This window comes from Podarcis muralis, chromosome 2, assembly GCF_964188315.1.
Source record: "Podarcis muralis chromosome 2, rPodMur119.hap1.1, whole genome shotgun sequence".
NCBI lineage: Eukaryota > Metazoa > Chordata > Lepidosauria > Squamata > Lacertidae > Podarcis > Podarcis muralis.
Window position 1 is genome coordinate 21,224,345 of NC_135656.1, and position 540,450 is coordinate 21,764,794.

General features: G+C 46.9%; 13 protein-coding genes, 1 long non-coding RNA gene and 1 pseudogene across 38 annotated transcripts in view; 9 read left to right on the plus strand and 6 right to left on the minus strand.

Moving 5' to 3' along the window:
* Nucleotides 1-17,331, minus strand: part of TROAP (trophinin associated protein) — a 24,583-nt gene extending 7,252 nt beyond the window's left edge. For 2 of the 8 annotated variants that reach the window (XM_028712063.2, XM_028712036.2), the window contains exons 1-14: nt 17,183-17,331; nt 15,257-15,504; nt 13,792-13,984; nt 12,177-12,334; nt 10,640-10,721; nt 10,348-10,424; nt 8,870-8,994; nt 8,551-8,601; nt 8,297-8,340; nt 6,196-6,296; nt 4,128-4,221; nt 3,241-3,365; nt 1,492-1,551; nt 1-48 (exon numbers count right to left, since the gene is read on the minus strand). The exon at nt 1-48 is cut by the window's left edge and continues 27 nt beyond it. In XM_028712063.2, the coding sequence (XP_028567896.2) occupies nt 1-48; nt 1,492-1,551; nt 3,241-3,365; nt 4,128-4,221; nt 6,196-6,296; nt 8,297-8,340; nt 8,551-8,601; nt 8,870-8,994; nt 10,348-10,424; nt 10,640-10,721; nt 12,177-12,334; nt 13,792-13,984; nt 15,257-15,451 (1,353 nt within the window). In that variant the 5' untranslated portion in view covers nt 15,452-15,504; nt 17,183-17,331. The other 6 variants (XM_028712045.2, XM_028712054.2, XM_028712072.2 and 3 more) reach the window with 6 other exon arrangements.
* A 1,449-nt stretch (nt 17,332-18,780) lies between these two features.
* Nucleotides 18,781-19,300, plus strand: LOC114587611 (large ribosomal subunit protein uL29 pseudogene; annotated as a pseudogene).
* A 3,690-nt stretch (nt 19,301-22,990) lies between these two features.
* Nucleotides 22,991-43,481, minus strand: PRPH (peripherin). The gene is made up of 9 exons (XM_028712116.2): nt 42,616-43,481; nt 38,224-38,284; nt 37,762-37,857; nt 34,783-34,947; nt 32,526-32,651; nt 31,030-31,250; nt 28,472-28,521; nt 27,495-27,574; nt 22,991-25,357 (listed from the first exon to the last, which is right to left on the minus strand). The coding sequence occupies exons 1-9, from the start codon at nt 43,392-43,394 to the stop codon at nt 25,310-25,312; spliced, it is 1,626 nt and encodes a 541-aa protein (XP_028567949.2). The 5' UTR covers nt 43,395-43,481; the 3' UTR covers nt 22,991-25,309.
* A 22,566-nt stretch (nt 43,482-66,047) lies between these two features.
* Nucleotides 66,048-76,439, plus strand: LOC114587625 (tubulin alpha-1C chain-like). Its single transcript, XM_028712163.2, has 4 exons — nt 66,048-66,179; nt 71,440-71,662; nt 71,761-71,909; nt 75,359-76,439. Exons 1-4 carry the CDS (start codon nt 66,177-66,179, stop codon nt 76,331-76,333), a joined length of 1,350 nt encoding a protein of 449 aa, XP_028567996.1. The 5' UTR covers nt 66,048-66,176; the 3' UTR covers nt 76,334-76,439.
* TUBA1A (tubulin alpha 1a) lies at nt 66,063-152,660 on the plus strand. 2 transcript variants are annotated; one of them, XM_077923988.1, is made up of 4 exons: nt 66,063-66,179; nt 150,457-150,679; nt 150,778-150,926; nt 151,460-152,660. In XM_077923988.1, the coding sequence occupies exons 1-4, from the start codon at nt 66,177-66,179 to the stop codon at nt 152,438-152,440; spliced, it is 1,356 nt and encodes a 451-aa protein (XP_077780114.1). In that variant the 5' UTR covers nt 66,063-66,176; the 3' UTR covers nt 152,441-152,660. The 2 variants fall into 2 exon arrangements, with proteins under 2 accessions (XP_077780114.1, XP_028567980.1); XM_028712147.2 differs by lacking the exon at nt 66,063-66,179 and adding an exon at nt 147,180-147,329.
* LOC114587623 (tubulin alpha-1B chain) lies at nt 66,110-171,881 on the plus strand. 2 transcript variants are annotated; one of them, XM_077923986.1, is made up of 4 exons: nt 66,110-66,179; nt 167,941-168,163; nt 168,262-168,410; nt 170,691-171,881. In XM_077923986.1, the coding sequence occupies exons 1-4, from the start codon at nt 66,177-66,179 to the stop codon at nt 171,669-171,671; spliced, it is 1,356 nt and encodes a 451-aa protein (XP_077780112.1). In that variant the 5' UTR covers nt 66,110-66,176; the 3' UTR covers nt 171,672-171,881. The 2 variants fall into 2 exon arrangements, with proteins under 2 accessions (XP_077780112.1, XP_028567964.1); XM_028712131.2 differs by lacking the exon at nt 66,110-66,179 and adding an exon at nt 162,519-162,674.
* On the minus strand, nt 86,818-100,316 carry LOC114587630 (tubulin alpha-1C chain). The gene is made up of 4 exons (XM_028712177.2): nt 100,162-100,316; nt 89,900-90,122; nt 88,497-88,645; nt 86,818-87,897 (listed from the first exon to the last, which is right to left on the minus strand). Exons 1-4 carry the CDS (start codon nt 100,162-100,164, stop codon nt 86,923-86,925), a joined length of 1,350 nt encoding a protein of 449 aa, XP_028568010.1. The 5' UTR covers nt 100,165-100,316; the 3' UTR covers nt 86,818-86,922.
* Nucleotides 171,882-179,501: 7,620 nt separating the features above from the next.
* LMBR1L (limb development membrane protein 1 like) lies at nt 179,502-233,632 on the plus strand. The gene is made up of 17 exons (XM_028712190.2): nt 179,502-179,904; nt 204,203-204,287; nt 210,508-210,538; nt 212,602-212,741; nt 213,799-213,902; nt 214,911-215,037; nt 217,583-217,651; nt 219,674-219,738; nt 220,987-221,062; nt 221,253-221,336; nt 222,089-222,165; nt 224,301-224,378; nt 226,546-226,619; nt 227,583-227,673; nt 229,089-229,155; nt 230,209-230,370; nt 232,139-233,632. The coding sequence occupies exons 1-17, from the start codon at nt 179,833-179,835 to the stop codon at nt 232,195-232,197; spliced, it is 1,461 nt and encodes a 486-aa protein (XP_028568023.1). The 5' UTR covers nt 179,502-179,832; the 3' UTR covers nt 232,198-233,632.
* A 4,638-nt stretch (nt 233,633-238,270) lies between these two features.
* Nucleotides 238,271-262,574, plus strand: DHH (desert hedgehog signaling molecule). Its single transcript, XM_028712213.2, has 3 exons — nt 238,271-239,223; nt 257,158-257,419; nt 260,324-262,574. Exons 1-3 carry the CDS (start codon nt 238,915-238,917, stop codon nt 260,989-260,991), a joined length of 1,239 nt encoding a protein of 412 aa, XP_028568046.2. The 5' UTR covers nt 238,271-238,914; the 3' UTR covers nt 260,992-262,574.
* A 12,119-nt stretch (nt 262,575-274,693) lies between these two features.
* On the plus strand, nt 274,694-291,390 carry RHEBL1 (RHEB like 1). Of its 3 annotated transcripts, none has more exons than XM_028712228.2 (8): nt 274,698-274,893; nt 279,410-279,481; nt 281,522-281,589; nt 281,926-282,008; nt 283,725-283,781; nt 285,575-285,622; nt 287,897-287,981; nt 289,945-291,390. In XM_028712228.2, exons 1-8 carry the CDS (start codon nt 274,842-274,844, stop codon nt 290,032-290,034), a joined length of 555 nt encoding a protein of 184 aa, XP_028568061.1. In that variant the 5' UTR covers nt 274,698-274,841; the 3' UTR covers nt 290,035-291,390. The 3 variants fall into 3 exon arrangements, with proteins under 3 accessions (XP_028568081.1, XP_028568061.1, XP_028568071.1); XM_028712238.2 differs by lacking the exon at nt 274,698-274,893 and adding an exon at nt 278,840-278,861; XM_028712248.2 differs by lacking the exon at nt 285,575-285,622 and having other exon boundaries at nt 274,694-274,893.
* Nucleotides 291,391-302,340: 10,950 nt separating this feature from the next.
* On the minus strand, nt 302,341-307,256 carry LOC144326898 (uncharacterized). The gene is made up of 2 exons (XR_013391783.1): nt 307,128-307,256; nt 302,341-303,978 (listed from the first exon to the last, which is right to left on the minus strand). It is a non-coding gene; the product is annotated as an uncharacterized LOC144326898 (long non-coding RNA).
* A 120-nt stretch (nt 307,257-307,376) lies between these two features.
* Nucleotides 307,377-419,127, plus strand: KMT2D (lysine methyltransferase 2D). 13 transcript variants are annotated; one of them, XM_077923992.1, is made up of 55 exons: nt 307,377-307,466; nt 326,215-326,279; nt 331,955-332,087; nt 332,934-333,151; nt 334,692-334,801; nt 338,619-338,781; nt 341,734-341,899; nt 342,024-342,138; nt 344,825-344,973; nt 345,661-345,848; nt 347,100-347,231; nt 348,002-348,888; nt 349,088-349,201; nt 350,451-350,561; nt 351,356-351,460; nt 352,863-353,044; nt 355,084-355,248; nt 355,490-355,599; nt 358,097-358,144; nt 358,418-358,657; nt 360,519-360,665; nt 360,754-360,870; nt 362,318-362,454; nt 364,558-364,741; nt 365,464-365,544; nt 367,728-367,844; nt 368,182-368,358; nt 370,238-370,328; nt 370,959-371,194; nt 372,696-372,769; nt 373,400-373,450; nt 374,010-375,770; nt 377,173-377,349; nt 377,490-377,638; nt 378,609-380,779; nt 381,779-381,902; nt 382,097-382,187; nt 382,343-382,406; nt 383,496-383,728; nt 385,346-388,330; nt 389,082-389,225; nt 392,087-392,251; nt 394,013-394,169; nt 395,630-395,711; nt 396,782-396,957; nt 398,461-398,588; nt 399,936-400,071; nt 400,177-400,301; nt 402,702-403,854; nt 405,676-405,812; nt 406,652-406,782; nt 407,998-408,283; nt 410,244-410,317; nt 413,203-413,311; nt 415,874-419,127. In XM_077923992.1, the coding sequence occupies exons 2-55, from the start codon at nt 326,231-326,233 to the stop codon at nt 415,964-415,966; spliced, it is 15,648 nt and encodes a 5,215-aa protein (XP_077780118.1). In that variant the 5' UTR covers nt 307,377-307,466; nt 326,215-326,230; the 3' UTR covers nt 415,967-419,127. The 13 variants fall into 13 exon arrangements, with proteins under 13 accessions (XP_077780118.1, XP_077780123.1, XP_077780117.1 ...); XM_077923997.1 differs by having other exon boundaries at nt 331,958-332,087; XM_077923991.1 differs by lacking the exon at nt 307,377-307,466 and adding an exon at nt 308,207-308,415.
* A 1,957-nt stretch (nt 419,128-421,084) lies between these two features.
* Nucleotides 421,085-425,158, minus strand: ORMDL2 (ORMDL sphingolipid biosynthesis regulator 2). The gene is made up of 4 exons (XM_028712296.2): nt 425,007-425,158; nt 423,194-423,368; nt 421,997-422,148; nt 421,085-421,890 (listed from the first exon to the last, which is right to left on the minus strand). The coding sequence occupies exons 2-4, from the start codon at nt 423,365-423,367 to the stop codon at nt 421,755-421,757; spliced, it is 462 nt and encodes a 153-aa protein (XP_028568129.1). The 5' UTR covers nt 423,368; nt 425,007-425,158; the 3' UTR covers nt 421,085-421,754.
* Nucleotides 425,159-425,294: 136 nt separating this feature from the next.
* SARNP (SAP domain containing ribonucleoprotein) lies at nt 425,295-481,945 on the plus strand. Of its 2 annotated transcripts, XM_028712274.2 has the most exons (11): nt 425,295-425,444; nt 429,132-429,231; nt 436,365-436,411; nt 438,356-438,423; nt 442,431-442,482; nt 446,490-446,563; nt 447,626-447,654; nt 448,981-449,006; nt 451,655-451,723; nt 478,659-478,748; nt 480,815-481,945. In XM_028712274.2, the coding sequence occupies exons 1-11, from the start codon at nt 425,409-425,411 to the stop codon at nt 480,854-480,856; spliced, it is 633 nt and encodes a 210-aa protein (XP_028568107.2). In that variant the 5' UTR covers nt 425,295-425,408; the 3' UTR covers nt 480,857-481,945. The 2 variants fall into 2 exon arrangements, with proteins under 2 accessions (XP_028568107.2, XP_028568115.2); XM_028712282.2 differs by lacking the exon at nt 451,655-451,723.
* A 14,048-nt stretch (nt 481,946-495,993) lies between these two features.
* On the minus strand, nt 495,994-531,354 carry GDF11 (growth differentiation factor 11). The gene is made up of 3 exons (XM_028712311.2): nt 530,025-531,354; nt 508,240-508,613; nt 495,994-506,449 (listed from the first exon to the last, which is right to left on the minus strand). Exons 1-3 carry the CDS (start codon nt 530,425-530,427, stop codon nt 506,069-506,071), a joined length of 1,158 nt encoding a protein of 385 aa, XP_028568144.2. The 5' UTR covers nt 530,428-531,354; the 3' UTR covers nt 495,994-506,068.
* Between the last annotated feature and the right edge of the window lie 9,096 nt (nt 531,355-540,450).

Here is a 540,450-nt window from a genome sequence, read left to right on the forward strand (position 1 = left end):
GGAGTCCACAGAGTCCTTCAATGAGGTGATCTTGCTTGCCAAATTAACCTGGAAAAAGCAAAATGGACAGGGGTTTTTTGGGGTACCAACGGGTTTCAAACCCTGCTATGTTTTTATGGCCAGCCTAGTCACACAGCCAGGAATTACTTTCTAGTTCTACGACCAAGGAACCTTTAGGGGAAAGTAAGAGAAATCAAAATCCCGGGAGCATTTTTGTAACAAACACACACCAAGTTACCACAATCCCAGCTGATGCTCAAAGAGGGAATTTTTTTTACACAATATAGCATACCTTTGGCGGCAGCTCATTGCCACGACTAATGCTAAAATACACGTGCACACACTTTTGCATTTAAAGAAAGAAGCAAAAATTCAAGGACGTGGCAGATGAGTTTGCTGGTGGGCAAAAACGAGGGCAAAAACACAGCCTCCCTCTAGGATCCCCACCCTCCAGAAAATATAGAATAAGGGCTATACACCCTCAAGTATCACGTGCTGCTGTGCTTGTGAGCCCACTGAGGAATCTGCCCACCATAGCAAGATGCTGAATGAGTAAGAATGGACAAGGACTTGCAACAACACTTTGCAGTGTTGAGTGACCCTATTCAGGATGCTGCATTTGATTTTCCCATTCCCCACCTGGTCTTCCGCTTCAATCCCCGGTCAATCACTCATCATTCCGCAGCTACCGAGCATGTTCAGTCTTCGTGGGGCTGTTCCACCAACTCTTTGTTTGTTTTTCCTTTTTGTATTTCTCCCAACGTTCCTTTAAACCTGCTAACATGTCTTTCTTGGGCACCTATGCTGCTGTTTCAGCCGTGTAACGACTGGCCCCCAGAAAACAGATTGTCTCAAGTATATCCAATCCCTATTCCACAACGGCAAGTCTTCTGACTTACCCAGGAATTGGTACGGGCAGTGGGAACCAGGGATCTTTTAAGAAGTAAAAAAAGCAAAGGACCCCTGGATGGTTAAGTCCAGTCAAAGGCGACTATGGGGTTGCAGCGCTCATCTCGCTTTCAGGCCGAGGGACCTGGCTTTTGTCCACAGACAGCTTTCCGAGTCATATGGCCAGCATGACTAAACCACTTCCGGTGCAAGGACAACTGTGACAAGTGCCAGCGCACATGGAAATGCTGTTTACTTTCCCGCTGCAGCGGTACCTATTTATCTACTTGCACTGGTGTGCTTTCAAACTGCTAAGTTGGCAGGAGCTGGGAAAGAGCAATGGGAGCTCACCCCGTTTCACAGATTCAAACTGCCAACCTTCTGATTGGCAAGCCCCAAAGGCTCAGTAGTTTAGACCACAGTGTTGCCCGCGTCTATATTTAAGAGCATCCGACTTACTAAAGATTCCAGTACCTGCTCACAGAAGTAGGAATGGGACATTTCAGAGGGTTTTTGGTAAAGGACTCTCAGATAGTTCATTATCTGAGCATTTTTAGAATATCTGCCCTCCTACCTGGTTTAGATTAAGCACTGGGCACCCACCTTCTTAGCTTTAATGCAGGAAGAAACAGGCACACGGTTCCGTATCCAGGGACTGCGATGCTGGTCCAACATAAGAGAAAGTATTCAGAAGATGGAGCAATGGGAGTCACAGTGAACAGCAAGGCACATAACTTGAAAAAGATGAAACTAACAACTCCATCGTTCTGCCCGGATACTGAGGTCCAGCGCCGAGGGCCTTCTGGCGGTTCCCTCGCTGTGAGAAGCCAAGTTACAGGAAACCAGACAGAGGGCCTTCTTGGTAGTGGTACCCGCCCTGTGGAACACCCTCCCACCAGATGTCAAAGAGAAAAATAACTACCAAACTTTTAGAAGACATCTGAAGGCAGCCCTGTTTAGGGGAGCTTTTAATGTTTAATAGGTTATTGTATTTAAGTGTTTTGTTGGAAGCTGCCCAGAGTGGCTGGGGAAACCCAGCCAGATGCGCAGGGTATAAATAATAAATTGTTGTTGTTGTTGTTGTTATGAAAGAAGATGCTCAACTGTCGAGCATACAGTGCCTCGCAAGACGAAATTAATTCGTTCCGCGAGTTTTGTCGTCTTGCGATTTTTTTCGTCTTGCGAAGCACGATGTCGGGAAAGTTTTGGAAAAGCTTCAAAAATCACCAAAGTCTTCAAAAAACTCAAAAAAGGCTACCACACCATGCTATGAGTTGCTCCTCGAAGTCAAGTCGCAACTGTATTAACGGTGTTAAGAAAAAGGAAACAAACTTGCAAGACGTTTCCGTCTTGCAAAGCAAGCCCATAGGGAAAATCGTCTTGTGAAGCAGCTCAAAAAACAAAAAACCCTTTCGTCTTGCGGGTTTTCCGTCTTGCGAGGCATTCGTCTTGCGAGGTACCACTGTACATTCTTCATGCAGAAAGTCAATACCTGCCATCTCTAGTTAAGAGGATCCCAAGGGGCAATGCCCCAGACCCCAGAGAGCCACTGTCAGTCACAGTAGATAACATGGGGCTAGGTGGCTCAGTGGGCTGACTCAGGAGAAGGCAGCTCCCAGGTTCTTGTACCACTTTAAAACATTTCTTTCCCACTCTGCCTTGCCATTCATTTCCAACAATAAGATAATCACAATGAAGTTCAGCTGATTAAAAGAAAAACAGAGAAACATGACAACTAGTCTTATTCACTACGAGCCTCTGCGAAAGGGGCCAGGCGGTCAAAACACATGAGAGTGGGTTGAGAGTCAAGCATTTCTGGGGAGCTTGCACCATAGCTAGTGGGCTACCACAGAAAAGGCCCTGTTTCCCCAGTTGCCACCTGCTTAACCTCTGAAAACGGGAGGCGCCTGGAAAAGGGCTTCTCAAAATGATGTTACTGGCCAGACAGGTTCAAAAGGGCACAGGTAGGGCACCCTAGGTACAAGGCATATAGGGCTTTATGTTTTCTGTGGGGTTTTTTAACCCAAACTGCCAGTTGTGTCTGAAATAACACAGGAAGCCAGCACAGATGTTTTTTGGCATGGGTAATATATGTTGCCAGCAGCAGGGATGATGCACAGTCTGCTGGTTTCAGACTATTAAGCCCAAGACAATAAAGGATAGGGCTGGTAACTAATCTCTGGTCCCAGCCCACCAGAGCTACATTTCCCTCCTGTTTCACCCCAGCAGCGTCAACACAAATGGTGGTTTTCCAGGACATGCCCATAGCTAGCTAGGAAGTGGATGCAGACTTCTGGGCAAGACTTTTAGCGACAAAGCGGCAGGCAACCTCGCCAACCCTCAAGCACAAACCGAGGATTGCGGGGAAGCAATGGGAACCCTCCGAGCTAATCCATAGGGGGTATGGTCAGCAGCTGAACATCTTCCGCCTGGTGTGTTGGCTAGCTGGGCTTCAGAAGCTTCCAATTTCTGCAGACCTGTGAAATGGGACAGAAAGGGGGGGGGACCAGTTGCATTATTATTTTATGATTTGCAGTTTTATACATTGCAATAATTTTACAATCATTTTAGCATTTCAAAACTCAACTTCCTTCCCCCTCTCTTTCTGTGCTTCCTTAAATTTGTTTTTTCTATTTTTTGCATATTCCAAATTAACTTAATTTACTCATTTATTCATCTGCTTTAATCGTATACTCTTATAAAACTGCAAGCTGTTACAATAATCCTGCCAATGTTTACAGTTTATTTGTAAATATTCAATAGGCCATTTCCATTCTTTTATAAAAAGTTTGTCGTCTTGATTTCTTATTCTTCTGGTAAGTTTCGCTATTTCTGCATATTCCATAAGTTTTTGCATCCATTCTTCTTTCACTGGGACTTCTTCTTCTTTCCATTTTGGGGCAAGTAACATTCTTGCCGCTGTAGTTGCATACATGAATAAATTTCTATATAGTTTGGGTAGTTCTATCCCAATAATTCCCAAAAGGAAGGCTTCTGGGCTTTTTTTTTTAAACATCTTTTTCGATTCATTATATATCATTTCCCAGTAAGCTTTAGCCTTACTACAGGACCACAACATATGATAAAAAGAAACTTCTTTCTCTTTACATTTCCAACACTTATTTGATTTTGATTTAGGAAAAATCAATGATAAGCCATGTGCTTTGATACCACAAACTTGCAACTCCAAGCAGCCGCGAGGAGGACAAACGCCCAAGCAACTCCTCTGTTAAGTATACCTTTAAGACGCTGTGTGGAGCGGCAGGACACACGCCCAAACTTTTCCGTTGAGCGCACACTCGTGCAGGGCAATGGCAAACAGGCACTTTCCCCCTAGAGGAAAAGAAACAATCAGTTTGCAACTCTCAACAGTGCAAGCCTTGCTCCCAGAAGGTCTCCCCCTACCCAGCTATCTCCCCAGGGTCACTCTGTACACAACCAAGAAAGTACTTTTGCAGGAAGACTGTGGGGAAACTGCGTTGAGCAGACAAAGAATCCAGTAGCCAGCCGGTGGTGGACCAGTGTGCCCAACTGTTTTCATATCCATTTAGACTGGGGAGGGATCCTTTTTTAGCCTAAAAGTCACTTCTTTTTTTTTTTCTTTTATTATTATTATTATTATTATTATTATTATTATTATTATTTTAACCTTTGCAATTAATTTGCCTAAGATTCAGGACAAAGCACCACGTTTCAGAAATCCCCCCCCCGACAATTCCACCTTTGAAATCCCGGTCATGTCCGGGAAAATCCAGACATATGGATTTGACTGGCCAGTTAAACCAGGTGAGGGCAGTCCAGGGGTCAGCAAATTTTTTCAGCAGGGGGCCGGTCCACCGTCCCTCAGACCTTGTGGGGGGCCGGACTATATTTTTTTGGGGGGGGGGGGGAGAATGAACGAATTCTTATGCCCCTCAAATAACCCAAAGATGCATTTTAAATAAAAGCCCACATTCTACTCATGTAAAAACACCAGGCAGGCCCCACAAATAACCCAGAGATGCATTTTAAATAAGTTAAGGGACCCCTGACCATTAGGTCCAGTCATGGCCAACTCTGGGGTTGCGGCGCTCATCTCGCTTTATTGGCCGTGGGAGCCGGCATACAGCTTCCGGGTCATGTGGCCAGCATGACTAAGCCGCTTCTGGCAAACCAGAGCAGCGCACAGAAACGCCGTTTACCTTCCCACCAAAGCGGTACCTATTTATCTACTTGCACTTTGACGTGCTTTCAAACTGCTAGGTGGGCAGGAGCTGGGACCAAGCAACGGGAGCTCACCCCGTCGCGTGGATTCGAACCGCCAACCTTCTGATTGGCAAGTCCTAGGCTCTGTGGTTTAACCCACAGCGCCACCTGCGTCCCCGTTTTTAAATAAGTAGACTCATGTAAAAACACGCTGATTCCCGGACCGTCCGTGGGACGGATTTAGAAGGCGATTAGGCCGGATCCAGCCCCCGGGCTTTCGTTTGCCTACCCATGGGGTAGCCGATGGGTCTCAAACCCCCAGTGAGTTAGGGACTTTCCCTCCATGCGAAGACAGGCTCTGGTGGATTGAGCAGATGAGACCAACAGCGGGCCCAACAGACAAGAAGGCAGTTTCTGCATGGGCTACAGAGGGAAATGAGGGGTAGATGGGACTCATTAGCCTGGGAAGGTAGCCCATCTAGGAGAAGGAAAACTCTGCTCCTAAAGCTCTACTGCCTTGCGGGATTTCCTGTGGAGAAGGCTAAGGAGTAAACCCTACACAGAAATCCAGAGTGGAGTCCCTAAGACAGTTGGATGGTGCCTTGTACACCTCCTTCTGGCAACCCCTGCAGCCCAGCTGGTGCCTGATGTATTGCTCTGCTTTCCTTTGGAGGTCTTGCCGTCTGGGTAGCCCAGGATCTCCATGCACACTGCTCAGGCTTGTGCCCCAGGGAGGTCGCTTCGGTTTTGCAAACACAGTGGCTTGACTTCACCCCCAGAGGCTCACTCTATTAACTCTTGAGACAGATGGATGCCAACAGCGGCAGCAAGGAGCAGAGCAAGGTCCCACTTGCTGTATTCCAGAATGCCAATGGGCATCCTCAGCTGTTTCACACCAGACACCTTCTGTGGGATTGTTCCACCAACCCTCTGGAGATTGCAACTGCCTCTTGCCACCTGAATGCCCACCTAGGAGCAAATCAGCACCCCAGGAAGTAGAGGAGTGTGAGAGGAAACCGCATGTTGCTGGGCATTGAACCCAGCAGTGGAAACTGGGACAGACACCTGGTGACAGGGAGGGCAGTACAGAAATCAAGGCCTCCAATACTGTGCTCTGCTCACCCTAGTGCTCAGATCGGTAGTCGCCCTTAGGGCCGAATGGCTCACGCCGATGTTCAGCAGGATGCTAGCTTTGGCAGCCGGGTCGGGCACGAACCCGTCATCTGCAAATACAAGGGACAAAGTTGGCAAGCAGGCAGGCAGCCTCACCATTAGCTCCTGCTGTTCACATTCCAAAGGAAACCAAGAACAGCTCTCTGCGAAGCAGGTCGCGCAGCCTTTATAACCAGTTTGGTTTTGCTCTGTGTTATTCCCCACTTGCATGCTTTGTTCTCAGCAAGACATGAGAATTTCATGAAGCGGCAATTCAGGCACTGTATATGGAATGCCAACTGAAGGTAAGGAATACGGCTGAGACCATTATTATCAAAATGCACACGCAAGCTCTATCTTTCAGTTTTTGACTTTTATGCTAATTAGGGCTGGGTGATATATCAATATACAGTGGTACCTCGGGTTAAGTACTTAATTCGTTCCGGAGGTCCATTCTTAACCTGAAACTGTTCTTAACCTGAAGCACCACTTTAGCTAATGGGGCCTCCTGCTGCCGCCGCACCGCCGGAGCACGATTTCTGTTCTCATCCTGAAGCAAAGTTCTTAACCCGAGGTAATATTTCTGGGTTAGCGGAGTCTGTAACCTGAAGCGTATGTAACCTGAAGCGTCTGTAACCCGAGGTACCACTGTATCATTGAAAAGCAGTTTGAAGTCTGTATTGTGATATCTATTTCATCGTCTTTAATCTTACAATGCGTGCGCGCCATGCAAAAATCACAATGTGGGAAAAACTGAAGCCAGACAATGCTTCTCTCAATTCCTGCAGCCTCTGTTAATTCTGATGGCTCAGCAGTCCCCTTTCTCATGCGGGGGGCAGCGAATCACAAGAATGGGGAAAATCACAATGCAGGAAAAACCGTGAAGCCAGCCAATGCCTCTACATAGCTCCATCCTTATTTCAGACATTGTAATATATCAGTATATCTCGCTGGTGATATATCGTGAAGTTGAAAACCACATATCACCCAGCCCTACTGTTTGCCTCCACATAGCTCCATTCTTATTTCATACGTCGTGATGTATCGGTATATCACAATGTTTAACTGGAGATATTTTGCAATGTTGGAAACCAGAATATCTCCCAGAACCTACTGCAAACGCTTGCCATCACATTTTTATCTACACCCATAGCGGGCAAGAATGCAAGCCTGTTGGTATGCTAAAAGGGGAGAGAGTGCTGGATTTTGGACATTGCTATGACATATTCTTATGCACGGCACAGGCACTTGAGGAGAAGTGGTTCTGGCTGATGGCACAGTGCATGAATCAGCTGGGAATGGCAGCGTGTATGTTTTTTTATGTTTTTTAACATACAATGTTAAGTTAGGAAGAAAGAAAAGGGGGAGGGGGGAATGGTGAGTGGGGTGGGGTCGGGTGGCAATGCTTCTATTCTTCTGCTTAGGTATACATGTGGGGTTTTGCATCAGCGTCACTTGTGTGCGTTCTCTTGTTGTATTTCTTTGGTGGTGAGAGAGGTTGGGGGTGTATGTTAACAGTTTAAACACTAAACTGTCAAATGAATTACATGTGCCAAGTTTGGAAAATAATCTATTACCCATATCATGTCTTGTGAAGCAAGGGTTCAAAGTACAGTGGTACCTCGGGTTACATACGCTTCAGGTTACAAACGCTTCAGGTTACAGACTCCGCTAACCCAGAAATAATACCTTGGCTTAAGAACTTTGCTTCAGGATGAGAACAGAAATCGTGCTCCAGCGGCACGGCGCAGCAGCAGTGGGAGGCCCCATTAGCTAAAGTGGTGCTTCAGATTAAGAACAGTTTCAGGTTAAGTACGGACCTCCGGAACGAATTAAGTACTTAACCCGAGGTACCACTGTATCTTTCTCCGATTCAGGTTGTACAATCGGAGAAGGCAGGCAAAGTTGCTACAGCTTCACTGAGAAATGGCCGACTTGTGTTACAAGACCAACCAAGCTGTGAGAATGAGTCTGGAGCATGTGTGAAAGCTGTCTAACAAAGCTTTGCATAATGTACGCAAACACCCGTCTATGTGTCTGGATAGAAAAGAATGATGGTGCGGCCACTCACCTTTCCATGGTGTCCCTGTGATTTCCTTCTTCCCAGCCGAGTCACTGTTTTAAGAGCAGACAGGAATGAAAGGTTACACAAGCCTCAAAACAGCCAACATATGTGGAACACCTGTCTGCTGGCACCCCCGCTTTACAAGGACACAACAACTATCACACACACTCCATGGATGTATGCTGGGGTGCACTATTGGCAGAGGGTAAAGGCACGATTCGGAGAGGAACAAGTCACAAACTTTTACATTCTTCCCATACCTACTGATCAAGGACGAAAGACACTCTGTAACCGTGGCTGTAGACATCAATCTGAAATGTGCAGGCAAGGTGAGTATCTTCCCGAAAGAAGGTGGAGTACAGAAAAGTTGGAATGTAGGACTTTGCTGTGGAAGCGAGAAGGGAGATGGGGACCCTACTTACCACCACCACCACCCCCCCCCCCAAGAAATATTGGGAAACTCCGGCAAGCAGAACAACGGATTTTTTTATTCGCCGTGCCTTGTGGCTTCACAATACCCTTGTGTTTCACAAATGACGCAAGCTGCCGCCCCAACTGAGCAGCCAGTTCTTTCCTCACCTTTGCGTTGCAATGCCCCCCTCCACCGTGCCGTTCAGACCTTCTGCCTCGGGCCTGGGGGCAGAATCTTGGGGCTTGCCCACTCCCGGGTTCTCCGTGGGTCGGCTTGGCTTCACCACCTCCACCTGAACCAGACGTCAAATAGAGTCAGAGATGCAAGGCAAGCAGCGCCCAGGCACTATTCCGGAGGAAAGAGGCACAGCGCCAGGCAAGACAGCAATCACGCAACGGGACTAGCCATACATACAGCGGCGTAGCTAGCTGCTTGGGCGCCCAGGGGGGCATGGGCACCATGCACGGGGAGGAGGGAAGCACTGTAGTGCAGCTGAGGGTGAGGCAGCAGGAGGACCGAAGCCCCCCACTGCTGTTTCGGGCCGTGCGGAGCCCGCGTCACACCCAGGAGAGATGCGTGGCTCGGGCGCAGTAACAGTCCCAGGAGAGACGCTTGGCTCGGGTGCACCCCGCAGTATGGAGTCCAGTTCACCTCTCCACCCCCTCCCGAGATACACCTCTGCATACAGAAACATGCTGCCAGGTTAAAAGGGAAGCCTATCAGCTTTGGGCAGGGGGTCACAGGTACAGATACAGCTGTCCACAGACCTCGCCGTCAATGCACACTAAAAGGTGGAGTTGAGAATGGTCCTCTACTAAAGTTTGTATGAAGGGCAGAACAATTATTTAAAAGTGTAAGAAGCACAAACAGCATTGGGGTAGTGTGTGTTCTTAGGTGTGCTAGCAACCAGAACTGGATGCAAAAACAACTAGAACTACCACCTTTCAAAACATGCTGAAGTTTTCTTCCCCTTAATACCCTGGAGAAGGAGTTAAGTATTCTAAGCCGTTTGTGTGCAACAGAGAGAGAGAGAGAGAGAGAGAGAGAGAGGGGGGGGGGGGGGAGCCCTCCCAGCAATATCCACTGAGAAAGTGCAATGATTCCTACAAAATGCTGCTGCATATGGTGCCATTTTGGAACAATAATTTTAGTGGAACTGCTCAGTACCCACTTTGGGCAGGACTTCTGGCGGGGAGGATTTAGGGGTTAAAAAAAAAAAGTCTGGACGGATGGTCAAGTTTGCATCCGTTACATTACACCCTGATCTCCCACCCTGCCTCATGCTTCGAGGACACAATCCCAATTCTTGCTTGCCAGGGGCTCTTCTAACCACAAGCCTACACAGTGGTACCTCGGAAGTGAAACGAAATCCATCCCGAAAGTCCGTTCGACTTCCAAAACGTTCGGAAACCAAGGTGCAACTTCCAATTGGCTGCAGGAAGCTCCTGCAGCCAATTGGAAGCGTCGCAAGGTGTTCGTTAACCAAGGTACGACTGTATGCATTTATTTGCTAGCTCAGCAGCCCCAAAGCAAACATCTTCAGAGGCAAGTTCAACCTTTTTTACGCCTTCCCAAATCCCAGCATTCCTTGCCAGGGTTGCCACCAGATTGTCAGAAAAAATGAAGAAAAGCATCAGTTACCTACCCGAGGCCCAGGGTTCTCAAATGTAGCCAACCGCATCTTAAGCTGCTGAGTGTTCGAGGACTGTGGCTGATTCACATCTGTTGCAGGACAAGAGAGTTGGAGAGTTTTTAAGGAAACCAGAAAAAAAATGTTTCATTTGTCATTTGAGAGCAATTTCTCTACACCCATAAGCGTTTGTTTTGAATATTTCAAAGTCCCACCAGATTGCAAACACAAGGAGCTGCATGAAGACTCTGCCTGACCGAACCCTGTTCTCCCAGGTGCCAAGAAAGAAACCCAATTTCAGTCGTACCTTTTGAAGTTGATCTGGAGATGTACGACGTGCGAGGAAGATTCGCTGCAGGAGCCCCTGTGTATAACGATCCTCGACCAGTCTACAAGGAGAGAGAAATGGAAGTCCAGCATTCCCAAGAAAATGAAGTACAGCATTTCCAAGTTACTGCAATGCTAGGCCTGTTTCCCCACATTACAGTCACCAGGACCCCATACAATAGCTTCCATAGCTTTGAGAAAATAGCTAACTAGAGCACACATCAAAAGCAAGGCATGCATCTAGGCTGGATGGGCAGGCTCAGACCCAAGACAGAGTAAAATCAGGACAGAGTTATGCTTAATGGTTGTGTGACTTTAGCACCAGCATGGAACACCTTTCCCAATATGCAGACGGACTATTTTGTTCAGAACCCTATGGGCAGCCTGTCAGTTCTTGCTATTTATATAACACTTCCGACAGAAAGTTGTTAAAGACGCCTTAAGAACAGGTTTCAACAAACATTTCGGCAAGCCTAAATGCCAGCACACAAAAATTAAACACAAGTGCACAACATTGAAGCCGAAATCACAAAACATAAATCTGAATTGAATCCATATACAGACACAGACAGACAGAAGCAGATGGTCAAGCAGAATTTCAGCTCTCCTTCATTGAAAGCTCCATCTCATGAGCTATAAGGGCAGGGCCAGCCTGAGACATTTTAGCACCTGAGGTGAACCACGAAATGGTGCCCCCCTCCATGCCAGGAAAGAAGGGGTGGGAGAATGTCTACATCAGGAACAAGGGGGAATATCGATCTACACTGGCATCCGCTGCCCCCTGTCAGTGGCAGACCGGGCAAGTCTCAAATTTCAGCTGTGTGATGAAATTTCAGCCCTGTGACATGCCAAAATTGGGTGCTCCCACCTCTTACCCCCCCATAGTTCAACATAGCGTGCTCCATCGTTCTAAATCATAATTGTGGCGCCCTCTGCAGCACCCTCAAGACTCAACACCCAATGTGACCAAACTGGTCGTGCTCTCCTAAATCTGCCTTTGCCCTTGTGGATTCTGCCTGCCGCCTGAAGCAGTTGCCTTGCCTTGGGTTATGAGTGGGCCGGCCCTGTGGAAGATAAACTAAAGACCTCCCTAAGCTCAGAGCTCTTGCCCAGAGCAGGGGAGAGACCCTGTGGCCCAACTCCAGATATTGTTGAACTCCCAACTTTCACCAGCTCCTGGCAACCTGCCCACTGGACAAGAATGAAGTTGAGGGGAGCCCAGCGGTATTTGGACGGCGACAGGTTCTCCACCCCAGGCCTAGAGGTATAAACTACATACATGCTGGATACAAGCTCCATTCCTGTACTCCCCAAACTTGGGTTTGCAGCTGTTTTGGGACTACAAATTCCATCATCTCTAACTAGCAGGACCCGTGGTCAGGGATGATGGGACTTGTAGTCCAAAAACAGATGGAGACCCAAGTTTGGGAAACCCTGATCTATTCCATTTCAACACAGCAGACAAGCACACGCCACATAAATGCACAACAGCACTGCTGTATATGGTAGAGACTTACCCCAACGATAGTTGAGCATGCTCTATTCCCTCTTAAAGGGACTCGTCCGGCCAGGCTGGGCTTGTGGGCTGCACTTACCATGTGGCTAGTCAGCCCTGTGTTGGACAGGATGCTAGCAAGAGCTGCTACATCTGGCACAAACTCAACTGTGCTCACTTCTGCAAGAAGAAAAAAATGTTTGGGGATCATATCAGCAGCACAGAGAAGTAGAGAAGTGTAGTCGGTGATGATGGGTAATCCAATGCAGTTGGTCAACCCACATACCTCAAAGCTGCTCTCTAAAGCTCTGAAATATTCTCCCAGCCCGGCATGGGACGTGTAGTCAAACTGGCAAGAGCCAACTCCCAGAATGATACCAGGATCTCCAATAGGGGATTTAAGTTTAAGATCATCCAGAGCATAGTCTGTCACAAGCAAACAGCATGGTACAGTGCAGAAGGAGAAACTAGGTGTTTTTGCTTCTTCTTTTTTACAGACTAAAAAATGGGTTAAAATAGGATAGAGATCGTTGCAGGTTGAGAAACTGGTTTAAATCTAAATAGCTGAAGCAAATTAACACAGGGAGCTATTAGAACCACCTTGCTGTTTATCCCCATTCATAGGTTGCCTGGTAAACGGCCCTGTTTGATTCCTCCATCAGATATCCCAACTTAAGAAACAAACCCTTTTTCCACTTGAGTAGTTTAATTAAAAAAAAGGTAAAGGACCCCGGATGGTTAAGTCCAGTTAAAGGTGACCATGGAGTTGCGGTGCTCGTCGCACTTTTCAGGCCAAGGAAGCCGGTGTTTGTCCACCGACAGGTTTTCCGGGTCATGTGGCCAGCATGACTAAATCACTTCTGGCGCAACGGAACACTGTGACGGAAACCAGAGCGAACGGAAACGCTGTTTACCTTCCCGCCACAGTGGTACCTATTTATCTACTTGTACTGGTGTGCTTTCGAACTGCTAGGTTGGCAGGAGCTGGGACAGAGCAACGGGAGCTCACACCGTCGCAAGGAAGTTGCATTAATCCACTAGTTAAAACCCAGACATGCAATTTTGTTTTCCCTTCAAAGACATCGGGTCTTTCAAAACCAATAATTAGTCTTCTCAGCTGTGATCAGCCGCAGTTTAAGCACACTGTTGCACCTTTACTTGTGTATGTTTCAAGGTTATCCTTGTAAGGAACTGAGCAAGGTGGCACATGATTTTTGCAGTAAAACAGTGAATATGCAGAAAAGGCTTACAGCCACGCAACCACCCTTTCTACCTCGAGATATTTATTTGGGCTACATTAGAATCAAGGGCTTTTCACAATGACTCTAAAGCAGCTTATCTTTACCAACAGTCATCAGAGGCAGGTTAGGCCAAGACCACCTAACAAGGATATAAAATAAGGTTTTCTGCATCAAACACTGTATTCCAGCTAGCCGTTGTCCCCAGGCGGAGGTCAATTCGCCTCCCTTACATTTTATGATTTAGCAAGCAGCAGAGCCCAAACAATCAGAGCTCAGCCAAAAACCCATCACCAATCGCAAAACATTGTTCACAATCATTCATCTCTGCCAAAAACAAAAATGAAACATCAGCAGCAGCAGCACACTAGGAAGATCCTTTGCTATCGTGATCAATACCTTTGCCATTGGGCACGCGACCTTCATTCCTGTGACCCGATGTGCTCAGATGCATCTCTCCCAGGGGTTCTCTAGAAAGGATCTTGGGCATTGACCCAGATGCAGGTTCCACCGCAGAAGCATCAGGTACTAAACCAGAGTGAGGCATCTTGCTCATCTCGATCCCTTTCCTCCTCGCGTTGGACGGACATGCCTAGAGGGAAAAGAAGAGAGACGAGGATTCTACTCGTGCCAGTGCTATGTTCCAATCAAAAGGCTTGTCGCCATTCAGGAAAGGGCAACCAAATTCTGGAAGAGGACAAGCCTGCAAGTGGGAAGAAGACAGGCTCCCTGCGAGTGAGGCCATTCTATTGTCAGAACAATAACTCCTGAGTCCCAGTGCTCAGCACTACCTTTGCTGGACAACCAGACCCCTAAGGTATACAGTGTTTCCCAAACTTGGGTCTCCAGCTGTTTTTGGACTACAGTTCCCATCATCCCTGAACGCTCATCCTTGCTAGCTAGGGATGATGGGAGTTGTAGTCCAAAAACAGCTGGAGACCCAAGTTTGGGGAACACTGATTTAGATAAAAGGCAAGGAAGGAGAGATGTGATAGATAGATAAGATAGATAGGGTATGATTATGCACGCATTGAAAAAGTGGGTGGATAAGAGGTACTTATTCACTTCCACAAGAAGCAACGATGGTCCCCAACTTGGAGGGTTTTAAAAGAGCACCAGGCAAAGTCAAGGAGGACAAAGCTATCGACGGCTACCTCCAATATCAAAGGCAGTACATCTCTGAATACTAGTGGCTGGGAATCGCAGGTGGAGAGAGCACTATTGTGCTCATGTCCTACTTTCAGACTTCCCATAGGCATCTGGTTTGTTGCTTTGAGAACAGAATACTGGACCAGATGGGCCATTGGGCCTGATCCTGCAGGGCCGTTCTTATGGGAAATGCTGACAGCCCTCTGCACTAAGGCTGTACATCAAAAGTGCTTGGCAAGGAAAGTGCTCTAAAACAGTGTTCCCCAACCTTGGGCCTCCAGCTGTTTTTGGACTACAATTCCCATCATCCTTGACCACTGGTCTTGCTAGCGAGGGATGATGGGAGTTGTAGTCCAAAAACAGCTGGAGGCCCAAGGTTGGGGAACACTGCTCTAAAACAGCAAATGAGGATGCAAGGACTGATTTGACAGACTAAGCGGGGATAGGATCTAGAAATGGGAGATCAGCACAGGGCATTTCCGACTGCTGAAAATTCTACCCAGGTTTCTATTTGCAGCCTTCGGCAGCTACCACCCAAGCAGATCTCAAGCTTGTTCTGAAAACCTCGAGGGCTAGAAACCATTTCATTAAAAAGTGAATACCAGCACTGAAAGAGTGAGAGGCTGCAACAAGCAGGATGCAACACAGGTAACAATTTTCTCAGATCAGAGAGGGAATACCTAGCCTAAGCCAAAGGCAGCTCCACCACACTCACCTGATGAAGGCTATTCTGTGGCTGCTGCCGAGACTGCTTCACCTCTCGTGGGATTCTGCTTTTGCGCAGCACTGGGATCTTGCTGCTGCTCAGGGCACCTGAAGCAAGCGACGCACTTTTCTCCCGTCCTTCTCCTGCAGAGGTCACAGGAAGGGGCAAGACTTCTTGCAAGTTTTCCTTCCCAACTCGAGCCATTTAGAATTCCTGTGCTGATGCTACGGTCGAATCCTTTGTGGCAGTATTTGCACCTATGGGTAGGGGAGAGAAAAGGCTTTTGAAGCAAGGAAAGAGAATGAGAGGCACAAGGAAGCCACCTATGGGACAAGACTAATGCAAATAATACTATTTGTTCCCCACAACAAATGCTTGGTTTGCTGTTTTTTAGCTGGCGAGCACAGCAGGCTAACTGTATGCCTTCAAAAGTGTACTGAAGAGCTTTAACACAACCAGGTACCCAAACTGGACCCAAACCGTTCCTTCCTTTCACCTGGCAAAATTCTTTTCAGCAGGCTGTTAATAAAGATGTGACGGGAAAGTTTGGTGAATGGTCACAGAAATCAGACAGTGAGAAATATTCAAACATACAATCAGCATCAGAAACCCACGAAATGCTCACAGTTCTGTACGGAGATGAAGCTGTAACTCAAAAGACAGTGTATGAGTGGTTTAAGCATTTCCATGAAGGGCAGCAAACCATTGAAGATGACCCACCTTCTGGCAGACTGTCGACGAGCAGAACTGTGGCTAATGCCAACAGAGTTTGTGAGTTATTGATGTGGGATTGGCGTTTGTCCATCCAAATGATGGCGGAAGAATTGCACATTCCACGTGAAATCTTTTGTATAATAATTTATTATTAGTTTCCAATTGCAATAACCCAATAAAAGCCTGATTGGTACAATACCAAATTATAATACAGTGGTACCTCTGGATATGAATAGGATCTGTTCCGGAGCCCTGTTTGCATCCAGAAGCAAACGTAACTAGCGATGGCCCATCTGTACACGCACGCGTCGCTTTTCGCTGCGTCTGCGCATGCGCGAACAGCAAGACCCAGAAGTAACACACTCCGTTACTTCTGGGTTGCCGCGGAGAGCAACTAGAAAGCACTCAACATGAAGCATATTCAACCCGAGGTATGACTGTACAATCAACGATGCCAATTGTTCAGATGCCAAATTGTGTTATTTTGTTCCGCCTCCCCCCCGCCCGCCTCATGCTAGAATTGACGGTTTGATCATTTACTTTAACTCTGCCTTCCAAAAACATATCAATTCCAATGAGACACCAGTCAGAATAACGAACCCTTAATACCGCAGCAGCAACAAAAAAAATTCCTTCCAGTAGCACCTTAAAGACCAACTAAGTTAGTTCTTGGTATGAGCTTTCGTGTGCATGCACACTTCTTCAGATACTTCAGATGGCATCTGAAGAAGTGTGCATGCACACGAAAGCTCATACCAAGAACTAACTTAGTTGGTCTTTAAGGTGCTACTGGAAGGAATTTTTTTTTGTTTTGACTATGGCAGACCAACACGGCTACCCATCTGTTACCGCAGCTGCAGTTTTTTTTTAACGACTTCCATTGGCGTTTAACGGTCCTGAAACAAATGATGAAGAAATTCAAACTCTCTCTTTCCTTCTTCTCGCGTGCGGCTATTAGTCTAGAATAATTCTGCCTTTGACGTGACGGCGGGCGTCCGGGAAAATCCGGGCGCGTGGCGGCAGCCCCACCCCGCCCGCTGTCCCCTTCAAACTCTTCGGTCTCCCTACGATACCCAAGAACCGAAGCTCGACTCGCTGGCCGCCTACCGAATCCCGGAGGCCAAACGTTTCGGAGCTCAGTAAAGGCTTCCATTCCTTCATTCCCTCAGTCCCCTTCCCTTGAACCCCGGACCCTCTTCTCTCGCGCAGCCCTCCGCCCACCTGCCTCCGGCCAACTCCTTTCCTTTCCTCCGCCGCCGCCGCCTCCTTCTCCTCAGGCGAGGCCGTTGACGCGCAGCCATCCGCCTCTCCCGAATCAAGTTCGTAAAGCAGCGGGACGAGCTGATTGGCCTCTCCGCTCCCTCACGTGGCCCGGCGGAAGGGGCGGGGCCGCAGGGAAAGAGCCGAGGATGGGGCCGGAAGCGCCGGGTCGCCGAGCTTCAGGAGAAGGAGGAAGCGGAAGTTGCGTCAGGACCGAGTTCCGGAAGGCCTCTCGCTCACGCTCGTGCACCACGCGCGCCTCAATTCTCGAGTCAGGTACCGCGGTTTTCACGGGCGGGAGTGTTTCTGAGCATGTATAAGTTCGCTAGTAGTGGCAGGAGAAAGAGAGGGAGGGAGGAGCTAGTTTGGGTTCTTCATGAAGGGTGCCGGCTGGGAGCGGCCGCCGAGACCACATAACACCGGTCTTGAAAGGCCTACAATGGCTCCCAGTACGTTTCCGAGCCCAATTCAAAGTGTTGGGGATGACCTTGAAAGCCCTAAATGGCCTCGGCCCAGTATACCTGAAGGAGCATCTCCACCCCCATTGTTCAGCCCGGACACTGAGGTCCAGCGCTGAGGGCTTTTTGGCGGTTCCCTCACTGCGAGAAGTGAGGTTACAGGGAACCAGGCAGAGGGCCTTCTCGGTAGTGGCACCCGCCCTATGGAATGCCCTCCCACCAGATGTTAAGGAAATAAACAACTATCAGACTTTTAGAAGACATCTGAAGGCAGCCCTGTTTAGGGAAGTTTTTAATGTTTGATGTTTTATCGTGTTTTTAATATGTTCAGAGCCGCCCAGAGTGACTGGGGAAACCCAACCAAATGGGGAGGGTACAAATAATAAATTATTATTGTTATTATATTATTATACTCCCTGGGTGACCTTGGTCATGTCCTGTCTCACATGCAGATGTGAGGATAACATGCGGTGGGTGGGTGGGGAATCCCATCTAAATGCCTCCTGAGCTTACTGGTGAAAGAGTGGGGTTGTTGTGGGGGGGGGTGGACAGAATTGCCAGCTTTTCACACCCTATTTCTGACAGGTTTCTCTGCCTTCCAAAATATATAAAAACATAATAAAACATTAATCATTAAAAAAATTCCCTATACAGGGTTGCCTTCGGTCGTATAGTTGTATAGTTACTTATCTCCTTGGCTTGGGGGTTGCATAACTCCATACATGGGTGTACCCAGGATTTTTTTTGGGGGGGCCAGAACCTCAGATTTGTATTACGGTTATTTTTATTGATTTTTACTGATGGGGGGGGCAGGGGGACAGCTACGTCCATGGTTCCATACCCTCCCAAGATTTCTCCAATAAGGACGTCCTACATTACTCTCCAACATTTCTCAGATGAAAGTAGGGAAATCCTCAGGAAAAGCTAGTTTGGAAAAAGCATGGCAACACTTTCTAGAAGATTCAGCTACATCGCTGCAAATAAAACATTTTAAATGTGTTGTAAAGTGAAATATACAAATGAGACACTAGATGGTGACAGTGAACCATGCCAAATTCAATGTCTTTTTCAAAACCTTTGTTTAAACTTTAAAAAGCATTTTGTCCTTTTTTTTCTTTTCACGTTGGTAGCCTAGGACCGTTGTGGACACCATGGCCAAAATCAAAGCCCGTGATTTACGAGGGAAGAAGAAGGAAGAGCTGTTGAAGCAGCTGGATGATCTCAAGGTGGAACTCTCTCAGCTGCGGGTCGCCAAGGTGACGGGTGGAGCAGCCTCCAAACTCTCAAAGATCTGGGTGGTTCGCAAATCCATTGCCAGAGTGCTGACCGTCATTAACCAGACCCAGAAGGAAAACCTCAGGAAGTTCTACAAAGGCAAGAAATACAAGCCTCTCGACTTGCGGCCTAAGAAGACACGTGCCATGCGGCGCAGGCTGAACAAGCATGAAGAGGGTATGAAGACCAAAAAGCAGCAGCGAAAAGAACGCCTGTACCCGCCTCGGAAATACGCTGTGAAGGCATGAGCCCAAACTGCAGCATTCTGATCCTCTGACCAGCATTTTCCTATTAAAGGTGTTTTGGCTGTTTAAAAATAATAATTAAAAAGCATTTTCACAGTGTTTTTTATGTGTGTTGATTCCGCCTTTGTTATGTTTTGAATCATTGCAAATTTCATAGTGATAACTTTGTTTTCTCTTTTTTGAAAACTGCTTTGACTTTCCAGGTAGCGTGGCAACAACAGGGAATGGAGGGTTACCGTATTTTTTAAGACGAGGTTTTTCCCCAAATTCTTAAAGCTTAAAATTGGGGGTAGTCTTATACTCTGAATGTTGCAATTAAATATATAAATAAATTATTATTAATATTTATTTATTTATTTATACCCCGCCCACCTGGCTGGGTTTCCCCAGCCACTCTGGTCGGCTTCCAACAGAACACTAAAATACAATAACCAAATAAACGTTAAAAGTGCTCCCCAGTGCTCCCCACCCCTCCCCTGCAAGGAGCTCAGTGATGGCACCCAGTGCGGGCTAAGAGGAGCAGCAGTCACACTGCTTGCCTCACTGATCTTTAAAATGTTTATTTCTTAATTTGGGGCTCAAAAAAAAGGGTGGTGTCTTATACACGGAAAAACACGGTAGTCACTTTTCAGTAGTGTTTACTAGTTTGCTGTGCATCCACATTGAACCACAGTTTTGATACGATGCATGAACTGTGTGCCACCTTTTTTTTATTATGCCCCTTTCCCTTACGCCTTTTAAAAGGTAAAGGGACCCCTGACCATTAAGTCCAGTCGTGACCGACTCTGAGGTTGCGGCGCTCATCTTGCTTTATTGGCCAAGGGAGCCTGTGTACAGCTTCCGGGTCATGTGGCCAGCATGACTAAGCCGCTTCTGGCGAACTAGAGCAGCGCACAAAAACGCAGTTTACCTTCCCGCTGGAGCGGTACCTATTTATATACTTGCACTCTGATGTACTTTCAAACTGCTAGGTTGGCAGGAGCAGGGACCGAGCAACAGGAGCTCACCCTGTTGCGGGGATTCGAACCGCTGACCTTCTGATTGGCAAGTCCTAGGCTCTGTGGTTTAACCCACAGTGTCACCTGTGTCCCTCTTATGCCTTTTACAGCAGCACAGAAATTAGGCAGGTGAAACTTTTTCCAACATGCAAATGGACAAATGGTGGGGGAAAGCCTCACAATCTCAGTTTCCTTGTCAAGGCTCAGATACAGAGCAATGCATGCCTTTTCTGCATGTCAAAACAAAAAAAATTCCTTCCAGTAGCACCTTAAAGACCAACTAAGTTAGTTCTTGGTATGAGCTTTCGTGTGCATGCACACTTCTTCAGATACCACCTTTTACAGCAGCACAGAAATTAGGCAGGTGAAACTTGGTATCTGAAGAAGTGTGCATGCACACGAAAGCTCATACCAAGAACTAACTTAGTTGGTCTTTAAGGTGCTACTGGAAGGAATTTTTTTTGTTTTGACTATGGCAGACCAACACGGCTACCTATCTGTAACTTTTCTGCGTGTGTTAAGAGTAGCTTGAGCAAACGAGTACATTTGAGTTCAGCAGGAGTCGCAGGAAGACCACCAAGCATGAGAGAGAGAGAGAGAGAGAAAGCACAGAACACAGAGGACTTCTCAGTATGTTGTTTATTGGCTGGTTGGAAGCAATACATGGCCCGTTTCACACAATGGCCACTTGTCATCAGATAACTGTCACTAGTCAGGGGAGATCGAGAAGCACCAGAAACAGAGGTCTACTGCAACCATTCATAGAGTCTCCATGTACCCTGTTTCTTCGTAGGAGTGTGGGAGACAAGGAATTGTCCCGTGGGGTTGATACTACATCATTATTTCTCAAGCTAGACATCAGTGAGGCAAGCCAAGTTGTAAGGGAAGGATGTTCTGGAAAGCCAGTTGTATGTGCGCATGCTGGGAAAGAGCACAAAATAGTGGGGTTACTGGGGAACCGGCATAAAATAGTGGGGGAGACAGAGAGAGGCAGAGAGGAGCAAGTTTGGGTTGTTCATGAAGAGTGCTATTAGCATGGTGGAATTAGCACCATGAATTCTTACCAGGTCTGAGTAGGAATATGGGAAGCAGGCAACATGGCTATCAAAAAGGGGAAAATCAGCACCAAAACCCAAAAAGGGGATCCCTGTTTTCAAAGCCTATTATCAAAAAGGGATGATAAGGAAGAGATGCAAGCAAGGCTGAAATGGTTATCAAGCTGCAGAACTCCGTAACGTGACAGCATCATATAAGCGAATAATCCCAAAGAAATTCTTATAATACAGCCCAGTCGTATACCAAATTGGATACATGCCAGACTCTGCGTAGGATTGCAGGCTTTTAGGTCCGAAAGTACTTTTGCTGTTTTCCCCAACAGAATTTTGCAGCCAGAGCCTGTTTGCAAATGTCCCTTGATTGTCATAACTATTATAAGACTGGATCTAAAACAAAAGGGGAAAAAATCCCTGATTGGTGTCCCAAAGGAAGGGGGTGTAGGGAGAAAATGGGTGTCATGGCTACTATAAATGAGTACTCTTCTTTATTTTGAATCTTCAGTGACAACTTCAGTCCTGAAATGTCAGATTTCTTGCAATCCAGAATAAATAATGAAACACTTTTTGTCAGCTAAATGCTTACAAAACACTAAATGCCTCTGCCATAATTATTTGTACTGAAAGGCAACAAATAGATTCAAGTGCTAGGACCCCTGTAGCAGGACGGACAGATACAATTGACAGGATCCAACCCAAAAAGTTGCTGTGGCCTTGCATTATACTGCCTTGGTGGTTGAGTCTGTCGCATTGCACCCCTCTAACAGCTAAACCAAAAGTGCCTCTTGAGAAGCCACATTTTCCTGTGTGTATTATTTTCAGAATAGCAGCCCAGAGAAATGGATCATAAAAGTATTACTTACAAGGTGGTAAGCATTTTATTCATGTGATAGGGTAACATTAAACTGAAGAGAGAGAAAAGCGGACAAGCATTTCTCTTATTATTTCTGGTCCTAGTGCTGTGGGACTACAGCACTAAGATCAGAGATGAGCCTCTGCCTGCTGATGCAGCATCAACTTTGAGTCATATGACATCAGGTGATTGACAGGTGGGCAGTCACACCCACCTGTCAAAATGGTCCACAGGGGGTGAGTCAGTTCTGGATTGGAGGGTATGAAATGTTAAGGGGAGAAGGAGAGAAAGAAGGGGGAAAAGATCAGGTGACAGCAAGAGAGCTGAAGTGGAAAGACAGGATGTCAAAGAAATCTGAACAAAAAAAATTCCTTCCAGTAGCACCTTAAAGACCAACTAAGTTAGTTCTTGGTATGAGCTTTCGTGTGCATGCACACTTCTTCAGATACACTGAAGAAGTGTGTATCTGAAGAAGTGTGCATGCACACGAAAGCTCATACCAAGAACTAACTTAGTTGGTCTTTAAGGTGCTACTGGAAGGAATTTTTTTTGTTTTGACTATGGCAGACCAACACGGCTACCCATCTGTAAAAGAAATCTGAGTATGTGTGCAGCTGGGAGAAAGGGAAGATAAGTTGAGAAGCCACTGTTCTCCAGTAGGAGAACCGTTTAGGTCATTATATATCATGTTTCGATGGGGTTAGTACAGGGACATCTGCAGAAAAAAATGTTTTTGGAGGGAGTAAAACATTCAAAGGTGGATCAGGCTACTTTGTCACCCAAAATAGGAGGGGAAAAGTGCACATTTTGCCTAATATCTCTTATGCTAAAATTTTGCTCTTTTTTAAAAGGAAGGAAGGAAGGAAGGAAGGAAGGAAGGAAGGAAGGAAGGAAGGAAGGAAGGAAGGAAAGCTGGGAATCAGAACTACTGTTCGGGGTGGCGGCAATTCCTCTTTGCTCCATTCCCACAGACACCCATGGATTAGCATTACCTAATCAAAACTTACTCACGTCAAGGAATCGTGATCGATGGATGGATGTGTGTGGTTTCCCCGTTTATTAGATATTACAGGCATACCTTGGTTGACAAATGCCTTGCAACTCGAACGTTTTGGCTCCCAAACGCCACAAACCCGGAAGTGAGTGTTCCGGCTTGTGAACGTTCTTTGGAACCCGAATGTCCGATGCGGCTTCCGATTGGCTGCAGGAGTTTCCTGCAGCCAATCGGAAGCCACGCCTTGGTTTCCAAACATCGAATGGACTTCTGGAACGGATTCCGTTTGACTTCCAAGGTGCGACTAGTTATTTTAACTGTGTTAGCTCAGATTGTACTAAAAAGCCATGCCTAGGTGTTTCCCTGTATTCCAGGGACTCTTTCTTCAGCTGCCTTCTTCATGCCTATAGGACTAACCTGTATGCGATACAGATGATGAGGAAGTCCAGCTGTGTTCTTGCCTGATAAGACCAGAACTATCCCTTGTGGAAGTTGCAGAAAGTGCAGGCAGGGGGTTGCACAAGAAGATAAGAAAGGAAGCAAAGGAGAGGAAGACTGTGTGGGAGGCCACCCTAGGGGATTGCTGTTGTAGCTATGGCCTGCCTAATGCTGTTGGACTACAATTCCCACAATTCTTTGCCCTGCTGGATGGGGCTGAAAAAGTCAAATGGCTGGGGGTGGCGGGAGGACGCAAATCAGCCCGTAAGAAGTTCAGCCTTTGAAAAGTTGTCTTTCTCAAGGACCACATTTTGTCTGATTGGAGAAAATTAATTTAATTTAACCCTATGGATTGCCTCTAAAGAAGAGGCAAGGAAATATCGCTTTAAGGCTGTGGGATTTACTTCTGAGTAAACAGTTAGAGGATTGCCTGTTAAGATTGACACTAGGACCCTTATGATAAACGAAACCCCATAAAAGCCAGGGTGGGGGGAAAGCTTTTTTAAAGAGCCTCCTGCAAAATCTGATTTCTTTAAAAAAATGTAATTCTGTTTTCTAGCTTGGGTACACTTCTGAAGATTTGGGGGACAAAATAATGAGAAATAGAGTTTGTATAGTGCTTTCAGATGCTCTAAGCATATCACGTGAATTAGCTCATTGTAATTCTTGACTTAGAGGGCTGCTGTAAGAATTCCAATGAGATAATTCACGTGATGTGCTTAGTCAGTAGTGTCATCTGCCCATACTGCAGATGGGGAGGGAAAACACTGAGGCTTAGAGAGAACAACTTTGCCTAAGGCTACCTAGCGAGTTCATGGCAGAGGTGGGGTTTGAACTGGGGACTGCTCCATTAACATAGCTCACTTTCTTAGCCAATATGCTACACCAGCTCACACTTACACTCTTGATTAAGGAGATTCTCGTTCGTGAGAATCCCTGAAAGCGGCGGTTTTGGTCTCAGTGGCCGGTACACAGAATCAGTATCAAGGCCAACAGGGGTAGGCAGTAAACAACGGACTGCGACCAAACTTTTGGTCCTCTTTGGTGTTTCTAGGCTGACTCGACTTGCCAGATGTGAAAAGCTTACCAGCTGCAAAGCCATGAATGCTTTATGGCAGGCACCCCCAAACTCGGCCCTCCAGCTGTTTTGGGACTACAACTCCCATCATCCCTAGCTAACAGGTCCAGTGGTCAGGGATGATGGGGATTGTAGTCCCAAAACATCTGGAGGGCCAGGTTTGGGGGTGCCTGCTCTACAGACTTGATCTCGCAATCGCCACCAAGGTTAGGCTCTACACACAACTGGCAGATCTGTGCCAGCCTAGCCTGGGCTTTCATGGATTAACGCCCGATGCCCTGTGGAAAGGCAACGCTCCTCTTCTTTCACAACAACACTGGCTGGAACGGGCAAGGCGAGAGACTGCGTGGTTAAGAGAGGTAGGAGGCAGCTGGAAGAGGAAAGCGGGGATGGAGAAACTCCCCACTCTCCAGCCCGTGTGTGGTTATTGCTGGGGTCGCAACCAGGCTACCCCCCAGGAAGGCTAGAAGTGCACATTGAAGGAGCAGGGCTGGCTGGGGAAGCCTGGTACAGTGGGGGAAGGCGGTCGGAGGTCAGAGGTATCATTCACCATCATCATAAATAAGGCCAGTGCGGCTTTGTGGGGTGAGGGGGGAGGTCTGCTGCTGGGACTTCTGCACATTGGATAGCTGAGTGCCCGTCTCCACGGCATTGGGGGTGGGGGGAGGGAGGGAGGAGATGCCTGGGGCTCCCCAAATCACTTCTCTATCTCAGCTCTCTGCTCTTTCCTCGATTCAGTCACCACCTGCAGGAGACAAAATGCAAAAAAACCGATAGAAAACAGGTCAGAGCCGAGAGGGAAAGGCAAGACCGTCCAGTAGGTATATTGCTGAGCGTGGAATAGGCAACGCTCACAGGATCATAGACAGGGCATTCCACAGTTCCTTGCAAGGAACACACCTGAGTGCTACATTTGGGATAGGGTTCATTTTGTTGTTGTTTAAACCAACAACAAAAAAGTTTCTAGTCCTTAAGATGGTCAGCCATGGTTTGAGCAGTTGTGAGTTAAAAGCTGGAGGGAGGGAGCTGGGTGGGTTTTCTTGGCGTTAGTGGGGAGACTTCAGTCTCTTGCATACCGCTCTGCCTCTCCCCTCCATGGCTGATGTAAACAGAAAAAAGGTTATGCTAATATATGTAAATTTGCACTACTTGCATGATTTATACAGCAGGAGGTGTCGACATGCCACTGTACCTCTATGGCTGCTCATGCTTTCCGTGTCGCCACCCCAAATCTATGTTTCTGTCTCCCACCCCAAATCCACAACACACAAGAGAAGGGGTGCCAACTTGAATAAAATATTTGGGGGGGGGGTCAGGTAAGCCCCGCCCTACACAATCAATCACATGATGTGACACGCACATGTCATTTGAATTAGAATGCCCATCAACTTTGTGGGATATCAGCCCCCTCAAATATTTTACTGTGGAGGTCAAGGCCCCTAGGAGTTGGCTCCTGTGCACGAGAAACTGTTTGCATTTCCTGCAGTTCATTTTTGCACTAGCTCATCCGCACCTACACTGAAGCTGTTGTGCCGGACCCTGCACAGTCATTTTGTGTCGTGTTGTGCCCCCACCACAGTCATTTCAGAACTGGCACCTGCAGCATTTCCTCAGAATTCCAGTTGCGTCCACTTCTCCCCACCCCACCCCCAAAAAGCTTGGAGATCCCTGTTACGCAGAGACCAGAACTTGGAGTACCTTGTTGAATTTCTTCCCCTCCAAACACACACACAACCCTGGCCAGAGGGCAATTCAGCCTCAGCTCCACACAGCTACAAATCGGGTGCTCATATAACACCTCCCACATGTGGAGCCACACAATCTTGACCAGCCAAACTGACTCCATAATAATTGTCTGGAGCAAATAGCATTGGGTCTCCTCCTGGAGAAAGGTCCAAACTGCAGGAGAAGATTGAGCCTCCTGAGCTGCAGTAAACCCGCAAAGAAGAAGAAGAAGAGATAAAACATCAAACATAAAAAACTTCCCTAAACAGGGCTGCCTTCAGATGTCTTCTAAAAGTCAGATAGTTGTTTATTTCCTTGAAATCTGATGGGAGGGCGTTCCACAGGGCAGGTGCCACTACCAAGAAGGCCCTCTCCCTGGTTCCTTGTAACCTCACTTCTCGCAGTGAGGGAACTACCAGAAGGCCCTCAGAGCTGGACCTCAGTGCCCAGGCTGAATGATGGTGGTGGAGACACTCCTTCAGGTATACAGGGCTGAGGCCATTTAGGGCTTTAAAGGTCAACACCAACACTTTGAATTGTGCTTGGAAATGCCAATGTAGGTCTTTCAGGACCTGTGTTATATGGTCTCGGCGGCTGCTCCCAGTCACCAGTATAGCTGCCACATTCTGGATTAGTTGTAGTTTCCAGGTCACCTTCAAAGGTAGCCCCATGTAGAGCACATTGCAGTAGTCCAAGAGGGAGATAACCAGAGCATGCAGCACTCTGGTGAGACAGTCTGCGGGCAGGTAGGGTCTCAGCCTGTGTACCAGATGGAACTGGTAGACATCTGCCCTGGGCACAGAATTGACCTGTGTCTCCATGGAAAGCTGCGAGTCCAAAATGACTCCCAGGCTGCACACCTGGTCCTTCAGGGGCACAGTTACCCCATTCAGGACCAGGGAATCCTCCACACCTGCCCGCCTCCTGTCCCCCCAAAACAGTACTTCTGTCTTGTCAGGATTCAACCTCAATCTGTTAGCCACCATCCATCCTCCAACAGCCTCCAGACACTCACATCAGGCAAACCTGCTTCCCCTTTGCTCTAGGCCTAGATGCAGTCCTTTCTATAGAGAATTTCTCCTGCTTAAGACTACACCGAGGTCTGGGCGCTTCTATCCTCCTCCTCAATTTGGGAGAAAGAAAGGTAAAGAACTCGCCTCTCCATCCCGGGTCTCAATGGTTTTGATCAGCACTGTCTTCCTAGAGTGGCTCTCCACCGTTGGCTCTGGCTCTGAAACTACAAGGGAGGGGGGCATTCAGAAGAGAGGGCATGGCAGTTTCAATACAATATGCATCTCCCCCTACACCACCAGCATCCCCCCCAAAAAAAATTACTCCAGGCCAAGCTGGGTGAAATCAGAAGGTGTTGGAAGGAGGAAGGAGGGAGGTGTGATTTCTTCCTGCCAGTTCCCAAGGAAAAACATCAATAAAAGCTAAGCTCAGGTGTCGACTGTGGTGGGTGAGGAAGATGATGTTAGAATTCCTGCTCCATGATTGCAGTCATGGGATTTTTGTCTATCACATGACAGTATATGTTTTGACTCCGCAGAGTGGGAAGTGACGGAGACAGGATGTTTGTGTTACTGTGTTCCATGAAGTGGGATTATTGTCCTTTGTTCTTTTCCTCTTTGCTGTCTGATGCTAGAGAGAGAGGGAGCCATGTTGCAGTGCTCCGTGTGTGTTTATATGTAAATAAAGTAGATTAGCCAAAATGCTGAGTTGCTGAGGTCTGTTACACATGATGCACAAACTCTGCAGATCCCTAAGTGTGCCAGTGTCAGTTGGGATCAGTTGCCGTGATGTTCAGGCTAAAGAAAGCTTTTGAAGCTCCTGAATGATTGACCAGGAGGGAAAGAACATGCCAGTCGGCCATGTGTCTCTACCAGGGTCCTACTCGAGTGTAGGCATAGCTCCTGACAGATTCAGGGTAGATTCTTGCAATTAGTTGGTGTGCTCCCAGAAATGTCAACCATAAATCCATCTTTGGGTGAGGTGGAGCTCAACAGCGGGAAAGGGGTGTAAGTCAGAGCAATGAACATGGTCTCTTCCAAAAGTCCATTTTCGTGTGCAACAGTGTGCATAAGCACACATGATGCATTTTTTATGCGTCCCAAATATGGAGCTATAAGCTTACCTGTCGTTTTGAAGCCGAAGGAGGCCATGGACTGAACCGGCACTGCAATCCTGCAGGGAACAAGCCACAGTGAGCTCTACAATGAAGTCCCCCAGGAAGGACTTGGCTGGTTCAGAGAGATGCTGAAAAAGCTTTTTGGAAATGTTAAGATAAATTCAACAGTGTAAACGAGTCTCATTGGATGTAATACAGTGGTACCTTGGTTCTTGAACGTAATCTGTTCTGGAAGCCTGTTCAACTCCCGAAACATTCAAAAGCAAAGGCGCGGCTTCCAATTGGCGCAGGCACCCCAGAAACAATAGCCGACAGCCACACCATACGTTCGGCTTCCAAAAAAATGTTCAAAAACTGGAACACTTACTTCCGGGTTGTTGGCATCTGGGAGCCAATTTGTTCATCAACTAAGCCATTCAAGAACCAAGGTTCCACCGTAATGGAATACTGAATGGTTTAGTTTATGTAAAATATGCAGGGATTTATGATATGCAAAATGAGCCATGGAAAGAGAAAAAGGGAAGTCACTGACATTTCAAGGTTGTTTAAATGAATATTCTAAAGCAGGCTTCCTCAACCTCAGCCCTCCAGATATTTTGAGACTACAATTCCCATCATCCCTGACCACTGGTCCTGCTAGCTAGGGATCATGGGAGTTGTAGGCCAAAAACATCTGGAGGGCCAAGGTTGAGGAAGCCTGCTCTAAAGTGTAAAACAGAAAATTCAATGAATAAATAAACGTCTCTCTGGGGCATAATGTGTGGTGCCTTCTTCCTGATCAGGAATTGATGTTTGTACCAGCTTTGTTTCTGAGAAATCCTTGGCATGTGTGGAAGTTTGTGCACTATTAAATGATATCCTGCGGTGTGGAAACTAACGGATGGACAACAAAAAGGGATTCTGCAAACACTTATGGCGGCAGAGAGGCTTATACTGCAAGGCTGGAAGGACAAATACCCACCCACTCCTGCAATCCACTACTACTCAGTGGCCTGAAGATCTCACTGCCCTTTCTACATTTAAAACGCATGGCTTAAAATACAGACGTCTCCCCACTTGTGGGAGCGGGGAATTCCCCTGTTCACCTCTGTCCTGCCCCATTCCGCCCCTGTTCTACCCCATTGGGGCATCGAAAATGGTGCACATCTCGAGATGGCAAAACTGACTGGAAAACTCAGAAATCAAGAGGACAATAACTTTATAAAAGAATGGGGAAAACATATAAGTTATTTAAGAGACCACTGTAAGCAGATGGAAACATTGGCAGGATTTTGATCGCACTTGTAGTGTCATGATTACCATGGACAAAGCCACTTCCGAACTAGAGGTGGGGTTGCGGGCTTCACGCCCCTCCCCACGCGCGCAGGGGCTGGCTACTAGGGGAATCCTCGGTCGCGTAATCTCCTTGGCCAGCCAATTGGCTGGTCTGGGAGGCGTGGCCCATCCTATTTAGGGCCGGAGCGGCCGAGGATTTCCCTCTTTCTGCGCTCCAGCTGCTCAGGTTTTCCCACCCCTCCCACCCGTTAGGTTTGGATCTCTGACATTGCTATGGACTTTGGTTGGTCGCCATCAAGGGGCCTGGTAGGATTTTTTTCCACTTGGCAAATTGGCACCAGCCATTTGGTTTTTCGCCTACCTCGTAGCAAATCGTCACAACTTCCTTGGCATTGGCGGTTAGGCATTGGTAGGGGTATTGTTATGCAGATGAAAGGAGGGGAAGGAAGCGCCATCACCTTCCCCCAAATCGAAGGGTAGTCTGATAAAGGATTCCGGGGGGCGTTGCCCTTTCCTAAGCCTATGGAGGTGTGGGCGTAAGGCACGCCCCTGAGCGGTGACCCCGGGGGAGCTCCTAGTTGATGTGCATCAGCAGGGCTCCCCCTACTAGTGGTTAACCCTTCAAGCTAGGAGGCGAAAGCTGGTTAGTCGATAGGACCAATGCCTAAGCCAATTCCTGTAATCAATAAAGTTGTGGCCTATTTTGCCCATTAACCTTAAACTCCGGTGTCTTGTGTCTTTATTTCTGAGGGGGGAGGTGGGAACTCGCCAAGCAATATATATGGTTTGATATTAAAAAAAAATTGAATATGGAAAAATATGAAGTAATAAATGTTTAAAATGGGACTCCATGGAGGGGGAGGGAGTCCTGAGATTCGGAGGAATCGCCACATATGGATATGTTTTTTTATTCTTGGCGTATAACTTTGTACTTGTAAAACCAAATAAAAATGGTATCAAAAAAGAAGAAGAAAGAAAACGGTGCGCATCTCAGTGGGAAGGAACATGTGAGATGATTGGTGAGTTGCTCTCATATGGTATGCTTATTTAAATCTTGGCATTTGAATTAGAAATCATGTGATGTTCCTGTTGTTAATGACAGCTGGCGGTGTTTTCTCTCTCATCTCTTTCCTTCTGTCATATTTACAAAAATAAAACATAAAGACCTTGAGAAACCAACACCAACGAGCTCCTTTAAAACCGCTCTCCTCCTCTGATCCTGCAATGGCAGAGATGGCCCCATCATGAGATGGGCTGAACCATCCAAAGAGCTATAGGGGAGTTCTCACCTGCTCTCCTCCCCCTCCAGCAGCTTGCGGTAGGTGGCAATCTCGATGTCGAGGGCCATCTTGACGTTCAGGAGGTCCTGGTACTCCCGCAAGTGCCGTGCCATCTCTTCCTTCATGTGCTGAATCTCCTGCTCTAGCCGGGCCACCGTGTCCTGGTACGAGCCCATCTCCACCCCGTATTGGTCCTCCAGGTCTCGCATCTGCCTCAGCAAAGCTTCGTTCTGGGGAGGAAAACACAAGCGGGGTTTACATGGGGGATGCAGGGAAGCAGGTCTCAGAGACACCTTACCCAGAAGCCACACCCACTCCCAAATCCTGCTCCTAACTCTCAACCGAGTGAGAACAGGCAAGGCTGTGGACTCGGAGCTTCCCAGGCCTTGGAAACAGGGCACAAGGCTGGCAAGGGCTGAAAATAGTTGTCCTCTTTTTTCCCAGCTGCAAAAATGGACACAGTCACAGAATCTGGAGCATAGGCATCCCATTATTATTATTATTATTATTATTATTATTATTATTATTATTTACAGTCGCACCTTGGTTTTCAAACAGCTTAGTTCACGAACAACTCAGAACTCGAATGTCACAACTCCGGAAGTAGGTGTTCCAGTTTGAGAACTTTGCCTCAGAAGCTGAATGTCCGACGCGGCTTCCAAAGCTTCTGATTGGCTGCAGGACGCTCCTGCAGCCAATTGGAAACCACGCCTTGGTTTCAGAACATTTCAGAAGTTGAACGGACTTCCGGACTGCATTCTGTTCAAAAACCAAGGTACAACTGTATTGTGTTTATTTACCGCCCTATACCCACAGGTCTCAGGGTAGTTCACAGAAAAGATCACAACATATATAATCAGAATACAGTGGTACCTCGGGTTAAGTACTTAATTCATTCCGGAGGTCCATTCTTAACCTGAAACTGTTCTTAACCTGAAGCACCACTTTAGCTCATGGGGCCTCCTGCTGCTGCTGTGCCACAGGAACACGATTTCTGTTCTCATCCTGAAGCAAAGTTCTTAACCCGAGGTACTATTTCTGGGTTAGCGGAGTCTGTAACCTGAAGCGTCTGTAACCTGAAGCGTATGTAACCCGAGGTACCACTGTAAAAACAACAACCCAATAACACATACACACAAACCCCAGAAAAGAACCACATTTTAAAAGGGTATAGGATGTATACAATCACACTGCAAAATGTGGCACTGGGCAGAAGTCAGAAGTTCCAATGACCTCTGTGCTCAATTACACAGCATATATCCTTTTTCAACCTTTATGGCTTTGAAGCTAAACTTTAAAATATATGATGCGAACGATATCCAGTGAAATCCCTTGTGAACTCGCAAAGGCCAGAAGAGGACACCAGTGGCATCATTCGCTCAGGTTGCAGCCTTGAACCCTCATCCAAGAATACAAAACATTTCGCAAAGATGGGAGGCTGCTCAGCTGCTGCCTCCCAAGGAACAGGTAAAGGGGGCTGAGGACAGGAAGGACGTCCTACTGACCGTTCCTTTGAGTCCATCCACTTCACAGGTGAGGCTCTGGATCTGGCGCCGGGATTCGTTCATCTCCTGCTTGGCCTGGCGAAGCGCTTCGTGGTTCCGGTTGGCTGCGTCCGACAGGTCAGCAAACTGCAAGCGGTTGGGGGAGTCAGTGGAGAGAAGGGAAAGACCTGCCCCCAAGACCATCTCCTAGTCTATCTCCTACTCTATCAGGGGGTCTGGAAACCAAGCCATATGAGGAGCGGTTGAAGGAGATGGATATCTTTAGTCTGGAAAAGAGGAGACTGAGAGGAGATAGGATAGGCATCTTCAAATATCTGAAGGGCTGTCACATGGGAGAGGAAACAGGTTTGTTGTCTCTTGCTCTGGAGGGCAGGATTCCAACCAATGACTTCAAGTTACAGTTAAACCTCAGTTTTCGAATGTCTCATCTGCCGAACATTTCAGAAGCCGAACACCGAAAACCCAGAAGTGACTGCTTCCATTTTCGAACGTGCTTCAGAAGACGAACTGCTTTTGAGGCGTGTTTCTCAATTTTCCTCACTGAACTTGCTGATAAACCCTTTGATCCTTGGTTTTTGAACGTTTCAGAAGTCAAACAGACTTCCGGAACGGATTGCATTCGAAAACCGAGGTTCCACTGTACAAGAAAGTAGATTCCAACTAAACTTAATGGAAAACTTTCTGACAGTAAGAGCAATTCGACAAAGGAACGGTCTCCCTCAGGAAGTTGTGGACTCTCCTTCCTTGGAGGTTTCTAAGCAGAGGTTGGGTGGCCACCTGTCATGGATGCTTTAGCTGATATTCCTGCATTGCAGAGGGTTGGCCATGCTGACCCTTGGGGTCCCTTCCAACCAGTTCTATAATTCCTAGCAACAACGAACTGTTTGTGTGTGTGTTTTGAAATGGCACTGTAGTCATAGCCGGCCGTCCCAGACTGTACTCCAAGGAAAGGGGAGCCTATGGAGTCTCCAGATGCCAATGGACTCAAGCTCCCATCCTTCCCAGTCAGGATAGGCTCTCCATCAATATGTAGCCCACCCTCCCGCCTGTCAAGGCTTCAGGGAATCCTATCCCTCCCACTGTGGGATGCCAAGAAGCAGAAAAACAATGAGTTCTTACCGAGTACTTTATTCAATATTCACAGAGAGAAACAAAGGAATGCAGGAATGTGTCCAGGGCAGCTGTTTACTAGCTCCACCTGGTATGCAGGCTGAGACCCCACCTGCCCACAGACTGTCTCGCCAGAGTGGTGCATGCTCTGGTTATCTCCCGCTTGGACTACTGCAATGTGCTCCACGAGGGGCTACCTTTGAAGGTGACCCGGAAACTACAACTAATCCAGAATGCGGCAGCTAGACTGGTGACTGGGAGCGGCCGCCGAGACCACATAGCACCGGTCTTGAAAGACCTACACTGGCTCCCAGTACGTTTCCGAGCATAATTCAAAGTGTTGGTGCTGACCACTAAAGCCCTAAATGGCCTCGGCCCCGCATACCCAAAGGAGTGTCTCCACCTCCATCATTCTGCCCGGACACTGAGGTCCAGTGCCGAGGGCCTTCTGGCGGTTCCCTCACTGCAAGAAGCCAAGTTACAGGGAACCAGGCAGAGGGCCTTCTCGGTAGTGGTGCCCTCCCTGTGGAATGCCCTACCACTAGATGTCAAAGAGAACAACTACTACCAGACTTTTAGAAGACATCTGAAGGCAGCCCTGTTTAGGGAAGCTTTTAATGTTTGATGTATTACGCTATTTTAATATTTTTTTGGAAGCCACCCAGAGTGGCTGGGGAAGCCCAGCCAGATGGGTGGGGTATATTATTATTATTATTATTATTATTATTATTATTATTATTATTATTATCTCTTAGATAATGGTACTGCTCCAAGTAAAGTCCCACCCCCTCAGTCCCTCCTATTCTACGTCACCCCTGCGCTGGCTGATCTGTGCTTTCTGCCTCTGAGCTTTCTGTTCTCCTACTCTCATGGCACGCCTGGTCCTGGGAGAGGGGAGTCAGGCATGCTTTCAAGAAATGCTGAGTCTGTTAACTGCCTCTCCCCCGGTGCTTCTCCTTCCTGCCGCTCCCCCAATATTTCCCAGCTTCTCCCCTCTGCAGCCTCTGAACTATGCCCTTCTGCAAACCGCAGTTCTAAATCTATACTGTCCTCCTCTTCCTGGGAAGGTAAAGGGGGGGGGGCTCCTAGCATTCCTCCCCAGTCCAGCCCCTACCACCACCCTTGTGGCTGCACCCAGTTTAGGTACCTTGGATTTGTACCACTCCTCGGCCTCCTGCAGGTTCTTGACCGCGATGCTCTCATACTGGGTGCGGATGTCCCGCAGGGCGGCTGTCAGGTCCGGCTTGGCCTGCTCCACCTCCACTTGCACCTGCTGCTGGCTGTGCATGCTCACCTGCATGTCGTTCAGCTCCTGCACGCGCCGAGACATCGATGGGGACAAAGATGCAAAGGAACACAGACACGACAAATCACACACAGAGAGTTTGTAAGAGGAGATACTACAAAAAGAGCACAAATGCAGAGGAGCACAGCCACAAGGAGATGAAGACCCATTATACGTAGCCTCCCTAATGTGAGACTACGTGGCAGAGAAAGTATGCTTCTCGGTTTTTGTCTCATTTATATACCACTTTTGGGCCCCCAAACCGGTGAACAGCATTAATACATGTCATGAAAGAAATATAAAGCGGAAATGCGATACGTACGCTAGATTGAGCAAAACAATTTTTTAAAAATAGCACGGAAATTTGGTCAAGAATAGCAGTTAGGCAACAGGATCTGGCTATTAATCTATAGGTGTGGCACATCAGAGGCGGGAGAAATCTGCCATTCGATTTTGCTTCTTTTCTTTTCTTTTTTGCATAAGGAAAGGACTAATCAGAACTACCTTGTTTTCTTCTTACACTGCCTGTAAGATTTTAGGCAGTCCTAAGCTTTCCCCCAAATCATTGGGGGAGTTCAGGGATAAGAGGGGATGCTGAGAATGGCTGGAGAAAAGCAACAATTTATTCTCTGTGTCTCTGTCTCTGTCTGTCTGTCTGTCTGTCTGTCTGTGTGTCTGTGTCTCTCTCTCTCTCTCTCTCTCTCTCTCTCTCTCTCTCTGTGTGTGTGTGTGTGTGTGTGTCTTTCTTTCTCTCTGTCTCACTGAGGATTACCAAACTTTGGCACTGTTTTATTCCATCTGCTGGAATAGCTTCATGTGCGTTTGCATGAAGATTTGGGGAGAAAGCGTGCTTGTATGTGGCATAATACTGGAGGAAAAAACAGATGAGGAGGTCACTTACTGGCATAAAGGAAATGTGTGGACTGACTTGATTCAAACAGGAATTTATTTGGGCAATGAGCCTATGGAAAACTGATTTGGGGTAATGTTCCTACTATAAGATATATGTAATGGTATTCTTAGGTGGCACAAAATCTGTGCGTGGAATAAAATACTTTGAGATTGGTGAATACGCTATGTGGGTGGGGCATCAGTCTTGTCTTTGTTTTTCTTCCACTTTTTATTTATTGGCTTGTTAACAAAAAAAAAGTGAAAACATAACAAAAAGAAAGAAAACAAAAGAATCCAAAATTTAAAGCATAAAGTATCATAGCCTTGAATGACAGGTGGACACATTAGTACAAAATTCCCATATATGGCACAGTTACACATTCAAGAGTGGGGCCTTGGGTGCAACTGTATCTCTCTTATTCACTGCTAGACAAAGAAGAAGAAGAAACAAGTGACTATCTGCTGCATGCAAGGGTTTCTCAGCTGCATCAGTCCTGCAAATCTACATTCATAACCCTGGATACAAGCTATCCTGCTCACGCACCCAAGGGTGGGGCTGGGGATGCAACTGCACTTCTGCTGTTTACCACCAGATGGAGCACAAGCAAAATGATTTCTGCAAGACCCTCAGGACATCAGAAATATTAAAAAGGTAAAGGGACCCCTGACCATTAAGTCCAGTCCTGGCCGACTCTGGGTTGTGGCGCTCATCTTGCTTTATTGGCCGAGGGAGCCAGCGTAGTTTCCGGGACATGTGGCCAGCATGACCAAGCCGCTTCTGGCGAACCAGAGCAGTGCACGGAAACACCGTTTACCTTCCCACCGGAGTGGTACCTATTTATCTACTTGCACTTTTGACGTGCTTTCGAACTGCTAGGTTGGCAGGAGCAGGGACCGAGCAACGGGAGCTCACCCCATCGCAGGGATTCGAACCACCGACCTTCTGATCGGCAAGTCCTAGGCTCTGTGGTTTAACTCACAGCACCACCCGTGTCCCTTTTTATCAGAAATGTTAAAGGACTCTAAATGGGATCCCCATGAAGCCTGTGCGCGAAATCTTCCCCTACCACACGCCCACTTCTGCTGCTTCTCCTGCCACCCCTTACCTGTCTCCCAAGGCTGCCACCATCCTCAGGAGCAAGCCATGAGTTTGGGATAAAACGTAATTCCTGTTGCGAGGCATGTATTGACAAGGTTTGAGCCCAGTCCTCTGCCCTCCGGGGAAGCAGCAGCTGCTGCCGTCAGTACAAATGGCACACCTGTCCAGTTGTATAGGGTTCAGCTGAACTCTCAAAAGCCTCTATGTAAGCCAGTCAAAGAACTAGTTGTAGTAAGGTTGAAGCTTACTGGGAAATGATATATAATGAATCGAAAAGGATGTTTAAATTAACATTTGTAAAAAAACAAACCCAAAAAACCCAGAAGCTTTTCTCTTAGGAATTATAGGGACAGAACTACCTAAATTGTATAGAAATTTATTTATGTATGGGACTACAGCGGCAAGAATGCTACTTGCCCAAAAGTGCAAAGAAGCAGAAGTCCCAGCAAAGGAAGAATGGATACAAAAACCTATGGAATATGCAGAAATGGCAAAACTCACCAGAAGAATAAGAAATCAAGATAACAAACTTTTCATAATAGAATCGAAATGGTTTATTGAATATTTACAGATAAATTGTAAACAGATAAAAATATTAGCGGGATTAATGTCATAACCTGCAGTTTTATAAGAGTATTTATTTATAGTAGATAAAGAAACGAGTAAGTTAAATGAATTTGGAGATGCAGAAGATAGGAAAAAAATGAATTCAAGGAATCTCAGAAAGAGGTGAAGTCAAATTTTGAAATGTCAAATTGATCGGAAAACTGTTGAAATGTATAAATTTGAAAATATAAATAAAAAACTAAAAAAGCCCTCCACTCAAAGGCCACTCCCGTTATTTCCCCTACCTCTTCATGTAGTTTCTTGAGGAATTCAATTTCATCCATGAGGGATTCAATCTTGCGCTCCAGCTCCAGGCGCGAGAGGGTGGCATCGTCCACATCCTACCATGTCAGGGAGGAGAAACGAGCCATGATCAGAACCGCAGCAAACCCCTTTCTATTTTAACATGAAATATATATGGGTCAGAGAAGGATAGGGAAAAGCAAACAAGGTAATCCCAGCCTCATCCGCCAGGCTGCGATGGTGGGCTGAGGGGGAGAGAACAGGGTGCCTCAGTTCAGCACCATGGACAGCAGCCACAGCTGCCCAGAGCTGCTTTCAAGAACTTGGCTTGAGCCTTTACTGTTCAGTAGGACCCTCCACCCATGTACGACTGCAGGAGCTAATATGTGCAGCAGAGTGTGCTGGAACCCTGCAGTTACTCAAGGGTAAGTGGGCCAGCCTGCCCCGCCTAGAGCCCCGCTTACCTTGCGGAACAAAACCAGGTTCCCTTCAGCATCTTCGCGCTTGTGCATCTCCTCATCCAGCCTGTAGAGGACAAAGAACAGCCAAGAGCTAATAATAGGGCTAACTCCATCGTTTGTCATCTTCCCCCGGATGACACACTCCCCACTTTGGTCACACTTCTGCTCTGCTGCATAAACTCCTTTTCCTTATTCCAGAAGCAGTCTATTTTTTATTCCTCCCTACACTCTGGACAGCATCTTAAAAAGCAGAGACATCACCTTGCCAACAAAGGTCCGGATAGTTAAAGCCATGGTTTTCCCAGTAGTGATGTATGGAAGTGAGAGCTGGACCATAAAGAAGGCTGATCGCTGAAGAATTGATGCTTTTGAATTATGGTGCTGGAGGAGACTCTTGAGAGTCCCATGGACTGCAAGAAGATCAAACCTCTCCATTCTTAAGGAAATCAGCTCTGAGTGCTCACTGGAAGGACAGATTGTGAAGCTGAGGCTCCAATACTTTGGCCACCTCACGAGAAGAGAAGACTCCCTGGAAAAGATCCTGATGCTGGGAAAGATGGAGGGCACAAGGAGAAGGGGACGACAGAGGACGAGATGGTTGGACAGTGTTCTTGAAGCTACCAGCATGAGTTGGACCAAACTGCGGGAGGCAGCGGAAGACAGAAGTGCCTGGCGTGCTCTGGTCCATGGGGTCACGAAGAGTCGGACACGACTAAACGACTAAACAACAACAACAACACGCTCTGGACTCTGCTTTTATGGGCCAAGCAGGATGCAAGAACCAGTCAAATGAGCTGCACCCAGGAGTTCCTGCTTCTATTCTCCCTTGCTGCCATCCACCACACCCCTACATTGCAAGAACACAATGTCAAACAGACTTCTCCAGCCCCCTGACATCGGTCAGCCCTGCGCCGGTAATACCCACAGGGCTTACCTAAAGCAGATAGCCAGTGCAGGGGAAGTAGGGAAAAGTCACTGAGAAGTATCAGGAATAGGGAACATTCGGTTCGAGGTGGATATGGAGATCAAGTGAAATTGAGACCGTTCCAGAAATGCTTTGCATTGGCATCTGAAGCTTCTGGCCATTCCACGTTTATTCAAGTTGCATTCTCCATTCTCCTCCTTGGGAAGGGATGGTTTTTCAAGACACAGACGGATGCTGTCATTTGGCCACACCCTTCCCCAGTGATGTATTCTCCACCAACGCCACCATCTCCCATAGTCCCTGAGCTGACGCAGAAGACAGATGGCACTGTTAGGGCAGGGAGACTGGAGAACATGGCAAAACCCACGTCACTCTGCATGGCTGAAGGGGACCACGCCCCACCTCTCTCCCAGGCTTCAGCTCCTTGTGCACGCCTTATCCACCCCCCTCTCTTCTTCCCAAATAGCCCAGCCCCACCCTGCCCCATCTGCCACAGCGTGAGCAATGCCAGGATGCAGAAATTCAAACCCCACCCCACGGCGCCATGGGGAATGCAGTCTCGAGGCTGTGGCTTTGCTTGCTTTTGCTTTTCAGCACAGCAATGATGTGCGCATGGAAGCTGCAATGCCCTGCGAGGAACCCCTCTCGTGTGTGCAGCGTGGGACTCCATGCGCGCCACATGCCCCCTTTAAGGAGGCTGCCGCTACCCCACCCAAACTGGCTACCCACCTCACGCAATTCCTTGACAGCTCACAGGGATTCCCCCTGTCCTCACGGTACTGCCCCCTGGAATAGAGAACTCTCTGGCTAAGGGCGTTATTGCTGTGGCGGAAGCTCCCTCGCCACACCCCACTGCTCCCCCTCTACCAAGTACCAGAAATAGCCATCTCCTTGCACCCTGCCCCATACAGACATTTCATGGATGACACAAAGTGGCAGAAGTTCATCTCCTCCCTGCCACTCTCCACCATCGCCTTCCTGTTTTCAGGTACCATATACCCACGGTCCCATACTACATGTAGCCAGCTCTTTTTCTCTCCTGCATCCCTTGCTTTATTATCTATAATTTATCTATACCCCATCCATCTGGCTGGGTTTCCCCAGCCACTCTGGGCAGCTCCCAACAGAATATTAAAAACACAATAAAACATCAAACTTTAAAAACTTCCTTAAACAGGCCTGCCTTCAGGTGTCTTCTAAAAGTCAGATAGTTGTTTATTTCCTTGATATCTGATGGGAGGGTGTTCCACAGGGCGGGTGCCACTACCGAGAAGGCCCTCTGCCTGGTTCCCTATAACCTCGATTCTCACAGGGAGGGAACCGCCAGAAGGCCCTCAGAGCTAGACCTCGGTGTCTGGGCTAAACGATGGGGGTGGAGACACTCCTTCAGGTATACTGGGACGAGATCAGCACCAATTGTGCTAGAAAACGTACTGGAAGCCAATGTAGGTCTTTCAGAACTGGTATTATATGGTCTCAATGGCCACTCCCAGTCACCAGTCTAGCTGCCGCATCCTCCTGCCACGTTGGACTCATCCCATTAGTGAAGAATTATCCCTCACCACACCCTTCCCACCTCGCTGACACATCTCAAGGACTAGTCTTACTTATTTGCCATCCTAGAATCCCTACATCTCCCAAGACATCTTTTTATTGTGGCTGTTTGTTTTTTTTTATAATCTATCCCTCCGCACAGTTCTGGATGGATGGAACAGTTTCGAATCAACCCTTCCTAACCATCTTTCCACAATCTCCATCGGGAGGCGGAACCAAAATGAAGAGATTCTAGCAAACCTTTCCAATGTGCAGAATTCCTGGCTTGCAACTCTCCCTTCTGCAAGTCATCAAAGTTCAAATTCAGTGCTTCTGAGTCCAAGACCTACACCGCCAGTGCAGCAAAATCCTAACACACTTACTCAAAAGCAAATCCCAGGATGTCCAGTTCCCAGTGTGCATAGGATTCCATGCACAAGCCTAACCATGTATTTTCAGAAGGAAGTCCTATTGAATTCAGCAGGGCTTACTTCCAGGCAAGTGGGGTTATGATTGCGTCCTTAATTGTTGTCTTCTCACAGACTCTTGTGCAGCACCGGGTATACAGCCCAGGAAAACTGGATCCCAGGTTTACCGGGGTGCAACTTTAATCCCTCTTTTAGGATTAAGAATAAACTCCCAGCACAATCCAGCACATACCCCCATCACTGCCTAAGGCTAATAAAATAACATAAGATAAGCTGCTCTGATTGCAGGGCAGTGATTCATCATTTGTAATGCATGCAGCTGGAATATAATGAGTGGATTAGAGAAAGAATTGTATAGATTTAGTTCGTTCCCATTTGTTTATCAATCATATCAGGAACCTAGGAAGCTGGCTATTGGTCCATCTAGTGCAGTATTGCCTGCAACAACAGGAAGAGACCCTCCAGGGTCTCAGACCAGGGTCTCCCTTGGTCCTACCTGGAGATGCAGGAGAATGAACCTGGGACCTTCTGCATTCAAAGCAACTGCTCTGCAGCTGATGCACAGACCTTCCCCACAAGGTGTTATATAATGCCGTTTCCCATTTTTGCTGCTTTGCTTTTGAGCTGGAAACTAAGGAAGAAATGACTGGATCCCAGAAAGGCCCACTGCTACACAGTCATGCCACCCCTCAGGACTTTGGGGTGCAGAAGGACACTTACAGAATGAGCAGGAGAGTCCCCCAAATGCAACAGGGCTGTCATGCCACATTTTGAAGCAAATTAATTGTAATACGTATTCCCACCCAAAGAGCCCCCTATGCCTGGGCAGTTAAGTGCACAGTCTAAAACCATCACTTTCGGAACCTTCCTTACTTAACCCATATATCCACCAGGCTGCATCGATGGACTCTGCTGCCTTGGAGGCAGGACAGGGGTGGCTATTATTTCAGGCCGAGTCCCTAACTCTGCCCTTTTTGCAAGAGGACCTGGAATTGTGCCTCTCTGGCGCTGCCACCAATTAAATGTCTTGCTATCTTCGGAGGGAGAAATGCCATCAGAGTGCGACCCTACCTCGGAAACCCTCTTCCCTATTCCCAAGCAGAGAGAGTTCGCAGAGATTTCTGAATATTCAGGGAGTGGGAAAAGGGACTCTGCACGAGCTCAGAGGCAACCATCTTCATCTGCTCCAAATGATGCGTTTGGGGGCGGGGCTGACTTCATCTTCATCTACCCAGAAGGATCCCCTGGGGGGGGGCTGACTCCAATTGAGCTCTGGCTTGTCTTTCGCTTCATCTTTCTCAGGACCCTCCCACCACCCTAAAGGAGAACCCAGGAATCCGGGGGGCGCCTGCCGCGATTAACCCCTCCCGCCCCGCCCCAGCCACTTAAATCAGCACACAAGGCTGAAGTTCCGTTTTCCGCACAGGATGTGGCCCGGCTTGCCCCCTCCATCTTCCGAGGAGGACCCAGGCGTCCTGGCACGCCCCCGCCCCCACCCCGGAGCCTCACCTCTGCTTGAGGGCGGCCAGATCCTCGGCCATGTTGTCCCTCTCGACCTGCAGGCGGTCGCGATCCTTGCCCAGCGCGTCCACCTGCCTGCGCAGCTCGCGGAGCTCGTCTTGGAAGAGGTCGGCGGCGCGCGTGGGCTCCTTGGAGCGCGCGTGGCCCAGCTCGGCCAGCAGCGCCGCGTTCTGCGTCTCCAGGTAGCGCACTTTCTCGATGAAGCTGGCGAAGCGGTCGTTGAGCTCCTGCAGCTCCTGCTTCTCGTTGCTCCGCGTGGCCAGGAACTCCTGGTTCAGCGCCTCGGCTACCGAGAAGTCCAGCTTCTCGGCCGCCCCGTAGGAGTAGCGCGGAGCCGGCGCGCTGGAGGATCGGAAGGTAACCGCGCCACCGCCGCCACTGGCCCGGTAGGAGCGCATGGATGCCGCCGTCGAGGGCGTGCTCAGCAGCCGCGTGGCCGAAGAGGACGAGGCCAGGCGGGACGAGGAGTACGACAGCGGGGACAGCATGGGCGGCGGCCCGAAAGTGCGGCGGTACGAGGTGGCGCGGATGGCGCCGGAGTGGTGATGGTGGCTCATGGCGCAGCGGCTGTGCCCGGAGAGAGGTGGAGAAGGAGAAGAGGCGGCGTCGAGGCTGGGACGGAGCCGCGAAGTTCTCGACGGGGGAAGAAGGCGCCGCCTTCGGAGATGCCGCTTTATAGGCCCCCAAGTCGCGAACTGGGGGGGGAGGGCAGCAGCAGCAGCAGGAGGAGGCTCCACCTCTCTTGGATGCAGCCCAGAGCCCCGCATTGCAGCCCCGTCGTCTGGGAAAGGGAACCACCCCGCCCAGGCTGCTCTGCAAAGATGCTCCGGCGGGCAGGAAGGGAGGGTGAGTGGGATCCCAGGCGCCCTGCTCGGTCCTGTCCGGTCCACCGCCCTCCATGTCATACGTGCCAACTCCCTGGGTGCACGAGCACCTACAAAATTCCCCGTGAATGGGCCGGGGCACCCACCAATTTCGGTGCCAGGGCCATGCGCGCTGCATGGCACCCACGGTCGCGGTGCCAAGCTGGCACACCTGCTCCAGGTTGTTGGAGAGACAGAGCATCGCACTGCAGCCCCCCTCCCCCCTCCTATGCAGGTTTCTGTAGAAGTAAATCCCCTCGATTATCCCCAGCGGACCTGACACCCAGGGCCTTGTAGAGCCAGGCAGAGGCCCGGACCGGGTAGATAATGTGCCCCCCCCCCTTTATAAATAAGTATATAAAAAAAATTCACAAAAGTTATGCTGACAAATAATTTTATTTCAAGGCTTGAACCGTATCTGCATACAAAGATAAAATGGAAAATACAGTGGTACCTCGGATTAAGTACTTAATTCATTCCGGAGGTCCGTTCTTAACCTGAAACTGTTCTTAACCTGAAGCACCACTTTAGCTAATGGGGCCTCCTGCTGCCGCCACGCCGCTAGAGCCCAATTTCTGTTCTCATCCTGAAGCAAAGTTCTTAACCTGAAGCACTATTTCTGGGTTAGCAGAGTATGTAACCTGAAGCGTATGTAACCCGAGGTACCACAGTATAGATATACAATAGTGAATATGCTGACCGAGGCCCCGTCTGGACCTGCTGACACCGGACTGGGGCATCCAGAAGTATGGAGAAGTATATCGTTCGCGGTTGGGGTCTCTCTCTACCCAGGGTGGGGGAAGTGCGTGCGTGGGGGGAGCTAGGGCACAGGGCGGTGGACCACCGATTCTCCCCCTAGATCTGTCGGCAAAAATGGAATGGGTTGGTTAAATATGCCAGGGCCGTGGTTCCCAATTAGTTAAATCCTGTTTTTCCAAAGCCAACCCGTGGACCCCGCTGCTTTTGAAATATTTTGATTCCTCTATGGTGGTTTTTGTTCAGTGAATGGTGCCACAGTCCCCCCCCCCCCGTGGGTGGGTCACGTGGACCCCTGGGGCCCATGGACCACCAATGGGAAACCATTCTGTGTTAGGGGGTTCTGGAGAGGAAGCATGGAGGCAGGCGAACTAAGTGAGATGGGGGAGCCACCATTGCGTGGCAGAAAAGAGGCATTAAAACTCAGCAGGATAGTTTATTATTATCAGCAGCAGCCGAGCAGGAAGAGTTTTCTGTGGCTCCCTGAAACATAGGCTCATAGAATTGTAGAGTTGGAAGGGACCCCAGGGGTCATCTAGTCCAACCCCCTGCAAAGCAGGAATCTCAGCTAAAGCATCCATGACAGAAGGCCGGAGCGGGGTGACATTTTGGCAATACAGTGGTACCTCGGGATGCGAACAGGATCCATTCCAGAGCCCCGTTTGCATCCTGAAGTGAACACAACCCACGTCTGTGCGTGCACAGGACGTGTTTCTCCGCACATGCGCATGATGTCATTTTGACCATCTGTGCATGCACACACGGCAAAACCTGGAAGTAACGCGCTCCGTTACTTCCAGGTCACCGTGGAGCGCAACCCGAAAATACTTAACTGGAAGCACATTTATCCTAAGGTATGACTGTATTCGGGATGCAGGTGGCGCTGTGGGTTAAACCACAGAGCCTAGGACTTGCCGATCAGAAGGTCGGAGCTTCGAATCCCCGCGATGGGGTGCACTCCCGTTGCTCAGTCCTAGCTCCTGCCAACCTAGCAGTTCCAAAGCACGTCAAAGTGCAAGTAGATAAATAGGTACCGCTCCAGCGGGAAGGTAAACGGCGTTTCCGTGCGCTGCTCTGGTTCGCCAGAAGCGGCTTAGTCATGCTGGCCACATGACTTGGAAGCTGTACGCCGGCTCCCTCGGCCAGTAAAGCAAGATGAGCGCCGCAACCCCAGAGTTGGCCATGACTGGACCTAATGGTCAGGGGTCCCTTTACCTTTACCTTTTATGACTGTATTCAGACCCAGTGAGCACTCAAGCCATTGCATCTTGCTCCATCTGCACTGCACTGGCTACCAATGAGTTTCCGGGCCCAATTCAAAGTGCTGGTTTTGACCTATGCAGCCTTAAATGGCTCAGGACCACAGTACCTCAAGGACCGCCTCTTTCCATATGAATCTACCCAGACCCTGAGATCATCCCTCTTTTGTGTGCCTCCCCCATCGCTTGCTTAATAAGTCACTCTGTGTTTGCCAGCTTCCATCTGAGAAGCGGGAGAGAGAGAGAAATTGATCACAACAGCAGCAGCACTGTCAAGTACTTCAACTTGCATATCCAGCAAGCATGAAACTATGGGGATGTACACACAAATGCAAGTCATGGGTGATGCAGCCAAGAGAGCTCACACCCACAAGCTGACTCACATAGGCCTGGTACCTCATCCAATTTACCAACCTTGCAGTCTGCATAGAAATCAGCTGTGGTTTCAGGGAGACGTCCATGCCGACAAACCATACGCCAAGAAACCTCTTTAAAATCTCATATGCATATCATATTGCAGTTGGTCTTATCATTCCTGACCTCCGCACATATATATATTGGGGGGGCTAGTTTTTTTGGAGCTGTAGAGCTGCATCAGAAAACTTTGACAGAAGCCCTTTCTTTTTCTCCCCCCCCCCCCATGTAATATTTTTTTATTATTTTACATAAAGTTATACACAATAACCATAACCATTCCAAAACATGAGAATAGAGAAGGTTCTTTCAAACCTTCGGACCTCCTTCCCTCCCTCCGTGGGTCCCATTTCAAAAAGTTTAATCTGTTTTCCTGAATCTTTTACCTTTCTCAATCTATTATTTAATCCGTGTTTATGGAAGACAATCTTACTCGACTGTGAGTGATCGCCAAAGGAGAAGACGACCTAATACTGTACCTCTCTGACTGGCACAAAAAGGGGGAAATAGAAATCTACTCCCTTATGGCAACACCACTCATACAATCCATCAGCCTGCCAGAGGGAGTACTCTCAGTGGGGGGGCGGAGGGTGGGGAGGGAGGAAAGAGGGGGGGAGAATAGCTGGAGGGGTTTGTCCAGTTCTTGACCACCTGCTGAGGTTGCCAATATCTAATTAATACCAGATACAGAATAGATGCCCATTTAATGGGGCCTTCCAGGCTCTCAGCCGAGTAACGTCAAGAGCTGGAATATTTTGAGATCTAACAAAACCTGTTTCATATGTGGCATGCCATGGGAGCACAGCCGTGTTTATATTGCAAGAAAAATCCAACTTCTCTGCCCAGGAGTGTTGAGCTGTACAGTCTCTGTCAGCTGAGATATCAAAAATGCACCGAAATGGCAAAAGTGACCAGAAAGCTCAGGAACCAAGAAGACAAAAACTTTAAGAAAGAATGGGGGGAAATTACAATTTATTTAGGAGACCACTGTAAGCAGATGTAAACATTGGAATGATTTTAATAACACTTGTAATGTAACAAACACTGTGGATAATATGGAGAGATACAATATATGGATTGTGAAATAATATGCAGTTGAAGATGTTGACAATTGGACCAACGGAGGGTAGGTGGGAAGTTGGGAGACTCAGAGAAATCTCAATATATGGTTATGTATTTGGTATTGTTATAACTTTTTGTTTGTAAAATCAAATACATATTTTTTTTACAAATAAAATAAAATAAAATGCATATGCATATGCATATTTACTTATCTTGGCTTAATTTAATCTAAGTGGGTTTTCCTGGGGGGAAGTGGTGTCAACATTGTAAAGCATTCTGAACATGGAAAGTATAGAAATCGTAGCAAAGATGTGCCCAAGATTTGATGGTGGGTGGGTGTCATATCATAGCAAGCATAGAATGAGCTGTGTAATCAGATTGCCAAGCATTTCCTGCAAACCCCTCTGGCTCTTAATGATTAATGGAGTTTAGCTTTAAAAAAACAACAACAGGAAAAAAGAACCTAAGAGATCTGATCCCTCATCAGCAGGAAGTGCTGAAGACAAAGAGGGAGCCAGACAGCCGCAGATTAAAAGACAAGCAAAAAATAAAACCCTGCCCTTGCTATTATTACAGTTCTTATTCCCTGGCTGCTTGAGACACACACTAAAATATATCCCTCCTCAAGAGCAGTTTATAAAATCGGCTGAGGTAGAATATAGTTCCACTGGTACTGCTGATCTCATCGCCTGGCAAGCGATGTGATGTTGGGGCAGCCTTCCTTAAGCTGGTGCTGATTTTGCCTTCCTGAACATTTACTGAATGGGACCACATAACACGGTCCTGAAAGACCTGCATTGGCTCCCAGTATGTTTCCGAGCACAATTCAAAGTGTTGGTGCTGACCTTTAAAGCCCTAAACGGCCTAAGCCCAGTATACCTGAAGGAGCATCTCCACCCCCATCGCTCAGCCCAGACACTGAGGTCCAGCTCTGAGGGCCTTCTGGCGGTTCCCTCCCTGCGAGAAGTGAGGTTACAGGGAACCAGGCAGAGTGGTGCACGCCCTGTGGAACACCCTCCCATCAGATGTCAAGGAAATGAACAACCATCTGACTTTTAGAAGACATCTGAAAGCAGCCTTGTTTAGGAAAGTTTTTAATGTTTGATCATGTTTTTAATATTCTGTTGGGAGCCACCCAGAGTGGCTGGGTAAACCCAGACAGATAGGCAGGGTATAAATTGTTGTTGTTGTTGTTGTTGTTGTTGTTGTTGTTGTTGTTGTTATATGAGGGGTGGAAAACTTGTGTTCCTCCTGATGCTCTAAAGCAGGGGTCAGCAACCTTTTTCAGCCATGGGCTGGTCCACTGGCCCTCAGACCATGTGGTGGGCTGGACTATTTTTTTTGGGGGGGGGATGAACGAATTCCTATGCCCCACAAATAACCCAGAGATGCATTTTAAATAAAAGGACACATTCTACTCATGTAAAAATATGCTGATTCCCGGACCGTCTGCGGGCCGGATTGAGAAAGCGATTAGGCCGCATCCGGCCCACGGGACTTAGGTTGTCTACCCCTGCTCTAAAGGCTCCAACTCTTCATTCGCAGCCAGCAGGGATGATGGTAGTTGGAGTCCCAACAACATTTGGAGGGCCACAAATTCCCCACTCCTGGTTTACTCCATCATGGAGCAGGGGAAATGGCTCAGTCGTTTGTGGTGATAATAAATGGCTCCATGCGAACAACTTGCCTCACAGTGATAATGGACCCCACCAGTTTTAGGTGGTCATTAAAATATTTCTGTATCGCTTTTCATTTACAAAAAGAATTAGCGAAGTGGTTCACGCTACGAATCTGACAGAGAAGGAGAATTAAATATCCAGTACCAATAATCACCGACAGGGTCAGTAAAAATAATCGCAATGGCCAAAGACATCAGGAACTGCTATCAATAATATTAAAGGTCAAGGAAAGACTAGGGAAAGAGGAAGGTCTTCGACCGGCAATGAAAACACCCTGCAGTTGGAGCAATTTTTCTTTTTACGTATTATCTAGTTCATATCCTGCCCTTCTTCCTGAAATGTCCTCAGAGTGGTATAAAGTATAAATTTGGCTCTAAAGTAATAATGCTTCATTTAAATCAAAATAGATTTCTTGCGTTAAACAAACTTTTAATTGTGGTTTTTGACCACTGAAACTATTATGTTTCATCAGAGGTTGTGGGAATTGGCCCTGGATGCCTTTTGTGGCTCTATGAACCCATGCATGGGGTATGTGGGTGTCTAGAGAGCAAGGATAAAAAGAAGCTGACCAATGGATCGTGAGCCTTGGAGCAAATGAGGTGGGTGAGAGAGGCTTGGGTGCAAATTCCTGCTCAGCAGCCACTGTCCTGCATGAGCTTTGGATAAATCTCCCCTTCTTTCTTTCCTACTTCTTCAGCTCTGAAACAGACAATATGAGCAACATACTAATGTGAAGACCAGAGAGGCAATTGGGGTGGCGCCTTTGAAAGTGTGAGGGAGGTAATAAATACAGTGGTACCTCGGGTTAAGAACTTAGTTCGTTCTGGAGGTCCGTTCTTAACCTGAAGCACCACTTTAGCTAATGGGACCTCCCGCTGCTGCTGCGCCACTGCCACACGATCTCTGTTCTCATCCTGAAGCAAAGTTCTTAACCCGAGGTACTATTTCTGGGTTAGCGGAGTCTGTAACCTGAAGCGTCTGTAACCCAAGGTACCACTGTAAAAGGAAATGACTATTTACAGGGACAGCTCAGAGAGGGCAGACTCAATTCTACTCACCTGCCTTGTGTTCCAGAAAATGCTTTTGAGCACAATACAGGGCCAGTCCTGCCATTGGGCAGAGAGAAGCATCCGCCTCATGCAGCAGTTGCTAGAGGTGGGGAGATATTGTAGGGCAGTCTATTCCAGTGGGGCCTCTAAGCTGCTGCTGCTGCTGCTCAGGAAGAAGCTGACCTCTCAACACTGCCAAAATGCTACTGTCAACCCAGTTGATTTCTCAACACGAAGTTGGGGTGCCATCTTGCCCTTTGCCTCAGGCAGCAAAAAGTTTTGGGTCGACCCTGCCTTAGGGAAAGAGTGGCCAGTTGTTATTCTTCATATAATACCATTGCCGTCTGTACCACTCTGCCGAATAACAGAAACAGATACCTCCCCTGGGGAGCTTATAATCTAAATGTTGATGGGGGGGGGGGATAGCAGAAGGAGGAGGAAGGGAGAGCAGAGAGGAAAAGGCGACAAAAATGCTTAAATCAAGAAAGAATATGCCTCAATGCCCTTGTACTTGGGGGTAGTTTCGGTAGAGCTTGAGGACTAAAGAGTTAAGCCAATATAACAAAATAGGTTTTAAAGGAGGATTTCATTTTTATTTTTATTCTGAAATCATTTTTATTTGATTTTACAAATATAAGTTTATAACAATACCAAATACATATCCATATAAAGAGATTTCTCTGAATCTTGAGACTTCCCTCCATCCCCTACATGGGTCCTATTGTCAACATTTTCAACTGCATATTATTTCATAATCTATATTTTGTTTCCATCCATATTTATCCAGTTTTTGTTACATTACAAATGAGATTAAAATCCTGCTAATGTTTTCATCTGCTTACAGTGGTCTCCTAAATAAATCGTAATTTCCCCCCATTATTTTTTAAAAATTTTGTCCTCTTGGTTCCTGAGCTTTCCAGTTTGCCATTTCAGTGCAGTCCATCAGCTTAGTTTGCCATTCCTTTCTGGTAGAGACTCTTCTTTCCATCTCTGGGCTAGTAGCATCTGTGCTGCTGTTGTCGCACACATTTAAAGGAAGATTTGAAAGAAGATGAATCATTTGCGAGAGGGGGAGATCTTAAAGCAGCTGAAGGTTGCAGAATTTGGGGTGGGTGGGGAGAAAAACAAATTAAATGAGCAAAAGTCATGGGTGGGGATGTGAGATAAATGGGATAAGCATAGAGACAATGTAGGCCCAACTCTAGGTTTGTGTCCTCTGCTGGTCTTTCCAGCAAGCTTATTGGGCAGTAACAGGGATGAGTGGCAGAGGATGGTGATGAAGGCTGGTGGCATTGCTGATGAGAACCACCCCATGTTTCTCTCGGTAGTATCCTACGCTGCACCTGAGCTCTGCGATTGCAGCTTTCTCCCATTTGAAGTGCAGAGTGTTTGAGGACCGGGACATTCGCAGGGAAACCAGAATGCTTGTTTACAAAGCTACTGTGCTACCAACCTTACTGTATGCTTGTAAAACATGGACCACTTATAAACGCCATCTCCAACTCCTTGAAAGATACCATCAATGGTGTCTCCAAATAATTTTACACATCACTTGGGAAGACAGGTGGACTAATGCCAGGGTACTGGAAGAAGCAAAGATCACCAACGTTGAAGAAATAATCCTTCAACATCAACTTCGTTGGACTGGTCATGTTGTTTGGATGCCGGATTATTGTCTTTCCAAAGCAACTACTCTATTCCAAACTTAAAAATGGTAAGTGTAATGCTGATGGTCAACAAAAGAGGTTCAAAGGCTCTCTCAAGGCAAATCTTTAAAAAATGTAGTATAAACACCGACAACTGGGAAACACTGGCCTGCGAGCGCTCCAGTTGGAGAACAGCCTTTTCCAAAGGTGTCCTGGGCTTTGAAGACACTCAAACTCAGGACGAAAGGGAGAAATGTGCTAAGAGGAAGGCATGCTTGGCAAACCCTCACCGTGATCAGCTCTCATCCGGAAACCTATGTCCCCACTGTGGAAGGACATGTGGATCCAGAATTGGCATCCGCAGTCACTTACAGACTCACTGCTAAATCCGTGTTTATGGAAGACAATCTTACTCGCCTCGAGTGATCGCCACAGAAGATGATGCTGAGACAGGGCATGGGAAGTTGAGTGGGCCTGCTGGCTATCTTACTGTATTTACTCGAATCTGATGCTCACCTTCTTACCTTCTTTTGGCCAAATTGTGTTGCAAAAATTAAGGTGCACAATAGATTTGATGGCCCATTTACATTTGCCAGCAATTACTTTTTGGGGTTTCAAGGTTCTGAAAACTGAGATCCGATGGCACGTTAGACTTGAGTAAATCCAGTAATTCCCACACAAGGCCTCTGGGGCCCCATTTTGGATTATTATAAAAGGTGCAGTAGAAAAGGCTTAACAATGGGACGTACAGAGGGGGAGGAGAAAGTCCAGAGATTCGTCGGAATATTATATTTTTGGATGTGTTGTGGTATGATTGCAAATTCGAATATGTAAAACCAAATAATATTTTTTTTGGGGGGGAAGGGAATAAAAAAAAGATTTTTTAAAAAAGCCAACGACAGCAACAGCAACACCCCCTCCCCCCAAAAAACCCTGAACACAACACCCCGGGCCCTTCGTGCACGCTAACAATAAAAGCTAATCCCACTTTCCTGATGCTGCTGATGGTTTTGATGTTAGTGGTACCACCACTCTAATTTGTCTTGGGACAGATTATGAGGTCGGCATGATGCGATGCGGGCACAGAAACCGATTAATCATTCCTGAAACAAAAGCTCTGAGGAGGAATGCAGACAATCAGTGGTGGACATTTCTGAGATCACTCATTCTCGGAGAGGTCTATCTGCCATTCCCTGCAGCTCTAGTCTGCCTGCCACTGCCGCCAGCCGCCAGCCAGGCCCCCTCCCAACTGCGAACTCTGCCAGCTACTTACGGGAAAGCCGAGCAAATGAATATATCTGCTGAGGGACTTGAAATGTGCCCAAAGGACAGCTAAAGGGGAGGGAGAGGGCAGCGAGCGAGCGAGCGAGCGAGCGAGCTAGAAGCAGAGCAACGGAAACATCCGTGAAATGGCAACTATATTGGATTTTCAGCCTTAATGGATCCGCCACAGCCACACCGGCCTGGGGGAAAGGGTTTTGCTAAAGGAAGGGTGCTGAATCAAGTGGAATCCTCCTTTTTATTTTTATTTTAAAATGTTGCTTGTTGGGGAAACAGGAAAGGACATGCTTGCATGTGCCAGCAATAATAATAAAATCATTTTTGGGGGGCAGTGTTAGAAACTGGGATAGAAAAGCTAGGAGCCAAATGGCTCCTGGGACCTGGGTTGTGGGTGCCAAAACAGAATGTCTAGTTGCCATTTGGGGGGGGGGGTGTCAGCAACACTTTCTATTTATTATTTTGATAAGCATGAACTACGTAATACACAATTCACGTAAGTGACACAATGCTAATATCACATTTTAAACGGAAATTGTTAATACGTGTTTAATTTGGTGTTAGCGATAAAAACATTGGTACCGTACTTCAGTTTTCGAAACACTGCACTCTTTATTGTTAAACTCCTTAACATATTGTCTGTCCTTAACATATACTTTGAGGCTTAAAAGCAAAGATATTTCAGTAATCCTTAAGTGTCAGAGCACAAAATGGCACCCAGACTTTTTGAGGTGCTTGCAAATGGAGAATCTTTAGGTGCAAAATGCGCCTAGCACCCTGCTAATTTCGAACCCTGTTGAAGGGGCAAGTTGTGCCTCACATATTAAGCTGGGGGGGGGGATAGCAGTATATAGAATCAGGGAAGTTCTGGGTTTGTGGGCTCAGCTGCCACATCTGAGCGGTGAGTTTTATTCTATTTTTTTTAAATAAATTTTTATTGATTTTCCAACACAAATTAAAAACAAAACAATACACAATACATAAACAAACAAACATATAAACATGTATAATTTCAAAACCTCTTTTTCATAAACCTTACTTCCCGGACTTCCCCATGCCTCCCCTTTTCTGCATCCTTGTTTTAATATTTCTTCAGCAACCCTTCAGTTAACTAATTACTCATTTCCTTTTTTACCTTCTTCTCTTACTTAATCGATTACAGCTGTAATTCTATATTTTCCATTCCCTTGACATTTTAGCACTCATTAATTTTGCAACAGTTCTTAAGATATATTTTAAATTTCTTCCAATCTTCCTCCACCGTCTCTTTTCCTTGGTCACGGATTCTGCCAGTCATCTCCGCCAGTCCCATATAGTCAATCACCTTCGTCTGCCATTCTTCCAGCGTGGGTAGTTCTTGTGTCTTCCAATACTTTGCTAAGAGAATCCTTGCTGCTGTGGTAGCATACATAAAAAACGTCCTATCCTTCCTTGACACCAATTGGCCGACCATGCCCAGGAGAAAAGCCTCTGGTTTCTTATGAAAGGTACATTTAAGGACCTTCTTAATTTCATTATAGATCATTTCCCAAAAGGCCTTAATCCTCGGGCACGTCCACCAAAGGTAATAGAAGGTGCCTTCAGTCTCATTACATTTCCAGCATTTATTATTGGGCAGATGATAAATTTTTGCAAGCTTGGCTGGGGTCATGTACCACCTATAAATCATTTTCATAATATTTTCTCTTAAGGCATTACATGCCGTAAACTTTATACCGGTGGTCCATAACTGTTCCCAGTCAGCAAACATAATTTCATGACCAATGTCTTGTGCACACTTAATCATGGCTGATTTGACTATTTCATCTTGTGTATTCCACATCAACAGCAGGTTATACATTCTTGACAAATTCTTAGTATTGGGTTCTAACAATTCTGTTTCTAATTTTGACCTCTCCATCTGGAAGCCAATTTTCCTGTCTTGTTTGAACACCTCCATTATTTGATGATAATGAAGCCAATCTCGTACTTTAAACTTCAATTTCTCATAACTCTGTAGTTTAACTTTTTCACCATCTTGCTCTAAAATTTCACAATATTTTGGCCATTTAGATTCCATATTAAGTTTTTTCACCTCCTTGGCTTCCATTGGTGACAACCACCTAGGGGTTTTGTTTTCCAACAAATCTTTATAACGAGTCCAAACATTATATAGTGCTTTCCTAACAATATGGTTTTTGAACCCTTTATGAGTTTTTACCTTGTCATACCATATATATGCATGCCAACCAAATCTATTGTCAAACCCTTCCAGATCCAAAATGTCTGTGTTCTCAAAAAGTAGCCAGTCTTTCAACCAGCAGAAAGCTGCCGATTCATAATACAGTCTTAAGTCCGGCAGGGCAAACCCCCCCTCTCTCTTTTGCATCAGTTAATATCTTAAATTTTATTCTGGGCTTTTTGCCCTGCCAGACAAATTTGGATATATCTTTCTGCCACTTCCTGAAACAGTCCATTTTGTCCACAATCTGTAATGTCTGAAACAAAAATAACATTCTAGGCAATACATTCATCTTGATAACAGCAATTCGGCCTAACAAGGAAAGTCTCAAACTTGACCATATTTCTAGATCTTTTTTTACCTCTGTCCAACATTTATCATAGTTATCTTTAAATAAGTTCACATTCTTAGATGTCAAGTTAATCCCCAAGTATTTCACTTTCTTTGCCACAGTTAATCCCGAGGTTTCACTCTGAAACCTCTCTTTTTCAACATTTGTTAGATTTTTCTCCAGTACTTTAGTTTTTTGCTTGTTCAACTTAAATCCTGCTACTTGACCAAATACTTGAATTAATTCTAAAACTCTTTTCGTTCTAGTGTCTGGCTGTTGCAATGTCAATACTAAGTCATCTGCAAAAGCCCTCAGTTTATATTGTTTGGCTCCAACCTGAACTCCTTTGACCAGCTGGTCCCCTCTAATCATATTTAACAAAACCTCCAAGACAGATATTCTAAGCACCCCGAAGACAATTACGAGCATCCTGCAATGCCAGACCCTCCAAGTGTCCCTGTTTTCAAGAGATGTCCCTAATTTAGAGAAGCCATCCTTGTTGTTGTTTAGTCGTTTAGTCGTGTCCGACTCTTCGTGACCCCATGGACCAGAGCACACCAGGCACTCCTGTCTTCCACTGCCTCCCGCAGCTTGGTCAAACTCATGCTGGTAGCTTCGAGAACACTGTCCAACCATCTCCTCCTCTGTCGTCCCCTTCTCCTTGTGCCCTCCATCTTTCCCAACATCAGGGTCTTTTCCAGGGAGTCTTCTCTTCTCATGAGGTGGCCAAAGGATTGGAGCCTCAGCTTCAGGATCTGTCCTTCCAGTGAGCACTCAGGGCTGATTTCCTTAAGAATGGATAGGTTTGATCTTCTTGCAGTCCATGGGACTCTCAAGAGTCTCCTCCAGCACCATAATTCAAAAGCATCAATTCTTCGGCTTTTCTTTGGATGTCCCTATTTTCATCAAGAAATGTCAGAGGGTATGGGGTTATCTGACCCCCAAGCCGTCTGAAGGCAATCCTGTATAGGGAAGTTTTCTTAATGTTTAGTGTTTTATTATGTTTCATATATAAAATACCTTGGAAGCCGCCCAGAGTGACTGGGGCAACCCAGTAAGATGTGTAGGGTATAAATAGTAAAATTATCATTATGGAATGGGACGTCGCTGTTTTCATTGGAGAAATGTTGGAGGGTATGGAGTTATCCAACCCGCCGGCTCCCCAGCCGTCTGAAGGCAATCCTGCGCAGTGACTTTTTTAAAAAAAAAGTTTAGTGTTTTATTATTTTTCTTATATATCTTGGAAGCCGCCCAAAGTGGCTGGGGCAACCCAGTCAGATGTGTGGCGCATAAATCGTAAAAATTATCATTAGGGTATGCAATTCTGTTGTGCCCTGCGTCCTGGCGCTGCGTCTGGCGCCACTCCCAGAGCCACTCATCTCGCCAGATCGATCCCTACTGGGGGCGGGGAGCCTCCCCACAGCCCCTCCTTAGTGTTAGCAGAGGGCACTTCGTGGGAGCCAAGCATTAGCTTTAGTAAGAGGCTGGCTGGGACGTGCTCCTTACGGCTCCCTAGTTAAAACCCCGCAGAAAGATTATAGTGTTTCGCGTAAGCTGCAATGCGGGGAGAGCGCCGCTTCCCACCCCGAACCCCTCTTCTGCGCCTAGGCGAGCCCTAGAGGGCGCTGTTGTCGAGCCAGCTGTGTCTATGGCGGGCGGCCAACGTGGCGGACCTCGTCGCGGATCTCTGAATTGGAAAAGAAACCGTGAGCTTCCTCCTGCTGCAAAGGGAGAATAATATCATGGGAACCTTGCAAAGAGGGTAGGCGACGCTTTCAGAAAAGCAGCCATCTGCCCCACACTCTGTGGCCAAAAGGGGCAGGCTCTCCAACATTTCTCCAATGAAAATAGGGACGTCCCATTTCATAATGATGATTTTGCTTTTATATATATATAGAGAGAGAGGGAGAGAGAGTATGAGATTTCTTAATTTACAAAAATACATGCATTGTCTCTTTTTTCAAGTTGCGTTTTTTTACAGATCAGTTTCATTTGTTGTGAGATACAATGTTAGGTTAGGAAGAAGAAAGGGGGAGGGGGTAATTTTACTATTTATACCCCAAACATCTTACTGGATTGCACCAACCACTCCGAGTGGCTTCCAACATATATAAAAAAAATAAGAAAATATCAAACATTTTTTAAAAAAACCTCCCCTATACAGGATTGCCTTCAGATGACTCCAGGGTTGGATAACTCCATACCCTCCAACATTTCTCCAATGAGACATCTTAAAGAAAAGTGGGACATTTTGGGATCAAATATCAGAAACCAGGATGGCTTCTGTAAATTTGGGACTGTCCCTGGAAAATAGGACATGTGGAGGGTCTGCTATTGTTGTGGTTTTCCAAACAGCTTATGGAGAAATCTAATGGTCTTGACTTTCCCATTCAGCTTACTTCCTGGGCAATTATCCCCTTATGTATGCATTGAGTTGAACAACACGTGCATCTAACACCAGGTCCTCAGCACCGCTTATGGTCCAAAATTGCCTCCCCTCTGGTTGGATCCTAGGGCAGAGTCATTTAGGGTAGAAATTTTACTTCTGTGCATGCCTGGAACACACATCTTCCCAGTCTCATTCCCTCCCAACATTTGTCCGACAAAAATAGGAATGTCCTATTCAATGATGATGATGGGCAGGCTGGGTCAATCTCTTATATACCTTGAGTCTGTACTCTGAATAGTGACACCAGGGACCCAGAAGGTGCAGGGCTTGTCAGTCCAGCCCTGCACAGTCTCATCAGGGCTGACCTTAAGGCAATTGGAGCAATTTGGCCAAATTGGGCCCTGTGTGCCGCTCCTAAGGGGGCCCCTGCACCAGGGCATTCTAGATGGATTTTATTTATAGTTATAAGATTTTGCAGACTTTGGCTGTGAACTGGAGCCCAACCAAAAAATAATTCAAGCAGTGCCCCACTGCTTCAAATTGGGCCCCACTGGCTAGCCCTGAGTCTAATACAGTGGTACCTCGGATTAAGTACTTAATTCGTTCCGGAGGTCCGTTCTTAACCTGAAACTGTTCTTAACCTGAAGCACCACTTTAGCTAATGGGGCTTCCTGCTGCCGCCGCGCCGCCGGAGCATGATTTCTGTTCTCATCCTGCAGCAAAGTTCTTAACCTGAAACTATTTCTGGGTTAGCAGAGTCTGTAACCTGAAGCGTATGTAACCTGAAGCGTATGTAACCTGAGGTACCACCGTAGTTGCTGGGCCTGAGTTGCCCTGCCCTTGCATGAAGTCTTGGGTTTACAATTTTGGGAGAGGGGAGACTGCAGCACTGGGGAGAGGGCAGGCTGGTGAGGCCCCCTAGACTTAGAGGCCCAAGTTCCCCTGCCCTCGCATGAAGTCTTGGGTTTGCAGTTTTGGGAGAGGGTGGTGACTGCCCGTTGGAGAGCGGGAGGGCTGGCGAGGCCCCCTAGATTTAGAGGCCCTAGGCTTTAGAGATGGTTGGATAGTGTTCTCGAAGCTACCAGCATGAGTTTGACCAAACTGCGGGAGGCAGTGGAAGACAGAAGTGCCTGGTGTGCTCTGGTCCATGGGGTCATGAAGAGTCGGACACGACTGAACGACTAAACAACAACAACAAGGCTTTAGCCTACTTAGCTATACATAAATCTGGCACTGGTCGTGGGGGCACTATGGAGAGTCCCTTGCCTGGAGCCAACACCGTGCTGTATAAATTGTGGGATGTAACATAAGCAGTCAAGTACAACACTTCCTGTTTGCCCTGTTAACGGAGAAATCTGAGGGCTCCCTTGGAGAAAAAAAACAAGGACACCAGCCAGGAATACCAGAACAAAACAGCAGCCAGTAGGCTTGGTCTTTATTGAAGACTGTCGTGACAGGACTCCCACCTGCCACCAGGTGAAACAAAATGGAAGCCCAGAACAAAAGAAGACCCCAACTTTTATTAGTTACTAATCCCCCAAGCTACACCCCTAGAACTACATCACAACTACATCATGACTACATCATTGACACATCACAAAAAGGAGGGGTTGAGGGAGGAGTTGTGGTGGTAACCTGAGTATCTTGGCACCTGGCTGGTTCCTCCTTTCCCCCTCCCCATGAGTACATTCCAGAGGACAAAGGGGAGTTGGCAGTTTCCTGCCCCCCCAGAGGGAAGATCTGATCATTGTCCTTTGTTCCAGTCTGTGTTGAATCCACTCCCATATGCAAGTCCTTTGTGACTATGATGGTCTTCTGTCTGGGACCATCAAGGTTGTCATCCCAACTGGGTAGGGCTCCTGAGTACGTGTTGGTACGCTTAAGGGATTATGGCCATCCTGTATCAAACCATCCCTCTTTGTTAGTCCTTCCTTCATGGAGCAAAATAAATGTGGACCGGTGTAAATCCGATGTACGGTTGATTTACTATGAATTTATAACAGAAACGTCACATATGTCATGTGTGAGTGTGTTTGTCGTGTTTGTACAAACTGAATGATTTGCGGGGGGGGGGGGGGTGTTTCCTGCAACAGCCCAGAGTGGACACGCGGGGGTGGGAGTGTTACTCTAGCCAGGATCTTCCTGCCTCTGCGTGTGACCAGGTAGGTGGGTGTGACACTGGGAGACCCCATAAGAGGGGCTGGTCATGCAGCAATCTCTCTCCTTTGACTCTTCTTTTCTTGATGCCATTCTCTCTTTATACTGATGTACCTATTTTGCTGTCTGCTGACTCTCAGCCACCAGGACATGGGCTCATTCCCATATGGGATGAATTCAAACCCTCTTCTGTAACTCTAAGCCAGGCCTGGCCAAACTTGGCCCTCCAGCTGTTTTGGGACTACAACTCCCATCATCCCTAGCTAACAGGACCAGTGGTCAGGGATGATGGGAATTGTAGTCCCAAAGCCGCTGGAGGGCCAGGTTTGGCCATGCCTGCTCTAAGCTAAAGCCTGCCTTCAGGGATCTGAATGTGAACTGAACGTGAATAAACTTCTAATTACTTTTAAAAGAAGCTTCTTGTGTCTTTATTCTTTCTTAAGTAGGGATAAAAGGGGACATACCAGGAACACAAAGCCAGATTCAATTATTAAGTAAAGAGATTCAAATGAATCTACCAACTAGCTTCCTGCTATTTATTGGGGAATGCACTCTGCTGCTGACTCACAAGCGCAAGTTAGGAAGGATATTATTAAATAAATATATCCTCTCCTAGTATCTACAATGTTCCCACATAAATAGAACTCTGCTTTTATGTAAGCTACTTTGTAAAGGATGACCGTTGGAAAAAGCATTGTGATGGATGAAATGGCCTTGACTGCCACCTCCTGGACATAGGTTTTTTAAAAAGGTAAAGGACCCCTGGACGGTTAAGTCCAGTCAAAGGCGACTATGGGGTGCAGCGCTCATTTCGCTTCTCAGGCCGAGGGAGCCAGCGTTTGTCCACAGACAGCTTTCTGGGTCATGTGGCCAGCATGATTAAACCGCTTCTGGCGCAACAGGACACCATGACGAAAACCAGAGCGTACGGAAACACTGTTTACCTTCCTGCTGCAGCGATACGTATTTCTCTACTCACGCTGGTGTGCTTTCAAACTGCTAGGTTGGCAGGAGCTAGGACAGAGCGACAGGAGCTCACCCCGTCACTGGGATTAGAACTGCTAAACTTCTGATCGGCAAGCCCGAGAGGATCAGTGGTTTTAGACCACAGCGCCACCCGCATCCTGGACCTAGTGCTGCATAACACTCTGTAAGTGGGGAATCAATATTCTAGGTGGGGCTTGGGCTCTCCATGTCATACCCCTATGGGGGGCAGCAGGTAAAAATGCCAGGGATGATTCAAACCTTTATAGAGTCATACCTCATGTTACGTTTGCTTCAGGTTAAGCGTTTTCAGGTTGTGTCCTGCGGCGACCCAGAAGTGCCAGAAAGGGTTACTTCTGGGTTTCGCCGCTCGCGCATGTGCAGGCACTCAAAATGACTTCATGCACATTCGCAGAAGCGGTGAATCGTGACCTGCGCACGCACAGGCGGGTTGCGTTCTTTTCATGTTGCGAACAGGCCTCCGGAACAGATCCCATTCGCAACCAGAGGTACCACTGTACCTGTAAGAATTCCTGAGCTAGTCTTTGTTCAAGCTACACCATTGATCAAGACAACTGTGTGGAGACCCGGTGTGTCACCTTGGAAGGCTTCTTTTCTGGAGCATGGGTTCAAGATCCACAATAGAGGCTGGTGCAATTCATCACAACCATGGGCTGCTATCCAGTCCTACAAATGCATGTGAGAGTGAGCGATGCAACCTGAAGCGGCCTTCAGTGGTTCTCAAAGGACTAGGAGGCACTAAGGTAGGAAATTGAAGGAATCTGGGGACACAGATCATGTTTTCCTTGCTCCTTCCCATGCTGTTTTGCTAAAGGCAAATGGATTCTTTGCTCTGATGCAAAGGTAGACCACCAGTGGAGGAGGAAGGCTGAATTTTATTGGGCAAAATGACTTCACACACAAGTGTACAGAACACTTCCAAGGATCAAACAACAATTCTTCCTTTGCACAAGGACACAATACAATACTACCCAGCCCTCCGTTGCAAGAGAATAGAGAGGCAAACAACAAACAAACCTTAACACAGAATACTAACCAACCAACCAACAAGCCCTCAGTGCCGGATTACCAAACGGGCAGAGTAAGAACCCATACTTTTTAGGGTTCCCGCGACAATGGGTCAAAATAAATATTGATTTGTTTTGTGTAATAACATTGGTTTATTAAAATTGTTGGCTGGTAAAATCCGAAACATATTAGGAGATAATTTGTGAGGGGTGTCCTGAGATTTTGATTACCTATGGGCCTCCACACGGTTTACAACTGGTGGCTGGGAGTGGCCGCCGGGACCATATAACACTGGTCCTGAAAGAACTACATTGGCTCCCAGTATGGGGACGCGGGTGGCGCTGTGGGTTAAAGCCTCAGCGCCTAGGACTTGCCGATCGAAAGGTCGGCGGTTCGAATCCCCACGGCGGGGTGCGCTCCTGTCGCTCGATCCCAGCGCCTGCCAACCTAGCAGTTCGAAAGCACCCCCGGGTGCAAGTAGATAAATAGGGACCACTTACTAGCGGGAAGGTAAACGGCGTTCCGTGTGCTGCGCTGGCTCGCCAGATGCAGCTTGTCACGCTGGCCCGTGACCCGGAAGTGTCTGCGGACAGCGCTGGCCCCCGGCCTATAGAGTGAGATGGGCGCACAACCCTAGAGTCTGTCAAGACTGGCCCGTATGGGCAGGGGTACCTTTACATTTACCTTTACCTTATGTTTCCAAGCAAAAGTCAAAGTGTTGGTGCTGAACTTTAACGCCCTTAACGGCCTCGGCCCAGTATACCTGAAGGAGTGTCTCCATCGTTCAGCCCAGACACTGAGATCCAGCTCCAAGGGCCTTCTGTTGGTTCCCTCCCTGCGAGAAGTGAAATTTAAGGGAACAAGGCAGAGGGCCTTCTCGGTAGCAGCACCCACCCTGTGGAACGCCCTGCCATCAGATGCCAAGGAGATAAATAACTACACAACTTTTAGAAGGCATCTGAAGGCAGCCCTGTATTGGGAGGTTTTTAACGCTTGATGTTTTTACAGTGGTACCTCGGGTTACAAACGCTTCAGGTTACAGACTCCGCTAACCCGGAAGTAGTACCTCGGGATAAGAACTTTACCTCAGGATGAGAACAGAAATTGCGCGGTGGCAGCAGCAGGAGGCCCCATTAGCTAAAGTGGTACCTCAGGTTAAGATCACTTTCAGGTTAAGAACGGACCTCCGGAACGAATTACGTAAGTTCTTAACCAGAGGTACCACTGTATTATGTTTTTAGATATGCTGCAAGCCACCCAGAGCGGCTGGGGAAACCAGGGTTGCGGCTAAATGACTCTGCTACTTCCAACCGGGCTTGATGGCTTGGGGGTCTCATGATCCAGGCCAGCAAAGCCGTCAACCCACAGCTGGGCCATCTCCAAGAATAGGAGTGGTCCTGCAAGCACTTAAATCAGTGTTAAATGAATGGTTAAATGTGCAAGGCCACCTGCACCTCCTTGAATGGTGCACGCTGGAGATCTCTGTGGGGGGCGCCTGGTTCCTGTGCCCCCCAGATTGTGCCCCCAGGCCACACACACCCCGCCACGCTACTTCACTGGTGCCAGGAGAGGATGGCAAGTGTGGCAGGAAGATGCAAGGGCAAAGAAACGCTTACCTTAAAACACTTATTTTGTGGTTTTATATTTTGATTTTGTTCTGTGAACCGCCCTGAGACCTCCAGGTATGGGGCAGTATATAAATTCAATTAATAATAACAATAACAATAAACAACATTTCAGCGTAGTATAGGATAGGGTAGTATTTTTTTTTAGTTGTGTTATAAATCAAACACGGCTAGTTTTTTCCTTCAAGGGAGCAGAAAATACATACTTTTTATGTATGCAACAACAACTGTGCAGATGCTTTACTCCCAGAGGTAGAACTGAAGGAAGATAAAAGTTCCAACCAGAGAAGAATGAATATACAAGATGATGGACTATGCTCAAATGGCAAAACTGACTGGGAGATTTAGAAACCAGGAAGACAAGGAATTTAATAAAGAATTGGGGGGGGGGATTCTAGATTACCTACAAGAACACTGTAAACATTTTAAAACGTTAGCAGGATCGATAGAACACTTGCAATGTAATAATTATAAGGTTGAAATAAGATAGAAACGAAATTTGGATGTCATAAGATGCAGTAGGAAAAGGTTTGCAATGGAAACCATGAGGGGATGGAGGGAGGTCCAAGGATTTGGGGAATCCTATATATCTATCTATGGATGTGGGTGGCGCTGTGGGTTAAACCACAGAGCCTAGCACTTGCCGATCAGAAGGTTGATGGTTCAATCCCTGTGACGGGGTGAACTCAAAGCATGTCAAAGTGCAAGTAGATAAATAGGTACTGCTCCGGCGGGAAGGTAAACGGCGTTTCCGTGCTCTGGTTTGCCAGAAGCGGCTTAGTCATGCTGGCCACATGACCCGGAAGCTGTACGCCAGCTCCCTTGGCCAATAAAGTGAGATGAGCGCTGCAACCCCAGAGTCGGCCATGACTGGACCTAATGGTCCCTTTACCTTTTATATATATGTATGTGTGTGTATACACATACATATATATGTATGTATGTGTGTGTATAAAATTGATTACATTTGAATGGAAATGGTATTTGTAAAAACGGGTGGGGGGGTTAAAAAAATGAGTTGTTTCCTTTTCCCCACCCCCATGTTATTTCTTTAGCAATTAAAGAAAAAAAATCTTTTTTTTTTTATTCTGAAAGTGCGGCGCACAGGGGGGGAAATGTTTGCGAAGCGCTGCTTTGATGCGTCATGAGCCTCTTCCCACCCATCTTTGTGTGTGTGGCTTTCGCTTCTATCGCACCAGCAGGGCTTTCCCGCTGGAATGTGCAGCGCCGGCATTTCCGAAGCAGGAATCGCGGAGAACTGTCGCTCGCCAGCAGTTCCCAACCCGGCTGATTCCTCCTTCGTTGTTCTTCTTGGGCTCCTCCCTCCATTACCTCATTCATCACCCCTTCCGGATCTCCATCCCCCCGTAGCTGCCCTATGGGCGTAGCCAGGATTTTTGTTGGGGGGGGGGAGGACAGGTCCTTTGTTGGGGGGGGGAGCCTTTTGCTAGGAGAAGGCAGAACCTCAGCTGGGTGGTTTTACTGATTTTTATTATGGGGGGGGGGCAGATGCACCTCCCGACCCCCCCTTGGCTACGCCCATGCGCTGCCCCCCACCCCACTTCCCGCAGCGCATCACCACCAATGGGGAGCAGCAGGAAATAGATACCGGCGGGAAGAGCAAGGGCGCTAAGCGCATTTTGCGCAGGGGCGGGTCGCTTTTTGTCCAACATATTTAATTGCCTGCCGGAAGAATAACGGTCTGTTAAGCCCCACGAATATCCCTCTGGTTAGGTTGGAACTGAGTTTCCAAATAAACAGGCTTCCGCTCTTTGAACAGCTATATGGGGGGGGGGACTTAAAGTAGGGCTGTCACACGTCCGGATCGCCCCGGACATTACGGAGGGGGGTAATTGACCCGGGGGTGGGGATCTCTAAAAAGCGGCTCTTTGTCCTGGATCTTCGGCAAATCGCGGGGTTTTTTTAGTGCTTTGGTAAGAAAAAGTTCGACGGTTTTGGGGGCGTCCTGGTTTTTACTTTTTGGAAATATGGCAAACCTACTTGAATGAAACATTTGGAGGTGGCGGTGGGGGGGACAGGCTAAGCCCCGCCCCACATCCTCCATCACGTGGCACGGTGCACGCACACCATTTGAATGGCAATGTCCATCAACCATAGGAGCCAACTCCTAGGGGTCTTCGGACGCCCTTCGATAAAATATTTTAAGGGGTTTAAGCCCCCCACCCCAGTTTATATGGCCCCCCACCAGTTTATAGACATTGCCATTCAAATAGTGTGCGTGCACCGTGCCACGTGATCGAGGATGCGGGGTGGGGCTTACCTGCCCCCCCCCAGTATTTTATTCAAGTTGGCACCCCTGCCATCAGTTTGGGGGGGCCCAGATATTTTCTTGGAGGGCCAATTTTGGGGGGGGCACAGAACCTTAGTTAAGTATTTTTATTGATCTGTGGTGGCAGCTGCTCTCCCCTTGGCTACGCCCTTGGCTCCTATGAATTCCTCTGTGAAAAACGGGGTCCTTGTCCTCCCCCCCCCCCCCTCCATTCATGGCGGTAGCCGCTTCTCCCCTCCTCATTCGCTGGCCCGCCCGCCTTCCCCTTTCGGGAAATTCGAACCCGCCAATCAGGGGCCGGTGAAGGGGCGGCTCTTTCTCCCTCCGCCAAGCCCCGCCCCTGCTGTGACGACACGCTCCCAGCCCTATAAAAGGCCCCGCCCCAACCCTTCCCGCAGTTCGGACGAAGTTTTGGCTCACCGGCGGCTCCCTCAACGGGTCGACTAGTGAGGAAGACTCGGTTCCTCCTTCTCCCGCTTCGTTGTTGTTTTTTTTGCTTCCTTGCCGTCGAGGAAACATGGTAAGTAGCGAAGAGGAGGAGGAGGAGGCTTGGAGACAAAGGCTTCGCGGGGGTTCGTGCCTGGGGACCAGGAAAGCGAGGTTGGGGGGGGGTGCAGCGGTGCCAATTTGGCCCCACAAGCGTGGGTGCCCATGCGACGTGCATGATCCTGGCACCCAGGTTAGTGGGTGCTCTCCACGGGGAACTTTGTGGGTGCTCGGGCATCCAGGGCCATGGGGCGTGAGGCCAGGAGTCGTGCGATGGAGCTGCGCCCTGTGGGTGTCGGTAGCCAGCTCGGGGCTCCCGGGACGCGGGTGTCGAGGAGCGGATGGGGGCCAAAAGGCGCTGGCTGCCTTCTCCTCCCTCGTTGTCCCAGGAGGAGCTCCATCCCGGGGTGGGGCGCCACCCCCCGGCTCCCGGGAAGAGCGTTTCCGCGTGTAGGAAATCGCGCCGCGCAGACACGTGTCCGCCTGTGCGCACATCCGGAGGAGCGTTGCCCGAGTCGTTTCCGCGCAATGGATTGGGGGAGCGAGTGGCCTGAAACTTGCGCGCACGCGGTGGGACGCCCAGCTTCCTTGGTGTAGGAAAAGCCCCTAAAGGGCCTTACTCGTCTCTTTAACCTTTAACGTGCCATTTAGAAGCATAAACGCGCCATTTAGAAGCATGTGCCTCATTTGCCCGGGTTCTGATATTTTTTTGGGGGGGGTGCGCTTGGGATTCAATTGCGTCTCTACGGGGCTTGTTAGGATCAGTGCCGGAAGCGGGTTCTGGGGTGCGTTGCTTAGTCCAGTCAGTACCAAACGAGACCATGAGAATATCTGAATAGTCTCTGTGCGCCTCGATTTATCCTTTCTGGGAAATGGGCCTATGGAACACAAGGTCATTTGCCAAAAATCCTCCGGAAGCGTGCTTCCGGAACCTTAAGCAGCAGGATGTGGCCGCTTAAGCCCGGCATGGCAGCCTCTTCCACACCCATGTGCGTAGCCAAGGGGGGTGGGGTAGGTGAGGTCAACTGCCCGCCCCCCAGATCAAGTAAAACAATAGAAATACTTAAGTGGCGAATCACGTAGGTTTTGTCCCCCTGACAAAAGGCCTGCCTCCCCCGCCCCACAAAATTCCTGGTTACTCCTATGTCCAGAACTTTTTTTTCTTGCTTCCGTAACTACGTGTTGAGTCACTTCTTCCAAGCAGAGTTGGAAAGCGAGAGGCCAAGGCGAGCGGCCCACCAGAGAGAACGCGCGGGAAGAGCCTTGTTGAATAACCAGCTTGTTGCGTCATTTCCCCGGGCGGTTGAATGCAGAACCTTGTGCGCTTCATTTGCCTGTTGGCAAAAGAAGGAAACGCTGCAAACCAATCCTGCCCCCCCCCCCCATGCAAGAAGAAATAAACACACACTCTTGTCCCCAAATGCCCATTGCAAATCGGCCAAGCTAAGCGGCTTAGGTTGCGCTTAAGAGGCATCCTTAGGCAAGGTATAATCCTTTTTGGGGTTGGGTCGCATCTTGAAAGCAAAAGTGGCCAAGTTTGAACTTGCCAGCTGCGAAGCTTGGCTCTGGCAAATAGATACTGCATAGAAGGGGCATTATGTGGCATTGCATAATGTCCAGCTACCAGCAGGCAGGGCAAAATGGCTTAAAAGTTGCTGGAAAGCAAGGCGTGTTCAGCCAAAGTGAGTTAGGAGGGACAGATCTTCAAAGGGCATAACAGCTCCATTTTGTGGCTCGGTTGAAATACAAAAGATGCAGTTCCAGCATCAGTTGTTGTTTTTAAATTAAGAGCTTACTCAAAACCGAGCTGTTGAGTAGACTTTTAATTTTATCTTTCAAATCTGAGTAACTGGAGCATGGAAACAAAACTGGATTTGTTTCAAATCTGAATAACTGGAGGAAATTAAGGGTGTATCCTTGCAATATAACTGGATTTGTTTCAAATCTGAATAACTGGAAGAAATTAAGGGTGTATCCTTGCACCAAATATCATGAAAAAGATACCTCCACTTGTTGGCAGTGGAGTCTGATCCCCAGGGCAAATGGGGCATTGCCCCCCCAGCCCTAAGTCTCCCACCTTGCAGTTGATCCAAGGAGTGGCACTGCCTCTCACCTGCCTAGTATCCGTGTTGCCTTTGTAGAACACTTATGGGGGAACAGTATGAGAAACAAAGCTAGAATCATCTTGCTCTGGTTTGCTTTTGTTTCCCTGTTGGTAAACCTGGAGCCCTGTGCAAAATCTTTCTCTGTGCCCCACAACTTGTCGGAGAGACACGTTAACCCCCTTTGGAACCCTGATCCTAGTGTTCTGGGTTCCAGAAACTGAGGCTACCTAATAATGCACAGGGCTTGAAACCAAATCTGCTCCTTGCTCTCCTCCCCCTTGTTTGCACTGTGGGAAGGATAATGGGGCTCAGTTGCCTAGCACTCAATTGCCTGCCTTGGTGGGGTGAGGCCTTGGGCCTCTTCTGCCTAGCTCTTGCTGCGTTTTCACTTCGCTGGCAGCAACTAGCTAAAACAAGCCAAATCCTGTTGGGAGTTCAAAAGAGCTGGCTCTGAAACATCGACTCATTAGCATCTGCATGAGCAGGCTAGGAACCGTGTCTCGCTTGAACTCCAGCACTCCTATAATCTCCAGGCCTTAGTCCTTTTGACCAATGGAACAACTTTGAGCACAGTGTCTGTAGTCATGGGTGTTTGCCGGGGGGTGTGTGCTCCCCCCCCCATTAAGACCCATAATCCCCTGATTCTCCTATCAAAAAGAAAATTATATTTGTCCTGGATAGTTCAAAAATTTCAGTGGTTTCAAAAAAAACACCACCACTCAAAAACTTTCAGGGTGTCCTGGTTTTTACGCTTCAAATATGGCAACTCTGTATTTGCTGCATTTGTGTAACCTAAAGCATGAGGCAAAATGTGATACTATACAGATTTTATAGTCCTGAGGGATACATTGTGCTGCTGCAACAGACACAATGACTCAACAGGCGCCGGGTTATTTGAGTCACACCCAAAGCCTGCAGTGCCGATTAGGAATGAGTAACAGTGTCTTGCATACAATTGGTGCTTCAGGGTTGAGTTACAGTGTTGTCGTGTAGGGAATCTGTTGGTCTATTGCACACCCTTGGCCAAGCTCATCTGGCTAGTCTGAGGTAGGACCTCTTTCCTACCCAGGGGACAAAGACTTCAGTGTAATCTTTGACCAGGACAGATCTATCTCTCTTGCTCATTTATCTCACTGACTGCATTTTCAGGTAGGTTTATGAACGTTAAGAAGGGACAAGATTGTTGCAGTTCTATATGGCACTTCAGGCTTGTGGAAAATACAAATAAACTGCAATGACTACTGTCCCTATTATTATTATTATTATTATTATTATTATTATTATTATTATTCCCCACCCTTCTGGCTAGGTTTTCCCAGCCACTGTGGTCCGCTTCCAGCATACAGTCATACCTCTGGTTGAATACGCTTCGAGTTGAACGCGTTTGAGTTGCGCTCCACGGCAACCTGGAAGTAACAGAGTGCGTTACTTCCGGGTTTTGCCACTTGTGCATGTGTAGACGCTCAAAATGACATCACACGCATGCGCAGAAGCGACAAAAAGCCACGCGTGCGTGCGCAGATGTGCTGTCGCTAGTTACGTTTACCTCTAGATGCAAACGGCTCCGGAACGGATCCCGTTCGTATCTAGAGGTACCACTGTATAGGAAAACATAATGAAATGTCAAACATTAAAAGCTTCCCTAAACAGGGCTGCCTTCAGATGTCTTCTAAAAGTCAGAAAATTGTTTCCTTGGCACTTGATGGGAGGGCGTTCCACAGGGTGGGCACCACCACCAAGAAGGCCCTCTGCCTGGTTCCCTGTAACCTCACTTCTCGCAGTAAGGGAACCGCCAGAAGGCCTTCCGTGCTGGACCTCGGTGTCCGGGCTGAACAATGGGGGTGGAGACGCTCCTTCAGGTATACTGGGCCGAGGCCATTTAGGGCTTTAAAGGTCAGCACCAACACTTTGAAATGGGAGCCAGTGAAGATCCTTCAGGGCCAAAGTTTTTAGGGGTGAGAGACTCAGGGCCCCCAAAAAGCTCAACAACTGTGGGCAATGACAATGGCAATCGCAATCTCTAGAGAGTTGGATATGCCTGTACTAGGTGCCATCTATATAACATTTTCATAGAATTTTCTCTTAATCCATAATATACTGTAAATTGTATATCCGTATTCCATAAGAGTTCCCTTCTCTTCAGATAGAATGATGAAGGAGAATTAGTTTTTGCCAACAGTTTCTGGGTAAAAGCTGTTGGCTTCCAAGGCTGTCACAAGCCACTTTCTCCTTATCAATCATCAAAAAATGGATTAAAGTCACAACAGACTGGCATGTGGACAACTTTAAATGACTCCCCAGTATTATCAGCTTAGCTTTAAGAAAGTGAGTGAATTTTCCACATGTCTTATTTCTTAGGCAATGGATTTTGTTTGCATTCTGGTTTCTGGGTCTTTGGCATATACAGTGTTCTAAAAATCTGAGGTTAAAGCACAATTTCTATAAACACACTTTGAATTCTGCAAGTTTGAGGCCACAGAAAAGGGGCAGGATGTGGGAGTGCTTATTCCGAGCTGTTCCACAGCAGCTCTGTCTTGGGGATGATGACATTGCATTGTGGGCAATTCATTAGCTGCTTACTTCCTAGTAAAGTTAAAGGATCCCTGGGCGGTTAAGTCCAGTCAAAACTGACTATAGGGTTGCGGAGCTCATCTTGCTTTCATGCCGAGGGAGCCGGCTTTTGTCCACAGACAGCTTTCTGGGTCATGTGGCAGCATGACCAAACCACTTCTGGAGCAACAGGACACCAGAGCGCATGGAAATGCTGTTTACCTTCCCACTGCAGCGGTGCCTATTTATCTACTTGCACTTTGATGTGCTTTTGAACTGCTAGGTTGGCAGGAGCCTGGACCGAACAACGGGAGCTCACCCCGTCACCAGTATTCGAACCCCTGACCTTCTGATTAGCAAGCCCAAGAAACTCAGTGGTTTAGACCTCAGCGCGACCGCTGACTAGCACGGCTTTGCTCAGTCAGTGTGTGAATGCACAAACTGCTCTAGATATATCACTTTATTTCTTTCTGTGCAATTGTGGAGGCAGGCCCTAAACTCACACTTAAGACGCAGGGGTAAGAATGGGGGATTTAAAATAACATAGAATTGGTTGGACAGGCGAGTTCCAGGTCTGTGGGGTGTGTGTCTGCATTGAGGAAGGATGTATGCATTCATTTTAACCGCTTCTCTTTGTAGCGTGAGTGCATCTCCATCCATGTTGGCCAAGCCGGAGTCCAGATTGGCAATGCCTGCTGGGAGCTCTACTGCCTGGAACATGGCATCCAGCCTGATGGGCAGATGCCCAGTGACAAGACCATTGGGGGAGGAGACGACTCCTTCAACACGTTCTTCAGTGAGACGGGAGCTGGCAAGCACGTGCCCAGGGCGGTCTTTGTGGACTTGGAGCCAACTGTGATTGGTGAGCAAACAAGGCACTTCTAATAGCTTTCTAGCTGTGTTTGTGTCTACAGGAGGGATGCCAGAGGTCTTGATGCTTCCACTTGCTTCTCTCCGCAGATGAGGTGCGCACTGGCACCTACCGCCAGCTCTTCCACCCTGAGCAGCTCATCACTGGCAAGGAGGATGCTGCCAACAATTATGCCAGGGGCCACTACACCATTGGCAAGGAGATCATTGACCTGGTCCTCGACAGGATACGGAAACTGGTGAGTTGATGTCTGCTGCCCGTGGGACTGGGGGAAGGAAGTATTCAGGGGCTGCTAAACACAACAGGAAAGACATTTCAAAAAAGCACCCATTATAAATGGAGAAAGGACATTTCTTTAATATGTTCCTCCTTGTTTCCTCTGCTCCGGCTGTGAGCATGGTTGTAGCAAGAAAAAGCACTGCCCCCATGTTAACAGGGAAAGGCCAGCTTTTCGGGAACAGACAAAACCCTTTAAAAAAAGAACAAAGAGGGACCCTCCAAAATTGATAAGTGAGGACTGAGTGTGCTTGGAGTCCATAGAATTCTATGTGCTAGGAGGAGAAAATGTAAAAGCAAAGGGGAGAGGGGAATGGAATGGCAAAGGGGGGGGATCCTGACACTCCTCCCACTGCAACATTTTGTTGCAGGTTTTGCTTTATGTCCAAGCTGTGTTAAACTTTTGAGCAGGTCCTCCCTGCCTGTACTGTTCGTGCAAGTCTGCCTCTTTCCTTCACCTCCTTAAAGGCAAGAATAAATTGTATACTCAGTTGTACACTGCTGCTAATTAATACTTCACATGCACTGTATCCTGCTTTTCCCCAAAGAGCTTAGGATAGCAGAGGTAGTGGTGTGATCAGGCAATAACTTGTGCAGTCATTTTGATCTGTCTTCCATAGCCAAATGCTGGGGCAGGAGTACCATAGGCATAAATTTAGCAGGACCAGTTGGTCTAAGAAGGGGCATTTAATGGTTGAGTTGTCCTCCATATAAGGTCTAGCCCTTGAATTAACAGGCCACAGTTGTCTGGAAGCTACAGGGACATAGTATTAAGCAAGGCTCAGTGTCTCTGTCCCCCTCTCCTTCATCCCATTCAGAAGTCTCTGCTGCACTGCCTATGAGCCTTCAGCAGAGACTTACTTCTGTTGTGTGGTCTTCTGAAAAGCTGACTGGGGGAAGGAGGTCTTCACAGGATCTTCTAAAGACAAAGGAAAGGATGCTTGAGATAGACTTAAAAAACCCCAACTCCAAATCTGAATGTGCAGTGGTTCTCCTCCCCTGCCTGCCCTCATACAGCCTCAGAAGGCAAATTCTTTGATCTTGGCAAGCGAGAGAGGAATGTCACTCTACAGCTGCCAAAATTGGGCTTGCAGGAAAAACCTGGAGTGGATTTTTGTGAGAGGAAGCCCGTGGTCTCTAGTCCTTGAATGCATTTGGGAATGCTTTTCCCCATCGCTACATGCACAATATTCCAAGCAAGGGTCTGCATCTTATTGGACTTAGGGGTGTGTGGCCGCACAAATTGGAGTCTTTTCTTTTTTGTTGCCTAATCTCAAGTTTTTGGTTATTTTTGCCTGTACTGTGTTTTCTCTGCTTCTCCTGGAGCTTGGGGGCAGCTTTTCAATGAGCCTTTGTTCCATTTCACTTGCAGGTGGGATCTCCCCCACACCGACTCCACAAATAGCAAAGGAATAATATCCATAAGTAGTACTAAGTAACCCCTAGCTCAAGCAGAACACTTTCACAATGAGACTTCCCTCCTCTTTTCACCCCAGAAACTGTTCCAGGGGTTCCTCAAGCCACCTGGATCATATTTTGGGGTGCACATGGGAGGGCGAGTTCCATTGCGCAAGCCAAAGTTTTTCCGCTCCCATAATTATTTATTTGGATGCCACCCAAAGAAACAATTGCTTGGTTAGAAAAGCAGAAATAGAGCTTTGTGTAAAGTGGAAGAGCTCTCTGTATAGCTCTAGTCATGGGAAAATAAAATTCCTAGGCTGTGAATGTGCTCACAGGAGCCTTGTTATTTAAATTCTAATCTTTCAGCCTATGGAAATGAAACAAGCACAGAGAGTTGTGGGGGGTGGGGAATTGTACAGTTTAAGGAAGCCAGGAGTGGCATTGTTGAGTTTCTGAAGATAAAAGCTCTTGGGCTTATCTGTATGGGAGACTGTTAGCTCTGCTCTTTATCTTTAGCAAGAGTTGAAGAGGTGGGATTGTACAGGCTGTAGTTTCTCATAAATATTTGGAGGGGAAACTGCTCTGCGTATGCCGATAGGCAGCCTGCTGCTTTAAGGCTAAAGAACAGTAACTGAGTAAAAATGCATGCAGCCAAGCTGTTAATCTGCTTGTTGCATTGAGGTGCTTTTTATAGGCAATCATAAGCATAGTTGCCTTTTCCCAGGAAGTTGGAGATTGCTGAGTCTCTGTGATCTCTAGCTCTAAAATGGGGCTTCGTGATTTAAGAAAGTTGGTGCCATTTGCTGCGTCTTATATAAACCACAGCTCGAAGAATTATTATCGGACGCATGCTTCATGGCTTACCTTGTGGCTTCAGTGGTCTTCTGTAAAATGAGCATTGTTCAAAGGGAGACTTTGATTAATACCATTCCTTACTTCATGGGTGAGGAAGCTTTGGACTTCTGGAAATGGTTAAGCAAAAATGTCCCTGTCATCCCAGACCATGAGCTATTTTAATTTGAGTCCAGCAGTGTATGGAAGCCACGGGTTCCCATCCATGCCTTATGCAGATTGTCCCAGTGGTGTGCAAAAGGTCATTTGTTTCAGCCCCTGTGTCCCAATTTTGGATGTTGCTCAGGTAGGTAACTCCCAAGTTGTACAAGAGAGGAAGGAGATAGATCATCAGTCTGTCCTTGATGTGTGGACAATGGTACATTGCTCAGTCAACAACTCATGGGCAGTTATGTTGAAGGGGGTAAGTGCTGTGGGTGGGAAGGAGATAATCATGAAGAATAGTCTTCTTGTGTTGTGATCTTAAATTAGTGTTAGGATCAAAATTCTTAAATAAGCAAAGGCCCAGGGATTATCTTCTGCTGCAACAGAGTTAGCTAGCATTGTGACCTCTGGACGTTGTTAGACTACAATCCCCATCATTGCTTACCACCTCATAAGATGGTGTGTGCCAAGACTGCTTGGGTTGATGGGAGATAGACCCCACAGCCTTTGGAGGACACTACGTTGGCTAATGGAGGAATATGCCATCTTCAAGGAAATTGGATTTTGCGCTTTCCAAACCCCCAGTAGCAGAGGAGGCGGTGTGATCATGCAATGATTTGTGCAGTCAGATTGATCTGTCCTCCAAAACTAAGAGCTGGGGCAGGAGTAGCATAGGCATTAATTTACCAGGATCAGCTGGTCTAAGAAGGGGAGCTTAATGGTTGAGATGTTCTCAATATAAGCCCTTGAATTACAGGTCATAGTTGTCTGGAAGCTACAGGGACATAGCTCAGTGTCTCTGTCCCCCTCTCCTTTATCCCATTCAGAAGTCTCTGATGCACTGCCTAGGAGCCTTCTGCAGAGACTTGTCTTCTGCTGTATGATCTTGTGAAAAGCTGACTCTTACTGTCTCCAAACCCCCAGTAGTCTCCATATTAAGTGACTAAGCAGGCTTTTCAGCAAGACCATGCCAGGACTTGTGAGAATCCTTTAAAACCTCTCTCTTTCCAACAGGCTGACCAATGCACAGGTCTCCAGGGCTTCCTGGTCTTCCACAGCTTTGGTGGGGGCACCGGCTCTGGGTTCACCTCCTTGCTGATGGAGCGCCTGTCCGTTGACTACGGCAAGAAGTCCAAGCTGGAGTTCTCCATCTACCCAGCTCCCCAAGTCTCCACAGCTGTCGTCGAGCCCTACAACTCCATCCTGACCACCCACACCACCCTGGAGCACTCCGACTGCGCCTTCATGGTAGACAACGAGGCCATCTATGACATTTGCCGCAGGAACCTGGACATTGAGCGCCCCACTTACACCAACCTCAACCGCCTTATCAGCCAGATTGTGTCCTCCATCACGGCCTCCCTGCGATTTGACGGTGCCCTGAATGTAGACCTCACAGAATTCCAGACCAATTTGGTGCCCTATCCCCGAATCCACTTCCCCCTGGCCACCTACGCCCCAGTCATTTCAGCTGAGAAAGCTTACCATGAACAGCTGACGGTAGCAGAGATCACCAATGCTTGCTTTGAGCCAGCCAACCAATTAGTGAAATGTGACCCTCGTCACGGTAAATACATGGCCTGCTGCCTGTTGTACCGTGGGGACGTCGTCCCCAAAGACGTCAACGCTGCTATTGCCACCATCAAGACCAAACGTAGCATCCAGTTTGTGGACTGGTGCCCCACCGGTTTCAAGGTTGGTATCAACTACCAGCCCCCCACGGTGGTCCCCGGGGGCGACCTGGCCAAAGTGCAGCGTGCCGTCTGCATGCTGAGCAACACCACAGCCATTGCTGAGGCCTGGGCTCGCCTGGACCACAAGTTTGACCTGATGTATGCCAAGCGTGCCTTTGTCCACTGGTACGTTGGGGAAGGGATGGAGGAAGGCGAGTTCTCGGAGGCCCGGGAGGACATGGCTGCCCTAGAGAAGGATTACGAGGAGGTTGGGGCAGACAGTGCCGATGGGGATGACGAGGGCGAAGAATACTGATTTCTGTGTGTATCCGTTTGTTTTCTACTTCTCGCTCCTGTCTCCTGCTGCATGCCTTCTGCTCCCCATTGTGTTAGACTCATTAAAAAGAAACATTTGGTTGAAAGCAGTCTTGTTTCTTTCTTTATAGAACAAACCGTGCCCTGTCCTTCTGGGTTGTAGGCCTGGGTCCAAGATTCAGCACTGGAAGCCATGTGTCTGCAACCCTGTTGCTGAGGAACACGAGCGAGAAAGGGCTATTATGCCCCTGTCCCTGTTTGTGGGCTTCCCATCAGTGTCTGGCTGGCTACAATGGGAACAGGCTGGCACATTTGGAACTCTAAAGTCCCATGGGTGTTGGTCAACAACTGGGTGTGCTGGCGGTGGAGAGGGCATAACACAAGATGGCTGCCTTGGCAGTGTGGCTTGACAATATAGCTGCCACATCTAAAAGAGCAGAAAAACGGGTGCATGCCTTTATATGCCTCTGTCACCCAGAGAACAAGGATGGCATCCTTTATCAGTCCCTGCTGGACTCCGTCCCAGAGACAAGTTACTTGCACTTCTGCTCTTGTTATTTGTTGATTTTATATACCGCCCTATACCTGGAGGTCTCAGGGCAGTTCACATAAAAAGTTCACAGTATATAAAATAAAAAAAGCAATAGCCCAGTAATAAAGGTAAAGGGACCCCTGACCGTTAGGTCCAGTTGCGGACGACTGGGGTTGCAGCGCTCCTCTCGCTTTACTGGCAGAGGGAGCCGACATACAGCTTCCGGGTCATGTGGCCAGCATGACTAAGCCGCTCCTGGCGAACCAGAGCAGCGCACGGAAACGCCGTTAACCTTCCCGCCGGAGCGGTACCTATTCATCTACTTGCACTTTGACGTGCTTTCGAACTGCTAGGTTGGCAGGAGCTGGGACCCGGCAATGGGCACTCACCCCGTCATGGGGATTTGAACCGCCAACCTTCTGATCGTCAAGTGCTAGGCTCTGTGGTTTAACCCACAGCACCAACCGCGTCCTTCAGCCCAATAATACCCGCCCCCCAAAGAGCCACATTTTAAAAGGGCATAGGATGTCACTAAGCTCAACCAAAGACTTGGTTAAAAATGAACGCTTTTGCCTAGCGCCTAAAAGTGTCTAATGAAGGTGCCAGGCGAACTTCCCTGGGGAGAGCATTCCAGACAGGGAGCCACTGCAGAGAAGGCCTGTTCTTGTGTTGCCACCCTCTGGACCTCTTGCAGAGACAGCACAGAACATGGATGTCCTATCTTCGGCATCCAATGAAATGTTGGCATGTAGAAGAGGCCAAGCCAGTTGAAGTAGGAAGAGCTGTCTCCTTGAACAGACTGGGTTTTTAGGTGATGTTTGCAGAGACCATTTGCATGTGTTAAAATACTGGTAGGCACATCTGCCCCCAAATATGCCACATTGGTGATCCCTAAAACATTCCCAGGTGTCAAAAAGGGTTATTTATGTATGCCACTACTGCGGCCCGTGTTTTGTTAGCCCAAAAATGGAAAATGAGCAAAGTTCCAACTAAAGAAGAATGGAGACTTAAGCTGATAGGTCTGCAAGCTGCACATATTCCAACATACAGAATAAGAGAACCAGAAGAACATATGTTTAAAGAAAATTGGAAAATGTTTATCGAATATATGGGGGGAAATTGTGTACATATGCTGGCAGCAATAAGATAAGATAAATACGCTGGCAGCAATAAGATAAATTCAACAGTGTAAATAAGTTTTGATGGATGCAGTAATGGAATACTGAATGGTTTAGTTTATATAAAATATGCAGGAATTTATGTTACGCAAAATGAACCACGGAAAGAGAAGAAGGGAAGTCACTGTTACTTTAAGGTTGTTTAAATGAATACATTCTGGTTACGAACTTAATTCATTCTGGAGGTCTGTTCTTAACCTGAAACTGTTCTTAACCTGAGGTACCACTTTAGCTAATGGGGCCTCCCACTGCCGCCGCAGCGCGATTTCTGTTCTCATCCTGAGGTAAAGTTCTTAACCCGAGGTACTACTTCTGGGTTAGCGGAGTTTGTAACCCAAAGTGTTTGTAACCCGAGGTGCCACTGTATTCTAAAATGTAAAACAGAAAATTTAATAACAATTATGGGGGTGGGGAAGGAAAAGGCCTTCCTCGCCACTGAGGTCATCTAGGAGCACCCTCAGCTTGTGAACCTGTTCCTTCAGAGGGAGTAGCATGTCGCTCAAAGCAGGCCGTGGACCAAATGATCCAAACTGGCTAACTGCCCACCCGCAGCGCTTCCACCTTGGCAGGATTCAGAGCCTGTTGCTGGCCATCACGCAGCCCACCTCTGAGTCTAGGCACTGGTCCAGACCTCGCATGACCTCTCTTGATTCGGATGTGGCAAAGAAATTTATTCCTACTCATTATTTACTTGCCCCTGTGATTGAGTCTGTTGGATCGTTAAACCTTCTATTTGGGGCCAAACGTTTTCAAATTGATTTACTAAAAAAAAATAAAAATCAGTCAATTAAGTTTACAGGAATTCATTCATTTCCTGCCCAACCCCTACACCCCCCCCCAAAAAAAAATATCTCCCACCCTTCCTTCCTTAACTTCCCCCCTTCTCCAGTTACACAATGCTTTTGCACTGGTGGTTATGCCCTCCCCTTGTTTCAGCGGCGTAGCGTGGGTTGTCAGCACCCGGGGCAAGGCAAGTAATTTGCGCCCCCTAACCCGGGGCAAGGCAAGTAATTTGCGCCCCCTAATCCCTAACCTGCCGCCGCTGCCAGCTTCTTCTTGCTGCTGCCTGGGCTGGGGTATTTACGGTAAGGTAGCCGCGGCGGCAGGTCCATGTCAGGTGATCTGAGGCGAGTTGCCACTGGCGCTGCCCCCCGAACGACGCTGCTTGCCCGGAGAAGGAGGAGGAGGGCAGAGAGGCGAGGAAAATGCAACATGGCCCAGCAGCTGCAGCGGCGGCGGTGGGGCTGTGAGGAGGGGCTGCCTGGCACACCCTCCGCGGCCCTGATGCGCGGGGACCACGGCGAGCGCTGAGAGCCGCTGCCAGCTCGTCGGTTCCACGAGACACGGGGCTCTGCTACAGCCTGCGTCCGAGGCTCTTCGGCGACTCTGGAGGCGGCGAGCGCGCCCCCCCAGATGTTGCGCCCGGTGCGGCCGGGCCCCCCTGCACCCCCCACGCTACGCCACTGCCTTGTTTTCCTCAAGTTTCTCCTGATCCAGCCTTGTGTCAGTGTTCTGCTCTCACCACTTATTGTCCAGTTTCTTCCAATAACTTCATCCTCGCCTTTTCCATCTAACTCAGGTTTCCTCAACCTCGGCCCTCCAGATGTTTTGAGACTACAATTCCCATCATCCCTGACCACTGGCCCTGCTAGCTAAGGATCATGGGAGTTGTAGGCCAAAAACATCTGGAGGGCCGAGGTTGAGGAAGCCTGCATTAGGCATTTGTAGTTTGCTTAGCGCTTCCACACTCAAACCCTGAAATAATTGGATCTGATCTCTGCCATAGTGTACACATCCCATCTGACACACATTGTTTAAAATGGTATCTTTTGTCCAGCTACAGATGAATAGTTCATTTGCATTTATTGGACAAACTTGGAATACTTTAGTTGAAAGCAGTGTCTCAGTGGAAATCGGCTAAATGTCAAGGAAAATCTGGACCTATGGCAACTGATGTCAGCAGTGTTATTTTTGCCAATTTTCCTTAAAAAATAGCTTTTAAATTTTTAAAACATTTTAAAAACAATATATTTTATTTTTGAATTTTCTATTTTACATTATCAAACAAATTAAATACATAGACATATAATCCCTTTTTGACTTCCTCCCCCCCAATGTGGACTTTAATATAATGATTTCCCCCTCTGCACCTCTTTTATAACTCCATTCTCATAAATCCTTTGTCAATCCATAGTTCAAATTTCTATCTACAAGTTTTATGTCAATCCTACCAATGTACGTAATTGTACAAATGTGATCAGTGGTTGGCCTCCACCTTTCGTCAATGCCTTCATTCCTCAAATTCCCTCCATGAGAAAGTTAGGCTAAGGATCTGCCCTACATCTCCCAGTGAAGACAGAGGCAAGGTATTCGTTCAGCCCAGGGCTGGTCCAAGACTTTTTGGCACCTGAGCCCCACCCCAGCCAGGGAAGAAAGAGCGTGTGAAGTGCTACATTAGGAACATGGGAGGAATAAATATATCCACCAGAAAAAGGAGGAGACTAGCAGCATCAATGTTTTAAGCATAATCTTCAAATTCTTCTTGAAAACCTGTTTTGTCAACTTGCATTTCTTTTACCAAAGTGTGGGTCTCTTCTCCCCATTTGGATAAAGGCCTCGACTTCCTAAACAAAGCCTCCTTTCCTCTTATACCTTCTTTGACTGATCATGAACTACATTAGCGTCCTCTGGGCCTTGGTGGTACCTTTCCTGATCAGTGGCACACGTTCTGCCTGAACTCCTATTGCATCCCTTCCAACATTTCTCTGATTAAAATAGGAATGTCCTACTCCATAATATGCCTGTTGTCTTTGCCCATGGAGTTTTCTTGGCAGGGATACTGGAGTGGCTTGCCGGTTCCTCCTCCAGGTGGATCACGTTTGGTCAAAACTCTCCACTATGACCTGTTCATCTTGGGTGCCCTGCTCGGCATAGTTCATAGCTTCTCTGAGTTATTCAAGCCCCTTCACCACGGCAAGGCAGTGATCCATGAAGGAGAGTCCCATGGACAGCAAGAAGATCAAACCTCTCAATTCTTAAGGAAATCAGCCCTGAGTGCTCACTGGAAGGACAGATCGTGAAGCTGAGGCTCCAGTATTTTGGCCACCTCATGAGAAGAGAAGACTCCCTGGAAAAGACCCTGATGTTGGGAAAGATGGAGGGCACAAGGAGAAGGGGACGACAGAGGACGAGATGGTTGGACAGTGTTCTCGAAGCTACCAGCATGAGTTTGACCAAACTGCGGGAGGCAGTGGAAGACAGGATTGCCTGGCGTGCTCTGGTCCATGGGGTCACAAAGAGTCGGACACAACTAAACGACTAAACAACAACAACATTCCATAATAATAATCATTTTATTACTTGCACCCCTCCCATATGTCTCTGTTGCCCCAGCCACTCTGGGCGGCTTCTAACATACATGAAGCATAATTAATTATTTTAAAACTTCCCTATACAGGGCTGCCTTCAGATGTTTTCTAAAGGTTGTGTAGTTATTTATCTCCTTGGATCAGGGGTCACATAATTCCATACCCTCTAATATTTATCCGATGCAAATAGGGATGTCCCAAGAGCACGGAGCCTTGGGCTTGCCAATCAGAAGGTAGGCGGTTCGAATCCCTGTGATGGGGTTAGCTCCCATTGTTTGGTCCCTGCTCCTGCCAACCTAGCAGTTCGAAAGCACATCAAAGTGCAAGTAGATAAATAGGTACCACTCTGGCGGCAAGGCAAATGGCATTTCCGTGTGCTGCTCTGGTTAGTCATGTTGGCCACATGACCCGGAAGCTGTCTGTGGACAAACGTTGGCTCCTCGGACAGTAAAGCAAGATGAGCGCCGCAACCCCCGAGTGGTCCGCGATTGGACCTAACGGTCAGGGGTCCCTTTACCTTTACGGAAAAATGAGACATTCCAGGATCAAATCAGAAACCACTATCCCTGGAAAATAAAGACACATGGAGGGTCTGCTATTGTTGTGGTTATGGAGAAATCTAATGCTCTTGATTTTCCCATTCAGCTTCCATTTTACTAAACCCCTCATTTTTGTCTAGTCAAATGTGACTTTTATACTTCCTGGGCAATTATCCCCTCATGTATACATTGAGTTGAACAACACTTGCATCCCACTGACTGCATCCTAGGCCAGAGTCATTTAGGGTAGAAATTTTACTTCTTTGTCATGCCTGGAACACACATCTACCCAATCTCATAGCCTCCAACATTTCTCTGATGAAAATCAGGACATCCTATTTAATAATAATATTAATAATAATATCTCACCCATTTGACCAGGTTGCCCCAGCCACTCTGGGTGGCTTCTAACATATATAAAAAAAACTTTAAACAATAAAAAAAACTTCGCTATACAGGGCTGCCTTCTCCTAAGGGTTGTATAGTTACTGATCTCCTTGGCTTGGGGGTAGCATAACTCCATACACTCCAACATTTCTCTAATGAAAATAAAGTAAAGTAAAGGTAAAGGGACCCCTGACCATTAGGTCCAGTCGTGACCGACACTGGGGTTGCGGCGCTCATCTCGCTCTATGGGCCGAGGGAGCCGGCGTTTGTCTGTAGACAGCTTCCGGGTCATGTGGCCAGCATGACTAAGCCGCTTCTGGTGAACCAGAGCAGCACACGGAAATGCCGTTTACCTTCCCGCCGGAGTGGTACCTATTTATCTACTTGCACTTTGTGTGCTTTCGAACTGCTAGGTTGGCAGGAGCAGGGACTGAGCAACGGGAGCTCACCCCGTTGCGGGAATTCGAACCGCCGACCTTCTGATCGGCAAGTCCTAGGCTCTGTGGTTTAACCCACAGCACCACCCGCGTCCCCTCTAATGAAAATAGGGACGTCTTAAGGAAAAGCCGGACATTACAGGATGAAATCAGAAACCAGGACGGCTTCTGTAAATCCAGGACTGTCCCTGGAAAATAGGTTCTGCAGTCTATGTGAAGGAAGGGAAGATGGATGTAAGAAGGAGCAAGCAAAGAGGCAGCTGTTAAAAATATCACCTAACCAGACATAGCCAACTCCACATAGGGCTAACTGGAGTCCGTCCAATGATGCTTTTGTATTTATGCAGATACAGCTGCAGCAGAAGCTGAAGGAGGCAGCAGTCATTAATGTAATCCATTCCGATTCGCCCTTGCTGGAGTATCCTGCTGTCTGGAAGAAACCACTTGGCAGGAGCTTGCTTTCTCATGCAGAGGCGGCTGAATTCCGAGCTGCAGACTTAGCAACCCGCACCCATCCCATTTATTCCACTGCTTGTTGGGGCTAGAACAAGCTCTGCAGATTGGAAGCTTACTGGCAAAGGACAAAAATGAAGCAGAACTGTTTTGACACTCAGAGGAGTCCTGCAGGCCTCATTCCTAACCTAGAAACTCATTGATGTCAGGGTACTTTTGTAGCAATACAGGAAAGACTGCTGACACAATCTACAGGGATACCTTGGTTCTCAAACGCCTTGGTACTCAAACAACTTGGAACCCAAACACTGCAAACCCAGAAGTAAGGTTCCGGTTTGCGAACTTTTTTCGGAAGTCGAACATGCTCCATTTTGAGAGTTACACTTCCAATTTGAGTGCCACACTTCTATTTTGAGTGTTACGCTGAGGTTTGTCTGTTTTTGCTATTTATTTTGCGGTTTTTGTTTTGTTTTTGTGACTGTGTGGAACCCAGTTCAGCTACTGATTGATTGATTGATTGATTGATTGATTGTGTGACTGCAGTACATTGTTTATTGCTTTCATTTTATGGAACAATGGTCTTGTTAGTAAAATTCCTGTTAAATGGCTGTTTTAGGGGTTGTTTTTAAAAGTCTGGAATGGATTAATCCGTTTTGCATTACTTTCTATGGGAAAGCGCGCCTTGGTTTTGGAATGCTTTGGTTTTGGAAAGGGCTTCTGGAACGGATTAGGGTAAGTTTGAGAACCAAGGTACCACTTTACTGAAAAGTACTCAAAAATGAAGGGGTTTCAAAGAGCAGCAATATACGGCTCCAAAAGCACATTTTGGAAATCCAGGTTTTAATTCCAGCACGATCACGGCATGTAATAAGGACTTGTACTTTCTCATTCTAATATGCAACTTCTGTATGTAGTTAGTCATCTGCTTCTAAGACAGCCTTCAGAACCGATCTCAGCACATCTTCTTTGTTCCATTTCCCCACTTTTTCTAGTCACCTTTTAGCCATTTTTATTAGATTCGCTTTTCTAGGGTGGCTGGTGTCTTTATAGCAACAGGGCATAGCCCGGGAGTTAAATACTAGCAACTGAGATTTATCCCCCACCTACTCACCAAGATCAAGTTCTGTATCTTGTAGCCCTGGCAGGGCTTACTTTGCCAACAGAAAGAGCTTGCGTATGGCTTTATTACCTCCACTGAACAAAACAGGCATGAAAAATAAAACCCATGTGCTACTCTAGTGGGAGAGGAGATGGCATGTTGCCCATGCACCTCCTTATGAAACAGCCAGGGCCGTCTTACCCATAGGCACTAGGGGTGCGGGGTGTTACGAAAAAGGAGCAATGCAGCAGCGAGCTGCAGCTGGCTGGAAAGCCAAACAGGATGTTGATGTTTGGGACTGTACCGTGGGAACAAAGGGACAGTCTATTCACTGTACTGAGCACCGGATGTTAGCTCAGAGTGTCATCTGGCCTGTACTGGAATTACAGGGGTGGAGTCTCTTTCTCTGCTGTTGGTGTTTGGAGAGTGCAGAGGTGTTTCTCTGTACTGCTGCAAAGACAGAAATAAAGGCATGTAAAAACATTTCTGTCTGTCTCTTTCCCCTCCCTGGGGGAGGCAGGGAGGAGGGAAGAGTGGTGTGTTCTTCTCACGTTTGAGGAGGATCGCCGATAGAGACCTCGCCTGTATCCTGCCGGGAGTCGCAGACGGGGAGGTCAACAAGGAGCTCAAGCCGGGAGCCTGGAGAGTGGCCAATTCCTCTGACAAGGCTTGAAGATTCCAACACGGGGCACCCAGGTGCCAGTCTCTCAGGGGAGTAACCAAACAAACCCCTGTGTTGCAAAGAGAACATCAGCAATGTCAAGGCAACACAATGACCATATACATATGTAATAGACAATCTTTACAGAATTCCTTCAAACCATAACAAGTACAAAATGAAATCTTTAGTCTCAAAGTCTCTGAAATCAATCTTTAAATGAAGCGAGGTGCCAAACTTTGTACGATGAAAGACAAGCTGTGAAGCTTTGTGTATTCAGCAATGATGATGTCCAACACTGAACAGTGATTCTGGATATTGACTCCTGTTTCGTAGAATTCTTTGTCAGCATGGTTGGAGGATATAGAATTGCTTCATAAACTGAAAATAAAATTTTACAGACGATCATATTTGCTCCAGTGTGCTCCAGTGGTGAAATGTTAGCACCATCAAAAAGGTGATCAAAATATCACAAACCTTACCACCACCCAAATGCTGCAAAACCGGTGTAACTAGATATAATGAGATTCAAATTTGCCCTTTCACAGAAAGTTGTAGCGCCTCCCTCCAATTTAAAAAAGATTGCAGTGAAGGCCAAGCAATCTGTTTGCAGACCTTCTGGTGCATTTCGTTGCAAAGGCAATGCTTACAAATCCATAAAGTCACATAATGTAAAGAACGGTCAAGAATATCTATGGGGCTTGTTGCATTGGGGGTGGTCAATCTTAGTAACCAGTCATAAGTTAAGGAGAACGTGGACTAAGGTCAAAGGTCCATCAGCAAACTCCTATTTCTCTTTGCTAGTCAACATACAGTGGGACGCGGGTGGCGCTGTGGGTTAAACCACAGAGCCTAGGACTTGCCAATCATAAGGTTGGCAGTTCGAATCCCCGCGACGGGGTGAGCTCCCATTGCTCGGGCCCTGCTTCTGCCAACCTAGCAGTTTGAAAGCACGTCAAAGTGCAAGTAGATGAATAGGTACCGCTCCAGCGGGAAGGTAAACGGTGTTTCCGTGCGCTGCTCTGGTTCGCCAGAAGCGGCTTAGTCATGCTGGCCACATGACCCGGAAGCTGTACGCTGGCTCCCTTGGCCAATAAAGCGAGATGAGCGCCGCAACCCCAGAGTCGGTCACGACTGGACCTAATGGTCAGGGGTCCCTTTACCTTTACCTTTATACGGTGGTACCTCGAGTTAAGTACGTAATTTGTTCCGGAGGCCCATTCTTAAGCTGAAACTGTTCTTAACCTGAAGCACCACTTTAGCTAATGGGGCCTCCCGCTGCCACTGTGCTGTCGCCGCCCAATTTCTGTCCTCATCCAGAAGCAAAGTTCTTAATCTGAGGTAATATTTCTGGGTTAGCAGAGTCTGTAACCTGAGGTACCACTGTAATTTCTTTGATACCATTTTAAAGATGTTACTTTGAAGCAGGCCAGAGGAATCTTGTTGATGCAATGGCCAAGTTTCTCAGTATCAAATCCGTAAGCAGGAAAGTGGAGTCATGCGCCCCAGCAGGAGAAAAGATTTTGCAACAGAATTGCTAAAGTGCTGCAAATATATAGGTCAGTGCCCTTGCACAGCAAATGCCTGTGTTGTCCTGGTGCAAAGACATTCAAGCTTTGCCAACCCTAAGAGCCCGGCCAGTCCAGCTCCACTCATTCAAAAAGCATGTTCTCAGCTGACATCATCTATAGCAGGACCGAGTCCTACAAACCCTTTATGCAACTCTAAAGCACAGGGCACAGACACATGGTCTCCAATGCTGAATCTTGGACCCAGGCCTACAACCCAGAAGGACAGGGCACGGTTTGTTCTATAAAGAAAGAAACAAGACTGCTTTCAGCTAAACATTTTGTTTAATGAGTCTAACACAATGGGCAGCAGAAGGCATCCAGAAGGAGACAGGAGCGAGAAGTAGAAAACAAACGGATACAAACAGAAATCAGTATTCTTCGCCCTCGTCATCCCCATCGGCACTGTCTGCCCCAACCTCCTCATAATCCTTCTCTAGGGCAGCCATGTCCTCCCGGGCCTCCGAGAACTCGCCTTCCTCCATCCCTTCCCCAACGTACCAGTGGACAAAGGCACGCTTGGCATACATCAGGTCAAACTTGTGGTCCAGGCGAGCCCAGGCCTCAGCAATGGCTGTGGTGTTGCTCAGCATGCAAACAGCACGCTGCACTTTGGCCAGGTCGCCCCCGGGGACCACCGTGGGGGGCTGGTAGTTGATACCAACCTTGAAACCGGTGGGGCACCAGTCCACAAACTGGATGCTACGTTTGGTCTTGATGGTGGCAATAGCAGCGTTGACGTCTTTGGGAACGACGTCCCCACGGTACAACAGGCAGCAGGCCATGTATTTACCGTGACGTGGGTCACATTTCACCATCTGGTTGGCCGGCTCAAAGCAAGCGTTGGTGATTTCTGCTACCGTCAGCTGTTCATGGTAAGCTTTCTCAGCTGAGATGACTGGGGCGTAGGTAGCCAGGGGGAAGTGGATTCGGGGATAGGGCACCAGATTGGTCTGGAATTCTGTGAGGTCTACATTCAGGGCACCGTCAAATCGCAGGGAGGCCGTGATGGAGGACACAATCTGGCTGATAAGGCGGTTGAGGTTGGTGTAAGTGGGGCGCTCAATGTCCAGGTTCCTGCGGCAAATGTCATAGATGGCCTCGTTGTCTACCATGAAGGCGCAGTCGGAGTGCTCCAGGGTGGTGTGGGTGGTCAGGATGGAGTTGTAGGGCTCGACGACAGCTGTGGAGACTTGGGGAGCTGGGTAGATGGAGAACTCCAGCTTGGACTTCTTGCCGTAGTCAACGGACAGGCGCTCCATCAGCAAGGAGGTGAACCCAGAACCGGTGCCCCCACCAAAGCTGTGGAAGACCAGGAAGCCCTGGAGACCTGTGCATTGGTCGGCCTGTTGGAAAGAGGGAGGTTTAAAAGACCCCAGCTCAAAAGTTTAATTCAGCTTGAACATAAAGTGAAACCTCCAACAAAACATTGCAGTGGGATGAGTGGGGGGGGGTGTTTCAGGACCCCCCCTTTGCTATTCCATTTCCCCTCTCCCCTTTGATTTTGCAATTTCTCCTCATTCTAGCATCTAGAATTCTATGGACTCTAAGTACACTCAGTCCTCACTTATTGTGTTGTTTTTATGACATTAACTGCTCTGAGCCCGGCCTCAGCTGGGGAGGGTGGGATACAAATGAAATTATTATTATTATTATTATTATTATTATTATTATTATTATTATTATTATTAGTTTTGGAGGGTCCCCATTTGTTCTTTTTTTAAAGGGTTTTTTCTATTCCCGAAAAGCTGGCCATTCCATCTTAACACGGCCAGTGCTTTTTCTTGCTACAACTATGCTCACATCCGGAACAGAGGAAACAAGAAGGAACGTATTAAAGAAATGTCCTTTCTCCATTTATAATGGGTGTTTTTGCGAAAACGTCTTTCCCGTTGTGTTTAGAAGCCCCTTCCCCCAGTCTCGCAGGCAGCAGACATCAACTCACCAGTTTCCGTATCCTGTCAAGGACCAGGTCAATGATCTCCTTGCCAATGGTGTAGTGGCCCCTGGCATAATTGTTGGCAGCATCCTCCTTGCCAGTGATGAGCTGCTCGGGGTGGAAGAGCTGGCGGTAGGTGCCAGTGCGCACCTCATCTGTGGAGAGACGTGATCCCGAGTGAAATGGTATTTAAGACCATCTGCCCTTGGGGAATCATATCCGTTGTACACCAGGACAAACACATGTCTAAGGCTTCTGAGGAGATTTGGGCGGCATGCCCACCATATAGCTAAAGCACATGACTTCTCCCAAGGAATCCTGGGAACTGTAGTTTGTCAAGGGTGCTGGGGATGTTGGCTCTGTGAGGGGGAAACCACAGTTGCTATGATTCTTGGGGGAGGGGAAGAGAATGGGCTTTAAATACAGTGGTACCTCGGGTTACATACGCTTCAGGTTACATACGCTTCAGGTTACAGACTCCGCTAACCCAGAAATAGTACCTTGGGTTAAGAACTCTGCTTCAGGATGAGAACAGAAATTGTGCTCCGGCGGCGCAGTGGCAGCAGGAGGCCCTGTTAGCTAAAGTGCTGCTTCAGGTTAAGCACAGTTTCAGGTTAAGAACAGACCTCCAGAACAAATTAAGTACTTAACCCGAGGTACCACTGTACATGGTAATTTAAATGTCTCCACCCCCATCGTTCAGCCCAGACACTGAGGTACAGCTCCGAGGGCCTTCTGGCAGTTCCCTGCCTGCGAGATGTGAGGTTACAGGGAACCAGGCAGAGGGCCTTCTCGGTAGTGGCGCCCGCCTCCCATCAGATGTCAAGGAAATAAATATCTGACTTTTAGAAGACATCTGAAGGCAGCCCTGTAGGGAAGCTTTTAATATTTGATCTTTCATTGTGTTTTTAATATCCTGTTGGAAGCTGCCCAGAGTGGCTGGGGAGGCCCAACCAGATGGGCGGGGTATAAGTAACAAATGTATTATTATTATTATTATTATTATTATTATTATTATTATTATTATTATTAGACATCCCTATTTTCAAATCCTTGCGACGGGGTGAGCTCCCGTTGCTCGGTCCCTGCTCCTGCCAACCTAGCAGTTCGAAGTGTCAAACTGCAAGTAGATAAATAGGTACCACTCCGGCGGGAAGGTAAACGGCGTTTCCGTGCACTGCTCTGGTTTGCCAGAAGCAGCTTAGTCATGCTGGCCACATGACCCGGAAGCTGTACGCCGGCTCCCTCGGCCAATAAAGCGAGATGAGCGCCGCAACCCCAGAGTCGGTCGCGACCGGACCTAATGGTCAGGGGTCCCTTTACCTTTTTAGCTTTATTTTCACTGGAGAAATGTTGGAGGGTATGTAAGCTACAGCCCCACCTGTAGCATGTCTTGTTTGTATGCTCACCAATCACAGTTGGCTCCAAGTCTATGAATACGGCCCTGGGCACGTGCTTGCCAGCTCCCGTCTCACTGAAGAAAGTGTTGAAGGAGTCGTCTCCTCCCCCAATGGTTTTGTCACTGGGCATCTGCCCATCAGGCTGGATGCCATGTTCCAGGCAGTAGAGCTCCCAGCATGCATTGCCAATCTGGACTCCGGCTTGGCCAACGTGGACAGAGATGCACTCGCGCTGTGAAAAGAAGCAGCTATAGTAGTAGCTCCAGCAGAAATACAGCTCTCAGGGAGGTTTCGGCTGAAGGGCCGGTCACCACTTGACAATTTCCCCACGTGTCAATCAATTACCACCCGTTCCCATGCAAATTCAAGTTAGCGAAATTAACCGTGACCTGTTCTTAGAAAACATTAACCATTCCCCCCTCCCCTCTGTGGGCAAGGTACGCTTCAGCAGCTTAAACTCATGTGCAAGTCAACCTGTAACTACTTATGCACCAATTCACAGGGTGACTTTGGGCTGCTAATTGCAGCAGCCTCGTTTATCTTCTACTTCAGAAGTGGAGGCATTTGACTTGCCTCCAGAATTGCTGAGATGAAAGAGCAGTTCTCACAAAGGCACTAGCCACTGTTTCTGAGCAAATCTTTGCTAGTTAGCTGCTTCGTTACCGGTAGGGCTGCCATCTTTCTAAAAGTAAAAACCAGGACATCCCAAAGGTTGTTGAGTTTTGGTTTTTTTTTACAAAAACACCAACAGTCTTGCCTAAAATCCAGGACAAAGCGCCGACCAACATCAATTCCATCTTTGAAATTCCAATAATGTTACAAGTGTAAAATACATTGCAAGTGTCATGTCTTTTGCTACTTGTAATGTGGCAGATATTACGGACAAAATGGAGAGATACTGTATAAAATATGGATTATGAAATAATATGCAGTTGAAAAGGTTCTCAATAGGACCCATGGAAGGGAAGGTGGAAAATTCTAAATATGGATATGTATTTTATATTGTTATAATTCTGTATTTGTAAAACCAAATAAACTTTATTTCAATAAAAGAAGTCCTTATAATGTCCTGGGAAAACCAGGCGTACGACAGCCCTGGTTACTAACAGGCTGTTGTGTAATTTTCATGCAACAGAACAGTCTATTCATAAACCCCCATCATTAAGGAAGTCTTCTTGCCCGTTTAGAATTGAAATGCATGTTATTAGAAATTATGTGCTTACTGATGACTTGTAGAATATTCTGAAGACTTGACAGTACAAAAGCAAAGGCAGCCACAATTCATTGACTTAGAAACAGGATATGTGAAAAATACACTCCTCTTTTAATAAGTGAGATGTTGATACAGTGGTGCCCCGCAAGACGAAAAACTCGCTAGACGAAAGAGTTTTCCGTTTTTTGAGGTGCTTCGCAAGACGAATTTCCCTATGGGCTTGCTTCGCAAGACGAAACGTCTTGCGAGTTCTTGCGAGTTTGTTTCCTTTTTCTTAAAGCCGCTAAGCCGTTAATAGCCGCTAAGCCGCTAATAGCCGTTAAGCCGCTAATAGCCATGCTTCGCAAGACGAAGAGACTCGCGGAATGGATTAATTTTGTCTTGCGAGGCACCACTGTATTTGGAGTTCTTTTCAGTAGGGTTGCCATATTTCAAAAAAGAGCTTTTTCTTTCTTTCTTTTTTGGAACCCCCCGAAGTTGTTGAGCTTTTCCCCCCAAGATCCAGGACAAAGCACCACATTTTGGAAATTCTCCCTGGAAATATGGCAGCCCTATTTTGAGAAGAGTTAAGTTCTCACTTTATGCTTCTGTTTGACCATTGGTAACAGATACATGTCTTATGACAGCTTTTTCAGCTAACAGCATCTGCCCATCTGAAGAGCACTCAAAATGGAATTCCTGCAGCTTCAACGGATATGCCTGGCCTTTCACCTTTGAAACAGGAAGACTTCCCCATCTCCACAAACATTCCAGATTAGAATGTTGTCCCTTTCTTGGTGCCTGAATAGCAGTCTACTGGATGAGCAATATTAGCAGTGCTCATTCCAAGTACAGTAGTACCTCGGGTTACATACGCTTCAGGTTACATACGCTTCAGGTTACAGACTCTGCTAACCCAGAAATAGTACCTCAGGTTAAGAACTTTGCTTCAGGATGAGAACAGAAATCGTGTTCCGGTGGTGTGGCGGCTGCAGGAGGCCCCATTAGCTAAAGTAGTGCTTCAGGTTAAGAACAGTTTCAGGTTAAGAACAGACCTCCAGAACGAATGAAGTACTTAACCCGAGGTACCACTGTATTCTTTAATCCTCAAATCTGGAGTTCTTCACCATACAGACTCATAGTATAACTACAGTGGTACCTCGCAAGACGAATGCCTCGCAAGACGGAAAACTTGCAAGATGAAAGGGTTTTTGGTTTTTTTAGTTGCTTCGCAAGACGATTTTCCCTATGGGCTTGCTTCGCAAGACGGAAACGCCTTGCAAGTTTGTTTCCTTTTTCTTAAAACCGTTAATACAGTTGCGACTTGGCTTCGAGGAGCAACTCATAGCAGGCGGTGTGGTAGTGAGGTTTTTGAAGACTTTGGTGATTTTTGAAGCTTTTCCAAAACTTTTCCGAAACCGTGCTTCACAAGACGAAAAAATCGCAAGACGAAAAAACTCGTGGAACGAATTAATTTCGTCTTGCGAGGCACCACTGTAGTCAGAGGAATTGGTTAGGGTGAATTTCATTTCTGAAGGCCATTTTGAAGTCATTAATCCTATTTAGAGGTTTAAATGGGCAGCACAACTTCAATGAGCTCAGCAGTTTCTAAAAAAATTTTTTAGCAAAATGTATCTTACCACTTGACTTTTAAAAGAAACGCATCAAATTGGTTCATAGAACCTCAAAGCAGTTTACACAGCTGGCCTTTGTGGTTAGGGGTAGGTATGCCCCAATTAATCCTATATTTGGTCTTTCAAGGGAAAGGTACAAACCTCAAGACGACCAGCAGTAAAGTTTTTGCAACAGATTGTTTAAAAGAAAAAGAACTTATCAGAGGCATTCCGTGCTTTTGCTGAAGACAAGAATTTCAAGGCTATACTAACCCTTATACTGGAATCCTTCTCGCTTAATAATCCCATGTAAATATGCACAAGATGGCAGTTTTAACTCCAGAGGAATGCAGTGGACGTCATTCAAGGAGACATTGAGTAGGATTGTGTAGCCAGTGTGAGAAACAAGACGGATAGGTCAGAGGAAATTCAACTATGGTAGCAATTTGTGAATTGTTCATGCAAAGCAGAACATGTTTTGCATTCTGTCCTTGTTTGAAGACAATGTGCCTTTATTTCCCGGCCTTAAAAGCTTAGAAGGTTCATAAGTAATGTTCTAGCCCATGGGTAGCCAAATTAAGGCCCAGGGGCCGGATCCGGCCCAATCACCTTCTAAATCCGGCCCGGGGATGGTCCGGGAATCAACGTGTTTTTACTTGAGTAGAATGTGTGCTTTTATTTAAAATGCATCTCTGGGTTATTTGTGGAGTATAGGAATTTGTTCTTTTCTCCCCCAAAATATAGTCCAGCCCCCCACAAGGTCTGAGGGACAGTGGACCGGCCCCCTGCTGAAAATGTTTGCTGGCCCCTGTTCTAGCCAGTACAGTGGTACCTCAGGTTAAGTACTTAATTCATTCCAGAGGTCCATTCTTAACCTGAAACTGTTCTTAACCTGAAGCACCGCTTTAGCTAATGGGGCCTCCTGCTGCTGCCGCGCCGCCGGAGCACGATTTCTGTTCTCATCCTGAAGCAAAGTGTCTGTAACCTGAGGTACCACTGTAAGAGTTCCAGTTAGCAAACTTTGCCATGGAAGCCGAACAGTGGAAGGGCACCGGTGGCAGGACGCCTCAGTAGGGAAAGCGCGCCTCAGTTTAAGAATGCTTTGGTTTAAGAATGGACTTCCGGAACGGGTTAGGTTCATCAACTGAGGTACCACTGTATTAGGCTTCATGCTTCCAAGTACTGCTTGTTCACTTTACTAGTCTTTTCCAGAAGGAAATGCCTACTAAATGGAAGCTTGATATATAAATGCAAACATCTTGTTCCTCCTTAAGCAGCACCAGCCTAGTTGAAGAATATCGGGCAGGGAGACAGATTATAATGGGCAGAGTACCTTCAATAAGTACAGACTCTCCATATGCATTACAGTGGTACCTCAGGTTACATACGCTTCAGCTTACAGACTCCGCTAACCCAGAAATAGTACCTTGGGTTAAGAACTTTGCTTCAGGATGAGAACAGAAATCGGGCGGCGGCAGCAGGAGGCTCCATTAGCTAAAGTGGTGTTTCAGGTTAAGAACAGTTTCAGGTTAAGAACAGACCTCCAGAATGAATTAAGTTTGTAACCAGAGGTACCACTGTACTTCCGGTTTTGCAGAGTTCGTTTACCCAATAGTTCGTGAACAGGGCTGTTCGTAGACCGTGGTACCACTGTATACAGTTGCAACTGTCTTGCCCCTTCTTAAACACTACTACTTGAAGAATATGCAGACACAGAGATGAATGAACAAGTGACTGTCCTGGTCAAAGAGTACACTGCAATGTCTCCAGGTAGAATTATGTTTACAAGACTCCTATGGTGGTTAAACTACAGAGCCTATGGCTTGCCGATCAGAAGGTTGGCGGTTCGAATCCCCACGACGGGGTGAGCTCCCATTGCTTGGTCCCTGCTCCTGCCAACCTAGCAGTTCGAAAGCACGTCAAAGTGCAAGTAGATAAATAGGTACTGCTCCGGCGGGAAGGTAAACGGCGTTTCTGTGTGCTGCTCTGGTTCGCCAGAAGCGGCTTAGTCATGTTGGCCACATGACCCGGAAGCTGTACGCCAGCTCCCTTGGCCAATAAAGCAAGATGAGCGCCGCAACCCCAGAGTCCGCGACTGGACCTAATGGTCAGGGGTCCCTTTACCTTTACCTTTATAAGATAAGAAGCCAAAGATAAAGGGGTATGGACAGCACAAAGTAACAGGGGCAAAAACAAACAAAAAAAACAACACTAACAAGGGGGTGTGGCTGCAGGTCATCAGTCAGCAATGGAGATTTGGAAGCTGGTGATTTTTGGAAACCAGCGTGGACCGCGGAGAGGAAGATGAGAAGCAAATTGTACACTGTTTTGGACTAGCTCACCACACCTTAAGGGCTCCGATTTCCAAGACTTATTTCCTCAAGTGCAGCACCAGGAAGTCTCTTTAGACATTTCTACAGTGCTTGAAGGGACACAGGTGGCGCTGTGGGTTAAACCACGGAGCCTAGGACTTGCCGATCAGAAGGTCAGCGGTTTGAATCCCCGCGACGGGGTGAGCTCCCATTGCTCCGTCCCTGCTCCTGCCAACCTAGCAGTTCGAAAGCACATCAAAGTGCAAATAGATAAATAGGTACCACTCTGGTGGGAAGTTAAACGGCGTTTCCATGTACTGCTCTGGTTCGCCAGAAGCAGCTTAGTCATGCTGGCCACATACCCGGAAGCTGTCTGCGGACAAACACCGGCTCAATCAGCCAGTAAAGCGAGATGAGCGCCGCAACCCCAGAGTCGAACGCGACTGGACTTAACGGTCAGGGGTCCCTTTACCTTTACAGTTCTTGAATAGTCTAGTCCTGTGGTAGCATATTACACCGATCCTGGTCCAACTGCACTGGCTACCAATGAGTAAATTCAAAGTGCTGGTTTTGACCTATAAAGCCTTAAATGGCTCAGGACCACAATACCTCAAGGACCGCCTCTTTCCATATGAACCCACCTGGACCCTGAGATCATCTTCTGGGGCCCTCCTTCGTGTGCCTCCTCAAGAGATCTAGAGCAGGGGTCAGCAAACTATTTCAGCAGGGGGCCGGTCCACTGTCCCTCAGACCTTGTGGGGGGCCGGACTATATTTTGAGGGGGGGGGAGAGAACGAATTCCTATTCCCCACAAATAACCCAGAGATGCATTTTAAATAAAAGGACACATTCTACTCATGTAAAAACACACTGATTTCCGGACCGTCCGCAGGCCGGATTGAGAAGGCGGTTGGGCCGGATCCAGCCCCCCGGCCTTAGTTTCCCTACCCATGATCTAGAGCAGCCTTTCTCAACCTGTGGATCCCCAGATGTTGAACTACAACTTCCATCACCCCTAGCTAGCAAGGCCAGAGCTCAGGGATGATGGGAGTTGTAGTCCAACAACATCTGGGGACTCACAGGTTGAGAACCGCTGATCTAGAGTGTGGCAACACAAGAACAAACCTTCTCTGCAGTGGCTCCCCATTTGTGGAATGCTCTCCCCAGGGAAGTTCACCTGGCACCTTCATAAAACGTTCCTTTTTAACCAGGCCTTTTGTTGATTTGATTGACATCTTTGCCCTTTTAAAATGTGGGGGTTTGGGTGGGAGGGGGTTATTGGGTTGTTATCTTTATTTTGATTATATATTCTGTTGTTTTACATTTTTTATTTTGCTCTGTGAACTGCCCTGAGACCTCCGTGTATACGGCGGTATATAAATTCAATAAATAAATACCTAACATATCCCAATATCACTGGAGTGCAGCTCCCATCCATGATGAATGGCCTTGCTGGCTGCAGCTGATGGAAACAGGTGAGTCACCCAGTAACCCATCTGGACTCCAAAATACACTTTATTGGATATTTGTATATTTCTATTTCTTTATTAAATTTATACACTGCCCTTCATCTGAAGATCACAGGGCAGTTTACAGCAGAAAGATACAAAAGGAAAACTCAAAATACATATAAATGACAAAAAAAATGCCTCCTATAACGACACTTGGTTGTGTTTAGTCTAATTTCACAGAAAGAGAAATTTTTCCATCATATCTGGACAAACAATTAATTACTGTACAGACTATTTAAATGTAATAGCCGAGCTGAAACCGCAAAGAGATAGTTGGAAGTCAATAAAACTAATAAGGGACTCAAACTAGTATGAAGGTAATTTCTTCTTATAATTTTGTGTATAGATTATTCAAGTTATGGTTTGTACTCCTTAAATAATGTTGTTGATAAATATTTTTCTGTCTTGTTTAGGGTTCCCCCCCTTTTTTTCTGTTCGTAAGCTGAGTTTATCTTTTTTCAATGTTTCACATTATAGCCTTTTGTGCTACTATCTTACGTATCTTTTATTTGCTTTTTTGTAAACTTTGGAAATGTATTGAAATAAAAAATAAACAAATGACCAAAAAAAAACCCAATAACACCCACTCACACACAAATGCTATAATTTATTACATTAATGGCTATCCCTGGCATCAACTATATTCTAAGATTAACTGTGTTACATTTATGGCATCTTCAATTTGAGCCTGTTCTGCTTCCATTCTTTTAATAATCTGCACAGAGAGATGCCTGACTGTAACAGCCACAATGCAGGCCCTGTGCTCAGAGCTCTTCCCTTGATAAAAAAAAATGGCAAGGCCTGGATATTATAGGGGAGCTGGAGTTCAAGGGAGTCGTGGTTCCTAGTCTGTAATGCTTGCTTCTAATAATAATAATAATAATAATAATAATAATAATAATAATAATTTATTATTTATACCCCGCCCATCTGGCTGAGTTTCCCCAGCCACTCTGGGCGGCTCCCAATCAGTGTTAAAAACAGTACAGCGTTACATATTAAAAACTTCCCTGAACAGGGCTGCCTTAAGATGTCTTCTGAATGTCAGGTAATTATTTATCTCTTTGACATCTGATGGGAGGGCGTTCCTCAGGGCAGGCGCCACTACCGAGAAGGCCCTCTGTCTGGTTCCCTGTAGCCTCACTTCTCGCAATGAGGGAACCGCCAGAAGGCCCTTGACGCTGGACCTCAGTGTCCGGGCTGAACAATGGGGGTGGAGACGCTCCTTCAGGTATACAGGACCGAGGCCGTTTAGGGCTTTAAAGGTCAGCACCAACACGCTGAATTGTGCTCGGAAACGTACTGGGAGCCAATGCAGATCTCTCAGAATTTATATCTTCTTCAGGAGTGCCCATCTTCTAATCTAGATGCTAATGGGTAGATGTTTCGAAACCAACTATTTTGAATTCCTGACTAGATTAGGCTTGCTGTAGCTGGTTGTTTGCCATGGAGGCAGTATTCAGCAACAGCTGAAAACAGAAGAGAAGGCTACCCACACGACAGATCCAAGGCGGGGTGGGGCTTACCTGCCCCCACCCCGAATATTTTATTGAAGTTGGCATCCCTGGTGCAGACGTATATAAACTTTATGAAGTAAATAAATCACTACTTACTGAGCAGCCTCATACATTTTTATTGATGCTGCAACTGCATCTTGAGTACTTTACTACATCCCTTTTCGATTATAAAAATTCTACCTTCCATTGTCCTTCCTTGACTCTGGCTGTACGTGCCACACCTTCCAGCACATGTTAAACGAACTTTCGTCCTTTTCACCAGCAGCTGGGCATTATGCAATGCCGCAGAAAGCCCCTTATAATAATAATTTATTATTTGTACCCCGCCCATCTGGCTGGGTTTCCACCGCCACTCTGGGCGGCTTCCAACAAAGATTAAAAATACATAAAAATGTCACACATTAAAAACTTCCCTGAACAGGGCTGCCTTCAGATGTTTTCTAAATGTCAGGTAGTTTGACATCTTTGACATCAGATGGGAGGGCCTTCCACAGGGTGGGCGCCACTACCAAGAAGACCCTCTGCCTGGTTACCTGTAGCTTTGCTTCTCACAGTGAGGGAACTGCCAGAAGGCCCTCGGCACTGGACCTCAGTGTCCGGGCTGTACGATGAGGGTGGAGATGCTCCTTCAGGGATACTGGGCCGAGGTCGTTTAGGGCATTTCTTTGCAAGAGCAGCTGGCAAGTCCAAACTTGGCCACTTTCGCTTTCAAGATGCTACGCAAGCCCAAAGGAGCTTGCCTTTTAAGTGTTACCCAAAACAGCTTAGGCCGGCACTTTTGCAATGGGCATTTGGAAACAGAGCGGTTTTTAGAGAGCTGTGATTTGGAGAAGCGCTCTGATTCACAGCACTTCCTTCTTTTAACCAATAGCCAAAATAAGCAAGCACAAGTTTGGTTCTCCGACAGGCCCCTTCCACCACATTCTCTGCACCCTGCTTGTGTAGATCTTTTGAACCCGGCTGCGTTAAGCGTCTTAGCATGCCGTGTCCAAAGTCAAGAAGGGAGATGGTGCCAGGAAACTGTCATTCTGAGCTTAAGAGGGTCACGTCCTGCCGCTGAGCATTGCAAAAGCAAGATAACCGCGCAGTCTGGAGGATTTTGGAAAGAGCTTATTTGCAGATCCACGGAGACCCATTTCTCAGAATGAGTAAAGGGAGGCTTCTAGCAACCCCTCCCTGTTTCTCGCACATACGATTATCCTCCTGGGCCTGAGTTGTTGCTCCTTGACTACCCATGAATCCTGCTTCAGGCTTATCTCCTACCAGGCTCTACAGAGCTGCAAGAGAGCAACAAATACACTCCAAACCCTCTCCCCCAGGATTATCAGTATCCAGCGCCTGACTCAGGCAGGGAAGGCACCTCATGTCAGCTAAATCGAGATTCAGAAAAGTTCCCCAGAGCTGGGTTCGCCCATTGGGTGGGAGTGGATGTCTATTACTATTATATTATTATTATAATTATACATGAGGAAGCTGGCAACAGAGCTGCGCATCCTGCCCACATACCTAAACCTCAGCGCGTTAGTTTGCTCACCCCACCCTTGGCGTGCAAAATCAAGACATCAGCCCAGCAGACACGTGTCTGCGCGTTACGATCCCCACGTCCTACACGCAAGTGCTCTTCCCCCGATGTTTTTTTTGTTTTCCTAAGCGCTGGGCCCCATCGCAGGAGTCAGAGAAAAGCTCCAGCGCAGCCGCGATGGGGCCAGGGGCCATCTCCCGAGGGGAAGGGAAGGGCGACTCGACGCCACACCTCCCCATTCACACGAGATCTCAACCTGGCGCCCTTCAGCCACACCCATGACCGGCTTTCCCGCTACACACGTGTTCCGGGAGACCCAGCTGGCTGCCAACACGCGAAGGACACGGTGCCAACGCCCTGGGGTGCCCGAGTATCCACAAAATTGCCCACGAAGGGGCCAGGCACCCACAAATTTCGGGGCCAGGGCTGTGCACGCTGCATGGCACCCACGGGCCCAGCTGACACAGTCCTGCGCGCCTTCCCAAGACCCACGAGGAAACACGCATTGCGCTTTAACCAGCCTTGTTTCCCCTTTCCCAAGGCACCAAAATCCCCAGAACCGAAGCCGAGGTGAGGCTACAGGAGCATCCGACCCAAGACTTACCATGTTTCCCGGCAGGCAGGATAGAGACCAAACAGATAAAGGAGAAAGAGAAGGCTGAGAAACGGGATGAGCTCCGCCTTCCTCACGAACCGACCCGTTCAGGGAGTCGCCAGTGAGCAAAAACTTCTTCCCAACTTCAGCACTTTGCCGCGGGTGGGGGGGGGGGTGGCTTTTACTTTTATAAGGCGTGAGTGACGTATGCAACGGGGGCGGGGCTTCGTGGCTGGAACAGAAGGGGGGGAGAGGGAGGCGCACCGCCCCCGCTCTGACCCCTGATTGGCACGTTCGAATTCCCCGAAAGGGGAAGGCGGGGACGAGCGAGCTCAGAATTCGAACCCAGACCCGAGCTAAAGGCGCTTTCTACCTCCACGAAACAGAGTTGGGGTGCCAACTTGAATAAAATATGCGGGGGGGGGGCAAGCAGGTAAGCCCCGCCCCGCGCAATCGATCACAAGACACAAACACACACCCAATGGCTATGCCCAGCAACTTTGGGGGGGGGGTGTCAGCCCCCTCAAATATTTTATATGGGGTGGGGGGGAAAGGACCACAGCCCCGCGCTTCCCATGCCTGCAAATGAAAGCATGTCTTACTTGCAAGTTAATTCCATCTTAAATAACAGAACTTATTCTTATCTGAGCCAGCTCTTCCTGCCTGTGGTTCTGGAGGGATGTGTTGGGCCATGACTGAAGTATTGGACTGAGCACAAAGACTTGATTGTCGTCCTGTACTTCCCACAGATCTTCCTACTATTATCATAAAGGTAAAGGGACCCCTGACCATTAGGTCCAGTCGTGGCCGACTCTGGGGTTGCGGCGCTCATCTCGCTTTATTGGCCGAGGGAGCCGGCGTTTGTCCACAGACAGCTTCCGGGTCATGTGGCCAGCATGACTAAGCCGCTTCTGGCAAACATGAGAGTCCTTCAGCTCTCTATATTGGACAAACAGGCCAAACCTTACGCCAAAGAATAAACGGACATAAATCTGACATCAAGAATCACAAGACAGAGAAACCAGTAGGAGAACACTTCAATCTCCCAGGACATTCTATACAAGATCTCAAAGTAGCTGTTTTACTACAAAGGAATTTCAGAAATAGACTGGAAAGAGAAGCTGCTGAATTGCAACTTATTACCAAACTTAAAACCATGGAGAGACCTGGTCTGAACAAAGACATTGGATTCTTATCTCATTATACATGACAAAGCCATTTTTCACCTTCTCACCCCTTGCTTTTTCCTGTAAGACCTATTGCAGTCGTTAAGAGTCGTCAACAGGCTCATCACAGCTATCTGCCAATCACCCATTCCCACCACCCTTCTGAGTAATACCCCTCCCCACCAGTGTATCTGAAGAAGTGTGCATGCACACGAAAGCTCATACCAAGAACTAACTTAGTTGGTCTTTAAGGTGCTACTGGAAGGAATTTTTTTTGTTTTGACTATGTCAGACCAACACGGCTACCTATCTGTAACGGAAACACCGTTTACCTTCCCGCCGGAGCGGTCCCTATTTATCTACTTGCACTTTTGACGTGCTTTCGAACTGCTAGGTTGGCAGGAGCTGGGACCGAGCAACGGGAGCTCACCCTGTCACAGGGATTCGAACTGCCGACCTTCTGATCGGCAAGTCCTAGGCTCTGCGGTTTAACCCACAGCGCCACCTGCGTCCCCTGTACAGTGGTACCTCTGGTTAAATACTTACGGTAATTCGTTCTGGAGGTCCGTTCTTAACCTGAAACTGTTCTTAACATGAAGCACCATTTTAGCTAATGGGACCTCCCCGCTGCCACACGATTTCTGTTCTCATCCTGAAGCAAAGTTCTTAACCCGAGGTACTATTTCTGGGTTAGTGGAGTCTGTAACCTGAAGCGTATGTAACGCGAGGTACCACTGTATTGGAGGGTCACAGTTTCCCATCCCTGGCTTAGAGCATAATTTGTAATTTCTAAAACCCAATGGAAATCCAACTCACTACTCCTGTATGGTATCATGGTATGGGCAGAAAAAAAACGCCCTTCCAGTCTCAGAGCAAAGCATTGCCCTCTGGCACTCAGAGTCTTGGGAGATGATTTTCAACATCCATAAATTCCTTCTGCGTCCCAGGGAAACTGAGAGAGAGAGTCAAGCTGGGAAGAATCATAGGCTTGCCACAGGAAAGCAAAGCAAGATAGCTTGCCTGTTGGCATTCTGGGCCCAAACATTCCTCATAAATCAACAGGACCTCGGAGGACACTATTGGATCGTTGCCCAAGCTCCACATCGTGGGCACAGACAGCATGAGGTTTCAGCCCCCTATCTCACTTCAGCTTGCCTTGGAATTTGGAAAAACAGAACTGGAAAATTCACACACATCTATTCAGAGTTATATTTTCTTTAGCTGGTTGGAAAAATGCTGTTAAATCAAGGGAATAAAATATGCAGACTCACATACCCATGCAGAGAATGTTAACAGACCTTGCCTATTTTTAGACGTTCCCAGCACGACGGACAACCCTAGTTAGAATGGAACATCAGATTCTCACTGTAGTCTTTTTGGGGAGAAATCCCTAGTAAATCATTGGCATTCACCTCCCTCACTGAGGGACTTTCTCATTTGCTCCCTGCCCATGTTTGCGAGGCTTAATTCCTGTTTTGCTTCAACATTTATTTTTATTCCGAAGTCCCTGCTGTGCAGGGTGGACTTCCTCATTTGCAAATCCACCACAGTGTGTGATTTATCCCTCTGCCAAAGAAAAGGGCAACACCAGTTGACGCTGATGAAAGCCATAGGACCTGAATCAAACCATGCATATTGTTGCATTTCAAGGCAGATTTCCTGTTTAATGTTATTATTGTTTAATTCAGGAAATGTGTTCTTGGGGTGTGTTAAAGGATTCACCCACCTTGAATGAATAACAGCCCCTTCCTTCAGTTATCTTCCCTTGGCACTTGTTCCGAGGGTGTGGTGTGCGTCCCGGGTGTGTGTGTGTGTGTGTGCGGTGAGCAGTGCGCACCCCGGGGGGTGCCGCCGATCAGGGGTCGGCATCTTGTCATCCCCCCTTTGGAATGGCACCTGGGGCGGACCGCCTCCTGCCCCTCCTCAGACCGCCCCTGCCTCAGTGTCCAGGCTGGAGGTGGAGACGCACCTTCAGGTATACTGGGCCGAGAGGCCATTTAGGGCTTTAAAGGTCAACACCAACACTTTGAATTGTGCTTGGAAACGTACTGGGAGCCAATGTAGGTCTTTCAGGATTTGGGTCATTAGCATGCACACCCTTATACAAAGGACCATCTAATTGTTTATAACTATGGTGAGTAGGAAGGGACGCAGGTGGCGCTGTGCGTTAACCACAGAGCCTAGGACTTGCCGATCAGAAGGTCGGCGGTTTGAATCCCCGCGACGCGGTGAGCTCCTGTTGCTCGCTCCCTGCTCCTGCCCACCTAGCAGTTCGAAAGCACGTCAAAGTGCAAGTAGATAAATAGGGACCGCTAGGGCGGTAAGGTAAACAGCGTTTCCGTGCGCTGCTCTGGTTCGCCAGAAGCGGCTTAGTCCTGCTGGCCACATGACCCGGAAGCTGTACGCCGGCTCCGTCGGCCAATAAAGTGAGATGAGCACTGCAACCCCAGAGTCGACTGGACCTAATGGTCAGGGGTCCCTTTACCTTTAACCCTGGTTTAAGCAGCCATTTGGAGCCAAGCTTATATATCTGAGTTTCTAACACTGATGGGAAATACGTTGGCTTGAAAGCCCATAGGTCCACTGCCAATTATTGTGCTAGATGGGCCATTAGTCTGATCAGGTATGAGGCGGTTGCCTCTGCCAATGAATTTTATCTCCCCCAACCAAAGGCATGGGGCCATGGTGAAGGAACAGAACATCTCTTTCCTGGTTGCTTGGCTTGTTTTGCTGCCAGCTCTGGGGCAAACCTTTGTCCTAGCTCTTCCCACGATAGAGCAAACCCCTGGGAGTGCAGAAAACCCTCAGTGGTTATGTGGCAGTCCTTTCTCACGGTTGGCTTGAAACACTGGCCAAAGATCATTAAGCCTAGTTGCTAGCAGTGCGTATACAAGGGGGAAATGGATAAGGGGGCTGGGAGGGAATAATAGGACCAGTAACAAAGCATATGGGACATGGAAAGATGTGGTTGGGCCCCTTCTGTTTAACGAGTCATTTAAAAAGGATGTTGGGTGGGTGGGGACGCGCTGCAATCCTTTGGTTTTTCCAAAGCTGCTCTGTGTGTGTTCTGTTATGAACTGCGGGGAAAATACATATTTGGCTTAGATGGATGGGAGAAAAGGCTTTTTCCCTGAATGGGTTTCTCAGCTGCCTCGTACAGTTCACCCAGGCCTCTCCTGCTGGGGAGAATAGAGCTGGCACAAGGAATCACCATCCCTGGCCCTATGCCTGAGCACGGTGTGGGTGGCTGAGGACAGGGAAGGAATGCAGTCAATGAAATGTGACTGGAGATAACTAGTTAGAGCAGTTGCATGCCCAGAGGAGAAGACTATGAAGGGAAAAGCTATGCTGAGATTCTAGCTCGGGGTCAGCAAACTTTTTCAGTAGGGGGCCGGTCCACTGTCCCTCAGACCTTGTGGGGGGCCGGACTATATATTTTTTGGGGGGGGGGGAAATGAACGAATTCTTATGCCCCACAAATAACCCAGAGATGCATTTTAAATACAGTGGTACCTCGGATTAAGTACTTAATTCGTTCCGGAGGTCCGTTCTTAACCTGAAACTGTTCTTAACCTGAAGCACCACTTTAGCTAATGGGGCCTCCCGCTGCTGCCGCGCCGCCAGACCATGATTTCTGTTCTCATCCTGAAGCAAAGTTCTTAACCTGAGGTAATATTTATGGATTAGCGGAGTCTGTAACCTGAAGCGTATGTAACCCGAGGTACCACTGTAAAAGGACACATTCTACTCATGTAAAAACACGCTGATTTCCAGACCATCCGCAGGCCGGATTTAGAAGGCGATTGGGCCGGATCCGGCCCCCGGGCCTTAGTTTGCCTACCCATGTTCTAGCTCTTTCCGAGGGTTGTATAAAACTAAGTTTTACTAGGGCAGAGACCCACTGAAATTAACTTTGTCATGTCTATTAATTTCAGTGTGTCTACTTCTGGGCATAATTCATCTTGAATATGAGTGCAATGTGAGAATTGGCTTCCTTCTTGTAAAGCAACCACTTTGGGTAATTGCTCCTTGATTTTTTACAGAAAGAAAGCCTTGATAGATCAGACCAGAAGTCCGCTTGCTGTATTATTGTCTTTCCAACAGTGCTCAGCCTGATGCTTGGGAGAAGTTGATGAACTGGGTATTATTATTATTTACTGAATTTATATACCGCCCTATACCCAGAGGTCTCAGGGCTATTCACAGAACAAGATCAACATAAAATCCACAATATATATAAATAATTTAATATAATATAATATAATATAATATAATATATGAATGTAACAGCACACCCCCCCCAGCCTGTTTCTTGCCCCCAGCATTTGGTATTCAAAAGTATCTGGCATTTATAAGTGAATTCATGATGTAGCTATAAGGCACCATTCATGCACAAGAGGAAGATCCCTGGTTGGGGGAATCCCAAGGTTTGGAGCAGGGGAACCTGTCAAAAACTAATTCTAACAGGGGTGGGGAATTCCAATACAGCTCAAAGACTATGTTGTGTAAACTGAGCCCTGGTTGACTTGGAAGGGATGAGAATGGAATGGAGTGTGTTGAAAGAGGCATGGCTGGCTGGAATACTGCAACATTTTGTTGCAGATGCCACAGCTAATATGTTTTGAAAGACATCTAACGCCTGCTCCAGAATCAAACGTATCAAATCCCTGTACATTTATTTTCTCTGCTCTTTCTGCTCCGGGTACTAAATAAACATCAGAGCAAGCAGCACCTTTCAGGCACACTACCTCCCCCTGCCCCAGGTTAGATTTTAATTGTTTCGTGAGAAGGTATATTAGATTTTTATAGCATAGCTGCATCTAGGCTACATTGTAGCACACTAGATTATGTTGTAAACTGCAACATAAGGCAACAGACTTATTAATGCAACAAACTTCAGTTAGCATCCAGTCCCAGGAATTCCCAAGGTCTTACAAAGAGGACAGACAGCCAATTGTTTTTAAAAACAAAAAGAAAGTTTCTTCCCAGAAACAGAGCTAGGCCCATGGGATGCAAATTTGTGGCTAGAGCATGGGTAGGCAAACTAAGGCCCGGGGGCCGGATCTGGCCCAATCACCTTCTAAATCCGGCCCATGGAGGGTCCGGGAATCAGCGTGTTTTTACATGAGTAGAATGTGTCCTTTTATTTAAAATGAATCTCTGGGTTATTTGTGGGACCGCCTGGTGTTTTACATGAGTAGAATGTGTCCTTTTATTTAAAATACATCTCTGGGTTATTTGTGGGACTGCCTGGTGTTTTACATAAGTAGAATGCGTGCTTTTATTTATAATGCATCTCCAGGTTATGTGTGGGGCATAGGAATTTGTTCATTTCCCCCTCCAAAATATAGTCCGGCCCCCCACAAGGTCTGAGGGACAGTGGACCGGCCCCCTGGTGAAAAGGTTTGCTGACCCCTGGGCTAGAGGAACAGAGACATTTAGGGAACCATTGACACATGTGGAGAGGCACCTTGTATTTAACAGTAGTGGGGAATACTGCATAGCGCATAGACTGATGGAGACTTACCCTTCCAAGAGTTGTGGTATGGACTCCATGTTCTAGGTAAAGGTAAACAATCCCTGGATGGTTAAGTCCAGTCAAAGGCGACTATGGAGTTGCGGCATTCATCTCGCTTTCAGGCCGAGGGAGCCGGCGTTTGTCCACAGACAGCTTTCCGAGTCATGTGGCCAGCATGACTAAACCGCTTCTGGTGCAATGGGACACCGTGATGGAAGCCAGAGTGCACGGAAATGCTGTTTACCTTCCTACCTATCTATCTACTTGCGCTGGCGTGCTTTCAAACTGCTAGGTTGGCAGAAGCTGGGATAGAGCAATGGGAGCTCACCCCGTTGTGGGGATTTGAACTGCCGACCTTCTGATTAGCAAGCCCAAGAGACTCAGTGGTTTGGACTGATTAGCAAGCCCAAGAGACTCAGTGGTTTGGATTAATGGTGGTGGCATTAATCGAGAGGTGCCAACAAATATTTTTGAGCTGCTGGTGTTTCCAGTGCTTTGAGGTCTGTGGGGACAGAAGTTATGGTTTCAAGTATCTATTTAGGATCAGGATGCAAGCCTGTATGAATTGCTTTACTTTATCCATAAGACCGTAAAAAGAGCCTGCTGGATAAGGCCGATGGCTAATCCAACAAACTTTCCCAGCTAATCTTTCCCAACGCCTTGCAAAGCTCTGGGAGTGGCTGTCTTGATCTGATCTTGCTAGTGTATGTTTCCTTCCTGAGAAGAGGGTCTTTTCTTATCAGGGGAGTAAATTCACCTCATTATTGCACCCATTCCTCTCTCAAGAACAACAGTCACATCCTGGGGAAAGAGCTACATCATGTGTGTCAACAATGTGTTAGCTAGTTAATAATAATAATAATAATAATAATAATAATAATAATAATAATATATTTATACCCCACCCATCTGACTGGGTTTTCTCAGCCACTCTGGGCGGCTTCCAACTGGATATTAAAAACAATACAGCGTCAGACATTAAAAACTTCCCTAAATAGGGCCGCCTTCAGTTGTCTTTTAAAAGTAAAATAGTTGTATATTGCCTTGACATCTGCTGGGAGGGCAGGCGCCACTACCAAGAAGGCCCTCTGCCTGGTTCCCTGTAACCTCACTTCTCGCAATGAGGGAACCGCCAGAAGGCCCTCAGCGCTGGACCTCAGTGTCTGGGCTGAATGATGGGGGTGGAGATGCTCTTTCAGGTATACAGGACCGAGGCCGATTAGGGCTTTTATGGTCAGCACCATCACTTTGAATTGTGCTCGGAAACGTACTGGGAGCCAATGAAGATCTTTCAGGACCGGTGTTATATGGAGATGCAGCAGAGAGTAAATGGGAGTGGCAGGGTTGCATACTCTCTGGTTGACGTCTCCTTCCAGCAGTGGAATATTTCCAATCTCTGAACTAGTTGAAAGGAAGGGAGGGGGCAACTGGGATAAATTGTAAGGGAGAGTGGGAGGGTGGCCGGGTAACCATCCACTCCATCTACAGATTCCCCTATGCCAATTCCCCATCACAACAATAGTGTCACAAGTCAACCATTAAGTCTTGCTAGATGTGGTAAAGTCTGATTCAAAGCCAGATCCATGTTCATAGGACACGCCAGGACATGGGTTTCCTCCACACTTCCCGCCTGCAGCATGTATACACATGTGAAACAGTCACATGTGACAATCTACATGCAGGGAACACTTTTTTCTTACACACGTTTCCAGTGATTTCAGTAGTCCTTACTTCCTGGTTACATGCACAGAGATTTATTACACTTATGTTTAGGAAGGTCAATGCATCATAAAAGGCGCTTCCAGGCAGCTTCTCATCCAGACACTGATCAAATCTGGACCTTTTTTTAGGAGCGATTCCTCCACCGCCGCCATCCTGCTCCTTTTGCACTCAGAGTTCAGTCTAACAACCTGCAATTTCAGAGAGTCCCTGAAATAGCTTCCAGATCTGCAGCAGAGATTGCTGCCTTGCTTTCAGCTATCAACTGGTTTGATTGTATGTGTGTGTCACTCAAGAAGACTTGCCCAGAGGCGCAAATGTTGATCTGGAAAAAGCCACAGGGGGAAAAAAATCCCTGTTGCCCAGGGAACAATGGCTATTTATTTATGAACATGAATGACAACTGGCACATATCCTCAGGGCACAACCATCCAGGAGTGCTGTGGGGGAATGAAGATGGCAGGTTGCTTTAATTGCAGCGAGACGCCTTAGGTCAGGTAACAGCTATCAACATTAAATCAGCCTAAAGCAGGGCTAGGAGCCCTTGCATGGCAGAGAATCAGCTTGCAAGATTTCTCATGAGACTGCAGAATTGGATATAACAGTAGGAAGATATGTGGGAAGTACAGAACAACAATCAAGTCTTTGTGCTCAGTCCAATACTTCAGTCATGGCCCAACGCATCCCTCCAGAACCACAGGCAGGAAGAGCTGGCTCAGATAAGAATAAGTCCTGTTATTTAAGATGGAATTAACTTTCAAGTAAGACATGCTGTGGGTTAAACCACAGAGCCTAGGGCTTGCCGATCAGAAGGTCGGCGGTTCGAATCCCCGCAACGGGGTGAGCTCCCATTGCTTGGTCCCTGCTGCTGCCAACCTAGCAGTTCGAAAGCACGTCAAAGTGCAAGTAGATAAATAGGTACCACTCCGGCGGGAAGGTAAACGGCGTTTCCATGTGCTGCTCTGGCTCGCCGGAAGTGGCTTAGTCATGCTGGCCACATGACCCGGAAGCTGTACTAATGGTCAGGGGTCCCTTTACCTTTACCTTACCACTGTACAGTGTTGGACTCCAACTCCCATCAGCCCCAGGCAGCAGGGTCAACAATGAGGAATGATGGGGATGACCAACCTTTTTTGGTGCACATTTTGAGACAATACGGTGGATGCCAAGTCCCAAATGGCTGCCATAGGGGCATGGCACAACACAAAATTAGAGAGGGTGCAGTCATTGTTCCCCACCTCCACCTGCCTGCCAATAGCCTCATACTTCTGGGGGGAAGTCATCAATACCCTGCTGGTCCTGATTGTGAAGACTGTACAATATTAATTTTGCCACTACCCCAGTCCACACACAACGATGCTGTCTAAGGACAACAGGGAACATTCTCTAGGACCAGCAAAAATCAAGGTCCAGCAAGGTCAACACACCCCTCTCTCTCTCTCTCTCTCTCTCTCTCTCTCTCACACACACACACACACACACACACACACACACACACACACACACTTCACATATAAGGTAAAGGTAAAGGACCCCTGGGCTGTTAAGTCCAGTCAAAGGCGACGATGGGGGTGCAGCACTCATCTTGCTTTCAGGCCGAGGGAGCAGGCGTTTGTCTACACACAGCTTTCTGGGTCATGTGGCCAGCATGACTAAACTGCTTCAGGAACAATGGAACACCATGACGGAAACCAGAGCTCATGGAAACACCACAGGGGGACCTATTTATCTACTCACAGTGGTGTGTTTTCAAACTGCTAGGTTGGCAGGAGCTGGGTCAGAGCATTGGGAGAACACTCCATCACAGGGATTTGAACCGTCAACCTTCTGATCAGCAAGCCCAAGAGGCTCAGTGATTTAGACCACAGCGCCACCTGCATCTCTCACATATAAGACACACAAATATCCCTGTCTATCTGCCCAGGTGCATTTCTCTCAGTCTCCCACAGAGAGAGAGCACCTACACATTCAGAAAGAACCTCCATTGATGAAGGAAGTGCATGCCATTTCCCCTCAACTTAAAAAACAAACAAATCCAATTTCCCTCCCCATTAAAAAACCAACAACAACCTGAGGGCCACGCATTGGGTGCCCCTGGGCGCCAAGTTGGTGAACCTTGCATCAGAAGAACACCCCCTATGTCCATCCTGGAATGTTTCCAAGGGCTATTCCCTCCGCAAATTATAATTTGGAGGGCAGAATCTGTTGTATGCTTTAAAAAGAGAGAGAGAGAGATGAAAAGCCTCATCGCTGCAACAAATTTATTATTGGCAAAGCAAAGGATGACACCCTAAGCTAACTTTTCAGAGGAATGAGTGGCACTTCCAAGTAAGCACAGTTAGAATCAGATTGTTTTGTGCCAAGGCCTCACACTGAACAGATAATTTGCTTTATCAGTGATAACAGTGACATCAGTTATCTTTGTGGCTGTTGCTTCCAGTTGCTTCCAGAAGGTGGTGCCCCAACAAAAAATTTATCCTACTCGCAGGCCTCCGGAAGCACTGTGGTGCACAAAACTGCAAAGACAAGGCTTTCTATTTTCATCCCTTTTTGCAACGTGGCAACGTTAAAAAACAAAAACACAACCCTCCGCTTTCCCCTAAGATGAAACAGGCTCGGAAAGGCAGAAGGCCAGATTAGTGGACAACTAGATTTTATGCTTATCTGCTGCTGTGCATGTCTCTTTCCTTTGAGTAGACACAAATTCCCTCCTGCTCATAGCTGTACCTGGGCAAGCTGCTGGGATTTTTTCATTCCTACGTTCCTCAGCACAAGGCACGGCAATTTATCCCCATCGTGCAATAAGCCGGCCACCAGTTTCAGGGACGGCAAGTGGCTCAGCCCCTCTACCAGCGCATGAAACATCCAGCAACCGCCGTGGTCCCTCAATTTCCCCTGCCGTCCATAATCCCAACCCCCGACACACAGCAGCCACTATGCAGCAGTACAGACCCCTGTGCCACCCTATAGACACACACCCCCCCGTGGCTCCCTACCCTACTGCTCACTGGGAATCTCACCAGAGTTGTCTAAGATTCTGGACTGCAGCATCACTGGCCTGAGGGCTAACCCGGGTCTACAGTTTTAATGTTTTAATGTTTTAATGTTGTATTTTAATCTTGTTTTTTAAGCTGTATTTCAATCAATTGTTTTTATATTTGGTGTTAGCTGCCCTGAGCCTGGTCTTAGCTGGGGAGGGTGGGGTATAAATAAAATTTATTATTATTATTATTATTATTATTAGGATGCAAGTGCCCTTGAAACAAAATCTAAGGAGGAGTTATTGTTATGTACTGAAGTTCTCACCCTGGGCCAGCAGGGGGATACTGTAGATAGTTATGCAAATGAAGGATCGAAAGTGACGTTCAGTGATTGGATAGTTTTAGAAAATGGCAACAGTTACATTGTTCTGGAGCTCTATATAAGCAGGCTGACTGAGCTCCTCAGTCAGTTCTGTTCCAGCTTACAAATAAAGAGCTGCTTTGGAAGAATCGCTGTGTCGTCTGATATGTTTGCCCACAACTTAACAGTTATTATTCCTGTGTGTATAATCTAGGGGTGTGTGCAAATCCTAACTGGTGGGTCAGAAAGCTCGCGACAGGGAGGCTTAGAGGCAAGATAAGATGATGGGCAGCAGATTGGGGGCTGGCTTCTGGCCCTGTTTAGGGTTGACATTTCAAAACCACTTGCATGACACAGGGAGCTCTTTTAGCATGGAGAAGCTGGACAGACAGGATTTTGATCCATTACCGCATTTCATTAGCGGCTTCTCCTATGATTATGTCAGGTTTTTTAAAAACCATGTGATGTGATTATGCCCATATATCCTAGGGTGTGTTAGCTTGAACTATTTTGCCACAGTGGAACATTTGTACACATCTCATAGCGATGGAGGGCTTGCATTTCCCCCTAAAGGGTTATTCTGATTCTGTTGGGTTTTCTTTTTTCAGTACAAGTGAAGGGAGTACAAATTCACTTCCACGGAATGGAGTGGGGCGGAGTCTGTAATTCAGTTTCCCAATAGTCTGGAGTGGAAAGTGGGTGGTTGTGATTCTACTACAGTGGTACCTCTGGTTATGAACTTAATTCGTTCCGGAGGTCCATTCTTAACTTGAAACTGTTCTTAATCTGAAGCAGCACTTTAGCTAATGGGGCCTCCTGCTGCCGCTGCACCGCCGGAGCACGATTTCTGTTCTCATCCTGAAGCAAAGTTCTTAACCCAAGGTACTATTTCTGGGTTAGTGGAGTCTGTAACCTGAAGTGTATGTAACCTGAAGCGTAGGTACCACTGTAGGTCTTAAGGCTTTTCTCCTAGCCTGGAATCCCTGGATTTCTGTAGCCCAACCACTGGCAGAGGAAGGGGGGGTGTCGTCCACCCTGGGTGTCATCCCTGAGGGGGGGTGACATTGGCCCCCGCCCCCCTGGGATGCCCGCCCTGCCCCCGCATACAGCTAGCCCGCCCCCCAGGTGCCAGAGCAGCTAGCTCCGCCTTTGAGCCCAAGGCAATTTGGAATTGCCTGGCCCTGGTTTGCTACAGTAGAAAAGTAACTGTGGACCTGTCCACATTTGAGCATTATTTAACTGTTAGTCCATTTTTCTCTCATTTGTAGCCCACACCTGCACTTACTTAAATTGGTGTATGACTGAAGAGCAATTTTGGTCTTCCTCATTCATACCAGTAAATATCCCCTTTTTTATTTGTTCCTGCCTTGTGATTTGTTGATTCTATTAAGAAAATTAAGTACTGTGCACTTTGGTTGTTGGGTGTGTATTTTTTTAATGCCCACGCAATGTGTGCAAAAGCACCTAGTTAGGCAATCGTAAATTTGCTTGTGTGCTTTTCTGATTTTGTAAAACCCAGTAAGTTTGCTCAGGATATGGACCGTAAACCTCCCCAGCCCTAAACACATCTATGTGTATAGATCTCCCCCTGGAGGTAATGGATCATAAGCATGTAATCGTTTTCATGATTCAGATTAATGCTATTTTTAAAAGAAGTGTCAACAGCAGCCTAAAAGCTTGGGGAAACAATGTTCTGAGGGCCAGACTACAACGGTATGTTGGAAATCCTGCGGTTGGAATGTCAATGCAATATTCTTCAAAAATAGCAGCCATGGAATGGGGTCTTGATTTGGATGGGGGCCCAACTTGCACTGTCCCCCACAATGCTGTAGTTGTGACCCAAACTGTACATTCATTCATTCATTCATTCATTCAGCCTTTATCGGCATAGTGCAAATTGTACCTGCCTCTGGGAGCTGCTATTAATTAAAAAAAAAGAAAACAGGAAAGCAATATGGGCAAAAAAATTTGTGCTGATATGTTTGCTCCTTCAGGGATAATGGCAACTAAAGGGGGGGGGTGAATTAAAGTGGAAAGCACAGGTTAAGCCTTCTGAAAACACACACAAAGAGAGAGCGTTTAAATTGTTCTGTTTAAATTGTCCCTCCAACAGATGCTTTTCTAAAAAGGAACTTCACACTGGGTGTTTTGATCCTGGAACTCCCAACCTAATGTTCATCTCTGCCCTGAAAAACCAAGCAAGACCTATTATCACACTACTACATTTTTAATATGTTATTTTATTTGCTTTTTTTCTGTCCCGTCCCCTCTGGCTGCCAACATCTCCCCCTCCTTACGCCACTGCAGCACGGCCTATCCATCGTCTTTATAAGGAAGAATTTGAGCTGCTGACACCGCCGCCAGAGATCTGTGAGGAATGGATACTGTAAGGGAGTGGACTCAGTTAGTGTATAAGGATGTGTGCAATGATGATGCGTTATCTGTGGAATGGAATTAGAACTATCTGGCTGCGGCGCTGGAGGACAGGAGGAAAGCCAGATCAGGCAAACAGCCCATGTCGGGGGCTCACGATATTCGGAGCCGGGTTTTCGACGGAAGATTTGGAGCAGGTGGTAACATTCTAAAGGCAGAGGGCGGTTCATGTTGCGAAGTTTGTGTCACGTTAACTCTGTGTAATTAAATGATTAGTCAGCAAAAGGGTTGTGGGGTTTGTTTGTTTGTTTGTTTGTTTGTTTGTTTGTTTGTTTGTTTTGCAATCTTTTGAAGCTTAAACATGGACATATGCCCTGTGCTGAGTGACCTGTCTGCCTACCTGGCTATTGGTTTAGTGAACTGGTTTCCAGTTAGCTAAGTACTGTGGCGCACCTGTTTCTCAAAAGCCAAACCACGAACCCCCTACATTTGAAAACGCAGATATCTCTAGGGTAGTTTTTGTTATGCGAATGGTGCCATGGACCCCCTGCGTGGGTTATACAGACTCCTGGGGGTCCACAGACCCCCAATTGTGAACCACTGGTTTAATAGATTTAAAGGGGGGCATGGGTGGAGCTGTGGGCTAAACCACAGAGCCTCTTGGGCTTGCCGATCGGAAGGTTGGCGTTTCGAATCCCTGCAATGGAGTGAGCTCCCATTGCTCTGTCCCAGCTCCTGCCAGCATAGCAGTTTAAAAGCATACCAGTGCAAGTAGATAAATAGGTACCACTGCGGCGGGAAGGTAAACGGCGTTTCCATGCGCTTTGGCTTCCGTCATGGTGTCCTGTTGTGCCAGAAGCAGTTTAGCCATGCTGGCCACATGACCCAGAAAGCTGTCTGCGGACAAACGCCGGCTCCCTCGGCCTGAAAGTGAAATGAGCGCTGCAACCCCATAGTCGCCTTTGACTGGACTTAACCGTTTTACCTTTACCTACCTAATAGATTTAAGGTCACAGAAGCATGTAGATCAGCTTTGGGGCAAGTATAAAGCAACTGCTCAGTTTGTCTAGAGCAGGGGTCTGCAACCCACGGCTCCGGAGCCGCATGTGGCTCTTTTACATCTTTGCCACGGCTCCAGGGTGGATACTAGCGAGGGGAGGAGGCGCATTGTGCGCCCCGACACTCCTCACTGTGGCGGGCGCTGTACTGGCTGTGATGTCGCATGGGGGCGGTGCGTGCATTAGTCACGCACCGTCCCGACGTTACCTTCCCACCCGCTGTCAGATCGCGGCTCCGGAGATATATTTGTTTTAAATGTCGCAGTGGTTTTGCGGCTCCCAGTTGTTGTTTTTTCTTCGGAAACGGGTCCAAGTGGCTCTTTTTGTCTTAAAGGTTGCAGGCCCCTGGTCTAGAGCAGTGCTTAAATGAATAGCTGTAGCCCAGCCCAAAACATTTTGCTGCCTGAGGTCAAGGATTGTAGCCTCCCTAAACACCCCAGTTCCATCTGGCAGGGACACTTGCATCTTACATCAACCCTGGGGATGGGACAACTGCATCCTTTGCAGTGCCTTGGGCCAAATTAGTCAAGGGGCAGAACCAGGACAGGCTGCATGGATACCCAGCTCAGGAAGGAATGGTTGGCATGGGGCTGCCCACCCAGAGACCTCAGCATAGGACTCTTTCAGCAGCTGTTGAATTTCGCATCATAGTAGGACCTGGCCAGAGAGGGGAGAGGAACTGGAGGGACCAAATGCAGAATAATAAATAATAATAATAAATGTTATTTATATCCTGCCCTCCCCAGCCGAAGCCGGGCTCAGAGCGGCTAACAACAGTAAAATGATAAAACATTCTAAAATCATTTCATTATAAAATTAATTCCAATCAGATTAATGGCAGCCATTGGGCTAGAGTTCTGTGAGGATTGCCAAAGGAGGGAGTCAGGCTGTGCCCTGGCCAGCTCCGTCTTGTTGGCGGTTGGAGGTTGGCGGTTCAAATCTCTGCAATGGAGTGAGCTCCCATTGCTCTGTCCCAGCGCCTGCCAACCTAGCAGTTTGAAAGCACACCAGTGCAAGTACATAAATAGGTACCATTGCAGCGGGAAGGTAAACGGCGTTTCCGTGAGCTTTGGCTTCCGCCACAGTGTCCCATTGTGCCAGAAGCAGTTTAGTCATGTTGGCCACAGGACCTGGAAAGCTGTCTGCAGACAGACACCAGCTCCCTCAGCCAGTAAAGAGAGATGAGCGCCGCAACCCCAGAGTCAGCCACGACTGGACCTAATGGTCAGGGGTCCCTTCACCTTTACCTTACAATATTGGTGGTGGTGTAGAGCAGTAGCAAAGTGGGAACCACATGTTGGAAAAGCCCTGCGTTCTAATCTCTCCTCAGATGTCAAACCTATAGGGGCAATCTTTAAACGAGCTGCTGAGGTTCTCAGCCTCAGCTCCTTCCCCATTTGCAATCTGATGGCAAATAATGCTAATCAAATTTCACAGGGCTGTTCTAAGAATTGCTGAGGTTCTGCTCTAAATGGGCATTATATAGAAAGGCTAAGCATCACCATCCTTAGCAGACGTGGTCTCTTCTATAGGGGTACAGTTATCAAAATCTGTGCGCTAGCTAAAGCGATCTCAGGAATGTAGGCCAGCGTTAGGGTGAAGCCTGTTTATATTAAATGCAGTATCTGGACATCTACTGAGCAGAGTGTCTCCTTAACACCATGTCATGTCAGTCAACAAATTCTGCTTGCCATTTTTAAGCTTTCTGTAAGAAAAGAAAATCCAAATTAGGAGCAGAGCACAAACACTTCCATCACATTTATTGATCACCAATTGCCAAAGATCATCCAGAAAACGAAGAGTCCACTATTAGGGACACACGCTGATCAGTAGGGATGAACGAATGGGAAATCCCACCGTGTTCCTAAAGTATCTTCCTGTCTCTCGGAACAAATGGTCACCTCCCACTCCCCCTCCCCTTTCCCTTCTAGCTGCTGTCTGCAGAGGAGCAAATGTTGCCTCTCCGCCAAAGCCACCGACCGGATGCGTCCCGTGGGCACGACAGCTGCAGCTTGCATGGGGAAACTAAAATGGAGGGAGGAACAGGGAAACTATAGCCGGGCTGTGAGCGGCTTTTGTTTAGGCGTTGGGGTGGGTTGTACGATGGAAGTGTCTCCCACAGTTGACATGGGAGTAGCTAGAATTTATGTTGGGGAGGGCAGGCTTTATGTTTGCGGGGGGGGGGGGACCATAACCTCTGTTAAAAAAATATTTATTTGCTTGATACATTTTTTTGAATTTACTTTATTGATTTGCTTGATACATTTTTACTTGATGTATTTTTTTATCGACTATCGATTTACTCGGTGCCTTTTTATTTGATATATTTTATTGATTCACTGCCACCACCACCCCTTGGCTACGCCCATCATGACGGCTGGGCACGTACTTTCATTTTTCGGCATTTATATGTCACCCGTCAGACTCAGTCACGAAGGAGCAAGCAAGCAATACATGCCGAGAATCCGGCTGCTCAAAGGTGCCATGTCCCTGGGGCCCTGGCATAGCTGTCAACTTTTCCCCCTTTTTAAAAGAGAAATTCCCTTATTCCGAATAGGATTCCTCGCAAGAAAAGGGAAAAGTTGACAGCTATGGGCCCTAAGTGCCCAAGCACCCACAAAATTCCCCAGGGGCCAGGCACCCACAAATTTCGGTGCCAGGGGCATGCACGCCGCGTGGCACCCACGGTCGCCATGCCCAGCCGGCACCCCTGCGGCTGCTATTTCTCCTTCCGATCGCAGATATTTAGGGGCGTGGAAAGGATGCGCGCTAGCCAGCCTCGGCTCCCAGCGAGCTTGCTGGGCTTTGCCGCATTGCAGTCCCCGCCTCCCCTCCCTCCCCCCGCGCCACGCGTGTCCGCGCAGCCACCGCGGCACAAAGAGCGCGCCTCGCCCGCGTTGGGCGGCAGGAGGAGGCGGGTGGTGGCGCGCCGCTCCTCCTCCGCAGCCAAGCAGGCGCAAAGCCTCCCAGCCAACGCCCTGCCTCTCGCAGTGCGGACGGAAGGGGGCGCTGGCGAGCAGCCGCCGGGGAGAGACAAAGAGCCGCCAGGGAGTGGGCGGGGTCAGAGGCGGGGAGGGGGGGAAGGCGCGTCCTCCCACGCGCCGTCGAGGTTACTGGACTTCCAAAGCGGGGGCGTCACCGCTTTCTGCAGCAGCATGGACATAGCCATTTTTATATATATTTTTGCAGGGCCACCACCAAAGGAGTTCGTTTCTTTGGGGGGCGGAGGAGAGTGTGGGCCAGCCCCCCTGTGCTAAAGTTGTGGTTTTAACTTGGGTGGGTGTTGTTTATTTGGGGTGGGTTTTTTTTATTGTTCTTAAAAGTTATATGTCAGTTTGCATTTTGCATTTGCGGGGTTGTTGTTTTTTTGTTTTATAAGGCTGATTAATACTCTACAGCCTTTTAAAAAAACAGTGGAACCTCGGGTTGCGAACGTGATCCGTGCGGGAGGCACGTTCGCACCTTGCAGTGTTCGCAACCTGCAGCGCCACGTCTGCGCATCCGCAGGTCGCGATTCGGTGCTTCTGCGCATGCGCAAAGCATGATTAGTGCTTCTGTGCATGCGGAAGCACCAAAACCGGGAAGTAACCTGTTCCAGTACTTTTAGGTTCAGCGTGGTGTGCAACCCGAAATCCCGTAACCTGAAGCGTCTGTAACCCGAGGTACCACTGTACATAGCAAATTGAGGTTCTGCCATAGGCGCCGACTCCATGGGGCTTGAGGGGGCCCGAGCCCCCTCAAAAATTCGTTTGGGGGGGCTCCGCCCCCCCAATAATCTCCAGCGCCCCTCCAGCAGAGCGCCATCGCCGCCCCTCCCCCAGCCCAAAATGCACAGGGAGGGGCGGGCTGCATGCCTCCTGCCCTCCCTCCCGAGCAAAAGCTCCACCCAATTTCCTTTGGAGCTGATTAATAGGCGCAGCACGCTCTCCCCTATTCGCTCACGAGGAGGCGGCGCCACTTTATTTGCATATTCATGAGCTTATTTATTATTCATGAGCTTTCCCGGGCCCCCCCAATATTTTTTATAAGTCCGCGTCCCTGGGTTCTGCCCCCCCCCCAAATCCTGACTATGCCCATGGCTTGCTTCTGAGTAAGCATGCTATGGATTGTGCTGTTACAGAACCCCATCTGTGCTCATCTATAGCTCTACTTTACTGCCAGTCTTCTGGGCTCTGATGTTTGGAGGGCATTTTATTTGTTTTTTATTGGCAGAGCGTCTGACGTCATCTGGGAAGTCACGTCTGAACTCAGCGTTGTGGGTGCTTAAGCACCCAGGAAAAATTCTGGGGATAATTCAGAGGGAAATTCCCAGGTGTCAAAAGACTATATATGCTACTGTTGCTGCACGTGTTTTGTTAGCCCAAAAATGGAAAACAAGTGAGGCCCCAACCAAAGAAGAATGGCAACTTAAACCGATGGAATACGCGCAGCTTGCAGATTTAACATACGGTGGTCCCTTGGTTCTCAAATGCCTTGGTACTCAAACAACTTGAAACCCAAACACTGCAAACCCAGAAGTAAGTGTTCCGGTTTGCAAACTTTTTTCAGAAGCCGAACATGCTCTGTTTTCAGTGTTATGCTTCCGATTTGAGTGCCACACTTCCGTTTTGAGTGTTACGCTGAGGTCTGTTTGTTTTTGCAATTTATTTTGCGTTTTTGTTTTTGCAGCTCTTTTGTTTTTGTGACTCTGTGGAATCCAGTTCAGCTACTGATTGATTGTGTGACTGCAATACATGGTTTATTGCTTTCATTTTAGGGATCACTTTTAGATAGTAAAATTCAGGTTAAATTGCTGTTTTAGGGGTTGAAAGTCTGGAACAGACTAATCCATTTTACATTACTTTCTGTGGGAAAGCGCACGTTGTTTTTGAACGCTTTGGTTTTGGAACAGACTTGCGGAACGGATTCAGTTTGAGAACCAAGGTGCCACTGTATAGAATAAGAGAGCAAGAAGAATATACATTTAAAGAAGATGGGGAAATGTTTGCTGAGATGGAGGTCATTTTCCAAGGCTGCATGAAGCCACCTTGCTTGCCTCTCTTGTGGCTAGCCATTGTGGTACCTTGCAAATGTTTGGTGGGCTCCAGTCTCCTCAGTGCTTAGGGATGGTGGGAGTTGTAGCACAGCAACATCTGGAGAACTTGAGGTTGCTCACCCCCTACCCCCAGATCTTCCAGGGTGTTGAATCCAAACGGAATGGGTGTGTCCATAAATCCACTGCAGGATGGGGTGTTTTTTCTTTTTTTCACATACCCAGTCTGATTTAGAGCCAAATCAAGGAACTTCCAGGAATTCCCAGGCCTGAGTGACTCCCAACAGGATTCTTCCCACGATCTTCCTCTTTATAATCAAGTAAGCCACCCTGGGCTCCTTGGGAATAAACATGTAATTAAGAAATAGAATGGGACACCACAGCACACCTCTTTATGCTGCTTAAACTCCAGTCATCAGAACCCCATGTACTTGGGAGTAAGCCCCACCAAATTCAGTCATAGTCATGCTTAAGACTGTGCTGTAAGGCTGCAGTCCATGATTTCTTGGGTGAAAGACAACGGAACCCAGTAGGGCTTACTACTGAGGGTACTTGCATGGACCACTTATGAACGCCATCTCCATCTCCTTGAAAGATTCCATCAACAGTGTCTCTGAATAGTTTTACACATCACTTGGGAAGACAGGAGAACTAATGCCAGGGTGCTGGAAGAAGCAAAGATCACCAGTGTCGAAGCAATGATTCTTCAACATCAACTTCGTTGGACTGGTCATGTGTGGATGCCTGATTATCATCTTCCAAAGCAACTGTTCTATCCCAAACTTAAAAATGGAAAGTGTAAAGTTTTCAACAAAAGAGGTTTAAAGGCTCTCTCAAGGCAGATCTTAAAAAATGTAGTATAAACACTGGCAATTGGGAAACCCTGGCCTGTGCATGCTCCAACTGGAGAACAGCCTTTACCAAAGGTGTCATGGGCTTTGAAGACACTCGAACTCAGGATGAAAGGGAGAAATGTGCTAAGAGGAAGGTATGCTTGGCAAGGATGTGTGGATCCAGAATTGGCCCCCACAGTCACTTACAGACTCACTGTTGAGACCATGTTTATGGAAGGCAATCTTATTTGGCTACGAGTGATTGCCAAAGACAGGCTGTAAGAACTTTTCTATGTATGGAATCCCAGTGAAACTATGGGACCCACATTCATAGGATCATAGAATCGGAGTTGAAAGGGATCCTGAGGATCATGTAGTCCAGCCCCCTACAATGCAGGAATATGCAGTTGTCCCTTACAAGGATCGAACCTGCAACCTTGGCCCCTGAGCACCCTTGATTCCAGCAGTCAGAGGCTTTGAAAGTGGCTTTTCCTGTGCTAACAGTGTTATTCTGCCTGTCAGTGAGAGAGATTCGTAAAGGACGCTGAGTCCATGATCAAAATACAATAGCTACTGGGGGGACACGAAGCACAGGAGTGCAGATGTGTACAAGTGGTGACAATTTTTCAGGTTTCGTTTCCATCCAGAGCCCTCTTAATTGTACTTCCCCACAAACCTTGAAGTGGCAACGGGGCCTTGGTGTGGTGTGGAAAGGAATACAGTGGTACCTCAGGTTACATACGCTTCAGGTTACATACACTTCAGGTTACAGACTCCGCTAACCCAGAAATAGTGCTTCAGGTTAAGAACTTTGCTTCAGGATGAGAACAGAAATTGGGATCCGGCGGCACGGCAGCAGCAGGAGGCCCCATTAGCTAAAGTGGTACTTCAGGTTAAGAACAGTTTCAGGTTAAGTATGGACCTCCGGAACGAATTAAGTACTTAACCTGAGGTACCACTGTACAGTCGTACCTCAGAAGTCAAACAGAATCCATTCCGGAATTCCTTTCGACTTTCAAAATGTTCTACTTCCAAAGTGCAGCTTCTGGTTGGCTGCAGGAATCTCCTGCAGCCAATCGGAAGCCACGGAAGCCCCGTTGGACATTCGGCTTCCAAAAGAATGTTTGAAAACCAGAACACTCACTTCCAGTTTTTGATCATCCAGGAGCCAGAGTGTTCGACTCCCAAGGCGTTCGGGAGCCGAGGTATGACTGTACTGACTTTCCATAGACAAGGTACTGACTATGCACATGCCTGCTCTTTTCAAATGAACTAAAATCTCTAGGAAAGGTGCTGAATTCAACAGCGCAGCAGGGGAAGGAAGTAACAGAGAGAGAGAGAGAGAGAGAGAGAGAGAGAGAGAGAGAGAGAGAATGGCAGGAAGGGCAGAGGGGTCTTTGTTTCTTTGTTCTACAGCTGCCTTGCCTGATGTGATTCCTGTGCAAAGCACATGTTGGATGATGCACTGCTTGCTATATAAAAAGCATTTTTTTTAAAAAAAAAAGAAGATCTAAAGTAAGAGAAAAAGCTGACCCTTTAAACCTGTGTTTGCACAGGCTCAAAAAATCATGGATTCCTATTCTACCTACTTGCAAAACACTGTTGAATAATCTACCTGATGGAGCTCACACAGGCCTCGGCTGTTTGTGCAAAACAAGAACCTATACAGTACAGTGGTGCCCCGCAAGACGAATGCCTCGAAAGACGAAAAACTCGCTAGACGAAAGGGTTTTCCATTTTTTGAGTCGTTCCGCAAGACGAATTTCCCTATGGGCTTGCTTCACAAGACGAAACGTCTTGCGAGTTATTGCGAGTTTGTTTCCTTTTTCTTAAAGCCGCTAAGCCGTTAATAACTGCTAAGCCGCTAATAGCCGTGCTTCGCAAGACGAAAAAACCGCAAGACGAAGAGACTCGCAGAATGGATTAATTTTGTCTTGCGAGGCACCACTGTAACTGGCATAGGTAAAAAGTTAAAGGACCCCTGGACACCCCTGGACGGTTAAGTCTAGTCAAAGGCGACTATGGGGTTGCGGCGATCATCTCACTTTTAGGGCGAGGGAGCCAGCGTTTGTCCACAGACAGTTTTCCAGGTCATGTGGCCAGCAGTGGCGTAGGAATGGGGATGCAGTGGGTGTGGGCCGCCCAGGGTGTCATCACTGAGGAGGGTGACCGCGGGGCCTGGCCTGCAGCGCACCCGAGCCACACGTCTCTCTTGGGGAGTGACGCAGTGGCTGGGGCACCTGCAGGCACTGTGCTGCCCGAAACAGCAACATGGGGTTGCAGACTCTGTGGAGGTTCTGTACAGCATGCGCTGTCCCGGTTTGCCCCGCCCTGTGGGCACCTTGCCCCGCCCCCAGGTGCAGGGCATTTGCGCTGCCCCGGGTACCTGAGCAGCTAGCTACGCCACTGGTGGCCAGCACGACTAAACTGCTTCTGGTGCAAAGGGACACCGTGACGGAAGCCAGAGCGCATGGAAACGCTATTTACCTTCCCGCCAGAACCCTACCTATTTATCTACTTGCACTGGTGTGCTTTCAAACTGCTAAGTTGGCAGAAACAGGGACAGAGCAACAGGAGCTCACCCCATCGCGGGGATTCGAACCACCGACCTTAGTAACTGGCATATATGCTACCTAGAGGTAGAGTGCATTTTCCACTTGGTTGATGCCTGCCTCAAGGCCATTGGTTAAGGTACAGTGTATCCCTGTTATAGGGTGGAGAGCATCTGCTTCTCAGGTTCCAACTGATTGCAATAACTGGAATCTAGAAAGAATTCCCTCTGGCCCTGATTAGATTGACTGGTGACCTGCCCCCCCCCCCCGCCCGCCCCCCAAACACCCAGTGCTTGGAATTGTCTTCCCTTGCAGTGTTTGACTTGTCTCAACTTGCATGGGTTGTCTGGAAGCAATTTGCTTTGCAAACACCTACTAATCAAGCCTTCGGACTGGTTGATTTCCATGTGCTTTGGTGCACAGTTACAGTGTGCTGAATGGATTGGGTTTATTGTATGTATATCTCAGCCTTTCTCCAAAGAACTGATGTATAAATGGGGGTTTGGCTTTTGCTGCCCTACCCCCATGGGACTCTGAGTCCCCTAAGTCCATGATTGGTCAGAGAAGAATGGATGGAGGCAGGAACCAGTGGAAAGCAAAACAGATATTTATTTTTCTGTTGCAACAGAGTTTCCTCCCCTCCTTCCAAGAAGGGAGAAACCCAGAACAAAAGTGTGCAAGAACCTTTAAAGACTTTTGACCCCCTTGCCCAAAGACTGCCCCAAAATCATCATACATACATCATAGGAGGCAGTCTACAGCAGAAATCCTGTCTGCCAGGATACCTGATAATGGTTTCTGATAGCATTACCTGGCTTCAGGATTGCTCTCCTTTACTATTTCAGACTGTAGGGACGCGGGTGGCGCTATGGTCTAAACCACAGAGCCTAGGACTTGCCAATCAGAAGGTCAGCGGTTCGAATCCTCATGACGGGGTGAGCTCCCGTTGCTAGGTCCCAGCTCCTGCCAACCTAGCAGTTCGAAAGCACATCAAAGTGCAAGTAGATAAATAGGTACCGCTCCGGCGGGAAGGTAAACGGCGTTTCTGTGTGCTGCTCTGGTTTCGCCAGAAGCCACATGACCTGGGAAAACTCTCGGCTCCCTTGCCAGCTCCCTCGGCCTATAGAGTGAGATGAGTGCCACAACCCCGGAGTCGTCCGCAACTGGACTTAACGGTCAGGGATCCCTTTACCTTTACCTTTACCTTTACAGTGCTTTACAGTATTACACCGATCCTGGTCTGACTGCACAGTCAAGGGTACCTTTAGCTTTACTATTTCTGACACGTGGTTTATATATTTAGATATGTGAGCATTTATGAATATTCTGTATTTGAGACCTTAAAATTCTTAAAACAGTTGTAAGCAGAAGGTGTGGGTTGGTTGGGGGCAGAGGTCTGGGAGTAGGTGGGGCAGGGCATCAAATGGACCAGCCGCCACAAACTAGGAGAGTGACCAGCTCAGGATTCATTGCTGTTAAAGCCGAGTACAAAGACACCTCCTGCTTTACCTCTCTGTCCATATGCTTGTGTCTCCTCCTCTGCTTTTAGGCTCCCGCCTCACATCCTCCTCACCGTCCGGTTGGGAGCATGCATAAGGCACAACTAGGCTTGGTCCGTCTCACCTTCCAAGCAGAGCAGCGGAGTGGGGCGGCCCATCTGCCGCGGCCGTCACTCAACTCGCATGCATATTTCATGGGATCTAAAAGGCTCGAGATCAATCAGTGCACATCGCAACCCCCCCAACCGCAGCAAAAGCAAGCAGCTGCAGCGGCACAAAGGCATCTCTCTCCCCGTCTCCGAAGGCTGTGCCGCTGAAGACGTGATGGCTCTCACGGCAGTGCATCCTCTTTGTTTTATCCTGCGGCCCTGCATAATTGACTGGGCTTGAAAGAGAGGCAGGCTTCATTAAAAAAACAAAAACAAAAGCACCAGCAGATTATCTAAACAGGGCAGGATGGAGCCCACCACTTTGAGACTTTGAATACTTTATTCGGCTATAAGCCCACAAGGTAAAACAAATCAATAGATAAAATAGGATTTTACAATCTAAAATATCAACTAAAATATTTCAACGCATAATCTCCTTCACATTACTTACAATCTCTAGATGTACCGTGTTATGGCCTTGAAGATAAGGATGGTGCATAGAGTTTACTGGATTTTTAATAATCATGCAGCATTCCATGAAGTCTTTTATATGAAAGAACTGAAATCAGGAATCTAGCAACCTGTAATGTTCTATAAGAGTCAGTGTCCTGGAGTAGATAAGCTAGATGTAATTCAGGTGGTTTAGCAGCAATTTCCAGAATGATTGAACTCAGGATCCTTGATCGGGGAACAATGTATAAGGGGCAATTAAACAAGATATGATAAAGGGATTCTATTGATTTGTTGTCACATGCGCATAAAACAGAGGTTTTACCGTCAGAGAATCTATTGCTCAGCACATTTGAGGGGAACACATTAAATCTGGCTCTAACAAATGCGAATCTATGCGACGCAGCCGATAAAGTAGACAGATATCGAGGTATCTGGGACATAGATGTAATGCCCAGATTTATCGGGGAACATGTACCTCCACCTTTCTTTTAAGGGACTCGTCACCCTGGGAATGAAATGCACTTTAAGAACTATTTTCTCCCATTTCTATCCCTATCTTGTGTTCCCCATTATTAAAATCATCCAAGGAGACCCTTCTTTGGGTTCCCCCGAATCAGGGTTTTCGTTAAGAGGTGGGCCAGAGCCTCAGAGAGCCAGTGTGGTGTAGTGGTTAAGAGCGGTAGTCTCGTAATCTGGGGAACTGGGTTCGCGTCTCCGCTCCTCCACATGCAGCTGCTGGGTGACCTTGGGCCAGTCACACTTCTCTGAAGTCTCTCAGCCCCACTCACCTCACAGAGTGTTTGTTGTGGGGGAGGAAGGGAAAGGAGAATGTTAGCCGCTTTGAGACTCCTTAAAGGGAGTGAAAGGCGGGATATCAAATCCAAACTCCTCTTCTTCTTCTTCTTCTTCTTCTTCTTCTTCTTCTTCTTCTTCTTCTTCTTCTTCTCTTTTGCATCAGACCCAGTGCTTCCCAAACTTGAGTCTCCATCTGTTTTGGGACTCATCTTCCCTGACCACTGGTCTTGCTAGCCAGGGATGATGGGAGTTGTAGTCCAAAAACGGTAGGATGTAAAATGCGTACAGTGCTACCTCTGGATACGAACGGGATCCATTCCGGAGCCCCGTTCGCATCCTGAAGCGAATGCAATCCGCGTCTGCGCATGTGCGATTCGCCGCTTTCACACATGCGCGTGACATCATTTTGATCGTCTGCGCATGTGCGAGTGGCAAAACCCAGAAGTAACGCATTCTGTTACTTCCGGGTCGCCATGGAGCGCAATCCGAAAGCGCTCAACCTGAAGCAACTTCAACCCGAGGTATGACTGTATTTTAAATTGTAAAACAGAAAATTTAATAAGAATTACACACACACACACACACACACACACACACAGCATATTTGGCAAGCCTTTACTTGCCAAATCAGTGTTTCCCAAATGTGGGTCTCCAGCTGTTTTTTGGGACTACAATTCCCATCATCCCCCACCACTGGTCCTGCTAGCTAGGGATGATGGGAGCTGTAGTCCAAAAACAGCTGGAGACCCAACACTGATCTAAATGCACTGGTAGGCTTTAATGCAGGAGTGGGGGCCCTGTGGCCCTGTAGGTGGACTTAGTGGACTACAACTCCCATCATCCCTGAGCCATTGGCCATGCTGCCTGAGGCTGATGGGAGCTGCAGTCCAGCAGCATCCGGAGGGCCATAGGTTCCTCACCTGTGTTTTCATTAAATACTTTCTGGCATAAGGATCGCCATGGCTTTTTGGGGCTGAGATTCGCGCATCGCCTTGCAGGTGTTTGGATTTTGTGCATGGGAGGGAGCCTGGGATTGCAGCATCCCAGAGCTAACAGCTGGGGAATCTGGTTGCTCGGGGTTCATCTGGTCCTGGGAATTCAAAGCCTGAGGAAATACTGCTGTAAAGGCAGCTGTTGCTGAAAGATGTATCACTGTTGAGGGAGATGGGCAGATGACACACACAGTCTCAAAAGAGGAAGGTACCGGTAGTTTTAGGGACGTGGGTGCCGCTGTGGGTAAAACCTCAGTGCCTAGGACTTGCTGATCGTAAGGTCGGCAGTTCGAATCCCCGCGGCGGGGTGAGCGCCCATCGTTCGGTCCCAGCTCCTGCCCACCTAGCAGTTCGAAAGCACCCCTAAGTGCAAGTAGATAAATAGGTACCGCTTTATAGCGGGAAGGTAAACGGCGTTTCCATGTGCTGCGCTGGTGCTGGCTCGCCAGATGCCGCTTAGTCACGCTGGCCACGTGACCCAGAAGTGTCTCCGGACAGCGCCGGCTCCTGGCCTCTTGAGCGAGATGAGCACGCAACCCTAGAGTCGGACATGACTGGCCCGTACGGGCAGGGGTACCTTTACCTTTACCGGTAGTTTTAATATACACTTTTCCTCTCCTCCTAAGTTCATTCACCCCAAAAACTGCTGCTGGCAAGGGGGCTTCAGGGATCCTTACCTTCAGAATACAGTGGTACCTTGGTTCTCAAACTTAGCACATAAAATGAAAGCAATAATCAATGTACTATACATAAATGGGACAGTATTGTAGATGATCAAAATTAATTTTTTTCTTTTCTTACCTGCACTGATGATAGTCATTGTTTGGATGGGGGGCTTTTATCCATTTCCGCAGTCACACAATCAATCAATCAGTAGCTGAACTGTGTTCCACACAGTCACAAAAACAAATGAACCAAAAAAGTCTCAAAAACAAAAGCACCAAACTTAATCCGTTCTGGAAGTCCATTTGACTTCCAAAATGTTCAAAAACCAAGGCGCAGCTTCTGATTAGTGCAGGCACCCCAGAAACAATAACCAACAGCCGCATCGGGTGTTTGGCTTCCAAAAAAGGTTCAAAAACCGGAACACTTCCAGGTTTTCAACGTTTGGGAACCAAGGCGTTTGAGTACCAAGGTACCACTGTACATGGCAGAATATATATTTTTTCATACTGCGGGAGTGCTCAGAGAGGAAAGGTAACCTATAGGGGTGTTAATGCATGGGCAGAGAAAGCTGGTCAAACTTAAAAAGCTGGTACTGCCCATCTCCTTATTTTTGCCTTCTATTTGCCGCTCCCTTCACTGCTAACCACTCCAACACCATTTACATCTTGTGGGCAAGTCCAGCAGCACAGCCCTATTCCTCGTTCCCTGTTTGGATGGCTGTCCACCCAAGGAGCACTTCAGGAGGGCTACTGAATCTCTCCACTAACTGATGTAGTGGCAGGTCATATTATCAGTTAATGCTCACGACCCCCATTGATAAGGTAAAGGTAAAAGGACCCCTGATCATTAGGTCCAGTCATGACCGACCCGGGGGTTGGGGCGCTCATCTCACTTTATTGGCCGAGGGAGCCAGCATACAGCTTCCGGGTCATGTGGCCAGCATGACTTAGCCACTTCTGGCGAACCAGAGCAGCACACGGAAACACCGTTTACCTTCCCACCGGAGTGGTACCTATTTATCTACTAGCACTTTGACGTGCTTTCAAACTGCTAGGTTGGCAGGAGCTGGGACTGAGCAACGGGAGCTCACCCCGTTGCGGGGATTCGAACTGCCGACCTTCTGATCAGCAAGCCCTAGGCTCTGTGGTTTAACCCACAGCGCCACCCGCGTCCCATTGATGAGTTGATGAGGACCGTTGATGAGGACCGCCACACAAAACTGGCGCCCTGCTCTGCAATTTAGTGTCCTTGCTGTTAACACTGAGCCATAGCTGCTAGGAGCCATACAGGCATTGATTTGTCTGGGGGGGGGGGGGAGAACAGTGGAGTCAAGTCAGGGGCAGCGCATCCCGTTTCGCTGCTTGAGGAGAAATGGGTCGTGCCGCCTTGCCCTGTCTCTGCCATCACCACTGCCATCGCACACCCTGCCATGTCTGCCACTGCCTTCAGTGCAAGATCATGCCAATTTGGGGCAAGATCTCACCCCTAATGGATGTGATCTTGCCCGAAACCAGCGCCAATGGCAGCAGTGCTTCTCTGCCGCTGGCAGAGATGGAGGAACAAGCTGGGAATCTGTAGGGAATGCCGCCTGGAGGGGCTTGTGCCGCTTGAGGCAGCAGCCTCACCTTGCCTAATGACTGGGCCGGCTCTGAGTCAAGTCTGACTGGAGACATCGCCTCCAGATCTCTTAATGGGTAGCTCATCTGCCCTTTCCATCATGGTCTATTGCCCTAACACAGATGGGGAGCTACAGGGATCTTATGCTAAGGTTACCAGATTTTTTCAATGAAACCAGGGACACTTTAAATGCATACAGACATACAGACATACATACATACATACTACACGTTTAGGACGTTGATGCTGCAGCGGTGGCAGTGGCAGAGGGGTGGCCGCTGCCTTGACCTCAACTGCCACTTTCCCCCTTCCTCCAAGACTTCATCTCCTTTCTCCATGAGCCTGGGCAGCCCCTGAGTTGCTGGTCCTTCAGTGGTTGTGGTAGTGGTGGGGAAGTGGTGCGTGGTGGGTCAATGATGATGATGATGATGATGATGATAATAATAATAATAATAATAATAATAATAATAATAATAATAATAATAATATATTATTTATACCACGCCCATCTGGCTGAGTTTCCCCAGCCACTCTGGGTGGCTCCCAATCAAGTGTTAAAAACAATACAGCAATAAATATTGAAAACTTCCCTAAACAGGGATGCCTTCAGATGTATTTTAAAGATAGGATAGCTGCTTATTTCTTTCACATCTGAAGGGAGGGCATTCCACAGGGTGGGTGCCATTACCGAGAAGGCCCTCTGTCTGGTGGAGGTGGAGAAGGAGAGCCGAGAGCCGAGAGCAGCGGTGGCAGCGGCGAGGCTCAGGCAGTGCGATGCCTCCCTTCCCATCGGAGCAGCCCTAATCCCATTCCTACTTGCGTGCAAGCAGGAGGGGGCGGGGATCCCTCAGCTGGGAAGGGGGGCTTCCCGTTGCCTAACAGAGATCCCTGCCCCCTCCTGCTTGCACGCAAGCTCTGGATAGGCAGCGTGAAGCCTCCCTTCACAGCTTAGTTGCTGAGGTCAGGGAAGGTCGAGGCAACCCGGAAGCCGCATCTTCGAGCCCCTGCACCACCATCATTTGGGGACTTCTGAGCAGCTCCTGAAGCCAGCCAGAGCCAACTGCTCCGGGCTGCTGAGACTGCCGCTGCTGCGTTTCCCGGGGACATTAGATGAAATCCGGGGATGGAATTTGCCCGGGGACTTATTCGCAAATCCGGCGACTCCAAAGGGAGCTTTGGCCAGAATGCCTTGTTTGTTTACTTAATGACTGTTGGGGGGATAAGTGGCTCCTAACAGTCCTGCATGCTTTCTTTTGAGTGATTCTTTATCTCTTTCTGGCTCTCGCCCTCTCCCTCTCTGATGCCTGAAGCAGCATCGAGGGACGGCCATGACAACAGTTGCTTGGGAGAGTTGCTATCAACAGTAAACAAAAAGGCAGAAAGGAAGCTGCTTATCCCAAGAGATTTGGGGGGGTCTGAGGTCAAGGGGCCATGCCCCCCCCCGCTTTAAGAAGACATGCTGCAGATACAATGTACATTTAAAGCGCATGGGTTCCCCCCCAAAATCCTGGGAGCTGCGGATTCCTCCTCATGGAGCTACAATTCACCCTTAGCAAACTACAGTTCCTAGGATTACAGTCGTACCTTGGAAGTCAAACGGAATCCGTTCCGGAAGTCCATTTGACTTTCAAAACATCCGGAAACCATAGCACGGCTTCTGATTGGCTGCAGGGAGGTCCTGCAGCCAATCAGAAGCCGCAAAAGCCCCATCGGACATCCGGCTTCCAAAAATAGTTCGCAAACCGGAACAGTCACTTCCAGGTTTGTGGCAATCGGGAGCAAAAATGTTTGAGAACTAAGCTGTTTGAAAACCAAGGTACGACTGTATTTGGGGGAAGCCATGAGCTTTAAATGTCTGCTGTGCTCACAGGCCCTACGTACCTTCGGTTTCCTATCTGGGTCACTTCGTAAGCTGTGTGTCTTCTTTTTAGGGATATCTTTGTTGTATATCGACTAAATGACCCTTGGGGTTCCTTTCAGCTCTGCAATTCTATGATTTTATGATTCTAATCGGCAGCCTATACATAACTTAGTCATTATCAGAAGTGTGTCATTCCCTTTCCCTTTCCTAGGTTATTCTATAGGCACCTGGTGATTATTCTATAGACTCAGTTGGTTAGAGTGTGGTGCTGATAACACCCAGGATGCAGGTTTAATCCCCATACAGGACAGCTGCATATTCCTGCATTGCAGGGGGTTGGACTAGATGATCCTGAGGGTCCCTTCCAACTCTGCAGTTCTACAATTCCATGATTCAAATGACCATGCGGGGCTCGCAAAGATCTCCATGCTGTTCCAGTGTAGTGTAGTGGTTAAGAGCGGTAGTCTCGTTATCTGGGGAACCGGGTTCGTGTCTCCGCTCCTCCACATGCAGCTGCTGGGTGACCTTGGGCTGGTCACACTTCTTTGAAGTCTCTCAGCCCCACTCACCTCACAGAGTGTTTGTTGTGGGGGAGGAAGGGAAAGGAGAATGTGAGCCGCTTTGAGACTCCTTAAAGGGAGTGAAAGGCGGGATATCAAATCCAAACTCCTCTTCTTCTTCTTCTCTGCTGATCAGCAGGTTTGAAGACACACCCCAACAGCCACAGTCACCTAGGACTTCGTAAATTGTCTTTTCTGTATGATGGGCAATAAACCTATCACAAGATTTCGCCCTCTACAGCTGGCGTTGTCTACTCAATTGTCTTCACAATGGCAAACAAGATCTGGATTATACTAGCGATAAGAGGCACCTGCCCAGGATTCAGTTTGTCCCTGGCTACGTTCACACATTCCATTGCACGAAAAATCATGGAGACAAGGACTTTATGATGGTAGAAGCCCAAGTTCAGTTAGAGGACAAATAACAGTCTGGTTCTGCACCGCATGAAAATGCCAACCATATCATTTGATTTCAAAGTGGAACGCAATGCATTTTCAACAATTTGCATGGGTTTTTGGCAATGGCATTCCATTTAAACAGGCCTTGAGCGTCGGCTCTCCCTGCCTCCCTTTTGCCATGTGCCTTCAGTGACTAATGGTAACCTGAGCCATGGGAATAGTATTATGGTCTGGTTTTTGAACATTCAAATTTTGCTGAGTTACTTGTTATTTTCATGCTGATGTTTTGGGTGGAATTGTGAAATAGATGTTTTAAATTTATTTTTAAATAATTTTTTTTATTATTATTGGCTGTATTTGGCGGTGTCTTTTGTGAACCACGTTGCAAAGACTCTTTTATGTCAAAGAGGTTTATAAATCTGTTAGACTTTTTTTTTAAGGGCTGCCACGTGGATATCGAGGATGGGTTCACAGACACTATACAATTTAATCAAGTGGTAAAAAGGTAAAGGTACCCCTGCCCGTACGGGCCAGTCTTGACAGACTCTAGGGTTGTGCGCTCATCTCACTCTAGAGGCCGGGAGCCAGCGCTGTCCGCAGACACTTCCGGGTCACGTGGCCAGCGTGACGAAGCTACTCTGGCGAGCCAGAGCTGCACACGGAAACGCCGTTTACCTTCCCGCTAGTAAGCGGTCCCTATTTATCTACTTGCACCCGGGGGTGCTTTCGAACTGCTAGGTTGGCAGGCACTGGGACCGAGCAACGGGAGCGCACCCCGCCGCGGGGATTCGAACTGCCGACCTTTCGATCGGCAAGCCCTAGGCACTGAGGTTTTACCCACAGCGCCACCCGTGTCCCTAATCAAGTGGTATGCTAACTTAATAAAAATCTATGCATCAACTGAATGACCATTTGAGAAAAAGGACGCCATTGTCAAACAAGGCCAGATGGTGAGGGTCTTCTGATAAGAACTAGATTCGACCCAAAATTCATGTTTCTGCTCCAAAGTGAGTATTTCCCCACTTATAACCATTTGGCTGTTCGTGCCAAGTAACTAGGTGAGCTTAAACTGCATTTAAAGGCTGGTGTCGTTGCTATTGAAACATGAGCCTTGGTGCCAGCATTGGTTTTGCAATCCATTGTTTGGATTCAAAAGCTGGGCAGAATTGAATGGCGTAAGATGCAACTGCTTTCTGTATTTACACTGCAATCATGCACAACACATATATTTGTATAGCACTCCACTTTAATACCCAATATAATTATTTTTGTGTGTGTTGGGCCACAAACTACACGTTAGCTAAATGTATATTCTTGTGACATGATGTTCCTCAGCGCAGAGAATCCAGCATCCACAAAAAGCCCTACAAGACTTGTTTCTGGTTCACAGAAGCTGCTGCTCATTCTTGCTGACTGCATTGATCATCCTGACAAATAGATTAATGCCAATGTCAAGATTAGTGCCACTGGTCTGATTGAAAATCAACATATCCTCCAGCACTGGCTGGCTTGGGGGTTTGAAATAGCAAATATTCTCTATGACTTTCAATATCTGGATACATCTAGCGCAGAGGACACAAAGCACAATGAGCACAGTGTGTTTCCACAACTGAATATCCGCTATAGCGTTTAGGTAGTGGGGGCTTCATCTGAAAAGCTGAAAAGCTATTTTCTATAATTGATCATTCTTGGAAAATGTAACTACTGTTGTCTATGCTCTGGTAACCTCAAGGTTAGATTACTACAATGCGTTATACGTAGAGCTGCCTCTGAAGCATATCTCACCGATCCTGGTTTGACTGCGCTGGCTACCAATGAGTTTCCAGGCCCAATTCAAAGTGCTGGTTTTGACCTATAAAGCCTTAAATGGCTCAGGACCGCAATACCTCAAGGACCGCTTCTTTCCATATGAACCTACCTAGACCCTGAGATCACCTTCTGAGGCCCTTCTTCATGGGCCTCCTTGAGAGGTCCGGAGGGTGGCAACATGAGAACGGGCCTTCTCTGTAGTGGCCCCCTGTCTGTGGAATGCTCTCCCCAGGGAAGTTTGCCTGGTGCCTTCATTATATACCTTAAGGCGCCAGGCAAAAACGTTACTTTTTAACCAGGCCTTTGGTTGTTCTGTTAAAATGTGGCTGTTTTTGGGGGGTATTATTGGGGTGTTATTGGGTTGTTGTTTTTATTCTGGCTATATATGTTGTGATCTTTTCTGTGAACTGCCCTGAGACCTCCAGGTATAGGCCAGTGTATTAATAATAATAATAATAATAATAATAATAATAATAATAATAATAATAATAATTTCATTTTATCGTCACAGCAACCCAGTGAGGTATGTTAGGCTGAGAGAAAGGACTGGCCCAAGGTCAGCCAATAAGCTTCATGACTGCTTGCGGACTTGAACCTTAGTTTCCTAGTCCAGCACTCAAACCATTACAGGAAACTCTGGTATTCTATTTATTTTTTTATTTTTTAAATAAATATTTTTTATTAGCAATTTCAAACATAACAAATTATCAAACCATATAATTGTATACATTATTTTTTCCCCTCAGAGAGAGGAGCTGAGGGAAGTCTCTGGTGGGGGAGGGAGGGAGGGATTGAAGGGGGGGGAAATAATGTGGTGTTCTATTTCTTACTACAAGTGTTAAGAGTATTACATTAGGATTACACACTTGATATCTCAAAAAATGATTAGAGCCTCCATTTTGCAAAACGCCAAATGAAGCCCGATTGCATTTGGCGCTGCTGAAAAATTAGAGCCACATTTCACGTTTCTGATTCTATGTCAGCAATCCTTGTCAAATCGTACGCTTACAGGCCAGTTATTGCATAATGTGGATCTTGCAAATTGCGGCCTAGAGTTTCCCTTTGACAGTAGGCTTCATCTCCTCCTTTTTTTATCCCAGCCCTCTTTTTTTCTTTGCAGTCAAAGTGCCAAACCAAACGATGAAGCGCAGCGTCGGCATCTTTGTGATTGCTCTTCGCCACTCAGAGAAAGGAGGGGGATGAAGAGGACCCTTCGCAGAGCCATTTAAAGCATGGCAACTATACAGTCATACCTCATGTTACATTTGCTTTAGGTTGAGCGTTTTCAGGTTGCGTCCCGCGGCGACCCGGAAGTACCGGAAAAGGTTACTTCCGGGTTTCGTCTCTCGCGCATGCGCAGACACGCAAAATGACGTCACGCACATGCGCAGAAGCGGCGAATCGCGATCCGTGCACGCGCAGACGTGGGTTGTGTTCTTTTCAGGTTGCAAACGGGCCTCCGGAACGGATCCCGTTCGCAACCAGAGGTACCACTGTAGTTTGTTAAGGGTGCTGGGATTTGTAGCTCTGTGGTGGGTGAACTAAATTTCCCAGGATTCTTGCGGGAGGGGTGATTTAAAATGTGCTTTAGGTATACAGTGGTACCTCGGGTTACAAAAACACTTCAGGTCACAGACTCTGCTAACCCGGAAGTAGTACCTCGGATTCAGGATGAGAACAGAAATCGTGCGGCGGCAGCCGGAGGCCCCATTAGCTAAAGTGGTATCTCAGGTTAAGAATGGTTTCAGGTTAAGAATGGACCTCCGGAACGAATTAAGTTCCTAACCAGAGGTACCACTGTACGGTGTCTGTACGCAATGTCTGGTGTCAGGGAGAGCGGGAGGCCAAGACACAGGAGATTCCTAGCAACCAAAAAGTAGACAAGGAAACTGTCCGTTGTGTTGTTCCTGCTCCATGTCTCCCGGCCACTGCTGTCACGCACATTCAAGGCACAGCACAGCGACTCCCAAAGGCACAGCTCTGATGACTCGCAAGGTGAAAAAGGGGATACCAAATGCCACCAGGGTTCCTGTTCCATCTCCTAGCAACCGAACAGCTCGTTGCCTAGCAGCGCAAGGGGCCATCTTACATACATTATTAGGCTGCAAGCATCTCCCAGCATCTTGCTTGCCCTGGGGATGCGAAGGCATTGATTTTTATTCTCAAGCAAGCGAGGCCTGCTCCTCCTGAGAGCAGCCTATTGATCATCCCTGCTGCATTTGGAAGAGACCTTTTTTAAGTTCTGCTGTTACCGGCAACCATACTCAGCATCCTGTGTAGTACGAATTGCTAGCTAAAAGCTTGCTAAGTTTGCTAGGGTTAAGGAAAAAAAGCTTCCAAACCTCCCCTCAGCTCTTTGTTGGCTCATCGCCCAGAAAGCTGTTATGGAGCAAGGGTTCAGAGCTAACCTATTATTATTATTATTATTATTATTATTATTATTATTATTAAAGGTAAAGGGATCCCTGACCATTAGGTCCAGTCGTGGGCGACTCTGGGGTTGCGGTGCTCATCTGGCTTTATTGGCCGAGGGAGCCGGCGTACAGCTTCCAGGTCATGTGGCCAGCATGACTAAGCCGCTTCTGGCGAACCAGAGCAGCGCATGGAAACGCCATTTACCTTCCCGCCGGAGCAGTACCTATTTATCTACTTGCACTTTGACTTGCTTTCGAACTGCTAGGTTGGCAGGAGCAGGGACCAAGCAACGGGAGCTCACCCCGTCGCGGGGATTCGAACTGCTGACCTTCTGATCGGCAAGTCCTAGGCTCTGTGGTTTAACCCACAGTGCCATCCGTGTCCCAGTTTGTTTGTTTGTTTGTTTGTTTGTTTGTTTATACATACCCCACCCACTATGGGCAGCTCCCAACACAATCGAAAGCACAATAAAAATCGAACATTAAAAACTTCCCTAAACAGGACTGCCTTCAGATGTCTTCCAAAAGCCAATGCTCCCCAGACCCCGAGGAAGAAGGAAAGCATTCAGGAGGCTATGTGGGGAACAGAGGGGTGGGGTGGGGGTGAAATGTTTTGCATGGCCTCCTTCTCTCCTTTTTTTTTTTTTTTTTTTTACAATTTTGTATACTGCCCTTCATCCATAGATCTCAGGATGGTTCACAACACAAAAAGACAACACCAAAACCCCTACAAAATTCATAATAAAAATAAGAACAAAAATAAAACAATACTCCTCCTCCCACAACACATTTAAAAGGGTATCGGATGTTAATCAGCTAAAGAAAAAGGTAAAGGAGGCCTGGACCGTTAAGTCCAGTCAAAGGCAACTATGGGGTTGCGGCGCTCATCTCGCTTTGAGGCTGAGGGAACTGGTGTTTGTCCACAGACAGCTTTCTGGGTCATGTGGACAGCATGACTAAACCGCTTCTGGTGCAACGGGACACCATGATGGAAACCAGAGTGCATGGAAACACTGTTTACCTTCCCGTCGCAGTGGTACCTATTTATCTACTTGCACTGGTGTGCTTTTGAACTGCTAGGTTGGCAGGCGCTGGGACCCAGCAACGGGAGCTCACCCCGTCACGGGTATTCGAACTGCTGACCTTCCGATGGGCAAGCCCTAGGCTCAGTGGTTTAGAGCACAGCGCCACCTGCGTCCCTAGGGTACTGCTTATTTTGTCTAAATACTTTAATAAGTCTGTTGTGACTTTCCTCAACATCACTACTCTTGTAAAATATGATGTGTTGATCATTTCACATCATAATATGCATTACTTTGCTATTATGTACACCGCATCTTTTTCTCACCTGATTTCCCCCTCCCCCCCTCGACCAAACTGCAGCCTTTTCAGTCAGTTCTGTAAGATTTTCAAATCCTTGCACTTTGTGCGTCTGTTTGTGGTAAAATCTGTGTGCTTCACAATTCAGAAGGGAAAATGAGCATGAAGTCACCGAATATCAGCACATAGAGTGGCACAACTATGCTAGCAAATTCACAGCACACATGGCAAATTATAAGCTACCAATTGGTCAATTGGATTTTAAGTGGAACTGAAGGCAGCCACAGACACCTGCACAGTTGGGGGGCAGCTGTAGTTTGGGAATTGGCACCAAAGCCTAGTAGGACCTGGGATTGACCTCCTTTTGGCTTCTATTTCCGGGAGGACCGCTGTGACCTATGTTGATCCTAAGTAGGGATGAGCTTCTCAAGCTCCTATTTGACCATATGGTTGAGAGATATTTGGAGCTCCGGGTGGGGGCAGCAACAAGAGAAGAACTGAGAGGGGCTGGGCGCACCTGGCTTGGGGTCCCAGCTGGAACGGAGTCCCGGAATCAATCCACAAATGAAACGGGCAGGATCCATTCCTGTGGAAGGGTATTTTTTTGCTTCCAAGCAGCAAAGGATGAAAAAGCGCAGTCCGAATGAACCAAGCAGGAAAACTGGAAACAAAGAGAGGTGAGTTCTTAGGAAGCAGCTGTCTGCTTTGTTCTGCCTCTCACTGGAGCCACTGGGATCTCAGCTACTCTAGAAAGATGGGCTGACATGGGTGACTGTCTCTCAAAAGAAAACAATGACACGAGGGCTTCCTCCACGGTTACCTGCTAATTTGATGTGAGTGTCCTCTGGCCGTCACCTCCTGGGAAATGCGATTGTCCACAAGGACACCCCATTAGCCTCCAAATCGGATGAACTAGATGGAGAGCTTTTTGTTGTTGTTTAGTCATTTAGTCGTGCCCGACTCTTTGTGACCCCATGGACCAGAGCACGCCAGGCACTCCTGTCTTCCACTGCCTCCCACAGTTTGGTCCAACTCATGTTTGTATCTTCGATAACACCGTCCAACCATCTCGTCCTCTGTCGTCCCCTTCTCCTTGTGCCCTCCATCTTTCCCAACACCAGGGTCTTTTCCAGGGAGTCTTCTCTTCTCATGAGGTGGCCAAAGTATTGGAGCCTCAGCTTCAGGATCTGTCCTTCCAGTGAGCACTCAGGGTTGATTACCTTCAGAATGGAGAGGTTTGATCTTCTTGCAGTCCATGGGACTCTCAAGAGTCTCCTCCAACACCATAATTCAAAAGCATCCATTCTTCGGCGATCAGCCTTCTTTATTGTCCAGCTCTCACTTCCATACATCACTACTGGAGAGCTTATGCTACAATAAATGTGGTAGGCTATCAAGTGCTATAAGACTCTCCTTTGCTGCCTCTCCTTGCTGATAAGCTTCATGCGCAGAGTTTGAGTGGCTGGCTGAAACAAACAGGCCAACAGAGGGTTGAGGCATGCAGGCTGCTCATGGGAGGAATAATATAAATAATAAATAATAATATTTTTATATTTATACCCCGCCCTTCCCAGTTCAGAAAACCAGGCTCAGGGCGGCTAACAACAAATTTAAAACACTTAATTGATGCAACAAAAAACAGCATAAAATACAGTATAAAATGGGAATAACAATAAATTCAGAATTCAAAAATCAATTTAGGGGGAAAATCCACCCAATAAACATTAGAGGATCACCAGGGCTAGCTGGCTAAATTAGTCCTATTTGGGCCAGCGGGGAGACCAGGGCAGAATTAGCTGTGGGATCTTCATAAAAAGGGAAGAGGGAGGGAAGGAAGGGGAATAAAAGATCAGGCTAAGTTCAAATTGAAAGCCAGGCGGAATAGCTCTGTCTTACAGGCCCTGCGGATGGAAGTTAAATCCTGCAGGGCCCTGGTTTCATGGGACAGAGCATTCCACCAGGTCGGAGCCATCACTGAGAAGGCCCTGGCCCTGGTGGAGGATAATCTGACTTCCTTAGGGCCCAGGACCTCTAAACTATGATTATTCATGGACCTTAAGGTCCTTTGCAGGGCATACCAGGAGTGGTGGTCCCGTAAAACAGCATTTGACATTGTCCTCTGACCAGGGTTTTCTGCTGCTCCATGGGGACTTGCTCCAATGATGTGAGGGAAAGGAAGGAATATGGCACATCAGGTATAGCTGGGCTGTCACTTCCTAAGCCCATTTACAGGCTTCCTTTGTTTATTAAAATCTTGAGAAGTGCCCATTGTGGAGAGATCGTACAGAGCATGCCAAAGCAGATCATGGGAGCATCTTGCTCAGTATTGTGTACACTGACTTGGAGCATATTTCTAGAGTTCATTGGTGGTGTTCAACACCAATCCTGCTCAGAGTAGACCCCTTGAAATTAATGGCAAAGGGAAAGGACCCCTGGACGGTTAAGTCCAGTCAAAGGCGACCATGGGGTTGCGGCACTCATCTCGCTTTTCAGGCCGAGGGAGATGGCATTTGTCCACAGACAGCTTTCTGGGTCATGTGGCCAGCATGACTAAACCACTTCCGGCGCAACGGGACACCGTGACGAAATCCAGAGTGCAAGGAAACACCGTTTACCTTCCCGCCGGAGCGGTACCTATTCATCTACTTGCACTGGCGTGCTTTTGAACTGCTAGGTTGGCAGAAGCTGGGACAGAGCAACGGGAGCTCACTCCGTTGCACGGATTCGAACCGCTGACCTTCCTGTCAGCAAGCCCAAGAAGCTCAGTGGTTTAGACCACAGCGCCACCTGCTTTACCTTTCCCTGAAATTAATGACCCTGACTTTGAGTTGTACTTATTTGAATACCACCATAAATTTTCCCCCATCCTACCTGGAGGGGCCAGGGATTGAACCTGGGTCATTCTGAAAGCAAAGCAGATTCTCTTCTCACTGATCTACAGCAGCACTTTGGTGCCCCATCTCTATTTTCTATTCCATTGACCTGCTCTTTATTTCCAAGGATGTGCCAGGACTTGGTTTTAGAGAGCTCTATTTTTCAGGCTCTGAAGCGCACTGCCAGGGGGAACTCGTCTGAGCTGTTGAGTAAGAAACTTGCCTCAGTCAGCTGAGTCAGAAAGCTGAGATCAAAAGAAGTGTTGTAAGAAGACGAGCATATAAAAGCTATGAAGTAATGGGAAATGTTTTCCTTGCTAAATTTTTGTCTCCCAGAAAGCTTTTTTTAGAGAAATCCAGGAGCCTTGTTTTCTTCAGTTGCAACTCTACTGGTGTCATGTAACCGCTAGGCCAGCCCATAATATTTAAGCGGGTTGGACTAGATCAGTGGTTCCCAACCTTTTTTTGGCCATGCTCCACCTAAGCATCTTTAAAATCCTGATGTAACCCACCCCCCCATGACATATAGTAATTTTTATTATTCAAAAAGTGAACTCCTATTCACGTGGTGGAAGCCTAAAAGGCCATTCAGGGTTAATAACTTATTCTCAAATCGCCCCCCTTAAAAATCAAATCACCCCCTTTAAAAATCAAATTGCCCCCCTGCGGGGGGTGTGCCCCACGTTGGGAACCACAAGCCTAGATAGTCGGCCAGTGTGGTGTAGTGGTTAAGAGCAGTGGACTCGTGATCTGGTGAACTGGGTTTGATTCCCCGCTCCTCCACATGCAGCTGCTGGGTGACCTTGGGCTAGTCACACTTCTCTGAAGTCTCTCAGTCTCACTCACCTCGCAGAGTGTTTGTTGTGGGGGAGGAAGGGAAAGGAGAATGTTAACCGCTTTGAGACTCCTTCGGGTAGTGATAAAGCGGGATATCAAATCCAAACTCTTCTTCTTGTTGTTCTTTGGGTCTCTTCCAGCTCTACAATTTTTGTTTTGTTTTTTAGTGTCCAAAGTGGAACAGCAAATGTGCTCCTCCCCTCCCCCTGTTGAGGTACATGAGACCCAAGTCTGGCCAAGTTATTTTGACACTTGAGGCAGACACCCAAAATCAGCTGCTGCCTCACTCTGTCTAATGGCTAGGCCGGGGCTTCTCCTCCAACATCTGTGGCCGCAGGATGGGACTCCTAAACTTGATTCATCTGCCACTGTGATTGGTGCAAGTACAGTGGTACCTTGGTTCTCAAACTTAATCCGTTCCAGGAGTCTGTTCGACTCCCAAAACCGTTCAAAATCCAAGGTGCGGCTTCTGATTGGCTGCAGGAACTTCCTGCACCCAAGCCGAAGCCACGTCAGATATTTGGCTTCCAAAAAACGTTCGCAAACCGGAACACTTACTTCTGGGTTTGCGGCATCTGGGAGCCAATTTGTTCAGGAGCCAAGCCATTCGAGAACGAAGATACCACTGTACGCTCATCATTTGCGAGCGTTTTGGATTGTCTCCTTAGCAAAGCCACAGCAGTTAGTGTCATCAGGCAAATGATGATAACAATTAAAGCCACTAATGAGATTTAAAAAAAAAATAAATCAGTTTGTAAGTAGACCAGGAAAAGAAAACCCCAATAGAACAAGAATCATTTCCTGTGTTGTAGCATTTTTGGCTAGCGTTCAACTGGATCTCATTTCAAGCCTGGTTCCTATTGTCACAAATGCACTGAAAAGCCATTGCACAAACCAGAGTAAAATGACCCTGAGAACTAGACCGTACAGAGAATTGAGTTTCCTGGCATCACCTTCCCCCCACGAGGCAAGGAATAGGCACAAAATAGCCCTGCTCAGAAAGCACTGATCACCATCCAGGAAGAGAGATACAGTATTGCAAGTGAGCAATATGTGTCTCAATGAACCGCAGGGGAAGGTGAACATAGCACTTTGCTGTGTCTGGCTAAAGCTGAGCTCAGAATCTTATTATATACTGCATGGAAAGCATTATCCTCTTCTTCATTCTACTTGTTCGCCAGTGAAGCTGAAATGTGCCTATCCCAATTATTCCCCAGATGCAAACCCCCTAGATTTACTAATGTAAAGAAATCATACAGAATCATGCCCTCCTCCCTCCTTTTCCATTTAGCCTGTTTCATTTATTAGTTAGTTGGAAGTTCTTAGCAGGGGGCAGCTTGGTTGGAGTAAAATATTGATGCTCACTTGGCACCAGCCAACAGCCCACTATTGCTAATAAAGTCTCTGTAGGTAGACTTGCTTTGTTACTAAACCTCATAGGTAAAGCTAAAGGGACCATTAGGTCCAGTCGTGGCCGACTCTGGGGTTGCGGCGCTCATCTCGCTTTATTGGCCGTGGGAGCCAGTGTACAGCTTCTGGGTCATGTGGCCAGCATGACTAAGCTGCTTCTGGCGAACCAGAGCAGTGTTTACCTTCCCGCCGGAGCTATACCTATTTATCTACTTGCACTTTGACGTGCTTTTGAACTGCTAGGTTGGCAGGAGCAGGGACAAAGCAACGGGAGCTCACCCTGTCGCAGGAATTCGAACCGCCAGCCTTCTGATTGGCAAGTCCTAGGCTCTGTGGTTTAACCCACTAAGCCTCAAGAACGTCTTTAAAAAATAAATAAATAAATTGTGTTGTTATTTGCTCATGAACTTCTTAAACATGTCAGGAAATAGTTGGGCTTTATTATTATTATTATTATTATTATTATTATGAAACCCCAGCAAATTGATAAGATTTCTTTTTCTTTTTTATGACCGCTATGTTTTAGCATCTCTGGAACACTTGTCTGTGCTGCAAGTTAGCTCACACCTTTTTCATTTGAGATAGGCTTCTTTCACTTATCATCATCATTTTTTATTTGTATACCGTCTTTCTATCTTACAATACCCAAGGCGGTTTACAAGCTGAAGAATCAAAGAATGTACACCTTATAACAATCTAATTCAATACAAAAATGTGACAATAAAACATAACTTTAAAATAAGCAACTTATAACAAATAAAATAATAGTCATAGAATATTAAATATCAACATCTAAAAATTAAACAGAAATCCACTCTTAACAACAATAATACAGTCATACCTCGGGTTAAAGTCGCTTCAGGTTGAGCGTTTTCAGGTTACACTCCGCGGTGACCCGGAAGTAACAGAACACGTTACTTCCGGGTTTCGCCACTCGCGCATGCGCAGACGCTCAAAATAACATCACGCGCATGCGCAGAAGTGGCAAATCGCGACCCGCGCACGTGCAGACGCAGGTTGCGTTCTGCTCAGGATGCGAACGGGGCTCCGGAACGGATCCCGTTCGCATCCAGAGGTACCACTGTAAATAAATTCTAAACTATAATCAATAAAACGGCAAGTCACAGTGCATAAAATAATAGAATATAAACTGAGAAGCAGAGGCTGGAGAGTGGGGCAAGGCAGGTGGAAGAAGGCCTTGCCTGATGAAATCTCTCCCCTCCCCTTTCACTTACTAAACATTAGCACAATCTCCATTTCTTTTTTAAAAAAGAGAGCTTTTCTAGCCCTCCAAAAGAAGGAATTGCAATAATGATGTTCCTGTGCTCTGTATTAGGGCTTTACCATATTCTCGTGACGAAGCTAAAACTACCCTTTCCTTGTTTGCTTGCTATAATATACTTTGCTATTTCAGTGTTCCATTAATCCCAGATTTATGCCTGCAGTCTAGATTTTTTAAATAAATTACTAAGTAAAAGGAGTCAGCTCCATCATTTGGAGCAATTACAGAAGGCGGTTATAGAACTATTTATGATGTCTGTGCCTTCCTTATAGTGACATTAGGTTACAGCTTTTGTTTGGGGCGGGGCTCCCCTGTGCCTTTAAAAACAACGCGGCAGCTAGAAATCCAGTCCGCTTCCCTATCACAGCATCTTCACGATTACAATAAATAAATGAATAATTCTCCCTAGGCGCACTCTTGCAGGCTGTGCCACTGCTAAAAGCACAGGACCACTCCCAGGAGAAACTAATGGAAATGAATTAGCGACCGGCTTTCAAGAACCGCTAAAAGAAAATGATCTGCTTATAGAACGCTCAGGAAACCCAGCCATTGATCTGAGGGCCAGCTAGCAAGTGTGCATTAAAATTTGTCTCAACAGGAGCTACTGCTTATTCCATCAAAACATTTATTGTCAGAAGGAAGCTATATCTGGGGAGGCGGGGTGGGAGCTGGTTGCTGGTCAGTGTCAGGGAATCAGGGCTGCCAGTCAAAGGTTTCAATCAAACGGGCATGGTTCTGAAATAAAGGAAGATCTGGGCATCCGCTGGAGAGGTCGAGGGGGGCGCAATCCAACCAGCTTTTTTTTGGTGGGGGAAGCACATTTATATAACATAGAAAATGCGTAAAAGATGCGGGATCTTGGCGTGAAGAGGGCGAGGGGATACAACGTGGGTTTTCATCTTTCTGGTTGCGGGGGGAGTAGCCGGGCTGCCTCCGACTCCACCTGCAAGCAGCTGTCTCTCTCTCTCATATCCGCGCGCCCTTCCCCGCCACCCGCCGTCTATCTTGCCAGACGAGCAAGGGAGGAGGGCGGGGATGGACGAGAAGCGGCTGAAGAGCCGGGAAAGATCGTTAACTGCGAGCCCTTGTCAGGCACGATCCGGATCGACGGAGAATGCGACGGTTACTCCTCCTTCCCCCGCGCCCCCTCCCCGTCGCTTCTTCCCCAGACAAAAAGCCACACCCAGCCTTGGGGCGTTGGGACAAATGCTCCGAGGGCCTTCCGTACGGGAGGGCGCGCACACCCACCAGCCTTCCTTCGCCCTTCTTGGCTGCAGAAAGGAAGCTGGGAGCGGTTTGCTGGGAGCAGGAGTTGGAGAGGAGGAAGGCGGCACTTTTATTGCGCTTAAGGCTTTGCCGCCTGACCTAGGCGCCCCTGCTTAAGCTCTGGGTTTCGCTCTCCTTCCTTTCCCATTTACAAAAAAAAATCCCAGTTTATCATTTTTTTTGTCCCCACCGGGCCCAACCTCAGCCCCTTTCTTTTCAAGCTCTGGGTTCAGATTTCCCCTCCACCGCATCCCCTGCTAAGAAAGAAACCTCCATCCCGGAAGCCGCCTGCGGCGCTTTCTCCTTGGCGAGGGCTCCCCCACCACCCACGCGCGTCTCGCTCTTGCGTAGACTGGGAGGAACAGGGACCCGATCCCAGACTTATTTCCACGTCAGCCGCAGATTCCCATTGGGCGCTGCGTCCCTCTCGCCAGCTCGCTGCGTAATTTGCCCAGGGCATCTGTGTGACAGGGCAGGTTTGCAACCAAATACGCTTTTACAGCAGGTCTGCAGAGTAAGGCAACAGCCGGATGCACAATTGGGCGTAGAGAGCCCTCTTCTGCAGCTTTTTCCTTGAATGCATAATTCTGCTGACCCCTAACATTTTTGCCTGCTCGTCAGCACCGCTGTGGCCCCACTAAGTCCCAAGTTTCCTCCATCTTAATTATATCTAATAAAAGATTTTTTAAAATATATTAAATCTTCTGTGCTCATCAAATGAAAGGAATCGCCAGTTGCCCAGACCTCTATTTCCCAAAAAATAAAATAAAAAATACAGTACTTTTTTTCTTTTCAAATTATGGAAATCTCAGCCCAGCGACCTGCTGCTGTTGCCCTTGATTTTGCAGAAATGCGCATCCCGTGGCAACATTATTTCTTTGCATGTTAATGCAGGATTGACATTTTGGGCTGCACCGTCCTGAGCGGGGAGAGGGCAGTACTTAAATGTTTAAAATCATGCAAAATTCAGATGCTCCTCTGGTACTGCCCCCCCCCCCCGCGCCCCGCCCCGCCTCGCGCGCTATGGCGCATGGAAGAGAGTAACTGTTCTTCTGTTTGGTCTCTTTGTCTGGAGGATGCGAGGCGACTTTGGATGCTGAGGAGAGGCGGGGTGTGGGGAGAGATTACCTCATCCTATGCGCCCTGAGCCAATGGCTTTTCTCCTCCCCTGGTTTCTCCAGGCAGATTGGGGGTGTCTCGACCAACCGCAAAAAGCCTTCGCCCGTCCCCATGGTGACGAGGTTGTATATAGGGAGCCGCCTTGCCCTGTGTGCTACAGGTTCTCTTACATCGACCTCCTAAGAGTCGCGCTGTAAGAAAGCAAAAACCCTCCTCGGCTCCCGTTTGATTTCTCGAAGCTCGGCAACCAAGAGGCAGATATGGTAAGCGCCAGCGCCTCTCGGCTGCGGGGGGGGGGGGGGTTCAGAGGAGGAGGGGGTGGGACAAAGCACAGGCAATCCTGGCAGCATTTCTCCTGGCCCGCCCCAAACCAATTCTGCTTTCTTCTCCATCTTTCTCTTGGCTCTTTCTGAGCATGCTTTGTCCCTGCGCCTCTGCGGGGGCTCTTTTTCTTCCATCGGCTGGCTGCTGCTGCTGCCGAGCTGTGGAAATGCAGAGAGGCTGCTGGTTCCTCCTTCTCCCTTCCTCTCTGCAAAAAAAGGGGAAAAAAGGACGAGCTGTTGTTCTCCAAGGCGGCAGCAGTACATCTGCGAAGCCTGATGCAATGGCTTCCCCTTGGCTGGGAAAGGCGAGGCAAGGGTGGCTTCCTGCCTGCGTAGCGCTGGCTGCGGGCTTGCGTCTCCATCTCCAGCCCTTCCCAGCTGCGGATGCGCATAGGAGGGAGGAGGAGGAGGAGGAAGTGTCAGCGGGGAAGCAGCGGTACCAGCCCCAAGCAAGCCTGAGCTTTAACCCGAATGCAGGGGCGCAAATGGAGCCATCTGCAATTCAAAGCTGCTCTCCTGACTCGGAAGGAAGTGGGGTGGAAGTCGGGGGGGGGTTATTTCACAGGATGTAAACCTGATTAGACGGGGGGTTATCAGTGATTATAAAATTAAAACCAATTTAAAAAAAAAGAATCCAAACAAACAAGGCGTACTAAATGCAGCGGCGTAGCACGGGTTGCAGGCGCTCGGGGCAGGGCAAGTGTTGCGCCCCCTGGTGGACTGGGCAGCTGGGGTGGGTGGGAGGGCGCGCCTGCCCACTAGACCAACCCGCCTGCCGCCATGCCTCAGCTGCGTTGCGGGGGCACCTGATTGCGCCCTTTAAAAAATGTGGGGCCACGGACCACCCCCCTCCTGCCCGCCCACGCTACGCCTCTGCAAATGTTATGGGGTTGAAGCTTCAGGATTCCACACACTCCCTTGGAAGTAAACGTGTTTCAGTAGCAAACAAAAGCAATAGGTTTCCGTCTGAAAAAAAATACTCAGTATGATTGATTTCTGCGCCACTAGCGATTCCGCAAGGGGGCAAAAGTTAGCACCAGTGCAGCAGTGTTGGGTCTTGGGGGGCGGCTTATACCGAAGCTTTCTTGTCTTCTGCTGCAATCCTGCGCTCTAGGAAGAAATGCTAGAGGCAGGGGAGCTTGCTTCTGAGCAGAGAAGCATGCATAGGCGGGGGGGGGGGGGGGATCGCCACCAGTTCAGGAGCTGTCAGCTCTGCCGATTTCTTGTGCGCAGAGGGGATCATCTTGGCAGAAGCCACGCCTTTGCATCGCTCCAAGAGATTCCGCATAAAGAGCAGCATTGTTAAGCGAGGAATCTGTGTTAAGGATGGGGAGCAGCCGGGAAGAGGGGGTGGGGGAGGGCAGGGCTGGGGACCCACCGAGAATCACGTCGGTTTAAGTGGCAGCTCCTTCCCTCTCCCCCTCCCCCTCCCAGCCCACAGATTGGTCTGAAGGCGATGGCTGAGACAGCAGACAAAGAGAGTGGCTCCTCTGGCAGATGTGACCAGAATAATTATGGAGAGACAATCATGCAGGGCGGCTTAACTGCGCTGGTTGCCGTTTTCGAAAAGCACCCTCGCCGTTGTGGTGTTGCAGATAGCTTCCTATACATTTCCTGCTCTGGAACGACTCTTTAGCTGCCCCTGAAACTTTCCCAATATAATAAAAAGATACTGGGGCTTTAAAAAACAACACACGCATCCTCAATTTTCATGGGAAGAACAGACAGCAACATGCCCTCCTTGGCAAGAGATAGGAGGTTTGTCTTCTGGTCCAGACACCCCCATTGATTGATTTCATTCCCAAGCATGTTCTCAGCCGGGGTCAGAGAAGGGAAAATTGGCAAAACGGTATAATGAGATCATGCTGGAAATAGACTCGGCTGTGTTAATCCATCACAGAGCGCAGGCTCCAGCAGTCAGCGTGGGCGTAGTCAGCAAAAATAATTGACTAGAATGGGTGCACCTAATGCAGAAGAATACCCAGTATTCCTGGACAGGGTGTGGCATTTCTTGGTGTTCCCTATGGGCTAAGGAATAGATCACCTCAAATGACTAAATGTCCCTGAAAGCAATGGAGACAATACCTGGGATTGGGCACATTGTGCTTGCAAATTGGAGGGAGGAAAAGACTGGCGATAAATCCAAGGGTTCAAAGGACTTGGGTCTTCTGAAAATTCAGGCATTTGCTATGTGCCATGTTAAGGCTGAGCATTCTTGGATAATAAGTCTCCGAATCTCCGTGAGCAACAAAGTTGGATAGTGAATTCACTGAGATTCATAGTATCCAAGGAACAATAGGCTGGGTGTGGCACCCTTGCCTCATTAACAGGTATGCTACTAGAGCTTTTAAATTTCACTGGATTCTCTTAAAGGGGATTAAGGTGGCTCTCTCCCACTGTTTTTTAGTTCCCATTTGAACAAGGGTTTTTGAACAATGGGCTAGCACCTGCTGCACAATTTTTGGCTTTTGTATATATAAATAACTTTTATTAAATTTTCTGTTTTACAATTTAAAATACTCATTTAAACATCCTTAAACTATCAGTGACTTCCCTTCTTCTCTTCCCATGGCTCATTTTGCATATCAAAAATCCCTGCATATTTTGCATAAAGTAAACCATTCAGTATTCCATTATTGCATCCATCAAAACTTATTTACACTGTTGAATTTGTTATTTATTACTTAATGCTTCCAACATTTTCAAGTGCACACAATTTCCCCCCATGTATTCAATAAACATTTTCCAATCTTCTCTAAACGTATGTTCTTCTTGTTCTCTTTATCTGTATGTTAAGACTGCAAGCTGCCCATACTCTTGTCAGCTGAAGTTGCCATTCTTCTTTATCACAATTATTGGCTTTGTCATTCGCTGACCTTTGCTTTTCACCTCGTACGCATCTGCCACAAAAGTGCCTGCATTTCTTCTATCGATGTCCAGTTGACAGGACTGAGGTAGCGAATACAGGTGTAGCTTACGAGCAGAATCCTAAATAACAGGATTATGAAAAGAGCACCCAAAAGCAAATCCCAATTAATACATATATGTGCTTCTTCTTCACCTTTAGCGTGAGTGCATCTCCATCCACGTTGGCCAAGCCGGAGTCCAGATTGGCAATGCCTGCTGGGAGCTCTACTGTCTTGAACACGGCATCCAGCCTGATGGGCAGATGCCCAGTGACAAGACCATTGGGGGAGGAGACGACTCCTTCAACACTTTCTTCAGTGAGACAGGAGCTGGCAAGCACGTGCCCAGGGCAGTCTTTGTGGACTTGGAGCCAACTGTGATTGGTGAGCAAACAAGGCACTTCTAATAGCTTTCTAGCTGTGTTTGTGTCTACAGGAGGGATGCCAGAGGTCTTGATGCTTCCACTTGCTTCTCTCCACAGATGAGGTGCGCACTGGTACCTACCGCCAGCTCTTCCACCCCGAGCAGCTCATCACTGGCAAGGAGGATGCTGCCAACAATTATGCCAGGGGCCACTACACCATTGGCAAGGAGATCATTGACTTGGTCCTCGACAGGATCCGGAAGCTGGTAAACATGCTTTGTCTAATGGAAGATTTGTGAAGGATAGAAAACGGTGCAACATGATCGCATGTTCCTGTTTTGTTATAACAAATATCAGTAGTTAAAACAACATCATTGTTGATATTAGCTACTAGGTTAGTATTGAAATTGCAGATATACATTAATTATAGACCTTATTCTAATGTTAGGGATTACAAAGTTAGCTTGACATTGGAGTTACATTGAAGATCAAGCTAACCTACTTGAAGAGAATATGTATAAATCATCCTAATAAGTTTATGGGGAAATGGATGTTTCCTGTAATGCTTTTGAACAGGAACTAAACATTCTAAACTGTTGTGTTTTTTTTAAATCCCATTTTGCAAAATTCTAAATATGCTCACTGGCCCAAAAAGCTTGGTGACACACAATGTCATGAACTAGATTGATACACGTTCACTTTAAGAAGCTACATAAGTAGACAGTCCTTTCTCACCTAAACAGAATGGAGAGAGAAAATATTTTTTTAAATTTACATTAGCATCAATTTATGCCAACAGGCCGACCAATGCACAGGTCTCCAGGGCTTCCTGGTCTTCCACAGCTTTGGTGGGGGCACCGGCTCTGGGTTCACCTCCTTGCTGATGGAGCGCCTGTCCGTTGACTACGGCAAGAAGTCGAAGCTGGAGTTCTCCATCTACCCGGCTCCCCAAGTCTCCACAGCTGTCGTTGAGCCCTACAACTCCATCCTGACCACCCACACCACCCTGGAGCACTCCGACTGCGCCTTCATGGTAGACAACGAGGCCATCTATGACATTTGCCGCAGGAATCTTGACATTGAGCGCCCCACTTACACCAACCTGAACAGGTTGATAGGTCAGATTGTGTCCTCCATTACAGCCTCCCTGCGATTTGATGGTGCCCTGAATGTAGACCTGACAGAATTCCAGACCAATCTGGTGCCCTATCCCCGAATCCACTTCCCCCTGGCCACCTACGCCCCGGTCATCTCAGCTGAGAAAGCTTACCATGAACAGCTTTCTGTAGCAGAGATCACCAATGCTTGCTTTGAGCCAGCCAACCAGATGGTGAAATGTGACCCTCGTCACGGTAAATACATGGCCTGCTGCCTGTTGTACCGTGGGGACGTCGTTCCCAAAGATGTCAACGCTGCTATTGCCACCATCAAGACCAAACGTACCATCCAGTTTGTGGACTGGTGCCCCACTGGTTTCAAAGTTGGCATCAACTACCAGCCCCCCACGGTGGTCCCCGGGGGCGACCTGGCCAAAGTGCAGCGTGCCGTCTGCATGCTGAGCAACACCACAGCCATTGCTGAGGCCTGGGCTCGCCTGGACCACAAGTTTGACCTGATGTATGCCAAGCGTGCCTTTGTCCACTGGTACGTTGGGGAAGGGATGGAGGAAGGCGAGTTCTCGGAGGCCCGGGAGGACATGGCTGCCCTAGAGAAGGATTACGAAGAAGTGGGTGTGGATTCTGTCGAAGGGGAGGGTGAAGAGGAAGGAGAGGAATACTAAAGCAAAATGTCACAATGGTGCTGCTCTTACAGGGAAATTAAAGCTATTTAACAACATTCAAGTTTTGGTCTGATCAGTTAATTTATGTAGCCGTGTTCAGAAACCTTTGTTTGCCCTACAATAACTGATCTGTGCTCTAAAACATGAAGGTTTTTATTACAAGCTCAAGCCATTTAATGTTTTGGGTTTGAGAATAAAAGGCATTCCCTGTCCTAGAAAATTTGTGTCTTTGTCTTTATTCTTAACACATGCAATATTTATTTTTTGAAAAATATGATATTGGGAATTGATTGGGGGCACATTCCTATCCTCTGTTGAAAACAGTGTTACCTCTGTTTTCAAATGTAATCCATTCTGGAATACCATTTGACTTCCAAAATGTTCAAAAACCAAAGCATTTACTTATGGAAAACTCAACACGGAAGCCGCGTGGCACGTTCGACTTCCAAAAAGTGTTCGAAAACCGAAGCAGTTACTTCTGGGTTTTCGGCGTTCTAAAACCAAAACATTCGACTTCCGAGACTTTTGAAAACCGAGGTGCCACTGTATTTGCAATATACTAGCCCTGGGTGTACTCTACAATTACGCTGGCCTAAAGGCTGCTTTGTCCAATGAATGATGAGCCCGGGAGCAGAGAGGGAGAGACCCGCAGTTTGAAACCACCAGAATTGCACACAGGAAAAGCAAACTTGCCTTAGTCCTTGTCACTTCAAACAACACAGCTTTCTAGCTTTGCTTCTTCACTGCCTCACCCCTGCCTGTTTCTGCCACACTTGTATCGAAGGTATCCAACATGGTGCTCACTGCATATATTACCGATTACAATTCCCATAAGCCAGGGTCTCCAGCTGTTTTTGGACTACACATCCCATCATCCCTGACCACGGGCCCTGCTAGCTAGAGATATAATGGGAGTTGCAGTCCAACAACAGCTGGAGACCCAAGTTTGCGAAGCCCTGCTGTAAGCCTTGATCATTGGTTATTCTGGCTGGGACTGATGGGAGTCAAACAATAGCTGGCAAGTACTATGTTTGCTGGGACACGGGTGGCGCTGTGGGTTAAACCATAGAGCCTAGGACTTGCCAATCAGAAGGTCAGCAGTTTGAATCCCTGCGATGGGGTGAGCTCCCGTTGTTTGGTCCCTGCTCCTGCCAACCTAGCAGTTCGAAAGTACGTCAAAGTGCAAGTAGATAAATAGGTACCGCTCCGGCGGGAAGGTAAATTGCGTTTCCGTGCGCTGCTCTGGTTCGCCAGAAGCGGCTTAGTCATGCTGGCCACATGACCCGGAAGCTGTACGCCGGCTCCCTCGGCCAATAAAGTGAGATGAGCGCCGCAACCCCAGAGTCAGTCACGACTGGACCTAATGGTCAGGGGTCCCTTTACCCTTTACCTTACTATGTTTGCTACCCCTGAATAGCAGCTTCTGCAACTTGGACATACTACAGCAGTATGTAAAGTCAGGGGATCAGAAGAACCCCCATATTCCACCAGCAGCCCATAATTTGAGCACTGCTAGTGAGGGAATGGTCCAAAGTTTTTTTTACAGCCAAAGCTTAGCTTAATTTATTTTATTAAAATGTGTTTAGGATGCCTTTCATCCTACTATCATTCAGGGTGCTCAACCTCAGAAGGCTACCGCAAAGCACTTGCAGTTTATCTCCCATGTAGTCACAGATGCAAACACAGACAATTCCTATCTGCTGGTGTTTTATTTGCCTAGCTACAATTCTGGAAAACGCTCACCCTGGTGCGTAATTCCCATTGAATTCAGTGGGCCTTCTTTCTGAATGGACATGTATGGGATTGTAATGTATTTTGCATTTTTAAACAACAACAAACAAACCCTACCATTTTTGCTCCTCTGACACAGAAGGGAACAAATGTTTTAAATAAATAATGAAAAGGAAGTAAGAAGCAGAGTGAAATTGGAGATGGGGAAAGCTGAGAAGAATGAGCATGCCATGAGAGAATAAACTCACATGTGCTGCGAAAATGTCCAGCCCAAAGATCTACACCAAGTCAACATGCCTCAAATAAAAAGAAGAGATGTCAAAGAGAGGAAAACTGTTTTCAGTATACTACTACTACTACTACTACTAATAATAATAATAATAATTTGTTATTGTTATTATTTATACCCCGCCCATTGCACTCTGGGCAGCTCCCAACAGAATATTTAAAACATGATAAAACATCAAACATTAAAAACTTCCCTAAACAGGGCTGCCTTTTATTTCGTTTTCAAAAACAATAATTACAAGAGTGTGTGTTTTTTTTAAGCATGCTATAAGTTAAAGTTAGGGATATTATATGATACTTCCAAATAGCAAACTTACCCCCATTAGCTTTGGTGATATGGTTTTATTTGTGGCAGATAAATACTTCATTATTTGCTCTCAGGCGTGTGTAGATTCCTAGCATGTTTTCCAAAAAGTATTGTAAAACGATGCTAGCGTAGACTGCTATTGCTACACATTTCAACACATTTATTCACGTAGAGATGGCTTTAAATGCAATGCAATGCCATGCTTAGGGACATACGAAGTCATATTACCCACACTGGCTGGCAGCAACTTCTCCAGGGTTTCAGACAGGAGGTTTTCCAGCCCTACCTGCAGATTGTGGGACGCGGGTGGTGCTGTGGGTTAAACCACAGAGCCTAGGACTTGCCGATCAGAAGGTCAGCGGTTCGAATCCCCACGACGGGGTGAGCTCCCGTTGCTCGGTCCCTGCTTCTGCCAACCTAGCAGTTCGAAAGCACATCAAAATGCAAGTAGATAAATAGGTACCGCTCCGGCGGGAAGGTAAACAGCGTTTCCATGCGCTGCTCTGGTTTGCCAGAAGCGGCTTAGTCATGCTGGCCACATGACCGAGAAGCTGTACGCCGGCTCCCACGGCCAATAAAGCGAGATGAGCGCCACAACCCCAGGGTCAGCCACGACTGGACCTAATGGTCAGGGGTCCCTTTACCTTTACCTGCAGGTGGTGGGATTTGAACCTGGGACCTTTAGCATGTAAGGCATGTATTCTGCTACTAAGCTATGGCCCTTCCCAACCCCACATGTCACAAGCAGACTGGGATAATGGGGCTGTGCTCAAAAACGTTGAGCTTATGTGGAACGTTTTTAAACAATGATGTGACCATGCTCATTATTGCTATTAACTTTCGTTGATGAAGTGACGTCACTCACTGGAGATGACCATATGACAGTTCTGCCTTTTGCGTGGGTAAATACTAATATTACCCCCAAACTAGTATCAAATCACACCATTTTTATTTATTTATTTTTTGAGAGGGAGGATTGCTGATTCTTTGTGAACAGATGGGCACAATGTAAATAAATATAATAATACTGGCCTGTCCTTACAGTGATGTTGCAATGATATACAGTGGTGCCTCACAAGACGAAATTAATTCGTTCCGCGAGTTTTTTCCTCTTGCGATTTTTTTCGTCTTGCGAAGCACGGTTTCGGAAAAGTTTTGGAAAAGCTTCAAAAATCACCAAAGTCTTCAAAAACCTCAAAAAAGGCTACCACACTGCATTCTATGAGTTGCTCCTCAAAGTCAAGTCGCAACTGTATTAACGGTGTTAAGAAAAAGGAAACAAACTTGCAAGACATTTCCGTCTTGCGAAGCAAGCCCATAGGGAAAATCGTCTTGCGAAGCAGCTCAAAAAACCAAAAACCCTTTCGTCTTGCGAGTTTTTTGTCTTGCGAGGCATTCGTCTTGCGAGGTACCACTGTATATGAAGTGCTTTGAGCATTCAAGAGAAAAGACAATATAAATGAGTATATTGGGAGATGCCGCCCAATTCTCAGAAGACTTGTGTTTAGCAATATATGGAAACACGGCTGCTAGGACTGCGGTGCTGAATCTGTGGAGACAGTGAACAGGGAAGAAGCTCAGCATGAAACATCTAACAAGCCATGCTGTAGCATCCATTCAGGAGCAGAGGACTACAAGTGTTTAACAAAGGGACTATTGTTACGTTACATATACAGTACATGCTCATTTTACAGGACCACATTCTTTCTTTGTTTATATGCATGTATATATCCAAAGCAGCATAGACTTGGCCTCTCAAATGCCCAAGTCTGTCCTCTTTGATGCATATCAGTTTACCATACACAATATTTTATTTGGACCCTGATTCAGTGATGTGGTTGGACGCGGGTGGCGCTGTGGGTAAAAGCCTTAGCGCCTAGGGCTTGCCGATCGAAAGGTCGGCGGTTCGAATCCCCGCGGCGGGGTGCGCTCCCATTGCTCGGTCCCAGCGCCTGCCAACCTAGCAGTTCGAAAGCACCCCCAGGTGCAAGTAGATAAATAGAATAGAATAGAATAGAATAGATTCTTTATTGTCATTACACAAGTGCAACATTGCACAAGTGCAACGAAATAAATAGGGACCGCTTACTAGCGGGAAGGTAAATGGCGTTTCCGTGTGCGGCTCTGGCTCGCCAGAGCAGCGATGTCACGCTGGCCACGTGACCCGGAAGTGTCTCCGGACAGCGCTGGGCCCCGGCCTCTTGAGTGAGATGGGCGCACAACCCCAGAGTCTGGCAAGACTGGCCCGTACGGGCAGGGGTACCTTTACCTTTATATATCCAAAGCAGCATAGACTTGGCCTCTCAAGTGCCCAAGTGTGTCCTCTTTGGTGCAAATCAGTTTACCATACACACTATTTTATTTGGACCCTGATTCAGTGATGTGGAAAGCAACCAAATTAGGCTTGGACCATTGTGGAGGCTGCTTGCTTCACCGCAGATCCAAATCAGAACCTCACTTTGGGTGGGAAGAACCTGAATTTTCTTGTCTTGCCCTTCACTGTTATGGGGAAATTTAAAACTGGCTGCAACTCCTTTACCTTTTGATAGGACTGGATGAAATTTGCAAACTCTTGTGCAGATAAAGCCCACTCAGTTTAAAACAAATAGGTTCGAGTGTTGCGGGTGTTTTGGGTGTCTTTAACATTCTTGTTTACCATATTGGCCTAAATATAAGCCGCACCCGAATATAAGCCTCACCTTTAAAATTGGAGGGGGGGAATACTTGAATACGGTATAAGCCGCTCCATTCCTCTTGCCACGGTCATGGTGCTGTTTGCCCCACGCTCCTGGCTGTTTACCATAAAGTCACAAATGTAAGTCACACTTTAACTTTACATGATCAGAATTTGGGGGGAAAGTGAGGCTTATATTCAGGCCAATACGGTATTTATTTTAAAGGGAATGTCTATAACAGAAGCCGATAATATCTGCAAGCATGAATGAATACTGGAGTGAGTAGTGATGTCAGCAAGTCTTGGTAAGCAAATATCGGTAAGGATCTAGATAATATTTTAGTCTGATCTGGAAGGGTTCTTCTTATGCCCTTGTATTTTCCAGTTACCAAGGAACTATCACAAAGGGCAAATAAACAAAGCAAAGGTACCATTTTCCTGCAGCATGTCTTGCTACTAGATTCTGAAATGGACACAAACTCCAGACTCTAACAGTGAGTCATACAGCCTGAACTGAATCTTCCTAGTCCCTCTCAAGAACCAGAGAAACTTACGTTTGAGGTGATAGTGTTACCAACAACATGTGATGATGCTAATATTTCTTGGACATTTCATTAGACTGGGAACATCTGGAGAGGAGAAAGGAACCGTCTTCAAATCCAAAGCACTCCAGTTCTTTGCCTTCATTACAGATTTGGCATCACATGTCAGGATGAGTAATCCTAGTTTCTTCCTTCTCTTTAGGAAGATTCCTTTCCTACCTAAAGGCAGTGCTAGCATGCACAGTAGGCACCCAAAACATGCAGAATTTGTGAGAAGTATTCAGGCTGCAGGCACGAAGTAGGGGGGAAAATGAGAACCATCTCCTGCCTTCTTTGTGCCTGTAGTTTGCACCAATTCCCACTACTGACATTTTCAGTGGAGGTTCAGCACAAAGGAATAGCTGAATGCAAAATCCAGTTGGGTTGGAGGATAGAATTCCTCTCCTACTGTAGATATTAATATTGCACAGCATGAAGCAATTGGATGCATAAAAACCATCTCCTTTGGAAATAAAAGTAGTCCAGACCCATAAATATTATTCAAAGCTTTTCTAACCAGAACAGGTACAAAACAATCAATGATACATCCATAAAGTTGTATAAAGCATATGCATATAGGTGGTTCATATAACATAATTACAATTAGAGTAAAAATTCAAAGGTCTGTCTCTTCCATAGCTTGCATTAGCCTGCGTTCAGCCTAAAGCTATGCAGCTCCTGGAGAGACTCGTTTATCAGATCTTTCTCTCACTGTGCCTGGGAACAAATGGCCCAGAGGCAACACCCTTCAAGATGGAGATTTGCAATCGAATACGTTTCACATGATTTAAGGTTAAACATCCATGTGAAAGCTAGCAGAGAACATCAACAGTTAACTATCAGCTCAATTAGCTTAGAGAGCTTCAGTACGCTGCAATGGAATTTTCCAATGTTAAACCCTGTCAGCAATACACATGCAGGCATTCTCCATTTCCGGTGCAATTAAACAATTATACATAACATGCCCTCCCCACTCCACCATAGGAGCCAACTTCTAGGGGCTGAGGTCCCTTCACCTCCCCCTATAAATTGAGGACCCCCCCCCCGTTAATGAGCACTGCCGTTCAAATGATGTGTGTGCGCCGCATCATGTGATCAATCATGTGGGGTGGGGCTTACCTGGGCCTCCTCAACATTTTATTCAAGTTGGCATCCCTGGGCCCCTGCAAAGGGAGACTAGGGGAAGCTATAAAATGTTTAGTATGTGAGAATTGTCCCAGGCGAGCAAGCAGAGGGCAGGGATAGAGAAAATGAGATTAAAAGGGACACCCTCGTTAAAGACCACAATTGTACTTAATAAGGTGAGGTTGCAGTAGTAGGTTGTACAGTGGTACCTCTGTTGCGAATGGGATCTGTTCCGGAGGCCCGTTCGCAACATGAAAAGAGCACAACCTGCAGTGTCACGTCTGCACATGTGTGGGTTGTGATTCGCCGCTTCTGCGCATGAGCGTGACGTCATTTTGCGCACATGCGCGAGAAGCAAAACCCGGAAGTAACCCTTTCTGGTACTTCCGGGTCGCCATGGGACGTAACCTGAAAGAACGTAACATGAAGCGGACGTAATATGAGGTATGACTGTATAGGTAATGCATCTGGAAGATAAATTGTATATCGAGGAGTTTATGATCTAACATGGTTGCCCTTCCTGCCTTTGTTCCTTCCTCTTCTTATCTCTTGTTAAGATCTTTGATGGCATGAGAACAGCCTTTAATGTCTTAAGAAATAGGGAGGAAGTGATAGTAGGTAGGCAGTAGTGGAGAAATGTGGGGGGTGGTCCGCCCCTTGCGTCATCCCTGAGGGGGGGTGACATCACCCTGGGACGCACGCCGCTGCTGGCACACCCCTCTAGGATGCTCCCTGCTGCTGGCACACACCCCGGGACATGTGTCCCCGCCGGCACACCCCTGAGGCAACTAGCCCTGCCCCCACAAGCTGCTCCAGGTGCTGGAGCAGTTAGCTCCGCCTCTGGTATCTTCTTTGATGTTGGACACTGTTTTGAGAAAGTGAAGCACTGGGAGGGGGTGGCTAATGAATAATCTGAACATAGCCAGTCGGGAAGCCACACAGGCTAGTTATCTATAAATCAGATGGTTTGGGGCAGAGTTTTTAGGACAGGCTCGTGCACGGACTGACGGCCACCAGTCCATGCACACTGAGGCTACCTGGGGGAGTCACTTCGCCGCTTCTTGAGGGTTTCCAAGTGGTAGATCGAAGTGCTTGCTTGGTGTGTATATAGTGCTTGCTGCTTAGAATAAAATATTTATTATTATAAATCTTGTGACGCAGATAGAGAGTAAATAAGAATCTGTAAGAGAGGATGTTAATTGTGAAAGCCGATGTAGGGAAGGAAGGAAGTCCGGGCGCGATAATGTGCACGGTAAATAAGTAGACACAAAAATGTTGAATGTAAGAGTATATTCTTTATTTATTTTTGTTTTGGAAAATCAATAAAAAGCATTTTTTAAAAAAAGAATAAAATCTTTAATCTTCTCACTCACTTGCGTTTTGTATGGCTTGCGAATCTCATTTCAAAAGAACCACCTTGCATTTGGCCAGACAGAGGTGGGGATGTTTCACAGAGCAGAAAGGCGTCGGATCTGCATTGCGCAGGGGAGTGCAGTGAACAGGGGCAGAGATGCCACGTGGTTGCTGGGTGAGAAGCCAGGTCTCTTCCATTCTGCCTGCACACACAGACCGTGGAGCCGGCAAAACGAGAGGCAAAACATGGCGTTGCAAGGAGGTTCGCCTTGTTTCCCGCCCATCCTTCCTTCCCCGCCCTCCCCAATTTTACAGAAATGTAAATCCAGCTTCATACAATTGACATCCAGTACCCACAGCCGGGAGACCCAATCTCTGAAACTTCCCTTCGTTCAGTCCCTTCTCCATCCTTATACAGGGCAGCAGAGGAGCCTTTGCTTGGCAGTCCTGCGTATTTGCATCTTCGCAGCCTCTGCTGCTTCTGCCCAAGGGCAGGAGAGCAAAGCCGGTCCCGGTGTCTCACGGTCTGCAGCAAACCCCAGAGATATTAATATCGTCGTGGCTGCCGCAGTTTTCCTCTGCAGGATGAAGCTGCAGCCACGCAGCGCACCGCTCAGCGTCAGCTCACCCCCGCTCTGCAGTTCTGTCTTATTATTTATGGCATCCGGGACATTCCTCACTCATGCTCTGCATTTGGCTCCCCGTCCTCTTGTTGTTCCAGCGCCCTTTTAATCCCCTTGCACATGGCCGTGTTGTTTTTGCTTTTCCGAACGATCATCTCTATCTAGGACAAAGACTGGGGCTGAGTCTTTCTGATTCTTTTTTCATTAAGGAAGGCTTATCGACCTGTGATGACGCTACGACAGGTTGGGCTAAGGTCAAAATAAAATCAAAAATGCAACTGCGCTGGCCTTCCTTGAATTCCAGGCCTGTCTTATAAATCACTCAGCAGATACAAGGGGGATGGGGGAAGATACGCATATTGTATCTCAGCCAGAAAGCATGCGAGTTATTTGACCACCAAATATGCTGAGAAGCCCCTGCAGCTGTCGGCCATTTGTCTTCCAGACCCACCCACCCAATTCCAGCAGGATAGAGATCATTCTGAAGTCGGTTTTTCGTTTTAACGCCACAAGCGATATTTTGCACCGTGCATTTCAATGCTATTTTAAACAATGCAACGATGGAATTGTCCTAAAGAATATAAGCCCTGGGTTAAAAACAGAGACCTACTGGGGAAACTGTGGTTTGGGGAAGGTTTGCTGAAGATATGGCAAAATGCAGCCCCATTTCTCTGTTTCGATTTCAAAAGGGGGGGGGGAGGGAGCTGTGTACAGCTTTTATGAACGCATGTGTCTGCACACACGATTCTACTGGAGGCCTGCAACTGTTGTGTCCCAGACAGACGGCTTAGATAGCACATTATAATCCAAAAGCGCCACTGTATCCCTATGGGGACAATAGGATGTGAATAAAAGGGACAGTGGCGCCATTCGAGTGGCCTCATGTCCCCCCCGCATTTCTTCCTACAGAATGACCCTTTGATCTTCTCCAAAAGCAAAGATAATTGCCCTGTTGAAGGATCAGGGCTCTCTTGTCTCCCTAGAGGAGGGGGGGGGAGGAGGAGGACTGTTTTGTTACATCACTCTATGAACAGTTGTCGTTTTTAAATAAATAAATAAAATACCCTGTGATCGGGAAGTCGCATCAAGAGTTTTTCGATGCAAGGAATTCAGCTGGGTGCTATCAAAGAATCTTCAAGCCTGTCCCCTAAAAAAAATGAAGGGTTCGCCCTCGCCGGAGAGCAGGAAGAGCGGATCCGGGGAGCCCACACACCTCGCCGCCTCCCTCTCTTCCCCCCAAAACCCATCTTCCCAGCGAAAAGGGGGGACATTGGTTTCAGCCAATCACGGATTGTGAGCTCACAGACGGACGTGCCCGGCTGCCCAATGGCAACCGCGCAAGCAGAAGGATGATCCTAAATGCATGGCCAGCCCAGCTTCCCCCGCCCAGCCCTGGGAGGGAGATGTGAGATAAAAGCAGCCGGGCGGCCCCTCCTCCTCCCATTCGGTTACTTACATCGACTCTTAGCTTGTCGGGAGAAGTAACATCCCTGCTTTCTGTCCCTTCTTTCCTTCTCCTGCTTCCTTGAAGCCCTTCCTCGTCGACATCATGGTGAGTGAGGCGAGGAGGAGGAGGAGAAGAAAGGAGGAGGAGTGGTTCTTTTTTGGGGGGGGGGAGAGGGAAGGGGATGCTTATTTTTTTTCAAAGGAGTAGATCCCAGGGTGGGGCGCCCCTCCGACGTCCAGGGAAGCGTGGGGCGAAGGGATCGGGGCGGGAGGGGGGAGGATCCGGAGGCCGGACTGGATTCCCCACTAGGAAAGCCACCGGCGATGATGGCTGGAGCGCGCGCGCGCAAGGATTACGGGATCCACCGCTTGGAGGGTCGGGTGGGGTGGGGGCTGGGGAGGAGGTTTTACCTTAAGGAACATCATCATCGAGAAGCTGGGGGAGCCCAAGGGACAGGCAGCTGGCCCATTGTGGCTCGGGAGAGGATGTGGTGTGTCTGCTGGCGGAGAAATCGATTTGGATCTTGGAAAGGGCACATCTGAAATAATAACACAAACGCGAGGTGTAAAGAGCGGGCTGGAAAAGGATCGTGGCAGGAGCCCGGCCAGTCCTTGATCTCGGGAGGGAAGGTGGTGAGGTTTTCTTGGGGGGGGGGGCGCTGGAGAGCCAGGGTGGGGCGGAGAGAAGGTTCTAGACTGGGTGGCCAGGAGCTGGTGGTGGGCCTGGAGGAGGGCGATGATGGAGAAGGGGGGGGTCTCAAAAGAAGGAGGTGCTGATGAAGGGGGGGGCTTTATTTCTTGCATTTTATGCCGTGCCCTACACGCCCCCCCCCCGTTTCACCCTCCAGCCAGGTGGGTTCAGCGGAGTTGAACGAGACACGCGATGCGAAGCCGGGTCAATCCTCGGCTCTGATCCGACCCGTCCACTACCGCCTCCGGATTAATGGCAGGATTGGAAGAGTGTGTGTGTGTGTGATCGTGATCGTAGCATTTAGGTCGGAGGCAGCCCTGCTGCTGATTTGCAATTGCGGGAGCGGAGCATGCATCAGGTCGGCACCGTCTAGATGGGCCATGGGGCGAATCCAGGAAGGGTTTTTTTCCCGTCTGGAGGTGGGAATGCAAGAAGGCCCCCCCATCCCCCCCGCCACTGCAAGATAGATGCCAACTTCTTAATAGGATCTGAAAGCTCTGCATGGATTACCTCCATATCCTAAAAGCCCTTAACATATAGTCCCCGTTATCCACTGGAATAGACATTCTTGCTGATGCCACTGGGGGAAAACTACTAGGGCCAAGGCTTGCCTCCCAATTATTATTATTATTAGGAATTGCAAGCCTTGTCGTCCGAGATGCGTGGGAGGGATTTTGCTAATTTCAGTGGGTTATTCGGATTATTATTATTTCTTATACGCTGGTGGTGATGGGGAGAGCTTGAAAAGGCGCATGGAGCCCCCCTTGGCTCCTCCCCCGCGCGCCTGGCGTTAACATTTTCCCGCGCTGCGAGGCTGGAGGAGGGGGCTGTTTGCCTTTGGCGCGCGGAAGGGGCGCTGGGCCCGCGCCACGAGGTCTGCTTCCGCTGCAGCAACAGCAAAGATGCAGCGGTTGCATATGCTCCCCCTTCCCCCATCCGCGAAGCAGCGCACACATCCCATATTCTGTTTCGGCAAAAGGGGAGGTTGCTCAATCGGGGAGGGGGGGAAGCTCGCCAGAATTTTGGGGTCTTATCTAGAAAAAAAAGTTCAAGAACTTTCGGGGTGTCCTGGTTTTTACTTTTTTGTGTGAAATGTGGCAACCCTATCCCCTGCTTGCTTCTGCAAATCTCCCTCTTCTCCACCCCAACCTTTTGGAAACGTTGCAGAACATTAGGATCCATAGCTCTACCAGAGCTCTATCTTTGCTATATTACACCCCCTTATTATTATTGCAAAATTTCAGGACTGGACATAACAAAACCCCTAGTAATAAGGTGCAGTGTGAATTTGAAAGGAGACCTATAGAAAGGTCAGTTAAATATTCCTCCTTACCAAACTTCTTGTAGTCCTACTAGCTAATTTGTTGGTTACAATTGCTTGTAGTTCATATACTTCTTCCAGTCTTCTGTAAATCTCTGGTCCCCCAGGTTTCGAAGTGCTACAAAGTAGATAAAGAATAGAGATACTGGTTATGTGTTTTAAATGTAGCAGGGAAAAGAAGAAACGTATACAAAGAGATTAGATTGGAAAATTTTCAGACATATATATATATAATCTATATGTGTCAATTAAATAGGTAACTGGGTGGCTGGAGTTCTGCTTTTCCTCAGTAACACATATCCAGGCTGGTAGGTCATAGAGTTGAAAGGGGACCACAAGGGTCATCTATCCCAACCCCCTGCGATGCAGAAATTTCAGCTAAAGCATCTGTGGCAGGTGGCCGTCCAACCTCTGCTTTAAGACTTCCAAGGAAAGGGAGTCTTACTGAGCCCTTGGACGCTTGAGGAAAGCCATGGCTGAGGCAGGCCGCCGAAACCAGGGGTTAGCACGACGCAAGGGGCTGTCCTGAATAATGGGGGTTAAATTTGGGGTTCCTGAGGCACACTCTGCTACTGCCTCATTTGCCCTGCTTAGAATGTAAAGGTAAAGGGACCCCCTGACCATTAGGTCCAGTCGTGGATGCCGCTGGGGTTGCGGCGCTCATCTCACTTTACTGGCCGAGGGAGCTGGCGTACAGCTTCCGGGTCATGTGGCCGGCATGACAAAGCCGCTTCTGGCGAACCATAGCAGCACACGGAAACACCGTTTACCTTCCCGCCGGAGTGGTACCTATTTATCTACTTGCACTGGTGTGCTTTTGAACTGCTAGGTTGGCAGGAGCAGGGACCGAGCAACGGGAGCTCACCCCGTCATCGCGGGGATTCGAACCGCCGACCTTCTGATCGGCAAGCCCTAGGCTCTGTGGTTTAACCCCCAGCGCCACCCGCATCCCTGCTTAGAATGACTAATGTCTGACATGCTCAAGAGCCCGATGGCCTCTCAAGTGCCATCTGTTGGGAGGAAGATTCGAAAGGCATGTTTCAAAGCAAGTGACACCCTGGGGTGTGTGGTCTGTGCCTGATGAGCACAAGTGGATTGCAGAAGGCATCTGACAGGAATCTACATCTAGGCTTGAGATAATCCTCGCAGCAGGCCGCCAGCAGGTGCTGCACAGAGTAAATTGATTCTCGAAGGGTGGGGCTAGCGGTCTCTGGTTTACACATGGGGGAAGGAGCCGATTCCATCGGCTTTTTGCCTTCCGAGTCAGCTGACGGCAAGTGGCGTGACCTGCTGGTTGCTGACTGCAGAGAGTACAGTCACAGCTTTGTGCTGAACAGCTTATTCATGCTGTTTTTTTATAGACGGCAGAATTCCCCTCTGTGATTAAGTCTGTCTCAGTGCGGGAACTTCATTAGGCCTGCAAATGAAAGCTAATGTTTTTTAAAAAATTCCTCTTTCAATATGGTGAGCTAGGCCTTGCCAGCTGAACTGTAAACGTACCTCGCTAGCAATCGTAACTGGAGCACGACGTTGCTCCCGTTACCAGTAAATTCGTGCAATTCTTTTCTTTTTGATCCATTATACAGTGGTACCTCTGGTTACATACGCTTCAGGTTACAGACTCCGTTAACCCAGAAATATTGCTTCAGGTTAAGAACTTTGCTTCAGGATTGGAACAGAAATCGTGCTCCGGCGGCGGCAGCAAGAGGCCCCATTAGCTAAAGTGGTGCTTCAGGTTAAGAACAGTTTCAGGTTAAGTACGGACCTCTGGAACGAATTAAGTACTTAACCCGAGGTACCACTGTATAAAGCACAAGGTTTCCTTCGCGAAAGTCTGAGGGAGGGGCCACACAGTGTTTGAAATTCCCATTGATTTGGGCGCGTTTTGCGACAGGGAATTTCAATAGCGCGAGCAGCTTCTGAGCTCTGGGCGCAGTTCTGCGCCTGAGATTTCAGATTAAAACTGCAGAGTGGAAGGAAAGGAGGACCTTTTTCTGCCTCCCTGCTTCCAGATGCTCTCTGAAGACTGGAGAAGATACCCTCTTAAGGATATTAAGGAGATGGGCAGGGGAAGGACTAGACCAGGCACATCCCAACAGGTAGATAGTGATCTACCGGTAGATCACTGTACATCTGTGGTAGATCACTGGCTCCCCCCAAAGAAGCTCAACAAGTTTGGCTGCCCCCCCAAAAAAGTTCAACGTTTAAATAGCCCTGCACCCCCCAAAAACGGGGCTTTGGTCCTCCCTCAAAAAGCTCAATGACCTTGACCTCAAACCCCCCAAAAGAGGGCTTTCCTTCTCAAAAAGGCTCAACAACTTTAATCTGCACCCCTAAAACGGGGGTAGATCACTGCCAGTCTTTGTGAGTAGATCACAGTCTCTCAGGAGTTGGCCGCCCCTGGACTAGAATGCGTGAAAAATAAACTTAAGATTTTAGCTGAATTTTCAGCTTTGTATTCTTTTTATAAAAACACGCCCAGACATTCCATTGTTGCACCAATAATAATAATAATAATAATAATAATAATAATAATAAGTAAGTAAATAAACAAACAAACAAACAAACAAACAAACAAACACTTTATTATTTATACCCTGCCCATCTGGCTGGGTTTCCCCAACCACTCTGGGCAGCTTCCAATCTAGGTTTAAGATGCCATTTAGCTCCTCGCTTTCCTGTCTCCGTTTCTAGCACTGGGACCACATAATCTTTAATGCAAAGAGCCGTAGAAAAATACCAAAGCAATAAGGACACCTGCTCAGCGCATAACAGTCCCCAGTGTGGTTCAATAAACTGTGAAGGGAAATGAAAAATGGGTCTTGATTCAGGACTGCTTGGAACATTTCTTCTAATACGAATCATCAAAACTTTATTACATTTCTCACATGTTACTCTCAAAACTAGTTGGGAACTGTATCTATCGTACAGCTCATCCTGATACATTGTGTTAATACAGTCAAAGAACTGCACCCAGCAAGGGCCTTTTCGATGGAAAAGGACATTTAGGGTGGGGCCTCCTTATATGGGGAACTCCCAACAGAGGTGTGTCTGGCCTCTACTTTGAGGTGGTTGGTTCAGACGCATCTCTTTTTGGCAGGTATTTGTGGGAAGGAAAGACCTGATCGCTGCTGCTATTAGCAACATTATTTTGAATGTGTTTCTATTTTATAATGTATCTTACCTAGTGAACCTCTCTGAGACCTTTGGATGAAGCGTGGTATGGAAACTCAGTCAGTGATCTGCTTAGCTTGTGCAAAAGGTTGTATATAAATCTGTGCAAAGGGTTGTATATAAATAACAAACAAAACAAACCTGCTAAATTTGTTCATCAACTATTCCTCTCTCTCCTTGTTGCAGCGTGAGTGCATCTCCATCCACGTTGGCCAAGCCGGAGTCCAGATTGGCAATGCCTGCTGGGAGCTCTACTGTCTTGAGCACGGCATCCAGCCTGATGGGCAGATGCCCAGTGACAAGACCATTGGGGGAGGAGACGACTCCTTCAACACGTTCTTCAGTGAGACGGGAGCTGGCAAGCACGTGCCCAGGGCAGTCTTTGTGGACCTGGAACCAACTGTGATTGGTGAGCAAACAAGGCACTTCTAATAGCTTTCTAGCTATGTTTGTGTCTCCAGGAGGGATGCCAGAGGTCTTAATGCTTCCAATTGCTTCTCTCCGCAGATGAGGTGCGCACTGGCACCTACCGCCAGCTCTTCCACCCCGAGCAGCTCATCACTGGCAAGGAGGATGCTGCCAACAATTATGCCAGGGGCCACTACACCATTGGCAAGGAGATCATTGACTTGGTCCTCGACAGGATCAGGAAGCTGGTAAATAACTTGCAGACAGGTTTTAATGAGGACCTGGGGGAGCTTAGTAGGATAAAGCATTTGAGGGCACCAGTGGAATGATCTCAGGCAGGCAAGCAAGCCCCGATAAGAATTAAGGAGTCTCTGGCAGTTTTGCGGTATGTTTATTTACAATTAACTTTCGCAGGAAGAAGGATGCCAAAGTCCAGCCCATCCTCTCTTTTACTTCCGTTGCTTTATAACCCTTTCAGCTCTTCTGGGTTGGGGAGAAGGTGGGTGAACTCCCCCCCCCCCTAAGCGCTGCCTACCTCCTGGTTGCATAGCAACCCTCTCAATGTCATCTATCTCCTCCCCTTCCTCTGCCTGCGAGCTCTCTGAGACTGCTGCTCTATCCGACTCTTGATGAAGGGGGCTGAATTAACCCACTCTTGCTCTGTCTGTGGCTGGCTGCAATCCCTCGTCTCCAGAGTCAGACTCTGGCTCCCTGTGTACTGACATTCCTCCATCAGACTCTTCCCAGGCGTTCGATTCAGCCACATCCCTGAGAACCAGTATGGTGAGAATAACCCTTTCTGGGTGTGGTTTTAGAAGCTGATTATCTCCAGATTTGAGGATATGCAAGGGGAAGGGAATTGTGTGGTCTGAAAGCAGTGATGAAAGGCCATGGATGAGTGGATGGTTCAGCACTAAAGGGTCGGGTTCCCCTAACAAACCCCATTGGTGGAAGTCCTCTGCAAGGTTTCCCACTTGTGGAAAGGTTCCCTGCTCTCCTCAATCCTTGCAACCACCGAAATCAACTCGTGTGAGGTTAGGAGAACTCCCAGAACAGTGCATGGTTAAAGGTAAAGGACCCCTGGATGGTTAGGTCCAGTCAAAGGTGACTATGGGGATGTGGTGCTCATCTCGCTTTACAGGCTGAAGGAGCTGGTGTTTGTCCACGGACGGCTTTCCAGGTCATGTGGCCAGTATATGGAAATGCCGTTTACCTTCCCATCACAGCAGTACCTATTTATCTACTTGCACTGGTGTGCTTTTGAACTACTAGGTAGCAAGAAGCTGGAACAGAGCAACAGGAGCTCGCCCCGTTGTGCAGATTCGAACCACTGACCTTTCTAATCGGCAAGCCCAAGAGGCTCAGTGGGTCCTTTACCTCCTTCCCTTGCTTACCTGGCTTTGCAAAGGTAGTGCAAGGGCTGGGGGGGGGGGGCAATGTTGCCAAGGGCTGCCAAAAAAGGCATTGAAGCAATGTGTTGGACCCCCCTTCAGAGAACAAGGAGTGAGCCTTTTCTCATACCCAAATTCAGCTACAGATTGGGATTTGTTTTGGATTTACATAACCACAGTGCTTTTTCCTGGGGGGATGCAGGGTACACATGCCCCTAAGCATTTTGTGAATCTCATTACTTTTGTTCATTTAATGTATTTGGTATGACTTGGATTTGTGAAGGCTTAGAAGTGTGGAGCCATAACAAGCTTCTGCCCATCTTAGCTACCCAAACGCCCAGATCCATCCTGGTTGTCCTGCCTATGTAAACACTAGCCTCTGCCCTTTGGTGAGGGCAAGCGTATTTAAACACAAATCACCATGTGAGCGATGAAAGGGATAAAACGGGGGGGGGGGGGGATCCTCAGATGAACTGCAATCAGCACGAGACATCTGGGGAAATCTGATCATGAAAAGCAGCCAAGACTTACCTGCAGATGCATGAGGGAGTTTTGAGCAGATAAATGCATGGTTTAGTCTGAGGTTTGCCAGTGAAATGGTATTGATGTGAAGAAGTCCTTGAGGGCTGTGCTAGTAACTTTTACAGTGGTAGCTCAGGTTACAGACGCTTCAGGTTACAGACTCCGCTAGCACAGAAATAGTACCTCGGGTTAAGAACTTTGCTTCAGGATGAGAACAGAAATCGCGCGGCAGCGAGAGGCCCCATTAGCTAAAGTGGTGCTTCAGGTTGAGAACAGTTTCAGGTTAAGAACGGACCTCCGGAACGAATTAAGTACGTCACCAGGGGTACCACTGTATTTAAAACCAGCATCCTTTCAAAACTGCTGCTTCTGCTGTGGTATAACATGCTTAGAGAAGCACAGCTGGAGTTTGGTGTTAGTATTGGGATCCAAAACAGTCTTGAAGAGTTCAGTGTATGAGGCTGTTAATTTGTTAAGTAGGGCCAGGAGTCAATTTAGTTGCTGAACGTTAATCCTGCCTGTTAAATTATGTGATAGGGCTTGCCTTGCAGTAGACAAGAGTGTTAGAATTTTTAAAAAAATCAGCACTAAATATTGTGTGGTTATTTCTAACAGGCTGACCAATGCACAGGTCTCCAGGGCTTCCTGGTCTTCCACAGCTTTGGTGGGGGCACCGGCTCTGGGTTCACCTCCTTGCTGATGGAGCGCCTGTCCGTTGACTACGGCAAGAAGTCCAAGCTGGAGTTCTCCATCTACCCAGCTCCCCAAGTCTCCACAGCTGTCGTCGAGCCCTACAACTCCATCCTGACCACCCACACCACCCTGGAGCACTCCGACTGCGCCTTCATGGTAGACAACGAGGCCATCTATGACATTTGCCGCAGGAACCTGGACATTGAGCGCCCCACTTACACCAACCTCAACCGCCTTATCAGCCAGATTGTGTCCTCCATCACAGCCTCCCTGCGATTTGACGGTGCCCTGAATGTAGACCTCACAGAATTCCAGACCAATCTGGTGCCCTATCCCCGAATCCACTTTCCCCTGGCCACCTACGCCCCAGTCATCTCAGCTGAGAAAGCTTACCATGAACAGCTTTCTGTAGCAGAGATCACCAACGCTTGCTTTGAGCCAGCCAACCAGATGGTGAAATGTGACCCACGTCACGGTAAATACATGGCCTGCTGCCTGTTGTACCGTGGGGACGTCGTTCCCAAAGATGTCAACGCTGCTATTGCCACCATCAAGACCAAACGTAGCATCCAGTTTGTGGACTGGTGCCCCACCGGTTTCAAGGTTGGTATCAACTACCAGCCCCCCACGGTGGTCCCCGGGGGCGACCTGGCCAAAGTGCAGCGTGCCGTCTGCATGCTGAGCAACACCACAGCCATTGCTGAGGCCTGGGCTCGCCTGGACCACAAGTTTGACCTGATGTATGCCAAGCGTGCCTTTGTCCACTGGTACGTTGGGGAAGGGATGGAGGAAGGCGAGTTCTCGGAGGCCCGGGAGGACATGGCTGCCCTAGAGAAGGATTACGAAGAAGTGGGTGTGGATTCCATTGAAGGAGAAGGGGAGGAGGAAGGAGAGGAATATTAAGCCTGTTCTCCATCACTTCTGCTGCATGGCTCATCTCCACGGTTTTTTCAGCTTAACACACTTACCATACCTGTTAACTGGGGGAGTGTTGTCTATGAAAAAGTGCAGCGGTCTTCACTAGGTTATCTCTCCATTCCACTATGTGATTATGTCAATTTTCCATGTCTTTTAAAGTATCATCATGTCTGTGAAATAAATGCTTTAAAAGGATCTGGGTATTCATCATTGAATTATTAGTATTCTCTTAACACCAAGGGTGTTAAGAGACCGAATGGACCGAAAGTGATGGAAATGCCAGTTCTTGCCTACTACACCATTCAGCACTTTCACTTTCTTTAGAAACTGGTAGGACAGAAAACAAATCTCTTTAACTGATGTCAATAGCCGTTAATATATAAGCTAAGATGCAAACTTGTACAGTATATAGCTTATTCACTGTTCCTTTGATGTCTGGACTTTTAAGTACAAGTACACAATTATCATCATCATTTATTAGACTTCTTAGTTTTTACAAACAGATCATTAAGTAACTTGCACCATATTTACAAACAAAAGAACATAGCGACACATTAACAGAAAAATACTGTACGTGCAATTCATGAAAAACGTTGGAAGCAAAAAGCAGCTGCACAAAGCTTTGGCAGCACACGAACTGCAAAACCATCATAGTCCATTAAAAGCCTGCAGATGTTTGCCTATAACTTTGCAGCTGTGTGGTTTAAAAAAAAAAACCATCTGTCCCAATTTGATTTACTAAAACTGGCTTGAGAAAAGGAGAGAAAGAAACACAGTGCTAATTGGCTGGTAAATGTCTGCTTAGAAATAAGTCCCATTAAGTTAAATGAGGGTAAGTCCCAAGTAAATGGGTATAAGGCAGGGGTCAGCAACCTTTTCCAGCCGTGGGCCGGTCCACCATCCCTCAGACCATGTGGTGGGCCGGACTATATTTTTTTTTGGGGGGGGAAGGAATAAATACCTATGTCCCACAAGTAACCCAGAGATGCATTTTAAATAAAAGTACACATTCTACTTATGTAAAAACACACTGATTCGCAGGCCGGATTTAGAAGGCAATTGGGCTGGATCTGGCCCCCGGGCCTTAGGTTGCCTGCCCCTGGGTATAAGGATTGCAGCCATAGGATGAGTAAGTGCAAATATGCCATCGCAACCTCCCACTGAGAGCAGGAGTGTGGCCCCCTTTTCTGTTGTAGCTAAGCGATAACTAGCAGCTTTGTACCTGGAAACACTTGGGAATTCTAAGCTTCCCAAAAAAATTGCAGTTTTTAAATCAGTGGTTAAAATTGGTGAAGGATGTAGTCTGCCATCTTGATTAAAATGGTGTCCAATTGTATCCAAACACAGACTCCTTGATCTCATCATGTGAAATTTGTTATGATATCCGAATGCATAGCAAATAGATAATTCCCTCACTGGCGGTTCCCTCACTGCGAGAAGCGAAGTTACAGGGAAACCAGGAAGAGGGCCTTCTCGGTAGTGGCCCCTGCCCTGTGGAGCGCCCTCCCATTACATGTCAAGGAAATAACCAACCATCTGACTTTTTGAAGGCAACCCTGTATCGGGAAGTTTTTAACATCTGATGTTTCATTGTATTTTTTTATATTTTCTTGGAAGCTGCCCAGAGTGGCTGGGGAAACCCAGCCAGATGGGTGGGATATAAATAATAATAATAATAGACCAATACAGTGGTACCTCTGGTTACAGACACTTCAGGTTACAGACTCCACTAACCCAGAAATAGTGCTTCAGGTTAAGAACTTTGCTTCAGGATAAGATCAGAAATCGGGCTCTGGCGGCGCGGCGGCAGCGGGAGGCCCCATTAGCTAAAGTGGTGCTTGAGTTTTAAGAACAGTTTCAGGTTAAGAACAGACCTCCGGAACGAATTAAGTATGTAACCAGAGGTACCACTGTAATGTGCTGGTGACAGATAATGCCACTTTAACAAATGATAATCTTGGTTGTATTGCTGAAGATTTATTAAAAGCATGTCGGCCCACAGCCTAATTCTTCTTTGTCCACTGATACTCTCCACCTGTGCTGCTTTACTGTCACATCAGTTAGAGGTGCAGTATAAATACTAGATGGGGATGGTTACGTTGGTGCATTGGGCAGATAGATGGGGGCTTGCATGCTGCTCTTTTGGAGCTGGCGCAAAGGGGCCCTGGCGATATAGCACAGTCAGCGCACATTACAGTTGATGCAACAAAGCTCCTTTGTGCATTCAGGGGATAAAAAATTAATCTGGCCACCTGACGGAGCAATCAGATTACTATTTTATTGAGTGCCCAGCTGTAATGTGCATGGAACTTGCCCCATGGCAAGGCTCAGTTTTCACTAGTGTACTCTTCCCTTGTGATAAATGACTGAGAACTATTGTGGAAGACTTTTTTGATCATTCGCTGTCTTAAACACAGCCTGTCTCTCATCTGATTGTACAGTGGTACCTCGGGTTAAGAACTCAATTCGTTCTGGAGGTCCGTTCTTAACCTGAAACTGTTCTTAACCTGAGGTACCACTTTAGCTAATGGGGCCTCCTGCTGCCGCCGCGCAATTTCTGTTCTCATCCTGAAGCAAAGTTCTTAACCCGAGGTACTATTTCTGGGTTAGCTGTAACCTGAAGCGTCTGTAACCTGAAGCGTCTTTAACCCAAGGTGCCACTGTACTGCCCTCCATTTCCAGTTAGTTGCATTAGGATGGGTTTTTGCAAGTTCGCCTACTACTCTGAGCTCCATGGTTTTGGCTACGCCTCTCAGGTCACCTTCCATTTTGTGCTGCGCATAGTGGTGCCTAGGCAGATGTACTAAAACCTACAGTAAAGGTAAAAGGGACCCCTGACCATTAGGTCCAGTCATGGCCGACTCTGGGGTTGCGGTGCTCATCTCACTTTACTGGCCGAGGGAGCCGGCGTACAGCTTCCAGGTCATGTGGCCAGCATGACTAAGCCGCTTCTGGCTAACCAGAGCTGCGCATAGAAACAGCACACACATAATATTTTACTACTAATACATTCTGCAACAGTGAGCACATAAACATTTTACTGCCGAACTGTATAATCTCGGTGAAGTGTTAATTGCATACATGCGATTGCACGTCTTCCTCTGTATTGTGGGAGCAGATATGGCTCAGACACACTGTCGGCACCTGGTGCCCTCCAACAGTGGGTGGCACTGTGGTCTAAACCACTGAGCCTCTTTGGCTTGCCGATCAGGTCGTGGTTCAAATCCCTGTGATGAGGTGATCGCCGGTTGCTCTGTCCCAGCTCCTGCCAACCTAGCAGTTCGAAAGCACACCAGCGCAAGTAGATAAATAGGTGCCGCTGTAGCGGGAAGGTAAACAGCATTTCCATGTGCTCTGGTTTCCATCACGGTGTTCCGTTGTGCCAGAAGTGGTTTAGTCCTGCTGGCCACATGACCCAGAAAGCTGTCTGTGGACAAACAGCGGCTCCCTTGGCCTGAAAGCGAGATGAGCGCTGGAACCCCATAGTCGCCTTTGACTGGACTTAACTGTCCAGGGGTCCTTTACCTTTTACCTTACACACCAAATGTTGCCAGGGCTCAGCAGTCCTGCTGGATCCCATTGGGCACTAACACCTATCCTCATCCCCAGCTGTGGACTTCATGTGCCCCAGAGTTATGCTGGTGTGGGGCACCTCAGGTCACTGTGGGAAATGGAAGTCCACCGGAGGGCACTTGGCTGAGGAGCTACTCAAACCTGAAGCTGGCCCAAATGCCTCTCTCATGTATAATGGGGAAAAGCCTTCCCCTGTACCTCTGCCACTGGCTCAAGTGGCAAAATGGGACTTGCTAGCCCAGGCATTGAGGGGAAAACTGGCAGCCTGCTGGACACACAAAGATGTTGAAAGAGATTGAGGAAGATGTGTGTTTGCCTAGGTATGAGAGCCAGCACTGGAAGGGATTAATAATAATAATATAATAATAATTTATTATATCTACCCCGCCCATCTGGCTGGGTTTCCCCAGCGACTCTGGGCGGCTCCCAACAGAATATTAAAAACACAATATAACATCAAACATTAAAACTTCCCTAAACAGGGCTGCCTTCAGACATCTTCTTAAAGTCAGATAGTTGTTTATTTCCTTGACATCTGACAGGAGGGCGTTCCACAGGGCGGGCACCACTACCAAGAAGGCCCTCTGTCTGGTTCCCTATAACCTCACTTCTCACAAGGAGGGAACCACCAGAAGGCCCTCAGAGCTGGACCTTAGTGTCCAGGCTGAACGATGAGGGTGGAGACGCTGCTTCAGGTATACTGGACCAAGGCCCTTTAGAGATTTAAAGGTCAGCACCAACACTTTGAATTGTGCTCGGAAACGTACTAGGAGCCAATATAGGTCTTTCAGGGCCGGTGTAATATGGTCTTGGCAGCCATTCCCAATCACCAGTCTAGCTGCCGCATTCTGGATTAATTGGCAGTAAAGGACCTACAAGCCAGCTCTGGGAGAGGTATGGAACTTACTGAACAGAAGAACAGAAGAAGAAGAAATTGCTGAAAGCAGGATATGAGCACACAAGCACTCGATTCCTATCTTTCCCCATGAAGAGGTATCGTTAAGCCGTTCTGAGAATTGTAGCTTTGTGAGGTCAATAGGGGCCTCCCTAACAGTGCTCAGCACTCTTAACAAACCACAGCTCTCATAATTATTGGGCATTTGTGTGCCATGACTGTTTAGAGTGGTACCGTTCTGCTTCAAATAGATGGTGCCAATGTTGGCTGGATGTCTTTTGAGAGGGATACCATGTCGTGCACCTTCTCAGAAGATAACCTCCCTGGTTGTTTTTCTAATTCTTGCAAGGCCTCTAGATGGCACTATATGCATATGGTTATTTCCGGGGTGAGCATGAGAGCAGGCCTGAACTTAATGCATAGTAAAATTGGGAAATTGGTCACAATGAGTACAGTAGCTGTCATGAGAACAATAAACTGGGATGCTGCATGTTTTTATAGGTCACGCTGGGCAGTGAACCCTGGAAAGGGTAATAAAGCACAGAATCTTAATTGTGATGCAAACCCTTATTTAGTGGTTTTGATTATATGGTGTGGCGTCTCAGACTAAGCGCCTGGCAGTGAGTCAGGTGCCTCAATTACTCTGTGCAGAGAGACATAAGGCTTGTCTCATCCACTGTTGGGTCCAGGTTTTGCGGGGGGGGGGGGCTGAGCAAGAACCCCTTAGTAGGCTCTTCTCTTTCTCACTGCCTATTGTGAACGGAGAAATCTGAGAGCTCCCTTGGACAAAAAACAAGGACACCCGCCAGGAATACCAGAGCAAAACAGCAGCCAGTAGGCTTGGTCTTTATTGAAGACTGTCGCGACAGGACTCCCACCTGCCACAAGGTGGAACAAGATGGAAGCCCAGAACTAAAGAGCCCCCAAACTTTTATTAGCTGCTAATCCCCATGTTACACCCCCCCCCCCAAACTACATCACTCATACATCACAATTACATCATGAAAGGGGAGGTCTGGTGGCAGTAATCTGAGCATCCTGGACCCTGCCCCATGGTTCTCCTTGCCCTCCACCAAACACCCATCAGGTGTAACAAAAGAGATATTTACATTTCCCTATTTCCCAGCCAAGCTAATCACACCCTTTTGTCTTCAGCTGGGTTTGTTATTTCTGGAATGGCTACCTGTCTGGCACTCAGGTATCAGGATGCCAGGGATTATCACTCAGGCAGAGGGGCTGCTCAGTAGCTGAGCTCACATGTCTATATGAATTTCTGAAGTTTTCCCTGTGAGCCAGTACATAGATACATTTATCAGTGAATTGTCACATTTGGTATTGTGCGGCAAAGGCCCTTTGAATAGATAGGAAGAAACTGTGATGAAGTGTTTTGTGGGGACAAATCACAAAAGCGATTGTGCTGATTTTGGTAGTGGGCTGCATGTGCATGATATCTGCTGGAGGGGCAACCCCCCTCCAACCTATACATAAATTCCTGCAACACTATCAACCCAATGTTTACAAGTGACGGGGGGGGGGGGGGGGGAGAGAATGCAAGGCAAGTGAAAGAGGTCCATGCAGCCCCATGGATCTACATGAGCCCAAAATGCCAGCCTTGGATGTTTGTCCTGACTCTGCCACATGGCAAGCCGCTACAACCAGCTGTCCCCACTGTGAAACACACCATAGGGAGGCATTGAGAGTTTAATGGCACTTCCAGCTGTCTTTTAATGCATAATCACAATTGTGCACGATCCCACTTCAAATATTTCAATCTTTATATGCAGTTTTGAGATTTTCAGATTTAAAAAAAAAAAGCTTGACATTTTCAGTGGGAGGGCTGTGCCCCAAGCAGGACATTGTCACACCATCTGCACCAACCAGCAAGAAAGCAAACATGTCTCTCTGGTATCAGTCTCTATAGCCACAACAGGCGCTGTAACTGTCCAATGGTTCCCTCCCAATGGCGCACTCTTCCATTGTCAACGAAGGGGTTGGACTAGGTGACTCTCAGGGTCCCTTCCAACTCTACAATTCTGTGAGTCTAAGTTATGTTGGACATTTTATGCCCTTTAAGAACAAACGTAGGGAGGGGTGTGCGTGTTAATGTTGTGTGTTTGTGCATGTGTATGTGTAAACATGTGTGGGGTGCGTGCATCTCCACCCCCATCGTTCATCCCAGACACTGAGATCCAGCGCCGAGGGCCTTCTGGTGGTTCCCTCCCTGCGAGAAGTGAGGTTACAGGGAACCAGGCAAAGGGCCTTCTCGGTAGTGGCACCCGCCCTGTGGAACGCCCTCCCATCAGATGTCAAGGAAATAAACAACTGTCTGACTTTTAGAAGATGTCTGAAGGCAGCCCTATTTAGGGAAGTGTTTAATGTTTGGTGTTTTATCGTGTTTTTAATACTGTATTCTGTTGGGAGCCACTCAGAGTGGCTGGGGAAACTCTGCCAGATGGGTGGCGCATAATAAATTGTTGTTGTTGTTATGTGTGTGCACCAAACTGCGTCTTGTTACTCTAGTTCTCGGACAGGGAGAGTCACACCGAGAACAGAACTGTGCAAGCTGCATGGCATAACATTTAGTGCTTTTCCAACCAGCAGTTCAACAGCTCCAGAGAGCACAAATAAACTTTATCGAGCGAACTGACCCAGATCTTTAGCAGATGGACTAAATGCTCCAGATTAAATCTAGCATGGGTACAGCATGGTGCTGATAATGCCAAAGGTTGCAGGTTCGATCCCCATATGGGACAGCTACATATTCCTGCATCTAGTTTGGACTAGATGATCCTTTATATATATATAATTTTTATTAATTTTTCTATTTTAAAATACTCATTTTACATCCTTAAGATATCAGTGACTTCCCTTCTTCTCCTTCCATGGTTCATTTCACGTATCATAAATCCCAGCACATTTTACAAAAACTATACCATGCCGTATTCCAGTATTGCATCCATCAAAACTTGTTTACACTGTTGAATTTATGCTGCCAGCGTTTTCAGCTGTATGCAATTATTTCCCACAGCTGATCCTCAGGGTCTATGACCTTCTAGAAACTTTCCCTCGAACTTCAAAAGAGCCCCCCTGTCTCAACGAGGGTGCCGCACCGGGGCAGAGAAAGGAAGAGATAAATGTAAAGGCAAAGGGACCCCTGACCTTTGGGTCGAGTCGCGGACGACTCTGGAGTTGCTGCGCTCACAGGCGCGGGTGGGCGTGGCTACCTGCGGAATAATGGACGCCCCGCTCGGCCTACCAGGTTGAGCCGCGGTCTGCGGAGGCAGCCAATGATAACGAGCCCTTCTCCAGCCAATCGGCGCGCTTCCGTCGAAGGGGAGCTGGCGTCGTCAGACTGCCTCTTTCCTTTGCTGCGAGAGTGGCGTCGTTGGCTGGCGGGTGGGAGGCCGTGTCTCTTTAAGAATGGAACGCGGAGCTCCGTGGGCTGCGGCCGAGGGTACATTGTGACGTCGCCGCGCCATTGTGACGTCGAAAGGGGACCCCCCCACCCTCCAAATAAGAGGCGCCTGCGAAGCCGGAGGAGGAGGAGGAGGAAAGCGGACGGAGCTCTCTCCCTTCTCCATTGTGGCTCCCGCCCTGGGGCGCCTCTGGGATTCCCGCGCGCTGCTTCCCCCGGCTCCCGAGCCAGCCCTTCTCGCTTTCAGCCATGCTGACCAGAGCATGGACTCCGCGGAAGGCGATGTGCTGTCGACGCGGGAGCAGCTCTTCCACGAGCGGGTCCGGGAGTGCCTCGTGAGTAGACGGCCGGCGGTGCGGGGGTGTTCCCGGGACAGCAAAGGCGCGCGGGGGGGGGGAGTTGGGTCACAGAAGAGTAAGCGACTTGCCCCCCCCCTCCAGCCTGCACCCCAGACCCCATGTTCTCGGGTGGTCGCGCGCCCGGAATTTCCCGGAGACACACTGCGTGTCCGGGGAAATCCGGACGCATGGCCACCGACGTCGGTGGTGCCGATTTCCGCTTAGCATAGCTAGAACTTTGGCGTAAATAAATAGCTCGACAACTTTTTCGTCCGCCGATTTTCAGCCTTTGAAATATGGGAAGCCTAGACCTGGGGGGGGGGGGGCGGTCAGCAGCGCTTACTTCCCGTGTAGACCCGGTTGGGATGGTACCGTAGGCTGCCTGACACACAGGCTGTGAAGGGGGCATTGGCTGGCGAGGCGGAAAAGCCCACGATTTTCAGGTAGGAGAGAGCAACAAGTCCCGTCAGGCCGCCTCTGCGGTGAAACGTCTCTCCAACACAGAGGATTGTGCTGTCATAACCTGGTAGTTGAGAAGGCGGGTTGAGAAATTGAGGTCGAGCATGTCACTTGCAGAGTTTTGCTCGCTTAGAGATAAGCAGTGAGTCAACTTATTTACGGCGGCTGAGACAACCGGAATCTTCTTTTCCCCCCGTTTGTTTTTATCTCTGTTTCTCGTGGAGTTCTTAAGTTCGCAACGACATAATCTGTAATTATGCAGTAATTAAAAGACTAAATTAATGTCGTTGCACAAAGTTGTTCTTTTTATTTGAGTGACTTATTTGTGTGTGCCCCCCCCCATTTGTTGTTGTTGTTGTTTAGTCGTTTAGTCCTGCCCGACTCTTCATGACCCCATGGACCAGAGCACGCCAGGCACTCCTGTCTTCCACTGCCTCCCGCAGTTTGGTCAAGCTGGTAGTTTCAAGAACACTGTCCAACGATCTCGTCCTCTGTCGTCCCCTTCTCCTTGTGCCCTCCATCTTTCCCAACATCAGGGTCTTTTCCAGGGAGTCCGCATGAGATGGCCAAAGTATTGGAGCCTCAGCTTCACGATCTGTCCTTCCAGTGAGCACTCAGGGCTGATTTCCTTCAGAATGGAGAGGTTTGGTCTTCTTGCAGTCCATGGGACTCTCAAGAGTCTCCTCCAGCACCATAATTCAAAAGCATCAATTCTTTGGCGATCAGCCTTCTTTATGGTCCAGCTCTCACTTCTGTACATCACTACTGGGGAAACCATAGCTTTAACTATACGGACCCATTTATAGAGCTGCCCTCATAACAGGAGTTCTTGGGACAACTTCTGTATCTAGAATAACAGAACTGTGGAGTTGAAAGGGACCACAAGGGTGATATAGGTCAACCCCCTGCAATGCAAAAATATTTTGCCCATGCTCTGCTGATTGAGTCTGCTGAAGCCCACTGGGTGACCTTGGCCCAGTCACTACCTCTCAGCCTAACCTACCTCACAGGGTTGTTGTGAGGATAAAAAGGAGAGAGGGAGATGCGTAGTATACCACCTTTCGCTGCTCGGAGGAAAGATGGGATATAAATATAACAATGGCTAATCATTAAATACTGACCTGACCTGACCAAGGCAACCCAGCGAGCGTCACAACCCAGTGGATATTGGAGCCCTAGTCTTCTTGCCCAGGTCCCATATAGTATTTCTCTAGAACCATTGGTGTACATTGTACTTTTCTGGTGAGCAAAAGCAGGCTGGTCTCCGCTTTGAGAAGCCTAGAGTCTAGCTCATGGGTAGGCAAACTAAGGCCTGGGGGCCAAATCCGGCCAAATCGCCTTCTAAATCCAGCCCGCGGACAGTCCAGGAATCAGCGTATTTTTAAATGAGTAGAATGTTATTTAAAATGCATCTCTGGGTTATTTGTGGGACCGCCTGGTGTTTTTACATGAGTAGAATATGTCCTTTTATTTAAAATGCATCTCTGGGTTATTTGTGGGGCATAGGAATTCGTTCATTATTTTTTTCAAAAAATAGTCCAGCCCCCCACAAGGTCTGAGGGCTGGTGGACCGGCCCCCTGCTGAAAAAGTTTGCTGACCCCTGGTCTAAGCTGCTGACTGCTTTTGTTTTGCATTCTCCAACAGCATGTTTGGCACGGATGAGTTGTGAGCTGTATGTGTGTGCCTAGATAGCTGAAATAAGAAGCATTCGTGGCTGTGGGTCTTCCTGACCAAAAGAAGTCTGGTGTCATGGGCTGGCTGAGTCAGGGCTGGGCAGGCCAGACCATCTGCAATGTTCAAATACTTATTCCAAGCTGGTTCATGAAAGCAGAAGGTTGCATGTTTGTGTTCATTTCTGGAGGATTTGTGTGTGCGTGCATTTGATTTGCCCTTGGTGATGATACAGCAGGTGGTCTAGTGCAGGAATAAGGGAACTATTCCTATTCCATTCAGCCCAACCAGCGACGATGGGAGCTGTAGTTCCATAAAATGAAAGGCTGTTGTTTCCCCATCTCTGGGCTTGAAGTTTCAAAATTTTATCAACTGCTTGTGCCTCCATTTTCAAACGGCATCTTCTCTGACTGGGTAACCTTGAGGCATCTTAGCCCCACCTTCAAGCTTTTCTGGCAATTGGAATAATCGTGGCTTGCTTCACAATAGAGTATGTGACAGCAAACATCTTGCCTGTGTTTTCCTTTGGTGAACTGGTCGCTTGGCCTTTGTGCAAATAAAGTTGGCATTTCCAGATCGCAGGCTGGGTACTTCTCACTGTACCTTTTGAAAACAGAATTGGGAGAGGTAACAGCCATGTTTTTGTGTCTTCCCGCTTCCCCTCCTGGTGCCTGTCTTCCTCTTCCACATACTGTGTGACCTCCTTAGAGTGTTTCCTAACAGGGGAGGAAGGAGGAAGAGAGAGGAGAAACTGTCCTTAACATAATTTCCCAATTCAGATGCCATTTTAAAGGTGTGTGGGAGAAACTCTAGGGTGTGACCTGGCCAGGATGCCAACCTCTAAGAAATGCATGCAGATAGATGGCTATCTGTGTCTGTGAAGGACTGGCATACGTGTCCCTGTTTTGCTGTTAAGTTGTATGTTTGGGAGGCAAAAGTTGCTTAGCCAAACAAGCCTCAAAGGTGTTCTCAGCCATACTGACACTTGCTTTCAGGAGCTTTCTCTTTTCTGTGAGCTGTACATTCGAATGAGCGTTTGTTGTCTTGGTGTATTTCTGAAGTTCAGAAGATCAGGATCTGAATGAAAGACCATTTGGGAACGCCATGCACACTACTTTCAGTGTCTAGAAGGAAGGGCAAGATACAGCTGTAAAAAAACCTGCCGAACGGATTAGTAATTAATTTGACAGTGTTCTTTTACATAAACTCTGTATATGTTCCATTCTCTGATAAATTTTTCATCTGCAACGTCTCTTAACCTGATAGTCTCACCAGTTCAGCGTATTCCCTTAACTGGTTTTGCCAATCTAGTTTAGATGGTATATCCTATCCTTCCCCGTCTTTTGCAATTAAAATTCTGGCTGCTACAGTGGCTTACATAAATATTCTCCTGAACTTTTTTGGAATTTCATGACCCATAATTCCTAGCAGGAAGGCTTCAGGGGTTTTTCAGGAAAGAGCATGTAAACATTTTCTTAAGCTCGTTGTAAATCATTTCCCAAAACTGTCTAATCTTTTTAGAGTGAATCCATGTGCTTTCAGCCTCCCTGCATTTCTAACATAGGCTTGTCCTGGATCTAAATATTTTAGCTAACTTAACCAGTGTCAAATGTCACCTGTAAAGCATTTTCATGCAATTCTCTTTTGAACTGTAAAGGTAAAGGGGGCCCTGACCATTAGGTCCAGTCGTGGCTGACTCTGGGGTTGCGGCACTCGTCTCGCTTTATTGGCTGAGGGAGCCGGCGTACAGCTTCCGGGTCATGTGGCCAGCATGACTAAGCGCTTCTGGCAAGCCAGAGCAGCACACGGAAACACTGTTTACCTTCCCGCCGGAGCGGTACCTGTTTATCTACTTGCACTTTGACGTGCTTTTGAACTGCTATGTTGGCAGGAGCAGGGACCGAGCAACGGGAGCTCACTCCGTTGCAGGGATTCGAACCGCCAACCTTCTGATTGGCTAGTCCTAGGCTCTGTGGTTTAATCCACAGCGCCACCCGGGTCCCTCTTTTAAATTGTAGCATGCTGTAAATTTGATGTCTTCCCGCCAGAGTCACGATACACACCTCTTATCATGCCTTCCCCCCTTTACTTGGAAGCTGCCAGTCTTGCAAGCCTTCTTCATAGGAGACTTGCACCAACCCCTTCAACTTGTGAATTCCCCTTTCCTGAATCTTTTCTAGCTCTACATTGAGCAGAACTTTCCCTAAAGCTGTGCTGCTTTCACCATGGGGGAGTAGCCTGTGTTAAACCTCCATTAGAAACTCTCCTGGACTTTCTCTCTCTCTCTCTCTCTCTCTCTCTCTCTCTCTCTCTTTAAATTATTTATTTGGTTTTCAAATTAAAATTTTTACAATCACAAACATACAACATAAAGACAAGATTCCGAAGAATCTCCCGGACTTCCCTTCTCCCCTTTGTGGGTCCTATTATTCATCCTTTCCTCTTGCATCTTTTATAATACAGTGGAACCTTGGTTCCCGAACGCCAAAAACCTGGAAGTGAGTGCTTCCTGTTTCAAACTTCTTTTGGAACCTGAATGTGCGGCGCGGCTTCTGCTGAGTGCAAGAAGCTCTTGCAACCAATGGGAAGCTGTGCCTCGGTTTTCGAATGTTTCAGAAGCCAAACGGGCTTCTGGATTGGATTTTGTTCGAGGAACGAGGTACCACTGTAATCCAAATCGTTTCCATCTCCATTATATCCAAAATTCACCGTTAAACGACAAGTGTTATTTGAATCCTACGGACGATTTTCACTGTTTACAATGGTTTTTAAGGTAATGGCCTTTCTCTCTCTTTGTCCCCCGCCCTTCCCCAGATTTAAGTCAAGTCTCTGCTGTGTCACACAGGGACCTGAGGTGAAGCTTCTGGAATGCTTGCTAAGAGTTCCATTTTGGCACCTGATGCACAAGCAGCTCAGTTTCCGAGTGCTGGGTGGGATGTTGATGTTTTTTCTGGTGGCAGCATTTGCAAGAGTTGCATCTCTATTTGTGGCCCTGTCTCTGCCCAGAGACAACTCCGCATGCAGCTTATGCATGATATGAGGAGGTTGGCAAGCCGTGAGATTCCTGGCATCCCTCCCTCTCTGGTGCAGCGAGTTCAGTCTTCCCAACGTGGCTTTGTGTGCTAAAGGTTAGTCCGAAGTCCCATCTGTGGACTCTGGAGCGTTAGCAGGGATTTGGAGTTCTGTAACGGCTTCAGTAATCTGCTTAGCCGGGATAAAACTGGGGAGTTGCGTAATACAAGTGTATAGCTCTAGAGCATGGGTAGGCAAACTAAGGTCCGGGGGCCGGATCCGGCCCAATCGCCTTCTCAATCCAGCCCACGGACGGTCTGGGAATCAGCATGTTTTGACATGAGTAGAATGTGTCCTTTTATTTAAAATGCATCTTTGGGTTATTTGTGGGACATAGGAATTTGTTCATTTTTATTTTTCCCCAAAATATAGTCTGGCCCCCCACAAGGTCTGAGGGACAGTGGACCGGCCCCCTGCCGAAAAAGTTTGCTGACCCCTGCTCTAGAGGGCCATGTTGGCAGAAGAAGCGACCTTTAAATGTGTGTGTTTTCACTTGGGAGGAGCCGGCGTTGAGCCACTGGGATGTGTTGACAAGCATTCCTAAGGAATTTAGTCTAGGGCAGTGTTTCCCAACCTTGTGCCTCCAGCTGTTTTTGAACTACAACTCCCATCATCCCTGACTAGCAAGACCAGTGGCAAGGGATGATGGGAATTGTAGGCCAAAAACAGCTGGAGGCACAAGGTTGGGAAACACTGGTCTAGGGTTAGGCAACATAATTCCCTTTCCTTTCTTGCTGGACTACAACTCCCATAATTCCTGACAACTGACTTATGCCAGCTGGGTCTGATGGGAATTGTAGTTGAGCAACATCAGTGTTTTTAAATTTGCCGGGTGACAGGCAAATTTTGTACCTGGCTATTGGCTGCTTGCGACCAAGTGAAGATGCCCGGGGGCCAGGATGGCGCCTGACTTCTCCACCAGTTGGAGGTGCATGCCTGGGAATCATTGGATCTGAACTGTTTTCACACACTAGCAACATATCCTGCAGAACTCTACCTGTTATATTGCATCTGCACAATCAGAATGAATTTCAGGAACGAAACAGTAGTATTGGGGGCAAAAGGACTTTTGAGTCATCTGGCTCCAAAATGGCAGCTAGGCATTCTGATTTGGGGACTGCAGCCCTGGTTTAAGGAGCCATTTGGTGCTTACCACATACAGTGGTACCTCTGGTTATGTACTTAATTCGTTCCGGAGGTCCGTTCTTTTTTTTTTTAAAAAATGTTTATTCAAGATTTTAAACATTATCACCGAACACATATAAACCCATCCCCCAAAAAACAATTGTCAGGGGTGCCTCAGGTCCCAGCTCACAAAGGACCAACGCCAGTGTCTCTTTATATACAAAGGTCTTTATTGAAGTTCATTGTTGGTTTTACATCCGTGGCGCGCATCCCTACGTCTGTAACTCTAGACCGTCGAAGCTCCGTCTGACTCTTCCCCTCCCCTACACCAGTTTAACACCCAAGCTTTGCTCCACCTCTTCCTCTGCTCTTTTCTCCTCTGGGTCCTCCTGCCCCCCGGGGTTCCACCCCTCCTGGACTCTTCGGAGGCGGATTCCTCTGACTCCTCCCCCTGTCTCCGGCGGGCTTTGGGACCTGGCTCCCAATCCGGATTTTTTGCTGACCTGCGCGCCTGCACATTTGAACTTGGCGCGCGCGCCCAGCCGGCCACTTTCCTCCTAACGGCTACACTGCTCCTGTCACTGCTTCCTCCTTCGGAGGGGCTGGCTGGAACTGACCTCCGCTCCGCCCCTCCACTCTCCGACGGAGGCGTGGCCAGTTCTGACTCTCTCTCTCTCCCTGCTGGAGTGGACGCCGGTTCTGATCTGTGGGCTTCTTCCCCCCCGCTACGCTCTGGCAGGGAAGCTGGCCCTGATCTCCAGCTGCCGCTTGGGGACTCACCGCTGGCCCCCCTTGCCCTGACCCTGGGCGCCTCTTTCTGGGAATCTTCTGATTCGCTGGAGAGACTCATGGAATCTCCCGGGTCACTGTCATACCCTCCTAAGCCCCCCTCAGATTCCTCCCCTTCGCTCTCCAACTCCTCTTTCCCCTTTGGCTCTGCCCCTGAGCCCCTGACAACAATAAACAAAGAAAAACACATAAAAAAGAAAAACATACAACATCAAAATCAAATCCTTAATATCCATACTTTCTTCACCTTTTTAGACTTCCTCACGTCTCTCGTTCCTGCATTCCAAGTTTATAAAGTTCTAAACAGCAAATTATCACCTTGTTTCAATTCTTATTTTGTATTTTTCCAATATTATGTCTCTAGTTTTAAATACATTAACCAAAAGCTTGGATATTTAACTTAGGCATAATGTTAACTCAAAATTTGACTTTTTCTCAAATTTCACCTATTCTCAAATTCCTTTCAACTAGCTTACTGATGCCACATTTATTTTTGTTCTTGCATCTTTCTTAACACTCATACAATTTACAATGTTTTTGTAGGTAGTCCTTGAATTTCTTCCAATCCTCTTCCACTGCTTCTTCTCCCAGGTCACGGATTCTGCCAGTCATTTCTGCTAATTCCATATAGTCTATCAGTTGCGTCTGCCATTCTTCCAGCGTGGGCAAATCTTGGGTTTTCCAATGTTTAGCTATCAGTATCCTTGCTGCTGTTGTTGCATACATAAAAAATGTTCGATCTTTCTTTAACACCCTCTGGCCAACAATGCCCAGGAGCAAGGCCTCTGGTTTCTTAGGAAAGGTATACTTAAATACCTTTTTCAACTCGTTGTATATCATTTCCCAGAACCGGAGGTCCGTTCTTAACCTGAAACTGTTCTTAACCTGAAGCACCACTTTAGCTAATGGGGCTGCCGTGCCGCCGCTGCGCGATTTCTGTTCTCATCCTGAAGCAAAGTTCTTAACCCGAGGTACTATTTCTGGGTTAGTGGAGTCTGTAACCTGAAGCGTATGTAACCTGAAGTGTATGTAACCTGAGGTACCACTGTAATGAGTTTTTAGCGCTGAGCATATGAGGGGCACCATGTTGAAAACATAAGAAGAGTTCTCCTTCATCAGGCCAAGCATATTGTCCTGCATCTCTACAGCGGTACCTCGGGTTAAGAACTTAATTTGTTCTGGAGGTCTGTTCTTAACCTGAAACTGTTCTTAACCTGAGGTACTACTTTAGCTAATGGGGTCTCCCGCTGCTGCCGCGCAATTTCTGTTCTCATCCTGAAGCAAAGTTCTTAACCCGAGGTACTATTTCTGGGTTTGTGGAGTCTGTAACCCGAAGCATCTGTAACTCGAGGTACCACTGTATAGTCTGTTCAAAGAAGTGACCACATGCATCTGAGAAGGTCAGAAGCAGGGCATCAGGGCTGTAGCTCACTGGTCCTTAAAGGTAACTGGCGTTCAGTGGCATACTTATTCTGATAGCTTCTAGCCAGCTAGCCATTCCTGTCTAATTGGAGGCGATAGACCAATCTCCCTTTAATTTATGTCATTTCTAAAACTGAGGAGTAAGAATAGGCTTCGGCAGGAGATCAGATATGGGGTGTGTGTTGAACTGTAGGTTGGTTGCATCCCCATGTTTGCTTGTGTGCCATAATGCTACTTTTTGCACTTCTAAAAATCCAGCAAACATTCAAACACGAGAGGCATGCATAATTCATCCCCTTGAGCCATCCAGATACTGTAGTAATCGTTGAGCCAGCTTAGGCTCAGTGGTTGTGTTCCATCGGCTGCTGCAGGCATGCTTTCAGAACTGTTGACCTGAAAACGTTATACGATGTGTCTTTGTCGTAAGGATTTATTCCTGCATTGCTGCCGTCTCATGTTCTCAGCAGTGTTCGAAATTAGCTAGGCGCTAGGCGCATTTTGCACCTGGCTTTTGACCACTTGTGACCAAGTGAAGATGCCTGGGTGCCAGGATGGCATTTGACATCTCTGCCATCTCTGCATGCTGGGGATTATTGGTTCTGGACTGTTTTCACACACTAATACCCCATGCTGTAGAATTCTGTCAGTTATATGTTATCTGCACAACTGGAATGAAGTTCTGGAACCAAATTGGCTTTTTGTGTGTGCATCCTGAGCAGGAGCAGTCCCCATTAAGAAAAAGAGGTTGGAATAGGCCACTATATATGTGGACTGTCCCTGGATCAAGTGACTTTTCTTCTTTAAGTTCTCGAAGCTCTTAAACTAGCTCAAGGTTGTCATCTGAACTAGCCAGATGTTTGAGAATTGATCACAGTCAGCCCATCATTTGAAAAATAAGTCTTTAGGGGCGTCTTGCCCCCAAATGGCAACTAGACAGTCTGTTTTGGCGACTGCAACCTTGTTTCAAGGAGCCATTTGGCACCTAGCTTATACAGTGGTACCTCGGGTTAAGAACTTAATTCGTTCATTCTTAACCTGAAACTGTACTTAACCTGAAGCACCACTTTACCTAATGGGGCCTCCCGGTGCCGTCGCGCGATTTCTGTTCTCATCCTGAAGCAAAGTTCTTAACCCGAGGTAATATTTCTGGGTTAGCAGAGTCTGTAACCTGAAGCATACGTAACCCGAGGTACCACTGTATACAATGAAAGAAATTTGCCGTGCAACATCGCTCCTCCATTCTCATATACATCAATGAGCCAGCCCATAGTCTCAACAGTGGGGTAGCCAACCTGGTGCTCTCTAGAAGTTTTGGATTTCAGTTCCTATCAGTTCCAGCCTAGCATGTTCCTACAGCCAGGGATGATGGGAGTTGTAGTCCAAGAAGATCTAGAGCAGGCATAAGCAAACTCCGGCCCTCCAGATATTTGGGACTACAATTCCCATCATCCCTGACCACTGGTCCTGTTAGCTAGGGATGATGGGAATTGTGGTCCCAAACATCGGGAGGGCCGGAGTTTGCCTATGCCTGATCTAGAGACTCCCAGGTTGGCTGCCCTTGCTTCAAGGACACTATCCTGCTGTCTGCTATCTGAAAGCGAAGAAAACTTTTTGGCCCCTTTCTGAGTGTCGCCCAAAGCCTGCACTGGTACCATGACCTCAATTCTGTGAAAACTGATGTGTAATAATAATAATAATAATAATAATAATAATAATTTATTATTTATACCCCACCCATCTGGCTGAGTTTCCCCAGCCCCTCTGGGCGGCTCCCAATCAAGTGTTAAAAGCAATACAGCATTAAATATTAAAAACCTCCCTGAACAGGGCTGTCTTCAGATGTCTAATAAGTTCAAGTAAAGTCTTTGAGGTGCCACAAGGCTCTTGGTGGTCTGTGTTGAAGCTAAAACGACCAATGCAGTTGCCCCCTCTGGAAATGGTTCCCAGGGATAAAAGCACCTTTTGTTTTATAGCGGTTGTTAAGCAAGAATAGGTAAAGGTAAAGGGAACCCCTGACCACTAGGTCCAGTCGTGACTGACTCTGGGGTTGCTGCGCTCATCTCGCTTTATTGGCCAAGGGAGCCGGCGTTTGTCCAAAGACAGTTTTTCCTGGTCATGTGGCCAGCATGACTAAGCCATTTCTGGCGAACCAGAGCAGCACACGGAAACGCTGTTAACCTTCCCACCGATGCGGTACCTATTTATCTACTTGCACTTTGACATGCTTTCGAACTGCTAGGTTGGCAGGAGCAGGGACTGAGCAACGGGAGCTCACCCCGTCGTGGGGATTTGAACCGCCGACCTTCTGATCAGCAAGCCCTAGGCTCTGTACATGCGCACAATTTCCTGAGGGCTGTCCGTCCAGAGATTAGTTAATGGTGGCTGGTCATGATATATAGATGGAGTTGCAGGCTCCAGCTGATGTAAAATGTAAAGTCAGTTCATAAAAGTATAGTCGTACCTCGGCTCCCAAACGCCTTGGGAGTCAAATGTTTTGGCTCCCGAACGATTGAAAACCGGAAGTGAGTGTTCTGGTTTTCAAATGTTCTTTTGGAAGCTGAACGTCCGACTGGGCTTCCGTGGCTTCCGATTGGTTGCAGGAGCTTCCTGCAGCCAATCAGAAGCCACGCTTTGGAAGTTGAACATTTTGGAAGTCAAACGGACTTCCCCAGTGGATTCTGTTTGACTTCTGAGATACAACTGTACTACTGAAAGAATACTTTATGTACTGTTGGTGGGAATTTCCTCTAAGTTCTACTCATAGAGTAGACCCGTTTAAATTGATGTACATCACAATGTTAGGCACATTAATTGTCATGGGTCTACTCTAAGCAGAAGTTAGTTGAATGCTATCTTTTCTCTGCTCCGCTCCCCCTGGGTTAACCCAAAAAATAGGGGAGACATAACATTGTGAAACCTTCCGCCCATCCTTTTGATGAGCACAAATTGTGCGCCTTTTCTCCTACAGCCCTGATTAATCCTTTCAGTAGCAGCTTCCAGACTTAGCAGCAGATGGAACCTTTTGTAAGAACAGCGAAGAGTAATTTTTTTAATGGACCGTGGAATTTGGTGTTTGTGCAAAGCAGCCTCCAACATTGATTTTAAATGATGGATTTTGACAGCAGATTCCAGTAAGCCTTTTAACAAGCAAAAACCAGAAACCTCTGCCTTAGGACAGTCAGTTCAAGGGTGTCCCAAGCATTTTACAGCTGATATAATCCTGTTTCATAGGCCTCCATTCTTCCAATTGTCAAACTATTGCTCACCCAGGTTACATATGCTTCAGGTTACAGCGCTAACCCAGAAATAGTGCTTCAGGTTAAGAACTTTGCTTCAGGATGAGAACAGAAATCATGCTCCGGCAGCGCAGAGGCAGCAGGAGGCCCCATTAGCTAAAGTGGTGCTTCAGGTTAAGAACAGTTTCAGGTTAAGAACAGACCTCCGGAACGAATTAAGTACTTAACCCGAGGTACCACTGTATTTGCTTTGAAGCCTCAAAGTATATGTTGAGGATAGACAATACATCCAGGAGTTTATCAATAAAGTGTAGAGTGTTTTGAAAACTGAAGTAGATACCAATATTTTTATTGTAAACACCAAATTAAACATGTATTAACAATTTCTGCTAAAACTGTGGTATTAACAATGTGTCACTTATGTGAATTGCGTATTAGTTCAAAATAATAAAAAGTGTTGCTGGCCCGCCACCGTGGCGACTAGACATTCTGTTTTGGCGCCCATAACCCAAGTCCCCAAAGCCATTTGGCTCCTAGCTTTTCTATCCCAGTTTCTAACACTGCCTCCAGACCAGGGGGTCAGCAAACTTTTTCAGCGGGGGGTCCGCTGTCCCTCAGACCTTGTGGGGGGCTGGACTATATTTTGGGGGAAAAATTCCTATGCCCCACAAATAACCCAGAGATGCATTTTAAATAAAAGCACACATTCTACTCATGTCAAAACACCAGGCAGGCCCCACAAGTAACCCAGAGATGCATTTAAAATGAAAGGACACATTCTACTCATGTCAAAACACGCTGATTCCCGGACCATCTGTGGGCTGGATTGAGAAGTCGTTATTTTCCTACCCATGCTCCAAACACTCACACAGCATTGGTCCCTGACACAAAGAATTGTGTTATCCTTTTTGCCATCTGGAACTGAACTCCAGGCCTTGCTGCGCTCTGAGGTAAAACTTTGTGGGCTTGGTGCTGCATAGCACATTTCTCCCCCAGCCAAAATAGATAAGCATTTGCAGTCATCAGTGCCGGGCACCTGGGCTCATTGATATTATTAAAATGGTCTGTGGTGAGATCTGTGCTATAGGCATAGCCTGTGTTGAGGTTCCCAGCATAGTTGGTTTTGCACTTTGGAACGGGCCTTTTGAGAGTACAAGCAGTTTGTGGCTCGCAGAATAGCTGACTTGGCAGATGCTCTGGCTGCCACCGCCACTCCCAAATAAATGCTGCACATGGAGTCCTTCTGCCGGAATAGTTGGATGTGGCGGCCAACTTGAAGGATGGGCAAATGGGGAGGCTATGCACTTTATCCCCCAACTTGGGAGTCTTTGTGGGGGAATGGAACTGATAACAGGAAAACTCACTTAGCATATTCATCCAGAGCTTCAAAAGGCAAAGTGATATTCCTTTGTTATTCCTATCAAGGACAGCATTGATAGCTTTTCTTCCTAGTGTTGAATTCTTCACGATGCCTCTTTGCCAGGCACTCATATTCTCTACCCTCACAGAACCTTGCTTGAGTCACCGGTGTGTGTTCTGCTCTACTTATTGAGAGAAGCCGGTAACCTGCTGCATTCTTGGTTTGAAATGTAATGTCATTGTGTGCCTCAGTCTCAAAACAGGGCTGTGTGCAATCTACAATTCCACAACGGCACCATGTTTGTTAATGGTGACAATTTGTTTTCTGGATTGCAGAGATCGGCATCTTAAACCATCTCTGCTCTTAATTTTAATCTCTCTCTCTTGTTAAAAGCAAGCTTCTACCCAGCCTCTATTGCTGTACAAGCTGGTTTAGAAAATGCCTGATAGTTTTGGAACGCAAGTGGGGTTCTGAGCTGGAGTCATGCACATGCATTTTGCTTTTTAGTGCTTCTGTGAAGACAATAAACCTTTTTCCTGATGATCAAGGTGCATTTTGCAGAGCCAAAAGAACTATTGAGACCAGCATGGTCTTCCCAAATATAAAGCATTCATATTTCCCCCTTCCAGCTTCTAGGCATCTGAAAGAGTAATTCTGCATTTAAAAAAGATAAAGGTAAAGGACCCTGAAAGTTAAGTCAAGTTGCGAATGACTCTGGGGTTACGGCACTCATCTCGCTTTACTGGCCGAGGGAGCCGACGTTTATCCGCAGACAGTTTTTCTGGGTCATGTGGCCAGCATGTCTAAGCCACTTCTGGTGAAACCAGAGCAGCGCACGGAAACACCGTTTACCTTCCTGCCGGAGCAGTACCTATTTATCTACTTGCACTTTGATGTGCTTTCGAACTGCTAGGTTGGCAGGAGCTGGGACTGAGCAACGGGAGCTCACCCTGTCGCGGGGATTCGAACCGCTGACTTTCCAATCGGCAAGCCCAAGGGGCTCAGTGGTTTAGACCACAGTGCCACCCGCGTCCCAATTCTGCATTTCGTTTTGTGCAAATGCCATCTGAAGCAATAGTCTCCATTTGAGGGAGAGCACAGGTATTTGGGTATCACTTGAGAAACTGGAAGAGGCAGTTGGTTGCTGAGACCTGTTTTTCCCTCCCACACTCAGATTCTGAACAGTTGTCCTGTTTTTATTATCTTCACTGCTCCCTCCACCCATCCACAACAGGCCAAATCTCCTGAGCCAAACTCCTTGCTTTAGCAGAGACAGCGTGGAACTCCAAACCTGAACTTTCAGCTTCTGATTACCGTACTTGCGTGTTCTTGCGTCAGCGAACATCTTACTGCATACAAATATGCAGAGCAATAAAAAATTTTTTTGCATGCCAAGATAATTTCCAGTGGTTCTGAAAGAAGTTCAGAAATCTGATGCCAGAGGTCAATGCTGATAGGCATGCTTATTGGAAGGTTTAGTGTTCCAGGCATAGCAGGTTTCTGGCTGGCTTGAACTCTTGTCTGTGTGTATTTGTGTAAGCAATGCTGGCTGGCCGGCTGGCCTTTGGTTGCCCTACCACACGGGTGTCAAACACAAGGCCCGCGGGCCGAATCCGGCCCGCCAGACCTCATCATGTGGCCCGTGTAGCGGCCGCCAGCCTTCACCTTTTATTCTCGCTTTTTTTTTTTTGACACAAGAAAGCCGCCTCTTCAGCGCATGCGCGGCAGCCTACAAGCCAGAGAACGTCTGCCCTCTAGCGGCGCCAGCCGTTCTACACAGGAAACCTCCACTTTACATGCATTCAGGAAACCTATGTTTCTGCTTTCAGAGCTAGTTATTACTTACATTATTACAAAAAACAGTAATAATTGAATGCAGTGACAATAATTTATGATAATAAAGAGTGGACACATAGTCCTACAGATACAACCGGCCCTTTGAGGGTGACCAAACTGCTGATGTGGCCCCCGATGAATTTGAGTTTGACACCCCTGCCCTACCAAATCAAGTCTTTCAGGTCTTCTGTGCTTCTTTGTCTTCCTTCCAAGTCAGCTCCACCTCAGCAATTCAGCAGGGAAATCAACCCTCAAATAGGATAATGTAACTAAGGCTGCCCTAAGTCCAGAATTTTCCGGACGCACCTGCGATTCATCCTTCGGAAACAGCATCTGGGTGAAATTTCCAAAAATCAGAAAAAAATGTCTGGGGAAACCCAGGTATATGGCAACCCATGTAGTTTTCTTGGCAAATTTCCTTAAAAATAGCTCAAAAACAACTGTATCTGGATTTCCATTTTTTGAAATATGGCAACCCTAATAATGTAGAGATCCTCTTATTATCTAGACACTGGTCTGTGTCTTGTTCCCAACCTCTCCCTCAAACACAGGAGTAGAAATCTGGGGCTCTCCAGATTTTTGTTTTTCTCAACTACAGTTCCCATCATCCTTTACCATTGGCCGTGACAACTGGAGCTGATGGGAATTGGAGTCTGAGAAGCTTTGGGGAGCCACAAAGTTTCCCTACCCCTGGAGGCAGGCTCTTCAGCGGTCTTCCGATAGTTATTGGCTAGCACCTTGCATACATTATTTTTAAAAGGAGGGTAGTGTTGCATTAAAACATTAGAAACTGTGTGTCTCAGAAAGTTTTTGCAACGATTTTTTCCCATAGGAGTGAAATTGTGTAGAGGTGAACATTTTATCACAGCTTCATCTTGGCTTCAGTTGGGCTAGGGCTGTGGGGTAGGCCGTACAATGTTTTCCTTGTGCGTTCCCAGTAGACGTCAGTACGTTTCTGAGCACAATTCAAAGTGTTGGTGCCGACCTTTAAAGCCCAGTATACCTGAAGGAGCGTCTCCACCCCCATCATTCAGCCCAGACACTGAGATCCAGCGCCGAGGGCCTTCTGGCAGTTCCCTCACTGCAAGAAGCAAAGCTACAGGGAACCAGGCAGAGGGCCTTCTCGGTAGTGGCACCCGCCCTGTGGAACGCCCTCCCATCCAATATCAAAGAGTTAAACTACCTGACATTTAGAAGGTATCTGAAGGCAGCCCTGTTTAGGGAAGTTTTTAATGTGTGACATTTTAATGTATTTTTAATCTTTGTTGGAAACTGCCCAGAGTGGCTGGGGAAACCCAGCCAGATGTGTAAGGTACAAATAATAAATTATTATTGCATTCGGAAACGTTAACTTCAGGGCATCTTTTAGAAGATTCTAAACAAAACCACTCCTACCTGTCCTGCTGCATAGCTCTCAGGTGTGCCACTTCCCAGGCAGGACAGTCTACCCTTATAATATAATAATAATTATCAAAGCTCAAGGATGCCCTTTTGGTGTGAGTTGACTGTTTGGCACTTCCTTTTAAAAGCATAAGCCCCGGGAGAGACCAGACTCTTAAACACAACATTCTGGTCTCTGCAAACACCACCCCACCCAAGCTTTCATTGTCCAAATGTTTCCAAGCTCCTGAAACACTGAGGGCTAGAAACATGGCTTTTATGTTTTCTTTTTTTATAACCCTACAAAGCAAGCTGAGCTGCCAGAGTTCTTTGAAGCTGCTCCCTCTGTGGTTTATTATTTCGGTCCTCCGGGTGTCTGATGCAAGTCTAGAGAATTTGTTTTGTTTTGCTGCAAGGGTTACAGCTTTTAGTTGATAGGTTTATTGGCATGGGACGTTGGGTTTCCCAAAGGCATTTGGAGAGGTGCTGTGTGTGTGCGTGTGTGTGTGTGTGTGTGTGTGTGTGTGTGTGTTGGTGAGTGTGTGTTGGTGAGTGGGGTCTGCAACAAATAGTTGCAGTGTGGAATTGCTCCTGTTCAGGTTTCCAGCCATGCCGTTCCATTTTCCTACTCCCACTCCAACAACAATTAGTATCCCATGTCTATTCAGCACACACAGTAGGATGTTTTCTGTCACACACCCCTGCCAGCTTTTTCACAAGACTTTTTAATACAGTGGAACCTTGGTTCTCAAACTTAATCTGTTCCGGAAGTCCGTTCCAAAACCAAAGCGTTCCAAAACCAAGGCACACTTTCCCATAGAAAGTAATGCAAAACAGATTAATCCATTCCAGACTTTTAAAAAACAACACCTAAAACAGCAATTTAACATGAATTTTACTATCTAACATGACCATTGAGCCATAAAATGAAAACAATAATCAATGTACTGTACTATAAAATAAAGAAGACAGTATTGTAGATGATGAAAATTAAAATTATTTTTTTTCTTACCTGCACTGATGATAGTCGTTGTTTGGATGGGGGGGCTTTTATCTATTTCCGCAGTCATACAGTCAATCAATCAGTAGCTGAACTGGGTTCCACGCAGTCACAAAAACAAATTAACTGAAAAAGCCTCAAAAAAAAACCAACCGCAAAATAAATAGCAAAAGAGGCAAACTTAATCCGGTCTGGATGTATGTTTGACTTCCGAAATGTTCGAAAACCAAGGCACAGCTTCTGATTGGTGCAGGTGCCCTGGAAACAATAGCCGACAGCCGCATCGGATGTTCAGCTTCCAAAAAACGTTTGAAAACCGGAACACTTCCAGGTTTTTGGTGTTTGGAAACCATGTTGTTTGAGAACCAAGGTACCACTGTACTTCTGTAAACTTTGAAGTGCCCCCCCCCTCGCATTTTGGCTACATAAGAAGTAGCACTCAAAGAATTGTGTCTGTATTAGTATATATGTGGCTCCACAATTGGTAGGGGTACAAAGTGACTCTGTCTGGGAACCTGGTTTGAGGTAGTGGGTTTATTGCCAGCCAGATGGGTGGGGTATAAATAATAAAATTATTATTATTATTAGGTGGAGGCAAGTGGCAGTGACCTCCTATGGCATTTTGCAATGTTTTTATAGATCTGTTTCTAGTAATCTTCCCCTCCAGAAGAGGCAAACCCAGCCCTGCCCTTGAAATTTCTCGCTGCTGTGAAGCGTGACGCAAATTCAGTATTGTGTATTTTTGTGGGTCATAATTTGGGGAGCCAATAAGGGAGTAAAAAGCAGGGTGTGAACATGCACTCCTTTGCAGCTCAAGCTCTCTTATTTAGGGGTAAGGTTCTGGAACTATCAGCCTTGGGTTGAAACGGTTCTTGACCAACGCCCCAACGTTCCTGACCAACGCCCCAAAACAGAATCTAAAATGTGGAACTGCAAGCCTCATTCTCAGAAAACCGTGTCTTTCTCTGGGGCAGAAGTAACCAATACGTTGCTCGCCTTTCCAGTTTTTTTGTACTACAACTCCCATCAGCCCCAGCTGGCATGGTCAATGGTTGGGGGTGATGGGAGTCGTAGTCCAGTATCATCTGCAGTTTGGCTACCTCTGCTCAAGGGCCTTGTTTGAGTGGTGTTTTACGCCCTCTTTGAACATTGAGGAAAACATCCTTGACTTTTGCTCCTTGAGGGGAAGTACCACATAAGAAGGTTTGCTTAGCATTTCGTCCCAGTGTTTTTGCTTCCTGCTTTTCTCTGCCGCTCCCCACTTCCTCTTTGGAATAAAGAGAAAGGAATGCTCCCTCTTCCAGGAGATGAGGACATCCTGTCTTTGTTCTGGTAACATACATTACATGACCAATGGTCCAGGACTAGGGATCTGTATTGGCCTTAAAGCAGCCCTGCTCTGGGTTTTGGAACTAATGCAGGCCAAATTGGGATGAAGCTGAAGAGTCATGGGCACAGTCCCATGTGTGAACAGGGGCTCCTCATCTTTCTTCGACGCCCTCCACTCCTCCTCAAAAGCTTCTCCTAAACGTCAGGAGGAACATTCTGGTGTGGCACCCAAAGGGGCATTAAGGACTGCCCCCCATAAGGAAAAACTAGCTGATGCCATGCTAGTACAAGAACAGTAACAGTAACACTCCCAGTGTGTTTGAGCATAATTCAAAGTGTTGGTGCTGACCTTTAAAGCCCTAAACGGCCTTGGCCCAGTAAACCTGAAGGAGCATCTCCATCCCCATCGTTCAGCCCGGACACTGAGGTCCAGCTCCGAGGGCCTTCTGGCGGTTCCCTCACTGTGAGAAGTGAGGTTACAGGGAACCAGGCAGAGGGCCTTCTCGGTAGTGGCGCCCACCCTGTGGAACGCCCTCCCAGCAGATGTCAAGGAAATAAACAACTATCTGACTTTTAGAAGATGTCTGAAGGCAGCCCTGTTTAGGATAGTTTTAAAAGTTTGATGTTTTATCGTGTTTTTAATATTCTGTTGGGAGCTGCCCAGAGTGGCTGAGGAAACCAGGCCAGATACAGTGGTGCCCCGCAAGACGAATGCCTCGCAAGACGAAAAACTCGCCAGACGAAAGGGTTTTCCATTTTTTGAGTCGTTCCGCAAGACGAATTTCCCTATGAGCTTGCTTCGTTTCGTCTTGCGAGTTCTTGCGAGTTTGTTTCCTTTTTCTTAAAGCCGCTAAGCCGTTAATAGCCGCTAAGCCATTAATAGCCGCTAAGCCGCTAATACCCGCTAAGCCTCTAATAGCCGTGCTTCGCAAGACGAAAAAACCGCAAGACGAAGAGACTCGCGGAACATATTAATTTCGTCTTGTGAGGCACCACTGTAAAGGTAAAGGGACCCTGACCATTAGGTCCAGTCGTGACTGACTCTGGGGTTGCAGCGCTCATCTCGCTTTACTGGCCGAGGGAACCGGCGTACAGCTTCCGGGTCATGTGGCCAGCATGACTAAACCGCTTCTGGCGAACCAGAGCAGCGCACGGAAACGCCACTTACCTTCCCACCGGAGTGGTACCTATTTATCTACTTGCACTTTGAGGTGCTTTCAAACTGCTAGGTTGGCAGGAGCAGGGACCCAGCAACGGGAGCTCTACCTGTCACGGGGATTCAAACCACCAACCTTCTGATCGGCAAGCCCAGGAGGCACTGTGGTTTAACCCACAGTGCCACCCGCATCCCTCCTAGCCAGATGGGGGGGTGTAAATAATAAAACTGTTATTATTATTATTTGTGTGCACACATGTGCTTCTCTTTGGATCATGGTCTGCACTCTTAATGCACACTGTTTCCTAGTGTGCATGTATGCGCCATCCATCACATTGCAGTGCAATCCCCTGTTGCTGCTTCAGTGTGCCCCCTACTCATGGATTGGGAACCTGTAGCTCTTGGTTGCCGTATCATGGAGTTCTTAGTGTTTATAGAAATGGGATTTTGAGATGTATGCCTCAGAGAAAATGACACTTGAAACACACCCAGCGTGCATTTGAACAGCACAGCCGGAATGTCCTCTTCCGGCCCTTCATCATATGCCAGATGAAACATCAATGTTTCCTTTGCATGTGACCTCTATTTGTTAGACCTGTGAGAGCACAGCTCTGTATTAGTGATTTATTGCTCATTCCCAAACCTGGCAGGAAGAGGTTAATGTGGGGTGTTTTCTAGGGTTTGTGGAACGTACAGAACAGTAATCTCTTCAGAGCCAGCCCTAGCTTGTTTACATAGCCACATTAGTGCATGAAATGTGGACTCTTCCCAAGGTTCAGTGATAGAAACTCAGATACAGTGGTAACCTTGTTTCTCAAACCTAATCCGTTACAGAGGTCTGTTCCAAAACCAAAGCGTTCCAAAACCAAGGCGCGCTTACCCATAGAAAGTAATGCAAAATGGATTAATCCGTTCCAGACTTTTCAAAACAACCTCTAAAACAGCAATTTGACACGAATTTTACTATCTAACGAGACCATTGATCCATAAAATGAAAACAATAATAAAATAAATAAATAAATAGGACAGTATTGTAGATGATAAAAATAAAATTACTATTTTTTCTTACCTGCACTGTTGATAGTCATTGTTTGGATGGGGGGCTTTCATCCATTTCCGCAGCCATAGAATCAATAGCTGAACTGGGTTCCCCACAGTCACAAAAGCAAATGAACTGAAAAAGCCTCAAAAACGCAAAATAAATCGCAAAAACAAAAGCGGCACACTTAATCTGTTCCGGAAGTCCGTTTGAATGTTCGAAAACCAAGGCACAGCTTCTGTTTTGTGCAGGTGCCCCAGAAACAATAGCCGACAGTTGCATCGGACATTCGGCTTCCGAAAAATGTTCAAAAACCAGAACACTTACTTCCGGGTTTTCGGCGTCTGAGAACCAAAATACCTCTGTATACTGTATTAGCTAGGCACCAAATGCCTCCTTCAACCAAGATTACAGCTGCCATTTTGGAGCCAGACAGCTCTAAAGTCTTTTTTTTCAATACTACCTCTTGGTTCCTGAAATTGGTTCTGATTGTGCAGATGAAATATCGCAGATAGAATTCTGAAGGATATGTTGCTAGTTTGTGAAAACGGGCAAGATCCAAGGATCCCCAGGCATGCACCTCCAGATGGTGGAGACATCGAGCACCAGCCTGACACACGGGCATATTCACTTGGTTAGCTAGGTGCAAACACCTGGTGAATTTTGAATGCTGTTCGCCTCAGGTGTCAAAATGTCTTGGACTGGTCCTGGTGGTGTTTAATAGCGCATGAAATGTTGGTTAGGAACCTTTAGAATTTTCTCTTTCACCATTTCCAATTGCTTGTGCATTTTCTTGTGCACTCATTTTGAAAGCTGCCATTTTTGTGCATGCCTTGATCTTTGACCTTTTGCTGTGGTTGTCTCGATAACCCTTCACAGCTGTGCAAATAGAAGTGATGTCAGTGCTGGACCTCCAGCCACTCACAGTTAACTTATGGAGAAGCTTGGTGAGGCATTCAGTGAGTCATTTATTAGACAGTGTGTCTCTGCTCAAATTTCTAGTATGTGACTGCTGTAGGCAAGTAGTACTGCAGGTTTTCTGGAAGCCGATCAATGCCATCTTGCTATAAAACCAATAAAATATTCTAAAGAAGGATTTAAAAGCCCTGCAAAGTATTTGATCTTTATGGTCTGCAGACCAAATAAAAGGAGCTGGTTATGAACCAAGGGTGGCTGAATTCACACAGCAGGCTATATATGTTTTCTAAAATAGATAAAAATAGCTGTTAGCAAGAGCTTAGCTCCTCTAGAAACAGCAACTGTGACCTAAATCGAAAAGAATATTCTGATAGGGTTAAACCAACAACTGCTAATCCCTTTCCCTAAATCTCTCTTTCGATCATGCATTAAAAAGGGATCTGTTTCTCTCCCTCCCTTTGCATCTTTGCAATTCTGCCAATTAATATATTTTTTGCATCTCTGCAGTTCTGAGGGCTGGAGCTTAGCTTCAGAGCCTGTCTGCTTGCATAGCCAGTGTGGTTTATAGTCAGGCATGATGAGAATGGTTGTCCAAAACGTCTGGAGGGCACCAGGTTGGGGAAGGATGCTTTGGCATCTGGCCTGGGAGGCAAATGGGAATTAAATCTCCTTTGTCCCTTCCATCCGCCAAGCCTTAACACATGGGATGGCTTCTAAGTTTGAGTCTATCTCCAACCCACCATTCTCTTTATGCCTTCCTATAGCACTGAGCTGCAGCTGTTTCTCCCTGTCCAGTAGTTTTTGGCTGGTACAGCATCTTCCTACCTCCTGAAGCTTGGGGGGGCCCTGTATTTTCCTCTCTTCCTTTCACACCCCTAGCTGGTATTCTCCCTCAGCAGCAAGACCACTGTGTTCCAGACATCTCCCCCTCCAGCCTTGCCTATGTAGTGTTCCTGCTGGGGGGGTGGGGGTGGGGGCAGGAAGCTAAGGAAGTGGCTGCTGACACTATCCTCACCTCTTCCTTCTTCGCATATTTGCTTTCGATGATGTGAGATTGGAAATCAACAGTACTGACACAGTGCTCATATTTTAGTGGTTCGGAGTAGGAATTCCCCCCTCTTTTTATAGTACAGTGGTACCTTGGTTCTCGAATTTAAGCCGTGTTGGACGTTCGGTTTCCGAAAAACGTTTGCAAACCGGAACACTTACTTCCGGGTTTGCGGCGTTTGGGAGCTGACTTGCTCAGGAGCCAAGCTGTTTGAGTACCAAGGTACTACAGTGGTACCTTGGGTTAAGTACTTAATTTGTTCTGGAGGTCTGTTCTTAACCTGAAACTGTTCTTAACCTGAAGCACCACTTTAGCTAATGGGGCCTCCTGCTGCTGCCGTGCCGCTGGAGCCCGATTTCTGTTCTCATCCTGAAGCAAAGTTCTTAACCCGAGATAATATTTCTGGGTTAGCGGAGTCTGTAACCTGAAGCGTATGTAACCCAAGGTACCACTGTACTGTATTGTTCGATGAGCCCTTTTAGGAATGCTGTTATGTTTTGCCTTTATCGCTGTTGGGGTTTCTAATTGATCTTTAGCTGTTAAGCATTGTTACAAAAGTTGGGTGCCACCCACTCTCTCTGCCAAGCTGTGGCAGGAGGCTATGGGGTTCCAGGCACTTGTCTAGGGTCTTCGTTCCTTTGGAGAACTGAGACATGGCAGAGACTGTCATAGCTTAAAGAAGTATGGTTTATTCACCTTCAGTTTGCACGATAGCACGATAGCGTGGTCATTTCAAGAGGGGCTTGTACCCCACAGCAGGGCAGCCTTGGGAGTCCAAAGCATCTCTCCAAGCCAGCTTGCAGCCAGCCTTCCCCAAAAGGACCAGCGTCTTCCTTCCTTCCTTCCTTCCTTCCTTCCTTCCTTCCTTCCTTCCTTCCTTCCTTCTTCCCAGCAACCTGTTATAAAATAAAAACTGCTCCCTTTCCCTTATGGGGTACTCCGGAGCCTGTATAGAGTCCTTAAGTGGGTTCCCTATTGGTAGGAGAAAAATAACAGGCCAACCAGAGTATATTGAGAAGCAAAGCGGCTAGTAAGCCTGATCTTTATTAAAGGAACTGATGCAACAGGGTCCCCACTCACCACACGCAGGAGGGAGGAGAACCCACAACAATGGTGCACAAGCCCCTATAAAAACATTTGAAATTGCCCACCCTGTAGCCCAAGACCCCCCCCCCCTGAAACAACATTGTTCTCTTGCATTGCCAATAGCCCTCAATGGCCCTGTATTTGGTGTGGCCCAGAGAAGAAAGCTTGAAAACCACTGGTTTAGATGGGTTGCAGGTATCCTATCGCTGAAATCCACCAGTCCCTTGAAATCCATTCATGTGATGCTGTTGCTTTGGGGGAGATGGACTGTGCGTCTTTCGATGACAGTGGAGGAAGGTGTTTTGGGGTGGTGGATAGGCACTGCCTTCTAACTAGCATCTCACCAGCGTTTCCTTGTCCTCCTGCAGATCTGTGCCCTTCTCTTTGCCAGCCTCTACATCCTGTGCTACTTCATCCTAACACGCTTCAAAAGGCACACAGACTTCACAACAGGTAAGGTGGGGGCAGGAACTTGGGTGAACAGGATCTAACCCGCCCTGTGTTCATGTCTTGCTCAACGTTTAGGTTTTTAATAAAGGGTGGCTTGGATTCCTTAGGGAGGCATGGGAAGCAACGTTTGTTCTCTGCCAGGAGATGCTAACCCAGCTAAATGTGACTGTGGTCCTATGCGCATCCAATGTTTGCGCATGTTTGGGACGACATCTCTGCTACAGCAATGCTCTTTGGGCAAGCTTTTGTGTCTCTAGGGTTCTTATGCTTGATAGAGCCTGGTGATATCTGGTTTTCTTTTTTAAAAAAATATTTTTTATTAGATCTTCTACAAACAACAAAGAATAAAAATAAACAACAACAACATACCGTATTTTTCGCTCTGTAGGGCGCACTGGACCATAGGGCGCACCTCGGTTTTTTGGAGGGGAAATAAAGGGGGGGAATTATCCCCCCCCCCCACAGCCCCAAAGAGCAAAGAAGCCAAGACAGCCAGCGGGATCCTGCTGGCTGTCTTGGCTTCCTCTTTAGCCACGCACAACCTCTCCAGACGGGAGAGGCTGCGCGCGGCTTTGGCAGAAGCCAAGACAGCTAGCAGGATCCATCCCGCTAGCTGTCTTGGATTCCTTTTTAGCTGCGGAGCTGGGGCGGGGGAAGCCCGAGCTTCCCCCGACCCCAGCCTCCAGAACGGGTCCGGGAGGAAGGCAAGGTTGCATGCAACCTTGAACGGCTCCGGGAGGAAGGCAAGGTTGCATAGCTTCCTGAAGCCTGGAAAGCGAGAGGGGTTGGTGCACACTGACCCCTCTCACTCTCCAGGCTTCAGCGAAAGCCTGCATTCACTCCATAGGATGCACACACATTTCCCCTTCATTTTTGGAGGGGAAAAAGTGCGTCCTATAGAGGGAAAAATACGGTATACAAAAGCAGTATCAAATCCATGAAATAGAATTCTCTGAATCCTTTGACTTCCCTCTACTCCCTTAGATTTTCTTTTTCAGCTGCATATCATTATTACTCCGAACCTCTTTTCCTCCAAATTTTCCTATACTATCTCTACAATTACAAGTGATCTTAAAACCCTGCCAATGTATTAACCTGCTTACAATACTTTTGCAAAATACATAATAAACATTTCCCAATGTTTATTTGGGGATATCTGGTTTTCAGCATTGTGCTATATCACCAGTTTTAAAGTTGTCCAAATATAAACAAGTTAACTTACTAAACCTCACCATAATTTAATAATTATCGGTCTCTGTATTTCTAATAGTGTAACCAAGTCAGTAATTTTTGACGTAACTGTAAAAACTACTCTGAAAATTTATTATTCCAACCTTCATCTGGTTGCAAATGTTAAGATTATACCAGCAAGAATGAGTATTTCTGTAAAAAGAGAGAGATTTAAATCAAGTCTTACTGACTTCTGATTTAAATCGTGATTTAAATCAATTTGATTTAAATCAAATCCACCCTGTGTGAAACTATGGAAGACATTGTGCCCCTTCTTCCCCAGCTAGGTCACTCTAGGGAGGGGCTATTCCCCGGTGTCTGACATCTTTGCAGCAGCTTTCATATATATATATTTGCAGCTAAACCCTGTGGAAAAGGCCTTTTCCTTCATGCTTTGGTTGTTTACACTGTGGTTAGCCTAGTTGTCCCGGGAGTGGTTGGCCTAGGCAACATGGGAACATGGGGAGTACGGTTATTCAAGAACCATTTTCCATCGCTTCAAATGAGCACTGGAACTGAATTTTATGCAATCTGATGCTGGAGATGACTTGCTAGGCACAGGGTCCATTACGAGACCAGGAAGAAGCCATGCGCAGCCCCAGGTTGCGGAGGTTTTGCGCTCGGTTTCCATGCCAACCCAAGGGTTATTTCCCAGAATGCTCAGTTCCAGCAAAGGAGTAGTCAAGAGGAGTCCTGCTGGCCCATAGAACTAAAGGTGCTGGAGTATTGTATTTTTCGCTCTATAAGACGCACTTTCCCCTCCTAAAAAGTAAGGGGAAATGTGTGTGCGTCTTATGGAGCGAATGCAGGCGGGAGGCTCTGCTCAGCTCTCCCTTTAAAGAGCCACATGGAGCGTGTGGCTTTTCCCCGAGGAGGGAGAAGGGCTGCTTGGGGAAAAGCCCCCAAGAGCCGCACACACACTCCGCACGCTCTTTCAAGGGAGCGCAGCTCTTGGGGGAGCCTTAGCCATCCGCAGCCTCTCCCGGGCAGGGGGATGAAGGCTCCCCCTGCCCGGGAGAGGCTGCACGCGGCTGTCCCATAAGCCAGGACAGCAAGCGGGATCGCTGCGCACACATATCAAAGAGCCGGCAAGGAAGCAGTTAACAAAGGAGGAATTCAAGACGGGGCCTTCTCTGTGGTGGCACCTCAGTTCTGGAATCCCCAGCCCTGATTATCTTTGGAGGGGCAGGGAGTAAACCCTTTTTATTTTGTTGAGCCTCCAGTAGTGTTGAATTAGAATATGGAAGCTTTACTTTTTTCAACCCTGTTTTTAATCTTAGTTCTTAAATCTTTCTTTTGCATGATTCCATAACTTTATAAATTTGTTTAATTTGATTTTGGTGTAGCGGCAAGAGTGTCATCCCAGCAGGGTTCAAAACCCCACTCTGCCATCAAGCTCACTGAAAGCTCAACAAAATAAGAACATTTTACTGTCTTGGGTCAGTCACAGCCTCATAGCCTAACCTACGTTGGAGGGTTCGTGTTGGGACAAAATGGAGGGGGGGACACGAAATGTGTATGCCACTTTGAGCTCCTTGGAGAGGAGGTGGGATATAAATTTAATAAATAAATAAATTTGTTGTTCGTTACTGTAAAACATCTTCGAAGGGGCCAGAACGTGATTTAGAAGTGCTTAAATAAAACCACAATGGGTGTTTATAGAACAGTATCTGAGGAGGGGAGAGAAATGGCTTGGCAGAGGATGGAGATAAGTCCTGCCTTCAGAATTGCCTGTCCCCTCTCCCCCTTCCCTTAACCACCTCCCCCCTTTACCCCTCCCCCCCAGTTCCCACAGAATATAGTCTGCTACTCGCCGGGCGTTTTGCCAGTCCCAAAATGGCAATTAAGCAAAACTTCATCACAATGCATCTGGGTTACAGGCTGCCGGACCCAGGAAAGAATGGATTAGTTCCGTTTCTCTATAGGGAACTAAGTCTTTTCAGACAATGTGTGCCTTGTATTCCGGATACCAAGGAGACCAGCTGCGCTCCGAAGGGCTTAACATGGCTGCAGAATGGGGAGAGAAGGCGGTTGCCGTTTCATAAAAGCAGCTAGAATGTTTGGGGCATCTATGTAGGGTTTTGTTTTGGGGTTTTTAAAAGCTGCATTATTAATGGTAATTCATTCCTGCCAAGCGAGCAGTGCAAATATTCTTCTTCTTTTTGAAATGATTTTTATTTGATTTTACAAATATGAATTAATTACAATACCAGTTACATACCCATAAAGTGAGATTGAATCTCGAGACTGCCCCCCCCATACCTTCCATGGGTCCTGTTGTCAACATTTCCAAATGCATCTTGTTTCACAGCCTATGTTTTATCTATCCAAATTGTCCGCAGCATTTGTTACATTACAAGTGAGATTAAAATCCTGCTAATGTTTTCATTTGCTTACAGTGGTCTCCTAAATAAATTGCAGTCATACCTTGGGTTGAAGTAGCTTCGGGTTGAGCATTTTCGGGTTGCACTCCGTGGCGACCCGGAAGTAACGGAACGCGTTACTTTCTGGTTTCACCACTCGCGCATGCGCAGACGCTCAAAATGATGTCACGCGCATGCGCGGAAGCGGCACATTGTGACCCGCAGATGCACAGACGTGGGCTGTGTTCGCTTCAGGATGCGAATGGGGCTCCGGAACGGATCCCATTCGCATCCAGAGAAGTAGCACTATATAAAATTTTCCCATCCTTTCTCTAATTTCTTGTCTTCTTGGTCTCTGAGTTTCCCGGTCAGTTTTGCCATTTCGGCGTAGTCTAATAGCTTAGTTTGCCATTCCTCTCTGGTAGGGGACACTTTCTTCTTTCCATCTCTGGGCTAGTAGCATCCGTGCTGCTGTTGTCCCATAAGCAGTGCAAATATTCTAAACCAGACTCTCTCTCTTTTGGTAACTCCTCCTCTTTAGCCTGATTTCACAGAATCATAGAATTGTAGAGTTAGAAGGGACCACAAATCCAACCCATTGCAATGCAGGAATCCTTTTGTACAGGATCAGGTTTAAGGTGCTGGTTTTAACCTTTAAAGCCCTATACGGCCTAGGACCGTCGTACCTACGGGACCGCCTCTCCTGGTGTGTCCCACAGAGGACCTTATGGTCTTCAAACAAAAACATCTTGGAGGTCCCGGGCCACAGGGAGGTTAGGCTGGCCTCAACCAGAGCCAGGGCTTTTTCGGCTGTGGCCCCAATATGGTGGAATGCTCTGCCACAGGAGACTAGGGCCTTGGGGGTTTGACATATTTCCCACAGGGCCTGCAAGACAGAGCTGTTCCACCAGGCCTTTGGCCAAGGCACAGCCTGACCCCCTCCTTTGGTAATCCTCATAGAACTCTAGCCCAATGGTTGCCATTAATTTGATTCTGAATTGATTTTAGAATGAATTGATTTTAGAATGTTGCATTATTTTACTGTTGTTAGCCGCTCTGAGCCCGGCTTCAGCTGGGGAGGGTGGGATATAAATAAAAATTTATTATTATTATTATTATTATTATTATTATTATTATTATTATTATTATTAATAATTTATTATTATTTATTAACCCTGAGATGTAAGAATCTCATGCTCTACCGACTGAGCCATCCCAGGGTTCTGTTGCTAATACTGGGGATTCTACACACACAAAGGCACACACTTTTGTTTCAATTTGCTTTTGCTATTGCTTTTTAAAATTATTACGACCTGCCCTGGGACTTTGCGGTGAAGGGCAGGTAATAAATCAAGCTAATCATCCTCATCTTCCATAGGATTGATGTCTTTAATGTTAGCATCGTTGTGAACCCATCTACGTTGCTGAATTTGGCAGACAGTAAAAGGCAACTCTTTGTCCCTAGGTGGCACATGGGAGGCTTGAAATTCACCCTTGGTGCACAGAAATCCAGACAGACCTTTGTCCCAGCTGCCCGGTGACAGGTCCCTGTTTGGAACTGGGTGTACAGTGCTTGCTTTTGCCACTTCCCAGTCCAGCTCTGAAGCTGCTAAAACACCCTTTCCTCTGCCTCTCCCTAACATGGTGAGCCTCCTGCAGGTATTTTAGCCTCCCAGCTCCCCAACAGCCTCAGCTAACATGACTGATGGTCAGATGTTGGGAACTGGAGTCTGACAACATCTGCAGGGCAGCAGGTTGGGAAAGGCCCATGTATTTTAATTTTAATTTTATAAATGTTATACTGCCCTATACCTGTAGATCTCAGGGTGGTTCACGACACAAAATCACAATATAAAAAAGACAAAACACATAACAAAAACAAAGGCAACCACATAATCTCTCCTTCCTTCCACATTTTAATACAGTGGTACCTCGGGTTAAGTACTTAATTCGTTCTGGAGATCCGTTCTTAACCTGAAACTGTTCTTAACCTGAAGCACCACTTAGTCTGTTCTCATCCTGAAGCAAAGTTATTAACCCGAGGTAATATTTCTGGGTTAGTGGAGTCTGTAACCTGAAGCATATGTAACCTGAAGCATCTGTAACCCGAGGTACCACTGTACTACAGTCATACCTTGGTTGTCGAATGGAATCTGTACCGGAAGTCTGTTTGACTTCTGAAAACATTCGACAACCAAGGCGCGGCTTCCGATTGGCTGCAGGAGCTTCCTGCATGCAATCGGAAGCCGTGTCAGATGTTCGGGTTCCAAACAACGTTCGCAAACTCACTTCTGGGTTTGCGGCATTCGGGAGCCAAAACATTCGAGTCGAGTTGCAAGGCGTTCAACTTCCGAGGTACGACTGTACATTAGATGTCAGTCCGTCAAAGGCCTGGTTAAAGATGTTTTTGTAATAAAAGACCTGCTCTAGCAGGAACATTAATGAGACCAGGGCTGGAGCTCACATCCCCACTCAGCTGTACAACAAACTGGGCCTGTCAGCATTTTGGGGCGCGATCAACTTTGCAGGATAAAAAGGGGCAGGGAAGAGAGTGATGTCTGCCACCCTGAGCTCCTTAGGAGGAAAATTGGACCTGAATGTAATAAGTAACGATGTTCCTTCTTTCTTAGTTGATGAAGATGCTGCTGTCAACAGAATTGCGTAAGTTCCTTTCTTCATTGTTCCTGGTACTTAAAACTCCTGGCATCCTTTCTTTCCTCTCTCCCATCCTCTTCCTTTACCTCCCCACCCCCGCCATACATATTTTTTAAAAAATGTTTTAAGTATAATCTGTAAATAGCTAAGCAAGAAGCCGACTATAAATGACAATTAAGACTGCAATCCACACTTGCCTGGAAGTAAGTCCCGTTGAATTCAGCTGTGCTTACCGTATTTTTTGCTCTATAAGACTCCCTTTTCCCCTCCTAAAAAGTAAGGGGAAATGTGTGTGTGTCTTATGGAGCGAATGCAGGCTGTGCAGCTATCCCAGAAGCCAGAACAGCAAGAGGGATTGCTGCTTTCACTGCGCAGCGATCCCTCTTGCTGTTCTGGCTTCTGAGATTCAGAATATTTTTTTTCTTGTTTTCCTCCTCCAAAAACTAGGTGCGTCTTGTGGTCTGGTGCGTCTTATAGAGCAAAAAATACGGCACTTCGGAGGAAACATGCAAAGGACTGTACTGCTGCTTACTTGTTGAATTTGTCGGCTGAAAAACGGAACAGCATCCTTCAATTTCATGCATTTTGGGGGGATACTTTTAAGAAAGGGTGTACTGGAGGTGTTCTCAGCCAGATAAGACAATTACACATTTTTTGTGACTGTTGTTAAAATGCAGGTTCTTTTTAGTTCTCTCATATCTGTATGTGTATTATGGTCACCAGTTGATCTTTAATGTCTGAGATGGCAGTATCCAATTGATGGGTCGTGTCACCACCAGGATTCCTGCTTGCACAACAGAACTTCTCTCTTCCCAAACAGCCACTAAATCTCTTCCAGGGGGTCCCCCCCAACCCTCCAGATCAGATTTGGGGAGGGTCAAGGGAGTTGGAAGGGGGATGCTTCACTGTACAAGTGGAAATTCTTCTGCTGACAGGATGCGTTAGATTCTGCCCTATGTCTCACCTACATTTAAGGAGATGATTCACAAGATACATTTCTATATGGGTAAAAAGGCACTTAACATGTCTCCCCCCCCCCCTCTCTAATTTTTATTAAATTTTCTGTTTAACAATTTAGAATACTCATTTAAATAACTTTTATAATAACAACGACTTTCCTTCTTCTCTTTCCATGGTTCATTTTACATAACACAAATCCCTGCATATTTTACATAAACTAAACCATTCAGTATTCCATTATTACATCCATCAAAACTTCTTTACACTGTTGAATTCAGTTAACATGTCTCCTTAAACTCATATACGGTCATCAACAGACTCCCAAAAGTAGTCAAGGAAAGCTGCAGCCATTCTGCGGTCATTAGACACCTTGGGCTGTATTTTATTTCGTTTTATACATACATACATACCGTATTTTTCGCCCTATAGGATGCACCGGCCCATAGGACGCACCTAGATTTGGGGGGGGGGATAAAGGGGGAAAATATTATTCCCCCCCCCCGAGGCTCGGGGCTGGGGCGGGGGCAGCCCGAGCTTCCCCCTCCCTCAGCCCCCAGAACGGGATCCAGAGCCATGCTGAAGCTGCGTGCTTGCGGACACCTTCCCGAAGCACGGGGCGTCCTCCAGAGGGCACCCCGTGCTCCGGGCTGCAGGCTGCTGCCCGCAAGTCTTGCAAGCCTGCGGGAACTCCCCCGGGCTCACAAGGCTTGCGGATAGCTTCCTGAAGCCTGGAGAGCGAGAGGGGTTGGTGCGCACCGATGCCTCTCGCTCTCCAGGCTTCAGCGAAAGCCTGCATTCGCCCCATAGGACGCACACACATTTCCCCTTCATTTTTGGAGGGGGAAAAGTGCGTCCTATAGGGCAAAAAATACGGTACATACATAGGCACTCTTGCAATAGCTGTTCCACAGTATGTATTTTTTTATATATATTGGGGCTTCTCTATCTGTGGAGCATCTTCGGCCTCTTGTCTTTGGCCTCTCTGCTGCTCACCTTCATTCCTGGTGTGGAAGAAATGTTATCAGCTTGAAAGGGGGCAGTGGGTGGGTGGAAAGCTGTCAGTCGTGAGACACGGGTTTTAATCCCCCTTTCTTTGCTCTGCTCCCCAGACTCTGGCTGTGCACCTTCACCTTGGCAGTATCTCTAGGAGCTGTGCTCCTGCTTCCCTTCTCCATCATCAGCAACGAAGTTCTGCTCACCTTCCCGCAAAACTACTACATCCAGTGGCTCAATGGGTCCCTCATCCACGGTGAGCTCCATGCTGTGGCTTGTACATTCGACCGCCTGGGTCTTCAGTGCGCTGCTCTATGGGAAGAGAGAGCAGCTAGGGGAGTTAGAGGTTGTGAAGACTGTGGAGAGAATAATTGGGTGCACTCTTCCCACCTTGGATCAAATCTACGCTTCCAGGTGCCATAAGAAAGCTGCAGAGATAGTGCAGGATAGTTCACACCCCAGAAACGATCTCTTTCAGCTCCTGCCTTCTGGAAGAAGGTACAGGGTTATAGAGACTAGGACTAGCCGCCTGAGAAACAGTTTCTATTCCAATGCGATTTTGGTTTTAAACGCAGTGTAAGGTAGTCTCTATGGGAGTATATTGTATTTAATTATGGGGTATCAAGAGTTTTTAGGGGGCTAACCAGGCTGGGATAGCTGGGATAGTAGGCTTGTTGGTTTCTGAATGTCTGGTGTAGATTTTCAATTTTGTTGTTCTGTATGGGACAATGACAATAGATTATTGTATTGTAGAGAGAGCAGTTGTGTGGCATTGCCTCTTCAGCAATAGCCTGGGATATTATTTGCTGAATACTTCCCATTACACTGAAAATGACTGTGGCTTCTAGGGCATTAATTGGATTTCTGAGTACCTCAGCCGTGAGACTCCCAGTTGGGGAGACTTTAGTTTAGCTCAGACAAGTCGTAAGAAGCAAGCTACCTTTTCTTTATTTCCAGCAGGGTTTCCCAAACTTGGGTCTCCAGCTCTTGTTGCTGCTTTGCACTACAATTCCCATCATCCCTGACCAGTGGTCTTGCTAGCTATGGATGATGGGAGTTGTAGTCCAAAAAAAACCACAGCCAGAGACCCAAGCTTGGGAAACGCCAATATACAGTTGTATCCCACCCTTCCAGCAAGGAAGTTCTCCCCCTCTCCATTTTTATTCTCACAACAACCCTGTAAGGTAGGTTAGGCTGAAGGTTGGGAGGGGGGCATCCACCACTGGTCAGATAAGAAGAAAGGAAAGCTTGAACTGTATATCCATAGAGATTTGCCGTTGCGTAAACCAGGCCTTTTCTCTCGTTCCCACCAGGGCTCTGGAACCTCGTCTTCCTCTTCTCCAACCTCTCCCTCGTCTTCCTCATGCCCTTCGCCTACTTCTTCACCGAATCCGAAGGTTTTGCGGGATCAAAGAAGGTAACAGCTGCCCCTCTGCTCTCCACCCTTCCTCCTCCCCCAGATTCAAAACAGAACCAGTGAATGTGGTGAAGGTCCTGTGTGAGTGTCTGAAGGCAGTTGGAGGATGGATGGCAGCTAAGAGATTGAGGTTGAATCCTGACAAGACAGAAGTACTGTTTTTGGGGGACAGGAGGCGGGCAGGTGTGGAGGATTCCCTGGTCCTGACTGGGGTAACTGTGCCCCTGAAGGACCAGGTGCGCAGCCTGGGAGTCATTTTGGACTCGCAGCTGTCCATGGAGGCGCAGGTCAATTCTGTGTCCAGGGCAGCTGTTTACCAGCTCCGTCTGGTACGCAGGCTGAGACCCTACCTGCCCTCAGACTGTCTCACCAGAGTGGTGCATGGTCTGGTTATCTCTCGCTTGGACTACTGCAATGCGCTCTACATGGGGCTACCTTTGAAGGTGACCCGGAAACTACAACTAATCCAGAATGCAGCAGCTAGACTGGTGACTGGGAGTGGCCATTGAGACCACATAACGCCGGTCTTGAAAGACCTACATTGGCTCCCAGTACGTTTCCGAGCTCAATTCAAAGTATTGGTGCTGATCTTTAAAGCCCTAAACGGCCTTGGCCCTGTATACCTGAAGGAGCATCTCCACCCCCATCGTACAGCCCGGACACTGAGGTCCAGCTCCGAGGCCTTTCTGGCGGTTCCCTCACTGCGAGAAGTGAGGTTACAGGGAACCAGGCAGAGGGCCTTCTCAGTACTGGCACCTGCCTTGTGGAACACCCTCCCACCAGATGTCAAAGAGAACAACAACTACCAGACTTTTAGAAGACATCTGAAGGCAGCCCTGTTTAGGGAAGCTTTTAATGTTTGATGCATTACTGTATTTTAATATTTTGTTGGAAGCCACCCAGAGTGGCTGGGGAAACCCAGCCAGATGGGCGGGGTATAAATAAATTGTTGTTGTTATTATAAAGCAGTGATTGATCCTTTTTTTCTGCTGCCTCCCCTTTTTCCAGGGGATCATGGCTCGTGTCTATGAGACGTTTGTGGTCCTCCTGCTGCTGACCCTGTTGGTGCTGGGAATGGTCTGGGTCGCGTCTGCCATTCTGGACAACAACGCAGCCAGCAGGGAGAGTCTCTATGGTGAGTTTGTGTCCTTTAGCTCCCTTTCTGCTTTTCCCAGGGTTTGTGTCCAAAAGCAAGGAAGGGAGACTGGAACCCATCTGTGTGCAAGGCTCAGTCAATATTGCTGGCTAGACATGCATTAGATTGAATTCTCGGCCACCTGGTCTGCATACTGCCAGCAGTAACTGGAAGCAGTATGGTCAGATATAGGGGTTTTTTTTGGGGGGGGGGAAGGGAGCCCTTTTTGACCAGATGGGCCAGATCTTTCTCTTCCACCCCAGTGAATTTATTCATTTTTACTTTGTTATTGTATTTCACCAGATCTTAACCTATTACAATATTTGTTAAGAATGGATTCCAAATATCATTGAACTTGTCCATGGCAAGTCTGTGTTTCTATGCAAGTTGTTCATATGTTGCAAGTTTGTATAAGTTCAGTCCAATCATAGAAGGGAGCAGCATTTTTATTTTTCCAATTCACCAGGATCAGTCTTTTTGCTGTGGTAAGGGCTCGGAGATTCCACTCATCTTGTCCTTTTGTAAGGTTCCATGTGCTGGGTATATAATTCAAGAGGATATTTTGCACTGTCAATGTAAGGTTGTTCTGTACAGTTCTGGTGATGGTTTCAGTTACCTTCTGCCAAAAATCTTTCAATATTTGACAATGAAAAAAACATATGTTTTAGAGAAACATTGTCTTTATTGCAACTCTGATGGGTAGATACCTTAGATAGCCCTTTTGTAAAACAAAATTAATGGGGTCCAGTATATATTCACCCGGGACTTGCCGATCAGAAGGTCGGCAGTTCAAATCCCTGCGACGGGGTGAGCTCCCGTTGCTCAGTCCCTGCTCCTGCCAACCTAGCAGTTCGAAAACACATCAAAGTGCAAGTAGATAAATAGATACCATTCCGGCGGGAAGGTAAACGGCGTTTCCGTGCACTGCTCTAGTTCGCCAGAAGCAGCTTAGTCATGCTGGCCACATGACCCGGAAGCTGTACGCTGGCTCCCTCGGCCAATAAAGCTAGATGAGCGCCGCAATCTCAGAGTCGGCCACGACTGGACCTAATGGTCAGGGGTCCCTTTACCTTTACCTTAATATATTCACCCCAGTGAATAATAATAATTTTGTTATTTATACCCTGCCTATCTGGCTGAGTTTCTCCAGCCATTCTGGGCGGCTTACAGCACATATGAAAACATAATAAAACAACAAACCTTTGACAGGTGGGCAGGACCGACCTTCTATCAATGTTGCCCCTGCAGGTGGAGAGAGATACTGCCCAAGAATTCCCTGTGCACCAGCATTTTTTGTCTGCAAAAGGGGGGGGGGGGTGTCAGCTTGCAGGACAGTTTGAATCTATGGAGACAGCTTCGAAAGGGGGGGTCACTTGCCAAGGAACAATCAGGAAACCCATGTTAGGCTCCCAATCATTCCTTTGCATCTGTACCCTGCCCACTCCTGATGTTAGTTATTTAGTTAATTTGATCGATTGATTGAATTTATATACCACCCTATTCCCAGGGGTCTCAGGGCAGTTCACAGAATAAAATCAAGATAATAAAACCACAAAATGCCTAATAAAAACAAAACAATAACCCAATAGCCCCCCCCCAAAAAAACCCCCCACCACATTTTAAAAGGGCATGTAAATCAGATCCACCCAAGGCCAGCTTGGAAAGGAACGTTTTTGCCTGGTGCCTAAAGGTGTGTAATGAAGGCACCAGGCAGACTTCCCCAGGGAGAGCATTCCACAGACGGGGGGCCACTGCAGAGAAGGCCCGTCCTTGTGTTGCCACCCTCCAGACCTCACATGGGTGAGGCACACAAAGAAGGGCCTCAAAAGATGATCTCAGGGTCCCAGGTAGGTTCATATGGAAAGAGGCGGTCCTTGAGATATTGTGGTCCTGAGCCATTTAAGGCTTTATAGGTCAAAACCAGCACTTTGAATTGGGCCCGGAAACTAATCGGTAGCCAGTGCAGTCGGTCCAGGATCAGTGTGATATGCTCAAACCGTCTTGTTCCGACGGAGCGTCTCCACCCCCATCATTCCACCCGGACACTGAGGGCCTTCTGGCGGTTCCCTCACTGTGAGAAGCCAAGTTACAGGGAACCAGGCAGAGGGCCTTCTTGGTAGTGGCGCCCGCCCTGTGGAACGCCCTCCCACCGGATGTCAAAGAGAACAACAACTACCAGACTTTTAGAAGACACCTGAAGGCAGCCCTGTTTAGGGAAGCTTTTAATGTTTGATGCATTACAGTATCTTAATATTTTGTTGGAAGCCGCTCAGAGTGGCTGGGGAAGCTCAGCCAGATGGGCGGGTTATAAATAATAATAATAATAATAATAATAATAATAATAATAATAATAATTTATTTACTGCTCCGGTGAGCATCCTGGCCACTGAATTCTGCACCGGCTGAAGTTTCACCAGCTGTTAGGTGTTGGGCAGGTGGGGCAAATGGCCTTGTCTGCAGGCTGGAGGCTCCCCACTCCAGCACTGCCCCCAGGTGGCCTGTTTTATTTGCCCGAACCGCACACTGACTGCCTTTCTTTCTGCAGACCTATGGGAATACTACCTCCCCTACCTCTACTCGTGCATCTCCCTGTTTGGTGTGCTGCTGCTCTTGTGTAAGTCGTTTGGTCTTTTTTTTATGCATCATTATTATTGCTACTATTGGGATGCTGCAGGGAGGAAGGAGAACTCAGTGCCAGGAGCGCAGATCCGATCCGGAAGGTTAGAGAGGGGTCCGTTGGATAAACAATGTATTCTGAGCTTTGTTTGCATTTTTTAGAAAGGGGGGGGGTGCAGGTGATGTTTTGTAAGGAGAGGGAAGATAGCTGCTTTACCACTGAGCTATCTTTGCTGCATGCAGAAGATCCCAGGTTTAATACCCAAAATCTCCAGGTAGGACTGGGTGAGCACCTGTCTGAAACCCTAGAGCCATCCCCTAGCCCTATACCTGTCCTGTATAATACAGGATTGTCCCGTATTTCAGTGTAAAATGGCACAAATTGTATTGATACAGTTTTGTCCTGTATTTCACTTCTTTCTTTCTTTCTTTCTTTCTTTCTTTCTTTCTTTCTTTCTTTCTTTCTTTCTTTCTTTGCTTTTCAAATTTATATGTTTCATTAGTTTTACGATCAATTTAACATTTCAAAATTTGACTTCTTTCCCCTTCTTTCTGCGGTTCCTTGAATTTATTTTTTAATACCTTCTGCATATCCAAGTTCATTTAACCTGCTCATTTAATTATCTACTGTAAATATATACTGCAGGTTATTACAATAATCTTGCTAATGGTTTTATCTGTTTACAATTTATCTGTAAATATTCAATAAACCATTTCCATTCTTTTATTTAAAAAAAGTTTGTTATCTTGATTTCATATACCATTTCTGCATATTCCATAGGTTTTTGTATCCATTCTTCCTTTACTGGGACTTCTGCTTCTTTCCACTTTTGGGAAAGTAACATTCTTGCTGCTGTTGTAGCATACATAAATAAATGTCTATACGATTTAGGTAGTTCTGTCCTTATAATTCCCAATAGAAAAGCTACTGGGGATTTAAATAAAAATAAAAGTTATTTTGAACATCCTTTTCAATTCATTATATATCATTTCTTTCTCTCTCTCTCTCTGCCAAGTTATGCCCCCCCCCCAAATGCATATGTTTGAAAAAGGGTGTGTAAAAGGTCATATATTTAAGCTCTGGGTAGTCAAGCACAGACACGTCTACAAATTCATGTGTATGTGTTGTTAGGCTGCAGTAGATTGTAACGGATTGCTTTGAAGTCATTTCAGCACCAGATTTTTTTTGGGGGGGAATCACCCCCTAACTGCCCCGGCCCACCCTGTCCTGTATTTTGTCAGAACATAGGTGGCAATTCTTGACCCAGGCTACCTTTTTTTTTGCATGTGTATCTCTCTGCATATGAAACAGAGGGATAGAAATGCTTGCCGAATAGCTTTGTGGCGGAAGTAGGAAATGACTATTTTCCCTTGAGCAAAATTCTTGCTCTCTGGCTTTGGGTGTTGTCCTGATCGGGGAAAAACAGTGCTCCTTTTTTTTTTCCAAGAAGAAAAAAAGTTGGTTACTCACCATGAAGTTGTTGCAGTCAGTGCCGCACTTTTAACATTCAGGGGGCACTGAGTACCCATGAGTACCTACAGCAACAACAACAAAAAAAACACTTGGAGAATCTATATTCCAAGGATGGTCTTATAATCTCCCTTGGCTTTCTGCCGGAGGGTGTGCCTTGAGCTCAGAGAGTGTTTTTGAAGCTTCCTGGAGCTTGTTCTTCGTTGGATCCAAACAAAACAAAACAAAGAACCTATTAAATGTTAGACAGGGATGACGGCATCTCTGCAAAGAGCCCCAAACCAGAGATTTTGTTGCACTGCGGAATGAGGACACTTTTAAGTACAGGTTTTTTGAGGCCAGCTGGATCCTCAGAGTTGCAACAGTTTCCAAGAGATGTTCTCTGTGTGTGTGACCCTGTGGAGGCCTATTTCCCCCCCTCTTTGAGCCTTGCCGGTCCTTGAGCTTGGAGAATGGTGCCACCTCCTGGCAGGAGGGGCCATGATGGAATTACATGCTGGTGCTGCTGTTTACAACTCTTTTTCTTCTTCTCTTTCTCTCCCTCCACAGTGTGCACCCCCTTTGGCCTCTCACGGATGTTCACCGTCACAGGGACACTGCTGGTGAAGCCCAGGGTAAGAGCAAGAGAGGCTTTTTGGACTTGCCAGGCCTAGTAGAAGGGATGTGGGCGGCGCTGTGGTCTAAACCGATGAGCCTCCTAGGCTTGCCGGTCAGAAGGTCAGCGGTTCGAATTCCCGCGAGGGGTGAGCTCCCATTGCTCTGTCCCAGCTTCTGCCAACCTAGCAGTTCAAAAGCACGCCAGTGCAAGTAGATAAATAGGTACCGCTCCGGCGGGGAAGGTAAACGGCGTTTCTGTGCGCTCTGGTTTCCCTCACGGTGTTCTGTTGCACCAGAAGCGGTTTAGTCATGCTGGCCACATGATCCAGAAAGCTGTCTGTGGACAAATGCCGGCTCCCTCGGCCTGAAAGCAAGATGAACGCTGCAACCCCATAGTCGCCTTTGACTGGACTTAACCATCCAGGGTTCCTTTATCTTTTACCATTACCTTTTAGTACAAAAGAGAAGAGGGGAATGATCAACAGAGCAACCTGGTTGCGTCTCACCAAACGTTTTTAGTTGGGAGTGGGAAACAGAATATGCAGCACCAGGATAGACGACACGGTCTAGATCAGGGATTGGGAAGTCTTGGACCCAGAGTCTGAAAGCAGCTCTACATTCCCTCCCTCTGAGTCTTAGGGAGCTCTTTGCAGGCCATGCCCCTCACAGACCCTGCTCTGTCCCCTCCTCAGGTGCTTTTACCTGCCTAGAACGTGTCCTTAACACCTCTGCCTAGCCTGGGTGGCAGGTGTGTGTGTGTGTGTGCCTCAGCCCAGTATACCTGAAGGAGCGTCTCCACCCCCATCGCTCACTGAGGTCCAGCTCTGAGGGCCTTCTGCTGGTTCCCTCACTGCGAGGTTACAGGGAACCAGGCAGAGGGCCTTCTCGGTAGTGGCGCCCACCCTGTGGAACGCCCTCCCTTCGGATGTCAAGGAAATAAGCAACTACCTGACTTTTAGAAGACAAATGAAGGCAGCCCTCTTTAGGGAAGTTTTTAATGTCTGATGTTTTATTGTGTTTTTAGTATTCTGTTGGGAGCCGCCCAGAGTGGCTGGAGAAACCCAGCCAGATGGGTGGGGTATAAATAAAAACTATTAAATTATTATTATTGTGTGTGTGTGTAAATCAGATTTTTTGCATGACTAGGACAATGCAAAACCAGCTCTGTAAATAGTAAGAGGCCCATGTCTTTCATCCAGGGTTGGGGTTGTCAGTGCTCTTGATTGCCTCGTTTCTCTCACGTACGTTTTCCTCTTTTTCTGTAGCTGCTGGAGGATTTAGACGAGCAACTGAACTGTACAGGATTTGAGGAAGCTGCCATTTCGCGTAAGATCCACTCTGGTAAGTGTCCAGCCAAGATGGTACAATACTGGCCGGAAATGGCTGATTTGGCACCTGATTTGGTTAACGCCCTGAAAGTAAGGCTGCTAGATGTGGGTATGGTGGCTGATAGAGGTGGTTCTTTCTCTGAGTATTGGTGTAGATATTATCTAAATATATATACATATTTAATTGTCTTTGCATTGCACAGGGAAAACCTCCTGCTGGCTCAACTTTGATATGGAAGTGCTGAGGCAACAATACCTAGCGATTCACGCGCACAGGATAACGCTGGGTAAGAGCAAAGCAGGGCAAAGGCAGGAGCTCTGTATCTTAAATATGCCCCATGTATCTAATTTATCACTGAACAGTTGTGGGATATGGGATCAAGCATCCTTAGATTGTTGTCCGCATTGTTAAACTTACCACCATGATTCCTATCATCCAGTCTCTGTATGTAGTTTGCAGTTTAAAAAAACAAATCCAGTTTTGCACCAAGATAGAATGAAGTGGTGGCTGGATTGATTATGCACATCAAGCAAATCCACATTAGCATACCTTTAAAGCTACCCATCCCAGCCCTAATAGTGGCGCTGTGGGTTAAACCACAGAGCCTAGCACTTGCCGATCAGAAGGTCGGCGGTTTGAATCCCTGCGACGGGGTGAGCTCCCGTTGCTCAGTCCCTGCTCCTGCCAACCTAGCAGTTCGAAAGCACATCAAAAGTGCAAGTAGATAAATAGGTACCACTCCGGCGGGAAGGTAAACGGCGTTTCTGTGCGCTGCTCTGGTTTGCCAGAAGCGGCTTAGTCATGCTGGCCACATGACCCAGAAGTTGTACGCCGGCTCCCTCGGCCAGTATAGTGAGATGAGCGCCACAACCCCAGAGTCGTCCGCGACTGGACCTAATGGTCAGGGGTCCCTTTACCTTTACCTTTATCCCAGCCCTAGGATGTTCTGCATTTAATTACCTGTATGATGCAGGTCAGAGAATTTTGCTGGGGCAATGTCTAGCTATCAGCTCCCTATTTTGTGTTTTGTTTTCGCAGAAACACGCCGCAAAGCCTCTGCTTGGCAAAGGAACTTGGGATACCCACTGGCCATGCTTTCTTTGCTATCTCTAACGGTAAATGTCAGGTCTGAAATTGGGGTTGGCAAGTCTGGTGTTTTGTTTTTTAAAAAAGCCTTTAAATGGCAGCATCGTAGCCGATTGCCATCTCTTCAGTCAGAAAAAATGAATGTCAGAAAACAGCAGCCTTCGCTTTGCGATCTCTGTTTGCTGCCAAGCAGCACTTTGAGCGTTGCAGAGGATTCTGGGAACGCATTCAACAACAGTCTGCCATTTTGGACTGGCCTGAAGGGCCAGGCCAACAAAATGGCGATTGCCTGACGCAGCTTGATTGGTGCTGCAGCCCAAACAGTGGCTGGGCCCACCTGCTTTGCACCTCTCCAGGGAAGGAAACTGTGTCCCACCGGGCGGTCCTGTGCCGCCAAGGTGCTCTGATCGCCCCAGGTCCATGGTAGCCAGGCCCCTGCAGAGGTTACATTTGCCCTGGACCTTGGAGGGCTAAGCTTGCCAGGGGATGCTGCTACAGGCCTGTCGGACTTACACTGTTTCAGTTTATAACTTTATTCTAACAAGACTCCCAGCCCCGGGCCTCAGTCAAGCTCCGCACAAGCCTGGCCAGGCCCACTCCCAGTCTTCTCCCCTCTCTTCTTGGAGAGTTTAGGTGGGGTGGGAATTTCTGTGCCATCCCACTTGGTCTCTGAGGCTGGGAAGAAGGCCCGTAGCTCGACAGGCAGTGGTGGCTCCCTCATGTCTGTGCAGCGGCGTAGCGTGGGTTGTCAGCACCCGGGGCAAGGCAAGCAATTTGCGCCCCCTAACCCCTAACCTGCCGCCGCTCCCAGCTTCTTCTTGCTGCTGCCTGGGCTGGGGTATTTACGGTAAGGTAGCCGCGGCGGCGGTGGCGGGTCCGTGTCAGGTGATCTGAGGCGAGTTGCCGCTGGCGCTGCTGCCCAAACGACGCCGCTTGCCCGGAGGAGGAGGAGGGCAGAGAGTCGAGGAAAATGCAACATGGCCCAGCAGCTGCAGCAGCAGCAGCGGTGGCAGGGGGGCTGTGAGGAGGGGCTGTCTGGTGCGCCCTTCGCGGCCCTGACGCGCGGGGACCGCGGCGAGCGCTGAGAGCCGCTGCCAGCTCGTCGGTTCCGCGAGACATGGGGCTCTGCTACAGCCTGCGCCCGAGGCTCTTCGGCGACTCCGGAGGCGGCGAGCGCGCCCCCCCCAGATGTTGCGCCCGGTGCGGCTGGCCCCCCCTGCACTCCCCACGCTACGCCACTGTGTCTGTGAGCGAAAGGGCCGAACCCGTTCCCTAACGGCTTGGCAATGGGTGGAGTGGAGTCTGTGTCTGCTATAGGAAGCCAAGCTTTTCGTTTACTGATTCTGCAGGCGACTACATGAATGTCCCAGAAACGATACTGTCCTTTCCCTGTACTTTTGATGGCTTCCTTGTATTTATTGGAAGCTCCTTGCTTAGACAATATGTGTTAAAAGATGCCTGGACCAGGGCATTTCTATATGTTGTGCTGTCCTTTTTTAAAGGCCCAAACCAGGGCTGCCTACCAGTTCTGAAGGCTAGGCTCTGGCTTCCCTCTTGGAGGCAGTCTGCCTCTGAATACCTATGGCTGGAAGCTGCAGAAGGGAAGAGTGCTGCTGTGCTCAGATCCTACTTGCAGGCTCCCTCTATGTATTTGGTTGGCCACTTTGAGAGTAGAATGCTGGACTAGTTGGGCCACTGCTCCATCAGGCTCTTCTTAGGTTCTTATGCTGTTGCCATATTGATAGGGAGGCAGGTGGTGCTGTGGTCTAAACCACTGAGGCTCTTGGGCTTGCCGATCGGAAGGTCGGTAGTTCGAATCCCCACAACGGGGTGAGCTCACGTTGCTCTGTCCCAGCTCCTGCCAACCTAGCAGTTCAAAGGCACGCCTGTGCAAGTAGATAAATAGGTACCACTGCAGCGGGAAGGTAAATGGCGTTTCCATGCGCTGTGGTTTCCATCTTGGTGTTCCATTGCACCAGAAGCGGTTTAGTCATGCTGGCCACATGACCCAGAAAGCTGTCTGGGGACAAACACTGGTTCCCTCAGCCTGAAAGCGAAATGAGCGCTGCAACCCTATAGTTGCCTTTGGCTGGACTTGACCATCCAGGGGTCCTTTACCTTTACCTTATATTGATATCTTCCCCCTTCCTGCTATCTTTTCCAGGGCATCTCTGTTCTGGTTGTCTGTTTTCATGTCTTGGAGCTGCTGTTGGATGATGCGGCCATGCCTCGAGGGATCCAGGTGAGAGAAACAACCCCTTTGCCAGAGTCTCCTAAGCCATCATTTGTACTGGAGCGTTCTCTAGCTGCTCTCTCTTCATGGCTCAGGCTTCTTCTCTCACCCTGTTGAGTTGCTTAATTTCTCTAAACTACTATTTCACTTGCAAGACATAGATTAAATTCAATGGTTCAAGAGCCTTAGCCATTGCAATGCCTACCTTGCATGCGTCTAGACCAGTGTTCGAAACTCCCATTGTTCCAGGCGCATTTTGCAACAGGGAATTTCATTAGCGCAAGCAGTTTCTGAGCTCTGGGCACAGTACTGTGCCTGAGATTTCAGATTAAAACTGCAGAGTGGAAGGAAAGGAGGACCTTTTTCTGCCTCCCCACTTCCAGCTACTCTCTGAAGACTGGAGAAGAGACCCTCTTAAGGCTATTAGGGGGGTGGGCAGGGGAAGGACTGGACCATGTGAAAAATGAACATAAGATTTTAGCTGCAGTTCATTCATTTTCAGCTTTGTATTCTTGTTATAAAAAAACACACCCAGACATTCCTTTGTTGCACCCATAACCTCAGTTTAAGGTGCCATTTAGCTCCTAGCTTTCGTATCTCACTTTCTAACACTCGTCTAGACCAGTGTTTCCCAACCGGTGTTCCGCGGCACACTAGTGTGCCGCGAGACGTTGCCTGGTGTGCCGTGGGAGGGAGGCGGGCGAGTCAGGCGGCGAGAGGCAAGAGGATCGGGCGCGGCGGAGGCCAGCCCCGTGCTTGGAGAGGACGCAGCAGCCGTCGCCAAACCCGATCCTCCTCCTCCTCCTGCTCCGCCGCCGGCCGATCCTCTCGGCTCTCAGCCGGGAGGAGCCTGCGGCGACGGGGCGGGCGCCGAAGTTGGCACGCCTCCTCGGCAGCGCCTTCGTCCTCCTGCCTTTGCTCTCCTCCGGCGGCGGGGGCGCGCCGCCGCCGGATCCGCGCGCAGCCTCTCGCCTCTGCCCCTCGCCGCGCCGGCCCAGCCAGTCAGCCAGCTCGCTCTCTCCGTGGCCGCGCCCAGCGCCAGCCCCGCGGGACGACGCTGCGACGGGCGGCCCTGTGTCGCGAGGGGCGGAGCCCAGGGGAAAGGACCGCCCAGCAGGCGCGGCTGAGGCGCGCATGCGTGGCTGGGGGGGGTGCGCGCCCTCTGCTCTCTGCCTCTCTCCCCCTCCCCCCTCTGGACCCCGCGCGCGAGGCTCTCCGGGGGCGGGAAAAGGGTTTCCCTCAGGCGGAAGGCCCCGTGGGAGCCGGGAGGGGGGCAGCCGCTGCTCTGGCTCCCCCCCCCGCCCCGAACCGGCTCTTCCTTTCGGTTCTGGCGGGGAGCGCGCTCTCCCCCCCCCTTGCGCTCCGCTTTCCCCTCAGAAGAGCCCCCTGCTCCCCGTAATCGAGGGTGATCGTGCACAGGGGCTCGCCAGATCCCCCTCCGGCCGTCTCTTAGTCCCCACACGATCCCAGGAGCGCGACGTGGAAGTGTGTGGACACCCGCAAAGGTCAGGGATGCTTCTCAAACCGCCAAGAGGCAAAGCCAACGTCCCTCTCACCTGGCCCAGGAGTCCCAGATGCGCCAGTTCTCAACAACAAATGCATAGAACAGGGTGTGCAACCCAAGTGAGTCACTATTTTAAGCCATTCCGGGGGGGGGGGGGGGGGAGATGCAACCCATTCTTAAATCTTTCCTACTGAAAATGACCTAAAAGTGTTACATTTGGACGGATCGCCCCCATAACTAATGTTGCATCATCTCCCTATTTGCAGCAAGCATATACATTCTTTTCCACGGTTAACTTTTGTATACCTCAGAGCACCAAAGTTTATTTCCTAATTGCTTACTGATCTGCTGGTGAAGCAAGTTTTCTCTTGACTCCCCTTTGAACCATCAACATATCCTTTCATTACCTTCTATGCTGTTACTATTATTATTTTTTTTTTTTACATAAGTAAAAAGTGACCTTTCCCCATCTGGCATGGTGGTGTGCCTCGAAATTTTTTTAATGAAACAAGTGTGCCTTTGCCCAAAAAAGGTTGGGAAACACTGGTCTAGACTGATGGGTACATTGCACCAAGATAAGTCTAACTTGCAGAAAGCATATTGCTTTATTCAGCTCCTCCCTCCCCGAAGGAACCTAATCACACATTCCTCCTTTTGTCTCTCCCTTCCCAGGATGCACCATTGGGAAAAGTTTCTTTCTCTGTCTTTGGCTCTTTTGGGGCAGCCATGCAAGTGATCCTCATATTGTATCCTTTGCAGTTTGTCTGTTTTGGAATTTCCCTTCACCGTTACTTTGCGATACGCAGATTGCCAGGCGGGTTCCACTGTCAAACAAGTTGCTTCTCCATTGCAGGTTTCTCTTAACCTTCTCCTTGTCAGCCAAAACGTGTGACTCTCTCCTAAGGTTAATCTGCCCTGCCTGTCCTACTTCTTCATCAAGCAGCACTGCTGTGATCGTCAGACTCTGGCAGGGCAAGACCTTCCTTGCCCTGAAGACTCATTTCCTGAGCATCATACAGTGGTACCTCGGGTTAAGTACTTACCGTATTTTTCGCTCTGTAAGACGCACCAGACCACAAGACGCACCTAGTTTTTGGAGGAGGAAAACAAGAAAAAAATATTCTGAATCTCAGAAGCCAGAACAGCAAGAGGGATCACTGCGCAGTGAAAGCAGCAATCCCTCTTGCTATTCTGGCTTCTGGGATAGCTGCGCAGCCTGCATTCGCTCCATAAGACTCACACAGAGTTTCCCTTACTTTTTAGGAGGGAAAAAGTGAGTCTTATAGAGCGAAAAATACGGTAATTCGTTCTGGAGGTCTGTTCTTAACCTGAAACTGTTCTTAACCTGAAGCACCACTTTAGCTAATGGGGCCTCCTGCTGCTGCCGCGCCGCCGGAGCACGATTTCTGTTCTCATCCTGAAGCAAAGTTCTTAACCCGAGGTACTATTTCTGGGTTAGTGGAATCTGTAACCTGAAGTGTATGTAACCTGAAGCGTATGTAACCTGAGGTACCACTGTAGTAACATTTCTGTTCTGAGCCTTACTTCTGTGGAAAGGGGGGAAACGAAAGGTTTGTTTTAAAGAAGTTTCTCTGTGCATGATTTGTGTGTGCGCGCACACATGCTTCTCTTTGGAAGTCCTGCTTCCCAGCCTGTCCCAGGTGATGACAATTTCTCCATCGTTCTTCCTTAACCCTCTACTGTATTAGCTACCTAATGATTTCCTCCGTGGTGGGATTCTACAGCTCCCCACTGTTTACCAAACTGCTGCCTGAGCAACATGACACAGCCATGACCAAGGTACTGTATATATCTGGCTGCTGTTTTGTTTTGTTTTGTTTTGTTTAAATCGACACCACTGTCGCTGGTGACATCCCTGGCCAACCCATTGCCTGAGCCGCTTGGCTGGAAAAAGGCAGAAAGACAAAAACTGTTATATCTCAGCTGCTGAGAGAGGGAGGATCATTTACAGCATGGGTAGGCAAATTAAGGCCCAGGGGCCGGATCCAGCCCAATCGCCTTCTAAATCTGGCCTGCAGGCAGTCCAGGAATCAGCGTGTTTTTACATGAGTAGAATGTGTGCTTTTATTTAAAATGCATCTCTGGGTTATTTGTGGGGCATTTTCCCCCCTCCAAAATATTGTCCGGCCCCCCACATGGTCTGAGGGATGGTGGACCGGCCCCCGGCTGAAAAAGTTTGCTGACCCCTGATTTATAGCATGTTAATGGGAGCTCCTGATCTGAAAGCAGGAAATCTCAAAGAAATTGGGAGTCAGAGAGGCTGCTAGCGAGTAGGACTTGGTGGTTTTTTTTAATGGTTCGTTCTCTGCCTTTAATTTTTTTTTTTTTTTTTGAAAAAGTAATAATCATAAATAAATAAGAATAAAAATGTGCACCCCACAACTGAGACCTTTCCATTGTAACTACCCAACCTCCCAAAATTTCAACACCTCTTGCGATGGTTTGACCCCTTTCCATTTTAACAGTACTAATTCTACAAACACCCTCAAAATCATTTCTCCTGCATATTCCCCGTCTTACCTTAATGGCACATGTTATATCCCACACCTCTTTATACCATTCTTCCATTTTATATTCAGCGTGTCCCTTCCACTTCCTAGCTATCATAATTCGTGCAGCTGTCAATCAATTTGTGAGCAAGTCCTTCACAGCCTGCAAACCTCCCACCCCGTTGTAAATTGATAATAACGCTACCTCTGGACTTTTGGTCAGCTTTCACCCAGTGATTTCTGCTGTCTCCTTAAACACCCTTTGCCAGGAAAATGGTACATATTTACACACCCCACCACATGTGAACGTAATTCCCTTTTTCCTGGCATCCCCTCCAGCATAACACCACATATTCCTTGTTTATTTGATTTAATCTGACTGCGAGTAGGACTTGCGAACTGCAGAGAGGCAGTAGGGGGGCTGAGTGAGTTTCAACTCACACCTGTAAGAGCTAAGGCACAGAGCCTCCTTTTTGAGGGGTGGGGAATAATTGTGGCTATGATGCTACCGCCTTGCTAGTCTCCAGTCAAAAGTCATATGGGTTTCTATGTCATTGGAATGGATGCTGGGAGCTCAGGATTGTCTACTCTGATTGGCAGATGGCTCTCCAGGGTTCCAGGAGATGCCATGATTTGAACCTGGGAACTTCTCTCTGCATGCTCTGTCTCTGAGCTATGTTTATTTCAAGATGCTTTTCCTTGCAGATAATCGGGAACTGTGTCTCGTTGTTGGTGTTGAGCTCTGCCCTCCCAGTTTTGTCTCGGACTTTGGGTGAGTTTTGCCTACTTCACTCTGTCCTCCTCATCTTCTTCAGAGTGCATCAGTAAAATTCAGCCTCACTGTTGAAAAACTCCCGTGTAGGCAGGGCTGTGTGTTTTCAAAACAAGTACACCCAGCTCAAGCAAACCCCCCTCTTTTTTGAGTTTGATAGTAATATGGGCTACACATACAGTGGTACCTTGGTTCTCAAACGTAATCCATTCCGGAAGTCCGTTCCAAAACCAAAGCGTTCCAAAACCAAGGCGCGCTTTCCCATACAAAGTAATGCAAAATGAATTAATCCGTTGCAGACTTTTAAAAACAACCCCCTAAAACAGCAATCTAACGTGAATTTTGCGATTTAACGAGACCATTGTTCCATAAAATGAAAGCGATAAACCATGTACTACAGTCACACAGTCAATCAACCAATCAGTAGCTGAAATGAGTTCCACACAGTCACAAAAAGGAAACGAAAAAGCCGCAAAAAACAAAGAACGCAAAATAAATAGCAAAAACAGACAGACCTCAGCGTAACACTCAAAATGGAAGTGTGGCACTCAAATCGGAAGCGGAACACTTACTTCTGGGTTTGCAGTGTTTGGGTTCCAAGGCGTTTGAGAACCAGGGTACCACTGTATTTACTTTATTTGCATTATTTTGCTTCCACTGATCCTCTGGGTGGAGGCAAAAAGTATTAGGGTGTCGAAGGCCTGTCCCCTGCAAAGTTTATGTAGCTTCAAAGAGGATAGTGTACTGCCCCTCATGTTTATTTGCAGAATCATTATTGACTAGAACAGTGTTTCCTTTTGGACCCAGAAGAGGGCAGAATAGGGCCCGCTTATACTCAATCTACTGACGTGTGCAAGGGCCAGGAATGGAAACCCCGTGCAAAATGGTCGCCCTCTGTATAATGTTCAGAAAACTCTTGCAAGGAGCATAAACCAGTAGATAGTACAATGAATCACAGATCTTTAAAATATTGCAGATGACCTTGAAGACTCAAGTGTGTGCGGCATGGCCAGCATTTTTATTATTATTATTATTTCTTTCTCTCCATCTCAGGAATCACGAGGTTTGACCTGCTTGGCGACTTTGGGAGGTTTAACTGGCTAGGAAACTTCTACATTGTCTTTCTCTACAACATGCTCTTTGCTGGCCTCACGACTCTTTGCCTGGTGAAAAAATTCACCTGGGCTGTGCAAGCTGAACTCATCAGGGCATTTGGTAAGTGCTGGTGTCCCCCCCCCCCCTCAAGCTCTCCTCTGTCTATTTGTTACAGCGATATTGGGAAAGAGAACTGTTAAGTAGTCTGATCAGCAACAATGGGACCACCATAAGAACATAAGATGTGGTCCCATTAGGGCTGCAGCTTCCTTCTGTGGAGGTTGACTGTGACCTAGTTTTACATGTCATGCTAAGCTAAACCATGGCTTGGTGCAAACGCATGGGCTTGAGAAGAGGAGAGCCACTTGCTCTTCTCCAGTCATACTGCTTTGCTGTGCTTTGGCTTGGCTTAGCACATCATCTGAACCCGGCTTGGTAAGTTCAGCTCTCTCCAAGCTAACCATGAGCTGGAACCAAGGTTTTCCCCTGTGGTTTATCTGGGGCAGCTAAACTACCAGCCTTGGTTTGGACAAGATGCTAGGCCGTAATTTGGCTTACCTGATTCACGAACCAGGCCAAAGTGTGGTGGGGCCTGGGGGTTTCTTGGAGCATTCTGAATCTACCTAGGGTTGTCGGTTCACAGCCCGGAAAACTTTTCTGTGAATGGAACAACCGTTCTGCATGTGAGGACACCCCCCTCCAGTTCATTTCCTGTCTGGGCTGGCTTGCTGTGCGTGTTCATTTTATTTACTATTCTTATCAGCCCCTTTCCAGCCACACGCTGGACAAATACAAATACAGTGGTACCTTAGAGAGCCAGTGTGGTGTAGTGGTTAAGAGCAGTAGTCACGTAATCTGGGGAACCGGGTTCGCGTCTCCGCTCCTCCACCTGCAGCTGCTGGGTGACCTTGGGCCAGTCACACTTCTCTGAAGTCTCTCAGCCCCTCTCACCTCACAGAGTGTTTGTTGTGGGGGAGGATGGGAAAGGAGAATGTTAGCCGCTTTGAGACTCCTGAAGGGGGAGTGAAAGGCGGGATATCAAATCCAAACTCTTCTTGGTTCTCCAACTTAATCCGTTCCGGAAGTCCGTTTCAAAACCAAGGCGTGCTTTCCCATGGAAAGTAATGCAAAACATTCTTTTTGTTTTCTGTTATGTGAATGATGTCATGATGATAAAAATATGTAAAATTCCATAGAAATTTTTTTTTTAAAAGGAAAGTAATGCAAAACAGATTAATCCGTTCCAGACTTTTAAAAACAACCCCTAAAACAGCAATTTGACATGAATTTTGCTATCTAACGAGACCATGGATCCATAAAATGAAAGCAATAATCAATGTACTGTACTATAAAATAAAGAAGACAGTATTGTAGATGATAAAAATAAATAAATTGTTACCTGCACTGACGATAGTCATTGTTTGGATGGGGGGCTTTTATCTATTTCTGCAGTCACACAATCAATCAGTCAGTAGCAGAACTGGGTTCCACACCGTCACAAAAACAAATGAACCGAAAAAGCCTCAAAAACAAAAATGCAAAATAAATAGCAAAAACAAAAGCGCCAAACTTAATCCGTTCCAGAAGTCCGTTTGACTTCTGTAATGTTCAAAAGCCAAGGCACAGCTTCTGATTGGTGCAGGAGCACCGGAAACAATAACCGACAGCTGCATCGGATGTTCAGCTTCCGAAAAACGTTCAAAAACTGGAACACTTACTTCCGGGTTTTTGGTTTTTGGGAACCAAGGCGTTTGAAAACCAAAGTACCACTGTAATAAAATTGCAACGATGGAACAATTTGTTCAGTTGGTCTCCTTCCTGCCTGGGTATCGGGATGAGAGACTGCAGGCTTTGGCCTTTAATCCATAATCTCCTCCTTTCTCTCCAGGCCTCCACAAACTGCCTCTACCTGTGACTCGATCCCACCAGCCATGCAAGCTCAGCTAGGATCAGTGTTGGTGCCTGAACCAAGCCCGGCAAGGCCGCCCACCTTGCCCGTGAGCCACAGCCGGGACATCCTTACCTTGACGTCGTGATTGTTGCTTGTCTTCTGAGCCATCGGACTGCAGCAGACGAGGGTGGGGCAGACAGCTGCCTTTGCCCTGCCTTCATTTTGACCAATGACTTGTCGGAAAGGAGGGAAGGTGGCGTTTTCAGCCTCCCCTCCCCGTTTCCCAGAAGCCCGAGGAGGGCGATAAGACTCGAACCACTCTTGCGACCTCGCTGTCTTCTCTGAGGTCCCCGTTCCTATCAGCTGAGGGAACATCTCAGTAGTTCACACTGTGACTTCGGAACTGGGGCGGTGTGAATAGGTTGTGGAGAAAGAGGCCTTGGACTGTCTTAGAGAGAGATTGATGTAGAATTGGCCCCGGGGCATTGTTAGGGAGCAACGTGGGAGAGACAGGCTGCGGGGGGGAAAGTCCCTTGCCCCCGCAGGGGTGCTGCAGATTCCTGCTCTAGCTCCCTCTCTTCCTTGTTTACATTTGACATTGTCTTAAACCTCATGCCCATGTTGGCCTCTCACTAGACCGTAGGGCCGAAAACCTTTCCAGCTAGGAATTCTGAGCCAGTTCTGTGTAGTAGATCGAACTCCGTTCCATTGTTTACATACCTCACTCAAGTGCAATATAAGCTGGCGCTACTGAGCCATCTATCCATGGCTTTCTGTTCAGCAGCCATCTCTGTGAGAGACTATTTTATGTGTGTGTGTGTGTGTGTGTGTGTGTGTGTGTGTGTGTGTTTGCGTGCGCTTTGTGTTCTTCAAAATTTGCCCCGCAACATGTAAGCTTCCCTTGTCCGTAACGCTGGGTGTCGTCTCAAAGTAATGGTGGACACATCTAATCAGTTTCCGCTCTGTTTCCCCCCAAAATGGAATCTGTGTAAGGGGAAGCAGGCCACAGAGTGCCCTTGCCCAGCAAGAAGGCAGAACTTGTCACAATGGCCACCCTTCCAACTCTTAGACCGTTGAGAGGCGGTTGCAGAGTTTGACGTTTTCTGAAATTAAGAACGGACCTCAAGAACACGGATGCAGCTTTTTTCTTGCCCTGTGACCCCCATGCCTTGCTTCATGCAATCAAATCCCCTTCAAGGGCAAACTGCACGGCCTGTATAACTTGCTTTGCTCTCCACACTCTATCAGTGTTTCCCAAAATTGGGTCTCCAGTTGTTTTTGGGACTACGGCTCCCATCATCCCTAGCTAGCAGGACCAGTGGTCAAGGATTATGGGGACTGTAGTCCGAAACAGCTGGAGACCCAGGTTTGGGAAACGCTGCTTTAGATCCGGGGGAGCCATTGTGGTGTCGTTCAGGTGCCGCTCAACTATGTCCCTGGCAGGGGCTGATGGGAGTTGGAGTTCAAGAACAGCTGGAGAGCAGACACCACATTGACACATTGACTACTCCCAGCTTGTAGGAAGATCTCCTGTTATTTGGGTTGGAAGGTGAATCTGTTCAATATGGAGGTATATTTTTCAAAATCTGGGGAATGGCAAAGGCATGTTAGAAACCGGGTAATGTGGAAGAATGGTGCAATGGGAAACAGCCCTCTGCCCCCTCCACTATGAGTGCATCATTTGGGCATCTCTTAGTGTTTGGATGCCAGGCTGTGATCTCCAGTTTGTCAGGACTCTGTACCCAGTGCTGGATAGGAATTATATGAGAAAGTTGAATCCCTTATTTTAATTCTCTATTAATGTGAAAGCTCTGTCTATAACCCAGTTTGAACCTAAATGGCAGGAAGCAGGGAGGTATCAAATTTACCAGCCCAGATGTGAGCGGCCATTTTACAGTTGTGTCTTTTGAGTTTTATGGTAGGAGTTGCTGTGTGTGTGTGTGTGTGTGTGTGTCTTTTTCCTCCCTGTCTTTGTGGCACCATTGTTTTGCAGTGTGTATCTATGTGTGCCGGGCAAGACCACGACTGCCTATGCCCCATGTTTGCAGAAAATGTAGAAGTTTGCTTCAAGGCACGTGGGTGCCCCTTGCGGGCAGTTTTGAAGAACGACAGACTGCTGCGCTCTTGTTATTGTGGCAACCATAATCTCCATAAATTTCACAGCCGGAGCTGAACATAGGAGGCCGCACACAAAAGTCCTGCATCCTTACCACAGATCAGACTTCGATTGGGAGGGGAAGGGTTGTGTGAGAATGAATTATTTTGTTGCAGGAACATATTGTGGCATTGCAGGCCCCGCTTCAGAGGGGCCCAACCGAAATAGAGACTTATGACCCCTGCCTGCCTTTGTTGCTTCATGTAGTGACTGTCTGATCTCAGTACTATACTGTCCATGGGGCTCGTATCCATGTAAGCAATAAATTGCCTAGTCCTCTTTTATCTCCCCTCTTCTCTCTGGATCCTTATTTTGTGTTGTGGGAGGCTCTGAGAAAAAGGGTGGTTTCTGTCCTGACACGGTAGAGAGAAAACTTTCCAGCTAGCTGTGTCTCCTGTTTATGTTACTCAATGAATGTTTCATAGAGAGAGCCTCAGATTACCTTTCTGAGCCTCTGTAATCCTGTTCATTTGAATATTGGGTCATCATGGCCACTGGTCCCATCACCTCCTGGCAAATAGAAGGGGAAGAAATGGAGGCAGTGAGAGATTTTACTTTCTTGGGCTCCATGATCACTGCAGATGGTGACAGCAGCCAGGAAATTAAAAGACGCCTGCTTCTTGGGAGAAAAGCGATGACAAACCTAGACAGCATCTTGAGAAGTAGAGACGTCACCTTGCCAACAAAGGTCCGTATAGTTAAAGCCATGGTTTTCCCAGTAGTGATGTATGGAAGTGAGAGCTGGACCATAAAGAAGGCTGATCGCCGAAGAATTGATGCTTTTGAATTATGGTGCTGGAGAAGACTCTTGAGAGTCCCATGGACTGCAAGAAGATCAAACGCATCCATTCTAAAGGAAATCAGCCCTGAGTGCTCACTGGAAGGACAGATCGTGAAGCTGAGGCTCCAGTATTTTGGCCACCTCATGAGAAGAGAAGACTCCCTGGAGAAGACACTGATGCTGGGAAAGATGGAGGGCACAAGGAGAAGGGGACGACAGAGGACGAGATGGTTGGATAGTGTTTTCGAGGTTACCAGCATGAGTTTGACCAAACTGCGGGCGGTAGTGGAGGACAGAGGTGCCTGGCGTGCTCTGGTCCATTGGGTCACGAAGAGTCGGACATGACTAAACGACTAAACAACAACAATTTAATGGGGAGGTGAGGCATTTGCCATGCAAATGAGCACGCTGGATTTTGTGGTTTGTCATACCGCAAATGAGTTAAAGAAAGGACTGTTTTGAGTCACAACAGCCAATCCAGATTATATAAGGCAGAGTGATTTTTCTGCATCTTTATAGCTAAGTAGCTAGCTACTCCCATTGCAAATTAGTATTTAAAACAACAACAACAACAGCACCTTAAAAGAGAGCAAACATCTTACCTATACCTATCACTATGGTTCTGTACTGGAGTTAAAAGTCTTGTCTTGCTGTAAACTGGCATGGAGAAATTGTTGGATGTCAACTCCCATCATCCCTGACAATTGACTTGATTGACAATTGTCAATCAGCTTGGGGCTGATGGGAGTTGTTGTCCAACAACATCAGGAGGCCTCCACAATGACTACCCCTGCCTTAGTATTTTAGCTGGTGGGTTGAGACCAACACACCGCTCATGCCCCATTTTCTTTTTGTCTATAGGGGCTGGGCTTTCACTAGGAGCTAGGTTGGCAGGAGCTGGTACAGAGCAACAGGAGATCAGCCCGTTGCGGGGATTTGAACCACCGACCTTCTGATCGGCAAGCCCTAGAGGCTCAGTGGTTTGGACTACAGCACCACTTGTGTCCCTGTACCTCTCCTGCAATGCCACATTATTAACCTTAAAGGTGGGGCCTGGGTTATGCTTCACACACGCCTGGGTAAACTTGTGGTGTTTTGTGTTTGTTTTGGCTCTTAGCCATACAGTACTGGAGAAGGAGTCCCCCCGCCCCCCTTAATGTTTTCTGGTTGCCTGCCCACTGTTGCAGGCGAAAATAATAATCACAATCCAACTCTTCATAAGAAGCGCAGTTTTTTCGAAGGGGGGAAGCTAGTTCTCGTCCTTTATGCTTAGCTGGAAGGTAAGGCCTTGGCTGGATTCGGGCGGGGTGTGTGAGAGAGCCTTTTGCTCTGCCATCACATCAGCTCCACCCGACGTGGTGGGCGCATGCAATAGAAGTGTGGGGCTGGCAAGGGGAAAGGGGTCTCAGGAAAGCAGGAAGATGGGCATTTTGCCTGCAGAGAATGAACAGGTTTTGCATTTTGACCTTGTTTGGTTTGTTTCCATGTATCCGGGCATGCAGGAAACCGACTTGAGAGGGCAGGAAGTGAAGCCGTGACTACCCCAGATTGCTCTTGGCTGTGTACACTGACCCAGTGACCTAGACCTGCTCCCCGCCAGCCTTCCTCTTGTGAGGGAGGAAATGTGGTTCTTGGAAAGTCGGTTGAAGACTTGGCGTGAGGGGGCAGGACAGAAAACTGGTTGAAAATAAGAGGAGGTGGATTGTCCAATATGGCCAAAGATAGGAATGGTAGTGGCTTCTTTCCTGGGCCTCTAGAAACACCCTCTGTCAGGGGTGCCAACTTGAATAAAATATTGGGGGGGGCAGGTAAGCCCTGCCCCACATAATCACAAGATGCAGTGCGCACACACCATAGGAGCCAATTCCTAGGGGCTGAGGAGTCTTCGACCCCCCAAAAAATATTTGAGCCCCCCAAGTTAATGGGCATTGCCATTCAGAGAGCGAGAGAGAGAGCTGTGTCATGTGATCAATTATGTGGGGTGGAGTTTCCCCCCAATATTTTATTCAAGTTGGCACCCCAGACACACACCATTTGAATGACAATGCCCATTAACTTTGGGGGGCCTGGTTCCCTCAAATATTTTATTGGGGGGTACTGAAGAGACCACAGCCCCTAGGAGTTGGCTTCTGTGCCCAGACCTTCCAAGTGTCCCTGTTTTCCAGGGACATCCCCGATTTAGAGAAGCCTTCCCGGTTTCTGATTTTATCCCAGAATGTCCTGCTTTTAGGACATCCCTATTTTCATATATACATACACACATTTTAATTAATTTTTTTTAACATATCAGTTCCAACAGTCATACAACATAACTTCTCATCTCATACAATATTTTTGACTTCCGTCAACACCTCTGATGATTTTCCGTTTTTATCACTTATTCTGCATTTCTTACTTTCTGTATTACATATGATTAACTAATAGTTCTCTTCATACTTTCTGTATTACATATAATTAACTAATAGTTCTCTTCATAGTCTTTTTTGCAATATTTCAACTAATCCACCTTACAAAACTTCTTGCAGTCCTACTGGCGTAATCTGTTCATCACAGTTACTTTTCAAATAGTTCATATATTTACTCCAGTCTTCTAAGAATCTCTGATCCCGCCGGTTTCGAACCCTTCCTGTTAACTTATCTCATTCTGCGTAGTCCATCAACTTCAGCCTCCATTTTCCCCTATTTTCATGGTAGAAATGTCGGAGGGTATGGAATGGGACGTCCCCATTTCCATGGGGGAAACGTTGGAGGGTATGGAATGGGACGTCCCCATTTACATGGGGGAAACGTTGGAGGGTATGGAATGGGACGTCCCCATTTCCATTGGGGAAATGTCGGAGGGTATGGAATGGGACGTCCCCATTTCCATGGGGGAAACGTTGGAGGGTATGGAATGGGACGTCCCCATTTCCATGGGGGAAACGTTGGAGGGTATGGAATGGGACGTCCCCATTTCCATTGGGGAAATGTCGGAGGGTATGGAATGGGACGTCCCCATTTCCATGGGGGAAATGTCGGAGGAAATGGAATGGGACGTCCCCATTTCCATGGGGGAAATGTCGGAGGATATGGAATGGGACGTCCCCATTTTCCCACCGCCCTCTGTTATTAGCAGGGAGCGCTGAGGGAGATGGGAGCCTCCCGCCTGCCCCGACGCCGTCTCGGCAGCAGAGGGCTCCCCCGGGCCGGCCTAGGAGGCCCTCGCTGCCCGAGCCGGGATGGCGCTGCGCCGTCGAGGGCGCTCGATCGGAGGCGCTGCGAGCCCCGCCAGCGGGAGTCCGCCCTAGGCGGGCAGCGGGTGCCTGCAGGGCGCGCCTCCCTCCGGGCCCAGGGCGGCACCAGGAGGGATGGCGCTGGTACAGCTGCTCGCGGGGGCCGGGCTTCGAGGCGGAGCCGGGCGGAGGACGCAGGAGCCCGGCTGCGGTGCCCGGCCACGGCCACCTCGGCGGGAGGGCAGCGTCGCGCCGGCCTCCCGTCCGTCCTCCCGCCCCATCGCCCGGGAGTGGGAGCCGGGCTGCCCTCGGAAGGTGTTGCCTGGCTGGGATGGCCGGCTTGAAGGGGCACTGCGCGCTTGGCACGGGGAGGAGCCAGGCTTTCCTATGGGCACTGGTGGGTGGCACTGCATGAGTTAGAAGAGAAGATCCACGTGCTGGCGCAGGCTCTGGTTGGCACCAGCGGTGGGCAGCTGCATGTGTGGGCTGGTGCCAAAGGCATCCCAAGGCAGCCTTGCCGTGGTGGTGATGATGCCCTCCTTGCTGGACATTGCGGACTGACGGGAGAGAGTGGAGAGCTTGGGGGGAGAGAGGGCCAGGCAGCCCTGCGGGCACCGGGCTTGCCATGGCCTGGCGCCGCCTTGCCATCTTGCTTGGACTTTGCTTGGCCAGCTGCCTTTGGCGCTCCGCTCGGGGCTGCGGCCCGGGCAGGGGCCCGGTGGGGCGCAAGCAGTCTAGCCGCAAGAACCTGACCCCGCTGCAGTACAAGCAGTTTGTCCCCAACGTGGCGGAGCAGACCCTGGGCGCCAGCGGGAAAGCGGAGGGCAAAATCGGACGCCATTCGGAGCGCTTCAAGGACCTGGTGCCCAATTACAACCCGGACATCATCTTCAAGGACGAAGAGAACACAGGGGCAGACCGGCTGATGACTGAGGTGGGTGCTGCTGGTTGGTTGGGCAAAGGTGGAGCCCAGATCTCTGAGGGCCTTTGACACATCCAGGGCTTAATTTGACGCAGGTCTCGGCCTAATATATTTGAAGCAATAACAAAATAAAAGCACAGTGTCTGTAAGTACGGTATATGCTGACCACCTTTCCACTCTCTACTAACTAGAATAAGACTTAACACATCACTGCGATATCCACATTAGAGGATATAACTTCTCATGAGTTTTCATTATCTCTTTCTATGAGTGTTAACCACTGGTCTCTCCCATAATTCCCATGTAGGAATTGAAGCTGGGCTTAAGCTCAAATAATCAAACACCAGTAGCTACCTGTAGACTAGCCTTTTTCTAGGTAACCTCTAGTTTTAAGATAAACTAGTTCTGCTGTTCTCTGTTTCATCCAGAGAGAGAGAGAGAGAGAGAGAGAGAGAGAGAGATTTTCCTGCTGGGCAGAGGCAGGTCTGAGTTGTAACCTGCTGTTTTCAGAATACACTACTTGGTTCAAAGGGGATCCTCAACAAACTTAATTCTTTTGTGCCACCGCCAGGAACTCGGGCTTTGGGACCTTGAAAGGAGAGTGACAGAGCCTATAGGAGCAGGTGGCATTTGCTAACTCACCGTGTCTGGGATCAATTGCTAGCAATGAACTTTCACTACGGAGTTAGTTATTCTTCTTGGGGAATCGGATCTCTGGGAGAGTCACCTGCCTCTAGTTCCTCAGGCAGGTTTATAGCACTTGGCTAATCTGAAATCTCGCATATCCACTAGTGAAGGAAGGAGAGGAGGACCTAATCCTGTCTCCTCAGCTGTGAATGGTCTCCCCTTCATCCTTTTTGCCCTTTGACAGTATCTGAGAAAAGAACCTTTGAGGCATTCAGATATCAAGCAAGAGATACATTATCACCCTCTGGACTTAGTGCACACCCATAAAACCTACAGCGGCCAGACCGAACACTTGGTTTTAAGATGGCTTTCCCCCCCATTTTCTACCCTGCAATAACAATATTCACATGTGTTGCAGTGTATGAGAGAGACTCAGGAGAAAAGTCCTAGTGTTGTGTCTGAAAGCACTCCGAGGGCTTTTCTTCACACAAGAGAGATGTTCCCTTAAATGCAGATAACTTTTGTGAACACCGTATTCCATGACAGCTGAAATGCGTGGTCTTTAATCTGCAGTACGGAAAACCATCTTATCTCAAGACGTTTGCTACACTTTGCAAGGAATGACGGAATAGCCCAAGGTGGTGTTGTTGTTGGTATTAATTATTACTAATAGCCGTAGCAACTTTTTCATTTCTTAACACACACAGGCTATCCTTTTCCCAGGGTACTTTATAGATGAAGTTAAGTTTTTAATTCTGCATCTTAACTGCCATCATTTTAATTTTTTTTTTGTGCTGGAAAAGTCTATGATCTTGAGGCACCTTGAATGATTTTAAATTGAAAAGGGGGCGGGGGGGTAAAATGTATAAATTAATTTCAGTGTAGGAAAGAAAATATGGACTGCACATGTTTTCTCCATGGAGATTGATGAATGCATGAAAGAGTCATTCAGTGCAGTGGCGTAGTGTGGGGGGTGCAGGGGGGGCCGGCCGCACCGGGCGCAACATCTGGGGGTTAGGGTTAGGGGGCGCAAATCCACGGGTTAGGGGGCGCAAATCCACGGGTTAGGGGGCGCAAATTACTTGCCTTGCCCCGGGTGCTGACAACCCACGCTACGCCACTGATTCAGTGGTAGATTGATCAAGCAGTGGGGAAGTTAAACTTGAGTGTGTTTAAATCAGGGCATAATACTGAGTGCCCCCTCTGTCTCCAGGACCTCATACAGTCCCTGAAACTGGCACAGTGTAGGTATAAAACTGCTTCCAGCTCCTGCTTTAAGTTTCCTGGGATTCAGATGAATCAGTATAGGGCAGTGTGAGTGATAAACCACTGAGACAGGCTGAGAAAAGGAGAACCTTTTCCTCTTTCTTTCTTTCTTTCTTTCTTTCTTTTTTGCAAACCTCCCATTTCAGGCAAAACACAACTTTCAGAGAGTTACATTTTAGTCTGGTCAATTTCTAACTAGGAAAAAAACATCAACCCTGGAGCCGTCTCTCCAATTTCCTAATTGTTTAATATGCCCTGACCTTTGCTTTTGTTTTCTCCCTTGGACATTTCCAACTCCCTCCTCATTGCTTTTCCTCTTTAGTTTCCTGATGTCCTTGCAATAAGGTAATCCAAACTCATCTCCGCATGTTAACCCGCAAAATCCAGATCAGATAGGCGATGCAACACACAAAGGCATAAGCAAACGGGAGCTGTAAAGTACATAACTAAAAAACTGGATTGCATCCAATGGATTGTACCCAGAGTTGACTCATGAACCTGGTCATGTCCCATCAGTAGCCAATAGGTAGATTGGGCATTGGACAAATGTATGAAGAACAGGGAGTATGCGTCGCGAGCAGTCTTAGAGAACCTCCAGGTTAAGAGGCAGTTAAGAGGCAGTTGGGATGCGGGTGGCACGGTGGGTTAAACCACAGAGCCTAGGACTTGCTGATCAGAAGGTTGGCGATTTGAATCCCTGCGACGGGGTGAGCTCCCGTTGCTCAGTCCCTGCTCCTGCCAACCTAGCAGTTCGAAAGCACGTCAAAAGTGCAAGTAGATAAATAGGTACCGCTCCGGCGGGAAGGTAAATGGTGTTTCCGTGTGCTGCTCTGGTTCACCAGAAGCGGCTTAGTCATGCTGGCCACATGACCCGGAAGCTGTACGCCGGCTCCCTCGGCCAATAAAGCGAGATGAGCGCTGCAACCCCAGAGTCGGCCACGACTGGACCTAATGGTCAGGGGTCCCTTTACTTTTACCTTTAAGAGGCAGTTAAGTGGCCTTTGGATATCCACTTCCAGAGAGCCAGATCAGAAGAGCATTACAGTGGTACCTTAGTTCTCAAACTTCATCCGTTCTGGAAGTCCGTTCCAAAACCAAAGCGATCCAAAACCAAGGCACGCTTTCCCATAGAAAGTAATGCAAAACAGCTTAATCCATTTCAGACTTTTAAAAGCAACCCCTAAAACAGCAATTTAACATGAATTTTAATATCTAACAAGACCGTTGTTTCATAAAATGAAAGCAATAATCAATGTACTATACTATAAAATAAATAAGACACTTGTAGGTGATGAAAATTAAAATTAATATTTTTTCTTACCTGCACTGATGATAGTCATTGTATAGATTTCTTTTATCCATTTCTGCAGTCACACAATCAGTCCGTAGCTGAACTGGGGTCCACACAGTCACAAAAACAAATTAACTGAAAAAGCCTCCAAAACAAAAATGCAAAATAAACAGCAAAAACAAAAGCACCAAATACAATGGTACCTTTTTGGTGTTTGGGAACCAAAGCGTTTGAGAACCAAGGTACCACTGTACTGTCTTTGTGCCTACCTTGTGTAATTTTTGTTGGCTATTTTGGAAAGCAAGGCAGAAGGCATTTTAGTCTGATCCATCAGGACTCTTTGTATATCCTTAGGGGGAAATATTTGTTAAGAGAAGCCACAATGGTAATACGGTTCTGGTTAGTCTTTGGGCGTTAATGACAATGAAACCTATTGCTACCTGTCTACTCAGCTGTGCTCTGGAAAGTTCAGTAGTGTACACAATAATATTCTCTTTCACTCTGATCCTAGAGCAGTGTTTCCCAACCTTTTTTGGGCAAAGGCACACTTGTTTCATGAAAAAAATCTCGAGGCACACCACCATTAGAAAATGTTTGAAAAATTAACTCTGTGCCTATATTGACTATATATAAAGTAACTCTCTTTAATAGGAATCAAATAAACACAAAGATAGTATTTTATAATTACTTTATTATGAAATAGTAAGTAAACAGAAATATGAAAAATTATAAAATACTTTATTCAGTGCGCAACCTGGGCCTGTTTACCATGCGCACAACATCATCCAACACATGAACTAGGTCTGCTGGTAAAGTCTTGGCTACGAGGGCCTCACGGTGCAAAAAACAATGCGTAACAATCACATCTGGATTTCTTTCCTTCACTCTGCTTACAAAGCCTTTGAAACCTCCCTAGATATCATCGTCATTTGCATGCTGTTTCCATAGTTAAAAACCATGCTCGAGGCGGCTTACGACATGGCAATATTTACATAATTACCCAAATGCACTCATAAGAAACCGTATCAAAGCGCCCACAACGAAATTAAGCAATCCCCACACAAGTTATAACGAGATCTATAAAGAGTAGTTTAGTATCACGAACAGCAAGATGGACATAAACAAAATAAAATCTTGACTCTAACAACCCCACCTGGCCTAAATCTCCTGCGCGCACCGATGCCCACGCAGGCATTTCCAACAGCTCTTCCTCCTCCGCCTCTTTTTGCGTTGCCAGCAAAGAAGGAATGAGGAAGAAAAGGCGCAGCGGCGAAGAAGCGCGCCTTCTCAGAATGCCGCTGCTGCCCGAGGACTACATTTCCCAGAATGCCGCGGCCACCCAGCCGAGATGCGCCCTGATTGGACGGCGTTGCTAAGCCGCTCGCGCCGGGGCTGAGCGTTCGGCAGAGGCGCGCGCCATAAGACGGGCGTTGCGCGCGGAGCCTGGCTCGGGTCCCCAAGCTGCGGGCGGACATGGCGAGCTGGGCGGGACTCGGGCGCGCGCTGGGCGCCTGCTGCCTCCTGGGCCTCTTCTGCGGCGCTGCGCTGCCCTTCTCGCTGCAGGGCGCGAACGAGAAAGCGCCCGCCTCCCTCCCACGGCACACCAGGTAACGTCTCGCGGCACACTAGTGTGCCGCGGAACACCGGTTGGGAAACACTGTCCTAGAGGACGTCTTAAATTGGAAAAGTAGAGGTCTGTCTCTTTGCATTTGTGTGAGTTCTCACCAACATCTGAAGTTTCCTTTGGGTCAGAGTGAAAACCTTTCTCGTTCCCAGTTCTAACATATAATCCTGCAAATGTGAACAAGGAAGACCTCCTGAAGTTTTGCACCTTGTCTGATTTAGGCAGGACAAACCTGCAAAACCTGCTTCCTTTGAAGCCAAATGCAGCACGCCAATTGGTGCCACAGTTTTTTGCCGCCTGCCTCAGACTCCAAAGTCTCTGAGTGATGTTTGTGCCTTGAGCTTTTGACAGTCCACAGGATGCAGCTGGTGAGCTGCATTTGACTCGGTCCAAAGATGTGCAGATCTGTTGTTGTTGTTGTTTAGTTGTTTAGTCGTGTCCGACTCTTCGTGACCCCCTGGACCAGAGCACACCAGACACTCCTGTCTACTGCTGCCTCCCTCAGTTTGGTCAAACTCATGCTGGTAGCTTCGAGAACACTGTCCAACCATCTTGTCCTCTGTCGTCCCCTTCTCCTTGTGCCCTCCATCTTTCCCAACATCAGGGTCTTTTCCAGGGAGTCTTCTCTTCTCATGAGGTGGCCAAAGTCTTGGAGCCTCAGCTTCAGGATCTGTCCTTCCAGTGAGCACTCAGGGCTGATTTCCTTCAGAATGGAGAGGTTTGATCTTCTTGCAGTCCATGGGACTCTCAAGAGTCTCCTCCAGCACCACAATTCAAAAGCATCATTTCTTCGGCGATCAGCCTTCTTTATGGTCCAGCTCTCACTTCCATACATCACTACTGGGAAAACCATAGCTTTAACTATATGGACCTTTGTTGGCAAGGTGATGTCTCTGCTTTTTAAGATGCTGTCTAGGTTTGTAATTGCTTTTCTCCCAAGAAGCAGGCATCTTTTAATTGGTATATAACTTGTTTGACCCAATAGCTTGGAGAGCTGTTAATGGAATTGCTTTTGTTTTCATGTTTTGCAGAACTATATTCCTAGTTAAATGCCCCCACCTTAAATTGAGCATACAAAGAAATGACAGCTTCAAATGGAAGATTGGGGCAGAGGGATAGAAACGGTGGGGATTGAAATATATATATATCACGTTTTCAAGTTAGGATGGGTGTTTTCTACATCAGTGTAGCCTAAGAAATAGGGAACTTGGGAACAGGGCAGTTGTGTGCTGCAAATTCCTGGGCTAAAGGGTGCTACTGTTAAGGCACAATTGTGCAGTACCATTTCACCAGCAGACATAGCCTGGCAGAAACATCATGTCTGCATCCTGCAGCTGTAAAATGCATACTGTTCCCCGTACTATTTCCCTGCAAAGGTCCTATTTATTGTACATCAATTTTGTCAGGGCATCGGCAGAGGGAGGGGAGAATGGGACAATGACATTTTGCCTTTTTGTGAATAGAAAGCTGACTTCATTCCAGTTTCCTGCTGCTGAGTCACAACATGCCATCCGAAGACAGGGTGGGTGAGGGTTGGCAGCCGGCATTTAACGTTTAATAGCTATGGGGGTGTTGAGAGAACAAAGGGAAGAATTGCAGGAAGGTTGGCCGGATCCTCTGGGGCACTGAGGACTGCCCTAAATGGAGACAGGAAGCTGGACAGCGTGGGCTTTGGCTCCATTGCAAATATTCCAGAGGGCGCTTCCATTATGGAGGTATTTTGTTCATGCTCAGGAGCTGACGGTCATATCTGGGGGTGACTAGGTCAGATATCCCAGTTTGTTTGGGTCTTCTGAAAATATTGCATTTCACTGACCCAAGTTGTCAATAGCTCTCAGCTCTTTGAGAGCTTCTGTCCCATGGTTGCCTGCTGGATGGGGGGAGGTCACTCAGGGGAGGAGAATTCTGTAGTCCATTGGCCATGCTGCCTGCGGCTGACATAGTTCAGCAACACCTAGAGCAGGGGTAGGCAACCTAAGGCCCAGGGGCCAGATGTGGCCCAATCGCCTTCTCAATCCGGCCTGCGGACGGTCCGGGAATCAGCATGTTTTTACATGAGTAGAATGTGTGCTTTTCTTTAAAATGCACCTCTGGGTTATTTGTGGGACATAGGAATTCATTCATTATTATTTTTCAAAATATAGTCCGGCCCATTTTCTCTCTCACCCCCCCCCCCCAAATATAGTCTGGCCCACCACATGGTCTGAAGGATGGTGGACTGGCCCATGGCTGAAAAAGGTTCCTGACCCCTGACTTAGAGGGTGTTCGGGCAGCGAGCAGGGCTAGAGGGCATCATTATTCCTTTCTGGTGTGATGCCATGATGGTTTTACAGTCGGGACATAGAGCAGGGACCTCTGATGATATATATCAGACATATCCAATGCGTCGATTGCAATTGACAGATAGATCCTGCAAAGAATTCTGGTCGATCACCACCCACCCTCCACTGGAGGTGTTGGGAGGGGATGTTTTGACGTTGCACGTGCGCCCACCCCTACCCTGCTGGCGCGCGCGCGGCGCACCCTCCCTGCATCCACCCCCACCATGTCGGGGAAGCAGCCGGCGTAGGGGGAAATGGGCGACATGCACCCTCCCTCCTTGCACCCATCCATGTCACCTCGGGGGAAGCAGCCAGTGCCCGCCCGCCCTGCACCCATCCCTGGGTGGTAGATCACTGACAGTTTTTATATTGGATCGTGGATCACAGTCAACTTGAAGTTGGACATGCCTGATATACAGTGGTACCTCGGGTTAAGTACTTAATTTGTTCCGGAGGTCCGTACTTGGCCTGAAACTGTTCTTAACCTGAAGCACGACTTTAGCTAATGGGGCCTCCTGCTGCTGCTGCACCACCGGAGCATGATATCTGTTCTCATCCTGAAGCAAAGTTCTTAACCTGAAGCACTATTTCTGGGTTAGCGGAGTCTGTAACATGAAGCGTATGTAACCTGAAGCATATGTAACCCGAGGTACCACTGTATATGAATCTATAGCAGGGGTGGGAGACTTCATACCCAGGGACCAGATGCAGCTCCCCCCTGCCTTTGTTTCGGCTTCATGGGACTCTCCTCGTACCCTATCCCCAGCCACGGACCCTCGCCTCAGGTCCACCCACCCAACTCAGTTTTGCACCCCTTCTTGAGTGTTTATGCCGGGGTGGAATGTGTCCCTGAAGTCTGATAGTGCATTTTGCTTCCCGGGATGGAGGACAGCGAAGGGTGTTCGTATCATGGAATCTTAGAATTGTAGAGACCCCAAGGGTCACCTAAATCCAACCCCCTCCAACGCAGAAATCTCAGCTAAAGCATCCGTGGCCGTCCAACCTCTGCTTACAAACACCCAAGGAAGGAGAGCCCACAACGTCCCAAGGGAGACCGTTCCACTGTTGAACAGCTCTTCCTGTCAGAAAGTTCTTCCTGGTGTTCAGTCGGAATCTCCTTTCTTGTGACTTGAAGCCATTGGTTTGAGTTCTACCCTCTAGAGCAGGAGAAAATGAACTTGCTCCATCCTGCATGTGACAGCCCTTGAGACATTTGAGACAGTCTCCTCTCAGGCTTCCCTATTCCAGGCTAAACATACCCAGCTCCTTCAACTGTTCCTCATAAGGCTTGGCTTCTAGAGCCTTGTGGAAAATGCTCTCCTGTACAAAAGGTACTTCTTACATTCCTTACTCTGTTTTCTCTGACCTCTGCTTCCTCCCCTCAACATATGGCCCCTGAGAGGTTACCCAGCGAAGATTGTGGCCCTCAGGCTGAAAAAGACTCCCTGGCCCTGTGTTATAACCTTACCACCAGTGGTATGGAGACATGCTTTCACTTGCTAGAGCAAAGCTCCAGTAAATGCATTTTTAAAAACAAAAACAAAACCCTGCTCCAATAAATAGGGACAGTGGCAAATTAAGGAAATGGTAGAAGAATCAATCTGGGGAAGAGGCAAAGCAGATTAATAATAATAATAATAATAATAATAATAATAATAATAATAATAATAAATAATAATAATAATATATTTATACCCCGCCCATCTGGCTGGGTTTCCCCAGCCACTCTGGGCAGCTTCCAACAGAACACTAAAATACAATAACCTATTAAACATTAAAAGCTTCCCTAAACAGGGCTGCCTTCAGATGTCTTCTAAAAGTTTGGTAGTTATTTTTCTCTTTGACATCTGGTGGGTGGGCGTTCCACAGGGCGGGCGCCACTACCAAGAAGGCCCTCTGCCTGGTTCCCTGTAACTTGACTTCTCATAGTGAGGGAACCGCCAGAAGGCCCTCGGTGCTGGACCTCAGTGTCCGGGTAGAACGATGGGGGTGGAGACGCTCCTTCGTCTTTGCAACTCTTAAACTCTCCTTCTCGATGACTTAAGAAGAGGATCAATTTTTAATCTGTTTGTACTATCCCTGGCTTCAATAATTTGATCCCAGTGAACAAATGCAAACAAGACAACTCTGCCAAACATGCAAGGGAGTCTGCAGCCTCATGTTGAGACTTCCAGCCTTGCCCTTGTGATATGAAAATAATTTCAAGGCTACTTCAAACTGCTACTTACACGGGGTTGCTTTTTTTGTAAAAAGAGCTTCTCTTTCCACCTAGACTTGTGCTGGCTCTCATGCTTTCAAACCTGCTTCTTGAAAGTGAGAGATAAGATCTGTGGAACCATTTAAAATCCCCTCTCCCGGTCTACCTTTGATGCTCACTCAATTATATTGTATTCAGGGGAGTCAGGTCATCCTAAAGCAATTAGTAGGGAGGGAAATCTGACCGAAGAAAAGATCGCCAAGTAAAAGTTACAGGAAGAGAGCTTTCTGTGCTGTTGATATTCCATCTTAGGACCCTATCCCGAACCTTTAGCTTCTTCTCTGTGTTTGTTGTTCTCCAATTCTGTAAACCACCCTGAGACCCCTGGGTATAGGGCGGTATATAAATTCATTCAATCAATCAATTTAAAAATAGCTTTTATTTTCAAGAACGTAGAACATTACACCCATTTCCTGCTGAAATGTTTGCTGAAGTTGTCTCTACACTGTTCTGGGTAATGAGTGCAAAAAGCACAGAGATGTCTTAACAAGCACTCCACAATTGTGTTTTTAATTATATTATGATCCTTAATTATTACATTCGGGTTTATTGAACTAAGTCAGGGGTAGACCCACTGAAATGGGTGAGTTATGCCCATTAATTTTAAGGGTCCTATTCTTAGTAGGGCGAAAGCCCCTTCTGCTCTGTACATTGAAAGCAGTCTCATACCACCTCAAACAGTCAACGTTCCTCCCGCAAAAAATCTGGGAACTGTAGTTTGTTAAAGGTGCCGAGAGGAAACTCCTATTCATTTCACAGAGTAGTTTAACAATCAATCCCTTTTCCTAGGGGACTCTGAGAAGTGTAGGTCTGTTCAGCCAATAGTGTTCTCGGCACTCTTAACAAACTTACAGTGCCCAGGACTCTTTGATGGAAGTCATTGCTATTTAAAGCGGCATGTTGGTGCTTTAAATTTAGGTAAAAGGTAAAGGACTCCTGGATGGTTAAGTCCAGTCAAAGGTGACTATGGAGTGGCGGTGCTCATCTTGCTTTCAGGCCAGGGGAGCTGGCGTTTGTCCACAGACAACTTTCTGGGTCATGTGGCCAGCATGGCTGAACCGCTTCTGGCGCAATGGGACACTGTGACAGAAACCAAAGTGCACGGAAATGCCGTTTACCTTCCCGCCAGAGCGGTACCTATTTATCTACTTGCACTGGCGTGCTTTCGAACTGCTAGGTTGGCAGGAGCTGAGACAGAGCAACAGGAGATCACCCCATTGTGAGGATTCGAACCATGGTCCTTCTGATCGGCAAGCTCAAGAGGCTCAGTGGTTTAGACCACAGCACCACAAGGTGCAGCCTTAGTTGGATTCAGCTCATGATGCACATGGATTTAGTTTTTTGTAGTTCCCTCAGGCTTCCCACCCCCAAGCGTCTGGCTTCCCAGAGCTGCGTGAATGGCTTGCATAAGGGAATCATAGAATTGTAAAGTTGGAAGGAATCCCAAGGGTCATTCAGTCCAACCCCTTGCAATGCAGGAATCTTTCACCCAACATGAGACTCGAACCCATGACCCAGAGTTTTAAGAGTCTCATTCTCTTCCAACTGAGCTGTTGTACATCCAGACCTCCATTGGCTCCCAGTACGTTTCCGAGCACAATTCAAAGTGTTGGTGTTGACCTTTAAAGCCCTGAACGGCCTCGGCCCTGTATACCTGAAGGAGCGTCTCCACCCCCATCATTCTGCCCGGACACTGAGGTCCAGCTCTGAGGGCCTTCTGGCGGTTCCCTCATTGCAAGAAGCCAAGTTACAGGGAACCAGGCAACGGGCCTTTTCGGTAATGGCACCCGCCCTGTGGAACGTCCTCCCACCAGATGTCAAAGAGAACAACAACTAACAGACTTTTAGACGACATCTGAAGGCAGCCCTGTTTAGGGAAGCTTTTAATGTTTGATGCATTACTGTATTTTAATATTGTGTTGGAAGCCACCCAGAGTGGCTGGGGAAACCCAGCCAGATGGGCGGTGTATAAATAATAAATTATTATTAGTAGTATTATTATTTATCCCTTGTTACGTGGATTCTGTTTGGGTTGAGATCCTGAAAACAGATTTAAAAGCCGGCGCTGTGGACACGGGTGGCGCTGTGGGTAAAAGCCTCGGTGCCTAGGGCCTGCCAATCGAAAGGTCGGCGGTTTGAATCCCCACGGCGGGGTGCGCTCCCGTTGTTCGGTCCCAGCGCCTGCCAACCTAGCAGTTCGAAAGCACGTCAAAGGGCAAGTAGATAAATAGGGACCGCTTACTAGTGGGAAGGTAAACGGCGTTTCCATGTGCGGCTCTGGCTCGCCAGATGCAGCTTTGTCACGCTGGCCACGTGACCCGGAAGTGTCTCCGGACAGCGCTGGCCCCCGGCCTCTTGAGTGAGATGGGGGCACAACCCTAGAGTCTGTCAAGACTGGCCTGTACAGGCAGGGGTACCTTTACCTTTTAATAGATTTGGGGGCTGAACCTTCTGTGATTTGCATTTTTCTGTAAAATATACAAGAGGGCAGGTGTCTCTCCGATAGCTTCCAGCGATCAATCCAGCTTGGATAATTTTTGGCTGGGGAACGAGTCTATTCCATGACGAGGCCCATGAATGTGAGTGGGCAGGGAGACGATTTTTTTTATATAAATCAAATGGCCTTCCAGCAAGTCTCCAAGCTTCGTAGTTCCTTGCAGCTCACAATCAGCAGAGACAAACCAGCCGCTTGGTCTGGACGCCTTCTGCTCCGTTCGCTGGGTGCTGAAGGAACCCCAGTGGGAGTAGCAGGGGGAGGATTGGTCAACCCGGCAAGGTCCCATCTATGACACGTCCTACGGTGCCCTTTCCCCCCCGCTGCACTGACACCAGCGCAGGGAGTGTGGAGCAGCTGAAAGAGTCCTTTGTGGCAAAGTTGATGATTTTGCTGTTATAACCGAGGAGCTTGAATTCTCGCTGCGTTGAGTAATTCTGGGCCTGGAAAACAGCTATTGTCCTCTGGCCCAGGAGCTGATGGAAAGTGTCGCACATTCCTCTTTGGGCTTCGAGCGTGCTCTTTTCACTATAGATAAGGCTTATATTTCCCTTTTATTAAACGCCATCTCTCTCTTTTCTGCACCACCCTACTAGAACGGTGCTCACATCTCCATCGCCTGGCTCTTTCTAAGAAGAGATTGTGTCCTTTGGCCAGATGTTTACCTTGTCTGTGTGTGGAAGAAATTGGTTTGCCAGCCATGGGGGTGGGGGGCAGAGAGCTTATGGGACAGAGGCAGTGAGCTAGCTGCATACAATCTACCCCTCGGTTGCCTTGAAGAGGAGTTAAAATTTCTGGCTGGCACAGCTTTTATCATCTTCCCATAGAGCTTTATCTGGCTTTCTACCTTTGTTTCAAATTGCTGTAATTTTGCATCATGAGAAAATCAGGGAGTTGCATTTTTAACTCCTTCCTTCCTTCCTTCCTTCCTTCCTTCCTTCCTTCCTTCCTTCCTTCCTTCTTCATCTGTGCCTTGTAGTCGTAACAACAACAACAACAACTTTATTATTTGCACGCAGCCCATCAGACTGGGTTCCCCAGCCACTCTGGGTGACTTGTTATATAAAAACATAATAAAACATTACACTTTAAAAAGCTTCCCATTGCACATTCGAAAACGTCTACCCTGTTATAGGGCTACTCCTGTAACTGCATCTTAATGCTGATCACAGGATCTCTATATGAACAAGTTATTTTATACGTCGCCAAACTGCACCACAAAAATTATCCTTATATAAGCAGATTCAGCTATTTTTTTAAGTCACAGGAATTGTGTGTGCACGTGCATGTGTGTAAGTGCATCGCACACAACAGATGAAACCGTTCATTCATTTTTTTTGTATGTGCACAAAAAAATCAGGTTCAGAGTGGCTTGCAACAAAGAAACAGGGACGTATTTCAAGGAAACGCTACGAAAGCAATCTCGTAATCATATCAAAACAGTTGTGAATATAATAAAGTACCAAAAAACTATATTCCCATACCATAAATATAACAAGATTATTTAAACAACAGCAGGCAATAAGAAAAATAGGAAAGGAGCTTCGCTGTTTCACCTGAGTTAGTTAAAGCCATGGTTTTCCCAGTAGTGATGTATGGAGGTGAGAGCTGGACCACAAAGAAGGCTGATCGCCGAAGAATTGATGTTTTTGAATTATGGTGCTGGAGGAGACTCTTGAGAGTCCCATGGACTGCAAGAAGATCAAACCTCTCCATTCTGAAGGAAATCAGCCCTGAGTGCTCACTGGAAGGACAGATCCTGAAGCTGAGGCTCCAAGACTTTGGCCACCTCATGAGAAGAGAAGACTCCCTGGAAAAGACCCTGATGTTGGGAAAGATGGAGGGCACAAGGAGAAGGGGACGACAGAGGATGAGATGGTTGGATGGTGTTCTCGAAGCTACCAGCATGAGTTTGACCAAGCTGCGGGAGGCAGTGGAAGACAGGAGTGCCTGGTGTGCTCTGGTCCATGGGGTCACGAGGAGTCGGACACAACTAAACAACAACAACGACCAGTTCCACCCCACTGAGCTGTGAGCATAGGGGGCACTGCAAGTGTGAGACGTAGTGAACTGAACAGAATGGATAGTGAGAGGCCCGGGGGGGGGGGAGGCAGCGCAATTTTGGCCTTGCACAGGCCACTTCTGAAATTTGAAAGACCAAAGTCTGCCCCTGGTTGCATGATGAGCTGTGAATGGCACACAGCCCTTCTGCACATGATGCAGAGGAGAAACGCAGGAGTGCCAAACAGCGTGCACAGAACAGGAAGCCACAGCCAGTCACAGCACCCTCACAAGCGCTTCTTGCGTGTATTCCCCCCCCCCCATGAATATATGTACCTAAGATGTTTCAAATATGTACACATGGATAATTTTATAAATAATGTATGAAATTTGAGGTACGAAAATAATTTGAAGTAGAAATGGTATGCAGTTGAAAAAGAAAATTAAGAAAGCAGGGGAGCGAGGGGGAAGGAAGTCGTGGGATTCGGAGAACCCCATTTCATGGAGTTGATATTGCTTTTATGTATATTTTTCTCTGTTTGTGGTTGTTGTGGTGGTGGTTGTCTGTTTTCTATTTTTTTATTTTTGTTGAAAATTTAATAAAAATATTGTGTGTGCGTATGTGCGCACGCGCAAAATATAACTTGTAAAATAGCCCATAAGTGTTTTGTACCTGTAAAATATTTAGGGCTGTATATTAGGGTTGCCATATTTCAAAGAATAAGAACTAGGACACCCCAAAAGTTATTGATGTTTTGTTGCTGTTGTTTTTTTAGACAAACCCCCCCCCCAAGTTATTGAGCTGTTTCTTTTTTTTCTTTTGGAAAAAATGTGAATTTTTGGTTGATCCAAAGCGCCACCTTTTGGAAATCCCCACCCCACCCCCGGACGTCAATTCCACCTTTGAAATCCCAGTAATGTCCAGGAAAATCCAGATGTGTAGCAGCCCTAATGTATGTACTTGGCAATGGGAGGAGAGGGGAGAGACCTGGCAGAAGAGTCACTTTAAAAAGTCTGAATTCTGTGTCCTACATTTTCAAAAGCGGCAAGGCCAGCCATAAATTATGCAGATTTGCATCTGGTTGCACATTTAGCTCAATTCCAGTTTTGTAGATCATGGGTTAGTGGTACTTCAGCATCGCCCTCCTGGAAACTGCGATCTTTTTTTAATTTTTACTGTTCACCTTCTGCCTTTTTTGACTATTCACTGATTTTAGAGTTCTTGTTGTTGTTGTTCTTGTTGTCTTTTATTTTATTTTTTATTAATGATTTTTATTGAAATTTACAATCACCAACCAACCCCCACCACCAAAACATCACATCTTATTACATGTATCCTACTTTGTGTTTCATAGATCCATTAGCTTCCGTCCTTCCCTTCCACCAGTTTTCCTACTCCATTCTATAGTTTACAGATTCTTTAATTATAAATTATACCATGACATGAGATTTATTTCAATCCTGCCAACGTTTTCATATTTGTACAATTCTCACTTATATAAACCATAAATTTACTCCATTCTTTTTGGTACTTTGCCTCCTCCTGATTGCGAATGCTGTGTGTCAATTTAGCCATCTCAGTTCTTGTTGTCCTTTAAATGCAATTAAAAATAACAAGTTGGGGCTCTTGCAGCTCTACAAATTCTACGATCCTGTGACCTCCGCTTCCACTCTCCTGCTGCCAACAGAAAATCCATAAAATGGTAGGCTCAAACCATTTGCCTTCAAAGGAAAAATGGACAAGTGCTTTTCCAGTTCCACTTCCATCACCCTGACCCTCCCCTCCCTCCCTCCCAAACTGGGAATATTGGCACTGGTTGTTCCTGTTTCATCAAGGCTACACCCTGTCCGTGATATGATGATAGCACTCTATTTGCACTGGTAGCACAAATGAAAGCGATAAAAACGTTCTTGTTTTTGTTCCAATCCCTTGGAAAACTAACTGTTATGGCTTCACCTTAGGAACTGAGATAGGCGCTCACGCATTGTCCTTGTGTAACACAACTTATCTCCACGCATTTCCATTTTTTTCTAGTCCCAGCAGGGGGCACTTTAATAACTGGACCAAGGATGTGGTTGGAACTACAGGGGATGCCTGTGGTTCTGTCATCGCAGGAGATAACTAGGCAAAGTGATGGCGAGAAAATGGATGCAATCATCCAGATATCTTTTCTCTCCCAGTTCCCAGAAGCTGCTGCTGCTGCTGCAATCACTCATAGCCGAGTAAGATTGTCTTCCATAAACACAGTTTTAGCAGTGAGTCTGTAAGTGACTGTGGAGGCCAGTTCTGGATCCACACATCCTCCCACAGTAGGGACATAGGTTTCCGGGCGGGAGCTGATCACGGTGAGGGTTTGCCAAGCGTGCCTTCCTCTTAGCACATTTCTCCCTTTCGTCCTGAGTTTGAGCGTCTTCAAAGCCCATGACACCTTTGGTAAAGGCTGTTCTCGAGTTGGAGCGCTCACAGACAAGTGTTTCCAAGTTGTCAGTTTTTATCCTACATTATTTAGATTTGCCTTGAGAGTGTCTTTAAACCTCTTGTTGTCCACCAGCATTACGCTTTTCATTTTCAAGTTTGGAATAGAGTAGTTGCTTTGGAAGACGATCATCAGGCATCCGCACAACATGACCAGTCCAACGAAGTTGATGTTGAAGAATCATTGCTTCAACACTGGTGATCTTTGCTTCTTCCAGTACCCTGGCATTAGTTTGCCTGTCTTCCCAAGCGATGTGTAAAAAAATTTGGCGACACCATGGATGGAATCTTTCGAGGAGTTGGAGATGGCGTTTATCGTCACCACGCTAGTCTCTTGCGGCAAAAGCAATAGTCTTTCGGCACCTTTATTAAAGGCATTTAAAAAAAACATGTTTATGGTATGAACTTCATGCATCCAACGAAAATGATTCTACTCCATGAAAGCCACGTTAGTTTTTAAGATGCCACAAGCGTCTTAGGGATTTCGTTTGAAACAGGCTGTTAAAGAGCAAGGTCCTGGTTCAATTTAGGCCTACAGGGGAGCTATTGGAAGTAGTGGCCGGAGGAACAAAGAAAAGCAAGCAGGATTTTCCTCAGGTCCCAAAATTTCTATATCTGCCCACTCTTCACCCTACACAGACTAAAGCAGGTTAATTAAAAACCAGAGAGCAAATCAGAATGTGTTTTTCTCAGGGCAGCTAGTAACAAACAACTGCTTTTTTCCACATGGCTGCTCCAGGAAGGAGGTAGACTAATCTCAAAGAGTTAATGGTTAATTCTCAGTGGCCAGGATCCAGCCCACTGGCTCCCTCGCCCCCTGCTTTAAAAAGCTTGCTTTCCTGGGTTGTTTTTATAAACCAACCTCGCAGCAATCGGAGGGTGGAGGGGAAAGCGTATTAAAGCTGCTTAGAAAATATTTCCGAGAAAATAAACAAATACTTTCAGAGCAGAATTGTGTTTGTTTGATTGTTGTTAGCCGCCCTGAGCCCAGCTTCAGCTGGGAAGGGCGGGATATAAATAAAATTTTTATTATTATTATTATTATTATTATTATTATTATTATTATTATTAAGCAAAACCTTATTGGGCTCCTGAAAACTTTCTGCAATTGCATTTTTGATTGCAAGGTGCTTCTCTGATTATTTTGCTCTCCTTCTTGTCAGATACGGCATTTGATAATTAGATTTAGTAGAGAAAAGGCTTGAAAGGTGAGAAGGCGGCTATTCCGGAACTGGTACCTTCTTGCTTTCCTTAGTTATTTTGATTTCCAACTGCAAAAGCTTGTTGCAACTAACAGCTTCTTCCAGGTATCATGTGCTCCCCCTTCAGAGGGTGGATCTACACACAAGGAAAAACAACAGCACTATAAATAAGTCATAAATTAAATGTTATAACCAATGGAAAAAAACTCCATTTAAAATTGCATAGAAAAGTTTTTTGCTCTACAGCGCCACCTGGTGTTGCGTATTTATAACACATTTAAAATGCTGTTTTTTGACTGATGTCCAGAGTCTCTCCCTTAGAGCACTTTCCCTGCCCATGTACAAAGCATGAATGTTCAGTGTTCCCTCCACCTCTGCTTCCTGCAGCGTTGCAAGGACCGGGTGAACGCCTTGGCCATTGCGGTGATGAACATGTGGCCGGGAACGAGGCTGCGAGTGACGGAGGGCTGGGACGAAGACGGGCACCACCTGCCCAACTCCTTGCACTACGAAGGCCGGGCGCTGGACATCACAACATCCGACCGCGACAGGGAGAAATACGGCATGCTGGCCCGCTTAGCCGTGGAGGCTGGTTTCGACTGGGTTTACTACGAGTCCAAGGCGCACATTCACGTGTCTGTGAGAGCAGGTAAACAGGAGGAAGGAGCTCAAGTTGGGGTTCCCAGTTCTGGAAAAAGGGTGGCGGAGGAGGATCCTATTAGTGAGATTTGCACAAGAGGCCATGAATGTGAGGGTTATGGGATGCATCTCCCGTTTTGGGAAAGGGCAGGTATCACATGCACTGTTTAAGGAACGGGAGCAAGACCCAACTTTAGGACATTTTTGCTACCTTAGTGTGTGTGTTTTTTTGTTTTAAAAATTTATCGTATTTTTCGCTCCATAAGATGCAGCAGACCATGAGGCGCACCTAGTTTTGGGAGGAGGAAAACAAGAAAAAATTATTCTGAATCCCAGAAGCCAGAACAGCAAGAGGGATCTGGCTTCTGGGATACCGTGTGGCTGTTCTGGCTTCTGGGATAACTGCGCCAAGCCTCTTCAGGGCAGAGGGATGAAGGCTCCCCCTGCCCAAAGAGGCTGCGCAGGGCTAAGGCAGAAGTCAGGGCAGGCGTGTTGCTGAAGGGGCGCTGCACAGTTCTCCCTCTCTGAGAGGGAGAACTGCGCAGCGCCCCTTCAGCGAAGCTGGAGAAGGAACAGAAGGAGACCCTTCTGTTCCTCCTCCAGCTTTGCTGGACAGGCGCCCCTTCAGCGAAGTGGGAGGAGGAACAGAAGGGGGCTCCATTCCTCCTCCCGCTTTGCTGAAGGAGTGCTACGCAGCTCTACCTTTCTTCGCAGCACCATTCGCTCAATAAGACGCACTCACATTTCCCCTTACTTTTCAGGAGGAAAAAGGTGCGTCTTATGGAGCAAAAAATACGGTATTTACAGTGGTACCTCTGGTTGTGAATGGGATCCGTTCCAGAGGCCCGTTCGCAACATGAAAAGAGCGCAACCCGCAGCGGCGTGTCTGCGCATGCGCAGGTTGCGATTTGGTCTTCTGCGCATGCGCATAACACCATTTTGCACTTGTGCGCATGCGCGAGCGGCGAAAACCCGGAAGTAACCCTTTCTGGTACTTCCGGGTCGCCGCAGGACGTAACCTGAAAAAACATACCATAAAGCAAACATAACATGAGGTATGACTGCATTTGGTTTTTCAACTTAAAATATATCAAACATAATCATAAAGACAAGATTCCAAGGAATCTCCTGGACTTCCATCCTCCGCTTTGTGGGTCCTATTATTAATCAATTCCTCCCGCATCTTTTATGATAATCCAAACCGTTTATCTCTTCCATTATGTCCAGAATTCAACCTTAAACTACAAGCGATTTCCCAATCCTACTAATGATTTTAACTCTTTCCAATGGTCTTTAAAATAAGTTATAAATTTCCCCCATTCCTTGTAAAAAAAAATTGGTCTTCCTGATTTCTGACTCTTCCGGTCATTTTAGCCATTTCAGCATAGTCCATTAACTTCATCTGCCGTTCTTCTCTGGTAGGAACTTTGTCTTCTTTCCATCTCTGGGCCAGTAACATCCGTGCGTGGTTATGTACGTGGTTGCATACATAAATAGTCTTTTCTGCTCCTTTGGGTTTTCGGCACCTAGAACTCCAAAAGGAAGGCTTCAGGCTTTTTAACAAAGAAGGCTTCAGGCTTTTTAATTAAGTACTTAACCAGAGGTACCACTGTAATAATAATAATAATAATAATAATAATAATAATAATAATAATAATAATAATAATAATAATAATAATAATAATAATAATTTTCCTGCAACGTCATTCATGCTGCCCGCTTCACAAGCTTCCAAGCTGTCCAATGGTAGGGCTGGCCTTGAGCAGGAGACAGAACTCCTTGCATTCCATGTATGGTCAAAAAATGCCACAGGAGCATACCTTCCAACATTTCTCCGATGAAAACAGGGACGTTCTATTCAACAACAACCATAATTTTATTATTTATGCCCCAGCCCCTCTGGGTGGCTCCCAACATATATAAAATCACAATAAAACTATACAGGTCTGCCTTCAGATGTCTTCTAAAGGCTGTATAGTTGCTGATCTCCTTGGCTCGGGGGTTGCATAACTCCATACCCTCCAACATTCCTCCAATGAAAATAGGGACGTCCTAAGGAAAAGCAGGATGGCTTCTGTACATGTGGGTCTGTCCCTGGAAAATAGGGACTCTTGAAGGGTCTGACGGAACCAGGGGGACACTTCCCTTCCCATCTGCAGCTAGAGAAGGGGCTGTGAGACAAAAGGACGGGAACCCAATGCCACAGCACTTCTAATGACATCTCCACCCGCATCATTCAGCCAGGACACTGAGGTTCAGCTCCGAGGGCCTTCTGGTGGTTCCCTCACTGCAAGAAGTGAGGTTACAGGGAACCAGGCAGAGGGCCTTCTTGGTGGCGGTGCCCACCCTGTGGAACGCCCTCCCATCAGATGCCAAGGAAATAAACAACTATCTGACTTTTAGAAGACACCTGAAGGCAGGCCTGTTTAGGGAAGTTTTAAATGTTTGATGTTTTATCACATTATTATTATTATTATAAATTTTTTATTTATACCCCGCCCTTCCCAGTTCAAAAACCGGGCTCAGGGCGGCTAACAACAAATTTAAAACACTTAATTATAAAAGCAGCATAAAATACAGTATAAAAACATGAATAACAATAAAATTCAAAAAGCACTTAGATAATCCCCAGGGCTAGCTGGCTGAATTGGTCCTACTTGGGCCAGCGAGGAGGCCAGGGGAGAATTAGCTGTGGGGTCTTAGAGCGGGTGATCTTCATAAAAGGGGAGGAGGAGGGAAGAGAAGGGAAGGGAAAGAAAAGATCAGGCTGAATTCAAATTAAAGGCCAGGCGGAATAGCGATGCTGCTGCTGCTGATGATGATGGGAGCCACCCAGAGTGGCTGGGGAAACCCAGCCATATGGGTGGGGTATAAATACATTATTATTATTTATTATCTCCTTCTGCTCCCTTAGATAACTCCATGGCTATCCGTGCCGGAGGCTGTTTTCCTGGCGACGCAGCAGTGACCTTGTGGAACGGTGAAAAGAGAGGCCTCTCGGATCTCCGGCGGGGCGACTATGTGCTCAGCGTGGACCAGAGTGGGCAGGTGACCCCCAGCGAGGTTTTGCTGTTCCTCGACCGGGACCAGCACCGGCGGACCACCTTTGTGGCTATCGAGACGGACGGCCCCGTCCGCCGGCTCCTCCTCACGCCCTCGCACCTCGTGTTTGCCGCACGGGACCTGGCCAACAACACGGCGGACTTCTCTCCTGTGTTTGCCAGCCGGGTGCGCGTGGGGGACTCTGTGCTGGCGCACCGGGCGGGCGGCCGCCAGCTGCACCCTGCTCGGGTGGTCCGCGTGTGGCGGCAAGAGGGCGTCGGGGTGTACGCCCCTTTGACTTCGCACGGCACCATTCTGGTGAACGGGGTGCTGGCTTCGTGCTACGCCGTCCTCGAAAGCCACCATTGGGCCCATCGGGTATTCGCCCCGCTGAGGTTGGCTCACCGCCTCCTCTCGCTGCTGCCTCTCGCAGGCGAAGCCAGGAACTGCAGTGCTCAGGAGACGGGCATGCATTGGTATTCACAGTTCCTCTACCAGCTGGCATGGGGCGTGCTGGGCCAGGACACTCTTCACCCATAGAGAGACTCCAGCCTGCTGGGCAGATTTAAGTTCATCAAGCCATAAGACAAGGATAAGGAGTTTGTGCTCCAGCTTGGCCCCATGCCTTTTTGGCCATGATTCCTTAGATCAGTGGTTTTCAACCGGTGCGCCGTGGCACCCTGGGGTGCCTTGAACGATGGTCAGGGGTCCCGCGGGCAACATTGGCCTCTGTTCCTCTTCCCTTCCCTCCCTCCTCTGATGCCCTCTTGCGTCTCTGCCTCCCAAAGGCTTGCAAAGCTGTTTGTTGCTGCAGCAGCCCTGGCTAAAAGCACCACAGGCGAGTGGTGTCTCTGGGGCTGGCCAGGGGGTGCTTCCCAGGCCCCTGTGGGGCAGTGGGAGGAGGCACCTCTCTTTGGGGTGGGGAGGGGGGTAGCTCAGAGACCAAGGGCAGTGGCGGCAGCTGCCCAGAGGATGCCCAAGGAGATGGGAGAGGAGAGAAGGCTGGGGGAACACTCCACGAGGGGTGGCTTAACTGGGCTCCTGAGCCCCACAGAGGTGCCGCAGGAAGAATCTAGTTGCTCAAGGGAGCTGTGGACCCAAAAAGGGTGAAGACCTCTGCCTCAGATGATGCCTCCTGAAACCGCTTGCCGCGAAAGAGAGGGAAAGGGTTTGTCGGCAGCGTAGGATTTGGAATGCCTGACTTGAATGCGCCTGTCGTGGGCTGCATTCAGAAGGCCCTGGGCTTTACCCAGACGGGTCTGTGGAACTTGCAGACATCGAAAGGCACTCTCCGTCCCTCCTCCTCCTCCTCCTCCTAAATTTAGCACAAAGCCAGCAAGACCCACTGTCTGGTTTTTAGTGGGTGGGGTGGATTTCCCTCCTTCCAGATGGTTGTCCCGATCTCTGCTAGATATTAGCATAAAACGAGAGGTTGCTCTTCGGCCGCTCCACAAAGATGAGTGGGGCCAGGGTGGGGGAGGCACAAACGAGAGATCTCGTGCCAGGGAGATCTGGGAGAATGACTTGGGTCTGTGCCCTTGCCCTTGCCCCCTCCCTCCCACCTCCAGAGGTGCACTGCAGTATTCAGAAGACATGCAAAAATAACCGAGGGGTTCCATGGGCTGCCCCTGATTCTAGAGGTGCGTCCGCAATGATGTAGGCTGGCCAGTGAGCCCAAGGGTCCTATTTGCAGCGCGGGTGCTTTGAAACTTGGCGTGCACAGGGTCACTTTAACCTGGCATCCTTGACTTAACCTAAGTCACAACACTGGATTCAATGGGAAGGAAGGTGGAGTGGTTCAAGATGGAAGACTCCAGTCTCTCGCAGAGAAAGGGCTGTCTTCCTATTCTGTAGGCTGGGGCAACTGGCTGGTTCTGTGACGATGGGGAGCCGCGGCTCCCTCATTCCCTTCCATTCTCTGCCACCTGGACCTCATGCGAAGCTCACCCCCCACCCCCTCTCTGTGCATTTCTTGGTGGGGGGGCCAAGCTTAACACTTAACTTTTGAAACTTTAAAGTCCATTCCTTCACACTTACGAAGCCTGTTGTAACCCTTAGCTGCCGCTTCAGAGTTTTTATTTTTATATTTATAAAGTAGTAATTTAAGTGTGGTCTGTTGCCAACTCTTGTCTCGTGGTGGGTATTACCATAATTTGACGTTTTGTCAGGGAGAGGATTGTGAGGGGTGGGGTTATTTTTGTAAGCTGTGTTTTAATGTCTCCTCCCCCCCCCTTTTTTTTTTTTTACAATAGTATTTTTATGTGTGTTTTACTAAAGATAATTCCTCTGACTCCTCTCACAATATAATTTTTTTTGGGGGGGAGCTCCTGGCTTGGGTAGGAAGCCGCTTCTGTTCCTCCATGGGTTAGGGGGTGCCCCGTGCCCTGGCAACCCACGCTACACCACTGGGATTCCATACATTGTTCCAATGGGGCACTCTGTGTATGTAATAATAATAATAATAAATTTCTTTATACCCCTCCCATCTGGCTGGGTTTCCCCAGCCACTCTGGGCGGGTCCCAACAGCATATTAAAAACACGATAAAACATCAGACATTAAAAACTTCCCGATACAGGACTGCCTATAAACACCAAGCAATTCGTGATGTGGCAACTAAGGGCTACAGGCTCCCAACCCTGGAAGAGGGGACAGGCTGAAGCAGCAACAGGGCATTGCACTGCAATGTGATGGATGGTGCATGCATGCACACAAGGAAACAGTACGCATTAAGGCTGCAGACCAGAATCCAAAGAGAAGCACATTTGTGTGTGCAAATATTTATTATCATCATACCCCACCATCTGACTTGGTTGCTTCAACCACTCTGAGCAGCTTCCAACATATATAAAAACATAACAAGAATAATAATTTATTATTTCTACCCCACCCATCTGACTGGGTTTCCCCAGACACTCTGCGCGACTCCCAACAGAACATTAAAAACAGAATAAAACTTCAAACATTAAAAATTTCCCTAAACAGGGCTGCCGTCACATGTCTTCTAAAAGTCAGATAGTTGTTTATTTCCTTGACATCTGATGGGAGGGTGTTCCACAGGGTGGGCACCACCACTGAGAAGGCCCTCTGCCTGGTTCCCTGTAATGTCGCTTCTCGCAGTGAGGAAATCACCAGAAGGCCCTCGGCGCTGGACCTCAGTGTTCGGGCTGAACGATGGGGGTGGAGATGCTCCTTCAGGTATACTGGGCCGAGGCCGTTTAGGGCTTAAAAGGTCAGCACTCGCCCCATGCGGTCACTGGAGCTCATGTAGGACTGCGTATCAGGGTGCCTTTGAACAGTCCACATTTGTGTGTGATAAAGACCCCTGTCTCTCACCGGTCATGTCTGAAGGGTCTTCACTCCTTAGGGTGCATCCTCTGTCTTTACCCTGGCGGCAGTAAAAGGTAAAGGGACCCCAGACCATTAGGTCCAGTCGTGGCCAACTCTGGGGTTGTGGCGCTCATCTCGCTTTATTGGCCGAGGGAGCTGGCGTACAGCTTCCAGGTCATGTGGCCAGCATGACTAAGCCGCTTCTGGCGAACCAGAGCAGCGCGCGGAAACGCTGTTTACCTCCCGCAGGAGCAGTACCTATTCATCTACTTACACTTTGACGTGCTTTCGAACTGCTAGGTTGGCAGGAGCAGGGACCGAGCAACGGGAGCTCACCCCGTCGTGGGGATTAGAACCACCGACCTTCTGATCGGCAAGTCCTAGGCTCTGTGGTTTAACCCACAGCGCCACCCGCGTCCCTTCTGGTGGCAGTAATGAGGCCATAACTCAGGTCTGCTCCTGAGGTCTCACGTTCAGCCCCTGCTGCTGCCAGCGGGAAGAAGACCGAGGACTGAGAGCTCTGCCTGGCATTGCTGGAGAATCGCTAAGTGGTCTCTGTATGTGGTGGGCACTCGCCCATCTTCCCCATTGTGTTGTAGCCTCGCCATCTTGCTGAAGAGCAGCAGCCTGCCTTGTTGGCACCGCTAGTCACGCCTGGGAGGGTGCCCCGTCACCTCCCGCCGGGAGGTTTGACTTCGTGCCACCATTTCGTACCCTCCTGATCCTGTTTCGCATTCCTGCCTCTGGCATTTGTATAATGAAGGTCAAGAGCGAGCCGGGAGCTGAGAGAGGCAACTGTTTACACTGGGCTGTGTGGGCGTGAAGTCTGGCTGCCTCGATGTCCTCTCTTGCTCTGTCTAGCCCCACTTTCCTCTCCTACGCAGAACCCCCCCCCCCCTTGCTGCTGTATGCCTGTGTGGGGTCAGCGTGGCTTCCTTACCAGGTGTGCGTGACCCAGCGGTGGGAGATGCAGGGCTTTCGGACGACGTTCGAGCCCGGGAGAATCTGATTTTCACTGTCAAACTTCGTTCACCTCCCGTAGCTCAGCTGGGTAGAGCATGGTGCCCATCATGCCAGGGTTGCAAGTTCGATTCCCCTATGGAGCAGCTGCATATTCCTACATCGGAGGGGGTTGGATGAAACTCAGGTTCACTTCCAACTCTACAATTCTATGGGCAATCGGTGGATTTTTATCCTAGGGGACAATTTCCCAACACATACTAGCATCATTGCTCATCTCATGCAGGCATATGTAGTACAGTAGTACCTTGGTTCTCAAACTTAATCTGCTCCGGAAGTCCGTTCCAAAACCAAAGCGTTCCAAAACCAAGGCACGCTTTCCCATAGAAAGTAATGCAAAACAGATTAATCCATTCCAGACTTTTAAAAACAACCCCTAAAAGAGCAATTGAACATGAATTTTACTATCTAATGAGTCCATGGATCCATAAAGCAATAATCAATGTACTATACTATAAAATAAAGAAGACAGTATTGTAGATGATGAAAATTAAAATTTTTTTTTTTCTCTTACCTGCACTGATGATAGTCATTGTTTGGATGGGGGGCTTTTATCCATTTCTGCAGTCACACAATCAATCAATCAGTAGCTGAACTGGGTTCCACACAGTCACAAAAACAAATGAACCGAAAAAGCCTCAAAAACAAAAACGCAAAATAAATAGCAAAACAAAAGCACCAAACTTAATCTGTTCCAGAAGTCCGTTCGACTGCTGAAATGTTCAGAAACCAAAGCGCAGCTTCTGATTGGTGCAGGTGCCCCGGAAACAATAGCCAACAGCCGTATTGGACGTTCGGCTTCAGAAAAAAATTTGGAAACCGGAACACTTACTTCTGGGTTTTTGGTGTCTGAGAACCAAGGCATTTGAGAACCAAGGTACCACTATTATCATTTTTTTAAAATTGGCTACAGGTTGATCGGCACCACCTTCCATATGCCTCGGGTTGAAATGGGTTAAGGGTGAGTGGGTAGGCTTCCCAGGGAAGGAAGTGGGTGATTCCCAGCAAACATTTCATTGTCATCATTTTATTTTCTATAGGACTTTCCCACAGACAGGGCGCCATACAGTTAATTATCCTCATTATCAATAAAGCGCTGAGTGTTTGTGTCACCAGCCGTACCTGTGACAACTCCCAGAACAACCAGCATCTGGGAGGAAAACCCTCTTAGCAGAAATCTTTGAAAGCAATCTACGTGCAAATCTTTGGCTAATATGCTATGTCCAGCTTCTGAGGCAGCAGCAGGCCTGGGAACAGCAGTTGCGGACGTAATTCTGCAAAATTCTGTTTGGCATCACCCATTCATTGTGTGTTGGGTAACACACGGCACAAGGGTGGGATGAAAGCGAAGTCTTGTGGCCCCTTGAAAGTTTAACAAATTGTAACGCAACTTTTTGTGTTCACTACATCAGATGCATCCAGTGTAATCCTCAGTTATGCACGCACACACACACAAAGTTGCAAAGGGAGGAGTTAAAATTGTGGGATGAGAGGGAAACGAAATGCAAACCGATAATTCCATTAGCCAGAAAGCATGCATAATAAACACAGTGAGCCCTTGCTATATAATAATACACAATAAAGCTACCGTATGTTTCCGTGTGTAAGACTAGGTTTTTTTCTTTTAAAATTGTGCTTAAAAGTGGGGGTTGTCTTATACATGGATAGTGCATGGGGTGGACGTTAGATTGGTTGCTGCCCTGTCTGTCAGTGGCTATTGGGCGTGTTATTGGTTGCTGCGTCAATGGCTGGTGTTGATTGGCTGATGCTGCGGCAATTGGGCAGGCGAGGGGACAGAAATCCCCCCTAAAAAAAGCTCAACAACTCTGTGCCATCTCCCCCCATTTTTGAGTACCCCAAAATATGGGGCGTCTTTTTTATGGGGGCGTCTTATAGATGGAAAAGTACGGCACTTAGTTAACTTACGTAGTGAGAAAGCAAACCATTTTGTACTCCGGCCAGAGTACCAGAGCAGTCCACCGCTGATTTTTAAATGGTTATGCTTCAATAAAGGAATTTCAAAGGGAGGTTGCAACATGAAACTGACGAATTACAATTCATCAAGAAGTTCAACTCTATTCATTTGGGCCTGAATAGAGATGATAGTTTCCTTTCCTACTACAGAAGTTTATTGAGTCAATAAAACAACCACCGTATTGTATAGGACTGCTGCTTATTTTTCATTCATTCCAGTTCTAATTGAATTATCGCCATCTTTACTTGGTGGATTTCATTTCCCTCTGACCCCGCAGCTCAAAACTCCTTCTCTTACAACTGTGTATATGTATGTATGTATAGATTGTGTGTGTCTGTCTGTATATGCATATAGCTTACGTCGTGAGATTTGTTAGCCTTTCAAGGTGCCACAAAACTCTCTATTCTTGCGACAACAGATTTAACACAGCTGCTCCTCTGGAAATCACCACTAGTATGGATCAACATAGGGTAAGGTTACCAGATTTTTTTTCAAAGAATCCGGGGACACTTTTTTTAAAAAAAAAGAGGGGGAAAATTATTTTAAAAAACTATTTAAAAAATAAAGAAAGAAGTAATATCTTCTCTTCTGTGGTCTCCTCTGTCGCGCGGCCTTCCTGTGGGCCTCAGCCTGCTCTCTTGGAGCGCTAGCCACCATGGAGTAGGCTCGGATCGGGCCTGGGCTCAGCCACGTGTCCTTGCCCTCCCAGTGCTCTCCTACCTCTCCTCCTCAGCGGCAGTGGCAGCAGCGGCGCGGCAAGCTGAGGCTCCCCTCTTTTTTCTCCTTCCTCTTTCTCCTTCTCTCTTCCTTCTCACTGCGTCAGCTCCGGGGTTTCTACTGGCCTCAGAGCGCTGCTGGGCAGTTGGCCGGGTGGTTGGGCGCTTTCGCTCCCAGCTCAATTTGGGTTGCGGGAGGGGGGTCAGCGGTTCCCCCAGTTGACGCTGGGCTTCCCCAGTTCCCCGCGGCAGTGGCAGCAGCAGTCTCAGCAGCCTGGAGCCAGCCTGGTAGCTCAGTTGGCTCTGGCTGGCTTCAGGAGCTGCTCTGTGCTGTGGCGTCCACCATTTTGACTCGCTGGAACTCCCCATATGATATGCCGTTGAACCAATCACACAACATTCATTCCCTACTAATAAATCTACAACACTTAAAATATAAACTAAATGAAATCCAGGGACAGATTTGTAAATCCGTGGACTGTCCCCGGGAAACGGGGATGTCTGGTAACCACAACATAGGGTAACGGTGACAGCGTGAGATTCATGTTAAACGTTCGATTTATTTGCACACAATTTCTGGCATGCGTTATAAGCTAAACTAAGCAAAACAGGCTTCAACCCAGGGTCGTTTGTTTTTTAATTGTCATGTCATTGACAGCTTCATGGCTGCATCTGATCCACATTATTATCCTAAGTAAGATGCACGTCGCCTTTGCTTCAAAGCAAGATGAACGGACTAGCAACGAAATGCCATAGTTAGTGTGTGTGCATTATCTTGCAAAAATGGGTGGGCGCCAGTCCTTCGGCGAGCCTCTCAGCCACATCAGAACACCAAACAAAGCCATAACCCTGAAAGGAGTTTATTTATTTGGAGAATGTTGCACCCGCAGCCCTGTCTGCGGAGAGAGCAGTGGGAGGGAAATGGCTTTATCCATCCCTAAAGGCACAGTGTGGGGGGTGATATTGTGAAGCAGCTGGCTTGGCTTCCTTTGTATTGCCTTGAAGGCTTTAGGAGTTGCCAGTACACAGGATGTGAGATTAAAAAAGTGGCGAGAGTGTGGGGTACATACGAATGCCCTCACCTGTTCCCTTAATCTCCAGTGACTCTCCCGCCTATACAACTTGCTTATTCCTCCTCCAAAATAATCACCAGATTGGATCGGAACTGCGAAACCTCCAGCCCCCATACCTTGTTGGAAAAGCCATCAGATGATTATAGATCAGGGGTCAGCAACCTTTTTCAGCTGTGGGCCGGTCCACCGGCCCTCAGACCATGGGGGGGGCAGACTGTATTTTGGAGAGAAAAAATGAATGAACTCTTATGCCCCACAAATAACCCAGAGGTGCATTTTAAATAAAAGGACACATTCTACTCATGCAAAAACAAGCTGATTTCCGGACCGTCCGTGGGCCGGATTGAGAAGGCGATTGGGCCGTGTCCGGACCCCAGGCCTTAGGTTGCCTCCCCCGTTATAGATCAATTCCTCCTGCGGAAAAGTGAGGGAAGGGGGATAAAGGCTTTTATCAAACACAAATAAAATTATGAAGACTGAATGCTTTTAGGCACTTTTTGAGCACAGTGGAACGGCGATTAGGTTTCAGCTTCAATGCCCCTACATTTTCTTTCCTCTGTGCAATCCGATTCCAAACACGCTCGCTTAGAAGTGTGATCGACTGGGTCCAGTAGAACACACTCCTTGGCTCATTGTGCTCAAGACTAGTTGGAACTCTTCAAAACATGCTCTTGGTTAGTTCTGAGGTTCTCCGTCTGCCATAATGAGCCTGCTAAGGCAGGAAGATATTTGGCATCTCCCAGACAGATATTTCTGCCCCCCTCCTCCTCGCAAACAAGACAATCTGAAGACACTACTTGCAAAACAATCCAGGCTATTTAAGGCGATGGAAATTATTGGCCTTAAATGTGTCTGTGGTGGACGGCAGCCACCCCTCCCCCCCGTAGCAACAACAAGAAGGCAAGGCCAGTACACAGCCGGCTCAAAAATGGTGCATCTCCTCCTATTTTGTGGACCTGCTGCAAGACCATGCACTGAACCAATGGGTGCCCTACTGCTTCTGGTTTGGTTGGTATGCAGATAGATGCTCACTTGGGGGCAAGATGAAGGCTAAAAATCCTAGATATGCGTCCTTCCTTGGCTATTCAGTTCCACTCCACACTGCGGGACCCATTGCTCAGCAATTATTCATAGGTTGGATTGCAAAATTTGAAGGAAGGGGCTAATCGCATAAAAAGGGAAGCTGGCTCTTAATTTTATGGAATTGATTGGCTTTTGCTTTGTAATTTGAACTTGCCAATACATCTGCCAAGGGAGACTGAGGACAGAGGAGCTCATAGTTTCTGCAGGCATCTCACAGTCCTGATTGGACTACAGGAAAGAGCCAAAATGATACAAACAGAGGAGGAGTGGATAACATATTCTGTCTGTCTCATGCTGGGATAATCCTACAGCTTTTCTGTCCTGTTGTGACCTGAAAACCAATAAAGGTTTGATTTTTTTAAAAAAAAAGTTTTGACAAAGAAGAGGAGGGGTGTGTGTGTGTGTCAAGATAAGTTTGTAGTTTGAGAACTCTGGATAGATGAGGCAGAGGCTGTAATAATGATGTGGAACCTGACACACTGCCAAGTGTCACACTACTGCCACATCATATGCACCACAATGAGCAACGGATCAAAAGAAATCGAATGTAGAAATCTGCTGGCCAAAACATAGGGCATGATACTGTACGGTTCTAAGTCCCATTGGCCTTAATGGAAGAATAAAGCACATACCTTATTTTTCCACTGAAATCACTGCACTCAAATGTCCTTAACACTGATGTGATTGTGGCTACTGGATTTTGTTAGGAAACACAGGATAAAACATGTAATCTTTAAGCTGCATGGTTTCAGCCGCCCTCTAGTGTCCCAGCCCAAGAATGCATGGAAACAGCTTCTGGTCTTAGTTCTTAACAAAAAATCAGAATGATCAGAAATTAAACTTAACATTACAACTTCACAGATTTTAATAATGGCATCAGTGAGTGTAACTACAGAGCTGGGAATGGCTAGGAGTGACCTAGCTTTAAAAACTTGAGCATCCCAAAAGCCATGATGAACATGTGTTGTTACCCTTTGATGAAGGGCTGTATAATTAATTAATTAATAATTAACAAACAAACAAATTCCCACCATCCCTGACTCACTGGCAAAGCTTAGGATGGGAGCAGGGAGTGCAACAACATCAGGAGGGTGGCAGGTTCCCCCAATCCCGGTTTATAGACTCGCATTCTAGATATCCAAACAACTGGAAAAAGGCATCCCTAGGAGAAACAAAAGGGACGCGGGTGGCGCTGTGGTCTAAACCACAGAGCCTCTTGGGCTTGCCGATCAGAAGGTCGGCGGTTCGAATCCCTGCGATGGGGTGAACTCCAGTTGCTTGGTCCCTGCTCCTGCCAACCTAGCAGTTCGAAAGCACGCCAAAAAGTGCAAGTAGATCAATAGGTACCACTCCGGTGGGAAGGTAAACAGCGTTGCCGTGCGCTGCTCTGGTTTCGCCAGAAGAGACTTAGTTATGCTGGCCACATGACCCAGAAAAACTGTGGACAAACACCAGCTCCCTAGGCCTGTAAAGCGAGATGAGCGCCGCAACCCCAGAATCGTCTGCGACTGGACTTAACTGTCAGGAGTCCTTTACTTTTACCTTTTTAGGAGAAACAAGGAAGCATGCAAATAATTTGGATTGTTGGGTGAAGATAGAGAGGGGCCCTGTCTTTATGACAGAGCACACACCCTATAAAGGTAAAGGGACCCCTGACCATTAGGTCCAGTCGTGACTGACTTTGGGGTTGCGGCACTCATCTCGCTTTATTGGCCGAGGGAGCCGGCATACAGCTTCCGGGTCATGTGGCCAGCATGACTAAGCCACTTCTGGCGAACCAGAGCAGCGCACGGAAACGCCGTTTACCTTCCCGCCGGAGCGGTACCTATTTATCTACTTGCACTTTGACGTGCTTTCGAACTGCTAGGTTGGCAGGAGCAGGGACCGAGCAACGGGAGCTCACCCCGTCACAGGGATTCGAACCGCTGACCTTCTGATCGGCAAGCCCTAGGCTCTGTGGCTTAACCCACAGCGCTACCTGCATCCCATCACACACCCTATGCTTGTAAACAAAGACCCCAGGTTCAGAGTCCTGGGAGGAACTCTGCAAATCAGTGCCCACAATACTGAGCTAGACAGACTAATAATGGTTTGAATTGGTACAAAGGCAGTATCTTTTCCATAAGCACAGACTTGGAATATGGCATCATCTGCATTGTTATGATAGCAATTGGTGTACCAAAGTCAAATGCCAGAACGCTACATGCCCCAGAAGAGCAAAGCTGTCTGTGGAGTCCAAAAGAAACGGTTTATTTCCAATATATTGCTTGGGGGATTCCAGAGTCACTGTTTTCAGGTGGGGTTCAATCACACACAGGCTGTCCAGATCTAGGGCACTTCCAGAAGACCAGTTTATGGAGCCTTCATCCTGATCTGTTTGCAGGGAAATCTCACAACTAGGTTGGCTATTTCAAGAGAGTTCCGTCAAATTTATTTGTGGCAAGAGATGAAATGGTGTTGCGTCAAAACAAGCCTAGCAGTTCGAAAGCACATCAAAGTGCAAGTAGATAAATAGGTACCACTCCGGTGGGAAGGTAAACGGCGTTTCCATGAGCTGCTCTGGATCGCCAGAAGTATCTTAGTCATGCTGGCCAAATGACCTGGAAGCTGCGGACAAATGCTGGCTCCCTCGGCCCATAGAGTGAGCTGAGCATCGCAACCCCAGAGTCGTCTGCGACTGGACCTAATGGTCAGGCGTACCTTTACAAGCGCCTATAGCTGTTTGCCTGTCCTGCACCACCCTACGTTAGCCTGCTTCAGCCCACGGAGGCAATGAAGGATGCTTTTTTCTCCAGTACAGTGGTACCTCGTGTTACATACGCTTCAGGTTACAGACTCTGCTAACCCAGAAATAGTACCTCGGGTTAAGAACTTTGCTTCAGGATGAGAACAGAAATTGTGCTCTGGCGGCACGGCGGCAGCGGGAGGCACCATTAGCTAAAGTGGTGCTTCAGGTTAAGAACAGTTTCAGGTTAAGAACGGACCTCCGGAACAAATTAAGTACTTAACCCGAGGTACCACTGTATTGGAGGGGTGAGGATTCAGTTGTCAGTTTGATAAGGTTGGGGGTGGGAAGAGAGGTGGGGGGGGGAGGGAGAGAACGGGTGTCGTTTTATGATCTGAAAACAGACGATGTATATATACTTTTGTAACCCAAGAATTTTTGCAATAAAAACATTTTTTAAAAAAAGATAAAAGGCGGACAAATAAGTCCTAGCAAACAAAGAATGGATACAAAAACTTATGGAATATGCAGAAATGGCGAAACTTACCAGAAGAATAAGAAATCAAGATAACAAACTTTTTATAAAAGAATGGAAATAGCTTATTGAATATTTACAGATAAACTGAAAACAGATAAAAACATTGGCAGGACTATTGTAATTACCGGCAGTTTCGTAAGAGTATATATTTAAAGAAGATGAATAAATGAGCAAATTGGGTTAATTTGGATATGCAGAAGATATTAAAAGGAATTTAAGGAACCGCAGAAAGAGGGGGAAGGAAGCCAAGTTGTGAAATGTCAAAATGATGGTAAAATTTAATGAGCTGTATAAAATTAGTGAAATGTATAAACTTGAAAAGTATAAATAAAAATTAAAAAACACAAAGAGAGGCGAATAAGCCATGGCTCGTCCATCACAACCATTCTCAAAGGAGGAATGAATGGATGAGGGGGAGGAAAGTTCTCATTTCTCTTTTTTTAAAAAAAATCATTTTCATTTGATTTTACAAGTAAAAATTTGTAACAATCCAAATACATATCCATATATGGAAATTACTCTGAATCTCAAGACTTCCCCTCATCCCCTCCATGGGTCCTATATTGAACATTTACAACTGCATATCATTCCATAATCTAAACTTTGTATCCCTCCATACTATCCAAAGTATTTGTTACAACACAAGCAGTGCTTTTTTCTGGGGTTACGCATACCCCTAAACATTTTGTGAATCTTCGTGCTTTTGTCCATTTACTGTATTTATGTGCCACCGATTCGAACTATAAAATGGTGATTTTCTTGAGTCAAAATGAGAGTACCCCTATGCATTTTTTTTAATTTTACAAAAAAAGCACCGTTTACAAGTGAAATTAAAATCCTGCTAATGTTTTCATCTGCTGAGGGGGAGGAAAGTTCTCTATTGCAATCCCCTCCTTTGACCCTCCTATTCTCCAGCCCCTCGCTGCTCAGCGTGATTGAAATCCCACTGAACTCGAGGCCATTTACTCCCAAGTAAACACACGGAGGAACCGCACAGAGTAAGAACATCTGAAGGCAGCCCTGTTTAGGGAAGCTTTTAATGTTTAATGTATTACGGTATTTTAATATATATATATATATATATATTGTTTAAATAGTTTTTATTAAGTTTCTTACAAATATAACACATACTACAACAACAAAAAAATCACAAATATAAACAAAAAAGAAAATAAAAAACCCCATAACAACACCTAAACAACACAAATTAATTGGTTACTTAAACTTCTAACCTCATAAACATGTTCTGGACTTCCTCTGAGCCATCCCATCTGAATTTCCTTGCATTTAAATGTAGCAGTTTTCTCATATCATTATTAAAACACAATATTCCAATTAAACTAAAATTTCTTAACTTTTCTTCAGGTTCTAGATCTCATTTATTTAACTAACCCTTAATTTAGTCCTAGGCCTATTTGGTACTTTCAAGTAATTTCTAATTTTTAATGTTACAGTATTTATTCCAATAGTCTTTAAATTGCTTCCATATTTTAATATTTTTTGGGAAGCCGCCCAGAGTGGCTGGGTATAAATTATTATTATTATTATTATTATTATTATTATTATTATTATTATTATTATTATTAGGAAAGGCTCGGCTAAGCGTCCGGCCAGTTTCCCGCCCGGCGGAGCTCCTCACTTGCGCGTCGGGAAACGCCCCCCGCATCCTCCCCCGCGCCTCGCCTCCCCCCCCTCTCCGTTTTTCATGAATGGAACGGGAACACCTCCGCAGCGCGCACGCGCCCTCTTCCCCGGGGCCAATGAGGAGCGGCGGCTGTAGGCCAGTGTTGTGGTCACGTGGGCGTTTGTAGTTGCGGCGGCGGCGGCGCCCGCGGCTCTACTCTCCGGCGGGCTCTTTCATCGCGCGGCCCGCCCGCCTTGCGGCACCCCACGCCCCCCCGTCCCTCCCTCCCCACGCCCTGCGCCGGGCCATGCCGCTGGTGCGCTATCGGAAGGTCGTGATCCTGGGATACCGCTCTGTGGGTGAGGAAGTGGTCCAGATCGGGGGAGGGGAGGGGGGCACGTGGCCAGGGGGTGGGTGCTCGGGAGGTGGCAAGGATTGAGGGGGGGGGTCTCCTCGCGTAGCGGGGGGGGGGGGGAGAGGAGCTTGCACGAGGGTCTGGCCGCGGAGGCTTGGAACAATCAAAGGGCGCGTGGGGAAGGGCGGGCAGGATCACGGGTGGGCGCTAAGAAGGGGTCGCGCGGAGTGGGGGTCCCCGGGGCGGGGGGCTGGTTTGGAAGCATGCCATGGGTGGGGTGGGGGTGGCCGGAAAGCGGGGAAGGATGAGGAAGCGGGTCTGGTGCGTGTGGCGAGGACGCCGCACGTGGTGCGCCCGGAGCAGCCCTTGCCATCCGGAGCGCGGGTGGGGAAGGCGGCGAGGATTGGGAGCAGCTGGGATAAATGACTTTTTATATATATTTGGGGAGGCTTTGGTTTTAGCGGGGTGCGAGAGGACCGGGAGGGGAATCGGCATCTCCAGGTGAGAAAGCGGAGAGGCGCTTCTGCGCCTTTCTAGCAGGAGGTGCGCGCGTGGAAGGGAGGATTTCGGCAGGTGTGTCCGCGCCAGGAACACCTGCCGGAGATTCCCTCCTCTCTCTACAGCTCTCTCTTAAAGGGGGGGGGGAGCCCCGCCCTGGTCTAGGACTAGTCAGGTAGGTCTGATTATATGGGCGACTTTGCTGGGGGTCTTCGGAAATGTAGGTAGGGGGTGATTTGGGAAATAAGAATAGCAACACCACCTGCATCCTGATCTTCATGCTTAAAATATCGGGAAGGGGCAGGCACCAAAATCGTAGAACTTGAATATTGACAGGATCAGGCCAAACGGAAACGGGGCAGTGTGGGGATTGGTGCCCTTTGATTCTCCGAGCAGCCCGTGTTTGGGGATGGGCTGCCCTGCTCTCTGTGTTGTGGGTTTCCTGTCTGAGAGCTTCCTGGGCTTGAAGTTCGTACATCCTGAGACAGAAACATTTCTCCCTTTGCTGCTTGCACAGAATCGTTGTTGCAAAGTGCCATAAATCTCTGCCAAGTGTGTGGGGGAGGGGGGAATCGTGTATGTTTGTGTGTGTGTGTTTTTTCCCCAAGGGAAATCACAATGCAATTACAAGCCCCCTGCCCAAACTTCAAATCTGAGCATGTCCTATTAAATACTTGTTTAGGTATAAGTTGCTGGGGGGGGGGTGGATTTGTTAAGATCTGCAGTGACGGAGTTAAAATTCTGCATGCATTTGCATCCACGAGTAACACCTCCCCCTTTTTTCCCTAGTCACCTATTTATAGTGAACTGGAGCCCTCCTTGCCTGTCCAGAAAAGCTTTAGCAGCTCCTGAGTCCAGAAAACTTGTAGCTTCTGGACAGCTTATTGCCTGACCTTTCCTAGTTTCTCCTTGGGGAGTTATTTGCACATGCACATTTCCCTGCTCATCTGACCTCTTCCCTGAACACAAATGCAAGAGGTCACTTGGGGTCTGTTTTCTATTAATTCACATGCAGTGGGAGGAAATGACCAGAGGTCAGAGGTCATAATGGGAGGCTGGGTGGTGAAATGGCTTGTTTTCTTATATTAAGCCTTGGGCAGCCTTTTCTTCCTTGGGGTTGGGTGGGTAATAGAATCTTGATGTGCCTGTGCGTGAGAATTCTATTTTAAGGCTAGGGGTCCTTTCTGCGACAGAAGGGGTTAATACATTTCTAGTTGGCGTGGACCCTGTGTGCGTAATGTTTGGGTTGTTGATCCTCCTCCTACAACCATCTGTGCCTTGTTTGAACAGGTCAAGCTGTAGCAAGAGTTCTGCTTTGCTGGTGTGGGGCTGTTGGAAAACAAAATGTTCCATGTTTGGTATGGGTAAATGCAGCCATATTTAATTGCACACCTCTGCTCTCCTGCAGCGTTGAACATCAGTGCCTTGGGATTGTCTTGTTGCTTGCGCATGCAAACAAATGGTGATTTAGGGGAGTGTTCGGCCATGTCATTCCCCTGAATGAGGTTAAGACAATGACTTCACATTTTTATTTACTTTTCTTGGGTGTGCTGCCCCTTTTTTCGGTGTTTAGAGCCCGTATTAAAAAGAATAAAGAGCCTCTCTTTGCTTCACAGATAATTTAGAGATGTCAGAAGGCTCTAGTAAGTTGGACTGGAAGAACCCTGGGTGCCAGGTTGCCCAAGTTGCTAAACATTCAAGGAATTTGAAATATTTCTTTCAACACAGCAAGGAGAATTCTAAGAATCCGTACTGCCATCTTCCCAACCTAGTGCCCTCTAGATGTTTGGAACTACAACTCCCATTAGTGGGAACCAGTAGAGCCATGTGAGCTGGGGCTGATGTGAGTTGTAGTCTGAGGACACAAGGTTGGGGGGCGGCTGTTCTAGTGCATTAGACTCAGATCTAAGGCACCCGGCTAGCTAGTCTGCAGTAGAGAATCGCAACAGAGCAGCATCTTTAAACTAGCTACATGCTGGATGCTGACTCAGCTATAACAACAACAACAACAACAAACAACAACAACAACAACAACAATAATAATAATTTACTCTGGGCGGCTTCCAAAAAAAATTTAAATACTGTAATACATCAAACATTAAAAGCTTCCCTAAACAGGGCTGCCTTCAGAAGCCAAGTTACAGGGAAGCAGGCAGAGGGCCTTCTCGGTAGTGGCACCCACCCTGTGGAACGCCCTCCCACCAGATGTCAAAAAGAACAACAACTACCAGACTTTTAGAAAACATCTGAAGGCAGCCCTGTTTAGGGAAGCTTTTAATGTTTAATAGGTTATTGTATTTTAATATTCTGTTGGAAGCTGCTCCGAGTGGCTGGGGAAACCCAGCCAGATGGGCGGGGTATAAATATTATTATTATTATTATTATTATTATTATTATTATTATTATTATTATTAGTTTCCCCACTTCTGCTCATCCCATCCTCTGGTCCAGATGACCTCTTGGGCTTGTGGGCTTCCCCCAAGGCATGAGATGAGGCCCGTTCTGCATGTACCAGCAGATGTCTAAGCTGCTGGCTCTTCTGTTTTCCTCCAGACTACTTGGCAACACACAAACAGCCTTGGGGAACCAGCTTTGTAGCCTAATTAGGCGCAACATTGCAGCCCGTGAGCCAGTCTCCTTGCATTCAGAGACGTGTGTGTGTGTTGCCAAACTCAATTTATGGTGAGGAGGAGCCCGTAGCTGATACATGGCTATCCAAATATTGATCCGCAATACTGAATGCTGTATTTGCTTGATGGAGTTAAATAAAACAACATTGCCTGAACTGACCCCAAAACAATGACTTACAAATTGGTACTGGCTAAAAGCTGCTGACATATTGATTGCTTTTCACTGTACAGGGGGGAAAAAACCCTTTCTCATCTCAGTTGGATTAATACTGCAGGATTTGAGACACGGTACTAATATCTAAGACTGTAGTCCTGTGCTCATTTATCTGAAAGTAATGGGACTTACTTCTGCAAAAGCTTATATACATTGAGCTGTAAATTTAGTAGATGAATTTGTTTAAGAGGGAATCCACAAGATAATTGATATTAAGCAATGAGTATGTTTTAAATTTCTTGACTGAATAACCGAGTGATCTAATCAATTTGTTAAAATTAAAAATTAAAAGCATGAAATAGCACCACTGAGGATTAACCATTGAGAGTTTTAGGAAGCCTTAAACACAAGGGGTTGTTGTATTCAACAGTGCACAAAGTTAAAGAGAATTAGCATTGATCTTCTGCTATCAGGTCATTTTGTGTAAGAAAGTCCACAAGTGGACTGGTTGTATCTGTATGTACAGTTTGTAAAGGATAAGAAAAAACGGGGAATTTCACAGCACTTTTATTGAACGTGTGAAGTTTATAATTGGCTGGCAGGTATTAAGAATATATGCGGCATGCCCATCTATACACAGGCTCCAGTATGAAGAAAATTGTAAACAGAGGGTCCCAGAAGGCATGAAATGTAAGAGCCACAATTTGTGACAAGTATATTCAAAGATAAAGTGTTTTCCTCTAAAAGCCCTCCACTCTGCAAATTCACATCAGATCTTCAAATTAACTGAATGTGTTAGTGTTTTCTGTATATCAAATGGTACCATGAAGACAACTTTCATTATTTACTTTCCCCCTTTGAAGATCTGTCACCAGCCTAAAAATTCACATTTGCAATTTTTTAGGTTTTCAAGAGACAATTCCCTCTGCCTCTTTTGAGTTCATCCAAATTATTCTTGAGCTCTCAACCATTTTTCCATTGCCCACCTTGAGTTATCGCAGGGACGATAGTGGTTTGAAACTAAATTACTTTGCTCTATCACTGTGTTTCGCCTCACCCCAGAACTTAAGCGTGGGAATTTCCTTGACAGGTGGGGCGATCTTAAACTGGGAATCAGTGTAATTTTGGGGGGACCTGCTGGAGGTGTTTGTTTTCCTCTGAATGCTGAGTTTATTGGCTGCTGAGATCCAAAGAGCACACCTGAGGCAAGGCTTTCTTTTCTCATCTTTCCTCTTCAGGTAAAACATCCCTTGCACACCAGTTCATTGATGGGGAGTTTCTGGAGTGTTACGACCCTACCGTGGAAAGCAGTAAGTGTTAGATCTTTTCTGGGTATATCTAGGCTCTTGTTTGTTACAGTCAAGCAGTGATCGAGATAGAGGGAAGTCTTGATCATTGGTAGATATATATTTTCTTTGACCCATGGGCAGAGCAATAGAGCCCTATTTCTGTACCAAGCAAGGCAAAAACGGACTGTTTTGGGTTTCAGGTGATGCTAAAAGTCAAATAGCTGGGATGTTGTGTGGAAAGCTCAAGTGTTTTCTCCCCAGTGATAAACGGATTCAGTAGCACCTCTCCTCACTTCCTGCCAGGCCGCAAACCCTCCCTCATCGCAAGAGTCCTTTCCTGTTTTCGAATGGGGCTGCCACTCACACCCACTTCATACAGCGGAACATTTTTTAGGTTATCTGAAGGCCAATTTCCCCCATAAATCTGCCTCGTCCACTTCCGGTTTGCCCTGTGTGGTGATCACTCCTGGGGAATTACTTTTTTTGGGGGGAGGGGGGAGATTTATCTACCCAAAACATTTCCCTGAGTTGCTATGGCGTTAGATGTTTTTAGCGATAATTGTCTGTTGGGGTTTGTGCATGTATTGGAGCTTGCCACTTTTGTTCCTTTGTAACTGCCTGGTCTTGGTAGCTGACAATTATTATTTCTACGAGCTGGTGGGAGAATAGTAAATGTGCCCCTGAGCACATGCAGAATGCCTTTCCATTCCTACTGAGCAAATGCACCTCCTGCGAATTCTGGTGCTACCCTGCAAATAATCAGGTGAATCTAACTCTGCATGGGATCTGGATATAAGCTGTCACGACACACACAGAGAGCATCTTTGCCCGTGGGATGTGGCCGGGCTGTTTTGTAGAACCGCTTTGCCTGCTTCAACTAAGCAGTGACTGGAGCCAAAAGTTTCAGGGGTCCTTTTGCAGCCAGCTTCTTGGGCAGCTGCTTTGGGGGAAGCTAATTTACTCCAGGCAGATGCTCCAAAAAACATAATGGCTATGATCAAAACAATCCATATCTGCACCTGGGCTTTTGTGGCTGTTCATTTCTTCTTTAGCTGTGCAACATACACACACACACTCTCCTTGCCAATTTACTCTTTAAATCCAGAATGCGGCAGCTAGACTGGTGACTGGGAGCGGCCGCTGAGACCGTATAACACCGGTCTTGAAAGACCTACACTGGCTCCCAGTACGTTTCCGAGCACAATTCAAAGTGTTGGTGCTGACCTTTAAAGCCCTAAACGGCCTTGGCCCATTATGCCTGAAGGAGTGTCTCCATCTCCATCATTCTGCCCAGACACTGAGGTCCAGCGCCGAGGGCCTTCTGGTGGTTCCCTCCATGCGAGAAGCCAAGTTACAGGGAACCAGGCAGAGGGCCTTCTCGGTAGTGGCACCCACCCTGCGGAACGCCCTCCCAACAGATGTCAAAAAGAAAAATAACTACTAAACTTTTAGAAGACATCTTAAGACAGCCCTGTTTAGGGAAGCTTTTAATGTTTAATATGTTATTGTATTTTAGTGTTTGTTGGAAGCTGCCCAGAGTGGCTGGGGAAACCCAGCCAGATGGGTGGGGTATAAATAATAAATTATTATTATTATTATTATTATTATTATTATTATTATTATTATTATTATTATTATCTCCCTTGTTGGTCTCTCCCACACCCCAGTTTTCTTAAAAACACTTTTACGGCGTGCAGAAAAGCCATAACAGACGAGCCCTGCATGTGCACATAGCAATATTTTCAAGGCCTCTGCTCCTTGAGAGTTTTCTCAATATCTGTTCTGCGAGAAGACGCCGCGAAAGCAATCACTTTGCTGTTGCTTCCTCAGCTCAGGTGAAACAGCATTGGCTTGACAGCCAGGCAGTGATGGGGACACAAGGGACAGATTATAGTGGCTGGCCGAGGACTAAACTGGCAGGGGGAGAAATGGGGGGATAAAAATAGCTTGAGCACAGAACTTTGGGGTGGAGCCAAGGATGTGGCTTAGTTTGGGGAGGGGTGCAGCAGGCACAGAGCAAGGTTGCTGTAAATTGCCTTCTTCCCTCGCTTCCCACTTTAGCTTACAACAAAATGTTGATGCTGGGAAAGGATGAATTCCATCTGCAACTAGTGGACACTGCCGGGCAGGTAAGATAGGTTGTCTTTCTCTGTCTATTGATATTTCACTGCTCTCCCGCAGCACTGTGGCCTATGGGATTAATTGCTTGCTTTGACACATGGTCCCGAAAGGCCCATAGTGCAGGGAGGTATCTCGAGAAAATTCATCTGAACTTTGCCAGAGATCCATTATCTGGGCAGGAGTCACGTGCTGAAGCATGGTCCACACACATGTGCATTCATGGTCCACACACGTGTGCATTCATGGGCTTCAAAACGGGCCAATTGCTGAACTGGGTTGTCTTCAGATTCACAAAACGCATCGAAATCGATGAGCCTCTTCCTCTCTTTTTTGTTTCTGTCCAGGATGAATACACAATCTTGCCTCACTCATTTACCATTGGCATTCATGGCTACGTGCTGGTGTATTCCGTTACATCTCTCAAGAGGTAAGAAGGCCAAGAGTTTGGTGTGTTGATGGAGGCTGCTCTGAGTATTGTTGGTTGGTTGACCTTAGGGCTGGGCGATACCTGGTTTTCAGTACAGTGGTACCTCGGGTTACATACGCTTCAGGTTACATATGCTTCAGGTTACAGACTCTGTTAACCTAGAAATAGTACCTCGGGCTAAGAACTTTGCTTCAGGATGAGAACAGAAATCATGCTCCGGCGGCGCAGTGGCAGCAAGAGGCTCCATTAGCTAAAGTGGTGCTTCAGGTTAAGAACAGTTTCAGCTTAAGAACGGACCTCCGGAACGAATTAAGTACTTAACCCGAGGTACCACTGTATTGCAATGCAGCTAAACATCATGATACAGTGGTACCTCGGGTTACAAACACCTCAGGTTACAAACACTTTGGGTTACAAACTCCGCTAACCCAGAAGTAGTACCTCGGGTTACAAACTTTCCCCCAGGATGAGAACAGCAATCGCGCGCCAGCGGCAGCCCCATTAGCGAAAGTGTGCCTCAGGTTAAGAACGGTTTTGGATTAAGAACGGACCTCCAGAACGAATTAAGTTCGTAACCCGAGGTACCACTGTATACCCGTATATCACAATATTGGCTGGTTTCACGGCTTTTTCCTGCATTGTGTTTTTTGCCGGCGCTGGCTCTTGTGATTCACTGCCCCCTGCAGGAGGCAGGTGGAGAGCTGAGTCGGCAGAGTTAATGGGCTGCAGGAATCGAGAGAAGCATTGGCTGGCTTCGCGGTTTTTCCCACATTGTGGTTTTTGCATAGCGCGCACACCCACCCACCCACAGATATATCATGATTCGCGATACAGTCATACCTTGGAAGTCAAACGAAATCCGTTCGACTTCCAAAACGTTCGGAAGCCGAAGTGCGGCTTCGGATTGGCTGCAGGAAGCTCCTGCAGCCAATCGGAAGCCCCGTCAGATGTTCAGCTTCCAAAGAACGTTCACAAACCGCAACACTCGCTTCTGGGTTTGCGCCGCGATCTGACAGCGGGCGGGAAGGTGACGTCGGGACGGTGCGTGACTAAAGCACGCACCGCCCCCATGCAACGTCACAGCCAGTACAGCGCCCGCCACAGTGGAGAGTGTCGGGGCGCACAATGCGCCTCCTCCCCTCGCTAGTATCCACCCCGGAGCCGTGGCAAAGGTGTAAAAGAGCCACATGCGGCTCCGGAGCCGCGGGTTGCAGACCCCTGGTCTAGCCCTAGTTGATGGTACAGAGCCTTGTTGCCTTGCAAATCTACTCAAATGATTTGAGAAGGTCCTATAATAACCTTAGTTTTTCTCTTCCCAATTACGGTTTTCCATGTTTCCATAACCCTTTCCAAATGCTCCACAACTGCTGGCCTCTGTTCTTTTTCTGTTCTAAATGGAACCATTCAGATTAATGCTATTTTTTCACATATTCCAGTGAATTGTTGGAGCTGAGCGCTTGAATGGGGGACAAGATGAGCTTTCTACTTCCATGCAAAGTCAGTAGGACCGCATTCAGAGCTATATTTCCCAGAGTGGTTTCATCATAGTCAATCCTTCTTCACAGGGAACTCTGGGAATTGTAGCTCAAAGGAAAGGGGTACCATAGTGCTTTAAATGCATGTCATGAACGTGGTCTGTGTAGCTTAACCTGAGCGACACTGTCTTGTGTTCGAGAAGTGACGTCCTATCATTCTTCCTCTTTGCTCTCTTCTCAGTTTTCAAGTGGTAAAGTCTTTACACAGCAAGTTATATGAAAGCAGAGGGAAGACAAGGTAAATATTAATTTGGTGGCGTGCGGGCAAGAAAGAGCACAATTGGAAAGAATTCTAGAATGGAAGTAAAAGCTCTTGCGAGGAATCCTATTCAGAATAAGGAATTTCTCTTAAAAAAAGGGAAACGTGTTTTTCTATGGAATGTTTGGGAGCAAATAAGATGGTAAATAACAAATAACAAACTAAATATTGATGTACGTAATTTTTATTTCTTAATTATATTTAGTGGTAGTATGGTTGCATTATTTTTTGTAACATAAAATCATTCAATAAATATTATTAGTATTTTTTTTAAAAAAGGGAAACGTTGACAGCTATGAGGTGCGGGCATGTGCTTGGCATGTGTCTCCAAAAGTCAGTCACATATGTAGGTCTGTGAGGGTTCTCCTAACAACTTTCAGCACCCTTCCCAAACTACAGCTCCCAGAAATCTTTGAGGGAAGACATGGCTGTTTAAAGTGGTATCATAGCTCTTTTACTGCATAGTGTGGGTGGTGTTACAATAATATGTGCTGTTTTTCTCGAAATTATTTCTATGGTTTAATAGAGTTTATACAGTCGTACCTTGGAAGTTGAACAGAATCCGTTCCAGAAGTCTGTTCGACTTCCAAAACGTTCAGAAACCAAAGCACAGCTTCTGATTGGCTGCAGGAAGCTCCTGCAGCCAATCGGCAGCCCCGTCAAACGTTCGGGTTCCAAAGAACGTTCGCAAACCAGAACACTAATTTCCGGGTTTGCAGCATTCAGGAGCCAAAATGTCCGAGTGCCAAGGAGTTTGGGATCCAAGGTACGACTGTATATGTATATAGTTTTATTTCTAACCTTCTTTAATTGTTTTTTAATGCTTGCTTTTTCTTTTAGCCACCAGTCTGATCAAAGTTCAGGGACTATGGGAGTTGAGGTCCAATCATAGCTGTCAACTTTTCCCTTTTCTTGCGAGGAATCCTATTCGGAATAAGGGAATTTCCCTTAAAAAAAGGAAAAACGTTGACAGCTATGGGTCCAATGGACGGTCACAGCTTCTCCACCTCTCCTCTAAGCCCAGGCTTTCCCAAAGTGTTTGGGTCGCCAGCTGTTTTTGGACTACAGTTCCCATCATCCCTGAACGCTCATCCTTGCTAGCTAGGGATGATGGGAGTTGTAGTCCAAAAACAGCTGGCGACCCAAGTTTGGGAGACCCTGCCCTTAAACGACACACAGTGACATGGTACAAATCGTTTCATGGAACCATAGAGTTGGAAGGGACCCCAAGGGGGCCATTGGGTGCGACCCCCTGAAATGCAGGAATAATTTCTGATTGAGTTCTGCAAGGAAAGGAGCAGCTCCCATCAGAAGTGCATGTCCTTGCAAGAGAAGTGCCACAGTTCTTGTCTTGGCAGCTCCTATGCAAGAGCAGCCTTTGAGGCAGGAGCTGGTAAGATGCTGAACCCCTGGCTGTTGGAAGTGCTTTGGTGAGTGGTTTTGGGGTTGAGCCCTCCACTTTTCCTAAGAAAAGAGAGAGCCAGTGTGGTGTAGTGGCTTAGAGCAGTGGACTCGTAATCTGGTGAACCGGGTTCGCTTCCCCGCTCCTCCACATGCAGCTGCTGGGTGACCTTGGGCCAGTCACACTTCTCTGAAGTCTCTCAGCCCCACTCACCTCACAGAGTGTTTGTTGCGGGGGAGGAAGGGAAAGGAGAATGTTAGCCACTTTGAGACTCCTTAGGATAGTGATAAAGTGGGATATAAAATCCAAACTCCTCCTCCTCCTCCTCCTCTTCTTCTTCTTCTAAGAGTGTCTCTTTCTCCTTTGGCAGGATGCCGGTAGTGCTTGTTGGCAATAAAGCTGATCTGTCTCTAGAAAGGTAAGAGCTTTGCCTTCTCTCGCCTGAGAACCAGGGTGGATAAAAATCAATGATTTTTTAAAAATAAAAATAAAAAGCAGGGTTTTGGGGGGTTTTTTAATCAGATTTTTTTTTTTAAATTTAAAACGGATTTTTTTTATTTAAATTGGATTTTTTAAATAAAATGCTTTTGGAGGAAAAATCTTTCTAAAGATAGTTTTCTGTTTAAGTTTACATTATAGTCCAAAGGCTATTCATCAGGAAATAAGGATTTGTTTTGAGTTTTTCATGTGTGCTAAAACTCACACCAGTTAACAAACATGGATACATATGCTATAACGTTATTGTCTTAGTTAAATAAATTGTTATTAAGGAAATGATTATTTTTCTCCTTCCAATAAAGTATAGCAGAAAAGTTGTCCAAATAGAAATAATAATTTCATAATTGTACAGTGGTACCTCGGGTTGCATACGTTTCAGGTTACATACGCTTCAGAGTACAGACTCCGCTAACCCAGAAATAGTGCTTCAGGTTAAGAACTTTGCTTCAGGATGAGAACAGAAATCGTGCTCCGGCGGCGCGGCAGCAGCAGGAGGCCCCATTAGCTAAAGTGGTGCTTCAGGTTAAGAACAGTTTCAGGTTAAGAACGGACCTCTGGAACGAATTAAGTACTTAACCCGAGGTACCACTGTATTTCTAATAGTATAACCAAATCAGTGATTTTTGATAAAACTGTAAAAACTACTCTGAAAATTTATTATTCCAAAAATGAAACCTTCCTCTGGTTGTAAATATTAAAATTATATCAGCAAGAATGAGTCTTTTTGTAAAAAAATAATAATGATTTATATCAAGTCTTACCGACTAGTGATTTAAATCGATTTGATTTAAATCAAATCCACCCTAAATCAAATCCACATACAGACTGAGCCTTAAGGATGGGATCTGTTTGCTTCAGTCTGTTTCTTTTCACACACCAGGCATAAAAGCAGCCATTTTGGGATTGGGGAGGTTAAATTTTTTGTGGTTAAATTTTTGATCTCTTAGAACAAATGCTGTTCCTTTATGTCTCTCACTAGGATCACATTTAACTTCCCTTAATTGAAGATCGTTTCTATTATCATTCCTTGATGATGATAATAATGGGAGGGTTGTTTTTTGGGGGGGTTGTTTTCATGTATTCTCTCACACTAGGTATGCTTGCGCACGCCTTGCCACAGTATAAATGGTGCATTGTGCGAGCCGACCCCTATCTCCTTGCTGGGCTCCAATCTTGCCATATTCCAAACATTCATAACATTCCAAAGTAGAATTCTGCCTTGAATAGGCCCCTGTTGTAAGCGCCAAAGGAATCTGTTGGTTCCTGATTCTAGGGATCAGGGTCACGCGTTTCTGAAATGTAAAACATTTCTACATCAAAACGGGACTTTTAGGATTGACATAGGGGGAAATCCAGCATTTTGGTGGTTTTGGTTTTTTTACGGAGGATTCTAGTCCTTGTGGAGGCAATAAAAGTTTTCGAAACACATCAGTGTTAGTCAAAAGCTTTGAATGTAGATGAGAACTGAGCAGGGATGGGAACAAGTTTATTCTTTCGCCCTCTAAAAACAAAATAAAGGTAAAGGGACCCCGACCATTAGGTCCAGTCGTGGCCGACTCTGGGCTTGCGGTGTTCGTCTCACTTTACTGGCCGAGGGAGCCGGCATACAGCTTCCGGGTCACGTGGCCAGCATGACTAAGCCGCTTCTGGCGAACCAGAGCAGCGCACGGAAACGCCGTTTACCTTCCCGCCAGAGCGGTACCTATTTATCTACTTGCACTTTGACGTGCTTTCAAACTGCTAGGTTGGCAGGAGCAGGGACCCAGCAACGGGAGCTCACCCAGTCGCGGGGATTCGAACCGCCGACCTTCTGATCGGCAAGTCCTAGGCTCTGTGCTTTAACCCACAGCACCACCCACGTTCCTAAAACAAAATATTGCAACCCAAATAATGTCCTAAATAATTCTGTACTTGTCCAAATATTTCCTATAACGCACCCATACCTTTTTTCAGGCATTCAAAGTAATAATAATAGGAATAATAATAACTTTATTATTTATACCTCACTCTTCTGGCTGTGTTTCCCCAGCCACTCTGGGCAGCATACAGCGCTGTCTGATTTCTTTTCATTAATTTTACCCAGCTGCTTCGCCGGTCCCAGATCTTCAGCATCAGGTGTCTCAAATGACAACCTGTAGTGGTGAACTGATGTCTCCCCTGCTTTCATCTCCTCCCCTTTGTTTGTGTGTTTTAGCCGTCAGGTGAAGACTGATGAAGGCCGGAAGCTTGCCGATTCTTGGGGCGCCGTGTTCTTGGAATCCTCGGCGAAAGAAAACCAGGTACGATACCTGTTTGTTGTGCTCTTGCACTGGGAGGCAACTGAGTGTGACTTTCTGATGTCCACAGAAACCTCCCTTTCTTCTTCCAGTGGTTTGAGCATTGCCATGACTTTGTTTTTGATGTGGAATTAGCAGGCGGCCTCTGTTTCAGCTACCAGAATTTCAGAGCCCCTGTATCTAGGAATGGGCAGTTTCCTCGCTTATTCTTTACTGTCTGTAAAGCGGGTGGCGCTGTGATCTAAACCACTGAGCCTCTTGGGCTTGCTGATCAGAAGGTCAGCTGTTCGAATCTCTGTGATGGGATGAGCTCCCATTGCTCTGTCCTGGCTCCTGCCAACCTAGCAGTTCGAAAGCACACCAGCGCAAGTAGATAAATAAGCACCTTTGCGGCGGGAAGGTAAACAGCGTTTCCGTACGCTCTGGTTTCCGTCACGGTGTTCTGTTGCGCCAGAAGCAGTTTAGTCATGCTAGCCACATGACACAGAAAGCTGTCTGTGAACAAGCGCCGGCTCCCTTGGCCTGAAAGTGAGATGAATGCTGCAGCCTCATAGTCACCTTTGACTGGACTTAACCGACCAGGGGTCCTTTACGTTTACTGCCTGCCATAAGATACTGTGGTACCTTGGGTTACATACGCTTCAGGTTACATACGCTTCAGGTTACAGACTCCGCTAACCCAGAAATAGTGCTTCAGGTTAAGAACTTTGCTTCAGGATGAGAACAGAAACTGGACTCCGGCAGCGTGGCAGCAGCAAGAGGCCCCATTAGCTAAAGTGGTGCTTCAGGTTAAGAACAGTTTCAGGTTAAGAACGGACCTCCGGAATGAATTAAGTACTTAACCTGAGGTACCACTGTAATTGCAAAGGTAGGTGCAGGTGTAATCTCAAGTGCTTCCAGTGGCAGAAGGGAGACATGCCCCTGGCCCAGGCACCTCACCAAAGAACACATAAAACAGGGATAGAGACCTTGTCCAAACCCACCCACCATGTTGCTGGACTCCCATAATCCACGACCGTGCTGGCTGGGGCTCATTGGAGCTGAGCAACATCCGGCGGCCAATGGGTTTGCCAACCTTGCAAACCTCAGAAGGATCCTCGCCTCCTCAAAATGTCAGGGACTGGACTGAGGAGGAATGGTGGGTTTTCTGAACCTTCCCAAGGGCAGGAGGGCAGTATTGATTTAGAATAGTGGTTTACAGAAGGGCATAGTCCAGAGGGGAAAAGCTGGGAAATACTGGGTGAGGAGCAGCTAGAAGAGCACTAGGAGAGAGACAGCTGGCAGATTCAGTGTCCTTGGACTGCATTCCTGAAGCCCCCCTTCCGATAATAATAATAATAATAATAATAATAATAATAATAATAATAATAATAATAATAATAATAATTAATAATATTAAAAAAAATTATTTATACCCCGCCCATCTGGCTGGGTTTCCCCAGCCACTCTGGGCGGCTCCCAACAGAATATTAAAAACACAATAAAACATCCCTAAACAGGGCTGCCTTCATTTGTCTTCTGAAAGTCGGATAGTTGTTTATTTCCTTGACTTCTGAGGGAAGGGCGTTCCACAGGGTGGGCGCCACCACCGAGAAGGCCCTCTGCCTGGTTCCATGTAACCTCACTTCTCGCAGTGAGGGAACCGCCAGAAGGCCCTCAGAGCTGGACCTCAGTGTCCGGGCCGAACAATGTGGGTAGAGACGCTCCTTCAGGTATTCTGGGATTTCCCGTCATAGGAGTGACATAGATTAATGGGGATGGAGGGGGCGAGCCTTTACTGGGAGCAACGCCGTTTTTTAGCGTGATTATTAAAGAACTTATCTGGTAAGAACGCTCCTTTTGTTTGGCCTGCTTAATTCCTGCCCCCGGGGGAGGCATCCGATTCCCCGAAGCCTGACAAACGCAGCAGCGTTCCCCTTCTCCTCTTGGGTAACCCAGGTGTGTTTTGCCTTTCTGTGCCTCGCAGATGACCCAAGGTGTCTTCACCAGGATCATTGAGGAAATCGATCGTGTGGACAACTCCTACGGCGAACAGCGCGGCTGCATCCTGATGTGACGATGCTCCTTTTCCCTGCCGGAAGCCGTTCTGCTGGTGGGAGGGGGGGTGTCGAGAGAGTCAGGCCAACTCTGGACAGGCATCGCAGATCCCGAGAGGCCCTGAAGAGCAGGTCTGGAATAGCTTACGGGTAATCCACACACACAAACACAGTATACCTCATTGCCCGTCCTCTATACAAGACGGCTACGTTTTGCACATTCGTTTGCTGGAAGCAATCTGTGTATGTATATGTGTATATGTATATGTATATGTATATATATATAGATATAGATATGTATTGCCAAATGTTTACAGAACCGGGAGGGTGTGGGAGCACAACAGGATCTATTTATGTTTTTTGACGGAGGAGCTCTTCTGTATATTTATAACTGTTTAATTAATAGGCGCACAAGTTTACACACATAGGTGTCTGTTCACTATTTGGCATAAAGGGGAGGCAGCGGAATGTAAGTTTTTGGGTTTTTCAGTCGTGCCTCTTCCAAGTCGTTGCCTTATTTTTGGCGGGGTGAGTTTTCCGGCTGCAGACTGGATCCAAAAGTGGATTATTTTCCTCAGCTTCCGTTGGAGCGCTGGGAGGCGTGAAGTGGCCATTAAGTAAACAAGGCCCACAAAACTTTAATATTATTATTATAATAATAATATATCTATATATGCAACTAAAAGCAAAGTTCTTTAGGAGCCAGATGGAGGGAGAAAACCTCTGAGCACCTATTCAGATGCTATTGCATGTACTTTCAAGCAAGAGAAAGCCCCCTAGCTTAGTATAATGAACAGAGGTAAAACACAAGAGGTTGTTCTGAACCCTTAAAATGTCCCACACCTTGCTTGCAATTGTGCATACCTTTCGGCGGTTCTCTAAAGCACCGCAAATGCTTTTGTTGTTAAGATCTTCTGTTAACACTGATGAGTGAGATGCAATGATTTTGTGTCCTGTTACTGGACGGGAAAGCTCTCGGGCCTGACGCGTATTGTGATTCCCAAGGAGGAAATGCAAACTGAGAACGTCCCAGCTGGGGAGAAAGGATTTGGCTGGATGCACCTCCATAAAATACTGCAGGGCTTATAGGACCATGCGGACGTGTTTTCTCCAAAGTTGCCCGTGTCTGCTTTCCCTGAGCAGCCTGGGTTCAGGCATCACAGGGCAACCCTGAATGTAGTGAGATGTTAGTAGTTTTGTTTCTTTTAAGGAGGCTCTTAAATGAGTTCCGTTCCGTGGGATCTAAGAAATTGGCTGCCCTCCTCCATCCTCTAGACTGAGCACAAACAGCATAGCTGTGACTCTCCTCTGGTGCCTTTTGCTCTGCTTACTTGTCGACAGGACCAAGCAGGAAGCAGTTGGGCACAGAACTTGAAGTAGGCTAGGAACTGAAGGGGACGCAAACCGTAGTCTCTTGCCATAACCACCCAGAAACGCAAAGGCATTGCTGGGTCAGCACAGACTCTGGGAATGACCTTTTTCTCAGGGGTGGGAAGTCTGTGGGGCCCTCTAGAAGTTGGACTCTGATTCCCATTGGTCTCAACCAGTATGGCCAGTGGTCAGGGGTGAGGGAAGGGGTAAAAACTTAGCGCCCCTGTCTCTATAGTTGAAGCACATTATGCTGTGGTTGAGGGGAAATGGAGGAAACTTTGCAGGTATCTTGGGCATAGTGGGGCCTGGCGCATATTCTTGGTTTATCGTAGTGTCTGCAGCAGAGAGGCTTAAACTTTTGAGGAGCTGTTCCCTGCCAACGGCCACCTCCTGATGGGATTTGAATTCAGGACCCCGAGTGTGAAGTCCAGCATTTACAGGGTTGTTTTGTTTTTTAAATATTATTAAATGGTGGTGCGTGTTGTTCTTCCTGGGATGCGTTACTTTCAGGAGAAAATCGGATAGGGGGTTATTTCTCCATTATGGTGCTTCAGTTACCAGAAATGCGAGTGTGCGGCCTCCGATTCTGACGAAGCCACTAGAATGTTCCTCGTAGGGGAGAGTGTATGCAGAGTCTGGCTTTATGGAAGGGGACTCGGAAGGCTACAGAGCATTGCTTGGCACGCTGTTAACGTGATTAGCTCTCCTATAAAACAGCGTTGAATAGTTTGGCGAGTGTAACTGTTGTGTTTAGAGCCTCACTGTTGGGCACAGCGAGTTTGCATTTCGTAAGACTCCTCTTTCCACCCGGTGCTCTGATCTGGTTCCCTTGTTTCATTGCCCTCTTTGGGAAATAATTTGGGGAGCTTGAATTCTTCAGCCTTTTTAGCGGGGTCTACCTAGTGGCTGCTCCCCTTCTTTCGGCACACCATTGCTGCATACAATTCCCCGCTGCCAGTCCTTTCCTTCCTTCCTTCCTTCCGGATTTTGCTATATGGACCCGAAATTTTCAAATACATCCCTCGAAGTCATCTCCCTAGATCAAGAGCGTCTATTACTGTTAGCCAGGAGGATGTGATGCGTACAACTCCGTCCCCATCTCTCTGATCTTGCCTCTCTACCTTTCCGTAAGAGCCGTAGATGGCGTGGGAATCTTGATGCATGCCATTATTCTAGGCAGAAGTCTAGAAGTCTCCCAGATGCTACTGGACTACACTTCCCATCAGCCTTTGCTATGGACAGCAATGGCTGGGGCTGATGGGAGCTGGAGTTGCGACATCTGAAAGGCCCCTGGTTCCCCAGCTGATGAGTCTGTGCACTCTTATGCAGCTGAATTCAAAAAGCCCCAGCTGCCCATTTAGGGCAAGGGTGATCTTTCAGCAGGGGAAGAGGACAGGAGATAAGAAGGGTTATTCAAAGCCCTTTCTCCCCTTCGCACCCCTGATGGCCTGAGCCTCTCCTTAAAAGGAGGGGCACAGAATCCCTTGCCTGGGACTTAAAGATGCATTTAAAGCCATTTGTAACTACGCTCCTCTGTCGCCAGAATCCACTCAGTGGCTTTCCTTCACCGCCATGGGGACTAGAAACGGAAACTGCGTATGCCTCTGTTTGAGGGCTGTATCCCAGCAAGCTGTTTCTGCTGCTGTACACCGGGAACAGAGGTGCCTTTCTGAGCTTCATCCATCTCTCTCTCTTTCTCTTTCTCTCTTTCTTTCCCTCCTCTGTATTTGGCATGTTCTCTAATGCTGCCAAGCGTAGAGCTAATTTGCTACTAATTGCATCAATTATGTTATTAGCAACACAGCAGTAATATTGAGATCCTGCCATCCTGAGTTTTGGCCTGGGTTGACGGAAAACATAAACAGCCTTAATTCCCCTTGAAACTCTTGTGGGGCCCTGCCTTCCTTCCTTCCTGGGCCCCTTAAAGCCACCAGCAGAGAGCTTCACAGGAAGCAGAGTGGAATTTCTCCAGCTGGTAGTGCCTTTAAGCTGGCATCCTTGCCAACCCCGCAAAGCCAGGAGGAACGGCAGGATTCCCCCTGGGTCCTATCTTCCCCTCTGCCTTCCAGGTCCTCCAGGGGCAAAAGCTGGCGCTCTCTCGACTGTGTACCCAGCTGCAATCTATGGAGCCATAGCGATGGCTATTTCCTGCCTTTGGGACTGGAGAGAGACGCCCCCAAGCCATATCGCTGCCAGTGGCTTTGAGTGTCTTCCCAACCACTGTTGCACCAAGGAATTGAACCCTGAGGGAAGGGAACGCGCAGAAAGAAGGTGCTTTAGTAACTAAGTGACTCCTCTGGAGATTATCCAACTATCCTGGATGCAAAAGGGGTAGGGGGTACTGGAAGGTCAGCCCTGGCTTATTAGGGGTGTTTATGAGGTGCAACCCTTGGCTTCCTCCCGTATTAGTTGCATCCTTGAATTCACTCAGAGGGAGAAAAGGAAAGTGTTGGCAGCAAGGGAAACTTGCCCATCACCTCTTAAGTGCCCGTAGCCCAGCTCCCTCTCCTAGAGACACCAAATTGTGGGACAGTTTTCCTCTGCACCATGGCCTGCCTGCCATACAAAGAAAGTCTAATCCCATGGCTCTCAAGAAACGGAATTCGGAGAGTAGGGCTCACTTGCGTCCCCATCAAAGCCGGGACAGAGATTCTGGATGAATCGGGAGGGAAGGGCTGGGTGTAAGAAAGGAAATAGTGTGTCTCCTGGGGAAACTTAAAATTATTTTGCAAGGGGCTGGCTTGGGAAAGGGGAGGTGTTTTGTAATCCAGAGACAGAACTTGTTGTGACTTTGTCTTACGCCAAAACATGGGTGTTTGGTTGGGGAGACAGAGGCTTAGTACCTCCACAAAGCTCTGCTGTCTGCTATGATCCCCTTGAACATCCACCACCCATGCTAGGAGGCAGGATGTTTCTATTGTGTATTCGAGGGATGCGGCTGTTGTGGTGATGGGTACCGGCCCTTCATAGCAAGTGTCCAATAAAGGACCCGTCCACCTAACAAGGAAAACTCATGTTCCAATGATGATCTCCACGCTGCCCACTGCTTAACTTCATCGCCTGCCTGGCCCCCAGTTTGATCTGCCGTTCCTCTATGTAAAAGTGCTTTGTAAATAAGTGAAAATAAAATCAGGATGCGGGTGGGAGGGAGGGAGAGAGAAGGTAAACTTGCCTGGTCTTGTATATAAGCGTTCGGACGGGTGCTGGAAACCATCAGTAAAAAAAAAAAGCACAAATTGTTATTTGTCAGAGAAATTGCAGGGCAGCTAATCCTGCCTCTCCCCAGACCATTTGTAAAAGCTTCAGCTAGGGAATGCATGCGTTGTTTTCCCTCCCCTCCTTGAGCATACGCACAAGCAATCTCTCTTATATGATGCACACTTTAAAATATAGGATGGGGTTCACCGAAGGAGCAACATCAGCACAAGCCCTGCACGAGGGCGTGAGCTTGTGCAACAGGACTTTCCCCTCCCCTGGCATCTTCCAATGTTGACTGGGGGGGGCGGTTCAGGAGAGGGCCTCCCCACAAAAAATTGGGGCCCCCGGATAATTCCATCTGGCAAGGTTAATGTTTGTGCTGATGAGACATTCGCCATTTTGGGGTGTTGAGTTCCACCCATGGTGTAAAACTACTTTTCGGAAATGTAAAGTAGGGGATCCATTTAGTGTTTTGCATGTGTGTGTGTTTCCCCAGCTCCGAATTTCGGTTTCCCATGGCCTCTTGTTTTTTTTTATTTAAAAAAGGGGGGGGCAACAGAATCGTAGGCCTTTCTGCTATTGGATGAAAAGCTGCCCTGAAAAGGCCCTCTGAATTTAAGTCTCCAGTCACTGTAGATTGTAAAAAGATGAAGAAAAAGATGGTCTTCTGCTGGTTAAAGATCCGGCCATTAATGCTATGCATCTCATGACCCACACATTGGAATGCTCTACTTAGTATGTTTCTCGCCAGTATTTATTGTTTAAACCAGTATGTCATTACAACAATTATACTAAAAATAAAAGAAGACAAAAACCATGTTATCAGCAGTCTCAGTCTCTCTCTCTCTCTCTCTCTCTCTCTCTCTCTCTCTCTCTCTGTGTGTGTGTGTGTGTGTGTGTGTGTGTGTGTGTGTGTGTGTGTGTTTAAACCGCTAGCATCCACAAAACGATACACATTTTTTCTCCTGGTTTTATAAGAGCTGGACTATAATCAATAAAAAAATCAGGTATAGTAACATCTTAACATCTCACTCTAAAATAAACTCAGCAAATGTTTGCTGCAACCTTTGAACTACCGCAAGCCTGACTGTAACAAATTCGTGTTGGCTAGGCAGTACGCAGCATTGCAAATACTTCTATTAGGCTTTGGAATATAAAGAACAATAAAATAACTAGTGACAGCATTTTTACCCTACAGGCGCCAGAGGTAAACAGATGCTGTTCTACCAGTATAGTTTGATATCTCAGCAGCAAGAATGCCTTGTGAAAAGGACCGTCTCTTAGAAAGTACAAAGAGGGGGAGAATAATGAGTTCTGAATTGTCCCCAGATCTTTTTGAGAATATGCACATGGGTACAGGCCAAAGCAAAAGCCGACTCCTTTGCACCTTGTGGGATTCAATCTAACACCAACATTTGCTTTTTGCGATTATGCCCTGCTGTTCTGCTGACGCACAACTTCAGCTGCTCCCAGCAATTCTTGGGAAGCCAATTTGAAGGAAGTCCTGAATTGGTTGTAATGTTTCAGGTACAGAGCCCTGGCCGCTAGCCGAAAAGGACGCAGGGCAAAGCGCCGCGTCTGCACACGCACGCGGAGCGGTTTGCGCTTATGCGTGAAGCAACAAACCCAGAAGTAACCTGTTCCAGTACTTCAGGGTTTGCCGCAGACATTTGCCGGAATGGACGCTAGATGAGGCGGATGTTCGTGGAGATATTGCTGTAGTGATTAGGCCAAAATTTGGATCAGAGACCCACAGTAGTATATAATGCTCCTTAGGAAAACATTGGGTACTAATATTTGTCCAATACAAAACATGTCCATAGACAACTTAGTTTTTTTAAACTACTGGCTTGTATTCCCAACCTTATAGGGAAACTTTTGATACCTTCACAAAAAATATTTTGAATTGCTCATCACATCCTGGCAGATCCCCATTGAACCCATTTCACAGAGGCTGAGCCGCCTCACAAGATGCAATGGGCCCTCGTCAGAATCGGGACTTTGAATCCTGCTCTGCAAAAGACAATTGCTCAGATTCCCACTGCAAAAACTCCAGTGGTGGACCTGAACAAAGAATTAGGACCCTGTGCATGTGTTTAATTCCAAGTATGCCAACCTAAAAAACCCCAGAGCACATATTTATTACTAAAGTTCCCCCCTTCTCTGAAAAACACAACAAAACCCCACTTGTGTGGAATGTTCTTTTCCACATATACATGATTATCTTTTGTGAACTTGAAAGATAAAATGGCAGTGACGTCTAAAAAACCCAGCAGACCGTTTGCAAATTCATATTGTGTCCCCTTTCTGAAAAGTGATACTTTTCTGAGGGGAGTTGCAGTGAGCTTAGCATGTGAGCTGTCAGATCTCTGGTTCATGTAATCTTAGCCATGCACTCCCTTGATGACTTTGAGTGAACCTTTCTTTCAGCCTCAGAGCCTTACCTATGTGAGAATTCCTGAGATAATTTGTGAAATGCTTCGTGCCCCCAAATGGTGTATTGACAAAAGTTAAGAAATCTGGCAATTTCCAGGCAGAATCTTATAACAGGTCATGCATGCTCTCTGCCTGCCTCATGTTGGGTGGGCAATTAAGAACACGTGAATCTCACCCAGGGAAGCACAACTTACTTTTAAATTACGGAAAAATAGGCAAGTCCAGTCAAAGCAGTCTGAAAATAAAGGGATGCCCTCTTGTGGCTGAATTCTGTAGTTTAATGGTCTTGCATATCTTTCCTGCGAGGGCCGAGCTTAGGAATTCAGCCTTGAATGTTTTAATATACGGTACCTCCAGCTTTTCCCCAGTAGTGATGTATGGAAGTGAGAGCTGGACCATGAAGAAGGCTGATCGCCAAAGAATTGATGCTTTTGAATTATGGAGCTGGAGGAGACTCTTGAGAGTCCCATGGACTGCAAGAAGATCCAACCTCTCCATTCTGAAGAAAATCAGCCCTGAGTGCTCACTGGAAGGACAGATTGTGAAGCTGAGGCTCCAATACTTTGACCACCTCATGAGAAGAGAAGACTCCCTGGAAAAGACCCTGATGTTGGGAAAGATGGAGGGCACAAGGAGAAGGGGACGACAGAGGATGAGATGGTTGGACAGTGTTCTCGAAGCTACCAGCATAAGTCTGACCAAACTGCGGGAGGCAGTGGAAGACAGGAGTGCCTGGCGTGCTCTGGTCCATGGGGTCACAAAGAGTCGGACACGACTAAGCAACAACAACAAAGCTTGCCTGACTAGTGAATCCCATGGATCTCTGTGTGACTTTCCCCCCAATACACATGCATTTTAATCAGACCGCAAAGCTAGAAGGACGTCATCCTTTTATCACATCCTTTTATCATCCTTGTTCCAAGGGCAAACAGAGAACCATCGTATCGGGTGGCTAAGAATTGTGCCCAAGGCAATGCAAGATAGGCAGGTCAGACCATGGAATTGGACCTAGAACTCTGGCACATATAAACCCACTAAAAAGTGAAAGTGGTGGGCAGGGGGAGGGGGAGGTTTGTGGGAGAGCCACTGTTTGCATATACTGTGGGGTTTTGTTCTCTAAATAAATCTTACGCTTTTGCAGATACATAGTTTGCTGGGGTTTGCCTGTTGTATTTTGCTGCTGTGTTTAGTTTGCTAATTTGTGTTTTAATAGATGGACCCGTGTCGCTTTTGTTCTTGGTTTTATATTTGTAAGCCACTTTGAGCAACTGCCATGGGGTGGGGGAGAAAGAAGCATATAAATATTAATAATAATAACACCGTATTTTCCTGTGTATAGGATTATGTTTTTTGCTAAAAAAAATCAAGCAAAATTTTGGGGTCCCCCAAAAGCTCAACAACTCAAGAAATACTGATTTCTTAATTTTGGGTTCAAAAAAATAGGGATCGCCTTATACATTAGGTCATCTTATACACAGAAAAATACGGTGGTGGTGGTGGTGGTAATAATAATAATAATAATAATAATAATAATAATAATAATAATACAATTCACCCTGTATAGACTTACCCTACACATCTACCTTAAAACTGCACTCTTGTACAGTGGTACCTTGGTTTATGAACTTAATTCGTTCTGAAAGTCCGTTCTTAAACCAAAACCATTCTTAAACTGAGGCGCGCTTTCCCTAATGAGGCCTCCCACCACCAGTGCCCTTCCACCATTCGGCTTCCGTTCTTAGACCAAGGTAAAGTTCTCAAACCAGGACATTATTTCTGGTTTTGCGGAGTTTGCAAACCGAATCGTTCTTAAACTGGATCGTTCTTAAACCGGACTGTTCTTAAACCGAGGTACCACTGTACACACTTACCTAGGAGTAAGCCCCATCGGATTCTGAGGAGACATGGTCATGCAGTATGTCTTTCATCACTGGCAAAATGAAGGAAGAACATGGTAATGTCATGGTAAGACCTTATCCTAGCATCTAGGGTTGCGATCTCTGCAGTTGGGGCGGGTGTTAATTGGGGTTAAAGAAGAGTGAGAGTCAATTAGGGAGAGAAAGTTGGTGCAGTGCTTGGAAGAGGAGAAGAGACGAAGCAGTGAAAAACTGGAGAGGAAGTGGTCTGGCAAAGAAGGAAAAAGAGAGAAGGGAACAAACCAGTTAAGTGTAGGCAGCAGAAAGTAAAGTGAGCTCCAACCAGCCAAGAAGACGAGGCAGAAGCTGCTACCCAAACAGCAGCCATTATCAGACATCATAACCTACCTCAGGGGTTCCCAAACTGTGGCCTCAAGCTTCGTTCAGGTGGTCTTTGGATTTGTGACTGAACACGGCAGATGGCACATCCATTGTATTAAATACTCTCATTGATTTTTGATTGCCTTTTGATTGTCTGTTTCTTATATATTGCCTGGCACTTATAAAATATATAAGAAATGAAAGAAGCCATCAAAAGGCAATTAAAGATTGTGCAGCAGCTAGCATAGCACGTTACAATCGCTACCAGAGGCAGAGAAATAATTGAGTGGTCCACAAAGACCCTCAGCAATTTTCAAGAAGTCCGTGGGAAAAAGAGGTCTTGAGAAACCACTGACTTACTTCACATCATTGACCCAATTAGCCAAGCAATTCTCTGGGCCCAGTGACCGGTAATTGATTAAGGGTTGGGACATTATTTATTAATAGTTACAGTTGCTCATTTATTGGATGAGTCTAGTTGTCCTCTAATTTTATGAGATGCTTTGATGCCCTTTGACTCTTTAAGTGATTGGTCAAGATCCGTCCTGCCTCTTTCCCGATAGCAAGAGCCTTGAACTGTTTACTTTCCCTTCCCACTTCCTATAAACCCTTTGTCTCCATCTGCTAGGGCAGGGGTCCTCTGCCTGGTTCCCTGTAACCTCACTTCTTGCAGTGATGGAACCGCCAGAAGGCCCTAGGCGTTGGACCTCAGTGTCCGGGCTGAACGATGGGGGTGGAGACAGTCCTTCAGGTATACAGGACCAAGGCCATTTAGGGCTTTAAAGGTCAGCACCAACACTTTAAATTGTGCTCAGAAATGTTTGGGCACCTCATTTTCAGCCGTGGGCGGGTCCACCGTCCCTCAGACCATGTGGTGGGCCAGACTATATTTTGAAAAAAATAAATGAACGAATTCCTATGCCCCACAAATAACCCAGAGATGCGTTTTAAATAATAGGACACATTCTACTCATGTAAAAACATGCTGATTCCTGGACCATCCGTGGGCCGGATTGAGAAGGCAATTGGGCTGCATCCGGCCCACGGGCCTTAGGTTGCCTACCCATGTGCTAGGGTCTCGGGACAAGCCTGGGCACCTGAACCACAGAGATATTTGGGCCCCAAATCTGACCCACATCAGGCACCGTTTTAGATAGGAACACGGTTCAGCTCAGACATGCCTCTAGTGCTTTTAGTGCTCTTATCTCCTTTGCATGTGGTCCCTATAATGCAGGCATAGGCAAACACAACCTTCCAGATGTTTTGAGACTACAATTCCCATCATCCTTGACCACTGCTCCTGTTAGCTAGGGATGATGGGAGTTGTAGTCCCAAAACATCTGGAGGGCCGAGTTTGCCTGTGCCTGCTATAATGGATAGGATATCCAGTGTTGGTGGTTATTATTATTTTTTCTTCTTAAAAATAATTTTATTAGGATTTATAAAGAGAAAAACAAAGCTTAATATCACTTTTTTTGTCCAAAATGAAAACATTGATCTAAATACGGTAAGAACATAGAAAAAAAGACAGAAAAAGAAAAGCAGGAAAAATAGAATAGAATATTTCCTTTAAAATATCTATTTCGGAGGGGAGAGGTAGAATGGTAGTCATTATGTGACATTCTGAATGTGTATGCTTATGTCCTTTCCTAGTTCTAAAATTTAAATAATTGAAAATTTAAATATCCCTCTCTGTGGGGGTTATTTGGTGTTTCTTTTGACCATGTCCAAACTGATTTTTTTTTTTTATCATGACAGCCAAGTACAAGATTTGTCCTAAATCCATAAAAATAAAAATTGCTAAAAATATTCAAAATTAAAAGCTTCCTATTAATATGGGGGAGATTCCCCTCCCCCCCCCCGAATAAAGTCCGCAGCTGGTTCTAGCAGCTGTACCCCAACCAATACTGTTCAAGCGCGAGCCAGGGACACTTAGTACTATTTGTATGTGGAAGCATCCACGTCACAACTTTTCGGCTGCAGCTCTGCAGGAATGGCAGATGCAGCCTTCGCTAATCCCTTCCCTCTGAGAGCACAGGACCAAAAGAGAAAACTCATCCCATTTGTTAATCCCGCTGTCCGTCTGCTGGCTTGCTCAGGGGGGACTAGCTCTACAGAGCTCATCTCTGCACATACAAATCCAAACACGGTGGGTACCCTTTTGCCTTCCTGACCTACCTGCACTTCACCCAAGCGGCAGACAACACCTGCTTGCCCTGGCTGCTCATGCCCATGGGCTGACAAACCCACATCAGATCAAGTCCCTGCCAGGTTTCTGGACGAAGCCACTGGGAGCTCCTCCACCAAAGGGATTACAACCATGTCCTCTGTACACAATTCATCATCAAATTCAGCTGCTGTAAAGTCTTGAATGGCCATGCTTGTGCTTCCATGTACTTGCCCCTCCCTGCCGTCGCGTTTCAATCAAGCCCTACATTTTATCTGAGACTTGGATTGGCACAGGGATAAAATGAAACTGCCTTGAACTCTTAGTGTAGTTTTTCACCTGTATGTTATATGGCTTTATGGGCCTTATATATGTACTGCCAGAGCACTTCTTCTTTAAATGTAAAAAGGTAAAGGCACCCCTGCCGTACGGGCCAGTCTTGACAGACTCTGGGGTTGTGCGCCCATCTCACTCAAGAGGCCGGGGGCCAGCGCTGTCCGGAGACACTTCCGGGTCACGTGGCCAGCGTGACAAAGCTGCATCTGGCGAGCCAGCGCAGCACACGGAAACGCCGTTTACCTTCCCGCCAGTAAGCGGTCCCTATTTATCTACTTGCACCCGGGGGTGCTTTCGAACTGCTAGGTTGGCAGGCGCTGGGACTGAGCAGCGGGAGCACACCCCGCCGTGGGGATTCGAACCGCCGACCTTTCGATTGGCAAGCCCAAGGCACTGAGGCTTTTACCCACAGCGCCACCCGCGTCCTTTAAATGTACAGGGGTATATTCTCCACCTCTGGCCTGCAAGTGAGTGAAGTTCCGTGAGGACGGTCTATCTGGAATGTTTCTTCACTGACGTACGATTTATTTAGGACATTTATGGTGTGTCCTCCCTTCCTTCTATCGTGGAACAACAACAACAACAACAACAACAACTTTTTATTTATATCCTGCCCTCCCCAGCCGAAGCCGGGCTCAGGGCGGCTAACAACAATAAAATAATACAACATTCTAAAATCATTTCATTATAAAATTAATTCAAATCAAATTGATGGCAACCATTGGGCTAGAGTTCTGTGAAGATTGCCAAAGGAGGGGGTCAGGCTGTGTCTTGGCCAAAGGCTTGGTGGAACAGCTCTGTCTTGCAGGCCCTACGGAAAGATGTCAAGTCCCGCAGGGCCCTAGTCTCTTGTGGCAGAGCGTTCCACCAGATCGGAGCCACAGCCAAAAAAGCCCTGTCTCTGGTTGAGGCCAGCCTAACCTCTCTGTGGCCCGGGACCTCCAAGGTGTTTTTGTTTGAAGACCGTAAGGTCCTCTGTGGGACATACCAGGAGAGGCGGTCCCGTAGGTACGAGGGTCCTAGGCCGTATAGGGCTTTAAATGTTAAAACCAGCACCTTAAACCTGATCCTGTACTCCACCGGGAGCCAGTGCAGCTGGTATAGCACCGGGTGAATGTGATCTTGCAGCGAGGACCCCGTAAGGAGTCTCGCTGCAGCATTCTGCACCCACTGGAGTTTCTGGGTCAGTCTCAACGGCAGCAGTACAGTGGAACCTTGGTTCTCGAACGGCTTAGTCGCAGAACAAATCGGCTGCCGAACGCCACAAACCCGGAAGTACTTTTTCCAGTTTGCGAACGTTTTCCGGAAGCCGAATGTCCGACACAGCTTCCACTTGAGTGCAGGAAGCTCTGCACCCAATTGGAAGCTGCGCTTTGGTTTTTGAACGGTTTCGGGAGTCGAATGGACTCCCTGAACGTATTATGTTCGAGAACCAAGGTTCCACCGTACAAGGTTTCTCTGGCAGTCTCCCTCCAAGCACTTAGCAGGCCCAGAGCAGTTTAGCTTCAGCAAGGTTGCTGCGGCAAGTGCCCTCAGACCACAAAACACCAGGTAATGAGGACATGTCCATCTGAAACCCTGGCTATTGCAAGGACCATGTGCTCTTTCAGTCCCAATCAATTTCATTTCCTTCCAAGTGTGAAAAGTCACCAACCACTTGTTCCGCTTCGTAACTGACTAAATTTTAGCCACTAATATAATAAAAAGGTAAAGGGACCCCTGACCATTAGGTCCAGTTGTGACCGACTCTGGGGTTGCGGCGCTCATCTCGCTTTACTGGCCGAGGGAGCCGGCGTACAGCTTCCGGGTCATGTGGCCAGCATGACTAAGCCGCTTCTGGCGAACCAGAGCAGCGCACGGAAACACAGTTTACCTTCCCGCTGAAGCGGTACCTATTTATCTACTTTTACATGCTTTCGAACTGCTAGGTTGGCAGGACACTAATATAATACTCGGATGCATATGCAGAGCAGGGAGAAAGAAGCTTGCTCCATCCTCAATGTAACAACCTTTTCGATATTTGAAGATGGCTATCATGTTCCCTCTAAGTCTCCTCTTCTGCAGGCTAAACATACCCAACTCCCTCACCCGTTCCTCAAAAGGCTTGGCTTCCAAGACCCTTGATCATCTTGGTCGCCCTCCTCTGCACACGTTCCAGCTTGTCAACATCCTTCTAAAATTGCGGCGCTCAGAATTGGACACAGTACTCCAGGTGTGATCTGACCAAGACAGAATAGAGCAGAACTATTACTTTCCTTGATCTGGACACTATACTACTGTTGATGAAGCCTAGAATAGCATTAGCTTTTTTTGCTGCTGCGTCACACTATTGACTCATGTTAAACTTGTGGTCTACTAAGACCCCTAGATCCTTTTCACGTGTTCCTCATCTTATATTTGTGTGGCTGGTTCTTCCTGCCTAAGTGCAGAACCTTAGATTTGTCCCTGTTGAAATTCATTTTGTTTGGGCCCAGTTCTCGGATCTGTTAAGGTCATCTTGAATCCCAATTCTGTCTTCTGCGGTATTAGCTACCCGTCCCAGTTTTGTGTCATCTATAAATTTGATGAGCGCTCCCTCAATTCCTTTGTTCAAGTTGTTTATAAAGACGTTGAACAACCAACGGGCCCTAGACAGAACCCTGTGGCACGCCACTTGTCACTTTTTCCTCAGGATGACGAGGAACCATTAATGAGTACTCTTTGGGTTCGGTCAGTCAACCAGCTACAAATCCACCTTAGAAGTACAGTGGTACCTTGGGTTACATACACTTCAGGTTACAGACTCCGCTAACCCAGAAATATTCCCTCAGGTTAAGAACTTTGCTTCAGGATGAGAACACAAATCGCACAGAGGCAGCGCGGCAGCAGCAGGAGGAGGCCCCATTAGCTAAAGTGGTGCTTCAGGTTAAGAACAGTTTCCGGAACGAATGAAGTACTTAACCCGAGGTACCATTTTACCTCATTCAGTCCACATTTCCCAACTTCTCTGCAACAATATAATGGGGGACTTTGTCAACAGCTTTACTAAACTCAAGATACACTGCACCCACAGCATTCCCCTGATCCAAGTTTGTAACTTTGTCAAAAAAAAGGAGAGAAATGGTTAATGGTTTTTTTAAAAAGGTATATTCTGTCTTTCCCCTCCACAAAGGAGTTGCCCAAAGCAGATTGTTGGCTAAGAAGAAAACCCAAAGCAGCTTACAAATATAATAACAAAGACAACAACAACTGCAATCCAACCATTAAAACACAAACTACTGAAATAAAAATAAATGTTACTTTCAGCATCTTTCCCTTTAGTTCAGGTGTGGGGAACCTTTGCCTCTCCAGAAGTTGCTGTGCTACAACTCCCATCACTCTTGGTCATTTACTACGCTTGCTGGGGCTGATGGAAGTTTTAGTTGCACACGTCTACTTTAGATCTTCCCTCAGCTAAATCTGTCTGTCTCCTTTAATCTGTCTTTCTGTGCAGGCAGCAGTGTCTATAGGCCTAGTCCAACAAGTATTCCACCCTCCTCTCAGGGGATCAATTGTTGTTGTTTAGTTGTTTAGTCGTGTCTGACTCTTCATGACCCCATGGACCAGAGCACGCCAGGCACTCCTGTCTTCCACTGCCTCCCGCAGTTTGGTCAAACTCATGCTGGTAGCTTCGAGAACACTGTCCAACCATCTCGTCCTCTGTCGCCCCCTTCTCCTTGTGCCCTCAATCTTTCCCAGCATCAGGGTCTTTTCCAGGGAGTCTTCTCTTCTCATGAGGTGGCCAAAGTATTGGAGCCTCAGCTTCACGATCCGTCCTTCCAGTGAGCACTCAGGGCTGATTTCCTTAAGAATGGATAGGTTTGATCTTCTTGCAGTCCATGGGACTCTCAAGAGTCTCCTCCAGCACCACAATTCAATAATAATAATAATAATAATAATAATAATAATAATAAATTTTTATTTATATCCTGCCCTCCCCAGCCGAAGCTGGGCTCATGCAAAAGCATCAATTCTTCGGTGATCAGCCTTCTTTATGGTCCAGCTCTCACTTCCATACATCACTACTGGGGAAAACCATAGCTTTTACTATGCGGACCTTTGTTGGCAAGGTGATGTCTCGGGATCAATAACATGCTGCTATCGAATTCTCCCAAAGCATTATGGCAGGGGAGCTGAACTTCGTTCGGCCTGAGGACCATGTTCCTTCCTGGGCACCTTTCTGAGGACCATATCCCACTGGTGGGAAGGTGCAACCACAAATGTGAATTTTAAGATGGGCTAGTTGTTTTACACTGTTTCTTCCATTTAAGGAAACAAAGATGTAGTCGAACCAGGCCAAAACACTTGGGCCAGTGAGGGATGTGGTCTGGGGAGAGGGCATGTGGCCTGAGGAGTGTCCCAGAGGCCAGATAAATAAGGCCTGGAGGGTTGCATTTGGCCTGAGGTTCCTTATCCTTGCATTATGGGAACCAAGCAGATGCAAAAGTTTCCAGGGATGAACCATATGAACTAGCTATGTGTCCTGGGGGCGGGGGAGCTGTGAGTCCACAAACCCCTTAAATCAGGCAGTTAGCAGGCGATGACAATGGCTTACTATCCATGCCACCAGCCACACAAGATCACCAGAATCCTGCCCTTTGCAGAGAGGCAAATCCAACGTGTTATCTTTAAACGATGTGTTGGGCCCCAAACTATCTGGGACAACTCTAAGGTTGACTTGGAAACGATGAAGTCCGGAGCAAAACCAGAGGCAGGATCTGCCCAGATGCTGAGGTCCTCTAACAACACAAAGTTGGGAGTTTTGGGGAATCCACTGAGCCAGAATGGCACACAGATAGCATCCCCAGCCAGCCTGTCCCCAGAAAACGCACCACAAGCCAGCCACTGTTGACACCCATTATCAATATTCTGCCTATTCTCTTTATCAGGCGGTTGCAAAAGAGAGTGCCGTTTCTGTATTTTGAGAGGTGGGGGCTTTCTGTAGGAGGGCTCTTATTAACAACGCAAAAAAGATGGCGAGAATAGGGAATTTGTGGCTGTACCTTTTTAGTTGTTGAGAATCTTGGGATATGAAATATCCTAAAGAGCGCCTTAGTGACATTGACATAAAACGCAGAAAAATGCTCAAACGGTTCAGGATAGCAAGTGAAAGGAAGATCAGTACATTTTGGGGGACTTGAATAAAATATGGGGGGCCCCAGGTAACCGCCACCTCGTATAATAATCGATCACACGACACAGCACACACTTACCATCAACTTTGGGGGGCCTGTCCCCCTCAAATATTTTATGGGCTCCTATGTTAGGGGAGATCCAGTTAACATCGAAAGCATCCCGCCTGCGCTAGCCTGCTACTTCACACCGGGAGAGTAAACACGGACAAACTCACCTGCTTCAACAGCGGCAGCGACGAAAAAACCCGAAATGGAAACTATATACAGTACATATATATTTAGATAGAGAACACTTTCCAAATACGAATCCAAGGGATTATATAACCAGCTGCGCCAGTTTGTCGCATCTGTGCGATCGTGCAGGGAGAAAAACGGGCAGGAAGGAATGCAAAGCGCTGCACGGGTTAGGGAGGTCGGGGAAGAAAATAAAAATTGCTTTCCTCCCGGAACAGGGAACGCGGGACGCGAGATGTTCCAGGTCAACCTGACACTTCGAATCAGCTTCACAGCCCAGGGAAGACCTTGCGGGGCAACCGGGGGTCAAAGCTGAGAAGGTGTGTATTAACCGATTCTGGTGGGTCATTTTGCAAGATTCCCAACAGGTCCGCTGGAATCGTGTTTCGGGGACCCGGGCGCGGGGTGGCGGTGGGGGAAAAGAGAGATCGGGGAGCTCGGTGCCGCTGGGGGGCGCAGCGGGACCTCACTTGAGCAAAGGTTACAGCGCGAGTCCTGGAGGCATGTGCCCGGGCGCGGGAGCGAGCGCCCCCTTCAGAGACCCACAGGAACCCTCCACCGCTCGCGTGCCCTGCTGAGAAAAGTGCTGTGCTGCCTTCTTTAAAAAAAATATTTTAAGGTATTTATTTTTATTATTTGCTTCCCGGTCACCCCCCCCCCCCCGTGCAACGAGCGGAATCGCGGCTTCCTCTTCCCTTGCACGGATTGCACCTGTCCCGCGATCCCTTGCACCCTCGCGGAGGGTGGGGAAGGAAGAGCCCTCTGAACCCGTCCCACGTGCTATTTCGCAGCCACCCGGCCCGGGCACGGGAGGGTTAAAGCCGGCGAAGTGATCCGCAGCCGAGCGTGCGCTGAGGCTCCGTACGGGCGCATCTCTCACTTCCCCAAAAGCCATTGCTGCGTGCCCTTCCGCCATCGGGTTCCTAACACAAAATAAGTGCCCGCTCCCTCCTTTTTTCTCTCTTTCCCTTCCTCCCCTCTTCCGTCCCCCCCGCCGTCTCGAGGCAAAGGCGAAGGGGGGGGGCTTCAGACCGGATCTCGCCCAGGATCCCCCCTGCCTTTTCCGAGGGGGAGAAGAGGCGACCGGAGAGAAGGAAGGGGGACAAGTCCCTGACTCCGGGATCCCACCCTCCCCTCGCGCAGAAAGAGGAGGAGGGAGGGGGAGGTTAAGCAAACCCGGAGCTGGCCCAGCAGGACCTACTTTCCTCTCTGAAAATGGCTGCCTCGGTGAACACTTTCTGTTCCATTCCTTGAAGCCCTTCGTTGTGGGTGGGTGCGGGGGGGCGGAAGCCGAGCGGGGGGGTTAGAGGCCAGCCAGCGATGCTGCTTCGGAGCCCCCTCCTCCTCTGAAGCTGAGGATTAGGGTGCAAGCGGGGGAGGGGAGGAGAAGTTTAGCGGGGGGGAAGAAAAGAAAGGAAGAGGAGAGAGCGAAACAGGAAAAGAAAGAGAGGAGGCCTGGAACAGAAGGTAGGGAGGAGGCTAACAGCGGGAGGGTTGAGGTGGTGGTGGGGTGGGGGGGAGAGAGAGACGAGAAGACCCCTCCCCAGCCGAAACAAGGGTGTGTTGGTTGCAAGCCACCCTTCCGAGGGAGGCTGCGGCCGGGCGTGTTTAAGCTCCGTTCCGTGTAGCAAATAATAAGAAACGAGGATGGTGAGCTGAGGCTCCGGGTTAGTTTTAGTTGCGTGTGTCTTGCCGGGAAAGGGAATCTGCGCGGCGGGGGAGAGGCGAGGAAAAGTATGAACGTTCCATCGGGAGGGAAACTCTGAACGTTCTATTTCAGCCCCCCCCCCCCCCGTCCACTCTCCTCCATTCGCTCTCTTTCTCCCTCCCCCCACCCCCCGGGAGCCCTCAACGTTCCATCCGGCCTAGAAAGTGAGTGTTCGAAACGTTCTGTTCGGGGCGCCTCCTGCTAAGAGCAAGGGGGGTAAGCGGGAGGGTGCAAGGGGCGGGCAGGCGGTGGTGGGGGACGGACGGGGGACCCCGAGAGAGAATCCCGGAGGCAGAAGTGAGCGAGGGGACGCGCCGGCAGAAAGGCCTTCTCCGTCGGATGCGGCTGCTTGAAGATCAAAGGCAAAACCGGAGCTCCCTTTGTGTGTCGTCCTAGGGATCTTTGCTGCTTCGCTCTTCTTCCCTTTGGGCTGATTTTGGAACCCTGAACTGCCGTGGTGGAAGGAAGCAAAGCTCACCCGTCCCCTACTCTCCGAAGGGGGCTGGGCGGTCTCTTTTTTCCTGGGTGGAGAGAGCCTCGGATATTGGAACTAGCATCCTTCCCAAACCTTTTTGTTTTGTTTTGTTTTGCTTGTTTTATCCCTCCTTCGCTCTCCGGGTGGCTGTAAATAAAAGTCCAGCAGAAATATCTATATATCTATATATAGTTTTTTTGTTTTTTTTTAAAGGAAGGGAACAAATGCAAACCCTTCCTTTTCCTCCCTTCGTGATTTTTTGGATAATGATTTGTGCTGTATCTTGCCGATGGATTTTGCCGGGTGAGGAGGATTTCTGGATCGCCTTGTAGAAGAGAGGTAGGTGAGGACTCCCCATTTTCCTAGATCTAGAAAAAGGCAAGCGAAAGACAAGCCCTAATCTCTTGGCCTTTTTTGAATGTCAAATGTACCGAGGGTGCATTTATGTCGGGATTTTATGTGGCATTCTGGTGCATGAGAAATTCTGTTGTGTAAAAGCAGTTGGGGAAGAGAAGGTGGTGGAGGGCCGCTGGTAGCAAGCCTACTGAATATATTCCCCCCCACCCACCCAAGAGCCTAGGCCTCTGTGTTTCTTTCGCCTTTATAAATTAGTGATTGGGAAGGGGAAAATGGTTTTCACATCCTTCCTGTTGGGAAGAACAGAGCTGCCTTAATTTTGGGTCAAAGGAGGACGTATTCGCCTCTTTCCCTTGCCCTAAGAAACACAAGTATCTATTGGTATGTTTTGCACAATGATGGAATCCGCAGGGAACTGTATTTGTTGTGGACCAAATCTGACTTCTCTTCTTGTATTGTGCTAAAGGGGGATGGAGGGGGGGGGGAAAGTGTTTGTTAACAACTCATTGGAGCTTTGTCGTTATTACCCCCCCCCCCACTCCCTCCCTTTGCCAGCTTTCCTTCCCAAGCGTCCCCCATCTCCCCCCCCCCCACCTTACATTCAGTTTCGCTTGGGATTAAAAGGTAGCTTTAATTTGGTAGATTGCAAGGAGAGACAACGTCACATTACAAATAGGTGTTTCTCTCGACAGGACTGTTGCATTGTGAGGTTTCTCGAAGGCTCTCTAAGGGCCCCAATCTGATTGCAAATGTTTCTTACACCAACACCCCCCTTTTAAAATGTAGGGGGCGTCTTTCTTTTGAATTAGGTTAGGGTATGGCATTCTCCCTCCTAGAAACAAAGTGGCAAGGCCTACTTTGCCCAGAATGCAGCCTGCATGGGATTATGGAGGAGTCCAGAGGGATTTGCTGAGAGATTGGGGGGGGGGGATGTTGAAGAGGAGAATTGTGTTGGCATATTCTCTCTCTCCCTGCCAGTGTTCTTCTAGCTCTAGGTGATAGCATGCTTGGAGACAAAGCTGGGATTGGGGGTGGGCAGGGGTGGTGCTTGCAATGGCATCGCCAAACAACTCCTTTTTTAAGATGCTGAGATCCATATATGCAGTTGGCTGCTGTTGAGGAGCAATTGCAAAATTTCCTGTTCTGTTATAAGGGGGCCTGGGGTGAGTGGCAGAGTCTGGCTGGTGTGTTTTGTGCCTCGGTGAAATACAAACACCTTCCTTCACCCTCTGGCTGTCAGAGAGGGGACTTTGTGGGCCACACCTGTTGCACACACTCTAAACCAGTTGCCTCTCCGAAGAAGAGCAGAAACTTCTCGTTTTCTTGACAGTGGGGAGAGAGAAAGAGAGCAGCTGAACGGCAACTGGCTTTGCGAAGGGCAGTGATACATGTGTGGCCCCTTTCATGCACAGGTGGGCAACTTCAGGCCCTTCAGAGGCTGTTCAGACTGCGGCTCCCATTGCCACTCTTGACCATGGGCCATGCTGGCTGGCGCTGATGGGTTTGGGGAGTCCAGCAACATCTGGAGGGATGCCTCTCCCCCGCTCTGGTTTAATAAGACATTCCACATCAAAGGGCAAAGCTCACCTGCAGTGTGCTGCGTGATCCAGATGGCGATTTAAAATCCTGTTACTTACATTATTTAGTTACATAAATATATATATTTTCAGCGAAGACAGTGCTCCTACCAGGGATTGCTGGATCTTTGATCTTGCTGCACATATCTTGTTGCAGCAAACTCTGCAAAGGGTGTGTTTTTGCAGCTGTGGGAGATTTGCAGTTGTCACTAATGTTTGGTTACCCAAATAATTACAGTACTTTCTTATTGTGTGAGGTTGCCTCAAATGGTGATAATAGAACCAGAACTTCTTGCAAGGGGAAGGACTTCTGTGTTTGCATCAGTCGCACTTGGGACTTCCGAAATGAATTCCGCGCACGCTTTAACCCTTATTGCTTAAGAAGCTCTTTATATCATTTGATTTCCTTGTGTAACTGCTGAGTTGTAATGATAATTGCAAGAAGAGATAAGAGATGGATTTGCCCCTATTGCCTCACTGTCAGCCACCAACTTTCATTGAGGATCAAAAACCAAAGTGTCCAGTAAACTCCTTGCCCTAAAATAGAAATATTTTTGAATTTCTCAAGAAAACCAGGAACTCCTACCTTATTTTTTGTGACTACAGGCCTTGCCTCAATCCAGACCTGTTAAAGCTGTATGTATGCGTGTACACTAAAATCTAGGGTCCCCAAGGTCAGCTGTTGAGGCAGAAGGTTTGAGCTGAAGCCTAAAAGATCTTGTTGGTAGCTGGTCACTGATCTGTTAACCAGGCAAGAACTGATGAGGAGGCTCCTAGTATTTCGACTTTACTGGGCCAATCCAGATGTTTCAGATTGCCTGGCAGTAGCAGGGCCTTGTGTTACTCTCCATTCCCACCTATGCCTGTTGAGAGCTCCAAAGGCTAAGCTTTTGCAGATCTAGGTGGCTTGCTATGCTAGGTCTTACTTCCTGGTTCAAGCCCTCGGATCCCTGATTCATAGATCCCACCATGAGGGTTTTGTCTTTGTTCCAGGCCTCATCTACTGGGCCTTTCAAACTTGGCCACTGCAAACACCTGTTGCCCCATCATAGAATTTTGCACAGATTATACCCACCCTATATCCTCGCCCCCCTTAATGGGTTTTTAATTTATTTTGCTTTCCCCATTTTGTAAGTTTTGGGGGTGAGCGAGGGTAGTTTGCTTCTTCATCTTAATTTATTTCCGTGAGCCTGTGGAATGGATTGCCCTTTTCATTTTATTTATTTAATTTTTTGCACAGGTGAGGCAGAGGTAGATTTGACAAGGGACAAGGGCTGCTTGGCAAGGCTAAATAGGAGCATTGAATCGACACTCAGTGCTTTGTCCAGTAATGTGTTTTGCCTTTTTGGGGGCGGCAAAAGTGTACCATAGGAAGGGCTAGAAGGAGCAAATGGATTTGGTTTGAGATTTGAGGAGATTCTAAATTCTGTTTTAGCACTTATTTTTCAGTGTGGCTAAATGGATTTGAGGGGAAGTTTTGGCCCCTCCGGTCAAAGTTCTAGCTGGCACGGCCAGGGGTTGGGGATGATGCGAGTTACAGTCCAACAATTCCTGGAGGGCCACAGGTTCCCCACCAATGGGCTATGTCAGTGCTAAAACCAGCTAATAGTTGCGGCTTCTCATCTCTCCGTTGCCTATGGGGAGATGTGAAGGCAGGGGATTTCAGTTTTGTGTTGAAGATCTTGTCACCACAGTATCACAATTCCTAGTTTTCTGTAGTGAGGGTGGAGGGGGGGGGAGCTGTGAGGTTTATACTAGCTGAAGTATGGACGTAGACGTGTTGGTCTCTAACTTTATTTGTAAAATGCCACAAATAAATAAGCCAGACATCCAATTGGCTTCTTAAACAAGGGTTACAGTTGCCAAAATGGAATACTGTTGCCACGTCGTATTTTTCAATAATGACTTTTTGGTTCCTGAAATTTGTTCTGATTGTGTAGATGAAATATAAAGGATAGAATTCTACATGGTGTGCTGCTAGTGTGTGAAAACGGTCAAGATCCAAGGATCCCCCAGGCAGGCACCTCCGGGTGAGGGAGACCTTCCTGGTGCCCAGCCATCATTGCTTGGTCGCAAGTGGCTGATAATGAAAGGTAAAGGGACCCCTGACCATTTAGGTCCAGTCGTGGCCGACTCTGGGGTTGTGCGCTCATCTCCCTTTACGGCCGAGGGAGCCGGCGTACAGCTTCTGGGTCATGTGGCCAGCATGACTAGGCCACTTCTGGCAAACCAGAGCAGCACACGGAAACGCCGTTTACCTTCCCGCCGGAGGCTCCTAGTATTTCTACTTGCACTGGTGTGCTTTCGAACTTCTAGTGGCCGATATCCAGGCGCAAATGCGCCTGGCGAATTTTGAACGCTGGTCACATCCCACCCTTTAGTTTAGTTACAGCTCTGAAGATAGCTGAAGCTATAAAATAATAAAACAGTTTTTTTAAAAGTACATTACAAAACAGTACTAAAAAGGAAGGTCAGTGGCCGTTTACTAATAAAAGCAGATGGAAAAATTATAAGGCCTGGGCAATTTAAATTTATTAAAGTGTATTTGAGTGGAGGCAAAAGCATAAGGCTTGGCACCTGGAGTTTGGATTTGATATCCCACTTTATCACTACCTGAAGGAGTCTCAAAGTGGCTAACATTCTCCTTTCCCTTCCTCCCCCACAACAAACACTCTGTGAGGTGAGTGAGGCTGAGAGACTTCAAAGAAGTGTGACTGGCCCAAGGTCACCCAGCAGCTGCATGTGGAGGAGCAGGGAAGCGAACCCGCTTCCCCAGATTACAAGTCCACCACTCTTAACCGCTACACCACACTGGCTCTCACTGGTGTGATGCTCGGACGAGAGAGTTCCTTAATTGGGGTGCCACCACTGTAGAGGCCATTTCTCTGATTACCACTCATCTCAAGAGGTGAGCTGTCCAGAGACCAGCCTCTGGAGACAAATCTTGGGCAAGTTTTGTGTGGGAGTTGGCAGCCCTGAAGATGATGAACTAAATTTCCGAGTAGTCTTCAAAGGTAGCCCCATGTGCAAAGCATTGCAGTAATCTAACCCGGAAGTTACCAAAGCATGAATAGTGATGCCAATACACAATTGGATTTCAAGTCCAGTACGTAGGAGCACCATCTCTTGCGGTGAAAGCTTTCAGCCTTTTGTGGGGTGGTATGTGTGTACGGCACTGTGGGTTAAACCACAGAGCCTAGGACTTGATGATCGGAAGGTTGGCGGTTCGAATCCCCACGACGGGGTGAGCTCCCATTGCTCGGTCCCTGCTCCTGTCAACCTAGCAGTTTGAAAGCACGTCAAAGTGCAAGTAGATAAATAGGTACTGCTCTGGCGGGAAGGTAAACGGTGTTTCTGTGCACTGCTCTGGCTCACCGGAAGCGGCTTAGTCATGCTGGCCACATGACCCGGAAGCTGTACACCGGATCCCTCGGCCAATAAAGCGGGATGAGCACCGCAACCCCAGAGTCGGCCACAACTGGACCTAATGGTCAGGGGCCCCTTTACCATTACCTATGTGCGTACTTTAAAAAAAAGTTTGCTTGTGATTTAACTCTAGATTTGATGCCCTCATCTGAACATCAAGGATCAGGAGTTGCACAGTCTTTGGTCTTCTTGAAACCACCAAGCTGGATTTCCAGACCAGTTTTTGTACGGGAGTCTTTTGAGAAGTAGCAACAGCGTAATGCAGAACCTTTTTGAACCTTTCTGAGTCCCTTGACCAACTACATTCTTTCTGCGGCACCCCGTGGGGCTCAGGAGCCCCACTTAGGTCACCCCTTGCCTGCGGAGCCAGCAGCCCCTCACCCATTTTCAAACACCCTCCCATGTGGAGTGTTCCCTCAGCCTCCTCTCCTCTCCCCTGGCCAGCCCCAGAGACACCATTCGCCTGGGGAGTTTGCAGCCAGGGCTGCTGCAACAAACAGCTGTGCGGGCCTTAGGGAGGCAAGAGATACAAGAGGACATCAGAGAACAGAGAAGAAAGAGGCACAGAGGCCAGGGTTGCCTGTGACACCCCTGACCATCATTCAAGGCACCCCAGGGTCACAGCACACTGGTTGAAAACCCCTGGTGTAATGTAAAGCAAGTGCATGGTTGAGGCTTGTGGGCTGTAGTTTGTGTATAGACTTGAGGTACAGGGCACTCTCAGCATAGAGATTTCTGAGTACCAGAACTGAACAGAGCTCAACAGTCCTTCCACGCAAAGTTCCATTTTTGCTTATCCCAAGCTTTCTTAATTTCATTGGTCTAATATGGGGGGGGGGTTCATATTGTTTTTGCAATAGTTAAAAAACTGGGAGTTGGAAATCCTTGGCGATCTATTACATGTCATCCTGGTAGCTATTGCATGTCATCAACCTTACCATTTGCCCGTTCCTGAAACAAAGGCGTATGTGGCTGAGGCAGAGGTTTCTTCTTTTCCTCGTAGGCCTGAAAGGCGTGACTTGCTTTTTTGCATTGTGATTTTTGTTTTCCTCCAGTCATAGATATGAATCCTAGATGCCCTTTGACATGGTGGCTCTGGAAACCATCACTGTGCCATACCCAATATCCCCATTTTTCTTCAAAGTCAATAAAAACTCCTGTCCTGTTGTGAAAATACTTAATACTCTGTGCCGCTGAAAGGGACATACACAAGTCCGTTAAAAGATACATATTCAGTCACATGCAGCGTTCAAAATTTGCCAGGCACCTGGCTATCAGTGGCGCTGTGGGTTAAACCACAGAGCCTAGGACTTGCTGATCAGAAGGTCGGCGGTTCGAATCCCCGCGACGGGGTAAGCTCCCGTTGCTCGGTCCCTGCTCCTGCCAACCTAGCAGTTCAAAAGCACGTCAGAGTGCAAGTAGATAAATAGGTACCGCTCCGGCGGGAAGGTAAATGGCGTTTCCGTGGGCTGCTCTGGTTTGCCAGAAGCGGCTTAGTCATGCTGGCCACATGACCCGGAAGCTGTACCCGGAAGCTCCCTCGGCCAGTAAAGCGAGATGAGCGCCGCAACCCCAGAGTTGGCCACGACTGGACCTAATGGTCAGGAGTCCCTTTACCTTTACTATCGGCCACATGTGACCAAGTGAAGTTGCCCAGGGGCCAGGATGCCATCAAACGTCTCTACCATCTGGAGGTGCATGTCTGGGGATCCTTGGATCTTGACCGTTTTCACACACTAGCAGTGCATTCTGTAGAATTCTATTCATTATATTGTATCTGCACAATCGGAATGAATTTCGGGAACCAAAAAGTCCTATTGAAAAATACGACTTTTGAACCGTCTGGCCCCAAAATGGCAACTAGGTAAGGCATCCTGTTTTAGCGACTGTAACCCTTCTTTAAGGAGCCATTTGGCACCTAGCTTATATATCTGGGCCTTCTCGGTAGTGGCACCCTCCCTGTGGAACACCCTCCCACCAGATGTCAAAGATAAGAACAACTACCAGACTTTTAGAAGACATCTGAAGGTAGCCCTGTTTAGGGAAGCTTTTAATGTTTGATGTATTACAGTATTTTAATATTTTTTTGGAAGCCGCCCAGAGTGGCTGGGGAAGCCCAGCCAGATGGGCGGGGTATAAATATATTATTATTATTATTATTATTATTATTATTATTATTATTATTATTATATTCTAACACTGGTCGCGTGTTAAGGTCAAACCAACATCTACTGTACGAAACAGATAAGAAGGTGTTAAACATTGCAAATTGGCCAACCGCGTGTCTGAACAAACCCTGTTTTAATCCTTAAAGCAGTGTTTCCCAAACTTGGGCCTCCAGCTGTTTTTGAACTACAATTCCCATCATCCCTGACCTCTGGTCTTGCTAGCTAGGGATGATGGGAGTTGTAGTCCAAAAACAGCTGGAGGCCCAAGGTTGGGAAACACTGCCTTAAAGCAAGTTGTGATCTACAAAGGCCACTTCACATGTTGCATAAATGGTTTTCGTGTAGTCACTCCACAACATACGTAGTTATGTTGTCATAGAAGATTGTTGAAACTCTTTGATCAGCACCTTGATAATGCATTCCTGTGAGCCTCTGCTTGCAGGTATTTCTCATTGCATTCAATGGGCCTTGCTTACAGTTTACGGTTGCAGCCTGAGTGCATTTGCTACTGTGTTGGCAAAAGTTGGCACTGCATAAAGAACCAGCACATATATAGATAGTTTTATTTGTATGCTCAAATGTTTAAATGTACCGCATATTTCGCTCTATAAGATGCACAGACCACAAGATGCACCTAGTTTTTGGAGGAGGAAAACAAGAAAAAAAATATTCTGAATCTCAGAAGCCAGAACAGCAAGAGGGATCGCTGCGCAGTGAAAGCAGCAATCCCTCTTGCTATTCTGGCTTCTGTGATAGCTGCACATTTGCTCCATAAGACGCACACACATTTCCCCTTACTTTTTAGGAGGGAAAAAGTTAGTCTTATAGAGCAAAAAATACGGTATGTTCAAACCATTGCTCAAGGTGGCTTGCGGCATGAGAATAATAATCACCTAATTACAAACGTAACAAAATTATTAAACGTAACAAAATTATTAAAAATCAATAAATCATGAAAAGTACATAGCCAAGTTAAACAATTTCCACATAAATCATCATAAGATCTAAAATAAAGATACAAAGATTAGTATCAATTACAGCAGCGACAACACCCCAGCCTAAGAGTCTATTCTGCAGCCTCAGATTTTGTAGCTGGAGTCAGTCCGGGCCCTGGCTTCCCAGGCCAGTTGGGGAAAGGCCTGCAAGGAGGGGAGCAGGTCTTCCAGGACTCGCAGCCAAGATAAGTCTACTTGTTACTAGCAGCGTTGAAGCTGTTGGTCAGTTAGATTAATTTATTTAAGATGCCCCTAATTAATCATCCATCAGACTATTAAAGGTAAAGGTACCCCTGCCCGTACGGGCCAGTCTTGCCAGACTCTAGGATTGTGCGCTCATCTCACTCTATAGGCCGGGAGCCAGCGCTGTCCGCAGACACTTCCGGGTCACGTGGCCAGCGTGACAAGCTGCATCTGGCGAGCCAGCGCAGCACACGGAACGCCGTTTACCTTCCCGCTGGTAAGCGGTCCCTATTTATCTACTTGCACCCGAAGGTGCTTTTGAACTGCTAGGTTGGCAGGCGCTGGGACCAAACGGCGGGAGCGCACCCCGCCGCGGGGATTCGAACCGCCGACCTTTCGATCGGCAAGTCCTAGGTGCTGAGGCTTTAACCCACAGCGCCACCCGCGTCCCATCAGACTATTAGAAATGGTTTAATTATTTTTAATGCAAGGACTTCACCAAAATGTAAGGAGGGAACGCTTCCTCTTTTAAAGATGGTTTGTGATGTGGTACGTCAACATGTTTGTGTCATCCATAAAATGATGGAAGAATTAATATTTTTTCCAGGACGAGTTTATATTTATTCAGGGATACGAAGGTGTGTTTTATTAAGAAGCATCTGTTTCAGTCAGCTAAAGAGTTCTTTAACTGTGTTGTGGCCTTCCTAGAAGCTATTTTAGGCTATGGGTCAAACAGACCTAGAGGTTTTGTGCAAAAGACAACTGAAGTATTGCAGTTTACAGTCTAAGAAGCGAGGCAGGTCCAGCCTGGGGGCGGGGGGAGGCAAAACAGGCATTTTTCCCTCTTTTCCCCCCTTCCACTAAACTTGGCAAGGGGAAGGCTGGATCTTTGGGGCTGGGTTCCCAGGAGGGGCAGGCTTTGTGCATCCTTCTTCTCTTCCCTGTGCTTTGGGAAAGTTTTCATCCGTGCCATTCCCACATGGGTAATAGTTCAGCTTCCCCCTTTGGAAAATGTCGCTGTCTGCCTTCTTTAATGGAAGATATGAACCTGGATTTCGGGAACAAGGCTTAAGTAATTTTGAAAAGCATCATCCTATATAAGCACCCCCACAAAGGTTGCCTTACGCCCGATCTGACCATTTCCCCATCTAACCCAGCAGTGCATACTCTGGCTGGCAGCAGCACTTCAAGATCTCAGGCACATGGTCCTTCGCAGTGAATGCTCTCTTTATCTTTTCAGCAAGGGATGCCCAAGGATTGACTCTGGGCAAGGCATGTCCTCCACCATTCAGTCATGATCCCTCCTCTTTTTGTTAGCAAAACACCCAGCTAGAAATTTCCTTGCTAAATTCTGCGCTAACAATGGCCTTTGGAAGTCAGACTGTGCGCACAGGCCAAATTCACACCATCTATTTAAAGCTATCTATATCACCTTATAAACAGTCGCTGCTTCCCCCAAAGAATTCTGGGAGCTGTAGTTTGTTAAGGGTGCTGAGAGCTGTTGGCAGACTCCCGTTTCCCATCAAAAAGAGCTCCCATAGTTCCTTGGGAAGAGGGGATTGATGATTAAACCGCCCTGGGAATTGTAGCTTTGGGAGGAGAATAGGGGGGTCTCCTAGCAACTCTGAGCACCTTTAACAAACTACAGCTCCTAGAATTCTTTGGGGAGGCTGCAGACATTTAAAGTGGTATCATAGCACATTAAATGTGTAGTGCTAATGTGCCCATTGTTTTCTGGTGGTTCCAAGAGATGGTTTGATTCAGGCGATGAATTTATGGTGTTGAGCAGTCTATTATTGTTGTTTTGTTGTTGTTGTTGTTGTTATTAGAATTTATATACCGCCCTATACCCGGAGGTTTCAGGGCGGTTCACAGAAAAGATCAACATAAAAACCACAATTTATATATAATCAAAATAAAAACAACCACCCAATAACAGCCCCCCACTACTGTTGTCGGGTGATCACTCCCTGCACCTTTGTGGTGCAAGCTCTCTCTAAGTCTTTTGGATGTGCTCTGCTGTTCTTGGAGATGTTAGTAGACAAGATGGCGATTCAGGTAGGTAGAGCTTTGAATTTTATAGGCTGAATTCGGTATCTTATATTCTGCCCAAAAGAATATAGTAAGGATATATAGATATAGCAAGGATGAGGAGTCTGTTGCATTCCAGGTATTGTTGGACTACAAATCCCATCGTCTCAGCCATGCTTGGCTGATGGGAGTTGGAATGCAGCATCTAGAAGACCACATAGTTTCTCCCTTTCTGAGCTATAGAGAGACACTGCACTGATTTTTAAATACAGCCACACCTTGGTTCTTGAACATAATGCGTTCCAGGAGTCCGCTCGACTGCTGGAACCATTCTAAAACCAAGGTGTGGCTACCGATTGGCTGCAGGAGCATCCCGCAGCCAATCAGAAACTGCGGAAGTTGCACCGGATTTTCAGTTTCTGAAAACCATTCGAAAACCGGAAACTTCGCTTCTGTGTTTTGATTGTTCGGGAGCCGATTTGTTTGGGAGCCCAGGCGGTTGAAATCCAAGGTACTACTGTAAAGGAATCAAAGGTATACGTATTACGTTGAGGCTGAAGTCCTCACACATTACCTAGGAGGAAGCTCCCTGGACACAGTGGGAGTTGCTTCCAAATCAACCTGTATGGGATTGTGCTGTGCGTAGCTCAACCTTGAGAGTGTGAAGAAAACTTGAATTAAAGAAGACTTTTTGATGTTAGATGGAACCTTTGATTCCGGAACAGAACCCGGTCCTGGTTCCCGTTAACTTCCTCTGCTCCATCTTACCGTGTCCTTGAACGGATTGTGATCCCAAAGAGAATCCGGTTTTCTGCCATCCGATGGAAGGAGGGACATTGCTAGTGGAGGAGTTTCTGGGCAGAAGTGAGCAATAGTCTTTCATTCTTCAGGCAAAGCGATGAGATGTCTTAGCAGCAGGGATGCCATATTTTGAAGAGCAAAAAAAAGAGGATGTTGCGATGACTCTCATTTTAAATCCCCCTACTATATGTAGGCTGTAGAAGCTGTGATATATTGCTGAGGGTGCGGGGCAAGAGAAGAGGAAAGCAAGTCTACAACCACCAGTTATGTCTATGTCTCATCCAGGAAGTACAGTGGTACCTCGGGTTAAGTACTTAATTCGTTCTGGAGGTCTGTTCTTAACTTGAAACTGTTCTTAACCTGAAGTTGCACTTTAGCTAATGGGGCCTCCTGCTGCGCCACCGCTGCCGGAGCCCAATTTCTGTTCTCATCCTGAAGCAAAGTTCTTAACCTGAAGCACTATTTCTGGGTTAGCGGAGTCTGTAACCTGAAGCGTATGTAACCTGAGGTACCACTGTATAGCCAGAAGCATTTTGTCAAATTTAAAAAAACCCACCCAGGCAGAAATTTTACCCCTGAAAAAGAGGGTGTGTCCTAGGAAAAGAGGACACATGGCAAGCCTGGTTCACAGAAATTTAGGCAGTGTGATCTCCCTTTTCTGTTGTGCCGCTAAACACCAAAGAGAATGTGAATGAGTCAATAAAGGCAGTGATCTTCATTCCCTTCCGACCTGGGATCCACCATTAACCCCTAGCGCCAATATTCACAATACGTTTAACCACGTGCCAGGGTTTTGCCCCATGTGTCTATCTTTACGTCTCTCCCCCCACCCCCATTTTCTCTTGAATTTGGCCCACTTTTGCGTGGAGTGTTCCTCAGATTGTGGGTCATAACCACCAGCTGAAGACCAATGGCTTGGCTCCTGTACACAAGGGGGATATCCTTTGGTTATAAAAGAATGCAGCATTCCCTAACCTGGTTCCCTCCAGATCTTTGGGTCTCAGAGGTTGACTGGTGCGTGGGGCAGTTCTGGGCACCTGTCCTGATACGCCACTGATGTGAGCCCAGCTGCACGATGCCACAGATTCCAACTTTCTCCAGCCGCAGCGATGAGGAGTTTTAGTGCAATATCTCTGGGGTTGGGTCCAAATTGGGGAAGTCTAGGATAATGCATCCACCTGCACACCCGCTTGGTAGTTTGCTAGGGCTCAGAAGTCTCACAATGCAAGTGAGAATATCTTGTACAAATTCCCAAGTTGAGACTGAGAAACCCCCCTTTACAGGGAAGGCAACATATTCTAGATTGGTGGAGGGCAGTTCTTGAGCTTGAGCTTGAGGTGGGGGAAAAGATGGATGCCTTGTTAAAAGGTTAAAAGACTTCTCTCCAGGGAAGGGGACTTCCATTTGCAGGAGACAGAGGTTCCGCAGACGCTATGGCAACAGGTTCAAGCCACCAGGGAGCAGACATCTTCCGAAGGGGAGGCCAGAAAGTGAGGAGCGCTGTCAGTTGGGGCAGAAAGTTGGAAGTGGTGCAATTTGGTCAGGAGAAAGTGGAGACACAGTCTGGCCTCCTCTTCTTCACTGGAAGTGGGGTGGCCTAGCTGGAAGCAAAATGAAGGTTTTGGAGTCTCCCTCGTTCCTGGACTAAAAAGTATAAAGATTTGGAGAAAGCCACCCTCTTCCCTCCGGAATGACTTTAAGCAGGAGCTCCTAAATGTATATTCCATAGTGAGCCCCTTTGGGTGTCTTGTCCTAACTCGGCGATAGGCCACCCCCAAAACAGAGGAACGGGAGGCTTAGTTGAGGAGGAGCACCCAGAGTCCTGAACCTTAGGCCTTGCCCTTCCTCTAATCACCTTTGCTTAACTTCTGGCCCAAAATGCCACTTTTGGATTCGTTGCGTGGCCTCCTTTTTTGGTGGGTGGTTCCGGGTGCAGTCCCTGGATGTCCTGGGAGCTTGTTGTCTTGTGGCTACTTTCATGCGTCCCTATTTTCTCTTTTGGCAGATGATAGAGAGGCCTTTTCTCAGACATCTTACTAGGTGTTTGCTGTTGCCACAGCTGCTTTCTGCCCCTCTGAACGTTTTGAGTGAGGTCAGTCTGTGTAAATGCCAGTGGACCTCTTCCTGCTTTACATGATGATGATGATGATGATATTGATATTTCTATGCCGCCCATCTGTCTGGGTTACCCCAGCCACCCTGGGCGGCTCCCAGCAGAATATTAAGAACACAACAAAACATCAAACATTAAAACTTCCCTATACAGGGCTGCCTTCACATGTGTCTCTTAAAAGACATATGTTTATTTCCTTGACATCTGATGGGGTTGCATGGGTTGGGTGCCACTACTGAGAAGGCCCTAGGCCTGGTTCCCTGCAACCTCACTTCTTGCCGTGAGGGAACCACCAGAAGTCCAGGGGAGTCCTGTCCCAAATAATTCTGTGATGATTTACTCCACTTATGGAGTGAGTAAAGTACAGTGGTACCTCGGGTTAAGTACTTAATTCGTTCTGGAGGTCCATTCTTAACCTGAAGCACCACTTTAGCTAATGGGGCCTCCTGCTGCCACCGCGCCGCCAGAGCACGATTTCTGTTCTCATCCTGAAGCAAAGTTCTTAACCCGAGGTAATATTTCTGGGTTAGCGGAGCCTGTAACCTGAAGCGTCTGTAACCTGAAGCGTATGTAACCTGAGGTACCACTGTATTCAGTAAGGCTCCGTGTGATCTGGGGTGTGTGTGGTACTTAATTCTGAGGGGAGTAGTCACGAATTTGGATTCTGCATGAATTCAGTGGGGCTGTTTTTACTACATACTGGGGGAGTGTATGTGACGCTTTGGAGAATCCTTTACACTGTAAGAAACGCTGGGTTTTCTTGGTTGCCCCAAAATAACTTTGGGCTGGGCCCGTTAAGGACAGCGATGAAACCCGTTAAGGGTTTTGCCAAGGAACCAGGTGGGATCTTCCTCACGGGAGGCCTCAAATGTCACATGGTTGCAATAATTTAGAAGGCCATTTCTATATGGAATTGCAGAATGATACCTGAAGGCCGTTGGCAACCAAAGAGATGCAGGTGTGCCCACCAGTGCCCCCTTCACACACGCCCCCCCCCCCCCCGCAAATATATTTTGATTGGATAAGATTCTTGTTGCTTACAGAGTTTGGATTTGGTAAATCCAGAGGTTCTGTCTGTCGCTGTTCATCGGAAGAGACTAGGTACTGAAAAACCTGAATTAATGGAGCGTTTCTGTGTCACTGTATTGATGTGCGATCAGATTCCCCACCCCCCTTTAAAGTGCTCCGTGTGACCTTTAATATTGCCAGCGTTTGCACAGACTGCTCTTCGCTTTTGCTTCCTGTGTTTCCGTGGGGCGAGAACTCTGGTTTGTTTTTAAAAACGGGGGTGGGTGGTTTTGGAGTTACTTTTATTACTGTTGCCGTGAAAGAGGCGACTTTCAGGTTAGGGAAATTGAATCTTGGCTTTGTTTTGGATTTATTCCATGCCTTTGTAGTGAAATCTTGGAGTGACGGTCGTAGCATTGAAAAGAGATGCAAAATCTCTGCTCCCTTTAAACCCGCTTGCACAGGTGGTGATCTAGACGTGCATTCACATCGCTCAAGGTTTCTGTATCTCCTGTGTTGGTTGTGCAACGTGGAGCAATTGCACCTTTGTACAAGGGGCTTGTGAGATCTGGTTTTATGGTCATAGCTTTTGAATTAATGAGCGGGGGAGGGAAGCATTTCCATGTCAACAAGGCCAGGCCTCTCATCACTAGACCTTAAAATTTATTTTCTTTTCTGCTTGGGCTGGAAGAAAGCTAAACACTGGAGTTACAAAGTTGTTAAATTCCTGTTAACATTTGACAGTAAAGAGATAAAATACCCTGTGTGCCACAGAGCTGGGTGTTTTTGCTAGGATAATGCTTATTACAGTTTAATTTTAGACGCCTTTTGGAAGAGGCTTCAAGGAGTCGAAGTGTGTTAAGAAATAGGGAACCAAATTGTCGAAGTATTTAGAGCCTGACATCATTTTCAGTTAACTGGAGATGTTAACCATCGTTAGGGTGTCCAAATCTTAAAACACCATCCTGTGATATTGGGGTGGAGGTGTTTTATTTTTCCAGTGTATTTGAAATACAGCTGCTGTTAAATTAATCAAATATATTCAAATTAGGCAGGGGGGGGCAAAGAGAGGTGCTCTAACAATACTGTTAGAGGTTCCAAAGGGATGGAATATCCTTTGATATATGTGATTCAGTATTTGTACCCATTGCGTTTTGTGTGTTACAACAAGCCCCGCTGCCCCAATTACTGGGAAAAAAGAGTTCATTGTGCCACAATTTCCCCAATGTAACTTAGAATAGTCTGAGGATTTCCTACAGCTCCGGACCCTGATGCTTTTTGGTTAGGCAGAAGCCATTTTACCTATTCCCATTTGTTGGAAAAATGAGAGAGTTTTTGGAAATGGGAGTTTGGGGGCGGGGTAGAGAGAAGCAGGCTTGCTTGTTTTTACATTACCTGAGTTTAATTGGAGGGAGAAGGATAGTTGCATTTATTACATACCTGCAGGTAATCTGGAGACAGTTGTTTTTCCCATTTTATTCCTAATGTTGGTCCTCTTTGATGCATAGGGAAGTTTAGCAGGGTGTAGGCGGCAATTCTTAGGATGCTATTGATCTGGGCTTCTAGTAGGTCACTGTCCTCCTCCTCTCGCGGTTCTTGCACGGCCTCTTCTGCCTGCCTCCATCCCTCCCAGAGCCCCAGTGCTTGCCTCCAAGAGCTATTGATTACGGAAGAGGAGTAGATTATACAAAGCAAGTGCATGTAAATGAAAATTATTTGTCTTGAGTGCAGAACCTGGTGTGTATCAACATGTGAAGTTTTCCTTTCTTGCATTTGTTGGGCTTTCAGTCTCGTCTTAAATGTATTTGTTGTTTCCCTGTGTTTAACAGTTTTTAATGATCTTATGTGTACAGTCGTACCTTGGTTCTTGAACGGAATCCCTTCTGGAAGTTCGACTTCCGAAAATGTTCAAAAATCAAGGCGCGGCTTCCGATTGGCTGCAGGAGCTTCCTGCACTCAAGCGGAAGCTGCGTCGGACGTCGGGCTTCCGAAAAAGTTCGCAAACTGGAACACTTCCAGGTTTGCAGGGTTCGAGATCCAAGGTATGACTGTATATCGCTTTGAGACGGTGGTTTGGAAGGTGATTAATAAATTGATAGTAACAATAAATAATGGGGCTTGACCACAACATGGCTTATGTGGCACTGTTTAAACCTAGTGAGAGGCTAAGAGCAAAACAGGGCTGGGGAGAAGAAAGTTTCCTGAGCTGTTTTCCTTCTTGCCTAGGTCTCTTGGATACAGGATGGATGATCAGAAACCACCTGGTGAGGACAAAGACTCTGACACACCAGGTAGGTGCCCCAGTTTGGTGTCTGTTGATGAGTAGTTTGCCTCCACAAGAGGTTCAGATTCTGTGGTCATGAGAGGGGAGAGATCTCCAGAGCTCTCCTCTGCTTTCAAGAACACGGCCTTCCAACCTACCCAAGTGACGCTGACAGAACACCCCACACATACACTAAGTAAAAGAATATGTTTATCACACACCCCTCTCCTTCCTCTCTTTTCCCCTAACCTTACACAATGGTACCTCAGTTCTTGAACGTCTCCGTTGACTAATATTTTGGTTTTCAAGTGCCGTAAACCTGGAAATAAATGCTTCGGTTTTCAAACACTTTTCGGAAGTCGAACTTGGCTTCTGTTTTGAGTTTTCCGTATTGAGTTTTCAGTTTTTGAACGTTTCGGAACTTGAACGGTCTTCCAGAACGGATTACATTTGGAAACTGAGGTACCACTGTACTGCATACAACGGCAATGTCTCACAACAAATGTAATTGATCTGTATAAAACACAACCTGAACAAAAGAGACAATGCAAGTACAGTGGTACCCCGCAAGACGAATGCCTCGCAAGACGGAAAACCCGCAAGACGAAAGGGTTTTCTGTTTTGGAGGCGCTTCGCAAGACGAATTTCCCTATGGGCTTGCTTCGCAAGACGAAAGCCCATAGGGAAATCTCCGGGGACCTGTTTTAAATTGCTGGCGGTCGGGAGCAAAGACTTTCGCCCACAGCCGGCCTTCAGAAGAGGTCCTGGACCTCTTCTGAAGGCTGGCGGGGGGCAAAAGTCTTTGCTCCCCCCGCCTGCCTTCCCGGGACAGCGGAGACTTCTCCGCTGCCCCGGGCGATCTTAAAATGCTGGCGGGCGGGAGCGAACGCTTCGCTCCCGACCCCCAGCATTTTAAAATCTTTGGGCGAGTGTCTGCAAGCCTCGCGCGCCCGGCAGGAGGTCCCGCCGGGTGCGCGAGGCTTGGGGCGGCAGCCTGTCACCCGAAGCACGGGGAGCCCTTCGGAGAGCTCCCCTTGCTTTGGGCGAGTGTCTGCAAGCCTCGCGCGCCCGGCAGGAGGTCCCGCCGGGTGCGCGAGGCTTGGGGCGGCAGCCTGTCACCCGAAGCACGGGGAGCCCTTCGGAGAGCTCCCCTTGCTTTGGGCGAGTGCCTGCAAGCCTCGCGCGCCCGGCAGGAGGTCCCGCCGGGTGCGCGAGGCTTGGGGCGGCAGCCTGTCACCCGAAGCACGGGGAGCCCTTCGGAGAGCTCCCCTTGCTTTGGGCGAGTGCCTGCAAGCCTCGCGCGCCCGGCAGGAGGTCCCGCCGGGTGCGCGAGGCTTGGGGCGGCAGCCTGTCACCCGAAGCACGGGGAGCCCTTCGGAGAGCTCCCCTTGCTTTGGGCGAGTGCCTGCAAGCCTCGCGCGCCCGGCAGGAGGTCCCGCCGGGTGCGCGAGGCTTGGGGCGGCAGCCTGTCACCCGAAGCACGGGGAGCCCTTCGGAGAGCTCCCCTTGCTTTGGGCGAGTGCCTGCAAGCCTCGCGCGCCCGGCAGGAGGTCCCGCCGGGTGCGCGAGGCTTGGGGCGGCAGCCTGTCACCCGAAGCACGGGGAGCCCTTCGGAGAGCTCCCCTTGCTTTGGGCGAGTGCCTGCAAGCCTCGCGCGCCCGGCAGGAGGTCCCGCCGGGTGCGCGAGGCTTGGGGCGGCAGCCTGTCCCCCGAAGCACGGGGAGCCCTTCGGAGAGCTCCCCTTGCTTTGGGCGAGTGTCTGCAAGCCTCGCGCGCCCGGCAGGAGGTCCCGCCGGGTGCGCGAGGCTTGGGGCGGCAGCCTGTCACCCGAAGCACGGGGAGCCCTTCGGAGAGCTCCCCTTGCTTTGGGCGAGTGCCTGCAAGCCTCGCGCGCCCGGCAGGAGGTCCCGCCGGGTGCGCGAGGCTTGGGGCGGCAGCCTGTCACCCGAAGCACGGGGAGCCCTTCGGAGAGCTCCCCTTGCTTTGGGCGAGTGTCTGCAAGCCTCGCGCACCCGGCAGGAGGTCCCGCCGGGTGCGCGAGGCTTGGGGCGGCAGCCTGTCACCCGAAGCACGGGGAGCCCTTCGGAGTGCTTCCCCTGCTTCGGGCGAGTGTCTGCAAGCCTCGCGCACCCGGCAGGAGGTCCCGCCGGGTGCGCGAGGCTTGGGGCGGCAGCCTGTCACCCGAAGCACGGGGAGCCCTCCGGAGAGCTCCCCTTGCTTTGGGCGAGTGCCTGCAAGCCTCGCGCACCCGGCAGGAGGTCCCGCCGGGTGCGCGAGGGTTGGGGCGGCAGCCTGTCACCCGAAGCACGGGGAGCCCTTCGGAGAGCTCCCCTTGCTTTGGGCGAGTGTCTGCAAGCCTCGCGCGCCCGGCAGGAGGTCCCGCCGGGTGCGCGAGGCTTGGGGCGGCAGCCTGTCACCCGAAGCACGGGGAGCCCTTCGGAGAGCTCCCCTTGCTTTGGGCGAGTGCCTGCAAGCCTCGCGCGCCCGGCAGGAGGTCCCGCCGGGTGCGCGAGGCTTGGGGCGGCAGCCTGTCACCCGAAGCACGGGGAGCCCTTCGGAGAGCTCCCCTTGCTTTGGGCGAGTGTCTGCAAGCCTCGCGCACCCGGCAGGAGGTCCCGCCGGGTGCGCGAGGCTTGGGGCGGCAGCCTGTCACCCGAAGCACGGGGAGCCCTTCGGAGAGCTCCCCTTGCTTTGGGCGAGAAGTCTCTGCTGCCCCGGGCGATCTTAAAATGTTGGCGGGCGGGAGCGAAGCGTTCGCTCCCGCCCCCCAGCATTTTAAAATCTCCCCGGGACAGCAGAGACTTCGCTCCCGCCCGCCAGCATTTTAAAATCGCCCCGGGACAGCAGGGGCTTTTAAAATGCTGGCGGTCGGCAGCAAAGCCCTCCTGTCCCCGGAGCTTGCGGGGCGGGAGGTGGGAAGAAGGGCTTTTTTTCCCACCGCCAGCCTTCAGAACAGCCTTCTGAAGGCTGGCAGTGGGAAAAAAGCCCTTGTCCCCCCCCCCCCCCAGCCTTCAGAAGAGGTCGGGGAACAGACTGTCCCCGGACCTGGTCTGAAGGTGGTTTCCCTAGGAACGCATTAATTGATTTTCAATGCATTCCTATGGGAAACCGTGCATCGCAAGACGAAAAACTCGCAAGAAGAAAAAACTTGCGGAACGAATTAATTTCGTCTTGCGAGGCACCACTGTATTTTTGTAAACCATGAAAATCTTTAATAAAAAATACTTTATTTTTTTTTTAAAGTCTTTATTCCAGCAAGCATTTTCACCGAAGCCCGGTTTTATAGTTTTCACCCAATTTTGATCTTTTCTGTATTTTTATTTCTTGTTAGATAAATTGTTTAAATGAATGAGAAAAGATAAAGGACCCCTGGGCGGCACTGTGGTCTAAATCACTGAGCCTCTTGGGCTTGCTGATCGGAAGGTCGCGGTTCAGATCCCTGCGATGGGGTGAGCCCCCATTGCTCTGCCCCAGCTCCTGCCAACCTAGCAGTTCGAAAGCACACCAGTGCAAGTAGATAATTAGGTACCACTGTGGCGGAAGGTAACCGGCGTTTCCGTGCGCTCTGGTTTCCGTCGCGGTGTTCCATTGCACCAGAAGCGGTTTAGTCATGCTGGCCACATGACCTGGAAAGCTGTCTGTGGGCCAACGCCGGCTCCCTCAACCTGAAAGCAAGATGAGCAGCACAACCCCATAGTCGCCTTTGACTGGACTTAACCGTCCAGGGGTCCTTTACCTTTTTACAAGAGAAAAGGCCGTCTCAAATAATAAAAGAGTTTTTGTCAGAAACCAAGGATTAGCCATTTTCATATTTTTAAGGAAATGTAACACCAAAAAAAAAAGACGACGAAGAATACAGCCTTCCAGAATTAAACGCACCAGAGTGGTAGTTTTTCTTCCCTTTGCAGTCTAGGGAGGAACTGCGGGTGACAGAGAATATTGGGCTGCCGTTGAACACAGGAGCAGTGTGCTGAGTTCCTTCTCTGATGTGTAGTTTTGCTGGCTGTGTGCCTTGACACCATGGCAGTGTGCGTTAATCCCGCCTCTGTCGGCCATCATTGACTGCACTCTAGGGAGGCCACGAATCACCCCTTGTAACCACCTCAGGACACATTGGAGTAGATGCTATGCATGGGAGAACTCAACATGCGGCCGTCTTTTTGTGTGTGTGGCAAACCAATGTTTTCGTTTGTTTAGCAACTTGTAAATCTTGTTAACCTGAGAGACTGACGTTAAAATGACGGATGAGCGTCAGAGCGGAAGACCACCTACATTCTGCTCTCTCCCAAATAGAAATAAAACCAGCATCAATAGAAATAGAAATATATGCGTTATGAAATAGTGTTGCGTTTTAAAATACACGTCATCCATCTGTATCTGTGTAGGCTTGGTAAAGCAAACAAAAAATCAGTAGGAGCCTTAAAAACAGTAGAGTCAATGTGCCTGCCTAATCTCAATCAGCAGGGAATTCCAGAGTGAGGAAATATGAAATATTGCCTTTGTGCAAGTATGGAAGAAACATTACGTGGCATTTTGCAAACGTGCCAGTTCTGCAAGTTGAAGCTGTCAGGTGAACAGATTATGTTAAACTGGTCCTGAGCTGGGTCTCGTTTCTGTCAGAGGTATCAATATTGGTACCAAACTTTTATTTTAGTCACAGACCAGCATAAAATAAAACATACGGATAAACTGAACATGTAAGACTTAAAACAGGCAAGGGATAAAAACTAGTAGCTGAAAGGTGATTATATCATAAGGTAAAGGTAAAGGGACCCCTGACCATTAGGTCCAGTCGTGGCCGACTCTGGGGTTGCGGCGCTCATCTCACTTTATTGGCCAAGGGAGCTTCCGGGTCATGTGGCCAGCATGACTAAGCTGCTTCTGGCGAACCAGAGCAGCGCACGGAAACACTGTTTACCTTCCCGCCGGAGGAGTACCTATTTATCTACTTGCACTTTGAGGTGCTTTCGAACTGCTAGGTTGGCAGGAGCAGGGACCGAGCAACGGGAGCTCACCCCATTGTGGGGATTCGAACCGCCGACCTTCTGATCAGCAAGTCCTAGGCTCTGTGGTTTAACCCACAGTGCCATCCGCGTCCCATTGTATCATACATAACTTTAAAAGATAGAAACAAGGACTAACGGTTAAAAGCGACTTTGAAGGAGGGAGCATGAAGGAGCACAGGTCTTGCATTTTGGGCCTAGTTTGTGGCGCAAACCATCCTTCGACAAATATCTGGAATAGCGGTGCAAAATCTAGCAACTGAGTATGTAACATCTGGGGTTTCATCTTGAAATAGCAGGGAGGCATAAAGTTGTTCTGTGTGACCTGGAAATTTATGTTAGTGTAGGCAAGATGAACTTAGCTCGTATTTCTGTATGGTACTGTTAGTGAAAAAAGCCATGTTCCATCGCTTCTCAGCCTTTTTGGGTAAAATCAAGCGTAGCATCTATTCCTGTCAGCAGTTGTGCTTGACAATGCATATATTCCCCCCTAGACATGTGAAGGTCTGGGTTGGGGTGTGGAGACCCAGAAAAATATGGAGGGAGGGGAGATTTCCTCCCCCCCAAAATATATTTCCCCCATGGGCCTTCATCTCTCGTATCACTCCTCTGTGAAGTCCTCAGTTTGGGCAGGGAAAGTGACACGAGCAATGCGCTTCCTACCTGGTTGCCCGGCTTTTGACAAAATACCCTCTTTCAGCAGCAGATGGAATTGTGTCCTTGGAGGAGCAGGGCAGCGTGGAAGCTGATCCCTTGAAGCCACCAGAAGAAGGCCCTGCAAAAGAGGCGTTGGAAGAAGCGGAAGCGAAAGCAGAGCCAACCCCGACCTGCAGGTGGGAGACCTTCAGCAGTGTTCCCCCCCCCTTCCTTCCCTTGGAGCTCTTTTCTTCTGAATGGGGAGGCTCGCAAGGGTTCAAGGTTAACAAACCGTAGTAGGAGAATCCAGGAAAGAGTTTGAAGGGGAATCCGGAGCCTTTGCTTGGCATCGGATGGGCACAGAGCATAGCTGTCAACCGTCCCTTATTTGGCGGGAAAGTCCCTTATCCCAGCACCGTGCCCCGCTGCTGTCCCTTATTGATGATGTCCCTTAAATTTCCCGGGTTTCAAAGGAAGCAGCTCCTCTCCCTCCCTCCCTGCTGGCCAGGGAGGAGGGAGGCTCCAACTGTGTTGCTTGACTGCGTTGCTCACCCAATAAGGAGTCTTAAGAACGACTGGGGGGTGGAGCTTGCATGCCTTGTGCCGATCAAATCGGCCGCGTTGCCTGGGGACTCGCCATTGCTCAGCGCTTCCCAGTGGAGAGGTAACGGTGGTTTTCCTTGCTGCATCCCCTTTGCCGGGTTGCTGCGCTGTGGGAACCACCGCTTGAGGCTTCGTTTGGCTGCTGGCTGGGCTTTCTGCTTTGGCACGGAGGGGCTCAGCAGTTGAACATACCTATGCTTGGAAAATCCCTTATTTTGGCTGCTGGTCCCTATTTTCAAATCTGTAAGTTGACAGCTATGGTACAGGGAGTCCGTCATGGATGCCCAAATGGGACTGGAGGACAGAAGGCCTGGATCTTGCATGCTTCCAGATCAAAGTGGCCCCTTGGGATATTTTGGGTGGGACCACCCTTGCGGGTTGGAAGGGGGCAGATTTTCCCAGCAACGACGAGCACGTTCTCATCTCTTCCTTCCTCCTAGCTCCCCGCCCAAGCGCTGCGCATTCTGCAACTGCAGCAAGTGGAGCCTTCACGGGCAGCGAGAGCTGTTGCGCTTCGATCCGGCACCTGGCTGGGCGGACGAGCTTTCGGAGCCGCAGGAAGGGAAGCAGCCTGGCTCGGCGGAGGCTGGAGGCGACGACCTGACCCTGATTGGCTTTGCGGATGGTGTGGCAGTGCGAGAGGTGTTTGAGCCAACAGGTGAGCCCAGGAGGCGCCGAGGAACCATGGCTGAGAGGAGCCAGCCTGGCACCCCTCCACCTTACCCCAGCACCATTATGCCCTTCCAAAGCTCCCTTTCCTAATGTCTCTGTGTAGCCTAGAAATCTTTTTTTTATTAATAGAAAATATTTATTAATTTTCACATAGACAAATATACATAACATATAATACAAAAGACGATACAAATTAATAAAAACAATAAAGTAAAAAAGTTAGAAAAACAAACATAAACAAATACAATATATTATGCTTACATAACAAATTTAAACATGTAACTTCCAATAATTCTCATTATACTACTTATGTTGCCTGTATTCCTTGCACAGATTCATATTATTTTATTTTGTATATAGATATATAATCCACTATTACGTTTTGAATAATTCTTGGTTATCAGCATCCAAAATTCACGGATATCTTAAAAGCTGGTTGGCTTCTGATTTAGCAATACATCCCTCTCTTTTTTTTTATCAAGAGGGCTCAGGTTAGAGTAAATCGGGAGGGCGGGGAGTGCAGACTTCAAGTTTGCAGAATCTTTTCTTTTTCTTTTTGTACCGGCATGGTAAGAATTTACTTCTGCAGCACTGTGTTCATTACCCAGGTGAGGGAACGCACCACAGAACCAAGGAAATAAAACGGGTCCAGCACCTGGGAGGGACTGCGTGTTTATTAAAGCTGTTGCAATAGGACAGCCTTGTCAACCAGCTGTTCATGAATGCATGCACACAAACGCACACGCAGACACACACACACACACAAACTGGGTACCTTGCCAACCCAAGATGCCATGCATTTATTAAAGCTATTGCCGTAGGACAGCCTTGCCAACCTGAGATGCGCACATGCACACCCATACACAAAACCAGGGACCTGGTAGTGACTTGAGAGCATACACTTGGATTTAAAGAGCAGATTAACTCCTGGAGCTAAGCACACACGCTTAGATGTTTCTTTCTGGCCCAGAACTCATCTCTGCCCCCCAAAATGAACAACTATCTGACTTTTAGAAGACTTCTGAAGGCAGCCCTGTTTAGGGGAGTTTTTAAGGACTGATGTTCTACCGAGTTTTTAATATTATGTTGGGAGCTGCCCAGAGTGTCTGGGGAAATCCATCCAGATGGGCGGGGTAAAAATTAATTATTGTTGTTGTTGTTGATGTTGTTGTTGTTGTTGTTGTTGTATTACCCCAAATATAAGCCACACCTTTAAAATTCAAGGGGGGAAAAGAAAATACTCTAATATAAGCCGCTCCCTTAAAATTCCGCAGGAATTCCCATTCTGTTTTACCGTATGTCTGTTTCAGCAGCAATATCGTAAAAGCCAATTTTTGTAAGGTCGTGAATTTAAGCTGCACTTTTAACTTTTCACGGTCAAACTTTGGGGAAAAAAGTGAGGCTTATATTCAGGCCAATACGGTGTTGTTATTATTATTCCTAATTCCCCAAGCTCCTGCGCTTGTGCCTTTGAGGAGGTTTGCTTTGCTGCCCTGTTAACTGTTTTCCTCTTCCTGTTTATTTAGGTCACTTCTGGGCTCATCACTGGTGCGTGGTGTGGTCGGCCGGAGACTTGCGTTCGGAAGGGTCATGGTTGAGCCTCGTGAACAAAGCTGTCATCTCAGGGATTGCACAGGTTTGTCGGCGCTCAGCTGTGCTGCAGGGGGGGCATGTTGCTTTTTAGCTCTTGTGTGGGGTAGGCCAGGAATATATGGGGTGCTCTAGGACAGTCCTCCCAGAGCAACATCCTAGGCAAAGCTCTAGGAACCGCTTTCCTCATGGAGCACAGAATACACCTTAAGAAATACTATAATCCTCTGAAGGGACGCGGGTGGCGCTGTGGTCTAAACCACTGAGCCTCTTGGACTTTCTGATCAGAAGGTCAGCGGTTTGAATCCCCGCGATGGGGTGAGCTCCCGTTGCTCTGTCCCAGCTCCTGCCAACCTAGCAATTCAAAAGCAGGCCAGTGCGAGTAGATAAATAGGTACCGCTGCGGCAGGAAGGTAAACAGTGTTTCTGTGTGCTCTGGCTTCTATCACAGTCTCCTGTTGCACCAGCAGCGGTTTAGTCATGCTGGCCACATGACCCGGATAGCTGTCTGTGGACAAACGCCTCCTCCCTCAAGCTGAAAGCGAGATGAGCGCCGCAACCCCATAGTCACCTTTGACTGGACTGGACCGTCCAGGGGTCCTTTACCTTTAACGGTAAAGGGACCCCTGACCATTAGGTCCAGTCGTGACTGACTCTGGGGTTACAGTGCTCATCTCGCTTTATTGGCCGAGGGAGCCGGCGTACAGCTTCCGGGTCATGTGGCCAGCATGACTAAGCCGCTTCTGGTGAACCAGAGCAGCGCACGGAAATGCCATTTACCTTCCCGCCGGAGTGGTACCTATTTATCTACTTGCACTTTGACGTGCTTTCGAACTGCTAGGTTGGCAGGAGCAGGGACCGAGCAACAGGAGCTCACGCTGTCGCGGGGATTCGAACCACCGACCTTCTGATTGGCAAGTCCTAGGCTCTGTGGTTTAACCCACAGCGCCACCCGTGTCTTTACCTACCTTATAATCCTACATTGCAGAGGGTTGGACTGGGTGACCCTCGGGGTCCCTTCTGACTCTGCAATTCTATGATTCTTTTGAAATACATTTCCTCACCCTCAAGTTACATCCTGATGCAGTCCTTAAATATGTTGGGAATCAGTAACCTGTGGGGTTTCCCCTCCTTTTGTCTGGGGAAAGGACCAGGGACAAATTCTTCGTGCCCTAATTCCTGCTGTAGCAAATCCTGTTGCAGGAGCAGGATAGCACCTTGGTCATAATATAGGACTGCCATACGCCTGGAATTTCCTGGACGTAGCCGGGATTCGCTCATCATAAACAGCGTCCGGGTGGAAATCTGAGATGTCCGGGAAAATCCGGATGTATGGCAACACATGTCGGGAGTGCTGATTTTGGCGAAATTCCTTAAAAATAGCTCCAAAACTACATTAAAAAAAAAAGAGATTTTTGCAGAAAAAGCTCAACATCTTTTGTGTCGGGGTTTTTACTTTTTGAAATATGACAACCCTAGCATAAGAGAAGTTAAATTGTAATAGCCATATTTGCTAGACTGGTTGCGACTTGAGAGTGAATACAGTGGTACCTCAGGTTACATATGCTTCAGGTTACAGATTCCGCTAACACAGAAATAGTACCTCGAGTTAAGAACTTTGCTTCAGGATGAGAACAGAAATCGTGCTCCAGCGGCGGCGAGGCGGCAGCAGGTGGCCCCATTAGCTAAAGTGGTGCTTCAGGTTAAGAACGGACCTCCGGAACGAATTAAGTTCTTAACCTGAGGTACCACTGTACTGGAATCCAGTGATTAAAGCGCAAAGTTTCATTCAACATGTAGCTACCAAGTGGACACTTCTCAACCCTCCTTTAAAGTATACTTTCGCGTGAGGACCGGAGAATTGCAAAAAGCGTCTCACCCCTTTTCACCCTCTCACCAATGGAGCACAAACATGCCAAACTTTCCTCCTTTTTCTCTCCCGGAAAACACATCCTGAAACCCGGCTGTGTTGCACTGCATTCACACTAGGTTGGCAAATCCAATTTTCTCCCAGTTTGTGGCTTTCGTTTCATTAGCAGAAGCTTGGAGATTTTTTGTTTTTAAGTGTTATTCCCTAAAGCCCTTGCCGGTCCCTTTTCCCCCCCAGCGACTGAGGACCTGGAAGGGAAGCTCTGGGAACAATAAAGAGCTCAGGAATGCTTTCAGGATAATTAGGCTGTGTGTATACCCCAGGGGCTGGCAGACTTCAGCCTCGCGGGATCCACTTTGTTTGTTTTTTTACTCGAACACCCAAGACCCACCAGACCCGAGCCTGGTACAAAAGGCATGTACTTAGAATTAAAGAGGATGAGCCTAGGGATTTGGTTATAGTAGCAGAACTGAAGGAAGCTTTCAGTCCTCCTGAGTATTCCCACCTTTCTCCATTTCATCAGTATAATTTAACCTGGGTGGTATTTTGTTATTAAACGAGTTGAAAATCCTTGCCGGCCTACTGGAAATCTGCCATTAGATTCCAGTCCACTTCCTGTCCACCCCTGGTCTACAGCCTCTTTAGGTTTGCCTTGGACCAGGCTGGAGATCTGACATCTGGACAAGAAGTTTGTGTTTAAATGAGTTGATGCGACGGGTACCAGTCCTGCACAAAAGTGAATTCCAGGTTTGGAAACTGCTGTGCAGCGCAGGTGAAGGTCTGATGGGTGCTCAGAAGCGTCCAGGTCCCGCAGGCAATTTGCCAGAGTGAATTAAGCAGGTCTCTCAATCTTAAGGGACGCGGGTGGTGCTGTGGGTTAAACCACAGAGCCTAGGACTTGCCGATCAGAAGGTCGGCGGTTCGAATCCCCGCAACGGGGTGCGCTCCCGTTGCTCAGTCCCAGCTCCTGCCAACCTAGCAGTTCGAAAGCACCTCAAAAGTGCAAGTAGATAAATAGGTACCGCTCGGGCGGGAAGGTAAACGGCGTTTCTGTGCGCTGCTCTGGTTCGCCAGAAGCAGCTTAGTCATGCTGGCCACATGACCCAGAAGCTGTACGCCGGCTCCCTCGGCCAATAAAGCGAGATGAGCACCGCAACCCCAGAGTCGGTCACGACTGGACCTAATGGTCAGGGGTCCCTTTACCTTTACCTCGATCTTAAAGGTGGCTGTTCCTCAGCCGTAGTCTGAACAATGAATGGTTCCTGTCTTTGGTGGCAGCTGTATCTCAGCTCTGGGTGTTCTGACCTATCTAAGGCTCCCATTCTCTGCAGGAAGAGAAGTTCTCCCCGCCCCCTCTTTCTGAACCTGTTTTTATTTTATATCCTTCATCGGTAAATTAAAAAAGTACAATAGTACAAGTGCGTAGACTGAGATGAGACGCAGAGAAGAAGAAACAAGAATTAGTACCCATGTAGTAAACAAAACAACATCAAAAAGAGAGAGAGAGAGATGGCCCGGCTTTCAATTTGAACTTAGCCTGATCTTTTATTCCCCTTCCTTCCCTCCCCCTCCCCTTTTTAATGAAGATTACTCGCTCTGGGATCCCACAGCTAATTCTCCCCTGGTCTCCTCGCTGGCCCAAATAGGACTAATTTAGCCAGCTAGCCCTGGTGATCGTCTAATGTTTATTGGATGGACTTCCCCCCTAAATTGATTTTTGAATGCTGAATTTATTGTTATCCGCGTTTTATACTCTTATTTTATGCTGGTTTTTTTGTTGCATCAATTAAGTGTTTTAAATTTGTTGTTAGCCGCCCTAAGCCCGGTTTTCTGAACCAGGAAGGGCGGGGTATAAATAAAAATTTATTTATTTATTATATTTATTACAAAAAGGGGGAAGGGATGTTATTGTAGTTAACCAGGCCTTGTTAGGGTATTTATGAAAAATGAACCTCTTTTTGAACCTGCGACGTCTTCTTCTTCTTCCTTCCAGAAATGTGAACACTGTAAGAGACGGGGTGCTACCATTCCGTGCCATGCAGAGGGGTGCCAGCGCCACTATCACTTCCCCTGCGCGGCGACTAGTGGCTGCTTCCAGTCTATGAAGAGCTTGAAGCTCCTCTGTCCTGAGCACCTGGACCAGGCAGTACAGATGGGTAAGTGTTGGCGGTGTGGCTTTCTGGAATGGGATCCTGCTTTAGCCCAGTGATTCTGTGAGCAGCATGGTACTTAAACAGAAGCGTTTTTTGTTTTTGCTTTTTAAAATGCTTTATTGAAATTAGAAAAAAGTAACATTTAACAAAATTACCCATAGGGGAAAAAAATATTAGTGTTTGTTACATTGTATCATGTTCTTCTTAAGATTCCAATGACTTTCAGTCAATTTCCCCCCTTCCTCCCTCCCCTTTAACCCCTCCCCCCCAAATTGTTTTCTCTTCAAATCTTTAACCATGTGCACAGATTATTCATTCTAATTTGGATGCTTGGGTTGGCTTCCCCCCGTGCTATCCAATTCCTATAACTTGCCCATTTATTAAAAAAAAAATTGACATTTGTTTTCCTATGTATCTTCCGTCATTACCTGTTCAAATATATCAGATTGTATATACTCAAAAACATAGTCATTCCATTTTTTCATTGTCCTTCCCATCCTGATGCAATAAGAAGCATACCAGCTAAGATCATCATTTTATACCAATCTTGCTCTTTTATTTCTGTTTAACCATTCCCCAATATCCCTGACATAAGCATTTCTCTATTGACTTCTATCTTAACCTGAAATACATCAGAAATAATCTTTATAATCTTTCGCCAATATTCCTTTACACAAATACACTCCCACCACATATGTGCATATTCCCCTAACTCTTGACCGCACTTAAATAGAAGGGATCTTTAGTAGGTAGAGCAGCTGGGGCCTGGAGCCTGGGGTTCTGAGCTGTTATTTCTGGATTTGCAGGGTCAAGAAAAGGGAGGCCCCAGTGTGTGTGTGTGTTTCTCAAACATAGCTTTCTCTCCAGCTGTCGTTGGACTACAACTCCCATCATCCCTAGCTGCAGCGAGGCTCCTCGCGGGGTCTCTGCCATGGGAGCATATTCACCCAGTGCTTTTCCAGCTGCACTGGCTCCTGGTGGAGTACAGGGTCTGATTTAAGGTGCTGATTTTGACCTTTAAAGCCCTTCACGGCCTAGGACTCTCATACCTACGGGACCGCCTCTCCTGGTATGCCCCATGGAGAACCTCAAGGTCCATAAATAGCAACACCCTAGTGGTCCCAGGCCCTAAGGAAGTTAGATTAGCTTCAACCAGAGCCAGGGCCTTTTCAGCACTGGCTCCAGCCTGGTGGAACGCTCTGTCTCATGAGACCAGGGCCCTGCAAGATCTGATTTCTTTCCACAGGGCCTGTAAGACAGAGTTGTTCCGCCTGGCCTTTGTCTTGGAGCCAATCTGATTCCCTCCCCCTCTTTCTTTTTTCTTTTCCTTTCTCCTCCTGTGATGAGGCTGCATTTTAATATTTTATTGTTTCAGTATTTTAATGTTGTATTTTAATCTTGTTTTTAAGTTGTATTCATTATTATTGCTTGTTAGCCGCCCTGAGCCCAGCCTTGCCTGGGGAGGGCGGGGTATAAATAAAAATTACAGTGGTACCCCGCAAGACAAATGCCTCGCAAGACGGAAAACCCGCAAGACGAAAGGGTTTTCTGTTTCGGAGGCGCTTCGCAAGACGAATTTCCCTATGGGCTTGCTTCGCAAGACGAAAGCCCATAGGGAAATCTCCGGGGACCTGTTTTAAATTGCTGGCGGTCGGGAGCAAAGACTTTCGCCCACAGCTGGCCTTCAGAAGAGGTCCTGGACCTCTTCTGAAGGCCGGCGGGGGGCAAAAGTCTTTGCTCCCCCCCGCCTGCCTTCCCGGGACAGCGGAGACTTCTCCGCTGCCCCGGGCGATCTTAAAATGCTGGCGGGCGGGAGCGAAGCGTTCGCTGCCGACCCCCAGCATTTTAAAATCTCCCCGGGACAGCAGAGAAGTCCCGCCCCGCTCCAGATGGCCGCGCAAAGCTGCCTGCAGTCGCGGGACTGCAGGCAGATCTGCGCCACCATCCCGAGCGGGGCGCTAAGTCCCGCCCCGCTCGGGATGGCGGCGCAGAGCTGTCTGCCGTCCCGGGATCAGCGCAGCTCTGCGCGGCCATCGGGAGCCGGGGGCGAAGCCCGCCCCGCTCCAGATGGCTGCGCAAAGCTGCCTGCAGTCGCGGGATTGCAGGCAGATCTGCGCCACCATCCCGAGCGGGGTGCTAAGTCCCGCCCCGCTCGGCATGGCGGCGCAGAGCTGTCTGCCGTCCCGGGACTGCAGGCAGATCTGTGCCGCCATCCCGAGCGGGGCGCTAAGTCCCGCCCCGCTCTGGATGCCAGCGCAGAGCTGTCTGCCGTCCCGGGACTGCAGGCAGATCTGTGCCGCCATCCCGAGCGGGGCGCTAAGTCCCGCCCCGCTCTGGATGCCAGCGCAGAGCTGTCTGCCGTCCCGGGACTGCAGGCAGATCTGTGCCGCCATCCCGAGCGGGGCGCTAAGTCCCGCCCCGCTCTGGATGCCAGCGCAGATCTGCCTGCCGTCCCGGGATCAGCGAAGCGTTCGCTGCCGACCCCCAGCATTTTAAAATCTCCCCGTGTCCCGGTGAGATTTTAAAATGCTGGGGGTCGGCAGCGAAGCCCTTGTTCCCCCCAGCCCCCCCCAGCCTTCAGAAGCCCTTGTTCCCCCCCCCCCCCCAGCCTTCAGAAGAGGTCGGGGGAGAGACTGTCCCCGGACCTGGTCTGAAGGCGGTTTCCCTTGGAACGCATTAATTGATTTTCAATGCATTCCTATGGGAAACCGTGCATCGCAAGACGAAAAACTCGCAAGAAGAAAAAACTTGCGGAACGAATTAATTTCGTCTTGCGAGGCACCACTGTATTATTATTAGCTAACAGGTCAGGGATGATGGGAGTTGTAGTCCAACAACGGGGACCTAAATTTGAGAAAAACAATGTTGTTTGTGTTTGCTGCTGCTGGACTCTGGGCCAATGGGGGGATGGTTTGGTGGATTTCGTCCCAGAGTGCCCTTCTTCCCTCCTTGCAGAGGACTCTCGCTGCATGGTTTGCGACGCCCCCGGGGAGTTGCGCGACCTACTCTTCTGCACTAGCTGTGGCCTGCACTACCACGGCGCATGCTTGGAGATCACGGTGACGCCACGCAAGCGCTCGGGCTGGCAATGTCACGAATGCAAAGTTTGCCAAACCTGCAGGTGAGTGTGAAAAAGCCCCTCGGAGGCGGGGATGGGAGGGGGGACCCACGTTGAGCACCCCAGAAAGGCCTGTTGCCGAGGGTGCCTCGATTCACTGGTCGCCTGTGGCGTCTCTCCTTTGCAGGCTGTCTGGGGAGGACAGCAGGATGCTCGTGTGTGAAGCTTGCGAGAAATGCTACCACACCTATTGCTTGAAGCCAGCCATCGAGAGCCTTCCCACCGACTCCTGGAAGTGCAAAGTAAGCCCCTGCGCACGCGTCTGAGCTGAAAAACTTAAAACTCAGTGTTGAGGTAACCCAAGTTGCCCTTTGCAAAAAGAGAGTGAGTTCTGCAATCTCTTCAGTATTAAGGGAATGGGCATATACAGTGGGACCTCGGGTTACATACGCTTCAGGTTACATAAGCTTCAGGTTACAGACTCCACTAACCCAAAAATAGTACCTCAGGTTAAGAACTTTGCTTCAGGACAGGGGCGCCGACTTATAAAAAATATTGGGGGGGGCCCATACCGGGGAGGGTGGAGCCAACTAGGCTGGCGGGGGGCGGGCGCGGCCGGTGCAGAGAAAGCTGGAGCGGCGACTGCGCTTTGAACCCGCTGTCAGTCAGCCGGGGCTGAAAGGCAGACTTTCTCCCTCGGCTCGGCGTTTGCCCGGCCGCCCGTGCGGGATCCCACCGGGGAGGCGGAGTGCTGAATGCCGTTACAGTTTTATTTTGGGCGCCTCCGGTCTCCTCCTGCTTTTCCCGTGCTCCATCCCCTCGGCGACTTCGCGCTTCCAGCAGAGAAGCTGCGCGCAGCTCTGTGCGGCGGATGTGAAGACCCCCTCGCGGGTTTTTCACGCCTGGAGAGCGCCGGTTCGGAGCGGGTCGCAGTCTCCGCTGTTGCCGGCCAAGCAGGAGCACCGAAGAACCAAGAGTGGGCGGGGACGAAGGGAGACGAAGCCGGGAAGTGACGGAGGCGACAGAAGGTAGCGGCGTGCGTCACCTTCTATCCGAGGCGCGTGGAAGCGGAATGAAGCGGCTGGCAGAGAATCACCGGGGGGGGGGGTAATGAGGCCGAACTAATAATTTTCTTAAATTATTGGGGGGGCAGAGCCCCCCCAAACGAATTTTTGAGGGGGCTCGGGCCCCCTCAGGCCCCATGGAGTCGGCGCCTATGCTTCAGGATGAGAACAGAAATCGTGCTCTGGCGGCGCAGCGGCAGCAGGAGGCCCCATTAGCTAAAGTGGTTCTTCAGGTTAAGAACAGTTTCAGGTTAAGAACAGACCTCAAGAACAAATAAAGTTCTTAACCTGAGGTACCACTGTATTTGCTTTACAGTCATATCTCATGTTACGTTTGCTTCATGTTTCGTTTTTTCAGGTTGTGTCCTGCGGCGACCCGGAAGTACTGGAAAGGGTTATTTCCGGGTTTTGCTGCTTGCGCATGCAAAGTAGCGGTAAATCGCGCTTCGCGCATGCGCACAAGCCCCAAATCATGCTGCGCACCTGCGCAGATATGGCACTTCAGATTACGGACTTTTCATGTTGCGAACGGGCCTCTGGAACAGATCCCGTTCGCAACCAGAGGTACCACTGTACTCTGTTTCCAACAGACATGGGGTGAGGGGAAGGCCAGTTGAAATGCTATTCGGACTCCCCTCTGTTTCTGAGACATTGCCATGTGTTACCTATGGACTTGACTTTTTCCTTTTAAAATATGATTGCATGTTTTCATGGCACTAGATTCTGTACTGATGCGACGCTTGGAACAGAATGCCCATAGCCTTGCCTGCCCGCAAGGAATCCTCCACCACTTGCTTTCACATAGAGATACAGCGGTACCTCGGGTTACATACGCTTCAGGTTACAGACTCCGCTAACCCAGAAATAGTGCTTCAGGTTAAGAACTTTACCTCAGGATGAGAACAGAAATCGTGTCCTGGCGGCGCGGCGGCAGCAGGAGGCCCCATTAGCTAAAGTGGTGCTTCAGCTTAAGAACAGTTTCAGGTTAAGAACGGACCTCCGGAACAAATTAAGTACTTAACCCGAGGTACCACTGTACCAAGGTAGCACTGTATTCTGGAAGAAGTCGAATGCCAGCCTTGGGCATTTCTTTCCCCATTTCTTCTTCTGTGTTCCTCTCTAGTTATGGCAGCCACAATTCAACATTAGCCTTCAGAGAACTAAACAAAACCTTGGTGATTTTCTCTGAACCAACCTAATATTTTTTATACCGCTGTGACCAAGGCCAGGGCCTCTTAGTTTCTATGAATTGTTAGCATTCAACACATACAAACAAAACAAAAACAATTGCTAACAGTACAACCCTAAGTAGATTTGCTCAGGTACTAGTCCCACAGTGTTCAGTGTTTAAGGTTGCAGGCAAAATTTGGAAGCTGGTTGATAATAACTTCAGGTTACTCGTTACCCCAGAGACGGCTCACCTGTGGCCCTGCAGATGTTTAGGATTCCAGCTCCTATCAGACTTAGGCAGTCTGGTCAGGGATGATGAGCATTGTATTCCAGCAACATCTGGAGGTGCACAGCTTAACCACCCCTGATTTATCTGCTTTAAACTCATCTCATGCTCTGGTAAGGCTATGAGGAGACTGGTAGCACCCCATTCCTGATTTTAAATAACCACAGTTATTTAGTTGCGTCTGAAAAGGACAAACCGTGGTTAATGTTAACCATGATTGATTGGAACGAGCTAGGCTCAAACCGTCTGGCATCACAGATCGCAGTTTCAACCAACCACAGTTAATATAGCAGTAAACTCTGGTTATTTCAAACCACCCAGCCCTGCGCCTCACCTCTGCTCTTTCTAGCTTTTCCAGTTTGGTGTTCGCAGTCTTGGGGCAACCAGGTAAGATTTTGGTGGTGTTGGAAAGACCCTCGGCTGCCTTTTCCCTCTCCTGAGTGCCCGTCTCTCTTCCTCTTCCTCCAGAGCTGCCGTGTTTGTTCTGACTGTGGCTTCCGCCCTTCTGCCCTGGATCCCAGCAGCCAGTGGTACGAGAACTACTCTCTCTGTGAAGGATGTCAAGAGCAACGTCTCAAGAGCGCAAGTAGTACGGAGGCCGTACAGCACAGCCAGGAGTGAGTAGCTTAGGTTGGGGAAATAATAATGGGTGTCCCAGCTCACAGTGTAGGCTGGGGTACCCCCCGAAATCGCTGATGTTAAGCATGACTGTAGTAGGTAGGTAAAGGTAAAGGGACCCCTGACCATTAGGTCCAGTCGTGGCCGACTCTGGGGTTGCGGCGCTCATCTCGCTTTACTGGCCGAGGGAGCCGGCGTACAGCTTCCGGGTCATGTGGCCAGCATGACTAAGCCGCTTCTGGCAAACCAGAGCAGTGCATGGAAATGCCGTTTACCTTCCCGCCGGAGCGGTACCTATTTATCTACTTGCACTTTGACGTGCTTTCGAACTGCTAGGTTGGCAGGAGCAGGGACTGAGCAAAGGGAGCTTACCCCGTCGTGGGGATTTGAACCGCCGACCATCTGATCGGCAAGTCCTAGGCTCTGTGGTTTAACCTACAGCGTCACCCGAGTCCCTCTGACTGTAGTGGGACTCAGTGGCAAATGGGAGGTCTCAGGCTCGCACATTGCCTCTGCCCCAAAACTCACCTGGCGGCCTTGGGGAAGCCAATGCCTCCCACCCCCACACCTGCAATTTTCACAATTGCCTGCCTCGCAGGGTTGTTGTAGAGATTATTGAACACTTCTTAAAATCGAAGGATAGCAACTTCTGGTCTCAACTGGCCTTTTTCTTTTCAACAAACCAGGCAAACTGCCCCAGCCAGCAGCAGCAGCAGCAGCAGCAGCCTCGTCACAACAGATAAGCCAGTGTCCCCCAAACCACTGGAGGAAGCTTGTGCAGCCAGCAAGGAGCAAGCAGAAAGCAGCTGCAGCAGCCCGGTCAGTTTGCACCAAGAAGAGCAGGTGCCTTTGGGTTGTGATGAGAAACCAACTGGTGAGTTGACCTTTGCTTACACACACACACACATCCTTGCATTTTGTTAGAAGATTGTGGGCTTTGTTTTTGCCAAATGATCAACAGCGGATACAGTGGTACCTCGCAAGACAAAAAACTCGCTAGACGAAAGGGTTTTTTGTTTTTTGAGCTGCTTCGCAAGACAATTTTCCCTATGGGCTTGCTTCGCAAGACGGAAACGTCTTGCAAGTTTGTTTCCTTTTTCTTAACACCGTTAATACAGTTGCGACTTGACTTCGAGGAGCAACTCATAGAACGCGGTGTGGTAGCCTTTTTTGAGGTTTTTAAAGACTTTGGTGATTTTTGAAGCTTTTCCAAAACTTTCCTGACACCGTGCTTCGCAAGACGAAAAAAATTGCAAGACGACAAAACTCGTGGAACGAATTAATTTTGTCTTGCGAGGCACCACTGTACTGTCTTAGCAGGGGGAGAAATATCTGTGCATACCTTCCATAACTTGTAGCTCAACTTGTGAGCTATCTTGTCCACGCTTTTATCATGAACGCCAGTTGCATTTTACAGCTGTTGGCAAGTGCCTTAAAACAACAGAGAGTCTTGTGGCAACTTAAAATAGAGTTGGAATCAGGCTTGTGGGATCCAGTTTCTTTTTATTAGGACCCTAATAGATATAATCATAAAGCATAATCATAAATAACAACAAAATATTTATATGCCACCCATCTGAAGGGGTTGCCCCAGCCACTTTGGGTGGCTCCCAACAAAGAAATAATAAAAACACGATAAAACATCAAACATTAAAAACTTCCCAAAACAGGGCTGCCTTCAGATGTCTTCTAAAAGTCACATAGTTGTTTATTTCCTGGACATCTGATGGGAGGGTATTCCACAGGGTGGGCACCACTACAGAGAAGGCCCTCTGCCTGGTTCCCTGTAACCTCACTTCTTGCAATTAGCGAACCGTCAAGAGGCCTTCAGAGCTGGATCTCAGCGTCCGGACTGGATGGTGGGGGTGGAGACACACCTTCAGCCATCCAGCAGCCAGAGCCTGGTGGAAATGAAGGAATGAGAGAATTCTGAGCCCGGGACTTGGTCTGAGCACCAGAACTGAGCTAGCCGTCGTTCTGCGCACAAATCTGCTCCTGGTTATTGCAAGCGTTCTTAGTTTCTGCAGTGGAACTAAAGGGGGTGGGGTGATGGTACGTCATGGAGCGGATTTGAGCTTGTTTGCAAGGAGCGTTTGAACAAGCTGTCCTCTTGTGTCCTTTCCAGAAGCAGACAAGCCGTTAGAGCTGTCCGATGTTGATCCAGAAGCCCCTGCAGGGCAGGAGCAGATGGAAGTAGAGACGCCATTAGAGCCTGAGAAGGCCCCCTCTCCGCCACCCCCTCCCCCAGTGCCACCAGGTGAGCTAAAATGGCGTTGCCGTATTTCAAACAGTGAAAATCCGGACAGAAAAGTTGTTGAGCTATTCTTTTTGGCAAAGTTGTTGAGGTTTTTGTTTTTGTGGGTGTGGGTGGGGGGTGGAACACAGTTGTTGAACTTCTTTTGGTTTTGCCCTAAGCTGTGCTTTTTGGGTGAAAACACAAAGGAAAATACAGTGGTACCTCAGGTTACATACGCTTCAGGTTACATACACTTCAGGTTACAGACTCTGCTAACCCAGAAATAGAACCTCAGGTTAAGAACTTTGCTTCAGGATGAGAACAGAAATCGGGCTCCGGCAGCGTGGCGGCAGCTGGAGGCCCCATTAGCTAAAGTGGTGCTTCAGGTTAAGAACAGTTTCAGGTTAAGAACAGAGCTCTGGAACGAATTAAGTACTTAACCCGAGGTACCACTATACTGTAAACAAACATACAATCAAACAAACAAACAAATAACAGAAAAATCAAACAAACCACCAAACTATAAGATATAAGAAGATTAATATTATCATCATATGTAATCCTGGTATTGAACACAATTATAAAATTTATAGATAAGAAATTTAAAACTGAGTTCCAATTAATCTCATTCATTAATTTCTAAGGCTAAAGGACTGGTGCACGATTCTGATCTTGTTGCTCTCTGCTTAGGCTGAGGAACGCTGCTTCCTTTTTCCAATGTCTGGGAATGGCTCTTTCCTGCCAAAGGCTTACATGTCTCCCCTTCCTGCTCCCTCACTCTCCCCTTCCAGATCCAGCCTCACCCTCCCACCCCGAGGAGCCCCCGCTCGGTGCCAAAGAGCATCCTTCTTTTGAGTTGCCGCCCGCAGAGCCAGAACCCACGGAGAGCCATACTGAGGCGGCACCCCCAGCCCCGGAAGGGCAGGCCTCTCCAGCGAGCCCCCGGCCTGGCTCGCTCAAAGCCGCTTCCCCCCAAGCCGCCGAGGAAGGAGAAGCCCACGAGGAGCCCATGGACACGGGGGCCGAGGGCCTGGCGCCGGACAGCCCCGCCGGCGGCCGAGTACAGCCTAGCCAAGAGGACGAAGAGGAGGAGGAGGAAGAAGAGGACGAGGAGGCCGGAGGGGCAGCTCCGGCGCCCAAGATGGAGCTGGAGGAGAGATTATCCCCTCCGCTGAGCGAGGCGGAGGCTCCGGACGAGGACGGGCCCGCTGCGTTGGGGCCTGAGCCCCCCGAGGAGAGCCTCGGCTTCGCCCGCGAACCCAAGCGCTCCCCTTCGCCCGTGGAGGCGGAGTTGCTGGGGGGCACCCCGATGGAGGCCTACGGGGCTGGCCACCAGCAGGAGGGAGGGGCGAGCGGGGAGGAGGAGGCCGGGCCGGCGCCCTTGAGGCCCCACCACTTAGTGAAGTCGGATATCGTGAACGAGATCTCCAACCTGAGCCAAGGCGACGCCAGCAGCTTCCCGGGCTCGGAGCTCCAGTTCGCCTCGCCCTACCACGAAGGCGGCGGCTCCATGTCCCTGGAGATGGCCGGCCTGACCTCCACAGACGTCAGCCTCCAGAGAGACGACGGGGCCTCCTTGCCGCCGGGCGAGATGGACGACTCCTTGCCTTTTGACATGAAAGGGGAGTGTGAGAAGGGGCGGCGGCGGAGCTCCCCGGCCCGTTCCCGCGTCAAGCAGGTAACCCCATGGCCCGTTGTCTCCTTCCTCCCCCCCCCCCCGAGTAGCCCCCCCCGTCCCTGTCAGAGGTGGGGAGTACCAGAGCAAATGGGCGGCCATGTTGTTTGAATGTTCCCCGGTGTGTGCATCTATGTTCCCCCCCTCTCTCTGTCATTTTATTTTTGACCCTCTCTCTCACTCTGTTTCCTTCTGGTCGTAGGGTCGCAGCAGCAGTTTTCCCGGGAGGAGACGGCCTCGGGGAGGGTCCCACACAGGCCGAGGGCGGGGCCGATCACGGTTGAAATCCACCACTTCTTCCATCGAGACATTGGCGGTAGGGGCAGCTTTAGCAGGCAGGAGAATGCTGGGGGAGCGGGAGGGGAGGGGCTCGAGTGGTTTGCCCTCCTTCCCAGGGCAAGAGAAGCCATAGTGGCGGTACGTAGGGAGGCCGGTCTCTAGGGCTGGGCGATAGATCGGTATCATCATCCAAATCCAGTTTGAAGTCCATATCGAGACATCGTTTTCATCCTTTTAGACCTGGCGATATATCACGAATCACTGTGTGTGTTAGGGCTGGGTGATAATAGCGTTCAAAACTGGTTTGAAGTCCATGTTGTGATTTTGGTTTCATAATTTTCCATCTGGCAGTGTATCGTGAATTTCGCATGTGTGTTTGTGTGCTGTTAAAAATCACGATGTGGGAAAAACCACGAAGCCAGCCATAGCTCCATCCTTATTTCAGACATCGTGATATATCAGTGTATCACAATGTTTAGCTGATGATATATCGCAGTGTTGAAAACTGCTGTTCGCCTCTGCATAGTTCCATCATTATTTCAGATATTGTGATATAGCGATATATCACAATGTTTAGCTGGTGATATATTGCAGTGCTGGAAACCAGATATCGCCCAGTCCTATTGGCCTCCCCAAAGGCGGAGCTTCAGGCAGCAGATAGGGCCCCCCAGTTTAGATAGATGCGTGGTTCTGGCCTCAAGATGAGAGCACCCCCTTTCCTGCAGCTCCCAGTTAGTGCACCTTGGCTGGGGCCGTATCCTTATCCATAGTGCTTGGAGGCAGTGGGTCCGACCTTCCCCTCCCCTCCCTTTCATTTGAATGGATTGTCGAATCGTTCCCTCTCGACGTAGGCTTGCCATATTCTATCAGTGATGGGGCTTCTCTCCCTTTAAGTGCTTCAAAGCGGGGCATTGTTCAGCAGATGTAGTTTTCCCTCTTGCCGCGACGCTGAGAAGCTGCACCTGTGGAATCTCTGCCTTCCTCTGTGCTCTTAAAAGGGTAGGAATTCTGTCCCTTTTGGAGCATGGTCGACCTACCAGGAATTATTAGCCAGTGGGGATATTTGTGGGTGGGTGGGTGATAGAAACGGGAGGGCTGGGGGCTATACACGGAATCTGGCAACCGGACTGTAGGCCTTCTCCCCTGCAGCACGGGCAGTGACTCAAGGGTGTAGCTGGTAGGCTGAGGAGATTGTAGCTTTGTGCGTCTACATTTCCCCCTCTTGTCTGTCGGGAGCAGCCAAAGACGGCAGTTTCACCTCATCCCTTTCTCCCTTCCCTTCCAAGCTCGCCGATATCGACAGCTCCCCGAGCAAGGAGGATGACGATGATGACGATGACACGATGCAGAACACGGTGGTGCTCTTCTCCAACACGGACAAGTTTGTGCTGATGCAGGTGGGTACAGACACCAGGGCCGCAAACGTTGGACGGTTTTCTGATTGCACCAATTTCAATGGATGAGAGCGGCGAGTTTCTCCTGGAGCGGCTAGTCAGGGCTGGCATAGAGCGTAGACTTGGGGCTGTCCCACAGCCAGGTGCGTCTCTTGACTGGTTCCTAGCCGCCCCGAGAGGATAAGAGTTTGCCTTTCTACCTGAAACTCTGGCTCCTTCTAATAAGAAGCCCCACAGACAGCTGTAGCTGAAGGATGGGGCACAGTGGGTGTTGTTGAACTACAACACCCATCACCCCAAATGTTTGGTTGGAGTCAAGCGAGATCTGGTGGTTGCCCAGCCCTGCTGTAGCTGATAGCACCCAGCTGAAGTCAACAATGGGGTACATCTTTGAAACCTAGAGTTCATCCAGTATTGATAGGCCTTGAACTTGCTTATCGCTGAATTCCTGTGGCTCAGGTGTGTTACTCCTTTTGCCAAGATTCCTTTTGGTGGACAGCTAGCCTCCCCATTCCCTGTTTCATTGCTGCGAACAATAAGCTTTATTCCTTTTGCCCCGGCTGGGAGCTTGCAAATTCATTAAAATTATTCAATCACTTTAAAAGAAAAGAAAAGCTAGGGTGTTTATAAGCTATCGGTTAGCAGCCTTTGGTTACTCCTTTTAGGGAGGGGGGCGAATTGTGGTTGCACGTTACCTTGCATCTGTGGAACGGTTGGAATATTTATATTAAAAAATAGAGGTTGTTTCTCTGGAGCATTGCAAGGCCTCTTTTAACCTGCCTCTCCCTCCTTGACAGGATATGTGTGTGGTGTGTGGTAGCTTTGGCCGTGGTGCTGAGGGCCACCTCCTGGCGTGCTCCCAGTGCTCTCAATGTTACCATCCTTACTGCGTCAACAGCAAGGTAAGGCCTGCTCTGTGTGAAACAGCACTCCCTCTCCCCATTATTATTATTTAAATAATGATTCCTCTCTTAAAGGACCCATGACTTCTCACCGTGCTCAGTTCTTGAGCTAAATATGTCCCGTATTGCCTGATAATCTGATAATCTAATCCAGGGGTCTGCAACCCGCGGCTCCGGAGCCGCATGTGGCTCTTTTACATCTTTGCCGCGGCTCCGGGGCGGATACTAGCAAGGGGAGTAGGCGCATTGTGCGCCCCGACACTCCTCACTGTGGTGGGTGCTGTACTGGCTGTGACCTCGCATGGGGGCAGTGCGTGTGTTAGTCACGCACCGTCCCGACGTCACCTTCCCACCCGCTGTCAGATTGCGGCTCCGGAGATATATTTGTTTTAAATGTCGCAATGGTTTTGCGGCTCCCAGTTGTTGTTTTTTCTTCGGAAACGGGTCCAAGTGGCTCTTTTTGTCTTAAAGGTTGCAGACCCCTGATCTAGTCTAATAGAGTGTGACACTCCTAATTTAGATGTTAGTGGAATTTGGCGGGGCGGACCCATCTAAGAGGGTTGGCTTTTGTTTCTTTACTTTCAAGTGGTTGGGGGGGGGGGCTCATGGAATATGTGTGCATAGGGACAACAGTCATGTAGGAATGGGCCTAGGAAGGAAATAGGAAGCTGAACCTTCAACTGTCCTGATCTATGAAGGCCCTGTTTGCTCTCCTGAGATCTGAAGTGTACAGAATCTGCAAAGTTTGGTTCCTGACAAGGAAATGGCAAGCTCTTACAGGTTAATTTATACAGGAGGAGCTGGAGTTGTCGTTTTGCCCTATTCTCAGCAAAAAAAGGGGGGTGCAGATGGCGCTGTGGTCTAAACCACTGAGCTTCGATCAGAAGGTCAGTAGTTCGAATCCCCGCGACGGGGTAAGCTCCTGTTGCTCTGTCCCAGCTCCTGCCAACCTAGCAGTTCGAAAGCACACCAGTGCAAGTAGATAAATAGGTACCACTGCAGTGGGAAGGTAAATGGCGTTTCTGTGTGCTCTGGCTTCCGTCACAGTTCTCCATGCGCCAGAAGCAGTTTAGTCATGCTGGCCACATGACCTGGAAAGCTGTCTGTGGACAAACGCCGGCTTCCTTGGCCTGAAAACAAGATGAGCGCCTCAACCTCATAGTCGCCTTTGACTGGACTTAACCGTCCAGCAGTCCTTTACCTTTACCCTTGCCTGGGTAGCAGGCCTCAGAGCGACACTCATGTAGGGGAGGCGGCTGTTCTAAAGAGCCATAAAGGAATCGGGCTTGACGAAGAAGGTTTGTTCACACAACCGCAGCTCTCCTTGCATCTCCGTAAGCACTCAGGTCTCCCTTTTTTTTTTTTACACGTCTTTGTTCCTTCTTCCCCATTTTTTAAAAAGATTACCAAGGTGATGCTGCTAAAGGGCTGGCGCTGCGTGGAATGCATTGTGTGCGAGGTTTGTGGCAAAGCGTCGGACCCGTCCCGCCTGCTGCTCTGCGATGATTGTGACATCAGCTACCACACATATTGCCTGGACCCGCCTCTCAACACTGTGCCCAAGGGCGGCTGGAAGTGTAAATGGTGAGAGAGACGACATAAGACTGCTTTAAAGGGCCCTGTGTGTGGCAAACAAAATCAAGAGAGCTTGGCTTTCTTGTTTTCTACCTATCTTGTCGGAATGGAATTTAATTCCCCATATTTTGGCCACAGAGCCTAGGACTTGCCGATCAGAAAGTCAGCGGTTCGAATCCCAGCAACGGGGTGAGCTCCCATTGCTTGGTCCCAGCCCCTGCCAACCTAGCAGTTCGAAAGCACGTCAAAGTGCAAGTAGATAAATAGGTACCACTCTGGCGGGAAGGCAAACAGCGTTTCCGTGCGCTGCTCTGGTTCGCCAGAAGCGGCTTAGTCATGCTGGCCACATGACCCGGAAGCTGTACGCCGGCTCCTTCAGCCAATAAAGCGAGATGAGCGCCGCAACCCCAGAGTCGGTCACGACTGGACCTAATGGTCAGGGGTCCCTTTACCTTTACCTATTTTGGCCATGCTATTTTTGCTGCAGTTAAACAAATAACAGAAAAGAGGAGGCTCCCTGCTGCTGTTTTTGTTTTGAACTCTGATGATGTATCTAACAAATATTAATAATGATCTGACTGAAGGAATTACAGGAACGTGCAGTGGTTTTTTCCTGGGGGGACGCATACCCCTAAACATTTTGTGAATCTAAGTTTGGCCTCATTGAGGGGCAGTATTTCAGTATGAGTAGGAAAATGAGAGTACCCTTAAACATTTTTTTTAGAAAAAAAGCACTGGGAATGTGACTTATGCTAAGCATAGGTGCTTTGAAAGATTTTATAATTTAAGATGTTACACAGTAGATGTGACCTATTGATTTCTTTTTTTTATATAAATATCTGAAATCTTTATTAAACATACAGTAGACTCTTGGGTCGCGAACGTGATCCATGCGGGATGCATGTTCGCAAACCGCAACGTTCGCAACCCACAGAGGCGTGTCTGCTCACACGCAGGTTGCGATTCGGTGCTTCTGCCCATGCGCACGCGCAATTTAGAGCTTCTGCGCATGCGCGACCGCAGAAACCCAGAAGTAACCTGTTCCGGTACTTCCGGGTTTCGGCGGGTCCGTAACCTGAAAAAACGCAACCTAAATGTCTGTAACCCGAGGTATGACACTATTTCACAAAATTATACAGCAATGTACTATATTACAATTTATATCTCGTCCCATATAACATTTTTTTTAAAAAAAGAATACACTGGTTTAGTATTGGCTGCACTCAGTTGCAGTTCATGTGCTGGCACCTATCTGTAAATCCCTAAATGGCATAGAGCCAAGATAATGGAAGGATGTCCTCTTTCCGAATGAGCCTGCCCATAGATTGAGATCATCTTCTGAGGCCCTGCTACATTCCTCACTGCTAAAAGGTTCGGTTGGTGGGAACGCGAGACGCAGCCTTTTCTGTGGTTGCACCCAGGCTATGGAAATCCCTCCCCAAGGTGGTTAGGCTGGCCCTATCCCGGAAGACTTGCAAGCAGGCAGCAAAAAGGCACTTGTTATCCTGCTTTGTTTTTAATCATTTTTGGTGTGCAGTTTCTTGGTCTTTCAATCCTCTATTTTAATTTTAGCATTTAAACTAGTTTTGTCCTATTTTCTGCCTTGGTGGTGTTGGTGTCCTTGTTAGAATCGAAAGGTCGTACAGAAACGTTTTTTAAATAAAAGCAGGTTGTGCTCTTGCTCAAGGTAGAGTTGAATGTTCAGTGGTACCTCGGGTTACATATGCTTCAGGTTACAGACTCTGCTAATACAGAAATACCATAGTACCTCAGGTTAAGAACTTTGCTTCAGGATGAGAACAGAAATCGTGCTCCGGCGGCGTGGCGGCAGCAGGAGGTCCCATTAGCTAAAGTGGTGCTTCAGGTTAAGAACAGTTTCAGGTTAAGAACGGACCTCCGGAACGAATTAAGTACTTAACCCAAGGTACCACTGTATGTGATTATAGGTCACATTCAAGTTGAGGAATTCTGGCCTGCTGTTTGGGGCGGGGGGATAGATTGGATTGCAGAATTGGTGTTGATTCCCTGCCCCCACCCCTCTTCGACAGGTGCGTCTGCTGCGTGCAGTGTGGAGCAGTCTCGCCTGGCTTCCACTGCGAATGGCAGAACAACTACACCCACTGTGCTCCCTGCGCCAGCCTTGTCACCTGCCCCATCTGCCATGTGAAATATGTGGAGGACGACCTCTTGATCCAGTGCCAGCACTGTGAGAGGTAAGCCCCAGTTTTCCTTAACCCACCCGGTATTGCAGTATTGGCCGTTGTAATCTTCACGTCAACAGATGCAGGCAATGTTGGATCCCGCCTGTAAGTGGCTGACTCTCTCCCTGTACGTTTCCACCTTGCGGGGGAAGAGGGAGGGCAAGCTTTTGAGATGTCGGAGAATTCCCTTCCCCATACTTAATCTGCAAAATCTCTCCGTATGTGCGTTGAAACCCTGTTGTGTGCTTCCCAGGTGGATGCATGCCGTGTGCGACAACCTATTCACGGAGGAAGAAGTCGAACAGGCAGCAGACGAAGGATTTGACTGTACCTCCTGCCAGCCCTATGTGGTCAAGCCCGTTGGTGAGTACCAGACAGGTGTGAGACCTGCGAACCAAATTCATTTCAGAAAGAAGCATCAGCGAATGCCAAGTCCCCAGTACAGTGGCAAGGCTCATTGCAGAAGCCTGCCCTGGTGTTCATTCCTTGCAGTTTTGAGTGCCAGGGTTTCAGACAGCGACCTTTTTATGTTTCCCACTGGGGCTGGGCGATGTATCAATCTATTGCCCAAAACCAGTTTAAAGTCCATATCATGATAACTGATTTTTATAGCTTTTGACCTGCCAACATATTTTGAATTCCAATGTGTGTTAGGGCTGGGCAATATATTATCCAAAACCGGTTTCACTTCCATATCGTGATATTGGTTCATAATTCTTGAACTGGCAACAGAACGCGAATCATGCGCTGTGTGCTCCATGCAAAAATCACCATGTGGGGGGAAAGCATGAAGCCAGACAGCATTGTGGTCTAAACCACTGAGCCTCTTGGGCTTGCCGATCAGAAGGTTGGCGGTTTGAATCCCCGCGACGGGGTGAGCTCCCGTTGCTCGGTCCCTGCTCCTGCCAACCTAGCAGTTCGAAAGCATGTCGAACTGCAAATAGATAAATAGGTAGCGCTGCAGTGGAAAGGTAAACGGTGTTTCCGTGCACTCTTCTTCGGCGTCATGGTGTTCCGTTGCACCAGAAGTGGTTTAGTCATGCTGGCCCCATTACCTGGAAAGCTGTCTGGACAAACGCCAGCTCCCTTGGCCTGAAAGCGAAATGAGCGCCGCAACCCCATAGTCGCCTTTGACTGGACTTAACCGTCCAGGGATCTTTTACCTACATAGTACCACCCTAAACATTGTGATATATCGGTACATCACAATGTTTAGCTGGTGATATATCACGATGATGAAAACCAGGTATCACCCAGCCCTACTTCCCACAATTCCTCCAGCATAGTGTTGCTGCATGGCATTGTGGGAAGCTGCCTCTCCTAGCTGCTGCCACCTAGTGCTCATTAGTGTGCAGCCACTGCTGCTGTCCACCCTTACAGCTCTCAGATGACTAAAGCCATCAAGGGGCCCACTAACCCACCAAGGACACTGTGCCAACGGGACCCTCAAATCCTGAGCTGGCTCTGGGGAGGATTTCATGATGCTCAAAATTTGGGAGGGGATCTTAGGTCTACTTCCTTTCTGCATCACTATGCATAATAATAATAATAATAATAAGAAGAAGAAGAAGACAGGTTGAGTATTCCTGTGGTTCTATATCCTGAACCACACCACCCACACGGAAGAGGGATGTGTCGGAATACTTGATTTGCAGGTGTTCAGAAAATCTTTACGGGGAAAACACTTAAGGGTGCATAAAGACCCAAAACAGCCCTGTAGTCACTGAATGGCAAACAATGTTGAGAAGGAATAAAATGGACGACAGAGTGTGGGTGGAGGGAATAGAATGGAGAAGCTCGAAGAGGAGGACTGTGAAACATAGATATATACAAAGGGTACATAGAACCATCTCTGTGTTTGGATAGGCTGCTTCCTAGTTTAGCAGTTTCCCAGTGTCATGGAAAAGAGAGCTGCCCTAGACAGCAATTGAGGAAGCCAAGAATTGGATGTGGAATAGTGTAACCCAGGGGTTGTCAACCTGGTCCCTACTGCCCACTAATGGGCGTTTCAGGATTCTAGGTGGGCAGTAGGGAGTTCTACGGCACAAGCTGAATCCTCCTTCCATCAAGCACTGGTGGGAGGTAAGGAAATTTTACCGTCAAAAAAGATGCATCAGTGGGCAGTAGGTATAAAAAGGTTAACTACCCCTGGTATAACCTGTAGACTTGCCCTCCAAATGTTGGTGTGCAAGAGATTCTCATTGTCAGTTAATGGTAGCTGCTTCTTTTGAAATGGATATTGGAACAAGTAGATAAGCCATTGCTGCACGAGGACTTCAGCAAGATATTTTGGGGTGGGTGGGTGTGAAACAGTAGAAGATAAGTGGGGCAAAGGGGCTGTGGGTGGTGGTCAGCTGGACGTGGTAGAGTTTTGTGGATATTATGGCTCAATGTAATACCACTGAGATTGCTTGGGGTTGGGTGCAGAAAAGACATGGCTGTGTTCCAGGCGCATGGGGAATGCAGGTGAAGGAGCAGATTAAGGGTGAAAGGTTGGGTGGGTGAGTGAATAAATGATGCACATTTTTGGAGGGGAGGAATTATCCTATTATTATTATTTTCAATTTTATACATTTCAATAATTTTACAATCATTTCAGGATTTCAAAGCTCGGCTTCCTTCCCCCTCTTTCTGTGGTTCCTTAAATTTGTTTCTAACATTTTCTGCATATCCAAATTAACTTAATTTGCTCGTTTATCTATTTACTTGAAGTAGATACTCTTATAAAAATGGAATTATCCGTCCTCAATGTTGTGAGAAGTACACACAGAAACAAAATACTGAATACATACCCTTTCTAACATACCTTTTTGGGGGTCTCTCTCTCTCTCTCTCTCTCTCTCTCTCTCTCTGTTTAAAGTTCCGGTCCCCCCTCCAGAAATTATTCCGGTGAAGATCAAGGAGCCGGGTAAGTTTCTTTCTCATTCGTGATCTATAATCTCAGGCACTGCACCCAGATACTGTGCTGATCTTATTTCTGAGCCTGGAATAAATGTAGGCTCTGGTCCTTCTGAATTACTGCTGTCAACTGTAGGAGGGGTGTCAAAAAAGAAAAAGGGGGGGTATGTAGTGGATGAAAGGAGGGGAAGAAATCAATGCTCAGGCCGGTTCTCCACAAGGATGCACAGTGGCACCATGCTGGTTTGGCCCTGCCTACCAAGTTTCACCCTCTCCCCCACAGAGCCCCAGTATTTTCGCTTTGAAGGCGTCTGGCTGACAGAGACGGGCATGGCGGTGTTGCGGAACTTGTCCTTGTCGCCACTGCACAAGCGCCGGCCGCGCAAGACCCCGACGACACCGACGACACCACGGCCGCTGGGTGCGCTCAATGGCGAAGGTGTGCTGGATGGGGTTGACCCCTTGGGCCCCGAAGAGAAAAAGGAGGGCGATGTGGAGGGAGACGAGATCCTGAAAGCTGAAGGTTTGTTCCATCCCCACCACCTTCAGGGGAGTGTGGGCTAAAGTATTGTGGAGGGAAGTTCTTCATTGTTTGGTGCTTTACTCTGGTTTTATCATTGTCGGAAGCTGCCCAGAATGGCTGGGGCAAAGCAGTGTCAGAATCGGCTTCCTCCCCCGTGGCAGTAGCTAAGCAGAACAAAGGAAAATCTGTCATCTTACCAGTTAGAATCTTTAATAACCACAGCAAGAGACAACACAATGCATCTCTCTAGCATGGCGGTGCTCCCAATTAAGGTCACTCCCCTCTCCGTCCCTATTAATCTACGTCACTCCTACGTTTTGTAACCTGAGTTTGTACCCTCTGTGCTTTCTGTTCTGCCACTTTCTCAGCTCTCCTTGACCTTGGGGAGAGTGGAAGAATGCTTTCCAGAGACAGTGAATCTCTTAACTCACTCTCTCCCCCAGTGTTTCTTCTGCTAGCTGTTCCCCATCCAGTATTTCCCAGCTTCTGACTTCTGAACTGTGCCCCTCTGCAAACCACTGTTCCAAATCTATACTGTCCTCCTGCTCCTGGGAAGATGCAGGATTAGGATCAAGAGGAGGGGGTGGCTCCCACCATTCTCCCTCAGTGCAGCCCTCCTCAGGGCCAAACTAGGCCCAAACTAGGCCCAAAATGCAAGACCTGTGCTCCTTCATGCTCCCTCCTTCAAAGTCGCTTTTAACCGTTAGTCCTTGTTTCTATCTTTTAAAGTTATGTATGATACAATGGGACGCGGATGGCACTGTGGGTTAAACCACAGAGCCTAGGACTTGCCGATCAGAAGGTTGGCGGTTCGAATCCCCGCAATGGGGTGAGCTCCCGTTGCTCGGTCCCTGCTCCTGCCAACCTAGCAGTTCGAAAGCACGTCAAAGCGCAAGTAGATAAATAGGTACAGCTCCGGCGGGAAGGTAAACGGCGTTTCCGTACGCTGCTCTGGTTTGCCAGAAACGGCTTAGTCATGCTGGCCAATAAAGCGGGATGAGCGCTTCAACCCCAGAGTCGCCCGCTGCTGGACCTAATGGTCAGGGGTCCCTTTACCTTTACCTATAGTGCAGTACTGATATATATATATTGTCCTCCATTTAGTCAGTACTGCCAACCCTGGGTGGTGATACAAGTTAGAATGCGGTTCTCTGGGGACTTGGGCTCCAAGGTACTTCCTTGCGCAATGAAGAACTCTCCAAACTGGTGGTTTTGGGGAGGTGGAATCTGGATCTTATTACTGAGCCACAGTTCCTCCTCTTCCAAACTTGGTAAAAAAACAAAAACCAACATGCTAGATCAACAACTGCTTGTAATCTGTATTACGTAATCTCTTGAGAATGAATATGTTTATAGCTTGGTTGTCATCTGGGAGGCAGCACAGGTGTCCTGTTCTAGACATTGGCTAGCGTGGGAAAGTTTTTGTTGTGATGGAGCGTATATGATGCAGAAGTGTAGGTGGTGGTCGTTGATAGTGGGGTAGAAGCAAATGTGGGGTGCTTTTGTAGATCAAGTTGTCCATGGTCCCAAATTTCAAGAAACTGAAAGTCCAGAAGTGTTGCTTTTATGGACCTGGGAACTCTTTGAGGAGGAATACAGGGGAGAGAGACTTATCTGGTAACCTTCCACATACTGTTCCTGGGGTTGGCAAGTTGTGTGTGTGTGTGTGTGTACATGTGCAAATGTATGTGAGAGTTCAGTTAGGTGCCTGCACACAGCACACAAAGGCGCAGGCGTGATGCAACAGAAAGGAGGACTGGTGCCCGCGCGGAATCGTATTCCATGGGGAAAATTATACTGAGGTTCCTTTTGTTAAGGAATATTGCATTCGCCCATATTCTCATTCCTTGTCCGCCTGTAGTCAGCGTTGAACACATGGAGTGCGAGATCAAATTGGAAGCCCCTGCTACCCCGGAGAGGGAAGCCGCAGCCGAGGCCGATTTGGCGAAGGGTCTTCTGGAAGACTCTGAGGAGGTCAAGAAGCGGAAGCGGAAGCCATATCGCCCAGGTGAGTGTTGTGTGCCTGGGCCAGGCCTTTGGAGCAGAAATGGTCCCTTCTCGTCTTGTTGACTCGTCTCTCCTCTGCCCTGGGACAGGTATCGGAGGGTTCATGGTGCGGCAGCGGAAATCCCACACCCGGTTGAAAAAGGGCTCGGCCGCATTGGCAGAAGCCTCTCGCGAGTCGACAGGTGCTGAGGGGCATCCAGAGGAGGGTAAGGGCATGGCTTGTATATTTTGTTCCCCCGTATTCATTATGGCACTGTGGGTCAAACCACAGAGCCTAGGACTTGCCGATCAGAAGGTCGGCGGTTCAAATCCCCGCGATGGGGTGAGCTCCCTTTGCTCAGCCCCTGCTCCTGCCAACTTAGCAGTTCAAAAGCACGTCAAAGTGCAAGTAGATAAATAGATACCGCTCCGGCGGGAAGGTAAATGGGGTTTCCGTGCGCTACTCTGGTTTGCCAGAAGCGGCTCAGTCATGCTGGCCACATGACCCGGAAGCTGTACGCCGGTTCCCTCGGCCAATAAAGCAAGATGAGTGCCGCAACCCCAGAGTTGGCCACGACTGGACCTAAATGGTCAGGGGTCCCTTTACCTTTATTGGTACGGGATGTTGTTTCCTATTTTAGTATCTTAACAGTGGGATATGTCTTTGAAAACAAAACTCTTTCCATGTATTTCTCAGTCCACAGTCTGAGAATCCCACATCCAAAATTTTGCTATTGAAATGAGGTGCTTTTTGCATCTATTTAGTTAGCTGCACCAAGTTTTCAAACATGCAGAAGATTGTACATACAAAACAAAACAAAAACCAGGAAAAGTTTCTCTCGAACCTTCAGACCTCCCTCCCTCCATCCCTCCATGGGTTCTGTTTCTAAATCCCCCCCCCCCCCCCGCATCTTTTACTGTAGTCTGTCTATTATATATCCATCATATCCAGAGTTCATGTTACTTTACAAGTGTCGTCATATTCCTGCCAGTGATTTCAACTGCTTACAGTGGTCTCTCAGATATGTTAAAAAGTTATTCCAGTCTTTCACAAATACTTGGTCTTCCTGGTTTCTGATCTTTCCTGTCAGTCTTGCCATTTCAGCATATTCCATCAGCTTGGTCTGCCATTCTTCTATGGTCGGTACTTTTTCTTCTTCCCATCTCTGGGCTAAAAGCATCCTTGCTGCTGTCGTTGCATACATAAACAGTCTTTTCTTACGGTAGTTCTGCACCTATACTTCCTAACAAAAAAGCCTCAGGTTTTTTGACAAAAATTATCTTAAACCTTTTTCCCCCCAATTGTGTATCATTTCTCAGAATGCTTTTAGCACCCCACATGACCACCACATACGATAGAAAGCACCTTCTTTCTTTTTACATTTCCAACACACATTTGAACTGGTTCTGCACATTTTTGCTGCTTTACTAGGTGTCAAATACCAACGGCGCATCATTTTCATATAATTTTTCTTTCAACGGACAGCAGGCTGTCAGTTTCAAATCCGATGGGGGGGGTGTGGTCTAGCCCGGTCTGGAGGGGGCTGCAGGTTCCACACCGCAGCCGTAAAAGTAGCATGAGATCCGGAGAGCTGGTCCGCTCGCTGCTCCCAGCCTTGCTTATCTGAAATTCAAAGAGACGCTCATATCTGCTCAAACTTGCCTCCACGCCAGGGGCTCAACCCAACCCGCCTGCTGAAGTCCCCGCGGAGGGCATCGCCGAGCAGGGAGTGGTTGAGGGTGACGAGAAGAAGAAACGGCGGGGCAGGAAGAAGAGCAAGCTGGAGGACATGTTCCCTGCCTACCTTCAGGTAAGAGGGACACGCAGGTTGATTGGTTACCTTCGTGGGCTGGAGGAGAAAACGCTTCTCTCTTAAGTGCGGCCAGGTGCCGTTTTGCTTCTCGGTTTCATTCGGAAGCTCTGCTGTCCAAACTGGGAAGGGGAGGAAGTTGTGGACAGTTGTGCGGTGAGATGTTCAGTTGCAGACTGAATGTTTGCAAAAGCAGAGTAGAATAATAGAATATTCAAAGTTGGATGGGACCCCCAAAGGGCATCTAGTCCAGCCCCCTGCAATGCAGGAATCTCAGCTATAGCATCCAGGACAGGTGGCCACCCAACCTCTGCTTAAAAACTTCCAAGGAGAGTCCGCAGCCTCCCAAGGTAGACCGTTCCACCGTCAGACAGCTCTTACTCTTATTAGAGTTGCTGAATAGTAATTATATAAGTGAGGTACAGGCTGAAGTGAGGTACAGACCCCTAACCTAAAATGTATAATATTGATTGATTGAATTTATATACAGTGGTACCTCTAGTTGGGGAATGGCGGGTGGCGCTGTGGGTAAAACCTCAGCGCCTAGCACTTGCCGATCGTATGGTTGGCGGTGCGCTCCCGTCATTCGGTCCCAGCGCCTGCCAACCTAGCAGTTCGAACGCAACTCCGGGTGCAAGTAGATAAATAGGGACCACTTTATAGTGGGAAGGTAAACGGCGTTTCCGTGTGCTGCGCTGGCTCGCCAGATGCAGCTTGTCACGCTGGCCACGTGACCCGGAAGTGTCTCCGGACAGCGCTGGCCCCCGGCCTATAGAGTGAGATGAGCGCACAACCCTAGAGTCTGGCAAGACTGGCCCGTAGGGGCAGGGGTACCTTTACCTTTTTTACCTCTAGTTACGAACTTAATTCATTCCGGAGGTCTGTACCACCCTCTACAGGAGGCCTCAGGGTGGTTCACAGAAGAAAATGAAAATATGCAACCACAATACAGTCATACCTCGGGTTACAGACGCTTTGGGTTGCGCGATTTCGGGTTGCGCACTGCGCCGAACCCAGAAGTACCAGAACGGGTTGCTTCCGGGTTTGGACGCTTGCTCATGCGCAGAAGCACCAAATTGCAACCTGCGCGTGCGCAGACACGGCGCTGCGGATTGCGAACGTGCTTCCCTCACGGATCACGTTCGCAATCCGAGCATCCACTGTATATATATCATCAAAATAAAAACAGCAACCCAATGACAGTATAGTCTAATTAGGCTGTAGAATCTTGTCTTTTGGCAATTTATCTTTAAAAGACGGCTATGGAGAATGAGAACACCTTGCCATTTGTGTGAGTTGCTGCTGCTGCTGATCAGTAATACTGTGTCAAGCCTGCAGATACAATTTCATTCTTGCAATTCATTCCCAAGGGTGGGGGGGGGGGTCTGGCAAGCGCAGAATTTCCTCCAAAGGGAATAGAGGGAGAAAAAATAGGAATTAATTTTGCCTAATACAGTGGAACCTTGTTTCTCGAATTTAATCCATCCCAGGAGTCCGTTTGACTCACAAAACTGTTCGAAAACCAAGGCGCAGCTTCCGATTGGCTGCAAGAGCTTCCTGTTCCCAAGCGGAAGCTGCGTCGGACATTCGGCTTCCAAAAAATGTTTGCAAACTGGAACACTTCTGGGTTTGCCGCATTGGGGAGCCAATACAGTCATACCTCGGGTTAAATACGCTTCGAGTTGAGCGCATTCGAGTTGCGTTCTGCGGCAACCCGGAAGTAATGGAGCGCGTTACTTCCGGGTTTCGCTGCTTGCGTATGCGCAGATGCTCAAAATGACGTCACGCGTGTGCGCAGAAGCGGAGAAAAGCAACACATGCGTGCGCAGACGTGCCGTCGCTAGATACATTTACCACTAGATGCGAACGGGGCTCCGAAACGGATCCCGTTCGTATCTAGAGGTACCACTGTATGTTCTAGAGCCAAGCCATTGACGAACCAAGGTACCACTGTATGAGCAAATAGAGTTTGGGTGTGTGCTTTTGTTCCTTTTGGGCCAGAGGGGTTGGAGGTTAGCTTTCCAGGGAGGCCCAGTTTTTTTTTACTCGGAATATACCATCTCATTCTGTTCTTTCGGTTCCTTCTCTCACCTCTTTTGACAGGAAGCCTTTTTTGGAAAGGCCCTCCTAGACCTGAGCAGAAAGGCACTGCTGGCAGCCGGCGGTGTGGGTAGGGATGGAACTGCCCACCCTCCCGTTGGCCAGGGGGCTCCCAGGCCCAAGGTGGATTTCAGCATGCTTCAGAAAGGACCGGTGGACGGGAAAGACCCTTCGGTTCAGCCCAAAGGTATGAGCTGTGCTTATTCGACTTGTCAGTGACTTGAAATGCAAAGGTCTCCAAGTGCAAGGGCAGAACATATAAAGACATAAGCTGAAATAACTTACCAGACACTCCTGAGATTCAAAAGAAGCAGGCGCAATTTAAAAAAGCCGAACATTCTGCTACCTGAGCTTCAGCTCAGCCAAGTTACACAGCTTTGTGTAACCCAAGAGGTGAGGAACTGGATTCAGTACCCAGGCTTTACCCTCAGTAAACAGATCTCTAGTTGATTGAAGTAGATTTATTAGAACAGAGTTTGCTTTTTTTTGCTGCTGCATCACACTGTTGATCATAGAAAGCTTGAGGACCACCAAGACCTCTAGATCCTTTTCACAGGTACTGCTAGTAAACCAGGTGTCCCCCATCCTATATTTGTGCATCTGGTTCTTCCTGGCTAAGTGCAGGAACTTACCTTTGCCCCTCGCCAGTTGGAGAGCAGTCAAAACTTTCCTGGGGCACTTCACGATAACCAAACAACAGACAAGGCGAAGCTTGATCCCAGTTTGATGGATGCCTAGCCACATACGCCTCAATCATTTGCCCCGGCGTCAGATTAAAGCGTTCAGCGAATCCATTGGTCTGCTGGCAGTAAGCAGAAGATGCTCGCTTCCAGCTGCCCACCACATCTTTGGGGTGAGCTTGGCCGCCAGTCCTAGACCTTGGTTCGACAAAACACCCTCTTCTTCCAGGGGATGAATGTGTTGACAGCAGGGAGGCAGTAGCCCCAGAAAACAACTTGAAAACTGCTGATGCCAAGACTGAAAATACCGGTGAGTACGAGTTCTTCAGAGGAGCGTAAAAGTTGGGGTGGGGGGGTATGCTTCTGCCTTATGAGGGGTCTGTGCTAGGTTGCTAGGAAGAACACGAAGCAGCTTCTTTTAGCACATTTAGTCCTGTGTTAATCTGCACAGTGTAATGTAATTGTGGTTTAGGTAAAAGTAAAGGACCCCTGGACGGTTAAGTCCAGTCAAAGGTGACTATGTCAAAGGTGGGAATGCAGGTGGCGCTGTGATCTAAACCACTGAGCCTCTTGGACTTGCCAGTCAGAAGGTTGGCAGTTCAAATCTCCATGACGGAGTGATCTCCTGTTGCTCTGTCCCAGCTCCTGCCAACCTAGCAGTTCGAAAGCAGGCCAGTGCAAGTAGATAAATAGGTACCACTGCGGCGGGAAGGTAAACGGCATTTCGATGTGTTCTGGCTGCCGTCATGGTGTCCCGTTGTACCAGAAGTGGTTTAGTCATGCTGGCCACATGACCTGGAAAGCTGTCTGTGGAGAAACGCCGGCTCCCTTGGCCTGAAAGCGAGATGAGGGCCGCAACCCCATAGTCGCCTTTGACTGGACTTAACCGTCCAGGGGTCCTTTACCTTTAGTTGTAAATTGCTTTCCTAAAGTCTCAAAAGTCAACCAGAGCGGGGTTAAGTCTTGTCTCCCCGAACCCTGATAATGCTCTGGGTTTTTAGGCCTTGTGGATATGAGGTGAATAAATTTTGTGGCTGTGTGTAAACGAGCTCACATTTTAATTGGCATGTTCAAAACCCTGTGATTTACATTGTCTAAATCCAGTTGTGGCAAACTGACCGTAGACGGTGCCAGGAAGGGACTTTTCCCTGTTCTGAAGTGACCACTTCCTTGCACTTTTGAGAAACTCGAGTTGCCCTGTGTTGGGTCAGACATGTTGGTCCACCTCTCTCAGTATGGTGTACCCCAGATTCTATTGGACCTCTTACTCCTAACGGCACACTCCAGGTCTCCCCCACCAAAGCTACTTGCCTCGCCCAAAACCAGGTTGGGGAATTGCTCTTAATGCCCTGGGAAGTAAGTACTGCTTAAAATGCTGCTAAAATAAACTTTAAAATGAAAACCGGAAATGTGATGCAAATTTTAAAACGTACCAATGAGAGCTGCGTCCCCAAATCCATGATATCCAGTAAAATAAATTGGCACGTATTTCCAATGCTGACGTAATCTTATAATAATTGGAATTACGCAGTGCGCTCTGGTGTTCTCCTCCCTTCTTCTTTTGATTCTGTCGGGAAGGCAACACACAGCAAAAGGAGCCACGTAGGGAAGCACCGGCCGTAACATGTTCCCAGCAGCCCACCCTCATTGGGAGGAATTTTCCGCTGATGCAAAAAGGAGCAGAGCTTAGTCGAACAGTAGCCCCGTATCAGAGCACCTGATTCTTGCCATTGCTAATGGCCCCTCCCTTTTTGAAATAATTTTTATTTGATTCTACCAATACAAATTAATTACAACACCAAATACATATCCATAAAATGAGATTTCTCTGAATCTCGAGACTCCGCACCCCTATTGTCAACATTCCCAACTGCATATTATTTCATAGTCTGTGTTTTGTACCTATTCATATTGTCCATAGTACATATTTGTTACATTACAAGTGGGATTAAAATCCTGCTAACGTTTTCATCTGCTATCAGTGATCTCCTAAATAAATTATAAACTTTCCCCATTCTTTCTTGAATTTCTTGTCTTCTTGGTCTCTGAGTCAGTTTTGCCATTTCACCATAGTCTAACAGCTTACTTTGCCATTCCTCTCTGGTACGGACTCTTCCTTCTTTCCATCTCTGGGCTAGTAGCATCCGTGCTGCTGCTGTTGCATACATAGTCTTTTCTGTTCCTTTGGAGTGTCGGTACCTATAATTCCTAATAGAAAGGCTTCTGGTTTTTTTACTTGGAACGTCAGAAGGGAGTGCCTTGCTTCCTTGGCCTATGTCAGCTGCCACGGTAGTGATGCCAAGCTGCAAGCCAGGTGGAAGCAAAGTTACCCGGGTTGCTTCCCGTATCGCTGCAAGTGTAGCGAGGCGAGGTTATCTCCCTGCTTCCAGCGGAGGAGATGATCCTTCCCGGCGCGTTTTTGGGAGCGCAGGCACCTTCCCTGTCCCTGTGCTGATGGGCTTGGCGGCGGTCTTCTTGTTTTTGCTCCTGCAGGCACAGAAGAGCAGATGGTGCCCAAGACCTCTCCAGACCCTACAGGTGCCGAGAACCCAGCCACACCCCCGGGGGAGGGGGTGCTCAGCTCCGACCTTGACAAAATCCCCACTGAAGGTCAGGCGGGCCCTTTGAATAGACCCTTCTGCCCCCCCATCTCCCTGCCAAGGATCTACCCCTCCGTGGAAAGCAAGGGAGAGGCCGGGAGTCGGGAAACCTCGGCTTCCTCTCCGCTCTAGAATGAGGGGTAGATGCTAGCGGCTACGAAAAGGAAGCGCGGTCGCTGCTCCATAACCGGCGCACCTCTCTCTATTTAACCTCCCCCGCTTGCAATTCAGCCTGCCCTTACTGGAGACCGATGGGTTCCGCCACCCGGCTGAGGTGGTTGCTCTCTTGGACGGGCTTTTGCCGCCTGTCGTTCCACTGTGGCTTTCCCGCCCCCTTTTCCCCACAGAGCTGCCCAAAATGGAGAGCAAGGACATCCAGCAGCTCTTCAAAGACGTCCTGGGGTCTGCAGAGCGAGAGCAGCAACAGCAGCAGCAGCAGCTCAACTGCACTGGGGCGGAAGCGGAGGCCGGAGGCCTTCGGGACCCGAGCCGCTCGCAGCTGGGCCAGAGGCCTTTCCTGCAAGGTGAGCTTCCACGCCCAGGTTCGTGGGCCACAAGTCACATTTTCCTCTCTGTCTCTCCCGCCCCCTTCAGATGTTTTGCTTAATGTTACTTTTTTGTTCCGGGACGCGGGTGGCACTGTGGGTTAAACCACAGGGCCTAGGACTCCCGTTGCTCGGTCCCTGCTCCTGCCACCTAGCAGTTCGAAAGCACGTCAAAGTGCAAGTAGATAAATAGGTACCGGTCCAGCGGGAAGGTAAACGGTGTTTCCATGCACTGCTCTGGTTCGCGGCTTAGTCATGCTGGCCACATGATCCGGAAGCTGTATGCCGGCTCCCTCGGCCAATAAAGCGAGATGAGCGCCACAACCCCAGAGTAAGCCACGACTGGACCTAATGGTCAGGGGTCCCTTTACCTTTACTTTTATGTTGCTAAGTATTAAAAAATATCCTAGCCGCATACAAAAATAAAATAAATATCAAATAAGTGGCAATGCAACATGAAAACCAGCTCAGCTTTCTATCTGCTCTGTACATTGTGACGTGGGACGCGGTTGGCGCTGTGGTCTAAACCACTTAGCCTCTTGGGCTTGCTGATCAGAAGGTCGGCTGTTTGAATCCCTGCAATGGATTGAGCTCCCATTGCTCTGTCCCAGCTCCTGCCAACCTAGCAGTTCGAAAGCACACAAGTGGCGGGAAGGTAAACGGCATTTCCATTCGTTTTGGTTTCCATCATGGTGTTCCATTGCGCCAGAAGTGGTTTAGTCATGCTGGCCACATGACCCAGAAAGCTGTCTGCGGACAAACGCCGGCTCCCTCAGCCTGAAAAGCGAGATGAGGGCCGCAACCCCAGAGTCACCTTTGACTGGACTTAACTCTCCAGGGGTCCTTTACCTTTTTACCTTACATTGTGATGTCCAGACTATTGGTGTTTTAGTTTCACTTTTGGACTTAGGCAGCCGTTATACTCAGACCTTTTCAATAATATCAGCCAGCCGTAGCTATAGTACATCGCTAGGGCTGGTAGATAGAAAGAAGTTATTTCAACTTGGCTAGTAAATAGGAAGTGGGTATTTGCATGTGGTATATGAGAATTTTATTCAAGTAACCAGGCAAGGCAAGTTTTTGGGTGGTTTTGAGTGGTGGTGGTTTTGTTGCTACATCATAAGTCTTCAAATGGGTTGTTTGTTTTTTGCGGGCTTTTTAGCACTTCAGCCCAAAGCACCTGCACTTTGTGTGCTTGGAAGCCTTCATTTTTTGTGAAAGGGCTCGGTGGTAGATTGTGTGCCTTTTGTACCGACGGTTCCAGGTTTGATCCCCGGCGGGACTGGCAACACCCCCTACGTGAAACTGCTGCCGGACAGAAAGCAGTGTGTCTTTGGGGTTGTGGGTGTTTTGGTGCGCTGCCAAAATAAGCTTGAAACAAGCCTTGAAGCACGGCCTTGAAACGCATCCTTGAGGCACGCTTGGCAACATCTGCTTAGCAACCAGAATTCTGGCCGGCCACAGGTGTCCTTATCAGGGCTAGTCTGGAGGAGGAGAGAGGCAGTAGTGTGAGAGGCAGTCAGTGATGGTCCGTGAGCCTGTCTCTCTGGCTGGATGCCTGAAGGGAGCAGAGATCTGTATATCGCTCTGCTTCTTATTTTATACGTAGACCCATTGCACTATATGCAACTTGTAAATAATAAAAGACTTTAGAGGAGAATTGGGAAGGTGAGGGTGTTATTCCTGTCGTGGGAATTCACCGGACTCTGCTGCTGCAAAGATGCAGGGAGACTTTCTGAGTCGCTTCTGCTGAGACGAAGAAAGGAACCCGTCGAGAGTTTGCAGCTCGCACCCTAACAGTGGGGAGGAGAAGCGCCTCTTGATTCCAGCTCTGTGATCCAACTTTTCTTGTTTCTAGGTGGCGCCGGGGTCTCCCTTGGGCCCCTTCAACCCGCTGTGCCGATGGAGACCTACTCAGGGGTTTGCCAGTCCCCATTTCTTGATAGCAGGTAGGTCGCCCGCACTGGCGTCTTCTCTCTTAGACCACCGGCGGTGGAGCCCTCTGGATGTTGCTGGGCTCCAACACATCCTTGACCTCGTGAGTGATGGCTGGGGGTGGGGGTGGAAGTTGGGCTCCAACCGCACCTGGAAGGATTCCCCCCACCCCTTGGGTTTAGGCGCTTCTTCTATTCCATCCAAAGAGACGTGGGTGGCGCTGTGGGTTAAACCACAGAGCCTAGGACTTGCCGATCAGAAGGTCGGCGGTTCGAATCCCCGTGACATGGTGAGCTCCCGTTGCTCAGTCCCAGCTCCTGCCAACCTAGCAGTTCAAAAGCACGTCAAAGTGCAAGTAGATAAATAGGTACCGCTCTGGCGGGAAGGTAAACGGTGTTTCCATGCGCTGCTCTGGTTTGCCAGAAGCGGCTTAGTCATGCTGGCCACATGACCCAGAAGGTGTACACCGGCTCTCTCGGCCAGTAAAGCGAGATGGGCGCCACAACCCCAGAGTCGTGCGCGACTGGATCTAATGGTCAGGGGTCCCTTTACCTTTACCTTTACCTATTCCATCTAGCCGGTATCCCTGAACCTTTTATCCAACACGCCTTGTTTCTCTCCTTTCTCCCCCCTCGCCCACGTAGGGAGAGGAGTGGCTTCTTTAGCCCCGAGCAGTGTGAGCCAGAGAGCCCTTGGGCCAGCAGCTCTGCGGCGTCCACCCCCACCACGCCCACTACGGAGGGGGAGAGCGACGGGCTGTCGTACAACCAGCGGAGCTTGCAGCGCTGGGAGAAAGATGAAGAGCTGGGAGAGCTCTCCACCATCTCGCCCGTCCTCTATGCCAACATGAACTTCCCCAACCTCAAGCAAGACTACCCAGGTGGGTGGCTCTTCCTTTTTCTGTTTCTCTCTCTCTCCTCCCTGTTTAGAGAAGTTTTTAATGACTGATGTTTTAATCTATTTTTAATCTTTTGTTGGAAGCCGCCCACAGTGGCTGGGGAAATCCAGCCACATGGGCAGGGTATAAATAATAAATTATTATATTACAGTCATACCTTGGGTTACAGACACTTTGGGTTGTGTGAATTCGGGTTGCGCACCGGGTGAACCTGGAAGTACCGGAACCGGTGCTTTCGCAGAAGCACTAAATCGCACTTTGCGCATGTGCAGAAGCGCTGAATCGTGACCCGCGCAGACGCGGTGCTGTGGGTTGCAAACATGCTTCCCGCATGGATCATGTTTGCAACCTGAGAGTCCACTGTATTATTATCCCTCCCACTTCCTCCCCTGTGGCATAACAACAACAACTTATTTATACCCCGCCCATCTGACTGGGTTTTCCCAGCCACTCAGGGTGGCTCCCAACAGAACATTAATAATAATGATGATGATGATAATAATAATAATAATAAATAATAATAATAATAATAATAATAATAATAATAACAATAATAATAATATAAAAGCGATAGAACATCAAACATTAAAAACTTCCCTAAACTGGGCTGCCTTCAGATGTCTGCTAAAAGTCAGATAGTTGTTTATTTCTTTGACATCTGATGGGAGGGCATTCCACAGGGTGGGCACCGCCACCAAGAAGGCCTTCTGCCTGGTTCCTTGTAACTTCGCTTCTCGCAGGGAGGGAACCGCCAGAAGGCCCTCGGAGCTGGACCTCAGTGTCTGGGCTTGAATGATAGGGGTGGATATGCTCCTTCAAGGCCATTTAGGGTTTTAAAGGTCAGCATCTTGGCGGCCACTCCCAGTCACCAGTCTAGCTGCCTAGTGGCCTGTCTTCCTGCCTCTCACTCAGTAGAAGTCTGTGATGCTCTAAAGAAGACGCTTAGCCAGCGAGGGCGGTGGTATGTTCTGCGGCTCTGCATAATAATGATTATGATGCTATTATTTAATATGCTGCCCATCTGACTGGGTTTCCCCAGTCACTGTGGGCAGCTTCCAGCACATACAAAAACGTAACAAAACTTCCCGATAAACTTCCCTAAACAGGGCTGCCTTCAGATGTCTTCTAAAAGTCAGATAGTTGTTTATTTCCTTGACATGTGAAGGGAGGGCGTTCTGCAGGGAGGACGCCACTGCTGAGAAGGCCCTCTCGGTTCCCTGTAGCTTCATGTGAGGGAACCGCCAGAAGGCCATTGGAGCTGGATCTCACTGTCCAGACTTGATGATGGATTTGCACAGATTTGCATGTGGGTCTCAAACAGTCTTGAAAACACACTGGCCTTTTTAGAAGCTTCTGTCTGTCACTTTGCCTTCTTTCCCTCAGCTTTATATCAAACCGGTGTTCAAAATCTCTGGATTTGGAAGGTTTTGGGCCTGCATGTAAGCCTCGTTCTCTCTCCTCCTTTTCCCCCATCCCTCCACAGATTGGTCCAGTCGTTGCAAGCAGATCATGAAGCTCTGGAGAAAGGTGCCGGCCCCAGACAAAGCCCCATACTTGGTAAGTGGCCCGTGAATACAGGATTCAGTTTAATTTCAAGGGGATGGCCTCCTGTGTGTAAGAAGAAATAAATTAATTCGCACTCTGCAAATTACTGCAAGTCACAGTTGCACCAGAAGTGGTTTAGTCATGCTGGCCACATGACCCGGAAAGCTGTCTGTGGACAAACGGCGGTTCCCTCAGCCTGAAAGCAAGATGAGCGCCGCAACCCCATAGTCGCCTTTGACTGGACTTAACCGTCCAGGGGTCCTTTACCTTTTTCAAAGTTACTTTTATCTTATACATTGGTACCTCGGGTTACAAACGCTTCAGGTTACAAACACCGCTAACCCAGAAGTAGTACCTCGGGTTACCTCAGGATGAGAAACGAAATCGCGTGGCGGCAGCAGGAGGCTCCATTAGCAAAAGCATGCCTCAGGTTAAGAACGGTTTCGGGTTAAGATCGGACCTCCGGAACAAATTAAGTTCGTAATGCGAGGTATCTCTCTATGTAAAATCAAAGTGAAATGATGACACATTTTTTTTTAAAAAAGTGGCCAGTTATGTGATTTAGGAAAGGAGCATTGGTCCAACCTTGGGGTGGGGGCGTTTTTCCTGCCATCCTTTCTCATTTTGGGTTTTTCTCTGCAGCAAAAGGCCAAAGATAACCGGGCAGCCCATCGCATCAACAAGGTGCAGAAGGTAAGCCAAGGGCAGTGGCGTAACCAGTAGGTAGGGTAGCACGGGCTGAGCAGGAAAACCCAATGGGGAAGCTGTGCCAGAACCACCGTGTAATTGTCTGTGGAACTAGTTCCTGCGCCAAGGAAAATCCAAATTATTTGTGCTGCCTTCGTGTGTAGGATTCTTATGCGATAGGTTTTTCTTGTTAATCAGTTCAGAAGCCTTGATAGCAGAGAGACAGGAGTTAGAAATACATATGTGAGATTTAGTCTTTAAGGGGCCCCCCAAGATTCTTTGCATTGCTGCAACAGACTAGCACAGGTACTTTTCTGGAACCCCTGTAAAGAGGGCGGAAACTCTTGGTCCTCTCTGAGGTTCCTTTGGGTGCATCTCAGATGCTTTCCCTCCTGTCCCTGAGGACAGAATATGTCCCATCACCTGGATTTCCCCCCTGTGCCTCCCCTTTTCACCGTGTGTGTGTGTGTGTGTTTGTGTGAAGGTGTCAGCAAATGGGTGTCTTGTGTGCCCGGGTGTTGACGGCGCCCTTTTGACGCTCCGCCTCCTCCTCTGTCTTTCGCAGCAAGCCGAGAGCCAGATCAATAAGCAGACCAAAGTCGAGGTGCTGCGCAGGCCAGACCGGCCGGCCCTACACTTGCGCATCCCGCCCCAGCAGGGGGCGCTGCCCACCGCGGCCTCCCAGCCGCCTCCTCCGCCTCCGCTGCCCCCTCCTCCTCCCGCCGCCTCTGTGCCAGGGCAGCCGCTCTACGTCAGCAACGCCGCAGCTCTGCCCAGCGGGTCCGGCGGCGTCGAGTCGCCCAGCGAGCTCTTCCTCAAGCTCCCCTCTTCTGCCGCCAGTGCCCAGCCCCCAGCTCCAGTGCCTTTGCACGAGCCCTACGGCGTGGCCTGCCCCCCGCCGGATTCAGGTTTCCCCTCTCCCTCCTCGGTGGGCCAGAGCCCGACAGTGCCTGCTGGCTTTGCTTCGTCCTCGTCCTCCTCATCCTCCTCTTCCTCCGGACAGTCTCCGCTCCTGCCGAACCCTCGCCCGGCCCCGCAGCCCGGGGACTTCCAGCCCACCCCTCCGGGGACCCCGAGGCACCAGCCCTCCACGCCAGACCACTTCCTCAAGCCCCGCTGCCCCACCGGGTCCTTGGAGAACCTGTCGGTGCCCGGTAGCCCTCAGCGGGCTGCCCTCCTGCTCTCGCCTCCGCCTTTTGGGGAACTGAAGAAAGGGTTGGACATCAAGAAGGAAGAGGCCGGGCCGGGGATCTGCTCCCCCAGCTACGGCTGCAGCTACGGCGACTCGCCGTCCGGTGCTCACCACCTGGCCGAAATGAAGGCTCCGGATGTTTTCAAGGCCCCGCTCACTCCCCGCCAGTCTCAGGTCGAGCCGCAGAGCCCGGGCTTGGGGCACCGGCCTCCCGACGCCCACCCTCTGGCCGCGTCTCCCCCCAGCCAGGCCGACCTCTACCGCCAGTCGCCGTACCCGGACCCCTACGCTCAGCCTCCCCTGACGCCGAGGCCTCAGCCCCCGCCCCCAGAAAGCTGCTGTGCCCTGCCACCCCGCTCCTTGCCCTCCGACCCTTTCTCACGCGTCCCCGCCAGCCCCCAGTCCCAGTCCAGCTCCCAGTCTCCCCTCACACCCCGGCCACTCTCCAATGAAGCCTTCTGCCAGTCCCCGGTGACCCCCCGCTTCCAGTCCCCGGACCCCTACTCCCGCCCCCCTTCACGGCCGCAGTCACGGGACCCCTTCGCGCCCCTGCACAAACCCCCTCGCCCCCAGATGCCGGAGGCCGGCTTCAAGCCCATGCCTGGCTCCCATAATACCCTTGCCACTGGGGGCTTCCCGGCAGGGCCGCCCTCCTCCGAAGCCCCCCCTAAGCCCGGCCCGCAGCCCCAATTCGCTCGCTCCCCTGGGGCAAGCGTCTTCCCGAGCACTCAGGCCCAGCAGATGCGCTTCACCTTTCCTCCCAGCGAACCGCTCAAGAGCTCCCCTTCCCACGGCATCAACAGCCATTTTGCCCCCGGCAAGCCCCAGAGCACAAGCTACGTCTCCTCACCGGGGTTCCACCAAGCTGGGAGCCCCCTCGGCCCCAGCAAGGGCACCGCAGACTCCTACAACGTCTCTCCGCTGCGCCCGCCCTCAGCTCTGCCCCAGCCGCCACCACCTCAACAAGATGGCGCCTTGGCCTACCTGCCGCGGACAGGCCTGGTGCCTTCAGGCGACAAGAGGGAAGAGGGAGCGGTCGGAGCCGCCAACCGGGAGCTGCAGGAACTGCCGGCCAGCCAGGAGGGGACGATGGGCAGCAATGCCACCCAGACAGAGATGGAGAAAGTTCGGCAGGTAAGCAGGGCTGCTACTTGGCTTCAGGTACAATATGATACGATAATCTTTATTGTCATTGTCCCATATAGAACAACGAAATTGAAAAAAATCTACAGCAGACATTCAAAAACCAACAAGCCTGCTATCCCAGCCTGGTTAGCCCCTTAAAAACTCTGATACCCCATAACTGAAAATGGGAGAATCGGGTGCTTAGAATGATAGAGGAGACAAAATAGGGTTTTGTTTTGTATTTAAAATTATTTTATAATAGCAAATGTAAGAGAAACAAACAAAACAAAGGATAGGTTTGGAAAAAAAATACTATTAAGTTAATTTGGAGGTGGCATTTAATACCAGTAAGAGTAACTCAAATAAACCAGGAATCTTCTTTGTTATGTTGGAAGGGATGCCAAGAAACTGGCGCTACTGTACTTTTCCACGTACAAGACGAGGATTTTTTGTTTTAAAATTATGTTTAAAATTGGTGGGCATCTTATACACAGATAGTGCATTGGGGGAACATGTGATTGGTGTCTCAACAACTCTGGGCAATCTCCCCCCATTTTCTGAATTTGGAGTCCCCCAAAATAGTCTTATACACGGGGACGACTTATACATGTGGTGGGGGGTGTAAATAAGCACAATTTTTTTTGCAAAGGGTGTTTAAGGAGATAACAGTAATTTTGGGAGGCTTGATAGTTACGATGGAATGGCATCTCGTGTGCGGGGGAGCACATTTTAATTTTTTTATTTATTATTATTACTTTGTCAAAATGAAAAATAGATAAATAGGTACCGCTTCGGCGGGAAGGTAAATGGCGTTTCCGTGCGCTGCTCTGGTTTCGCCAGAAGCAGCTTAGTCATGCTGGCCATATGACCTGGAAGCTGTACGCCGGCTCCCTCGGCCAATAAAGCGAGATGAGCGCTGCAACCCCAGAGTCAGTCACGACTGGACTTAACGGTCAGGGGTCCCTTTACCTTTACCTTTAAATAATACCTCACACCTGCAGCACTATTGCATATTAAAGCAGAACATATTTTAGAAAAGATCTGCATACATAATCAGTTTTTAGGAATATGTTGGATTCCTGAGAAGTGGATGTTTGGTGACTTGATTGACTAAATTGTTTACATAAATATTTCCATAAACCAAAAAACTGAATACAGAACCCTGGAGTCCTGGCTCTTTGACCACCTGCACACTGCAGGCCAGACTGGCTATATATTACGATTTGATTTACTTGCACCCTGTTTGGCTTATAGATCCTGCTCCTTCCCATTAATCCTTGCTTACCTAGCCTGTGCCTATTTTCCTTTGTGGCGCCACACTTTGGGCCGCCTTGAAGTCCAATCCGGCTGCCCCTCTTGAGACCCTCAGACTAACGGCCTGCTCCCTGTCTCTCCGGTTACCTCCCATCAGCGGCAGAGACTCCGCGAGTTCCTCATCCGCCAGCAGATCCAGAGGAACAACTTGAGGCAAGAGAAGGAAAGTGCAGCCGCAGCGGCCAACAACGCCCAGGCGTCGTGGAACCCGGAGGGTGGCAGCCAGGCCTTTGAGCAGATGAACCGGAGCATGACTCCTTATCCAACAGTGCAGGTAACGCGTGAGGCCGGGGCATATTATGGGTTTCTTAGAGAGGCCCCCTCTACCTCCCCACCCCACCCCCAAAAAAACTATGCTGTCAAAAAAGCAACTGACATCCACTTGTGCCTGGCTTCCTCTCTCCCTTTTCCCAGGACAAAGGAATGCTTGGCAGCTTGGGGGGCACGCCAGCGGGGAGCAAACTTCCCAGTGGAGTGATGGGGCAAGGGCCCTACGTGCAGGACGAGCGACTTGCCCGCCCCCCTCCATCAGCGACCCCTTCTACCATGGATATCAATGGCAGGTGAGTCGCGTGGTGCCATTTAGGAGGCCAGACTCCAGGGGCTGGACAGTCGAGCGCAGGTTCTCTGTTGGCGTGCGATCCTCCCATTGAGACCTAGCTCTGACCTGTTTTACAATGGTACCTCAGGTTGCATACGCTTCAGGTTACATGCACTTCAGGTTACAGACTCTGCTAACCCAGAAATAGTGCTTCAGGTTAAGAACTTTGCTTCAGGATGAGAACAGAAATCGTGTGGCAGCGGGGAGGCCCCATTAGCTAAAGTGATGCTTCAGGTTAAGAACAGTTACAGGTTAAGAACGGACCTCCGGAACGAATTAAGTACTTAACCTGAGGTACCACTGTACTTCATTTCACCTGAGGCAGATTAGAGTCCCATGCTTTGCTTGGAAACAAAGGCTGCCTGCAGGAGGAATTCCTCTGGAGCGTGTGTACCGTTGATGAACAAAAAGTGACAGGCCCCTGCCCCAGAGAGCTTACAGTGTTGGCCGTGACAGAAGGGAAAGATGACAAAGGGCTACCCTAAAAGATCAGAACTTCCCCAGAGCAGAGTAGGCCAGGTGGTTGACAGTAGCTCAGGGAACTTCACTAAAGGTTACAAGCGATAGCTCGGTCAGTAGAGCATCTTAATCTCAGGGTTATGGGTTCAACTTTCACATTGGGTAAGAAGATTCCTCATCGCAAGGGGTTGGACTAGATGACCGTCCTCCTTCCCAACTTTTCAGTTATTTGATTCCGTGTGCCTGACAGGCTGTTGTCTTGGAGCTGGGAGGTGCAATTGCAGGCCATGTGGCCTTACTTCAGTAGGCAAATCCCATATGGTGTGTTTGGGAAAACCCCATCATGGTTTTCAAGCAGCATGGAAAGTGGCCTTCTGTCAGAAGTGATTACGAGGCACCTCTACCTGAGAGTCCCCATTTGTGTCCCGTAGCTGACATTTCTCTCTCTCTCTATTTGTTCCTTCCTCTTCCAGGTCTTCAGTGGCTGCCGCGCAGCCATTTTATCCCCGCGGTGTCTTCCAAGCCCCGTCTCCACAGCAGCAGATGTGGCAGCAGCAGCAGCAACAACAACAGCAGCAGCAGCAGCAAGCTGTGTCCATGCGTCTCTCTGTCCCTTCGCGCTTCCCCCAGCCCCCCACCCAAGACTTGAGCCGGCAAGCCCTAGCAGGCCTTGCCCCACGCCTGCCAGGCCCCGGAGAACAGATTCAAGCCTCGAGCGGCGCCCTGGGAGCCCAGTTCATTGAGCTGAGGCACAACATCCAGAAGGGAGTGCTTGGGAGCGGTGCGGGGCCCACCTTTGTCCAGCAGAACCCACAGGCTCGAACCAGATTCTTCATACCTGGGAACGACGGTGCCAGCCAGGCTTTGAAATCTCCCGTTATGCCCATGCAGGCTCCTGTCCTGGGAAGCCAAGGCCTGCAAGCCCAGAAGATGTCTGTCCCTATATCATCCTCTCCTCAGCAGGGGGCAGAGATGAGCAACAACCACCACCCCCACGCCAAGGCTGTGTCCCAGTTGATCCTGCCCCCTGGAAACTTGGAGATGCAACACATCCCGCCGCGACCACTCTCCTCGTCCGGCCCTAAAGATGTGCCCATTACCTCAGCTGCCACTGACGCCGCCCCAGCTGCTGGCAGGAATCAGCTAGGCCTGGCCGGCAGGCAGCTGCCCTGTGAGGTGCCGGTGGAGCCGGACTTAGACGACGACTTTGATTCCCACAAAGACCTGGAGGAGGACGACGACGACTTGGCCAACTTGAGCCTGGACCCGGACGTCGCCAAAGGTGACGACGACCTGGGGAACCTGGATAACTTGGAAACCAACGACCCGCACCTCGACGACCTGCTGAACGGAGATGAGTTTGACTTGTTGGCCTACACCGACCCGGAACTGGACACCGGGGACAAGAAGGACATCTTCAACGAGCACCTGCGCTTGGTGGAGTCGGCCAACGAGAAGGCCGAGCGGGAAGATCTGCTCAAGAAGGAGCCCTCGGCCGGACCCTACCTCAAGGAAACGCCCTCAGCCGGCGTCGGGAAGCCGGGTGAGCCAAGGACGCCATCGTTGCCCAGAGATGAGGTGCCCAAGGCGAAAGAAGGGCTCGGCCTGCTCCACGTTCCCTGCCCATCCTCTGCTTCCGGGGTGCCACCGCCCTCCCCCATCCTTTCAACACTCAAGGCCCACAGCGACGTGCTGGATAGCAAGCTGGTCAGCCTGCCGGCCGATATCAAACCCAAGATAGAGGAAGGCTGCCTGAAGCCGTCGCCTTGCCAGTTCAACACCGGCGCCCCAGAGAAGCTTCCTATCAAGTCTGAAGGGGCCGAGAAAATGGCAGCCGCCTTGGCGGTCAACATCAAGCCCGGCCAGGGCCTCATGAGCCCCGGCGGAGTCCGGCTGGGCATGACGTCGTTCCACGGCAACAGCCACGCTTCCATCTCCGACAAGGTCCTCTACGGTGCCCCTGGCCGGCCGCCGCTGGTCCCCGTGCAGATGGCCAACGCCGGCAACTCCATCCTGGAGAAGTTTGAGCTAGACGGAGGGCCCCTGAGCCTGGCCAATGCTCAGCAGCACTCTCCGGCCGACGACCTCGACAAGATGGAGAGCTCCCTGGTGGCCAGCGAGTTGCCTTTGCTGATCGAGGACCTTCTGGAGCACGAGAAGAAGGAGCTGCAGAAGAAGCAGCAGATGTCGGCCCAGATGCCCGGGGGCTCCCAGCAGCACCTTCAAGCTCACACCATGTTGGCTCACTCGGCTCCCCCTCCCCAGTCTCACGACGGGCAGTTGGTGAGCTCCCAGCAGCAGCTGCAGTTGGGCATGGTGGCCAGGCAGCAAGGGATGGTGGCCAGCCAGCAGCTGATGCAGCAGCAGCAGCAGCAGCGACTGGCTGGTCCCCAGCAAAGTCAAGTCCTGGCCCCGCATATGGGCGTGGCTCAGAACCAGGCTCACATGCTTGCCGCCCAACATAGCATCCAGGCAGCGCATGGCCAGCAGAACCAACAGCAGGTCTTGGCCCAGAAACCCATGCCGGGCGTCCAGCAGCAACAGCAACAGATGATGGGGCTCAAGCCGCAGCAAGTCGTGATGCAACAACAACAACAACAGCAGCAGCAGCAGCAATTGGCTAACAGCTTCTTCCCAGATACAGGTAGAGGTTACAAGACGGCTTTTCTTCACCAGCCTCTTCTAGCTTGTTTTTACCAGGGTGGTGTGAGTTTTTATGGATGGGACTGAGTGGAGCTTAAAACAAAGGTTTAGGATTTGGCATTTCATTGATTGGCCGGGTCTGCCTGGAAAGGAGGACTCTAGATCAGGCCTAGGCAAACTCGGCCCTCCAGATGTTTTGGGACTACAACTCCCATCATCCCTAGCTAACAGGACCAGTGGTCAGGGATGATTGGTGTTTTAGTCCCGAAACATCTGGAGAATCGAGTTTCCCTATGCCTGCTCTAGATATATAATGAAATGAAAAGGATGTTTAAAATAACCTTTGTGAAAAACAACAACACAGAAGCACCTGACCTTAAGGCACAGCTAGTTTTTAGAGTGGGAATGCAAGAAAAAAAATATTATTTAAAGAGAGCGCTGAGCATAGCCTGTATGCATTCCAGGCTCTGCTCAGCGCTCCCTTTCACGAGCTGCGTGGAGCGTGTGTGTGGCCCTTGCAGGCTTTTCCCCAGGAGGGAGAAGGGCAGCCCCTGAAATGATGGCCCCTGAAAAGCCCCTAAGAGCCACACACACACTCCACGCGGCTCTTTAAAGAGAGCACGGCTCTTGGGGGCTTTTCTGGGAGGTGGGGGAAGGGACAGAGCCGTGCTCTGTCCTTTCCCCCACCTCCTGCAAAACCCAGGGATAGCCGTGCGAAGCCTCCGCAGGGCAGTGCGATGAAGGCTCCCTGCTGCCCTGCGGAGGCTTCGCGCTGCTAAGGCAGAAGCTAGAACAACTAGAGGGAGTGCTGCGCAGCCATGAACACGTTGGCTCACTGGTAGCCTTCCTCCTGGTTGTGCCTCAGCCCCACATTCTAGGAGATTATGGTTTCAAGGGGCCAGCTGTGTGCTGGCAGATCTCACGCAGCAAACGAATGAGTGTCGGTTGTGAAGGTGCCATGTCTGGCTTGATCACTTCTTGATCTCCTCCACTCTCACAGATCTGGATAAATTTGCTACCGAGGACATCATGGACCCCATCGCCAAGGCCAAGATGGTGGCTCTGAAGGGTATCAAAAAAGTCATGGCGCAGGGCACTATTGGAGTGGCTCCGAACATGAATCGGTAAGTACCCAGGGCAGGAGGCCAAGGAGCTTGGATTATGTGTAGTTCGCTTTTTCTTTCGTTTAGCTCAGAGGGCCTTGCTCCGGGAGACTGGATTTAAGGTTTTCTGGAGTCTGCTTCTCAGGCCAACACTGGCTCCCTTCGTTCTGTTCCCCTTCCTCCCCCCCCCCCCCCCCCCGGCTTCCTACTTTCAGGCAACAAGTCTCCTTGCTGGCTCAGAGATTGTCCGGAGCGTCGTCTTCATCTGAAATGCAGAACCACATCCTGCCTGGCTCTGGAGGACAGGTGAGCAGGGATTTGGCAGCCCCTCTTCAGTTTCCCCACACTTCTTTAACGGATGGGTTTGGGGAGTGCTGGCTCTTTTGGTTGTGGGATCGAGGGGGGGGGGGACTGTGGCAGGTACCACTGCAGATATTCTGATTCTTTCAAATCCCTTGCAGGAACGGAGCAATGACCCAGCACAAGCTCGACCAAACCCACCCACTTTTGCACAAGGTGTCATCAGTGAGTAGTTGGCAGTAACCAGTCCTGAAAGGGCTGTGGTGTTGCTTTTCCTTGGGTAATGCTCCTGCAATCTTTACTGCCCACCTGGGCTTTTTGCATACATAGCTTCATAAGCCATCTATTCCAGATTGCTTAGATCTGGATTAAGGACTTCCTCCTGCTTCCAGTCACAATTCCTAAACTGGTAGCGTTTTGCTGACAGCAGAGGGTGAACTCTGTTCTCTTTCTTAGTGCTTTTTAACCACCGGGCAGCTTTGAATAATAATAAAGAACAGATAAGTTGTGTGTGTGTTGTTGAACGCGCAAGAAAGTACAGTGGAACCTCGGTTTTCGAACGTAATCAGTTCCGGGAGACGGTTCGACTTCTGAAACGTCCAAAAACTGAAAGCAGAACCCTCAATGCAATAGGAAAACTCAAAATGGAAGCTACGTGGCACGTTCAGCTTCCGAAAATCGTTCAAAAAACGAAGCAGTTACTTCCGGGTTTTCGGCGTTCGGGTTCTGAAACGTTCGTCAACGGAGACGTTCGAGAACCGAGGTTCCACTGCAGTTGCGTTGCAACGGAGAGGCTCTGAGCTGCAGCAGATGCAAGCTCCCATGTTGCAGGCAGGATAGATTGCATTCCAGGGGCGCATGGGTTGCTGGAGTCATGCATGGTGAAGAATCGTTGGCGAGGCTGGTTCTGTGATTGGGTGAAAGGTTGAAGATGTGCCTTTTGTGGCTCCAGCACAAAATTGGGGGTGTCAGTGGAGGTTATTGGGTTCTTTTTGTTTTGATTATGTATTTTGATCTTTTATATTGTGATTTTATCTTGCAAACCACCCTGAGAGTATAGGACGGCATACAGATTTAGTAAAAAATAATAAAAATTTATCCGTGGGATGCAAGTTCTGCAGAATCTCAAAGTCTGAGGACTGGAGGGCCTTGCATAGCCTTCGTGGGCTAGTACAGAATTTATTAAGTGCCAGGGGCAAGGCGTTTCAACTTTCCCCCTATGTCTGCCAATGTATATGGCCTGACCTGTCTTGCGTGTCTCCAGCTTCCAAAAACCAGTGTTTCTCATTCCCCTCCCCCCCCCACTCCCCCCAGATGAAGCTGATCAGCGCCAGTACGAAGACTGGCTCCTCCATACGCAGCAACTCCTCCAGATGCAGCTGAAGGTGCTGGAGGAGCAGATAGGGGTTCACCGCAAGTCCCGCAAGGCCCTGTGCGCCAAGCAGCGGACGGCGAAAAAGGCCGGCCGGGAATTCCCCGAGGCTGATGCAGAGAAGCTCAAGCTGGTGACAGAGCAGCAAAGCAAGATTCAGAAGCAGTTGGATCAGGTAAACCACCCAGATTAGCTTGTGTCAGTTTTAAGTCCAAAGGCATGACCGAGAAAACTCAAAAGGGGTCTGTGGAGGACCGGAGGACTCGCGATAGTGGCAAAATGAACTCCATCCTGCAGTGGTTTCCTGCCTCTTCCCGAGTGATGAGATGCTAGGAGGGAGAGAGTCAGGTCTTGCATGAGCACAGGGTGCTGGAGTCGGGGAGGTGCCAAGGAAGAAATCATGTGGGTGGCCAAGGGTAGCATCAGCAATTCAGGACGCGGGTGGCGTTGTGGTCTAAACCACTGAGCCTCTTGGGCTTGCCAATAGGAAGGTTGGCGGTTGGAATCCCCGCAAGGGGGTGAGCTCCTGTTGCTCTGTCCCAGCTCCTGCCAGCCTAGCAGTTTGAAAGCACACCAGTCCGAGTAGATAAATAGGTACCGCTGCGGCAGGAAGGTAAACAGCGTTTCCGTGCGCTCTGGCTTCCGTCACAGTGTCCTGTTGTGCCAGAAGCGGTTTAGTCACGCTGGCCACATGACCTGGAAAGCCGTCAGTGGACAAATGCCAGCTCCCTCAGCCTGAAGCAAGATGAGCTTCGCAACCCCATAGTCACCTTAACCATCCAGGTCAGGAGACCTGGTAGGGATGGAATATTCACCTGGGGAAAGGGGTGGGTGGGAGAGATTGGAGGAGTCTAGCTGCTCTGCGCAAGTTTCTGTGCATTTTATGCTTTGGCAGAAATGTTGGGTCTTAAGAAGCATCCAAGTATCCTGAGCTGTCCAGATTCCATTTAAAAAATAAAAATAAAGCTTGGGGAAGAGCTGTAGGTCCGCGGAAGAGCATCTGCCTCCCCTGCGGGAAGGTTCCAGATTCTACCCCCAACATCTCCATGTGGGGCTGTGTGAGACTCCTGCCTGAAAGGGGAGCCCCTGCCCACCAGTCAGTGTAGAGAATATTTGGCCAGATGGACCCAGTGGTCTAATTCAGGCGGGTTAAAGCAGATTCCCACGTTCCTGTGAGTTTCCAATTCTTATAAAACGTGCTTTTGCTGCCTGAACTATAGGGCTGGGCTGGTTTTCAGCATCACGATGTATCACCAGCTAAAGATCTCAATACAGTGGACCCTCGGATTACGTTACCTTCAGGTAACGTGACTTTCAGGTTGCGAACATGGCAAACCCAGAAGTGTATACTTTTGGGTTTTGCCGCATGTGCAGAAGCGGCGCCTCTAGATGTGGACTTTTCTGGGTACATACGTACCCCCGGTATGAATTTTCGTATCTGGAGGGTCCACTGTATATCACACTGCCTGATAAAAGGATGGAGACATTGACGGGCTCCACCTTTTCCCCTGCATCGTGATTTTTGCATAGCGTGCGCACACATACACACACACCATGATTTGCGATATATTGCCAAGTCAGAGATTATGAAACTGATACCATGATCTGGACTTCAAACCGGTTTGGGGCGGTCTTGTTATAATAAAAAAAGGGCTCCCTTTCCCTTATGGGGTGTTCCGGAGCCCGTATAGAGTCCTTAAGTGGGTTTCCTATCGGTAGGAGAAAACAAGCCAACCCCTCCTTGTTGTTTGCTGTGCTTACGTTGCCTCTGCTACCTCTTTCTCTCTGACAGGTTCGGAAGCAGCAGAAGGAACACACCAACCTCATGGCTGAGTACCGCAACAAGCAGCAGCAGCACCAGCAGCAAAGCTCCGCCGTCTTGGCCCTCAGCCCCTCGCAAAGCCCCCGCCTGATGGCCAAGCTCCCCGGCCAGCTCCTCTCCACGCACGGCCTCCAGCCGGGGCCGCAGGGCCTAGCAGGCCAGGCCGGCTTGCGCCTCCCTCAGGCCGCCCCCATGGCTGTGCAGCAGGGCTTGCCCTTTATGGGAGGACAGCAGCAGCAGCAGCAGCAGCCATCGGGCGCTTCGGCCCCCAACAGCTTCTTCTCCAGCAACCGCCTGTTGCAGGAGCGGCAGATGCAGCAGCAGCGGCTGCAGCTGGCACAGAAGCTGCAGCAGCAGCAGAACCTCATAGGGCAAGTGTCCATGCAGCAGCAGCAGCAGCAGCAGCAGCAGCAGCAGCAAAGCCACATGGGACAAATGGCGATGCAGCAGCAGCAAAGCCTTATGGGGCAGATCTCGGTGCAGCAGCAAAGCACGATGGGTCAGGTGGGCTTGATGAGCCAGCCCCCGCCTCCGCCACCCACGCCCCAGCCGAGCCAGAATCTGCTCGCCAAGCAGCAAGGGCTGCTGGGAAACCAGGCGGGAGTCCTGGTCCAGCAGCTCTCTCCGCAGCAGCAGCAGCAGCAGCAGCAAGCCATGCTGGGACACTCAATGCTGCAGCATCAGGGCATGATGGGGCACCCGGCTTCCCAGAGGCAAATGCTGTTGGCCCCACAGCAGCAGGGTCAGCAGCACCGAGTGCCTCAGCAGCTGGTGCAGCAGGCGCAGGGCATGATGGGGCATCGGCTGCTTTTGTCACCGCAGCAGCAGCAGCAGCAGCCAGGGCTTCTCGGGCAGCAGCAGAGGACATTGCTGAGCCAGCAACAGCACCAGCCGCTCCTGGGCCAGGGGCCGGCTTCCCAGCAGGGCGTGGGCGCCGAACCTCTCCAGCACTTTGCGCAGCACGGGTCTCTGAACCAGCAGCTGCACTCCTCGACTCAGGGAATGCAGCCAGCCCAGCAGCAGCAACAGCAGCAGCAGCAGGGGTTGGCTGTCAAGGAGCAGCAAGGAGGGCCAGAAGGCGGCACGGCCATGCTGCCTCCCGAAGGGGCGGACGGTGCATTGCAACAGCAGCTAAGACCCCACATGGTGGGCCCAGAGATGGGAGGGCAGCTGCAGATGAGCACTCAAGAGCAGCAGCAGCAGCAGCAGGGGCTGACCGGCCACGGGACTCCTCTTCCGGAGCAGCCGTCTCAGCTGATGCTCCAGCAGCACGGGGAGCAGCAGAAGCAGTCGGCTGAGCTGGGCCAAGCCCAGCACTTGCTCTTGGGCCCCCAGCAGCAGAACATGCTGGGCTCCCTGCAGCTACGGATGCAGCAGCAGCAGCAGCAAAACAGCCACTTGCAGCAGCAGCAGCAGCAAAACAGCCACCTGCAGCAGCAGCAGCAGCAGCAGCAGCAAAACAGCCACCTGCAGCAGCAGCAGCAGCAGCAGCAGCAGCAACAACAACAGAACAACCTCCTCCAGCAGCCATTGCGTTCTCACCTGCCTATAGACGGCATTCTGCAGCAAGAGCTGTCGCAGCAGCAGCAGCACCATCGAGATGCAACTCAGGGCCCCCACTTGCTCAACCAGCAGATGGATCAGCAAGGCCAAGTGCAAAGGATGATAGGACAGAACCTGGAGCAGCCTTCCAAAGGTTTGCTGGGACAGCACCACCTCCAGCAGCAACAGCAACAGCAACAACAGCAACAATGCCTTCAGAGCCCAGCCGGGCCCTCGAAAACACCGGGGCTGATGATGCAGCAGCAGCAACAACAACAACAACAAAGCATGATGGTGCAGCAGTCCTCCCCGCAAGGCCAAAGCATCCTGTCCAGCCCTGTGATGGGCCAGATCCGTGCCCAGCTGCAGGGCGTCATCTCCAAAAACCCTCAGCTGCGGAACCTGACTCCGCAGCAGCAGCAGCAGCTGCAGGCCTTGCTAATGCAGAGGCACCAGCAGAACCTGCTGCAGCAGCAACAGCAGCAGCAGCAGAACCAGGCGCTGCGGCAAGCCAGCCCCTACCCGGGGCAGGCGGCCCCAGAGCAAGGCCAGCAAGCTGCTCAGCACCTCTCCCTGCCGGGCGCTGCCGGGCAGCAGCCGCAAAGGCAGCCGCCCCTGGCAGTCTTCCAGATTCGTCCGGACCAGGGTTTCGGTGCCTCAGTGGAGCAGCAGCAGCAGCAGAGGGTCCCGGTGAGCCAGCAATCCGCTGTCTGTCCCCAGCAGCAGGGGATGGTGAGGCTCCCCACCCCTCAGGCTCCCTCTGTCCCCTTGAGCGTTGCCGGCATGGCATCTGGGCAGCAGACGCCACTGCAGGCACAGCAGCATCCGAGCCCTCCAGAGCCAAAGAGACCGTCTCCTTTGCTCTTGGCTAAAAGCCCTGAGCAGCAGCCGCAGCAGCAGACTCCCGCCCAGAGGCACCAGCCTGCTACTCCCAGCTCCCTGCTGCTCTCCACCCCAACACCCCCAAGCGCGGGAGAAGTGACTCCCGGGACGTGCAGCCTCCGAGACTCCGAGTGCCCCACCACCAAAGAGGCCGCAGAGACCGGCACGGCCAATGGGCAGGCGGTGGAAGCTGCTTCTCCCTTGGCGGGAAGGGTGCCCCCACCGCCAGGAGACCTTCCCCTTGTTTGCATCAAACAGGAGCCCAAGGAGGAAGCCTCCCAATGCGCCCTGATGAGCGGAAGCCAGCCCGTCAAGCGGGAGGCGAACGGGGACCCTGTCTCGGCCCCTGCCGCTCCCGCGACCACCAACAGCCTCACCCGCACCGAAGCCGGGCACCTCTTGCTGCAGAAGTTGCTGCGGGCCAAGAATGTCACTCTTGCGACGCAGCGCTCGGGCGACGTCAATGGGCATGTGGATGGCAAGATCGCCGGGGCGGAGGGCCGGTTGCAGCCGGTGCCAGATGTGCGAGAGGTAAGAGTGCAGGGAAGGAGGAGGAACGGCGGACAGGGACGTCAGAGGGGGCGTTGGGTTGGATTTCACTTAGGAGGGGGAGCATTCGGAAATAAATCTAACAACAACAACAACAAATAATTCATTATTTATACCCTGGCCATCTGGCCGGGCCTCCCCAGCCACTCTGGGCAGCTCCCAACAGCATATTAAAATCACAATAAAACATCAAACATTAAAAACTTCCCTAAACAGGCTGCCTTCAGACGTCTTCTAAAAGTCAGATAGTTGTTTATTTCCATGGCATCTGAAGGGAGGGTGCCACTACCGAGAAGGCCCTCTGCCTGGTTCCCTGTTACCTCACTTCTCGCAGTGAGGGAACTGCCAGAAGGCCTTTGGAGCTGGACCTCAGCCTCTGGGCTGAACGATGGGGGTAGAGACGCTCCTTCAGGTATAAAGGGCTGAGGCCATTTAAGGATTTAAAGGTCAGCACCAACACTTTTAATTGTGCTCGGAAACGTCCTGGGAGCCAACGTAGGTCTTTCAGGGCTTACATTGCCAGCAGTCTGGTACGATCCATAATTTCTCCACCTCAATGTGCATATAGAGTGGATCAGCTTAGATTTGGAGGTGGATCTCCACTGGGAGGATTAGGAATCTTTGATAACTCCAGGCACAGTAGGCATCAGATCCCAGGCAGCAATGCAGAAATTCACTTTTCCTCTTGTCTCTTTTTCTCTCCTCCTCTCCCTTTTTTGGGGGTTCCCTGCAGGACGCGCTGGCAGCCAAGAAGCCCCCGCCGCCGAAGCCCAAGCGGTCCCAGAAAGCTGGGGAGCGAGTCGCCAACTCTCGCAAGAAGCTACGCAAAGAGGATGGAGTGAAATCCAATGAGGCCCTGATGAAACAGCTCAAGCAGGTACTCTGCGCTATGCAGCTGCTGTGGGAGGGCTGGGTAGCCTTTAAAAAAACAAAATAAAAAATTGATTTATTGGTATTTATTCATAGATACAGTGGTACCTTGGTTCTCACACTTAATCTGTTCCGGAAGTCTGTTCCAAAACCAAAGCGTTCCAAAACCAAGGCACGCTTTCCCATAGAAAGTAATGCAAAACAGATTAATCCGTTTCAGACTTTTAAAAACAACCCCTAAAACAGCAATTTAACATGAATTTTACTGTCTAACGAGACCATTGATCCATAAAATGAAAGCAATAATCAATGTACTGTACTATAAAGAAGACAGTATTGTAGATGATAAAAATTAAAATTATTTTTTTCTCTTACCTGCACTGATGATAGTCATTGTTTGGATGGGGAGGCTTTTATCCATTTCCGCAGTCACACAATCAATCAATCAATCAATCAGTAGCTGAAATGGGTTCCACACAGTCACAAAAACAAATTAACCGAAAAAGCCTCAAAAACAAAAACGCAAATTAAATACCAAAAACAAAAGTGCCAAACTTAATCTGTTCCGGAGGTCTGTTTGACTTCCGAAATGTTCGAAAACCAAGGCGCAGCTTCTGATTGGTGCAGACCCCCTGGAAACAATAGCCGACAGCCGCATTGGATGTTCGGCTTTCGAAAAACGTTCGAAAACAGAAACACTTCCGGGTTTTCGGAGTTTGAGAGCCAAGGTGTTTGAGAACCAAGGTACCACTGTATACAAAAATACCTGCCCATTACAAAGTGTCTTTTTGTAATATTCTAAGGTGAGACAGCTACTTAAGTCTATAAAAAAGAACAAAGTGGAAAGAAGAAGAAAAACAAGAAAAGGATAGACCTAAAAAAAAGAGAAAGGGGAAGAAAGGGAAAACTACAGAAGGGAAAGGGGACAAGGGCTTCTGGGAGGGCCATGTAGTCATTTATTAACCCCCTCCTGACTTCTCTCTGGGAGGGAGGGTTTTGACTCACTGTTCAACAATCTGTTAGAATATAATGGCAGACAGCAAAATTAAATACCAGCTGTTTTAATAAGCATTTTACACTTAACGGCGGCAATGAAGAATTGCTAAGCTACAATCAATAAAAATAATGGCCAGCTGTAATGCATAAAACGTACAAAAAGCACGTAAAAGGATCCAGTTGAGAAACAAGGACACACAACTTATAAAATTATTTTTTAAAAAATATATGTATATATATGTCAGAGGCTTAAAGCCGTCCAGCTGGCCTAGATAAGACTCCGGGCTCCCAGCCAGTTCCAAACCATTTGATTTATTTGACAAAGTTCAAACGTACATCTCCAGCGTTTCAATTAGCCTCCTTCCCCTTGTGCGCAGTTGCTGCCTCTAATCTTTCTTCTTCCTTTTCCGCACCCAGCATGCAAGTCTGCGAAAACTCCTCCCCTTACTTCCTCTTGGCACCGAATGACTTGTTCCCGGCTCATCCTCCTCCCCCTCTACACTCACTGTCAGACGAGAAGCTGCTGATAATCTCTTTAGGCTCCCTATAACTGCTGGTTTCTGTCCTTTCGTCTTTTCCCGTTTGCCTCTCCCTGACAATATATCCCTTCTTGCACGCTTGGAGAGACAGAGGGCAGATCTGCCAAAATTTGTGTTCAATTAAAAGAGGTGTGGAGAAAGGAGACAACAGGGCAGATAGATAGTCAAAGCTGGGGGGGGGGGAATATGGGAGAATTGTTCGTTGAAAATGTTGTCTATAAGAATAAAAGAAAATTATTAGAAATTAGTTTGGAGATGGTGTTTAACAGCAGTCAGATTAAGTAAAAAAAACCAATGAATATTCGGTGTTATGTTGGAGGGGATGCCAGGAAACTGGGAATTATATTCACATGTGGTGGGGGTGAAAATATGTACAATTTTTTGGGCTAAGGGTGCTTTAAGGAGATAACAGGAATCACTGGGTTAAAGCTGACCGAAAATCCAGAGGTAGCATTATTATCAATTTATGATGGGGTGGGAGGTTTGCAGGCTGTGAAGGACTTGCTCACAAATTTATTGACAGCTGCATGAATTATTGTACAGTGGTGCCTCGCAAGATGAAATTAATCCGTTCTGCGAGTCTCTTCGTCTTGCGGTTTTTTCGTCTTGCGAAGCACGGCTATTAGCGGCTTAGCTGCTATTAGCGGCTTAGCGGCTATTAACGGCTTAGCGGCTATTAACAGCTTAGTGGCTTTGAGAAAAAGGAAACAAACTCGCAAGAACTCGCAAGACGTTTCGTCTTGCGAAGCAAGCCCATAGGGAAATTCGTCTTGCGGAACGACTCAAAAAACGGAAAACCCTTTCGTCTAGCGAGTTTTTCATCTTGCGAGGCATTCGTCTTGCGGGGCACCACTGTAGCTAGGAAGGGGAAGGGGCAAGCAGAATATAAAATGGAAGAATGGTATAAAGAGGTGTGGGATATAGCTATTAATGATAAATTAACATGTGCCATTAAGGTAAGTTGAGAAATATGCGGGAGAAATGGAAGGTGTTTGTAGAATTTGTACTGTTAAAATGGAAAGGGGTCAAGCCATCACAATTTTGGGAGTTTGGATAGTTACAATGGAATGATCTCGGTGGTGGGGTGCACATTTTTATTCTTATTTATTTATGATTATTGCTTTGTCAAAATAAAATAGGAAGGGGGGGGGAGAGAACTCTGCGAGGGACGGGGTTTGTGCATGTCTGCTGGGCATGCCCGGTGCAGCCAGACCTCTCTGGACCCCCCTGGGCCGGGGTCCGTAGGAGAAGACCTCTCCTTGCACAGGGATGTGCCGGTGCGTGAAACTGCCGACTGCCTTGACCCAGTTCTGTGTCTCCCGCCGCCTCTCAGGAGCTGTCCTTGCTGCCTCTGATGGAGCCTGTCATCACAGCCAACTTCAACCTCTTCCCCCCCTTTGGGAGCAGCCCGGTCAATGGCAAGAGCCAGCTGAAGGGCTCCTTTGGTAACGCCGCCTTGGACAGCATTCCGGACTATTACTCCCAGCTGCTCACCAAGGTAAGGACCGCCAGTCCCTGAGCTTGTTTCTGCACGCTTGGCAGGAGGTAGGGCTGCCTCGCCCTGGGTGGGAAGCCTCCCTGGGTGTCACCTCGAGCCGCCTTGCGCCAGGGCTTCCCTTCCCCAAAGGAAACGCCAGAGCTGGAAGAAAAGCACCAGTTAAAAGTGTGGTGTTTACTGTAACAGTGTCATGGTGAATACCGGCACCTCTTTTCCAGAAGAAAAGCACTACTTTAGTAGTACTGTAGTAGTAGTACAGTGGTACCTCTGGATGCGAACGGGATCCGTTCCGGAGCCCCGTTCGCATCCTGAAGCGAACGCAAGCCGTGTCTGCATGGGTCACGATTCGCCGCTTCCGCGCATGCGCGTGACATCATTTTGAGCGTCTGCGCATGTGCGAGCGGTGAAACCCAGAAGTAATGCGCTCCATTACTTCCGGCTCGCTGCGGAGTGTAACCTGAAAACGCTCAACCTGAAGCACATTTAACCCGAGGTATGACTGTAGTAATAGTAGTAAATAAATAAATAGAATTAAAATTAGTTAAAATTAAAATTAAAATAAAATAATAATTTATTATTTATACCCCACCCATCTGGCTGGGTTTCCCCAGCCACTCTGGGCGGCTCCCAACAGAATATTAATAATATTTTTTTAAAAAAAATGAGCAAACATTAAAAACTTCCCTAAACAGGGCTGCCTTCAGATGTCTTCTAAAAGTCAGATAGTTGTTTATTTCCTTGACATCTGATGGGAGGACATTCCACAGGGCGGGTGCCACTACCGAGAAGGCCCTCTGCTTGGTTCCCTGTAGCTTTGCTTCTCGCAGTGAGGGAACTGCCAGAAGGCCCTCGGCGCTGGACCTCAGTGTCCGGGCTGAACAATGGGGGGGTGGAGATGCTCCTTCAGGTATACTGGGCTGAGGCCATTTAGGGCTTTCAAGGTCAGCACCAACACTTTGAATTGTGCTCGGAAACGTACTGGGAGCCAAAGTACGTCTTTCAGGACCGGTGTTATATGGTCACGGTGGCCACTCCCAGTCACCAGTCTAGCTGGTTGTACCCCACCCCCTGTTCAGTGCATGAGAATTTCTAGGGTGACTGACAGAAGAAACAAGAACAACCAGAAATAATAAAGCAGCTTAACGGGAATGATTACAGAGCCGAGGAAGGCAAGCTAATAAAACCACACTACGTAAAACTAGGTCGGCTGCGGTTTAAAAGGTCTGGGGAATTAAAAATGTCTCCGCATCAAAGTAGGGGCCAGGCAGGCCTTCCCGGGGAGAGCACTCTTTGTCCATATAAGCCAAGTTGTTGAACAACTCTGGAAGCTGTGCTGACAGGCAGCCTATAAACCTTCTAGATGTATTTAATGTTTTGTATAATTACGTTCTTTGTAGGCCACCCTGTGACAAAAAGTTATTAGGCACCAGGCAAAAATGTTCCTTTTTGACCAGGCCTTTGGTTGATCTGATTTACATCCTATGCCCTTTTAAAATGTGATGTTTTTTGTGGGGGGTGGCGCTATTGGGTTGTTGTTTTTATTTTTATTAGGCATTTTGTGGTTTTATATCTTGATTTTATTCTGTGAACCGCCCTGAGACCCCCGGGTATAGGGCGGTATATAAATTCAATTAATAAGAATAAGAATAATAAGAAGCTGTTTATGGAAATGTGGGTTTTGGCGAGCTGACCTACAGCGCCCCAGGTTTGCGGGTGGGTCGGGGGCTCTGCTGGATACAGACTCCTCTGATCTCTTTCTAGAACAATCTGAGCAACCCGCCAACCCCACCTTCTTCGCTGCCTCCCACACCACCCCCCTCGGTGCAGCAAAAGCTGGTGAACGGGGTCCTGTCTTCCGAGGAACTGACGGAGCAGCCCAAGGAGCCGGTGCTGCCCCACGAGCACGAAGGGCAAAAGGGTAAGTTAGCCCCACGGCTGAGGAGAAGAGGTGCTGCCGGGTTCCGGAATGTTCCGGGAGAACCTCTGGCGCTCTTCAGCATCCTCGAAGCGAATATGCATGCAGGCCTCTGTTCTGATTTTGGATGGGGGGGAGGCCCAGGTGGGCTTCTCTGAGCTTCCCAGTGGAAGTTAAAAGGAACCAGTGAGGCCGAAATGGTTTGGGATGAATTCATGATACATTCGTACCTCTGAAGTTGGAACGGAATGCGTTCTGGAAGTCCATTCAACTTCCGAAAACGTTCGGAAACCAAAGCACGGCTTCTGATTGGCTGCAGGAAGTGCCTGCAGCCAACCAGAAGCCCCCTTGGACGTCTGGGTTCCAAAGAACGTTCGCAAACCAGAACACTCACTTTCAAAACGTCCAAGAACTAAGTTGTTCGAAAACCAAGGTACGACTGTATTGATAGCTGCTGCCTTGTGGGCTACTAAGAGAACTGCATTCATTGGCGCAGTGACACTAAAGGGATTTTGTTGTTGTTGTTAAAGTCACATTTAAAACTACTTAGTTTTACTTAATGGTGGCTGCTGAGTCTTTTATACGTTTTAGGTGTTTAATATGTCTGGATTACCCATGTTTTATGTATTTTTTTCTCTTTTATTATTTTATTGTCTAATTTATGCCAATGGAGGGTGAATGAATATAGGATACAGCTTTTAATGATAAATTAACATGTGTTATTAAGGGAAGGCAGGGAATATTCAGGAGAAATGATTTTGAGGAGATATGGAAGGTGTTTGTAGAATCTGTACTGTTAAAACAGAAAGGGGTCAAACTATCTCAAGAGGTGTTGAAATTTTGGGAGGCTGCATAGTTACAATGGAATGGTCTCGAGGAGCGGGGATGCACATTTTTATTCTTATTTATTTATTCTTATTACTTAGTTTAAAATGTTTTTTAAAAATTATTTATTTTTTTAAAAAACAAGGCTGAATGAATGAACTCTAAAGGGGTAGTGGAAAGAGGGTGTGGCAGCCAGCCACCTAAGCCATTCCAGCTGCCAAGCTTGGGCTTGAAATGGATTTGAATTTGGATCAAGATAAAATTCGTCCAATTCAGTCATATCTGGAATTGCACATCCACCCACTTGAGGACCTTGTCCAAAATGGGGAAATTTGCAGCCAGCCCATGCTTACTTGCATGCATGTGGGTCCATGTTCAGGCATGGACATATGGCTGCCTCTGTTAAGGGGTCTGGGATCGCTCCTCCTCCTAGCAAGAGACAGATTATCTCCCAGAACCAGCCAGTCCTCTGCTTGGCTGGTGTTGCCTAAGAAAGGCAAGCGTTAGGCTTGGCCTGTGATAGGCTGCAACCCTCTGACAAGCTGGAACTGATCCAGGGAAGCCATGATTAGAATTCCATCCCACTTCCTATAGCATCCTGACATGTTAAACCTTGAGTTTTCTGCCTCACTTTGTAGATGCTCCCCCTGTGGAAGTGAAAAGCTTAGATCTCCTCGCAGCTCTGCCCACACCGCCACACAACCAGACCGAGGATGTCAGGTAAGGATGGAGCTGGAGGATGGAACCAACTCGACCACGGGGCATCCTGAACCTCCGCTTCGTGGGGCTTCCCCCCCCAAATGGAAGCTATAGCATTAACTGTCGCATTTGGGAGAGTATGGAAGACTGATAATCTTCTTCACCTGTGTTGTGTCACCTGCCTGGAGAGCATAAACTCCCATCAACCTCAACATGGATGTCAGGAATTGTAGTCCCACCATGTTGAACTTCCAGCACTTACTGAAGACTTAAAAAAAAAAAAAATTCCAGCAGGCTTTTTAATAACTCTCTGATTTAATAGTTTTAACTCACTTTTAGTTTTTATTGCATTGGAGTCTTTTGTACACCACTTAAGAGACAGCTGTGGTTAAAGCAGTATACAAAGGGTTGAAATAAACAAAAATCAGACAAAACTGGTAGGCTTAGAAACAGTAGTCCAAAGAAGTATGGTTGGTCAGTGGTCCTTGTTTGCTCTGGGAGAAGCAGGAGGAGAAAGAGGATGATCATCATTACCTCTAGTTACAAACTTAATTCGTTCCGGAGGTCCGTTTTTAACCTGAAACTGTTCTTAACTAGAGGCGCGCTTTTGCTAATGGGGCCACTTGTTGCTGCTGCGCCGCCGGCACACGATTTCCGTTCTCATCCTGGGGCAAAGTTCTCAACTCGAGTTAAATCTTCCAGTTAGCGGAGTTTGTAACCTGAGGCGTTTGTAACTCGAGGTACCACTATATTCTTAATCTATAATCTCACGTCATCCCTAGGACTCAGTGGTCAGGGATGATGGGAATTGTAGTCCCAAAACAGCTGAAGAACCAAGTTTGGGAAACCCTGCTCTTTACCCGTGCATCTCATCTTCCTGGAATCATGAGGATGGCTGGGGAACCTGCGGCCCTGGAGATGGTCAGGGATGATGGGAGTTGTAGTCCGGTGGCATTTGGAGGGCCACAGGTCCCCCACCCCACCCCTGACCTAGGGTGTGGTTCAGGCTGGGTTACCGCAGTCCCACCTCTGTCAGGAGCCATGGCAACGGTGGCAGCACCGTTCTGAGGTCCCGCCCGATTTCCTTCCAGGATGGAGAGTGACGAGGAGAGCGACTCCCCTGACAGCATCGTCCCAGCCTCATCCCCCGAGAGTGTCCTGAGCGAAGAGGTGCCACGCTTTCCCCTGCTGTCCGGAGCCAAGCCGGAAGTGGAAGAGAGACCCCTCTCTCCAGTCATCCCCATCATCCCAAAGGCCAGCATCCCAGGTTTGTGGGGGACAGAGAAGATGCTCAAGGGAATGGGCTGCCGCAGCATCTAAACTCTGCCGCTGTCTTTGGAGGTCAGATGAAGAACTTTATCCCCCAAAGGCATGGACCACACTGCGAAACCACTAAACTATCCCCCCCAGATTCGGCACTTGCCTTATCATCACTAGATTTGACCCCGAATTCTACCCTTAAATCAAAAGAATTAATTTCCTTCCTATTCACAGCAGACCGACTAGTTATTGCCCAGCGATGGAAGGAAACCTCTAACATGCCAATAGAGGCTTGGGTTAATAATAATCTGGAGCTTTGCTTTATCAAATACCATTGGGCGACTAATCAAAGGCATCTCCAAAAAAGATACCTTTGACACAATTTGGCCTCCTTTTCTTCACTTTTATTGAAGAAGGACAGGATATTTCAACGTCATCATTATCACAGAGGTGTCTGGGGGGAGGAGATACTGATTGAAAATGTCTAGTAAACCCGATTGGTAGTTGGGCTCCTATTGAGGATATTTGGTGAGCCAACATGACAGTGATGTGGGATGGAGGATTGGAGTGATCATTCTCTGATATTACAGCAGTGGACACAGCTGTATTGTAACTTTTGAATAAATGTTTGGGGGAAAACTGCTGCTGTTGTCCTAGGGAGAAGGTGCCCATAACTTTAGGTCAGGAAGAAGGAACCTGAGAGCAACACTCCTTTTTGGGCAGCCTTCCAGGGGCCGGATGCAGAAGTTGGGCAAAGCAACCGGTGTAACTTTGTACAACAGACCCGAGTCCAGGCAGGGAAATAAGGAACACTGTCCCACTGCAAGGGCACCCTGCAGCCAGGCAAAAGAGGATGGAGATGAGTCCCAGAAAAATGTGTTCTGCCCTCGGGCCCGAGATTCCCCACCCCTGCTTTTTAGGGGTTGGACTACTTGACCTCTGAGGTCCCTTCTATGATTCTAGGCTCTCCAACGGCAGAAGTAGTTCTTCTCGGGTACTGTTGGCAACAGACATCTTGATTCTAAGAGGCAAACGGGGTGTGGTTTGAGTGCTGGGTAGCTCTGTGCTTTCTATGGTGATAAAGGGACCCCTGACCATTAGGTCCAGTCGTGGCCGACTCTGGGGTTGCGGCGCTCATCTTGCTTTATTGGCCGAGGGAGCCGGCGTACAGCTTCTGGGTCATGTGGCCAGGATGACTAAGCCGCTTCTGCCGAACCAAAGCAGCGCACGGAAACGCCGTTTACTTTCCCGCCAGAGCGGTACCTATTTATCTACTTGCACTTTGACGTGCTTTCGAACTGCTAGGTTGGCAGGAGCAGGGACCGAGAAATGGGAGCTCACCCCGTTGCGGGGATTCGAACCGCCGACCTTCTGATCGGCAAGCCCTAGGCTCTGTGGTTTAACCCAGAGCGCCACCCGCATCCTTTTCTAAGGTGATACAAAGTGCTAATTATGCGTTTGTGTGTGTTTGACTCTTGCCATTGTCTCCCCCTTGCCTCCCGCTTCTCAGCTTTCCCAGATGCCAAGCCTTACGGGACCTTGGAGCAAGCGGGAAAGGGGACTCCAGGCACGTCCTGGGAGAAAGCCAAGGGCAGCGAGGTCTCTGTCATGCTCACTGTCTCTGCAGCTGCCGCCAAGGTAGGGAGCCACCACAGAAAAGCCCCTGACCCAAGGGCGGGGCTTCACAATTGTTTCCGGGGCGATAAATATTCTGGCGTGGTGGTGCCTTTTACCACGTCTTGTTTCGCGTAGGGCAGGGCTAATGTCTAGATGGGAGGAAGAGACTTGAAATTTTCGTGCGCAGGCAAACCTAGCCAGACTTTAAATTTTATTAGGTGTACTGCTGTTTTTTATCGATATGTTGATAATTCGAGGGTTTTTTATGTGCTGAATGTCTTGTGCTGCTGCTTTAAAAATGAATATTTAATGTGAATGGCTTGGAGGTTCTTTTAATTAAGCAGCAAATCTTGCTAAATAAAAATAAATTTCTGGAGGGCCATAAGACGCACTTTTTTCCCTCCTAAAATGTCAGGGGAAATGTCTGTGCGTCTTATGGAGCGGATGGCGCTGCGCAGAGAGGGAGAGCTGCGCAGCGGCCCTTCAGCGAAGCGGGAGGAGGAACGGAGCCCCTTCCATTTCTCCTCCCACTTCACTGGAGAGGCGTTGTGCAGAGAGAGAGAGATTTTTTCCCCTTGTTTTCCTCCTCTAAAAACTAGGTGTGTCTTATAGAGTGAAAAATACGGTAAATTGTTTGGATGCAAAGGCAGAGCTGGGATAAACTGTGTTGCTTGGTTTCCCAGCAGTCAGAGCCAAGCAGTAAATTTCTCCCCAGTTTTCAACACTGGCATTGAATTTGCACACGTTACGTGGAGACTGCAGCACATGTGTTTGCGCCAGCAGTCCCCACCAGATCGCATGCAAGAGATCTGCAACTTTCCTTCTTGCATCCCCTTCCCCCTCACACAGTACGCTGATACACAATTCAGGTTTTCAGCTGTGAGTTGCTGAGGAGAGATCAAGTGATACACTAGCAGCGTGAGACTTACAGCCAGAAGCAAAACATAAAAATGTGATAGACTGCATTGTGATACACCATTGGTCTGCCTAGCTCAGCACTGTCTACATCAGTGTTTCCAAAACTTGGCCCTCCAGCTGTTTTTGGACTACAACTCCCATCATCCCTGACTACTGGTACCTGGGGATGATGGGAGTTGTAGTCCAAAAACAGCTAGCGGGCTGGCAGTGGCTCCCAGACTGCAGATGCTCACAGTCCTAACCAGAGATGCCGGGGATTGACTTTGGGATTGACGCTTAAGGATAGGCTTGACTGAATCTTTCTCAATCCACTGTCTGGGATGCTGAAGCAATGGTGTGCAGCGGCAGTTGTGCAAAATGAGGCTTGTGAGTAGGTGAGCTTACCCCGCAAAGGTTTCGGGCGGCTCGGCTGCCCGCCGCTCCTTCCTGACTCTTCCCATGTTCCCCCAGAACCTGAACGGTGTCATGGTGGCCGTGGCAGAGCTGTTGAGCATGAAGATCCCCAGTTCTTACGAAGTGCTGTTTCCGGACAGCCCCATGCGGGCTGCTGCCAGCGAGCCCAGAAAAGTCGATGCTGATGCGCAGGGTAAGTAGCCGAACTTCAGGAGATCGTGGACGCATATGTGCACTCGAGGTTTCTGTGCCCCTGGCTGTAAGTACCTGTTTAAAAGGCCCCCCCCTTTCCCCTTAGGCAAAGAGAAGCCAGCGGCTCCCAAGGGCCCCGAAGGAGGGCCAGAATGGCTGAAGCAGTTTGATGCAATGCTGCCTGGCTACAGTCTCAAGAACGAGCTGGACATCTTGACGCTGCTCAAACAGGTGGGAAAGGGTCGGGGGTGGGAGATTTCCCAGAATGCTTTTCTCCCTATCCACTTGGCAGGTTTGACCACTGGATGATGATGATGATGAATTAAATTTGTATACCGCCCTATACCTGCAGGTCTCAGGGCGGTTCATAGCATAAAACCACAATATGAAAACACAAAATAACATTACCAGAACAGAAACAACCCAATAACCCCGTTCTTGCTCAGGGGGATTAGCTGGAGGTCTTGGCATGACGCCCCTTCCAGTGTCATTTCTCTTCATCTTACCCTCCCTCCTTTTAAATTCTGTCTCATTCTGCATTTTGCCAATACCACCTCTCTCTCTCTCTCTTTTTAATCTTCCTTTGCTTTGGGAAGGTGTATTAACTGGGTCCTAGATTTCTACCTGCCCCAGTACCCCATAGGTGTCTTGGAAAGTAGAAGAGAAAGAAATTGGGGGTGGAGCGGGAGAAGAGGACTACAGTGGTACCTCGGGTTACAGACGCTTCAGGTTACAGACTCCGCTAACCCAGAAATAGTACCTCGGGTTAAGAACTTTGCTTCAGGATGAGAACAGAAATTGTGCAGCGGCAGCAGCGGGAAGCCCCATTAGCTAAAGTGGTACCCCAGGTTAAGAACATTCAGGTTAAGAACAGACCTCCAGAATGAATTAAGTTCTTAACCCGAGGTACCGCTGTACTTCAGAATACAGTGGTACCTCTGGTTACGTACTTAATTCGTTCCGTTCTTAACCTGAAGCACCACTTTAGCTAATGGGGCATGCCGCACCGCCGTCACGCGATTTCTGTTCTCATCCTGAAGCAAAGTTCTTAACCCAAGGTACTATTTCTGGGTTAGCGGAGTCTGTAACCTGAAGCGTCTGTAACCCAAGGTACCACTGTACGCACATATTTCCCCCCATCTCAAACACTAGGACTTAATGGCTGTAAGAATGACTTGTGGGATGAGAACAATGCTGATCCACCTCAACTTGCCTTTCAAAACACCCAGTTTCTTCTAGCAATCCATAATTGCAGTGATGCGCCTGATTTAAAGTTCTAACACTACTCCCCGTGGGAGTGTACACCCCTCCCTCCCTGAGCTGCATTTGCTTTTCCCTAATGAACCGCCTGTGGCTGATCCCCTCCCCCAGCTCTGTAGAAAAGAAGGAAGCAACGGGTGCACTGTTGATCAGCTGTTGGCAAACTGGCACAGGTGTAATAATGGAGGAGCAGCACCTGTATGGCATCTGCAAAGCGTGCAGCTGTGGCTGTGTCTCTAGTGCCAAGCTGCATGGGCAATCTATCCAGAAGATAAATTGTATTTTGAGGAGTTAGTGATCTGACATGGTTGCTCTTCCTGCCTCTGTTCCTTCCCCCTCCCTGCCTCTTGTTAAGTTCTTTAATGGCATGAATGTCCTAATCAGTTGGGAGGAAGTGCAGGTTACCTTCTTTGATGTTGGGCATTGTTTTGAGAAACTGAGGCATTGGGAAGCGGGTGGCGCTGTGGGTTAAACCACAGAGCCTAGGGCTTGCCGATCGGAAGGTCAGCGGTTCGAATCCCCGCAACGGGGTGAGCTCCTGTTGCTCGGTCCCTGCTCCTGCCCACCTAGCAGTTCAGAAGCACGTCAAAGTGCAAGTAGATAAATAGGTACTGCTCTGGTGGGAAGGTAAACGGCGTTTCCGTGTGCTGCTCTGGTTCGCCAGAAGCGGCTTAGTCATGCTGGCCACATGACCCGGAAGCTGTATGCCGGCTCCCTCGGCCGTAAAGGGAGATGAGCGCACAACCCCAGAGTCGTCCGCAACTGGACCTAATGGTAAGGGGTAACTTTACCTTTACCTTTTTAGCCAGTCGGGCAAGCCACACAGGCTAGCTATCTATAAATCGGATGGTTGTGGGCAGAGTTTTAGAGAGAAGCTTGTGGGGCCGTGCAAACTGAGGCTACCTGGGGGAGTCACTTCGCCGCTGCTTAAGGGCTTCCAAATGGCAGATTGAAGTGCTTGCTTGGTATGTATATATTGCTTGCTGCTTAGAATAAAATCTTTAATCTTCTCACTTGTGTTTTGTATTGCAGTCGTACCTTGGTTTTCGAACAGCCTAATTCTCGAATGCTTTGGCTCCCGAACGATCGAAACCGAGAAGTGAGCGTTCTGGTTTTCGAACGTTCTTTTGGAAGCCGAATGTCCGATGGGGCTTCCGCAGCTTCCGATTGGCTGTGGGAGCTTCCTGCAGCCAATCGGAAGCCGCACTTTGGTTTTTGAACACTTTGGAAGTCAGTTCGACTTCCAAGGTACGACTGTACTTCTGAATCTCATTTTAAAAGAACCACCTTGCATTTGGCACGACACAGGCCTGCTGGTTTGCAGCCTGAGACCACCACCTCTCAAAATGCTTTTTCCTTTCTCTCTTCCAGGAGAGTCCCACCCCGGAAAAGGCCGCCCAGCACTGCTACATCAACAACGTTGCCAACCTGGATGTGCGGCAGCTGCTGACCCTTCCCGAGGAACCCTCTCCGCCCCTCTCCCCGTTCGCGCCCTCCCCACCCAGCCCCCCCAGGGTCCCCGAACCGGTCCCCGAGCCCGAAGCGCCGCCCTTGCCTGCTCCGTCCCCTCCGCCGCCCCCGCCCTCCTCCCCCAAGGAGGAAGCCCCCCAGTCCCCGCCCAAAGCCAAGCCCCGCTCGCGGCCCCTGGAAGACGGCGAGGAGAACAAGCCGCGCCTGAAGAAGTGGAAGGGGGTGCGCTGGAAACGGCTGCGCTTCCTCATCACCATCCAGAAGGGTGGCGCCAAGAGGGACGGGGACCGGGAGATCGCGGACTTCGTCGAGCGCCTGGCCGCCACCCTGCGCCCCGACAAAGTGCCCCGGGACTTGCGGAAGTGCTGCTTCTGCCACGAGGAGGGTGACGGCGCCACCGACGGGCCGGCGCGCCTGCTCAACCTGGACCTGGACCTCTGGGTGCACCTCAACTGCGCCCTGTGGTCCACGGAGGTCTACGAGACCCAGGGCGGGGCTCTCATCAACGTGGAGGTGGCACTGCACCGGGGCCTGCTCACCAAGTGCACCCTCTGCCAGAAGACGGGCGCCACCAACAGCTGCAACCGCATCCGCTGCCCCAACGTCTACCACTTCGCCTGCGCCATCCGGGCCAAGTGCATGTTCTTCAAGGACAAGACCATGCTCTGCCCCATGCACAAGCTCAAGGGCCCCTGCGACCAGGAGCTGAGCACCTTCACCGTCTTCCGGCGCGTCTACATCGAGCGCGACGAGGTCAAGCAGATCGCCAGCATCATCCAGCGAGGGGAGCGCCTCCACATGTTCCGGGTGGGGGGCCTCGTCTTCCACGCCATCGGGCAGCTGCTGCCCCACCAGATGGCCGACTTCCACAGCGTCACGGCGCTCTACCCAGTGGGCTACGAGGCCACCCGCATCTACTGGAGCCTGCGCACCAACAACCGGCGCTGCTGCTACCGCTGCACCATCTGCGAGAACAACGGCCGGCCGGAGTTTGTGGTGCAAGTCATGGAGCAGGGCTTGGAGGACTTGGTCTTCACGGACTCCTCGCCGCAGGGTAGGGGTCCGCTCAGTCCTCTCGCTGTCGAGAGCAACCGCCAGGTCCGTTTCTCCGGAAAGATAGCTAGAATTCTGGATGCCGGGCTGAAGTGAGCTTCTGGTGCACCAGGGATGCGGTTCCTCTGCCCAGAAATGCTTTGCGCAAACGATGTTGGCTTTGCGTCCGTCAGCCAGCCTCCTTGCAATGCATCTTTCCTGCTTTGTCAAGCTTCAGGGTTTAGAAACTAGAGAGCAGTTCATTGTGTAAACAACTACAGGTAGAATAGTGGGCAGAAGGAAGCAGAGCAGCATACTTCCATCTGCAAAAACTGCCATCTCCAAATTTTTATTTTTGAGGACACGCAGGATCCAGCGAGGTCCAAATGACCCCTCTCTTGTTAAATTCAAGGTGAAAAAGTATGTTTAGAAATAAGCTTTTCCTCCCCCACATCTGCATCCTGTATCTCATAAATCTATAGCACGTGACACACAGGCTGTGTCTTAAATATTTTTCACCCAAACTCCAAAATCAGGCAGCCAAACCTAAAACACAACAGACTTTTATAATACCAGCATTTTACAGGTAGAACCTTCACGTTTGCCAGAGAAGGAGGTGTTACGCAGCTGTAGACTCTCACAGCCTGAAATGTAGCGAGGTGGGAATTGCCCCTCCTCACCCCAAACGCCACTGACCTGCAGCACTGTAACTTACTGTCACAGTGCTGTCAGGCATTAGATCTTTATTGTCAAAAGCACCAAGTTAGGAAAAGGCATGTCCATCAGCCCTGCGTCTCTCAGGTATCCTAAGTGTGCATCCAATGTGGCAGCTGCCGCAACAGAGAGACCCCACCCTGGACCTCAGCTTATGTATCTTCCCCACTTGAGCTGTGCACAAGCAGGCAGAGACTTTGCCTGTGTGTAACCTGTTTCTGTTCCTCCCTCTTCAGTCCTCTTCTGGTCCTGGGAGCCAGTGGAGCCAGAGAGGTTCTCCCCCAGATCAATGATTCCTTCTTCCATCAGTGTCCAACCACCCTTCTCCCAATGCCCACTCATCAATGCCCAGCCAATCCCTGATTTCATAAAAGAAATATTATTATTATTATTACTACTACTACTGGAATACACTACATAAGCGTGCCCACTTTTTGAAAATGGCATATTAAAAGATGATTCGTTTTTAATTTTCAATGGAGCCGTGTATCGGAGCACAAGCCTAAAGGTCCAGGCTTCCTTCACTGGCACCTCCAGGAAGGACTGGGGAACGGATCCTGCCTGAAACCCTGGAGAGTCACTGCAATTCAGGGTAGACGGTGCTCAGCTAGATGGAGCAAGGATCTGACACAGTACAAGGAAGCTTCCCATGGGCATATGAGTTTCTAGGAATGGAAGGTGGAGCTGTTGTAGTCTGTTCCTGCTTGTAGGCTTTCTCAACAGCCTTTGGGTTGGCTGCTGTGAGAGCGGGATGTTGGACCAGATTGGCTTTTTGTCTGACGTATCTTACGTTACAACAGAAGATCTTACAACAGAAGACCAGGGCAGCATAAAGTGGTGTAGAGCTGGTGGAGGAAAATACAGAGAAACCTTGCGGCAGGCCCACTGTTAGCCAAGTGCCCAGGAACTTAGGCTGCCAGCAAACAAGGATCAGTTACCAGATGTTGCCATGTATTCTGCATTTTGCATAGTTTCTTGAAGTCACTTGGAAGTCGCAGGGTTAGATGACTGCAGTAAGGCAAGACGTTCTGATAAGTTTGCAGCCCGGGTTGCCCGCAAACCAGATAGGTTGCCCATCTTCTCTGGCAGGTTTTTAAAATGATCCTTCTTTGCTCCTCTTTGGTTACAGCGGTATGGAACCGAATCATCGAACCGGTGGCCTTGATGCGCAAGGAAGCGGACATGCTGAGGCTCTTCCCCGAATATCTCAAGGGAGAAGAGCTCTTTGGCTTGACGGTGCATGCTGTGCTGCGAATCGCAGAGTCTGTATGTATCAAACACGAGGAACCGGAACCCTGGTGTTTTGGTGGCGGCGGCAGTAGAAGTAGTAGGGTGGGGAAGGGGCTTCCCATGAGTTGGGTTCCAGGGGGGTGGGGGAGGTTTAAGCCAAGTTACACATCTGTCCACAGAAGTGCTGGTCAGCACCTCTTGAGCCTAAAGCTGCGATCAGCTCTGGTATAAGTTGTGCCGACCTTGCTGTACAGCAGCATTTCCCAAACTTAGGTCTCAAGCTGCTTTTGGACTACGACTCCCATCATCCCTACCTAGCAAGACCAACTGTCAGGGATGATGGGAATTGTAGTCCGAAAACAGCCGGAGACCCAAATTTGGGAAACGCTGCTGTAGTCTCCTTTTATATATATATATATATAACTGGTTGAATTTTTTAATGCATTTGAATGGATTTGCACTAGGAACCCCTTAAATGTTCTAGTTACAGGTAAGTAGCCGTGTTGGTCTGCCGTAGTCGAAACAAAACAAAACAAAAATCCTTCCAGTAGCACCTTAGAGGCCAACTATTCCCACCACCCTTCTGAGTAATACCCCTCCCCACCCTCTCACTATATATAAGGGTCTGGTGACTTCTGTTTCAGTGTATCTGAAGAAGTGTGCATGCACAGGAAAGCTCATACCAGTAACAAAGTTAGTTGGTCTCTAAGGTGCTACTGGAGGGAATTGTTTAAAATTTCATTTCCCCTTAAATGTGTTTGGGTTTGGTTTTTCTTTCGGGGCGGGGTGGACTGGGCTGTGTCAGCACCGTGTGGTGAAGGTGTGCCTGTGCCTGTAACACAAGGATATGAGAAATGGGTCCCTTTTCTTCCCAGCTACCTGGTGTTGAGAGCTGCCAGAACTACATGTTCCGCTATGGGCGCCACCCACTCATGGAGCTTCCACTCATGATCAACCCCACTGGCTGCGCCCGGTCGGAGCCCAAAATCCTCACGCACTACAAACGGTGAGCAGAACGGACCCCAGACATCACTTGCTGGGTGGACAACACAGGCCTCTCTTGAGACAGCAGCACAAAGCGAAATAAATTTATTATTTATTGAATTTATATACCAACCTATACCCAGAGGCCTTAGGGCGGTGCACAGAATAAAATCAAAATGTAAAATACAGAATCAAAATAAAAGCAACAACCCAACAACACCCCAGAGCCAGTTTGGTGTAGTGGTTAAGAGTGGTAGTCTTGTAATCTGGGGAACCGGGTTCGAGTCTCCGCTCCTCCACATGCAGCTGCTGGGTGACCTTGGGCCAGTCACACTTCTCTGAAGTCTCTCAGCCCCACTCACCTCACAGAGTGTTTGTTGTGGGGGAGGAAGGGAAAGGAGAATGTTAGCCGCTTTGAGACTCCTTAAAGGGAGTGAAAGGCAGGATATCAAATCCAAACTCTTCTTCTTCTTCTTCTCCCACAATAAAACCACATTTTAAAAGGGCATAGGATGTCAATCGGATCAACCTGGTTAAAAAGGAATGTTTTCGCCTGGCACCTAAAGGTGTATAATGCAGGCACCAGGCGAACTTTCCTGAGGAGAGCATTCCACGGGGGGGGGGGGGCACTGCAGAGAAGGCCCGTCCTTGTGTTGCCGCTCTCTGGACCTCTAAAGGAGGAGGCACACACAGAAGGGCCTCAGAAGATGATCTCATGGTCGGCGTAGGTTCATATGGAAAGAGGCAGACTTTGAGGTATTGCGGTCCTGAGCCATTTAAGACTTTATAGGTCAAAAGCAGCACTTTGAATTGGGCCCAGAAACTCACTGGTAGCCAGTGCAGTCAGACCAAGATCGGTGCAATATGCTCAAGCCGTCTTGCTCTGGTGAATTCTGCACCAGCTGAAGTTTCCAAACTGTCTTCCGAGACCGCCCTACGTATAACGCAGTGCAATAATCTAAACTTGAGGTTACCAGAGCATAGACAACAGTAGTTAGGGTATCCCTGTCCAGATAGGGGCGTAGCTGGGCCGCCAGCCGAAGCTGCTGGAAAGCACTCCGGGCCACTGAGGCCACCTGAGCCTCGAGCGACAGCAAAGGATTCCTGACATCCAGTTAAAAACGGATGGGGTAATGTGAAAGGCCTCGGATTTGAGACTTTGGACAACTGCTTGCTTCCTTTGCAGTGGGTTTGACGTTGACCTCTTTTCTCCTTCCCTGCCCCATGCCTTTTGAAGGCCCCACACTCTGAACAGCACCAGCATGTCCAAGGCCTACCAGAGCACATTCACGGGCGAAACCAACACACCGTACAGCAAGCAGTTTGTGCACTCCAAGTCCTCCCAGTACCGCCGCCTCAAGACGGAATGGAAGAACAACGTCTACCTGGCCCGCTCCCGCATCCAAGGGCTCGGCCTCTACGCTGCAAAGGATATAGAGAAGCACACGATGGTCATTGAGTACATTGGCACCATCATCCGCAACGAGGTGGCCAACCGGAGAGAGAAGATCTACGAGGAGCAGGTGGGAGAAGAAGCGAGGCCTTGGGTGGAGAGAGATGCGGGTGGAAACGTCCCGACCTCTAGCCAGTGTTTGGGGTTCTTGCCAGTGTGGTATAGTGGTTAAGAGCGGTGGACTCGTAATCTGGTGAACCGGGTTCACGTCTCCGCTCCTCCACATGCAGCTGCTGGGTGACCTTGGGCTAGTCACACTTCTTTGAAGTCTCTCAGCCTCACTCACCTCACAGAGTGTTTGTTGTGGGGGAGGAAGGGAAAGGAGAATGTTAGCCGCTTTGAGACTCCTTCGGGTAGTGATAAAGCGGGATATCAAATCCAAACTCCTCCTCCTCCTCCTCCTCTTCTTCTTCTTCTTCTTCTTCTTCTTCTTGGGACTGGAAGAGGGACTGAGGCTTAGATGCCCTTCTGGTTTGTTCCAGAGCTGTGCTCCTTGACAGTAGCAAGGAATTGGGAATCATAGACCTGTACAGTGGTACCTCGGGTTACAGACGCTTCAGGTTACAGATATTTCAGGTTACAGACTCTGCTAACCCAGAAATAGTACCTCGGGTTAAGAACTTTACCTCAGGATGAGAACAGAAATCACGCGGCGGCAGCGGGAGGCCCCATTAGCTAAAGTGGTACCTCAGGTTAAGAACAGTTTCAGGTTAAGAATGGACCAAATTAAGTTCTTAACCCGAGGTACTACTGTATAGAGTTGGAAATGATCCCAGAGTGTCGCCTCGTCATCCAGGGAAGGGCTTTATGTGGGTGGATTGTGTGTATCCAGGGAATAGCAGCCATGGGTGGCGCTGTGGTCAAAACCACTGAGCCTCTTGGGCTTGCTGATTGGAAGGTTGGTGGCTTGAATCCCCGCGATGGAGTGAGCTCCCATTGCTTTGTCCCCCCTCCTGCCAACCTAGCAGTTTGAAAGTACACCAGTGCAAGTAGATAAATAGGTACCACTGTGGCAGGAAGGTAAACAGCGTTTCTGTGAGCTCTGGCTTCCGTCACAGTGTCCTGTTGAGCCAGTTGCTGGCCACATGACCCAGAAAGCTGTCTGTGGACAGACGCCATTTCCCTTGGCCTGAAAGCAAGATGAGCACCGCAACCCCATAGTCGCCTTTGACTGGACTTAATCGTCCAGGGGTCCTTTACCTTTTACCTACCAGCGAATACTTGACTGAGATCTGAGAGATCTTCCGTGGTGGTTCTCTTCTCGAATTGTTTCTCCATTTGTTCAATGGAGGAAGGTAGCGACTATAAACAGCTCAGTCTTATTTCAGATCTTCATTGCTTTTGCATGTGTTTTACTCACCAGTTTTACTTCTGTCCCCTTTCCACGTTCATTGGCTTTTTAAAAAAAAATCTTTGAAAAATGAGGACAAAATTATTCTTTAAGTTTCTTATTTCTTAACTTATTTTCTCCCGAAGTATGTATTCTAATACATTCTTTGAGACAACAGTGATGCTGAGGAACTTTGAATACCAGTGGCTAACTGAAGTTCAGACCTTCTTCACCTTAGCCTTGGAGGTGCAGATAGGGCCAGTTCGTATCTGGAATTCGCAGTTATCAAATTTCTCAAGCATCCCTAGTCTCAGCTTACCTTACAGGGTCATTCTGAAGGTGCACAAGACAGAGAAGTTGCTGATTTAGCCTCTTCTTGCATTGGTTTTTGTTTTGTTTGTTTTTTAAGATTTCCACATCACAGTGCGACAGCTAGAGGTGAAACAACACGTGGCAAATTTGTCTCTTCGGTGCAACTCTGAAATGTACATGGCCTAGCATGTGACACACACATACACGCTTGACATGCTGAAATACAGAGCACAACAGCAAGCTAAAATAAACCATTAGCTTGTACCCAGCAAGCTAAAACAAGCTAAAACCATTAGCTTGTACCCAGCTGAGAGCAAAGGCATGAAGCACTGGTTTCTGAACACACAATGTAATCAATCTCTCTCTCTCCTTTTCCCCTGTTGTCCAGAACCGAGGGATCTACATGTTCCGTATCAACAATGAGCATGTCATTGATGCCACACTGACAGGTGGCCCTGCCAGGTGAGTGAAGCTATACCATGGCAGTTCATTGCATCCAAAGCCAAAGCTCTTGTTAGCCCATCACAGACTTCGATGTTCAGGGTGGGTTGATTTTTCATTGGCAGTGATTTAAGTCGTACTGCAATAGCGTTTTCTGAATAAACACACATAGTTATTAGCTGTTGAAGCAAAATACACTCATTGGCAACTAAACAGAGGCTTTTTCCCAGATGGGAAACCTGGGCCCTCCAATTCCCATCGACTTCATCCAATAGAGGGTGCTGGCAGCTGTGGTTCAGCAACATTTAGAGGGGCCAAATAGTTGCAGTCATCAATTGGATTTTGTTTAAAACAAGATCATTTCAAAGGGAAGGGTGGGCAAAGTATTCCAATACAGTGGTACCTCGCAAGACGAATGCCTCGCAAGACGAAAGGGTTTTGGGTTTTTTGAGTTGCTTCGCAAGACGATTTCCCCTATGGGCTTGCTTTGCAAGACGGAAACGTCTTGCAAGTTTGTTTCCTTTTTCTTAAAACCGTTAATACAGTTGCGACTTGACTTCGAGGAGCAACTCATAGCACGCGGTGTGGTAGCCTTTTTTTGAGGTTTTTAAAGACTTTGGTGATTTTTGAAGCTTTTCCAAAACTTTTCCGAAACCGTGCTTCGCAAGACGAAAAAATCGCAAGACGAAAAAACTCGCGGAACGAATTAATTTCGTCTTGCGAGGCACCACTGTACTCTACTGGCTGGGGGAAAGGCAGAAGGACAGCTCTATTGTAGCTTCTTTTAGCCTTTCTTTTCCCCCTCCCACCCTTTCCCATGGACTTCAGTGGCACAGGATTTACTACACTAGTTCCACTGAAATAGCTCCAGGCACTCTTGAGTGGGGCAGCTCAGTCGATAAAAGCTTGAGACTCTTAACCTCAGGGTTGTGGCAAAAGGATTCCTGCAATACAGGGGGTTGGACTAGATGACCCTTGTGGTCCCCTCTACAATTCTATGAATCTGTGGGATAGCTCCAGGCACAATTTGAGGGGCATTTCAGGAAAACGGAAGGGGTTTATGATCCTGGAGAACTGCAGCTTCCAAAACGCCTCTTTCCCAACTCCGCTGCTGGTGGGACAGTTTTCTGCCGTCCTGGGGAGGTCTCTGGGGCCAACTTCCTTCTCCATAGCATCCTTTAGTCCCTCAGGGCTGAGCAGAACACTATGCCCTCAGCAGATCTCAAAGAAGCAGCACACCAGCAACTTGTTATCATTGAGTTCTCAATCTGTTAGGACCTGATGATCGATAAGCTAGTTTGAAGGAAAGAAGAGTGTCTTGCCCAAAGCTGAAAAATTGTGGAACTTGGCTAGGGAACATGGGAGGCAGCAGGCAGGCTAAGAGGGGATGCAAACCGCCACAGTATAGGAGAGGAGCCTTGAATGATGGTCAGGGGTGCTGCTGGCAACACTGGCCTCTGTCCCTCTTTCCTTCTCCCCCTCCTCTGATGCCCTCTTGCATCTCTGCCTCCCAAAGGCTTGTATGGGTGTTTGTTGCAGCAGCCCTGGCTACAAGCTCCGTAAGCGAATGGTGCCTCTGGGGCTGGCCAGGGGGTGCTGGTTGCCAGGAACTGAGGCAGCCTCAGAGAGTAAGCAAGCAATCAATCAAGCAGGCATAGGAGCCCAGCCAGCCAGTCCACCAGCCCTTGCTGTTGAGAATGGGCAGACAAGTAACTAGCCATTATTATTAATTATTATTATTATTATTATTATTATTATTATTATTATTATTATTATTATTATTAATTATTATTAATTATTTATACCCCGCCCATCTGGCTGGGTTTCCCCAGCCACTCTGGGAGGCTTCCAACAAAACACTAAAATACAATAACCTATTAAACATTAAAAGCTTCCCTAAACAGGGCTAGGGACGCGGGTGGCGCTGTGGGTTAAACCACGGAGCCTAGGGCTTGTCAATCAGAAGGTCGGCGGTTCGAATCCCTGCGACGGGGTGAGCTCCCGTTGCTCGGTCCCTGCTCCTGCCAACCTAGCAGTTCAAAAGCATGTCAAAGTGCAAGTAGATAAATAGGTACCGCTCCAGCGGGAAGGTAAACGGCATTTCCGTGCGCTGCTCTGGTTCGCCAGAATCTGCTTTGTCATGCTGGCCACATGACCTGGAAGCTGTACGCCGGCTCCCTCGACCAATAAAGCGAGATGAGTGCCGCAACCCCAGAGTCAGCCATGACTGGACCTAACAGTCAGGGGTCCCTTAATCTTTAAACAGGGCTGCCTTCAGATGTCTTCTAAAAGTTTGGTAGTTATTTTTCTCTTTGACATCTGATGGGAGGGCGTTCCGCAGGGTGGGTGCCATTACCGAGAAGGCCCTCTGCCTGGTTCCCTGTAACTTGGCTTGTGGGGCAGTGTAAGGAGGCACCTCTCTTTGGGACGGGGGGCGAGGAAGCAGCTCAGAGACTAGGAGTGGCGGCGGCAGCTGCTGACCAGAGGAATCCCTAGGAGAGGAGGCTGAGGGAACACTCCACAAGGGAGGGTGTTTGAAAAAGGGTTAAGAGGCTGCCAGTTCTGCCAGCAGGGCTTAACACAACTGGGCTTCTGGGCCCCACAGGGGTGCTGCAGAAAGAATGTAGTTGATCAAGGGAGCCATGGACTCAAAAAGGTTGAGAACCTCTGCTGTGGGGTATTTTTCCTCCAGGGCTACAGCATCCCAGCCCTCCTTTCACCTAATGAATACTTAGTTCTCTCGAAGATCAAGAATAGAATTGTGCTGTCGTCGTCCTGGCCGGCTCAGCTCCCCCAAATTCCAGATGAGAAGTTGGGTTCCTAAAGGGCCTAAGCCTGTGGTGCTGTGGGGTTAAGGGTCCAGGCGCATGATGCCTATCTTCCCCTCTTCTGCTGCCCCCCCTCAGGTACATCAATCACTCCTGCGCACCCAACTGTGTGGCTGAGGTGGTGACTTTTGACAAGGAGGACAAGATCATAATCATCTCGAGTCGCCGGATACCTAAGGGAGAGGAGGTGAGAATTGAATTGTGGTGGGTTGGGGGAAGGGGTGGCGGGGGAGCAAGGCCCAGTGTAGGCGAAGAAAATACCTGTGGGGGAAACCCAAAGCTGCGCCCATGCTTTAGTCCTTGGAGCGTTCCTCGAGTCCATTCACTATTAGATGCTTCCATCATGGGACTTGCCGTGGCGTGCCCAGGGATCTCCCAGCCAAGCAGTGACCCAAAACTGCTTAATGTCACCATGCGCCCTCAGACCAAGCCTTGGAGACCTGGGAAACTTGCCTAAACTCCTTCTGGGTTAATGCATAGAAAACATTGCCCTTGCACACCAGCACACCTTACTTAAGCTTGAAAAGAGGGGGCAAGAACCGGCAAGCAGTTTGGATGGCCTCTCCTTCAATGCCTGTGTGTGCTGCATGGCCTTCCTTTTACGTTTTACATGCCTGACGCAGGTGGCGCTGTGGGTTAAACCACAGAGCCTAGGACTTGCCGATCAGAAGGTCGGCGGTTCGAATCCCCGCAACGGGGTGAGCTCCCATCGCTCGGTCCCTGCTCCTGCCAACCTAGCAGTTCGAAAGCACGTCAAAGTGCAAGTAGAAAAATAGGTACCGCTCCGTCGGGAAGGTAAACGGCGTTTCCGTGCGCTGCTCTGGTTCGCCAGAAGCGGCTTAGTCATGCTGGCCACATGACCCGGAAGCTGTACGCCGGCTCCCTCAGCCAATAAAGCGAGATGAGCACCACAACCCCAGAGTCAGCCATGACTGGACCTAATGGTCAGGGGTCCCTTTACCTTTATGTAGCTGTTACATCTCCCTGCCATGGTGGTCGTGGGACACTTAGCTCACAAGCTAAGAGAGTAGTCCGTGGGTCTCACCACAGAAACATATTGTGTAGACACATCCTTGCGTTTTCTAATCTGTGCCAGCATCGGACTGACTCTGGTTCACTGTCTTCGACAAGTGTGTGCATCGTGAGCTACAAAAGGCCAAACCCTGCTGCTGTGTAGGCTAGCGAGCATGCACAGGCCTGAGAAATTAGTGTAGTCCGGTGAATAGTGTGTTAGACTATGAATTCAAGCCTCTATTCAACTCTGGATACCGGCAGATCTTCGTGTTGGTGCCGTATCTGTAAGATGAGAATTGCATACCTCGTTCACACGGTGCTTTTTGTGTGGAAGAGTACATCTCCCCAACTTTTCTGGATGGGTGAAGGGATGCGGAGATATCCTAGTGCTCGTGGCTGGAAATGTTCAGTGATAGGCCCCATGCTTTGCATAGAGAAGGTTCAACCCGTGGCGTCTCCAGTTATAAAAGCATCACCAGGTGATGGAAAGACAATTTGCTGGAGTGCCACGGCCTGTCTTAATAGTATCATACTGGACAGATACACCAGCCCAGCTTCCTAAGTTACACGTAGGGCTGCCTCTGAAGACTGGAAGCTTCAGCCAGTGCAAAAATCAGCGGCCACATTGCTCACTGGGACGAGACGGTTTGAGCATATCGCACTGATCCTGGACTGATTACACTGGCTGCCAATTAGCTTCAGGACCCACTTCAAAGTGCTGATTTTGACCTATAAAGGACCACAATACCTCAAGGACCGCCTCTTTCCATATAAACCATCCCAGACTCTCTGTTCATCATCTGAGGCCCTTCATTGCCACCTCCACGAGGTCCGGAGAGTGGCAACACGAGAAAGGGCCTTTCCTGTGGTGGCTTCCCGTTTGTGGAATGCTCTCCCCAGGGAGGTTTGCCTGGTGCCTTCATTATATATTTTTAGGCGCCAGGCAAAAACAAACTAGAACTTGGGCTGATCAATATCCTACAGCCTTTTAAATGTATCGGGAGGGGGGTATTGTTTTGGTTTAATTAGTCACTTCTTGTTTTGGTTTATTTATTTTTTATCTTGTATTTTATTCCCTGGGATGAAGGGCGGAAAATAAATTTTAAAAATAATAGTAATAAGTTCCACCTTAACATAGGCATAGAAGTCATATGAAAAGGAAGGAGAGTCCAAACTCCACTTCCTCCCATTATTGCTGCCATCTTGATGAGAAGATAAAACAGTGTAGAGATTTTGTTCAACTCTAGTCACTTGTTGCAACCAACGTGGCCATCGCGGGAATGAACCAAATGGATGGCGGTGACATAAGGTAAAGGTAAGGGTAAAGGTACCCCTGCCCGTACGGGCCAGTCTTGACAGACTCTGGGGTTGTGCGCTCATCTCACTCTAGAGGCCGGGAGCCAGCGCTGTCCGCAGACACTTCTGGGTCACGTGGCCAGCGTGACAAGCTGCATCTGGCGAGCCAGCGCAGCACACGCAACGCCGTTTATCTTCCCGCTGGTAAGCGGTCCCTATTTATCTACTTGCACCCGGGGGTGCTTTTGAACTGCTAGGTTGGCAGGCGCTGGGACCGAACGACGGGAGCGCACCCCGCCGCGGGGATTCGAACCGCCGACCATGCGATCGGCAAGTCCTAGGCGCTGAGGTTTTACCCGCAGCGCGGTGACATATTTTACGTTAAAGATGCCTCAAGGATTAATCCTCGGTTCTCTTCCAATGTCCTCCTCTCCCTCAGCTGACCTACGACTACCAGTTTGATTTTGAAGACGATCAGCACAAAATCCCGTGCCATTGTGGAGCCTGGAACTGCAGGAAATGGATGAACTAAACCCCAAGGAGGCTCTTCGGACAAAGCAAAGGGGGAGACCCCAACTGCTCGGCACAAGAGGCTCTGCACAGAGAGGAGGTGCTGCTGCTGTACCCGCTCTTCCAACCCTCCTGCGGCGCAGGGAAATCACCCGGGGGGGGGGGCAAAACGAGGCATGTTTGGAAGCCACCAACATGCTGGTGGGGCAGCTGGGGCCCAAGGCAAGAGAGGGGTGTCGTCAGCATATCTGCCACTGCTTGCCAGTCTTGGCTATGGTATTATCATCAAGCTGGCTGCTTTCGGCTGCCAGGCTCGGCGGCCTCCTCTTCCAGACAAGGCGACCTGCTTCTCCCCAGCAGAAAGGAGCAGCCACTAAGCAGCCCCATTTGGGGCGGGGAACTGACAAACTGGCAACTCAGGGTTTTCTTTTAGTTTTTCTTTTCCTTTTTTTAAAAATAAAAATAAATTCTTTCGAGGCCGAAATGGGGAGCGCCCTTCCGCCCCCGCGCACCTGTAAATAACGGGCTTCAGAAATACTATACTGGGAGGAGACTGGGGCATTCTTTCTAGCAGAGCTGGGGGAAGCAGGGCTGCAGCATGGCAATTGGACCCCCCGGGGAAGAATTTGTAATTCCCTCTCCCCACCCCCTTGTGTGTGTGTGTGTGTTTCTTTAAGGAATTTTTGTGTGCGAGAGAGATTTCTCCTTTTTTTAAAAGTCTACTATCTATTGCTTGCTAATCTACCAAGGTAAACAAGAGGCTTCAAAGAGACTCATTAGCTTGACAATCCACCTTCCAGAGCCCACTGCCCCCCCCCCCGCCCCCAGCTCTGGATTTTGTATACATTTAGATGTCAGATTTGAAAAGGGGGGGAGAGAAAGTGTGTGTAAATAACGTGCTTTTTTTTGGAGAGAGAAAAAAGTACTTTTTTCCCAGCGGAAAGCAGGTGTCGGCTTGCAGAAGCTGGAAACAGGCCCTTCCTCTGCCCCACCCTGCCCATCCTCCCTGCGCGAGGAGCATTCGCACTTGAACCTACCTCATTTGAAGTGTTAGACTTTGCTATTTTCTGTTTTCTAATGTGAGCCCCTCGCTGTGCCACCCTTCTGCTTTTTGAGCCCTCTTCCCTAAGTACGGAGAGCCACAGCTCTCCTGGCAGACATGGGAATGCGTTTCCAGGAGGAGGTGGGAAACTTTTTTATTATATCTGGGGTCGTTCCTCTTTTCCCCCCACCAAAAACCCCCCACAAAACCCTCAAACCAAAAACAGTACCCAGTCGCCTGACAACCTTCCGGACTGAATTGATGAACCGAGCGCTGTCCGCTTTCCCGCCCCAACAACCAAGAAGGGGGCAGGGGACCCCACAAGGCTTTGAATGTGCCAACGTGATGGAGAACGCAAGATCTCCTGGTCCGGCAGATGCCAATCTCAGCACATCTCTCCCGTAGAGCCCAACCCATTTTGCCGATGAGGGAAGGGGGGGGGGAAGAGTGCTTGACGAGAGAGCCGATGGCTAAGGGGGCCCAGCTGTGATATTTGGGGTTGGGGGAAGAGTTGGCCAAACCCGTTTCCCTAGAGACCCCCATTTCCCAATTGTTTCCCGTGATCAACTTGCTGCTCTGAAGACTCTCTTATGTTTGTGTGTGTGCTTGTGTGCGTGAGAGAGAGAGATGTTGGCACATTGCAGAGTTTGGGATTATTTATCTATTTATATATATTGTGTATATATTTGAACTAGCATGGGGAAGAATGCTCTGGCTGCCGGGTTTTCCTCGACTGCCGGGTGGGTCTCCACAGGCCACCCCGTTTCCCCTCCACTGGGCAGGAAGGAACTAGAGGGGAGAACGTGTTTATGGACAAAACGTAGGGTGGGAAGGGGAAAATGTAAAGACCCCCTTTTTTATGCTTTCTCTGTGTGTATATAGATGACTATTTTTCCTTTTCCTTTTTAAAGAAATCAATTTATAACCAGTATCTTGAGAGCCATCTGCCTAGCGCCATCTCCTCCCCCCCCCCCAAAACGTAGGGAGATTCTGTATTAATAGAAGGCAAAATGTGGGCATTATACAGGGGAGACACACACACACACACACACACACACAACCCGGGGGAAAAGAAACCCACACACAGGTTCTCCCTGCTGTTGAAATGACTTTGCAAGATAGCTGTACCCTTGAACCTAAGTTGGTATTGTGGGGAGGGGGTGAGAGTTGCAGGGTCTTTACTGATAAGGCTCTCTCGACTTAACTTTGTACAGTTGAGGCCTTTTAACGCACAATTGCACCATTTCCCCTCTCCCACACCCCCCAAAAAACACTATAACACACTCTCTCTCTCTCCAAATGCCTGTAAGAGTGGCATTGAGTGATTAACCGAGGCCACATCTCATATTCTCTCGCCTGATCCAACAGACAAGGCAGAGAGAGAACGTGGCAATAAGACTTTCATAGCGGGGGCAAGGTGGGGCACGTAAAATCAGGGTTTGTGTGTAAGAATATCTTTTTTTTGAACTTGTTGGCAAGGTGAGAACCATGTTCTTGAGTGAAAAAGCTGCTTCTGCTAACCGTTCAAAGCTATGACGGTTTAAAACAGTGGGGGGCTGGGGTAGGGAAATTTCAAATATTAAAAGTAGTAATTAAAATTGTATATAAGATGGCATTTGTGTAGAGAAGGGGGGGGAGTTTTTATCAGTAACAAAACCACTGGACATTGTTTGAAAATAAAGGTTTGAGTTAAAGCCAGTATGCATTTTTTTTTGTCTCTTCGGATTTGTTTTGTGTGTCATTTCCATTAATTTGGAAGGCTGTAAAGATGTAAAAAAAAATAAATTTTAAAAATTGCTACAAAGGTTTAAAAGCTTGAGAGAGATTTTAAAAAAATGATAAAGTGACTGAATATAATAGATTGTCAAGATTTTTTTGGATGACGGTTAAGAGTTTAAGATAATCCTGTAGATTTTAGCTGATGAAGAAAGACTATACAGTTTTTAATTTTTATATAAACTATAACCCGGTCTTGAAGCTAAAACTTTTTTAAAGTTCTCTGCCTGTATAATCGCATTTGACGCCTTGTCCCATACTTCTGTTTACAGTTGCACATATTATATATATTAAGTTTTAACCCTTTTATGAACCCAAAATAATCACTTTTTTAAAAAATAAAGTGTGGACTTTGTGAGGAATTATATTTTGTGTTTTGGGGTTTCATTACTTTGTGTGCGTGATTTCTGTGTAGCAAAGTTGTCCGTGATGAGAACAAAGGGTTGAAAACAAAACATAAATACTCCTTTTAAAAAATAAATAAAAGCAAACACGAAAGCACCCTTGTACGTGGCATGTTTTCTACCAGGTGGTAGCTTTGAAATATTTCTAATTTACCTTCAAAGTTGCAAAAGAACTGGCTCCCACTTTTGCTTCTCTCTAAGGTTTTTTAAAGGAAGAAATAAAACCCTGAAATGCATTTAAAGTAACTGGGTCTTGGTTTAAATTTGACTGTGCTTGTATGTGATGGAGTGGCAGTCTCATCTCAGTCAGTTGTCAGGGTGTACCGAGCCCACATTCTCAGTAGATGGGTAAGAGATCTCATCTCGGTGAGTCCAACCATAAGAGTCCTTCTACACACGTGATATCTAAGCTTTGCAGCTTCTGTGTGTACCTGTGTGCCCTCTCCCCATGCTTTTCTGTTCTGTCATTAATCTTGTGATCACAGGTGTGGCTCAGGGTGTTTTGAGGAGTGGGAACCATCTTAAAAGCAAGTTTTGTTAATGCGTTATTGATATTGCCTATCCTCCAAAATCCTGCCTATGTTTGACCTCCTGAAACTAAAACCAGTATCTGGGCCGCTGGCTGTAGGATATATGGAAACATGTAAACTTTTGGAGCTACTCAAAACTAAACGAGGACTGATTTGACTATGAGGAAGGGGTGTGTGTGTGTGTGTGTGTGTGTGTGTATAAAGAATTAGCATTGCTGCAACTATATGGTGTGCACACTCCAGCTGCAGCCTTCTGGGTAGCAGAAAATAGGCAGCATGGTGCAGTTTCACCAGCCACACAATACTCCCCATTCTTCACAAGAAAAATCTAGCAAGGCAGAGCCATTAATGCAATGATTTTGTCGTCACTTGGAAGGAAATCTATAGTCCACCCCAGGGGTTAGCAACCTTTTGCAGCCATGGGCCGGTCCACCGTCCCTCAGACTATGTGGTGGGCCAGACTATATATTTTTTTTGGGGGGGGGGATGAATGAATTCCTATGCCCCACAAATAACCCAGAGATGCATTTCAAATAAAAGGGCACATTCTACTCATGTAAAAACACGCCGATTCCCAGACCATCCGTGGGCTGGATTGAGAAGGCAATTGGGCCGCATCTGGCCCCCGGGCCTTAGGTTGCCTATCCCTGGTCCATCCCAATACAGTGGTACCTCGGGTTAAGCACTTAATTCGTTCCGGAGGTCCGCTCTTAACCTGAAACAGTTATTAACCTGAAGCACCACTTTAGCTAATGGGGCCTCCTGCTGCTGCTGCCGCGCCACCGGAGCCCGATTTCTGTTCTCATCCTGAGGTAAAATTCTTAACCCGAGGTACTATTTCTGGGTTAGCGGAGTCTGTAACCTGAAGCTTATGTAACCTGAAGCGTATGTAACCCGAGGTACCACTGTACTAGCAGCTGTCCACTGCTGGGGGAAGAATGTTTTTAGAAATTAAATGCAAGTTGTTAACAGGCCCCCTTTTCAGATGTTAACATTCACTAGCATGTACCGTGTACATCAAGTTGTCTTGGTTGGGTTCAACCCCTTGTTGAATGCAACAATACTGTGCCAGCGACTCAACAGCTCCCTGAATTGGGGGGGGGGCAGTCATAAAAGGAAAATTTGGCAAGGCTAAAAGACAGGCTTTCTGTATTTGAAATCCACATGGCCTGGATTGTTGCCTATCTGGACCATCCTCGTTTGAGAATGGGGAGCTTTTAAGTCTGTGGTTCCGATCAACCACAGTATTTTTGTGTTCAAACAGAAAGGTCGGTCTCCCCCAGCCCTGGAGGGACGCTGGGAAAACAAAGATGGCACTGGAGGCCTGCACTGTGCTATGCAGGCATCCAGCCTCTCCGATAAGAGATTAGGTGGACAAAAGCAGCATGGAACGTTGACAAAACCTGTATTTTTAATTTACTGCTGCACCACTAGCACGGTCTTGCATTTCTCCTTTATAACCAGAAGGATTAGAAACCTCTTTTGAAAACAGTAGCCAGGTTATGTGGTGGACTCAAGGATTTGCACTTGAGTGCCAATGAACCAAAAAAAGGGAACCATGGAGCAGAATCATGAACTACAGTCATCGCAGCATGACAGTTCACTTCTTTCGTAAGAGTTCCCCGGCCCTCCCGCCCTGAAAACAACCACCCCATAAACACTTTCGTGTGACAGAATTCTATAAAAACAGAAAAGGTTTACACAGAACAGCTGTATCTCCCGGAAGCTCGTCTCAGGCACCCATTACAAACAGCTCAAGTAGAAGTCTTGCAGGGGACGTCCTGGAGATTTCATGCCCTCCTAAGGATTCAGTCTTTTCCAGCAGAAGAGGTGCCGGTCTAATTGTAGACTAGCCGCATGGAGAATGGGTTCTATCCCGTAGCAAGAAGCAAAACTCAATACTGCTTAGCTCTGTGGACAGCTGACACTCTCCCTGCTAGCCCACCCAAGTTAATGCATGGTTCTCTGGAGCTTCAGATGATGTGACTGCAGCATTGCCATCAGGATTTTGCAGTTAAGAGCTGTTTCTTTCGGGAAGAGTCAATATTCCGACTGCTTTCAGTACTTGTTGATACCAAAGATGCGCACGCCATGGAACAGGGGTAGTTTGGGCAAGAGGACGCTCAGCAAGGAGCTAGTGTTGATTATGAAGTGCACAGGGTCATATTTGGTATAAAAGCTGGTCAAGATGTAGCTAATGGGAAATAAACATGCTGTTTTTAGCTGCATGAAAAGAGTTAAAGCTTTGCTGCTTAAGTAAAAGACAAAGCAGTGCAAACGAAGCCATTCCTGGTACTTACAGGACAATTGGTGAGATGCTTAGGAATTTGCGAGAGGACGTCCACTGTGTGCCATAGTCAATCTGCTCCCAGTGTGTGAGGAGGCGATCCTTGCCCTGGTCTGGTGTTTCAAAGGGGGTTCCTTTCACTGTGTGTAGGAGCCAATACATTGCCTGGTGGGGGGCGGGGTGGAAAATAAGTGAATTAAGATTGTGGCTTTTCTTCTCTCTCCCTAGGACAGCAGGAAAGAGGACATCAGCTCAGATTCTTGTGCAGCTCAGTTTAAAAGGAATAGCTGAGGAATTTCCATACAGTGGTACCTTGGTTTAAGAACAGCTTAGTTTATGAACAACTCGGATTAAGAATGCTGCAAACCCAGAAGTAGGTGTTTTGGTTTGTCAACTTTGCCTTGGAATAAGAACATGTTTTGCTTCCTGTTGAGTGTGTTCCATTTGTAAATTGAGTCCCCCGCTGCTGTGGGAAAGCACACCTTGGTTTAAGAATGCTTTGGTTTAAGAACAGACTTCTGGAACGGATCAAGTTCGTAAACCAAGGTACCACTGTATTGGTATTGGTCCAAACATAAGCTGCATCCTTAAAATGAGATCACTTCAATGATGCAAGAGCACAATAACAGGTCACACACTGAGTTTTATACAAGCTAGCTTTGGAGGGTGAAAGCGAGGCCTATATTCAGGCCTATATGGAAGAAGGTTCGACATACAATGACGACAAGTTTTGTCCCATGATCTGTGATAACAATCAAGACTTCTCTGCTTGTAGAAAAGAGAAAAGGCGCATACAATCCCTAGGATCTGTAGCAGGTATAGGGAATATGTTTTCAGCCTGAAGGCTGCCAGGGACTGTGTTGCAGGGGTGTGAAGACGACAACACACAAAGCGGGCAGGGAAGCCATGGTTGTAATTCTTACCTTTGTCCAACAAGCTAGTTTCTACACGCACACACTCATTTCTTACCCTGATCCAAGCAAGCAAGGATCCCTATCAGAATACAAACTCACATTCCACCCAGGCAAGAACAGTCAAGAAGGGTGTGAAGCAGAGACTGAAGGGTGTGTCTGGGAAGGTGTTATAACACAAAGAGTCCCCAGAGTTTGAGGTCCACCACCACCAACCCAGAGAATGCATTAAAGGCTCAGGTGCAAAATATAGCTTTAAGGAACTTAAGTTCACGAGCTGATAAAAAGTTATAACCTACCAAGTTATGGATGACATTGGTCAGAGTCCAAACCACAGGAACGCTAAAGAAGGGGATGCTGAGAAGAATGATGTGGAGGAGAACCACTGAGATGCTATAAGCCAGCCAAATGCCTTTGCTGTTCATCACTCGGGTGTTGGGATTCACCTCACTGTGGGCTACACCAACATTCATGCTGAAGAGGAAAAACAACATGCTGGATGCAGAGATACTGTACAGTGGTACCTCAGGTTACATACACTTCAGGTTACATACACTTCAGGTTACAGACTCCGCTAACCCAGAAATAGTACCTCGGGTTAAGAACTTTGCTTCAGGATGAGAACAGAAATCGTGCAGCGGTGTCTCAGCGGCAGCAGGAGGCCCCATTAGCTAAAGTGGTGCTTCAGGTTAAGAACAGTTTCAGGTTAAGAATGGACCTCCGGAACGAATTAAGTATGTAACCAGAGGTACCACTGTACATTATATATTATTTCATTTGAATCTGTAAAATAGAAAATGCAGAAATACACACACACAGTTGTTTCACGTACCACATTGCTATCAGCTATAAAAAAGTGCTTCTTTCAAGCCTAATTTTGGGGAGCTGGAGGAGAGAAAAGAAGCTAAGGAAAGCCTCTGCGGGCGCATCCGAGCCCACAGGTGCCACACTGGCAGCCATGGCATAAAACAGTAGGGTGTTTTATGCTTATTCCTATTTCCTGCTTCTTCCGTTTTTTAGCAGCCGAGGAAACTGCCTCATTAGTCCTGTGGCGGAGTGCTTACTGGGCAAGGCAAGAAGGTCCCTGGTCCTGCCCCAGACACCTCCAAGAAGGGCCCCACCCCCCCGTCTGGATCCTTGACTACCATAGCCTCGGCCCTGTATACCTGAAGAAGCATCTTCACACACCCCCATCATTCAGCCCAGACAGGGAGGTCCACCTCCGAGGAGCTCCTGGCAGTTCCCTCACTGCGAGAAGTGAGGTTACAGGGAACCAACAAGAGCTTTCTAGGGAGTGGCGCCCCAGCTCCTGCCAACCTAGCAGTTCAAAAACATGCCACTGCAAGTAAATAAATATGTTCCACTGCGGCGGGAAGATAAACGGCATTTCCGTGTGCTCTGGCTTTCGTGACGGTGTCCCGTTGCATCAGAAGTGGTCTAGTCATGCTGGCCACATGACCTGGAAAGCTGTGTGCCGGCTCCCTGGGCCTGAAAAGCGAGATGAGCGCCACAACCCCATAGTCGCCTTTGACTGGACTTAACCTTCCAGAGGTCCTTTACTTTTTTGCCTTCCTACGGAAGGCCCTATAAATCACTATACAGTGGTACCTCAGGTTAAGTACTTAATTCGTTCCAGAGGTTTGTTCTTAACCTGAAACTGTTCTTAGCCTGAAGCACCACTTTAGCTAATGGGGCCTCCTGCCGCGCCCCCGAAGCACAATTTCTTTTTTCATCCTGAAGCAAAGTTCTTAACCCGAGGTACTACTTCTGGGTTAGCAGAATCTGTAACCTGAAGCGTATATAACCAGAGGTACCACTGTACAACCTAGTTTAGAAGACATCTGTATGAGGAAGTTCTTAATGTTTGATGTTTCTGTATATGCTGGACCAGAGTGGCTGGGGCGACTCAGTCAGATGGGCTGGGTACAAATAAATAAAATAAAATAATAATAATGACGATGATGATAATTGGTGCAGGGCCGACACTAAGCTCACGTGGGCCGGTGCTCCGACTCAGGACAAGGCGGTTCCCTGCGAAGCCCTCATTTATCACCAGAAACTCGTGACACCGCCTGCCCCACGACCCACAACGGAGACCTATAGGAGACCTACGCGGCTGGTTCCGCGGCGGCGGCGGCGGCGTCTCTTCTTCGCAAGGGAGGGACAAGGCGAGGCACCCGAAAGCAGCGCTTCTTCCTGCTTCTGCTTCCGCCGGCAGGCGGTCTCCAGGAAACGATTCCTCGTCCCCGCCCCCCACCGCCAATCAGCCAATCGGGCAGGCGCCCCGGTCCTTCCCCATTGGCTATTCTCTGCCGCCGCTCTTCGCCTCTCTCCCCGTTTACCGGTTAAAAAACCCCACACACGAGCCAATGAGCGAGACGGATGTTAGGGACGCGTCAAAGTTCATGGGAAAGCGAGGCCCGGATTGGGCGGCAGGGCCTGAGCGGGCACGCACGGTTTGCCGTCGGGGCGCGAGGGAGGAGGCCGCTGAGGGAGGGGGAAAGCGAAGGGAAGATGGCGGCGGAAACAGTGGAGCTGCACAAGTTGAAGGTACCGAGGCCGGGTCTGAGTGGGTGGGGCGGACTCCTCATACTCTGAGGGAACAGCGCTTGGCCTCCTTCTCCTCCGCCTCACTCCAGGCTGGCGGCGGCGGCAGCAACACTGAGGGGAAAATCCTGAGGGAGCTGCCTTTCCCCCCCTCAGGCTCCGTGTGGGGATTTGCGCCGTAGGACCAACCGGGCCGCCGAGTTCTCGCGAGGGCGGGAAAAGAGTCGCGGCGGTTCCCGTCGCGCCGCGCTCCCCTCTCAGGCCGGCTGGACCTGCGGGCATCGCGCCATATCTGCAAGAAGGGGCAACGCTCTCCTCGCCCACGTTGGTTGGTGGTAGCTGCGTAGCCCGAGCTGAACGCCCTGGTGGATCAGGCGAGGGGATCTGTCTAGCCCAGCATCCTGTTCTCACACAACTACCAGCCAAGATGCCTGTGGGATATAGGAGCGCGAGAGAAAACTCTCCCCTCCCGTGGTTTCCAGCAATGGTAGTCGGAAGCATTGGTGCCTCATACTGTGAAGCAAAGGAGCAAACTCTTCGCCCCCCCCCCCCATTTTTTTTTGAGAGTGCCTTGAGGGATAGATACAGTGGTACCTCGTGTTAAGTACTTAATTCGTTCCGGAGGTCCGTTCTTAACCTGAAGCACCACTTTAGCTAATGGGGCCTCCCGCTGCTGCTGCGCCGCCGGAGCACGATTTCTGTTCTCATCCTGAAGCAAAGTTCTTAACCTGAAGCACTATTTCTGGGTTAGCGGAGTCTGTAATCTGAAGCATATGTAACCCAAGGTACCACTGTATATACATATACAACACACACACACACACATATATACAGATAGATAGATAGATACACACACACACACGTATATATACATACACACATAAATTTATAGACATATATACATATACACACACATACGAGACATGGGTGGCGTTGTGGTCTAAACCACTGAGCCTTGGGCTTGCGGATCAAAAGGTTGGCAGTCCAATTCCCCCGACAGGGTTAGTTGCCATTCCTCGGTCCCAGCTCCTGCCAACCTAGCAGTTCGAAAGCACTCCAAAAAGTGCAAGTAGATAAATAGGTACTGCTCCAGTGGGTAATGGCGTTTCTGTGCGCTTTGGCTTCCATCACGGTGTCCCGTTGCACCAGAAGCGGCTTAGTCATGCAGGCCACATGACCCGGAAAATCTGTCAGCGGAGTGGACGAACGCTGACTCCCTCGGCCTGTAAAGCGAGATGAGCACCGCAACCCAGAGTCGTTCGCAACTGGACTTAACTGTCAGGGGTACCTTTACCTTTTACGTCGGTTTTTTAATGTCTCCATTGATGAACATTTGGTTTTCAAATGCCATAAACCCAGAAGTAAATGCTTCAGTTTTTGAACATGCCTCGGAAGTCGAACACACCACGCGGCTTCCGCTGAGTGCAAGATCCTGAGGCCTACCTGTTGGCTATTGAGTTTTCAGTTTTCGAACGTTTCAGAACTCAAACAGCTTGGAACCTGGGTGCCCAAGCACCCACAAATTCCCCATGAAGGGGGTTGGGCACTCTCAAATTTTGGTGCTAGGGCCACGCACGCTGCATGGCACCCACAGTCACAGGACCAAACTGGCACTCCTGATGGGCATTCCCATTCACATGGTGCGGGTGAGCCCCATTATAATTGATTATGTGGCTCTTACTTGCCCCGCCCCCAAATATTTTATTCAAGTTGGCACCTCTGCTGTGGAGGTAGAGCATATCTATATGGCTAGTAGCCATTAATAGCTATCTCCTCCCCGGATTTGTGTAATCTTTCAGTAAAAGTTGGAAGCATATCATTGTTGATTTACTTCAGTTAGTAAGTCATTTGGAATGAATAGTTCTCAAAGTGGCTGATAGCTAATTCTCAACAATTCAGTACAACGCAGTGCTCTCTCATTTTAGTAGTGGAGGATGTTATGTTAACCTAGTAAACCATTGAGCCTCTTGGGCTTGCCAGTTGGAAAGTTGGCGGTTCAAATCTCCATGACGGAGTGAGTTCCTGTTGCTCTGTCCCAGCTCCTGCCAGCCTAGCATTTTGAAAGCACATGAGTGCAAGTAGATAAACAGATACCACTGCTGCAGGAAGGTAAACTGCATTTCCGTGCACTCTGGCTTCTGTCATGGTGTTCCGTTGCACCAGAATCAGTTTAGGCATGCTGGCTACATTACCCGGAAAGCTGTCTGTGGACAAATGCCAGTTCCCTCAGCCTGAAAGTGAGATGAACGCCACAACCCCATAGTCACCATTGACTAGACTTAACCACCCAGGGGTCCTTTACCTTACCTGCCTTCTACAGGTTAATGGATGACAGCTCCTCTGTCATCCCTGACCATTAGCCATGCTTGCTGGGGCTGATGGAAGTTGTAACCCACAACATTTGAAGGGGTACCAGGCGAGGGACTATGTTAACTCCTCTTCCCCAGCTCTCTGGTGGCGAGTCTAGCAGGAAATGGCCCTGCCCCAATAGCACTCAAAATAAGAAACAGGAGGGAAGAAGTCAGCCACAAGCAGGTATTTGTATAAAAATGTGTGTTCCTGTGAAATTACGTAATGAAAGTTGAATGTGTTTGAATGGAAGTCTCAACCTGAACCAGTAGAACACTTCATTTTACAAATGATCTTTTAAAAGCCTATGTCTTCTCTTGTCCTTTGGTTACTCAGTGAAGCATGAGCCTCTCTAGGATTAAGGTTGCAAACCTTTGCCCACTTATATAGGAATCAGTACAACCTGAATATAGAGGAAGAACTTGCTTTGATAAATCCACTTTATACAATTCAGTCCTTTCCCCCCCTCTCAGTTTGCATGCTGAACTTTCTATCATTGCTGCCCCTGGTTCTGGGCAAACAGTATATTGCCCAGAGATAAATGTGGGGAACCAGGAACCTCCCAGTATGAAATAAATGTTTTCCCTTTTATGTTTGTTATTATTCATTCAAAGCATCCCCACCTCAGCCAGAAAAGTTCCCAGGGCAGCTTATATAAGATCATGCTTATATACTTCCCATGTTTATATACTTAATAAATTATTGAAGCAATCTGAAAACCTGTGGGACCCTTGGTAGGCCCTTATGAGCACCATGACTCCTGGTGATGGCAGCTGTGGTGTGGAAGGTAGGCACACAGCCCAAGAGGATGTAATAACAGAGTAAAACTACAAATTTATAGAAGATGTGGTGGAGCAGCATAGAATTGTGATGGTTGTCACCAGTAATGTTACTCTTGCACAAAGTTGGAGCAGTCGGAGGTGCAGTGGGTAACTTAGTGAGATCTCATTTTCCCAGGAACAAAATATTACCATGTGCATTTAGAGAGAAGTCTTCCATGAGGAAAACTAGTGAATAAAGTTCTAAGGTGTCTAGGCCAGTGAAAGGTTAACTTCATAAGTCAACTTTATTAACTATTGTGAGATTGAGAATCTTCTATTTTTGGTCTTGTTTTTACTGCAGATTCCTACAGGCTATCATTACAAATGTTATAAAATGAGTGTTGAAAAAAATCTAAATAAACCCCATGTCCTCATTAAAATACACAGCCTTAGCTTGTTCAAAACCTTTCACCACTTAATATCGATCCATTATGATTATTGCATTTTTGTACATGTTTCCTTCCTAATCTGTAGGAAGCCACACTTTCTTTATTAAGGCAAAGTCTCTTCTACTTTACAGCTAGCTGAGCTGAAGCAGGAATGTTTAGCCCGAGGTCTGGAGGCAAAAGGAAACAAACAGGATCTCATCAATAGACTCCAGGCCTACCTTGAGCAGCATGGTATGTTCCTACACTGCATTCTTCCTACACTCTACCAAGATCCTTCTAACAAGATAGAGCAGAGTCCAGCAAAGGTTACCTTAAATATTTAAACAAATGTGTTGCTTTTTGGATGTTCATTGTGAAACTGTTTACAGTCTTTCTGTACAAGAGTCAAAGGTTCCCTGTTTGACTTCAGTTTATTAATTGCTCTTCATATAAAATTCTGAAATGATTGAGCAAGACATAGGCCACTTTCTAATGTCATGCTAAACCATGGTTTAATGTTAAGTGACCAAGCCTCTGGCTCAAGTGCTCGCCTCTCTGTTTCTGACATGGCCAAGAGGAGGAGTTGGAAGCTTTTGCTTACATTTTTCATTAATTGCGTTTTTGCATTTTGTTCAATCTCATGGATGCGTTTTTGGCAGGGCCCTCACTATTCCCTTCAGAATCTTTGCCAGTGACAGATACAAGGAAAAGAAACATGAGCTGGCATGGTGTAGTGGTTAAGAGCGGTAGTCTCATAATCTGAGGAACCCGGTTCACATCTCCGCTCCTCCACATGCAGCTGCTGGGTGACCTTGGGCCAGTCACACTTCTTTGAAGTCTCTCAGCCCCACTCACCTCACAGAGTGTTTGTTGTGGGGGGAGGAAGGGAAAGGAGATTGTTAGCCGCTTTGAGACTCCTTCGGGTAGTGATAAAGCGGGATATCAAATCCAAACTCTTCCTCTTCGTCTTCTCTCTAGTACCAGCAGTGGTCAGGAGAAATGTTTCTAGAGCTAAGAGAGACAGGTTCAAACCCCACCACCACCCCAACTACGTGTTCACAGGTTTTATTTTCAGTAAAAGGCACAACTGACATGGATAAATACTCATACTGTTGAAGACACTATTTTAGAACAGAAACCTTTTGGAATGTAAGGATGAAGTGCATGTCTGCAAAGGAAGCAACTGCTGATATAAGACGCTTTATCATGGTGGTCAATAACATTGCATTGAAAGCAGAAAAAGGGGATTTGAATTCTGCTCCAGGCAGATACTGGAATCCACTCTAGCCCAAAGTACACTACAGCTGTTGTATGCCACACAGGTCTACCCACTAATTTCCTGGTGGCCTGGGCAGCACGGCCACAATGCTGGGCTTGGGACCGTCTACTAGTCCAGGTAGGAAACTTCTATGATTCATTTCAGTGCTCACCCTCCTGGCTCCTCAGCCTTTCTGTTTCCTGCCAAGCTCAGCAGATGTCCTCTGTCCTTATAGACCTTAACATTTTTCTTGGCTCCCCCACCCCTCCCCAGCTTTCAGACAGACTAATTACAGTGGTACCTCGGGTTACATAGGCTTCAGATTACATACGCTTAAGGTTACAGACTCCACTAACCCAGAAATAGCAGCTCGGGTTAAGAAATTTGCTTCAGGATGAGAACAGAAATCGTTCTCTGGCGGCGCGGTGGCAACTGGAGGCCTCATTAGCTAAAGTGGCGCTTCAGGTTAAGAACAGTTTCAGGCTAGGAATGGACCTCCGGAACGAATTACCGTGTTTTTTGCTCTATAAGACTCACTTTTCCCCTCCTAAAAAGTATGCAGAAATGTGTGTGCGTCTTATGGAGCGAATGCAGGCTGCGCAGCTATCCCAGAAGCCAGAACAGCAAGAGGGGTTGCTGCTTTCACTGCACAGCGATCCCTCTTGCTGTTCTGGCTTGTGAGATTCAGAATTTTTTCCCCCTTGTTTTCCTCCTCCAAAAACTAGGTGCGTCTTGTAGTCTGGTGCGTCTTATAGAGCGAAAAATACTGTAAGTACTTAACCCGGGGTACCACTGTACCCTATTGGTGTCTTTTCATCCAACATCAATGAGTGATGAGGCCCAATCATACACCATAGCTAAATAGCTTAAGGTCTTAGATTCAGCATCTTCCTGCTCCTAGGCAAGTGATGGCTCACTCAACTAGAGCTACAGCCACCATAGTGGTCTGGCAACTAATGTCAACATTAGAGGGCAGTCCCCTCTGCTGTTACCAGACATTATAAAGGGGATGCCTGCACTTCTGCAGAAGCAGCCCTTTGGAAGGTGTGTCCTTCAGATAATAGCTAGACCATAGGGAGTGGATTCAATATCTGCTCAAAGGAACATAGGCTCTGGTAGGTCCCAGCATAGTGGCATTGTAGTCCAGGCTGCCAGGAAAATGTAACTTGGGTCACTTACTATGATATGGGCCTTTTCTGGCAACAGTGTTCACCCAATATGCAGCAGCTCTCTCAAGAGGTGGTCATATAAATTGTTATCAGAGCAGTTTAGTTCAGTGTATGCTTGTTACTATTAATATTAATATTATTATACATAATGCCAACTATGTTCAATACACTGTACACAATTAAATGAAGAAATTCTACCCTGAAGTTGTACAGTCTAGAACAACAATTATAAACAATACAACAAGAATCAGTAGTTCAGAACACACAGTTCACAAGCCATTAAAATTGAGGTTCTTTCCAGTGACATTGTTAGGTTTCTCAGTTGTCTTGCAGATCCTACAGTTTTTAGAGCTTGACCAGAAGGGAAAACAGGAGCTAGGAGGAGCCCTGAAAAAATCATGTTTCCTGCCTGGGCTGGCAGAGGAACACAAACCTAGAATAGTGACTATGTAACCCTGCTGCTAGAAAAGACCTGTATCATAGTAAGTCACTAACATTACATTTGATACCCCAAAATCATTTGAAAAAGTAGAGAGGCAATGCCTGGCAACAGAAAATTAGAACCCCAATGTCACTTTTTCTTAGCAACCAGAGACATCGAAGTTTTCAGAGGCAGCAAGTTGTTTCCAGCAAAATGAAAACAAAAAGGAATTTAAATTTGCGCATATTACAAGCACAAAAATGCAAGTTTAATATAACAGATCCAAGAAAATAATTTGAGGAACATATTACTGAAAATATTAAGGCCAGCAATTAAAAACAGGAGACTAGTTAGGAAGGCAGTTGGATCACTAGAGGACCAAGGAATTAAAGTTCTGTTAAAGGATAAGGTGGCTGCTGAAAAACTGACAAATTATGTAGCTGATGAAGATGTAGAACAGAGGCCCAAGCGTAACATGACCCATTGAATTTGTATTCCATAGGTAAAGCTATGCTCAAGATAGCTTACAGCATGAAAACTTACATAATTACAATCATAACAAAAGTAGTCAAATAAAACATATCAAAAAGTTCACAACCATAATTGCACAATTTCCACATAAATCATTATAAGATCTAAAAATTAAAATACAAAAAATTAATATTAACAACAGCAACAACAAAAACCCAGCAACTCACCCCACCCTGCCAAACAATACCCCCCAGAAATCCATTCAGAAGCCTCAGCTTTTGTAGCTGTAGTTGGTCAGGACCCTGCCCTCCCAAGCCAGGTGGAAAAGACTAACAAGGCAGGGAGCAGGTCTTCCAGGACTCACAGCCATGATGTTTGAAGTCTTTTAAAATCACCCTCTAAATAAGAGAACTGAAAAACATTGAAAGTAATCACCATTTTTTTATATAAAAAAAAAAGCCATTTCAGAGTGGTTAACTTAAATGTTTGTTCTGATAAATTGGTGGGAAGTGTTCGAAGACAGAAGTCCCCTGGCTGGGCCGGGACGATATGGGATTGGGGGGCCAACTCCCATCTCTTGTGAGGGTGCAATTAGTGCCAGTGCCTTCTGTCAAGAGTTTGGGTGTAATCCTCGATGCCTCCCTTTGCAGGTACAATGGTGGAGTACAGCTACAACAAAGGCGGCATTTTCCCATCACCGTGCTAAGCAGTTGGTCCTTTACCTCTCTCGCCCTGATCTCGCCACTGTGATGCATGTGACGGTCACCTCCAGGCTTCATTGTTGTAACTCACTCTATGTGGGGCTGCCCTTTAAACTGACTCAGAAACTCCAGCGGGTGCAGAATGCCGCGGCGAGACTCCTTATGAGGTCTTCGCTGCGGGATCACATTCATCCAGTGCTATACCAGCGGCACTGGCTCCTGGTGGAGTACAGGATCAGGTTTAAGGTGCTGGTTTTAACCTTTAAAGCCCTATACGGCCTAGGACCCTCGTAACTACGGGACTGCCTCTCCTGGTACGCCCCACCGAGGACCTTATGGTCTGCAAATAATAACACCTTGGGGATCCCGGACCTCAGAGAGATTAGGCTGGCCTCAATCAGGGCCAGGGCCTTTTCGGCCTTGGCCCCAGCCTGATAGAACGCTCTGCCACAAGAGATCAGGGCCTGCAAGACCAAGTTGTTCCGCCAGGCCTTTGGTCAGGGCTCAGCCTGACTCTCCTTTTCTTTTTGAATATGTATAAGAACAAATATTTGTATAAGAACGAATATTCCATTCTAGGAATAGTTATGAAAGGGATAAAAAAAAGTATTCATGCAAATCTGTGGTGGAGGCACACAGGTATGGTCTCCACTTCTCAAAAAAGATATTGTAGAACTAGAGGAGTAGTAGAAAAGGACAATGAAAATTATCAGGGAGCTGGTGTAACTCCCCTATGTGGAAAGGCTATAATGTTTGGGGCTGTTTCGTTTAGAATAATGAGTAAGGGGAGAGAAGGCAGAGGGATATAAAATTATGTATGGTGTAAAGCAGGGGTGGCCAACTCCCAAGAGACTACAATCTACTCACAGAGTTATAAACTGGCATTGGGGGGTTCAGGTCAAAGCTTTTTTTAGGAAGGAAAGCCCTGTTTTGGGGGGGGGGTGCAGGGCAAAAATGTTGAGCCAGTGATCACAATCTACCTGTTGAACGTGTCTTGTGTAAAGAAATTAGATGGATAAAAACTTTTCTCCCTCGATACATTACAATCTGAATTGTAGAGTTGGGACCTCAAATGTCATCTAGTCCAACCCTCACAATGCAGGAATTTCTGCTAGATCATACATGACATATCCTTTCCACATGTACTAGAATCATAAAATCATAGACTTGTAGAGTTGGAATGCACCATGAGGGTCATATAGTCCAACCCCTTGCAATGCAGGAGTCTTTTGCCCAACATGGGGCTCGAACCCACAACCAGCTGAGCTATCCCAGCAAAACTACTGCCAATCCACGTATCCCCCATCTTATTTTTATTCAGCTGGATATTCCTGCCTAAGTGTAGAAATTTACATTTGTTCCTATAGAAATTACTTTGGTTAGTTTTGGCCCAGTTCTCCAGTCTCTTAAGGTCATCTTGAATCTTGATTCTGTCTTCAGTGGCATTGGCTACCCCTCCCAGTTTGGTGTCTTCTGCAAATTTGATGAGCATCCCCTCAAAACCTTCATCCAGGTCGTTTTAGAAACAACAACATCCAATGAGGGTGAATGGTGGGAAATTCAAGACAAAAGGAAATATACCTTTGCACATGCCAGCACATTGTCAGTTCATGACATGCCTGGTGTCCTGCCTCTGTCCCTTTCCTCCACACGCTCAGCTCCATAATACCTCTAGTCAGTGCTTTTTTTCTGGGTGGACGCAGGGGGACACGTACCCCTAAACATTTTGTGAATCTAAGTTTGGCCTCATTGGATTGCACAGAGTTTTTAAGTCCAGTCCCCCCCTAGCTTTTTGTACATGATAAGGATGCCGCGATCTACCAGGATCAGCCAGGGATCTACCGGTAGATCATGATCTACTGGTTGGATATCCCTGCTTTATAGTAATCCAGACGGGAAACTCTCAGAACATGGATCATCACTGTGGCTAGGCTAATGTTGTCCATGATCAGTTGCAGCGGGCAAACCAGGAGTAGGAAAATGAGAGTACCCCTAAACATTTTTTTTTAGAAAAAAGCGCTGCCTCTAGTGCTATACCAGGGGTCAGCAACCTGCGGCTCCGGAGCCGCATGTGGCTCTTTTACACCTTTGCCGCGGCTCTGGGGCGGATACTAGCGAGGGGAGGAGGCGCATTGTGTGCCCCGACACTCCCCACTGTTTTAAATGTCGCAATGGTTTTGCAGCTCCCAGTTTTTTTTCTTCGGTCCAAGTGGCTCTTTTTGTCTTAAAGGTTGCAGACCCCTGTGCTATACGATGCTTTATAGTAATCCAGATGGGAAACTCTCAGAACATGGATCATCACTGTGGCTAGGCTAACGTTGTCAATGAACAGTTGCAGTGGGTAAAACAGCCAAAGCTGCCAAAAGACTCTATGAGCCACTTAGACCACCTGGGCCACAAGTGACAATGCTAGATCAAGGAATACCCCCAAGCTGCATTACTGCTTTTTCAAGGAGGGTGCAGCCTCATCCAGAGCAGGATACTCACCAGTGTCGCTTGTGTTTGCCATTCATTTTCTGATGCCTTTCCATAGAGTGTCACTTCGTCTCTCCTTGTGGAGGTGGTGAGACACTACTAGTCTAGGAGAGAAAATTGAGTACAGATGAATGCAACCTCACACCCTCCTTCTCTTCTGCCTTGCAGCCTAAATTAAAGATTGGTTTACAGCGTGTTCCTTCAATGAGAATCACTTCTAAATTTACTTTTTTAGGATTGCAATGGAGTGGAGAACCTCCAACCTATGCCCTGCCAGGGGGTGAACTTTGGCCCGTAAGGCCATTTCCCCCAAACTCTGCCCACTGATGATGTCAGCTAGGGCAGGGCTTCTTGCGTGTTCAGTGAAAGCAAGCAGACCTGAGTTTATTCTTCATCGCTGTGCAATGCAGGCATCAGTTGTAATAGGGACTTCTCTGTCACACGGTGATAAAGAAACAGGCACTTGTTTTGCAGTACTGTACTTTACTGTACCCTAATACACTAGTGTGGTGTAGTGGTTAAGAGCAGTGGACTCGTAATCTGGTGAACTGGGTTCGATTCCCCGCTCCTCCACATGCAGCTGCTGGGTGACCTTGGGCTAGTCACTCTTCTCTGAAGTCTCTCAGCCCCACTCACCTCACATAATGTTTGTTGTGGGGGAGGAAGGAAAAGGAGATTGTTAGCCACTTTGAGACTCCTTAGGGTAGTGATAAAGCGGAATATCAAATCCAAACTCTTCTTCTAACTTGGATGTTGTTTTGGTTATTTTAATTTAATAATATGAAACTAAAATAGAAGCTTTTGTCTTGATGGAGACCACTAAGATCTTTGTACACACAACATGTAAAATATACTTTAGTAATTTTTCATTTCCCCTTGATTTCTTGTAGCTGAGGAGGAAGCAAATGAAGAGGATGTCTTAGGAGAAGAAACAGAGGTAAATTATAGTTTAGTGTAAGAAAGTTATTTAATGATGTAGTTCAGTTAACTTGTATTATGTTCCATCCTGATCTTGGCTGATCTTTATCTTTTTGTTTTTGGTAATAGGATGCATAGTGATAAGGATCCATGTCACAAGTGTATTAAAACTGTTCATCATTTGAACTAGTTTAATTGAAAGCTCTTTTGGGTCAATGTCTTTAGTAGGCAATTGCTTATAAAACATATAATTAGGAATATATCTAGCACTGATGTTAAATGATGCTCATGATTAGGAAGCCATAGAGAATATATTGATTGGAGAATTGGAGATGTGCAACTGTGTTCATTTAAGATTTTTGAATGAAGTGTCTGATAACCAGCTACAAATCTTTAATAAAATATGTACTTTTTGTCACTTGTAGATCTAGAACTAGAAGGGTGACATGTAAGGTCTTTTGCATCCAACACATTTTTCTGAGGTGGAAGAGAGGAGCTTGTTTTCAAGTGATTTTGCTGAGATGGTTTATATGTGAAGAGCGAGCAAGGCTGTTGCAGGGCGGAGGGGGTTTGCTGAAATGCTCAGTGATTCTAAGTAATGTATATTCTGCGCTACAGTTTCCTGTACTGCAAATGTACACATTAAACGGTGGTTGAGTTTGAATTTATCATTCTTCATACAACTGTTTTTACTATTTGTGGTTACTAAAATATTGCTTTGCTAAGAGATTAGTTTTTAGCAAGATGCATAAAATGGGAAACCTGGGTTTGTATTTTATTAACTTTAAGGTTAACTGAAGTTATAGAATAGTCAAGGAATTGAATGCTTGTTTATTACCACTGTGTCCCAGTATTAGTGTGGGAGTGCACACTGAAATTACTCAGGGTTTATTTCATGATTACAAAGCTTGTATTTAATTAAGGTTGCAAAAAACTGAATCCATCCTGCCAATAGTCTGAAAGAGATTGAATTTTAAGTAGTATTTCTAAGCTCAAGCAACACTGAGTAATCACATTTCTGATTCCAGTTCTAGATTAGTTTTTTGTTTTGTTTTGTCTTGTTTTTAGAATGTAGACTGCTTAGTGAGTTATTTGTGAATCTTTTTTTTTAAAAAAAAAAAAACAACAACCCATAAAGTGCAATGTAATCTTGCGTGTCCCAGTTGCTTCACAAAAATTCAAATTATTTGGACGATCAGGCTTATATATACAGTAAACATGATTGCTGTTCATGCTGACATAAAATACTGTACATCTGGATAACTGAACTTTTTCAGCATTGGGGCTTTGGAACACATTTGTGCTCAGAAACATTGATGGTTTACATCAGTCCAATAAATAAACTATGATGCCCATAACATAATTTGGACTTCACCCAAAGAGTATTACATTCAGTTCTGAATTTAGCTATCTAAAATGCATAAGAACCACCCCCTAACTATTTACACAAATAAGTACAGTTGCACTTGTAACTTTTACAATTGTAAAAGCCAGTGCGGTGTAGTGGTTAAGAGCGGTAGTCACGTAATCTGGGGAACTGGGTTCGCGTCTCCGCTATCCACCTGCAGCTGCTGGGTGACCTTGGGCCAGTCACACTTCTTTGAAGTCTCTCAGCCCCACTCACCTCACAGGGTGTTTGTTGTGGGGAAGGAAGGGGAAGGAGAATGTTAGCCGCTTTGAGACTCCTGAAGGGGAGTGAAAGGCGGGATATCAAATCCAAACTCTTCTTGTGCTCCACTGATGCACAAAATGGTCGCGGCCTGTATGTAAATTTGCCCACAAGACTTTGCAAGGTTGAGATTCTATTCATGTTTAAGGTCCCATTGAACTCTGGTTCCTATGTCCAATAAGATTTGCATCGTATCAGACGGTTATCTGCAGTTCTCATTAACATCTTTTGTGAGGCTTATATTCACTTTGTTCTCTAGGTTTACCTCTCTCCTTTTGACTGTTTATGTTGCAGGAGGAAGAACAGAAGCCCACAGATGCTCCTATCAAAGAGGAAGTAGCTATTGAGAAATCAACTGAAGTGTAATTATCTGCCCTTCATAAGCTAGAACGTATTGGTCAAACATTAATGTGTTTGTTTACCTTCAGTATTTGTGTGCCACCTGACCACTGAGACTTTGTCGTTATATGAATCTGTAACTCTATAGATGAATGGATGACTAGTGGTGGCTAGGGATCACATGTTGAATACTTTGGCTTTTTTGGAAATCGCAAACCAGAAGGCTAGCTAAAAGTTAAAATTAAATGTAGACCCTTATGGAATTGACAAAGTCCCATATTCTTTTATAGAACATCCAAGCTATTGGACATCTTTGCATGTAGGGATTTACTCTATCATCCTTGAGCCAAATGTCTATGGCAATCCAACCTCAAAATCTCTTAAGGCTACATATATTTTGAACTTAATAAAGAAGTAAGAATTTTTCACCAATATAATAAAAATGTTGCACCATGGAAAGCTAAATTTTGTAACCTAAGTAGTTTTACCATATCTCTCCCTCCACCCCCGGAATGGCATTAGCTCCCTAGTCTCTTGTCAGTCTATTGTCTTTCTCTCTCTCTCTTAACAGAGAATCTCACATTCGGTTCTTGTTAGCCTTTGTAGGTGTAAGAAGAATTGTTAGAGCCATCTTGGCGTTAGTAAAGACAAAGCAAAAGTACACAGTTTAGCTTGCAAAGCTCATTCTCGTTCCACATCAAGGAATGGGCAAGTTGTAAAAAAGAAAAGGGCCACCTGTGTCAACGACATGCTTTAAAGGCTAAAATAGAGAAGCAAATTGCCCATTTGTCCCTTGTGCCATTCATCAGCTAAACATTTGAAGGGGTATGCAGCCTACTCCTGACCCTCATGCACACAAACTGTGCAGGGAAAAGAGGTCAAGGAGGGTGAACTACCACCGCCCCTAGCAATTACGTTGCATCTCCTAACCGGGTTGCCTCACATTTTGAGATGTGTGGTTTTAAGATAGATAAAATATAGCAGGTCTGTGTGTTTTATGAGCAGATCCCATATCCTTGCTCTTCTAGCTGCTTTCAGCTTCCTTATCAGACTGAACCAGATGCACAAGGATTTCTCGCTATAGTAATTGCATGCAGTGTCCTGAATTACCTGAGGGCACAGTTTTCACATTCGCTAGGTGTATTTCTTTATTAATTGTTTGGAATACGTTCACTTCGCTTTTCATCCCCATAGCGCTCTCAAGGCAGCTTACAGAGAAAAGATAATAAAACAACTTATTGAACCAGCAAAACCCTTTGGAACAAAAGTATTTTGTTCTCAATTATTAGAAGGTAATTAGAATAAAGTACTCTAATTGTCCCAATTCATATTTAGACCTTTTTCTGGCCAATTCTTCCAGCTGTAGAAATTAGGTACATTTTTTTTCATTTTTATCAGATGGCAAAATAGAGCTGAGGAGAAGACAAGTGATTATTTGGGAGAATAAGGTGCTGCTACCGTAATTTGCATTATGGAGGTCCCTGCTCTGTTTTATGTATACGTTGTGCCTTTCTTGGCACCAAAGTCATTGGAATGTAGAAGCACTGAATTCAGTGGAGCTCACCCACAGATAACAGGTTAGGATTGTAGTCTTAGAAGCTTGAATATTTTATGCCAGTGGCGTTTGTGCATAATGTGAAAGGGTGAGTACAGTTCTAAGGGAATAAGTTATTAGTTCAAGCTATGGCTGTATTCATGGTGCAATGAGAAAAAATTATCTGGATCATTGGTTCATTTTCTGTGCAAATATATGGGAAAATTCCTATTGAATGAAAATTACAAGCTTGAGTTTCTAACCATCATTCCCATAAATACCAGTCAGGTGTTGCTATCTGCCCTATATTTATTGGGATTTTTGATTTGAATGACTGTTGTTGCAGCATATTATTACATAACCCTGATCTATTAGCAATTAGTAGCAACCCAAAAAGCATACAATTTGACCAAATCCTATGCTGTACAGCTGAATTTTCAGTTTGGAGACCACGATTATGTGAATTTTAGTGTAGTGGCTGTTCCTAGGCAGCAGGGGGTGCCCTTTCTCTGCATCACAAACAGAAGGCAGCAAACAGTGCTGCAGGGGTAACAAGTCCCTGGTTCCTGTTCTGAATTGCTTCCTGTGAAAAAGTCATTAAACCATTACTACCTTTCAGGGCATAAAATAGAAAAACTGTCCAGGAATCCTGAACAAAAGCCATCCATTTCTCTAAATGGGAGACCTTAATGAGTCAGGCTATGACCCACTGTTTTATGGGAGCTGTTTGGAGGAGGAGGATGCTGTTTCATTTAGCCTGGGAACTTCCGAACTTTGCATCTTCTTCCTTTGTTTTCTTTTGCAAACCTCAACCCTGTTTTCAGAGCATAAACTTCCAAGCACGCCCACTCCATTATATTTTTGTTTGAGTTGTTTACTGGCTCCCATTGCACATTGTTAAAGAAGTGTGTGTTTGAAATGGAGCTATAGCTGACCTGGCCAAAAGTCAACCATAGCTGTCCCATGAACTACAACACAGCAGTCCCTTTGTGAAAATGTGGTCATAAAAGAATAAAGATCTGACGGCGTATAGCATAAGCTTGAGGTTTCTTGTTGGGGTTGGCTGTTCATCGTAAGTGGTTTATACCGGTTATACTATGCGAATGATTACATGCTAAATAGGACCTCATTTATCTAACTGGTGTAGAACGCACCCAACTATTTGAATATGTAATTCAAACTTCAGATAAAGAGTCCAGTTTACATTGGCATGTGAGAGAGACAGTGAGTCTGGAGTTCTGTAATGTCTCTTGGTTCGTCATCTTCATACTTTGCCTATTCCCTTTATTCTTCCTATCCTTTCAAGTTGAATGACATCTGTTTCATACAGAGTTGAAGATAATTTCATTCTTTTCAAGGTTGTACAGATAACTGGGGTTTAAACAGAGGCTAAATACGAGGATTGTCACCATACAAGCAGAAAGTGACTACCAAGCTCCATCTTGCTAGAGCAGAGATGGAACCCATGAGTTGATTAAAGGTTTGCCCTTATCAAGACAGCATACTTACCTTTACACAGTCAAATTCTTTCTTTTGTACCCCCGGTTCTCTTTATAATATATATCCATGCATACATTAATTGACTCATGGAGTACTATGTGAACTGCAGACTCGGTTCAGTATCAGCACGTGCTGTTACTGTTGCCTGTCTCTTCCTGGTTGGAAACTATATAGTCTGTAAGCAATCACGTTTCTTGTTGGTTTCTGAGCATGTACAAAATTTAAATTAACAAACTGGCTGACCATCCACCAGGCCATTAGGCACACAGATCCCGTTTAGTGATTTCATCTTTTATTCCATCTTCAAATCTAATTTTTTACAATGTATTTTGTATCATTTTACTGTTACTTAGGTCTCATTCAATATATATGTATGTTTCTACATATATTTTACAAATTCCAAAATATCTTGTTACCATATCAGTTAATGCAATATGCAACTTTCCCTAATCTTACCTTCAATTGATACTACATTTTCCAGGGTATCTTTGCCAATGTAATTTCCTACTAAATTCCTACATTTATCTTAAATAAAATATTGTTTATGACCACATAAAATTAATTCTGAGGAAGTTTGGATTTCATAATCAATTATCTCTTATTCCACCACCCCACCCATTTTTAAATTTTTTTAAATCAGTACCACCAGATGCTGATTTTTAATGCCTCCTTATCCTGGTATTGCCAGTATTTCACTGAATTGTGTCAATATAGCTTCCTATTTTTTAAAGCAGTATATTATTGAAGTAGAACACCTCGTATTAAAATAGTGTTTACTGAGCATTTTTCAAATATAAATTATTGTTACACTGACAACAGCTTTAGGGAAGACAGGACAGACTTCTGGAGCTCAAACAGAAACTGCAGTCATAGTCAAATGTCCTTCAAAAACCACTTGCAGGAAATAGTTCAGGCTTGGCTACAGATTAAATTGTTGAAAATAGACACAGTTGATATGTTATTTATGCTTCAGTCTGTCAATTTATCTTCCTCTAGAGGTGCAGAGAAGAAGGTGGTGAAAATTGCCTCAGAAATTCCACAAACTGAGGTAAGGTTTTCTCTTTTTTCAATTATTTTCATCTGAGTTTAACAACTAGGCTCCCACATTTGGAAATAGTGTTCTGTCTCCACCATAATTTTAGCACATGTAGCTCAGATTTGGCCAGTGTTTTATAGCGTATGTTACTGAGTTTTTCTGTTTCTAGTCTGCTGTTGGTCTGCTATTACCAGGTTGTTCACCTTTCTCTCTCCTCTGCTTTTGGGCACTAGAAAGAGATATTGGGAGCATCTGCTTCCCATTGTAAACAAACCACAGTTCTCACAAAGCATAGTTTAAACAAAACACAGTTCCTGGAGTTCAGCCATCATGGAGAATCTTGGCTTGTTTATTGTAGAAAGATGGGGAACGGGGACTGCTTGAGCCATTTTACATAGCAGGAAGCAATATCCCCCCCCCCCCATTTCCTCTGAACTGCTTCTGTATAATAAAGTCATAGGTGCATTCACATTAACACTAAGCCATATATTAGTGCTATGTAGTTGAGCCCAAGTATGTTTCTCTCCTTCCCCTGCTTTTACATGACGAGGAGGAGGACTTCAGCAAAGTTTAGCTTTACTTTTAAAGAACCTGGGCTTAATATTACATTTGAACCAGGGATTCTTATTTGAAACAGACTCTTGTCAGTTCTTAACCAGCTTCAGACCATAGGCTATGAAGTTCGTTTGTTCAACTAACTGTTTAGCTTAAACCAGGGTTCTTGGTTCAAATGTAATGTTAAAAAGTGAAATAAACTCTGCTGAAGTCATCTTTCTGGCCATGAAGGAAGAGGAGAGGGTTGAGGGAAACATGTAAACCTTACACCATGCTTGGGTTTGTACAGGCTAAGCCATGGTCCAGCACGGCAGTAGCCAACACTGTGCCTGCCAGAAATTGTGAACTGCAACTCTGATCAATCCTGACACGATATTGGCTACCCCTTGTGCTAAGCTGTCAGAGAGTTGGAAGGAGGGAGTTTGATCACTGCAGATGCTGACAGCAGTCACGAAATTAAAAGACACCTGCTTCTTGGGAGAAAAGCAATGACAAACCTAGACAGCATCTTAAAAAGCAGAGACATCACCTTGCCAACAAAGGTCCGTATAGTTAAAGCTATGGTTTTCCTAGTAGTGATGTATGGAAGTGAGAGCTGGACCATAAAGAAGGCTGATCGCCAAAGAATTGATGCTTTTGAATTATGGTGCTGGAGGAGACTCTTGAGAGTCCCATGGACTGCAAGAAGATCAAACCCATCCATTCTGAAGGAAATCAGCCCTGAGTGCTCACTGGAAGGACAGATCGTGAAGCTGAGGCTCCAGTACTTTGGCCACCTCATGAGAAGAGAAGACTCCCTGGAAAAGACCCTGATGTTGGGAAAGATGGAGGGCACAAGGAGAAGGGGACGACAGAGGACGAGATGGTTGGACAGTGTTCTCGAAGCTACCAGCATGAGTTTGACCAAACTGCAGGAGGCAGTGGAAGACAGGAGTGCCTGACGTGCTCTGGTCCATGGGGTCACGAAGAGTCGGGCATGACTAAACAACAAGTCTAATCTCCTGCCAATGCAGGAATCCCCTACTATTGCATCACTGATAAGCAGCTTTCCCCACTTCTGCCTAAAAACTGAAAAGGTTAGCTTTGGATTCAGTAGTTTGTACTGTGTCTTATTAGCCTTAATTCTCCTATGCCACATATATCTGTTGCAGAAGTCTCTCTTAGCTTTATGATGTGTAGCTCTATTGCAATTAGTAAATGAATGCAGCCTGTGTTATCTTTTGGCTTACATTGGCAAGAGAGATCACTAGACCAGTTTTGGAGAACTGATTACTTGTTATTTCGCAGTGTGAGATGAAATGTATTTGCTATGCCTCCATATCTGCCCTTCAAATTGTTCTCTTCTCATTCTGTGGCTCTTTCTCCACACTCGCGTTAGGAACTGCTTCCAACATTAAAGGAGATAGGGACACGTCTGTAATTCTGTCTCTTATACAGAGTTTGGCCTTCTTCTAAGGGAGCAAAGGGTTCTGTGGATAAACCTGGCATACACTTTCTCTCTTACATCTGTTTGGCTTCCTTAATCCTTTATTTTCATCACTTTCCACTGCGCTCTCTCTAACTGAGGAAGCTGATATGAAAACACAAGTCTGTCTCCCTGCTGTTCAACTGTCACCTTCAAGATCTAATCTGCCTGTAAGCTGAGCACAGCAATTGAGGACTGATGTCACAAATCATGGATTATTACTTTGGTGGGGCAAGTAACCAGAAACAATAAATAGAAAATTATCTGAAATGGAGCTGGTACTGAAAGAGTGACGTCTTCTAAACTTTGTGGGAAGCCTTCATCAAGGGATCATTAAATTATTCTACTTGCGTCTTCTCTTGCTCCCTCTGCTTTCGATTTGCAAGTCTGCCAAACTCCATTCTTTCTCAAATCCCTTGATGTTTCATGAAACTTTTAAACTTTATAATGTAAATACCTTCCAGACTCAATTGACGTACCTAGTGTATCATGACCTTCTCAGAGCAACAGGGTTTTATTTTCAGCACTGTCATTAAGGGTGCTGCACTTGAACTGCTTTCAGGTCACATAAGGAATTGAGATTCTTCTCAACTTGTAGAAAACCTCACTTTAGTGAACAAGTTTACTGTTTGCAAGAATTAGCAATGGGTTGTGCTGTCCAATGAAGGGTTCGTGCATTTCTTAGGTTGACAGTAGGTCATACCATGAAGTGTTTTAATTTGATCGTCATAGATATGTTGCTGCATCCATGAAGCTTTTAGCCATTAGGATGAAGCTATCTTCTTTTTATGCAGAAATACTTTATATGTTGGGCTTTCTGCATGTTTCATACAGTTATTTATTGTAAGTAACTATATTTCTATGTCTGATCATCTTTCATTTACACCACAAACGAACGTACGTTGAATCATGTGTTCCATGCAAAATTATTTATTTGTGAAAAGTAGCCTTTTTATGAGCCTATGACAGCAAATGTTCTTGGACTCCTGCCATGTTCTGTAAAACAATTTTGCTTTTCATTTGTAAGAGAGATTTTATCTTAACTTCTGATGAAGTTCTGTTTTGCATGTTTCCGGATCAACTGTGATCTGTTTGAGCTGTCACTTGCTTTCTGCAGCTAGGTGGGGAAATAAGCTGCTCATTTTGTATTCATGCCGGGGCTGCTATTCCTGTGACTTCTGGGCAGAGCTTTTTCTGGTTGAAATGTGCAACATTACTGCCAACATCTATTTCAGCTGCCCTGGTTGTGTATGTGTCTGAAGCAGGTACACATATCCCTTCATAGTAGCTAAGATAGGAGTAGCCAATACAGCGCTCTTCTGATGCTATCAGCCCCAGCCAACATGGCGAATTTAATAGATGATGGTAGTTGTAATCCTGCAACATCTGTGGCACACCACGTTGGCGACCTCTGAGCTAAACGTTCTTCTAAATACCGATGGCTATAGCAAAGGGCATGAGGTTACATACCATATATTGTGTTGGCTAAAGAGAAACCGGGCTTCTGAACAGAAGCATGTCTGCTGGAACAGCCATTTGCACTATTCTGCCTCTCTCTTGTTAAGGGATTGGCGCTGTATTCTTGGTAGTTTAAAATTTTGCCTACCTCAATATGCTCTTAGCCACAAAGATGGATCATTTCATATCTACCAACAGAAACACAGGTTTACTGGGTGTTTACCACTTATTCTGTGTCCATATTGTCAGAGTTGTCGTAACCTCTGGCTCATTAAAACATGTTGATTGTTGCATCAGGAGAAACAGTCAGAGATTCTCAAGTAGAGATAGGAAATAGAAGTTGACAGTCTCAGTGTTTGGATGGACCTGGTGGTGTCTCACCGCAACAATTGCCCTGCTTCCATAGCATATTTTCTTCCAAATCTTGGAATAAGCAGAAAAGTTTAATAGGTGCAGGTGGGAATATACTTATGACTACTCATAAATGCATTATTTTTCTATATTGCCTAACATATTTGTATTTCTTTAACTTCCACTTTAGAGAATGCAGAAACGGGCAGAGAGATTCAATGTACCTGTGAGTTTGGAGAGTAAGAAGGCTGCACGAGCAGCTCGGTAAGTCTTTATTTGTTGTCATTATTTGTTTTCTGTCATTGCTTTTTAACCATTGCCTTGTGCAGGTCAAAGTTTATTATAGATGCATTGTGCAACTGATATGTTCTAGTTGTCTGCAGTGACTATGATGGAGGACCTTTGGAATTTGAGTTGTGGGTAACCAAAAATGGCTTCGTTGCTTTGTAGAGGTGCTTGCTTAAACCCTGAAAACTTTGCATGGCTTAAATAGAATTTCACAGTTGTCCTCATACTTCCATAGCCTATCCACAGTATTAAATCTTAGTCTTTCGTCAAAGAGAAGCTGTTTCATAGACTAAGTAACAATGGAAGATAGAAAGGGAATGGGGAAATATCCAAGATAATGTTTTAGAAAAACAAAAACAGGGCATAGTAGACTTCTCTCATAATATCCTTTTCCAGGTAGAAGTCTGTCTCCCCCCAGAAGATGTCAAAATTACCATAAAATCTATGAACAACTGGTTGTATGGTCAGTTCTTTTCACATGCTTTGAAATGTTAAGACAATCCTGAAATGAGACAAATAAATGAGGCAAATTATTATTATCATAAATTAAGTAATATCCCATGTTTTCACTTCTGTGCTGCTATTCATGAGCAACACAAATGGTCGTGAAAGGGATTAAAAAATGAGGAAAATACCATACAAGGTGTGTTTAACGTTACCATCTGCTGATAAGATACCTTGCTCTTCATATCAAGAAAAGTACATTGAAGACTTGTGAAAGATCCAGAGCTTTAAACATCCGATTATTAAACAATGAGTAATGGCAAGTAATATGCTACAAGGAAGAATAACCCACAATTTCCCTTTTGGACCATCTGTTCTGCTTGATTGGTGATTATCTTGTGAACAAGGCAGAAATGCTATGTAGATCCAACTTCGATTGCTGATCTGATTCAGTCTAGTAGTCTAGGTATGTCATGGCAGATTTACAAGGTAATTCGCAACTTAACTTGTATTAAAATTGTTTTCTAATCTATGTCATGGTTTAGAGACCCAAAACCTCAGAGTCCCTAACCAGGGTTTCTCTCTTCTCCACAGGTTTGGTATGCCTGCAGCTTCAACTAAAGGTATGTGATTCTTGAAGCAGTATCTCATATTTTTGCCTTCCTTTGAATGATTGTGACCATTTTTCTTCCAACCATGCTGTAAAAAGAGGGTTGAAAATGAAGTTTCATTGTCTTTGTACCCTTGCAAATACATTAGCAACATGGTTCCAGCCATGGTTATTCACTGGATTTTTAATCTCCTTGCAAGATCCTTTTGCTGATAAATTAATATAACAATCTTTTTTATGGAATTACATAGTAAATCCCAGAATAACCTGGATTTGGAAATACCATGTTTTTACTAAACCACTGGAAATCCAACCCGTGGCATCATTATGAACTAAATGTGATGGATTCTGCAGGTCTCTGAAGGGCCAAAGCAAGGACCAAAAGCTGTAGATGCAAGTGACAAAATTATTATTTGTCCCAGAGCTTAACTCTGGATTAACAGTTAGAATGAATGTTTGTATTTCTGTTAGAGGATAAATCATTTTAGAATTAAGGTGGTAACACATAGTACTAGCATGGACTTTCTAGAGAGTTGGTGTAGGCCACAGAACATGGCAGACCCCTGATGGAGTAACTGGCAGATACTAAAAGTCCCAGTGAGGCTTGTACTTTGGTACCTGGATATAGGATTGCAATCTTAAGAAAGTTCACAGAGAGAAAGTTTCCTTCCCATCCCATTTTGTTCAGGTGGGGCTCCCCAAGCTTCCTTGAGAAGCTTTTCGGAGATTGCAGGAAAGAGGAGAGAACAGGAAACATTTATTCTGCTAATGCCCTATTAATTTTAGAATCTAAGCCATTATAAAGGTAAAGGTAAAGGTACCCCTGCCCGTACGGGCCAGTCTTGCCAGACTCTGGGGTTGTGCGCTCATCTCACTCTATAGGCCGGGAGCCAGTGCTGTCCGCAGACACTTCCGGGTCACGTGGCCAGCGTGACATCGCTGCTCTGGCAAGCCAGAGCCGCACACGGAACACCGTTTACCTTCCCGCTAGAAAGCGGTCCCTATTTATCTACTTGCACCCGAAGGTGCTTTCGAACTGCTAGGTTGGCAGGCGCTGGGACCGAACGACAGGAGCGCACCCCGCCGCAGGGATTCGAACCGCCAACCTTTCGACCGGCAAGTCCTAGGTGCTGAGGCTTTAACCCACAGCGCCACCTGCGTCCCCTCTAAGCCATTATATATACTAATAAAAATTTCCACTTCAAGCATCTTTTGAGTCTCTCTTGCTTTAAGACCATTACTTTTATTTTAACCACTTTTTAAATTTACTATTTAGGCAATCGGAAGAAAGCTTGTTTCAGATATGATAATTTAAAATGGTTTTTGTTCCCTATTTCAGGTCTTGTGACAGAAAGTAAGACTACAGTAAGTAGCTACTTTGCTTACAGTTATAGCTGGCTTGGTTTTACAATGGTACTTCATTCATTAAAACTTGCTAGTGAATCCACCGGGGGGGGGGGGGAATTGACAGACAAAAACAGTATCTGAAAACTATGCTCTTTAGTGAGTGGGCACCTCAAGACAAGCATATAATTTTTATTTGGATCCAATTCTTTGAAATGTTTTGCTTTCTTTTTTCACTTTTTGTGGTTCTTTGATGCCTAATGGAGTAGAAGATGAGATGCATACTGCATGTCTATTGTGTTCTTTATTCCATTGCTAAAAGCAATTCTATCGTCTTAGGAAATCAGGTATATTAATTTGTTTTCTCCCATGTACAACTTCAGATTTTGTTGTTCTAGTTCAAAGGTAGTAAACCAAGCAAGAAGCCTTGCTGGTCGTCGTCCCCCCCCCCCCCCTGATTTTTCCTTCTCCTTGGCTTCCCCATATTCATTCTGTCACAAAGTTCATATCCAACAGATCTGTCCATTCTTTTTTGTTCTGTCGGATGAAAAACTGGTTCATTCTCTGGTTGTCTCCTCCATTACCTACTGCTAATTTGTTCTATTTGACCTTGCTTTGTTGCATCTCACTGCATCTAAAAAGCTGTTGCCCAAATTCATTTCTTCACTTTTTTTTTTATTAAGTTATATGACACATCTATTCAAATCTCTTCACTCACTCCCCCCCCCCGCCCATCCTGCACCAATACCTTGCCATTGCCATCAGACGTAACAGATTTGCCTCATCTTGTCTTTCTGCTGGCAGATCTTTGCTTATGACCTTCTTTGACAACAGTCAGTTCTTGAAAAGTCTTTATTTTCCTTCATGTGTCTCTTCACTTTCTCCCTTGCCTCTATGCCTGGAAGTTGCTCCTTCCCACTGCCACCTCTCCACCACTACCATCCCTCCCCTTCAAGCTTCTTTCTTCTGTGAAGCTTTTGGCTTAACCCTTCAGTTGTCACTTCTGGCCAAAATGATGTCTAAGCGTGGGCATTTGTTCGTATTCATCCTCCGATAAGACATGACTCTCTTATCGTCAAAATTTAGATTGTCAATTCTTTGAGATAGGAGCCTAACTCCTTTTAACCTATTAATCTACAACACGGCTACGCTTTTAGAACGTGTTGCTTATGTTACTTTGCAAAGCACTATGTGCACTACTGATAATAGTATTAAGAACAAAGGGCTAGTTGCCCTGCTAATTTAGGCAGTGTTTCTTGAGGATCGTTCTAGTAGAACAAATGCTAGTTTCAGTCTTCGGTTCTGCTGCTTACTTGGGAAGTACTTTGACAATATCATGAAGTAGATTCCCGCCTAAAGATTCCAGGGTCCCCTATAGCAGTGTTCCCCAACCTTGGGCCTCCAGCTGTTTTTGGACTACAACTCCCATCATCCCTCGCTAGCAAGACCAGTGGTCAAGGATGATGGGAATTGTAGTCCAAAAACAGCTGGAGACCCAAGGTTGGGGAACACTGCCCTATAGTATAAATCTTTGCAATATATGCTCATTTAGCATCTATTAGATATTCCTCATAAAGGATGCTATGTTGCTTGAAATAGCTTTAAGGGAAGTGGGCAAAACTTCGCTAATGTAAATTTCTTGGCCAAATTAGGACTGAAACGGAATGTAGAGAACATTTTTTTAAAAAAATAGTTTTATCACACCCAAAAAAGAAAAGTCTCTTTCAGATATTTTTGAAACGGGCAATCAAGCAGGGGTGCCGATTGGCCTCCTTTAAAGTTGGCAACTGCAGACTTGCAACTTTATCTGCAGGGCTGCCACTACACCCCCATAGCAATTTGCTAAGAGAGGAGAATGACACTGCTGCCTGTCATGTCCTTAAAAATGCTGTTGTAGCACTTTAAAAGAATTGATCTGCAAAGCAGCGCCCAGCAAGATTCCTTCTTGCCTCCCAGTGAGAACTTTGCCAAGAGAAAGAGGTGGATCCCAATTTTACAGAGAATTTCTTGCTCCCCAATATGTCGCTGGGTGGGGCAGGACACAACGCAAGCTGCTAAAACATTCAGCTCATGCCAAATGCTTCTTAGTTCTGAATGTAATTAGACATGGCATCTTCTCAAATCTGAGATGGTGCTGAAATTTGGTGAAAATATATTTTTTCTCTTTGATACTTTCCTGTGTTTATCTTTAAGAGTTGAATGGTATATACATGTTGCTATAGAGTTCAAAATGCAAATCAGATCCCCAAAAAATCACAATACATTAAACATGATTTATTGAAGATACATAAAAGACAATTGACTTGGCAACAACAGATGTGATGGCTCCATTTTTACTGTTGTCAACACATTTTAAAATAGAAGAATCAGTCTTCTTAAAAATCCCTCTACTAAAACACTAGCACAAATCCTTCTTAGAAGCAGTTTGCAGTAAAATTCTGAACTTCTGGATGCCATCTTCTTATTCTCCTTCCCTCCGTAATTGGTAAGAGGGGTTGCTGCAGTATAGAAAGAGGATTTTTATTAGGGTTTAGCAAATTCATCAATACAAACACTAAATTTCAGATCTCTTCCATTTTCCTTGGCATAAGTGCATATTGTCTTTAGGATTCCTTAATCTAAGAATATGAGTGGAGATTATATTAAACTGTTTCCTGTGACTTTTCTAGGTAAATATAGACAAATTAAAGGAAAGGGCTCAGAGATTTGGCTTGAATGTCTCCACAGCCTCCAAAAAGGTAAGGTTCCAGGGCAAGCACTACTAGAGTAATAAATATTTGAAAAATTGAAAAACTGCAGCATATATATCACTTAATCCTGTAATCCTACTTGTTTTATTTTACTTGCTTTGATGAAACTTCCTGGTCGATCAAGGATCTTAATCTCCCGTATCATCAGACTAGCTCCAAGCCCTTTATAGAATTAAAGAGTTTGTGTTAAGAGATCATGTAGCAGTGCTTATTGCTGAATTAGGAGCATATGGCTTTCTAATTTCTTTTTTTTAAGCATAGGTTTCTTACTAATTTGGGGGTGATATTCCTTGGGACCAGTCCTCTTAGAACAGAATAATTGAAATGTTCACTTGTGTCTTGGTCCCCACCCCGCCCTGTTACCCTGGCTAAGGAATGAGGCTGCCCACAGTGTTGCAGAAAGCTTTCCAATTTAGATTTCACCCAAACGTCTGGACTGTACCACTTCAGATTGCTGGAGGGTTTCTACAGACAGAAAGCTAATACAACAAGGAGAAGGCTAAGCTAGAACCCTTCTCCCTAGTATCTAATTTTTTGTGCGGAAAGCTTATTTAACTTATTTTAATTTTCGCATCTGGGAATATTCAGTCATATGATTCCCCGCCCCTGCAGTGCACCCTAAGCAGTTTTAGCACATCCTGAGAACTAAGCTCTAGTTCTGTGTGGTTCTGGGTTCTATCTGCCACCGAGTTCAGGGCCCAGCATTCCCAATATTGACTTGGGTTCATTATGCTTCCAATAAAAGAAGCATAATGTCTGAAAAAAGTTAGCATCAGTTCAATGGTGGCCAGAAATCCTTCAGCAGAAATTGTTAGAGCAGGTGACATTGCTAAAATCTTTCCCAAAGAATTTTCTGTGTTACAGATGAGAGACATGAGGAAAAAGGCACGCGGGGGGTGGGTATCTAGATCTGGAAACTGATATTAGGCTGGGCTGTTACTCTCTGTGGGCCTGAAAGCTGCTGACAGTTCTCCAGTTCAGTACCACCATAGAAGAAAACAGGATTTGGGAATGGGGGGGGGAGAGAGAGAGAGAATGCTGTATATTGATTATTTCAGATTTGGAAATATTCTTCTGGAAAAAGCCTCGTGAATGAGGAAGGCTGTCATTTTGTCTTAACCCCTACCAGATAAACTATTCCATCCCTCGTGGGATTTGCACATTTAATGCGTTCCGTTCTGCAGTAAGGCACTAAACCTGGCACCAGGGGGTTAAACCATGTAGAAAATAACTGGAGGTGGAGGCCATTTTCCTCCCCACCCTCTGCTCTGGGGGAAGGGTGAATTCATGCAAGTGCATTAAAGCTGGAATATGTGGAGGGGCAGGTCAGGGTGAGAGGCTGCTCAAACATCATTAACCCTGTCACCAGGAGTGCACATTTTTCAGGAAGAATATATGCTTTGTCAGCATTTATGGCCAAGTTTCCTTTTGAGCGGAATGGTTTCGATGACGATTCATAAGAATTGTAAGCTCTCTCTAAAGAGCTTCCCACAACTATTCCCTGTTCAGTACTTGACAAAATAAAAGTGCTAAACATTAATTTGAATGCTCTTAAAGAACACAAACGAAGCTAGCTTCATCAGAGAATTGATCTTCTTTATACACGGGGAGAAAATACCAATAGGAGAATGGCATATCCAAGGTCAGAAATTGATTGCTAAGTTCGGTCTGGAAATCTATGTTTCTGTGCATCTGTATTCTTTAAACACTAACATTTTGTCTCCAGTTCTGGTTTTCCTTGCATATATGAGGCAGAGTGACAAGCAATAACATTAGGATGATTTGTCTTGAGATTTGTTGTGATCTTCTATTAGGAAGTAGAGTTCAGGGGCTTAGAAGTGTTCTCTCTCTCTCTCTCTCTCTCTCTCTCTCTCTCTGAACAGCACTCGTGAATTCTATTGAGGAATAGTGTTGGTTGCTTCAATTAGCCACTGGTATTGTGTTTCCCACCTGGGTGTTCTTTATAGCTTTTCATTACAGAGTAGCCTGGTTGCATGGGTCTTTGCAGATTTTTAACACCACGCATTGCAGCAAAAACTTTACAGTAAACCATTGTCTCTGGAGCCACATTTCATTTCCCATTCAAATTGGTTTTGAACAAGAGAGGTGGGGGAAGAGGAATATAGCCAAGGGCAATTTCAAGCCTGCTGGGATCAGGGGAGCAAACCTAGATCTGAGTAAGAGGCTCTCCATCTAATCTGTAGCTTTGAACCCACTGCCACTGTAGAATCTATTCTGTTAAAAACATCTCTTCCTAAAAGATAACAAAGCTCCTACTAGTACAGTAGAATAGAGGTGGTGACTGTCGCTGTCTAGTATAATAGATGTGGCAGGTGCTCGCTTGTTTTTTCTGTCAGCACGGAGCCATCAAATTAATTTTTAAAATAAATCAAGAAAGCATTTTCCTCTCCAGAACTAATCACGCCCCCTCCCCATGCTCTCAAGGGAAGCCTCCTTTTAAAATTTACCCTCTGACCTGAGGCTGCTATCCCTTGATTTCTGCAAGTTACACTTAAACTGCTCCCTTCCCTTGTAAATTTCCCCTCTGTAGCAGCTGCTCCCTGTACCACTCTGAACCTCTGGCTTCCCAGTGGGAGAGCTGATAGCTGCAGGCTTCAGTGCTGCAGAAGGCTGAGCGGGTTGCTTGCATCGTAACGCAAAAGCGCATTCTCAGAGGGCTTGCTTTTTCTTTTTATGCATGAAACAAGGTTGTAGGTATCCAGCAGAGAGAGTATTACCACAAAACAGAAGCTTGGGGCTCTTTCAGAGAGCCTTTGGCTTAGCATAAATGTTCCTTTCTGCATTGCATTATTTGGTGCCATTCCCAGTCGGAACAGGGCTAAAATAATTTGTGCTTCACATTAGCTAATGTAAGGGTCTTGTTCTGTTTTACAAGTAGCTAATTAACCTGCAGCCTGTCAGAGGTTTGAGCTAGGGAGGTAAAGTACCAGCACGTCAAAGTCACACTGTAAATGGAGCAAAAATTGCAAGGATCAAACCTCAGACACATTAGCAGCAGCTTCTTCCAACTCTCAAATGTGGGTTTTAATTCGAAAAGAAACAAAAGACTCGGTGCTCTACTTGAAACTTTGAGGCCTCTGCTTACACCCAAAAAGTTAATAGTGCTTGGAAAACAAGTAGGAATCTCTTTAGAAATGCAGTAATACCCAAATTTGTCAAAACTGAACCTATTGTACAATCATATGATACCACTTAATAAACCAGCTGCAAAGTGTATTGCATTTTTACACCTCTGATGTGACAGAGCTTATGGTTAACATTCAGAAATTTGAGTCTTTCTCCATTCATTTTTGTCAGTAAATTACAATACATATCCTACATGGATTGCTTTGTTCTTTTTCCTGTTTGTAATGAGGAAAGGGCAGTGCTTTTTTAAACTTTGCATGTGTGTAAGATTGGTGAAAGGTGTAGTTTGATTGCAAATGAGTAGTAGCACATAGATTGACAAAGTAATTGTTAGCCAGTAAAAGTTTAAAAGTGAATTTTGGTCAAACTTAATGTAGCTTAATTCTTTTTAGTGAAGGCTTGTTATAGAGGCAGAAGGGAACAGTTTGTGTTTTCTAAAATGGCCTTAGCAAAGCTCATTTTTCATAATGTGGTTTTGGGAAGGCAAATAGGGTGGCAGTTTTGTGCACATATAATGAGAAAGCAGTTAACTGTTTACACTTTCAAAAAGTTCAAAGCAGTATACTGAGGAAGGATTCTTTTCCTGGATTGTTCTTTTCCTTGCAATATTTTCAAATACATCCCACCAGTTCCAATATGGAAAATATTAACCAATAGGAAGCAAGAGCAGGGGAAGAGATCATGCTTTTGTTCAGAGTGCTGCAAAAGATCTGATGACCATTTAAGCTAATCTTCTCCTAATGTAGGGTTCTATAACTATTAACTGAAATATATGCTACCAATTAATACCCTTTTCCTCAAAGTACTATACTTCAAGCAGAGAACACAGCAACAGCACTCTTTCCAAAATTGTTAGTAATATTTACTATTGTATTATGAATTGATCTTGTTCACACATTAAGCCGAACTTTGGTTTAGTGTAAACAAGCAAACGTGTGGGGTCCTGGATTGGAGATTGCAGGCACTTGGCTCCTTTTCCAGTCATTTTGCTGCTGCGCTGAGGTAAGCCATTGGACAGACCTTGACTACAGATCATAGTTTATCCGGATAGAGCTAAACCACAAGCCTGGGTTCAGATGAGGAGCTAAGTCAAAGCCACATCTTAACATTGCAGTAGCAGAGTGTTCCAAAGAGATTAATATAGTTGCAGCTTCCTCTCCATGAGCCTTTTTGTTTGTGCTAAACCATGGTTTGGCTTAGTGTTATGTGGGAACCAGACCATTTTATCTCACTCGTCCCTTAGAAAGCTGAAAATGGCTAACATGGGACATGGCACCTTATCCAAACACTGATCAAGTTCCAGGCTGCTAAGCTTCAGCCATGCTACGGTTCTGAGTACTCCTATAGCATTCAAAGCAGGTCTTCATCTAGTAACACACTACTGCAGAAGATAGCAGGAAAATTGATTGCAACATTTGCCTCTTGAGCTCAGACAAGCTGAAAAGGAAATATTTATCCTGAAAAGGAGCTATGTTGCTATAGAACTGTACTGATTTTGTGGTCTGGGAGCTTTCTGAACCTTAGACAAGATTTTTGTTACAATATAAGAGCATCAGGATCCAGCCATTTTATTACTTCCAAAGGATGAGATATCTTGGTTCTCTTGGGAGCAAACCAGGCTCTGTCCAAGGTGGTTTCATGGTTAGGACGAGCTTGGAAGGCTTTGCCAGCAACTTCGTAGTCATTCTCTGTTGCTCTTACATTTCCCCTTATGGTTTACAAGCTGCACATGGTTTCCTCATACGACGTTACCCCTGTTCCCATATATCCTGAGAAATATTCCATACCTTTTTGCAGGTTTCACCTCAAACTCTGTTTCCTTTTTCACTTTTGTCTGCGCAGTTTCTGTAAAAATGTAATATTTATTGGTATGTAATATCTATCTGGACCAGTTCCCATCTTCCTTGACCATTGACCATTGACCCTACTGATTTGGGCTGAACTCCAACAACACCCAAAAGGTCACAGGTTAGCCACCCTGTCTAGTGCACTTGTCTTCACAATGGAACATGGTTCTGAGTAAACATGTATAAGCTTGTGTTGTCAGGTTACACAAATGGGTTGAACCCTGACTAAAATGGGTCACGCAAGTGGCAGCACTACCATTCTTCCCCTCTGCCTTTGTGGTGGTGGTGTTTATAACTTGGGGGGGGGGGAGAGAAGGAGAAAAACAGTGTTTTAAAAGGAAGAGGGAATGGATAAGGAAGAGAAAAAAGGGGAAAGGCAGGAAATTAAAACCAAAAAAAGGAAAAGGGGGCACCTTCATGATGGGGCTAAAGGTTCAAAGATTGAAAGATTTCTGGTCTGTTACCTTCTTGATGTACTCTCCTTTGAAGCTATCATTTGTCCGCTACACAATATTACGATAACTAGAGTATGAATTTTGGTACATCTAGCTTGGCCCTCGGCTTGCCGATGTGTGTAGATTTTCTTTTACAAATCCAAGGGGAGGGAGAGGCTGCATAAGGTCTCCATTCAAGAATGCTGTATTCAGAATTGCTTCTGAGCCTCCAGTTCTAACTCACTAAGTAATAAGCCCCAGTAAACACATTGGGCCTTACTTCTGAGTAAACATGTATAAGCGGATGTTGTCATTCTCACTGAAATGGCATTTTTATTAGTATTTTTAGATTGGCTTGCATGCCATAGATGCAAAGCAGCAGATTTCACACTTTGAACTGTCTTCCATATGTAAAGTATGAATCTGTTCTAAAGTAAAGCATCTACAGTATACACATATCCAGTGTGGTGGGTTGCCCTTGATATGCTCCCCCCTCCCTGCCGCCTTGAAATGATGTCACTGTGCTCCAAGTTGAGTAGTCATGAATGTAGGCCTGTTGATTTTAGAATAATGGGAAGTGACAAGGTGAAGAATAGTGCTGGCAGTCATGGACATTTCAACACAGGGATGCTGAAAGCAAGGCCACTCCTCCCCCACGCTCTGGGTTGTTTATAAGAAGAGTCCAGTGGCTTGTGCCAGGCTACACTGATCACATAGGTTGTATAGTTTGCAGGTCCTAATATAGGATGGGTGTCTTCTGTCTCTCAATATATAGTCTAACCATTTCACTCAATAATCTATTAGGCATGGCTGAAAAAGTAGGCAGGTCTTTACTCTCATAAAATATATTATTTCACAATTGCAGCCTCAGTTTTTGAAGGCATTGTATTTCCTAGAAATATGTTAACCAGAGTGATACTGTCTCTCAGGTTTCCCAAATACAGCCTTTCCTAAACTCAAGCTTAGCTTCAATAAAACTGATTACATATTCAGAGTTAAAGCCCTTTAAGGCTCTAAGCAAATTAAACCAGTTAGAAATAGTCAAGCTGGATAAATGTCCAATAAATGTTTTGCAACTTCTGTCAGAAGCTGACCCTTCACCCTGACCCCCATTCCCTTGTTCCTATTTTTCTGTTATTCCTTGTATCTAGTCCACATTCTCTGTGTCTCTTTTTTAAATGAAATGCTGGATCTGGCCCTGTGATCCACCTACATTTGGTACATTTGGTTGAAGCTAGTTCTGGAACAGGTAGTATTGATGTCTGTGCATTGCACTCATACCTACCGCTCTCTAATAAAATTTCTGCACTCTAGTATGTTGAAGTGGATAATTTATTGCCTCTGTTACTCTTACCTCTTCCTTTCCTTCCTTCCCTCTTTCTGTCTTCCCTCTACCCTAGATGAAATTTTGATTGTAATCTTTATGGCACCGGGACTTGGTTGTTTTAAATATCCATAACTTCAGTATTGAGTGGTTCTTATGACTGAAGTAGGGAAATGAAGTATTGTTGTCACTTTTTTCCACATAAAAATGACTCAGAACGACTTATAGAAACATTAAAAATAATAGCAAAAACAACCTAAAATTCTCCCCAATTATATATATAGATTCCATGGTTGGAACACATTCAAAATGTCCCTATAGGAATCAGTGGAAATCATCAATACATTATGCAAATGCTTGCCTAACAAACGATTTCCTGCAAATGCATTATGTTTGGATAGCAAGACCTGTGTGTATAGTAATTTAATGAATTAATCACTAATGTCACCAATTTTAATCAACTTTCTGATAATAAGCATGATTTTGTGTCCTGTGATGTGTTGCACAGTCTTCACTTGAGTGAATGACGTTCTGGAGAACAATAGACAACAACACTAGTGATACTACTCTGCAAAGGGGCACTTGTCTTGGCTTTCCTGGCAGGTGCTTTTCTGAGCAACCTTCAGCTTGAAGGTAGGGCCATGTCTTCTAACAATGTAGTTGGAAGTCATATCTGGCTATATAACTCTGTGGCTGATGCCAAACCAACCAGTGTTCTCCAGTTCATGTCTCTGAGGCAAGCTTTGAATGCGGTTGTAGCAGATACCAAGAAGAAATCCAAGCCCATATACATGGGAGAGAAAACAATGAACAAACAGCCTCAGCTATTTTGTGCCTACAAAAAACCTTTCTGTTCCAATCAACCTCTCAGTCATTCCCATCCAGTTAGCAGCAGCAATCTAAGTATGACCAATACTGATTTTCCAGCACAACCCTATGCTCAGTTATCCTGTATGAGACTCATCCCATGAGATTTGGAAGGGGTCCATGACAGACTGTTGCGATCTGGAGAGTGGGAAAAGGGTATTTTGTGGAATTTTTGCAAGATCCCCAGGGAAAGCAGTTCAGTACCACCATCAGCTATTGGTAAAACAGGTCCTCCTCTAAATACCAAGATATGTTTTCAGCCTTTTTTTACTATCTCAAAAAACACACACACCAGGGACCACGGTCCTCATCTTGGAGCCAAAGATGGTCAATCATCACCTTCCAAAGTAAATTTTTTTGCACTTCATCCTAGCATGCCTCAGACTCAATTATTATCTGATATCCATTCATCTGAAGAGGCTTATTAAATGTCCAGTCAAACCAGGGCATCATAGTTTCCTTTGCTTCACCTACAGCAGGGATAGTGAACCGGCCCCTCCCTGTTTGTTCAACTACAACCCCAGCAAGCATGGACAACGGTTTGAGATGGTGGGAGTTGAAGTCCAACAATATCTGGGGTGCCACAGTCATCCCTGAGCTACAGTGAAGAACAATTGCATTTTCCAAACTCTTCATTTTCATCTCCTCTCCACTCCCAGAGTCCTTATAAAGATCCTATTGGCACAGAAGCAAAGGAATGAATATCTAGCCATATCTGGACAATCTTCTAGTCTGATCATCCTCTAAATTCTAGTGCTGTCAAGACATGGCCAGGATGATGTATACTCTGCAAGAACACAGCTTCATCATCAACAAAATGAAGAACACTCTGATTCTATCTTGCAGATAGCCAAGTCACCCTAAGCTTTTTAACAACAAAGTTATGGTTGAGACCTCAGTCTCATCTACAGTCTCCAGATTTTTGGGATTGATTATCTGCATGTATTTCAGACATTTCTTCTAGGATACCCACTGCAAATAACCAACAACCTCAACCCCGAGCCCACTCAGATAGTGGGTATCAGTGTCTCATCTGAGCCAGGAGATTCCTATTCAGGAGTCCATCCAAGTGCTCTTGACAACATATCCCAGTCTGAAAATTTGAGGTGCACACTGCAAAGGTGTACAGCACCAAGACCTGTGGTCTCCAGAAACAATTTAATTGAACATCAGTTCCCTAGAACTTTGGGCAGTCATACTGGCACTGCGGCATTTCTTCCATCTTCTACCAGGACATTAGGTATTCCTCAAGACAGACAATGTAGTAGCAAATGCCTAGCAGTACATTTTCAAAACTCCTTCTTAAGGAAACCACCTCCCTGTTATTCTATACAGAGAAATGTCTTCAGTTCATCAAGACAGAACATCTTTGGCTTGGTTGCCAAAGCTAGGTCAATTAGTGTTTCACAAATGATTGCTCAGAGAAGCCATCATGAAACTGTTTGCTGGTTCCTCAAAATCAGCTGCCTAGATTCACATCAAGTTTCTTGATGTGGGAGAATCTGCAGTTGTGGACATCCTATCAGCAGACTGGTCCAGAAAGTGTTATATACTTCACAGATTCTACCTCTCATGTCACAAGTACAGTGGTACCTCGGGTTACATATGCTTCAGGTTACATAAGCTTCAGGTTACAGACTCCGCTAACCCAGAAAGAGTACCTCGGGTTAAGAACTTTGCTTCAGGATGAGAACAGAACTCATGCTCTGGCGGCGCAGCAGCAGTGGGAGGCCCCATTAGCTTAAGTGGTGCTTCAGGTTAAGAACAGTTTCAGGTTAAGAACGGACCTCCGGAACGAATTAAGTACTTAACCCGAGGTACCACTGTACTTAGGAAGATTAAGGACCTGCAGGCTATGGTGCTACTGATTCCAGCAAAGTGGCTAAGACACTTGTAATTCTCCAGTGTAGTGAAGCTGTTGCCAAAGGACCCATGGATTCCTACCAGCCAGCAGGCATCTCCTACATCAGTACCCCATTCTTCATTAAGATACGGGATTCCAGGTTATATAGAAATTGAGCGAATCTTCCAACTCACTAAGTTATGCATCTAGGTGAGAAACACCTTGTTTGTATCAAGACATTCCTTCACCATTAAACTTCATAAGCTTATTTGGAGAACCTTTGTCCTGGTGTCTACAATCTTCTAAATAAGAGTCTAGACACTGCAGGATCTAGGTAAATCTTGAACTGCCACAAGACATTCTTAAGCATCTGAAACTTGGGTTTGAACATAGTCTCTGTCTCCCTCCCCAAGTTATCACCAATATGTTAGTTCATTTTACCCTTCTCAGTTCTTCTGGAGTATGCTAGAGTCCTCATCATTTTCTTGAAAGCCTTAACCAGATTGAGCTTTGAACCACTCACTGCCGTTTCAATCAAAATTTGACTCTGAAAATCATTTTTCTCATGGTGTATCTGAGCTGGAAACTTTCTCTTTAAATAAGGATCTGTATATTTCTCATTAGGATAAAATGGTATTGTGGCCTGGTAGAAGGGCCTATCACCTTACTCAGCTGTCCTACTTCCCTCAAGAAGAAAATAAATTCATTGGTTAGTACAGAATTTCTGTTTATTACAAAGAGCAGACTCTTTTATTTTTTATTTGAAACCTTAATAAATATACCAATTTAAAATCCTGTTTCAGGTCTGATATACTATCCAAATCTTTGCAGGTTGTTTTTCTGTTAAACCTTGTAACCAGACCTTTTTCAGCTGGAATGTGTCGGAGCACAGTTCTGGCACCTCTTATATGGGCACAATTGCAGGCCAGCGCTCCTCCTGCCCGTTTATTGCCGTTATGTACTGCTGAGAAGCCCAAAACAAACATTTCAAATCAAAAAGGATGCAGGCCAGCGTATCCGAGTCTACTTCTTTTTTTTTTTTATCTATGACTCCACCCAGCTCCTAGCTGCAATTGGTCAAGCTATGGGGCAGGGCCAATTCATATTTCCTTTTCTTCAGTCCGTCTTTCATGGAGCCATTTTAAACTTTCCAGCCAGGCCTCTACCAGTGCACACACATGCGTTTGCGCAAGGGCCCATCTGTTGAATCTAAGAAAACAAGGGAGGCCGGGGTACATTTATCTGACATAGTGTTTTGAATGTTCTTCCATTGTTAACAGTTGGAGGTTTTTCATTTTGAACTCCCAATGATTTTCGTAACTAAATTTTCGTCCATTAGACTTTGCGATCTCTTTGATTCCAGAAGCTGTATTATTCTTGCTGGTATACTCTAGGATAACTTCATTTGACATCTTTAACATATATCGCCAGGAATAAAGCAAGTATAGTTCTGCAGATGAGCTTTCAAAGACTTTAGCAATTAACTCAATCCAGATATTGCAAACATTGAACGCCTTCCTTTTCAGCCACTCAAAATAACACTCTCTCCAGATGTGTGGTCCAAATACTTGTGAGTGATTTCTCAGCATATTAGAGCTGTGTCTCCATCAAGCCTATCTAGGAGAAAGTAACTTTTTTTTGGGGGGGGGGAGACCAAAATGCAAAAATATAAGATTGATCCTTCTGTGTTTCAAAGAGTTTTGAATGGTGCTTGCTTCTTAGCTATGTATTTCCAATAGTCCTGGTGATATCATTGTTCAGTGTTTAGGATTATACTATTATTAATGTTTATATCATTCCCCCCACTTACAATACATGATATTTTAAAAATAAATGATGAGAGAGTTGTGAAGGGTCAGCAGGGCTCCTGATCTTTCCTTTCTCCACGGTGCCATTTGAAAAGGATTTTGAGTCCCTAACAAACCTTTAGGGAGTAGTGGAAGGGTTGCTTAAAACGAAAACAATGGCAAGGGGTACTCGGCGACCTCACTCTGTCCAGTCATCTGGTTCTTCATTTGTCCCTGCTGTGAAACAGAACTTATCTTTTGTCTGTAACACAAATACATCTTTTCCCCCCCACCCCCCTTTCCTTTCTATTATAGTTCAATCAATGATGTCATTATGTGTGCCATTCAGAAACTGTTGAACCACTTGGCTGCAGGAATTTGGAGGAGCAACTGGGGGAGAATGGAGAACTGTGCTCTCACTCCCAGTCTTCAAGGGTCTATTCTGATTTTAACAAAAAAAACCTGAAGTCACATTTCTTTTTTTAACTCCTGTTCACCATGAAAAACAAAAGTAATCTAAAGTAAGGGGAATGCATACATGAGGTCAGTGCAAGCCAACCGCAATGCTTTTCTTTGGCATGAATAATCAAGCCTTTTAAGAGTTCTAATTTACACCACAAACATTTTCCAGGGATTTATAATAGTGCTTTCTTGCTCAATAAAAATGCCAGCATCTCTGGAATTTGTGCCATTGTTCATAATTTTCCTTCTGTACCTCATTAAACTGTTTCAGTTTGATTAAACAGTTGTCTAGTGCTGATGGGGAAAGGAGGCACCCATGTAGCTCCGGACCTGGAGATCTACTTGCTATATGTTGCTGTAGCATCAGATTAAAACCCCATAACGTATTTTGATTATTAGCACAGGTTTCATTATTAGTAAAACTAAGTAGCATCCTTCATCTGTTTCAGTGTAGAGGCATGTGTTGATAATTAGTAATAAAATCCATTCAAGATAAAAGTAGCTTTTTCAGATCTTTGGCTGAGATCCAAAGATCCTGCTGGATGTGACAGGCGTTTCTGCTTAGGTGTGGGGTGTAGCCAATCTCCCCCTTTTTGCAGCTTCCTGAAATACTGTTTTAGAGGGTTCTCTAACCTTCTGCGCTAGTTGGGGTGTGTGCAAAGGGCTGCAGATGGTGGGAGGTACCTCCAAGTCTTTGAAAGCAGTCCTAGAACTTCTTTTATTTTAGAAAATATACAGTAATATATTGTTAATTCATAAAGCAGCTAAATAAAAACTAAAACCTTTTAATGATACTCTGTAGGAATCTGATCCAAATCTCTTAAAATCAGCAGTCTCCAGAATCTTATGGAGATTGTTTTTTTTGTTCTATCCATGCACGTGATACTTTATAAAGAATGAGAGGCTCCTGCCTCAAACAAAAGAAGGGGAGAAAAATTGAGTAATGGAGGTAAGCAGAGGAAAGAATATGTGGTATTTCAGATTATGCACATTTAGTCTTAGTTACAGTAGGTTATTGGGAAAATACAGTTTCTGTTCTCACTTTTGAGATGTTCTTCTACAGCTCCTCAGAGAAGCACATTTGGTATCAGTACAGATCAGGCTTGAAGCTTTGAATTGTGAGGTCTTTCTTCTGAAGTTGGTGTTAGGTTTAATGGCTCGGTCCAGTATACCTGAAGGAGCGTCTCCACCTCCAACGTTCTGCCTGGACACTGAGGTCCAGCGCCAAGGGCCTTCTGGCGGTTCCCTCACTGCGAGAAGCAAAGCTACAGGGAACCAGGCAGAGGGCCTTCTCGGTAGTGGCACCCGCCCTGTGGAACGCCCTCCCACCAGATGTCAAAGAGAAAAATAACTACCAAACTTTTAGAAGACATCTGAAGGCAGCCCTGTTTATAGAAGCTTTTAATGTTTAATAGGTTATTGTATTTTAGTGTTTTGTTGGAAACCACCCAGAGTGGCTGGGGAAACCCAGCCAGATGGGCAGGGTATAAATAAGAAATTATTATTATTATTATTATTATTATTATTATTATTATTATTATTATTATTATTATTATTACCTTTATTCCAGAATTGCAGATATTGTTATCTTGGTTAGTCCTCTGTATATCGAAAACCATTACCTTCTAGTTGGTGGGCTGTGCACAGGAACAAACCTTGGTTATAGCTTGTGGTTAGTGAGGAGATAACTTCATCACAAGTCCTAGTTGTCTCACACGTAAGTTAAGCTTAGCCTGGTGTAGCAGCAAAAAGGACTTCTCTCCGGGAGTCCACACACTTCTACAGTCCCAGTAACCCAATGTTTGGCTTAGCTTGTCATGAAAACCAGCCCTACTCTTTCTCTTCTGTGCATAGCTGATGCTGGCTTGTTTGGTGAGCTCTATAAATTGCTGTAATAAAAGGTTTACTGAGAATTTTATGATTAGTAATACTCTTCTTAAACTGAGGTATGAAATATTTAATGAGAGATTTTATAATAGCTTTTTAACCCAATATGATGTGAACTTCTCAAAAAGTGGGCTTGCAGTAAGCAAAATTCTACAGTCATAAGAATATTCTTATATTATTAGCTGTTCGCTTATCATTAAGCAGACTATATAGGGCAAGGCTACAATCCAATATCCACTACCTGGGAGTAAGCTCTATTGAACTTGGGGGAACTTATTTCTGTGCAGTCCACTGAACAGCAGTGAGACAATGTGATAAACAGCTTGCTAACCCCAAATTATTTTATTTTATTTGAAAGATGCCCTGATTTTCCACTAATGGTCAGGAGATCATTAATGTAAGACTACTTGCATTAAAAATTAAAAAAATACATGAGAAAAATAAAACTGAGCAAAATCCACTAGTCATGACAGAGAAGTAGAAATAGCTTGTAGTGTTCTGTTTGCACTCCGACCATTGACAGTGAGATTTTGACAGTAAGGAAGTACAATTCGACATCTGGAATAAGGGAGAAAAGTCTTCTGCATATTATTTTTGAGGACAGTAAATATGGGTTTTTCAACTCCGCTTACTGAAACTTCTGTTTAACTGTGTTGTTTTAAAAGCTGTAGCTCTAGTCCATTTCTAATCACTGACAACAACTAGTGGTCCTCAGTTCATACATTTTCATCTAAAACCTTATCCAGTCAATTCCCGTTACCCTGGATGAGATCTGGGAATCAGTTGTGAATATGTAACCAGTTGTGATTCTGTATATGCATTGGCTATGTACACAAAAGTCTGCTCCCAACACATAATTTCCTTCGCTGGGTCAGGCTAATTGTGGACATGTACATAGAATGCAATAGGTGAAGCTACCTAACTATATCCTTTGAACACTGTTAAATGCGTGATCTGATCCTCTGAGGAGGGAGAAGTTTTATAAGTTTCTTCAGGAGAAAGGCTAGTGTTTGTGGTAGTTGAATGTATCCATCATTACCTGGAATATTTTTGAATCTTGAAAAGGCTACATTATGTTATTAAAAAGCTCACAAAAGCCTTTCACTTTTTCACTCTGCACCTGAGATGTGTCTCTTTCAGTCTGCCATGTGGCATTCCTTATATGTATGCTTCATCCTCTGACGTCTAGGTCAAAGAATGCTTTTCAACTTCAGAATTAAACTGGGAGTTGCAGGTGTGCTCTTAACACATGGCTGTGACTTTTTTTGTTCCTCACTCCCCTGCTGATCCCGTTTGGAGCAAGCATAAACTTTTATCTGTGAAGGCCCCTGGTATTTTGACACAGAGCCCTTTCAGAACTGCTGGCTCTCAGAACTTTGCCCTTTAACAAATTCAACACCTCAAACAATTCTGATCTCTTAAGCTTTCTCTCTTCCCCGGCTTGTATTTATGCTTTAAGCAGAAAGAGTCAAGTAAAGAAGAAACAGTCCTGGTGGATCTGCACTGCCTTTCATTTCCTTTTTTATTTCTTTTTTGCTATGATGCCAACGCTGACCTGTATATTTAATGTAGAGATCTGTGTAACTTGAAAATTTGTGTCAACTAAATCCAAAAGGTGATACAGTTGTGCAAAGGTGCATTGACACTGAAACTTAATTCTTTTTTCTATCGGATTAGATACATTATCAGATTTTGTTGCTGACTCTGCTTTTGTTTTACTAGTTTTATCATCTTGTAGTCTTCAAAATAGGGGTGTGATGACCCTGCAGTGGATATGGAGTTGAATATTGATTATCATCATTGCCTTGACATCTTGCATTATGTGTTAGTTAGCATCATGGTCTGGTAGACTACAGTAGTTTGCCCTTTCTTTGTATCAAATTGTAGGACGAGCCTGCCAGCTGTCTGTTGTATAGAAACATAAACATAACCTTATTTAACACTAGTTCACATCTGCAGCTTCATTTCTAAACAACACTTTTGGGGCTCTGAAAAGAGCTTGTTTCAGTGTCATCACAACCTTCTACAACTACATCAAGTTCTTGGTGAAACATGACTTATTAGAGGATGGGAAGAACTGCACAGTGTTTGACTTTCTCTTGGGCTTTGAGATTAAAGAGCTGTGTTGATTTGACTGACTAGTCCTGAAAGGGGGAGATTAATCACATATTCTTTGGGCCTTTTGTGAGAAGCAGAGTGGGAAGGTAAGTGGTATTGGGGTCTATAAAACTAACAGCTCCTTGATTGTGCCTCTGCCATTGATCACAGTGCATGTGTAATGTGTAACTGAGCAAGTCTAATACTTGGCAAAATATCATTCTAGAGCTGTAAAAGGGAGAGTGGTGCCACATTATGATTATATTGAAACTTTTCCGTTTCCTGTTGTTTCATTGCCCCTACTATTTGCTGCCGCGCGTCATTCGCGTAGTTGATGCACACAGACACAGAATAGAGTCCGCTAGGGAAAAGAGCAAGAAGATATAAATATGTTGGGATGAATTTCAAAAAGGTGGTGGGTGACAGCTGTGCATCCCAGGATTAGAGTGTTTTGAAGAACAAAACTATCAGTTGCTGTCATTCACCCTCTGGGTATGAAATTGGAAGCCAGCTACTCATGAGTGTTTCATAACCTTTACCTTTTGGAGGTCAAGGCCATGTCATCATTAATCTACCATCGCCTGAAAGCCTGGAGGCTCTGCTTTTCATCCTGCCATCCGTCATGCTGCAGTGGAGATACAGGAGTGGTGACCAGAAGGGTTCATTTTTATATAAATGCCCTCCCACCGGCTTGTAAAATGCAATTCATGATAATGTCATGCTTATTTTTATTTTTTTTAAAAAGGACACCTGAAGAAATTAACAGGCCACAGGTTTAAAACAAAAAAAGGATAGTTCTCTCCCCCCCCCCCCCGGTTCCCTGCTATCACATATGCTTGCAGAGTACACAATTGATCTATTGAACCTGTTTTCATAGTGTTGACTTGACCAGCTGGTATGAAGGGCTGAAAAAACCCATGGTTTATCCCTCTGTAGCTATTTACCATAGACATGCAGATAAATACACAGTGTATTCCGAAACCTTAGACTCTGGCAGTTTAGAGAGGAACATAATGAGTGGGGAAAGTGTATAGCATCTGAATTCAGAACTGCCTGCTATTAAATATACTATACCAAGCCTCATAGATCACTTACAGGCATGCTGTATTTGTATTGCTCCTGTCTTCAATTGTATCCTAGAACTCAATTCTGGTATGCGAGAGGGTTCATCTGAAAAATTCTGCATTGCTTCCTCCTGTGGACCTTTTCTTAATTGAAAGCATCCTTCTGTCATTTGTTGCCTGATATCTTTCAGTTGTGTACTTCCTCAAGGTAAATTACTATATTTTCATATTCAGACATTGTCTTAAAGATGAGGCTAGGGAAACTCGATTGCTTTGTAGTTTGCTGTATGAGTCTGTCCAGCTGCATTAGTCAACTTGGCCTTTCCCTAGCGCTGCTTCATTTTCTTTATTCCTCCTTTCACTTCAAAGGAACATAAAGACTCATCCCTCTGTATATTGAAAAGAGATAAATAGTTAAAAGCGCCTGCACTATGACAAAAAAAAAAAAATTGCACTTCACAAAGAGGGATCCTCTTAAAGCTAATGACAAAAAGAATTCTTGCATAGTGTCCAAGGACGCTGTGAGAGCCAGAAATGTAGCTCTTTATCTTTAAGAAAGATTACCCAAAGATGCAATGAAGGCACATCCCTCAATTGATAATAGCCAAACAGATTGAAAGGGACACGGGTGGCGCTGTGGGTTAAACCACAGAGCCTAGGACTTGCCGATCAGAAGGTCGGCGGTTTGAATCCCGGGGTGAGCTTCTGTTGCTCGGTCCCTGCTCCTGCCAACCTTGCAGTTTGAAAGCAACGTGCAAGTAGATAAATAGGTACCACTCCGATGGGAAGGTAAACGGCGTTTCCGTGCACTGCTCTGGTTCTCCAGAAGCGGCTTAGTCATGCTGGCCACAAGACCCAGAAGCAGTACGCCGGCTCCCTCAGCCAGTAAAGCGAGATGAGCGCTGCAACCCCAGAGTCGGCCACGACTGGACCTAATGGTCAGGGGTCCCTTTACCTTTACCTTTAAGCAGATTGAAAGATGTACCTACATGCTTAGAATGTTGATTAGTATCAAGGAGGGTGTGATGGAGACTGATGGCTCTGTATTTGCCTTCACCTAACTTGTGAGTTGTATAGTACTAGTAAAAGCCAGGTATTGGCATCTAAGGATACTTTGATCGGGCACAGTACAATACATTTTAGGTTCTTTTGGTGCAGCGATTGAAGCCTTTTAACTATGGAAAGTTGTTATGCAAATAAAACGAGGTCTGTATGATGTATGTAAGCCATACTTTTGCTTACTATGTTGTGTGAACCATGCCTAAGGAGGCTTGCAACAAATGTAACAAAAATGGTCAAGCACATCAAAAAGTATGCAACCAAATCAAACAAATCTGACATTAAATCGTGTTCTAAAAATATAGATACAAAAAAATAATATCAATAACAGCAGCAACCGCCCCCCAAAAAACAATTCCCCAACCTAAGAGTCTCTTCAGCAGCCTCAGCTTCTGTAGGATGTAATTCAAACTAGAATATTTCATCAGTGCAAGAATTCAAGGTTCTCACCACACATTTCGCTTCAATATTTCAAACCATACAGAGGTTTACCTGCTCTCTGGACAAGTCATTCTTACCAAGGTGAATCAATAGGCCTAGGGCATCACAGAGCAGCTTATTTTCATTTTGGAATGAAAGAGGCATACAGTAAGTGTGAGTTGACCCCTTCTATTGCCCAAGAAGTCAAGGAGCCAGTTGGTTCTCTGCCTTCACCCAAGACAGAGCCTCCTCTTACTTCAGCATTTGTACTTGCCTTCCAGCTAGTCTTTATTTCAAATTTCAGCTTATTTCATTCTCTTTGTCGTCTTCCTCTTTTTATTCATAGAGATTTAAAATCTGTTATTTGCCTTTTCTGCTTACTCTTTTCCTATCTCCCTCCCTTATGGGTTAATTGGGAAGACACTGCTTTCTCAACAAAATGGCACCATTTTGTTCACATGGTCAGACCCACTAAATCTGAGACAATGACCTGCAGCTGCTTAACAACCTCGCAGTAGTGCATGCATCTCCAGGGGGAAAGCCCTATTCCTCCACACGTATATCCCAGCCTTGCCAACATCTGCTGCCATCACAAAATCTGTGAAAACTCCCTGCCTGAATTTGTCCTTTCTAACTACTGTTGCCATAAGGACTTAACAAGAGAGTAAACAACTGCAGAACCCCAAAGACACCAACCATCCTTCCATCTCAGGTGATGAGGGAATGGGGCAGCCAGGGCACCATACAAACAGGGTCCTCCTGTTAGGTGCCATCTTGGAAAAGAATTATCTCCACAATTGCAGACTATCTGTGCCAGAGAGTGAGTCTCCCAAGCAACCAGCTAAACAAAGGCCTTCATAAACAAAAGACATTCAACATTCATCAGATGAATCTGACCAGGGCTCACCTGTATATCACCTGCAGGCCTTGAGTGAAATCCCAGCCTCTTGCAGCAAGTTGCCTTCTAAGGCCCCCATCACAGATAATACATCTGCTACTCCCATTGCTACTGTTCCCGCTGATAGACAAAGGGATCTGGAGCATCAGGGTAATCTGGAGAGAACTGGGAGTGAGTTGCCTGATGAACAGACCGCACCAGACTTTTTCATAATGATGAGCTTTATTTTGTCTCTAAAAACACTCTAATCCATTCTGAAAGATGCTACAAGAGATTGGGCTTCTGAGGACACTCATTAGATCATGAACCTTCTGAGGATCCAAAGTGCTGCCTTTTGTTCCTTTTAGATATTTACAAAGATAGGATATTTACAAAGTAAGTTCTGATAGTGGCTGTTTAATGGGAAGGTGCTTAGCTGACTGACTGGCTATTCTGACAGCCAAGAAATGGTACTTTGTGATAAAAATCAAGGTAATAAATGCTACTCTCATGAATGTATACATTTTTTAAATTTTTGTTTCCATATTGATTTGGATAGTTTTCTATCCCACTTTCTCCCTATAAAATGGAGGTGCCCAGCTACCTAGGCAAAGAATAAAAGAATGCAATAAGCAATACTTGAATAAAACATTTATTAAAAATAAAAAGGCAGTACTGTAGTAAAAAAATTAAACTAATATATCCAAAGGGTATCAAGACTAAATAAGGATACCCCACCTGCTATTAAGCTGCCTCCTTAGTTGATACTTTATCTGCCCATTTGGGATACACTAATTGTTTATTGCACAAGCTATAACTCTTTGAAGGAAAAACCACTATCAAATATCCTTTGCATAAATATAGCCCACGCATCCCCAACCTGCAGCCCTCCAGATGTTTTGGCCTACAACTCCCATGATCCCTAGCTAACAGGACCAGTGGTCAGGGATGATGGGAATTGTAGTCCAAAACATCTGGAGGGCCAAAGGTTGGGGATGCCTGATGCCTATCTAGCTTGTGCCCCATACTTGATTTTTTACTCTATGCACCTGTATCCTAATTTCACTCTTACTCACCCAGCACATGGATTCAACATCTGTATTCTAGTCATTTGGATATAAATATGCCAGAACAACAAACAAATACTGCTGAGCCTTTTTAAGGAGATGTCATTCCAGTAAAGGAGAGCAGTGGATCTTTATGCTAGATCAGGGGTAGGCAAACTAAGGCCCGGGGGCCGGATCTGGCCCAGTCGCCTTCTAAATCCAGCCCGCAGACGGTTCAGGTATCAGCATGTTTTTACATGAGTAGAATGTGTCCTTTTATTTAAAATGCATCTCTGGGTTATTTGTGGGGCCTGCCTGTTGTTTTTACATGGGTAGAATGTGTGCTTTTATTTAAAATGCATCTCTGGAATTCGTTCGTTCCCCCCCCCCCAAATATAGTCCGCCCCCCCACAAGGTCTGAGGGACAGTGGACCGGCCCCCTGCTGAAAAAGTTCTAACCCCTGTGCTAGATAAACAAAGGGGTGAAGATCCAATGGAGCCCCCGCCCTAGCAAAGCTGCAGTAGAAGTATCATCCAGCCATTGGCCTAATGTGGGTTTTCCTTCCTTTTTTATGCAATGGGAACCACGCCTAAAATATAAGAGGCAACTTTTTCTCTTCTGCCCCACCCCACTTCTAGATGACCAAAATCCAGTAAGTCAGATCTTTCTTGGGGCCACCCAAAGAGTATCCCTGCCTTTATCTGCTGCTTTAAAGGGCTTGAAAGCATCTGTCTCTGCTCTGCACCAACACCTGTTCTCAGTCACTCTCCACTCCCACAAAACGATCCAGTAGCATGGCAGAACAGCTGGAGGTCCTGCTTAGCCGCTGGTTCTTAATAGCAACAGTGAAGGAAAGCAGAACTTCGAATCATAGAATTGTAGATTTGGAAAGGACCCCCGAGGATTGAACCCGCAACCTCAGCCCTATCAGCACCACACTCTCACCAACTGAGCTAATCTGGTTTTCCTAAACAGCCAAGTTATACCCTATAGCTTCTCTCTCCAGTGGCTGTTCACAAAGCTCTCCCCAGAAAGATGTGTGAAAGTGCAGTGGAGCAATCCGTATCATTTGTATTTGAAATAGGAGTTTTTTGTTTCAGTTCCTGCCTGTGCTGCCCCCAAGTATGTTTTTTCTCCAAGTAATGCAAGTTCTGTGCTTATTTTACCAATGGTGTGTGTTTGTGTGCGCACATAGACTAATTTTGCATCGTTTTGCTTTCAAGTCTGGATGTAGTAAAACATTTTGGAACTTTTCAGGAAGAGCGGAAGAATAAGGAGAGAAAGGTGTGGAGATAGTTATAGGAGTCATAGGACAAGCATAGGAGATGTGTGCAGATAACATCCCTCCCCAAAAAAACAAGCCTATGGCCAATGAAATCCTTTGTCTACCTCCTCTGATTACTTAGCTTTTTGTCTGTGTTTCTCTAAGCATTTCTTCTCGGGCAAAAGAGCGAGAACTATTTCTTTGAAATGATTCTGTGAGTTGACTGCATTGTTTTCTGATGCGGAGCTTCATAAGCCATGTACCTTGCAGTAAAATATCCATGCAACTTCATACTCTGCGATTGCACAGGGTTTGGTTTGGTTTGTTTTTTTGCAAAGATTTCATTTTTTAAAGTGTGAAGTATCTTGGGATGCCTGGCTGTGTACTAGATTTCAGATTTGAGAATCCTACCTGAATAAAATAAAATACTTTAAATGGGAAACCTTTTGTACTTTGGATCCTTCTCTAAATCTTTCTACGTGAGTAGTAAAATAAGAAAACCTGGAAATCACCAGCTTCAATAAATTTATCTGTCACTTCACAGGCAAGGTCAGCTTCCACCCCCCCACTTCACATACACAAATGCCCATGTGCATATTTGAGCGTGCCCCAGGGCTCTAGCAGAGCTTGATAGATGCTGAGATAGCAGTGTTTTGATAGAGGTAATTTTCCTCAGATGGGTTTCAGCACCCCATGAATCAAAACCTGTCAGAGAGGAGCTAAAGATGGAGCGAAGTTTATTGTAAGCGTGTTTGCATCTGACACTGGTGTGCTAGGGGGTCAAGTGAGTGAGATCATTAGAACCGTGTTGATTTAGTGGAATTGTTACACACTTTCCCTTCAGGCAATGAGTGGGGGGGGGGGTGCAGTGATTATAGGGAGTTACTGGAAAAATAAATAAAAACCTCAGTTCCCTACAGTCTCTTACATACTCCACAACATCCGTTCATCCATTTAAAGTTGCTGTTTGGCTGTTCCCTGCCCCACCCCCTGGTCAAATTGCCTTTAGGGCACAGAGATACTGACTTGCTTACTATCAATGATTTAAGTAAGGAATGTAGTTTTTCCATGGTTAGCTGAACCAGCTGCATTGGAATATGCATAAATTGCAGGCTGCAGTTACTACTAAGAACTTTCGCTGTCTTCACTAACTGGAAGATGGGAAGATGGATGCAGCAGAAGACACTGTGCCCTGCTATGTTTTGATATTATGAGGGCGTAATCAAGCCATATATTTTGCAGGTAAAATCCACATTGCACTAATCCACAGGGTTGTTTTACATGCAGGTTAATCTCAGGCAATAGTAGTGCATAACATATGAGTGGCTATGCATATATCTTTTTTTATTTACATAGGTAAGGAAGCCACTGCACATATCATCTGACCAATTCTTGTGCCCTTAGGGGAAAAAATGACATCTTTGCTGCTGTTCACAAACATTAATGCACAGTTTAAAATAACCCTCGGGAATACCATTAAGTGCTGGCTATATTTTTATGCTGTTCCAAATGTCCTGTTTTACCCAGCATTATCTTATTTTTGGCATGTTCATTTTTCATATGAGATTTGTAAATTTATATGCTAACACTCAAAAGAAGAAAAAATATTGAAAACAGAAAAACGCATCTTGAAGTAGCATATTTATATAAGGTAACTGCACAGTGATGAGCGTGGATGTTACTGGTTCTCTGGTTTCGTCAGCTGATAGTACAATTTAGATATTTAAGCTTCACAACAGCTGTACTATAAAAAGTTGGTATTCTGTCTTTGTTAAACCAATCTTTCAAGGTGTTTACAATCCATTGGGGGGGGGGGCAAATCTCAGGAACTCATGCATTTCTAGTACCTCTGTGTGTATGGCATGCAAGAAGGTACAACAGCTCAGAATTCACACCCATCTCTCTGTGCTACATATGAGGAATACTCATCTTGAAAGACCTACATTGGCTCCCAGTACGTTTCCGAGCACAATTCAAAGTGTTGGTGCTGACCTTTAAAGCCCTAAACGGCCTCGGTCCAGTATATCTGAAGGAGTGTCTCCTCCCCCATCGTTCTGCCCGGACACTGAGGTCCAGCTCCGAGGGCCTTCTGGCGGTTCCCTCACTGCGAGAGGCCAAGTTACAGGGAACCAGGCAGAGGGCCTTCTTGGTAGTGGCGCCCGCCCTGTGGAACGCCCTCCCATCAGATGTCAAAGCGATAAACATCTACCTGACATTCAGAAGACATCTGAAGGCAGCCCTGTTCAGGGAAGTTTTTAATATGTGACATTTTAGTGTATCTTTCATCTTTGTTGGAAGCCGCCCAGAGTGGCTGGGGAAACCCAGCCAGATGGGCGGGGTACAAATAATAAATTATTATTATTATTATTATTATTATTATTATTATTATTATTATTATTATTATTATTATCAGCCTCCTTTTGTTAGCTATACCAAATATTGTGTATCTGGGCTCATCAGGATCACTTGACAATTTGGGTTTGTGAAGGTCATGTAATAACATTTAATATAAAATAATTGTATCATATTTATAATGACCTTCAGTTGTCAGGAAAAGGTTTAGTAGATGTGTTGGAGTGGAAAATTCATTGTGAAAAGTATTCTGTGGCCAGAGAAATGGCAAACCTGCAAAGTTAGACAGTGACTGTTACGAAGTGTTACAAATGCGCAGAAAGCGTATCTGCATGCTGTTATGGTGACAACTGCCCCTGAGAAACTTCTGCATTTTTAATTAAACATTTCAGTTGTTCCTGTTGCCACAACAGATGAAGTTGTCATAATTAATAAAGCTGAGCCTGGTTGCTATGGTGTCATTGATGTAAGGGATTGACATAATGAAGGCAGTCCCACCACTCGCTGAGGAGGTGTTGAGCGCAACTACTGTGACAAAAGTTGCCTGCTGCACCAGTGATGTCATTGGGCTTGCTTTGCGAATTGATTGATCTTTTGTTTCGCATTTGTTTTAACAGTGCTGCTTGTCATGGCTTGACCGATTAATATCAATTAATCAAAGCTGAACAGATCATCATTATTTGTACAGATGCAATGTGGAGGAAAGGGAGGAGGCTTTATATAGTCATAGGAAGAGTTCTATCCTGGGTTTTTTTATTCTCACAAGTCAAGTCATTTTAATACAATCCAGCTTGAAAGCAAGGTTCAAAGTGCTTAATGGATGTGGGAAGCTGTGCATTCAGCTAGGAGTTCATAGAGACCAGCAATGCAGTGAAAGGTTTTAGCTTGTTTCATTTCTCATTTCCACCATTCTGCTGATTCTTGCATCCTCAAGCATGATGGTTGTGAAAGCCTATCATTACTCCAATGCCTCTCATGGCCAGCACTGCTGGATAATCAAATAGGGCAGAGGGGAGGTTGTAAATGTGTTGTGTGAGCAGGTGAGGAGAATTACAGGAATAGAGGAAGGTAATTGGACAGTCTTTTGCTGCTGAAAATAGCACAAGAGAACTCCCATGGCAAATGGATGAGGTGGAGGTTCTTAAAAGGTAATGATGGCTTGATTATTACTGTAGACCAAGGCCACCAGCATGGTTAAAGGTTAAAAGAGTAAAAAAGCCTCAGGCTTATGGAAAATCAACAGAAGAGATCTGAAGTACCTGCATAAGCCAACATTTATTTCATAATTGAAATGGAATTTATAAAGATAAGCTCAGTGCCGTACAGGCCAACTTAATGAAAATGTTTCCATTAGAATGGGAGAAAAATGAATTATAAGATGACCTTTTAAGAAAGGGGGAAATTAAAATGGTGGAGAAGATGCATTTTATATATGTAGCTAGCTTTTATATTTTGTATACTGCAAAATACCATATATGTTCTTAAGTCTTGTGCAGTAGTACCTAAAGAATGAGTATCTGCCATGTGTTCGGATCACTTAATCAAATCACCTTCTATTCACATTAACAAGATAACAATATCCTAAAGCAGATTTAACAAGCTGCCTCAGTGATGTCTGTGAACTACTATAATGAGAACAGCCTTAAATTGCATGTTGTGTTTTCTTAATGTTCTGTAGATCCGAACTATGTTAGATAGCAGATTCTGGGTTTTCTGCCCTTCAGCCTGTGTGTAACAATTCCACTATATCAACACTGTTCTAATGATCTCACTCACTTGACTCCCTAACACACCAGTGTCAGATGCAAAAAAATGCTTGAATACTCCGGATTATCTATATCTACATACAGAACACTAAACCATGGTTTATTTAACACCAAGTCAATGATCCCCAGAAACCTGAGCAAAGAATTGGGCTCATGTGCTTTCCTTTCCTTTGCACAAGGGGTTATTGAGCTGATTTGTTCAACTGAACATTATGTGCAAACTGGAATCTCTGGTAAGTTCATTACCCCAAGCCAAGATTCTTTGAAAGCAAAACTAAACTCATATCTTACACACATTTAACTTGTATGCATTCAGCTTTATGCACTTGGCAAAAAAAGTAAGGAAAAAATGGGAGGAAAGGGGTGGGTGTCTGAGAAAAGAGACTTTGACAACCCCTCCCGCCATTGTGTTTTGACTATACAGTTTGACTATACAGCAGCCCCCTGTAAGCTGCTGGCTTACTGTACAGCAGAAACAGGAGTGGGGAGGGGAGAACATGAGCTTTGCTCAGAGTTGTGGAGGCTCACTCATGTAAGCACTGAACCATGGTTTAGCGTAATCCGTGAAGCAAAAATACTGTGACTTGATTCACACATCATGGTAAGCCAAACTGGCTTACTGGGGTCACTCAAACATGTGACTGCTTAGTTCCTCCTGTCTTTTATACCGCCAACCTGCACTGAGCTAAGCCAGGGTTTGGCTTAACATGCCATTATAATGTAGGCTTACTATTAAGCTCTCCGCTTGCTAACCACGTGCTATATCTAAGATTTGTCCTTTGAAGTTTTTCAAATAAACAAACAAATATGGCTAGGAAAGAGAAACAGAGAGAGCTAGCACATAAAGTGTTGCATAGTGGTTTTCAAGGTGGAAAAGTACATTTGAAGCTATTCCAGGTGCCAGTCCCAGTTTATAATGACTAAGATTTACACAGTCAGTGTCACAACAGCGGAAGTGCAGTGATGAGCATCAGGAGAGAGGAATAAAGAAGAGAAGTATCTGAAGTAAGAGTATATGCTCCCTGAAAAATTATTTACACGGCTGTTTTAGTTCTGTATGTACTACATAATAAGGATATGTCATAGAAGCACAATCTTTGGGCAAGCCTGAGACTAGAAAATTAAAATATATGGACATCTAGCTTGTTCAGAGACCTGGCCTCCTGTTCCATGAACTTCATAAAGACACATATTCTCCATTCAGAGAAGGGTTTCAACTGTTATCGGAATAACAGTTAGTTCTGAAAACTATGTTCTTCTGTAAATTCCCTTCCAGCAAATGGTTCTATGAGACTAAGAAAGAAGCAGAATCACCAACTAGAATGATTTTATTGGGTGATACAGACAACTTAACACTTTCTCCCTTCTTTTTTGTATAGACGGAAGATGATGAAAAGCTTAAAAAAAGAAAGGAGAGGTTTGGTATCGTAACAAGCTCGGCTGGGGCAGCAACCACAGAAGATGCAGAGGTAACTTGTCAAACCAAAGCTGATAAGGGGCATGTTCTATTATTATAATGGTGTGGGTAGAAGCTGAGGACAATTTGTGATGAATTGTGAAATAATGCCAAACACTCCACAAGATGGCACTGTGTCTCTTTTATCCTGTTCTCTGCCCCCACCCCCATGGTCCCACTAAACTATCCTAGGTGGTCATATAATACTTCAGATACTCCATCAATGGGCGACCTCAGAAATTGCTTCTTTTCCACTTCAAAGATAATACATCAGGTCATTACTGTGCTTTGCGCGGGGAGGGAGGTATTTTCGGGGGGGGGGAATAATCTATATTGCTTCAGATTTTTCTATCACTATCTTGATGAGAAAGAGGAGGCTATAAGCTTATAGTTGCTAACTTTATCCTCATAACAACCCCTACGAATTGTCCAAGACCACCCAGTTAGTTGGAACTGGGAGTTAGTTGGAACTGGAATCTGGGTCATCAGGTCCAAACCCAGCTTTCTATCCATTGCAGTGGTAGCATGGTGATTTTCAATTTGATGTGAAACAAATACCATGCTGGGTGTATGGAACATTATCTACCTGCCTCTTTATACCACTAAAAAAAAAACTGCCTACTGAAATCAATGGCAAGGAGAATGGTCTAAATAAACGTCCAACAAAAGCGAGATTTTGATGTTGTAGATTTTAGAAGCTTGAACCCCACACTTGGCTTCTTTATTTTTGCACCATGCTGTAAGTTTATTCACCTCATGAAAATATCACAGAAGGGTACTAAAGGAATCCAATGTTGTTTTATAATAGCGGTTTGTTTGTTTGTTTGTTTGTTTGTTTGTTTGTTTGTTTGTTTGTTTGTTTGTTTTGTACAATAACAATTTCATTTTATACTAAATTTGTTAGTCTTTAAGGTGCCACAAGACCCACTGATTCTGCTGCAAGCGACTGACATAGCCTATGTCTCTGTATAAAATTATTATTTTTCCTGTTGAAACCTAGGGGTTTCCCCCAGACATTTCATAGTCATTCTAACACTTCAGTAGTGCTTTCCTCATGTCACATTTTGCAAATTCTTTGTGGCAAGAATCTGTCGTCTTATGTGTCTTATGATCCCTTCTTTGAACTATTTGCCTAATTTTAATCCTCCTACTCTAGCATGACAATTCTTTGTTTCTGTAAATCCATATTCATGCTAATTGTGATTGGTATTGAGCCATAATGCCCATCACAAGGGGTCCTATTTTGCCTATGGAATGGAAGCAGTATATCCTCCTCCTTTGAGGAATCCTGAATATTCTATGCAGGAAGTTTATTTTCTTTGACATCTTGTGTGGGGTTCAGATATGGTTTGGTGCTTTTTGTTTTTGCCAGATGCCATGCAAGCATTGCGCTACAAAATGAAGTAGCAGCTGTAGAATGATCCCCCTGTTCACTTTGAGCGAAGGGGGTGGCTGGGCTCTGGTCTGAGGGATTCCATGCTTTTCCGTTAGGTCACTTAGAGAGTGTGCCTGAAACAAAAAGGTCTTTTTCTAGTATTGTATATGCTGAATGGCACCTTTCCCCTGGAGATTCTTGATTAGGACTTCTGCTACCCCCTAGGCTATTTATCCTGGTAAAAATTAAGATTTATATGCCCCTGGTGTATTAACTTGGAGGCATATCTCAGAGACGCATGAGTATATTTAATGCATTTGACTGTGTCCCTCTCGCCTTCCTCATGAATAGAAGAGTGTTAACCCTTTGGCCTTTTACATTTCCCACCTCCCCATTGCCTGGAAGGCTTTCCAGGCCTGTAAAGTGGTCATTGTTCCAAGCATAGCTCTCTTGTATAACCCAGCAAGATGAAGCAACCACCAGGCCACTGTATCTCATGCTTTTACAGCTTAATTTCTGACTCTGGTTGGAGGCCCTGTTGCAGTTGCAGTGCCCCTTGTGAAATTTGATATGAAAAATGCTTTCTTAAACCAATACTGTGACACTTCTTATAGACTTTCTACCTTTCCTTCTGCCAAAACACATGCTCAGCATTGCCATTCCCCTTGTTCTTGATTTTCTCTCTCTTTAATCCCTATTTGCAGGCAAAGAAGAGAAAAAGAGCAGAACGTTTTGGCATCGTCTGATGATCCTTCCTCTTAGCCTTTACTTGTTTGGGATGTATCTTTTATACATTCTTGTTCTTCGTCCCTAATGAGGAATATAATTTTCTCCCCCACACAAATCTTGGCTTTGTATTTTAAAACGAGCTCTTCATTTGGGCTTTCCCCTCACCCCTCCCTGGCAGACTTGTAAAAGAAACAAATTTCAGAGCCTAGAATAAAAGTGTTCTGTTTGTGTATGTAACAATTTGAATTCTCTGGCAAATTCTCTCATTAGCCACTTGTAACCAAACTATGCCTCCAACTCGCTTCCTCTCTGTACAGATGAAAGCAGCTGCACAAAATAAAGGGATTTGGAAAATATGAGGAATATTAATATTTTTGTCACATTATTGAACTCCAGTTGAAGTAGTACGTAAATCCAGAGCTGTCTGAACCTTCCCTGTAATTTTACAAAGCCGTTCATTGTCTCTTTATTTCAATTCTCACATTGCCCATGGCTCAGAAATAGTCTTCCTCTTCTGTGTCTACTGTTTAGTAAAATAACTCAAAAGGTTCATCTGTCTCACCTGACTGACCCCAATCTGAAACTGTTTTTATACTTAAAAGTATTTATCTCCTTGGGTTCTGCTAAAAGTTCTCTAACATTAGGTCTTAGGAAGTCATATGATGTCAGCCTTACATCTATATGAGTCATATATTATTGTCAGCTGAAGCATTGGTCCTTTTTTTAATGCCTTGTGCAGCTATTATGTATTCTAAATGATGTTTTTAACCCATATAATGGGATGAATTGTATCAGACTGTGACTGGCTGCAGTATAGAGCATCCCGGGATGCGGAAAGTGAAAAACTTTACCATGAGTTTCTGAAAGTTCATTTACTGCAAATGCTGATAATTTCCTTCTCTGAAAGTAGCATCAAAAAGCTCTAAGATTATAGCTGTGGAAAGAATTGTTGTAAAATGTAATGTTCAAGTTCAGTGTTTTTACACTACTTTCATTTCCCAGGCGGATTTTCAAATTGCACTGTTTTTTGTTTCTCTTTTGAGTCAAAATGCTTCTAGTTGCAATTTAATAAAGATAACAAATTGGAGAAAGCCTCTGTCCTATCACATTGTTGCATCTCATTTTCTTCCAGATAACTTATTCATGCTTGTTTCAGAAGTGCAGGGCTATCTCACCAAAAATATACCTCTGTCCAAGTGATTCCATCTTTATTCCTGTTTTATTTCATATAGCCAAACCCCCTTTTTACAGGTATATTTCATATTTTATATAGGGAAGAAGTTACTAGACTTTTTCTATGTACTAAAGGTATCCTTTCCTGTTTGTGTCTGGATTTATATACTGTTATTGATTTGGCTTTTGGAATGAATGTTGTTCCATTTGTGCTCCGAGTATGTGTGTTGGGGGGGGATGTTTTAACCTAATTTTTCATTCAAAGGTGAATGGCTTTTTTTTGTATCCAACACACAACTCCTTTCTTTTGTGTATAATACAGATTAAAGAATGCATTTAAAAGCCATTAGCTGACTCTTGTTGATTTTATACTGAATTCATTAAATGTTGTGTGTTTTATTTGTGCTTTTCCAGTGTGCTTGTGCTGTCATTATCCATGCTATCTCTGAGCAATTTTCTAATGATCTGGTCCTGAGGTCGTATGGTATCAGTTCAACACCCTAATTTCTCAAAATGAATATTGTGATTTTATTTTATATGTTTAATTTTGTAATATGTGTTTTCTACTCATAAACTTTTGGCAGTTTGATTACTTGGTTGAAATGTTTTGCAGCTTATGATGAAACCAGAACTGCATTGCATTCCTGGTTTCATAACAAAACTGCTTCTTTACGGCAATACTTGTATCTTGCTCTTTGAGAGATCAGAGCATAACTGAATGTACCTTTTGTGTTTACATCTACTGGCATGCAAGTTTACAAAACTGCAGCTAAGGGAACATGTAATGGTCTTGCTTAATTAGTTCTCAGTGTGGAGTTTTAACTGTAGAAAATGCATAATTCTGATTATTCGTTTTCAATACTACACTGAGTTTCAGTTAATCATAGGATTTTTCTCATATATTCTGGTTATTTCTGTTTATCCAACTTGCACCAAATGAAAGAAGAGAGAAGGGGTGCACAAGTTCTCCCCTTCTGAAAGCAGTACTATAGCAACCAAGGTCACATCATTTGGGGTTTTTCTAAAATATGTATACATATCGCTAAGAAATTATATGTTTAAGTTTATGAAACAGCTTGTAGTTATTAGCCATAATAATAAATTTTGTTGATGTTTAGGGTGCCACGAGATTCTTAGGTTTTGCTGCAAGAAACTAACATGGCTACCCATCTGGAAATAGTTACTAGTTAAGTTCCTAAAGAAAGGTGCAGATAATATTTATATAATTGTACAGTCTTATCTAGCAAAGCTTAATTGTTGTGGTTGGGACGGATCTTGTCCTTGCTATATAGTTTGCAGAGAAATAAATCTCAAAGAGGCATTTATCTTTGTGCATCCACCTTCATATTTATTCTTAGCTCAACAAAAACAAAACTAGGGCCCGGAGTGATCACATCTTATTTTTTCTTTTTCACATTAATTCATTCAAATAATTACTCCCTCCTAGTTCTGTACTCAATTGCTAATTCCCACTCCACACAAGGGTGCTTTAAGGAGGGGTGCTATTGACTCTTAACTATTCATTAACCACTCTGGTGGTAGAGTATAAAAGGACAGTTACGGCATTAATCTACATTAATTAATTTTGGGTGTGCACTTCTAATAATTTGTCTAAGGGACATACACCAGTTTTGAAGCAAAGAAGGCAATGGCTCCGATTCTCACACTGAATTGGCTTTGGTGTGCAGTATTCATATTGTCTGCTTTGTGTTTCACAGAAGTATTAAAATGCCTGTAAATCATGGCAGCAGCTGCTAGAAAACAAACATCCTGTTTTGGTGAGGTATCGCCAAATGGAAATCTAGTTGCCTACATTAACTCAAACACTTGTGTAGATAGAATCCAAGAAATATTCAACCTGGAGCAAATTCTGGTAACTGCTGCAATCTTGCCACGCATTTAAGGATAGTGTTGCTATTGTAACAGTTCATTATTCCGTAGGTTTCATTCTTGCTCATTAAAAACAAGTAGGAAAGTTAAGGCCTGGGCATTAAATGCAGGCTTCTCTGTCCAGCCCTTGGGACTCTCTGCAATCTGCACCCTATTTTCCAATGCGACACCCATCAGTGGTCTTAATGCATACCCTCTTCAACTGTTCTTGCCTGGCAGGAAGTTATTCTTGAACTGACTATGCACCCTTACTTGCCTGAATACATGGGGGTGTAGAAACCTCTGACTTTTGCATGGCTGGAATGTAGTCTACTGTACAAAGGGAAGAGCTGTTTCCCTTGCTGTGCCCATCTTATTTGCCCCTGGCTCTGTCCATAAATAGTGTGCTGCCTCGAGAAGGTTGCTCAGGAAGGATTGTGGCCCTTGGGCTGCGAAAGCTTCTCCACTCTGCTGATTTAAAGAGTTTTTGTCCCACTCTCCAGCCAAAAATAGCTCCCAGAGCAGTTTATGAATATCAATATTAAGACAGTCCCAGGGCTGATGCTTACAATCTGAAAGAATGTAAAAGGAAAATTGGGAGAGAGAAGGAAAAAAGCAAACTCATGCACTAGTTCTTTAGTTACACAGTTCTTATAACAACCAGCTGGAACAGAAAACAGTACAAGGAGATGATGAGCCAAAAATTACTTATCTCTCAGCTGGGCCAATTTAATGGCTCTGCTTCCAACCTCTTCCTCTGTCTACTGTGTTCCATCTTTGGACGGAATTGCATTTGTCAGGTGGCAGTTGATGGAGGGAAGAACCTAATAGCTGCTTCTAATCCAGTGGTTAGGATTATTATTGGCCTACAACTCCCATGATCCCTAGCTAGCAGGACCAGTGGTCCGGGATGATGGGAATTGTAGTCTCAAAACAGCTGGAGGGCCGACTTTGAGGAAGCCTGTGCTAACATTTGTTAATTCTGCTGTAACTGCTGCTTCTAAATCAGTGGAGGCAATTTTACTGTTTCTCCATTACAGGACATAGATGAATGAATATACAAGCATCTTTTTCTATCCCTTTATTATACTGAACCAAAGGCCCATTGGTGGCAGTTGTTTTCTTTAATTGAGAACGAAATGGGAGGTATTCAGCTAAGTTTTACTCAGAGTAGAGCAATAGTAAAAAGGTAAAGGGACCCCTGACCATTAGGTCCAGTCGTGACCGACTCTGGGGCTGCGGCGCTCATCTCGCTTTACTGGCTGAGGGAGCCGGCGTACAGCTTCCGGGTCATGTGGCCAGCATGACTAAGCCACTTCTGGCAAACCAGAGCAGCTCACGGAAACACCGTTTACCTTCCCGCCTATTTATCTACTTGCACTTTGACGTGCTTTCAAACTGCTAGGTTGGCAGGAGCAGGGACCGAGCAACTGGAGCTCACCCCATCATGGGGATTCAAACCGCCAACCTTCTGATCAGCAAGTCCTAGGCTCTGTGGTTTAACCCACAGCGCCACCCGCGTCCCAATAGTCATGTTCATTAATTTCAAAGTTAGGTCCATTAATTTCAGTGGATCTACTCTGAGTAAAATTGAGTTGAAACAGAACAGCTGCAGTCCAGGTTAACTACTGGAAATAAAAGATAAATGTAAATATGCACAGAAAACATGACTAGCTGATTTAAAGGATGGTTTGATATCTTATTATGGGTCCATCTACACTTTGCCCATGCCCCCCATTTCAGTGCTTTAAATAAAAAATACTTTTTGGAATACGTTGCTTATCAGTCATATCTACTGTCCTATAATAATAGTATAGTCATAACTCCTGTTCCCCACCTCCTTTACTTACCTAGCCACCTTCTGTACCCGTCAAGGGTAACTGTCCCTCCGTATTTATTCTCCCTGCCTTTGGGAGAAGGGTTTTATTAGAGAGGACACTATCTTTTCGAGGGTATGCATTGCCCCTTCTTCAGCAAAGGGGTGGGTGGGGGGTTAAATCATTCTAATCAAACTGTGTTTAAAACACTACCTAATTTATTTTTCCTCTCTAAGCTGGGGGCTGCTCGTGACTAATTTGAGCTGAATAGGCAGATAGAAAAAGCATCAGGCATACAATGAGCGGCAGAAAGTGTGGGAAAACTAGCGAAAGAAAGGGATGGCCGAGCCTTGCAGCGTGAGAGCTAAGGAAGGCCGTGTAGCACCCAAATTCAGCATGAAGTCACTTTTCAACAGTAGACGCTTGGGCTCTAAATGCAAGTAGGACTATAGGTCAGGGAGGGGGGAAATGGAAATTTGTGTTAAGTTTGCACAATGTAAACGGGAGAAGGGATCTTGTGTGTGTGTGCGTGCGTGCATCCCTTCACAAAGAAATACAAACACATGTTCTTCCCAATTGCAATGTCCTCTTCTCCCCAGTGGCCTCTTCCCCCTGAGCCCTCTGTGGGTGGGTTTGAAAATCTTTCTCCTGTTTAAATTCAGGAAAATAAGAAAACAAAGGGAGAGGGGGAGCCTGGAAGTGTGTGCCAGTGAGGAGTTAATAAAGAGAAATGTGTCGTCCTCCCTGCCCCCAGTCCCGCTGCTCTTTTAAATATTTATAGAGACACAGCGAAATTTTATTTCTAGAGGCGGGGAAATCAAGTGACCTCTCACCTGAAGCTCTGACCTCTTGAAACTCAGATTATTTCCCCTCTGCCAGGGGAGGAGTTAGAGAGGATTGGTCAGTTTCATGCCAGCTGTGAGATGAACTGCTTCCCTCATTTCTCTTTAATGTCAGCCACTTTCCACATTGCCTCTACTGATCCCAAGAAGCAGAATGGTTGCTTTAGTTTAAAATGGTCTGGTTATTTCCACATCAAATTTCTCCTGGAATAGGCACTAGTCTTGTTAATTACACCATGCTCGCATCTCTACCGATGCATTTAACAAATTGGGGTAAATACTATAAGTACTCTATAGAAGCAATGTCGTTTGGTTTTACTACACCTGGTACCATATCATTTAAGGCGTCCAGAAGATGCATTATGTGATCTATCCGTGATAGAAAGGCCTTTGGTTTGGGGTAGCTGACACATACAAGTTTTCTGGGTATCAATATCAAATTCTATCCTTTTCCCTGGACCACGGTTTGCCAGGCAACTGAGTTACCCTGTAATATGTCACAATCAATGTTAATGGATCATATCTTCTCTAATATCTATACTTCCAGATGTTTTCCTTCCAGGGTTCAGGGGTGCTCCTTCTATTGCTTCATTTGTTTCGATACCCCGCTCCTGGATTTATTCCTCGGATAGTAACTGGATCTCTGTTGTGTTTGGTCCCCGCTCCTGGATTTATTCCTCAGATATTAACTGGATCTCTGTTGTGTTTGGTCCCACTTTGCTTTCCTCTTCGTTTGTGGGGCAAGTTTGTTGGGGCCGGTTGTGGATGTTGTTGGAATCAATTTATACAGTTTCTGCCACTGTTTTTTTCTAACACAATGGTGGGGTAAATAGTGTTTTTGTATTATCACTTATTAACAAGGTGATAAGGGGATGTCTTCCACAAATGTGTGTTAGCTTTGGGAATGAATATTAGACAACGGAGGAAAATATCCAGCGCTCTGCAAGAATTAAGGCAGAGTTCATAAGTGTGCTGGATATGACCATATATGTTACTTTTGAGAGTTGGAAGGGATCCTGTGGGCCAACTAGTCCAACCCCATGCATTGCAGGGATCTCAAGTAGATCATGCAAGTGATACAAGTCTCACCCTGAAGTCAACAAAACACTGGTTAGTACACATAATCATGCCTACCATGAGACCACAATGAGGGCCATTTTGCAGCCTGTGTTTGCATTCCTTAGCAGCTGCCCAGCAGAGCTACTTCAAATTATTAAGAGATGACTGGTTCCCATTGCGGTGGAGGGACCTCTGGAACATTTGAAGACCCCCTGTGCCAGCTGACTGCACATTTTGAGGATAACATCCCTCGACTTCAGAGTGACTTTGACATTGTTGCAGTTCCAACCAGGTCCTAAGCTGAATCCCTGGCGTCTCCACCTCCATTGTTCTGCCCGGACACTGAGGTCCAGCGCCGAGGGCCTTCTGGCAGTCCCCTCGCTGCGAGAATCCAAGTTGCAAGGAACCAGGCAGAGGGCTTTCTCAGTAGTGGCACCCGCCCTGTGGAACACCCTCCCACCAGATGTCAAAGAGAAAAATAACTACCAAACCCCTGTTTAGGGAAGCTTTTAATGTTTAATAGGTTATTGTATTTTAGTGTTTTGTTGGAAGCCGCCCAGAGTGGCTGGGGAAACCCAGCCAGATGGGTGGGGTATAAATAATAAATTGTTGTTGTTGTTATCATCATCATCATCATCTCCAGTTTTAAAAAGGATCAGCTGGCAGATCCTAAATTGTGGGCCACAAATTCAGGTGCTTCTGTGCTGCTGTTTGAAGGCATTTATTAAATTTATATACCGCCCTTCCTCCCAAAGGAGTCCAGGACATACCTCGAATGGGAAGCAGATGGCTTCAGAGACCCCCCCCCCCCTTTTCTGTGCGTGCTTCCTGGCCACATTATTTCCCATGAGCAAGTCAGGTGGAAGCCAGTCATGCTTTCTTGCTCCGTGTTTTAATTACTGTGGGCATTTGTACGAGGGCAGACTTGTTATGCGGCAGCAAAGTGGAAGGCTAGAAAGCCTATATTATGTCATAGCTGGCACAAGTTTTGGCCCTGGTTTGTGGGTGGCCGTCAGCACGAGGCATAGCCATCACTATCACTGTTCTCATTTGTCCAGTCTTTCCTCAGATTGTGCTCCTATCTATCCCCCATATCCATACAGACACTCTCTCCCTTTAAATTAGGTCAGCTAGTCACCAAGCAGAAGCAGGTGATACAGACATGACCAGAACAATAGCAATTGCTCATTAAACTTTCAACATCTCCCTTCACAACAAACATGCACACCCAAGCAGAAACTTTTCGGTCCTGATAGTCTTGCTATCACCACATTAGATGCTTTCTTCCAAGTGAGGAGCATAAAATTAGTTCCAGAGGCATGATTGTATAAGTTCAGGTCCTATCTGGAAAGCCACTCTTGGCTATATTACTTTCTTCTGAGGAAGGTGTTGCATTGTGGAAAGCATGATGGGAAGAAAGCACCTAGTGTTGACGATTTGTACTGGGAGTAGCAGGATTGGTGCTTAAAGTTATAGGCAGATGCAATCCATCCATTTGGATGGAGCGGAATATATGCATCTAAATAATGGGTATAAAACATCTCGGAATTAAGAAATAATTTTTCCTGGCCAAACTGTCAGAGCAGCCTCACCTCCAATGTGTTCCCCAGTGTGCTTAAACCCATATGCAACCCCTAAAAGTGGCAATGGGTCCAAGCATGGCAGAAGTTGGTTCTTGGGAATATTTCAGGGGAAAATGGCACTGGCTTGATATATAGAGAGCATCAAGTTTCAGTCCGTAGGTTTTCCAAACCTTTCATTTATTTGCTACTAAACAAGACATCTTGTCGTGAGACTTAACCTATATGTTTTCAATCTGAGCTAAAAGTTGTGGTGTTGCTGTTGGCACTCTTATATTCCTGAGTAGTGTGTATTTGTTTTTTGAGTCAAGTATTTTCTGATTTACTTCCAACATTCACCTTCATCAAGAAACCTGCCCCTCCAAGTTCTGCCCATCATTTTAGAGGGGTCTTTTTTGTGCATTTGATTTTAGCTGCAGTGTTTCCATGATACTAGAGGGGGGAAATTAAATCCCCCCTCTTTTCTCTTGCTGAAGGTTGTGAATGCTGTGTTGCAGTTTCCCCCTATCTTTATTATGTGAGAGTCTCTGGATACTTGTCTTCATTTCCCCAAGACTCCCAAGATTTGTGCAGTGTCATAAAACCATGAGTTTTAATTTTCTAGCTGCTAAACTCTAGTTTCATTCTGCCTCTTCTCAGATTTAATTTTTGCTTCTGTAGCTTTCTTGCAGACCAGATAACGTTTTTATAGCATCTCTTCCAACCTTGCTTGCTGAGATACCACATCCTATTTTATCTAAGTTGCCTCCTCCTCTTGCTCTAAATGATCAAGGATCTTGTCAAAGCATTTCTGCAGGGCTGCAAAGTTTTCCCCTAAAATACCTTTTGAGTTATGGGACCTAATTTCTCCACCAGTCTGACACTGCAAATGCACATGGTCAGTCTATTATTCAGTTGATTGTGAGTATCTCAGTTATTTTAAAAGGTTGTTCTCTCTCTCTTCAACTGTGGCTTATCTTTGTGTTATCCAATCTTTCCCAATTTCATTTTTCTGAGCCATATTAGAAATGTACCTTTCCACAGCATTATTTCGCCTTTTATACCTCTGTGGTTTGCTTAGTGGGTCCCGTCCCCCCATTTTAGTGTTGAAAGTATCATCATTAAATGATAGAAAGCACAAGTAGACCCTCAGATGTCTCTGTCACCCAGTTTAACATTCTTGTTCAGCTTTCCACATTTTTCTCAGTATAGCTCACTTCTCTGCATTTTCAGTAAGCTGGATTCCATCTAATCTATCAGTGGGTTAGTGGCATCCTTTGCCTGGTCTCCTGATTCAGTTTCAATATAAATGCCTTTTCTTTCATTCAGCTGAGGTATTTCCTGACTAATTTTCAACTTTTAATATTTATATTCCACCTTTCCTTTAAGGAGTTTTGTGGTGGCATACATGGTTTTTCCTCCTCCTCTCCATTTTATTCTCACAACAACCCAGAATAATATACTATGAAAACTTAAGTAAACATCAACCAGCAAGGAATATCATTCCCAGCAGGCCCTGACCTTGCTTTCTTACCCTGCTTAACTGATCTGAGCTTTGGACATCCATATCCTGTTCATGTCCCTACTTGTAAAGGCCCCAGAGAATATTGAGGCTAGTCAAACAGAAACAGCCATTTTCAGAATTATTTATTAAATTTATATTCTGCTCTTCTTCCCAAAAGAGCCCAGAATGGACTTGAATAGTTTCTTTTTCAAGCCTTATACGGTTGGTATGTTCATTGTTACCCACAAACATTAATTTACTTTTAATATACAGTACAATTAATAAGAGGAAGTGAAATACAAAACTATGAAATACTGTGACAGGTTAATGTATAAAATATTGGCCTTGTTTATTGATCCTGCTTTCCTTGGTTACATGCCACCCATGACCAGGGTTGTTCTTCAATAATAATAATAAAGGAAGTCCTTCTTGTCTCTTTGGTTTGTCCACAGCTATACCAGCTGAACACATGTGTCCCCCCTCCTTTTCTCTTTCTTTCTTTGTCATCCCTCTGCCTCTCCCTCTTCTCCACAGATCTTCTCATTCTCCTTTTTTCCCCAATCAATTCCAATGGAATCTGCAGGGTCCATGTGTGCCGCTCACCCTTAACAATACATAACAATACATTCCAATAGGGTGTTCCCATTTTATCAGCCCTTCAAGCTGCTGAATTCTTAGGAAATGCAGAGCTTTAGCCAGTTGTTTCCTACCCACAGTAAAGAAATCACTGGCAAGTAAGCTGCACAAACTGAAAATACAAGTGCAGTTGACAGAGATTCACATTAAAAATATGCGAGATCTTAAATAAAAGGTTTCCATTATTGAGTTAGAAAGAAAAGCACACAACTAATGGAATAGAGACAAAATTTAGGATGGAGATGAAACATTGGCGAGTTAGTTTCAAAATATTTTTGTTAAGATTGGTGAACCTTTAGGAGTGGACTTGTACAACATCTAACATACATTAATAAATGAGGGGAAGATGGGGAAACTGCAGAAAAAGCACAAAAAAAGGTTCCTCTAAGGGAGCATGGACTAGGAAGCTGCCAAGAGTCCATATGTTAGTGGTTCACGAAAACTTAAACATTGCCTTACTTGATCAGATGAAAGACCTGTATATTCAGCATTCTGACTCCAACGGCAGTCAGGCAGTTGCCTTAGGAAGATTCATAAGCAGGGCATGGTGGTGATAGCATATATTGTTGCTTGTCCCAGCATCTGGTAATTAGAAGATGCTATCTCTGAACACATGGGTAATAAATCATAGATAAATCTGTCCTCTGTGAATTTGCACTTATCCTCTACAAACATATTTGAACCAAACAATTACTTACAGGAGCTAGTCCTGTGTTGTGTACTCGATTATTATTTATATGTTGCAGCTGGAAGGAACATTTATAAAATTCACATGGAGATTGTCTTGGAAATTCCTTCCTCCGAGGACTAGTTTTAGCAGTGTTATTTAATGTCTGTGGAATATCTTTTGGAAAGGCTCTGTAGATTGTATACATTGGTTTGGATGTAATCTGCATGTGTCTTCTAAAGTGTCCTGGAAATTCTGTGGATGCAAAATATCACACGAAGAAGGCTCTCCAGAATATCTGATTGAGGAAGAGCAAGCATTTTGAACTAAGTTGTTTGAGGAAACCTAAGAGTGGGACGCGGGTGGTGCTGTGGTCTAAACCACTGAGCCTAGGCCTTGCCGATCGGAAGGTCAGTGGTTCAAATCCCCGCGACAGGGTGAGATCCCGTTTCTAGGTCCCTGCTCTGCCAACCTAGCAGTTTGAAAGCACGTGCAAGTAGATAAGTAGGTATCGCTCCAGCGGGAAGGTAAACGGCGTTTCCGTGTGCTGCTCTGGTTCGCCAGAAGTGGCTTAGTCATGCTGGCCACATGACCCGGAAGCTGTACGCCGGCTCCCTCAGCCAATAAAACGAGATGAGCGCCGCAACCCCAGAGTCATCTGCGACTGGACCCAATGGTCAGGGGTCCCTTTACCTTTTACCTAAGAGTCAGCTTAATGAAGTTGGCTGATTTGAGCTGCTTAGAGATTGGGACATATTTATTTGGTCATACACAGGTGCTTAATGAAATAAACCTGTGTTTTCAGAGCCTTCCTTATCTTGAACTGCCACAACTACTTCCCTCTATCCTGTTTTACCAAGCAACTTCAGTTCGCCAAGCCCTTTCACCCAGACAACACATGTAGCCAGCAAGCTAGAGTTGCTCTGATCGGTTTCATGTCCATGTGTGTATATATTCACACCACTTCCTCTGATTGGGGCAATGTAATTAGCTCTTACATTCTCAGCATACCTGTCACCTCCTAATGAGGGCTCCATAAAACAACATCCCATGATCCAGTTTCCTGCAGCACTTCTGGCCAGTTGTAAATCTCAGCTTTTACAATTTTGGGACAGCAAAACAGATGGAATAACTTTTTTGTTTGCGAGTCTGCCTTTCGGGACAGTATTTGATTTCCTTTGTATAATCTGCATTCTTTACATAAAATAAATGAGTCAAGATAAATAATAAAAGTAAAATTATCAGTGCTTTACTAGATCCTGCACAGAACTCAGACGTGCACAGTTCTGCGCAGGACCTTGCCTTCATGGTTACAGGGATAAAGGTAAAATGCTGAAGGGGAGAAGAAGGGTGTGGATTATTGCACCAAATAGGATACATCCTTCCTCTATGTATGTCATTGTGAAGAATCACGTAGCGTTAGGGCTAAGGCAGTGATTATTAGATGTGTATATTTCCTGATCCAAGGACATAAACCCACCACACTTGCCAAACATGTTTTGTTTGAGTTGGATTGGGATCTTTCTGATTTGGACAGAACAGTCAGAAGAGTGCAGTTCTGTTCAGTCATGTGTTTAGCAAAGTGTTGGGGTTAGGCAAAGGTTCATTTGCCTAGTAAGAATCATTCAAATGTCACATTGAAAGGTATTTGAAAGGCATTGGGGGGGGGGGCGGAGTTCTTTTTGTCCTGGTGCCTTCCTTTAGGGTTACACAGGCTGGATCAAAATGAATGGGAAGGATAAGTTAACACTGGCGTGATTGGTAGTGACTTTAAGTGTGAAGCATTAAGAGTTATTTGGGAGAGCTGTTTTTCCCTGTTTGTTTATTTTTATACTGCCCCCCCCCCCCCCATTTTTGACAATGTTGTCTGGTTCTTTATGAAATGGCACCAGGTCAGCAACTGGAATGCCCATCTTCCATTTCAATCTGAACTTTTCAGTGTGTCAGTCTTTCTTGAGAACGCTACACTCTGCTTTCTTTTCTAGGAACAGCTACAACCCTGGGTTTTATTAATAATGCTCGCTTTAGCTTGCACTGTGCTGTCCCTGTCTAGAATGCAGGACTTGATTATTTTGGGGTCTGGTTGTGCATTCTCCATGTGAAAGTGATGGCTTATTAGTGACTGTACATTCTGTGGGAAGAAAGGAAGGGTGGACTTGCTGACATTCTAACCATCTCCACAACTTGGATGAGAGAACTAAATGAATTGCTGCCGCTCTTTCCCAAGTTTCAGTGTTTGTCACAAAACATGAGAAAATGGTGCTAGATGAACGAGCGCTAACTAAATCTCACCAGTGGAGCAATTTACCATCAATAAATTTAGATGCTGTGGCGGTAGAAGCATTTCCAAAGGTGACTGCTTTAAATCACTTAGTGGTTGTATTAAACACCTTAAATCACTTATAATAGTGATCGTATTAAACAGCTGGTGCCAGCAAGGATAATCTGCATATAAATACAGGCTTTCCACAGCATCCTTTTTTGGATTGCATCTCTTGCACACAACCCACTACTTAGGGCTGCACATAACCTTGATTGCCACTCTTAGAGCTGACAGCCTTGACAATCATCCATTTGTACAGGGGAATGGACTGAAGTCAGCTCCCCTTTTCTCTCCCAGCAGGTGATCAGCGCACTCTCAGAGTTTGACACCACCATCTGTCCAGCAGGCCCGTGCACGGCAGTCCTTGTGCATGATAGCCTATGTATAGCTCATTGCTCTGGACTAGAGTATGTGATTTAGAGCTGTAGAACGGATGCAAAGTAGATCTAAAAAAATAATAGTCATGGGCTAAATGATATTAGAATATTATTTTAATAAGGCATTGACCCATTTTGATTTTTGCGACACATGCCAGATAAGCACTTAGGAATGATGGAAATGCTATTTAAGTTATATACATATAGTGCTTACATGGTAGGTTAGTATTAGATTTTTTTCCCCTGTGACAGCCTTACCCAATGTGGTGTCCTCTAGATGTTTTGGCATACAGCTCTTTTGATTCCAGACTACTGGATAGTTGTTGTCCAAACCATCAGGAGAGTACATTAGGGAAGGATGACCTAGAGAATCAAAACTAATTCAGTTTCAGTTTAGGTTCCAATCCTCAGTGGGTTTTTCTTTTAGAGCTGATCAACAAAAATGAGAAACTCTGATTTCCATCCTCCGTCCACCTTTAATGTGATCAGAGTTCCTTTCTCTCTCACAATGCAATCCTGTGCATGTTTACTTGTTAATGTCCTGTTGTGTTTTTGTCATAAATGTGTTCAGGGTTGCAGCCTTAATCTGGGAACAAGGACTAGGAGGAAACAATTGCGAAAGGCTGCTTTGGAATATTTCTCAGTTATATAGTTTGATGATTCAGTGTTAGGGCATGTAAGAAAAAAATGAGAGGCATTAGGGAGCATTTTTTGATCCTGTCCAAGAATTCGCTAGGGGCTAGGAATCATAAGGCTGTTTTTAAAAAATAAGGTTAGGTCCCCTGTGTTCTGACTGCAAGCGTGCTTTAGCATAATCAGATTGCTCCAGCGATATGAATGGTATGGTGCCCAGTAAGATTGTGTTGGAGAGTAAACAAGGGAAACTGAGAGCTAAGACCTTTGGGCTCTTTGTTTCTTGCTGTTAAAAAAAAACTTAATGGGGAGAAACAAGTTGCCAGGAATATGGAATAATGGAATATGGAATAACGAAGGTTTCAAAATAAGGTGTGTCTCCTTCTTCCAGCATCCTTGTAGCTACCGGCATATCTTCTTGTAACTGATTCAAGAATCATATCAACGCCAGCTCTCCAAGGGAAGTATAACGTATGGTTCTGGGAACCCGGATACGTAGTTCCAGCCTTGCACATGTGTTCAAACTTTCTATTCTAATATTTTCCTTCTTAGGAATAGAACCAAAGATATCCCAAAGTATAATAACTCAGCCTCAAATTGTACATAATGGCTTTGCTGGACACTCAAATACAGGGATTCTTGAGCTATAAACTTTTTAAGATTTAAAACTCTGCCAGTGCATTAAAAGAAGAAAATGCTTTTTGCTATATATATTTATTGTACAAAAAAAATCTAAAAAAGGACAAAGAGAAATTGGAACAGAAGCAATGGTTATGATATACTGGACAGACTAAAGCCAGTTACAGAACAAATTTAGTTTATACAACACAGAAGAGAAATATAGCCAAGGCAATCCTTATTTGTGTTTGCTTTCCTCTAATTTTCTTTTTCTAAGATGTATGTGAAATAACAGCTGTTACAAGATCCAGTTGTTCTGACCCCAGTTCCTCATAAATGAGTGCCATCTTAATTTAATTTTTGTGTTTTCAGTCAGTAACCCCTATGGGGCAGGAGAGATTAGAAAATATGTGCAATGGTGGATTTTTGGCAAAGCGAACAGCTAGGAGCTTGTTCAACTGAGAGAGGAATAGTGTTTTCACGGTAAAAGGTCTGTGACATAATTCTTAACTAACTCTAAATTTGTTAAGTGAAACAGACCATAACTGTGTCAATTTGATAAATGGCAATGAAACCATGTAAAAAAAAACAGCATCAAAAATAGGGTATGATATGGCATGATTTTTGAAGGCAGCAAAATGCCAGCAGAATTAGATTGGTTTCTTTTTTCCAATAAATAGTTACAGTGGTACCTTGGTTTACGAACTTAATCCGTTCCGGAAGCCCGTTCTTAAACCAAAGCATTCTTAAACCAAGGCGTGCTTTCCCATAGCAGCGGGGGACTCAATTTACAAATGGAACACACTCAACAGGAAGCGAAACATGTTCTGCTTCCAAGGCAAAGTTCACAAACCAAAACACCTACTTCCGGGTTTGCAGCTTTCTTAATCCAAGTTGTTCATAAACTAAGCTGTTCTTAAACCAAGGTACCACTGTACTGAAAAATTTACAGAGTAGTCCTAACACTCAGATCCACTGGCTGGAGGGGTTAGGATTAGGCAGAGATGCCCGTGGAATGCAGCATGGACATTGCAGAGTGGGGATGGGTTGGGGTGAATTTGAGTCTACTAGGTTAAAGTCCCCTTCATTCTCTTGAGAGAGGCCCAACGATCAGGTTCTCTCCACCTATGTCAGCCTAAAGCTGGTATAAATAATTTCCCCCCACTGGAATCAATGGGCGGGGTTTAAAAAAAAAATCCACCACTTCACGCTCCACCCCACTTAGAGTAACTGTCAGTCATTTCTGTGCCTTTACGTTTTCCTCATTTCTGGATTCTGTAATTAAGTCTCATACTACTGGTATAAAAGATATCCCTGTTCCACAGATGATACAGAGATAAAGCTAATTTGCCTGAAAGTTACACCAAAACTGGTGCTGAAGCTCACAGAAGAGTTAAATAGTTTTAAGAGCAAGCCCTTTAGTACTAAGTATTATGCCATCCATTCTCCTGTTGACACATTCTTGACTCGCAGGCAACAGCAAAAAACTGTCTTTCTAGGACTCCTCTTTTCCCCATAAATGAGGCACAATCTGTAATTGTGCTAAAAGTCTAACTTCAGCCTCTTCTCCCAGACTTAATTATTTGGCATGGGTTCTTCTCGCTCGTCCATGACAACTTGGGGGAAACTAAAGCTAGCTGGACATTGGCTGACTAATTCTAAACTATTAAAGATCTTCAGAAAGATTTGATAGCAAGAAGAAGTACCTAAATGGCTGGTAGGTGTTTATTTCACTGAGAAATCAGCTAGTGAGTTAGTTTGCCCTATGAGCATTGTATTCAGTGGCATGGCAGTAACAAGACACTTTGTGGCTTGGAAGTCAGATATAACAATGTGTGGTTGCTGAGATTGCAGAACTACGCAGTGTATTGCCTTCGGCAGGAAAGGATTCGACACCAAGATTCATATGCACTAATCTTCACACACAGCCATTACAAAAAGAGAAAGCACAGACATAAAAGTATCTCTTCTTGAGCTCTAGGGCGTGTCACAAAAGGGAAAGCCCATCCTAGTCTCTTTAAATTTTCTTTAACCTTCTATAGTGCAAATGGTACCTTAGCCCAAAGCAGTCTTTCAATACAGACAATTTTTACAGTGAACATTCAGCATTTTTAAGTCCAGATGCTTTGCTTCACTCCTGCAAAGTCTCTGAGGCCTCCTCAAATGTCCTGATAGGATGGCCTCTTGCTTCCAACGTGAACTGGTATCCCTTTTGTAGAGAAAGGCAGCCATTCAAGATGTTGGTGGATAGGTGTGAATGGGACACACACTGCCCCAATACAACAGAAGTCCCTGTTGATTAACACCAGCCATGGACCTAAAACCAACTTGCACCTCTTGGGGAAACTAAAATGACTATATGGCACGATGCATGCTATAGTGGCATTAGCTTTCCTCTCAGAATCCCAGTTTCCCCTCATTGGCAGTCAGTCTCAAGACAGCCAATGGGTTTCCATCTGGAAAGGTTGAGATGACAGCTATGCACGTCCCACATGCAGGACTGGAGTGAAAAGCTCTGAACTCTTATTTTTTTATATTTTAATTTTTTTATATATTTTTTACATTTTTATTTTGTTGTTCAAGTGCTGTGTTTGGTCATGTGATCAAAACAAACAAACAAAAACAATCTTAACCAGTGAATGGCCTTTTGGTCATGTGATTTAAAAAATACTTTGCCTGTGTCACTTGTCATCCTCAAACTCATTTCTTCATTTCATACCCACAGGCACATGCGCTCACATGCTCACACTCGCGCTCACACTCACTCATACACCCCTATGACATTTATGCACAGTAACATCAACAAAAAAGTTAATAATAATAATATACTTGTAGGACTGATATTTACATGCATACATCCAAAAATAGCCATGCCTGTTTGCCTTTTGTGAGTCAAATTACCCAAAGCAAAATACTATCCCATCAAAGGAGCCACTAGTAGCAGGTGAATTGGAATTATCTTTCTAGTTTAGCACCATTGGGCAGTAGAAGGGTAGGGTGGGGAATCAAACCACCCAAATCCCAGAAAGAAAACATCCACGTTTCAGGTGAGACCTGCCCATCTATTTTGTGTACCGTACTTAATGGGTAGGCTGCATTAGTGTTTAACAGGAAAAGAACGGTAAAATGGACTGTATCATTGCAGTCCTAAGCGCACTTACCCCAAGGCAAGCATTGCTGAACATAGCAGGGCTTATTTCTGAATAAGCGTTCATGGGATCAGGTTGCATGCCTCTCAAAACAATCCTTAATGGCATTTGTTCTACTGGGACTTTTATCTCCACATGTGAGATTCAGGAATAGATTCTCCATCACTCTTAAGTTTTCTTCACTAACCAGAAACTCTGCTATCAGGAATGGGAGCCTTTGGCCCTCCAGGTGTTGATGGACTACAGCTCCTATCATCCTTTACCATGCTTTCTGGGGCTAATAAGAACCAGGAGTCCAACTATATGTGGAGGGCCCTGGGGTCCCTATGTCTACTCTATATTAATGAGGTACGCATTAACCAAAACACAATGAACTGGTAAAAAAATAATAGAGAGGTTATGAAAAAAAGTTCTCCAGTTATCAGCCATTCCCTCAACAATCCCTTCTGACCATAGTCTCTGTGATGTACAAATGCATCTAATGAGCTACTTGTAGGCATATCCCAAGACAGTGATTCCATCCCAATACAATTAATTGCATATTCTGTGTTAACGCTAAACTTCAGCTATTTTCAGCTAATCATTTTGAATGTCTGCTGTTATAACAAGTTTAAAAAATGTGTCCTGTTTCTCTACTGACTATGCAAGCAAGTCACAGCAATGAACTGTTTTTTGGAAAACTACACTGCATTCAAAAATAGACATTTGGAGATGTCCCATTGGAAGAAGCCCAACTCCTAGGGATCCAATTTGACCATGATCATCTCAGTTTTCCACAATGATGTGTCTATATCCTTCCACCCCCTACAGCTGAGCAAAGCCACCAACAGGAAATTATATTTAATGAAAAATAGTTTTGTCGTACACTTCCCCCCTCTGCGTCTCGCAACAGGGAAGAGTTGTGTAGTGCAAAGTATGTGGCCCTGTGCCATAGCAGTTCAACTAAGAACAACTTCTTAAAGCAAGATTAAAATCAAGTATCTGATAACATAACAGCAAAATAAACCCTGGCTGGTCTTGGCAGATTTCAAACTGGGTTCTAGGAAGAAGCATTTTTGTGGAACATTTGTTGCGACGGTCCTCTCTGAATGGAGATTTTGTGTAATAATATCTGCTAGATATTAGATAGCTGAGTGAGGTAATATGCCACATCAGTGAGGATTATCACATTGATTCATGCTTTTCCTATCACAGATTAACAGTCATCTGCATGTTATTGTCAAATTCCTTTTTCAATTCAAACATTCTGATTTCAGTCCCAGAAACAAAACTCAAGCCTGCTTATTGATTTTAAAACAAACTGCACAACTATCTTCCTACTCTGTTTTTATAGAATAGTGCCTGATATAACAGTGTGAGAGTATGACACTGCTAACCTGAAATCTCACTTCTATACACTTCCCTCTTTTCAGCTTCCAACCACAAATCCCTCTAAAACAATGACAGAACACATAACTCTGTTTTATGCGTGACATAAAACCAGTGATGTGGCCACTGCAACTGAATCTGAACTCATGTTCTACTTCTTTTTATACTTCCAGAAGCAGAGAGGCAAGGGGCTGGAAGACAAGAGTTTTAACAGAATACTAGCTAGAATTGCCTCCTGTACACTGTAAGACCAGTTCAAGATCCCCTTTGCTTTCTAAGCATGCATAGATACTGTACACTTATGCACATTAGAAAGCAAACATGAAAGTTGCATCCTTTGGACAAAAAGTAACACTGAGTTTCTCAAACCCCTAGTCCTTTATCAAAGCCAGTGTTATACATGTGTGTGTTATATATCAGTAACTTGGCTCTCTAGGAAGCACACCCTCATTAAATTAGTAAAGCATGCTGTTGCCAGTCTGAATTGGATTTTCATGGTTCAGGTACATCAAGTCTGTTGGACTGAGGAGGCTGCAGGCACAGTCCTCCTGAATCTGTTAAGAAAATGGGTTCTTCAACACTGTCCTGATTGTCAAATTGACCTTGTTGCCACAGTGGTGTTTGCATACCTAAGTGCTGGCTGGGGAGGAACAATAGAGATCCAGTAAGAAAAGCAACTGTATTTCAACTAACGTTAGAAGAGGAATAATGTCAAATGTTCTTTGTATTAAGGAATGAACTTGATGGGGAAAGAGACCAGTGCCTGATTATTTCTTTTCCTTTAAAAGTCATCTTCCTTTTCTGTACCTCTTCCCAATCTCTAGTGGAGGGCCTTAGCTCCTTAACTCACAAGCTGATCAATATGCTATTTATCTATCTCCCTCCCTCCCTCTCTCTCTCTCTCTCTCTCTATATATATATATATCCTGCTGTTATGCAAAGAAGAAGTCTCATCCCTTAAAGATCACTTGGTAAAGTCAATGGCATCAATCAAAGAATCCCATCTCACATCTTTTCTTTGAACCATCTGCTCCTATGCTCTTTCCCAGTTCAAGGAGAGATCCTACAAAGCTAATATTTTCCAAAGGGAAAAGCAGAGGCATGAAGTAGAGGTAACTGGGCTTGATTAAAGTATTGCTGAACAAGTGACTTCTTTAGTACATCTGGCAAAGGCCCACTGCAATGGAATCCTTCAGAGAAAGAACAAGAACAAATGAAATCAATCATCATTTTCCATTGCATCAAAAGGACTGGTGACATTTCTTCAAATACCAGATTCTCTTCAGACTTCCAGAGAAAGCTGTTCCGATCAATCACAACAATTAGAGATTTATTTCTTTTGATTTCTCAGGAACTGGAGAGAAAAAAGAATGACATTGCTCTACATCACCATGTAGCAACTGCTCAGATTCCCCATTGATAAAAAATACCAATTCCACTCATGTCAAATTGCTGGGATATATTTTTGTTAGATAAATCTCACAGTAAAAAAACATGTAGTAAGTACACTTCTCTTCCCTCAGCTTTTTATTCTAAATACAGTATATTTTAATATGAAACTAGCAAGATATGTCCTTCATATTTCTGATATTCTCTTTTGTGATGCTTGGTGGCACACTATGAAGGAAACTATAATTTCGTTTCTGTTGTTTTTAATCTAATGATCCACCCAAAATACAAGCTGCAGAAAAAGGAAATGAAGGTAACAAATATAACATATTGAGAACTTAAATGCTTTGCAGTCACCTTAAAGAATCCAAGTGACCCCAAATCGCTGAGGATTCCTGGCTTAAATCCTGTCATGGGCTTCCATCTGTAGAGCTGCTGTCCTGTATATACTTAAGCTAGCTAGTTCATTTGCACAAAGTTAAGTTAATGTAATTTCGCATAAGAAAAGGTAAGTTTGAGTGCTTTGAAAAAGAGTGAAGCGCTTCCGTCTATAAGTGCTAGAGAGGGGTAGTGTAGCGCAAAAAAGAGCTGATCTCTGTGCAACCTTGAGCAAGGGACTGTTCCCTTTTTTGGATTTTAGGGTTTAAACCCATGAGAAGTGCTAAGATTTTGCTTAGCTAGGGCAGCATTGAACTCCCTAGCAACAGGGTAAGAGGCAGGGTAGGGAGTTAAGATTTTCCACAGCGTCTCATCCTATGCACCTTCATCCAAGCCTTCATTCAAAGTTTGCCCAACATTCTGGTACCCTGTAACTTCAGATCAGGAAGGCAAAGATTCCAGAGTATGTATCGACCTACAAAAGGACCAAAATTTGTCCATACAAGAATTGAACTGGGTGGTGATGTACACAGCTTCTTTAATACAATAAGTGCTAGATTTTGAAAGGTGGTAATCTGTAGGATGAATTAGTTCCTGGTGGTCTAATCTGATTCTTTATCCATCAAAAAAAAAAGCAACTTCAGGAGAAGTCGAGTGACATAGTTTAGCTGCTTTCATGCAATAGAACAGCTGTAATTCTGGCAAAGAAGTTGATGGGTGGCTCAAAAGAGTCTTGCTAAAAAATTTGAACAAACACTTGGCTCCAGGGTCTGCTACAGACTCCCCTCCAGTCCATCACCCCCACACCCAGGTTCCAGACCCATGACAGAAATTTCTGAAGGGTTGCATCATGCCACACAGCAGCTCGCTAGACAGTCCCAAGCAGAGAAGTGGAGAAACAAGCCCTGAAGCAGCAGGGACAGCTGAACTCTGGAGAAACAGGGATTCTGATTTCATACTGTCATGAAAATAGCAGAAGGGAAGTAAAGACGCCACAATGGTATGAGTAGTCTGAGCCTGACTGTTTGTTCCAGTTTGGCGCAATCAGGCCTTGTCTACTTCAGAGAGAATTCTCATTTGCTCTTTCCCCTTCCTTCATTAAGCAACTGCAAATTCTGCACCTCAGATTTATTGGAGAAATTATGAACAGCCTGCAGAAGCAAACTCTTGCATGAATAGAATTCATACTTTGACCTCACAAATAGAGGTGCGTAAGTCTACTTTCTAAATGCCATAAATAACCTGGGGCCACCTATTCACTATAAGAGCTTTCCTACACCTAACTTTTTTCCCTATTTGAATATAGAAATACTTCTGCAAGAAACAAAGTTCACTATATATGCCATTTCATCTGCCTAAGTGCTTCAGCTTTTGAGAACAATATTTCAGTGGCTCCTTCAATCTATAATTTGGCTGCTTAATTGAACAAGTGAGTCCCCCCCTCCCCCCAAACAGACTACATTCAAACTTTTGTCCCATCACAGATGGAAAATTTACAGGGAATGGTTGAATTGTGGTGACTATCAAACAGCAACAATTTCTAATTCACATAGGATGTGAACCACTAACTAAGGGGTTGCTCTGTTGGCTCCAAATTGCAGTATAGCATTAGTCACTTGGGTTGAAAATCCACACTGGAATCAACACCTTGACTCCACATTTAGAGCCATTATAGGTAACACCACAATTACCAAGACCTTATACTCCCCTAAGAGCTTCTCCTATTTAAACTTTTATATCCTCCTTTGATTCTAAGAATCGTAAGCCATGGATATGAAATCCATAATAACCCAACATCTTCCCAAGGCTGTCGACTCGAAGGAGGCCAGTGACAATATCTACAACCAATTTGGCATTATCAAGTAACTTACATCTGTCTGGGGACATCAGTGTAGAGGCTTCAGCAGGCATTCTATCTGACCCTTCTATGCCAGTTTCTAAACCTAGAAATCAAGCTCAAATATGGCATTTGCTAAATGCCCAGTGTTTGGCTAGTGTTTCATCATCTGAAGAGGAATGATCTTTTCAATATACTGTTGAAAAAAAGTAACACCAACTCTAGATTAAATACATTCTGTGGCATAAAAACAATTAGAGACCATTGCATCTCTTTTTATGAGTTAATGTACAATTTCCCTATGTTATCCTGGGCTTTGTTGCCTCAAATAGTAGGAAGCAGAATTGCACTGTGTTTCTTGGTTAGGGAAAGGAAGGTCACACTGTAGTTTCATGGAAGGCTGTAGACAGGTTAAGGATCTACATAAGTGCATTTTAAAATAAAAAGAGCATTGATACAACAGTGAAGGTGAAGAGGAGCCAGACACAGCAACGCACTCATGCGACTGCTGTGTTATTAAAAACTGCCTAACACCAACAAGCCATTTTTCCCAGAGATGGGGAACTTGCAGCCCCTAAGATGCTATTGGACTTCACATCCCATCAGCCTCAGCTGACATGACCAATTGTCAAGGATGATAGGAGTGGTGGCCCAACATCATCTTGGAGGGACATGGGCTCCCCATTCCTGCTCTAGCCATTAGAAACAATTCTTGCAAGTAGCCAAATCATATGTGTGTGTCTAGTTCAGTTAGCAAAGAAAACCATTAGTTCTATATATACATTGGGTGGGGGGGGGCCTTCATCACTGAAACATTAAACAAAAGTTATGCTTAAAGGAAAGCTCCAATGCAGAGAATGATTCAATAAATAAAGGAAATATTTCTCCTCTACTGCATCTTTGACAGACTCCTACCCTGCAAGTGAAAACCCTTGGTGGTATAAGCCAAATTATGCCAGAAGAGTAAAAGGGGACAGAGATCCTTTGTCCTCACATGAACAAGACTCTTTTCCCCACTACTTCAGAAATGAACTTAGGTTAAGTACATGTTAAGCTAACAGCAACTTTGAATTCAATGAGTTGAGTTTACAGTTTCCTAAGGACACTAACACTGAATGAAGGATATCAACTTTGAAGTGGATAGTGTCAATCTGCATGAGGGATACTGAAACTAAGGAGGTGGACTTACACCCAAGGCAGATGGAATTAAATTTTTCCTCTGATTGGACAGCTCCTCCAACACCCGTCTAAGTCTACGGACTACACTTCTACTTCATCACCTTGGAACTATGCATCAGAGAAAAACATTGCAAGTGGACTCTAGTTTCTGTTTCTTGGGCATCTCCTAACTTTTAAGGGAGTCTGTCTCACAAAAGGCAGGCAGGTTCAGCAACCCTCAAAGTCCCACATCATATTCACCCTCCCACCCACCCCACCAAAATGCCAAATATTCCCCAAGCTGGCTGGTCCCTTTCTCTGTCTTTCTTCATCTTAATACAAAATATTTACCTCTTTTTCCCCTCTTTATCTCTATAGCTCCATACAACATTTTATTTAACTTAACAATCACAATCTAGGAAGCTTTCACTGTTTGTAAACGGGTTGAAGAGCCTCTCTCTTTCTGATGAACTTTCCCCACTTTGTAATCATTTTACTCTCAGATTGAGAGAGAAAGGGGGTTGGGAAGAAAAACAATACCAGTAAAAGTAAAGCTTGAGCAATGATGGGTCAAACAAAGGGTTTCGGAAGAGAAGAGGTCATTTCAGATCTGCCTCAGCGAGGAAAGTATTGATCCAAGCCAACTCATTCACTCTCCAGTAACGTGACGTCTGTTTTGATTATTGCACAGTGCATGATGTCACTTCAGAGACTTTCAATACAATTCTATCCATCTTGTTCTTTCCCCACAATTATTTTCTCTTCAGAAATGTTTTAAGATGATCAGGAATGGATTCATCAGTGTCAGGATGCATCATCGAAGCAGGAATCCAGGGAAATCATGAGGAAGGAGTGGCAGGACAGGCCGAGGGTTTAAGAGCATCCACACCTGTCAACAACCATGCCAGGGATTTTGCCATAGATTATCTGCTGTTTGTCATTGAAGTACAGCATGTTGATGGGGGACATCTTGGTGGGTGTACAGCAAGGCCCAGCTGAGCCCCGGGGATTGGCCTGCTGCACCAGATGGGTATGAGGATATTTCTGCATGAACATATACTCGCACTGGCCTGAACAATAGTTGGCTTTGTACCGCTTGGGGGCGATAATCCAATCCCAGCCGAAGGCCTCAAAATCAACAGTCAGTGGGTAGCGGCAGCAACGGGACTCAGTTGAGTGCTCGTCGCAGTCAAGTCCCAGGTTCCTCCGGGACCGTTTGTTGTTCTCCAGCACACGCAGCTCCATGAAAGGGTGCTGGGGGTGGGAATGGAAGGGAGAAAACAAAAGAGTTACGTGTTTATGTGCAATGTCTATTTACCCGCATCACAAAGACAGAGATAGCAGGAGCCCAGCTCACAAGGATAGTTTTGAAGCACACCATTTCCATTAATTATCATCAGCCCACAACGCATCTTTCCAGCCCCATCTGTCCTCTTGCTCTGTATCTCTTTTAAAACCACATATTTATCTCCCTAGCCATATCCCAGCTCTGTCCAGCTCGAGTCCTTATCTGTCCTTCCAAGACAAGCCATCTTTTCTCCAATCCTAACAATACTTATCACAGCGTACAGTAATTTATCCAATTCCCAGTAGGAGCCTAGAGTATTGCTTTCCCCTTTAGAAAGCCAAGCACAGGCTGACCATGTGCAGCTCCCTCCCTCCCTCCCTCCCTCCTTCTCTCTCTCTCTCTCTCTCTCTCTCTCTCTCTCTCTCTCTCTCCGTGTCTATACGTTCCTTTTTTAAAAAAGTCAACAAGAGAGAATGCAATATATGGGCTGCTGACCCATCACCTGCTGCCAGAAAACAAAAATGAGGTGCACAATCTGACAAGAGAGACCAAGAGATCAATTTGTAGGTAGTGGGTGAAGATGTGAAATAAAGGGAGCTCCATAAGGAATATGTTCATGTCTTTATGTGATTTTTCAAACCATCTGCATATAGCAAGGTTTCAGTTAATCAGGTGTGTTTTCGCAGAGTAATTATACCTAACAGAATAAGCTTCAAGGGACAAGTAAGAGATTAAAGATAATAAAACGGTAGGGGAAAATAAACCAAGAATATATATTTTTATGAAGGAAAAATGGGGGGGGAACAACCTTCAACGTTACTTGAAACTCAGTAAATTACTAAGCGTCTGTTTACATGGAAGACTAGCTTAAGGCTAACAGAATAAGATTGAATCATGAATGTATGTATCCAATAATCTGTAACATGCAATCTCCTTCAGAAAATCAGTGAATTAAGATGCCACTTCAAAATGTGATATCCTGCCAAGAATATCAAATATTTTGCTGAATTCTGGATATTTTACAGGCGGTGGTCTGAGTGTTAGTGAGACTTCAGAGCTAGCACAAATAGGAATTCTGCTGTCTTGAGTTACATAATGTTCAGCCTTTGTGAAGTACAGAAGGTAGATGGTGGTTTTATCTGTTGGAGAGCAGTGAGAGTTGTGCCAGTTACCTTAACATGGTTATTCCAGACCTGTTGATGGGCTATTTACACAAGTGGAGGCCAGTAATATCAAAACGTACGATTTTGCTGTTTATTTAAAGACCAGCTAAGTGAGTGAGAGATGCTCACAAGTAAGACTTAATACTATGATTTGGCATGAAAGCACAGCCCTACACTACGTGCAGTACAATAGTATTACAGCCCTCAATGAAATTGTAGGAGGCAGGAGGAGTTACAGCCAAGAGGGCAAACCAATAGGTATGGAAGGGAAAGCACTTCCTTTCTCCCAGTAAAGCTTCCCAACATGTAGCTCACTGGTGACCCTGTACGTATGCAACAGAACAGTGAATCAGGGGCACTGGGGCCATCACTAGTTCTGAAAGACTGCTTCTTCTACTAATCTTCCACTTACTCACGTCAGCACAGCTTACTGTAATGCTACAACAGGGAACTGAGGCATGTTCTCAGTTCCTGACGTCAGCAAACACCTGCAGCTTGGGTGAGCTTTGTGGGAAAGGTATTTCTTTGGCCTCCAGATCTACATTAGAAGCTAGGATGGAGAGAGAAGAAAAGCAATGCTCCTATTTACCCACCAGGCCTTCAGCACCAGGCCCAAGAGAGGTGACGGCCAGGTCATTGCCATTGGGATCAAAAGCGTTGATCTCGATACCCCAGTTGTTCTGAGGCTGCTTGAACCAGTTCTGCAGTACATGCTTGAAGTCAATGCTCTGCCAGTGGCCAATGCGGGAATTCAGGTCAATCTTGAGTGAGCGGATACGAATATGGCGGCTCCCATCCTCCGTCACTGGTTTGAGACGCAGGATCTGTAGGTAGACCGTGGAGGTATGCTGAACAGGCCGCAGGTACACCCACAGCTGTGCCTTTACTACCTTGGTGAACATGATCTTGGGGCTGAAGTTGAAGAAACAGCAGTGCGGGTTGCCTTCAATCTGTACCACAGGGTCCGCTGGGAAAGACAGAGAGAGAAGCAGTGAGCAGAATGTCCTCACAACCCATTTCCCAGTGCTGTGGTCGGGATTCTGCCTAAGGAGCCATTCACACAGCTGTTTATCACATGTGTGTATGAAAGTACTTTCTTGTTGATTGAATACAGTGCCTGTCAGTGGAGGTAGTCTTGTACACAAATAAGATGCCCTCAACTGGTTGTGTAAATCAGCCTCAGGTACAGTGAATATTAATCTCTCCAGTCAGGTAGTCATTTTTCAAGATACAACTCTCTATAGATCTGAAGCTAAAAAATAAAAGCAATTAAGAGACCCCCTTCTTGCGTATCCTAACAAATAAGGGAAGAATAAAGAGGTACAGTGGTACCTCGGGTTACATACGCTTCAGGTTACATACACTTCAGGTTACAGACTCTGCTAACCCAGAAATAGCGCTTCAGGTTAAGAACTTTGCTTCAGGATGAGAACAGAAATCGTGCTCCGGCGGCAGCGGGCGACCCCATTAGCTAAAGTGGTGCTTCAGGTTAAGAACAGTTTCAGGTTAAGAACAGGCCTCCGGAACGAATTAAGTACTTAACCTCAGGTACCACTGTACACTGATTCTCAGTTGGAAAATTGGCAGCCATGAAAATGGGACACGAAAATCAGGGGGCGGTAGCGTCAAAAGGGCTTGGGTGAGAAGGGTCACGATACAGGCAGCAACCATTTCGTGTAGGGGTTCTGTCAGCAGAGCACACAAAAGTATGCCTCACCCCATTACGCCCCCCCCTTCCACCTTCTTCAGGGTCCAAAAGGACCCACACATTGGTGATTACGTGTCAGTTGGATGCATCTAAAATGGCACTACCTTATGTAAAAAAGGTTATGCAGCCTAGTAAAGTCAATAGCCTTCTACTTTTTCTAGTGACTTCTCCTTTGCAGCCATTCCCACATCATTACTGAGAATTCCCCCAGCCCTTCAAAACTTATTTTAAAGGGGGGGGGGTTACAAACAACTCTTTACAATTGAACCCTTTCCAATAAAACATTAATACCAAGAATTAAAATATTAATACCAAGAATAAAATGTGCATCACAGGAAACCAAATCCAAGAGGGCGTGAACATGGTCAATGAGAAGAACCAAAGAAATTATCAAAGTCTTCCTTCAGAAAATGGAAATCACATCCAAATGACAACAAAGAGGAACACAGACTTTGTCAAAATAAATGCAAGCAGACAAGAAAAGGTGCAAAAAAAAAGGAAAGAATTCAATGAGCATCCCTCAAAAAATTAAGACCAGTGATAAAAAATTATATAACTGCATTAGAAGCAAGCCATACTAAAGCCTGATTTGGCACCACCATTTCTCTCAAGGCTAAGTTGATCCACCAGTTAGCATCCAGCACTGTTCCAACATCGCAAACTTCTTGCCCTTTCTCCCTTCAGCATTCCTTCCTTAAGGCTGACTTCAACTAACCTTTACTCAGAGTAGGCCCACTGAAATTAGTGGAGCTAAGTTATTCATGGCCATTAACTTGAATGAGTCTGCTCTGAATAAAAGTTAGTTTAAAACAACCCTTTGTAGCCACTGCCAGCTACAGGTGTGATGTGCCAGAATGTTTGTGGGTTTAAAAAAAAAAAAAATTCACATGACCATAGAAAGCTAACTTATACGAAGTCAGATCGTTGGTCCATCTCACTCAGTATTGTCAACAGTATTTCACAGGGAGACACCAGGGATTCAACCTGGGATCTTTTGCATATGCTCTACGACAGAGCTACAGCCCTTTAATACTTTTTTAATAAATGTCCACTCCTAAGTCTAAGGCTTCATTTTGGAACCAGATTTTTCTTCTACCTCTTTACTGTTTTCATAGGGTGGCATTCAACTGATGAACCCCGTCAGCAGAAGTCCGATGTAAGGACTTCCATTTGCACAATGGGGCTTTCTCCCCCATTGCTCCCCCCCCCTCCTAAAAATGGCTTGCAGAGTCAGGAGCACCCCTAGAACAGCAAGGAGAGGAGATTGTTCTCTGGCAAACTGAAATGCTTGCCCTGATCAAACAATTCCTTATCACAAATAGTGATAAGTCAGCCCACCACTCACTCAGCCCATGACTGATATGGCGGCGGCTGCTGCTGCTGCTGCTTCTTCTTCTTCTTCTTCTTCTTCTTCTTCTTTCTACAGCTCCCTTCATTATAAGATCTCAAGGCATTTTACAGAATAACATGATAAAAACAAGTAAATAAGTAAAACGAAACAGCAAAAAATAACCCCCTCTCTCCCACATACACATTTAAAAGCCTATAGAATATTAATCGGCCAAAGGTCTGGTTAAAGAGGAACGTTTTTGCCTGGCACCTAAAAATATATAATGAAGGCGCCTGGCGAACCTCCCTGGGGAGAGCATTCCACAAATGGGGTGCCACTACAGAGATGGCCCGTTCTCGTGTTGTCACCCTCCTGTGGGTGACGCACAGCAAGAAGGGCCTCGGATGATATAGGTCACCTGTTAAGGGCTAGCCCTCACAAAGCAGCTTATACAAGCAAATAATATAATATAAAACAACCATTTCAAACTAACTGCTTAGGGCTTTGGCCCAACTGGCCAGAATTTGCCTCCTTTCAGCTCCATACTCCCAGTGGCGTAGCATGGGGGGGTGCAGGGGGGGCCGGCCGCACCGGGCGCAACATCTGGGGGTTAGGGTTAGGGGGCGCAAATCCATGGGTTAGGGGGCGCAAATCCACGGGTTAGGGGGTGCAAATTACTTGCCTTGCCCTGGGTGCTGACAACCCACGCTACGCCACTGCATACTCCTTTATGAGTCAGGCCCCTCAGAGCTAATACGGCTCAGGCATGGGAGCTGTCTTGCAGGATTTCCCTCACCTTTTAGCCTCAGTACGGCTGCTAGCCAGCGGAACCTCTCTGCGTCACTGCATTTGCCTGCCTTCCTTTAGTGGCTCACTCACCGTGGCAGTCATAGGCACAATGGAGTGGGGTGGCCAGCTCCCAGTCCCTCTCCTCTCCTCACCAAACAGGTGCAGTGTCACAGCACAGCAAGAGACATCTGCTATGACCCCAAGGTCTCTCTCCTGGTCAGCTAAGACCCCCATGAGTGCATATTTGAAATTAAGATTTCTTGTGCTAATATGCATCACCTTACATTTGTTTACACTAACTGACTGACTGACTGGCTGACTTACATGAATGACCAATAGTTTAAAAGCTTATCTAGCTTCTGATGCAAAGTAGAGTAAACCTTGAATCCAAGAAATATACAAGGTTTTGTGTATTTTGCCTCCTAAAGGGATCGTGTTTCGTTTCACTAGAGATGCTGCAGCCTTTTGGGTTCTGCATTCTACAGTATCCTGCAACAGAATACACAGGGCAACTATCAGGACCATCACATGATCCTTAGCATAGTTAACGATTGTGTTTAAGTGGGTTAAACCACAGAGCCTAGGACTTGCCGATCAGAAGGTCGGCGGTTCGAATCCCCACGACAGGGTGAGCTCCCGTTGCTCAGTCCCTGCTCTTGCCAACCTAGCATGTCAAAAGTGCAAGTAGATAAATAGGTACCGCTCCGGCGGGAAGGTAAACGGCGTTTCTGTGCGCTGCTCTGGTTTGCCAGAAGTGGCTTAGTCATGCTGGCCACATGACGCGGAAGCTGTACGCCAGCTCCCTTGGCCAATAAAGCGAGATGAGCGCCACAACCCCAGAGTCGGCCACGACTGGACCTAATGCTCAGGGGTCCCTTTATCTTTACCTTTACTTATTTGAACACAGGCTGATTCCTGTACCTTTTTTTGTGAGTGTGAGTTGTTTTCCCCCAGTTTTTTAGTCTCAACCTTTCTTCTGATTTCATTGTACCCATTTTAGCACACTATAGTGTTTCGGTTAGCTCCAAGTTCAGCTGGAAGAATGAGAAACCAGATTGTCATTTGGAAACCGCCTTTCTCCGACTGAAGCTTAGGCACCACTGCAACACGTCCCTTTTTATTCCTTCATTTTCCTCGATGGGTAAATTGGTGGTCTGATGTTGAGGGAGTGTTTAATTGATGTTAGATAACCTGCTTCTTCAATATTTTCATCCTTCAAACATAAAGTGAATAGTGTATGAATTGTTAGATTCTTTCAAAATAGAGACTTTGTATGGGCTCCAGTAAAAAGAGATGGTTCCTATTCCAGACTATCAGAACTATTTCAGTGCTGAGCCAAGGACAGCAGTCATAATAGTGTGCATCTATATACCCAGTCCTCTGTCCGCTTCAGTAATGCAATGAGTGACAGAGCAAGAGACTGGAAAGAAGACAGCCTTGTTTTTGACTTGTGTGTATGTCTATAGATGGAATTATATAAGAACTAGATAATATAAATGGGCCCAGTAGTGACTGCTAGCCATGCTAGCAAGAATTTCAGGACCCATGTTAGCCATAGTGTCTCTCTAGCGGCTAGCTGCTGGGGTGAATTTCACTACTGCTGCCTGCTAATAAGCTTTTCCATGAATCTGGTGAGTCACTGATGGAAGACAAAAATGTTAACTTGGATGCACAACTGATCTGACCCAGTGATGCCTTGGGATGAAGGCAGAGAAATTGTGTGTCCAATGGGCCACAGTTATGTGGCCTCTAAAACGAGGTCTAACTCTAGCATAAGACTCATGTGTTACTTAACCCAACACTCAGAAAATTCATCCAAATCTATACACATTCTCGGTCCATGTCTATCCATAGTAATACTTTGTTGCTTGTCCTAAACAAGTCATACAAAAAAGGACAACTGGTTCCATACCATAGGATGTAGCCAATGCAGTGTTGAGTCACTAGTTTCGCCAATAAAAGGATTTCTCATGTAACATAATGTTCTCCTTTCCTCCCCCTATGTGCCCCCTAAATCTGTTCTAAGTGTTTCCCCAACCTTCTGGAGCAGATTTGGGGATGGAGTGGGGAAGGAGATTTGCGGGGGGGGTCGGGTCTCAATTGCACCAGCACTTAGTTGAATACCACCCCATGTCTCTAATGAATGCCACATCTGAATGCTTAAACAAGGCTTATAAGACAGCAGGTTATTATTTCAGCCCCGATACTGATCACTTCTACCCTCCAGTAATCAAAGAATCCTGGATTTCTTTAACAAGCTTTGGTCCCAGCACAGATTCTTGCTATTTGTGGAATATAAATTTGTATTTTTTCTTGCTGTTTCTGAATCTATTATTAGTGATTGATCCAAGAGAAGCTTTGCTATATTGACAGTGTTATTTCATTGCCTTTTGTGATTTGGAGATTGCTTTCATTATGCTATGGTGTTATGCGGTTGCCTTCAGCACAGTCAGCTCTGAAGGTACTTTTACAGTTTCCTCCCTTTGAACACTCTTAAGTCTTCAGCACTGGCATGTCCTTTCCCATTTTGGCACATCCCTATTTTCAGAACGTCAGCATTTATATAATGGTTATCAGATGGTTTAGCTGTTGTCGTCTATGGCCTATAGTCCATTCTGTTGATAGTCAAGAGTTTCCTCTCCTCTTTAGTTTGCCTGTTCTAATCTAGTCACTCATTCGGTCCACTTCAACTCACACTCCTTTCTCCCTTGCAATGACATACTGTGCTTGCTCCTGTTAAACTTTCCACCCGTCCTTTCGTCCATAGTCCTAGGTAGTTTTATCACAAAGCACATTCGGCTTTCCTTTCAACCACCTACCTCTGAGACAGAATTGGACATTTGAGAAGAACCAGGTTTATCAGCAAACATAGGCTTGCCAGATCCTATCTTTAAAAGTTTGAGTGCAACAGGAGAGTTGCTCTGCCAGTCTCCTTTGCCCACATCTCCTGCCTGCTGTAGTAGGGAAAACTTCAGTTTATTCTAGAGTAAGTGGGGAAGGAAAGTGCCAATCTGGCAGCACTTTTTGAAAGTTAACCAGGTTTCTTTCTAAGCACGCGTCATTGCAAGTTAAGCTAGGATAGAGACAAATCGCTCACCCAAACTTCAGTATGAATAGATAAAAAGTGAACTGGTGAGATGCAGAGACCTCCCCAAAAGCAGTACAGCACATGCAATAGATGTTCCTGTACATGCTGAATGAACAGGCCAGGTACAGTATTTACAGCAGATAGCATTTCCCTTACCCGCCCGCCCACACCCAGTTCAACATGTGTGTATTTGGGGGAGCAGCACAAATACACACAAACATTCAAGAGAACAGGCAACACCAGAATAAGAGGGTAGCACACAGTCAAATCAGAGAAGGGTAGCTCAAATAATAGGCAGAAGATGGGATTTACTGTGAGAGAGGAATCTTTCACCTTTAAAAAGCTTATTTATGAATATAGCTGCATGGTCCCTTACAAAACAGCTAAAATAGGAAGTGATCTTTTCTCTATGCTTTTGTTTAGCTAAAAGTTAAACATGCTTCTTCAGTTGATAGTGATGGCTTCATTCACTGCTTGAGCGGTGATGGCTGGTGCTTCTACTAAGCACACCCTACTTACGGTATTTGGGAATGAACTGGAACAATAGTTTGGCAGATTTGATCATAGGCAGATTACAAGTCTGAGAAGAAGGAACTTTTGAGGGAACCACATTTGTCTTTTAGGAGAGCTGATGGTGCTTTAAAGTAGGGGCAGAAAAACTTTTTCAGGCCAAGGGTCACATGCCAGGGGCAGATGAGGCCAGTGAAAACAGTAGGTGGAGCAACAAAGAAAATAATGCCTTTGTAGAGCAAACTAATTTCTACATACGCTCACATCCCCTTCGCTTTCTTCCATCTAGACCAGGGTTTCTCAAAGTTGGGTCTCCAGCTGTTTTTGGACTACAATTCCCATCATTCCCTGGTCCTGCTAGCTAGGGATGATGGGAGTTGTAGTCCAAAAACAACAGGAGACCCAACTTTGGGAAACCCTGGTCTAGGCAAAAAAGAGGCATTATTGGAGTTCAGTGATACACTTCAGTCAGGCAAAACAAACCAAGCCTGAGGCATGTTCCAAAAACCAAAGAAAGAGACCCGGAGAGCCACCTTCGCTGCTTTGAAGCAGTGCTAGAACACTCTACTGCTTGGAAAAGTGTGAAGGACCAAACTTGCTCTTGGGGAAAGAGAATATACATACTCTGTATGGGCAGGTACAGAGTCATCTGTTATTATATAAGCTGCCCTGAGCTTTACAAGAGTAGTAGGATATACATCGATGTTCTACATTGAAGTACATGCATCTGTAATACCCTATATAGCAGGGGTCAGTAAACTTTTTCAGCAGGAGGCCGGTCCACTGTCCCTCAGACCTTGTGGGAGGCCGGATTATATAGGGGGGGGTGAACAAATTCCTATGCCCTACAAATAACCCAGAGATGCATTTTAAATAAAAGCACACATTCTGCTCATGTAAAAACACGCTGATTCCTGGACTGTCTGCGGGCCGGATTTAGAAGGCGATTGGGCCGGATCCGGCCCCCAGCCCTTAGTTTGCCTACCCATGCTATATAGGGTTAGTGCGATACACAGGCCACTCCTGCAGAAGCCGGTGCATTATCAGATAGGATAATTCCCTCACTACATAAAGAATTGAATTGACACTTCCGTTGAATTCCTACAACAAGCAAACCAATATGTATGTCGCAAGTCAAGCAGCGAAGCTCAGGGGGGTGGGGAATACTCTCGCCTACCCTCCACTCAGAAAGAATGGCTAGGAAGAATAATAGAGGATGATCGCCATCTAAACAGGCAAACTGGGGATTGGGAGAGAGTCGTTTTGCCATTCGCATAGGCTAAGGGGTGCGAGAAGGAGGCACTTCCCCCTCTTCCCAGCTCCAGCCAGCAGCTCCCAGTGGCCAACCCCCTCCCACTCCTCTCTGTTCACAGACATCTGGGTTACATTGAGCTAGGAGTGCCCCTTTGCCCCTGCCTGGTGCACCCCGCTCCGTTTAATCACCCCCAGCTGCATGTGCCATGAACTGCAGGCCCTGCTAACACGCCAAGGTCATGACACGGAGTGGCTGCCTCACCCTGCGCAGCCAACCAGGAGCAAAGGCTTCTGCAAACAAATGCCCAAGGCAATTTGCTGTGCACAAGTCCCAAATTAATGCTGTGCTCCCTTGGGAACTCCTCTCTCTCTACCCCAGTCTCTGCCAGTTCTTAAAGTGACAGAAAACCTCTCCCCCTCCCCTCAGTGTTTTCGGCCTAGCTATGCAAAACCCTCCGCACAATCGCAGACGTTGCGCAGACTAAGGTGGAAAGGGCAATTATGAGATTGGGGCTGGGAAAGGACACAATCTAGCCTTCAAAGCAAAGGCATGCTGGCTTATTATGTCCAGGTCCCCCAAGTTTGATGTGAAATTCTTCGTTTGTTATGTGGAAGCCTCCAGTTAAGTCAAACTTGTCTGTGAGCATAAGTCAATAGCCACTCTCTGTTCCAGTGGTTCATCTTCTCTGTCTTCTCATTGGCAATTAATGTGCCCCACCCAAAATTTACCAGGGCGCTGTCCATGGTTCTGTGCCCTGACAGTAGCCATTCCCCACCTGCCAATAGGGAAGAGAGGGGAAAGATTATGCAATAGGGCAGTGCTACTTTCCACTATGGGTAAACAGTCAGAACTGGATGCTCTGCTTCTTCTCACTTTTCTCTATGCCTTCATTACATCCAAGTTCATAATAACGTTCACCTATTTTTAGTCATTTATGAAAGCTTTCTTACTCAACTCACTCCAAGTGGGACTGTAGAATTGTCTTCAGCTCTCTTTGGAGTGTGGTCTCCACCCCATCCATTCCTGTTTCAGGAGACCTGCAATCTGTTTAAATGTTGTGACCTGATCCTGCAAGCACTCAGACACTGACTGCTTTACAGACAGAAATTGAGAAGAGAATGTTTATGTCTCTTGTAGCTACTTATTAGATGAGAAGCACCTGTTTGTTGTTTTATTTCGGTAAATTTAGACCCCATCCTTCCGTTGTAATGCAGTATTCAGAGTTGTTAACATTGAAGTTGATAACAGCGATGAAAATTAATTTATAAAACCTCGAATCCAATAGATTAAAGAGGTGGATAAGACAGGCACTGCAAAGGAAAACAATTTAAGACAAAATATCAGCCTATTAAGAATCATCCAACTCACCAAATCAAATGCGTGCCAGAATAAAAACATCTTAACTAGATGGCAAACAGCCAAGAAAAAGGGGCCCAAATGAACCTTCCAAGACAGAATTCCCTAATCTGGATGTAACCACAAAAATGCCCCTTCTGCATCCTTACCAGTCATGCCTTCAACCGTAATCAATTGGGATATGGAAAAGAAGAGACTTCTAACACTTCCTGTGTCCTCTATGTATCCTGGGCCCCCATCATTTAGAACTTTGTTGCTGAACATGACTAGATACTGCTCTTATGATATACACATTTCTTTTCCAACCCTTCTTCACTCTTTCCCAAAATACACATGCCACAGCCAGAGCAATGGAAACCATTGAACACCATGCTTCCACAGAAACTTTTTTTATAAAGTTTCATTTATCCAGTTACCATTCACAGGCAATTTGAAGCTATTCTTCTTCTTCTTATTATTATTATTATTATTATTATTATTATTATTATTATTTGTTCTTTGTTTAAAAGTTTCAGTACCAGAGCAGGGAGCACTTCTATAGAGTCTGGCTGCTCTGTGAGTGGAAACACCGGAGGATATTATGATTTTCAGCATCCTGGTCATATATATGGTCTCTACCAATCAGAGATGGGCTACAAGAGGCAAATAGGATCAGTATAGAGCCCCACATCTTGTTTCTGCCGCTGCACAAGTGAGGCGAGATTGAATATACAATAATTTCCACAGAGATCTTCAAGTCTATTCATCCTAACATGCACACTCTGAATTCTACGAACCCAAGCAATGGTCCTTATTTCCAATGAAGAACTTGCCTCCTCTACAGGCATTCTGTTCCATTGGCTAGTTTTTCTGGTAAATATTTGGCTGTTGTTTTTAAGTGGAGTTCATTTTGATTCATCGGTTGGTTTCTATTTTTCCTCCCTCTTCTATATTTAAACTTTCCTTGGTAGCTCAATAGATAGAACTTAACATATCCTTCCAGCTTACCTTAGGTTCTATTGCTAATCATTCCCACTAATCATTCTATTTCTAATCATTCCCGCTTGTCTCTCTGTGTAGCATTGTTCTAAGTATCTGAATAGGAAACATAGTTCTAAGAATTTATTGGAATCTCTCTGTTCTGTGTATGCTATGAACATGTATTCTTTGTCCAGTCCTTAGGCACCTAGCATAATTTTAAAGCACCGGTCCTGCTGCACTGAGTTAAATCGATATTTAGAATATTTGGGTCCCAGTGCCACATTTCTAAATGGCAGGGCTATTGGGGTTTTTTAAAAAAAAATAAAATCCTGGTACATTCATTGCCTCCAGAACCAGGTTAAGAATACAGGGTGTCTCTTCTAAAACATATTATGAGGTTTCACGTATCTTTAACCCTTAATGAACCATGGGTTCACCTTTGAGAGCATTCAAAACACACAAAGCCTCTCACTTCCTGATCTGTCCTGTCCTGCTTCTGAATTGTTCTACAATGTCCTGCTTTTCACACTAAAAATTCCCATATTATTAATTAATTCCCATATTATTAATTTCTCTATAGATGGGAACATTACCTCCACTCCCTTTTTTCTGACGGATGATCAATTACTATGCTTTGAGACGGAAGAATGGGCATACTTCAGGTTCCGTCATGGGAAACATCCATGAATTTTCACCACAGAAAGAGTTCTAGTTTGGCTGGGGCCCTACTCTGTCAATTAATCAATTTAACAGGTAATGAAGCCCTATCCACTGCTGCCCAGGTGGTCATCCAAGGATGAGGTAGTACTTGGTGCTACAGCAACACACTAGGAAGCCATAGTCACCTTACTGACATGACACACATACTTGTAAAATCCTATACAGTCATTCCTTAATGGATAGTCAGTAATATAGTCTACCATACACTAGACTAGAGTAACTGAGTGATCTGGACTGCACTAATCAGCTTACTATATGCAACTGTTGTGGAGTCATTGTAATACAGTGGTACCTCGGGTTAAGAACTTAATTCGTTCCGGAGGTCCGTTATTAACCTGAAACTGTTCTTAACCTGAGGTACCTCTTTAGCTAATGGGGCCTCCCGCTGCTGCTGGCGCGCGATTTCCGTTCTCATCCTGAGGTAAAGTGCTTAACCCGAGGTACTATTTCTGGGTTAGTAGAGTTTGTAACCTGAAGTGTCTGTAACCTGAAGCGTCTGTAACCCGAGGTACCACTGCACTGCTAGTATTCTAGTGGTATCAACTGCTGTCATTTCTTCTAATGCAGGCTTCCTCAACCTCGGTCCTCCAGATGTTTTGAGACTACAATTCCCATCATCCCTGACCACTGGTCCTGCTAGCTAGGGATCATGGGAGCTGTAGGCCAAAAACATCTGGAAGGCCGAGGATGAGGAAGCCTGTTCTAATTCTTCCAGTTACCGGTGAAGGCTATTGTAATTCCTAGTTAACTGTTATTCTGCATTCGAGAGCATTTCCACAGCTCTCTCTGATTTTCTGTGCTTCATTAGTGAAAAGGGAATAGCTACCTTAAATATTGACACACAAGAGTGTTTAAGACCACCCTTAGAATTCCACTAGCAGTAATAATGAAACCTCAATACAGTTATATCCATTCTGGGGGGGAATTAAGTAATGGTACTTTACAACTCCATTGATTTCAGTGCAACCTTGGCAGGAACTCCATGTAAATCCAATTCAAAACATTATATGCTGCTGCGCCACTAACCTGGAAGAATTTGGTACATATTTGCACACACACACAAAACGCTATTAGGCATTCTTAGCACTGAAATACAATTTTGTATATTATCTTGTAAACAACCTGTAACTAATGTGAGTATCTTATTTACCCTCCTAAAATATCAGCACAGCAGTTAGTTTTTGTCTGATTTTGACATATTTCCCTTATTCAGCAACTTCTTTTAAATGTCTGAAGTCACAACTCAGCCCATCCCTTACAGTTCCCAATCCCCTGTTATACCAGCGCTGAGTGTCCTGGCTTTCTTGCTGCAAAATCCCAACTTTACATTTCCCAGCAAAACTGCCACTTTGAAAATGATCCCTGTACTCAGAAAGTAGTGATGCCTGCAAGTAGATTTGAAGTCACTGTTGTGTTAGACTTACTCCAAGCTGTCAGAATGCAGTACTAAAGGGGGGGGGGGGTAGCATTTGGTGGATTTCACACTGTCACACACCCCCAGTCTCCCTTCAAGGTACTTCATTAACTTCCCCTCCCCACCACCAATGCCCAAACGAAAGGTCATCAGGGGTCATGGGTAGCCAATAAATGGTTTAGAACCCAATTATCCTTCCCTAGTTTCTTGTCTATGGGTGGGGGAAATGTAAGCTTTAGATTAAAAAAGGGGGGAGGACAGGACAGAAGGAGTGAGGAGAGGGGAACCAGAAAGGTTTATGGCCCCACTGCCTATAAAGCCTTCCCTTCCTTCTGTTCAGGAACCATAAAAATACTCACACACACAATTGCTCCATGAAAGAGTGTCAGGAGCAAAAATCATAACTGCCATCAAGGAGAAAGGGAGTGAGGATGAATGATAAAGATTCTAGGAGATGGAATCTGTGGGTCCAATGGATTGGCTCCAGCCAATCCAGTAAGCCTACAAGCAAGGGGAATTATTCCAGATGGCCAATTAAAATCAGATTGGACTACCCTTGTCAATTTCAATCTGGGTGGTGTGTGCACGCTGGCTTTATTTTTGCAGGGGGGGTGTGCGTTGGAGGGAGCAAGTTGTTAAAGGGAAAGAGATGGTTGTGGGGAGCAGCAGCAAACGTTTAACACAGAAAAAAGCCCCAGCGTGTCGCCGATTTTATGGGCAGTAAAATTTCAAAGCCATCCAAGTCTATTAATGCTGGAGAAGGAAATTTCTCAATGAGCTGTAGAATTGGCCAGGAGGGAAGTCCTTCTCCCTACTGCGATTCCTCACACTTGTGCCCCCCACACCCTCCCATCCAACACCCCTTCCTTCCGCTCAGCCTTCACACACTCCAGACCATACTCTGCCTCCCCTCCCAGTTGGCATCAGCTCGAGTGAACATTTTGAGTCATAGATTTTTACAGAATTCTTCCTTTGGTAGAAACAGTGGCGTCATACTTATAGTTCCAAAACATGCGCACATTCAGTGCATCCACATTCTCACCCTTCAGTCTCACAATGTAAATGTATTCTTTGGGGGGGGGGCAGAGATTTTCTGCTGATGTGGAAGCATAGAAAATTCCACATACAGGCAGCTGTGAGTTCCAGTTCCAACATTAATTATTCCCTACTCATCCTGATACAAAGATATGGATCAGTAGCAATACTTTGCCCACCTCTCACATCTCCTCTGAGAATCCTGGATCTGCTAACTTTAAACTTACTTTCAGAGCCCACTATCTTGTTGCAAGCACTGATGGCCATCCTCTTTACATGACTGCATAGGTGTTCCTCTATTCCAAATACCTTTCTTCTAAACCTCTGCATGTCTTCCTTACGAGGCTCCTAGAGCAGTTGTGTGTTTTTTTAATCTGGTGGCCATTTTGTCTCTTGTTCAGAGGCCAGATTTTCTTTTTCAGCCATGCGATCTCCCGAGTTGATTTCAAGTCCAGCGGTTCGCTGTGAATCACCCCTTCTGAGAATTTAATGGCTTTCAGTGTTCTGATTCCCTTAACCACCTCAGTAGTGTTCTGGAGGCAGCCTGACATAGCAGCCAAGTCCAATGTAGAGGCTTGACCCGCCATTTTAGATCTCTCACTTCTGAAAACAACCACTTTCTGGATAGCCAGTATGTGCCATTTATGCAAATAACTCGCCGAATAGTGCTCAGGCTTTGTAAATAAATCTCTATATATTGTGGGGTCAAATCAGTCCAATTTGAGAGCTGGCAGTGGGTGGCTCTTTCCTCTGGGAGTCTCACAACCACAATGCTTTCATCCAGTGCTATTTTTCTAGAAAAAGAATTGCCAAAACTCACCGTGAACACCTCCCATGTCCAATCATAGCTCCTCTTACATAATCAAGTTTCTCTATCACAAAGAGTGCAAGAGGACAGTTAGAACCCTTTCTATATTCTTTGACACTATTGTTATTTCAGTGAAGCAGAAAAAGATTGTGTTTGTAGGGTTGTTAACACAGGCACTTATTTGGTAACACAGGAAAATAAGCCTAATTGGTCTAAGCCCCAGTAAGCCAGTGGTTGATAATTGAAGTCTATGAGCCACATCCAATTGGATTGTGCCAACTGGCCCACTGGTCTTGATAAGTCTCCTCCCACAGACCTGAGCCCTTCAGTGTAATAAAATAATACTGTGGTCTGGAAATGTCGTTGTTTGCCATATTGTAGTGAGGCAATGCATGGCATAGTGCCTAGGAATCATAAAGATATTCCAGGAAGGATTTTGCCCATTGCTTCTAACCTTCTTCAAGCGACAGTCTCTATGTGGCTTTAATGTCAGATTTCATTACATGAATCTTGTTGCCGTAAGCTCAGGAATACATCCAGCCTACCTAAGAACCACTGAGTGCCTACCTCCAACACATAATATTGCCTTTGACTTAGTTCCAGCAGTTTCACTAACTGTCCTAACTTTTGGCACTATAACTTGAGCTGAAGCAGGTTCAGCTTCTAATAAACACCAACCAAATTATTTTTTATGCCAGTTCTGTGCTGCTGCCCAGACAGTAAAAGGGTTAGGATGCTCTGATCCTTCTAGGACCTAGGTGCTTAAGTAATTGTTGATTAGCAAGAAGATTTGTCTTGTCAAGCAATATGCCTAAATAATCAAGAGTTAACCATTTCCATCTCAGCAGCAGCAAATACCAGCATCCAGGACAGATCGATAACGAGATCGCTCTCTAACGGGAAATTGTTTTGTTGTGGCCTCTCTTGTCACTCTCACCTTTTGAGTTAGCATCCAAACACATATCCTTTCCTCTCTATACTTGATTGAGTCCCAATTTCCGCTAGACACAAGCTCATGATGACCCCGCCCACTATGTTTCCATGACTGACTAATGAATCCTGATTCTCCATCCAGTATATACTTATCCAATGTTAGACCTCTGTGTGGATGGCCTCCAGGTTCTCTGCCCTGCATAAAAAACTGTATGGACAAGAAGATACCATCAGACTTTTGATATCGCAGGCTTCCTGGAAATTGCTGTTCCAAAGGGATCATGTATCCCAGTTGTGATGGCAGCACCTTGTGTATTCAAGAAAACAAAGATGCTTTCCTCAAACCGCAGCAAACTGGTAAATAATTATTTAACCTCACACAGTCTTGAAGAAGCAAGGTAGGGATCTGGTAATTGTGGCAATGCAGAAAGAGAACCAAGTGACAAACCAAAAAATGTACACAGAAACAAATAGATATATATGGATTAAAAGAAAGAATAATTTTAATAATCCATATTATTTACATTGTCAGAAGTAAGCCTTGATGCACTCTAGAACATAATCTACTCTCTGCATTGTGTTCTGCATAGGGCTGTGGCATGTCCTGAATGCACGTATGCAAACCGCACATGCACACAGATACAAAATAAAAGGGAAACCGAGAGGACAAAACTGTCCCATTGAGATACCGCTCCAGAAGCCACACAATACTTTAGAAGAATCTATGATCCAGTTGCAAGGAACAGCAAGGATGATGGAAGGAAGGAACAGACTAACTTTTTCTAAATTGGCATGTCCTAAAACAAGGAGATGGAATCACAGAGGCCATAATGACAAAAAAAGTATAGCTATAAAATGTTATTTGTGAAGGGATCCCTTATGTACTAAGCCTTCAGCAGTAGAACATGAAACCCTGAAGAATAAGATACCCCATACTGAATAGTCAATTCAACTCAAACAAGACATATCTCTCTCCATCTCTTTTTTTAAAACCTATATATGAAAGGGAAAAAACAAACTTATCTGGAAGATCTTTTGGACACTGGAGGGAAGCAAGTCAGTGTTAGAATAGAGCAGGCTTCCTCAACCTCTGCCCTCCAGATGTTTTTGGCCTACAACTCCCATGATCCCTAGCTAGCAGAACCAGTGGTCAGGGATAATGGGAATTGTAGTCTCAAAACATCTGGAGGGCCGAGGTTGAGGAAGCCTGCTATTAAATAGAGTAATATCTATGAACAAGGATGTGGTGGTAGTGGTGGTAGAATGTTCCTCCTAAAAGTCAGACAGCTAAGGATTTTAATCAGGATTGCTTTGGGTCAACATCGCCTCACAATATTGCAAGCAGGTTATTTATTATTCATGGTTATTTATTTCATTTCTATCCCACCCTTCATCACAAAATGATCCCAAGGCAGATTACATCAAAGCAACAAATAAAACCAGTATTACAGAGTCATAGAAATCATTCCAACTATTCAGCATAGTTAAACCCCTAAGTTCACAGCACCCCACACTTATTTACACCCTTGAGCTTGGACAGGTAATTCCACCCACAGAAAAGAAGGACCAAGCTCACTGTATCACCACTGCGTGATGAGACCTTGTACACCCAAGATTTGTCCTAAACTATACCAAACAAGGGATGTGGGTGGCGCTGTGGGTTCACCCACAGAGCCTAGGACTTGCCGATCAGAAGGTCGGCGGTTTGAATCCCCGCGATGGAGTGAGCTCCCATTGCTCTGTCCCAGCTCCTGCCAACCTAGCAGTTCGAGAGCATGTCAAAGTGCAAGTAGATAAATAGGTACCGCTCCAGCAGGAAGGTAAACGGCATTTCCGTGCGCTGCTCTGGTTCGCCAGAAGCGGCTTAGTCATGCTGGCCACATGACCCGGAAGCTGTATGCCGGCTCCCTCGGCCAATAAAGCGAGATGAGCGCAGCAACCCCAGAGTCGGTCACGACTGGACCTAATGGTCAGGTGTCCCTTTATCTTTATACCAAACAAGCACAGCAAACAGTTGCTTGCTTTGCTCTTTCCATTCTTCCACAAGGAGGCATGTGAAGCTAGTCATTTTCTGCTCATGATGGAGGCAGAAGTTCCATCCTTGGATACATATCGCATCCTACCAGACTTCTCCAGAAAAAATAAGAACTGCATATGCCTTTGCAAGGGTTAGGGTTAGATCAAGATCGACCAAACAGGCCTTCTTTCTAATACTACCTCAAATCCTATTCCAGTTTTCAGTGTCATTAAGAAATATGTAGGGAAACTAAACGAGATCAAGGCTGGAGTCAGAGGAATTTTCAAGGTAGACTGGCAGCTCTATTTATGTAGGAGACTGCATGAACAACTCTCTCTAACTATGGTTGAGTCAATGCACTACTTACTTTACATGAGGCCATTCCCACACTTCAAACATGAGATGGCATTGCTCTAAATTTAGTGATGAATATGGACGAAGTGTATTGCAAGTACTTCATGTTTGGTAGTAATTTCGTTGTCCCCGAGAGGGGGCAATGACAATAAAGATATTTATTATTATTATTATTATTATTATTATTATTATTATTATTATAGTACTCCTTACCTGACAATTCTTGCTCACTTCACCATCAGATTACCTAAGCTTTTGCCTCATAGTGATTTCACTAATGATTCCTTAGCCTGAATATCTGGCTAATAGCCAGTGAAGTAATTATGATTATCCTCTGGCAGATATTGATTTCGAAGAAGAAACATTACATGTCTCTTTGAACTTTATTGAGCTAATATAATCAGCACAAATTGCTACAGAAGCTTAAAACCAGCTTATTTAGTGCTGGGTCATTTTTGCTGCGATATTTCTGCTGGTTGTTGTAAAATATGTTTGGGTTAAGGAAGTCAGAGGAAAAGAATATTACACTAATCAATAGTAACCACAATTCTTCTGTTTAACCCTCTAAGCTCAGGTACTCTCCAACTTCTCTCAGCTCTCAGTTCACCAGAAATTGGGATTTAAGAGTTAGTTCTGATGATCCAGCCATGAATATTTATGGCATGTGCAGACAATGGATTTAGAGACATTTAACAGTTATGAGATGAGTTCCCTTCCATAATCAAAGTCTGTTTTTATGTATCTGCCTTTCTGGAATTAAAATTATTAATTAGATAAGGATTATAAGTCAGCTTGCATATTAAAATGCTAACAAACATATTACAAATGTAACAAGAAGTTGATGAGGTTGTGCATACTGTATAGGTAATTCTTCCATGTGGTTCATGGCTGGAGTCAAATAGGTCTGTTCTGGTTCTTGCAATTTAAGGGTCAAAAACCCCTCACATCTATATAAGAATTTACAAGATGCGTGTACAGTGTGCTCTAATTCAGGTGTTGCTACTATTTAGCATTCAGTGAGCACCACTAGCATTCTGAGTGCTGGAAAATTGGCTGAGTTACAATGACTTTTAGCATCCAGAAAAGTATTGTCGTGCGGTTACCATTCAGAATCTCAGCTCTCCCTTGGTGCTGTCATTGCGTTCTACACTGACATGCAGCCTCATTGAAAACTAGAACTAGAGAGGACCAGAGTATGACTCAAGATGTGCGTCACTGATCAGTGCTGATAGCTCCAATCCTGCAAAAGTTAGTCATCATGGTCAAGTTTCACTGAAAGCAATAGAAAATTAAGTAATTTGCAATTAACTTGTTCCATTGGTTTCAATGGAGCTTTGTGATATCAAGCTTTAGCTGGATAGGAGCTGATAGTTCACACATGCGGTTATCTTTTTTTAAAAGAATCAATGTAATATAAGGAAATTGTAAGTTCTGTTCCTTGGGATCCATGATGACTCCTTCACACAGGAGAATAATTGCTTGACTTTCAGTTAACAAATGAAGGACATGTGTGTTTGAATTGGCTACAAGAGAGATATGCTAAATCAAGTTTTAAGCAGTTGTGGAGCCAGTTGTATGTAGTGTTTTCACATAGGACCACCTGTCATATGAAGAATGGTTGGGCATTACACTCCAGGATACTGATTCTTGTAGCTAGGTAGCTAGTCTTGTCTATACTTGCTCTTTTCTTCAGGCTCCCATGCACCCCACAACTTTTGAAAGACTGAGTGAGTGAAGCTTAGATTTTGTTACCCCTAAAGGTACTGCTTCTGAGGTTCCAAGGACTCACTCTTCAGATAGAATGCACCCGCTGTTTGCTGCACCGCAGCAAGTCAGCTGTGGTACAAAAAAAGTACCTGCTGCTATCCAATCAGTAATATCTGCTTAGCCATATGTTTAGGATTTTGCCCTCTCCCCTACCTGTGGCTATATACAATGGCTGAATGTGCTTTACTGTGCTAGGCTGCTGGCGCTAAGCAAATGGTCCTGGGCCATTCACCCTCATTGAGCCTCACAGTAAGCTAAGAGCTGGTTTAAAATAAATACAGTGGTACCTTGGGTTAAGTACTTAATTCGTTCCGGAGGTCCATTCTTAACCTGAAACTGTTCTTAACCTGAAGCTAATGGGGCCTCCTGCTGCCGCTGTGCCACCGGAGCACGATTTCTGTTCTCATCCTGAAGCAAAGTTATTAACCTGAGGTAATATTTATGGGTCAGCGGAGTCTGTAACCTGGAGCGTATGTAACCCGAGGTACCACTGTATAATTATTCCGGGGTGGAGGGGAGCCACAAAATTTAACATTTGTTTAAAAATACCTGAAGGAATAGCACAAGATCTCTTGTGCCCATTTTGTGTCCCTGTTCAGTTGGCACTGGGAGCAAATGTCCCTACCGCTCCAAGAGAACGGTGTGGCTCCTGTCACACAGAGATTTTAACAGAAAGCTTGACATTCTATCTTCCACCCACAGGCCACACTACCCATGTCACTTATTATGTTCTAGAGAAGGCGCATATTTCAAAGTGAATAAATAAGAGGCCTTCTTTCCAAATAACTGCATGCCCAGAACAAATATATATATATATATATCTGGCAGTACTCACTCCAGAGTTGGTTTCAAACACCAAGTCCTGACACATGCGGTGATGCCCCAAGTTTTGAAATATGCCAGAGGTTCCCAGAGGTTCCCAGAGGTTGAATATTGCTGTTGGGTTTTCACATTCAGCCCACTTACAAATAAACTTGGCAAGAGGACACAGCAGCAAGAAATATTGCACAGCACTTAGGCCCAAGCTGTCACCACCCCCTGGCGACTCTGTTTTCCCAAAACACTAAGAAACATTTATTTTTAACTGGGTTTTTTTTGCACAAAAGGGGGGGAAATGCCATCCATGTGAGTCTACAATAAATGAGAGAAGTACAAAGGGCCATGGATCTTGGCAGACCTGGAAAGGAAACAGGGAGGGAGTGTGTGTGCATGCTCAGGGAGGCAGCTGGATATTCCAAAGCCTCGGGCTGGGCAAACTTCTCGAGCTGTTTGCAGCTGGCGAAAGGCAACCTCACAAAAGGGATTACGCCTTCACTTGGCAGGGGGAGAAAAAGGAGCCACACTCTCTCCAGAGCTGAGAAATGCCGTTTCCCCCTTTCTACTTGCGAGAGAGCTGGAGTGGCAGACCGCTTTCAGAATCATGACACCTTTGGCAGCAGCGCTTCGGGGCCAGAGCCTCTCCATGACCTCTCCTAGGTTTATTTGGCTTTGGCAAGGGGGGGGGGAGTACTTTTCATGCAACGCCAACCTATGCGCTCGCGCACACCCCCCCACCGCCTTCTTTTCCAAAGCCCCAGCTCGGAAATCCACAGAAGATCCGCAAAGAGCACAGCGACAAAGCTCACCGCTAAGACGAGTTTGCACAATAATACTCCAAACGCAAAAGGCTCGATGGAGCCGCTCTACACAAAGCAGACCTTTCCTTCTTCAGACGCAGCCGGTTGGCAAAGAACTTTGCACAACTTAAAAGCGACGGTGGGGCTTTTTTTTGGGGGGGGGGGGCGATAACCTCATTGCATTTCCCCTTTTCTTTTTTCTTTTTTGCAAATAGAGGAAAGGGAGCCGAAGGTATCTTGGAGGGCAGGGAGATGATACCTTTTAATGTGCACCAACACACGAACAGCCAACCATTCAGGTCAGTCCCCTCCCGGCCATTGCTCTCGACTTGTTCAGCATGGAATAAAGCCGCTCATGGAGAGAGTCTGAGAAATATTGCCAGCGCTGTGGAGGAGGAGGAGGCTGAAGATGCCTCCTGAACACCTGGTCCGCGCGCATCCCCCTCCACATACAGAAGAGCAACCAATCTGGGCTCAGGGGTCCCTGAGGATGGCAGCGCTGCCTGTTCTCTCAGAGTGATTTATTCCTGGCTGAAATAAACAATAAGCTCCGGGACTAGCAGAGGCGATGCGGGGTGGCCGGGCGAGAAGCCTGCTTTCTTCCTTGGCTCGGCTCCCCCACCCCACCCCACCCCCCAAAAGAGACCGCTAAAGTTGCGTTTCCCATGCACCCAAAGACCCCCTTAGCGCGGCCGTGCCTCCTTAACAAAGAACTTACTTTCTTGTGCCATGCTGATGACAGTCTCGGTGGTGGCATGGTACTCGTCTTCCTCCAGATAGTCGTCGTGCTGGAAGGAGTCCCCCTGGAAGTCGTGCAAGTCCAAGATCTGCTGCAGCGGAGGCGCTTTGGGCAACAACTGGTTGACCACCTCTCGGGTGATGTTGGGCGCCTCTTTGAGCCTCAGCTTGCTGAGGATCTGCGACTTGATGCTCTCCAGCCTCATCTCCTTGCTGTGCTTCCGCCACAGACACACCGGGCAGCCCTGGTCCTCTGCCTCTGTCACCAAGGGGACTCCCACCGTGGGCGCTTTATCCGCCCCTCGCTCCGCCGGCTCCCCCGCGCAGAACTCCAAGGACAGCACCAGGCAGCAAAAGAGCACACGAGACCTGGGCACCCGCATGGTGGGCGAGCTGCGCGGTGCACCCTCCCGCCCCCCGCCCGCACCAAAGCCCGGTCCTTTCTCTTGCAAACAAACAAAAAAAAATCGCCCTGCTTTGGCCGTGCAGGGGGGATGGGGAGGGATGGCGAGCCGCAGCTGCTGGGTGCTGGTTGGTGGTGGTGGTGCTGCTGCTGCTGCTCTTCTGATGGCTAGAAGTTCTTTGGGTTGGAGATGGTGGGTGACTTGCTGGTTGGGGGAAAGGAAAGGCCGGGGTGGGGGGGGAGAGGGGAAAAAAAAGGACTCTCCTTTTATATCCCAACTGAACTGTGTCGTAAAAAGCCTTGATTGGCTGCGGAGGCAACAAAAGATCTCCTGGCAAAAGGGCTGTCACCAAAGGGGGAAAAGCGAGCGAGGAGTTCTGCGCGCTCGTCTCGTGTAAGCGCGGAGCAGCCCAGCCTCGCTCGCCTCCGTGTGTCAAACCTTTTAAGCGCTGGCAGCTCTCTTTGAAAGCCAGAGGGGAGGGGGCGCCCCGGGGGGCGTGGGGCGTGGGGAAGAGGGATCTGACAGCCCCTTAAAGACACAAAGTCCCCTTTGCGCAGCCACCTTCCCCCCTTCTGGTTACCTTCCCCGGGAGGCAAATTGCGAGGTGGTTTTAATAATGCATCTGGCAGGGGAGGGGCTGCTGGGAGCGGCCAGCGGGGAGGGGGCGGCTCGGGCGCCTTTGGGAGTCGAGCAAGGGCTGCTGAGCCGCGTCGGGTTCAGAGATGGCCATTTAAGCAACGCGGGGACTTAAGAGGAGAGGCACTGCTGCCGACCCTCTCTCCTTTTCCTCCTCCTACTCGCCCGTGGTTCCGATCCTCGCCTGGCACTTCCTTATAGTTGCCCACTTTGGACAGGTTAAGCTCTCCTTTTCATCCGGAGAGAGTTTCTCTCTCTCTCTCTCTCTCTCTCTCTCTCTCTCTCTCTTCCTCTCTCTCTCTCCCTTCTCTCTCTCTCTCTCTCTCTCTCTCTCTCCACACATCCCTTTCATTCTCATTTCTGGGACGTTTGACAGTTTCTAAGTGCCCCCGGACCATCTAAATCCCCGATCGATGTGACAGTTTCTAGATCCCTCCTTTCTCTCTCTCCGGGTCGCGGGCGCTCTGACAGTCCTTAAGTGCCCCCCTCCCCACTCGGGCGCAGCAAGACCCGCGCGCCTCCGCTGCAAAAGAGAGAGAGAGAGAGAGAGAGAGAGAGAGAGAGAGAGAGAGAGAGAGAGAGATTCGTTTTCTGCCAAGCGAGCAGTTTTCTTTCTGCCTTTCTCCCCGGCTCTGGCGTCGCAGCTGTCACCCACTCAATAACCCTCCGCTGCCCTTTCGCGTTAATGCACTGCAGCTCCTTGCTTTGCATGCTGGAGCGCTGCCTCCTCTTTCCCTTTCACAAGTTACAATCGCATCTCCAAGCAGGGCGCTGCTAACCGGGGCTGCGCCTGGGGGTGGCTGGGTGGGTAGCTGGGGGAGGCTGTTATTTGGCAGGTCCCGAGCCCGGCTCCAAGCAGGAGCCACGTGCGGTTTTGTTGCCTTTTTTCCCGCGGTGTTGTTTTTGGCCGTCTGATAAAAGGCGAGCGGGGGAGGTGCGTTTCTTTCTTTCTTTCTTTCTCTCTCTCTTTCTTTCCGAGGGCAAGCGCTGCACCTTCCGCCCCAGGGTTCATCGACTGCCTTTCCAGGGCTCTAGAGACCCCTCGCTTGTGTCAGCGAATCTCCCGAGCGAGCATCTTTCTCTCTCTCTCTCTCTTTCTCCGCGCCCCCCCCCCCTTTTGCAGGCAGCCCACCCCGCCCTGCTCCGCTCTGCTGGGCACAGTCAAAGCCTCCAGGGTCAAGGGAGCGTAGCAGGGGGGAGCTGGCCAGGTGAGACGCCTATTAATGAGGTGGGCGGTATAGCCGAGGACAGCGAGCCAGAGAGCCCACGGCCTGGGAGCGAGCGAGCGAGGAAGGAGGAGGAGGAAGGAGGCCAAGGACAGCGAGCGAAAGGCGATCCTCCCTCTTCCTGGGGGAAAAAAAGAGGGAAATAAAGTGGGGAAAGGAAGTTCTCTTTAACGTTTCCAACAGATGCGGGCCACCCGCTTAAACAGCGCCTGTTCTCCTTTGCTAAACGACTCTTTTCCTTTTCCCCTTCAGAAAAAAAAAAAAAAGACTGGTTCGCGGTTCCAAGAGAAAGCTATTGCACTCAAGGCGATCCTCCTAAACCCCCACTGTCCCTGAAATGCGCTTTCCCTTAATGAGCCGGAAAGCGATTCTTGTTTGAATGATTCGTTTCCGTGTCCGCGCCCCGCCCCAGGGTGAATTCAGACGGCCGTTTAGCCAAGCGGTAACTTTAGCGCTTTCCCAGTAGTGATGTTTTCCCAGTAGTGATGTATGGAAGTGAGAGCTGGACCATAAAGAAGGCTGATCGTAAAAGAACTGATGCTTTTGAATTATGGTGCTGGAGGAGACTCTTCAGAGTCCCATGGACTGCAAGAAGATCAAACCTATCCATTCTGAAGGAAATCAGCCCTGAGTGCTCACTGGAAGGACAGATCCTGAAGCTGAGGCTCCAATACTTTGGCCACCTAATGAGAAGAGAAGACTCCCTGGAAAAGACCCTGATGTTGGGAAAGATGGAGGGCACAAGGAGAAGGGGACGACAGAGGACGAGATGGTTGGATAGTGTTCTCGAAGCTACCAGCATGAGTTTGACCAAGCTGCGGGAGGCGGTGGAGGACAGGGGTGCCTGGCGTGCTCTGGTCCATGGGGTCACGAAGAGTTGGACATGACTAAACAGCTAAACAACAACAACAACTTTAGCGCTGTGGGGTTCTGATGGTCATCTTTATGGTCTTGCCAGGTGATGAGCAAGCATCTGCACCTGGTCAGGAATCCGAGGAAGCAGGGAGCCTAAGTCTCCAAGGGAGTCAGAATCTCCTCCTCTTTCTCAGAGTAACACAGACTCACATCTTACCAAGTGTTAACCGGCAATTGCCAGTGAACAGATCATTCCTGGTGTCTGAAGGACCTGGCAAAAATAGTCAACTTTACAACCTCGTGAGGTTTGGGGCTGTTTACAAGAATGTGTGCATCAGGTGTATTTGTTTTGGTAAGGGATGGGAACTACATTTAGGCCCTTCCTTTCTTCCCACCCCACAAAAAGGTATTTAATAGTCACAGCTTGACACTCAGTCTATGCAGTTTAAGAGTCTACTTTCAACAATAACCAAAAAGGTACATGACAAAAATGGACTGATTTCCCCTTCTGTAGTTTACAAACTGCTCAGTCTTCTTTCTTTTTTAGAAGGGAGGAAAGCAGGAAAGGAAAGTGACTCCGGAGATCCTCACTTTAAGCAGGAGCACACTTTCATGTCTCTAATACGCATTAGTCACTCGGTGCATAGAATTAATGTGTCCAATATGTAGACCCTGGGCTTTTTTCAGCCTCCCCAGTGGGTGCCATTGCCATTCAAAGAGAAGGAGGCAGGCATTCATGGTGAGTTCTGGCACCTCTTTTTTCTAGAAAAATAGTGACAAAACACACTGCTTAGCACACGTTCAAATGTAATCTGAAATATAGGAACAATGGCGTGCATCACTTGCACAGGTAGCATTATAGAGCTTTCCCAAAGTATTGCAGCTTGAGACTGGAAGCTGCAGTCCTATACAAATTTACCTGGATGTGATTCATTCATAATTTCTCTGGACAAAAGAAGCAGATTATAATTTCATCTGTAGAAGTCTGTAACAGTTGTAAATGGAAGGAACTGTAGCAGCACAGGAGAGGAACATACATGCATTCCTTAAGGAGCATGTCCTGAGATTCCAAAGTACAGTGGTACCTCAGGTTAAGTACTTAATTCATTCCAGAGGTCCGTTCTTAACCTGAAACTGTTCTTAACCTGAAACACCACTTTAGCTAATGAGGCCTCCCGCTGCTGCCGCACCGCTGGAGAACGAGTTCTGTTCTCATCCTGAAGCAAAGTTCTTAACCTGAAGCACTATTTCTGAGTTAGTGGAGTCTGTAACCTGAAGCGTATGTAACCCGAGGTACCACTGTAACCATTTTGAATATGCAGAATGTCTTAGTTTCATAGAACCAGCATAAGGTAACCAGGTGAAACAGAGGGAAAAGCTCTTGCACTTCTAATAGCTGTGTAGAAGGAAAGGGCATTTCAGCAGGTGGATAGCTTACATAAAGAAATAGGCAACACGGATTAGAATTTGCATCATCAAAAGAGAGCTGTTAAAGGTTTATCCCTTGTCAACAATTCTCATCATGCAATTTTGGAGCTTCAGGTTACATCCTGTGGCTATGTCCCCTGAAATTGTTAAGCCTCATGTTCTTCATGATTCACTTCCAACTCACTTCTGGCCATGGCAACATGTTTATTTTATATAAAGGAATCTAATATGCCATACTTTACCTGGAAGGGTCATACGTCAGCGGCAGTTCACCTACTTTGCAAGCAGAAGTTCCCATATTTAGTAGCATCCCCAAGTAGGACTGGGAAAATATTCCTCTCTGAAACCCTGGAGAGTGAGTTACTGCCAATTAGTGTGGACAATAATTGCCCAATGGTCTGGCTCACTTTATTTTAATGCTTTTTGGCCCTGACAAGCCACTATTGTTCACCCACCTGTTTGTGCCTAACTGGATTCTTTGTTTATCCTTCCATGTTGCCATTGGGATCTTCAACCTTTACTCAAAACTGGGTACTCATTTGCACAGAGAATGGGGGACCTACTGAACCAAACTCCAAATCCCATTGAGCCCTAGTCAGCATGGCCAGAGATCGGAGGTGATGGGAGTTGTAGTCCAACAAACATCTGGAGGGCCACAAGTTCCCCATCCCTAGGTAAAGGTAAAGGCTAAAAGGACCCCTGACCATTAGATCCAGTCATGACCGACTCTGGGGTTGCGGCGCTCATCTCGCTTTATTGGCCGAGGGAGCCGGCATACAGCTTCCAGGTCATGTGGCCAGCATGACTAAGCCGCTTCTGGCGAACCAGAGCAGCGCACGGAAACGCCGTTTACCTTCCCGCCGGGGTGGTACCTATTTATCTACTTGCACTTTGAGGTGCTTTCAAACTGCTAGGTTGGCAGAAGCAAGGACCGAGCAACGGGAGCTCACCCCATCGCGGGGATTCGAACCGCCGACCTTCTGATCAGAAGGTCCTAGGCTCTGTGGTTTAACCCACAGCGCCACCCGCGTCCCTTCCCCATCCCTACATTTGACTAAATGGCTTTCCTTTGAGTTGAACATCTTGCATATACACCAAGAAGAAGAGTTTGGATTTGATATCCTGCTTTATTACTACCCGAAGGAGTCTCAAAGCGGCTAACATTCTCCTTTTCCTTCCTCCCCCACAACAAACACTGTGAGGTGAGTGGGGCTGAGAGACTTCAAAGAAGTGTGACTGGCCCAAGATCACCCAGCAGCTGCATGTGGAGGAGCGGAGACGCAAACTCGGTTCACCAGATTACGAGACTACTGCTCTTAACCACTACACTACACTGGCTCCCAGTGTGCATAAAGCACAAGGGATAGCTCAAAAGACAGAAATAGTTCCCCCTGCATATAATGTGCACTTTATAGGATCCATTGACACACACAATACGTAAGTTTAATCAAGAAGGGTTGCCTTTCTTCAAGCCAATACAATCTTAAGCAGCGAGTTGAAAAGCACCTATGCTGGTTTCCAGGTGTTTTCAGATCAAAAAGCTCTGGACAAATACATACTTGTGTACAGTAATCCAAGAGTGCCCATAAAGTCTTAATGTTATTTAGAAATACCATTTTGTCTCTGACTATAACACCACTGCTTAATAGGCCATCTATGAAGTTATTTAATTCTGCTCTGGTTGGTTGCCATTTACATCAATACTGCTGACGTTTAAGTATTGGAGACTTAATAGACTATCCTAGAAGCCCAGTGACATGCTTTATGTTCCTCTGCTTTAATATGTGTCCATTTTACTTTATTTTGTGAAGGCTATAACTCAGCTGCCTTTAATGGGTTTTTCTTTAAAAAAAATAAATCAGCCAGATTATACTAGCCTGATACTCAGAGATTTAAAGAAATAAAAAAGCTGTTGTGCAGCCTTTCAGCCCCACAAGTCCGTGGGAGTCTTTCTGCTCCCCAAACTGGCACAAGATAGCTTGCACATGTTCTCTTTGGATGTCAGGGCCCTGACCCCAGCAACAGAATGGGCCACGGATGTGCTAAATTCAACTGTGTGTGATGATATGTTGCCTGCTGACCTTAAAGAGGTGCTAGTACACCCACCCTGGGCCCAATGGACTATAACAACTATGGACCCAGCACCCATTTCTTGGCAAGGCGATTGTGGCTTTTGCCCTCCTAGGTGACATCGTGCTGGGTCATAAGGAAAGGGTCAAATGAGTGTGAAGTGATTGGCAAGTGGGAACCCAAGGGGAGGAATTAGAGTTAGTGTTGTTAAGGAGTCCGTCGGGTGTTAGAGAGAGGGAGGATAAGTCTGTGGGTTGGGATAGTTTGATGTGAGAGAGTGAGAGAATCTGTTAAGACGAGTCAGATAGACAGTTGGGATAATCAGTTAGAAGTTATTAGGAAGGTATAGGCCGGTAAAGAAACTAAGATTAAGAAACTGACAAGAAAAATTATCTGAAACCATAAACTTGTTAAGGCTTATAAAATAACTTGTTTATTTGGTTTAATCTTAACAACTGTCTGGACTCCGCGTGTACCCGAGAGAAATAGGTTGGTGGCAGTGGGGAAGCAATCACAGTGGTAGCATAGGGATCAATAGACCGTCAAACGTCTGGGAACCCTGTGTGATCGCCACAGCGATGAAGAAGAAAGCAGTTGTGGAGCAACTGAAGGTATCCTTGGATGGACTTCTGGATATACTCCAATCTGGGTTCAGACCCAGTGCTGGATTGCCCTGGTGGATGACCTTTATCATGAGAGAGACACCCTATTCCTTCTGCTTTACCATTCAGTGGCTTTTGACCATGATATTCTCTTGAACTGGCGCTGTGAGATCGGTATTGGTGGCACTGTATTACAGCACCTCTGTTCTTACCTTCAGCGCCATGTTCACAGAGTAGCACTGGGTGAGTGCTTGTTGGCCTCCTGGCACTCGGTTACACAAAATTTGATTCTCTCTTCAGTGCTATTTAACACCAATATGAAGCTGTTGGGAGCAGTCATTAGGAGTTTTGGAGCAAGGTGTTATTAGTACACTCTTAGGACTGGCAGCCCAATTTCTCCAGAACATCTGAATCAGGAAAGGCTATGAAAGGTCTGGGCTGGTGTCTGTCTGGTTCACCAGCTACAATTGTTCCTGGACAGGGATAGCGTGACCACTATAGACCATGCATTGGTAATCCTTGAGACTGGATTACTGCAATGCACATTGTGTGAGGCTGCCCTTGGGCCTGGTCTGGAAGCTCTAGCTGGTTCAGAATATGGTAGCTGATGGGGCACATGAATTCCAACATGTGACACCATTGTTAAAACATTTGTACTGGCTGCCCATCTAATACCAAGACAAGTTCAGGATTCTTGTATCAATGTATGAAGCCCTTAAAAATTAGACCAAGGGGACCTTAGGGACCACTGAGCCTTTATATTCCAGCTCAGTCATTGAGATGATCTGCAGAAGCGTTGCTAATCACCCCCTGAGTTGGTGAGGCTGATCTGACAGCAATAAGAAACCCAACCTCTGTAATGGTTAGCTGATGAGCTCTGATTTTAAACGTTCACATGGTTTTTATTGTATATAGATATCCTTGTAAACTGCTATGATTTTTTTAAAAATGATATAGCCGTATATAAATATTTTTTTATAAATTTACAAGTAAACTCTAAGGCATAAGAAAGCTCTTTCTCAGGTCTTTGCTGCCTGAAGAACAGCAGCTGTGCTGTATCAAGCCCAGAGCCATTAAAAGAGAATTAGAAAAGGAATGCCACCTTCATATACATAGAACCCTAAAGATTGATGAGCCCATCTCAGTTCTTTGCCATCCGGCTCCGCAAACTATCAAGCTCAGTTATAAAAAGGTCAGATATAGTATGCTTTATATCTCCTTTGGCTAACAGAGTGTGTCAACTGAGCACAGGAGAAGGCTTCACCATTGATTTACGTTAATGTCCATTGTGTTGAAAATTGCTCAGTCACAACAACCATGGAATCTCTTGTCCCAAATAATAAAGGATCACAAAATATAAACAGTACAAGCCCCCCAACCCGGCTTCTCAGTTATCCCATTTATTGTGCGTTTCAAATGCTTAGTTCCAAATCCTAATGTCTCTGGATACGTCCCTTCATTGGAGCTGCTGTTATAAACCCCTATTAATATTGGTATTTCTCATCAAAAGGAAACAAACTCCGTGGTATGTCACATTTGCAGAGTACCTGAGATAGACTGAAGGAAACTGTTACCCACAACCCCATTTCTAATACTGTTTGCACCTGCAAAAGCTACTGCTTCATTTCCAATTAGTGTTATATCCTGCAATTTCCTACTGAAACTCTGTACCTTTTTATTCTGCAAATGTTCCAGTTTATTTTTGGTCCTGGTTTTGGTTGCACTATAGAGCAAAACACTCCTCCAGACACTAATGCAATAACATTGAGTAAACCTCAGCATGGGTAGGCAAACTAAGGCCCGGGGGCCAGATCTGGCCCAATCACCTTCTAAATCCGGCCTGCAGATGGTCCGGGAATCAGCGTGTTTTTACATGAGTAGAACATGTCTTTTTATTTAAAATGCATCTCTGGGTTATTTGTGGGGCCTGCCTGGTGTTTTTACATGAGTAGAATGTGTCCTTTTATTTAAAATGCATCTCTGGGTTATTTGTGGGGCATAAGAATTCGTTCATTTTTTCCCTCCAAAATATAGTCCGGCCCCCCACAAGGTCTGAGGGACAGTGGACCGGCCCCCTGCTGAAAAAGTTTGCTGACCCCTGCTCTAGCGTAAAAGAATCTCTACTTGTATGTACTTCCATATATTGTTGTGGGAGAAAGCAATCCCACCTGCACTTAACAGTAGCAGAGCTGTTCTATACTGAGAAAAAACTAAATGGCGGGGAATGTAATTTTGGCTATGTAGATATGGGGAGGGGTCTGCTCTTATAAGTAGCTGTTGACAAGGATGTATATCCCTCTCCGCATCTGGTTGCTATCTGGTGCTGACAGGTTTTCACTTATCACTCTGATTTTGTTGAACCGTGTATCTATTTCTAAGTCCATTTTAAAGGACTGTGCTGCTGTTGGACTGTGTGAGTCTGCCTACTCTCTACGACTGGAGACAAAGGCCAACCATTCAGGACTGGTCCAAGACAATTTGCTGCCTGAAGTGAAGGACAAGATGCCCTTCCAGAGAGGGATGTCAACTGGATTAGCAGTTGTGTCATACTTCAGTATTGGCTGTCTTCACCATACCTGAGAGCAGTAGGGTAGCTTAGGGGTGAGGAGACAGAGCAGAATGTATAGCACCTTAAGCCTCCCCCCACAACATTTCACTGCTCCATTTCCCCACAACTTGCCACCTGAGGCAGCCACCTCATTCTACTTAAAAGTAGCGCTACCCCTGGAGAATTTTGGCAGGCGGATACACGAGACTGGGACTTTAGTGTGGTGGCACCAAGATTGTAGAACTCGCTACCATTACAGATCTGTCACATTCTCTCCTTGTGTAGTCTTAGACATTTACTGAACGTTCAGGTCAGCTTAGCAAGTTTGATAGCCTTTAATTTGCTGATCTTGTATTTTAAGCTTCTATCATTGTTTAAACTGAGCTGTTTTTAATGTGTGCATGTGTGTTTTATTGACACATTTTAATTGTTTTAATCCTATGTGATGGCTGTGATGTATTTATCTTTTTGCAAGCGGCTTTGCATACTTGTGTAGAAAAGCAGAATTAAAATAAAAAAACCAAACAATTAAACACAGTTATATTCATCCAAATCCCACCAATTAACTGGAGGTATTTGTGACCGGCGGTCTTTACCCTGAGCCACTAGTAGGCATGATTTGTTGACCATAATTACA

Bases quoted from the DNA above. Each gene is read 5' to 3' on its own strand.
- PRPH (XM_028712116.2), bottom strand. From the start codon at position 43,394: ATGCGGGGCTCTGGGCTGCATCCAAGAGAGGTGGAGCCTCCTCCTGCT. The intron at 28,522-31,029 runs GTGAGAACTCCC...TGTTCCCTGCAG, and splicing joins CTGGAGGGGGAGGAGAGCAG to GATTGCAGTGCCGGTTCAGT. The intron at 27,575-28,471 runs GTAAGCTTATAG...CCTCCCTTGTAG, and splicing joins CTTCGGCTTCAAAACGACAG to TTTCAGAGCCAGAGCCAACG.
- LOC114587623 (XM_077923986.1), top strand. The intron at 168,164-168,261 runs GTGAGCAAACAA...TTCTCTCCGCAG, and splicing joins CCTGGAACCAACTGTGATTG to ATGAGGTGCGCACTGGCACC. The intron at 168,411-170,690 runs GTAAATAACTTG...TATTTCTAACAG, and splicing joins TCGACAGGATCAGGAAGCTG to GCTGACCAATGCACAGGTCT.
- LOC114587625 (XM_028712163.2), top strand. The intron at 71,663-71,760 runs GTGAGCAAACAA...TTCTCTCCGCAG, and splicing joins CTTGGAGCCAACTGTGATTG to ATGAGGTGCGCACTGGCACC. The intron at 71,910-75,358 runs GTGAGTTGATGT...TCTTTCCAACAG, and splicing joins TCGACAGGATACGGAAACTG to GCTGACCAATGCACAGGTCT.
- TUBA1A (XM_077923988.1), top strand. The intron at 150,680-150,777 runs GTGAGCAAACAA...TTCTCTCCACAG, and splicing joins CTTGGAGCCAACTGTGATTG to ATGAGGTGCGCACTGGTACC. The intron at 150,927-151,459 runs GTAAACATGCTT...TTATGCCAACAG, and splicing joins TCGACAGGATCCGGAAGCTG to GCCGACCAATGCACAGGTCT.
- LOC114587630 (XM_028712177.2), bottom strand. The intron at 88,646-89,899 runs GTGAGCATACAA...GTCTCTCCACAG, and splicing joins CTTGGAGCCAACTGTGATTG to ATGAGGTGCGCACTGGCACC. The intron at 87,898-88,496 runs GTGAGTTGATGT...TCTTTCCAACAG, and splicing joins TTGACAGGATACGGAAACTG to GCCGACCAATGCACAGGTCT.
- LMBR1L (XM_028712190.2), top strand. From the start codon at position 179,833: ATGGACTCCGCGGAAGGCGATGTGCTGTCGACGCGGGAGCAGCTCTTC. The intron at 179,905-204,202 runs GTGAGTAGACGG...GTCCTCCTGCAG, and splicing joins AGCGGGTCCGGGAGTGCCTC to ATCTGTGCCCTTCTCTTTGC. The intron at 227,674-229,088 runs GTACTGTATATA...TTTTCCTTGCAG, and splicing joins ATGACACAGCCATGACCAAG to ATAATCGGGAACTGTGTCTC.
- DHH (XM_028712213.2), top strand. From the start codon at position 238,915: ATGGCCTGGCGCCGCCTTGCCATCTTGCTTGGACTTTGCTTGGCCAGC. The intron at 239,224-257,157 runs GTGGGTGCTGCT...TGCTTCCTGCAG, and splicing joins CAGACCGGCTGATGACTGAG to CGTTGCAAGGACCGGGTGAA. The intron at 257,420-260,323 runs GTAAACAGGAGG...CTGCTCCCTTAG, and splicing joins TCACGTGTCTGTGAGAGCAG to ATAACTCCATGGCTATCCGT.
- RHEBL1 (XM_028712228.2), top strand. From the start codon at position 274,842: ATGCCGCTGGTGCGCTATCGGAAGGTCGTGATCCTGGGATACCGCTCT. The intron at 279,482-281,521 runs GTAAGTGTTAGA...TTCCCACTTTAG, and splicing joins CGACCCTACCGTGGAAAGCA to CTTACAACAAAATGTTGATG. The intron at 287,982-289,944 runs GTACGATACCTG...TGTGCCTCGCAG, and splicing joins CCTCGGCGAAAGAAAACCAG to ATGACCCAAGGTGTCTTCAC.
- KMT2D (XM_077923992.1), top strand. From the start codon at position 326,231: ATGGATGATCAGAAACCACCTGGTGAGGACAAAGACTCTGACACACCA. The intron at 347,232-348,001 runs GTGAGCTAAAAT...CTCCCCTTCCAG, and splicing joins CCCTCCCCCAGTGCCACCAG to ATCCAGCCTCACCCTCCCAC. The intron at 410,318-413,202 runs GTGAGTGAAGCT...GCCCCCCCTCAG, and splicing joins CTGACAGGTGGCCCTGCCAG to GTACATCAATCACTCCTGCG.
- ORMDL2 (XM_028712296.2), bottom strand. From the start codon at position 423,367: ATGAATGTTGGTGTAGCCCACAGTGAGGTGAATCCCAACACCCGAGTG. The intron at 422,149-423,193 runs GTAGGTTATAAC...GCCCCCCACCAG, and splicing joins CCAATGTCATCCATAACTTG to GCAATGTATTGGCTCCTACA. The intron at 421,891-421,996 runs GTAAGTACCAGG...ATTTCCCATTAG, and splicing joins AGCATCTCACCAATTGTCCT to CTACATCTTGACCAGCTTTT.
- SARNP (XM_028712274.2), top strand. From the start codon at position 425,409: ATGGCGGCGGAAACAGTGGAGCTGCACAAGTTGAAG. The intron at 438,424-442,430 runs GTAATTATCTGC...ATCTTCCTCTAG, and splicing joins ATTGAGAAATCAACTGAAGT to AGGTGCAGAGAAGAAGGTGG. The intron at 447,655-448,980 runs GTATGTGATTCT...TCCCTATTTCAG, and splicing joins GCCTGCAGCTTCAACTAAAG to GTCTTGTGACAGAAAGTAAG.
- GDF11 (XM_028712311.2), bottom strand. From the start codon at position 530,427: ATGCGGGTGCCCAGGTCTCGTGTGCTCTTTTGCTGCCTGGTGCTGTCC. The intron at 508,614-530,024 runs GTAAGTTCTTTG...TGTCTTTCCCAG, and splicing joins CATCAGCATGGCACAAGAAA to CGGACCCTGTGGTACAGATT. The intron at 506,450-508,239 runs GTGGGTAAATAG...TCCCACCCCCAG, and splicing joins GGCCTGGTGCTGAAGGCCTG to CACCCTTTCATGGAGCTGCG.